At 41.8% G+C, this 557779-nt stretch overlaps 5 protein-coding genes and 1 long non-coding RNA gene across 7 annotated transcripts; 2 read left to right on the top strand and 4 right to left on the bottom strand.

Annotated features, from left to right (window-relative positions):
• Positions 1-54188: 54188 nt before the first annotated feature.
• Positions 54189-82486, bottom strand: LOC309828167. Its single transcript, XR_014297296.1, has 4 exons — positions 82279-82486; positions 62860-63056; positions 58174-58371; positions 54189-54577 (listed from the first exon to the last, which is right to left on the bottom strand). It is a non-coding gene; the product is annotated as an uncharacterized lncRNA (long non-coding RNA).
• A 6-nt stretch (positions 82487-82492) lies between these two features.
• Positions 82493-97230, top strand: ENPP4 (ectonucleotide pyrophosphatase/phosphodiesterase 4). The gene is made up of 4 exons (XM_082663307.1): positions 82493-82614; positions 88343-89201; positions 90413-90583; positions 92614-97230. Exons 2-4 carry the CDS (start codon positions 88367-88369, stop codon positions 92976-92978), a joined length of 1371 nt encoding a protein of 456 aa, XP_082519433.1. The 5' UTR covers positions 82493-82614; positions 88343-88366; the 3' UTR covers positions 92979-97230.
• A 150-nt stretch (positions 97231-97380) lies between these two features.
• On the bottom strand, positions 97381-108725 carry ENPP5 (ectonucleotide pyrophosphatase/phosphodiesterase family member 5). Of its 2 annotated transcripts, none has more exons than XM_082663305.1 (4): positions 108637-108725; positions 105110-105973; positions 103447-103623; positions 97381-100287 (listed from the first exon to the last, which is right to left on the bottom strand). In XM_082663305.1, exons 2-4 carry the CDS (start codon positions 105936-105938, stop codon positions 99860-99862), a joined length of 1434 nt encoding a protein of 477 aa, XP_082519431.1. In that variant the 5' UTR covers positions 105939-105973; positions 108637-108725; the 3' UTR covers positions 97381-99859. The 2 variants fall into 2 exon arrangements, with proteins under 2 accessions (XP_082519431.1, XP_082519432.1); XM_082663306.1 differs by lacking the exon at positions 108637-108725 and adding an exon at positions 108493-108627.
• A 34465-nt stretch (positions 108726-143190) lies between these two features.
• On the bottom strand, positions 143191-408478 carry RCAN2 (regulator of calcineurin 2). The gene is made up of 5 exons (XM_082663759.1): positions 408236-408478; positions 362092-362318; positions 166277-166450; positions 163959-164130; positions 143191-145709 (listed from the first exon to the last, which is right to left on the bottom strand). Exons 2-5 carry the CDS (start codon positions 362314-362316, stop codon positions 145549-145551), a joined length of 732 nt encoding a protein of 243 aa, XP_082519885.1. The 5' UTR covers positions 362317-362318; positions 408236-408478; the 3' UTR covers positions 143191-145548.
• A 51236-nt stretch (positions 408479-459714) lies between these two features.
• Positions 459715-527150, bottom strand: CYP39A1 (cytochrome P450 family 39 subfamily A member 1). Its single transcript, XM_082664328.1, has 12 exons — positions 526721-527150; positions 521547-521682; positions 518367-518541; positions 516705-516854; positions 515374-515467; positions 505725-505832; positions 500348-500438; positions 485060-485193; positions 477761-477856; positions 476827-476915; positions 463323-463410; positions 459715-460666 (listed from the first exon to the last, which is right to left on the bottom strand). The coding sequence occupies exons 1-12, from the start codon at positions 526895-526897 to the stop codon at positions 460595-460597; spliced, it is 1410 nt and encodes a 469-aa protein (XP_082520454.1). The 5' UTR covers positions 526898-527150; the 3' UTR covers positions 459715-460594.
• Positions 527151-527533: 383 nt separating this feature from the next.
• Positions 527534-554852, top strand: SLC25A27 (solute carrier family 25 member 27; the record flags this gene model as incomplete). The annotated part of the gene is given in 10 exon segments (XM_082664179.1): positions 527534-527639; positions 530162-530353; positions 532137-532221; positions 535817-535939; positions 538139-538251; positions 541848-541932; positions 546334-546426; positions 547034-547136; positions 552510-552575; positions 552577-554852. Coding segments are annotated over 10 exon segments (1038 nt in total). The 3' UTR covers positions 552649-554852.
• Positions 554853-557779: the final 2927 nt, after the last annotated feature.

The following is a 557779-nucleotide window of genomic DNA, read 5'->3' as shown; positions in this document are numbered from 1 at the left end:
GCTACCTGCCCAGAAGCTCATTCTGATCTCTCCTCTCTAGCTCTCCTCCCTCTCCAAGGCTCTCACCCACCTGGGGTGAGACTTGTAACAGCACAGGGTAGTTTTGCCTGGAATCTTGTAATAAACATAGTATATTCTCCTCCGTGTCTGGCTTCCTTTGCTCACCAGCACGTTGGTGAGATTCATCCATTCTGCTGTGTGTAGTTGGAAACCACCCATTTTTATTGCCGTAATTTATTTATCGATTCTTCTGTTGATGGACATCTGCATAGTTTCCAGTTAATGACTACCATGGGGCTGCTATGAACGTTCTATAAAAATCCTTTCACGATACGTGGACACTTTTCTGTTGCCTATATACTCAGGAATGGAATTGCTTGGTTCTAGACTGTTAGAATGTTCTTGAATAAACATTGCTATGGGGCTTCCCTGGTGGCGCAGTGGTTGAGAGTCCGCCTGCCGATGCAGGGGACGCGGGTTCGTGCCCTGGTCCGGGAAGATCCCACATGCTGTGGAGCGGCTGGGCCCGTGAGCCATGGCCGCTGAGCCTGCGTGTCCGGAGCCTGTGCTCCGCAACGGGAGAGGCCACAACAGTGAGAGGCCCGCGTACCGCAAAGAAAAAAAAAAAATTTGCCAGACAGTTTTCCAAAGTGGCTGTACCAGTTTACATTCCCAAACTCCATTTCTTTTAAAAAAGGTGCTAAGTCTTTCGCATCTGGAATCTGGTCAACTTCTATTTGTGTTCTTTGCCTTCTCTTTAGCTGCTCTTGTCTGTGCTCTTTCTTGCCTTACTTACAAATATATATTTGTTCCACAGCTTTCTAAGAAAAAAAGTAATCACTTAACAAAAATAAGTAACAGTACTTATTAGGTACCAGGCAAAAAAATGCTAAGCACTCTCCATGTCTTAACTTATTTAATCTTTACAGATAGTGTTAGTATCCCAATTTTACAAGTGGCGAAAGTGAGGCATAGAGTTATTTAAGTAACTTGCCCCTAGTCATGCAGCTAGGAAATGGTGGAATCAGGATTTGAACTCAGACAGACTAAACCCATGCTTTTAACGACTCTACTAACTGCCTCTCTCAAACTTCAGGTACACTGGGTAAGGCACTTTGGGGAAACAAAGGCACTGCCCTGGTCTTAATGTAGATTAAAATCTATTTCAGGAGAATAGTCCCGTGAGAGGAAGACTAGGGCTGCCACACATGGCACGTGGAGGGGCTGCATAAGTCAGCACCTAGAGAGATTATTCACCACAGTTGGAGTGGCCAGAAAGAAAGACCTCCTAGAGCAGAAGGCACTACAGCTGAACCTTCCTGAATAGTCAGGCATCTGATAGGCAGAGAAAATGGCAAGGTATCCTGACCGCCCTTTATGGCAGGCTGTTTCCCCATAAACTCCAAGTGCAAATGTCTCCTATTCACTGAAGAAAGCAGTCACCAAGCCTAACTTGCAACCCTCATGGTACACTATATCTTCATCAAGGTGAGGCTTAATTGCTCTCCTCCTCTTTGGTTTCTGGCTTACATCACCAAAGCCTTTAGAGAAGCAGTCACCTTCATAGCTGTACATTCCAAACCAATGACCTCATACTCCGGGAAGGACAAGGTTACAGAGGGAGACTGCTACGTTCACTGCATGCCGCACAGACTCATCACTTTCCTGCTCTGGACAGTGGACAATATTCACAATAGCAATGTGAAAGAGGTAAATAAAATTATATGCCAAAGTGCCTTTGAGGGTTTTTTTTTCTTTTTTGAATGAAAGATGCTTTACACATGTGATTATTTTCTTGGCTATGAGCTGAACAATGTGCGGTATGGCCTCTACTTTCCCTAATCCCAAACCTAGCAGAGTTAGCTTTTATGTCATCTTCTCCAAAGATCTACCACTTACTGGAAAAAGGAACAGTTCCCTTTTAATTTCTAGATAATACCTCCCATTTGGACATCTCCGCAGATAAATGATAGTTTTGATCTTATAAACTTTCATTTTGCAAAAAAAAAATTTCTTCTTTGGTTATAAAATATTTCTATGCATATTTCTAGTTTTTATTTCCACATTCTGTTTTAGTTCATGATAAAAAAGACCTTATTTTGTACCCTTTCATGTCAAAGCATAATTGGTTAAGCAATTCTAGCTTTCTTCAGAGAAAAACACTTCCCTGATCATATAGACTGTACTTCTAATAATCATAGTTTCACAAACTTGTTGCAAGTTTTGGATAAATCCTTATTAGGAAAGCACTTCAAAAACATATCCAGTGCTCACTTTAGCAGCACATATACTAAAATTAGAACAATACAGCAAAGATTAGAATGGCCCCAATGAAAGGATGACATGCGCATCTGTGCGACACCCATATTTTTGTATGATCGTTGAAATAAGAAATTATAACATATGTGATTGGATTTTCAATACATTCAGATTTAATGATATGACATAAAGGGTGAAGGCAAAGGAATTTATATAGCTGTCATGTTTCTATACTTTACTTGAAGTGGTGACCTATGAACTCTAAGCAGATTGAGAAAAGTTAGGTATGTACATGGTAACCACTCCTAAACAACAGCTATAAAAGTTACACAGAGATATAGTTAAAAAAAACCAATATGTAAATTAAAATGTAATGACAAGAAATATTCAAATAATCTAAAAGGGGGAAAAAGAGAGCAAACAGAAAACTAATAAATGGCACATTACAGAATCTCACTTCAAACATAATGATATAGATAAAGTAAAAAGATGAGGAAAAATGCCATGCAAACGCTAATCAAAAGAAAGTTAGTCACCATATTAACACCAAACAAAACAGACTCCAGAAAAAGGAAATCATCATGAATAAAGAGACGGGTATTACATAATGTTAAAAGAGCCAACTCATCAAGAAGCTATAACAACCCCAAATGTGTATGTACCTAATAACAGAGCTACAACATACATGAAGCAAAAGCGATAGAACTGAAAGAAGAAAAAGACAAATATGCAATTACATTTGGAGACTGCAGCACTCCTTTGTTAGAAATTGATAGCACAAGAAGACAAAAAAATCAGCAAGAGTATAGAAGACATAAGTAATACTATCAAACAATTTGATCTAATAAACATTTATACAATATCCCACCCAAACAACAGAATACACACTATCTGCAAGTACACACAGAACATTCACCCAAATAGACAAAAATAGACCATATTCTGGGTTACACAATAAACCTTATTATTTTTAAAAGAATGAAATCATACAACATATATTCTCTGACTATAACAGAATCAATTAGACCAATAATAAAGATATATGGAAAACCCCTAAATGTTTGGCAATTAAGCAATACAGTTTAAGAAATTCACTTGTTAACAAAGAGGCCTCAAGGATAATTAGAAAATATTTTGAACTAAATACAAATGAACAGAGAACATACAGAGATGCAGCTAATGCAGCCCCTAGGAAGAAATTTATGTGTAAAGTGTTCCTTTTAGAAAAGAATAAAGGTCTCAAATCAATAACCTAAGCTTCCACCTTAAAAAAATTAGAAAAAGAAGAGCCAGTAAACACAAAGCAAGAAGAAGGAGTAAAATAATAAATATAAGCACAGAAATTAATGAAATTGAAAAAAAGATAAAACAATGGAGGAAATCAATGAAACCAGAAACTGGTTCTTATAAAACATCAATAAAATTAATAAACTTCTCACTATATTTACAAGAGAAAAAGAATATATCATCATGAAACAAAGATGATCCTTATAAGGAAATTTTCCAAAAATGTTCACCTTACACAGTACCAGAGTATATCACTTAGTTATAGGCTCTGACTTTTATGTACCTAATGGTATTTAGTTGAATCCGCTCATTCTGCCCAAGGTAGCTATTTATATAGGAATCAGGTTGTTCAACCCTTACATTCTCTGCAGAGGATCTCTTGGACAAGCTCAAGGGCTTCAGGTTCAAGCTGAGGAGACTGGCAGATTTTGATGACAGCTGCAGAAGCACCAGTCATATTGTGTCTCCGAAGGAGGGTCAAGGGAGGGTAGACACAGAGAGATGAGGGCTTCCACCTGCATGAGGTCACAGGTCGGGCCCTGAGGAGGACGGGGTGGGTTGCTAATTCTATTCCTTCATAAACTAATGTGCTCTTGGGCGTGCTCAACATCGCCAGTGATCTCTGTCCTAGCAGCAACCTGCCTACTTGTGCTCAGCAAAGGGAGAGGCCAGGGAGTAGGCTGGACTGAAGCCAGGGGTCCTTGTCAACAACTGTCACTCATCCCACTGATTCACTCATTACTCCACTAGAGTTTTGGGGGTGCCGTGCTCTTTCTAGAACCTCTGAGAACATGCAGTGTGCATATCACTTCCTGACAATGAGCAGATTTAGGTCCTGCATTATTTCTTCATGGAATTCCTTCAAGGATTGAGTCATGTCTTTCTCACAAAAGTGAAAGCTCCTTGAGGAGAGGAATCCAGTTTTATGTCTCTTTTGCACACCCCACAGAATGTAATGGCCCCCGGCTATAAACTTGCAAACAAACTGATAATATTCCCAGTACAGTGTACATGCTCATTAAATAATGGTTGATGGAATCAGTGAATAGATAACTGCCACCTATTTTATTCACAGCCTCTTTTTCCTCTTGGACTTCTGTACTCATATCTCTCAAAGGCTGATATTAGTGAAATGGACATTACAGTGTGAAGTCTTTATAAGTATTCTAGCTTTGAACTGAAACACAGGAAAGGGTTCTGTAACAAAAATAATAGTTAACATTTACTAAGAGGCCACCATGTGTGGGAACTCTGAATCTCTTATTAGCTTGCTTCATCTTCATAATAACCCAAGGCAGGTGCTATTAGTCTCATTTTGCAAATGAGGAAGCTAAGACTTAAAGAGGTTAAGTAACTTGCCCAAGGTCACATAGATAATTATAAACAACACAGCTGGTATTCTGACCCAGGTCTCTCCATCATTAAAGCCTATTTTCATAACCACCAGGATTTACTGTGTATGTGAAGTAGGATGTGGCTGGACGAGGTTGAGATGCTGATAGAGACTTAGAAATTGCTTATTGAATTGGTAGGGTCAGTGAATGGCTGGTCTTAGATAAGGAGTGACTGGATTTGGGGACTCTGGAATCCTAAGAGACAGCCAGAGATAAGCTGAAAAAAGAAATCGGGACCAAGAAGTAGCACATCAAAAATAAAAAATACCCAGCCCCGCGCTTCCCTGGTGGCGCAGTGGTTGAGAGTCCGACTACCAATGCAGGGGACATGGGTTCGTGCCCCAGTCCGGGAAGATCCCACATGCCGCGGAGCGGCTGGGCCCATGAGCCATGGCCGCTGAGCCTGCGCGTCTGGAGCCTGTGCTCCGCACCTGGGGAGGGCACAACAGTGAGAGGCCCGCGTACCGCCCCCCCCAAAAAAATACCCAGCCCCTAGGGAAAGGAAAACCACAGGAGACAAAAGGCAAGAGAAAAGTGATCTCAGGTCATGTTCTGTTGCATCACCATGCATTTTTGACAGAGTTTACTACTCTGGTGACTGTCCTCACTTAATGGCAAAGCTCATACTTCAGTCACAGCAAGATCACATAAAAACACAACTATTACACAAATGCACTTAAAAAACCTTGGTCCAAGGTAAATACATATAACAAAATTCCAAAACAACTGTTGACCCATATTACTCTTACCCACACATCTGATTTTATTTTGGCCAACAGGTTCATTTTGCCAATTGACCAGAGACAGCCTTTAATAACTCAAAAAAGGGTGTGCTGTTAAAGAGAGTGAGGGTTGGAGAAGAAGCAAGGTGAGGGACATTGGGGATGGAAAGTCAGCATCTATACAAGTGGGAGCAGAATATAGAATGTTTTGAGGGAAGTGGGCAAATGTCCATTACCAAACAGATTACAGTTCCGAAAGGAAAAGTTAGGTGTTGTTATAATGATTGACAACTAGAATCCATTCTTTTTATTAAAGGGGCCCCTAATTTTCCTTAAGATTCTACACCTCCTCCATTCACAGCCTGTTAGCTTCAAGTGGAGTTTCAGGGGAGGGTAGGTGACTCGTGTTGGCCAATGGGAGCCTCTGAATCCCTCTGAGCACAGTGAGTGGTTCAAAATGGACACACGATCAACTTGGATCCAATGAGATCCAATTCTGGGACTTCTGTCAGAAAAGAGACAAGTTTTCCTTCTGCTGGACTTACGGAGAAACTAGGATATGACCCTGGAGTTGCTTGCACTATCTTGCCACTACTAAGATGGAGTCTCACTGAGAGTAAAGCCAACAGAGAGAAAACAAGGGCCAAGAGATGGACAGAGGAGGACCATGTTCTGTGAGGGACTGGACCTCTTTGTGCCTAGAATTTCCTGTCCTGATGGTCAGTAAAATCTCTTTTTGGCTCAGACCATCTTCAGTTGGGTTTTCTGATGTTTGCAACTAGCTATTTATATCCACAGCAGTTAGAACCTGCATAGACTAAAGAGGGCCATGGGCAAGAGATGGTCCATATGACAGAAATAAGATCTCAGCAACAGCATGATGCACTTTAAAAAAGAGGCCACATCCTAAGATGAATAAAAAGTATGATTTTTAAAGGTCTAGTCCTCATAAAAACACTATGTAGTCTTCTCAGGCTCATAAGCTAAGATCTAAGATGAAAATAAAAATATGTTCAGAAATTGACAAAGCTACGAGAAAAGTCCTATGTGTAGATTGAAGGTGATCATAGATAGCTACACAATAAAATGACAAAATCATAAAACAATGTCTCCAGGAACTGATTTTTTTTGAATGTCTTACAATACAGTGAAAAGAGCACCGGGCTTAGATCCTGAAGTTCCCAATTGAAGACTTGGCTCCTGCCATTTTCTAGGCTTGTAACCTGGTCATCCAACCCCTCTAAGTCTCAGTTTCTTTATCTGTAAAATGGGGATAACTGTACCTTGCCTCAAGTTTATGTAAAGTTTAAATAATTCTATTTATGAATATCCACAATGCAGCCAACATACTGACTGACCCATAAACAAAGGACAAAAGAGCTCTTTTCCCCCAAATGTATATAAGGCAGCATTGCATTTCACAGGCAGCTTCTCACTTAATCCCTCACTTCAACCCCACACACAAGGTAGCTACTATCATTACTCTATTTCGCAGATGAGGAAACTGATACACACAAATTAGTCAGTATGCATAACTAACCACAGAGCTCTAGAGCTGGGGTTTGAATCGGGTCTGTTTGACTCCCTAGTGTCTACTTTTAATGACCTCAATAAATAAGCACTATTTAATATTATTTTATTATTATATTTAAATGCATAGAAAAGTGAGAGAAAGAGAGACAGAGACAGAGAAAAGAAGTAAACACCCGGTTTGGAAGTGAAAGCTGAAGATCAGCTACTGGAACATTCAAAAAGCAATGCTCCCAGGTGAAGAGTGGAATTTGTACCCTGTAATTACCCTGACCACGCTTGATGGCCTTCATCCTTTATCTTTATCTGACTGTCTGCCTGCCATCGTGTCAGCTCTTCAAGCTACATAAGAAATTATTTCCTGACAGGCATAGTATATTATTTAGAAAATTACAAGTTCCTTCTTGGAAATGGGCAGAATTGATCTAACTGAATTGTTATTATTATTTTTAAAATAATCTATCCTAAAAGTGGGAGCAGGAGTGTAAGTCTGTTCCTCTCCTAGAATTCTAGGAACGTATCTGTGTTTCAGTCTTTCTTCCTTTCCGTATATTTCCTTGTATCTCTCTCTCTCTCTACTTTAGGAACCCAGAGAAACAGAACATAACATTTCTGTGCATTATTACCTGGTCATAGCTAGGCCGATACAGAAGAAATTTATTTCTGCAGCACAGTAATAAGTGGTTCTCTTTAATCTATATTCAGGGAGGAAGATTTGATTCTATTTTTGTCACATATTTTCGCCAACCGTGCAATCTTTTACAAGCTGCCAGGAAGATTAACCCTACTCCCACAAAGCTTGGACAGAAAAATCAGAGAATATTACCTTGAATTGCTTCAGTTTTCTTCTTCCAGGGAGAAGGCAGAAAGCACTTCAAATATCTCACTTTGGTTAAATTAAGCAAATATGGTCGGCTGTTCTGTGCCAGGCACTATGCTCAATGCTAGGGATAAATTTATGAATAAAACCCAGCCGCTCGGTGTCCCACGGAACTCACAGTACCTAAAACAAGTGTGTGTGTGTGTGTGTGTGTGTGTGTGTGTGTGTGTGTGCGCGCGCGCGCGCGCGCGCGCGCGCGCGTGTGCGTGAGTGCGTGCGTGCGCATGCGTGTGCGTGCGTGCGTGTGCGTGTGCGTGTGCGTGTGTGTGTGTGTGTGTGTGTATGGTAGCGGGGGTGCTCCCATTCCTCAGCCCGGCTAGTTCAGTAGATACAATGTGTTTTTAGGAACACAGAATCAAAATAGATCTGATAGTATTGAGAAAAGATGCTCATTACCTACATTTTTGTAACCAGATAGCACTTGAATCTATACCAGCTGCCTCATGAATGAGTCCTCTTCCACTGAGACTTCCATGGCCGGGGTTACTTTCACATTCCTTTATCTATTGAGTACCTATTATGTACCAAATACTCTTAGAAACACTGGATGTACCTTGGGGGAAAAAACCATTGTGCATTCCTTGCCTGCTGGGTCTTGCCATTCATTGTGGGAGATAGAACAAACACGTAAACAAATAAATAGATGTATAGTTATAAAATTGCTCAATATTATCTGGGAATCTGGGTTACAATGCTAAAGAGTCACAGTGAGGAATGAGGGAACCTCCTTTGTAGGGTGTTCCTGAGGAAGGCCTCTCAGGGGAGGTGACATTTAAGCCCAGATCTGAATGATAAAAGGGGGCCAGTCACTTGAAGACTGAAGGGAAGAGAGAAAGGAACAGCATGTGTGAGGGCCCCTGAGGTAGATAGAACAAAGCATTTTACGTTGAAGAACTGAAAGTCTAGCTTGAAATCCTCCATGATATCCCTATGTGACTTTGCGGGGTCACATTTTCACCTTTTCTTATTTAGTTACATTATACAACCTTTGTAATTTCAATACATTATTGGAATTGTTGGAGAAAATCTGCCTGGAGGTTTTCATTCAGTGAAAAAGTTCCAGCCTGAAGAAATAATGACAGCTCCACTGAATGTATATTGAGTTTGCAGCCGATACACTTTCTGTATTGCTCTGTAATGATGCGTAATTTCCTCAGTTAAATACACTTTGGAAAGGTTTGCAATGCACCCCCATACAAAAGGTAGACATTAGTCTAAGACTCCTTTGCAGTATCTGTTTTTCACCCCAAGATCTCTCCCACTTGCTTTGGCTCATTGGCTGCATCTAGACCAGGCTAGGACATTGACGGGGGGGGGGGGGGGGATGGCAAACCCGCTTCCAAAGGCTGATATTTTATCTAAATGATTTTATGTTTAAAAAATGCATTGAAATTCATTCCATTACAGTGGAACTAATTCTTTTTTACCTTGCTCTTTAGGAATCTTGTAAACCCAACCGTTGTCAACTTTTCCTCAGTCATAAAATTAAGCCCCCAAATGAATAGAACTGAATATGGACTCAGTCACCGATCTTCCGTCCACATAGCACAGGGTAATTGCATCGCTAGACACCAGACCTAATGCCCTTAATGGAGCCTCCCAATGTTTAAGGCCCAAAGGGACAAACGCTGACCTAAGCTCTGCCTTTCTCTCCACACCCGGCTCCCCATGGGAAGTCATCAAATTAAAGGGCAGAGGGATGCAAAACAGCCCCGCCAAAGTGGTCTGGCTGAGTTCATCCGTCAAGGCCAACTCCTCTGTTCCTTCCTTCTGGTTGCAGGGCTGCTGTGCACCCAGCCTGGTGGATGCTCTCCACTCAGCACCCCTCACCCCTGTCTCGGAAGGCCACAGGGATTTTGAAGCTGCTCGCCCTGCAGTAAATAAGGCTGAAGCAGGTCTTGTCTGAATGATAAATAGTACTGACCCTCTGCATGCACCTGTCACAAATGAAGACAAAATACCAGAACAACAAAAAGGGAAGGCGCTTGCTTGCACTGTATGAACGCAGGACTTACTCCTGTTTATCGACGTCTGAAGATTTGTTTATGTTCCTCTCTCCTCTAGTAAGCTGTAGGGGCCTAAAAGGCATACAGCATCCATTCTCTCTCTCTCTCTCTGTCTGTCTCTAGGTTTACTAAAAAACTGAGCAGTAAGTACAGAGTTTCCATGAACCCCCTGTCCCCACTCTTGCACAGCTTCCCCACTGTCAGCGTCCTGCACCAGATCGGTGCATTTTTTACAATCAGAGACGCCACACTGACCGTCATTATCACCCAAAGCCCACACTGACATTAGGGTGCAGTCCTGGGGTTATATATTCCATTGGTTTTGACCAGTGTATGATGACATGCGTCCACCATTGCAGTATCTTACAGAGTCGTCTCACTGCCCTAAACATCCTCCGTACTCCACCGATTCATCCCTCTCTCCCCCTAGCCTCTGGGAACCACTGATCTTTTCACTGTCTCCATCATTTTGCATTTTCCAGAATGTCATATAGTTGGAATTGTGCAATATGTAGCCTTTGCAGACGGGCTTCTTTCACTGAGCGTTGTGCATTTAAGGCTCCTCCATGTCTTTTCATGGCGTTCATTCTCTTTGTCACTAGCAGTGAGCACAGAGCCTCACACAGAGGAGGCACTCAACTGGCATCTGTTGAGTAAATGCGTTGATAAAGGAGCAAACGAATGAGCGTAGTTCTTGGAGTTCCTTTGATGACTGCTGACGGAGGCCTGGTCAGTGCAGGCTCTCTGCCGGGCATCTTCAGACAATAAGAACATTTGCATGGGCCCTCCAAAAATATTTCTCATTTTATCATACCAGCAGTCATAGAAAGTAGGAGAACAGGTATTTTTCTTATTATCCCCATTTTAACGAGATCAGAAAACTCAGATTCAGAGAGGTAAAATAACTCATCCAAATTCCCTGTGCTGGAGAGCAGCAGAGCCACCACTGGCTTCTGGAACGCTCTGATGTACTCTGATGTCTTTATCCTATACAGAGTCTCCCCTGAAGCCAGGCTCTTGGTCATTCAAACTAGCGAATAGTAAACAAGAAACTAATTCATGCTGAGATAGTGACAGGTGAGGGCCACCCAATCCCAATCTTGTTATTCAGGGGAGCGCGTCTTCTCACAAAACAAGAGAACCCCAATTTTCCTTTCACCACAAGCAAACTATTGTTGGGCTGTGGAATTGAGCTCTGGGGAAGGAAACTTGAACAAGGAACTATGAGCAGCTCATACTCATTCAACAGCAAAGAATGCACTGCTGGGCTTCCTCTGCTCGTGTTAGAGATCAAAAAGCTTCAAGAATCTAGGCCCAAATTCATTTCAGATCTGCAGTGTGATGGGCCATCAGGGGACAATGAACTTCTGGGAGTGATGCCTGGTTATGAGTGAGTTATGAATGAGGCTTATGCCATGAAATCCAAGGCCATCTGGAGTTCCTTCATTCATTCCCAGATCTTAGATGTTAGCCTTTATCTCGTCCCTGAGAGCCTCATGCTAATATATCACTGTGCTGTGTAAATCCCGTGGGTATCCCAGTTTCCTCAAAGTCAACATTTCCAAAATACCACACAAATAATCCTCTCCTTATCCTGTATTTTCTTTCCCGGCCAGTGACATCATCATCTATCCAGTCACCCAAACCAGAAACCAAGCCCATATTTTGGTTTGATTCCTCCGTCATCCCAAATGCAATTAGTCACCAAGTCCCTACTCTCAAATCGCTCCACTTTCCATTTGCACCGCCGCGGCTGCATTGCCTCCTGCCTAAACGGTCACAGAACATCCCTAACCGCCCTCCACCTCAGCCACTCACCTTGCCCTTAAGTCCATCCTCCACCCGGTGGCCAGAGTAAGCCATCTACAAACCTAAATGTCCATCGACAGAGGAATGGATGAAGAAGATGTGGTACACAGATACAACGGAATACTACTCAGCCATAAAAAAGAATGAAATAACACCATTTGCAGCAACATGGATGGACCTAGAGATTATCATACTAAGTGAAGTAAGTCAGACAAAGACAAATATCATATGATGTCACTTATATGTGGAATCTAAAAAAATGATACAAATGAACTTATTTACAAAGTAGAAACAGACTCAGAAAACAAACTGAAGGTTACCAAAGGGGAAAGGTGGGGGAGGGTTAAATTAGGAGGTTGGCATTAACCCCTTATAACTACATATACAATAGATAATCAACAAGGACTTACTGTAAAGCATAGAGGACTCTACTCAGTACTCTGTAATAACCTATGAGAAAAGAACCTGTAAAAGAATAGATATATGTATAACTAAACCACCTTGCTATACACCTGAAACTAACATAACACTGTAAATCAAATATACTCCAATATAAATAACAATTTTTAAAAAAAAGCACATTGGGTCACACCAGCCCTTGCTCAAAACTCTTCAGTGGCTCAGTGTGGACCATGATGTGACAGGTTGTGACCTGCCTGCCCAACTGGACTCATCTGGCTTCAGGCCCTAAAGATTCCGGGAAGCCTATGACGGTTGATTTCCTATATACACACCCTGCTGTTTCCTATCTCTGTGTCTTTGCTCCCTTTCCTTGAGATACTTTTGCACGTTTCCTCACCCAGCAAACTCTTTCTCATCCTTAAACTCATGCTTCCGTAACCCATCACGCAAATCTCTCTTCTTGTTCTACTACATTGAAATTATTTATGTATCTGTTGCCCTCTAGAGCTAAGATCTTCGAGTACAGGAGGCATCTATTCATTCCTTTACTTTAACCACCTTTTGTATTGTACTCATCACTTTACACAGCGACAGCCCCAACAAATTTTCAAGCTTTGAGAAAGCAGAGTGATGTTTCTTATCTTTGTTTCCCCTCATGCCCAACACATGGTATATGTTTAGCTCTATCTGTCCACATCTACTCATTTGTTCAACAAATCCTTATTAAGGTCCTATTTTCTTCCTGTTCTTTGCAGAATATAAGATGTTGCTCCAGTTCTTAAAGGTCTTACACACTAAATAATATAAGCAGTTTTTTAATACTGAGTTGGTGGTTCTGATATCTTGATTAATTGGGAAATGGCTCCCTTGCCCCTCACCCTCTCCATGGCATTTACTCTTTCCAACGCAAGACTATTCACTCTTTGCCAACAGATGCCATAGTGAAAATAAGAAAACACGATGTGTGAAAACACAAAGGTGAGCCTTGACTCTGGGTAAAAGATATGAACAGTTAGTTCACAAAAACAGGAAGTTGGGGAACTAATTAATATTAGTCATGTTAATGAAAAGGCATACCACTTAGCTAAGAAACTGAAATTGCACCAATGAACAATTTTTCTCACTTATTTAGTTCGTAAAATTTTTTAAAGATTCATGATAAAAATTGTGGGTAAATATGCAATATGGGTAGGGAGTGTAAATTGGTACATCTTTTTGGAGGGCCTGTTATCCATCAAATTTGAAGACAAATTTGGGTCACATGAAGACCCAACAGGTCCACTGATAGGAAACTCTTACGTGAGCAAAGAGTGTAGATTCAAAGATGATCACTGCATCATTGTTTGAAATAAGGAAAAATTGGAAGTGAACTAAATGTCCACCAGAAGGAGACTGGGTACATTTTGGTGCATCCACATAATGAAGGCTATCACAGGAAAGACGTAGATTGTGTGACATGGAAAGATGTCCAGGATATATTGTTAAATAAAAAAAGATAACAAATTGTGGAAAAGTGCATGCATTTATTTTGTTTATTTTGTTTTTGTAAAATATATGTCATTCTACACAATTACACGTATTGTTTGGAAGGCTATACACAAAACTCTAGTGATTATTTCAGAACAGTGGGATGAGGGAGGGAGGAATTTTTTATTTTCACTTTTTACAATTTTTGCTTTGTATGTTGCTGGAAATTTTTTTTCAGGCATGTCAGGAGACTGTCAGAGCTCCCTCGGGCGATGTGGGTCCCCCACTGCTGCAAAGTCAATCACGTTTGTCTTTGGGAAGCCAATTCCCTCTTCTACAGAGTAGCCCTGGATTCAGGACCCTCGTCCCCCACAGACATCCTCACACTCGAAGATCCTACTTTCCTCTGGAGACCCTCCCACTGCCCTTGTTTGTACATCTGCAGGCAGCACAGAGGAAATTAGCCAATGGCTCAGTCCCGTCACATCTGCATTTACAAAGGACAATGCAGGTTGATGGCCATAAATAGCACAAAAGTCAGCCTTTCAAGAAGGGTGTGGGGCCAGCAGAGTTTCCTAGGACAGTCCGTTCCTGAATCACTCAGGGAGCATCTTAAAAATGGGCTCCTCTGAGCCCCTCCCACAAACACTGAATCGGAGGGTGGGGTCTGGAAATCTGCATTTTATAAGTTCCCCCCACCTCCCCTTGTGATTCTCTTGCCCACTGAAGCTCTGTAGCCCCGCAGCAGAGGCGGAGAGGAGAGGAGAGGAGAGGAGGGGAGGGGAGGGGAGGGGAGGGGAGGGGAGGGGAGGGTGTGGCGGCCCGACACTTTCCCGTGCCCCTCTACAGCTTCTACCTTTATTCTGCACACACAGGAAGACCCACCCTGTTTCCTGATAATATCAGCCCAGGAAGCTTTAAGTCTTGACTTTGAGAGTCCCACAAAGACCCTGTATAGAGAAGAGAGAAGAAATGCCAAAGGGTGGGAAACTAGCATCACTTTGTAACAAATAAACTTCTATCCATAGATGCATTTATCTGTAGATTTATCTATATCTGGGGAGCATCTTTCCGGCATGGTCCTCCCTGCACTGACTTCCATCACGATAGCCAGAACGGCTGATCACCACCAATTATCTATTTAATAGGAATAAAATTTAAAAACAATCAACATTTGATCCTTAAATGGCATCTGAAGAGCCAGCTTTGACAATAACCCCAGTGGATGGCCATCAAATGCTAAGTTAACACAAGAGGCTCTTAGTGATTTTTTTGTTTGTTTGTTTGTTTGTTTTTGGTACGCGGGCCTCTCACTGTAGTGGCCTCTCCTGTTGTGGAGCACAGGCTCCGGACGCGCAGGCTCAGTGGCCATGGCTCACGGGCCCAGTTGCTCCACGGCATGTGGGATCTCCCCGGACCGGGGCACGAACCCGTGTCCCCTGCATCGGCAGGCAGACTCTCAACCACTGCGCCACCAGGGAAGCCGAGGCTCCTAGTTTTTTAAGGCAACAATGGCATCTTAGAGTAAGAAGACTAAGGGTAGAGCCCTGGGACTGCTACTCTCCACTTGCTAATATATCAGAAACAAGCAAACAACAAACAAACAAAGCTACCAATGGAGATGGTGCCAGAGTAGCTTCTCCCTGTTTCTGGAGGGTCTGGATCGTAAAATACTGGAAGCTCTGATTTGCCCTTGGGGAGAGCCTTCCTTTGTTCTCTAGGTCAGTGGTTCTGAAAATTGGCTGCATTCGGGGCCCATCAAAATATTTATTCCCATCTTCCATCACCAGAGACTCTAATGTCCTTGGTCTGGGGTGTGGTCTGGGCACTGGGATTATTTTTAAAGCTCCCCAGCTGATGTAGTGTAGCCAAGTTGAGCCAACTGCTTTTAAGAGAGTCTTTTTAGGTCCACAGAAGGAAGGCAAGACGTCCCCTCCAGGTAGCCCTGAGCCAGGGGATAATTCTAACACAGCTGCTTCAGGCTGAGCCGGTGAACACATCGCAGCCCATGCTGGGGGCACTCCATGTCACATCCCAGGAGCCCACCCCCTTTTACTGCGGTAGCTTCATCGGGTAGTTCAGTGTGAACTTGACACTCCCACCTCAAGGACTACACTCTTTCAACGTTCTGTCTCAGACCTTCTCGGAGCAAAAGCGGCACCCAGCTGATGGAGGAGAGAGCAGGCATGCAGTGCGCCGGCTCAAACTGTGTCCTTTGGACAATAAAGGGAAGAGTGACTCCTAAGGTTTGGAGAACTGGGGTTGCAATGGCTGTGTGGCTTTTCACAAATCAGTTAACCTCTCCATTTCGTAGTCTCCTTAACTGTGAGTAGGGCTAATCATATTTAATATGGACTCTTGTCTTCAGCATTAAATGACATAAAGAATGTAAAGTACTTGGTTAAAAGGAGGTGCTCAAAACATTAAAAATTTTTACCTTACTTCCAACCCAAATAACCCTGTAAGATAATTAAGGCAGTCCATGTTTTCATCATCTTGTGGGGCTAAAGCAAATCTAGAGCGTTTAAGTGACAGATCTCAAATTTCAAAGGGTATCGATGGCAGAACCAGGTCAGGAACTCAGATCTCTTGGCTACTACCAGTCAGTGCCTTTTCCCTATTTTGTATTCTGCTGGGATCTTTTCCTCAAAAGACAGTAGGAATTTTCAACTTATTGACTAATGTTAGAAGAAGAAAAAACAAAAAAAAAGCTAATGGAACAGAAAATATTTTCCTTCAAGTAAAAGGCACTTTGACTAAGTGACAAGTACAGTCATTTGGTTTAGGGTATGTTATTTAAACAAACCTGCTGCTTAATATTACCTGGCAATTGCCCGATGCTTTAATTCCTTTTAAATGATATAACCCGGCCTCAACTCCCCTCATAATGCCTCCATCTCTACAGTTCTCTGGGTCTGTTTGCCTCTGGACGTTGAATCTCTCAGAATTGTGTTTGAAAAACCAGCATTGACTTACATCAAGCCTGGGCACTCTCTGCATCTATCCCAGGCTCTCACTTGGGGCCTTTGGGCTGATGTACCTGGTCAGTTTGCACAATTAGTCAAGTCACTCTAAGGGCCACTTGTCTGATGGGGACACCAGCCGACCCGGTGACTGCATCACAACCAGACTTGGCTCTTAATAAGCCCTCTCCACTCAAACAGCCTGGTCTGTGTCCTCCTTGGGTTCAAATGCTCAAGTCTCACCTCTCCAGAAAGGGTCTCCTACCCCTTCAGCCTGCAGTGATTTTTGCCTTTTGAAACTCAAAGTGACTTTTATTGTTTCATTTGGCATTTGTTTAGCATTTGGCGATTTATTTATTTTTACCCTTATTGTTTAATCCTAAACTGTGTTCTATTATTAGTTTTCCTTTTGCTCTGTAAATCTTGTCTCCCCAGTGAGACTGCAGTGTTTTTGAGCTTAGAATAATGTCTTACGGTTCTTTTCATTTCCCCACAGAGCACCCACAGTGCTAGAATCGTGCTCAGGAAGTACTTGTTGAATAAATGAACGGATGGTGACTGAATTCGGTGGCATTGCAGAATAGCAAGTATTTTATTAGAGGATTCCCAAGGGTTCAAGGTTTATAAACCTTGTGTGTTTTGCGGAATAAGAGTTATGATAGCTTGTTTTGAAAAGAATATGGGAAGTTTCTTCTTGGAAATCACTGCCCTCCAAATTCTGTCTACCATCTTACTCCAAAATTAAAAATAAAATAACATAAAGTCTCCATAGTATATTCTATAAAAGCTGAAAAACTGATTTTAGATTCCTGAAGAAAAAGAAGCATGGAAAAAAATACCCCCTAAAATCTTTTTTCCATTCTTAGTTTAACAATTCTTATTTAACCTCAGGTCTTAACTTTTAAAAAATTATTGAGATATAACTGACACAACATTATGTCATCTTAATTTCAGGTATACAACATAATATTTCGATATTTATCTATATCAGGAAGGTCTTAATATTTTTGCCTGTACTGTATTTTATCTCCTTTTCTTCCCTTATGAGAATTCAAGGGACCCTCCCTCCCATAAGAAGAACATCCCTGTGATTCTGGTTGGTGACTGACTATTAATTATTCCTCCCACCCCTTACTCAGAACAGTGCTAAGAAGCTCTTTTTCAAATGAATACCCAAACCTCGGTCTGGTTCAAAAATCAAAAGCACAAGCTTTTGATCACAGTTTATCAACTGAATGACATGCCTTGGCCAGTTTGAAAGAACAAATTACTTCAGTTGTGATATTGGGCAGAAAGGCCTGAGGGTGTGGGCACATGGGTTGTGCTAAGAAATTAATGAAAGCACAAGGACTAAATAAGTAAGTGGATGGACCATCTGCAGAATGGTCAGAGAGCTCCCCCGGTTTGCTGAACGGTGCTTGCCCATCTTGGGTGTGTACTAGGGACGTGGTCATTGCTGGGTGGCTGAAAGCATAGGGGAGTATATAACGGGAGAATCACAGCAAGGATTGGTATTGGGTTACAGACAGGGATTCACCAAAAGGCAGATTGCTGAGTCGGTAGAAGATACTGAAATTGTATTGAGAAGATTAAGCCAGTGACCATGAACCTCCGGATTAGAGGCTGGGTCTCCGCCCGAGCCCGGGACTTACTGCACTCAGAGGGCCCACTTACCGAGACTAGCTTTCTATTTGGGAGAACGCACTGGCCAGCCCCTCGGGCAGCCATTCTGTGATATCAGACCTACTAACGCTAAAGTGAAGGGGACCCAGGAGCTCACCCGGTCCAATGCCTTCGTTTCCCCCCTTTCACTTTTATCGATGAAAAAAAAAAAAAAATCAAAGCCAGGTCCATAGTTAGTGGCATGTGAGACTCAATAATATTTGTTGAATAAATGAAAGGAAGTTGGACTCATCTACTTTTGCTGTGACTGCAAATCTAGTCTCCAAACTTAAAGACCTTGCCTGTCAGAGAAGTATTGCCCACCCAGGGGGGACCCCATACCCCCAGGATCTCATTAGGACCCAGGGGCAGGGCTCCATCTTCGGGAGAAAGGGGGTAGACAAGGGTGGAGTGGGTTGACTTCTCAGAAGCCCTTCTCTGGAACCATTTTTCCAGCTTACACCCCAGTCTTGACCGTTACTCTCTGCCAAAGTCAGAACATAGGAGCCCCAGATGATGGAAAAGGAGGGAACTGGGAGAAATGGAAGTTTAGTAGCATCAGAATCCCACTTCACATCACAGTGTTGTAAAAACTCAGGCCTAGTGGGCTCAGCTATTTACATTAGTGAGTATCCATGTGCCAGGAATCTCTCCTCCCCCCACCCCCCACTGCACTCTCTCTCCCAGAATGGCTCATCTGGGGGCCTTGCCTTTCTGAACTATTTTGGCTCTAAAGAAGATGTCATTGTTTTTACTAATTTGAGTGTTGCTTTTCAAGAAACACAGAAAACTGAACCATTTATCTTCCTAGATTTTGCTGTTATAGCAAAAGTTGATGAGTTGGGAACAGATAAATTCACTAAAATTAGTTGTTTCCGGATACTTAGGTGATGAATAACTTAATAATGCTATAAAATCTATGTACTGTGGTGATAAAAATACCATTAATGCTCAGATAATAACTTAGCTCCAAATGAGAAAATTATTTTGAAAGGAAAGATATCTTATAAGACAAAAAGAATACTATGAATAAATGAGAAATGAAAGCTTTTTCATGGATGGAAAACCAAGTATCCTTAAGATAACAAAACTCTATTCATATGATAACAATTTAAGTCTTCATAGTATTTTTTTTTTTGCGATATGCAGGCCTCTCACTGTTGCGGCCTCACCCATTGCAGAGCACAGGCTCCGGACGCGCAGGCTCAGTGGTCATGGCTCACAGGCCCAGCCGCTCCACAGCATGTGGGATCTTCCCGGACCAGGGCACGAACCCGTGTCCCCTGCATCGGCAGGCGGACTCCCAACCACTGCGCCACCAGGGAAGCCCCATAGTATTTTTTGATTTTATGTTTTAGATTTTATAAAATTTGAAACACTGGTTTTAAGATTCCTCCCGAAGAACAAGCAGGACAAATATCCAAATTGTTTTTTCCCAAAAGGATTGATAAAGGATTTAGTGTTTAGGTTTTAAAACAAGTGACAATTACCAAAACTATATGATATTGGGTTAAAAGCAAGAAAAAATATGGTATAGAATAGATATTTCAACGGTAAATAAAATTATTATAAGAACTTATTAATACATGAACAAAAGAATATACAAATGCAAGAAATAATTATTATTTACTACATGAGGCAATCAAGTCACAGTAAGGAGAATATACTAGATTCACACCTCATTGTATACTATAATACATTTTGGTCAAAGTAAAATGATGAACACATAAAGAAAGCTAGAAGAAAATAAGCATATTCTTTCCAATTAAGAAAGAAATACTTTTGATTCCTAATACATAATTAGACGTAAAAGAGTTAGAATACAAAAGGGCTTAAAAGATAAAATATGAGTGAGAACATTATATGTTATAAATGTTAAAAGAAAAGCTTTACCATAGAGAATGGAGAATTCATCTAATTAGTTAAGATCAATATTCAGCTTTCATTCAAAATGAGGTCACAGGAAATAAATGGAGAGTTTACACCCGAGGAAATGCAGACAATAAATCACCACATGGAAAAATGTTCAGTCTCCATAGAAACTAAAGAAATGCAAACAAAAGAACGTTGCAACACCACGGTACATCGATTAAAGGAAGCAGAGGCATTGGCTGTTCAGAGGATGGGCTGTGGAGTAGACAGATATAGACATGGATCCTGGCCTTGACACTTTTCAGCTGTGTCTTTGATCAAGGGTCCTAAACTCTCAACATCAGTTTTCTAATCAGTAACAGGAGGCTATTATATACTTACAAGAGTTACTGTGGGGACAAAGTCATTAACGTCAATGACTACAGTATTTGGCACATATTGAATATTTCCATTAATAGTAACAGCAGTGATGGAATATAGTAATGGTGGTATTGGTGCTGGTGCTGGTGAAGGTGTTGATGGTGTTGGTAGTGAAGATGATAGTAATTGTAGTGTGGATGCCAATCTTGGTGTTGATGCTCTTGGTGAAATTAATGGTTGGTAGTGCTGGTTTTGGTGGTGGTGGTGTTGATGGTGATGGTAGCAGATCATGGTGATGGTGCTGGTGTTGGTGGTGAAGGTGATGGTGGTAGTGGTGGATGAGGACTAGTGATGTTAAAGATGGTGGTGATGGTAGCAGATCATGGTGATGGTGGTGGTGGTGCTGGTGTTGGTGGATTTGATGATGGTGATGGTAATGAATGATGGTGATGGTGGTGGTGGTTTTACTGATGAAGATGATTGTGATGATGGTGACATTGGTGCCATGGTGGTCGTTGATAAGGTGATGGTGATGGTGATGGTGGTGGTGGATAGGGATGCTGGTGGTGGTATTGATGGTGATGGTAGCTGATGATATTAATGGTTCTGTTTTTGCTTGTGTTGATTAAGGTGATGATGATGGTAGTGGTCGTGATGTTGGGGGCAGTGGTCGTGATGTTGGGGGCAGTGGTCGTGATGGTGGTGTGGTCAAAAAAATGTTAAAATAACTACCGTTCTTGGTGGATAAATCAGAAAAACGAAGTGTTAAAAATTCAGTGCTATTGGCCTCATAATTTATTCTGTAGTCTTTCTGGAAAGCAATCTAGAAATATATAGAAAAAAGATATAATATATTGTACACTTTGATATAGAAGTTAAACTCTGGGGAATATACATCAGAAAAATATCTCCCAGATTAAAGATGGTCTGGAAATGGGATAACAGTGCTCTTTATAACTGGGAACAATCCAAAGCCTCAACAACAGGGAAATGACTAAGCAAATCATGATACATCAAGATGATGGAATAATATCATGCAATTATTTAAAGTGAAACATGAGGAAATATGCATATAAAAAACGGCATTAGACCAACACAAAACCATGTGCTTAGTCAGTGTGCTTTTAGCAAGGAACAGAAGAAAATATAAATACATGTGCTTAGAGCTCAATAAAGGTTTACGAATTAAGTTTTTCCCTTTTTAAATTCTTGCTCAATAGACTCAATTTAGGAAAGGTCATGATTAAACTCAGGCTATACCTCACTCCAAACAACTGGTCGCTAACTGACTGGTTCTGAGTCCATTTATCACCTGTCTTTTAGCCCCCATCCCAACTCTCATTTTATCCTCACAATGGTTAGAAAGAGCTTTCAAAACCTAACAATTTTTTTGTTTCAAAGCCCCACCCCCAAATAAGAGGTCACAAAAGAACCTAGAGGTATGTATGTACGTATCAATTAAGTCTGTATCAATTAACTTGAATGTGAGTTAGGTTTGTGGTTGAATATAAAAATCCCACAGGTATTGCTAAGTTGTGAAATTGGAAGTACTTTCTTGACTTCTCTGTGTCTCCATTTCTCCAGCTGTAAAATGGTAATGACAATAGTAGCAAATTCATTGAGCTGTTGCGAGCGTTAAGTGAGGGGCTCCATGTAAAACGTGGCAGAGTGCCTGGCACAGAGTAAGTTAATGTCCATTATTATTTGTATTGAATACAATCATTGCTATTATTATATGTACTCTTCCAGAAAGTACCAAGAGCTCTAGGCCAGAAGCAAAAGCATTGAGTTTCCAACCAATTTATACAATGGGAGGGTTAGTTCAGGTGATTTGTGACATTCTTTGTCTAGGAAAGAATAAAGTTTTCTTTCTTTTTGCCTCATGTCAAGAAGAATAATAAACTCAAGAAATAGAAACTAAAATGGACTTCCTCCAAAACTCTTATTTTTAAAAAATTAAATATTGCATTAATAAAATACTAAAGTTTACCTCGCTTAAATATTCTGAACATTTTCTTTACTCTCTTAATGGAAGCACCAAAAAGACTGTATTTCTTCTTCAAATGTTACTTATCATTGAAATAAATAATAGCTGCTTTCTCTAAGTTGAACTTAATTTTTTTTTTTCAATAATTTCCTCCTTGACTTGAGTTTCTGTATCTTCAATTTTTCACTAGGGTTTTTGTTTTTTCTGGAGTTTTTTAATTTTTCAAAACAAATTCAATTTCAATTCCCATCAAGATAGAAAAAAGGATGCAAGGACCGCTTAAGAAGCAGGCAGGTAACGTAGGCCCTAGGAAGTACGGCGCCCCCAGGTGTTCACCCAGGCGTTTTTCATACTCTTACGTCCTCAATAGAGACATGCCTCTGAAAACCCCTAGAGGGCGCTGTTTTCCGACTTGTTTTCACCTCCCCCTTGTTTTCTCGATTGGAAAAGGCAAGGAAGAGTGAAGTAAACGAAACACAGAGGCTGTGCACGCCCAAGGGGAACGAGAGTATGGACGCTAAGTTTCTGTTTCCCCAGTGAGGATGCAGAAGCCCAGAGAAGTGCGGTGCTTGGCCAAGGTCACTCTGCTATTCATTAGAAGTAGACAGAAAGCTAGGATCCAGACCTCAGACCCAGACCTTCTCTGCTCCACCACTTGCCCATTTCAATGGGTAAAACACAATATCCATCAGGCGGGAACCTTGAACACACACTTTGGGTGCACATTCTCCCTTGCTTTATAGTTTTTGTTTCCAAGGAGCACTGTCGATGACTGACAAGCAGGGATATATTTAAAAGTGTATAATTCACCGGGATTTTCTACCTTGTGACTCTCCCCAGCCTGCTCATAAATCACACCTAATGATTTTGCCTCATTAGCACCAACAGAGTTGGTTGCTGCTACTGGATGGTATGGTGATGTTGAGACCATTGGTGATGATGATGATGATGATGATAGCTAACACTTACTGAGCACCTTCCGTGTGCCAGGTACTGGGCTAGGTGCTTTACATACCTCTCTAGAAATATACATAAATTTGGAAATTTCATGCTGTGATTCTGAATCCTTTTGCTTTCGTTACTGTTATGAACTTTCAGGGCACAGGTAAAATGTAAATGGAGACTTGCCGCCCACCTGGAGAACTGGAAATCTAGATTCCTTCGGGTGACCTGAACGAGGATGTTTTGGGGAACTGGATTCTCTCATTAAACAGTCATAGATTTCACAGGGTTTGTCCTTGGGGGGCCATAGAGGTACTGAAGGTGTAAAAATGCATCTCCAGTAATTCCTAGGGTTACAACACAATGAATAAAAGCTACAATCTACGTTTTATCCTATTGAAGCCAAAGAAAGTGAGAAATTCTCAGCTTGAATTGGAAATGGATCTGGAAAAATCATCGAACAATGAAAATCAAATGCAAAACTCTCTCCTAAATCATCAAGGCTGTGGGAATTCATTTGCTGTGTTTGAAGACTTCATTCTTGGGCACTCAGCTTCCCCAGAACCCCGCTGGCACCTAGCACACTTTCCATAAATAAATAATTCTGCGTTTGCTGACCTGGAGCAGTGAGGAGGCAGCTGCCCCTTCTCCACCCTGCTCTCCTCTGAGAGTAAAACGCCCTCTTACATTTTTAATGCCACTCCCAAGACTCTGTGTCAAGTTTCCACAAAGTTTGCCAGAGTAATTAGCTGCCTCTTTTTAATAGGCAGTTCCAAGTGTTCAGAAAATAAACAAATTTGACAACAATCTTTTTTTAATTAAAAAAAAAATCATGACTCAACACAGTTGATTTTACACTTTCAGAAAGATTGGCTTCTATAATTTTACCACCTGGCCTGACACACTGAAATTTACTTTATTTAATACAATAACAATAAAGTTATTATTATTTTTCTTACTTCCTTCTCTTCCTTCCGCTCACAGATATGGGAAGCATGACTCACCCTAGACTGACTCAGAGAGAGTGTGACCTCATAAAGCACTCACAGAGTCGGGGTCTCAGGGGCTCCATTCTCCATGATGCTGGGTACCAAAAAACCACTGGCCTTCTGGGCAACAAGATAGTGTTATGTGTAAATTTGGGGATCTTACGTGTAAATTTACTTAATGCCATTGGGTCCATGGTTCCTTGTATATCAAACAAGATAACCAAAATCAGAAGCACTAAGCCAGATAAAATGAATTTCGTTATTATTCAAATTCAAGGTAATTTTATTTTATTTTTTAAAAAATATATCTAATTTTAAAATGTAGTAAGTAATCTATAAATTGTGAATAATCTAAAAATTATAGAGAGATACAAAGAGGAAAAAAATGGCAAGGGCTAACTATGCAAATATAACCCCTGTTAACAATTCTCTCTCTCTGTGTTCTACACAAGATTTTTTATTTTCTTACAGCTGCAAAATTGAAATCATACTGTATTACCAGTTGGTATGTATCAAGATCCCACTATCTTCCACATCTTCTTCTTTCCTATTAAATAGTATCCATAAAATTTCTACCACGCCCTAGACATTGGAAGCCCTGAATAATTGTGCGATGAATATAAATATTTCATTATTAATATTTCATTATTATCATTTCATTATTACCTTCAAATACAAATTTCACAATCACCTTAACTGTGTACAGACAGGTGCAGACACTTTGGGGTAGGTAGGTGGGAGCAGGGGTGGGGGGATAGGGCTGAGAAAAATGATGCCTGAATTACCCACTTAGTTTCCTGAATTATCTTCTCTACAAAGACTCTGAGTGAATGCCAGTTTGCATTGAAGGTAAACAAAGTGGACTTGATTTCCAGAGAGGACTCTTGCCTCACTTCCCAATAAGTGTGCCAATTTCCTTAACTCTGACTTGTAATTTTGCCTGTGGGACTTTGGTTCCCTCCACTGTGCCATGAAGAATATCTCCAAGGCTCCTTTCTCCTCTGACAGTCTCTGCTGCCATCTGGTCTGCCTCACTTAAAGACCTTCCTAGTCAAAGTAAAGTTATCAGCAAGACAGGCTCATGAATTCTACCTTAATGGAAACAAAAGAAACATGATGAAGGATTAATACAGTGTCCTCAAAACAACCTGTGACCCTTGTCTAACAGTGCCAAGAGGGTGGAAAGTCAAAAGCCTCTTTACTGTCTGACCACCTGGGACTGACTGCCTGTCCTGGGATTAGACATTTTACATCAGCCCGTATGGCCATTAGTGTGGTCACCAGAGACCCCACTGCTCACCTGAAAACTGTGTTTTTTACGTTTCGTTGGGTGTATTCCCCAGGCAAAGCCCTTTGAAGCAGAATCCATTTAAAGTAGTTTTAACGTCCTTCTTTTAGTAACAGTGATTTTCTATATGGAAGCATCTGGCAGTGAGATCTCTCACACAGGAGGCACTTATTCCTAACAGGCAGCACGGATTCGGGCGGGAGGCACCTGTCTTTACAGCGTGCCTGGTGCAAGTGTGGAGTCCGCGTTGGCCCAGCCTTCGCGTATGTGATCAGGACAGAGACAATCTGGGTCTATATACTGGGTCGGTACAGGAGGATGCTTAGCAACCTGGGACCTAACCCAAGCAGTTTTTATTGTGACACTAATAAAACTCAAAATCCTTGACACCCTCCCCCCACCACCCCTTGCATTCGTCTCTTCCAAGGCTCAGAAAGGACCTACCATAGTGTTCACGTGATCTTGTTTTTTAAAATTTGCAAACATAAGATATTTGAGCTGCAATTGGGTGAGACCAGTGTTTTTCCATTACAGCTTCACGTCTGTTACATTTTGTCTAGTATCAGGTGATACTGAAGTGGCCATGGTCATTTTGGGGACTTCACTTCATTTTGGGGATATATTTAGTTTGGGTTTAGTGGGAGATATTTGTATGGTCCTAAGTCATTTCTGTTAATATTATTATTAGCTCTCCTCATGAAGGACTGGCTTCTAGTAAGACTCTTGCAGTCCAGTATGCTGACTTACCCAGGTCATGACACAAAGGTGCAAGGTCAGAGGTCATATTGTGATATAAATGTGTGCTAAGACACCAGGCATCAGAGGTACGTGGGTGATAGAGGAAAATCAAGGTTTGAAATACACAGAGTCACAAGGTAGTCTCTGGTAAGTTCCCCCATTTATCAGATGCGTAAAATTGCAAGCAGAGGACTTTGTTCTCACCAATGCCTGGTCAAACAAAAGTTCTCGCCCATCAGGAATATACTCAATAAAGCAGCATATACAATAATAAATTCACTATACATTTTTAAGGGGAAGTAGCCAAAATAGACTTTATGTATTTATAGCATGTAAACCTGTAGTAGTTCTATAACTAGTTGCATCTTTGCATCCCAACCATCAATACTAAAACTCATATATTGATCGATTGTTCTAGTGGAGGAATTAGATTTTCTTTCATTTCTCCCATAAAAAAAAGTATATTTACAAAGTCCTTGTCAAACGAGGAAGTAATCAAAATGTGTGCAGTCAAAAAAACCCAGGGAAAAAAGTATCATAGGTGTGTGTTAGGGACTTCATAAAACATGGTTACTTTTCTGAATTTTTGGGTATCTGTGGTATTTGACAGCTTTTTTGTAAGTTTCTCATTTGTTTGATTTCTTTTCTCATTATAAATAAATATTCACTTCTGTGTCTAGTTTTATATTTGTAAAATTGGATCCGTTTGTTGAGGACGGTTCCCTGATTAGACAAGCTTCAGGCCTCACGAGTCCAGGATCTGTCCTTTTTCCTAACCTAACCCTTGGTGTGGGAATATTTTCAAGCTCGGCCTCTTCTCCATCCTCCCAATTTCAAATGCTCTTTCTACCTGCTCCCTGGCCTCCCGTCCAGCTTACATCCCTCTCCTCCCAGGCTCTTTGCCTCCTTATTCCAAATCTCACTTTTGCTGCCTGCATTGCACCACCCAGCAGGGACCCCTGCCCCACGCTCTTCCCCAGCTCTGTGGTTCCAGTCCAGCTCCTGGAACCCAAGCCCCAGTCAGGTTCTTGGACTCCCTCCTTGCGTGGGAGAGGAGTTCAGGCTGGCAGAGGGGACAGTTCAGGAGAGTTAGCCAATGAGAAGTTGACAGCTTGGTCAGGGGCCACTTGTCTCCAGGGAGAAGAAAGGGCTGAGAGCCTGAAACATCATCTCAGTAGGTCATGCCGTGGTGGCTTAGATGTCAGAATCCATGGTCCGGACGATGGCAGGAGCAAGGACAATGGACGCTTCTTGGTTGCAAATGATGCTAAAAGTTATACAAAACTTAATTTGAGAATTCAAATTCGAAAATTTAAAAACCACAGTGGTCAGAGGCAAGGGAGGAAAACAAAGGAGCTTGTTGTTCAAAGGCACTTTCCTAAATGCCTCCTGTATTAGTAACCCCCGCAAGTCCTAGGGTAGGTAGATTTGATAAAGATAAGAGGCTGATTACATTAATACTATTTTGCTTTGCAAATGAAGACTGAGAAGAACGGCTTGGGGGCTGCTCCATGGGACAATCTTTCAAGAGTCACCCTAGACCATTTCATTCACAATCATCTTTGCCATCCTCTCCCCTTCCTAGGAAGACAGAAGTTTTTCATCCTGTAAATAATGATGTTTTTAACCTATGACCAAGCATAAAATCTCCCAGGGAGTTGTGATAGTTGTTAGAAAGTGTAATAAAGAAACGAATGGTACAAGTGCTCAGAAGTATTCCTGTGGCAAAGTCCTACCCATGCTTCTACAAGAACTTAATCTTCCATTCCTTCCTCCCTCCCTCTCCCCTTCCTTCCTTCTTCCTTCCTTCCTTCCTTCTTCCTTCCTTCCTTCTTCTCTCCCTTCCTTCCTTCCTTCTTCCCTTCCTTCCTTCCTTCCTTCCTTCCTTCTTCCCTCCCTCCCTCCCTCCCTTCCTTCCTTTCTTCTTCCCTCCCTTCCTTCCTTCTTCCCTCCCTTCCTCCCTTCCTTCCTTCTTCCCTCCCTTCCTTCTTCCTTCCTTCCTTCCTTCTTCCCTCCCTTCCTTTCTTCCTTCCTTCTTCCCTCCCTTCCTTCCTTCCTTCTTCCCTCCTTCTTCCCTCCCTTCCTTCCTTCTTCCCTCCCTTCCTTCCTTCCTTCTTCCCTCCCTTCCTTCTTCCTTCCTTCATTCCTCCCTCTCCTCCTCTCTTTTTTTTCATTTCTAGCAGGGAAGTTGGATAATGTAGGGGAAATGAAAGTGCTCAACTATTACATGGTCTTCAGAGAGAAGGGGTTTATATGCACCCACGTATCAAGTAGAATAACATATAGTTAAAAACATGGGCTTTGGAAACCAACAGATCCAGGTATGAGACCCAGTTTCAATAGAGCCTTCAGATCCAGGCAGGAGCCATCCAGCTGGCTGTAGGAATAGGCAGGACTAATTTCATCAAGTGAAAAAACACTGGTTTGGCTACATCATCTCAAATAGATTTCATGTAAACTAAATTTTTTTTCTTTGTCACTAATCAGTTTTTTTTAATATAAATTTATTTATTTATTTATTTATGGCTGCATTGGGTCCTCGTTGCTGCATGCAGGCTTTCTCCAGTTGCAGCGAGCGAGGGCTACTCTCCATTGCAGTGCGTGGGCTTCTCATTTCGGTGGCTTCTCTGTTGCAGAGCACAGGCTCTAAGAGCCTGGGCTTTAGTAGTTGTGGCACGTGGGCTCAGTAGTTGTGGCTCACGGGCTCTAGAGCTCAGGCTCAGTAGTTGTGGTGCACCGGCTTAGTTGCTCTGCGGCATGTGGGATCTTCCCAGACCAGGGCTCAAACCCGTGTCCCCTGCATTGGCAGGTGGATTCTTTTTTTTTTTTTAATAAATTTATTTATTTATTTATGGCCGCGTTGGGTCTTTGTTGCTGTGCGTGGGCTTTCTCTCATTGCAGTGAGCGGGGGCTACTCTTCGTTGCTGTGGGCTTGCTGTGGGCTGGCTTCTCATTGCAGTGGCTTCTCTTGTTGCGGAGCACAGGCTGTAGGTGCACGGGCTTCAGTAGTTGCGGTGTGTGGGCTCAGTAATTGTGGCTTGCGGGCTCTAGTAGTTGTGGCTTGCGGGCTCTAGTAGTTGTGGTGCACGGGTTTAGTTGCTCCTCGGCATGTGGGATCTTCCCGGACCAGGGCTCGAACCCGTGTCCCCTACACTGGGAGGCGAACTCCCAACCATTGCACCACCAGGGAAGCCCACTAATTAGTTTTCGATGTGCTGTATAAATAGCTTCAGTCAGAAAGATTAAGATGCATTGATTCCACTATATGGGATGTTATAGTTACTGTTTCCAAAATATTGGGAAATGCTGGGTTAAACAAGGTTCAAGTTTTCTTAACTAAGTTTTCTGCTCCTTTATAGGCTAATGTGCACTGTGGATTTGCAAGAGGAGGAAGTAGTAGGTCTTGTTTCTCAAATTTTTTTAGCCAGAGGATCCATTTTTGGGTGGAGTATGTCAAGGATGTGTGTTCTGTGGGCTATACCTTCAGACATAATCACCAGTCTTAGGAGATCACACTATGACTATTGCCCACACATATCCTCAACAGTAAACCATTTTTGAGCCACATGGATCTCAGCAGGGTATTTATTTAGTTGCCCATTAATCTGCCTCTGTGTTTCTCTGGGTCCCTGTGGGTCCCTGTACCACACCCCTATGCAGAGCCACCAAAACGAATCTTCTCAACTGTCCTTGCTTTGTGGGCAGAATACCGCAGGGTGGTACACCCACCCTTCACACTGTTGAATGTCCAGCTCTGGTTCCGGTTCTTTGGTTAAACTGAATTTTCCAACATAAACTAAAAAGAGGAGTCTTTCTAAAAAGATTTTTTAAGAAATGGGAACCAAGACAATATGCCATTTGTCCAAACACAGAATAAACTTGGCATCCTGAGATGTTCAACCACATCACTTCATCATATCTCCTAATGGGAGAGAGTGCCCACTAATTGCCGAGATTGAATCATCCCATCTTAGGGCACAGTTACTAACAGATGCCAAACCGATTTGCTGCTCTGTTTAGAAATTAAAACACTAATAGATGCATGGGCTTTCCAAACACAGGGATAGCATTTCAATACTAAATAAACGCTGTTACCAGGGAAAGGGACGTTTTCTCTTCTACTTCTTTGCCACAAAAGGAACATGGACTCTGAGGCACTTTGTCTCAGGTGGAAAAAAATATATTTTAGGCAGAATGGACGCCACCAGCAGGTCCCCGTTTCTCTTGGAATTTTTTAAGGTCAAGAAATTTCCCTTGACATTTACAACAGATTCTTCAGCTTGCATCTGTATACATCTCAAACTATTCTAAAGACAACCAAAAAGGAGAAACAGGAAGAATAATAGCCTCTCCAAATCACATATGTCACATATGTATGTGAAATTTAAAAGTGTACATATATTTATATATGTATATAAAATAAAAGTGTATATACGTATGTGTGTATGTATGTGATATATAGTCTCCTTATTAAGGAATCTTTGAGGTAAGGGGAAGAATTTCTGAAAATGGAAAATACCAACTACAAAAAAATTTCTGTCTATCTCAGCTATCAACAATGACCCTTTCTCCGAACTCCTAGAACACTTAACTGAACAGCCCACTTTTGCTCTAGTGTTTGCTGTTACTCTCTCCTCTGAGCACTTGCGAGCTCCTTCAGGGTGGAAACCTTGGTCCCACTTGTGTGTCCTCCAGCCCCTGGGGCAGCGGCAAGCCGGCACCAGAGGCTGGGTAAATGTTTGCCAGGTTAAGTTATGTTGAACTTGGACACCTGCTTGCTAGCACTCGCTACCATTATTTCAGTATGATTGGAGGCAAACTCTTTATCCTCTCTGGGTCACAGTTTCTATGCATCTAAAACAAGCAAGTCAGATCAAACGACATCTGAGATCTTCTCTAGATCTGAAGATCCCAGAGTCTGTTTCTCTACCTCAAAGTCTTCACTAGCGAAATGGGGGTGAAGTCCTGATTTAGCTCTGGGTACAGACATAGACATGAGTAGGGTTTCTCTCCTCTTTTCCTAAGTGCTTCTCCCTGTGAGCCGTGACTCTAGATGTAGGATGAGGAGGTCTGCAGCCCTAGGATATGTTTAGAGAATGTTCAAATGTTCCCTTTCACATTCTAACTCCCATGACATAGCGACTAAATTTCACCACAAGGACTATAATTCCTTGTATTTGTTTACTGTTTTATATTTTATAAATACTGGCTCATATAATTTATGTTTTGATACTCACAACTGCCTCACAAAGTAGGAAGAGTAGATATTATTCCCAGATGTGGAAATCGGGACTCAGAGAAGTTAATTTGCCTGAAGGCACCCAGTAGTTATGCTAGTCTGAACTCAGCCTGGGTGTTCTTTCCACTGTACTCAGTCTCTGAAGTTAGGCATCATGGCCAGGAAGTAAATCTGTAACTTGGGTGGAGTGAGGGTGGTACTTAGGACCCATCCCCTCAACCTCTTTTTGCACAAGCATTCAGCAAACATTGTTAATGTCTCGTGTATTTCAGTCCCAGAGCTAGTATAATGCCAGTAAATTAATCCAGTATTTTCCACAGTGTATTTCATGAAGCGTGATGAGATTTCCCTGAAAAAAAGAAAATCTTACAGTCAAATAATTGGGAAATACTCCATCTACACCCTTTCTTAGAGCTTTGCAGTAGGTATTTGCAAAAGAAAGGGCTGAGAAGTTCTGCAGTAAAGAGCCCTATTTAAACACTTGTAAATCCAATAGTTCCAAACTATATTTAGAACCTTGAACATGAAATATTGCCAGGTTTCTGCCCACAGACCCTCCTGAGATCCTGCTGGAATAACAGTATAGACCTATGAAAAGGAATAATCTCACAAAAATAAAGGAAGGGAGACAGGATCACCAATGGATAAGGGATTTAGACAAACTTCTGGAGGAGAGAAGGCAACACATTGACTGATGATAGAGGACAGAGAAAACTATAGCCCAGAATAAATCCCAAGGGGGCTGCAGAGAAGGTGGGGGCCACGTTCTCTGCCAGGACACCTGAGAAACTGTGGGCTTGAACTTGGCCAAATCCGCAGCAGGTGGGAGGTACGATGCGGTGCTTAGGTGGAGTGACTCACTAAAAGTCTATCTTAGAACAGCTGTCCCAGCTGGAAGTGGAGTTTAACTCCAGGCTCTAAATGGAAGGTTCTTCTCCACAGGAAGCCATCTGAGGAGCTGGGGAAAGATGCTTCCAGTGTGGGTGTGGCAGCGCCCCCAATCCTTCACTTTTTTGGCGTTTGGAAATCCACTTCCTTCCTGCTTACCCAGTGGTGGCCTCCTCTGTCTCTCTTCCCTTGTAGGGTAGCATGGGAAGCTTTGAAAAAGGAACAAGTAGAGAATAAAACCAGAGTTCTGAGGAATTAAGAATGTCACTATCAAAAATGAAAAATGTAATAGAAGAGTTGGAAAACAAAGAAAATCTTTCAAATGCTGCCTGCCATATCAGTAAACGAAGGATGTTGTAGCCATCAAGCCATCAGCCACTGCAGCCCTGAGGAGATTCAGGATGGACAAAAGCGGGACACTGATCCTAGATAGTTAAGGTGCATATCAAAGGAATCATTTCAATGATCCCAGACTCTCGCATCTTCCCATATAGAGAAAAGCGCCAAAATCATTAACTTGAGATGTCTGGGCGGTTTTTGTTTTGTTTTTGTTTTTTTAATTATCAGCAATCTTTTGAGGTTCTGACTACCTGGACTTTGTTGCAAAAACTCCTATACATCCTTGTTCCTCCCCTACCGCATGGGAGCAGTCCCCCAGAGCCATCTGAGAGGCTGTTTTCCCGGCTTAAGTCCATGGAATAAAACAAAATTCTCAACTTTTAGGTTGTGCATTTTATTTCAGTTGACAAAACATAGAATAAAAAAAGAGAGACAGGGGCTTCCCCGGTGGCACAGTGGTTGAGAGTCTGCCTGACGATGCAGGGGACACGGGTTCGTGCCCCGGTCCGGGAAGATCCCACATGCCGCGGAGCGGATGGGCCCGTGAGCCATGGCCGCTGAGCCTGCGCGTCCGGAGCCTGTGCTCCGCAGCGGGAGAGGCCACAACGGTGAGAGGCCCACATACTGCAAAAAAAAAAAAAAAAAAAAAAAAAAAAGAGACAGATAACATGAGAGAAGTAACAAGAAGTAGAGGCCAAACCCAGAAGGACAGCACCCAACTAATACAAGTTACAGGAAAAATAGAGGGCAGGGCCACACCTGACACACCATATACTCAGCACAGCCATTCAAGAGCCAGACCCCAAACAGGCAAAGTCCCTGCCCCGGGAGCCAATCAACCTTCTAGTAGGGCAGACCGACAATAACAGAGTGCAATGGCAGGGGCATAAAGCAAACAGGGAATAAGGAAAAAGATTGGTAGAGCTCTGTTGTGGATGGTGAGGAGGTGATATTTGAGCAGAGACACTGAATAAAGGAATTGAGCCTCATTCAATCAATATTTGCTGAAAGAAGGAAAGAATGAAAGAATGTGGATGGAAGACTGTTAGGGTGCTGAGGAAGGCAGACCTCACTGTTCTCAGGTATAACTGTGCAGTTTCACTAGATAATCACCAAGGCCCATCCATGGTAATTAGAAAGCAGCCTTCAATCTCACCCAGAAGATCCACTCTAATTGTCGAGGCCGGGCATTAGTGATTTTGGGGAATATCCCATCTGACGATGTGTTAGGAGACCCAAGGCAACGCTTTACCACAGTCTGGGCTGCTTCTCTCAGCAAATTACCTCCCCAGCAGTCCTGGGAGCTGGAATTTTATACTGGGGCTATTTTTAGTCGCCTGCAGTGACTGCTGGGACCTACTGCCTCAGGAGGGGCTGATGAGAACTTTACCCAGGGGAGAGGCATTGCATTCTGTAATCTTGGCCTGAAGAGCTCTCTAATGACATTTGAGGATTTATAACCTCTGAGAACTGGTTGCCTCCTTCGTGAAATGCAAGATCAGGTAGCTCTGCTGTGTACCCAGTAGTCAGCAAGAAACCGTCCAAAGTTACTTTGGTCAATGGGGCAATAGTTCCCATTCAAAATCTTTCGCTGAGATAGAAAGGACTGTCTTGCTTTGGGATTGATGCTTAGAAAGTCTTGGTTGAGGGTAGGTCCAGAGCAGATGCCTCCCATATTGATTTTTCACAAGGGCACCCCAGAGTCAGTGTCCCAAGCTGCATGTTCTTTCCTTACCAGTCAAACAACACACTGACTGGCGTTCAGAAAAGCAACTTGGAAGGTCTGGTTGGGAGATTCTGAGCTAGGTACTTAATCTGCTAGTGTTTCCACCTCCTTCTCTGCTCCAAGATAACAAGGGCAAGACTGGCTGTAAAACCCATAGCTGCCGAAATCATCTTCGCAAAGCACAGTTCTGAACTTGCAACTTCCTAGTTTAAAACCCTAGATACTCCCTGATGCAGACAAATTACCCTCTAGAAGTCTTAGCTGTCATTCCAGGCCTTCTGTAATCCAGAACAATCCCAAGGTTTAATTTTGCTTCTTCCATGCCTCCACTTTCAGCCCCTCTTATGCTCCAATCAAACTATATCATCAAATGTTCCTTATAAAGGTATTTTCCACCTCCAAGCCTGTGATGGACTTAATTTCTGTGTCCTCCCCAAATTCATATGTTGAAACCCTAAGTTCCAATGTGGATGTATTTAGAGTTGGGGCCTCTAAGGAAGTAATTAAGGTGAAATGAGATCAGAAGGGTGGAGCCCTCATCTGATAGGATTAGTGTCCTTATAAGAAGAGACACCAGAGAGCCTTCTCTCCTTCCTATGAGGACACAGTGAGAAAACTGCCATCTGCAAGCCAAGAAGAGGGTTATCGTCAGACCTACAATGCCTGTACCTTGACCTTAGATTTACAGCCTCCAGAACTGTGAGGACATAAGTGTCTGTTGTTAAGCCTCCTAGTGTGTGGCGTTTTGTTACACAGCCCAAGCTGACTGATACAATGTCCGTGTACAGGCAGTCCCTATTTACAGAGTGTCCCTTTCACTATTTCCATTGGACCAAATCTTTCAAATAAATGCTTCTTTTTCTGTGAAATTATCACTGATCTTCTTAGCCAATAATAATGCCTTTCTCTTCTAAATTTCAAAAGAACATTGTCAGCACTTCTCTTTTGAAAAATTTCACTTTTTGACTTAGTAATAGTTACTTGTAAATATGAAATCTTTCCTACTGAGCTGAAGGTCCTTGAAGAAAGGGACTGTGTCCTGTTTACCTTTGTGTCCCCTATAATAATCTAACAACATCTTTAATATATTAAAAATGATAGCTGTCCATTACTGAGTGCCTGCTCTATGCATGTGTAGAATGCTTTCCATGTCTAGTTGGAATTCTCACAATCACCTTACTAGGAAGATATTGTTATCCTCATTTAAAACTTACTGTATAATTCTACTATACGAGGTATTTAACACATACAGAGGGTTTAAAATTCATAGGAAATCTCATAAATGCTATGATGAGGTCACAATAAGAAGTGAACAGGATCCCAATTAGAAGGTGAGGCTTAGAAATTCTATTCTTCCCTTATCTCAAGCTGTGAAACCACTGAGACCTTGGGCAAACCAGAGTCACCTCATTGTCACATCCTGGTCAACATGTTCTTCAGCATCATTACAGGGCACAGATCAGCCACATCTGGGAATGGGAACTCTTCTGGCCAATCATAATCCAGATTGAGTTCAATGGTTGTTCTTTTGTTTTGTTTTGTTTTGTTTTGGCTAAAGATATTGTGTCCTGAGATTGTAAGGGCAGTGCAATGCTTTACAAGGTTCCGCTGCATATCTTTCCCTTAGGAGAAGCAAAGAAATAATAGACTGGTCTCATTAACCCCATGACAGGGGAGACTATGCCTGACTTGCTCACCACTGGATCCCAGCATCTGACACTAAGCCAGGCACAGAGGGGACGCTCATTAAATATGTTGAATTGAATGGAATTGAATTATGGGAGCTAGGGGGAGGTAAGCATCACTAGCTCATTTTACAAAAAGAAGTCCATTTAATTCAGGCATCATGGACCAACTAGGAGATGTCAAGTGCTATTCAAGATGCTGGCTGGGCACCCAAGGATGAAAAGGCCCAGTCTTTGCCGTCAAAGAGTTTGGAGTCTGATAGGAAAGAACACTGATGCAGCACAGAGGTCTTCCTAAACCAAATAATCCCTCTTGTATAATTTAGGTACAACCCTGGGAAACACATTAAGACCCAGCCTCAAATTTGGTGATTAACTCGATTCGACCCAGGGCTCCGATGACAAGAGTATTTCGATTAAAAAACACCAAAAAACTGAGATGGCCAGTAGGCACATGAAAAGATGCTCAACACTGCTAATTATTAGAGAAATGCAAATCAAAACTACAATGAGGTACCACCTCATGCAGGTCAGGATGGCCATCATTAAAAAGTCTACAAATAACAAATGCTGGAGAGGGTGTGGAGAAAAAGGAACCCTCCGACACTGTTGGTGGGAACAACAGTGCAGTCACTGTGGAAAAGAGATGGAGGTTCCTCAGAAAAATAGAATTACCACATGATCCAGCAATCCCACTCCTGGGCATATATCCAGACAAAACTATAACTCAAAATGATACACACACTCTTATGTCCATAGCATCACTATTCACAATAGCCAAGACATGGAAACAACTTAAATGTCCATCGATGAATGAATGGATAAAGAAGATGTGGTACATATATACAATACAATGGAATACTACTCAGCCGTAAAAAAGAATGAAATAATGCCATTTGCAGCAACATGGAAGAAACTAGAGATTATCATACAAAGTGAAGTGAGTCTGAAAGACAAAGACAAATACCATATGATATAATTTATATGTACCTAAAATATGACACAAATGAACCTATCTATGAAACAGAGAGAAAATCAGGGACATAGAGAATAGCCTGGTGGTTGCCAAGGGGAAAGGAAGTGGGAGAGGGCAGGACTGGGAGTTTGGGATTAGCAGATGCAAACCAGTATATACAGAATAAACAACAAGGTTCTATTGTACAGCACAGGGAACTATATATTCAATATTCTGTGATAAACCATAATGGAAAAGAATATGAAAAAGAATGTATATATTTGTATAACTGAGTCACTTTGCTGTACAGCAGTAATTAACACAACATTGTAAATCAACTATACTTCAAAAAAAAATAAATTAAAAAAAAAAACTGAGGCATTCACCAGGACAATTCTGTGGGTTGGTTTGACCTAAATAAGGTATATTTACTTATTGCAAAAATTAGAAATCAGGAAAACCAAACTGAATAAAGTCAGGGAAATATCAAGTCAATATGAATTATTGAGGCTTCTAGTAAAAGAAGAGATGTTCAATGTAAATACAGGTAAAAACAAGTAAGGCCTGAGAAAAAGAGATTGGAGTGGGAGGGGGGCCACTAATAGTTATATGATGCTTATTTTGTACCTAAGACTTTTACATATATGAACTTATTTCATCCTCATAATAATCCAGTGAAAGGTTAAATAAATTGGCTAAGTCTACATAGCTAATAAGAGACAGGATCAGGATGTGAGTCACACAGTCTAGCTCCAAGGCTTTCTGCTGTAAGCCACTATGCTAAACTGCCTCCCAGTGACATAGGATTGAGAAGGATGATGTGATTGCTGAGGCCTGGCATCTTGTCCTTCGTCCTGTCTGCAACCTGTGTGCCTACATTTCCTTCAAAGTTTAAGGTCTGCCTCTTCCATGAAGCCCTCCCTGATAAGTCCAGCACTCTTACCTTCAGTGCTTATTTGATACCATACATCATGTATTCTGGCAACTGATTCTCTCTCAACTCTCATATTAATTTCTAAATGCTTCATGGTGTGTGTTAATTCTTCCTTCTAGCCAGCAGGTCAGAGCCTCACAGAAAAGGCCCCCGTCTTAGACTGCTTTTCTACCTCTCACAGCATCTGCACCCCAAGTGCAGTGCAGGCTCCATAAAGACTCATCAACCTGTTTATTGGAGATGGATTAAAGGGATACACAGGAAGGAACAGGCAATAGACCTGAGCTCATTCTTTCAGTAATACAATGTTTATTATGGAATAAGAACTCATCACACTTACAAGAGAATCGCTCAGCCTTCACCCTCATATCTTCTCAGTAAGCAGCCACCTTCCCCCACCCCAGATAACCCTCCCTGCTTTATTGTGGCAAGTTGTTTTGATTAAGGAGAAGGACCTTGATCTCTGTATCTGGGCTCCAGGCTTAATGCTATGTTTGGCCCAAGTGGCTGGTGAGGCAGCATCTTCAGTCCTCAAAGTTACTGCAGCTTTGATGGGTAACATTGCCACAGAGACACCTTCAATGGGTTTGGGCATGGCCAATGGTTATTGACAGATTTACTGAGATTCACAAGCGCTGGTTATGAGTTGTAGAGCTTTTCCTAAACAGTTGCCATTTTAAACCAATTGATTCATATGAACTTGTAGCACAGATACTATTTATCGATGAGAATAAATTTCACTGGTGATTTCTTTATTTTGTGGGCATGACCACTCTTCTGTCTCACTAAACGCAATCACCCTATCTCTTATTTTTAGACAAGGGAATAAAGACCCAAGGAAAGGCCTGTGACCACATAAATGATTGGTCTTCATGCCACAGCTGAACCCAGGACGCTGTACAGTAGCACTGTCCTATAGAACGTTCTATAATGCTAGAAATGTTCCCTAGCTCTACTTTCCAATAGAGTAGCCAGTAGCCACATATGGATAGCATGACTAAGGAAAAGCATTTTTAAGATTTTTTCACTTAAATTAGTTTAAATTTAAATAGCCACACAGAGCTAATGGCTAGTGTTTTGAATAGCACGGTTCTAGAAGAATCAAGCCAGTTTATAGAGGGTTGCTATTGTAAATATAAAAAGACTCTCCACCAAATTCTTTCCTTTCTTGCTACCTTAGGAGAACAGGACAAAAATACTTCTGTAGGGGGAAGAAAATATGCAGTTGTACTGCAATTAACAAAAGGCACTCATGTCAGTTATTCATTACCACCTTACATACTTACCCTGAAATTGTTATCATTGAAACCTCAGAACCTTAGTGGTTTCCTAAACAATGCATTCTCGTTTATTTCAGCTGTTGCCATGTTACTGTTGTGCACCAAGTCCAGGCAATGATGAGAGGCTAGCACTTTTGCAAACCCACAGGCTCATGAAAGGAAGGTTCTGCTTATAAAGCATAAAAATGGGGCATGGCTTAAAGCCCAGGTTCTTAATCTTTGACCTCACAAGATTACACAAAATATTTGGTTTCAGGGCTAAACTTCATGCTCCACTCACAGGGAGAGTCATCTCATATTTTTAAGGGAGTGTCATTTGGGAGCAGAGCTGCCAGTCAGTGCATTTTCCCATGTACACAATACAATTTATACACAAATCCATTCTGGACACTTTGGGCCTGGGTATTGGAAGGTAGCTTAAAAACAGGATTCCTGGGACTCCCCTTGTGGCACGGTGGTGAAGAATCCGCCTGCCAATGCAGGGGACATGGGTTCAATCCCTGATCTGGGAAGATCCCACATGCCGTGGAGCAACTAAGTCCATGCACCACAACTACTGAGCCTGCGCTCTAGAGCCCACGAGCCACAACTACTGAGCCCGCATGGAACAACTACTGAAGCCTACGCACTCTAGGTCCCATGTGCTGCAACTACTGAGCCTGCATACTGCAACTACTGAAGCCCGCACGCCTAGAGCCCATGCTCCGCAACAAGAGAAGCCACCACAGTGAAAAGCCCGTGCACCACAGCGAAGAGTAGCTCCCTCTCACTGCAACTAGAGAAAGCCCGCACACAGCAATGAAGACCCAACGCAGCCAAAAATAAATTAAAAAAAAAATTTTTTTTAAACATAGGGTTCCCTTCTTTTTTTTTTTCTTTTTTGCGGCATGCGGGCCTCTCACTGTTGCGGCCTCTCCTGTTGCGGAGCACAGACTCCAGATGCGCAGGCTCAGCGGCCATGGCTCACAGGCCCAGCCGCTCTGCGGCATGTGGGATCTTCCCGGACCAGGGCACGAACCCGTGTCCCCTGCATCGGCAGGCGGACTCTCAACCACTGCACCACCAGGGAAGCCCCTAGGATTCGCTTTTTATAGTAGTGAAGACCTCTTTTCCTAGGGTCATCCAAGGAACTCATGGAATCATCAGAGGCTTGAATGGTAAGAGGTTAAAAGATGAGAAGATGGAATTGTATTATGACTTATGTTGGTGAATGATTAGCTGGGACATTTGTTTTCCTGTCTTGTCATTACTCAGAACTTAAGGTACAAAATAAAGACTTTGCAAAAGACAACATAGTCTTAAAAGGAAATAGAAAGATGGAAGGTCAGCAAGCAGTCTTTGCCTGAAGGCCAACATACTTGCGATAGCTGACTCCTACTATATCACTTTAATGTCATTATCATTAGACTTTAGTCTAGTTGAACTTCATGGCTATATTCCAAACTCCAATTCAAACTTGACTTTAAGGGGCCAATATCTGGAAAGAAAGGAGAAGCAACCCAAGTGAAATGGGGATCTTAAAGTCAATTTTGACAACCTCCATTTCTGGCCAGGATGGATTAAAAGGAACCAGATTTACACTTAACAATTGGAAGATTTCTTTAAATATTGAGTAAAGCAGACAAACTTCACAAAGTGATGGTTTTCAGACATTAGAGACAGACAGCATAGAACCCAAATAGAGGCTGGTGGTCTTTCTGAGTTGAGGAGACAACAGAGTTTGGTGTTTCAGAAGGTCAAGGCAGCTAGAATTCGCAGATCTAAATACCAGAAGGGATGGAGCTGCAGAAAGAGAGAGATTGTGATAAAGTTAGATATAGATAGATAGATAGATAGATAGATAGATGCAAGCCATATTTGCACCCTATGAAAAATTAGCTCAAAATGGATCATAGAACTAAATATAAAACCTAAAGCTGAGAAACTTCTGGAAGAAAATATAGGAGAATATCTTTGTGACCATGGACTAGACAAATATTTCTTAGAACACAAAAAGCACAAACCATAGAAGAAAAAAAATTGATAAATGGACTTCATCAAAATCAAAATCTTTAGTCTTCAAAAGACACTTATGGGTGCTTCCCTGGTGGTGCAGTGGTTGAGAGTCCACCTGCCAATGCAGGGGACACGGGTTCGTGCCCCGGTCTGGGAAGATCCCACATGCCGTGGAGCGGCTGGGCCCATGAGCCATGGCCGCTGAGCCTGCGTATCCGGAGCCTGTGCTCCGCAACGGGAGAGGCCACAACAGTGAGAGGCCCGCGTATCACCAAAAAAAAAAAAAGACACTTATGAAAATGAAAAGCCAAGTCACTTTGTAAACTATTTCCAAAATATTTACCTGATAAAGAAATTGTACCTTGACCATATAAGGAACTCTTAAAATTCAATAATATGATAATGCTAAAATAACAATAATAAGCAAAATATTTGAACAGATACTTCATCAAAGAAGATCTAATGATGGCTAGTAAGTACATGAAAAGATGCTTAACGTTATTATTAGTCATTAGAAAAAATGTAAATTAAAGCTGCCATGAAAGATCATTATATATTTATCAGTATACCTAAAACTTAAAAGATTGAAAATACCAAGTACTGGAAAAGGAGCAAAAAGAAATCTTTTATAAATTCTTCCAGCCACTTTGAAAATAATTTGAAAGATTTTTTTTAATAAGGTTAAGCATTCACTGACCATATGACCCAATAATTCCACCCTTAGGTATTTGACCAAGAGAAATGAAAGCACAATCAACACAAAAGCTTATATGTGAATGTTTATAGCCATTTTATTAATAATAGCCAAAAACTGGGAAAGAATCCATGTCCATCAACTTCTGAATGAATGAACGAATTGTGGTATATTCACACAATGGAATACTACTCAGTAATAAAAAGGAACCACCTGCTGATATATGTACTGACACGGATGAATTCAAAAGCATTATGCTAAGAGAAAGAAACCACATACAAACGATTACAGAGTTTAATTCTATTTATACGATACTTTTGAAAAGGTAAAACTATAATGATAGAAAGATGTGTGTTTTCCAAGATTCAGGGTGTGGCTTGGAGGGGACTCATGGCAAAGGGTCAAGAGAGACCTTTTTGAGATTATGGAAATGTTCCATATCATGATTGTGATGATTGTTACACAGCTGTATATATTTGTTCAAAATTCATTGAAGAGTACACTTAAAATTGCTGAATTTAGTGTATGTAAATTATGTCCCAACAAAACTGACTCTCAAAAAAGGAAGGTACATAATAGGATATATAGTATAATACCATCTGTATTAAATAAAAGGGAAAAGAGATAATTTCGAATATACAAACATACATATATTTGCCAGGATGTGTGTAAACTGTCTCAGGAAGCACATACATGAAAGTTTAGAATAAATCACCTCAGAAAATGGAAATGGGATGTCTGAAGGAGTATGGTGGGGGAGAGACTATCTTTTGTACCTTTCAAATTTTGAACCATGCAAATGGTAAACCGATTCAAAAGGGGAGAAGAGTCAATGGGGCTCCAAAACCTGTTACTATTCAATATGAGTTGAGTCAAAATCCTGTTTCTGTGTGAGAACATCTTTTTCTTTGTTACTTGCTATCTCCCTCTTCCCCCATTTAACAAGTCACAGGGCTGTCTAAGAGTATGTTCAGTATATAGTTCAGAGAGCCTCATGATAATATAAATTTAAGCTGGGGTGGGGGCGTGGGAGGGAGACTATTTTACTGTAGAGGAGAATGAAGCTTCCACGCTCCGCAGGTTAGAACCAGTGGGGGCTCTTGGGCTCAACTTATTCCAACTGTTTATTTTACAGTTGAGAAATCTAAGGCCCAGAGAGTGCAAACGACTTCCCCAACATTGCATAGTTACCCAGTGTCAGAATCCAGATGCGGACCTTGCTCCTAAGTCCTATTACAGAGATAATTTCAATAAAGCAGGTGACTTACAGCACATAGTTCAAAGAAAACATTCAGGTAATATGAATTTCTCCTTCTCTTTTCTCCCCCATATCAGCTGGCTTCTTACCATGACTTACCATTCACCCATCCCCCATCCCCCATCAATGGATGCAGGGACATAGGGCCTTTGCTTGAAAATGCTGATCACATTTCCCAGAATACACTATAAGCTTTCCCTTCAAAAAAGAACTTAACTACTTTTCCCATAACAAGTTCAGTTTAATTCAATTTGAAAAATATTTATGACTATGGGCCAGCCTCCACACTAATGGTGGGAGTACAAACACAGGTGAATAAGATGTAGCTAGAGAACACTGGGTGAAGGCTACCTGAAGTGTCAGTTCAGTTTGTCCAACATTTATGGAGCCCCCTACGACAAGCCCAGCACCCCACAGGACAATGCATTGTGGAAATAAGAAAGACATCATCCATTCCGTCAAGGCCCTGACAGTCTGGTGAGTTACCCTTTAAAAAATGGGAGTCCAGAAAAGGATCCATCATCCGTGTCACTGTTCCTCTCCCCAGATATTCTGATCGTCAGCCCCATCCCAGTCAGTGGACGTTCTTTCTCCCAGTGTTGACACTACCCTCCTTCTCTTGGTCACTGTGTTTGTCAGAACAGTGTTTGGTCAATTATATAGATGCAGAAACACAAAGCTAGACCCAGGAACCAGGACATGTGGAATGAGCTATGGCCACACTGTTTCCGCAGGCCATTCCTTACACTGTTTCACACCAACCGCTGTGGGAATCCTCAGGTCCTTCGACTCAAACATCCCTTCTAAGCCCAGCAAATGACATTAAGCACTCAGTGGTTGGCTTCCTGCCCAACTTCAGGGTGATGCTAGGCACGTGCCAGGAGGTCTCATGAATGCTGCAGAACTAATGCGATGAAGGTGCAAACAGTCCACTGAATTCTCATAGAACCCCTTGCATTGGGTGGGATATGTGGATCCCAGGAGTGGCTGTCCATGTCCAGAGTTCCCATGCTTCAACTCAACCCAGTCCTACCTTCAGGGGCTGTATGTAGTGGGTTGAAGTGTTCCTCCCTCCCCGAAGCTATGCCCAAACAGACTTGTAAATGTGACCTTATTTGGAAAAAGTGTCTTTGTAGAGTAATTAAATGAAGAATCTTGAGGTAAGATCATGCTGGATTAGGATGGGCCCTAAATCCATTAACAAGTCTTTATAAAAGAAGAGAAGAGAAAACAGATACAGAGACGCAGGAGAGAAGGCCATGTGATGATGGAAGCAGAGATGGGAGTGATGCAGCCATAAGCCAAGGAATGCCAAGAGCCACCAGAAACTGGAAAAGGCAGGAAGGATTCTCCCTTAAAGCTGTCAGAGGGAGTGTGACTCTGCCTATACCTTGACTTCAGAGTTCTGACCTCTAGAACGATGAGAGAATAAGTTCCTTTTGTTTTAAGCCACCAAGTTTATGGTAATTTGTTACAGCAGCTCTATGAGACTAACACAGGGGCTTGGAGCACCGTTCTCATTACAGCTGCAGGCCCCTGGGACAAGCCTTCCTCCCCCCCCCCATTGCCCTGAGCCTCCCTAGGAGTAACTTATTCCCTCCTTCCTTTCTAATTCAATCATCATTTAAGTAGCCATGGCCTGTGTATATGAAAATGGATAAAAGACAGATGCTCCTTCAGTGAGAGAATTATAACATTAAGTGTTATGGGCTGAGTTGTGTCTCCCCAAAGTTCATATGTTGAATCCTAATCCTTAGTGCCTCAGAATGTGACTGTATTTGGAGACAGGGTCTTTAATGAGGTAATTAAGGTAAAATGAGATCATTAGGGTGATCCTAATGGTATCATTAGAGTGGACCCCCTAATCCAATATGATTTGTGTCCTTATAAGAAGAGGAAATTGGGACACAGACACACACAGAGGAAGGACCACGGGCAGACACAGGAGGAAGACAGCATCTACAAGCCAAGGAGAGAGGCCTCTGAAGAAACCAACCATGCCACACCTTGATTCTAGCCTTCTAGCCTCCTGGAGAATTCTGGAGACTTCTAACCTCCAAATTGAGAGAAAATAAATTTCTGTGTACTTTGTACCACCCAGTCTGTGGTACTTTGTTATGGCAGCCCTAGCAGACTGGTACATTGAGGTAAGACCCAACCCAGCCCTGCCTGGAGGGGCCAAGAAAAGCTTCTGGAAAAGGTGACTTCTCGGCTGGGTCTGAAAGGATGGTAGGCTGTCCCAGGAAGGGAGAGCACTGAAAGAGAACAGCTTGAGCAAAGACCCAGTGTCATGAAATGACAGGAAGTATGCAGGGAAATACAAGTCAACATTTTTCAAGGCAAAGTGTGAGTGAAGAATAGCAGGTGATGAGGTCTTGGCTAAAAGCCTGATGAGGCATGAAGACCCTTCTGTACATTCTCTCATGCCAGCCTTTTTCCTGGGGGCAGTGGGGAGCCACTGTATAGCTTGAAACAGGGAATGGTGTGTTCAGATGCCATTCTGGTGACTATGTGGGGCTTCTTAGGAGGAAGATAAGTCTAGAGGCAGAGCAACAAGTTGAATAACTGTGGTCAAGATGACCATGGCCAATGGTGGCCAAGATGGAGAGATGAGAACACTTTAGGAGGTGAAATTGACTGGAATGTTGGGCAGTAAAGAAGCAGAAATCTAAGTTACTAAAAAGTTTTAGCTTGTACAATTGGTGACACTGTCCACCAAGGTGGTGGGATGAGGTGTGGTTGAGTTGACACTAAGTTAGCAGTCCCTCTGGGGAAAAAATGTCCAAAATTTCCCTTGGAAAATAGGTGGATTCTAATTTGGTGGTATGTATTTCAGAATATCACATCACCTTCCTTTTCAGAGTGGACATAATCCCCCCATGATGATTCAGGTAATGCATCTTTATTACTCTTTTGTCAGTGTTCCTTCCCATGGTTTCTCAAGTTGCTAAAAGGCTTAGAGCAAGCGGCTGACTCCACGGAAAGGACAGGAGTTAGTTGGGCTGCTCAGTCATTCTCCCCCTCCCACATGGAGACACAAGGCATGAGGACCCAGGTAGGGAAGCGCAATGCATCACAGAGATAGACAACAGCAAGAGTTCATGGACCCTCCTGGAAGCAGCTTCCACAAAAAATTTGCATGGAGTTTTAGAATGTTCCTGAACCTCCTGTAGCACCTTCACGAGCATCCAGCACCCCAGGCTAGGAATGCCAATAGGAAGGAAAGTGCCCTGGAAGCGGCGGGCTGGCCAAAGCCCTGGCTCTGCTACTAATTTGCCATCAGCCTTGGGCAAGTTACTTGACTCATCTGGTTTTCAATATTCTTGTTATAGCACTAGGATTCTGTTCTCTCTTTGATTGATGGCATTGATTCAGTGAGCAGAGTAGTTCATACGGGCACCTAGAAAGTGATTTGGGCTTGATTGTTCCCTAATTAAGAGGACATTATGACAAGAAGTAGAAATCTTTGTTCAAACCTGCCCCTTGTTCCATACTCATACGTTTCAAGGGTTCCACGAAAGCATAGTTGGGCACACACAACAGGCTCAGACTTCCACTTTCTCACAGACGTTTCCAAAGACATATTTGATGTGTGCTTATTACTGACATTAAAGCAGGCTGTTCCTAGGGCCTGTGAACAGGGAGCCCCTTGCAGGGCTCCAGCTATCTCCAGGCATCTAAATGTAAAACTTTTGAGTAGTCCAGCCAGGCTAAGACAGACCTCACAAACACATTTTTTTACTGGGAACTGTACTAAAACAACATCAATCAAAACTTTGTGCCAGGGCTTCCCTGGTGGCGCAGCGGTTGAGAGTCCGCCTGCCGATGCAGGGGACATGGGTTCGGGCCCCGGTCCGGGAGGATCCCACATGCCGCGGAGCGGCTGGGCCCGTGAGCCATGGCCGCTGAGCCTGCGCGTCCGGAGCCTGTGCTCCGCAACGGGAGAGGCCGCAACAGTGAGAGGCCCGCGTACCGCAAAAAAAAAAAACTTGGTGCCAAATCCACATTATCCCTCTCCCCCAACCAAATATAAAGTACCTAGATACCCATAGAGATAGTATATAAATCAGCATCACATTTGGTAACTTTTTCCAGAAATTTGTCTGTATGAAATCAAGGATCTAAATACTTGGACATATTCAGACAGACAGCTGAATGAATAAATAACTAAAAAAGGAGATAGTCATTATACACAATGTATTTACATTCAAACGCTTGAACTAATCTTAGAAATGAAAGTTGGTAGATGTCTGTTTTGTCCTGTTCTACACCAACAGGTGGAAATACTTTTTAATTTGCTTATCCATCACCCTAAACATTGCTTCGCTAATGATATTCTCTTTCAAAACATTCTGTTACACTCAGTTGCCTTCAGGATAAAATCCAAGCTGCTCAGTTTGCCATGAAAGACTATACCTAATATTTTGTAATAACCCATAAGGGAAAAGAATCTGAAAAAAATTATATATGTATGTATAACTGAATCACTTTGCGGTATACCTGAAACTAACACAACATTGTAAATCAACCCTACTTCAATAAACAAACCAACAGCAAAAAACCCAAAGATAATAGGAGAATAAAAGATATGATTAAAAAAAAAAAGACTATACTCCTGGTTCTTCGACCTCAGCCTCTGCTCTGTACCAATGTGGACCTTCCCTCCATTCCAGCCAAATATATCTCCTCACATATACGTGCATATGTGCTGTGCCTTTGCGTCTGCTGAGACCACCACCCGGCACATCCCCACTGCTCCTCACCTGAATCAGATCTCCACATGCAAATCTAGCTGCATGTCCCTCATTTCCTCCATGCGATTTCTTAGCTCCTCGACTGAGACGGTGAATGTTTGTTTGCCTCCAAAGCAAATGGACTCAGTGTGTTGCTTATGAAAACTCCCGGGAAGGACCCGGGAGGTGAGGGGACCTATTCTCACTTGCTCTTGGCTGAGGAAAGAGTCTCAGACCCCAGGTGGTGGCAGAAAAGGAAGGAAAGCCTATGAGTCAATAAGAGTGTAAAAACTGAGCATGCCTCCCAATACAGAACTTAACCATTTCCCCACAATATTTATTCATTTACAAATTATATTAACGTACTACTGTAAGAATACACTGTACATGTGATGAAATATATAAAATAACATTTAAGAAGACTAGGTTAAATAGAAATATGGCTTAATATTTTTCATCCTAATTACAGTATTCTAACAGCCCGTGGATTAGGTTGAATACTCTATTCGGATACCATGACCCCTGGAACAGCATCAGGCTCCTGTGTTGGAGCAATAATAACGAGTTCTACTGACAATTCTGTGACTCTTTCCATTATGCTGAACCAAATTATAGGGAGTCACTCTTTTAGACAAAAATACTCCAGGCTATGAGTCTAAGAAACATTTATCAGGGCTCATATGTTGCCTGACTCTAGAAGGACGCCGTTTATATTTTCTGTGAATGGGGCCCCCTAACTTTGCTCAGTGCACAACCTGTGCAACTCTACATGGGGACTCTGTGAGTGCCTAATCAGAGACAGCCCCTGAGGATGCCTTCCAAGGGACAGGCTTCACGTGAGCTGAGGGTGGAAAGGCGTGTTGATTTCCTGCTGGCCCTCCCTACCACACCCAAATCTAGAGACCCTAATCACTATCAAGTGGTCTGCTCAAGTGGACAATAGATGGTGCCAGACACGTGACACTGATACAGAGCTGGATCCACATACCCTGGTCAAAGACTGTAAGAGCTGGAAAGGACTGCACTTCAGAGATGAGGAAACTTGGGTCCAAGAATGTTTCATAGTGAATCATTGACAAAGTCGTGTTAGAATTTCCTGACCGGTGCTCTTTCCACAATATTACACCGTCACATTAATATCAGCTAACAGAACATTTATAATGTCTACTAACTATAAGGCACAGTGCCTAAAATAAAAATTGTTATTTTATGTATGATTCAAATTCATCACAATAAACAATAATAATTTAGCCTCCTAAATATTGAGCATTTACTATACGTCAGATGCTATACTAAGCAATTTACATGGATTCTCTTATTCAATCTTCATAACCACCCTATGAGGAATGTATCATTATGACATCCATTTTACCAATGAGAAAAGTGGTAAACAATTTAACAGAAATTAATGTGCTAAGCCAGGATTCAAACCATGCAACCTGACTTGAAAACGTGCTCTACAGCATACATATATATACTGCCTTCCATAATCAATGACATCAATTATGTGCAGGACAAATGGTGTTCATTTGTACCATTTTTCTTTGCAACTGTCATCGTCAGATTACTTTTTTTCCTTTGTGTTAAATACCAGAATATTTTTTCTCTCTCTCTCTCCCTCTCCATCTCCCTCTCTATCTCTTATCTCCCTCTATATCTCTATCTCCTTTCCTCCCTCAGTCTCTGTCCCTCTCGTCCCTCTCTTTCTTTCTCTTCCATACACACACACACACACACACACACAATTAGGAAAATGTCTACAGGTCCTTCAACTTTAGCAGAAAGCAGCAAGAAATTCTTATAATCCTATCAGCAAATTCTGAACTGACAACTCCTCTTGGTTGCCTTACAACATGAATTGCAGCTCTCATTAGAGACTTTTCCTTCACTGGATCTCAGCCAATGACCAAGAAGCAGTTATTTCTTTCCTCTTATTATTTTCAAGAATTGTGTTTCTCTGTCTTTGCCCACAGGACAGTGCACTTGGGTTGTGCTGCATTCATCTCTTACATCCAGTACGTGGCACGTAGTAAGTATCTTGTAAATGTTGGAAAGAAGGAAGGAAGGAAGGAAGGGAGGGAGGGAGGGAGGAGTGGATATATGAATGACTGTGAACACATTTTCTGGATCATATGTTCCTGGAGAAGAGGTCTACAGGTGAAGTGAGAATAACATCTCCATTCACTCAATAGCTCTTGTCTAAACCCCTAGAGTCAAACTTAGCTCCTTCCCTTCCTTATACTACACATCAGACCCACCAGCAAAACCGCTGGGCTCTCTCTTCCCAACAATCCCAATCTACTTGGCACCAGCTCCACTGTTGTCACCATCGTCCAATCCACCGTCCTCCCCTGCCTAGTTTTTCAAGGGCCTCCAACCTGTCCTCCCTGCCTCTACCCTTTCTCTGCTGTAGTCTATCGTCAAAAAGGCAGCCAGAATTTCCCTTCCAAAACCCTCTGATGACTCCCCTTATCGCTCAGGGTAAAAGTGGAAGCTCTGGGCTTCCCTGGTGGCGCAGTGGTTGAAAGTCCGCCTGCCGATGCAGGGGACGCGGGTTCGTGCCCCAGTCCGGGAGGATACAACATGCCGCGGAGCGGCTGGGCCCGTGAGCCATGACCGCTGAGCCTGCGCGTCCGGAGCCTGTGCTCCGCTACGGGAGAGGCCACGACAGTGAGAGGCCCGCGTACCGCACAAAAAAAAAAAAAAAAAGTGGAAGCTCTGTCAACGGCTCATCAGGCCTAGGCGTGACCTGTACCCACCTCCACCTCTCTTATCTCCCCCGCCCCCACGCCCCGGCTACCCCTACTCCTCCCACCCTTACTCAGCATCATTCTCGTCCCACTGTGGGAAGCTGAACAATGGCTCCCAAATAGGCCCATGCTTTAATTCCCAGAGACTTTGAAGCCAAAGGGACTTTGCAGAAGTGATTAAATTAAGGATCTTGAAATGAGGAGATTAACCTGGATTATCCTGCGGGCCCAAACTAATCACAGGTTTCCTTATAAGAGGGATGCAGAAGGAGTCAGATTGGAAGGCAAGGGGAAGCTGGGGGCTTCCCTGGAGGCCCAGTGGTTAAGACTCTGCGCTTCCACTAAAGGGGGCACGAGTTCAATCTCTGGTCGGGGAACTAAGAGCCTGCATGCTGCATGGTGTGGCCAAAAAAAAGGTGAAGCTGGAAGCCAGAGAGAAAGGGAGATGTGACATGGGCCAGGAGTCAAGAATGAGGACCATCGCTAGAAGAATGGAGGAAACAAATTCTCGCCTGGAGCCTCCGGAAGGAGCACAGCTCTGCTGACTCCTTGTTTTAGCCCTTTAAGACTCATTTCCGATTGATCTCCGGAAGGTAGGAGAATAAATTTATATGGTTTGGAGCCACTACGTTTGTAGTAATTTGTTAGGGCAGCAGTAGGAAGTTAACACACCCGTTGTTTTGTTTTATGTTTCTTTATGGCACTATCACCACTCGGCATATTTTATATTTACTTCTCTATTTGTCCATCTGTTGTCTCTCCCACTACGATGCAAAGTGCTGGGGAGCCAGGCCTTTGTTTTCTTCATTGTTGTACACCCAGAACCTGGCGCAATAACTCTCTGTTGAATGAATAAATAAATGACATATTTTAACTAAGTAAGTAACAGGTCAACACCCTGAAATGGCCGAGCCTCAATGAAAAGTTGGTTGAACACAGTTATTAACCTGCATGACATTTTCTCTGACTTGTCCAGACAGGTGGAAACATACACAAATGAGTACAGGTGTACCTGCAGCCCAAGTGGTCTACACCAAAACAGCCCAGGAGGAGAACAACCCCAGAACACCAGCAACAAGCCCGCTAGGAAGATGGTGATCCCCGTCCAATGCAGGGGTTCCAGCAGCCCCTCTGCAGAGCTGGGAGGAGGGAGGAGCCTGGGCTGGTCACACACACGCCCTCTACTCCCATGCAAGCCCTGCAGCCCTGTATCACCTGTTTTCATATTACTCATTTCCCTCCTCATTGAATAAAGGACCGCAGTGGAGGTGGGCTGGGGGGTGGAGAAGCCAGGATTATGACTGCCCTTCTTCTCACTGAGTGATGCTGAGAATCTCTAAAAAGGAGTTCACACATAGGAGCTGAGGTTGATGGTACATTCTACGTCCACTTAGTTAACAAAATTATACTAAAAAGAATGTAAATGTAAAGAGTTAATTAGATCCAATATTTACTTTAGGGAACCACGGATCTTAAGTAACTTAGGAACCACATGACACTATCAAGTAGTTTTTCCTGTTGCTGGTACCAGCTAGAGATGCCAACACTTCTATTTCCTCCTACTTCTGTTTGGTTCAGCCTAATTTCTGATGAAATCAACACTTTGCCAAACATGCAAGTAATGGTTTGATGTGCCCATAATGACGATGATGATCATGACGATGATGATTGATTCATCTTGTCTCTTGCAGGAAGTTGCAGGGATGCCTCTGTCTTGAGGAAAATACACCTAGTCCTCACTTTTAAAAAGGTGACTTTTTTTGAAACTCACACAACGGTCGTGTGAATATAATGGCTGGAATGCTGCTTGAATGCACCTGTTTGAATGTCCCCTCCTCTGTGGAGCCTTTCCTTACTCCTTTGTCCACCCTTGGGCATTCCCAGAATACCCACGGCACAACGCTCTCTCACTCCTCCATTTCACCAATATTCACAACTTGCAAGTCTGTCTCCTGTACCACATTGTTATTTCTTGAGAGCAAGGGCTCTGTCTACACACGCTTCTTCCTCCCAAATGCTCAACAAAATCCCAGGCAAGGTTTGCCAGGTACCTAAATACGAACCAAACGCTCTCGGTGCTTTTGAAATGGACCTTGTGGTAGAATAAAGGAGACGATTTATACACCAAACAGGCAGAGAAAAATAGAAAATAATGATGTATTAAATTAGAAAAGAAAGTGCATTTCATTAAAGGAGTTCATTCGAAACCGGAAAGGGGAGAAATGAGTGTTGACTGGGGTTTTTATAGGTTCATAGAGTAATCATTTTTGTTGTCTTCACATAAAAATTTGTGTAAATATGAATTTGGGTGGGGAATGTTGGGGAAAACATCATCTTGATCTATAAAGATGATTTGTTTAGCCCTGAAATGATTTTTATGTTTTGATAATATTCAAAACCATAATCTTTATTAGAATATCAGTCTAATACAAAGATCACCAAAGTTCTTTGTTTGAGTATACTAAGGGCTAAACATTAACACTGACACTAAGTGTATTACTACTAGAGAAAGCATTTTATCTCATCAGATATTTTAGTTATATTGGCGCCAAAAGGGCAAGCTCGGTGACAGACGTAACATTTATCGACCATACGTACGAAGTACTATCTGTGACCTTAGAAACGTTAAGAAGGACCATCGATTTGACTTCAACAAGCCTTAGTTTCGTTTTTCAAAATGATGACGATGAAAGAAATTTAACCAGACAGGAAAATGCACTTAATGTCTGTCACAAAGGAAAGGATCTGAGCAACAATTTCTGCTCCCTCATAAGTGAACTCTTAAAAAATGCTTTGCCTGTAGTATAGAGAAGTCAATGATTAGACACACACTTTTAAATGCACTTACCAATTCTTGTAATTTTGAGCGGTCCTGGGTGATCTATGGAACAACCCATTCCATCAGCCCTACTCTTTAATATATATTGACCCCCAAGGACCATGACACCATGCATCTTTCCCTGGTCACTCAGAGCAAAATAAAACACCATCTGCGTGTGCGGGTGTGTCTGTCAGAGGCAGCCCTTACCTTCACAAAGAGGTTAACCTCAGGGTTAGTGGAAGCTGATTCGTTTTCTTCTGAAACATCATCAGCAGAATAGCAGGTAGGGGAGTCCTCGCTGGTGGAGAAGGCTCTGCTGTGCTGGATGGTGAAGCTGGAAGGAGAAGTCGGATCTGCTTCCATCTCACTTCCATTCTCCTGGGGCTCCCCAGGTTGAGGATGCTGAGCCTCAGGGTATACTTTTTCAGGCAGGAGGTATTCTCCTGTTTCTCGTTGAAAAGAGGCTGAGGTGCTCTCCTGACCAACAACAGCATAAATGGCCACAGAGTCGTACCCATGGGTTTCCAACTCAGTGGCATATAAATTGGCTTCTGCCTTCAAGTCTTCATGGACATCATTGTAAAGGGGACCTTTGTCTTCTGCTGGCTGGTCTGAATCCTCATATGTCCTCTCTTTTTGGATTCTGTCATAGATGGTGCTGCCGTCTTCATCATTCATGCTTGTTGATTTGGTGGATCCTTTTGCAGGCAGACCTGAGTAGGTCTGAAATGAGGAAAGGGATAGAGGATGCTGTGTCACCTTGCAGAGGAATCAACGGGCTTTTGAAACACAGCAACTAGCAACAGCTATCAATGACAGGTCCCTAACAATTATTGACTGGAGACTTTAATCGGCAAACCACAAGACCATTGGACATGAGATAAAGCTTAAACACTCAGTTAACTCCTTCACTCCTAAGGATATTTTCAAGCAGACTCTATAGTTTTCCTCATTGCCAGTAACTCCAAAATTCTTCGGATCAACTAGAGGTTGACTTGAATTATCTTCCTAGTATACATTGAAATTCTGAATATTTAGCCATTTGTCACTAAATAGTGTTCCCTCTTCCAATTGCCTCCAAATGTTGACAACATTCAAGAAGTCCCTGCAGTTCAGTGGAGCACAATTCTTCACAATAGTAACTCATCTATGAATAGCTGAATTCATTACACAAAACAGTTGTTTGAGTATTGATACCCTATGATGACTGTGCTGCACATGCTCCAGTTAGGTAATGAGTGCCACTTAACGTTTCTTATCTGGAAACACCACTAGGTGATTAAATAACAGAAGGAAAAGAAGATAAATGCCCTTGTCTATGGTCACATCAGTACAGATCACCCAAACTAAGGGACTCAAAGATTTATGGCTTTGAGTTTTACTTTTTTCTCTTCGACCTGTGTGATCATCATAGTCAAGACACCTTCACAAAGATCCTCTTATGTACAGGATACTGAGTTGAGCACTAAACATTTGAGTTAGCAGACACATTCTCTGTCCTCCAAGGACTTCTAAAGTAAAGAACTGTATGCACAAAGTTGTCTAGTTGATGTCATCTACAGATGCCTCGAATACACAGGCTCTTTGTTTTTTAACCTGGTACTCTATCCTGCTAATTCCTGCATCCCTTCACCCACCACGTACATCGTTCTTTTTGAAGTGACAACCCAGACGGATTGTAAAGGGACTTTTGTGTCTAGAAATCATGTGAAAATTGAGAAGCAATGCAACTCTGGTTGACAGGTTCCAAAGCATTTGATGAGCATCTTTTTTTTTTTTTTTTTTGCGGTACGCGGGCCTCTCACTGTTGTGGCCTCTCCCGTTGCGGAGCACAGGCTCCGGAGGCACAGGCTCAGCGGCCATGGCTCACGGGCCCAGCTGCTCTGCGGCATGTGGGATCTTCCCGGACCGGGGCACGAACCCGTGTCCCCCACATCAGCAGGTGGACTCTCAACCACTGCACCACCAGGGAAGCCCTGATGAGCATCTTAGAGACAAAACTTCATTGTACCCTTGCCTCCAATGTTGCATCCAGGAATCTTCTGGAGCGAACTAAAGCAGTATTTCTAGAATTCAAGCTTTGGGGATAGCTTAAAGAATAGATAAAGGGAAAGAGACCAGAGACAGACTTTAAAGTCTATTGATGCTATCCCTTTCTTTTATTGAAAGGTGAGGTTTGATGGGTCCAAATACCTGATAGATTACCATAGTTCCCATAATCTGGTGTTTATAACTCAGTGGAGAGCCAGCTCAAGTCCTTCTCATAATTTTAGCACTGGAGAAAAGCTAAAAGGTCATACAATCTACCTGATTTTACATTTGAAGGCAGGCTGGAACCTCGAAAGGGGAAGCAAGTGGTCCAAGTTCACAGAGTTAATGATGGAGCTGATTTTGGCTGTGATTTCCTAACCTCCAGTTCAGTGATCTTCCTGCCACTCACTCCCTTCTTAAGTCGCTGTTTTCCAACCTTTTTTATGATCATACAACCTTCCACTCCCACCCCATCCCTAAAGGATCCTTTTTAGGTATCTTTTCCATGAAATTAAAATACTGCCAATATATTACATATCTGTTACATACTGTATGTACATCTGTGCTTTATACATCAAAAAGAGTAAGTTAAGAATCAATTTTCACCCCTTTGGGGGTGACATCGCTCCTTTTGAGAATATGTGCTTTCACTGCTAGAACACTTCTAGATTATGTGCCATTCTGCAACAAGATTATGTGTCATTCTGCATCACTTCCAAGGAACAGTATTCTACGTGAGCTTATATATACCGCATGCTACCAGGTCCGCACCAAGATGACCCAGTGAGTCTGAGGGGGCTAGCTAAGCTTAGGGCCCAATACACAGGTATTTTATAAATTTGGTCCCCCTGTTATCCCATTTCAGGACACACCTATCATGATTTAGTTACAGGTTGTAACATGGAACCGGTCATCCCATTAAAGCATAAATCAGATCATCTCTCTCCCTACTCAGACTCCTATAATGGCTCTCCATTTCTTTCAGGAAAAGCCAAAGTCCATACAGTGACCCTCAAGGCCCTACAAAATCTACACAAACTCTCCTACATCTGCTTTTCTCCCCCTTGCTTACCCTGCTTCAGAGGATATGGCCTCGTTGCTGTGCCTGGAACCCTCCAAAATGCTCCCATATTAGGATCTTTACATTGGCTGTTCCCTCTGCCAGGAATACATTTCCCTTGGATATATGCAGAGTCAACTCTCCAAAATTCTAAGTTTTTGCTTATACATCCCTTCTCAATGAGACCACTCTAACTGTCCTGTGTAAAATGACAACCCATCCCAACTCCTATCTGTACCCCTCCTCATTACTAAAAACCCTTACCTGACTTTCTATTTCTTTTACCATAAAACATATCCCCTTCTAATAAGATATATACATTACTTATTTATTGTACATCTAGAGTTTGTTTTCTGTCTTCTCCCACTAGAATGTAAATTCTGTATGGGCACAGATCTGTCTGCTTTTTCATTATTGCTTCAGGCACCTAGAACAGTGCCTGGCACATATTAGATTCTCAATACATTATTTGTTGAATAAATTTTTGTGATTGTCTGATGTCACTATCCTCCATTGGACACACAAAGTCCATGACTATTTTGCTCATCAGTGCATACCTAAAGTCTAACAGATATCTGACACATAATAGGTGCTTATTAAATATTTGTTTTTATAAACAACTAAAATGGAGGAGATGTATCCAGAATTCAAGTCCTTTTACTCCTGGTCCATTTTCTTCCTGTGTTATGTACATAAGTGTTATTTCATTACTATATTGTAAACTCCTGCAGGAAGAAAACTAATACCTGGGTCTTCCACAGCACTTTGTATAAAACAAGTTGGCTTGTTTACTGATAAAAGAAAGAGTCTATCAACCAGTTAATCGACTGAAAGTATTCTGAGGGCTCCATATGGCTGTTACATATAACCTAAGAAAGGAAACAAGACATATTCACTCGATTGAGAAGTTCTAAGAATGAACTTGTGTGCCTTCTGAAATACAAGTTTGCCTGTATCACACCCATGTCTGGAAATTTTTGATAAAGCAGATATAGGAAGATGTGTGTTCCAAGACCTTTCACAAATGAAACCAAGCCTATCTGTCCAGCCAGCTTCTCCCTCAGCACTCCTTCAAATATCCTACTCTGCAGCAGAAACATTGCTCTTCCCCGAATATACTATGCCATTTCCTGCGCCTATGCTTTTGCACATATGTTGTCTCCACTGGGCAAAATGCTACTCATTCTACTAGATACAGGCTATAAATATACATAAAATGTGATCTTACCTGCATGTACAATGGAGGAAATTTACAAATTAGCTATTCCACAGAAAGGATCCAACTGGGACTACAGCAGCCCTGCCCATTGTCTTGGATAACTGTGGGGCCAAAGTCTAGTCTTCTGTTTTGCATGTACAAAGACTCAGTTTGGTCAGTTTACACAGGGTTTTTCAAACATTGTAGAACTGAGTCACTCTAACTAAACTAAAAAAAAAAAAAAAAAAAAAATTCAGTTTAGCGACATAAAGGCCAATCTTTAACTTTACCCCCCAAAACATAACTGCCACAATTGACTTGAATATTTGCTTGAGATAACAAGCATTATCTCTTCACGGTAGCAAATTCTACATAGGGAATCAGTTAAAGCAATATCCTCATATTACTTTTCTGTGATGTTTGTAGGATCTGAGGCAATACCCCTATTAAAAATAGGGGTATTTTTAAAACCCGGTATCAGTGATTTGTGCCTTTTCTTCTTATCTTAATCAGTCTTATTAGGGATTTTTAAATTTTCTTTCTTTTTCTTTTGAGAATATTTGACTTTATTAATAGTCTCTAGTGTGCATTTCTTTGCAATTTCATTAATTTCTGCTCTTATCTTTATTATTTCCTTTCTTTTCTTTTTGTTTTTACTTGTTTGTTGCTGTTTGCTTTTTATCCCAAGATAATTGTGGACACTTAAATCACTGGTGTTCAACTTTTCTTCTTTTCTAATATATGCATTTAAGATTATTAATTTTCCTCTAAGTACAGCTTTATCTGCATCTCACAAGTTTTGATATGATTTATTTTCCTTATCATCCAGTTCAAAATACTTCCCATTTCTGTTTAGATTTTTTTCCTTTATCCATGAGTTATTTATAAATGTATTGATCAGTTTTACAACAGTTGAAGATTTTCTAGTTCTATTTTTTGTTGATTTTTAGCTTAATTTCACTGTGGTCAGACAATACAGTTGTTATGATTTTAATCTACTGAAATTTGTTTTGAGATTTGCTTTATGGCCCAGCATATGGCCAACTTTGGAAATTTCCATGTGCATTTGAAAATAACATGTGTTCCTCCATTGTTAGGTATAGTATTCTGTAGATGATAATAAATTAGTATCTGTTTATTTTTGTTACTCAATTATTTCATATTCCTATTGACTTTCATCTGCTTCTTCTATTAGGTATTGAAAAAGGAAAGTTAAAATCTTCCCTATGATCATGGATTTGTCTAATTCTTACTTCAGTTATCTCATTTTTTGCTTTATATATATATATTTTTAATAAATTTATTTTATTTTTTATTTTTGGCTGCGTTGGGTCTTCATTGTGGCGTGCGGGCTTCTCATTGCAGTGGCTTCTCTTATTGCAGAGCATGGTGTGCGAGCTTCCGTAGTTGTGGTGCACGGGCTTAGTTGCTCCGTAGCATGTGGGATCTGCCCGGGCCAGGGCTCAAACCCGTGTCCCCTGCATTGACAGGCGGATTCTTAACTACTGCACCACCAGGGAAGCGCTTGATTTATATATTTTTGAGGCTATATTATTGGATGCACACAGATTCAGAACTGTTATATAATCTTGGTAGATGGACTGTTTTTTCAGTAGAAAATGTCACTCTTTATCTCTAGCATTATTTTTTGCCTTCTTCTGATATCAGTTTTCTTTTGGTTAGTGTTTATGTATATATTTTCCCAAGATTTTACTTTCAATTTTTGTGTGTGGAGAAGTGGAGAAAGGGGATTAACGTATGAAATATAATGCAGAATCGATAATTCACAATGATGGAGAAAAACCAGATTGGATGGAGTATGTGGATTCCAGAAAAAATAGAGAAGATGGCAGTACTGGGCTAGATTGTGGATAGCCTTGAACGCCAAGATCAGAAATCTGAGTTTTATGTTCATAGGATGATATCAAGGATGGGCAGACACATAACACAGAAAGTCGTTCAATCCCACAATCATTTACATTCCAGCTGGCTTCAAGACAGAGGCAGGTGCTCGGAGAAAACCATTTCCAGTAGCTGGTGTTGCTTACTGGAGCAACTTGGTCTACTGTCACATCACAATGTGGCAACCACATTTCAATATGGGCACAGGGAGGGGACTGTGTAGAAGGTACCTGAGAACTTCAGATGGTTCTGCTGATTTATTTCAGTCACTGTGAATGTGCCCCGCTCCCATTTACCTCCTGGCACTCTCTCTCCTCCTTGGAGCTCCCTCAAACACCATTCCCAGCTGGTCACCGCATAGCTTTATTTTTGTAACCTTCATCTAGTTGTTCCAACATTTTGAATTTCATTCCTCACAATTCTGACTCTGCCATTATACCCACCATAGGTATCTCTTAAAATTTTACTGCACTTTCTTACTTTTCAAATTGTGAACAGTCGTCCATATCTTGACTCGTCATTACAATAGTTGGTCCACCTCGGTGCTGTCTACTTTATACAATCTGGGAAAAGTCCTAAAGGTCCTAGAAGCCTGAGTAGAAGTCATTTATGATGTTTTATTACTTAGAGGAAATGAATACAGAAAATAGGAAAAGGGTAATATTAAACATTGGGAGGATGAGACAGATGGGATGCTCTTCACTCAAACAAGTTAACATAAATGGAAGGGACAACAAGGTTATTTAAATAAATTTGATTAAAAAAATTGAACATGGAAAAATGACATTATTTTTAAAATTGGATGAACTATATACCCTTAAGCCCTCAGGCAGGGAAACCCTTGCTTCATCCTCTCCCTGCCCCTGGCATTGTCGACTTACCCAGGCTGGGACTACACACCCAACCACAGGGCCCCATCCTCAGGGATGTCTCCCAGCTGTCCCCTTGCCCTTCCTCTTTATTCAGACTGGGTCTAGTTTTCTCACTCCACTTCCTTCCTCTGCTGTCTCCAACATGACCAAAGTCTGACCCCTTAGTAGCTGTCTATCACTTCTCTAGAACCTTCTATCACTTCTCTAGCACCTTTAGTACAGGAAAAAAGCAACTTGAAGCAGATGAATTTGCAGATGTCCAAAGAACGAAATGTCCGGATAGTCCATTGAGAAGAGAGGAAAGGAGAGCTGGGCATCCCTTTAGCTGGGCTTTTGCAGACAAGGATAAAGGCGTGCTGCATCAGTGCTGAAGGAACTTGAGGAAATATCAAGTTTACTTAGTAACTTAATGGAGTATTACTGGGTTATTTTTTTTATCTCCATCATTCTGCCTAAAGGGAATGTGCCTTCTTTCCGCCATAGACAACTTGACTCCACTGAGCTCTCTCACTCCACCTTCCTCCAGTACATTTCTCCATCTTTGGAGATTTTACTTTGTGGTTTGAGGAGTTTTAAGGTTTTACTGTTTGGGGATTTTTTTTTTTCTCCAAAGACATCCAGGAAGTTTGATTCTGTATTATAAAACCAAAGGCAATCTATCTCAGTAATGTATTTTGTGTACTTCTCTAGATAGTCATCCCTCGGTATCTGAGGGGATTGGTTCCAGGACCCCCAGGGGTTACCAAAATCCACGGTTGCTCAAGTCCCCTATGTAAAATGGAGTATAGTCACCCTCTGCATCCTTGGATTCTGTATCTGTATAACAGATACAGAGCAGACTGTATAACAAATATAATGTAAATTGTTACTCTGAGCCATCCAGAAAAGATGGAGAAAGAGCTGTGGGCTTTGAAAATGAAACCTGAGGAATAATTCCACCGGCTTGGGTACAAATGCCTGAGTAAGCTGTCCTTTCATACTTTGATTTTACATTTTCTAAACATTATTGCTGAAGGACACTGTCCTTAAGTTACTCCACAAGAAACACACTTACTGAGAAATAAGTACACAGCTTTCATTTTCAGCTTCTTAGGTTCTTGTTGTGGCATCAAAAATGTCTGTGTTCTTTATATTAAGGAGACTTCTTTCCATTATAAATGTCATTCATGCTTATAAAAAAAAGATGATAAGAATCATCTGTAATTCCACTACCCGAAGGTACTTACGTTAATTTTCTCTTACTCCTTTTCTACCTGTATGTTTATATTTTCATTTGGAATCATAGTTGTCTTTGTATTCTGCTTTTTAAAAAATTGACATTATACAGTGTATATACATGGCATTTAAGCATATTTATATAAGACCAGTATTTTTCAGACAGTCAACTCAAATATTAGCTGATGTAATTTGTCAGTGTAGAAGATTCAAAGATACTTTTCTTTACTGTCTAGCCAAAAGACTTTTTAAAAGGCAAGGGATTTTGTTTAAGTAAGGGGTTGGCCCAACTAACGGGACAATAACATAGGAAACTTTCATTCTTCTTGCTTCCGTGCGCTTCCCAGGCTGTGACATGGTGACTCGACAGTAACACTGGGTGATACTCACAGCAGGGCAGGGCTCACTGAATGCTTTGCAAGCGGTTTCAAGACTGCCTATGATTTTCCTTTAAATATCGCTATCTGCAGATAACATACTCAATTTATCTACACACGTTTAAATTCTCTTTTGGTTTTAGTTTACATTTGGGTGCAGAGTGGGCAGACCTGGGGAGCAGAGATGGGAAATTATGGAATTGTGGGGTGAAAAAAAACAACTGGAGGTTAATTGAAGTGTTTCTTGTTTATAAAAATTATGAAGATGAAGGGGGAATGTTTTAGCCACATGGGGTAAGGGAAACTTTGGTGCCAAACAGACCTGGGTGCAAATGTAGACTGCCACTTACCTTTTCTGAGGCTTGGTTTCCTTATTTGCAAAAATGTAAATAACACCTTCCTCAAAGTGTTGTTGGAAAGTTTAAATGAAAAAGATACGTGTGAAGCCTCAGAGCCTGATAGATTAGACAGGCGTGTTCAGTGTTAGTTTCCAATCCTTCTCCCACAGCTAAGCTGCATTGGTTTCAGAGCTCAGAATGAAGAGATTCTGGAGGGGAAAAAAAATATGTATAAGTAACATCATGACACGTTAGTATGTTAATAGAACTTAGTTCTACTCTGAATTATATTTATTATTATGTATTTTTGGAGTTATTTTCTTTCCATAACCCTGATATCTCCTCTAAATCATAATTATATTTTGCATTTTGTAGTAACTGCAAACTTAAAAGACATTTACAGACAGTATTTTGCATGATTTGGCCAAGAACGCAGTAAGGCAAGTATTACCAAATCCGTTTTATAGATATGAAAGCCATGGCTCGGGCTGCTTTTCCGGTGCATGTTTGTAACACTAAGATTAGGGCCCAGGTCCCCTAACAGCTGCCACTGAACTTCGTCCATAGCTCAAGGATGCTGTGACCATTAAAGGTTTAAAATGCATGCTCTGTAAAATATCCCTGTAAAGTAAGGGAAAATATCAGATGTCTATAACTGAACCAGAATGATAGATTATGCAATAAAAATGAACACGTTTTTACCAAAGGCAAACACAATATGCAAGAAAGATCAAGCTGAGAAACCCTCAGGATTTGGAAAACTGAGTGTTTTCTTTCATTCCTAGTCCACTAGGGAGCACTGTTACCCGGTCTCAGTGTAGACCTGGCATCATCACCTCATGAGCTGTTTCCTTCTTCCAGTCTAAAAAGTTAGGTAACTATTGCAAGTTTACAGATTCCCTGGTCTAAGGGCTTTTTTCCCATTTCCCAATTATTTTGCTTTGAGGATAAGGTGCCTCAAATTCAAAACATGTTTAAAATATTTTATCTATATACGTTCTATTAGAGCTCAATTCCCTCCCTTTGAAAAATTCCTTACAGTTCATTTAACATGTATTAAATTTTTTAAAAAAGAAGAAAGGAGCTCATGAGGACCATTTGATCTTCACAACAACCCTATAGGGCAATTCGTTTTTCTATTTTACACCCGAGGAAACAATTTCAGAGAAATTTTCCTAGAGTCAATCTACAAACTCCCTTTGAATGTGTTTTACTCCTGCTCTGGTTCATTTTATTATCTAAGTAACTAAGTATTCATAACATTTTACCCCAAGTCTTAGCTCCTAACACTGATAATGTTCAAATAGAATAGAGAAAAAGTAGTGATAACTGTCTAAATTCCTGATTGTCCACACCAAAATTCGAATGGTTTCACTTTGTGTACGTGTATACACATTTGTCTATATACATATAAAATTACATTTGTACCCAATTTCCATACCAATACTTTGTGGCACTTTTGGTGTCCTGGGTCTTGATGTTTGCAGTTTCTTTACTGTCACTGAAGAAAATCTGTGTGATTTTCTTCAGTACTAATAATTACGGCACATAGCGTCTGTCTTATTAGTTCTACATCCTGAGGTCTCAAACTAAAAGCTAAGGAGTCTCCTTGAATGAATGAACATTATCTATCTACCTATCTACACAATCTTTTATGTGTACAGCACACAGGATTGGGGAACATGAGGTCACTGTATTTTCCATCTTTCTCTCTTATTTGGACTGTCACTCTAGTCCAAAGGTTGCTTTCTCTCTCTCCTACCACCACCTCTCAATCTAACTCCTGCTTTTTACCAGGGTAAGTAACCTACAATGCAGCTAAGGTTACGTGTCTTCCTTCCTCTTTCCTATCTATTGCTCATGACCCAGATAGGTGATGCCTTCCCACGAAGGCCTCTCCCATCTCTCCAGACTTTGTTTTCATGTCTGATGGTACAAGCATCATATCCTACCTATTAAAATAGCCTCGCCTTTTTTCCCTCCCCAACACCTTTTTTATCCTGCACCACTTCTTGAGGACAATATTATTTATCTTTACATCCCCTAATGCCATGCTTAAGCTTGAACGTGCCTAAGAACTCTATGGGGATCTTGTTGAAATACTGATTCTGATTCAGTAGGCCTGGGGTGGGGCCTGCATTTCCCAGAGAATATTAATACTACAGGTTCATGGGCCACGCTTTGAGCAGCAAGGCCCTTGCATAATGTTTTGCACATGGCAGGTGTTAACTCACATGTACTAGAAAATTAAAAGTTAGAAAGCAAATGCAAAGAAAATGAGATAGCACTACACAACCACCACTATGGCAACATCAATTGTTGGTACGGATGTCTGAGTGCCTGGATTCTCATAAAATGGGGATTTAAAATAGTGTACCTACTTTAAGATCTGGCTGTCGTTTTCTTTTTTTTACAAAATTATCATATACTTACCCTATATCTAGTAGTTCCTCTCTTAGATATTTACCAAAGAGAAATGAAAACACACGTCCACAAAAAAGACCTGTACAAGAATGTTCAAAACAGCTTTATTCACAACAGCCAAAAACTGAAAATACTCCTGTGTCCATTAACTGGTAAATGGATAAATAAATTGTGGTATAGCTGTACTGTGCAATGCTGGCTACTATTTCAACACCATGGAATACTGGCTTGAGTTCTCCCATGAGGTTGCAATTATGTAAGGTAGAGCTGCAGTCATCGGAAGGCTTGCCTGGGGCTGCAGAACTTGCTTCCAAGATGGCTCACTCATCTGGCTGTTGGCAGGGGGCCTCAGTTCCTTCCCACACGCTGCTCTCCATGGAGCTGCATGAGTGTCCTAATGAAAGGCCACTGACTTCTGTCACTGAGTGATCCATGAGAGAGGACTGCTGTGGCCTTGCCTGGCTCCAACCTGCTGCCAGGCCTGTCTTGAGGCTTTCTTGGTCAATGTTGGGCCAAAGACTCCTAATAAAAAGGTATGAAGTACTGATACACACAACAACATGGGTAAATTTCAAATGCATCATGTTAGTGAAACAACCAGACACAAAAGAGTACTTATTACATGATTTTATTCCTTTTATATGATGTTACAGAGGGTAAAACAAATCTGTAACTTTTAAAAAAAGTCTAACAGCGGTTACCTGGGGAAAGGGGTAGACAGGAAGGGTTAGAAAGGTACTTGCCCAGGGGAATGAAACGTCGTGTGTTTTGACAGGACTTTGAATTACACAGGTGTATGTATTTGTCAAAACTCAGAACAGTATGCTTTAGATTTGTACATTTTCGTCTTTGTAAATTTTATTTAAAAAGAAGAATAGCTCTAAACAAATTCTGTCCTACCATTATTGATATGCTGCTGCTGAAATGTTTCTAAGTGAAGTGTACTGACAACAATGACAACTGACATTGAAATGCATCAAACAATAAGATGAACTGACGGATGAACAGATGGCTAGATACATGGGTAAAGCAAGTACAGAATATGTTTACAGCTGATTCTTGAACAATGTCAGGGTTAGGAGTGCCAACCTTCCGTGCAGTCAAAACTCCGATTATAACTTCCTTTATAACTGTATCCATGGTTCCATATTCACGGGTTCCATCAACTGCAGATTGTGTAGTACTGTAGTACTATTTCTTGAAAAAAGCCTGTATATAAGCGAAGCCACGTAGTTCAAAGCCACATTGTTGAAGGGACAACTATACTGCAGAATCTAGATGGTGGGCACATGGGTGTTTTTTTAAGTTTTCTGAATGCTTGGAAATTCTCATAATAAAATGTTTAAAAGAAAACAACCTACAACAGTGAGGAGACACTTCTGCTTATATTTGTACCCCTGATCCCAGCTCAGGGCTGATGCCTCTAACATCCATTTGGAGAGGCCCTGACAGCACTGTGCAGCTCACCACCTGTGCAGAGAGAAAAAAATCAGGCGTGCACTCGGACAGATGGAGAGCAACATGGCAAAGGTCTAGAAATACTGGTCGATGTGGGACCTTCAGTTACTTACAGAGGACCTAAGCCTCCTGAAGAACACAGACCAACATGGACTGAGGCTGCCAGTGGCAACCAGAGTGGCTGGGAGAATAGGAGAGAGAAAATCTGAGACCTGTTCATCATTCCAGGCCATACATGATTCACAAATACCCTAATGAAATGTCTTGGTGGTTAAAATCTAACATATGTTGACATAGTTAACCTAGAAATGTCTGCAATTCTATGTGTAAATCTAACTCTTTAGTACTTTTTGTCCATTTAATGCATAGTCTTTCTGCTGGGTTAATTTGAAATGGTAACCTCCTTTGTTAATTGATTTCAGTTGGATATCAGCAATGTCATTCATTGCTGGACCATCCAATGGGGTGTAGGCGCCTCTTCTTACTGAGTGGAACACTGATCCCCAAAGCTGGCTTACTACTAGAATCACCTGGGGAGCTTTTAAAGCCAGGGTGATGCTGGCCCCCCTAGGACAGTTGAATCTACATGGGAAGGCGGGTAGGAGAGAGGCCTGGGCATCCGTAGTTTTTATTTTTATTTGTTTATATTTTTTTTGGCCACGCCATGCAGCTTGCAGGATCTTAGTTCCCTGACCAGGGATCAAACCTGCACCCCCTGCAGTGGAAGCTTGGAGTCTTAACCACTGGACCGCCAGGGAGTTCCCTCCCCTGTACTTTTTAAATGCTCTCCTGGTGAGTTTAATATGTGTCACATAACTAGACCTTAAATTTTCAAAGTTAAAAAGTTTTCAAAGGGACTGCGAAGAAGATAAAATTTTACTTAAAAAATGCTGCTTTGGGTAAAGGTTCTTAAGTTTTGCGGGCATCTATTTCTTCCAACTCTTAGAGATACATGTCAAAGTGCGATATAGGTTGATGAGTGCTCATTAAAACAGGACAAACTTCAGCTTTAGATTCCCAGAATTAATAAGATCTCATTGGCAGAAATTAGTTTAATCCTATGGAAACTGACATCTAGGAGAACGCTACCAGTGTCCCAAATTCTGATGTGTGTATATCTGATCAGCATAGCTGGATTACCTTAAAGGTGGGCTCAGCACGTGTTTAGGGCAGATGCCAAAATATATACGTGGAAAAAAATTTATATTTGCTATTTCCAAAGTTGTGTGGGAGGAGTCATTATGGTAAAAAAGAAAAAAATATAATTATATTAGCATTGATTACAGTTATTCTATCTATGGGAGGCTGGGAGGAACCATGGCCGTTGCCAGGATTGTGGACATGAAAGCTGCTCGCAGCCTGGCTGAGGGAGTGGAAGGGGCTTCTGCACCGAGGCATCACCTTGCTTCTCGCCCTCTGTTCTCCTTTGGTCCCCAGACAGGAGTCAGCACCAGTCAATTAGAAAGTCAAAGTACCCGAGGAGGAGGGCGGCGGAGAGAGCTTGCGCCTGGCCCAGCAGGTTTTGCACTATGAACTCGATTGAGAACAACGTGCTAATTGTCCTTTGTTTGCTGAGCAGGGCCTGGAGCCAGTGCAGAGCTGGCCCCGAGTAGCTTCCAGAGCCTGGGGATCAGGTGTGGGGAACTAGCACTGGCTGCCTGGGGGTAGGAGTGGGGAGGGCACACAGCAGGTGTTCCACAGACGGTTAGAAACTTCCCGCAATTTACAGGTTTCAGAGTTTCTCTTATTAGAGAAACGGACAGAAAATGGCTAAAAAGTCAGGCCAGTAACAATCAAACCAGAACACTAAACTCCAGGAAGAACGCACTAAACTCCACTGGACTAAATGTGCAGACGCCCCTCCACAGTTAGGGTTTTGTCCAAATGTCAAAACTCTTCTTGGCCTTCAGGATGTCTGACCTGTAGCAAGTAGGAGGGCCAGAAAAACGACCAGACCTAGTTCTCCAAGTGCTCCCTCCCGAACAACGTGGAATAATCCCTTCAACTGCAGGGCAGCCCCCCGTTGTGAATAAGAGAGAGTGAATAGGACTTCCCTGGTGGTCCAGTGGTTAAGACTCCGTGCTTCCAACGCAGGGGATGCTGGTTCGATCCCTGGTCAGGGAACTAAGATCCCACATGCCGTGTGGCCAAAAAAAAAAAAAAAAAAGAAAAGAAAAAGAGAGAGAGAGTGAATGAGGCAACCTCCCTCAGAAGCAGGACTTTCTGGAAAGCAAAATAGAGGCTTTGCTCCATTATCACTATGCATTGAAAGGGTAAAAACTGTACAGCTATCATCTTGCTATTGGTCTTTCTGATGTATCAATGCAGGAAAAAAATTTAAATGTGTGCAAAAGAAAACACACTTTTCAAAAACACACACACACAAAACTGTCACAGTTATCTTTGGGTGGTGGGACTGTGGAAGAATTGTACTCTTTTTTTCTACATTTCCAGAACACCTTACTTTATGTGTGTACATATGTGTGTGTGTATTTATTTATTTATACAAAGACCGTGAACAACTAAAACTCAGGAGAACCATGAAGTTAGTTCTATAGTAAAATTAGTTTAAAAACTGCAGATATATTTACAGCAGCCAAGACCCAGAAGCAACTTAAGTGTATGTCAACAGGTGAATGGATAAAAAAGATGTGGAATATATACACAACGGAATATTACTCAGCCATAAAAAAGAATGAAATAATGTCATCTGCAGCAACATGGATGGACCTAGAGATTATCATACTAAGTGAAGTAAGTCAGGCAAAGACAATTATATGATATCATTTATATGTGCAATCTAAAAAAATGATACAAATGAACTTATTTACAAAACAGAAACAGACTCACAGACATAGAAAACAAACTTAAGGTTACCAAAGGAGAAAGGGGAGGGGAGGGACAAATTAGGAGCTGGGGATGAACAGATACACACTCCTATATATAAAACAGATAAACAACAAGGACCTACTGTACAGCACAGGGAACTATATTCAATATCTTGTAATAACCTATAAGGGAAAAGAATCTGAAAATATATATATATAAATCACATGCTGTACACCTGGAACTAACACAACACTGCAAATCAACTATATTTCAATAAAAAAAACTGCAGGTGTATGCTCTTGCCCATGCATTTAGTTATGGATGGATAACTTGGCCTTGGAGCTGGCATTCTCTGGGCTTCCGTCATGAGGAGAGGGAAGGGAAAAATTTTTAAGTGTACATTTCCTCATTAGTATGACTGGCAGAATAGTGATCATTTTGATAGTATTTTGTTTGTGGAGCTTTCTTAAAGGATAGAGAGAGAGATTTATATCTCAAGAAAAGTCTCCACTGCTTTCCTGTGGTCATTTAAAATTCGTAAGACCATCAAAAACAGGGCTGAGCCCTCTCTTCTGCCACTCTGACAAAATGCCACTAGCTTTCTTTTCTTGGAAACGATGGTGGTTATGTCCTGCTTTTAGCTCTCTGAAGATGCCAAGCGGAAGTAGGTCATTACAACATGTATCAGGTCGTTAACTCGTCCCACCTTGGCTCCAGTCATTTTGTCTGCCTTTGACCCTTCACCTTGCTTCAATATCCAATCACTATGTCACACCCACAATGCATGGGAACATCAAGTCACCAGGAAAGAACAAAACCAAAGAAAAAAACAAAACCCAAATCCTGTGAGTTGGCTGGGGCTAATGTCATCGCCCCTACTCCCATTTTAAAGATGAGGAAACTGAGGCATGGAAAGGTTCTGGGGGTGCCCTGAGTTAAGAGCTCCCCAACTCTGCTCTCGTGTTGCCTGCCCCATGGTGGTGCCAGAGTCTGGCCCGTGATGCCATCTGCCTTGGCACCGGCTACAAATTTGGACCCACCCTCTGCCCTGCCCTGCCCTGCCCCTCCTCGTGTGCCAGTTCCACACCGTTAAGACCACAATGGCAGCGACTTATCGGGGCCCAAGCAGACTGATGCTGTCATTCTAATTTTTACAAGTCATTTTATATATTTTAATTTTAAATTATATAAGAAATACATGAAAGCAGGCACAACGTAAGAAATTCAAAGGCTATCAAAGAATATAAAATAAAAAGTGAAAAGCCTTCTTAATCCTCTCCCTGTGTTCATCTACCTCCTGCCTCAAGAGACAGACTCGAAGATTCACTCTGTCTCCGGAGGCGACCACAAGGTCATTGGTGCACACTGTCCAGCAAAACAACTGTCAAAACGCTTGCTATGATGATCGCTATATGCCTCCTGCTCTAGTTCTTTCCAGTTTCATGTTCCCGAAACATGAGGCCTGGGCTGGGATAGCTCGTAAGGAGGACAAGTCAAGGTAGGGGAGTAGCAATGCAGGTCTGAACAAGAGCGGGGGCCGTGGAAACAGCGCAGAGGGTACAGGTGTGAACAGAGTTTATTCTGGCGCCATATGTCTGGGATCACCTCGTGGGCTGCCTCATCTCCTTCCTCTCGCCTCTTCTTTTACCACAGACCAGCCCTGGAACATCTCCTTTCTCATTCTCTGGAGTCAAAGCTGGCTTAAGAAGGAGGTTGTTTTTTGTGGGGTTTTTTTTTGGTTTTTTTTGCGGTACACGGGCCTCTCACTGTTGTGGCCTCTCCCGTTGCGGAGCAGACTCCAGACGTGCAGGCTCAGCGGCCATGGTTCACGGGCCCAGCCGCTCCACGGCATGTGGGATCTTCCCAGCCCGGGGCACGAACCCATGTCCCCTGCATCGGCAGGCGGACTCTCAACCACTGCGCCACCAGGGAAGCCCAAGAAGGAGGTTTTTAATGAGCTCTCTCCCAGCCCTCTAAACCTCAGCATCAACTCTGCTTTTTGTCTGGGTCTAACCAGGGTCCAACCCTGACGGTGTACCCTAGACCTGATCAGTGGGTCCATGATACATCGCTGTACTGCTAACATGCTCAGCAAGCCAGATCCTCTTAATTTGGTGGGCTGTCCTTGCCCTCAAATGTCCCCCGCCCTTGAATCCCAGCCCAAGAGCAGAGCCTGAGAGCCTGCGGTGGCCCCAACACAGGGCTCTGTGTGCCAGAATGAACTTCCTCCTGGCATCTACACCCGGCTCATCTCTTTAGCAACCCCCCACCCCCTTCGTAAATGGGTCCAGTTAATGAGGTATATCCTAAGATACGGCAGGTCACAAAAGCAGGAAAATGACGGGTAGCAAAGATACATGCTTCCATTGACATCACAGGCAGGGGTGGCAGGGAAGAACTGTCCAGAACACTTGTTCTCAAGCTGGGGATGGAGCTTAGGTCACTGGCCACTCTCAGCTATTTCTGTGCACACACCCTTCAGCCGTTGGCACCAGCACAGAGGTGGGGCCAGCTGACCACTGATGTCACTGGTGGTATTTTTCTTCTCTGTCCACCTGAATCCTGTGGTCCACGCACAGTACTGTGGGACAAGCGGGGCGTGGTGTGCTAAGACCCGTGTGAGCTATCAGCTCGGGAGCAACTTCACAGTGCTTCCATCCTAAACTCTATCTTTTAAGATGAAGAATACAACCCAGATCGTGAATCAAACAAGGAGATCTGCCATATGCTTTCTCAGGGTGCCTGAATGTTGGTGAGAATCCCCTACATCTCTGCCCTCTGGACCTCAACATTAGCTGCGTCAATACAATTGCCCCAGGGCACTGAGCTACTGCTTAAAGGCACAGTTAGTCCTGAGGACATGGAGAGAGGGGCAGAGGGCTCAGGACTTGCAGTGGGAACCCAGCTGGAGGTTCCGGGTCAGACAGTAATGGGCTGTGATCTCGAACCTGCCCCCCTGGGCCTCAGCCTCCCTACCTGGACAGCAAATAGGATGGACTCACATACCTTCTAAGGTCCCTTCCAACTTTCACATTTGATGAGTCTATGTTTGCCTCCATTACTGAAACAGGAGAAGCCACTTAAGTTTCTTTCTCACCCAAGCCACTGGGCCACATTATTAAGACCAGGAAATGGCTTATTGACATGTTTAACCAAGATGGTGCACCTGACCACCATCTAGGCATTTGCTTGGTGACAGTCTCCTAGCTGGATTGATGGGTAACTAGACTACAAGGTCCTGGAAGAAGCAAACTCTTGACTATTCTTACCTGGGTTAACACAGAATTATGCACACAGTAGGCCCTCAATAATGCATTGAATGAAAAGAGTTGGACTGAGACATCCTACTCTTCTCACCTAATCCACCATAAAACAAAGAATGTCCCGTGGAGGCTGTGAGGGCTTGAAATGCATCTTGTAGAGGAGAAAATTCTCTGTGCTCAAAAAACTGACCCAGGGTCGATGTGCACCCCATGCCAATCTGTTCAGTGAACAGATCCAGACACACGAATCTGCCCAGATGGAAGATAGTCGGGTTACAAGACTGCTTCAGTGCTTAGGAAGTTCCTAAAGTACCCAAGAAGCAGGTACAAACATGCCTCAGAAGGCTGTTCAAAGTAGTACGATATAATCTGACAGCTTTATAATGCCCTGAGGGAAGACATGAGTGTTTCAAATTTGCTATTCAGAACTAAGTAGGTAATTAAAGCTTCCTACATGTAAAACACACGCTTGATTTCAATAATCTCTGAGGTCCTTTTTGGCTTTAACTTTCTGTAGTCATTCATAAACTTAAACACCTTGGAAATAATCATTTCATACATTACATATCATGCTCAGGGAAGAAATATTTTTAGGTTCATTCCAGGTGCGTTCTAGATACATTGAGAAATCAAAAAGAAAAAAAAAAATGTGTGTGCGTGGGGGTGAAGAATGAGATAACAGAAGGATAAACTCACATCCTAGGTTATTTTAATGTTTTCTGCTTCCTTATTTGCAAAATGACTCTAGCCATCTTCAAACTATAGGTTGAAAAGAAAGGGCTAATATGTCACAGAGCTCAAAGTGTAGTTGAATTTTTTAATTAATTTTTTAAAAGCATGATTCCAGTATACAAAGGATGAGTGCTGTTTTAACAATGTATTTATATGTAACTTCAACTTATTCCAGAAAGGACTTAAGGTGGCATCATATAAACTAAAAGTAAATATCAGAGAAAAGAAAAACAAGGTTGGGACAGACTCCAACAGAGAATGCCATACAAAGGGCCAGTGATAATAGCCTCCATCTCTCCCTTATGGATGGGCACACGTTCAAATATAGCATGAAATATCCAGATGAGTTAAAAATTTTCTCTCTTCTTTAACTTGCTCAATACCCACTCCAAGTATTCTCTCATTTGAGTTTGCCCCATGTGTGTATCACACAGCTTCTTGAGGATGGCAAACAGAAATGTTTCCATTTACAAAGGACTTGGACAGATTAACTAATTTGCCTGTAGTCACATAACTAGTTTTGGTGGAACACATAATTAGGGTCATTAAAGAAAAGAATGGGCTCCTGAAAAATTGTATACAGTCTCCCTTTGTGTAGGACTGAGAAAGGAGATAAATAACCATCTACCTAGGGCGCCTTAAATGTCATTCTTCTTGAAAAGACCATTAATTAGTATAAATTTTATCTCTGTAATTTTAAGTTTTTACAACACTGCAGTCTTCAAAACATCTGAAATTATGAACAACTGCATAAGCTCTATTAACCAAGTGAATTTCTATATAAGCAGAGATTTAATGAGTATGGGGAGACAGGCGTGTAAAGCTCATGTGGAGGGTGATACGGGCAGTGGGAATGGGGCAAAAGTTTCAGGGTGGGAATGAGATTTGTGTCTTTGGGAAGAAGCGAGGCCAGTGTGTCAGGAATGATGTGTGTGAGGCAGTGAGTTGGAGGGAACCGAGGTCCAAGGAATACTCAGGTGATACAGAGCAGCAGCTGTAGGAGCCTGGATGAGTTCTGGGTGTGATGAGAGCCCACTGGTGGGGTCTGAGCCATAGGAAGGGATTTTCTAACAAAAGCTCCAGCTGAATGCTGAGTGAGGACTAGACAGCAAGGGGCAGGAAGGGAAGCAAACAGCCCAGGAGGGGGCATAGCTGAGTCCAGGGAAGAAGAGAAGGTGGCTGAGGTACTGCAGGAGGAGGTAAGAAGCAAACTGGGGGTATCCTTGCAAGTAGGTGAGGTCAGGGGTCAGGCTGTTGTGTCAGGAAGCCGGAGTTTTCTTTAGGGCAAAGGTTGGTCACCCCGGCCCGGGGGCGGGTTCTGTCACAGCCAGGTGGGTGATGTCAGCAAGCAGCCACGTGACCCTAGCCAGCAAGTATGGGACACTGACCAGCAGGTAGGGCACGCTTGCAATCAGGTAAATTACTCTGGCAGGTGGACCAGCCACCTCTTTGACTAGGTTATGAATTGTGTCCCTTGCAAACTCAGAGGCTGAAGTCCTGACCCCCAGCACTTCGGACAGGGCCTTTAAAGAAGTGATTAAGGTCAAATGAGGTCCTAAGGGTGAGCCAAATCCAAATACGACTGGTGTCCTTACAAGAAGAGATTAGGACGCAGACATGCACAGGGGAAGCCCATGGGAAGACAGAGAGAGAGAAGATGGTCATCTACGAGTCAAAGAGAGAGGCCCTCGGAAGAAACCAACCCTGCTGACACCTTCTGAAGGCTAGAAGTCCAAGAAACTTCGACTTAACTCGAAGTTTCTCACGGAACGTAGAATCATGAGAAAATAAATTTCTGTTGTTTAAGCCACCCAGTCTGTGGTACTTTGTAATGGCAGCCCCAGAAAACTAATACAGGTGGATAACTTCCCTGAATCTCTGGGAGGTCCTGCATGGTCTGAGTCCCACATCCAAGTAGCTGAGAGAGGCTGCTGAGCACATGGAAGACGTGCAGGGATCATCTGAAGTTCAGGCGCTACAGGGGGGATTCGGCCAATCAGTGGGTGACCTGGCAAACATCCAAGACGAGAGCAAAACAGCTCACTGGCAACAAGAGTATCTGAGTGTTGCAGATGCGTTACACGGAGGGGAAAATGAGAAGATACGGGATTTCGGTGAGCAGCACGGTGACTCCACTGAATCCCTAGAGGCTGGACCATAGCAGGCGATCCTTGAGGACATCGGGGCCTGTGGTTGAGAAGCTTGTGTGGGCAGTTGAAAAACCATGATGCTGGGTGTCCTGGGGGGAGGTGGGCCTGGATGCCCTGCGGGGAGTCAGTAACGATACCACTAGGACCTAAAGCAGCAGCAGTGAGGAGTCAGGACTCCACTGGCTTCTGGAAAAGGGGCCAGAAATCCACCTAGCTCTTCTCCGAGGTGGTACGTTGGCGCTGAGTGCATGATCTGACTTTCTCTTCTTACCAGCTGTTCAGCTTTACCGCATTTCTTGCTCCCTCACCTGTTTCTGTGTCTGCAGAATCTGTTCAGACCCAGACTAGGCCCGGGAGGGCAGCACAGATGAGCTGCTCTGTGCGCTCATCCAGTCCTATGATTTTATAAAGGTCTTTTTTCTTTTTTTCTTTAATTTTGAGTTTTAGTATAAAGAGTGACATTTCTTAAAAGATTCCATTTTGTTTGTTGGTATGCTTTGACTTTCAGGAAGCAATAACCCAATTAAGTTTTGCTAACCAATTTTGTACTCCTTCTAGAAAAGTGACTTCTAGGAAACAGAAGCAGCCTTCTGTTTATTTCCAACAAATTATGCCAACGGAACAAGTACATCTTTTATTATAAGTGGTGTCAGAAAGCATCAGAATATCCAGGGCTCCTGTACCGTACGTGGAACAAATATAATTCACCTAACAGAACCAATTACATAACAGATCTAGATGCCTTAGGTTAAGTAAGGCAGATTACATTCATGACCGGTCAGAAATAGGAAAGGGCACAGCCAGTTTTCCTCATGGCAAAGAAGAAAGGATAGGTATCTTCAGGAAAGAAAATTAGCCTGAAACATTCCAAAGCAGTTCAAAGCAAATATGAAATTATCTGGAAATCTTGGATATAATTATAAAGACTCTTGCTATTTTGTCCATCCTCCTCTGTAATATACCTGAATTTTTTTGCGGTACGCGGGCCTCTTACTGTTGCGGTCTCTCCCGCTGCGGAGCACAGACTCCGGACGCGCAGGCTCAGCGGCCATGGCTCAAGGGCCCAGCCGCTCCGCGGCACGTGGGATCCTCCCGGACCAGGGCACGAACCTGTGTCCCCTGCATCGGCAGGCGGACTCTCAACCACTGCGCCACCAGGGAAGCCCCCTGAATTATTTTTGTTAGAGTGTGTGCCTCAGCATTTAGGAGAGCTGGGCCCTGACCCCAGTAGTCTGAGCTTTAGTGTAGAGCCATTACCAAGACCCCAGAGTCTGGAAGCAGCTGCAGAGACAATCTGGGGCTGGATATTTTCTGTTGATTATTAGTTTGTACCTTCAGAAGTTAATTCCAGTTTCAAAGCTCAAGGCTGGCCTGTGCACTGGTGAATTGGGGCATCTCAGATCTGTCCGTGGGCTGCCAGAGCTGGAAGGAGTGGCAGAGGCCACGCTGTCCAGTCCCTGCGATCTGCCAGACCTGGGTTTGAATCCTCACTCAGCAGCTGAGCAATCCTGGGCCAGTATCTCCGCCTGTTTGAGCCTCCATGCCCTCATCTGCAAAACAGGCCCCCTTACAGTACTAGCCTCTTCGGGTTATTATCAAAAAATGAGATAAAACAGTAAAGTACTCAGCACACGTGCTAAGTGTCAGTGATTTTTATTGCTATGACCAGAAAAATGTTCCTCGACGTGAACAATGGTCAGGGGAAAGCTGAGCTCTGGGGGAAATTACATGACATACGACCGAGTTAAATTTAAACGTCCTGGCATTTGGGGCGTAAGATTATGCATGTCCCGTTTGTTCATTCACTGGGTACATGACTGCATAAAGAGTAGACACAAACTGGCTGCCGTATGCGTCAGGGGGTGATGGAGACAGCTGCTGTATGGGCATCAGGAGAGAAGGGCTCCCTTCATTCACTTCATTATCAATAAGTAGGAACATTTTGAAAGAAGTATTTTTTCCTGAGCAGTTGCTCTCAACAGTAGGCTTAAGATATTCAGTAAACCATATTTTTAACAGATGTGCTATCATCCAGGTTTTGCTGTTCAATTTATAGAGCACAGGCAGAGTAGATTTTGCATAATTCTGAAGGGCCCTAGGATTTTTGGAATGGTAAATGAGCTCTGGCTTCAACTTAAAGTCACCAGCGGCGTTAGCCCCTAGCAAGAAAGTCAGCCTGTCCTTTGAAGTTTTGAAGTCAGCATTGACTTCTCCTCTCTAGCTATGAAAGTCCTAGATGCCAGCTTCTTTCAATAGAAGCCTGTTGCATTTACATTGAAAGTCTGTTGTTTAATGTAACCGTCTTCGTTAATTATCTTAGCTGGATCTTTTGGATAACTTGCTGCAGCTTCTACATCACTACCTGCTGCTTCACCTTGCACTTTTATGTTATGGAAAAAGATTCTTTCCTTAAACCTCATGAACCGGCCCTGCTAGCTTCAAACCTTGCTTCTGCAGCTTCCTTATCTCTCTTAGCTTTCATAGAATTGAACAGAGTTAGGGCCTTGCTCTGGATCAGGCTTTGGTTTAAGGGAATGCTGTGGCTGGTTTAATCTTCCATCCAGACCGCTAACACTTTTTCCGTATCAGCGTTAAGGCTGTTTCACTTTCTTATCATTCACGTGTTCACCGGAGCAGCACTTTTAACTTCCTTTAAGAACTTTTCCTTTGCTTTCACACCTCGGCTCCCTTTCAGCCGACCTTGGTTTTCAGCGTGCCTTCCTCACTGAGACTAATCATCTCTAGCTTCTGATTTAAAGTGAGGGACATGGGAATCCTCCTTTCATAGGAACACTCAGAGGTCACTGTAGGGTTATTAATTAGCCTATTTTCAATATTGTTGTGTCTCAGGGAATATGGAGGCATGAGGAGAGGAAGAGAGATGGGGGAACAGCTGGTTGGTAGAGCAGTCAGAACACACACAGCTTTTGTTGATTGAATGTGCTGTCCTACATGGGAGCAGTTTGTGGTGCCCCAAAACAATTACATGAGTAACATCAAAGGTCACTGATCACAGACCAGCATAACAAGTATCATCATGATGTAAAAGTTTGAAATACTGTAAGAATTGCCAAAATGTGACACAGAGACACAAAGTGAGCAAATGCTGTTGGGAAAATGGTGCTGATAGAGTTGCTCGATGCAGGGTTGCCACAAACCTTCAATGTGTTAAAAAACGCAGTATCTGTGAAGGGCAGTAAAATGAGGGATGCCTGTATTCTACTTATTTAGCTGCTCCTGCTGAAAGACTGACTCTCTATTGTTTCAACAAATGTTTCAGGATTGAATCTCTTTAGTCTGGCCTGGGGCGTGTCCCCACCACCCATCACAGAACTAATTCCTCTGGTCAAGGAAGCAGAATTCGCTCGAACAGGCCAGGCTTGGGTCTGAGTTAAGTGTAACCAGCTCATCGCAATTTGTCTGGGACTTTTCTGGTTTCGGCACTAGAAGTCCCATGCCCCAGGAAATCCCTCAAGTTAGGTCAAAATTTGCCCTAAAGATGTCCATGCCGGAGAAGAGGGGAGTGTTGTCAGCCCCAAAAGACTCTCACGACTAGGAGTGAAGGTGGGGTGGTTTTCTGGAGGAACACCCAGAAGGGGAAATGGATTCTGGGAAGGCCAAGAAACAAAGTAATATCTTCTCCATGTGCCTTTCTGGATTAGAGGTACCTTGAGGACAGTGATTGAATCTTACTTATTTTTGCATCTTTCCTAAAATTTAGCACACTGCCTTCCACATAGGAGGGCCTCAAAAGAATTTCTCCTATTTCTTGCACAACTTTATTAAATACTTAAAAAAATTCCTGTAGAGGGAAGAATGTCTAACACTAAGTAGTTCATGATGGATAATACAGGATCACTTTTAACATGAGCATTTAAAATAGTTTATAGTCTTATTTGTTGAGATTATTGAAATGCAATCTTGCTGAAAATGGGGTGGATGCAGAGTTTGTGTTAAACTTTCAAAATTATTAAAGTACTATGATTCCTAAGGTCCTTTCCCCATCATATTTAAGAGAAAACCTCTATTATGTTTTCTTCACAGTAACATCTAATATATATTAAAAAGTGAAACTTAAAATACATTCCTTGCGACTTGAAATTTGATTCACTGGTTTCAGTTTTGTCGTTAAACCAGACTGAGCAGTGGACAGGAATTGTTTTTCTTGGGGCAGGGTGTGACTTTTCTTGTGAAACTTTTTTCCTGTAATTTCTAGCTTCTGACCCATTCCTGCCAACAATGAGTGATGCGTCCCAATTAGGAGTTTAAAAGAAAAATAACTGCATGAAGAGCTATGTCGTTGATTCTGAAAACAGGATAAAACATTTTAAATATTTTACACTAATGAATAAATGTTAAGTCTTGAGTCTACTTAATGGGGGGAAAAAGATACTCCCTCTAACATGCTGCTTCCAAACTTGACATTGGCCATGGAGGCAAAGACTCTAGTTGTAATTAGTTTGTGTGAATTTAGCCAAGTCGGTTCTCTCTGGGGCACCACATTCATTTGTACATGACGGATTTAGACTATAGCTCCTAGTTCATTTCAATCTCCAACACAAAAATGGGCTTAAATTTCATCCCTATTTCTAAGATTTATATGAAATTCCTTTTTCAAAAGCTGAGCTGAAAGAAAATTATAAATGAACATTATTATTTTGTCTATCTATATAAAGGAACATATCAGAAAAATCACACTGGAAATGGAGAATTTGTTACTGTTATGTTTTCTTTTATTATCATTAAATGCTTCCAATGACCCTATAGTGGACTCTCTGGTGGCCTTCCCAGCACCCACTACACCTCACTTCCATTGACAGAAGAAGTACAGTTTGGTAAAGAGAACTCAGCTCGAAGTGCAGACTGAATTGGTCTGCTGAATTTCATATGCTGGCTTAGGTTTGGGCATATGACACAATTGTAGAGTGACTGAAGGAGATAGTTGCTGGAGCCAAACACAAAAAACAAAAAAACTAAGAAGTCACGTCCATTGCCCAGAGGAAGTGAAAAATGAGTCATATGATCCCTGCTGCTACTGTTATCTTTACCACTAGAGGAACCAGAAGCCAATTCTGTTAATAGCTCCATGAGGAGTTAGAAAGAACTCAGGACACGGTGACATTGTTGAAATGCTAATTCAACCAGTTCTGAAGCCTGCCCTACCTCTGGACTTCCTGTTTTGTGAGATGAGAAATATCCTTATTATTTAAGCATCTGAAATAGATTTTCATTTGTGGTTGACATAGTAAATATTTGTAGGATAACAGATGCTTGGGACAAAAAGATCCTTATGAATCATTCTGTCCCTCTGTTCTTGACCACGTTATCTTACAGAGGAGACCAGGCTGCACAGGACTCCCTGATCTGACCCAGTCACATGGGCAGGGGCAGGGACAGTGAATGAAGGGAGCCCTTCTCTCCTGATGCCCATACAGCAACTGTCTCCATCACCACCTGACGTATACGGCAGCCAGTTTCTGTCTACTCTTTAAGCAGTCTTGTACCCAGTGAATGAACAAACGGGACATGCGTAATCTTACGCCCCAAATGCCAGGACGTTTAAATTTAACTCAGTTGTATGTCATGTAATTTCCCCCAGAGCTCAGCTTTCCCCTGACCATTGTTCACGTCGAGGAACATTTTTCTGGTCATAGCAATAACAATCACTGACACTTAGCACGTGCGCTGAGTACTTTACTGTTTTATCTCATTTTTTGATAATAACCCGAAGAGGCTAGTACTGTAAGGGGGGCTGTTTTGCAGATGAGGGCATGGAGGCTCAAACAGGCGGAGATACTGGCCCAGGATTGCTCAGCTGCTGAGTGAGGATTCAAACTCAGGTCTGGCAGATCGCAGGGACTGGACAGCGTGGCCTCTGCCACTCCTTCCAGCTCTGGCAGCCCACGGACGGATCTGAGATGCCCCAATTCACCAGTGCACAGGCCAGCCTTGAGCTTTGAAACTGGAATTAACTTCTGAAGGTACAAACTAATAATCGACAGAAAATATCCAGCCCCAGATTGTCTCTGCAGCTGCTTCCAGACTCTGGGGTCTTGGTAATGGCTCTACACTAAAGCTCCAGACCCACACGCGTGTTAAAAAGAAACGCCCATTTCTCAGCTGGTAGCCATTCCTAGTTCCCTACTGCAAGGACCGTGTTTCTGTATTTCTTGCAACCTTACTCATAAACTGCCTAGTACTCAATTCGCGTGTAATACGGTGATCACTTCTCCAGCAACACGGACACATACTGCTTTGGTAGAGCCACACTGTATTTTTCCCAACTAACTGGAACTGGCTAAAGCTGCTCGTGCTGGGCTCTGGGGCTGCCAAAGTCGTTTTTCCGGCAGACACCTTACCGCCAGGTGCATGTTAACTAGGGGCGAACGGAGAATGGCAGTAAGCCTGAGGCTGCCAATAGCCAGGTGCCCTTTCAGGGACTCGCTATGTTTCAGGTCCCCTGAAGGGCAACCAGCCCTGGGACGCTAGAAGATGGGGCGTGGCAGGAGAGTGGAACTAACCTCTCCTACTAGATCCAACTCGACCCCCCCAAGGCCTCTGTCTCCAGGTTGTACCTGAATCCAACCAATCGGAAAGGGAGTTACATCGACGGCGGCTGAGGTGTCCAATCCGAGGACATGTGTCACACTCCGTCGCCCGCTGAGTCCCCACGAGCTGTAAAACTGTTCCGCAGTCGCGCGCGGGGCAGCCGAGCACCCTCGGAGCGCCTCGGGTAGCGCGAATCTCAGGGAGGAAGGGGCTGTTATCAGGGGCGCCCGTTAGTGCGCAGGCGCCTCAGGAAGAGCTCGGTCTGGCTCCTGCGCCTTCAGGTCTCCGTCGCTCCCAAGACCCAGGAGCGCCGGGTTCCGCGCGCGCCGGGTCCGCGTGCTGCAGAGAAGCGGCGGCAGCGGGTGAGTGTGAGCCTAGCGCGCCCGGCGTTCCGGAGGGAAATGCCACCCCCTCCCCCGTCCACTAGGGGCTTTGAAAATAGAGGTGGTGAGATCCCCTACCCTTGATACACACACACACACATCCCCCTAGCGGACAGCCGCGAGGGACCCCGGAGCGGCCGGGAGGTACCTGGCTGGGGGCGGCCGAGGGCGGGGTGGGAAGAGGAAAGGAAACTGAGCAGGTAGGCGCGGCCTGGGCGGACGGTGGGGTATGGGGTGGAGGCGGGGAGCGGTGGCGGGACAGAGGTGGAGGCCGAGGGGGCGGGCGTTTGATTTTTCAGGAACGCGGTCCAAGGTATCGATCGACCTACCTCCGCCTGAGTATTCGATTAGAGTTGATGGGAGTGACACAGCCAAATTTAAAAACGAATTTCCTAGAAAACCTAACAAGAAAGGTAACACTGAAGTGCTTTTTATCGGCCGGGCACTGTGTTAAGCATTTTACAAATAACGCTTCCTTTTCTGGGCACTGCAACCCTGTGAGATCACAGCGTCCCATTATACAGATGGGGAAAGTCCTGCTCAGAGACGTGAAGCACAGCTAGTGACCACGAACAGATTCAGGTTTATTCCAGCCTTGACTCCACTAGGGTTTCTTCTTTAACCACCAGGCCATCTGGTGGACCCAAGCTGGAAACCTTGCCAGTACTATAGAAAGTCAACTGCTCCTTTTAATATTCCGGTTTTCTTTTCTTTCTTCCTTTTTTCCAGAGGTTGTTCCAAGCTATTTTAAGGAAATTAAAAGAATTTAAAAGCAGGGAGGAGATATTTTATAACTAAAATATATAAAATATAAATATCTCCTCCTTGCTTTTAAATCAGCTACAAAATATAATTTGGGAGAAATTTGATGAACACAGAAGAAGTACACAAGGAGTTATTTTGTAGAAAGAAATAATATATGTAGAAAGTAAGATTAAGTATAGCTGTTTTGAAGATGCCGGAAAAGTTTGTATGTGCTGGAAAATTGAAGAATACTTTAGAATCCTAGAGTTGTTAAGAGTCTTTCAGAGAGTAGTTTTAGTTTTTCTTTAGAATATCAAGAAAATTAATAATAATAATCTAGGGAAAACCACCAATGTTATCTATGTGAATAGACAATGCTATTTTATTTTTATTTTATTTTAAAGCTGTGTAAGAGTTTCATTATAAATAGTATTTGTGAAGTGTTTAGAATAAGGCTTTTGTATTACAGAGCAGATGGCATGCTAATGGCGGCAAATAGCTTTCATCATATCCTTTGACTATCACACTCCCCCAATTTCAGCTAAGAATGCCAGTGAGAATTGCCCGAGATACATTTCATCCAAGTAAGAAAGTCATCCCAGATGAGGGAGAGTGTGTTTTGGCCCTGAATTGAAGAAAACTACACACAACTTCGGTTGGGATTATCTGGGTGTAGTTCCGGTGACTCTGCTTTTTTTCCTTCCCTTTGATATCTTTTTGGTTTGAAAAATTACAGAATTTCTCCCAGTGCTTTGTAATATAGCAATTAGTGATTTTTTTATTCCTTGGAAATACTTGAGAACTTCTCACTGGTGTTTTGTTTATAGCTTAACACTCCTGTTGGGATGAAACAGAATGCAGTAGACGTAGATACAGGCACCATTAATGAAAGCAGGAAAAGTCCCGTTCATAGTTTGGAGATTAAAACCAGACTTGTAAACTCGCTGTTACTAGATTTATAAACTTGTTAAGGACCTGAAATTCGTAAGAGTACAGACAGTAAGGCTACGAATTGCTTCCTGAGTTTGGCCAATCCAGGGACTTCATCTTCATCCTGTGTAAAAAGAAGAGGTTAGCCTAAATTATTTCTGTCTACTTTATAGTTTCACAGTAGTATCATTCCGCCTGTCACGGTACAGACTTTTTTCCTAACATAACAGCTTTGTAACTGTGGATAAAAAAGAGACTAAATTTGAGGGCCTATATTGTTTAACACTTTATGTATCCGCATTTTACAAACACAGAAACTGAAGCTGGTAGATCTGCCCACAGTTGCCCGTCTACTAAATGTGGGCTCAAGTTCTGGGATCCTTCTGATTTCAGAGCCTCTAATCTTTCCACTTTGTCTGTGCTTCTAAGTCTGGAGACAAGAATCCAGCAGTGTGCTAGGGGTTAGTGAACCACAGGGTAAACAGCACATGTGCCTTGACCCTCCTATTCACTCAAGATTTGGGGAAGAAAGATTTTGATTTGTATGTATTTTGTGTGAGAGAGGGGCGGACACAGGTTTTTGTTTTATTGTTTTGCACATGGGAAATGAGGTGAAACACATTCACGTTAAAAAACTCAGGTCTGTGGTGTAGAGTACACATTTCACATAATTTTTGAGGTAAGATGAAACATCAGAGATGTTTCCTGTTTTGTGGCAGGACAATCCAGATGCTTTTAAGATTACAATTTCATTTCTCTCTACTCTTTTTTTTAATATAATGGTTTTATTGAGGTAAAATCCACATACTGTCTAGTTTACTCATTTAAAGTGTACATTTTTACGAATTGTGCAACCATTACCACAGTCAATTTGAGAACATTTTCATCACCCCAAAAAGAAACCTGGTATCCATGAGCATTTACTCCTCATTTCTCCTCAACCCCTTGCTCCAGACAAATCTAATATACTTTCCATCTCTATAGATTTGCCTATCTAGGCATTTCATCTAAATAGAATCATACAATAAGTGATCTTTTGTGACTGCCTTTTTTTTTACTTAGCACAATGTTTCAAAGGTTTATCCAAGCAATAACATATATTTGCACTTCATTCCTTTTTATTGCCAAATAATATTCCATTGTATGGATATACCACATCTTATCCATTTATCACTTACGGACATTTGAGATGTTTCCACTTCATGGCTCTTACAGATAATGCTGCTGTGATCATTTGTGTACAAGTTTTATCATTGACTTGTGTTTTAATTTCTCTGAGGCATATGCCTACTAGTAGATTTTCTGGGTCGTACGGTAACTCTGTTTAAACTTTTGAAGAACTACCAGAATGTTTTCCAAGTGCCTGTACCATTTTCATTCTCACCAGCAGTGTATAAAAGTTCTAGTTTCTCTACATCCTTGCCAACACTTGTTATTATCTTTTTTATTATATCCATCCTACTGGGTGTGAAGGGGTATCTCATTGTGGTTTTGATTTGCATTTCCCTGATGGTTAATGATGTTGAACATAATTTCATGTGCTTATTTGCCATCTCTATATCTGGAGAAATATCTTTTCAGATCCTTTGCTCATTTTTTAATTGGATTATTTAACTTTTAGAGTTGTTACAGTTCTTTATGTATTCTAGATATAAATCCTTTACCAGATATATGATTTGCAAATATTGTCTCCCGTTCTGTGGGTTTTCTTTTCTCTCTATTATATCCTTTGAAATGGAAAAGCTTTCAATTTTGGTGAAGTCCAATTTATTTATTTATGATTTTCGTCACTTGTGCTTTTGATGCTGTATCTTAGAAGGCTTTGCCTAACTCAAGGTCATGAAGACTTATTCCTATATTTTCTGCTAAGAGTTTTATAGTTTTAGCTCTTAATCTTGGTCATTTTGAGTTTATTTTTGTACATGGTATGAGCTGAGGGGTCCAAATTCATTCTTTTGCACGTGGATATACAGTTGTCTCGGCACCCCTCTGCTCTTAGAGGAACTCCGTTGGAAAAGTTTTAGACATACTGTGACATGATTCCTCAAAGGGCTTAGTTTTAAAAACAATGCTTTATGATGTATGGGTCTCAAGCGCAGCATTACAAGAAATCGTGGTGTTGTAGAACAGAGTTCATTCAAGCTCGTCTTTGTTCTTCCAAGATGACAGCCAGATTCGTTGTTTTGATTATTTATGCCCCTATTTTGAGTATTTTATGTTTGAAAAGTATAAAGCCCTTGTCCTCTGATAAATGGCACATACATAAATTTTGGTGTTATAGACTTCAGTTATATTATTTATTGAATGATTTTTTTTTTATTGACCTAAGAGAGTATTTGGGCAAAGATTTCATGTGTAGAAAGTAACTTTAAGAGGTTTGGAAACACAGATTATTACTGAAGAGCTGTTATAGGTCACCTATAGGTCACCTAGATAAACGATTATTGTCTCTGTAATACATCTCAGACAGACTGTGACAGCAATGTGTGGTAAAAGGGAATTAAGGTTGACCATGATTTCTGTAACTGTTTCATAGTAATTTGCACGTGAGTTGTGCCTGGATAATGGAGGGACTTGAATGCCAGGCAGAGGTGTTTCTGTATAGGCTGGGGGACTTTGAATACTGATTTTATCAAGGAAATGTCATGGACAGGGCTATTCCTGGGAAGATTAAGTTGGGAGTGGATGTTGGGTGAATAAGGGGACGGTGATCGAGGTAGGAAGGTCAGTTAAGAGATGGAAGGGCTCTGGACAGGAGGCCCTGGGGACTTGAAGAAGTGTGGCAGGGGACTTACCTGGCGGTCCAGTGGTTAAGACTCTGCACTTCCAATGCAGAGGGCACAGGTTCAATCCCTGGTCACGGGACTAAGATCCCATAGGCCTCTTGGCGTGGCAAAAAAATTAAAAAATAATAAAAAAAGAAGTACGGCAGCAGCGGAGACTCACTCTACCTAAATGACATCTCCTATTTGCTTAGGAACCAAAGAAGATAGAGTCTGAAGGTAGGGAGATTTGTTTGGGGAAATCTGTTTTTTTGTAATCAGTAGATTGTTAAAAAAAGAACCAAAAAATCAGGGAGCGCTCTGAGCCTAGGGTGGTAGGCAGGATAGTTACAGTGGCCCCTCATTATCCGCAGGGAGATTGGTTCCAGGAGCCCCAGCAGATACCAAAAGCTGCAGGTGCTCAAGTCTCTTATATAAAGTGGCAATAGTACACGAATACAGTCAGCCTTCTGGATTTTCCATCCGCGGTTGGTTGAATCCATGGATGTAAAACCCGTGGATATGGAGGGCCAACTGTACGTCTTTGACAGTAAAAAGGAAGTTTAAAAGGGATGTGGTGATGAAATGCATTTCAACAGCTGTTGCATTTCCTCAGAAACTACCGTGACATCCAAGTTCCTGTAGGCTTTGTCTGTCTGTCAGCCTCCTGTGAATATTGGGCAGGTTCAGATTGAGGTGGGACCTTTTCCTCACGTAGTATTTATTACTTACTCCCCTTTTTCATGCCAGTATTTTTCAACAGGAACTGATGATGAGCCAGTATGGTAGAGTTTCCACCCCCTATTTCTGTGGATTGAAAGGAACTATAGGGTACCAGTCATGAAACTAGAAAAATAATCGCCCTCCCTGGAGCCTCTGAAAGCTTGGCGTTATTTCTGTTTTGTGCAAAAGGGTTGTTTTTGTTTCTTCGTTTGTTCTTATTAAACCTTTAGAATAACTTCTGCTGCTGCAAACAAACAAGGCAGCCCATTGGTATGGGGCACAAGAACGACCCATATCCCCTTCAGAGCATGAAAAATGGGGCAGGACATACAACTGGACAAGTAAAGGCAATTTTTATTTTTTCCCACTTTATCTTTATTCAGTTATCTTTCAGTAAGTGACATTATTTAATTTTCAAGTTGATGTAGGTAAAGCTGGTGTATGAAAAGTTTATAAATGTTGGTTTTCTTCTCCCGATGACTAAACTTCTGAAACCTAATCCAACTCAAATAGCATTACTACTTATGAATTGTGTTTTTATATTTTAGGAACCCTGACTGCCCTCCTTCAGCATGTTCACTATGAAGTTATTGCTGATATGTTTGTTTTCTGGACTTATAACTGGTTGTAGAGGGAACTCTTCCTGTACTTTGCCACCCAAGTTACTACTGGTATCCTTTGATGGCTTCAGAGCTGACTATCTACACAACTATGAATTTCCTCATCTCCAGAATTTTATCAAAGAAGGTGTCTTGGTAGAGCAGGTTAAAAATGCCTTTATCACAAAAACATTTCCAAACCACTACAGCATCGTGACAGGCCTGTATGAAGAAAGCCATGGCATTGTGGCTAATTCCATGTATGATGTCATCACAAAGAAACATTTTTCTGACAGTAATGACAAGGATCCTTTTTGGTGGAATGAGGCAGTCCCTATTTGGGTGACCAACCAGCTTCAGGAAAACAGATCAAGTGCTGCTGCTATGTGGCCTGGTACCGACGTGCCCATTCACAATACCACACCTTCCTATTTCATGAATTACAGCCCCTCAGTGTCATTTGAGGAGAGACTCAGTAACGTCTCCACGTGGCTGAGCAATTCGAACCCACCTGTCACCTTTGCAACACTCTATTGGGAAGAGCCAGACGCAAGTGGCCACAAATATGGCCCTGAAGATAAAGAAAACATGCGCCGAGTGTTGAAAGAAATAGATGACCATATCGGTGAGCTAGTTCACAAACTCAAGGTGTTAGGACTGTGGGAAGATCTTAATGTGATCATTACAAGTGATCATGGGATGACCCAGTGTTCTGAGGACAAGCTGATAAACTTGGATCGCTGCATCGACCCCTCAGACTACACTCTTGTAGACTTGACCCCCGTTGCTGCAATACTTCCCAAAATAAGTAAGTAAACTTTTAGCCAAGGAATATTTGAATGGGGCGGTTGATTGAGGAGGAAGGGTTTTGTAAAAGAACGAAGCTCAGACGTTTTGTAGTTCACAGCCATACACTCCTATACTCACTCAGAGCGGGATTATGTTTTCCCCCTGATGTATAAGTTTTTAGGCAATTAGCTTAAGGTTTAGGTTCAAAGGGATTATTTCTTTGCTTTTTTTTCTTTAAGTTAATTAATTTATTTTTGGCTGCGTTGGGTCTTCGTTGCTGCATGCAGGCTTTCTCTAGTTGCAGCGAGCAGGGGCTACTCTTCATTGCAGCATGCAGGCTTCTCATTGCGGTGGCTTCTCTTGTTGCGGAGCACGGGCTCTAGGCACATGGACTCAGTAGTTGTGGCACGCGGGCTCAGTAGTTGTGGCTTGCGGGCTCTAGAGCGCAGGCTCAGTAGTTGTGGCGCACAGGCTCAGTTGCTCCGCGGCATGTGGGATCTTCCCAGACCAGGGCTCGAACCAATGTCCCCTGCCCTGGCAGGCAGATTCCCAACCACTGCGCCACCAGGGAAGTCCCTCCTTGCTTTTTGATGTATTTCTTTTTTTTAATTTTTATTTTTTTATTGAAGTATAGTTGATTTATAAGGTTTCTGGTGTACAGCAACGAAATGCAGTTTTACACACACACACACACATATATATATATATTCTTTTTCAGATTCTTTTCCATTATAGGTTATTATAAGATATTGAATATAGTTCCCTGTGCTATACAGTACGTCTTTGTTGATATATTTCTTACTTATTCACACTAATGGAAAAAGGAAATTTTTATCCTTAAAAAACATCTTGGACTTTTGTGTGAGATATACCTTTCGTCTACCAATCTTAGAATTAGTAGTTACCAGTAATATGTAATTAGTTTATATTTACTTAGGAAGCTAGATGTGAAATTTGTCCTCTTTGTATAAAAATCCACCAGGGATAATCACAAAATGAAGAGAGATACGTGAATGCTTGGAAAGGTGTGTGTGTGTGTGTGTGTGTGTGTGTGTGTGTGTGTGTGTGTGTCCCCAACACTGTTACATCATTATTATTCTGTTTTTTTAATGATTAAAGGGCTTTAATAGATAACATTGTTCAGGACTTATTTCCAGTTATTCTAGTTAGAAATATTTTTTCCTTATCAGTCAACATGACTTTTTCCTTTGCTGTTTCCTTTTCTTCCAGACAGAACAAAGGTTTATAACAAACTGAAAGTCTGTGACTCTCACATGAATGTTTATCTCAAAGAAGACATTCCTGCCAGGTTTCATTACCAACATAATGATCGAATTCAACCTATTATTTTGATTGCTGATGAAGGCTGGACAATTGTGCTAAATAAATCATCACTAAAATGTAAGTATTTATTTAGAATTTTTCTTTTGAATCCTAGGGATAAATCACACATCGGGACATTGTTCCATTAACAGGATACTTTGATTTAGAGATGTTCACACAGTATAATTAGTTTGATTTTCAACTAGGTGATTCTCAGGTTTTCATCTGAGAGCCATTTTTAGAAACCACAGTTTCATCCTTAGATTAGAAGGTTGGGTGATCTTAAGGGTGAAGGAGTAGTTTTACTTTTTTACAAAAACTTCAGTTACTGTCAGTAACTTTCAAGGCTGGTTCTCTTGATTTGTAAAAATAAGAGAGTAGTAAAGACACAAAGAAAATAAAAGAGAAGTCAAGAAACAAAGTGAAGGGGGAGAGATTAGCTAGTTCAAATCCTTTTTTCTTTTTTTGTGTTAAAAAAATTTGTCCAAGTAACCTTAAGTCTTTCCCCAGTGATGAAATTGTTTACCTGAGTGCTACAGCTAGTTAGAACACTGGGCAAGAACCAGAAAGTATGCAAACAAAAATCGACCAAGTAAACAAAACAGATGGATCAAAATCTCTCCTCAAACTGAAGAAATGTATAGGGGAGAATTACAGCTTTTTACCCATAAGGAAAATTCAATTCAAGTACATTTTTCAAAAATCTGATTTTGTAAACCATAGCAGGGGTCAGAAAATTTTTCTGTGAAAAGCCAAATAGTAAATATTTTAGGCTTTGTGGGACAGCTGGTCTCTGTCTCAACTACTCAATCCTACCTTTATAGTGGGAAGGCAGCCACAGGCAATACATAAACAAACTGACATGGGCTGTTCCAATGAAGCTTCCTTTACAGAAACAGGCGGAGGGCTAAATTTGGCCAGGTGCTGTAGTCTGCAGATCCCTGATCTATAGCAGTTCAGACGCATCAGGCAAGGATGAGACTGAGGGCCATTAGAGTTGATATATTATTGATACTTACGTTGTATCCTAATTATTGAAAACTTGGAAAATACAGAAAAGTTCAGAAAAGAGAACAAAAACTATCCATGATCCTTCGATACAGAAGTACAGTCAGATGTTAATTGTGGGTGTTTTCCTCCTTCTAATCTTTTTCTCTGTTACATACAAATGCATATTTTTATTATTAAATCATATGGTTTATATTATTCACATTATAATCATATACATTTATATTACTGAAATCATAATACCTATATATAATGTTATATTGTGCTTTTTATTGTATTGGTCACGTGGGTTGTTTTTCTTATGAAATATTTCAAACATACAATTAAAGAATATGTAACACTGATCCACTCATCACTTAGTCACCTGCACTTCATATGGAAATAGGAGCTTATTAAATGTAACTGGTCTGCATTAAAAGGCAATATTTTAAAAAATAAAGCAAAAGCTTGAGAATCTGGTATTGGAATGATATCAGGGACCATCAGGTTTTTCTTTGAGTTAGACTTTTACTAGAGTTACAAGTTGGAGTCACCAGGTTAGACGTCACATTCAAGGCAAGAATCCCTTCCGTAACGTGCTCAGTCCCCTGGCCCTCCAGATGCTGAGGTGTCCATCAGCTGTCAGTAGACCAGTGGTGTATTCCACATCCTATGTCTTGTCCAGGAGCAGCTGACGTAGGTCAGGCTTCAGGCTAACTTCCTTGCCACTCACTGGTTTTACTCACTTCTGCTCTCCCCAGTTACTCAGGACCCTCAGGCCGACCACTCTTTTTATCACTGGTGCTGTTTGCAGTGGGCTTGCGCAAACAGTGCTGGACACTGGCAGGTGAAATACGTGGGGCTGGGACTGAGAGAGAGTTTTAAAGCCTGAGGTCATGACGGATCGAGAAGAGGTGGGGGTGGTGTGTGTGTGAAATAGAGGACGTGGCTGTGACTTGAAGAAAACAGAAAATTGTACTGCTGGCACCTGTTTGGCCCAACTAATCAGAATTTTAATGGGAATGACACTGGCAAGAATGCAGTGTATTTACACTAGAAGCAAGTTATTTTGTGGTAGAAAAGCTGCTCTTATTTACTGACATCATCTTGTTCTTTTCCAGTAGGTGACCATGGTTACGATAATTCTTTGCCTAGTATGAATCCATTTCTAGCTGCCCACGGTCCTGCATTTCACAAAGGCTACCAGCACAGCACCATTAACATTGTGGATATCTACCCAATGATGTGCCACATCCTGGGATTAAAGCCACATCCCAATAATGGAACCTTCGGCCACACTAAGTGTTTGTTAGTGGACCAGTGGTGCATTAATCTCCCAGAAGCCATAGGAATTGTTATCGGTGCGCTCTTGGTCTTAACCACTCTGACCTGCCTCATCATAATCATGCAGAATAGACTCTCTGGACCCCGGCCATTTTCCCGACTTCAGCTACAAGATGATGACGATGATCCTTTAATTGGGTGACATGTGCTGGGGTTTATACAAAGTGGCTGTGATTAGGACACACCCAAGGAATGGTGTTACAACTATGAAAAAGTATACTTTGAAAGACAAAGATCTTAGACCAAGCATGCTACAATTATTTTGTTTTTCCTTGTGTTTTGTTTTGCGGCATTAGCTAATACAAAAAACTCTGACCGTAGAAAACATTGCTAGTAAATCATTAGTTAACACCAACTGTTTCCCTAACTAGAAAGGTTTTTTTTAAGAAAAATACTGCCTTTGCCCTTTTTTTTTTTTTTTTGCAACGAAGATTAGACACATCTATAGATGAAAATATGCAAAAATTTAGTGGGTATGCTTTTTGAATAAATTTTTACATTTGTAAATTATACAACAGAAATCTTTATAAAATGTGTGGATTTTGTGTATCAGGAAGGAAAACTTTCCTATATTTTTATATGTGCCTTTAATAGAGTTTGTATCCCAAGTAAACCCTTGAGGTAGGAAATTCTCTGTGATGGTTAATTAAAATGGATCAAGCAGGCAGAAAAGATCTAGCATATGAAGAAATTATTTTAAGAAAAACTATTATAAAAAACAAGCAAAGACCCCGTGATACAAAGCCTAAGTCTTCTTCACCAGTGTGTCTTTGTTAAGACCCTTAAGCTATTGAGGCCTCAAAAGTGAAACCTTTTGAAGAGTATTGCTAAGAAGAGGCTAAGAAAATAGGGACACGTGCTTTCCTCACTTTGTACTCAATGCCTTTGTGTAAGTTATTTAGTTGTGTGTATGTACGCACCAGTGTGTTGCATGTATGTGTGTACACTTTGTGTGACTTACAGCAGGTGGTGGGAGGTGAGTGGCCTGGGAGCAGCCTCCCACATCCCCATAGAACCCAGCTCTCAGGAAAGGTTATAATTGCACTTCACTTTCGTGTACTTTCTTCTAACTCACAAGGTAAAATCATAATTTTTAAAAATTCATTAATTTTTGTTACCATTTTTAACTTTCTCCTGTTGATTTTTGTAACCAGAGGTCTCCAGGTGCTGCCGAGAAATGTATGACCTGATACAAATCTGGTTTTGATTGGGTCAGAATGAGGAAAAGAGATTTTTCTATTTACCTTTGGGAATTTTATGCCTTACTTTTTAGGCTATAGCGTAGCTAAATTTAAAATGGAATTTAGTATCTTCTGATCTTTTACATGAATCATGCGTTAAGTGGCTGAAGAAACTCTCAGGACTCTGTTAACCTTCAGTAGCCTGAACGCTGCCTCTGCGTTTTTCTCCCATATTTGGTTCATAGAAATAACCACTCCGCTCATATCTTTTAAAACATACTTGTTCAGAGCGAAGGATTTGTTGTGAATAACTGTTATCCTAGCTTTGCTAAGTGGTACCTTCTAACAATCATGATTAGTAGGAAGAAACTGAATTGTGGCAGACAAGATTCCATCTATTAGAGGAAAAATTGAGTTCAAGAACCATTCATCAGCAGCTGAGGCAAGCAGTTAATATTACTAGTGCGATCTTTAAAGTTTTGACAAATAAACTAGGGAACTGTTTTACAGATACAAAGATAATCTACAGTAAATATGCAGCCCACTTAAATGCTGATTATCCGTGGTGGTCAAGAACAGTGGTGCCAGTCATCAAACGTAATTCATCCTGTGGTCACTGCTGATCTCCTGATCCCGGTATTTGGTACCCATTGTACTTGGGGTTCTTGAGAAGCATTTCTACACCCTGCATGAATAGTCCATGCATGCAGTCATAGGTGACTGTATTAAGAACAGCATGATAAATAAATAAAACCACCAGGACTCATTTTGCTTTTTGACAGATTTTATTTCTGATGTTTTTGCCTCACATAAAAGTTATCCTAAAGGTTAATCGTTGATCTGAACAAAATAATAGAAAAATTTCTTTCTACTTCCATTTCCATTAAAAAAAAAAAAGACAGGAGAACAGTCACATTTAAAGCAGTGAGCATTTTTTTGAAACGTCTAAAATACTAATTGAGGAGAGCTTGGTCTTTGCAGTGGTGTGAGCTTTAGTGGTTGTACTGGCTTGATTGGCAGTTACGAGTTTCAGAAGTCTGTCCATAGCGTGCAACCTGTGAGTGGATTTTATGGAGGATGGAATAGGAAGGGATGCCCCAGCAGTGTCTCAGCCCTTTGAACAAAAGACCTATTATTTGTCTTGTTCTTTATTCCATTCTCAAAATACTAACTTGAATTAAAGTTGTAAATGTTTTTTGTATATGTTGATGGGACAAGAAGAGTATTTAATCAAAGAGACGTTTATATATTATTATATTGAACTTTATGTTAATTCAGTTGTATATTTAAAAATGATCACTTAAAGCCAATGACTGCTCTAGTACACTGAGAAAATATTTCAGTAAAGCCAGCCTTTTTCACTTGGTGTGTATTTTGTTAAATAATTGACTAATATGCTTCTGTGTTTTCTGGGTGGTAGAAAGTATTTGGCTCCAGGAAAGATTTAACTGTTTATGACAACAATACTCAAAGGTAATAGGAAAACTTTTTAGTAAGTTTGTTAATTCAGTGAGTGAATTCAGAATAAGTACATTTACTTATGTAAATGTAGGGACAGTTCTGCTGCTATTAATGTGCAAGTTTTTCTGGTAAACAGCAATAGAATAAGAATTATTTCAATGCTCTGTACCACTGGTTTTGTGTTACTGTTCCATTAAGCTTGGTATAAGAATTGAAAGATACTTGGAACATTAAAGGATTAAAAAAAACTTTGCCTTGTTCTTGGGTATTTCCTTCTCTTGCCCATATCTGGTAAGCTTTAAGGATAATTGCATTTAATACCTTTTATTTGGAGGTTTTTACTTCATTGTGAGTATATAAAGCTACAAACGAAGGACAAAGATGAGATGGGAAATGTGTATTTATTGTAAATTCCTAAAATACTATGTAAATAAATGACATGAGTGTGCTTTAAAGAAATTTGTGTGTAGTGCCTTAAGTTAAATATATTTTGACCATATTGTTTGAATTCATAGTTATGACTTCGTTATGATTTTTAAAATTTTATGTGAATAAAATCTACCAAAACATTTTAACCACATTCAATATACAATGTGATGTCATTGATGATTTTTTAATTTGTCACCTTCTCGCAAAATATACATACTGTGATAGATGTCGACATGACTTAGTAATACTGCAAAATCCACCTAGGCATTCATTACAATTTTTTTAAAACCAGGATTAAGTTTGCAACATTTAACCAGATTTTTAAAGCAGTGTATAAATATGCAATCCAACATAAGGACATCACTGGAAAGAAAGCCAAGATAAATTTTGCAGAGTTTCTAGAGCTATAATTTATTGACTTACAGTAGACAGGAAGAAGTTTGAAAAAAGGTGATTACAAAACACTCAGGGTGAGGGCGGGATTACAGTATTTAAACTTAGTTTTGTACATAGCCAGAGTATTTAATGTCTTTTCTAATATAGATTCAACAAAGTTTCCTCTAATAGAGCAGTGATTAATTTCCTCTTTTGACATTCATTGAATACTTCTAGGAACTGTGGGAAAACAAAAAAAAAGGCACTTTACTTTGGAAGAGAGTTCTGTAGCATTTCAAAAGTGGTAAAACTTTATACTAACAAATTACTTTTGTCTCCTCGTGGTTTAACTCCTGGGCTAAGATCCTTGGATCCAGAACCATTTCCCAGGCCCTGCGCTTCCTGAAGTTTGGATGCCAGATTTACTGAATAAAATTGATTCCAATAGAGAAAGAAAATTAAAACCAATTTCTTAATTAAAGATTGAGAAAGTATAAACTATTCTACAAAAAAGTTTTCAGGCCCCCAAAACAGTGATCTTTTTTAGTGCCCCTTGGTTGGGTTTGATTATCCCTGTTATATTTGCTTCATAAAACTAGTGTTGTAGAAAAAAAAACATGAGTTTTTGAGGGGCATATAACATTGATATCAAACCTGATAAAAATAGCATCAAAAAAAGAAAACTATAGATTTTCTAGAAATAGGCTCTTGTAAGAAACTGAAACTAATAATAGAATCGATCCTAATTTTACTTAAGAGGACAGAAAGCATTTTGAAAAGCAATTTTCAACTTAAATGGCAGGTGGCAAAGGGAGAAGACATTGCAAAATACATGCTGAACAAGAAAAATCGTTACCAACTAATCAACTTCAAAATAGACGACAGAGGATTTAGCGCAAACATGTCAGTGTTGTGAGGGGGGGATTCCATTCCTGGGACCTTTTAAAAGTTCTTACTTACAGTTAGGAAGATTAGCTGGTCTACATGTTATTTCTATATGCTCATTTGTGTTGACTGCATACAAAGTTTGACCACAGAGACATGCAGATAAAACCAAAACAACAACGAAACTATCAAAAAATGATGAGTGACTAGATATTTCCCCAGCAAAGTTTAAAATTTTATTTTCCTTCAGGTAAACTCTCCTGCTGATATTTACAGGAAAATAAGTATCTGCAGATAAAGGAAACCATTCAATAATCAAATCTTCATATCAGAATTTTCATGATTTCATCAGTGTTACAGAATCTACTCTCTTCTTACTACTAAGGTAATAGCACCCTCTAAAATGAATTTAATGCAACAATTAGTTTAAATACACAGAGAGCACTTGAATAATAATGCTTTTAAATAGACCAGTTTCATCTTTCAGTCATTAGATTGGCATCTCAATAACGCAGATAAGTTCATCGCTACAAAGCAAGCCAATACGAGTGGTCACATGTTGTAAAATGTCTAATCCGGAGTTCAGACCTCTTGAGGAGTCTGCTATCTACCATCCCACTTCTCAGCTTTTTCATCTATAGTACATTTCCAGCGATTCCATTCTATCCCATTTAGAGGTTGTATTGGTGACATGAGAATTAAGTGCTAACACTGTTTACTGGTATCATCATTTAAAAATAATTCATTCGGGCTTCCCTGGTGGCGCAGTGGTTGAGAGTCCGCCTGCCGATGCAGCGGACGCGGGTTCGTGCCCCGGTCCGGGAGGATCCCACATGCCGCGGAGCGGCTGGGCCCGTGAGCCATGGCCGCTGAGCCTGCACGTCCGGAGCCTGTGCTCCGCAACGGGAGAGGCCACAACAGTGAGAGGCCCACGTACCACAAAAAAAATAAAATAAAATAAAAATAATTCATTCACCTGATTTTAGGAAGCACTTCAATTATATTTTTCACTATGCCACTTTTGTTCTTTACATCTAGTTTATCCTTTCTGGAATACATTTACCACTTTACCTACTTTTAGCGAGTTGGTGCATAAATATACACAAAATCACAGTATTTTCTGTGGGCCACGTGTCTATAAACTGGTTTCTATTCTCTTCAAGGAAAGCTATTCTTTCCAGGGCCTTCTCTTTCCTCTAAGAAGCCATAGGTAACACTACCCTCTCCCTAACCAGCCTACTTAAGAGATCTAAGGCACATCTTTCCATGGAAGGGAATGGGAAGCTGAGATGAACAGGCAGGTGAAAAAACCTACCCAGGAGGTAAAGTCTATTTGTGAACCTGGATTCATCTTTGAGTCCACTGAGCATTTGGTGAGTGGATATTCAGATATTTCAGGAAACAAGGCTATAACCTCAGCTCCTCTTGTTTCAATTACCTGTTACCTCTAGGAGCTTCACTATTTTTTGCCACCAGGCACCCTTTGGCATTGTCCTGGGTACACTGCAAACAATGGCCCTGCCTAATTTTTTTCCCCAAGTTTCTGTCTAATTTTTTTTCCCCCAAGCTCCACACAGTTCTTTTCAAGGATTGTGTGGCCTACATTTTCCCTAATGTAGTTTGTGCTCTCTTGCAATTCCAGACCTTCACATGCTGAAATCTAAAAGATGCTTGTGCTCTGTCACTACAGATTACCAGAAAGAAAACACTGTTTTATCTCATCTGATTTTGTAATGCGATTAATAGTGATTTCGTTTTCAAGGAAGCAAATAATTACAGAGCAAGAGAAAATATTGCTGAGATGGTGCCTGATGCCTTCTAGTCAGACCAGTGCTAGACTCGAGAGGAAAGAAATGTATATTCATGGTGTCTTATTATTTTTTTTTCAAGCCTACAGAGTAGAGGTCTCATGGTGTCTTACTATTAAAATCAGAGTAAAATGACTAATCAGGAAACAGCAATAATGAATTTCATGATGGAAACAACATACCTGGAATGAATCCGTCAGTATTTGGATCTCTTTTTGGGGGGAAAAAGTAAATGAAAACCCATGTCCATTGCAAAGAAATATGACAAGGAGTGCCCACAGATGCACCCTGCTGTTGGGAATGCATCTCTTCAAAATTCAGTGTTCAAAGGTCATCACATTTCATTTTCAACAGTTTTCACTTTCTTCATGCTCTCCCAATTTAAGAAGATAGATAGATTTCTACAGTATTCAGGAATTATTAGAAATTTCGTTCCGTTTGAACAAGGAATAACAGGTATTCTGGGACATGGGTGCAAAAGTTGTCTTTTTCAACCGAGTTATCAGACGTAATTGTCAATAAAGTGCATTTCACATAAATGTACCCATTAGGAGACTAATTTAAAGTGCAATATGTAAGGTACTTCAAATAGTGCAAAGTTGTTAAATATATACATTGTATGTGCCAAGTCCAAATAAAGCAGGATCTTACCTACCAGAAGCCAGAGAGGACAATGGAAACATACTTCCCCATCTTTCATCCTTTGCAGGTATGTGTATTTTGGTCCATGTGCATGAGTGTGTGTGTGTGTGTGTGTGTGTAGGACTGCCTCTGCATATGTATGTAACTGCTTAATGGTCTGTGCAAATGTTTGAAGCTGGTTTCCTAGAATTTGAAACCTTTAAACACTGACATAACTATGCAATCTCCACATCAAAGGAGCATTAGGCTTGTAATAATGGTTGAGATATTTCAGCCTGAAAATCTGGTAAGGCAGGTATTTGACTGCGAATTAAATGTTTAATGAAAATTATTAAAAACACAATAACTATAATGCTACCGAGAGAGACCCCTATGAAATAAGCATATGGTTCCTCTTGTTCATTTTCTCTTGGTTTGACACTACCATGGAGGAGAGGAGGGCTCTGTGTATAAGGACTTGCTCTTGGAGTTGGTGAACTGAGCAGATCCTGGACGTTCCTGAGTGATCCGTTGTGTGGCACCGCAGTGATATTGAGGAGGTGGCAGAGCAGGGGGTACAGATCTGTTGAGTTCATGGCCTCTTTTGTGAAATTCTTTCGGAAGGCAGGACCGTGGGCTAAAAACATGGGATGCATTTCTGCTAATGCATTATCATAACCGTGGTTGCCTACTGTGAAGATAAAATGCATGAACAAGTTAGCCAACCATATGGTATTAAAATGGAAATAATTGTATCATCAAATTGTGAACTTAAATTTTATCTAATTTGACTTTTTTTTTTTTTCCTTTGTGGTACGCGGGCCTCTCACTGTTGTGGCCTCTCCCATTTTGGAGCACAGGCTCCGGACACGCAGGCTCAGTGGCCATGGCTCACGGGCCCAGCCACTCCGCGGCATGCGGGATCCTCCTGGACCGGGGCACGAACCCGTGTCCCCTGCATCGGCAGGCGGACTCTCAACCACTGTGCCACTAGGGAAGCCCGCCATGGTTCTTTTGAGTTTATTATTCAAGTGAAAATAACGCTGGATTTATGAATCACTAGGAATCATCTGACGGGACTGTGCTATTCTAGTTAATTAATCGATAGTAACCTTGGGAAATGTGCCATTATATAATTTGTAATTGATTGGATGACTGCTGTGCTCGTGTCTATGAAAAGTTGGATCTAGACTCTAATCATGGAGGCAAAGATAAATCATATCACACTTCTTACTAGAAAATCAGATTTGAAGTGAACTCATTATGACTTAGAAAACTTTTCCCATGAAGAGGGACTTTGTTTCATAATGGTAGCCCCTACAATAAATGCTTGATCCAGTAGACAGTATTTAGATTCTGTCTATTATTAATAATGGATGCCTAAGGGCAGAGGTTCTCAAACTTGAATCTCAAACTTGAGATCCCGGGGTAGGGGGATGGGTGCAGGTAAAAACACAGATTGCTGGGCTCTACCCTCACAGTTTCTAGTTCAGTAGATCTGGTTGGGCCCAAGAATCTGCATTTCTAACAAGTTCCCAGGTGATTTGGGTGCTGCTGGTCCAGGGAACACACTTTGAGAACCACTGCTTTTGGACATTAGGGCTGAATTCTCTTATAGAACTCAGGCTGAGGACTGTAGTAGCCAGTACTTAATTATTTGTTGAATAGACAATTATGCTGAACATGATGTAACAGAAATAGGAGCACTATTAAGGTTTTCTGCTCAAAATAGGTGTGACTCATCTAGTATGTGTAGTTCACCAAACCAAAATTTCAAGAGAGCCACTTACATTTATGTTAATTGTAAATTGTCATTCAATCTCCTCAGAGACAGCAGTTCTTTTTTGAGCAACCCCTCCAACATAAGAGCTACCTGCACAATACATGAAACCCTGAACATATAAAGGTGGCAACTATTCTCCTGGCCAAGGAAATTACTTGTAAAAGCCTTCTTAAAACAGCTCTCCTGGCCTGATCAAATATTGTTTTACAGATTATTATCTATATGTAAAACCTGTTTTCAGGACCAGAACCCATGTACCTGTATACATCTGCCAATATGCCTTACATATGCTCTACAAATGCCATGGCCAGGCAACTGCTTTTCTCTTTATCAATAAACATGATGGGGACCCAATTCTAGCTAAAGGGACATTTTGTTCATCTTTTATATGTATCAAGGACCAGTGCCTAAAAGAACATTTCTAGATAGTGTTGACACCATGTGCTTGCTTCAACATTCAAGTAACAGAATGGAAGCAACTCCCAGTGAATTGATTGGTAGTGTGTGTTAGTATCTCCATCAGCTGAGAAAGTGGAACGCATCCAAGAGAGAGAATGTCAGATGGGGGCTAGTTACAAAAGTGCTGAAGCTCAGAAGCAAACATGGGGTGGCAAGGTTACCCAGTGAGCAGAACAGTGGGGACCTCCCATGGCCCCCATGCTGGAGGCACAGAAGGAAGAGGTAGTGTCCCCAGAGCCCCAAAGCCAGGACTACCCAGGAGGCACTGAGGCCACAGAGCAGGAAGTCGTCCAGAGCTGGGATCACAGAGGACATGAAGTCACTGTTAGAGACACAGCCTGGGGCAGAGAGAGTGGGGGAAAAATACCCTGGCTTTCTCCCAGACTCCAGCCTTCCACACTCCTGCAAAGGTCCTCTATTGACCAAACTGAACCAGAAACCAGTTAGCAAAGGAGCCTGGGAAATTTAGTCTGTAGGGCTCTGTCACTGCTGATAGAAAGCAGAGCAGGGTAAGGGCGGGGAGTTTGAGAGCAAATATGCAAATAACAGGCAAAATAAAAATCCTGTGGATGACTTTTCCATTTGACTAACTTGTTAAAAGCTCCATGAGAAGGGGAAACTACACTTAAGGATAGCAGGGGGGGCTTCCCTGGTGGCGCAGTGGTTGAGAGTCCGCCTGCCGATGCAGGGGACACGGGTTCGTGCCCAGGTCCGGGAAGATCCCACATGCCGCGGAGCGGCTGGGCCCGTGAGCCATGGCCGCTGAGCCTGCGCGTCCGGAGCCTGTGCTCCACAGCGGGAGAGGCGACAACAGTGAGAGGCCCGCGTACCGCAAAAAAAAAAAAAAAAAGGATAGCAGGGGGACCTCCATGGTGGTCCAGTGGTTAAGACTCTGTGCTTCCAGTGCAGGGGGCGTGGGTTCGATCCCTGGGTGGGGAGCTAAGATCCCACAAGCTGCATGGTGTGGCCAAAAATAAATTAAAAAAAAAAAAGGATAGCAGGAAGCTCTTTATTTTGCATGCTTTAATTTTAAATAGGATTTACATTATATTCTAAATTTATTCAATGGAAATATCTCCAAAATTATACCACTAGATATTCATTAGGAAAATATATCTTGATATATTTTTATCCATGCCAATATGCACTTATTTTTAGAAATGTTTCCAAGGTGTAAAGCAAAGCTGGCCTATATTTGGTAGAGCCAGAAGCGCAAAAGAAACTAGAAAGCTAGCAACTGAAAAGAAAAACAGAGATTAAACTCTTTTGAAATCAGAGTATAAAACAGATGCAGAAAATGATTCAATTTATAAAATTCAGTTAGGTCTTCCTCCGGAACATAATGGTTATAATAAGCAGTACAGGGCACTGTGCTTTTCTTTGGTCTGAAGGCTTCAAGAGAAGTAAATGTTCCACTTTTAGGAGGTTACCTCATTTTAAAGCCCCAATAAATCTTTATTGGGACCTTTATTTAGCTATTAATGTGTGACACTAGCTAGTTACTCAATCGATAAACAGACTGTTGAATACGGCAGAAACAACTCCCACTTAGCCTCCACTTTAGCAGACAACGATGCAGAATGGGGAGAAATACTATAACATACTCACACAGAAAGTCATCTGACTTATTCCGTAAAATATACCACCCTTCGTCAGCCACTGCGAGAATTGGCTGAATTCGACTGTTGTGTTTGTAATGCCATCTGTCTGGAATCTCTTCTGTTTTGTAAACAGTCAGATTAGGATGAGCATGAGCTAGTGCTTCATAGACTTCATCAAATCTGCCTAAAAGAGAAGGATGAGGAGAGGCAGTCAGAACAAGACACTCACTGCTACAGCCAAAGAAACAACCATGGCAACACAGGTCAATCAACGCAGACATCCTACTGACGTAGACAGCCAGCAAGTTCAAGGTAATGAAGGCTCACCAGACACTTTAGAACTCCCATCCCCTTTGAGGAAATCATCTTGTGGGGGAAACTGAGAAATAATCTTCTCTTAAAGTAAATTCACCTTAAGAGAAGACATTTTATAGAACCAGAAATCTCTAATCCCTAAAGATTAAATACACACACACACACACACACACACACACACACACACAGGTACTAAGTGGTGGCACAAAGTAAAATGTCAAGGGCACTGCAACATCTAAACAAAATCAAAGAGCTAAGTTCTGGTAGTTCTGAGTACAGAAATAGAGAATCTCAAGACAAGAAAATTCGGTAAGTGGAGGGTGAGGGTTGGTCAAACGTTCTTTGAAACCCTGGAGGCGTTGCAGAAGTACTCCCTGTAACTTCAAACGCAGTACACCTGGGCAATATCTTTCATCCTTTTCTTGTTTTTCAAATCCATTTGTTGGGGCTTCCTCCCTGCCAACAAGGGAACACCATACCAACTTGATCAGGGGAACTGAAGGGTTAATGCGATTTTCTTAACCACGGAAGATTGCTATTTTGTATTGAATTGGTAGAAATGTTTGTGTGCCGCTGCACGTGCCTATTTTAACATTCCCTGCTTCCTATGATCCTCTTAATTCCCCTGCGAGGGATCTAACTCTCATTTGTGAGCTCTTCCGCTTTTCAAGATCTGTTTTCTCATTGGATACCTAGACTAACCCCAGGAGGCGATAAAACAAACGTCAGGAGTTGCAAGTCTGAGTCTTGCTCTGCACTTACCTTTTGACCTGGGGATGTTAAACCTTTTGAGCTTGTTCACCTATCTTTAAAACAGAAATAACGAGAGACAGAGCTGGTATGAGGCTTCCAGGAGAGGTTTGTAAAAAGTTTGAGGTACTGTTACTACTTCCCCTGTTTACAGATAAGAGAACTAAATCTCAGGACGACCGAAACTCTCTCCTTCCTATACCCCACTGCTTCCCTATTAAGCAGGTCCTGACTAAGGATCCACTGAAGGCTTTAGGGCTTCCGTAAAATCACTGTTAACTGCAGGCACAGTTTGTATTTATCTTCCCATCTCAATTTCTCTGAGAATGGAGGCCGTAGCTTTCACCATATCCACTGACTCCAAAATGGTTAAGTGCGACTACCATAAATACGCAGAGAGTATCAGTTTTAATATTCTAAGAAAAAGTGAAAAATCAGACTCTGAGAAAAGAGAGTTTGTCTTTTCAGAGACTAAGGATTAAATCCCAGAATATTACCATGACAAAGGCAAGCACACTTGAAAGACACAGAAACAAAAATCCCCCACTCAATCGCACTGGGCACACGCAGACCAGGCCCCAGACCCCCAGTCAGTTCAGACTTACCTTCTTTGGGCAAGATGGCTGCCACCGGCGACTTGTCAATCAGGGTATAGTGGTCTTTATCCAGATACTGGTCAAGCTCTATGATCCTTTCCTCAGAACACTGCGTCATTCCGTGATCACTTGTGATGATTAGGTTCAGAACGTTCCACAACTTTGCCTTTTTCAGCATTCGTATGAGATACCCTAACCTCTGGTCAATATCTGAAATGACAGGCCCCATGAGTGGGCTGTCTGGTCCCAAAAGGTGGCCCATGTCATCAGGTTCTTCCCAATAGAGAAGACCAAGATTGATGGGCTCTTTCGATGTAAACCATTCAATAATTTTGGCAACTCTCTCTTCAAATGAAACGGACTCATTGTAAGGCATATAGTAAGTAGGAAAGCTTTTATGTATTTTGACATCTGTTCCGGGCCACATGGCTGCACCACTCGTGTGTCCCGCCCTCTGATTTGTGATCCATATCGGCGTCGCTTCTTCCCAAAACTCAGAATCATAAATGTTCATATTATCCAAGGAGAAAGATTTGTTCAGAACAGGATCAAACATGTCATTGGCCACAATGCCATGATTCTCGGCAAAGAGGCCAGTTACCAAAGTATAATGGTTAGGGTAGGTCTTTGTAATAAAAATATTAGTAACTTGCTTCACGTGGACACCATATTCTTTAACATGATGAAAATGGGGTGTTGGAACTCTGTATAAGTAATCCCAACGGAATCCATCAAATGAAACTAGTAGAACCTTTGGCTGGTCTGGTTGGAGAGAAAATGTAATTGAAAGTGTCAATGCAGCAAGTATGAAGGACACCCAGAGAAGTTTTGAAGTCATTTTCAAAGTACTTGATCAGTTCAGTGTAAGACAATCTGTTTAAGAAACATATAGAAGTTAATGGCAATCATTTTGTTTTGTTTACTTCACCCAAAATGGAGAGGGACAGTGCTGAGTGATCCCTGTTACATCGTAAATCACAGCCTGGAAGGATTACGCTGCAGAACTTCATCTTAAAACAAGAGACCTGGGGCTCCCTGTGTAAATAAAGCTAAAACTTATATTTGCATTTTAGAAACTGTTTTAGTTTCCAAGAATTTATTGAAACACTCCTCAAAGAAATTATGTAAATAAGCTCCTCAAATATCATTTTAAAAGATGATATAATTTACATACAACGTTTCAGAAACATTTTCAGGTTGACTCAGACTTCTGACTCCTGGTCAGAAACATTTATATAGTCGAATACCTGTGGACATATTTATCATTATGGTTAGATGGGCTATAGGGACCTAGCAACAAGCAACTTTGCACTAGCAAATATAAAATAATACTTTTTAAAAGTACATGTGTGCACCTCTGTTTTTCAAAGGCAAGGCCTTGTGTCTGGTCCATCATGGTAAGAGATGTGAGAGATGTCATGAGAGAAAGGAGAAAATAGATTAACTTGGTATCCTGAAGTGACAAAATTTGTGACATTCAAATATATTTGTGAAATGTAATTTGCATTCATGTATTGTCAATCAAAGCATAGCCTTCTTTAAACAAAACAATTAGATTATGAACTAAGTATAAACTGAAACATAATTCTAAAACTTGATGTTGACCTTCCTAATCTTAAAATTCATCAGCATTTAATCTTATCAGTGATGTGTGTAGAAAAGGCACTTCCCAGGATTAAATTACCTCTTGGGATCAAGGTTGTTGTTATTGTCGTTGGTAATCCGCCTATATTTCTAAAAAGCTTTTATTCTATTCAAGAAAGCTAATAAGAGATAATATGAAAAAACAATACATAGGTAAATTTGGTCAGTTCCCATTGGGTTTGCAAATCCAGTAAGGATCTTTTGTTCTCTCTCCCTCTGCTGTCCATTCTTGCATGAAGGTATTTATAAGCCCACCGAAACCTGGATCTAACCGTATTTTATGTCAAGAAATCTCTTGAGAGACTTCCCTGGTGGCGCCGTGGTTAAGAATCCGCCTGCCAATGCAGGGGACACGGGTTCGATCCCTGGTCCGGGAAGATCCCACATGCCACAGAGCAGCTAAGCCCGTGCGCCACAACTACTGAGCCTCTAGAGCCCGTGAGCCACAACTACTGAAGCCCGCATGCCTAGAGCCCGTGCTCCGCAACAAGAGAAGCCACTGCAATGAGAAGCCTGTGCACAGCAACAAAGAGTAGCCCCCACTCGCCGCAACTCCAGAAAGCCCACGCACAGCAACAAAGACTCAACGCGGCCCCCAAAATAAATAAATAAATAGAAATAAATAAATTGATATTAAAAAAAGCAATCGAATTCAGCTTTGGACATCTTCCTAATTTGAATATGCTGAAGACATACTTAAACCTCAAGATTAGACCCTGTCTTGCCTTTGCTGTAAGTGCAGGTAAATAAAAACTGCTTGGCGTGCTTGCTTTGCTGTCAGGGGCAAGAATTCTGTTTTGTTTTTTAATTGATTTCAGCATACCTACAACTGAAATTGTTGCTTAAACTGAACCTGTTTTAGGTATTGGTCTCCAGACAATGGTTCAAAAATTAAATTTAAAAACTATTTCTCAAACAGCAATAAACTTTCCAAACCTGGAAGGAATGTGAATAATCAGTTCCCGTAAGGAACTGCAAGTATACTTATTAACATTTCTGGCTAAGATTGGTGATCCTTTCCTCTCTCTCTCCTTCACCTTCCTAACACAAGGAAGGATACTATGAACCAAATGCAATTTAAGGCTAAAAAAGAATCAACTATATGAAACATCTGATTTTCCTCTATTTTAATAAATTAATTCAGCAACTGTGGTAAGCAGGAAAGAACTGCTTTCCTGGGACAAATGAAAATAAACAAAGGCTAAGTGTTGCCTCAAGCTTAGGAATGTTTGGTAAGACAACATCATCACATCGATGACATAAAGCAACAAACTGGGAAGTGGGGGTAGGGATGAAAGGAGATCTGATTTCTTCTCCACGCACAAAATGCTGCACTGCGCTGTGGAATCCCTAGTTCTGGGCCCAGATTTCACTGAGCTGCATTCCAGTTCCTCCTCCCCTCCAACCCTTCCCCCACAGACAGCCTTGGAAATCTGGAGGGACGGGGCGCCAAGAAGCGAGAGGAAGGACACTGAAGGAGGAGTAGGTGTGTGTAGAGCGAATACACATGAAGAGGAGGGTGATGCATCGCCCCATCTTCTTCACCGGGATTCCATCCTAGCTCCTGGAAGGATCTCGAGGTAGGGTACGTTTCCAATTCGCAAACCTCCCGCCCACCAAGGCTGGCAGATGCCCTAACGTGCTCTGGGTATGTGTGCAGTGGAAATGGGTGGGAGGGTAATTTGGGGAGCCCGCAGGAGGCGGGTGGGTCCCCGGCAGGCCAGCCTCCCACACTCCCGGACTCTTACCCTCGCGGCGATCCGCTCAGTCCACATCTGCTTGGGGCAATGGGAGGGAGGGCCTGGAGGGGGCTCCCTCCCGCACACCGGGGGCAATAGAGGGGAGGCGGCGGCAGCAAGGGGCACCCCCCCCCCGAACCTGCAGTCCCTCACCTTTAAGCCACCTCAGCGCAGAGCACCTGACCAGCACCGCAGGCCCGACGTAGGCCCCGCCTCTTGGCTCCCATTGGCTACAGTGGGACGGTTCCTGCCGGGGTTGCTGAGCAAAAGCCGGGCTCCTGGGATCGCTGTCCCGCCTGTCAATCAGCGCGAGTGGGGCGGGCGCTGTGGGGTTCGGAGGGTGGATAGGGCGGGAGCCGGAGGAGCTCGAGGAGGCGTGGACCCGGCCCGGAGGCCCGAGGGCGGGGAGGCGAAGGCGCCGGGCGCTCGCTAAGGCCTTCTCTGCCGGGTCACGAAACCTTTATGCGCTGTGCCTGTTCTAGACGGGCAGTTGTGCCTGTAGTCAGTGAGGCAGAGAGATCATAGTGCGCTATCCCATTTTTTTGTTTTGTTTTCTTACCACAAATGGGTGGCACCATACCCTGGACTTTACTCCGAGGAACACCTGAGCACCCCAGGATATCGATAGGACGATGCAAAATCTAAATTAAAAGGATTTAATTTAGTGAGCTCTGCAGCCCCAATGTTTATTGTCCAGGTTTTGGCAATGTCAGGTCTCTGAGGGATCTGCAATAGTGTGGCAACTAAGAATGCACATATTACACCAAGCCGGGTTCCCAATCGGGCTAATTTACACAGGGTGAGAGACTGGACAACATGGGTGCCTCCAGGGCCACACTCTGCTCCCAGCTTTGTTTCCAAATATGCAATAAAGCTAAGAACGTAAGGTCTGATGCCTCTTTCAGGAAGTCTTCTTTGGCCTTGTTTCTTCTGCTCCCTTACCACAGTGGATTAATTTTTCAGGTGTTTTTGTAATCAGTGGTATTTTTAGGTCAGAGGGAGTGCAGGCATGTGCACAGTTTGCCAGTTTGGTCCCAACTATATTTATCATAAATTGTAGCAGTGACTTTGAGCTCCTCTGAATTTGTCCATCTACAGAATTCCCAGGCCTAATTCTGACCACCATGCAATGGGCAATAATATCTGCTTGGTTGTCACAACTTAAGCTTCAACAACTTAAGTCGTTAAAATAGAGAGCAAAGCCAGTAGCTCTGGGTCCGCTCCAGGGCTCCCATCCCCTGTCTGGTATACGGGGACCGTAAGATGAATGACAGCCCTGCTGATATTTAATTAAATGAGGCAAACATTTCGGTCCTTGTTTTTTCTCTTTCTCTCAACTTCTCATGGAGGGACAGTCCCTGCCCCAATGGCTTCCTTCCAAATGCATCATACCATCCCCAGGGGCGTCTGGGCACTCTTCCATGGCCTTTTATTTGTAGTGACTTGAGTTTATGGTTTTCCACGTGTGGGATGGGGATTAAGAGGGAAGCTGGTGTCTCTGTTTACCCAGACCCAGTGACAATGAAGTTGTACAGGTTGTTCCAAGTCCCCAGAGCCCTGTCCTTGGAAATTGCCTCAACTCGGAATGGGGTGGCCCGGGATTATGTCTTTGTCCCCCTAGAATAGGCCCCCCTGTGTTCTCCCAAAACAGTCAGAGAACAGCATATGCTGATTAGAGAGCAGAGTAGTGAAAACAGGCCTGTCTCGCTGGGCATTGTTGGACTCTGTTCAGATGACACTGCCTGACTCTGCAAACTTTTTGTGGAAGACATGATTGTATTCATGACCCACCCCTGTGAAACAGGCATGGTGCAGCTGTTAACCACAGTGCACAGCACGGAAAACGAGGCATGAGGGGACCAGCGAGTGCCAGAGACACTGCCCAGATCCGCATATAATGACATCTAGTGTCAGCTGGCAGGCTTGTTATATAACTTATGTCTCTAATGGTAAAAACAATCTGGCTTACATAGTACAGCTACAGGAATGATTGTAAAAACATGGAATTCCTGCTTCCACATCTGTACCAGCCCTTCTGTCCTCCCTGTTACCTTGATTTCTGTCCAAATGCAATCACTACTCAGCCAGTTATGGTCGCCTAAGCCACAACCTGTTAACTGTAGCTATTCCTTTGTTTTATATTATTGAATTAATATATGTAATCATTGAGCTAGTAATATTTTTCTGAATAATGGTGTAACAGAAGAATCAACTTCTTTCATGGGTTTTGGGCTGGAGATGGGGGTCCCTCTGCCTGCCTAATAGGGGTTGGAGAGCTGAATTATTTTCTTCCTCAGGAGCTGGAAGAGGTTTGTGGTAAAACTGGAATAGGATCTTTTTTTTTTTTAATGAAATAGCCAAGACTGGCTCTGCCACAGATGTTTTGTTTTCAAAACTAGTCTATACCATGTGGTAGGGAAAATGAGCAAATTATTTCACAGTTTTAAAAATCTTTAAGGTTGTAATATACTCCACCACAACAACTAAAATAAACAAAGTCTATCTCTTAATCCTTTATAGAACATTCTGCAAAATATGGGTCTCACATATTGAACATCCATAGATTAGGAACCATCAGGATTCTCGTTCTGGACAGACCTTAATTCTTTTTTTTTTTTTTTGATTGATGTATAGTTGACTGACAATGTTTCAGGTGTACAGCAAAGTGATTCAGTCATATATATATATATATGTATATATAAATATTCCTTTTCAGATTCTTGTCCATTATAGGTTATTACAAGATATTGAATGTAGTTCCTTGTGCTATACAGTAGGTCCTTGTTGTTTATCTATTTTATATATAATAATGTGTATCTGTTAATCCCAAATTTCTAATTTATCCCTTCCCCTCCCCCCCCCAGGACTGACCTTAATTCTTGATAAATAGTAGGTCTCCACTAATTTGGACTCATTAGCAGAAGTTCAACCCAATGAGTGAAAAGTTAAATTACAGATTATTCAAAGATTTAGTCCAAGTAATTTTATGCCTGTTAGTAATTTAGGCCGCTAATGATATATTTGTACTAATTAGAACTATATTTTCACACAAACAATTAGTATGTTTTATTCTCAGAAAGCTTTATGTCAGTCAAATATAACTGTGTAAACTTCTTTGCATTACTGGATTTTGCAAATTGTATTCATAGTATATTATTTTCCTCGGGCTACTGGAACAAAGCACACAAACCGGGTGGCTTAGGTCAACAGAAATTTATTCTCTTACAGCTTTGGAGGCTTGAAGTCTGAAATCAAGATGTTGGCAGGTCCACCCTCCCTCCAGAGGCTCTAAGGAAGAATGCTGCCTTGTCTCTTCCAGCTTCCATTGGTTCTGGCGTTCCTGGGCCTGTTGCAGCTCCAATCACTGCCCCCACTGTCACATGGTGTTCTCCTCAGTATGTCTCTGTGTCTCCACATGGCCTTGTATGAGGACGCAAGCCATTGGAATAAGGCCCTCTTTAATCTAGTAAGACTTCATCTAAATTTAACTCGTTACAGCTGCAAAGATCCTATTTGCAAATAAGGTCATATTCTGAGGTTCCAGGAGAATGTGAATTTGGAGGGTTGAACGCTATTCAACCCAGTATATGTAGCTAGCAGAATGTTTAATTTTACGGCTCATCCTAGATCCAAAGTCCATGAATTATGATTAAAATAGCTCAAATCAAGGAAACTGACAACATCTATTGCAGAGCAACTGCAACTATGATATATTGCTGGTGGGAACGGTACAGCCATTCTGGAAAAGTTTCATATAAAGTTAAATGTGCACTTATATAACCGAGGAATCCTACTCCAAGAGAAATGAAGATATCCACTCAAAAAGTTATAAGCAAAGTTTAATAGCTTTATTCATTATTAAAAGCTAGAAACAACCCAAAGGTCCTCAACAGTGCATAGATACACAAAATTCTGGTATATCCATAAATGGAAGACTATTCATCAATAAGAAGGAATGAAGTACTGATACATGCAACAACCTGGATGAGTCTCAAAAGCATTTTGCTAAATGAAAGAATGCAGATACAAATGGCTATGTACTATATGACTCCATTTACATGACCTTCTAGAGAAGGCAAAACAATAGGAACAGAAATTAGATTGGTGTTTTCCAAGGGCCGATCGTGAAGGGAGGGGATTGGCTACAAGGGGCCACAAGGGAACTTTCTGATGTGAGGGACTTTTGATTGTGATGGTGGTTACATGACTGTCTAAGTTTGTCGAAATCCAGAGAACCATATACCTGAAAATATTGAATTTTACTCTATGTAAATTATACCTCAATAAACAAGAGCAACAAAAAATAAGCCCTGCTTTGTGGTCTTCTCCCACAAAGTTCATGAATTAAGCCTAGTGGAGATTGACTTTTAGTGGTCACGTTTCTGTGCGTAGCAGTGAGCCGATCAGCTCAGTCTGCAGCATATAAGAACTTGAACTTGCAAGTCTAGGGACTCCTCGGGGCCCCTGCTCTGCTGCTTTTCACGTTCTTTCACTTTATGAAACGAAGTCTGGAAACCATACGGGAAAGAAAGGATTCTTTTCTAGGCTAGAACTGAATGTCATTGGTTGAATCACCACATCAGTTTAGGATGTGCTGATGCAGGCAGGAGGGACCGTTGTCTTCTGGTACCTGGTTTGAGGTCTATCTTGAAACAAGAAGTTCTCAGAGGAAGCCAAATACAAAACTGCACGCGTGTTTGTGGTGTACGGGATGAAAACATTTAGTCAGAACCACATCCTCAGCTCTTCGTGGAGAATACAACACTCAGAAGCCTCTAAGTAGTACCTGGTTTAACCTCACCATTTATTTTGAAAAGCATTGGCTTATCGTGGGAATTGTAATTCTGCAAATTTACTCAGTGTGGGAGGACCTAAACATATGGTCCCCCTTTCAGACCAAAAAGACACTCTAGGTATTTATATTTAAAATGTACATAAAAAAATCCTTTGCAACTATTATGTAGTTTGAGTGTGCCCTGGGTTCTTTTGTCAGTATTACAGTTTATGAATAGACAAAGCAGGTAGCAATTGCTTTTACGGCTTCATGCTTTCTTGGCCTGGAAGAGTAGGGAAAACCATGGGACAGTTCTCCCTGCCCCATTCCCCAATGGCTACAATTTTATAATTGGAAAGTCATCTCTTTGTGTTAAGGCTTTTCTTGCAGGCGTGATGCCCATCTACCTCTGTTAGCCATTGGCTTGCACACGTGTGTGACTAAGTCTGACTCACTCAGAGGGGCATAGTTTGTAGGACAGAAAGGCCCTTATAGGAATGGGTCAGTAGGATGGGCATTTTCTTTTGAAAGGCGAGTAAATAGACTGGTCACCCTTGTGTGCATGAATTAAAATTAGTATCTTTTTCTCCTGTTAATTTGTCTCCTGTCAATTTTATTATCAGTCTGGCCGCACAGCTCAAGAAACGTAGAGGGGATAAGCTCCCCTCCACACAGCACCACGCCTTTTGTGCGCCCTTCTCTCTGTCCCCTGACTGTCCCGTGATGCTCTTTAAGTTGCCCTGTACTCTTTGAAGAACAATTTTGCCAACTCTCATGATTAAGAGCATCTCATGACATTTAATTTCCTCTGTGGGATCTTAGCATTTTGGGGTAGAATAGCCAGTGATGTGTTTTGCATCCCACAACTGGCCAGAGGAATTCCTATTTTTTTCATAAATGATGTTACGAGCCCTCTGGCCTTCTAGATCATGGCTGCGTGACTATATCGGGAGCGCTGTTTACACTCAGATCATGAATTATCTTCCTCGATATAAGAATGGGCAGAAAAAATAAGCAGGACCAACTTTATGTCAGGAGTCTCACATCTTCTATCCATCTGTTTGTAATTTAACGGAGGAATCGGAGGGGCCATACGTTAGACTTATTATCTGATGTTCATTGCATCGGAGTTAGAAAGGGAAGGGATCTGTCCCTGGAGAAAGATAGGCGTGAAGTCAGGAGGTAAGTAATGCTCACACATAAAAAGGGCTGAGTTAGCCAGTGCACTCACTGGCTCAATAAAGTATATGAAACCCCATGGGTATCATCGGGCAGGAGTGAATAAAGAGACTGGCAACGATGACTGTGGGTACTTGAACATGATGTGGGGAAAGTGGACTGCTACTATACCTCCCCTGCTATATCTTGGACAGCTCGTGAGCATGCATGGTCTAAAAAAAACTACAACTGCAGCATAAACTCACCAAGGGGCCCTGGATAACCCCCCAGAGCGACCTGATTGTGCTTCGCTCACTGCATTCCATCCCCATTCCTCCACACGGGTAGTATTTTAGGACCTGGAAACGTAATTTGCCGTGGAATTTGATAAAATCCTGCTGCAGAAACCTGTTCATTGATTTAGTCATGATAGAAAGTCGGTATCAAGCACTTATTTAAGCCGTTTCCCTCCATTAATTTCTTTAGTTCTCACAATGGCCCAGTGAGGTGGGTACTATTATTATTCCTCATTTTATGTATGAGGACCCTGGTCCAGAGAGATTAAACAATTTACCTAGTTCACATAGCTAGGTGCTGTCAGAGCTGAGATTTGACCCTAAGAAGTTTGGCTGTAAAGTATACACTCTTAATTCTATACTGTCTCCGATATATCCTAAGATCCTAATAGCACAATGATAATTAATTTTTTGCACAAAGATAATTTGCAAAGTAGTTCACTGGCTTGCCTTTTTAAGTCACTACTTTGGCATTTCCTTTACGTCTATTTATAGTTAATTTTCTTTTTCTTTCTTGAAATGATCAGTTCTCAACTTAGCAACACCACAGGGATGAATGTAGGAATCTCATAGTCCCACTGGTACATATTTAACTTGGACTTATCACTTATGGCAAAAGATTAAATATACCAAAGAGCAAGATACATTTTCTGTTGTCAAGCCATGCAGTCTAGTAAAAGGAAAATCGAGAAAAAAGAACCAACCCCTTCTACAACATTTCCCCCCATTCTTGGACAAGCATGGTACTTTCAAAAAGCAATAATATTCACAGCTACAGATGAAACAGCTGAGGTGAGAAATCTAGTCTGGACACTTCTCTGTCTACTCTTTGCCTGGCTACCTCCCCTAAATTTTTAAAGACCAAGGTCATAAGTACCTTCCTCCAGGACACCCACCCTTTTGCAGCCTGCCTGGTTATGTGCCCCCGTGTACCCCAGAGGGCCCTGCGTTCCTCAGCCATTGCATTTGTAGTTGTTGGTTAATGTTCCAGGTGGCTGAGATGGGGCCTGATGACTTGTGTGTTCCTGGTCACTGCGATAAAAGTTTACTGAATGAATGGATGAGTGAATGAGGAGGAAAGGAGTGTTGAGAGATCCAGAGGTAAGTTTGGGTTCTAAACGTTGATGTCTTCTGAGAACAAGGACCGTGCTTCAGCCCCAGCACCAGGCCGGACACATTAGTCTTGTTCAATGCTCTGACTTCACTGTCCTTTAATATTTGAGGATGAAACTGTTCATCATGTTAAACAAGACTTGTATAAGAATGGTTTGCCACTTTTAGCCACCATGTATTCATAACAGCTTTTCTATCAACTCATTTTATTTTTAGTGGAAATATCTGGAGTGTTTTTCTAAGATACGAGATTAGCGTGTTCAACAGAATGAATAGAGCAAAGAACAACTTATGTTTAGTTGATAATGAATAGTCCAGCTGATCCTGTGTAGGGTCCCTGTGGGGAACTAGTGGGAGGGGAGATTAGAAAGACAGTTGTGGGAAGCCCTAAAGCCATCCAGGCTAAGTAGTTTGCACTCTGTCCTGTAGGGAAAGGGAAACCATAGAAGACTTTTAAGTTATGAAATAACAAAGATGCATATTTACTATCAGAGCGATTTTTAAAAGGAAGCTTAAATGAGTCTAATATTTGTTTGAAATATATCTTTAAGCCACTGGACTTTGGCTTTTATTGGTAATCACAGATTAGTTTACCCCAAGTAGTATCTCAGTGGCTGGAATGTTTTAGTAACTCAATAAATATGAATGCATGACTGACAACAGAAAATTAGTCACCGCAAAAAATAAATCCAAGGAATAATATTACAAGTGTTTTTAGACCAAAAAGATAGACCAAATAGAAAATGTAAGCTCAGCTGAACAATCTGAAGATGACTAGATTAGTGATCTTTCAGGCCAGGAGAAAAAGGACGCAGTGGAGCAGGACTCAGCAAGCATTTTCTGTAAAAAACCAAAGAGCAAATAGTAAAGCTTTGAGAGCCATGTAAGATGTCTGCTGCATTTTTTTCTGTTTGGGCTTTTCGGGAGTTTTTTGTTTTGTTTTTTTGCAATTTTTTCAAAATGTAAAAATATTCTAAGACTGTAGAAAAACAGCCTGCGTGCTGGATTTGATTGTGAACCTCTGTTCTAGGGATTTGGGCCACTAAATAAAATTATTCCTGACCTCTCTTTTTTTTTTTTTGCGGTACGCGGGCTTCTCACTGACGGGGGCACGAACCCGTGTCCCCTGCATCGGCAGGCGGACTCTCAACCACTGCGCCACCAGAGAAGCCCCCTCTCTTTTTTTAAACATAATTATCCGTGTTCTTTTATTTTAACGGGTCACAGAAAATTCAAATTTTGATATTAACCATGTGGTTTTACTGAGACCCAACACTAGTAACCTTATGAAAACCCAATAACCTCGGGGACAGAATCTCAAATAGGAAACAAGGAAGCAAGAGAAAGGTCAGTCTTTTTAAGGTCTTTGTAAAGAAGGGGGAGAAGGAGACGGAGAAGGCAGGAAAAAGAAAAAGCAGCAGCAGAAACAAAAAACAAATGAGCCCAGGACTACTTACTAAGAGCCCCTGAGTGTTTGTTTATAAAAGAAAACAAGGAATTATTCTCTCAGGTTGAATTTTGCCCTGGCAACATATGTCCTTGTTCTTCTCATCCAGCCAGAGCAGTCCCATTTTTAGAATCATGGAACATATTTGCACAGGAAGCTGTTTTATGATGAGACATTTAAAACTCTATTTTGTAAAATCAGCTCTGATTGAAGGTGAATCACAAAAGTCTATAAATCTGCCCCAATAACCAATTCCAATTCCACAACTTATTTCATGAGAAGAGTAGATAGAAAAAGCAACCTAGTCCCTGTCAGAGCCTTTTTTATAAGGAACTGGGTTCATCGATGTCAAATTTTTGGACGATGCTATAGGCGAGAGAGCAAGTATTTTTGCTAATGATCTTGATGGCCCGTCTTGGATTGGCTGTCTAAGGAAAGTAAACAAACAACTTGATGTGCTGCATTTCAAATGTATTGTGGAGCTGGTCTCTTCTCCTCATCCTATTGTGAGTACTCTAAATACAATTTCTGAATTTGGTTGACCTTTCAGGTGGTGTTGATGCTTTGAAAAATGTTTCTTTGGTCTAAGGACTGAAACAAACAAGAAATGATACAGTGAAATGATCCAGAAGGAGGCTGAAAACCGTCTTTGAGGAAGAGGGGTGACAGCGCCCCTGAGTGAATTCAAATTTCACGGCCACCACTGGATGCTTACCTAGGTTCAGAAAGTTTTTAGAAGACTCAGATGAAATCTCTGAAAGCATACAGCCTGAAGGACAGACTTTTGATAGTCACAAGGAATATGGAAGAAAAAAGTGGGGGAGAAATATTCAGAGAAAAATAAGAATCATCCTGTTTCAAATATGCTCCATTCTGAACTCGCTTGCCGTAGGTGCTGTTGATTCTAATCCTTTTCTTTTACGAATGGCTCACGTGCAGGTGCTTGTATAAATACACCATTGGTCCAGCTGGCCTTTTGCTCTGCTAAGAGAGAAATCATAAAGAAATCCAAGACTCCGACTGCTCATCTATCCTTCAACTAGACAAGCACAGACTACTATTCTAAAATGCCCTTGAACAGTAAGAAGCTATAAAGCCTTATCATGATAGTTCTTAAGAAAAATCGCAGAGGAATGTTCTAGAGGTGTTGGGGATATGAGTCCTGAACAGAAAGGGAAAATGGAGAGTAAATATAAAATAATAAAAGCAGAAGTTGCAAAAGAGATGCTAGTAATGGTCCCCCAGCTCTGCATCCTCCCTGCCCCCTTTGCCCTTTCTCCAGCGGCATCCCAGGGTGCTCCATGTTTGTACATTGCACATCTTATATGTGAGTTTTAAATCATGCTCGACTAACAGAGCCAAGTAAACCAGGCTGAGACTTGGCTAAAGATATAGAGGCCAAAGGAAAGACTCACTAGAACTCCACGGGACTGAGGGTGATCTGTCTGGAAGCTATATAAGGCATAGAAAGAGGTCATTACTCCTGATTTTGGGGAAAATATCCGTTAGGATTTGGACATTGGAATTTATATAAGTATAAATGTCGTACTTAGTATGTTCCAGCTATTTACCCATAACTCAATAAGTGGACTTCCCTGGTGGCGCAGTGGTTAAGAGTCTGCCTGCCAATGCAGGGGACACGGGTTTGAGCCCTGGTCCAGGAAGGTCCCACATGCTGTGGAGCAACTAAGCCCGTGTGCCACACTACTGAGCCTGTGCTCTAGAGCCCGCGAGCCACAACTACTGAGCCCACGTGCCGCAACTACTGAAACCTGTGCACCTAGAGCCCGTGCTCCGCAACAAGAGAAGCCACTGCAATGAGAAGCCCGCGCACCACAACGAAGAGTAGCCCCTGCTCACCACAACTAGAGAAAGCCGGCACGCAGCAATGAAGACCCAGCACAGCCAAAAAATAAATAAATTGAAAAAAAAATAACCCAATAAGTTTTCTTAATTTCTCCATTTACAAATGAGTTAAGTGAAGCACAGAAAGGTTCAGTAACTTGCCCTAAGTCACACAGCTAGTAAGTGACAGAGCCAGAATTTAAACTGTCATGTCCCACCTGGAACCTCAGAGTTGGGATAAAGACTATTTTAAGCTGAAGATATTTGAAATTCAAAAGATGCAGAAACAAGTCTTCTCAGAGCTTCCTTTATCTGACCAAAAGCAGAGACTTCTGAGAAATTAGGGCTGCCATAAATTCCCTCTAAGGGGCAACTTCTACTCCCCAAAGTAAACCTACCATAGATCCCTCTTTGGGGTAGATCTGTGGTCCTGAAGAAGACAAAAGACCACTGATACCTGTGCAGACAAACATTATCACAAACTTTATCTCCTATTTTTCTAAAAACCCATTTGTTTTCCTAAAGATGCCTATTTGTTCTTTCCCTAGAAGCCTTTCTCCCCCTCCCTTTCCTCTGCTAAGTTAGGTGTACATATAAGCCTTTAACTGTAACCATGTAACACAGCTGCTACTTCTTTTCTAGACCCCTGTGTGCAATACGAATCACCCTTTTCCTCCTGTTGACCTTTTGTCAGCTTAATTGGCAGCCTCCTGTTATTAAAACTAAGAGAGAAGAGAAACAAGACTTCCCTCCCCTACAAAACCCAGGCATGTTGGCTATAGAATCCACGCTCTAAATCAGGGTTTCTCAACCCCAGCACAATTGGCATTTGGACTGGACAGTTCTTTGCTGGGGGCCATCCTGTGCATTGTAGGTTAATAGCATACCTGGCCTCTTCCCACTAGAGGCCAGTAGCATTCACGGCTCCCCCCACCCCGCCACTGCCCCAGTTGTGACAACAAAAAATGTCTCCAGACATTGCTAAATGTGCCCCCGGTTGAGAAGCTCTACTCATTATTCTGCCTCTCCCTGCTCTGGTGTCGCATTTCTGGGAAGCCTTTCCTTTTTTTTTTGCTGCGCTGCATGGCTTGCAGGATCTCAATTCCCCAATAACCGGACCACGGATTGAACCCGGGCCATGACAGTGAAAGCCCGGAATCCTAACATTAGACCATCAGGGAACTGGGAAGCCTTTCCTGATTCTCCTCTGTCAAGGCTGATATTTATTGAGATATTACTATGTGCTAGGTGATGCCTAGCTTTTCACATGTACTTGCTTGTTTCTTCCTCACAAGGAAACTGTGTGGTTGGTCTTATTATCACTTGCTTCTATAAATGAGAAAATGAACTCAGCCCAGTTAAGACCCTGCGCGAAGTCATAGGAGCCCTGAAGCTGGGATCCACCCAGGGTCTGTCGCTTTCCAGCACATGTGCTCTGACCCTCCCACTGCCTTACATCGTCAGGCCCTGTTTATAGCTTGGTCCTCCTCCACTTGTCTGATTGTTTGAGAGCAGAGACCAGTGTGTCCCCAACACCCAGGCACCACACAGCGCTCAGCTCAATGTTTCTAAAGTGAGTAAAGAAGAAACAGTAGATTAAAATCTTCCCAGCTCCAAAGGGGGACATTGTGTAAACCACACACAAATTCCCTACCCAAGAGAGGCTGCCAGGCCAACTGTACGAAACAGAGTATCCAGGACCTCACTGGACTCAGAACTCAGAACATTCTTCATTAGAAAAACTTCAGAAGTGATACAGGTTGTACATCTGAATGTTTCTTTTTTTTTTTTTTTTGCGGTACGCGGGCCTCTCACTGTTGTGGCCTCTCCCGTTGCGGGGCACAGGCTCCGGACGCGCAGGCTCAGCGGCCATGGCTCACGGGCCCAGCCGCTCCGCGGCATGTGGGATCTTCCCGGACCGGGGCACGAACCCGCGTCCCCTGCATCGGCAGGCGGACTCTCAATCACTGTGCCGCCAGGGAAGCCCGTTTCTCTGTTTTAAGGCATCTCCTTAAAATTAAGTCAAATGACCTGAGAGAGAGGACCCAAATAGATGGCAAATTCTTTCTCAAAATAAACATGACAGGCCTTTAGGATTAAATCACTTCATCCCCAAATTGTTGAATACATGACTTCATTCCAAATGAAGTTTTATAGGTAAATGTTGTTTAATAAAATGCAATAGAGGGTTAATATAATTTCCCCTCTCCCAGAAGTGAAATATTTTCTCTCATATCAGCATCTCAGCCCTGGATGGGATGCTGAGATCGTAACTAGGACTTGAAGGTGGGCTTTGTTTCACACTTTATGTCATTGCTCTTCTCCAAGGCTCTACATGCCCCTTCTGCCCCTGACAAGCCTAAGGAAAGAACATTAACCTTGGAGTTATAACTGGCTTGAGCCTTGGTCCTGCCACTTACTAGATGAGGAACATTAAGTAAATCTCCACTTTTCTGATTAGTTTTTTTATCTGTATGATGAGAAACATTCCATGATCTTTTTCTCCTAGTGCTGTCGTAAGATTAGGTAATAAAGGAACCTATTAGTTATGTTTTCAAAAATGATTTCCCTGCCTCAGGAGAGTTTCACTCAGTTGGGGTTCTTGAAGCGACTACTGAGTAGTGTTTTTCAGGCAGCTGTCTGAGGGCTTTTGTGAGGTTCTGTGTCCCTTTTTTGGACCGTTCTATCTTTGCATTCATCACTCCCCCTCCCAGACGCTATCAGCACTGCTGGGGAAGACACAGAACCACTCTTGGGGGTGTTCATCCAGGGAAAGTCACACTGGGTTCTCTCCTGTCCTCAGCACTCAGCAGTCCCCAAGCTAAGGGAAATGTGGTTGGTGGCCTTGAGGAAATAAAGGAAACAAACCTGAAGTGTGTGACAAAGGGTCAGTGGGGGAAGCGGGGATGAGTGGTCCAGTGGCCTTGCCTGGAAGGTTTGGACCACAAGGTGGTTTCTGAACCAACTGTGTGCACATGTGCCTTCAGGGTTTTTTTTTTTGTTTGTTTTGTTTTTTCTTTTCAGCCCATGATGTCTGGGTAACTTCATCATTAACTTGATTTCAGAACTAAATGTTCTTGCTTGGGCAAAGTCATTTTTGCTATACGTAGGAACATTTCTCTTATCCTGTCCCTTCTTTCTGGCTTACGCCATTCATCCTGGACTCAGAATCTATTTGATTTTTTAAAAATGAGATTCAACAACCCTTGTGAATGTCTGACTCTAAATGTGACATTCTATTTGAATGGGAGAAGTTAGAGCAGGTTAGGAAATGGGCCAGTGGGGTCTTTGTTTCTGAAGAGATAGGAAAAGAGCTTTGTATACAGCTGGCATTATGAAAATTATTTTTCCTGGTTTTACATATATTGCTGTTTTTCTCGATGGAAGGTGAAGGAAATATTTACAATATTGCTCCTCTCTCATGGTTAGGACTTTTAGGATTGTGAAAAAACTTTCTACATTGTGGTTTCTCAGGAAATATGGGAAATAAAGAGAAAGGTCTTTCTTCTCTGGAAGATAATGGTAAAAAATGTTTGCATCGACACACAGGCATATCCCAGGCAAAGCCTGTCACACAGTATCTAGCCATGCTGTGGGACGGAGACACTTCTCCCCAAGCAGAGACCCTTTCAATGGATAAAGAAGTTGTGGTACATAGATATGGTGGAATATTACTCAGTCATAAAAGAGAATGAAATAATGCCATTTGCAGCAACATGGATGAACTTAGAGATTATCATACTAAGTGAAGTAAGTCAGACAAAGACAAATATGATATCACTTATATGGGGAATAAAAAAAATGCTACAAATAATTTATTTACAAAACAGAAATAGACCCACAGACATAGAAAGCAAATTTATGGTTACCAAAGGGTAAGGGGGGAGGGGTAAATTAGGAGTTTGGGATTAACAGATCCACACTACTATATATAAAATAAACAGCAAGGACCTACTATTTAGCACAGGGAACTATATTCAATATCTTGTAATAACCTATAAGGGAAAACAATCTGAAAAAATATATATATATGTGTGTATATATGTTATATATATATATATTAGTTATATAACTGAATCACTTTGCTGTACACCAGAAATGAACACAACATTGTAAATCAACTATACTTCAATTTAAAAAAAAAAAGACTCTTCCCAGTAAAACATTCACTATTACTCTCCTCAACTGGGAATCCAGAGAACCGTTTCTCCTCCACTTACCAGGAGCACTGGAACACGTTTTCTTTTTATTTGTACACCCTGGATTTTAGAATCACCATCTACGGGAGAAAGGAAAGAGGGGAACATTGTGAAAAACTGTGTCACAAGGATTAAGTGGCCACGTCAGGGAAAGGTTTCCTGGCTCTCATTTCTCCCGGCCCTATCTGGCAATCGGCAACCCCAGTGAAGTCTAGGAATGAAGCTGGGTTTGTTATTGCCTTTCATTCTGTGGATTGTGACTCATTAGCGAGCCCTGAAATCAGTTCAGCCTGACTCACTTTGGCCCCATGACTCCTCTGGACTGAAATTGCGGAGTTAAAGCTGAGATCCCCATCACCTAGCCTGCATTAAGAAGCTCGCTGCTGTTGCATTAGATTCTCCGATTTCTATAGGTGTATCTCTGAGAGAGTTTCCTAACCTGGGGTTTGTGGTCCATTGGTTGTCAAATTCATTTAGGGGTTGGTAACTACATTTTAAAAATAATGAAGGGGACTTCCCTGGTGGTCCAGTGGTTAAGACTTTGCACTTCCACTGCAGGGGGCACGGGTTAGATCCCTGGTCAGGGAACTAAGATCCCGCATGCCAGACAGCCAAAAAAAAAAAAAAGAATACAATGAATTGGAATAGGAATATCAGAGTATCAGAATACACTACATGTAACAAGGGTAGCCATTATTTTATGAAAACTTTCAGTTTATACACACACACACACACACACACACACACACGTATTCGTGTACTGAGACTCAATGTAAAAAGTATTTTCAACTGTGGGTCCCAATATAAACAGATTTTAAAAATCAGGTGGAACAGGGCAGAAAATGTAATAGCTGTCATTACAAGGTCAGCAACCCTCTACCCAGCGGGGCTCCCCAAGCCCACTCAGCCATGCAGTCTTCCCTTTTATAGGCTGGGGGTGGGGGCCGGGGTAGAGGTTACAAGTCTAGTTTTGCTATTTTGTAACTCCGTAAGTAATGTGCCTAGTACCTTGCTTTAGAATGTAGGGCTGCTACATTCTCAAGAGGTATTCTCAGAATTGGGGCTTTAGATGCATTTGGGGAGACAAATGGAAAATAAACACGATGCCAGGCACCAGGAGTACAAAATAAACAAGGGTCCCAATTCTCTACCTTCCGAATAACTGCTTTCTGCGTAGTGGGAGCGGGAACCCCCAGAGTGGCTTCCAGGAAACGGAAAGGGAAAATGCCATGTAAGAGCAGCCATTCACGAACCCTCACCTACAGTTGTCCTCCTCGTGGTCCAGACCAGAATTGGGAACTTAATACTATTTAAGGAAACAAATTTAACTTGCGAACTGGTAGAGGTTTGCCATCAACTCCCCAAACGACCACTGGAAAAACCTACTGATCAAGCAAAGCCAAGTTTATTGGACCCCCTGCAGCGAAGGGGAACTCCACTTTGGCAGAGTCTTATGTCCCAGAGGGGAGGCCCCCAGAGGTCACTTGCAGGATTTTGTTGCTGGGAGGGGCGGGTACCAAGGGGTTTAAGGCAGATCTTTCAAGGCAGAGGACTGATTGTGAACTGGACAAAATTTATGACATCATATACTTTGGGTTGGTAGGTGCAACAAGCATGCGTCTTGAAGTGAATCTAGAAAGTGAACTGCTGTGCGATCAGTGAAGGCGTTGCCCAGGTGCGCCCTCTATGGTCTCGATAGGGGAACTGCTTCTCCATTTCAGCAAACTGGACAGATGTATTTGCAGGAATTTTCTTACACAGTCCAATTATTATTAAAGAGTCTCATTTTCCTGGGAAATAATTTTCTGGAATAAATAGTTAAGTCACACTGACTCATGAATGAAAGGGTTTACTTATCTTGGTTATTGAGAAGCTGCTGAAACAGGATTTCTAGACATAAATAATTTATGAATTTTTAACAGTTAATTTCCATCCTGTCTAGTGTTTTGGGAAGGAATTAGAGCCAATGATATACTATCAGGTACCGCTACTGTGTTTAAAAACCGGGTGGGGGAACATGTGAAAGGAAAAGAATGCTTGGAATTGGGATTAAGTTGTTGAATTTTCTTGGAATTTGTAAGTTTTGAAAATTTCCAAGGGAGAATAAGGAAAATGAACACAGAGGCAGAAATTGGAGTAATGTGGCCACAAACCAAGGAATGCCAACAGCCTCCAAAGCTGAAAGAGGCAAGAAACAGATGGTCCCCTAGCAACTCTGGAGGGAGGTGGCTATGTCAACACCTTGCTTTCGACCCAGTGATGTGAGTTTGAACTTCTATCCCCCAAAGTTATGAGAGAATAAATTTCTCTTGTTTTAAGCCCCCAAGTTTGTGGTCGTTTGTTATCGCAGCCATTGGAAACTAATACAGGGGATGAAAGGGGCATTTCTTCTTTCACAGGGAGAAGAAACCTTCCTCTGAAAACCCACTCTACACTCCCCCTAAGTCCTGTGAAATAAATTCTGGCTTCAAGGATTCTGGAAAAGAAGCATCTGGCATTGTTGGCCCTTATAAACCTCTGCCAGTGAGGAAAAACTACTGTGTAACAGTTTGGGGAAGAGCAAGCAATAGCGCCTGCCACATGATGCAGTGACCACGTCACAGGCAGCAGGAGGGAGATGCAACCGTACTGGCCAAATCCCAGAGCCCAGCACTGGTATCTGAATTCAAGAGTTGACTGCACTCTTCAAATGAGTGGCTTTACCAGCATCGGGGTCTGACTGTCTTTCTTACCAAGGGAGTCAATGGATCCCCACATTCTTCCTTGGCAGTGTCTGGCCACTTTTCCCAGGGTGAGTTCTTACCCCGCCGTGGCTTGGCCGACCTTCCCAAGTAGCTCCCAGCCAGGGAAATCCTTCTTGAGGTAGGTGAGTTTCCTTAGCAACACTCAGCCACAGCATTCCGTGCTCTGACTCTTGGTTCTATCTTCCTGGAGGCTGTCCACAGGCAAAGGAGGTGTGCTCTTAGCTTTCCGCACCTCTGTGGATGGCTTCCCTGCAATTCCAGATTTCTAATTCATATACAGGAGTTATCTACGTGACCTTCCTGGTGGAAGGTTCACCAACTGACTTTTCATTGAGGTGGAAGGAATCTTTCTTCTTGCATTCAGGGTTTAGTGTTTATGTGACTATTTGCCTCCCCTTCATGCTAGCTGAGCTGGCTGAAGACTTGAAGGCCTCGGAATAGCTTGGCTTCTCCTCCAAAGAAAGGGAGAAGCCCTTGCCAGGAGACCTCTATACTTAAGGCATCCACTGGAGTTAAGCATCCTTCAAATCTGACTAGTAGCTCCAACCCCAAGTACATATATTTTTCTTTTTGCTACATTAATTTTAAAAATGTGGAATGTTTTGGGTTTGGCTCACAGAGCATTATAAAACACAAAGTCCTGTCATCTGGAAAATGCCTTTTTTGATACTCTCAAATAGGACTAAATGTAAAAGGAACCCACACAGAGACCACCAGGTAATGTAATGGCTCTTTGACCAAAAAACATTTGGAGGCAAATTCCTCTGCTGACCCACAACTTGGGACTTAGTGGGGTTTTAAATCTATTACTTGTGGGATTTTCACTCTCCCACTGGGCTGTTAATCTGATTGTTTATTGAAGCTCTGCTGACTTGTTCATTTAATAGTTTTCTCCAGAACAGCCAAGGTCCTTCAGAGAGTAAGTGCTATGGGACTCCAGGCTTTTAGTGGAAACTGACAATATATCACAGGCGATGGAGACCTGGAAGGCTTCAAACAGAAGATGGATGAGAGTCTCTTAGCAGCTCATTTCAAGGCTAGCTCAGGAGTTCCATGTTTGAGCTAACTGATTAAGTCTCTGCCGTGCAGAAAAACATTTGTCATTTCGGTTCCATTAACCCACCTTGCAGGCTTCCCTGGTGGCGCAGTGGTTGGGAGTCCGCCTGCCGATGCAGGGGACATGGGTTCGTGTCCCGGTCCAGGAAGATCCCACATGCCGCGGAGCGGCTGGGCCCGTGAGCCATGGCCGCTGAGCCCGCGCATCCGGAGCCTGTGCTCTGCAACGGGAGAGGCCACAACAGTGAGAGACCCGCGTACCGCAAAAAAAAAAAAAAAAAAAAGCCACCTTGCAACTAGAATTCTATAGTAGTGGCCCCAGGGCATTAAAATCCTTCATCACACTGGGAGACCTGGAAGGGGCTCTAAGAAAAATAGCTCGTGGAGACCAAGTGTCCCTGAGAAGGTGACTGTGGTGGACAAACAGTACAAGAAGCAGAGGCAGATGGAATGGGCCCCAGGTGAGATTGCACCATGGCCTAAACACGATTTTGGAGCCACGGTCTTTCTTAAGGATTTTCCCTTTTCTTCCATCCCCCAGCCTCTCATGAACCTCCATAAGCATGCTCTTTATTTGTTAGAATCACGCCCACTTTCTGCTTAGACCCATCCTTTTCAAACTTTCTGTCCTCCATGTGGAAATGTCCACATCCTGTCATTAGTCTGTTTAGACTCATTTCTTTCAATCCGGTAAGTGAAGTTGGGTCACACTCATGGCTAACGAGAGCCATCATGTTCTAGAGGGATACTCTCTGATAAAAATATAGTGAGAACCACGTGTATATATATATATATATTTTTTTTAATTTATTTATTTTTGACCGTGTTGGGTCTTTGTTGCTGTGCACGGGCTCTCTCTAGTTGCAGTGAGCAGGGGCTACTCTTCGTTGTGGTGCACGGGCTTCTCATTGTGGTGGCTTCTCTTGTTGCGGAGCATGGGGCTTCAGTCGTTGTGGCGCAGGGGCTCAGTAGTTGTGGCTCGCGGGCTCTAGAGCTCAGACTCGGTAGTTGTGGCTCACGGGCTTAGTTGCTCTGTGGCATGTGGGATCTTCCCTGACCAGTGCTCAAACCTGTGTCCCCTGCATTGCCAGGCGGATTCTCAACCACTGCGCCACCAGGGAAGCCCCACATGTATAATTTTAAAAATTCTAGTGACCATGTTATAAATGAAAAGAAAAAGTGTAATTAATTTTAGGATATATTTTCTTTTATCCCAATATATACAAAATATTTCCATATCAACATATGGCACTGGCCACATGTCAAGTGCTCTATAGTCATGGGTGGTGAGTGGCCATTGCACCTCTACAGTCAGTCTCGTGGCTGTATTATCTGTACTTTAGTAAATCTTATGATAGTACATTCAGCCAGGTCTTGGCATTTCTAGGCAGGAGAGTAGACCAAAGATTTTGTATCAGTAAGTTCTTCCTGGGCCCTTAACTTACCTTGCATGTTGTGCCTCTGATGTCTACATATATGTCTCTTATGATCCTAAAATACCACTTTTGGGAATTCTTAGGAAGAGACAGGATGAGGGAAAACATGTCTCATAATAAATTTACTCCTGTAGGCAAAGTCTAAGGTCAACATTGTAAAAACTTCAGCAATTCAAGGCTGACATTACATACAGTTGTATCAATATACTTATCTCCTTTTCTGTTTATTGTCTTTTTCAGAGGCTCTGCCTTTTTTCTGCTCCCACCTTCCCTTTTTTCCTTTACTGCTTCTTTGACATCATATTAAAGCCTTAAGTGTGTGGAGCTCTTTTCACTGTCAGGAATATAATTTTAAAGTAAATATACCAAATTAAGAAGAAGAACAAACGGAACATATTGTGAAGTCCACACAATTTTGCTGCATTTATAAGAGCTATAAGATGTTATTCAATGTGGAAAAAGACAGAATTTCAAATCTTGGATTGATATAGAAGCTGTGACCTTGGTGAAAATATTTCTGTCCTAGATTTTCTGATATTTGAGTTCCAGGCTATTGAAACAGGTATCTGTTAGGCATGCTTTCAACTGCAAATAACAGAATACACGTAGAGGTCGGTTTCTTTCTTTTAGATGACAAGAAGCCTGAAGGTAGCTGGGTGCTGGCATTGGTTCTGCTGTTTGACAATGTCGTTAGGAGCACACTCTTTCCACCACCATTAGTGTGTTGGAATTCAACCGCATGTTGCTACCTCATGGATGCAAATGGAAGACACTGAATCCTTATTCAAGGAAGGAAGAGGTTCTTATCAGAAGACTTTTTCTTTCCAAGAACTATGTCCCCTGGGCATCCCCAGCTACAAGAGAGGTTGGGAAAATGTGTGTTTAGCTTTTTAGCCTCTAAAGTGGAAGAGAGAGGAGACTGCTGATTTAGTGAACAAACGATGGCAGTCACCATGTGGTTCTCTCATAGCTGGTATGGTAGCTGACATATGGAGGGCTCCCAAGACGTAAAATAATAATCTAAGCATTTTACAGATATCATTTAATTTGATCCTCATAGCAACTCTTTGACATATGTCTCCCAGTATTACCCCATCGTTTTTTAGTAAAGAAAACTAGATCTAAGGGAGGTAAATTAATTTACCCAAATCACATGGGAATTTTTTTTTTTTTTTTTTTTTTTTTTTTTGTGGTACGCGGGCCTCTCATTGCTGTGGCCTCTCCCGTTGCGGAGCACAGGCTCCGGATGCGCGGGCTCAGCGGCATGTGGGATCTTCCCGGACCGGGTTACGAACCCGTGTCCCCTGCATCAGCAGGCAGACTCTCAACCACTGCGCCACCAGGGAAGCCCCACATGGGAATTTTTTTTGTTGCCCTGCCTTCATCATCCCCAAATAATTACCCCTATAGACATGTAGGTCCCCTTCTACATAACTTACCATAACTTATTGAACTACTTATTAATATTTTATTCAGTGAAGGCAGAGTAAAGAGGGGAAGTAGTCAGGGGTCACTTCTTAGTTTCTGGCTTGAGAACGTGGGATGCGATGGTCCATTTCCCGAGACAGGAAGAGTGGTGTTTGGCAGACATAACGTAAGTTCCATCTTGGATGCATTTACCAGGTGGTAACTGTCAGTCGTTCAAGTGGCTGAGGGTAATAGGTATGAGGAATCTGGAGATATTTCATAGACAGAGTTGACATGGCTTCTATAACGTAGATCACAATCAAATCAGTATCACCTTCCTAGATTTCCTTCCCTTAAGGAATAAGGAAGTAAGTAGTTCTTCCAAGGGTGTGGAAGAAACGTAGAGACGACCATTGGCTCAGAGTGGCTCCTTTTCTGCTCACCAGCACTGCGGTAGGTAACTTCTAAGATGGCCACCTCCACATAGCCACATCCTCTTGTAATCAGCTCACACCACCCTTGAGTAGTCTGGGCCTGGTGACTTGTTCCTGATCAACAGAACAATGGCAAAGACGATGGGATGTCATCCCAATGATTAGGTTACAAGAGATTGTCGCCTCTGTCTTGCGAGCAGACTCTCTCTGTTTGCCCACTTGGCTTTCATGGTTGGCCGAAGTAAATGCACATGTTGGAGAGGCCCACGTGGCAAGGAACCAAGGGTGACCTCTGGTCAACGACCAGCAGGGCACAGAGGCCCTCAGTCCAGCAGGCCTTAAGGAACAGCACTCTGACAATAACCCGAGTGAGCCTGAACGTTTATCCTTCCCCAGTCAAGCTTTCAGATGAGACAAACTGATGCAACCATGTGAGAGGCCCTGAAGTAGAAAAGCCAGCTAAGCTTGGATTCCTGGTCCACAGAAATGAAGATAATATATCTGTGTTGCTTAAACAGCTAACTCTGTGGTAATTTGTTAAATGGCAATAGATAACAAATGCAAACACCCCAAGTTTAGCCATGTGAACAGGGACCAGGCCCACGTAGCAGCTGACTGGGGTATATGCTTACCTAATTCCAAGACGCGAGGGAGGGCAGACTGTCTTGGTGATTCAAAGAGACTGCAGAGAGATTGCTCATCTATGGAAATAAATTACCCAGGTGTCCAATTAAAACCAGAACTGGGAATCAAAGCATTTTGTTCACAGGAGAAATGAGAAAACCCTGAGAGGGATGCAGCTATATTTAGGCCAGACTCTGAGCAACAGCAGCTGGCATATGGACGAGGCTGAGACTTGCCACATGGGAGGAGACTCTGAGTCTCAGGAGGTAGATAAACAATGAACATAACCTTGCAGTGAAAGGCTTTCGACAGGGCTGAGAATGCCAGGTAATCATCAAGAGGAGTCTCAAGAGAAGTAGATATTCCTTTACTGGAATCCCTGAAAGAATAGGAGTGATCTTAACTTGTTAGATAAATAACAAGAATTCGAATTGATGATCAAAATCACTCAGTACTCCTGTCCTGTGAGCAATTTTCTTTCTTTCCTTTCTCCTCTCCCATCTTTCACAGTAACCACTGATGCTTTGTGTATTAGTCAGCCTGGGCTGCCATAATGAAACTCCCTAAGCTGGGTGGCTTAAACAACAGAAATTTATTTTGTCATAGTTATGGAGGCTGGAAGTCCAAGGTCAAGGTACCAGCAGGGTTCAATTCTGGTGGGGGTTCTCCTTCTGCCTTATAAATGGCCACCTTCTTGCCGTGTCCTCACATGGCCTTTCCCCCGTGTGTGGGGAGAGACGGAGATCTCTGGTGTGTCTTCCTCTTCTTCTTTTTTTTTTAAAATATATATTTATTTATTTGGTTGTACCAGGTCTTAGTTGCGGAAGGTGGGCTCCCTAGTTGCCGCTCGCCGGCTCCTTAGTTGCGGCATGCATGTGGGATCTAGTTCCCTGACCAGGGATTGAATCCCAGGCTCCCTGCATTGGGAGTGCGGAGTCTTATCCACTGCGCCACCAGGGAAGTCCCTCTTCCTCTTCTTATAAGGACACTAGTCCTATCAGATTAGGGCCCCATCCTCTTGACCTTATTGAATACTAATCATCTCTGTAAAGCCCCTGCTGCTAAATACAGTCACATGGGGTGTTAGGGCTTCAACATATGGATTTTGAGTGGGGGGACACAACTCAGTCTGTAACACTTTCCAACCCCTAAATACCTATAAAAAGTAAGCTCAGTTAGGGAAGGAACTTGGATTGTCTTTTTCACCAAGATGTCTCATTTTTCCAAGGCCTATTACAGTGCCTGGAGCCTAGTAGGTTCTCAAAAAATGTTTGTTGAGTGAATGAATGATGGAGTCTTTCTTTCCCATCTGATTAAGATCACAATCGAGGCGTCTGTGAGAATAAGCCAAGTAGCCAGGTATATATTTTTTCATTAAAGGTGGACAGTTTTCACATTGTCTTGTATAAAGTCCTTTTCAGTTTTATTATATGATTTGTGTATATCATTAGGATATCGAATCATCAGATTTATTCACCCATTTCATTCATCTAAGATTTATTGAGCACCTAATAGATGCTCAGCACAGGATCAGAGTGCTGTGGGTCAAGCTAAGGAGGGTAAGACACCTTCCTTACTCCTAAAACATTTGCCACGTGCTTATTGAGGGATGTGGAGACCTCGGGGAGCAGTTATGTAACCACAGAACTATAATATACAAAAAAGAAACATTGAAAGAGCCCACTTTGCTTCCCTGATGATTAGTAAGAGAATCTAATCCTAAGTAAAACAGAAAGGATACCTGCTAGAAGGTGGAGCTTTCTTGATGGCAGGGCTGCGTAAGAACTGGTAGAAGTAGTTCAGGTAAGATTTGGAAGCACTTTAAAACTTATTCGCGTAAAACTCCATTACAAGGCACCTGAGAGAATAAAAAATGAGTGTTTTGTGATTGCCTCTCACCTTCTGCAACGCTCCCATACTCAAATAGGAGCACGCGCCAGTATTTATCTTCAAAGGTGCAGGGAGGGGAGAAAGGAGGCTGAGGAAGGGAGGGAAGGACTGCAGTGCATGGCAGGCAGCCCGGCTCTGGAAGCAGGCAAGGGGCGGACGGATCCCTATGTTTTTAGGACCCTCCTGACTGATCTTCCCAGACTGTGCCAACATCTATGAGGATGTTCTTCACATCTTTGCTGCCTTTCCTGGGAATCCCAGGCAGCCACAGGACCCAGAGCTGTCTGCAGCGGTATTTAAGCTGCAAAGGATAACCGCCGCAAGGTGGCATCAAATTACAGCCAGTCCTGCTGAATCTGAAGCTGGCCAGCAGCTTGGGCTTGCCCTGTCACTCCTTAATCCCCAGATAACTCGATCCATGTTTTACACATTTGCATGTTTGGATCCCACTTATTTTGTTATGATTTTCCCCAGTATTTTTGAATTGTTTAGTTCCCTGTGGGGCCTTGCATAGATCAGCTACGGACCTGTCTGAGTGTAGGAAACTGAACCTGTCTTGCTCATGCTTCTCTCTGCTCAGGGATCGATGAATCCAGGGACTCAGGGCCAACTTCCACTGTCCAATTCCAGAAAGAAAGAACGACAAGAGACCAAAGATCGGAACTGTCACTACCTGAGCCCATCACTCCTGGAAAGGTCTGCGTACCCTTCTGGGACCAGAAACAACGTTAGACACAAACCAACACTGTGCAATTTGCAGGAAATCACTGAGCTGGTGACAGACCCAGAGTGGGGCTGAGAAAGCCCTAGGACAGGAATGAATAGTAATGCAGAAGGAGTCCTGCCACCCTGGAGAGTTTCACACTTTGTGTTAGTGTCCCTGCCGTCTATTCGGTGTTGGGTATTTCACCTGTGGCATCAGCTAGTGTCCCGTGGGCATTAAATGAGGTCAAATAATGTAGCATGTGTGCCAGCACTTTATCAACCCTCAGGTCCAGCGGTGAGGTATGGGTTAGCTCTAGCTGCCACCACTGTCCATCATTACTACTACTACCCCAACAGGGGTGGGGCAGTGTCCTGTAGTCTCTAGACACAGACTGCCCGAGCTCGAAGCTCAGCACTTTGGGCTATTCATTTAACTTTTGTTCATCTAGGCCTCCTCCCTGGAGAGTCGGAACTAGAAAGCCTCAGGCATCGGGGGTACTGGGTACCACTGGGGCACATGGCGGTGGGAGTGAGCCTCTGCACGAAGGCAGCTTACAGACTGAATGGCTGTCTTTTCTGTGGGCCCCTAGACTGCAGGCAGCCAGACTTCAACCCTCTAGGCAGGAGATCGGCTCTTCGTTGTGAATTTTAGTTAATGATAATGCGTTAGTATTGGTTCATTAATTGTAACAAATGCACCCTAACGAATGTAAATGATTCGTGGTAGGGGAAGCTGGGAACAGTGTTTATAGAAACCATCTGTACTCATTGCACAGCTTTTCTGTAAATCTAAACTGTTCTTAAAAATAAAGTCTAATAGGAAAAATGGCTATTAAGTGTTGTATTGAACTCCATACTTGTGTAATTAAATTATTCCTAAACTCCAAAAAGGGGGCAATACACATACACACACTACTGTATTTAAAATAGGTAACCGACAAGGACCTACTGTATAGCACAGGGAATTCTGCTCAATATTCTGTAATAACCTAAATGGGAAAAGAATTTGAAAAAGAATAGATACATGTATATGTATAACTGAATCACTTTGCTATACGCCTGAAACTAACACAACATCGTAAACCAACTATAGTCCCATGTAAAGTAAAAATTAAAAAATAGAGTTATATTGTCTATAAAAAGAAGGGCGGGTTTTCTTGCAGTCTTCGGCTCTCCTTTCCTTTGGATGGTCTTCATTCTCAGGGAAGAACTATCCGTGTGGTAGCTTTTGGCCCTTCAAGTTTACATTGCCCAGTTTAGTAACCTAAGTAGAAAATATTCACCTTTCCATCAGTACCAGCAAAAGTCCTGGTATTGGTTCTGATTTACCTAGCTTGGATCATGTGACCATTCCAGAACCATTCATTATGGCTGGAGTACTGGCCAGACCTGGGAATGTACTGAAACCTGGTGCTATATGATGTCAACTGAACTGCCAGGACTTAGAGCAGGAGGAGGTGTGGCTCCCCACAGGAAGTCCAGATGCCACTAACCAGAGGAGGAAATGGGTTCAGAAGCAACCTAAGTAGGGAAGACACAAAGTGGGTGCAAATGGTGTACCAGGCATGATACGTGTTAACACTTCACATAAACACAACCTTACTCCCAACGTACAGATAAGGAAGCTGAAGTTCAGAAAGTTCGAATAACCTGCCAGGCTCTTGTAGCGTCGTTGGACAAGCCAGATTTAAGGCCTATATAAAATATAGATACAGGAGATTTGCCCAAAAGAGCATAGGGGTTCAGCATGATCTTGAAAAGAAAGCTCGGCCTTCCTAGCATGGGAGAAACCAGGATGAGAGAGGGTTTGGTTTGCCCAGAAGTAGAAATGCTTTATCCAGAAGCAAAGGAGATTATTCATCCCCGAGAAAGTTCAGCATCAAGTTCTCATTTCAGAAGATGTCCAGCATCTCTGCTCTCTCATACACTGGCAGCGTAGGTGATGTGGTTGTTGGCTCTGACAGGTGGATTGTCCCCCAGGTGGGGTGAGCTGGGGGTGGCCAGGTCCTGTGCTTGAACCAGCACAATTGTATGTTGAAGCCAAGACACTCTTCTAACTTATAAACAGTGGTAAGATTAACATTTATTTGTGTGGTATCCTCATTTGAAAGTTCTCCTCTTCAATTTTGTAAAGCGAATGCAAGGTTTAGTTAATCCTAATAATAGGGACCACCTCTCTGCTGAGTTATGGCAACAAGTCATTGAAATGGGGTGACGCATATTGAAATAAGATCCATTTGTTGAAGGTAAAGGGAAGAATTGGTTATTAATTGTAGTACATCATCTGCCCTTTGTTTCGAGCCTTCTGAACCTTCTGGAAGTGGGCTTCTGCTGCCACCGCCCAAAGGACAGTCATCAAGGGTTCAATTAGGTTCTGGGTTTTGGAAGCATTATGTTTCCCTGTGTTGGAAAAGGTCATGGAGAGGGCGGGCCAGGGACCCAGGCAATCTGAGGCGCCTCACCCCCTCCCCGTCCTTGGATGGAATGTACGTTCTGCCCACCTTTCCCACGGTGGGAGCCATTTTCAAGGATGCAGCCTTGAGAGAGCAAAGTGTTGAGACCGTCTGGACTGAAACACGACGGGACCCAGGTAAGGCCTCCACATAGACTTTTGCGATTCTGGCAGGGGGATGTGGAGCTCAATCCTCTTGCAGCTGCCCAGGAACCAGCCTCCTACCTGAGCTCTCTGGCTTATTAAAGCTGCCACCTGCCACTCTGGGTGCTCTGCTTCCTTCCTCTGTCTCTTCTTGTCCTCCTCTGTGTACAGGGACCAATTTCAGATTTCATCCCGGGAACTTGAAGGTTGCAAACCAACACCCTACAGCCAGGCTCATCGGCATAGGAACAGTATCCCTAACATGGCTTCCCACATCTCTAGCATGATGTCTGAGAATAAGAATGAAGGCAGTGGGGGACTTCCCTGGTGGCGCAGTGGATAAGACTCTGCACTCCCAATGCAGGGGGCCCGGGTTCCATCCCTGGTCAGGAAACTAGATCCCACATGCATGCCGCAACTAAGGAGCCCACATGCTGCAACTAAGGAGCCTGCCTGCCGCAGCTAAGACCCGGCACAATCAAATAAATAAATAAATATTTAAAAAAAAAAAAAAAAAAAGAATGAAGGCAGTGGTTTTCCTGGTGGTTTGCTTCTGCCCCAAGTGGAGATGACATTATTTGTGTGCTTAGCCCAGTGTACTCTGGCAGGCCTGCCTGAGACCTTATTCCCAGGAGTACGGGCTTGCCTGGTTCTCAGAACTCTGCTGTGTTCCTGGGGCGAGTGCCTTTCTGGGAATCCCACTGTAGCTTATGCAGGAGCACTTTTACTGGAGATCATTGGAATGGCCACTGGCAGAGCTTGATTTGAGGGAAGCATGGCAGCCAGAGCTGCGATTTCAATCAGAACAGCAAGGGCAACAGAACGGAAAGGATGAACTGTGGGTGGGAACAGAGAAGGCACTTGGTCTAACTGATCATTACTGGGGGAAGGGAAATTATATCCTGTGAGCACGTTCCTTGGTGGGCACTATATCCCTAGAGGCAGTTAAAAGTATCTGCTCTGCAGTTACAGCTCTGCTAGGGCTCTGATTCGGCCCTTGACCTTGAGTGGTTTTTACACTGTAAACGGCATAGGAATCCTGGGCACGAGGATCTTGTTGAAAGACAGATCTGACTCAGTCGTTCAGGGGAGGGACTGAGACTCTGCATCTCCGCCCAGCTCCTGGAAGGATGCTGATGCTGACGTGGGCAGTGTGTGGAACACCCTTTGCGTATCATGGATGTAACACTTCTGGGCTTTGGTTGCCTCACATGTAAAATGGGGACATCAGTACCTTCCTCATAGGATCATTGAGAGAATTCAATGAAAATGTAAAGAACTTAGGAGACCAGCTGTCATACAGCGAGCATTCAACACAAGACGCCTATTATTTATGAGAAACGAGAGAAAAGGAAGCTCCGCCGTGAAGATGAAATGAGAGTATAAATGTCAATCAAGTGCTCCCCGTGGGGCCCGATGCATAGAAAGCACTGGCCGTGGACGTCCTATGTGCCCAGCTCTTGAGTTACTTTCCCTTTGAGTCCCTCCTCACTCCAGGAGATGGGTGCTAACGTCCTGTCCTCTTGGCGGATGTGCAAGCCAGGACTTAGGTTAAGAAACTGTGTGAAGAGTACAAGTGTGCCACGCAGCAGAGCAGGGGGTAGCGGTTGTTTAAACCCAGGTCACTTGGCACCAAAATGTGTGAATTCAGTCACCAGTAATAATTGCTACCGTTATTAATATTAGCTTATTAAGTCCTCATGACAAAGTAGGTTTTTATACCCATTTTACAGGAGAGAAAACTGAGTTTCAACGACTCGAGTAACTTGTCTAAAGTCATAGACATGATCTCTATCGCTTTCTCAGATACAAGGGTGGCACACAGGCCAGAATTAGGGTGGGTCCAGCCCTCTTTACCACAGGCCCATCTGTGTTTTTCATAAGGACCCCTGACAACTGTCAACTACAAACTGGTACTTGCCATCTACTCTACAAGGATTAAATCAGGTGCCGCTGCAGCTGCTGACCTTCAACACCCCCTGAAAGGAATTCAGGGTGGAGATCAGGAATGAGGCCCTCGGTGCTCTGAGAAAAACTGGCAGAACAGGTCTTCAGCTAGTTAGATGCTTTCAGGAGCTGATTTTTTTTTTTTTTTTTTTTCGGTACGCAGGCCTCTCACTGCGTGGCCTCTCCCGTTGCGGAGCACAGGCTCCGGACGCGCAGGCTCAGCGGCCATGGCTCACGGGCCCAGCCGCTCCGCGGCACGTGGGATCTTCCCGGACCGGGGCACGAACTCGTGTCCCCTGCATCGGCAGGCGGACTCTCAACCACTGCGCCACCAGGGAAGCCCCAGGAGCTGATTTTATGAGCCCAGTTCTTGCATCTCCTCGTATCTAGAAAAGCACTAAATTCCTTCATGGTGATGTCTGCTCCTCGTGACTAGAAGTAACCCTCATGAGAACCTCTGCGAAAATATGTGCTTGATTGTATGTACTCCCACTTCACCAAGATCACATATATATTGACGTTCCCCCCCACCCCCCACATCTTTGGAGCAGTTTCTCAGAGCTATCTGAAATGCTGTCTCCCAAGATGCACTCCTCATTTTGCCCCAAATAAAACTTAACTCACAACTCTCACGTTGTGCATTTTTTTTAAGTCGACACAACAGACAAAAACAGATGTTCATTGTGCTTCTGCCCCCGCAGGGCCGATTGGCTGATTTCTCCAACATGGGAGTTTGGGCTGAGTTTCCAGCACATCTACTCCCCCAACCCTGAACTCAGCCGGACGGCACAAAGAAAGCACGGAATGGAACTTCACTGGGCTGCTTTTAGAGAAGCTACTAACCCCTGGTATAACTGATCCACACCAGGAATGCAAAGGCAGCGGGCCATATGGAGAAGACTTGTACAGTTCCCAGAACTCCAAGGATGGAGAACAGGTGGTCCAGGATGTGTGAGGTTAGTTTCTCTGGGACACAGACTCAGAGGGAGATGTGCCTAGAGGAAGTTTACCAGGGAGCCTTTAAGGTCCACATGTATGGGGGAGTGAAGGCGATACAATTAGGCAAAGTAAAAGAGTTGACCTGAGATGCAGAGACCTTAGCCGACCCCACAGGGAGCTCTGGAACTGCAGTGGCCTTTCAGAGCTGCAGGATTGGGTTTTCCCTCTACCGCATAGCTAGTCACTGCATGCAGGCTGTCCCTGGGGTGCGGGTGTGACCTTGGCTGTCCCCACGGCATCTGGGGACGGGAGTGTCTCCACCCAAAAGGGGGTTGGGGCTTGGGAAACAGGCTATCAGGGTCTGAGGTTGGCCACATTAGAGAAACAGCTATAAATCTTGCTTTAAGAATAAAATGACCCCATAGGCAAATCCAAAGTCCGTTTGGGGAACAATAATTTCACTAATGATTACAACTAGTCAAAGATGCCCCACAGTCCTGCCCAGCCCTAAGGTTTTCAAACCCAATTATTGGGTGAGAATGGAAAATAAGGCAAGAGAGTCAAGGAGGGATACTTTTTTGTGCAAAGTGTTTCAATCATTTCAGCTTATTCTGGGCCTCCTATTTCCAACTTATACCAAACGCACTTGGGTTCACACACACACACACACACACACACACACACACACACACAATTAACCTTGGATACAGTTTCCTTTTAGAGACATGAAAAGCCCCTGAATCAACTCCAATAACACTTCCCCAGACTCTCTTGGAAAGGAGCAGATGAATGAGTTTGACAGAAAACTTTTTGCTTGAGATTTTCGGTTTCTCAGATTGCAGATTTAAGGGGCGAGCCTGCTAAGTGTTCCGTGACTCTCTGCATGGTGTCTTCTAGCAGGGACACTCTGTACCAGCTGATAAATGAAGGTTTCCCTGCATCACCGACTTATTCTTCATCACCTGCTCTGTCTCCCCTTTCCTGCACCAGGGCCTTGTCAACGACTTGAGAAGGAATAAGAACAAAAACAAACTTTTCTAGAATCATGAAAAGACATTGCGTACTGATGTTGGTGCTGAGCTCGGTAGATAAGACTGCGGTGATGAATACAGCTATTCAAAGCTATCTTTTTCAAGGATAAAGTGGGCGGTAGAGGGTCAGGTCCCTCACACTGGCGTATCTGGACACTTAGGGCTGTGGCTTTGTGTTAGGAAGTGTCTATTAAAGCAGCATCTGTCACAAGATGAAGTGGGTCATACATTTCCTCTGCTGAAAACCCTTCTCATTGTGCTTAAAATGAATTCCAAGCCCCCTAGGTTGGCCTGCCAAGCTCTATGGAGCCTAAGCCCTGCCCCCTTTCCCAAACTCATCTGGGACCACACTTGCCCTCATCCTCTGTACCTCTGCCATACTGATGACACTCTCAAGTTCCCTCCAAAATGAAGAGGCATCTCCACGTCCCCCGCCTTCCCCCTGCTGCCTGGAACTCTCTTCCAGCACCTCGATCGATGGCTAGTTTCTTCTCCGTTCAGTGTCAATGTTTCCTTTTCAGAGAGGCCCTCCCTGACCCTGATCCTCTACTTTTATTCTCTGTCCTCATGTAACTGAGCAGGACCCTGTGGGGCCTTCCCAGGACAGGCCTTCCCTCGTATCCTCTGCTTTAGCTCCTCTCTGAAGTACCTAGGTAACAGTATCGATGCACATTTCCTGAGTTGTTTTACAGATGTGAAAAGCCCCGCCACATGGAAGATGTTAACTACTTGATGACCATGAGCACACAGCCCCGAGGCCTCCTGGAGCCTAAGGACTGGTAATGTTGACCCCTGTGACACCACACTGTTACCTCACCATCAGCCAATCAGAGAATTGTGCATGAGCTGATCATATACCCTGGGACCCCCCCCCCCCACCCCGCCAACACCTGGCATTTTTTTTGTGGTACGCGGGCTTCTCACTGTTGTGGTCTCTCCCGTTGCGGAGCACAGGCTCCGGACGCGCAGGCTCAGCGGCCATGGCTCACGGGCCCAGCCGCTCCGCGGCATGTGGGATCCTCCCAGACCGGGGCACGAACCCGTGTCCCCTGCATCTACAGGCGGACTCTCAACCACTGCGCCACCAGGGAAGCCCTCACCTGGCTTTTAAAACTGCTTTGCCGAAACCCTTTGAGGATCTCGGGCTTTTTAGGGCACGAGCCACCCGTCTCCTTGCAGGGCCCCACAAGAAACCTTTCCCTGCTTAACTCCAACGCTCAGTTTGTTTGGCCTCACTGTGCGTCGGGAACACGGGCTTCCGCTAACCCTCCTACTGTGTTCTGGCTTTTCCTCACTGTGCCCACCTACCAGAATTTCTAATTATTGGTCTGCTTACTTCTTTGTTTATTGTCTCTTTTCCACACTAGACTCTATTCCGTGAACCGGCAGGGACAATATCCACCTTTTCCACCACTGGAACCCAGGGCCAGGCACATAGTAGGTCTTTTGTACATATTTGCCACCTGAATGAACAGTGCCTCACCCAGGGCTTCAGTCCTATGCTTTCTAGTTTATAAAATACTTATTTATAGATTGTAAAGGAAGGCTTTGTGCATATGGAAATATCTCACCAACCTAAGATCCATGAGATGTGCTGTTAGGGTGAGAACATTCCAATCCTTTTTTACAACTAATGGTTCCTTCCCGTTTCCATGGTGGTTTTGTTTCAGCTGAGGTGTAATTTACATATATACTGCATGCATTTTGAGTGAATTTTGCATATGCACACGTGCGCAGAGGTCTAGATGGAGATGTAGAGAGATGTAGAATGTTTATAGCCCCCAGAAGGCTCCTGTGTGCCCCTTCTCAGTCAATATCCTCCAAAAGGTAGACACTATTATAATTTCTATCCATATAGGTCAATTCTGACTGTTTCTTAACATCATAAATGGAGTCTTACATGATGGACACTTTCATGTATTTTTTTTGCTCGAAAGTGTGATTTTGAGACCCAACCATGTTGTGGTATATCTCTGTAATTTGTGTTTTTTAATCACTTTGTAATATACCACAGTTTATTTATCCACTCAACAATTGAAGGTCATTTGGGTTGTATCCAGTTAATGGCTATTATAAGCCCTGCTACTGGGAACACTATTGTACAAGTACTCTGGTGGATGTGAGAACTCAGATCTGCTGGGTGTCTGTCCTGGAGTGGAACCCTCCCAGATCAGTCTATGTTTAGCCCTGGTAGATATTACCAAACAGTATTCCAACGTGGTAGTACCAGTTTATACTCTGCCTTGACTGATACCATTAACACTTTGCATTTCCCCATACTTAATTTTGGCCATTTTGAATTGTGTATAGTGTACCTATTTGAGGCTTTGATTTGCCTTTCTCTGATGAGAATTGATGTTGAACACATTTTAACATTTATGGGCCATAGGGGTATTTCAAGTGTGCATGTGTAAGTGTGAATTGCCTGTATATTTGAAGTACCTGCTTAAGTATTTTGACCATTCTTACAAAACGAATTGTCTTTTTCGTATTAATTTGCAGAAGTTCTTTTTACATTTTGGGTGTGAGTTATTTAACAACTCTGTGTAATTAAGACATTTATCTTCTCCCACTGAGGCTTTCCTTTTCACTCTCCTAATGGTGTGATTTGATGAACAGATACTCTTAATTTTAATGAAGGACAATGTACCCATCTTTTATTTTATGATAGTGCTTTCTGTGTTCCATGTAGTAAAATTTTGCCTACTTCAGGTCTATTACAGTGTTTTAAACTAAAGAATAGAGTGGGGGTTATATTAAAAGTGTCCGTGTACACTTGGAATGGCTTTTAGGACCAAGCTGGCTGAAGTGTGACAATAAACAGGGGCTCTCCCAGACCCCTTATCAGAGCCCCTCCCACCCCTCCAAGCCTTGAATTCCTCTTCCTTCATGAGATGCTGCCAACCAGCTCCCCCCACCCCATTTCAGGAAGAGCTCAGATGAGTTAATTTCATCTCTTGGTAACATCTTAGAAAGACTATAGGCCGAATCGCCCTCCTCCACAATCACCACTCAGAAATATCCAACTCAGGCAGAAAACACAGAAATTACACTACGTGGACAGAGTCATTCACCAGGTATATTTGAAATCTAAGCTCTTTGAGCTATACACGTGCACAAATGATTCAGTTGGTGGCAATCTCCCCCTCCTCCTCCATATTTAAACTTTTCAAACTTAAAATAGTGCTGAAGAGGTTTGCATCCTGTGGCTCACGGAGATGCTGAGGCAACTGTGACTTGCATGGTGCTCGGAGGGGCCACCGAAACCCTTCAAGGAGTCCCCCGTTTCTTCTCCCTCTCCTGGGACACGTGTTTCTCCCCACCTCCCCAAATGCAACCTCATGAGAGAACTGCTTGATCTGAGACAGATTAACATTGACACTTTGCAATAAATGTCACCAAGACTAACCACTTGGGTCATACATTCCACTGAGGGTTTTTTTGAATGCACACAATGGTCATTTCAACTTTTACTAAATCTTGTTGGAAATGTCTGATGGATCTGTTTTAAAACATTGAGAAGTCATTTCCAAATAGTTTCTCTCACCCAGATTTCTCCAGAGCCTGCCTTCTAAAACTTCTGACGCTTAAGAAGAGAATCAGCACAAAATGGACTGTAGTTCTCAACTTCTTCCACTAGAGGGAAGAATTCTCCACTATTAAATCTAATCTTTTCATTTGTCCATGAAAAACCAAAAACCTTCACAGAAAAGGAAAGTCAAAGCATTTGCTTGTTATATACTCCTCAGATTTTATTTTTCAAAGGAGCCTTCATTTTTCTATGGAAACTCAGGATTTTACAAGCAATGCTGTCTGTCCTCAGTTTCACCTGTACTGTATCCAGTACTATATTGCTATATTCACAGTAGAACGGACTTTTGTTTCTGAGTAATCAGTCTAATGTTTTAAGTTTCTGATGAAACTTACACCTTAATCAAAAACCACAACAATCCTTCCATCAGGTGGCTGTGTTATTGTTCTTTGTGTTTTTCTGAGGCTTGGGTAATGAAAGTATTTCCCCACTCCATCGTAATTGGCATTTGCATCTAAAGTAATTCATGAATGTACAGGAGTAGATGAGGCCTGGCACACAGAGCAGAAGGTAATGGTTCTATAGGTGTATCTTCTATAATGCACTTTGGGCTAGAGAAATAGAAAAATCACATGTAACAAAAACAAATACGTTTTTGAGCAATACGGCATTGCACGAGTAGGAACCGCATACATTTATCTATCAGTCTTTCCCTTTGAATATGCTCAGTGGCTGCTACATTGATTTAGCTGCATTTCAACTGTCTGCAACCGACACTTGCTTCTTCGCTTTATTTAAAAGCAACTGCTCTTGATAGCAAAGATGTTGGCTAGTCATTTATATATTGGCATGAGAAGTTTTGTGCCCTTTCAAAATTCAGCATTATCCATAATAGAGTGTAATATTATCAGATTACCTGTATTAGTATATGAATGCATTCATAAGCAATGCACATATGCTTTAAAGCAGCTAATGGCTCAACAATCCCTAAATAAAAGACATCCAGATATTTAAAAGCACAGCTGAAACATTTGTACAAATATACAAAGAGAAAAAAAACAATCATTCAGACACCATGAAACTTCTGTGATAAACAGATTTGTCTGAAATCGGTCTCTATCATCCTGGACAAGCCTCCCCAACGAGGCAGGGAAACTTCTACAATGAAATCATGGTTCAAAATCTACGGAGGGATGTCTTTGGGGCCAAGCTCAGTTTTTCCTCCAGGAATTTTAACAGAGCTATGAAGTCTTTGACTCGAAAGAGTGACTACACCCAGACTTGTTTAATAAGCTGGAGGACGCTGATAATTTTGCTAATCTAGATAGGACATGACTGGACGCTGACCATCTGTGACTTAGAGTATATCGTCAAATCGTGAAAATAAATGCTGGTGATCATGCATGTCCTGGGAATGTCGGGATGCAGAGGACTGAGGAGACCAGATGGGAATATCTCATGCAGTCAAAGTCAAGTTTACTTATGGTCCTACTTAAGTGGCCAGGAAAGAACAACGCACACACGTCGGGACTGGGACTGGAACGGCTCACAAGCAACACAGGTGCTATTTGCCACTGACGTCTCCGGCTTGGATCAACAGGAGAGCACGAAGGTTAGGCTGTGCTGATTGTTTAATAAGAAAATACTACTTTTTTTTCTAGAATCTTCTAAATAATGTCTTACACTCGATGGGTATGATATGATCAGGAAACATATCACCTTTTCCTAGCCCTTTTGTCCGAGAGGCTTGATTACAAGGAAGGAATCTCAAACAACCAAACACCCAGGGATTTAAAGGCAATTTTTTTTTTTTTTGACAAACAAACAACGGGGGGGGGGGGGAAGCATGATAAAGAGGAGACGGGTATTCTCTTCGAGGTGGAGCAGTGAGCTCAGTTGGACACGGAGGGCGGCGGGCCGGGACGCCGGGTCTGGATGATTTTTGGCTTTGGGGACGTCTTTGGATCCTCTTCTTCCTCGATGTCACTGTCACACACGTGCACGACGACACTTGGGGTGGACTCGGTCCCTGCATGGAGCTCATACTTCTCTCCTGAAAAGCAAGAGAAATGGGGGGTAAGAATGCAGGAGGGATTTCTACACAAACGATTTGGTGAAGTTTGTTTAGGAAGTGAGGGCGCATTTTACGTGTCTCAGGAGATGCTGAGTCTTCTCCAGGGCTGGTGTTGGAAAGTGAAATGAGATTGATCCGTCTTTGCATCTCAGCTCTGCCCCCCGTCACCTGTACAGCCCTGAACAGGCCCCTTCACCTCTCTTAGCCTCAGTATCTGCAGCTGTAAACTTCAAAATGGTAATAACTACAGTCCAAGGGATTGGGGTGATGGGCCTGGCAGTAAGTTACCAGTTTCTCTTCTATTTCCCAGCATTGCTGTTAACGGCTGAGTAATCCTGAGCCCATCACCTCACTCCTTCATCTTTTGGAGAAGTTCTCCAAGTTCTCCTCTTGCTGTACATTTCTTATGGCAAGAGCTGCCCCAGGACGGAATAAGCTGGAATCGCCGCTCATCTGGGATTTCCAGTGGTTACATGGTAACAGGTTTTTTTTTTTTTTTTTTTTTTGCGGTATGCGGGCCTCTCACTGTTGTGGCCTCTCCCGTTGCGTAGCACAGGCTCCAGACGCACAGGCTCAGCGGTCATGGCTCACGGGCCCAGCCGCTCCGCGGCATGTGGGATCCTCCCGGGCCGGGGCACGAACCCGTGTCCCCTGCATCTGCAGGCGGACTCTCAACCACTGGGCCACCACGGAAGACCCCGGTAACAGGTTTTGATGACGGTCAAGTTCCCTCCAGTTCCAAGAGTCTATGTTGTGGCCCCTCCCGTTGCAGAGCACAGGCTCCGGACGCGCAGGCTCAGTGGTCATGGCTCACGGGCCCAGCCGCTCCGCGGCATGTGGGATCTTCCCAGACCGGGGCACGAACCCGTGTCCCCTGCATCGGCAGGCGGACTCTCAACCACTGCGCCACCAGGGAAGCCCTAGTAGTCTATTCTTGACTGGTTCTTCTTGTAGTCAATTCACTATTAGCCAGCAGGCTTCCTGTCTGTCTCTGTTTCACTTCAGGGTGTATCTACTGAGCATCTCCTATGCTCTGGCCCATTGCTAATCATAAAGGATACAAGGCACATTCAAAAATATTTGTGTCTTCCACAAGAGCACAGCCCAGTGATGGCACATGGAAACAGAAAGTACCACAAAATACTATGGTAAGCGCTGGGGTGGCAATATATGTCAAGGACAGTGATACCACATTGCAAGGAGCAAGTAACTCTGAAAGGCTTCCCAGTGGAGGCGACAGCTGACCTGGGTCTAAGAGACAAGTAGAAGGCGTCCAGGAGGTGGGAGGGTGCAAGGGGCATTCTCAATCTGCATGCTTGTAATTTCTCAGGTTAACTGCTGACACACTTAATCTTCTTCCGACGTCCTATCTTTCCTTTCCCATCCTTCATGGATGGGAAACACCTAAAAGCAATGTCTCCCAGACAACCTCCTGGTCAGTGGCTCTCCAGGTCTCACTAGATCAAGTCCTCATTTCTTAGACTGGGACAAAAGACGCTGCACAGTCTCTCACCAATCATGACAGCCACATTTGTATACTCACCAAACCAGATACTTTTATTTGCTATAGTCTCACCTAGTCCCCGAAGTCTTGCCCTCCCTCCAGGATCAAAGCCAGACACCACTCAGTCCAGGCATCTTGCCTGTCCTCCTCAGTCTGCAGTGGACAGTGCCCTTCCGGAGGGCCGGGGCCAGGACTGTCAGCACCAGAGCTGGGGTCGCGTTTATGTGCTCCTGTGTGCACCTTGGGAAATGTCCACGGTGAAAACAGCAAACGCTTGCAAGGCACAGTTTTAAATTTAGTGCTGACGTTAGGGACTGAGAAGCACTGACAATGCAATAAGCATCGCATCTCTTCTAAGTGATGCTGAGGGGGATGTGAATGTTCAGAGTCATGTGTTGCTATGGGTTGAATTGTGTTCCCCACCCCCGCCCCTGTCCCCACCAAAGACGGTGAAGTCCTGACCCCCAGTACCTATGACCATGACCTTATTTGGAAACACGTTCTTCACAGATGACTAAGTTAAAATGAGGCCATCGGGGTGGGCCCTATTTCAAAATGACTGGTTTCCTTATAAAAAGGGGAAATTAGGACATGGGCGCTCATCCAGGGAGAACTGCATGTGAAGACTGAACTTATGTTGCCACAATCCAAGGAACGACCAGAAGCTACAAGAGAGGCCTGGGCCAGATCCTCCCCCAGCACCTTCAGAAGGAGCATGGCCCTGTGTTGATCCAACACCTTGATCTTGGACTTTTAACCTGCAGAACGTGAAGCAATACACTGCTGTTGTGTGAGCCACTCAGTTTGTGGTCCTCTGTTGTGGCAGCCCTAGCAAACGGATACAGCCATATCTTGCTAAGAGAGTTCTCTCTGTCAAGAGTTGGAGAAGTCTTTACTGGACCTCCACACCCCGCCCCGAACCAACACCCTGGATGAGGGCCCCGGATAGTTCACAAGAATGGAGCATCACACCTCCAGCACTTCCCTGGACCTTGGCAGCAACAAAGAGGGCGAGAACTAGCTACAGCCACAGAAATACGGCCATAAAGACTCTATAACTTAAAGTCCAGATTGGGTGAAATTGTAGGTAGAGACAGTTATGTGAATAAGGTTGACCTTTTTTTTTTTATCTCTGGACTTTCTATTCTATTCCATTCATTTATTTGTCTACCTTGATGCCAATACTACACTCTCTTGACTACTGTAGCTTTTCTTTTTTTAATTAATCATTAATTAATTAATTTTTGGCTGTGTTGGGTCTCCGTGTCTGCGCGAGGGCTTTCCCCAGTTGCAGCGAGTGGGGGCCACTCTTCATCACGGTGCGCAGGCCTCTCACTATCGCGGCCTCTCGTTGCGGAGCACAGGCTCCAGACGCGCAGGCTCAGTAGTTGTGCCTCACGGGCCCAGCCGCTCCGCGGCATGTGGGATCCTCCCAGACCAGGGCTCGAACCCGTGTCCCCTGCATCGGCAGGCAGACTCTCAACCGCTGCGCCACCAGGGAGGTTGACATTTTTGATACAGAGAGCTGACGGGGCCAGCGTGGATTCAGGAGAGGAGAGTGACACAAACAGGGAACACGGAGCAGAACTCGTGCTGCGCTTTGCTTCCCTGCCGGCTAGCAGGGACGGAGCCTGTCCGAACCTAACTTCCCTGGAATCCACACTGAACTTATTACCCTACGTGCCCTTGTGGTTGGGACGTACACATGGGCGCTACTCACAGCTCAGTGAAGTGTGTTTGTTCTGTTCTCCTTTAAAGCAATTTGTCATTTTTATCAAAAGCCCAAGGGAGGAGAGCCACTGCAGACGCTGCTAAAGAGAGGAAGCGGTGTGCAGCCGGCTTCACCTCAGTGTTCCATGAGAGGCTCCGGGCAACAGGTGGGCAGACCTTGGGTGGTGGCTTCTTTGAGCAGCTGTTTTCAAACACCTGACAGCTTACTGGGGGCGCTTGTTGCAAAGAGCGTTTAGCAGCATGAGGATGCAACTCTGCGACTTCAGAGGTAGTGGCATCTACTTTGGTACCCAGCACCCCTAGGTGCTTCTCCGTGTTTCAGTGTCTGGGTGGACACTCTTACATGGTTTGGTGTGACAGGCCGGGGGCAGTGGTCCTGTGAGGATGCTGGTGTGCAAATAACTTGCCCCCTCCCTTCCTCCAGTCCGCATCATAATTTTTCGTTGGAAAATGATAATAGTGCGGGGAGAGGGTAGCAGAGGGAGGGATGCTGAGGATGCAAACGGGAGAAGAAGCAAGGCATCCCAGATCAGCTCTGCGGCCCCTCCCGGCCACCAGCGCTCTTCGTCTCTGGCCTTCTCATCTTTGTTTCTGGGAGAACAGCAAATCCTGTGGACAATGATGGAGTTCATCGTACCCAGGGTTTCTAGAATTTTCTCTTTCCTCCCGGAACGCTTTGCAAGTCTGAATGAGAGACACCTTCAGACAAGAAACAGAGAAAGAAATAATTTCTGAGTCATCAGATGAGGTAGTTCTTGTTTTTCTGCACAGGATTCCTTCGACGTCCTCCTGTTTGGAGAAGCAGTGCCTTTTGCAGAGACACTAGTGGCTGCCGTGGTCCCCTCCGTTGCCCTGTTGGGTGTGATGCAGGGATGAGGCGAGCAACAGCCTCTCATCTTCTGATGGGGGGATGACAGAAAAGAATCTGCCATGGCAGATGGAGACCAAGGGACCTGGGGGTGAGGTGGTGACAGCAGGGACCCCAGCCAGGGGACTGATCAGATGTTGCCCTTTCTTCATCTGTTGGAAAGAAGCTAGCTTTTAAAACAAAAATAGTAGTAAAATGTGCATAATGAAGCTAGCTGTTTGCTGAAACCCTTTCTCTGCCCTGGCTTGGATAAAGAATATTCTCTTAAAGACACCTCTAGTTGCAGTGTGTTTATCTATTTGAAAAGAGATGCTTTCCTCTTAGACTAGGTGCGCTGGGGACACACTTGGGATGCGGGCCCCCCTGTGCAGGGCAACTTTCACACTGAGTCAACAAAGTCAGACTACTTGGTAGTACAGCTGTTTTACTGCTGTGACCCCATTAATGCTGACATTTCACTGTTATGTTTTTGGAAACTTTCTTACTATCAAAATCCGGCAAAGCCCAACAGCTGCTGAGAGCCCCCAGAATCATAAGACATAGCTTTGGTCTTGCTTGATTGAACTTTCCTGTTTTTGGCCTCACCTTCCCTTTGGGTTTCAGCTAATTCCTCTACCATGAAGGCTGACGTCAGTGCCGTCACCCCCTGGGGCCCCACTGGGCTCAGGAGGCGACGAGGAGGGGTGGCCAAGCAGACCAGTGTGTCTTTTCAAGGCCAAGCCAAGGCTCCCCCTTCACACTCGCAACTCCTCGAGTTCGTATTCAAACTGTCCTCTCCCCAGGCCTCAGAAAAGAGGCCAGGACCAGAAGCCCTCGGAAGAGGCATTGGTTAGGGTTTTCTACCTCCTTCTATGAAACAAATTCCCAGCCAAGCAAGTGTAGACTCCTCTGGCGCGTGGTCACACGTTAAATTCTCATCCAGGCCTTTGGAACTGTCATGGGCTTGGGCACAGTTCAAAAGACGTGTGTAAGTTTTAGCTTTCCCACTAAGCTAAAAACCACTGAAGGGCAGGTATCTGTCCTATTTTCTGTGAGCTCTCAGTGCCAGGACATAGGAGGTGTCACAGACACTTGCCATCTAACTGAAACACACCAGCAGCTACTTACTGAGCCCTTAGTAAATGCCAGACACAGCTCTAAGTACTTCACATAAATTGGATGTTTAAATTACGGCAACAGCTCTGTAATGTGGGTTTCATAATGTCTCGATGATACAGGAGGACACTGAGATCACACAGGCAGTGAATGGCAGAGCCACGATTCAAAGTCAGGTCCACCTGACCTCAAAGAATGAGCTCATAATTCCTCTCCAGTCCCGCCTCTCACGACTCTACTGCTTTCAGATTCTACAAGAGAGTCTGTTGAAAGTCTGCTGAAAGTCCTGGTTTTAACTTTTAATATTCTCTCATGGCAACTCATGTTTTCGTGAACAGTCTGTAGCTAAAGTTGGGCATTTATTCCTTCTGCATCTTGCCCTTTTTGGTCTGGCCCATTGCTAGTTATTCTAGGTAAGATCTCCTTGACAATGAACCTTTTTAGAAGACAACACTTAGTAAATTATAAAAAATACAGGGACTACAAATTATAGACGGAGATAATTTGCATCTCTTATGGTAACTTTGGACTCTCTGGAAATAGATCCTCCATGATTTCTTGTTGCTTTACCTCTACTACCTCTCATATTCAAGGTGAATTCTCAACAGGAAAGTTACGTGTTGTAGTGGATCGACTGTGTTTTGCAAAGATGGTCATAATATTTCCTGCCCGACATTACTCTTCTAGAACCTTGCCACTCCTGCACTGAGGACTGCTTCCTCTTTGCTCCTTCCCCTAAAATCTGTTCGGGCCTCTAGGATGCCCTGACTAATACAGTATGGCAGAAGCAACCAGTGCGACTTCTGAGTTAGGTCACAAAAATGCCAGGCACTACCGCCTGGCTCTGCCAGGGTGCTCATGCTTGGAACCCCGCCTCCATATTATAAGGAAGCCCAAGCAGCACCCGAAGAGGCTCCCACGGAGAGAAACCACAGCCTATCTGGGCTGCCAGCCAACAGCCATGCCAACTTGCCAGCCAAGTGAGTGAACCATCCTGAAAGCTGATTCGCCCATCCCCAGGTGAGTGGCCCCAGCCATGCTGCACGAAGCAGAGATGAGCGCCCCCCTGGACCCTGCTCCAAGAGCAAACTCGTGAGCAAAATAAATGATTGCTGTTGCTCAAGCCCTACGTTTTGGCGTAGTTTGTTATGTAGCAATTGATACGTGGGGCACAGGTCATGTAAGTTCTTTGTTCAAAAGCAAGCTGACCCCCTACAACTGAGTTGAAATTCATTGCCTTTGGTGATTTTTCCTCTTTGCTTCCCTGCTCATGTGCTATGTTAGAATGGATATTTCACCAGTTCCAGTGATTCCTTCCAAGGGGAGGGAGTTCCATTAGCCCATCACTGGGACCCCTCTCTCTGGCCCCTCTTTTACTCCTCCCCAGTGGAAGAGGAGTGACATCTAACGAGTACCTTTGGGGAAAGGAACTGGCAATGCCAGCTCACCCTGTGCCGCCTCTCTCTTGATCCAGCCCTGCCTGCAAAGGGCTTGTGCTCTGCCGTGCTCTTGGCCACGTGCTAAGCCCAGCAGAAAAAACCCTGCACTGTGGGGCAGTCTGACTGTTTCCATCTCTGGGACAGGCTGGGTAAAACTGCATGGCTCTGGGTTTCACTATTTTTTTTTTTTTAATAGGATTCCTTTGGCTAGTTTTTTTGGTTTTGTTTTGTTTTTTGTATGCACCGTGAGGCTTGTGGGATCTCAGTTCTCTGACCAGGGATTGAACCTGGGCCCATAGCAATGAAAGCGCAGAGTCCTAACCCCTGGACAGCCAGGGAGTTCCCTGAACTTGACTACTAGGGAGCCCTGGCTGTCACTCATCTTGGCCGCCTTCTCAGCGTTAGTCTTTCATCAGAAACAAAGTTGGCGTTATTAATCTTATTTACCTTATTTCTTATCTAACCCTCAGCAAGTTCTGAACCAAACAGGAAAAAGCAGGTGTCAGTTATTAATCTATACTGAATTTTAAGAATGGATGATGGCTTATCAAGAAAAGCGCCAAGAGCATCTCTAACTCGACCCTTGAACGCAGGGCCATGCTGTGTTGTGTGCTGAGTGCTACACTTCCGTGTGGATTAACAGCCCTTTAACATTTGATTAAGAAGAAAACTGAAAATGCCAGTATAAAATCATTTCAGGCTTGGTCATGCTGAGTTGACACTGCAAACCCCTACCCCCAATTTTTAAGATTGTAAATGTGATTTTTTTTTCAAGAGGAAGTAGCGGGCATCAGTCCTGATTTATGGAATAAGCAAAATGGAATTGCCATGTGGGTTATTTTTACTGAACGTGCTGCCTGTGGGGAGACTGAACACAGAGACTGAGGGAAGGGTTCAGAATGATTTGAAAAGTGTTGGAAAGCGTTCACATTTGGATTGCCTTTTTTATCAAGTGTTAGGGTTAGGACTTGACAGCATTGGGCAGGGAGGGGAGGGCCCACAAGCCCTGGAGTACCATTCTCTGGTCAACTGTGTAGAGGGAGGCACCTGGCCCTGGTCTGGCTCTCAGATAGGGGAGAGGTGGGGAGCCGGGAAGGGGTGAGGGGTGACTGGTACCTCCGTTCCTCCACCCCAGGCACCAGCCAGTATTTGAGCTTACTGTCTTTTAACCCTCTCTCCATCCTGGCAGGGCAGATGCTGCTTTGGTTTGGTGCCCAACGGGTTCCTCAGTAGGAGGACTGAGTTATAGTGAAAAACATCATAAAGTTGCTCAAAGCTGCACCCTCCCTCCCACAGATATGTTATTTCACGATATTTTTAAGTTATTTACTGGCAATCTTGTCTTCCCCTATTTTTCCAAAGGGAAGGAAAGAAAATGTGTGTCTGTGTCTGGGAAGGGGGCGGGGAGCATGTCTCTGTACTGTCCCCCCTCTTGCCCCACTTGTTTCTGCTCCCACACTGGTACCTGACACCTTACTAGGCACTCCTGGCCTCTGTGTCTCTGATGACTCTTTGCCATATTTGAGAACCACCCGATAAATACCACCACAGTGTAATTAGTGTGCTTCTCAATCAGAGGTGCTACATTCCCAATGGTGTCTGGAAATGCGATGTGGATTTTTTTTTTTGGTTGTCATAGGGACTGGGTAGGGTGTGGATACTGGCATTTAGTAGGTGAGGCCCAAAGATGCTAAATGTACTGCATTGTCAGTTCCAAAATGTCACATTGAGAAACACTGAGCTAAGAGCTTAACATGGGCACTTACATTTCAGCAGGAGACTAAGATACGGTTTGAAAATCAGGTGACAATAAGTAGGTAACACACACTAAGCATTTACTATTATCTCATTTGATGTTTGCAACGATCCGATTTTACGGTTGAGGATGCTGAGACACAGAGAGGTTAAGAAAGTTGCTCAAAGTCACACAGCTAATAAAAAGTGGAGGCTGGATTCAAACTCACATCCTGAGTTTTAATCATCATCCTAAAGCAAGAGAAATACCTCTCTTCAAGTTGGAGCTTGATTGACAGCTACAAATTAGAAGAGGAGATGACCCAGGGCAGAGGGACTTACTGAAACTTTAAATATCACAGCTGGTAGTTTCCTGGTGGTCTAGTGGTGAGGATTTGGTGCTTTCACTGCCGTGGTCTCGGTTCAATCCCGGGTCGGGGAACTGAGATCCCGCAGCCGTGCAGTGTGGCCAAAAATATAAATAAATAAACAAGTAAATAAATAAATAAAATCACAGCTATTTGTTAGCCATCTATTCATCAGATCAGTCTGAGAGTGGAGAAAGAACTGATTTTCTAAGCAGAAGTAGAAAGAGGGATTTAGGATTTTTTTAAAAAAATCCAGGGAGGAAGAAGTATTTGCAGAGAGGGAAGTCTTCTGCAAATGTTTTCTCTCTGATTCCGTAGTGATTCCACAAGCTCATATTTAATTTTGGGAACCCTCGGAGAAAAATGCAGTAGGTAGACATGAGGGCAGGATGAGTCACTGAAGAGCAACTCTGTCCCTTTCCTTTGCACAGCAGCTGTTTCTGTCAAAAAATGCCCTCTAGGCTTCGGTGGCAGAAGGTATAAAGCAAAGCCTAGACCAACCCAAATATTTCACTGGCAGTTCCGAGAACAAGCCCATGTAAATAACAACCAACACCTCAAAGGACGCGCACCTTGTTCTTACTGCCTGGTAGACTCTGTAATTCATGTACTGGCAGAGGAAACAAGAAACCTCTCTGAGGGTGCCTTGCTAAACAATACTGCTCAGAGCAGAATGATCACAGAACCCACTATGGATTTGACAGTTCTTATGTACCAGGCACTGGGCTAAGTGCTTTATGTATATTATTTATTGTATCTTCATAATGAGCTTGCAAGTTGTCAAATAATCACCATTAAATAAAAAGAGGTGCAGCGGGGGAAGTGAATTGCTCCAGGTCACCACAAACAAGTGGTGGAGACAGGACTCCAATGGAGGTCTACCGAGTGCGAAAGCATGACCGCCATATTGCCTGTGATGTTCAGGAATGAGGTTGGGAGGGCACAGAAAAGACATCAGGGCTACACGTGGACCTCCCTGCCTCAGTAGGTCTGGAATATGTGCATGTTAGGAAAAGATTATCCATGTGAGTGATTGGGGGTCTTCCTCACCCACCCCTCTCCTCAGCCCCGACCCTCAACAACGTAGGAAAACAGAAGTGGTCTTTGGTAAGATGGAGGAGGGCTAAGGGGAGGGAGAGGAAGAGGGAGGTGGGGAGAGGCAGAATCCTTCCATAGTTTTGTTTTAAGAGGTGCTCTATTTCAATAAAAGAAAGTTTGCCTCACACTTGTCAGAACGGCTATCATCAAAAAGTCTTACAAATAACAAATATTGGTGAAGATGTGTAGAAAAGGGAACCTTTGTACACTATTGGTGGGAATGTAAATTGGTGCAGCCACTATGGAAAACAGTATAGCGAGTGGTTCCTCAAAAAATTAAAAATAGGACTACCATATGTTCCAGCAATTCCACTTTTGGGTATTTATCTGGAAAAAATAAAAACACTAATTTGGAAAGATACATGCACCTCAATGTTCACAGCAGTGTTATTTACAGTAGCCAAGATATGGAAGCAACCCAAGTGCCCATCAACAGATGAATGGATAAAGAAGATGTGATACACACACACACACACACACACACACACACACACACACACACACAAGCATGCGCGCACGCAATGAATATTACTCCGCCATAAAAAAGAATGATTCTGCCACTTGCAGCTGTGTGCATGGACCTAGGGAATATTATGCTTAGTGAAATTAGTCAGGCAGAGAAAGACAAATACTATTTGATATCACTTATATGTGGAATCTAAAAGATAAAATAAATACATATAGCAAAACAGAAACCAACTCAGATACAGAGAACAAACTAGTGGTTTTCAGTGAGGAGAGGGAAGGCAGAGGGGCAAGAGGGGGTAGAGGATTAAGAGATACAAACTACCATGTATAAAATAGATGAGTAACAAGGGTATGTTGAAGAGCACAGGGAGTTACAGCCATTATTTTGTAATAACTTTTAATGGAGTATAATCTGTAAAAAAATTGAATCATTATGCTGTACTCCTGAAACTAACATAATATTGTAAATCAACTACCCTTCAGTAAAAAAAAATAAAGTTTGCTTATCTTCTGGGGCTTTTCCTCTAAGACTGGATTAGGTGGCCAATCTATCTTCATTCCCTCCTGAGTCATTTAGGACCTGAAGGGAATTCATGGGGACAATGGATTGAGGCCCCTGCATTAGTGGTTGAGACAAAGGAGTGGAACCCTAGGTGGAGGTAAAGGACCAAGGGAACCAGAGAGGGAGAAGGTGGAAAGATAAAGAGAAACCAGGGAGACAGGGTCCCCGGAGCCTGCGAGGAGGGGCTTGTGTTCCCGGGATGAGAGGAAAATGCAGACGTGAGGAAGGGAAGTGGACGCACTCTCACTTTGTATTTGGCCATGGAATCAGGAGGTTCTCCAATCTGAGAATGATCACCCTGTTCCTCCTTTCCCAAAAATAGCAACCTGGCATTGGGACTACGGGTATGCGCACGGCGCATGCGCACACACGCCCACGCCCCCACGTTTTGCTCCTGTGTCTTTTCCGTTTTCCTACAACGTGCATATTTTACCTGTGAAATAAGAAGAGGAAATATTTCATCTTGCTACTCAGTAGTGATTAAGGATAATTGTGGAATGTATGCTAAGAAGAAAAGCCCCTTTAACATCACCCCCCCCCCCGGGAAAATTCTTCGAAAGTAGGTGTAAAATAAGGAGCTCGTGTCCTGGGCTCACAAATCTGCGTGTCCCTCGGGTCGGGGGTGACGTGCAGAGACTGCGCTACATGGAACCCTGGGACTGGCTGTTTTATTTGCTTTTTGTGTCTGTGATCAGAGTATAGCAGTTGTCGAACAAGAACTGGGGCTTAGATAGCGGTCATGCTACAGGTACCCCAAATATAGGTGTTCATCTATATTTAAAAAATGGAATTTTCCCTACCTTGGAATCAATGAGCCTGGAATAGAAAATGTTTCTTCCTTATACGTGACACGTATTAATGAAATCTATTTTCTGTTTGGGGAGAAACAATGTATACTGAGAATCAAACCAGCAATTACTATGACATGTTTTGATGGAGAAGAATTTGGAAAAAAATCTAAATATAGCCGATGTACGCAACTCGAAACTCGAGCACCATTTTAAGCCCTCCTCTGCAGTTAACTAAAATTGATCTCTCTAACAAGAGCTAAAAATAGCAGGAGGAAAAAAAGGCCCAGACAATGACTTTCCATATTTCTCCTTGCAGGCATTTCCAGTGACAATGAACTTGACCTTCCAGAGCCATCCTAGAGAGCAGAATAAGCTGACATTTCACAGCCCACCTCTGACTGACCACCCATCTAGTGCCACGGACATCTCTCTATTTTGCCATTTTGCTAATGTGTACAGATAAGCTGTTTTGCTGGGCTGGGTTTTGTGTTTCCTATTTTGTTTTACATCCAAAAAGAACATAGGATTATACTCTTTCTGGAGTCAGGAATAATAGGCATTATAAAATAAACAAAAGAAAATATCCGATTCATTCTCCACCAGGAAAAAGCTCATCTTATTTTGTCCAGGTCATTGTTAAATGATGGGTGTCTGTAAATTCACTAGGGAATTAATATAAATGTAGAAAGCTTCTGTTTTGTTGTTTTTTTTAATTGAAGTATAGTTGATTTACAACGTTGTGTTAGTTTCTAGCATATATATATATATATATATATATATATATAATGTTTTTCAGGTTCTTTCCCATTATAGTTTATTACATGATATTGAATATAGTTCCTTGTGTATAAGTAGGTCCTTGTTGTTTATTTTATATATAGTAGTGTGTACCTATTAATCCCAAACTCCTAATTTATCCCACCCCCCACCTTTCCCTTTTGCTAACCATAAGTTTGTTTTCTGTGTCTGTGAGTCTGTTTCTCTCTTATAAATAAGTTCATTTGTATCATTTTCTTTAGATCCCACATATAAGTGACATCATATGATATTTGTCTTTCTCTGACTTACTACACTTAGCATGATAACCTCTAGGTCCATCCATGCTACTGCAAATGGCATTATTTCATTCTTTTTTATGGCTGAGTAATATTCCATTGCATCTCTATACCTCATCTTCTTTATCCATTCATCTGTCGATGGACACTTAGGTTGCGTCCATGTCTTGGCTGTTGTAAATAGTGCTGCTATGAACATTGGGGTGCATTTATCTTTTTGAATTAGTTTTCGTCTTTTCCAGATATATGCCCAGGAGTGGGATTGCTGCATCACATGGTAACTCTATTTTTAGTTTTTGAGGGAACCTCCATACTGTTCTCCATAGTGGCTACACCAATTTACATTCCTACCAACAGTGTAGGAGGGTTCCTTTTTCTCCACACCCTCTTCAGCATTTATTATTTGTAGACTTTTTGATGATGGCCATTCTGACCGGAGTGAGGTGATACCTCATTGTAGTTCTGATTTGCATAGAAAGCTTCTGTTTTATATAGACCTGTCCTTTAAAAAGAGCAGAGGATGGTGAATTCTGATTCACATGTCCTGCTTGACATTAGAGGAAAGCATCAAACTTGCCTTAAAGAACCGATGCTGTGGATACATTTTAGGAGGTGCCAATAAACAGAGAAATGAAATTTGGAGGAACAAATGTCTAAGTTCTTTTGTATTTTTAAAATGTCCTTTTGCAACAGTCTGGAATTTCTTTTGGAGAAATTAATTTTACTCTTCAAGAGATCTCCCTGGTTTTGCAAACTTTGCACTCTTCAAGGTAAGGGTGCCAGCTTCATTAATCCTTTCTGTTTCTCACCAGGGGCAGAGGGACGTATTTTAACTTACCAGCTATGTAGCCTTGGGCAAATTACTTAACCACTCTGTGCCTCACATTCCCCAGCTGTATAAATGAGGAGAATAACGCCACCTTCTCGTAGAGTCACAGTGAACGTTAAATGAGATAATCTATATAGTAAGGTGTTTAGAACAATGCCTGACACACAGTAAGCCCCATATGTAAGTTTTAACCATTGTTTCTATTTACAGCTTTCCCCTTATTTATCTATTTTACTTACTCTCTGGATGAAAAACAGAACATATAGTCATGGAGACAGTGGTTAAAAATGTTTGAAATTGTGCCTCTCATATATTTTCCGCACTGTGAATTTGTTCTCACTATAATAAATAGTACAGAGAGATGCTTGTCCAGTGTTGGGTGGCCCTGGTCTCATGTCGTAACATTCCATTAAGGATTTCAAAGGATCTCAGAGGAAACCCACAAGCTTGGGTTTGATCATGGTCCCTTTGTAATTGCACTGTTCCCTCCATGCTCGTTTCAAGAGCTTCTTTAGAAGTTCTGGGGAGCACAAGTTGCCCCTCTCTGGAAGAGGGTCACCAGTGTGCCTTGCTTAAAGAACGACGTGCTGTTTTGCCCCTTCCTGTCTGAGCTAAGGCCTGTGTCCTCACTCTCCCATTTATCCTCCATGAAAGGGTCTAAATAGAGCACACGATTGCCTTCCATGGGCAGCTAGACGTGCCAAAGCTCCCACAAGTCAGCTGGTTTGCCAATGTGATCCCGGGCCCGAGGACGGTCTCACCCTGGATCCCTGCTCAGAGATGCTCTTTCGTTAGAGTTACTTTTCTTCAGTATCCTTAGATTTCTGCAACCCTTCTCAGTCACTCAACTGAACCAGCTGAGCACTATTCGTCACTCCTCCGAAGGAAGAATACCATTCCTTTGATCATTTGAGTTGCTTTTCTCTGCTCTCATTCGAATTTATTTCTCTACCGCTGGAATTGAGGTAGTCATCCTTAACATGGAATGACTTATAATTTGTTACTGAAATGATTCTGCCTAGGGAATAAAAAATGAATTTTAGGGCTTCCCTGGTGGCGCAGTGGTTGAGAGTCCGCCTGCTGATGCAGGGGACACGGGTTCGTGCCCTGGTCCGGGAAGATGCCACATGCCGCAGAGCGGCTGGGCCCGTGAGCCGTGGCCACTGGGCCTGTGTGTCCGGAGCCTGTGCTCTGCAGCGGGAGAGGCCACAACGGTGAGAGACCCGCGTACAGCAAAAAAAAAAAAAAAGAATTTTACTAAATTATTACTATTTTTTCAAATGGAAATGCTAGAAGTCCTCTTGGTGGAGAAAACATTAATTCAGTGCTGCCTGACTCAGTCTGGCTAAAGCCATAAAGCAGCAGCCATTTGCCAATGAAGAATTATCTCTAGGGGGGGCTCATGCATTCATTCATTCGATATTTATTGAGCATCTACTACGTGCAAACTGCTATCAGGCCCTGGGAATACCAAAATGAATGAAACTTGCATTCTCCCCTCAAAAAGCAGAAAAGACAGAAAGATGAACAATAGAAAATTACCACAAGGGGAAGTGAGCATTTGTGGAAAGTTCCAGGAGGAGACTGAAGGAGTAATTCCTTGCCTTGGCACCTGGCTGGGGAGGGGGCAGAGGTGTGGGTGGGGGGATGCAGGCTGTGGCCCTGCCCTCTCATCAGTGCAGCCGAAACAGCCGCCAGGGGCCCAGGCCTCTACTAGAACCTCTGTGATATTTTCGGCTCAATTGTTGGGTATAAATCATTCATCTGTGTGGGGTGCAGAAGCTTCAAGGACACCGGAACAGGACACGTGGATAACTAAATAAAAAGAAACAGCCTCAAACAGCTGGCAAGGAATGGAGAGAAGGATAAATGAAGAGAAGACACCCAAACTGCAGCTGTCCTGTGGGACGCTGATATCAGTCACCTATAAAGAGCAGGAGAGGCTCCACATTCGCCGTTGCCCACATAGCGCACAGATCTTCATTGGCACACTTATGAGACCCTGGATTAGACTTTCTGGAAGTTATGATGGTGTTAGAGGTGACTGTCAAGGGAGGGTTGAGATAAATGTTCTGCCCATGTCAGAGCAGAGTTGGCCTAAAGTCCACCCAGGCAGCTAGGATCCTTAATAGAGACCACTGGATCTGGCCCAGTGATGGTCAGAAGAGCCAGGGTTGACATTTGTCTCCGCCCCCAACTAGCTGTGTCACCCCAAGCAAGTGTGCTCACCTCTCTACAGCTCGGTGGTCAGATCTGGAAAATGGGAATTTTAATAGTGCCTGCTTCCGTGCTGACTGCACCACAGGGCACTTCAGAACTGGTAGATTTACTTGGTGAGGGAAGGTGAGGCTCATAGGTTAGCGGCACAATTAAGGCAAAAGGCATGAATTTTTAACACTGTCGATAAATTATTCACAACTCTAAAAAGAACCCCCTTTTTTCTGCCTCCTCAAGACCATTTCCTTCCTACTTTCTCACTCCTCCGAACCAGGTTCTGTGAGCTTCCCTTCTGAGACCTGGTTCCCATTGCCTCTACTCCTTCTGCCTCTGTCAGTCGCAGGTCACACTGGTGCTTGGCAGTGCCCTCCAGACCTGGGACTCAGCTCAGTGAGCCAGTGCAGGCGTCTGACACTTGGCCTTATCTCGCCTTTGCATCAAGCTTTGAGAACACTGACTATAAATGAATTTTCTTTTAGGCTCTGGATAAAAAATGATTTTAATTTACTGGATTACAGTGAGTAGACCAGAGGCCAGCTGGGATCCGAAAGTCTGATTTAGCCTGGACTTCCTTTATAAAGAGTGAAGCAGGAAGAGTACTGCCTCAGGGCCCTGGTCCTGTCACTGGCAAGTCATTTCTGCCCTCCTCTCTGGGCCTCAGTTTCCCCTCCTGGAAAATGCAAGTTGGCCAGTGACTCCTAGGCCCTCTAGCCAAGACCTTAGTGATTCTGTGTAGAGCTCTGTTTGCTGACATTCAAAACAGCTGTACCAGATGTTCAACTGTGTTCTTGTTAATATCTGCTTGGGAATCAAAGGAGCAGCTCCAAGGATGGCAGCTTTCATTACCCCTGCTTCTGAAGTGCCCTGAATTACTGGGAGAAATGGGTCATAGCCTTGACGAGCAGACTTGATTTATCGTACACACTCTACAACATTTGCACATACCATGCACGTGGGAGTGCATATGTCCAGGATTCCGGTATGTGGACTAGACTTTCAAGGAAATCACATTCCATAAACATCTCCCTTATTATTATATTGCTTTTTTCCTCAGCCCATCTTAGGAGTTAGACACCTACTGCTTCTCAGTAGTTGAAAACAATGGCTATTTTAAAGGCTTCGGGAAGCTGAGTGACTGGTCGGTGATTACAAAGAAACCCCCAAAGACCCTCCCCTGGAAAGTGCTGTAATCTGACTTTAATGCTACACATGGGACAGCCAGTAATTCTCTTGCAGGGAGTAATTATTAATCGAATCTGAAGACCCAGTAGGATGGTCAGCTTTCCCTGAATTGCCTGGGAATTTCTCGGTTTTAGCATCACAAGTTCCCAGGACCCCTGAGTCTGCGTGAACCAGGAGAGCGGGTCACCCTCATACCCAGGATTCTTAAATTTCAGTGTATGCAAGAATCAACACGTGTGCTCATTAAAACTGCAGATTTCTGGGGTGGGAGATTCTGATGCCAAATGTTTTCCTGACCACACTAAAAAGTACTGATGTGAACGTATTATAAATTTAACAGCCCCGGTATTTGGCTACCAGTGGTTCTTGAGCTCATCTGCACATCAGAATCACCTAGGGAGATTTTTAAAAATACCAACGCCTGAGTTGACCCAAGTCAATTAAATCAGAATCTCTCGGGGTGCGGTCAGCCCCCTCTCACAGCGGGAGAACCACTGGAAGAGAGAGAAGACACAATGGCCATTATTTACCTTTGGATCTTTGGTGCCTAAAACCTCAGCTGCCACCTGGTTTCGGACCACCCACTCTCCACCACTTCCTCTCCTGCTATAATATAGGAAAACTATGGAGTACAACGTGGCACCATCTGCTGAAATTGAGGACAGCATCACTTCTAGGTATAAAACATAAGCTTTTGGATAAGTGCGTCTGGAAACCATCCAAACGTCCGTCAACAGGAGAGTGGATGAATACAGAATGGTGGTGGAATCGCCCAGTGGAATACTACACTGCAGTGAAAATGAGAGCATCCAAGCTACAGGTACCAACACTGGAACAAAATGACCATAGATTTTTCTAAAGTTAGAGGCTATTGTGACTGGCTTCTTGGGGACTTAGAGGCTTCACTTTGGCAGGTGGCTTGTCTTGTAGCAGAAGATTCCTGGGCACAGCCGTGGCAGCAGTAAAACAAGGCTGCACAGCATAGAAGCCTCGTCGTGCCAGCTGGTAGAGCTCATTTTGCCTGTTTTGCAAACTTAGAATATCTTCATTGCAATCCAGAATTTGCACGGACTGACATTTTCGTGCCAGTTTCTGAATTGTTTTTGAACAGGTACAAAGTCTGACGCTGCATTTTCATTCATCATTCCTCTCGCTGGCCACATACAGCGATAAACCCATTAGAAATGCAGATGTTACCGGGAACCCAGGATTTCAGAACTGTTACCTTGTTTGGCTTTTCTAAGTTGCTGACAAATATTTATTTTCAGGAAGACCCACAGAGCTTACCTGGTCCTAGTTTGGCCACGGCATAGAGGAGGTCATAGTTAAGGACTGGTGTGGCATCACTGATGGGCTGCCAGCCGACAGGAGGAGAGGCAGGGGGTGAGATGAGAAACTGTTTGGCGGGCTGTGGTGGAGCCAAATGCAGTTTGTCTCCGTCTGTCTCTGGAGTCTGGACCTTTCAAACACAGCAGAAATGAAGACACATGATTCACTGTGGCCTCGGATGTGCCACGTTGTTCCACTAAGACGCAGAGCCTGGCTCTCAGCCAGGTGTGACAAGTGAACCAATGAGCCAGGCTACAGTAATAGTGACTACTGACCACACACCACGTGCTCAGTTACCTTATTTGATCCGCAGATAAGTGGATCTCAACATTTAGCTGCCTAAGAATGACCTGGGAAGCTTACTGAGTCGGACTGCTGAGCCCCGCTCCTGGAGTTTCTGAGATCGGGAGCAGGGCCTGAGAATCTGCATTGCTAACAAGTTCCCAGGCGATGCTGATGGTGCTGGTCCTAAGACCCCTCCTTGCTCCTCCCCTCCCCTCCCCATCCTTTCTTCCTTCCTTCCTTCCCACCTTCCTTTCTCCCTTCCTCTCTCTCTCTCTCTCTCTCTTTTAATTGAGGTGACAGTCACATAATTTGAAATTAAACCATTTTAAACTGAACAATTTCAGTGGCATTTAGTATATGCCCAATATTGTGCAATCACCACTGTTATCGAGATTCAGAGTATTTTCATTACCCCAGAGGAAACCCTGTACCCATTAAACAGTTACTACCATTTCTGCCTCTGGTCAGACCGTGGCAACCATCCATTTGCTTTCTGTTTCTGTGGATTTGCCTATCCTGGACATTTCTTATAATCAACTCATAGAACACGTGATATTTTGCATCCAGCTTCTTTCACTTAGCATAATGTTTTCAAGATTCATCCACGATGTAGCATGTATTAGTACTTCATTCCTTTTTATGGTTGGACAATATTCTACTGAATGGATAGACTACAATTTGTATATCTGTTCACCCATTTTTGAACATTTGGGTTGTTTCTACCTTTTGGCTCAACCAACCCTAATAACCTGATTAAAAAGTGGGCTGAGGACTTGAATAGACACGTCTATAAAGAAGACATACAAATGGCCAATAGGTAAAAGAAAAAAGGATCAACATCACTAATCATCAGGGAACTGCAAATCAAAACCATAATGAGATATCACCTCACACCTGTCAGAATGGCTATGATCAAAAGAACAAAAGACAACAAGTGTTGGTGTGAATGCGGAGAAACTGGAACTCTTCCACACTGTTGGTGGGAATGCAAATCGAGCAGCTGCCTTGGAAAACAAAATGGGGGGATTCCTCAAAAAAAATTAAAATAGAACTACCATACGATCTAGCAATTCTACTCCTGGGTATTTATCCAAAAGAATTGAAATCAGGACATTGAACAAATATTAGCACTCCTATATTCATTGTAGCACTATTTGAAATCGTCAAGACGTGGATACAACCTAAATGTTCATGGACACATGAATGGATAAAGAAAATATGATATATACATACAATGGAATACTATTCAGCTTTAAAAAGAAGTAAAGTCTATGTTCCTTTCATTGTGTCATCTCTTCAGAGTCCAAAGGCGGAAATGATCCTTACAGACCAATAACAGATGGATTGAGATAACTAATAATGAAATGAAGACACTAATGAAACATTATGGACATTGATTTTCTACTGCTGTGGACTTCATAAATATTGCCAAGAATTACCCGTGCCTTTTTATAATAGCCAGAATTTATTTTTGGATAAAATAAAACACGATATTGATTTCCATATGTTTGTAACTTTTTCTCATGGGTATGAATCACTGAAAAGGTATACAGTCCGTTAAAACTGTCATATAATTTAATTATAACCCTGCTAGCTAAGTTGTGATCAGAGCATTCTTATTACAAGTACTAGCTGGCATTCATTGTGCATTTACTGAATGTTAAGCACTTTAACACACAGTAATTCATTTAATCCTCATGACAGTGTAGGGAGTATGTTATCATCCCCATTTTACAGATGAGGAAACTGAGGCCTAGTGAGGTTATGTAACCTGCCTAGATTAGAACCAAGACTGTTGGCCCTCAGAACCTGCTTTCTAAACCACTCTGCTGTCCCTGCCTGGGAATCATGATATAAGTTTGTTTCTCAGTGAACGAATTATAGACTACAAGCCGATCTGAAAGTAGAAAGGGCTCCATTTACATTTTGAAAAGGTAAAAAAAAAAATAATGCAGGGCAAAAGGATTCACTTTGTTAAAGAATGATCTTACCTGTGCAAAGTAGAGTTTTAATTTTTTCCCTCTGAACTGGGTTTCATGAAGCTCTATCCTGGCTCGGGCTGCAGATTTGGGATTGCTGAAGTTTATTCGGACACGTCTGAAACTCTTAAATAGCTGGAACGTCACACAGTCATCATAAGTCCGGAACAGACCCTCAAATTTTTCCTGATTAAAAACAAACACAGAGGAAAGTCCATTGGCCATATATCTTGTACTATGATCTGACAAAAACAAATAACTAGGTAAATAAACAGGCTCTTCCTAACATAAAATTAAAACAGAGCACTGTAATGTATTGTTTTTCACCTGTTGGTCTGTTACCAGTTACTAAACATGCCTGTGGATTCTGTCAAAGGACTCATAACCTGTGTCTAGGGATCTGTAGGAGGACCAGTGAATGGGGTTAGAAATGCATGAAAAACCTGACAATTATGCAAAGTGTTGAGTGTTTCAACATATATGTGTTTGTTTCTGGGACAGGGATCGTAATGGTCATAAGATTCTCAAAGGAGTCCATTATCTCCAAAATATTATAGCTATTGAGTAAAGCACGTGGTGGACATTGCTAGTGATTATCAAGCTTGGGGGCACTGTTCTTGCCTACATATATGGGAGCCCACACGACCCAAAATCCTTCTAGTCAGGCAGTGCCATGTGATTAGTTCTGGTCAATGAAATGGGTACAGAAAGCAGGAAGAAAGTCCTCGAGAAAATTTTCAGTCTCTTTCCCTGAAGATGCCATGTGCTCCAGATGGTAGCGTAGTCAGAAGTAGGATTCTCCTCAGCCTGGGTCTCTGAGTGACTCTGTGGAACAGAAAACATCTTTTTCCCAACTCCCACCCCATCCTATAGCTGACTTTGCCTTGGCAAAGGAAAAGAACTCTCTAGTGCATGAAACCACTGAGATTTGTGGATTATTTTATTTCTGCAGCACAGCCAAGCCTATCACAATACAAAGCAATAATTTAAAAATTTTGATTTGATACAAATTTCAATTCAACTGAAGAAATATCTATTCAATGCTCACTTTGTACAAAGGATGGTCTTTAGGTTTTAGAAGGCTACAGAGATGAGGATCGTTTTGTTCTGAATCTCAATGATCTAGGAATCTAAGGTGAGAGGCAGACACAGACACAAATAAGAGAACACCTGCAAGAATGGGGAAAGACGTAAAGGAAAACTAGAGAATTAAAAAAAATACATATATATATTAACACCACCTACCTAGTTCCTCTTAGCTTAAAAAGTAAAAAATAGATCCTATTATGAGTAACAAAACCAGTGCATGTTAAGTTACTCTGTGTTCTTAAAGGAGAAATTGCCACTAAGGAAATAACATCTATTAAAAAAATAAAACAAAAAAAACGCTGACTCTTTTATTTCTACAATAAAAGGTATTTTGTCATTAGAATGAGTTCAAGTGGGAATGAAGATGCATGAAAGATTAATACTGCAAGATTCATTGCATTTGCATTTGTAAGGGACATAAGGGATAATTAACTCAGCCTTTCCCTCCTCACCTCCATCATTTTACAAATCAGGGCTCTGAGGTCTGAAGAGACGAGGACCTGCCCACGGTCACATGGGCAGTTATTGGCAGAGCCAGGACCAGAAGACAGAGATGTTTTCAATTACATCCATAATTACCCTGCTAGACTGAGAGGGAGAGATCGTTGCATTAATAAGAGCAAGAGATGGAGAGCAATAAGCTTCCCCAAGGCTCCTGTGTGACCACATCTAATAGAATCAACAAGGTGATGTCAGGTTAGAGAATCACTGCCCTCCGAGGCTGCATGGGAAGAGGAACTCAGATGTCCAGGAAGGTCTTCCTGCCTCTTGGACATCCAAGTGAACTTGTCTCAGACCCTCAAGTCCAAGGCTTGTGATCTTTCCAAAGGCTGCTGCCCATTTCTGAGATTCCCCAGTGTGTGGCCCACCACAGTTTCTCCCATTTTTGACTCATGTCTACACACACTTGTTGTCTTTTTTTTTTTCTGTGTGTATGTTTTGTTTGTTTTCTGTTTTTATTTTTGTTTACATATAAGGATGTTTATTGAAACCTTGGTGACCATGGCAATTTTTTTAAAAGAATTTGAATGTCATTAATAGGGAACCTCTTTTTTTTTTCTTTATGTATTTTTTTCCACATTTTTTTAATTGAGTGAAAGATTCTATACATTCTATAGAACTTTTATAATTTTCAAAAGATTCACACACACGATTTCATAATAATCCCATAATAACCCTTTTCAAAACAGCTTTTTGTTTCAGTTTCATGACATTTATGGAGAGATTTGAGGGGTTCTTTCTCCTTTTCAGGCTCTGTTCTTATTCCTCTTTCCCCAGCAAGAACAAAACAAGGGTCTTTCCTTGTTTGTTCCTTGGGTATTTTTCATTCTCAACTCTCAAACCTTGGGATCAGCCAACTCCCAGGCCTGGGGCTTCAGCCTGGGGCTTCCTAAGAATTTCTTAGGAATTCTTTCCCAACTCTCCTGTGTTTTCCTGAACAAGAATCCTGGTGAATAAAATGCTTTCCAGTTCCTCACAATGGGAATAGTCTCGGCTGGTAAAATCAAAGCTGGTGGTTTGATTAATCTGAGAATTTTCAGGAATGGGAGGAATTAAGAAATTAAAAGATCTTATTTCTATGTGGAATATCATATCGTTTAAGACAAAACCCATGGGTTTCTTTGTGGCTCTATGCTTTTCCATTTCTAGTGTGGGAGTTTCCTTCCTGCCCCCTCCCCAGGACCTCAGCATAGCCTTGGGGGAGGAGGTGTTCTTTTCCTTGGAGTCTAATTGCTTGCTTTTTGTTTTCTGTCTTCTTTATGCTTCCCATCTCAGCTGTTTGGCCTCAAGAGCCTGGATTAGGAGAAAGGAATCCAGGAGGCAAGGCTTCAGGCTTAGGGCAGGGGTTATATGAATGTCAGACGTCAGTGACGACTGCAATTATTTTCTCCACTACTGGACTCTTCAAAAGAGGGTCCCAGGCAGCTAATACGGGCAGCAAGCTGGAGGTGGCGGGTGACAGAAGCCTCTTTGATATCACTTGTTTTGGGCTTAGACCAAAAGCAAGAAGAGGTCTTCCACCAGACCTGGGGTGCAGCCCAGGGCTCAGAGACCAGGGTTTTCACTGGCCCATCTGGGACCCATCACTATAATGATAATAATAATAAACAACTAATTTTTACTTGGCTTGTCCTCTCTGCGCAGGTCTTTTGAGAACTTGTGGTGGGGGAGACAGCTGGCCAAGCACTGGGAATTTGCTGGCTATCTCTATTTTTTCTCCCACTAGTGACATGACAAACATTTCATTTGCTGAGGCAGCGGGATACCAGAGCAAACTGGTGAGAGGCAGATACAGCGCAGTGAACGTGCCAGGTGTACGCTTAGACAAAGCAGTTACTGGATCAGAGCCAGCCCCAGGGGTCTTCCATCTGCCTGTACAGCAAATTTTCTATGGTTTTGATGCCCAGGCTCCCACCAGGCACACAGTAATATTTTCCTGACCTTTGGCTGCCAGTTTCCTCCAGTCTGGTACCCCACAAACACAATAAGTTAATTTCCTCAATAGTTAATCTCTTTTTAGCCACTGGTTTGGATAAAGCTGTACAACGATGATCTCAAACTCTGGTCTCTGGACCTTGCTACACACAAAAATGATGGAAGATCCTAAAGAACTTTTTTTAAAAATTTATTTTATTGAAATATACTTGATTTACAATGTTGTGTTAACTTCTGCTGTGTAGCAAAATGATTCAGTTATAAATATATATACATTCTTTTTCATATTCTTTCCTGTTATGGTTCATCACAGGATGTTGAATATAGCTCCTTGTGCTATACAGTAGGACCTTGTTGTTTATCCATTCTAGATATAAGGGTTTGCATCTGCTAACCCCAACTTCCCAATCCATCCCTCCCCTCCCCCCACCCTCCCCCTTGGCAACTACAAGTCTGTTCTCTATGTCTGTGAGTCTGTTTCTGTTTTGGAGATAAGTTCATTTGTGTCATATTTTAGATTCCACATATAAGTGATATCATATATTTGTCTTTCTCTGCCTGACTTACTTCGCTTAGTATGAGAATCTCTAAGTCTATCCTAAAGAACTTTGTTAATGTGAATTTTATCTATTCACGTTTATTGTACTAGAAATTAAAACTGAGAAATTGAAAAATATTTATTTATAAATTCATCTCCTAGTAACAATCATAAATCCATCATGTGACAAAATAATCTTTTTATGAAAAATAACTGTTTTCCCCAAAAAGATAACATTTAATGAGAAGACTGGCCTGGTTTTAGATTTTTGCAAATCTCTTTTATTTCTGACTTCATAGAAGAGACCTGGAATCTCACATCTGCTTCTGTTACATTATGCTGTTTTGTCTGAAGGGTTTGAAGAAAAGCTGGCCTCACCCAAATATGTGGTTGGAAAAGGGAAGAGCATTGCAATAGCCTTTCAAATAATTGTGAATATTCTTCCTTGATACTTCATCAAAACTCAACTAGCGGCAGTTCCTAAAAGTCTATTGCAATGTTGAATCTGAAGCCATAATCAAATAACATTTTTATTTGATTATATTAAAATCCGTTTATCTACTTTGCATCTTTAGTGGATTTTTTACTCAGGCAGGATTCTGTCATAGTGTACATCAGTCATTTGGAAAATATTGGTTCCTTGAGTTATACAGCTTTTCCAAATGTTGACACATTTTATTACACAATATCAAAAATCACATTCACTAATATTACCACCTATCTTATCAAAAAGTCTTTCCGTATTGGAAAGCTGTCATATCCTTGTTGGTGGAGACAAGTTTTCCAAAATTCTAATTTTTGCTTGAAAGTATGTTCTTTATCATTGGCAACAGACACTGTCAGTTATTTTCCTTCAAGTGATACACTCATTCATTCGTTTTTGATATAATGTCTGCCAAATATCTATGTCTGCATAACTATGGTTTGTCTGTTAGTTGTTCTTTCTGTGTTCCAGGAGAAAAATAAGTATCTAGTGCAGCTTAGAACATCTTAGAACATTTTCTGAAGTCACACATTGTATTTTGGTATGCCACAGAACTGCTTTATGTGTACTTCTTATTTCGTTATTCAGATTATTAAAAAGGCATGTGCTCAAGAATAAAGAGTTAATAAAACTAATAACTTTAACTGCTTCATCAAGGACATTCTGAAGTTAAATAGGTATTTTTCTTTATTGCACTTTTTTTTTTTTTTTAACTGTGAGTGTGTGGCTGTGAAGAATACAAATACTAGTAAGTACAGTTAGGTGCCACTGCACTGATTCATACCAAAGTACCAGGAGTTTTAACCACTATTGCTTTTGCACCATGGGTGTAAATGTCAACATGGTTGAAAAAGCAAATAATGTCTTAGTATTATTATGGAAATAGTTTTGACCTCATGGGAACTTCCAGGAGTCTGTAGACTACTCTTTGAGAACTGCTGCATGATAGGACTTCAGAAAAAGTAAGGATTTAGTTGGCATGGGGTGAAGACAAGGGGTCTAGTGAGAATCTGAAGGGTACAGCATGATGGGGGTCAAGGAATGGTCTGCCTCCACTTGAGTGATGCCCAGGGGACAAATGTCGTCAAGAGTAATCTAGGGGGCTTCCCTGGTGGCGCAGTGGTTGAGCGTCCTCCTGCCGATGCAGGGGACATGGGTTCGTGCCCCGGTCTGAGAAGATCCCACATGCCGCAGAGTGGCTGGGCCCGTGAACCATGGCTGCTGAGCCTGCGCGTCCGGAGCCTGTGCTCTGCAACGGGAGAGGGCACAGCAGTGAGAGGCCCGCGTACCGCAAAAAAAAAAAAAAAAAAAAAGAGTAATCTAGAATTGGTATGGGGAGGATGTGGAGGGATCATTTTAGAACACGAATTGTACTCTTAGAAAAATTAACAAGGGGCTCTAGAGAAGAAAGTGAGAGAGGCTAGGAGAGGATGTTGGTGGGAGAAGAAGGACCAGGGGTGAAGAGTGGGGCTGGATGAGGACATGAACACAGGGGAGGATGCTGTGTCAATGGAGGGTATCCTGAGAAACTGACACCCTTAGCAGGGTAGACAAGATAACCAGAAAAGGAGAGTGAAGTAGGTGGTAAGACCATGCAGGTCTGGGGGGCTTGGGGTCCAAAGCAGAATTTGATATTTTTACCCTCATCAATTTTCATCAGCTTCACCTTTTATATAGCAAGGATTACAAGGTACACATAAAGACATTTCAGGTAGTATGCCTGAAAATTGTGAAAGTGGCTGCTTACCAGAGAATGGAGATCCAGGCCTAACTCAGGCCACATTTGAAATCAAATAATCGTATGGTTTCAAATAGGAACACTTTGGAATTTAACATTTTCTACCTTTATTTTATTTTATTTATTTCTTTTTTTTTTGCAGTACATGGGCCTCTCACTGTTGTGGCCTCTCCCGTTGAGGAGCACAGGCTCCGGATGCACAGGCCCAGCGGCCATGGCTCACAGGCCCAGCCGCTCCGGGGCATGTGGTATCCTCCCGGACCAGGGCACGAACCCGTGTCCCCTGCATCGGCAGGCAGACTCTCAACCACTGCACCACCAGGGAAGCCCATTTTCTACCTTTAAATGTATTTGCTTTTCTTGAGTGGTCTGGACAGTGTGGAGGCAGGTGTGGACGAATTGCTACCAATGGAAGCATTGACTGCTTTCCCTGGAGAAGTTCACTGCAGTTTTCCTTAAACCTTCTTACTTTATCTCTGTTATAATTAGTCCTTTATTTATTATTTGTGCCCCACATTAAAAACAGATTCTAACATGCCTTATAAAGACATATAAGAACAAAATAAAATAAAAACAGAAACTGGGTAGAGAAAAAGAGGAAAACAAGGGTAGAAAGATAAAGCCATGAAGGAGGACTCCTCAGAAAAGGTGAAAAGCTTCTCACAGAGTCTTGACCATTTGCCACGGGTGGGCCAACATTTTGCCTCTAATTTTTCTCAAAGCTGACATGATATGATAATCCTCATCAGTTATGCAATTCTCAGGGCCAACAGGGTAAAGATGAGCCTGGTCTTAAAACCAGGCAGAAGGATCTGTCCAGGGTCCTCATAAAGAAGCTCCAGTGATGTGGAGAATGCTGGCCTCAGCGGCTACAGAACACAGACCGAGTAGCAGGTGATTCATTACAGTTTCCGATCAAAATGGAAGCAACAATTATTTTTTAAGTCAACAGCCTTTAACAGCACCCTCGGGACTTAGGAAGTACTCAATGGATTCTACTTGATTGGTTGATCCAAAAACCCCAAGGTATATTATAGACTATCAGAACGTTGAAATATTACCTTCAGTTTAATTCTAAACCAGACAGGTTGCAGATAAAAAATATTGTCTAATATATTATCTCATGAAATCTTCACTAAAGCCCTTTGAAGGAGAGTTGGAATTACTATTACCCTTGAGTAACACACGAAAGCCAAAGAAGTGAATGCCCTCTGCAAGGTCACCCGACTAACTAGTTAGCAAAACCAGAACTAGTAAGGTCAAGTTGTCTATACTACCGATATACCATGGATGCATGCAAACAAGTGAGAAGTCTGAAAAACCAAAATGAGAAAAACCAGCTTTCCTTGTCCATCCAGAAGAAGAGTCCTGTCCTGGAAAACGTGGCTGCCAGAGAAATCCAATGGTGCCTTTACTGCGTTCCAAACGACGCTTTACGCCTTCATATATTTTTCAATTTTCTCACTTATGATCCCTTTGGGTATAAATTATCTTAATAAGAAATTCAGCTTCCCTCAAAATCACAAGGCTCTCGTCTGTCAGATAACACCTCCCAGAAACAGCTGAAGAATGAAACAATTCATTTAGGTTTATCACTTCTCAGTGGAAGCTCCGGGTGAGCCCTGTGCAAATCCCATGTTTAAGGATCATACTGGATTTTATGGGCTGCTCAGGAGGGCCTCCTGTCAAAAGGACTGTTATTGTAAATCTTCCATAATGCAGGCTCCTTACGTGACAGGCATAACCAGGCCTGCATGTAGGGATTTTTTTTTCATCTGGATTTTAACCGGTCAGGATTTCTTAGGCCAGGCAGACTTGTGTTAAATCATGCTTTGTTCCCTTTGTGGTCCTGATATTACTTAAATTAAAAAAATCATTGTGAAAGGAGGCTCTCAACTCTTCCTTGCTGATAAAAGAAGAGGACAGACCTCATGTCGCATAACGGCTCAAAAAAAAAAGATAATTCACTGGTAAAGGCACAAAAGACTTTATCCCTTCTCAGTGGAGTCCTTGTGAGAGACAAAGATCTAAAACTCAGATCCAAACTCCAAAAGGAGCTGCTTTGTCCTAAAACCTCATGAATTCATCACACGCCTTTCTCGGCAGAATGCTTTCTGTGGTCTGTGTTTGGTTCTGTTCTTTCATTCCCAGTGACCCTGAAGTTCACAGAGGCTGGATACCATTGCCATGTGAGCATCCCTTTTTACTTCTCTTTAGTTAAGGAACTCTCTGGTTCTCTACCTCCACTAAGCCGCCATCTATGCATTTAGAACTGGAAAAACAAAACTTCCCAAACTCCTCCAAAACTAAGAAACCGGACAGGGGCTAGAAACTGGAATGACCTTGGAATAGGGGTGAATCTAAGTATCGTGGAGCCTGAGGCTTTTACAACTTGGGAAGCCCTCCTGAAGCAAAATAATACAAAATTAGGCACGAAGGTAGAATTTTGTTTTTGAATGAGAACCAAAAAATTCATAAGGAATAACTTTTGCAAAATTTACAGACTATATATGACCATGGGAACAGGTCGCAGGGCCCTACCAGGGCTTTGGTAGAGACCCACGCAAATGAGGGGCCCTTAAGCTGCAACTTCATTCACTTCCCAGGAAGTATGACCAAGAGAGTCATGAGTCACCTGGGCCATCACCAAGTAGTCAGCAGTCTAGGTTTTCAGAATAGCTAAAACAAGTACAATGCTTATATAACTCTCAGCTGATGACGTTCATTTCCCTAAACGTTTGAATCACCAGGATGAGAACCAAGAAACTAAAATGTGCCAAGTTTCCGCCCAGGTCCCATATTATAGATGACTGAGTCCCTGACACACACGAACCCATTTTGTAAATACCCAAAATGGAGGCCTGAGGAGAAGGAACAAGTAAGGGGGTTGCTTGGACCCCGTCCTGCAGCTGCTCAGTAAGGGGCGGTAAGGGCCAGATGGGGGGACCAAGAGCGGAGCTTACAGGTGGCACTGTGCGTGCCTACGACCCTTGCACAGCAACTGCCCACGCTTTGGGTGAGGAAGACCCTCCCAGCACCTGAATGCAGGACTGGTTCTGGTGGGTCTCACTGCCCGCACCAGTGAGACCAGGGGACTGTGGAGCCTGGCTATGCGAAGCAAGATACCATCTGTGGATGCCTGCATGCTTCCTTCCTGCTCCAGGACACTTGTAAGCCTCCCAAGGGGTCTCTGAACACCTAGGGAGTGGCAGGGAGGAGCACCCCTACCTGTAAGGGGGATGGGCCAGGAAAACGAGACCTCTGAGAAAGCGGTTATGAGCACAGTTGTCTGTTACGTGCCATAAAGTTGGACATCTCTGCATGGTTATAAACACAAAGGGAGCATCCGACAGTCCTTTTATAGCTGTTACATTTCAGTTTACAGTGTCAATGGCTGCCTGGGTTCGAGGCATTTGCTGAGAGCTAACGGCTGCTACATCCTTCTCTGGGCCAGCAGCTCCTCTTCTCTGATGGTTAATCTGCAAGAATGCCTGCGGCTATCATCAGCCCTGATTAGACACAGGCTCTAATTGCGCATGCGTCATTGATGAACTGCACAGCTCCCTTTACAGCTTACCCGAGGACAGGAACTGCATTCTAAATTTATTTAAATATTGATTTACCCATTAGAGATTGATAAAGAGAGGCAATATAAAGCCATGTTACTAGCACAGACTCTAGACCCACACTGCCTAGTTCAAATCCCAGACCCAGGATTTGTGCAACCTTAAGCAATTTACTTACCCAACACCTCAGTTTTCTCATCTGCAAAATGGGATAATAACAGAATCTACCTCACAGCGCTGTTCTGAGCATTAAGTAAATTAATATATTTAAATCACTGAGCACAGTAAGTTTATTCGAGCTGTTAGTATTATGAGTCCCACATTTGAAGATAAACAATGTTTTGTTTATATGTCTGTATTTGGTCTGCTGGCTGTAGCTGTACAAATCTCCCTAAATCCAAGTATATAAATACATATATGCCTACATCCATCTATATTTACATCTATACTTGTACCTGTATCTAATCCTTAAAATATTAAGAGAAATTATAGGAATGCTCAGAGTGGTATCTCATATAAAATTAAGTCTAATTATACTAAGGTGATTTTCTTGATGTTACCTACTTAAAATGTAAAGCCCCAATTAACCACCAAGATTTCTTTCTTGGCTGCTAAGCTTTAAAAGTTTCCTTTAAAAAAACAATGTGGTAAATTAAATAATTCTAAGGAGGAAATCAACTGGGTCATTGCCTTCAATCTTTGCCTTTGGAAATCCTGCACCATTAGCAGGGGCTGAGGCTCAGAGAGGCAGTGAGTAAATCACAAAGACGACAGCCCCTACTGGAAATATCTGAAGCTCAGACGAATAGATTTGTTAAGCCTTTCCCACGTGTCTCCTTTCACCTGTCCGAATGCGCCTCAACTATCTTTTAGACAAACCCGTCTCCAGAACTCTAGTCCCCATACTCCACTGTTGCCTGGACATTTTCTTTGGGTTATTCGACAGACGCCTTAAACTTCATGCCTCTAAAGCCACATTCTTTGTGGGGGGCAACTTTAAATCTGCTTCTCCTCTTTCTCAGCAAATGGACCCCATCTACTCAGTTGCTCAAGCCAGGAAGCTGAACGTCATCCTGGTCTTTTCCCTCTCCCTCACCCCACATCCCAGCAGTCAGCTTGTGTTCTCCCAATCTCCCAGCATCTCCTCTTCATCCTCACCAGCTCCCTGGCTCGCCACAGCTCTCCCGATGGCCGCGCTAGGTCCCCCTAGCTTCAGTCTGGCCACCCTCGAATCAACCTTGAAAGTCTACTGCAAGACAGGTCTTTCTAAAAAAGAAAATTCTGATGATATAGTTCTTCCATAAAATCCTTCGGTGGCTTCACAGAGCTTCTAAGAACATGGCGTGGCTTAGCATGAAAGGCCCTTTATAAAGTGGCCATCACTCACCCACAAATCTCACATTCTACCCTTGGCCTAATCTGTACTCCAGCAAATTTCCACTTAGAGGTTCCGAAAGGCAGCCTATTCTGTATCTCCAAGCCGTCTCTCACTTGTTCTCTCTTCTGCCTGTGACACCCTTTTCCTTCAGATAGCTTCGTTTCTTTCCCTTTATTTTTTTCCAGTTTCATTGAGATATAATTGACATTTTGCATACGTTTAAGATACACAACATAATGATTTGATAAACATATATATTGGAAATGATTGCCACAATATGTTTAGTTATCATCCATTACCTCACATAGTTACACATTTTTTTTCTTGCAAAGAGAACTTTTCAAATCTATTCTCTTAGCAACTTTCAAATACACAATACAGTGTTGATGACTACAGTTATCATGTTGTATATTCCATCCCCATCAGATAACTTCTAATTGTCTCTCAAGTCCCAGCTTGGGTCTCATCTGAGAAATCCTTCCTGAACCCTACTGAGGTTTACACAGCCTCCCACGGTGCTCCCATAACAGAGTTATCTACTTAGTGAGGGTAACTGCTCCCTTACTAACTAGACTGTAAGAACTTCAAGGGTAGGAACGGCTCATGTTTTTGTCCTGTGTCCTTTGCTCATGGATTCATTATTGAGTGCCAACTGTGTACCGTGCATGATGGCCGCTCTATGGGATGGGCTCACTTGGTAATGAAATGAATAAAACAACGAGGATAGAACTGTCCTCCTCACGTCCCCTGCTACCTTTTGGTGAATTTTTTCTTCTCTTCAAAGCTACATTCAGTAAAATCAGCAAATACGTACCGAACGCCTGGGCCCAGGTCCTCCACGTTATAATGTAACAGGGAAAAGCCTAAATCAAACCCTACAGCTTTCTTTCCTGAAACCTTTCTTGACCCCTTCCCCTGACATACCCTTCCTCCAGCTAGGTTTAATCTCCACTTCCTTCGGTTATTTAAGACACTCTGAATCTCTTTTCAGAATCATGGATCATCAAAGGGTGTGTGTGTGCACGGAGAAGGGGAAGAGGTCAAGTAAGACTTCAGGTAAAATATGGTAACTGAAAGGTGGATAGAATTTTGATGTGTGGAAATGAGGTGGCGGGAGACTTTAGACAGAGCTTTTTGTTCCAGACAAGGATAGCATTATCAAAGGATTTATATATTCCTATTAATCTGAGGCCACCTCTAAGAAAAGGGACTTCGGGGGACTGAGGACAAATGTAACAGTCCTAGGCCACATTTCCATGGGCGTGGTCTTGCTGCCCGTTCACAACTGTTATTAATTACTCGTAGAAAACGTAAAACAAATAAGCTTTGAGATTTCATTATTTTAAGGGTCAGCTCTTACATGTTTCTTAGGACATTTTCCTAGCAGTCTGCTCCACTGAATACATTTCATTTGAACCCTACACTACAGGTCGTGGGCTTACTGAGGCAGACAGGACAAAGTGCTCGCCAGCTCCCACACCAATTTAGGAAATGTCCCCTCTTGAGCACATCATGCAGTGTTGTAGTTGAAAGAGGGAGGAAATGTATTTCTAGAAACAAGCAGTGTTCTCTCAAGATTGAAATGAAGCCTCTGTTTTAATATTCGGCTGTCAATAATTGACGAGGACATTTTTAGTATGTTTAATCTTAAATGAAAGGGCTAAATCCTAAATATGTCCCATATCACATCCTTCTGAAGATAGGCAATTTCAAATTAAATCCATTCATTTTGCCATTTGGCATACGATCAAAGCAAACTTTTCAAAGCCAGCGTGGTATCCTTAACTAATTCTTCCCCTGAAATTGAGATGGCATTTGCATTCTTTTGAGATGCAGACATGAGCAAATTCTAATGACTCAATCTTTAAATCTAGAAAGAAAACACACAGTTTGTTATGTTCCCAATCGTCTTCCTCCCTCTTCCTTTTCCTCCTCTCAGTTACACCTTTTCTATCTTATTTGGGTTTTATTCTCTCTGCGCTTTAGATAAAGACGTAAGAAGAATATACGTTATAATAGAAACCTTATATAAAAGGAAATCTCTCATGTTCAGATTCCTTGAGATTTCAAACTAAAATGATTGTTTCAACCTGTCACAAATTTGGGACACAAGACACCAAAAAGAAAGCCTTTTGGAACTAAAACATGGCAGTCAACGCCGCAGCTAACACGGAGCTCAGTTTTGAATGGCAGTTTTGCACAGTGGCTAAATCTTCCCTTGGACATTTAGGAGACAGCAGATTAGTACTGCGGGTTTGGCTAAGGATGGGTAAAGTCTGAATTCTTTTGGTGGGCCAAGCCCTCCCTAAGCCCCTTCCATATGATAACACATTTCAACCTCACAATAAACTTAGGAGACAGATGAAGAAATGGGCTGAAAGAGATTCAACCATTTGCCTAATGTGGCCAGCTGGTTGGTCAATGACAGAATGCAGATTTCATCCTGGTACCTGGAGCCACAGGCTTAACCTCCAGGCTGCCCCACCTACGGCAGAGAGAAGCTGGGTTGATACGGCTTCATCCCTTTCTTGCATTTCACCCAAGGAGATGGACCCATCTTTTGTCTTCAGTCAGTTTTGTTCCTGTGTATCTCACAGGCCAGCAGCACTGTGAAGAATTACTGTATAATCCTAGGTAAAATGGAACCTGAGAAGAAGCTCCTCCCGTCAAAAAGATGAGAGCTTCAGGGCTTCCCTGGTGGCGCAGTGGTTGAGAGTCTGCCTGCCGATGCAGGGGACACGGGTTCGTGCCCCGTCCGGGAAGATCCCACATGCCGCGGAGTGGCTGGGCCCGTGAGCCATGGCCGCTGAGCCTGCGCATCCAGAGCCTGTGCTCCTCAACAGGAGAGGCCACAACAGTGAGAGGCCCGCATACCACAAAAAAAAAAAAAAAAAAGATGAGAGCTTCACATGGGCAGTTCAGACTAGTAGCATCTGTAAATTGTATCATAGTGATAAATGATGAAACTACCATGTCTCTTCCACAAGAGACACATTTGTGTATATGTGCTACATACAGAAGTGCAGGATTATTGAACATAAGCCTGATTTACGGCCAAAGCTGTGGCTAGCCAAGAAGGATGATTCGACTGAGAATTCCCTTCTCTCCATGTGGTAGAAAGTTTGGGGAGAAATAGGCAAGCTGGATGAAGCCCGTAACGTGTCATCATTGTCTACTATAATTAGGATCGCTACACAACGTGTTTTTGAAGCCAGTACAATTTGAAGGGGGCAGCGTTACAGGTTATGCTGTGACCTGAGGACTGTCCTGGGCACCCTGGATATTTGGCCACCAACTGGATGGTCCCCCGAATCACTGATTCCAAAACTGTGGTCCTCAGCCCACTAGAAGGAAATGACAGTCGTTCTTCTGATGGACGGATCCTGTCCAAATGTGTAAGCCTCCTCTGCAGTTTTTAGCAATAACTCATGCATATTCCATAGACTTTCTTTTCACTACGGGCTACTTATTTGTAATCTCGGAGAGAGTTCCACAATAAATTTTTAAGGGTTACTAAAATCCATAAATGAATTTATAAAAGGATTCTAGTTAGTACAGTTGGCCCTCAGTATCCATGGTTCTGCATGTACAGATTCAACCAACTACAGATCAGAAATAACCATAAAAAAACCCAAATTCCAGAAAGTTCCCAAAAGCAAAACTTGAATTTGCTGTGCTCTGGTAACTATTTATATAGGTATTTACGTCATACTTACAACTAGTTACATAGCATTTACATTGTATTAGGTATTATAAGTAATCTAGAGATGATTTAAGTATGCAGGGAGATGTGTGCAGGTTACGTGCAAACACTATGCCGTTTTACACAAGGGACTTGAGCATCCACAGAATTTGATATCCGTGGGGGTCATGGAACCAAATCCCCAAGGATACCGAGGGATGACTGTATTCAGCAAAAAACCTGTTTGCTGCACAACTCTTAATACTACTGCACTTGAACACAGGAAGAGTTGGAATTCTCAAACCTCCCAGCAGTAATAATAATCACTATCACTTAGCAGGACTCCCTAAGTGCAGACACTATTCTAAGTGCTGTATGTCATCGTGATAGTCTAACCCGTGGACCACAGGCCAGCGGCAGCAGCAGCCTTGGGGGCTGACTGTCAAGTGACCTACTGATTCATAACCTGCATTTCAACCAGATCCCCAGATAATCAGTATCCCTTTTAAGTTTTATAAGTACCAGGTTAGAAGATATGGGTTGGACCATTTGAGATTTAAGAGTTTCCTGACTCAGTGCATAAACTGATGTATATAATTGCACTACTGGGAATTACCAGCGCTGCCCTCGGATATTAGCGGTTTTCGATTCTTTGCATTAATTAATACATTTATAGAATTACACTTAGCCATTAGTCCTATTGATGGCTTTGTTCTTATGAACACCGCATTGTGTTTGCTCTGGTTATTATCTTGTTCTTTGTTTTCACCGGGTTCTTTTCTCACTACAAAGAGGAGACCCATCGGGTAGATGGGGCACTGTGTTGGAGGGTCCCATGAACAAGGGAATTACAGCAACATTTAGAATCAAGAATCTCCTCTGATATATTTTGACCTTGTGAATGATGCCAGCTTTGAGTAACCCGAAGATATTCAGAGGTGTAGTGCTGGAAATGAGATATTCCCTAGGAAAAACAGGTCTGCAATGATAATTATTTTTTAGAAAGCCTCAAATATAAATTTCATCTCAATCTTCCATTTCAGAAAACCAAGGCCAAAAGAAGTTAAGTGATTTGTTAAAGTTTATGAGCAAGTGATGTTGATAAGCGGCCTCTAATTCACAACCGTTTGCCAAGTTCTATCTCTGATCCGTGTTGTAACTGGAAAGGATTACTGTTATTCTCTTTAGAAAATACCACGGTCATGGTAGACCAGTTGGAAAAAGATACACAAATTTAAGGGACAAAATGACCCCATGCATCAAAGATAGTCACTGTTAACTTTTTTATTAAATAAAAGCATTACATTTATCAATTTTACTTAAATTTATCAGAATAAAAGATTTAAAGAAAACTTAAAAATGGTTGACTTTCAGAAAAAGGTTTTCTCCAAAACAAGAACTATTAATCTCCTAAAGGAGTCTTCTAAAGTTTTAAAGATAAAGTCTTAAGAAAAGTACGTTTATGTTTCCAAGTATAAAATCTAAGTGATCTGTCTTATGAAAATCAGAAGATAATGCTGATATCTAAACACAAATTTTAAACCTCTAGTGTTTAATTTAAAAAAGACCCCAAGCCTACTTAAGGGAAAAAACGAGAAAAGAGCAAATTTATAAAATATCATGTAAAGGTAACAAAAGTAAGCCTGGGTGGGGAAAAATGTAGCAGCATAGGGAAGTAAATGCAACCAGTATGTACAATAGGCATAAAATAAATTGACTAGAACTATTCATGACACTCTTTTTTTTTTTTTTTTTTTTGCGGTACGCGGGCCTCTCACTGTTGTGGCCTCTCCCGTTGCGGAGCACAGGCTCCGGACGCGCAGGCTCAGCGGCCATGGCTCACGGGCGCAGCCGCTCCGCGGCATGTGGGATCTTCCCGGACCAGGGCACGAACCCGTGTCCCCTGCATCGGCAGGCGGACTCTCAACCACTGCGCCACCAGGAAAGCCCCATGACACTCTTAATTCTCCTTACTGTTCAATTTCTTGACTGGTGAGGGTTTGGATTTGCTGTTTTAGAGATCACTATTTCTTTCACTTCATCAATGGCACAGATTTTTGCTTGTTTCATTATAGAATCATGTCTGTCTCAGTTTTTTCCTTCCTAGAATTTATAAATGCCTTTCTCTTCTTATTGAAAAGACAGAAGCCTTTATTTCATTAGCAACACCACAAAATGGTACTTCCAGGTTCCTAATTATATAATCCGTGTTATCATATAAAATGTCTTCTTTAAGTCATTCATCATAGAACCCTCTGAATTGCTGGCCCACTTTCAATCAACTAAGTTTTAGGCCTGTTGCACAACGGTCATAACAGAATTTCTTCCCATTTCAATCTTGGGCTACTTCTGCTGTTTATGGATCTCCCTCTTTCTTGAAGTACTATTTTCTGTTCTATGGGAAAACATCTTTGAGTAGACCCCCTTCCTCCACCAAGATGGCAGATGGTAAACGTTCTGAGCCACTGCATTGTCAAATATGTGTATATTTTGCAATCATACTAGGCTGATAGTCCCAAAAAAGGCTTCAGCAGATCCCATAGCAGCAATGGGGGAGAGGTGGCCCTTCAGACGTGTCCCCAGTTCAGGCCTTTGCATCGTTTGGAGCAGTCATTGAATGAGAGCCACCCCTAGTGAAGGGGCATGGCCCTGGCAAGGTGACCCCCGTTCTCCTTGGCTGAAGGCTATTCGCACAAGGGGACTCAGCTGAGCTCCTTCAGCTGCCATGACCCCAGAGACTGGGAAAACATGTCTCAGGCATGCTGGGAGGACTCTGAGGGCTCCTGGGTGGGATGTCTTAACCGGCTTCAGAAGCTAGGAGGAGTCAAGTGAGTGCAGGACCCTGGGATGAGCCACTGGGGTGACCTCACTCAAGTTCCCTCAGGCTCAGCTCTGCTTTTCCCTGCAGTCCCAATGACCCTCAAGAAGCCACATACGGCTGATTCTACACTTTACTGAACGATTATTTTCTCACAGGTTTCGCCTGGGAGCAAATGCTGAGGCTGCGGCTGTAAGGAGGGACCCCATCCCAACCCAGGTGGCTGCCCTGTGGAGGCTGCACTGCTCCACCTGGTCAGCTAGTATGATGCTCAGAGAGCTGGGTGCTTGCTCCCTGGGGGTCCAAGACCACCACAGCCAACCCTGCATCCACCTTTCCTGCCCATAAGATCCCGTCTGCCTGCTGTCTCCCAGAAGGATTTCTGATCTGCTCCTGACACTTTCCACTAGTTCCAGTGCCACGGACTGCTGCTTCTCATTATATTTTTCTCCTGCCATTTCAGACACATTTTGGCAGACAGAGGACTTAAACGTTTTCTGTCTGCTATTTTGAGCCAAAAATGCACCTGGGACTTCTTGTTGAGGTTATATTAGGTTGAAGCACATGGAATCGTGTCTTATGGAGGTTAAAAACCATCGAATATTGGTACTTTCTTGTGGTTCAATCCAATAGTCCACGAGGCATTGACTAAAGCAGGTAGACCAAGGAATATCTCCATCACTCCCTTAAACGGAATAACATGAACCATCCACTTTTTAAAAAGGTATCTTTTTTGTTTTATTCATTCCTTCTTTAATGCCAAGGAATTTATAATGTAGTTCCAATGCAACGTCAGAGGCTGTGCTAGACATTTTCTCCGTGGTCATTTCATTCTACAACACTGCTGGAATGAAGGCATTCTGACTGGTTGACGGGGCCAATGCTGGTGTCCGTGGAGGGTATCTCAGCACTGGGAATGGCTCAGGCTCACAGGGGTTCTGGGCACACCCAGGGGGAAATGGCTGTGTGTGAGCGTGGGGTTCAAGAGAGAGATACAGAAAGCTGGGAAAGCTGTCTCGCTGTGCTCCCAGGTGTGTGATTACACTGAGCAAACACCAGCCTCATTCCCTCCTGCCTCCTGAAGAGCCACTGCCCACCAGCGAGCGTAGCGTGTGTTCTGTCCATGCAAAACAATGCCCTCTTACTTCCAACAGCGGTGCTGCCAGGAATAGAATTCCAGCGCCAGCCGCCTTGTCCACCCTTCCCTTCCCTTGAGGTGAGACTCACTAGAATGGATCCCACGGACAATTGAGACGCACTGGAGGAGAAGGATTCCGAGAAGAAAGTAAGCTATTCCCACGGTAGGAAGCACAAAGGTCCAGAGTCTTGAATTTGAAGGAATGTGGTCACATTTTGTGCCAAGCGGATGAATCCAAATACATTGATTACATCCCTCTATATCAAGAAGGAACATGTTTCCAGAAAATACAAGATGGAGTTAAGGTTGACAGGGCAGGTTTCCGCCGTGTTTACCAGGGTGTTTCGGAGAAGGGGGACACCAACTCTGAGAGCTGTGAGGATGCTGGCCGGGACTTTGCTGAGGGGCAATGGGCCTCACATGATCTGGAGGATTCCTGCTCTGGTCACCAAGCAATCCTCGGGTTGCCCATTCCTGCTGAGGAATTCCCCCAGGCTCTCCGAGGGCGGGCTCTGGACTCAAACTGAGCTTTGTCTCACCTGTCATGTGTACTGACCAGCTATGTCTGGAGGGCTGCCTTCTCTGGTGGCTCCCGGGATCCTCCCATCCTGGTGTTCATGCCCTGTGTGGTCCCCTCCCCTGAGTCCAGGCTGGATGCAGCCATTCACTTTAGGAATAGAAATGGCAAAAGCAACGGGACATCACTTCTGAGATGACTTTACAAAAAGCTGTGATTTCCGTCATATTCTCTCTCTCTCTCTCTCTCTGGCTCTCTTCACTGGCTTGCTCTGATGACGCAAGCTGCCACGTTAGGAGCTGCTCTCTGGAGAGCCCCACATAGCAAGGAGCTGAGGGTGCCCTCCAGCCTCCAGAGAGGACTGAGGCTCTCAGTCCAATAGCCTGTGAAGAACTGGGTCCTGGCAACAACTACTAAGTGGGCTTAGAAGAGCTTCCTTCCCCGGTCAAACCTTCAGAGGAGACTGTAGCCCCAGCCAACACTGTGACTGCAGCCCCGAGAGAGTCCCTCAAGTGGAGGACTCAGCTAAGCCTTGCCTAGATTCCTGACTCTGACACGTGATGAGATAAGTTTTGGGGTAATTTGTTACTATAGCTGTCAGGATTCTTCAGAGAAACAGAACCAACTGGACGTGTGTGTATGTGTGCGTGTGTATCTGTATGTACGCACAGATTATATATATCAGCAGATGTAAATGGGATCATAAATGTCTTGTAAACATTAAGGTGTTTTCTCCTTATACAGCGCAGAGATGACATTAATCAACACAGACAGCTGAATGGCTGGGTCCATCAAGGACATGAGCATTACTTCTAAATGGTACTGTGGCTACTGTGCTAATCATGGTCATCTCCTCTTTAGACAGCAGAAAGAAAGTGGCAAAAGAAAAAAATCACGAGTTGGGTGTTTCTTTTGTGACCAAGCCTAACCACTGCATTTGGTTCTTCGGGCAAAGCTGGCCTGTCATCAGCTCTGTGAAAGGCTGGATGCATAAAGTGATGACAAAGGTGATGACGAGAGTTTTGGCTGAATGGGACACAGCGTGGCGGCTTCCTGTGGGTCCTGCAGCAAGCAGAATGTGGGCCGTGATTATTTTATCACTTACTCCCCAGCAGCGCTGTAGCCGCCTTCCTGTTTGGGATTCCAAGATTAACACAGAGTTTAGTTCAGACAAGAAGCCGTTGGACCTGCAGACCTTTGATCACACAAACAAAGTGTTTGGAACGTGAGTTGTATTTACTGAGGGATGGATTAACTGGTGGCTTCTTTCTTTGAATCTCATTACTCTAATCAGGTAGCCAAACGTGGGTGGTCCACTCCCTCAACTGTGGAAGCAGAAAACAAAGAGGTCAGATTCTCAGCTTCTGAGTTCAAAAGCTAAGGTCCAGATGCTCATGTGAAATACATAGAAGAACATTTGCAGAGTCAGTTGCTCCTGTCAAAGGGGACAAAACTCCCCCTCTCCTTTGGAGAGGAGGACAATGAACTACAGGCTGGTGTGGGTCTCCGAGTAGGGGCCCGATATCCTACTCTAATCTGGGTCAACAGCTCCAACAGGGTGGGTAGAATTCTGGGAGCCCCAAGTGTGTTTAGAGATCTGGAATAGACAGCATCTGGCCCTCATTTCCTGTGGGGAGGGGTGTCTAGGAAAGCAGCAAGGCCCTAGAATCCCCCCACTCACCCTATTTTGTACAGAAGCAATAGAGTGGCTGTCCAGGCAGAGAGGGCCCAAGACAGCCCCAGTGGATTTCCCATTCCTCTAGAGTCATGGAGGAGCTTCCAATGCTTTCTGGGTTTCTCCAAGAAGAGTGCAGATGTAGGCAGGGAGGGCAGGAGACCCAAGGACCCAGTCTGTGGCTGCGACAAGAAGAATAGAGGGTAACCTCATAGACTTTCCCAGGGCAGCAGATGGAAATCTGGGTACTTCATTCCAGGACAGATGGATGCAGATGACTGCGGATCAGCAGCCCGAGGGTACAGCAGTCGCTTGGCTAAATTTAAACGACGCCACCCTCACTCCCAACAGCCATGTTTCAACACTCTGACAATGTGTAGGCTTTTTAATTCAACACCAGTTTACAGGTGATCTAAACTGACTGAGAAAACCTTGCAGTTGACTACAAGAAAAGCCAGAAATGGCTAAGATTATTATTATTATTTTTTTAAATCTCTACCTTCCTCAGATCACTTTTCTGTTAAAGGCCACATGCACGGCTTGTGGAATCTTGGTTCCCCGACCAGGGATCGAACCCGGACCCTCAACAGTGAAAGCACAGAGTCCTAACGACTGGACCGTCGGGAATTCCCAGATTATGTTTTGACGATCAGCACACTAAGGTTTTACAGTAGGTATCATTTTGGCTACCAAAAATAAAGGGCACTGTTGCTTGTATCTTTGAGTCTATGGTCCATGAAGTCTAGACCTTCTCTGCCCCTCTGGAACTCATGATGAGAATGTAATCACAATGAAAAACAGTTGGTGAGTTTGCCAAAACTGGACTTGGCTCCGCCATCTTCCCCCAAACACAGACCTCCTCTGAGCCATCAGATGGCACAGAGAATCGCTGTTGTTCTTTTAACAGCTGGTCACTAAAAGTCATGAGTTCTTTTTTGTTAGCTTAGTGTAAGCATCACCTACTTCGTAATTCTTAAGAAAAGCTATCTGGTTGTCAGAGACCAGGGATGACACAGGCTTATTGAGTGACCACAGGACGAAGACCTTCACTTTGCGACACAGCTATGGAAACACAGGCTGTTCCCCCCATTTTCTCTGATAGCCTGGTTCCTTTCTCATGCTCTATCCGTGCAAGTGACACATATAAAACGGTAAAATCAGATTAGAGTGTCCTAAAATATAAAAGATGTTTCACGAATGTAACAACAGTGGAGGAACATTCACTACGAGTTCATCACCATTTCTGTGAGCTGGTTTCTCTTCCCAGATAAAAAGTTCTCAAGTGAAAAAAACATGGGGTCAAGGTTTGATGTGTAGAATTCTACTGGATATCTTAATATACCATAAAAAATTCCCTAAAAGGTCAGACCAGAGCTGGTAACATCTGCCCTCAGTTATGGATGTCCAGCGGTGTCCATCGTAGGACATATTTTGCCACAATACAATCTTTGAGGAGAGACAAGCCAGCTGGAGTGGCCACTGTGTCCACGAGCATATGAGGTGTGGCCACAGCTATGGGCTCTGTGGACCCAGAATTTAAATGTTCCTCCATCAAAAGAGGCATCCATGAGACCTGTCCTTCGACTTCAGCCAAAGGTAGAATGTAATTAAACTCAAGTCACAATCAAACTGTTCCTCTCTTGGATCTCATGAGCTATACACAGTCTTTCTACAAAATGCTGCTTTGGGGACCACTTGAAACATGAAAGCCCATTTGTGTTTGAAAGAAGCCATCCCACACACTCATAAATAATTTAAACGGCAGTCACACTTTTCCAGAGCCGAAGCATGGGAGCTGAAATTGCACTGCAAACTCTCTGGACTGCATTAAATCACCCCTTCGCGTGTGCGTCAGCTACAATTCATTTCATCTTGATGGAGCCTTTGCTTCCCGGATGAACTGACTAGAGCAGCCAGTGGGAACGTCATTTTGTGAGCTGGACAGGGACAGAAGTGGGTCGAAAGCTAAAGACGTGGCGAATGGCAGTCTCCCACAGGTACCCGGGCTGACTTCCCCTGAAACCAGATGTGAGTTTCAGGAAGTTCTTCAGCTGATACCATCAGTACTATCAGGCCCTTCTGTGAAAACGGAACATAAATGAAATGTGCTGAGATTGAAAGGCTCTGCCTGGGGGAGGCGCAAGGAGGTGACACAGCTTTGTTTTATCAAAAAATAAAAAAAGAAATTTAGAATGGTAGGTGAAGAAAAAAGAAAGGTCAGCAAAACTCTCTGGTTCAGCTGACTTTCTGTTCTCAGGTCTTTTACTGTTTCCTTTGTAGAATGTATTTTCTATTTGTATGTCCATCTCTGTTCTGTCTCATATGGGCTCAGATTTCCACATGGTAATTTACCCAGATCTGGTGACATTTTCTACGGTGAAGTCCAGTGATCTGAGTCGAATACCACTCGCGGTGTAAATTATTCTTCCATAGGAGTGGAAATGGTTTTTTCTACACGTAGATGGCTACAGAATTTAATATCTAAACTGGGACATTGTTCAGTATGATAGGAAGTGCTGATAATTATGCTAAAAGGACTGGGCAAACTGAGATGTGTGGTCACCTACCTAGGGATCACAAAGAACAGTTTAAAAAAATCACTTTCTCCAGGGCTTCCCTGGTGGCGCAGTGGTTAAGAATCCGCCTGCCAATGCAGGGGACACGGGTTCAAGTCCTGATCCGGCAAGATCCCACATGTCGCGGAGCAACTAAGCCCGAGTGCCACAACTACTGAGCCTGCGCTCTAGAGCCCATGAGCCGCAACTGCTGAGCCTGCATGCCACAACTCCTGAAGCTTGCGTGCCTGGAACCTGTGCTCTGCAACAAGAGAAGCCTGTGCACCTCAACGAAGAGTAGCCCCCGCTCGCTACAACTAGAGAAAGCCTGCGTGCAGCAATGAAGACCCAATGTAGCCAAAAATAAATAAATAAATAAATTTATTAAAAAAAAAAAAATCACTTTCTCCAAAATAGACAATGACTTTGTGCCCGGAAATGCTCACCCACTTCACTTTCTTTCTAGAAAGTAGCTTTTAATTGTATTTCATATTTTATTGTCTATAAAGAAAGAACAGCCCCCCCCCTCCTTTTTCTCCACCTAACTTTTAATTTATGCCAGAGGGAGGCATAGGCAGGGCACTGTGATGGACTGGATGTGTCCCTCCAAAATTCACAGGTTGAAATCCTAATCGCCAGTGTGATGGTGTTAGGAGGTGGGGCCTTTGGAAGGTGCTTAGGTCATGAGAGTAGAGCGCTCTTGAATGAGATTACTGCCCTTATAAAGGAGACCCCAGCGAGCTCTCCCACCCCTTCTACCATGTGAGGACACAGCAAAAAGATGGCTATCTATGAACCTGGAAGCTCCCACCAGACACCAAATCTGTTTGCGCCTTGACCTCGGACTTCCCAGCCTCCAAACTGTGAGAAATAAATGTTTTTTAAGTCACTCAGCCTGTGATATTTTTGCAGTCCAAAGGAACTAAGACGGGCGGGGTGTGATGGGTGTGAGGGAGAGAAGTGTCGAGGAGGATTACATTTAATTGACTATTTAATCTACTTCTCTCTTCCTGAGCAGCCCCTCCTCCCATCTCCCCACCCCACCTCATGAATAAGGGGTTTAAAAAGAGGAGGACTGCATTCTCTAGGACAAAGTGCTAAAGGCAGTGCAGCACTTGGGTGGCTAGGTCACCACAGCATTGACTTAGCTGAAGTTGACTCAACATTAGATGCTCAAAGAAAGAGGCTCCCTGAGGAGATGACTTGGCGTAATTAGGAGACCCGCTTAGGGGGCTCTCCTAGCTTAGAAGTCACAAGGGACTTTCCCTGGTTGTAAAAAAATCACCTCAAGACTTTCAGACCACCTCATGTACATTTCCACTTATTCCCTCTTCTTTGCACAAAAGATGTCACCTAAGACATCATGAAATACAGGCATGCATCTTAATCGCAAAGGGTTCCAGAGACAGGAATCCTTCTAACACCTTTTGGAGTATTTTAACTTTGTATTTGGCATAATTTCTAGATTTACAAAACAGCTGCAAGAATAGAATAGTGCAAAGAATACCCATAAAGCCTTCATCCAGATTCCCCAGATGTTAACATTTTTTCACATTTGCTTTATTCTTATCCCTCCCATCCTACACACACACACACGCACACACACACGTGCGCGCGCACACACACACACACACACTTCTTTTCTGAATCATTTCATTTACTGTTAAAAGTTTTAGGTATATTACTGAAAACAAGGTCATTCTTTTACATAACCACTGTATGGTTATCAAACTTAGGAAATTAACATTGATACAATACGCTGGTCTACAAACCATTTTCAGTTTTCACCCATTGTTCTACTAGTGTCCTCCACAGCAAAAGAAAATCCCACATCACGTTTTGGATTCAGTTATCATTTCTCTTTAGTCTCCTTTAGTCTAGAACAAGCCTCAGTTTTTGACATTGACATTTTTTCTTGTGGTACGCGGGCCTCTCACTGTTGTGGCCTCTCCGGTTGCGGAGCACAGGCTCCAGACGCGCAGGCTCAGCGGCCATGGCTCACGGGCCCAGCCGCTCCGCAGCATGTGGGATCTTCCCGGACCGGGGCACGAACCCGTGTCCCCTGCATCGGCAGGCGGACTCTCAACCACTGCGCCACCAGGGAAGCCTTGACATTGACAGTTTTAAAGTGTACATGCCTGATGTTTTATAGCATGTCAGTCTATTTGGGTTTGTCCATTGTGTCCTCCTGATTTGATTCAGGTTATACATCTCTGGAACGCTGAGTGTTTTAAAGTTCCCTTGTACTGGATGCTTATTTTTTAATGGTCAATTCATCTCTATAGTTGCTGTTTTATCCAAGTTCTACTCATCAACCGCCCACCTTGATAACAATATAGCCAGTGACTCAAACCCAGGCTGTGCATGGGACCATCTAGGCCACGCCAGACCATATTCATCAGAATTTCTTGGGTTGAGACCTGAGTACTGGTATTTTAAAAAGCTTCCTAGATTATTCTAACATACAGCCAGGGATTTTTTGTTTGTTTTCCCTTTGCATAGGTGCTAAATTTTCTTAGCACCTTAGGACTCACATGGTTGGAAGACCTTTCCGTTCAACCCATCTCGCATTACCCTTGATTAATAAAAGCCAGAGTCTTGCTTGCTGGCAAGATCCGTTGATTCTCACTGTATGCCACATCCTGGTAGTTTGAATTCTACATGACCTAATGGAGAAATGTGGGTACTTTAGCACCCAGGCAACACCCACAGCGTGCCCAGTTGTCTTCTTTGGAGATGCCAAAGCAGAACAGTCCTGCTTTAGAGCTAGCAGTTTCTCAACCTATGGACATTTGCATCCAGATAACTCTTTGTTGTGTCAGGCTGTCCTGTGCATTGTAGGATGTTCAGTGCCACCCCTGGCCTCTTCTACTAAATGCAAGTAGCCTTCCCTAATCATGACAATAAAACATGTCTCCAGACATTGCTGAATGTCCCCTGGGGAGGGGGGGATTGCCCCTGGTAGAGAACCACTGCTCTAGATCTTCCTGCCCTCAGATCTTTGGTCAAACTAATATTCACACCCATCTCCTCTTATCTAAACCCAAGGTGTCCTCTAAGACCAGCCAGATCAGGGGCTGTATGGTATATATGTGGTTATGAACATTGGCTTGGTCATCAGACTGGACTGGGTTCAAATTTTTGCTCTGCCACTTACTGTAGGAGAGCCTTGCTCAAGGAACATGGCCTTTGTAACTCTCAGTCTTCTCTTCTGCAAAATGGGAATCATAAGAATAGGTTCTTCACAGAGCTGTTGTGAGAATTGAGTGCGATAGGGTATAAAATGCATCTGATGAATAGCAACTGCTAAAAAAAAGGACTGTTGAGTGAAATAGTTCATGTAAAGTGGTGAGCATAGTGCCTGGCACATGATAAGAACTCAGTAGATACTCATGGTTGCTTTCACCATCCTCACTGATGAAGAAATTCCGGCACAGAGTGATTAAGTCTTGGTCAAGGTCACAAAGCTGGTCACTGGTAGAGCTAGAAGCAGAGCCCATGTTTTAGGTTTTCCAGTGAAACGCTCTTTACCCCACACAGAGCTTTGAAAGATCAAGGACAATTCCAGGGAAGATGAAACTCTTGGCCGGGCAGCTCTGCGCCGTGCTGTAATAAGCAGGACTTGGCAGTATAGGTGAGGTGATTAATCATTCTAAATTGGGTAAGTCAGAACTAAGGCTGTTCAATGGAGCATTTAAAGGTATATCGTCCCTTTTTTTTTAAAAGGGAACAGAAAATATTAGAAATACTTTTAATCTCTTCAAGCAAAGAACTGCCATACCAGAACATGGAACCTGCATAAGATATCGGCCCTCAATTGTTTCCTTTTAATTTTTAATTGTGGGCTTCCCTGGTGGCGCAGTGGTTGAGAGTCCGCCTGCCGATGCAGGGGACACGGGTTCGTGCCCCGGTCCGGGAAGATCTCACATGCCGCGGAGCGGCTGGGCCCGTGAGCCATGGCCGCTGAGCCTGCGCGTCCGGAGCCTGTGCTCCGCAACGGGAGAGGCCACAAAAGTGAGAGGCCCGAGTACGGCAAAAAAAAAAAAAAAATTTTTTTAATTGAAGTATAGTTGATATATAATATAAGTTCCATGTGTACAATATAGTGATTCACAATTTTTAAAGGTTATACTCCATTTATAGTTATTATAAAATATTGGCTATATTCCCTGTGCTGTTACAATATAGCCTTGTACCTTACTTTATACATAATAGTTTGCATCTCCTAACCCCCTACCCCTACATTGCCCTTTCCCCCCTCCCTCTCCCCACTGGTAACTACTAATCTGTTCTCTATATCTGTGAGTCTGCTTCCTTTTTGTTATATTCACTGGTTTGCAACCCTTAATTATTATTATTATTTTTTTATTTTTTTGCAACCCTTAATTATTAAAAGGACCCTTGTCTGTGAGGACAGAGACAGATGAACATAGTGAAAATGATTACTCCAGGGCGGAAGACTACAAAAAAGAGCAGGCATCCCCAGGCACCTACCGAACATGTTATAAAGAACGAAGGGGTTTCCTCTCCCTCCAGAGCTGCATTTTAACAGGGATTCTAATTCTGTTGGTTCCAATGCAGCCTTGGAGAATTACTTCTCCTGCCAAGAGGCTGTAGCTCCTTATGAAATAATAGTCAGAAAAGTGCATTCATCATAACCGGTGGGTTGGCAGCCTTTGTCACCCTGTTCTTTCGCCCCTTCAGTAAAGAAGCTGGGTATTTATTACACTGAAGGACTCTTAGTAAAGGGGTGAGCAAGTGATAAATGCCTCCGGGAGGTGTGTGGGCACATGAGTGTACATGTGTGTGGTGGGTATATGTGTGTATGTGTGTGTTTCATCCAGAAATAGAGCTGCCATCTCTTCCCTACAATCGGTCATTTTCAAGGGCAATGTTCAAACCATTCATTAATCAGTCCCGTTCTAGAGCAGACATCAGCTAGCTCCCTAGAGCAGAGGTCCATGCTGTGCTAAGCTCTTGAGTTGCTGGTGGGTTGGAAGGTTCCTGGGGGAAGGTCAGGCAGCTGGGGCTCGGGCGGGGAGGGAGTGAGGGGGAGCTGAAGGGCACTCAAGGACTCCGGGCAGAAGCTAGTTAGGAATGGCAGTAGGGAATTAGCTTGATATTTTAACGGGTGTGTGCTGGCTAATACCAGCCCTGGATGCATGTCCAGCTTACAGCACCTGCCATTACTTAACAGGCAGAGGTTTGCAAGGCGCGTGTCCATAGTTGGTTTATGCATAAGAATCCCTTGGTTTATTTGCCACGAACAAAGATTCCTGGAATTGCTGTCCGGGAGTGTGTGTTTTCATAAACAAGCTTCCCAAGTGATGCTTGAGCAGCTATCGGTTTTGATCTATTCCTCAGAAAATGTATTCAAAGGATAAGAAAATGCTGGTGGTTCAGAAAAATGTCATGACCCTAAAACAAGTGAAAAGGGAGATCTCAGTTACTTAATCAGACAGAAGGAAGGCCCGGGTGTGATGTAACAGCTTTCAGTTTCAACCGGCACGTGCCTGAAAAGGAGCTTGAGGGAGAGAACTAAGGTAAACCTTTTTTTTTTTTTTTCTCTTGGTTTATTATTTTCCTGTTTATTCTTATCAGTGCTTCTACTTTATTAACAACCAGAAAAAAAGAATGAAATAATACCATTTGCAGCAACATGGATGGACCTAGAGATTATCATACTAAGTGAAGTTAAGTCAGGCAGAGAAAGATAAATATCATATATCACTTATATGTGGAATCTAAAACAATGATACAAATGAACTTATTTACAAAACAGAAATAGACTCACGAGATAGAGAACGAATTTATGGTTACCAAAGGGGAAAGGGGAGGAGGGATACATTGGGAATTTGGAATTAATAGATATGCACTACTCCGTATAAAATAGATAAACAACTAGGACCTACTGTATAGCACAGGGAACCACATTCAATATCTTGGAATAACCTATAATGGAAAAGAATAGATATATATGTATAACAGAATCACTTTGCTGTACACCTGAATCATTGTAAATCAACTACACTTCAATAAAAAATAACAGAGATATCACGTATTAGCACTTACTCTATGTCAGGCATTATTCCAAAGACATTATAAGGCACTGTATTTTTTTCTTTGATTAACAGACTTGCAAGGTAAATATTCTTGCCCCCACTTTACAGATGAGGAGACTAAGGCTTAGAGAGGTTAAGTAACTAATCTGACCAAGGTTACAGAGTTAATAAGCAGCAGTCTTTCCCCTGAGCCTGCAATATTAACCACTATACTAATCTGCCCCCCATTATCATCTTTAATAACATCTTCCTTTCACTGAGTTACAAATAGACTGGAAGCACTCTGAGGCCAGGGGCCATTTCAGGCTTGTTTACTTCCATTTTTCCAGGGTCTGGCAGAATCCTGAGCTGCCCAATCAAAAAGTTTTAACTGCATAAAGGAGAAAATTTCAAGATGCGTGTATTTTGGAAAAATAATCCCATTTCCCTAATGATGTGAAAATGCTTATCAAAAAGAAACCACTCAAATAGCCAACATGCAACTTAGGTTTCTGCTCTATTCTTGTGGTTACTGATAACTCAGATCACATGATGTATTAAGAGAAAATGACTCAGTCTTAACCCTTAGGTTCCTCTGCAGAGAAGTTCTCTGTCTTCATCTATTGAAAATGTTTGGGTTCACTTTCTAAATTACACCACGAAACCCAAGTCTGCTTTGTGGGCCACTGAGCTAGAGCCCAGGAGGAGCCATCTATATTCAGACGCACTGGTGACGCCGTAAGTAATCTTACACTGGGAGTTATTGATGGGTCAAAGCCTACAGCTCCATTTGGCTGCAAACTGCTTTGAGGTTCTTCATAGCCTTCAATGCAAAGAGAGCATCACACCCTTTCCCAAAAGCCAATTTCAGAGGCAAAGGTAGAGTTCTGGCTCCAAGTGAAGCATATCTTTTCCTCTCAACATTAATCACGTAAAATAAAACATCAGGATTTCAGAAGGAAACTTACGGGTTGTTTAATCTAAATCTTCATATCAAAGATAAGAAATATTAAGCCTGGAGCAGGGGTGATGCTCAAAATACTCAGAAACTTTTCTGTACAGGCACTGCTCACACAGGAGGGCCGGAAATAAGCCTTTAGTGACTGGATCACAGGGAAATCCAGGGAGTTCCAGGAAAGTAGTCAAGGAGGCCTTGCAGTGGGCTTGGGCAAAGGCCGTCCACCAACTGATATAAAAGTATTTAAATAATTTAAACAAGAGATACAGGGAGAGGGGGTGGAGAAAAGGGAACTCTCTTACACTGTTGGTGGGAATGAAAATTGGTGCAGCCACTAAGGAGAACAGTATGGAGGTTTCTTTAAAAGCTAAAAATAGAGTTACCATATGATCCTGCAATTCCACTCCTGGGCATACACCCAGAAAAGACAAAAACTCTAATTTGAAAGGATACATGCACCCCCATGTTCATAGCAGCAGTTCATAGCCAAGACATGGAAGTAACCTAAATGTCCATCGAGAGATGAATGGATAAAGAGTGGATTCTTACTCAGCCATACAAAAGAATGAAATAATGCCATTTGCAGGAACATGGCTGGACCTAGAGATTATCATACTAAGTGAGCTAAGTCAGACAGAGAAAGACAAATATCATATGATACCACTTATATGTGGAATCTAAAAACGTGATACAAATGAACTTATTTATAAAACAGAAACAGACTCACAGACATAGAAAACAAATCTATGGTTACCAAAGGGGAAAGAAGGGGAGGGACGAATTAGGAGTTTGGGCTTAACAGATACACACCACCATATATAAAATAGGTAAACAAGGACCTACTGTATAGCACAGGGAACTCTACTCAATATGGGAAAAAACCAATAACCTATATGGGAAAAGAATATGAAAAAGAATGGATATATGTACATGTATAACTGAATCACTTTGCTGTACACCTGAAACTAACACAACATTGTAAATCAACTATACTTCAATTTAAAAAAAAAAAAGAGGTACAGATATATCAGTGTGTACTGACTAATACCAGCTGCAGCTCACAGGAAATGTGACTTAACCACAGGAAGTCAGAGGCAGGGTCATGAACTCTGGTTTTCTGACTCCCATAGGGAGATGCATGTGTGGTCTTAATTAAGACCACTTTGTCTCTTTGTCCTCAATATTTGCCTACCTCCATGGTGGGTTGCCATCAACATGACACTTGGGCTATAGTCTGAGCACTTTGCTTCCTGAGAGATTTTAATCCTTTTTCCAGTTGATTATGATGTTTTAAAAGAATTCTTTACTATTGTAATTCAATATAATTATGACTATTACAAAATCATCATGGAATTTCTAGTGAACAGGAAAAAAGCGGACCTTCCTAATTGCATAAGTAACAAAATGATAAGTACGGACCCCAAACCTACTGTGTGCCTGGTTTCTTTCACTCTCTACAAACCTTTCTAGAGACCTAGACACTGAATCCAGGGGATGGCTGGTCACATTGCAGGTGCCAGGTGATTTAGAAGAAAGGGGAAATGAGACTTGTATGTGTTTTTTAAATTATTTAATTAAATAATAACAATATTTAATTATTAATTATTTAATAATCAAACAATAACCTTTAAATTTAATAACTAACTTTAAAGTTCTGGTAAACTTAGTTATAATTTCAAGCGCCTTCAGAGTATACTTTACTTTTTTTTAAACGATTGAGGAGTAGCTTGAACATATGTAACTTTAAAGGATAAAGGGATAGAATTAACATGAACAGGAGCTGTGAATTTGTCCCTTCTCACTGCAAACATGGTGGTGAAGGGTTAAGAACTCTAAATACCGAAAAGAAGGGAGCACCTTTTAATCTCCTCCTGAGTTTCTGCCAAATAATTGGAAACAAAAAGGAGAATCCAGGAGACTACCATTAAGATATTAGTGTGGGGATGGGGGAGGGGATGGGGTGGGAGAGAGGAGAGTTAGCTGAGGTCTATGCAGGAAAGATCTGGAATCTGAAGTAACCACAGCTGCATTTGGAAGGAGCTGATTATAAGCCTTTTGATCATAAGTGGCCTCATGCAAAAGTTACCCCCATCCCCCAGAGGATTTTTGACTCCAAGATGGAATTCTCTAGTGAGAGTTAAAACAGGTGTTTGATCAAAGCTTGGTGGTAGGAAGAAGGAGGGTTGGATTAACCAGAGTTGCCACTTTATAAACTGTCAAGTGTGAAAGAAATGTGTGTTATTTACTTATAACAAATGTCAGAATATTTAGTTGAAAGGCTTAAGAACCCAAAAGTGGGCGTTAGGCCAGGGTAAGCCTATTGAGTCCTGGCAGTGTGGGCATCACTACCAAGATGCCAAGGACTGGGGGGAGAGGAGAACAAGGGCCATAGAGGTGAACAATCCAGCCCAGTGAGGACACTCCAATTGTTCCTTCCAGCCCAGAAGGGAGAGAGAATGTCACAACTGTCTAGACGGAGTAATTTGCAAACAGGGACTTCAAAATTGGTAAAGGGAAGGAAAAGAACTAATTTTAATAACATCCAATAGACCAGAGTCCATAGGTAAGGCGGCATCAGACACTTGGTCAAGGAGAAGCTGACATTTGAGTTTTGACTATTGCTGAATGACCTGAAGCTCTAGGACATGGAGCAACTGAAATTTTGCTGAGGGAGGAGCCTTGAGTCATGAGTGACTGCAAGGCTGGTGCACGGATGAGGCTGAATGAGTCATCCAGGTAGGGAGCTGGTGGCCACGTGGCATCCACAACCCACATCATTTCAGTGTTGCCACTCCTGGTTTACTGTATTCTTGGAACTCTAACTTGGAAGAGCTGACAGAAAGATTCTTCACTGCAGTTTATTTGGGGAAAGCAGTATGCTGTTGCAATCTTCATGAATTAGGGGATCTGAGAAAGTATTAAATACCACCCTTCAAGATGCATCTTGAGACACCCAGCCTCCATAAAAGCAACATATATTCTTCCAACCCTCATTAATTTTTCAGTTATCTGCTTCTATTAGAATCAGATTCTATACCACACAGTACTTGGTACACTGTCTTATAGTGTGTATTTGTTGATCAATATGCATTCGCCTTCCTTTGTCAAATACTTATCTGTTCTCTAATGGAGACCAGGTCTTAATTTCTTTACCTTCACCTGCACATACATACACAACCGAGACCCTACTGAACCCCTTGTTCTGTGTGTAAGTGTGTTCACCCACCTTCTATACCTCTGTAACCTTAGATAATTAGAGGTTGATTGGAGGATTCTAACACTGGATGATCTGGAGTCTAATGCTGAGGATCTGGGAATGTGGTTACTCATCTAGAGACTACATATCCCAGCCTCCTTTGCAGCTAAGTACGGTCATGAGACTACGTTTAGGCTGATAGAATGCAAGAGGAAGTGATGCATACAAGGTCTCCGTCTCATTTTTAGGATAAAGAAAGAAACCCGCTTGTCCTCTGCTTAACATTTTTCCCTCCGCTAGCCTGGAAAATGGAGAAAACTGGAGCTATCAGCCACCTTGGACTTCAAGGTGGAGCCAAGTATGGGATATAGCAGGGCTTGCTGCCAGGACCCCTGCATGACACTGTGGAGCAAAGCTACTGACCCACCACGGACTATCGGCTACCTCCAAGCTGTTATGCAAAAAAATACCCTTCCATCTTATGTAAGGCATATATCTTTAGTTCTCTTTCTACAGTACCTTAGCCTGTACCCTAATACAAGATTTTATTAATTCAGTACGCTTGGGATATGCAGGAACAACATAACAAATTGTGAAGTAATGCAAATTAGGAAAGAAATTCCAACACTGTAAACAGAATTAACCATCATGACATCTTGCGCAGGAAACATGATAAGTCAGTGCTGAGACGGTAAATGATTAGAAAGAGAAAAATACTGAAAGCCTAATTTGGACGAAGCTTCCAGAAGGCCACTTTGTCTATTCTTGGTTGATTGTTCCGTTCAGTGACAAATGCAACTCTGCAGTATTTGAACTATATTTGAACTCTTTCTCCCCATCTCATAATAGTCATGTCACCCTTACATTTTCTATGGCTGATGGTTCCAGAACAATTTTAAATATCAGTAAATCGTTGAGTCTAAAATTTTTTTTTTAAGGAAAAAAATGTCTATCTTGCAAATCCAGGAAAAGCATAGAAGGAAATAAATCATTAGAGCAGTATTAATATGGTGCTGTTAAGTTAGTAGGCACTAGTCAAAGATATAGGACTTAAAACATGAAAATGGAAACCTGAAAGAAAGAATGATATCTCATCCAGTCCACATAAGTATGAGGAAGTATGGTAGCAAGATCATGACAATAGGATTTAAGTAAAATTACTTTGAGGGAATGATGAAATTTCTGGGTGGAATTGGGAATCCTGATTAAAACTCATAGGGGATAGTAAAAGCGTATTCTACTACTTCCTCATAATCTCTGCCCCAAAAACAGAAGTTTCAGCATGACCAGGACTGGCCCACAAAGCAATGTCCAGGAACTGTGGCCCAATGATACCCTGTACTCAATGGACAAGATGAAATTTCATGAGTTGGAAGAGTCAAAGGTTCAGGGGTATGAAAGACATCTTGCTGGGGTCCAGAAAAGGGGAGAAGAGAACAAAATAGGGCTTTGATGATGTAATAAGGTGAAGAGTTTAATCAGTGTGTTTCTAAGAAGGCTTTTATTTGTATCTTAAAAACTCAACAACAGAATGAAGAGTGCTGAATCCAGCTGAACTCAAAGACACTGAATATAATTAACCAGTTTTTCACTGGTGTAATTTTTGCTTTTTAAAGGAAAGCAAGAAGGGTGGGAGGAAGGGAAGGGGATGAGAGAAAATGAGGCGAAGAAATGAGTGTGTCTTCATTATGCTGAGTTACAAACTGATGTGAGGTATGGAGTGACACAGGGCCAAGGATGGAAGGACAGAGCCAGTGGAACCTGGTGCCACTAGCTTCAGGGATCTTCCCCTCCAGGTACCACAGAGCTTTGATTTAAAAGCTCAGAGTTGTGGGTGCTTCAGGAGGGAAACTGAATAATAGCTTGTGTCTTTTCCTTGATCACTAGAAAAAATTCACACAAATATGCACCTTAAATTCTGTTTCCCCCATAGGCAAGGTCACCTCTACTTAGAATGAAACATTCCATTCCACAACCACAAATGTTCTGCGATTCGGCAGCCTTACTTTGCTAGAACTCCTGTCCTCAATGTCTTCCAAGGACACTCCTGTCCCTGGGCTTTGCTGTGCTCTATGCATGCCTAAGAAGGAAGCCGTCTTATAGGGTGGCATATACACTTGTTTTATCCACTAGGAATCACTAGTGCATAGGGAGTGAATTTAAAGTGATGAAGGGTTGTTTTAGGCAGACAGGCCCGTACTTCCAAAAGCTCAGAGGCATGAATGAGCAGAAAAGTATTCAACACAAATAGCTCAGATATTTCCGATGCTTACTGATGCCTAAAATTTCTTACACTCCAAAACTGGAATTAAAAGGCTTAAAATGGAAATACCTCCTGGAACTGCCCCCGTCAGCAACTTTATTACACTAAATTGTGATTAGTCTGTCAGGAAACTGGTATAATGCCGACCTCAGTTCTTTCCTGTTCTGTTGGGAGAAGAAGATAAAAGGGTAGTGCTTGATAGCTATGAAGAAGTGAGGCTATAGACATTGACAAACTTGGCCGACTCTATACTTGAAAGATTGGTTGGTCTCCAAATCATTAAGCAACCTGATCAAGTAAATTATAGGCATGCAATTATTATTTCAATTTTCTCCAAGACAAATGCATTTAAAAAGTGAATCTTGGCTTCCCAATATAATTAATTGATTTAGGGATGTTCTCATTATGCTATCTTTTTGACAGTTTCTTGGGAAAGACTGTTTTCTTTTTTGGTTTTGTCCTAATTGCACAGCAAAATTTTGTCAGTTTCCCTTTTAGACCTTTAGTTATCATTTTTTATTTTAGCATGTAAATTAACTGAACCTCAAATAGTCTGAAATGATACAAAAGGATTTGTAGATAACAGAAAGCTGTGGTCTGAATATTTGTGCCTCCCCCTGCCCACCCCTGCCCCGGCAACTCCCAAATTCATATGTTTAAACCTAATGCCCAATGTGATGGTATTAGGAGGTGGAGCCTTTGGGAGGTGATTAGGCCATGAGGGTGGAGCCCTTCTGAATGAAATTAGTGTCCTCATAAAGGAGACGCCCACGGAGCTCTCTAGTCTATGAAGAAGGAGGTTCTCTCCAGATACCCAATCTGCCAACACCACCGTCTTGGACTTTCCAGCTTCTAAAACTGTGAGAAATAAATATTTGTCATTTATAAGCCACACATTTTATGTTATTTTGTTATATCAGCCTGAATGGACTAAGGAAATAGATACTGTATCTTTATAAATGCACATGTTTTCTACTCAACACGTAAAATATTAGATCTATTTTCCATCCGTCCATCCATCCATCTATCCATCCATCCATCCATCCATCCATCCATCCTCCTGCCATTCTCTATGTTCTTAGCATCTCACTATGTTCTCCTTAGAACTGAGCTGTGACATCAAATGCTATGATAACTGACCTCATGAAGTTATAATTTCTAATTCTTTGTGTTTAATAGTAAATGAATTTTGGAGATAAGCAAATCTGTGCCAAAGAATTCTTTTCATACAACTTCATGAGAAAGTATAGACACTAGATGTGTGGTAACCATACATACTATATATAGGAACTTTAATAAATTAGCAAAATACTAGAACTCTATCTGCTTGAACAAATGAAGGGCCAGAATATATTATTATATTACTCAAATAAGAAATTCAAGTTGAGTTTCGGATTGACATACACCTACTGCTATATTTAAAATAGATAAACAACAAGGACCTACTGTATAGCACAAGGAGCTCTGCTCAATACTCTGTAATAACCTAAATGGGAAAAGAATTTGAAAAAGAAAAGGTACACGTATACATGTAACAGAATCACTTTGCTGTATACCTGAAACTAACATACATTGTTAATCAACTATACTCCAATATAAAATAAAAATTAAAAAAGAAGAAATTTAAAATGAGATAAACTTCCCATGGCAAATACAGCCCTTTTTAAGATGGAGAATAATAGCTTCATTCATTCTCCCCTCTATTTCTTCCATCTTTCTTGTGTATCTACAATCTTCTAGGTATTGTTAGGCCCTAGAGAAGCAGAAACAAAAGACTTGCCCTCTTTGAGAATAGGAAAGGTAATACAGTGTGGTGAGGGCTAAGAAAAAGGCCTTCCCAGATGCTATAAGAGCACAGAAGAGAGACACATAATTCAGACCAAGTGGTCAAGAGCAGTTCCCACCCAAGAGAAAGAACTCCTGAGTGAGTTTGAGGATGAGTGGCAGTTCACTCAGCAAAACAGGGGGCAGGTAGAGACTAGTGATTGGGACAGAAAAAAGAGTATGTTGCACGGACATGAGGCATAAAGAACAAACACATTATTTTGAGAACTGGAAATAGTTCAGAATAGCCTATGGTGTATCTGTGTGCATCTTGGTGCAGAAGGGCAGACAGTCAAGGTTAGGATAATGGGGGCATTGTGTGCCAAGCTCGGGGATTGCAACTTCACCCTGAGAGTCGGAGGGAACAACAAAGGATTTTTACACAGGGCTTGAATTTCAGAATGACTGCTCACTCACACAAAGAATGATATTAATGAGAATAATCGAATAACTAAAACCTTAATATAAAAACTGAAAACATGAAGAGGCACTTCACAGAATAACAACTAGCTATAGCTAATAAACATATGGAAACATGTTCAGCGTCATCTGGAAAATACCAAGTTTTCATCTTTCAATTACTGAATCAGAAAACATACTACTTAAATGCGAACATTCAAGTGGGAGTGAGGCATGTCGTCTGCAGCATTACAGAAGGAATCATTTGTCACCTCTTTTCTGGGAAGCAACTGGGTAAAATACATCAAAAACTTCAAGAATATTCATATTCTTTAACCCAATAATTGCACTTCTGGCAATTGATCCAAAGGAAATAATGAGAAGTAAGAGTTACAGATGAAAACCCGAAGTTGTTTACTTAGTCTTAATTAAAAAGCTTTTTTTTAAAAAAAGGACACAATCCAAATACTCCACCATAGAGGAATAGTTAAATTATGGTTCATTTGTTTTATTTTCTAGTCTACAAGTTGGTCATCAAAATAATATTTTAAAATAATTTTTAATGATATGGGGTAACATACTGTGCATTGTGTGACGAAATCAAGCAATAAAGTGATACAGGGAGCCTGATCCCAATGATGATTAGAAAAAAAAAAACTGTACATGCATTTTTTTTTAAACTGCAAGGAAATGCATCCATATGTTTAAAATGGTTATATCTGAGTTTTAAGATAATGAAAAACTTTTATTTTCTTCACTGTGTCTCCAAGGCAATTTCCAAGATTTAACAAAATATGGTATGAGCATGTATCACTTTTAGGTTCTAAAGTTATTTTTTAAAGGGAAATATTCATTTATCTGCAACGTGGAGGCTGAACTGGAAGGTGAGAGTAAAAGATAAGAGGAAGAGCACATTCAGGGGTGGCTGTAGTGATGCAGAGAAAAAGGTGTGGGCCTGGGCCAAGTTAGCGGCAGGCAGAGCATAGAGAAGAAAAGAAGGCTTCAAAGGATGTTAAGGAGGAGAGAGTTTCAGCCAAACCCATATTGCTTGGAATAGAGGCACAGGAGGACAGAGGAGTTGGGAGGCTCCCAGGTTCTCAGTAAATCCGGGGGAGCAGCTGATTTACAGGAATAATGATATGAAGCCCTCCACTTGGGACGTGTTTTGTCTTTGGTGCCTTTGGAATATCCTCGTGGAGATGTGCAATAGACAGTTCTTCTTGGAGAGCTGGGCCTGAGAAACAGATACAGAAGTTATCAGGATCTATGTAACACCTGGAGTCAGAATTGGGAGGAGGAAGACAGAGATGAGTTGCTGGCTCAAGGCAGAACCTGGGAAGATTGACATTGAAGGGAAGAAGGAAAGGAGAGAAGATTAGGATGAAGATGAAGAGGAGCTGGAGGAAAGAAGAAAACCAGAAAACAAGAGCCTGACAGGAGCCCATGAAGAAATGCATTTCAAGGAGTGGAGAGGGGTTGCCTGTGTGAAAGGCTGAGGAAGGGGTCAAGGTCAAGGCTGAGAAGTGTCCATTGCAGTTGTCAGGAAGCAAAGGCAGTTTCCATAGTGAGAGGATAAAGGCAGGACTGCAGTGAATTGAAGAGAGAAGAGATAGCAGAGGAAAACAATCTACTTTGTCTACTCTTAATAATGCAGAGAAAAAAAAAGAATGGGAAGCTGCTGTGGTGAGCCTGGCATCAAGACCGCATCCACTGTCAGGACAGGAAAAACCTGTTTGCAGGTTGAGAGAAAGAAGTCAGGAGAGAGGGAGGGTTTGAAGATTCAGAGGTAAGAGGACGGTGATGGATCCAGGAAGGCAGCAGGGGATAGGATCCCGTCTTAAGTGTTAGCGTTAAGTGTTAGTGTTAGAAGAAATACTTCTTCCAATGGAACAGGAGGGAAGGAAGGAAGGAAGTTGGATAAGGAAAAGAAATGGGGCAAACTTTTATCAACAGCAATAGTCATTGACGATAAGGCAACCTCTTGCACAAGGGTTAAGAAAGATCTGCCTGGGTTGGATTCCAGTTTCTCCATTTGGGGTGGGGTGAGGTATCAGAGGAGGAGGGGGTTGTTTTTGCTAACACTTTCTTTTTTGGATATATGTTTTTATTTCTCCTGAGTAAATACCTAGAAGTGGAATTTCTGGGTCACATGGTACATGTACATTTGATTTTGTAAGAAATCCCAAGTTATTTTGCACAGCGGTTGTACCATTTTACATTCCCACCAGCACTATATGAGAGTTCTGCTTCCTCCACATCCTTGTCAACACTTGGTATTGTCAGTTTTTAAAAACTGTTTGCTAACACTTATTGAGCACTTACTATATGGTAGTGTTCTAAGATGAGAACAATCTCACGAGGTAGGTCCTGTTATTTATCTCCACTTTTACATACTGGCATAAGTGAAGGACTTGCCAAGATGGTACAGCTAAGAAGCAGGGAGATATTACTAAGTGCTCAAGCTAAACAACTTGGGTGCAAATCATGATTCTATCTCACTGAGCCTCTCTGGATCTGTTTCCTCCTCTGTCAAAAATGAGTATGATATTGAACTGGCGTCTTATCTTGTCATAAGGACTACAAAGGAGTTACTACATGTAGAATACTTAAGAACAGTACCTGGAACAGAGTAAATTTACTCCATAAATGTTGGCCATTATTATTGAAATATGGCTTATAATAGTGAGACATGAATAGAATCATAAATAGACATTTACTAGAATAGGACTGTTTAAATAAATTATGCAAGGATAATAGCAAAAACCTGCTCAAAAGTTAAAAATGAGGATAGCTTTTGAGGATGAAATTGTAGAAAGTCACTATTAGCCAAGCAATTAAGCAGGTAACTGAAAACTGCCCCCAAGGTGGAGCCCTAAGCATAACCTTGAACATATCTGAAGCTGCTGCTTTCAAAATGAGGTTGGACACCATATGCTACAGGAACTGTATGTTAGTGAGAGGCAAGGGTTTGCTAGCCCTCTCAGCACTGGTTAGAGCTGGGTCTCCTGCAGGTTCATCTCAGATACGAAAGTGGATACACAGCAGTTATGGGTTGAATTGTGTCTCCCCCCAAAATATATGTTGGAGCCCTACTCCCCAGTACCTCAGGGTGTGACTTTATTTGGAAGATAGGATTTTTAAAGAGGTAATCAAGTCAAAATGAGGTCCTTAGGGTAGACCCTAATTCAGTATGACTGGTGTCCTTACAAAAAAAGGGGAAATTTGAAGACAGACACACTTCACACCATTTGAAGATGAGGGCAGAGCTTCAGATGCTATTTCTTCAAGCACAGGAATGCCAGAGATTGCCAGCAAGCCACCAGATGCTAGATGAGAGGTACGGGACAGATTCTCGGAGGCCTTGAAAGAAAGCAGCCCTGCCAACACCTTGATCTCAGACCTCTAGCCTCTAGAACTGTGAGCCAATACATTTCTGTTTTATAGGCCACCCAGTTTATGGTACCTTGTTATGGCAGCTCTAGCAAACTGATACAGTAGGTATAATGCTAAGCCATTAAACCCAGAGCCATTGCTGTGGTTTATGACCACCAGGGAATCATGGGATTATCTTTAGCCTGCCATATTGACCTCCCAGCAAGGAGGGCTGTCAGAGTATCTGGATACCAGTTGCTTTGGTGGTTCTATTTCTTACTGCATGTTAGGGAAATGGTCTTCTGATTTACACATCCATCTCCTACGAGTTTGCTTAATACGTATGTGGTCCAAAGAGATTGAGCCACTCTTGGTATATTGCCAATACCAACTTTCTGAGTCAAAAAAATTGGAGGGCCATTTGTTGGAATGTAACAAAGACTTCAGCAACAAAATGTAACCTGGGGACACCTCTTGTTGCTTTCTCTGGTAGCATATTTTGGGATCACACGTTCCTTTCTCACCGAAAAATAATTACACTAGGTAGAGGATTTGATTAATCCTTAGTGGATCCCATCTGACTTTGAAGATACCTAATAAACAAATAGATGCTTATGTTTCTTTTTCCTTCCTTAAGATTGCATTTACTCAATACAATAATTCTTTGTATCTAATTAAAGTTCATATTTTATTATAATTGCAATTATATAAATTATGTTATATAAATTATATAATACACATTGTAGTATAAAATAATATATAATTTATATATAATAGTATATAATTATTATATATCTAATTATATAAATTATAATATTGTGGCATAAGAAAAATTACCAACCACCTATGACAAGATTCATTCCAACACTGAACCATCTTCTTATGCAATGTTTAAAAAATGCATCTCCTGTAAATCTTCCCCACTACCAGTTTCTGCTTTTAATGGAGTGGTCACATAGGTAACCAGCCACACAGAGAAGATGCAAAGCCAGGACCTGAAGAGGTCAAATCCTGTCTATTTCCTTTATACTCTGATGTATTCACCAAAAAATACTCTAAATTTCTTCTTCATTTTCTTTCCCTACAGTGAGAACTCTCCTAAGTTTTTTTTTTTTCTTTCTCATTTTTGACTCTTCAAGAGAACTTTGTGATAAAGCCTCGATACCACTTGTCCCTTTATTATGTTTTAAGGGCCCTGATCCTGAACTTGCATGACCCTGCAGAGCTGGCACCCTCTTACTGCAGCAGGCATCCCAGTGGGGCATCCAATTTTGCCAAAGGATTTCGGTGCAAAGTTTCTGCAGACACTGATTGGCTCAGCACGGGCTCTGCCAGGCCTTGGAGATGAGAAGATGCAGCCTCCCGTCACCTGACAGAGAATGAGGCTACTCTCAGAAAGGGAATAATCAGAGCACACCTCCCTCGCCTTGGAATGGGGAAAGGGGGGTAGAGAACCAGCTCCTCTCATTTACCTCCCATAGAACGTAGGCGCACTAACCAGCCCAAAGTCTGAATTCTTACTGAACAGTCCAGACAGGAAGAATCAACCAAAACCAAAATCATGTAGAGGACAGATGCTAAGAAGTGCTAGGATTTCCTGCTGACAGAGGCACAGAGCGCATACAATGCTCTCACATTCATGAGGCCAGTGCATCTTTGAACCAAAGGGTCCATAGACGTGTACACAAGGAAGTCTCAAGGTTCTCTAATGTTGACTTCAATCATTTTTATTTTAATGTTATTTAAATATACATGAATGTAGAATGGGGTATAAACACCTTATTCTTTTGCACAGGCTCCGGACGCGCAGGCCCAACGGCCATGGCTCACGGGCCCAACCACTCGGCGGCATGTGGGATCTTCCCAGATCGGGGCATGAACCCATGTCCCCTGCATCGGCAGGCGGACTCTCAAGCACTGTGCCACCAGGGAAGTCCCTAAACACCTTATTCTTAAAGCTCTTCTAAAACTATTTTAAAAAAACCACAAATGTTCAAATTGGACACAAATTACAAAAGCAGTATAGTTCAAATTAGCAGCGGCTCACAGCCCTAATGGGGGGCTGGCCTCTCTACAGGATTGTGCCAGTGTGGCACATCACTGCCATTCTGTCCTGAGAATACAGCTTTTCCTCCTTTCTTGCACGAAAACTTGAGCAACTAAGAAGCCTTCATTCCCCTCCCCCCTCTTATGGATTAAATACTATGCTACTCTTTTCTCCTAAAATGAAAGTAGTATTGCCACTTACTGCCTTGTAACCTGGGGTGAGTTATTTGTCCTCTCTCTGCCTCTTTTTTCACATCTGTAAAATGGTGATATAGAGGACCTATCCACATTGGGTAACTATGAGGATCAAATAAGTCATAAATACAAAAGTGCTCACAGTAGTGTCTTGTACACAGTAAATGCTCAATAATTGTTATTTAGTATTATTATTATAAATATAATTAAGAAAAATGTAAACATGGGAACTGACAGCTTCGATATTCAGTTGGGTATAAAGTGATCATACTAATGGTCAAGAATCTAATGAAATTTTTATCATATACGGGAAGATAAACTACTTAAAAATTTATATTGTACGTATAGTATAAGCTCTAGGGCAACCACTAAAAATTTTAAAAAGTATTAAAAGCAGCCAATAGTTGAGATAAAGTGAAATAATTAAAAATGCTAAACTAATTCAAAAGCAGGCAGGAAAAGAGGAATATGGGAATAAAAAGAGAGGGAACAAACAGAAAATAATTAGAAATGTAGTGGACTTTAATCCAAGCATACCTATAATTGCATTAAATGTAAATGATCTAAACAAATAAATTAAAAGACAAAGATTATTAGATTGATTAAAAAAGCAACACCCAAGTACACGCCATTGACAAGAAGTCCACTTTACACACAAAATCGTATATAGGCTTAAAGTCAAAGAATGGAAAAAGATATAACATATAAACACTAATCCAAAAAACAGAAAAAAAACTGGAGTGGCTATATTAAAGTTTTATTATCATAGTAATGAATACATAAAAATTTTAAATATATAATAACTGTAATCATATCTAGATTTCCTATCTCTGTCTCTAATTCTTTATCACCCTATTAAAGAACTCACAGATAAGTTCTGTGAAAAAAAGACTAAGAAATAAAACAGAATTAATCTTACTTAACACTTTGCTTGATATGCTCTATAGATACTATATCAAAGTTATTAACGCCTTTTTATTTTACTCTTTGAAAGCATATGTTATGGCACTTATTTCTTTGGGTGGAGCTCAAATAGAATAATCAGTGAATAGGAATGTTAGACTGAAAGCTGTAGATGAGTCCTAACTAGCTGGAAAAAAAAATTGGATTCTTGTCACCGATTAGGCACACATTTCACTATTACATGACCACATTCTAAAGACTTCATTTAGCTAGAAGAAGAAACTAAAATGGGATCCTATTTTCAGAATCTACCAGCTAGTGCTAGGCCTTAATTAAAACAAAACAAGACAAAATAGATAGCTATGTAAACTGAGATTTTAGCACCTAAAAGGACAGCAAGACTCCATTGTCATTAAAAACACATTAGAAGTGCCAAATAAAGAAAAAACAAAACAAAAAACCTGGCGTGGGAAAGCTGAAACATCTAGTCCCACAATGAAAATCTGGGCCATGTTTCTTTCTCGTAGGAGGAAACGAGAATTCCAACACTGGTGTTAAAATAGAGTAGGTGTAGATGAAGGAAAATATGTATCAACATGTAGTTAACACCACTGGTTTTAAGAGATACAGAGATGTCTCAACTAGAACAGATTAAGCACATTCTGCTAACATAGAAAATGGCAGGATTCGGTAACTGAGAAAGTCTCTTATTCACTCTGGGCCTCACTGTCTGCATCTGTAAAATGAGGCCTAAGCCCTGTTAGAATGGCTGTAGGACTGCAAAGATACACAGGGATGGGCCTCCAGGTGGCCACACCTGTGATCTGGGACCTCGGCCAGACATGAGTGGTCCAGTGATAAACACTGTATCCCCCAAGCTGGGACAATTAGATTCTCTCTAGCATTTGACACTTCACAACCCATTTAATGCATTCATTCATTCATTCACTCATTCATTCATTCATTCAACAAGTATCTACTGAGTGCCTACTAAGGGCACTGTTTTAGTCTCTGTTGAACAAGACTTACAAAGATATTATTGTCTTAGAGCTTAGATTCTATTGGGAGGCACAGACAAATAAGGAAATATCAGATCCTATGCAATGGCAAAAAATATAACAATGGTGCAGTGACAGGGAGTGACTGAGTAAAGAAGCAGCTACTGCATGTTGGGTGGTGAGAAAAGCCTCTCTGGGGAGGTGATAAAAAGGAGTCAATTACCTAGAAAATCTAGGGAAGATCATTCTTGGCAGAAACAGAAAGGAGAGCAGTGTGACCTGAAGCATGAGTAAGGAGGTGAGCAAGTAGACATAAGTGTAGCAAACAGATCAAATCATGCAGGGCCTTGCAGCCGCTGGTAATGCATTTAGATTTTATTCCAAGTGCAACAGGGAGCCACTGGAAGGGACTGTGCATAGAGTCACATGACCCAGTTTGTGATTTGGAAAGATCACTCAGGCTGAGGGATATAGAGATGGGCGTAGAGACTGGATTACAGGAGAGGAAGTGTGGAAGCAAGAGACCTGTTAGGAAATGACTCCATTGTCCAGAGGAAGGTGATGGGACTAAGGTTATAGCAGTGGGGGTAGGAAGTGGAGTTGGAGGTACAACCACTAGGATTTGCTGAGATGGAGAGTATGGGAAAGAAGAGAGTCAAGGAAGACTGCTATGCTTGTGGCCAAAGTGATTGGATGGCTGCTAGTACAATTTCCTGAAATGGGAAGATTGTGAGAGGGGCAGATTTGGGGGGGTGGGGGGTGGGCAAAAGCCTAGAGTCCTGTTCTGGCCCAGTGAAGTATGAATGCTCTATCAGATAGTGAATGATGTGTTGCGTCCTGGTGTTGGGTGACATCAGAGCTGAGGGACACTAACAGTGGACGGTGTCCAGGAGAGGCTCTGCAGACCCTGCTGTCCACAGGGTGGTCCCGATCCCTGCCATTCTGCAGTCTTGTTGTTCAGCTTTTCCTGTGATTGCATAAGATGCTCCTGCATCCTTTCAATCAGTTGCCCTTTTGCTTAAGCTACCTTTTCAGCATCTATTGTTTGCGACCCAGAAGGACCTTAGCCAATCCTTGGTGTACAAGATCATTTCTAAGGTTCTTTTATGTTTCACTACTTTATGAAATTAAGAAGCTATTTTATAATGAAACGTGGTGTCAACTGAAACTCAGGCATTGATTGTGGGCCCAGCAGGCACTGGCTACACTGAGAACAGTGGCTGCGTGTTACTGAACACTGGCTATGAGAGAGGCATTGTACTAGGAGTTTTGACATACTTTATCTCATTGAATCCTTATAATGACAACAACAACTCTGAACTGGTAGCGACTACCCTGTTTTACAGATGAGAAAATTGAGGCTTGGGGGCTTATGTGACCTGTCTAAGGTCACGGAGACAGTAAGTGTTAGAGCTGGGTTCAAACCCAGGTGAGGTTGACCGCCAAAGTGTCTCAGTGACCACTGCTCTGCACTGTTGGAAGGAGATGCTTACTGCCATGACTGGAGATGATTCAGTGAGGGCCGGAGAGAAAATTCATGATCTTATGATAGTGGTACAGGAACTGTAGCAACCTACTTGCTGGGTTCCCTGCAGGGCTGGTCACTACACAATCTGTCCGCTTCTTCAGCTGGGGGACCTGTGGTCCTCAGTGTCATTCAGCAGAGCAGAACCAACACAAGACATATATCTTCATACTGGCCTTGGGTGAGAAGGCAGTCACTGGGACCTTGTAACTTGGGAGGGCACAAGATACCCTCGTAAGTCAGCCATTTTACAGATTGGGAAATTGTGGCCTAAAGAGGTTACTTTTGAGGATCACATGGCTAATTCGTAAAGAGGTAAAATTTGAAGATCAGGTTTCTTGAGTCCATACCTGATAGAATAATTTCTAACGCATTATGGTGCTATCGCCTCTCCCACTGGACAGTGAGATCTTGGAGCCCTTCCTGGTGGGTTGCATCATCAACTTTCTGTTCTCAACCCTGCCCCTTCTTAATTTATTTTATTGAGGTGTAATATACATACATAAAATGCACAACCTTTAGTGTCCAGTTCAGTGAATTTTTACAACTTAGTCACCATCAGTATAACTACCATCCAGCTCCAGATATAAAATGTTTCCAACACCTTAGAAGGCTCCATTCTGCATCTTTCCGGACAATAACCACCTTCCCGACTCCCTGGGGATAGCCACTACTCTAACATCTATCACTATAGATTAGTTTTGCCTCTTCCTAAAGTTTATGCAAATGTAATAATAAATATGTACTTTAAAGATCTGCCTTCTTTTACTCTACAATTGTGAAATTCATCCATACGTAATAATATGCTGTATAGCGTTCTATTGCTACGTAGCAATATAAAAAAGTAAGTTACCATACGCAACATGGATGAATCTCACAATTATAAACATGTGCTTTAAAATCTGTCTCTTTGCTCTGTATTATAATTGTGAGAATCTCCATGTTGCATATAGTGACTTACTTTGTTATGTCGTTTCGTAGCATTCTGTTGTGTGACTATATCTAAACTTACTCGGCCATTCTCCTGGAGGGACATTTGGGTATTTTCCCCTTTGGAACCTTTATGAATAAGGTTGATAGAAACATTCTTGTGTGTGTTTCCTGGTGAACAGAGGCACTCATTTCTCTTTAGAATTATTAGATCATCAGGCAGACATATATTTATTTCCAGAAGACACTGAAGTTTCCCAGAGCACTGTAATAATCTGTCCTCCCACCAGCAAGGTACGAGAGTTCCAGCTGATCCACATTCTTGCCAACCCTTGGCATTGACTGTGATTTTGCTTTTAGCCACCTGTTGGCTGTTTAATGGTTATCTCGTGGTTTTAATTTGCACTTCCCTGATGAATCATGGTTTTGGACATCTTCTTTTTCAAAATGTCTATTCAAATATTTTGCAGATTTTTACTTTTATTTATTTATTTATTTAATTTTCAGCCTTGTTGGGTCTTCACTGCTGCATGTGGGCTTTCCCTAGTTGCGGCAAGCAGGGGCTACTCTTCATCGCAGTGCATGGGCTTCTCATTGCGGTGGCTTCTCCTGTTGTGGAGCACAGGCTCTAGGTGTGTGGGCTTCAGTGGTTGTGGCACGCGGGCTCAGTAGTCGTGGCTCGTGGGCTCTAGAGAGCAGGCTCAGTAGTTGTGGCGCATGGGCTTAGTCGCTCCGCGACATGTGGGATCTTCCCGGACCAGGGCTTAAACCCGTGTCCCCCGTGTTGGCAGGCAGATTCTTAGCCACTGCGCCACCAGGAAAGTCCTATTTTGCATATTTTTAATTGGGTTTGTTTGTCTTTCTCTTACTGGTGTTTAGGATTTCTTGATATATGTTGGAATTGGGCCCTTTGTCAGACATATGTATGGCGAATATCTTCTCCCAATCTGTGTCTTGCCTTTTTATTCTCTGAGTGGTGTCTTTTGATGAATACGAGTTCTTAATTTTTAGTAAAGTTCAATGTATCCATCTTTTCATTACGGTTAGTCCTTTTTGTGCCTTGTTTAAGCAATCTTTTCCTACTTCAAATCTTGCCTCTTTAAACTCAGGAAGCTCAGAAGCCATTAAAAGTTGTGTATTTGATAGGTTTGGGAAAATGGGAACCATTAAGCTTTTTTTCAGGCACAGGGAAGGAAAGGTTTCAAGAGGTCAAAAGGGAAGAAGCACTGTGGTACCGAAGTGGGTAGAAACTTATGGGATTCCCTTGGCAGTGCGTGGGGGGGAGGCAGTAATCAAGGACTTATAATTGGAGTTGAGGAGCGAGGAGAATTTTTCTTTTGAGAAAATGACAGTAGCAACCATCAGACAAATCTGATCTAAATCAAGCCTCTTATGGGTACCATCCCCATGCTTTTGCTAAGAACAGTAGTCACCTGACCAGGTTTAGAACAGGGGTCCCAGCAGAGTGCTGCACAAGTGGAAGGTATGCAGACAACCTTGTGCCTTTCCTGGGACGAGGCGGACTATAAATACAGAGTTAAATAGTGCAAAGCACCCAGTGCTATTATTGGATACTTCCAGCGCCTCACTTCTGATTAGTTGGTGGTGATGTAACAGGGCGGTGCTCCGGGAATCTTGGGCTCAGCCTGAAGGTACCACCCTCCACCTGGGAGGGGGCCTTAGTTCCTGCAGAAGAACTCAAAGGTATTGTTATGTCTATTCCTTAAGGAGGAACCAGAACCCTGCCCCCTGGCTACACTATTGTTTCTTGACTTCTCCTCCTACATGTCTGCATTCCCTCCCTTCACAGATTAGCAACTGTTTGAATCTGCCCTTTGGAATTCAGGGAAGATCAAGGAGGCTGAACGGGGCTGGTGATGGACACAGAAAGGATTTGTACCCAGGAGGGTCCCACTGGGTCCTGCTGGGTTTCAATAGCACAGGTACTCTGGATGGTTTTGTCTCTAAGAAAGGAGTTTTTGTATAAAGGATGACTCAGTTGTCAATTATGATAAAGATCTGTTGTTTGCTGGTGTCTTTAATAAGACACCTGTCTCATACTCCCACTCCTGCAGCAGTGACCAGTTTTGTGTGGGTTCTAATCGGCTTCATGCAGTTTGCAACCCAAGGGCCTTGCTTCACCTCAGTACCTGTCTCTTTCCATCCCGAGCTTCTCTGCTGACACAGAGGCAGCAGGCAACCCAAGAGCCTGCTCGGTACTCATATATACATAGCCCTGAAGGTCAGGGGGGTAACAATCTATGGGGAGAAATTTTGGCCAGTGGTGGCTGGAAGCGAACGGATAAAGGCTTCCCCTTTTCTTTGCCTGGACAGAAAGTTCTGTACCATATTTATACAGCTGCTCGGGCTTTCCACGGAATCCAGCAACCAGTCACCATTGCGGGGGCTGGGTTCCCATTACCCATCTTTGCACTGGCTCTCTCTGCTTCCCTGCTTCTCTCCACCTGGCCCCCACCCCTGCTCCTTGGTTCGCATTCACCAGTGAAGCATCTGCACTTAAGCTTCATCTCAGTCCCTGCTTTCTGGGGAACCCAGGCTAAGAGGGCACTGCATAAGACTTCTACTTGATTGATAGTGCATTAGATTTCAAACGTGGGTCGATGTTACACTTCTATAACTCCCAAGGAAGACTCAGACCTTTCACAGGGAAACTGCTATCATGAATTAAACTCCTCCAATCAGCAGCACACTTCAGCTCCATGGGTAATTTATTCAAGAATCAACAGGATTCTCTGTTAGCCGCAGAGCCGAAAATACTTCTCCATAGACATCTGTTGGACAGGGGCCAAGACCAGGATCCAAATTTATGCTGGTTCATGAGCTAATCAAGGCATCGAACTCAGTGGAAACACTTCAATAGACGAGAAACGTAGGAAAAAGCTGACCGCTCTGCAAACGTGAACTGGACGTCGGCTCCCACAGCAAGGACGTAATCCTGTTCTCAACTGGAGGCCTTTTCGGTCAGGAATGCCTGGTACCGCTCCTGGTGGCCGAGGTGCTCAGGACATGCTGCTAAGGTGGTCAGGAGGCAGACTTTACAGGCACCGCCAGAGGCAGTCATGAAGTGCTGTGGATCAAGCCAGCATGCTCCAGAGTGGGGCCATTGCGTGCAAAAGGCCACCCGATGGAAGGGAATGTGGTGAGAAGCGTGCCAATAGCAGCGTGACGTCTGAGGGGGCCACACAGGCTCCAAGATTGGCTTGTTTCCATGTGCAAAGAGCCAAAGGATGAGAGGTGTCAACAGACGGTTCAACTGAAATCACCTTCTCCCTGGCCCGCTCGGGGCCTCTCTCCTCCAGGAATGTCAACTCAGCAGCGGCAGTGTGTGTTACTGTGAGTGGAGCAGCCACACCGATGCTTCTAGATCCACGGTTATCCACGACACCCTCAAGGATCCTACCACCCCGGAGAACTACACTTTATAACTCTTCCGAACGAATGGACATGTTTCAGAGTTACCGTCCTAGCACCGCAGGCAATTTTAAAGGCTGTGAAGCAGTGTAGAAAAGGGCAGGGGAGAGCTAAGGAGAGATGAGGATGAGGATGGCCAGGGTGATATTTACACAGCATTTGGAAAGCCAGTTTGGTTTATTCACAGAGCCTGCTGGCATCCCATTTTATCTCTGGACGCTCACGTTTATCATACTCTGATTGATATGACAGTCTTCTCACCAGTGTCTGAGCTCCATTTTGGAATTCTCAGGCTTCCACAGAGCGCCTTGCTCATTGTAGGAATGCAGCAAGTGTTTCTGGAAGGCTTCTGTGGTCTTTTCGGTAAGAAAACTATTGAAAATTGACATTTTCCTGTCCACCCTATTGAAGATTCCACCTCCTTCCCCCACTCATAATCCCCCTCGTCCTGGCCTGCTGCTTCTTTTCCTCTCTAGCACGTATCACTCCTAACATACTCTGCAACTCATTTATTTATCATATTCCTTATCTTCTCTCGCCTCCCACTAGAATGTTCCATGGTGGGCATTTCTGACTGTTTCGTTCCCTGACGTCTCCTTCTGTCTAGACCAGCACCTGGCATATAACGGACACTCAGTAAATACGAATTGAATAAAGAACTTCTATCCCCCAGTGGCAAGTTCTGGTTCTTAACCACACTCAAAGCTAGTTGGTGCCTCTCCTTGTGGCTCCAAAGCTCCATTATGAAAAACAGTATTTTTAATTCACGAATTAACTATTTATTGAGCACCAACTCTATGCCAGGCGCTGGGCTGGGTGCTGGGAGACAAACATGAATAAGAAGACCCCTGCCTTCAGAGAGCTTAGGGTTAGCGAGGAGATGTCTGTCTGCAAGTGCAGGCTACAGGAATACAAAGCAGGAAGGACAGTGACAGAGACAAACACAGGGTGACGAGGAAGCACAGAGGAGGGGCATGTGGGCCTCAGGGAACAGCTAAGGCTCTGGTAGAAATCCAAGCCCAGGTGAGCTGAGGCTTCAAGGCTGAGTGGACATCAGCTAAAGAGTGTGTGTGAGGATAAGGGTGATGGAGGCAAGGGGGTCAAGGTGATTGTCGAGAACAACGAACCTCTAAGGTCAAAGGTCCATGTTCAAAAGGAGGTGGAATGCTTTCTTGCTGTATCGTTCATTTGGGATATATATATATTGTGCTCTTATTCTGTGCCAAGCTGAGGATGCAGCAATACACAAAATACAATATTTTTGCCCTCATGGAGCTTACATTCTAGTGAGAGGAGACAGATACTAAACAAAAACAAATAAGTGAATTATATCATACATTATAAAATAAGTGCTATGAACAAAAACAGAGCAAAAAAGGGGAATGAGGAGAGGTGGGGAAATGCATTGCAATGCTTAGCGTTTGAATATATCCACCTGCCTTTGGACCATCCCGTAACATCCTCTTAGAAATCTTCCTGAAGATGGTGGGGGCCAGGCTATGGCTTTAGGGGCTTTTATTGAAACAAACAGGAGGAAGGAAAGAAGCCTTCATGCATGACAGTAATGATTACAGTAATTACACTTTCTATTAAATCTTGTGAAAGCCCTAAAGAAATTATGCAACAAATAAACAAATGAAAGGATACTCAGGTATAGCCCTCAGACAAAGATGCTGAGAGGAGGCCCAGGGCAGTGATGAGAAGCACAGGCTCTGAGCTAGGCAGCCTGGGTTTGATCCCAGCGCTGCCACTTGAACGGTTCCTTCATCTGCAAAGGCTCCCTCCCTCCAACTCTGAAAGAGGGATGGTGCTAACAGTACTGACTTACGTGGGAGTGTGAAGACTCAATGAGATGACATGGGACGTACGCTTAAGTACAGGGGTAAACGCTCAATAATGTTCAACATTATGAGTACGCCAAATACGGCTCCATTAATGACTCTGGAGATCATGAACCCTTATCTTAGACAAATGGCCCAATTTAAAGCGCGGAATGTGAGAAGTTTGAATGAAGGGAGAGGTGAGGCAAATGTGGGGGGCGGGGGTGGGCTAAGGGTGCTTTCTTGGCATAGTCCAGGGTGGGATGAGACCAAGGGTCTACGTGCAGAATGGCTGGATAAGGAGGGGGAGGGGAGGGAAGTGAAGAGCAGCCGGTGATGGAAAGACGGTGTAAGTTGGGCAGAACTTCAGGATGGGAGGGGGGACTTGTGACCGTGTCATATAAAGGATAAGCCGGAGAAACTGCAAATTTAATCTGAAGAGGAATATCCGGCAGTGGGGAGCACGAGCTGGTAACTGTCTTCAAAGAACAAGAGCATTTTGCTGGCAAAGAAACAGCAGACTTGCTCTGTTTGCTCACAGAGCACACGACTACTAGGACAAATGGGTTGAAATTACAGGGTTTCAGTAAAAAAAAAAATGAAAACAGTCACAGTGAGGAGTAAGGGCTCCGTTCCTGGAGGGGTTCAAGGAGAGGCTGGGATACTGGAGGGGAGATGGCTACAGCAAGGAGGGGGCCCTTAGTTGTCCCTCGAGGCCTTTCCACCCTGAAACCCTGCCTTTAAGCCTCAACTAAGAAGGCAAAAAATAAGCAGCAGCTCAGGAGGAATCCAAGCTGGGAAATCATTGGAATAAAGTCAAAGTTGATCAATAGGAAAGAGATGGGGGTAAGCCTGCTGATATGGAGAAGTTTGCAGAAATGAAGTCAGGAGGGGCTGGTAACAGAGTCCATGAAGACCGTCCAAAATGCTGTGTTGCTTAATCCCCACCATAATCCTGGGAGGTCAACGTTACCCTCATGGCTCCCTTCATCACGAGCAAAGGGAGGACTAGAAAGCCCAAATCTTGCCCACGCACTGTGCTAGCTAGCAAGGGCAGACCTGTAACTGGAGCCCAGTTTTCTGACTTACAGTCCAGCATTCTTTCTAGTTCAGTCTACAGAATTTCCATGTAGGGTTAAGAAAGAGGGATAATAAATGGAGACGTGGGTTTTAAAGAATGATAACAACCTCCTTACTGATTTCCCTGTCCTCTCCCTTCCCTCGTTTTCTCCTTTCTCCTCTCTAGGCTGGATGCCTGAGGCACTGTGATCTTCCTAAATGATGGCTCTTAACACTCTAATGATCCCTATGGTTCACGGAATTAAGTGCAATGCTTTGGTTGGTGCTCAAGGGCATCCACAGCAGGACTATTCTCACTCCTCACTTTACAGCGTTGTCCTCCACTACTCCCTGCCTAGACGTGAAGTAGCCAAGTGTAGGGCAATAGAGAGTGGTGGGGATTGGAGAATGCTTGTTCTGTTGAAAAGGGCAACCTCTTGAGCCACTTGTAGCTGGTGGGAAGGGTGACTCAGTAATGCCAGCTCTGCCAATCTTTTAAGAGAAGCAGGGATATAGATTTTAAATATAAAACCTCCCCAAATTTTAAAGGCTAGCAAAGAATTCAATTTAACAAAACAGTGCTGTACAGGCCAGATAAAATCCATCTGTGGATCTGGCTCACAGGTGGTCATTTTGCAACTTCTGATCTAAAAAAGTTACTTTTAGATGAAGCTAGTCCTGAGGTGCCCAGTGTGAAGGGAATCGTTCTTCCTGGAAGCCCCATGTTACTAAATTTGCACCTTTCTCCTGGCACTTATACTAGTCAGTCCTGCTAGACTGTAGGACTTTGAGTTTTCTACTCTTTGGAGATTACACGGTGCTCCATTCAGATTAGGTACTTGAAATAGCCTTGAACTTAGATTGAATAGAAAGACTTGGAAAGATTTGCTTCTGCTTATGTGGAAAGTCAATAATAGGGGCTGATGAGTAAAGATTGTTCCAGATTCCAAGCCCCGGTAATGATGATAATTGCCTGGAATAACTGTGTAGGTGGATCAAGCAGAAGTTTCAAGGGAAAGTTGAGGCATTCAGGGTTGATTATATTGTGCTCATTCAGAATTCAAGAGCTTAAAGTACTTTTTGAGTTTATTTCCCATTCACGCACAAGAAAGAGTCTGGAGCCGGAACGTCATCAGGAAGTCATTATAAAATTTTTGTGCTCAGAGCTTCTATTCTATAACACAAATGAGAAGGAGGGTTGAATGGGGGTACATACTGTCCTGGTCCAACACACTTTGTTTTCCAATACTTGTAAAAAAGAATAAAGACTGATTCATGGTTCCTCCAAAGAAATCTCTTAGTTGACCTAACACATGATCTCTGCCTGCTTCTCTCTCCTCAGTACTGGCAAATAAATAGCTGTTCTGAACATTTTTTTGATTTTTGCCACAGTGTTGAGCAAAGGAAGCAACTGATATCATTAATATTAGTGACATGGGAGAATTTGACCCGAGTTATTACATATTTTTTGCAGCCTTGAAAGACTTGATGGATTTTTATTTTATTTTTTCACTACAATGGATGATGCCCTATGCAGGAATGTTACTCAGAAAATTGTGTGGATTTCAGGAAAGTGACATATAATTCTGTGGATGGAGCTAATAACGTTATCTTCAATATCGCAGAACCACTGTGCTTTTAACAGAGCTAAATCTCACTATTGGACTCGGTTGAATTTAAGGTATTTTCATCATCAATGTTTAGAGATGAAAGAGGCAAGAAAAATAATAGCTGCTTATTGAGTGCTTTCATTTGTTACATTCTTACCCTACTCTGTAGAGCAGCATTTTTATACCCACTTTACAGATCAGAAAACCATGACTCAGAGATAAAGAACTGCAAAACCAGTAACTGTCAGGGTTAGGGCTCCAGCCCAGACTGGTTTGAATCCAAAACCCATTCCCTCTGCGTGGCGCCCACTGCTCATCTAGGCATTTTTCATTTTTCATTCCAATGGTCTATGAGAGAAGTTAAATTTCTTGAGTGGCCTGAAGACCTGCACCTTGGGCTTCTGACTCTTGGTTCAGCCCTCCTTCAGTCTCCCCGAAGCCATGGCTGCATCATGGGCTCTGTTGCATCTATGAAGGGCAGAGGAAGGCTGAAGACATCTTGGTACCCACCGGGGTAGAAACTTGCTGGCTTATTCAGCATAATACCAGCCCTAGCCACTGACTGCAAAGGATCTGAACGATACTCTGGACCTCTTTAGAGATGGCCTTGCCATCTGTCAATACAGACCTATCTTCAAACAGACAGAGCTACCCAAGAGGACAGCAGCCGTACATAAAGCAGGGAAGTGTGTGGGATGCTCAAGTCATGGAGACGGGATGGGAGAGGCAGCCTGCTGGGGCTTTCATCTCACCAGCTGACCTGGAAGGGAGCAGCCAGGTTGCAGAGAGAGCGCCTACTAGTACCTGCCACGCCTTTCAAACCCCAGATCAAAGATTACCCGTCTCATGAAATTCGACAAACTTCTTCTAGACTGTGTGTTTTGAGGATTCATGAACTCCTTCTGGGCTGTCATTTAACATAGGTGAATTCTGCAACTTGAGTTCTCAAGTCATTTCTTTAAAGGGTCCATTTGTCACTAGCACTAGAAATTGTGGGTCCCTCCATAGCCACCTTTCTCCCCTTCTTTTTATAATAGAATCCTGATTTTACCTGGGCACGGGGCCACCAGGAACAAGGTGCTATCCTCAGCCTCTCTTGCATCCAGATGTGCCCGTGCACCCAGGTTTGGTCCGGCTGAATCTGAGAGGAAGTAATAGGTGCAGCTTTTGGAGTCTGTCCTGACAGGCAGAGAAGGCTCCCCGTTCCTCTTCCTTCCTCCATCCCGTCGCCTAAAACAAGACCAGCAACAAACGCAGGCCCCAGTAATGCATCCCCTCATCTAACTTTTTTTTTTTTTTTTGTGGTACGCGGGCCTCTCACTGTTGTGGCCTCTCCCGTTGCGGAGCACAGGCTCCGGACGCGCAGGCTCAGCGGCCATGGCTCACGGGCCCAGCCGCTCCGCGGCATGTGGGATCTTCCCGGACCGGGGCACGAACCCGCGTCCCCTGCATCGGCAGGCAGACTCTCAACCACTGCGCCACCAGGGAAGCCCTCCTCATCTAACTTTTATTCAGCATCTATTATATATAGACTACTGTACTGGGACAAGACCACTGGCATGATGGCAACAGTTAACTAACAAGAGATGGCATCAAACTTTTCTTTCCCTCTCTCTCTCTTTTTATTTTTATTTTTGGCTGGGCCACGAGGCTTGTGGGATCTTAGTTCCCTGACCAGGGATGGAACCCGGGCCCTCGGCAGTGAGAGCACCGAGTCCTGACCACTGGACCGCTAGGGAATTCCTAAACTTTTCTTGCTGTTTGATTTGTGTATGCTACACTGGGGGAATCTTAGCCCCTAGGAACATATTTTAGCAAAATATTGCAAGTTTGTTTCTTTTTTTCCCCCTGTATGTGTATTTGCTCTCTGGAGGAACCCAGAGTATTCTAGGTCCAGCATTCAACATCACTGAATTTCTATTTCCCAGTGGTTAGAAATTTGAAGAAGCGACAGGGCAGACTTATTGGATAAAAGACATTTGCCTGTTATTCTAAGTCAGCCTCCCTTGCCCACAGACCCAGTGATTCCCCAGGGCGGGGACCAGGGTTTGGATTCCTGGATTTTCTACTCCTGGCCCTAGAAGACAATCAGTATACGCCTGCTGAATTGAACGCATCCCTGAGTATCCTGGGTGTAGCACTAACATAGATGCCCTTCCCCTTCAAACTCGTCGAATGGCAACCTAATGACTTCCACAAGCAGTTGCTTTCCTGTTTTGACCTCTTTCCTCTTTAAAAACACAAGACAGGGAATCACAGAAGATTATGAGCGTAATTCAGGGACGCTCGGACTCTGCAGACTCCCATTCTGCCTGGCTGGCTGGCGGCAGCTCCTCCCCCACACTAGCCTCTCCGCAGCATCAGCCCCGGCGCAGCCACAGTCATACTACCACCAGAGAGGACCCTGTGTCACACCAGGTGGACAGTCACGCCCCTGTTTAAGATGTTTCCCATGGCCCATCTGATTGGACTTGAGCATAACATCCAAATTCCCTCACAAAGTGGGCCCAGCCTCTGTACAATCCAGCACCCACCCAGGGCTCTACTTCCTAGGAGTCACCACTCTCCCGGCATTTCTGCTGTGGTGCAGGTTCCTCTCTCTCCCAGGGAGCCCCTCTCTGATTTCTATCTTTCGTTCACCTGTCGAACACCTACTTAACCTTTAAAGCAGTTAACTCAAGAGTTGCTTCCTTGGGGAAACCTCTCCTCTTCATTCCAGACCTCCCTCCCAGAGGTTTCCACAGTGTACTGGGCTTATTCAAACCATGGCCTTTTCTAAACTCTATGTATTTATTTATTACCTTCACTCCTCCAACAGCTCTGAACTCCTTGAGGGCAGGAGGCATGCTTCCATCCCAAGTACTGAAGCAGCACCTACTACCTACCAAGTGCTCTGCCATGTTTGTTAAATGTAGAATGAATGGATGAGATGCCCCACTCATGCTAAATGCAGGCAGCAGCAATACTTTATTGATCATTTACATCTCAATAGCCCTTAACTTAAATCTGTATCATTTTTTTAACATATGAGCAAAGTCATAAATAAGACATAGCATGAATTCAGGTCTTTCTGCCTCCAAAGAACAAGCCACTATACCATTGTCCCAAGTTGTCCCAAGTTGTTTCTTGGTTTCGCCTCCAAGAATTATGGAATAAGAATGTGAAGTAACTATATGTGGAATCTAAAACAGGACACAAATGAACATTTCTACGAAACAGAAACAGACTCATAGACATACAGAATAGACCTTTGTTTGCCAAGGAGGAGGGGGTTTGGAGGAGGTTACGATTGGGAGTTTGAGATTAGTAGATGCAAACTATTATATATATTATATATAGAAGGGATAACAAGGTCCTACTGTATAGCAACTATATTCAATGTCCTGTGAGAAGCCATAATGGAAAAGAATATGAAAAAGAATGTATATATATGTATAACTGAATCACTCTGCTGTACAGCAGAAATTAACACATTATAAATCAGCTATAATGCAATAAAATAAATTTTAAAAATAGAATGTGAAGTAACAAGGAGTAAACTTGAATCTCTCTATTGATTGGGTTTGGAGAACACTTGTAACCTGAATTTCTCATTGAGAGAATAATACTTCCCACCTATAACAGAGGCGTGGCATGAGGACGCACTCATTGAAAGAGGGTTCAAGTCTTCTGAGGCCTTCATAAACATCAATTGTGGTTAATCATATGCTAAGGGTTATTTAAATATAGAATATTATTTTGCTGAGCACTACGATGTATGGAACAATTCCCTACAGAGAAAGAATATAAAATAGATCATCTACCCTCCCTCTCATTAATAATTTAGGTCTACTGCTTATTCATCCAGGCAATGAAGAGTAGGGCTTTAGCTTAGTTTTTATTTCGTTTTAAGTATCACAGAATGATTTGCTAGTTATGATACAAGTTAATAAGCAGCCATAGGTAGGTGTGCATGGCAGAAAACAGAGTTTCTAGGGCAAAAGGCCTATTAAGCAAAAGAGAAATTGAGCTTAGCCTGGATAATTAATCTAATTTCCACCTATCACCACCGTTTTAAAGTAGATATGGGAAGTGAAGGTCAATATTGAAAGTATTGCAATTATGGTTTAGCATAACTGTGGTGAAACTAGTCACCAACTCCATTTAAAATTCCTGCTCAGAGACACGTGTTTAAATATGTCTTGAAGAAATGGGTTCTGAGTTCAACTTCTCTTTTCCTTAATGGGCATCCTGCCTTAAAGCCTCTGTATTCTGCCATATACCCTGTTCTCTGAATGCTTATTAAAACTGGCCTTGGGTCTGGAAGTCACGACCAACTGTCTGGGTCTGTGGTTGCTCACTGCCCTGCTGAACCAGTTGGTTCCCTCTCTGGTTCTGTGACCTCAGAGTGTCGCTGAGGTAGGGCACTGCTTCCTCTGTGCGAAGATGAGTTGAAAACCACAGGCAAGTGTCTGATAAAACAGGGGCAGTGCCCCTATTATAGGTGAAGTGCCTTGAGAAGAAAACTCAAAACTCTATATGAGAAGTTTACTGATACTGATGATAACGACGATGACGATGGATGAGGATAAAGGTTAACATTACCGGTGTGTGTTCTGCCTGCCAAGTGATCAGGCAAGCACTATTATTTTCTTCCTTTTGTAATTGAGGAAACTGAAGCACAGAGAGGTAAGGCTCCTTGCTCAAGGTCACACAGTAAGTGGCCAAGTGGCCAAATAGAGACTTCTAACCAGGATGTCTGACTTGGAGGCTGGACTTGCTTCCTTCTCACGTGCCCTAAGTCAGCAAAGAAGGCCTCTTTGGAGGTCGAAAGAGCACTGTCTTTTTTGGGAAAAATGGAACTGAGTGGAATAAAGGCCAACACTGCATAATGAGAGAGCACAGAGTTTTGCGTCCAACAGGACTGTTACCCTCTGTATCTCTGGAACCTAGTGTGTGGCCTTGAGTATGGAAGGCACTCAATATATATTTGATGAATGAATGAATGAGCGAATGAATAAAAGCACTTTGTCCAGTGCCTGACGAATAGTAAGTGCTCAATACACTGTTGTTATTATTAAGTTTGCTCATTGCTTATGTATCCTGTTGCAGGAAAGGTGGCCTGAGAGGTTTTCTTAGTCCATACCTAAAGGTACAGTGAAGTCACAGAAGATGAAATCAATTCTCTTAGATGTGCTATTGATACAGGCTATGATAATAAACCAAGAGATCTTGTGCAGTGTCGTGAACAAATCCCAGTCCACGCTTCCCCTGAGGAACTGTGTGGTCTTGTTTAACCTTGGAGAGCTCCAGAGAGAAAGCTGAGTTTTGTATAATTTGGAAAGCCCTGTCCAAAAGTAAAATTTTATTATTGCCATTAAAACTTTCAACACTGCTGTTCTACAATTCTTCAGAGATCACCCTTCACCCAGTCCTGGAAAATGTTCTCTGACATGCAGAAAGAGGTGGCGGAACTGCCATACCAGTTATCATCCGCCTCTTGGTGAGCTCCTGGGTTTTCCAGCACTTTTTTTTTCTCCCCAACTAGATGGCATTATTAGGTTTTGAAACAAATTTTCAGATGAAATCCAAAACAGATGCTATGCCTAGAGCTGCCATCATGTTAGATGAGAAAAGTCAAATGATCTCCACTACTGATTTATGTAAAAGTAATACTCCCTAATCTGATAAGTAATAGAAGACAAAAACAGCGCTTTGAACACTAGAGGAAATACTACCGATGAGTTCAATGGCTTATCCTCTGAGATATATATCTTTTCTTTCCCCCCAGTAATCGATTAATGGCTTGTTAATCCTTAGGGATATTTCGGTAGGGGAAAGAGTGAAGCAGACCACAGTTCGAGTCCCAGTTCTGCCAATTAATAGCTGTGTGATCGTGTGCAAAAATTTAACTTCTCTGATCAGGAACCTGTTTAAAACAGGGCAGAAAAATAGATGCCCCGGGCTACTATGGGGATGACAAGGAGTACCCTGGTGTGTGTCATGTACTCAGAAGTATTTAGTGAAGAAGAAGCGTTGCTAGAATTTTTTAAATTGTCCATCTTGATAACATAAAATATCGATCCATGAAAATGACTATCTCTGGGGGGTTACATTTGCCATCATGTGAGATGGTTTAATGCTCAACTTAGTAAATGCCCACCCCCCCAATCAAATCTTTGGGGCACAGCATAAACACTGCTTGCATATTCCTTTAGCCCCATCAGAGATGCAGGAAATAAATCTTACGACTAAGTAGCAAACAATCTGATTGTTGGGACAAGTAGAATATTAGTGAAGATGTTATTTGGGTGAAGGTGGGGCGGGGAATGAAAGCTGGTCTGAAGTCCGATATAACAAAGAAGGATACATTTGTTAAAGTTATCTTTCTGGAAGCTGAAGGGTCAAGATCATTTTGAAAACCTTTAAAAAAAATGCATAGTTCAGAGCTGGTATATTAGATTCTGGAGAGTAACTGTGCTACTGGACTGTAAGGATGTAAACATTCCCTTGGCATGTAACAATAAAAAGAACAGGCCATGAATTTCTTCGTGTCCCCCCTGCCACCTCCACCCCACCCTGGAGAAACTGTTTAGCAATTGTTTAGACTTCTGTTCAACTTTTTGCCAGAAGCCTTCTCTGGGCTTTTCATCTCTTGACATGGTTAAGAGCCCACAGTTTCCAATAGCTGGTTAAATAGGGGCGGAGCAGAGCAGGAAGAAACCTTCCAGGGTTACGGAAGAAAAAATATATTTATATATAGTATACACATACAATACATTTTCACAGTGTGTGTGTGCCTGTGTATATTGTTCCCCCTGGATACATTTATCCCAAAGAGGAATACAAAGGCACATCCAGTGAGTATTTTCTAGGGAAGGTCTAAGTTGGTGGGTATTATATTCTCAAACAGTTTTAAGATAAATGATACATTCTAGATAGAATGAAGAGTTCACAACTTCTTTTTACCTGCTTGAAGACCTCATTAAATACTCTCTCAATGTTCTTTTTTTTGGCGTTCTGTGGGCCTCTCACTGTCGTGGCCTCTCTCGTTGCGGAGCACAGGCTCCGGACGTGCTGGCTCAGCGGCCATGGCTTATGGGCCTAGCCGCTCCGCGGCATGTGGAATCTTCCCAGACCGGGGCACGAACCCGTGTCCCCTGCATCGGCAGGTGGACTCTCAACTACTGCGCCACCAGGGAAGCCCTCTCAATGTTCTTTTGACTAATCTTTTGGAATCAGCTTAGATTTAGAGCTTGGAAGAGATACATTCCCTTTATGTAAAGATACTGTCCCCTTACTTTCAGAAATTCTAGGCCAGGAATGGGCTGGAGGGTTGATGACCTCCCTGGAAAGCTGGGTTCTTCACCACAAAGCTGTGATGCCATTTAAGCTTACAACCTAAATATACCCAGTGATGATAAACGTTTCAGGTATCATTTTCTATTTGTCAATTTTAAGCTTCATCAGAAAGTACTAAAACAGGCTATTATAAATTATTGATAGTTGTACTCAGAATCACTAAGGATGCAAATGGTGCTCTCTGAGTTTTACATTAAAATCGGTTTCTTTAGGAGAACGATGTTAATGAAGATACTGTTTTGTTGTTACTGTTTTGAATAAATCTGACATTCAGGTTAGAGGTAGCAACTGTCAATGTTTGAATTACTTTCCAACAGTTAAAAGACTCTAAACAGAGAAGCAACTTTTCAGTTGGCTTTCCTGCTTTACAATGTCATTAGTTGAATACTGTACCTTGTCTTTCCCTAATGTGACAGGTGGCTGAGAAATCTGCCTGTTAACCTTCTCAGGGAGCATCTGTCACTTGCATAAAATCCCTTCTTCCCAATCTGTGAAAGGTGTTTGCTACTTTCTTCAGAGGCAAGATAATATTCAACAGTGCACTTTAAGAATGTTAAGTTTCTTAAAGTATTTTTTTAGGGTTAATGTCTAACATTCCGTTTTGTATTAATGCATTTGTTTCCAGAATGGCCTCAATTCTAGTCCATTTCATTAGCAGAGGAAGAACACACTTTTGTTGTGCTGGGGGATTAGAATCTGTTATGGGCAGGCCACCCCATTCCCCCTCCCCCATCCTCCCCCCACACTCCCTTTTGGTTTTCAGAAACTAAAAGTGGTCTGGAGACATGTAACAAATATTATTTAAAATTCCAGTCATTGAACAGAGAATAAGAGTTTCTGTTAACTTAACATTTTGGCTCCTAAAAGTTGCCATGAATATCTCCAGAGGGTTTCAGTGCTTGAGAATGAAATCATACACAACTTAAATTCTTATAAGTTACTGAGTGAACACAATGGTTTCTGAAGATTCGGAAAGAATATTTCTACAGAACCAAAAAGTCATGATTGCAGCCAGATCCTCTGCCCAGCACTGCATTTGCAAAAAGCATAAGAAATAGGCATGAAGCTTGACAAGCTCTTCTAACAAATACCCGCAAGTTTCTCTTCCCCATCAATCCCGAGACCCAACACCCACATCTTCATCTGTGTCATTGTCTCTCCCCAAAGCAGAGGGCAAAGCATATCACACCAACTCTGCTCCATCCTTCTCCTCCTATGAATCCAGCCGAACAAAACAAGTCGTGAAATTTCCAGTGGTTCAAATGCCAGAGAGATTTCTTTGTACTAAATGGCCAAGATGTGCTGGGTTTGTTTTTTTTTTCAGAACTCACGCAACAGCATGACACAGACTATGAGTCAGTCGCATCACATTTTTGTGTGAAAAAGGAAAACAAAATACACAAAGCATTGGCATTTTTCTCAGCCTAATCACCACGCATCCAGAAAGGTTAAGAGACTTGTCCAAGATTGCATGGATTAGGAGGATACTGGGAAATTCTCAAAAGCAGAGGAGAGAAAGTAGGACTTATGAGTCACCTTGCAAAGGTCCTAGACTTTTCGAAGGGAAAGAAAAGTCCTACAGTGATCCTAAGATTTCAAGCGTATGAAAAATTATCATGCTGAGAACAAATTTCTGCTTCTATTTCCCCTTCCTCCAAGAGAACCACCAGGCTTAAAACGTAACATGAGGGAATTAGCTTAAGCACAATTTCTAAAAAGGAGCAGCGTTAAAAAAATTAAAATTATGGCATAAGATCTTGACAGCCTCAGTAGGTCTCTGAATGAACGAATGATGGAAATAGGTTAAATCAGGGGTCCCCAACCCCCGGGCCATGGACCAGTACCGGTCCGTGGCTTTTTGGGAACCAGGCTGCACAGCGGGAGGTGAGCGGCGGGCGAGCGAGCGAAGCTTCATCTGTATTTACAGCCGCTCCCCGTCGCTCGTGTTACGGCCTGAGCTCCGCCTCCTGTCAGATCAGCGGTGGCATTAGATTCTCACAGGAGCGCGAACCCTACTGCGAACTGCGCATGCGAGGGATCTAGGTTGCGCGCTCCTTATGAGAATCTAATGCCTGATGATCTGACGTGGAGCTGAGGCCGTGATGCTAGTGCTGGGGAGCGGCTGCAAATACAGATTATCATTAGCAGAGGGGTTTGACTGCACAGAGACCACAATAAATCAATTGCTTGCAGACTCATCAGAACCCTATCAGTGAGTGGCAAGTGAAAACAAGCTCAGGGCTCCCACTGATTCTGCATTATGGTGAGCTGTATAATTATTTCATTATATGTGACAATGTAATAATAATAGAAATAAAGTGCACAATAAATGTAATGCGCTTGAATCATCCGAAACCATCCCCCAGCCCCCGTCCGTGGAAAAATTGTCTTCCATGAAACCTTCCCCTGGTGCCAAAAAGGTTGGGGACCACTGGGTTAAATGGGGGGGCTGAGAGAGAACACATCAGATAAGATGGCCTCTCTTTGCCTCTACTGTTCCCTCTACTGGAATGCTTTTCCCTCAGATCCATACACGGTCCTTTCACTCACTTCAGATCCCTGAATGACACAGGAACAGTGACGTTTCAAAACCTGTCGCCTCGCCAGAAATGCTTCTACTGGCCATCCATTCAAAAGTGGCCAACAGCATTTCTGGAGAGAGACAAATACAGAGGAACGCCATTTGTCTGACTTTCTCCTCTTTTGGGGACTATCGATCTCGCAGTCTTGGCAACATTTAGGAGATAGGAGCCTAAAGGGCCCCCAATGCAACCTCTCCTCCAGCAATTCCCCCCCTCACTCTGCTTCATCTTTCTTCAAAACCCTTATCACTGCCTGAAATTACAGTATACGTTTATTTGTTTACGTCAATATTTTAAAAGCTCTCCAGGGGATACCAATGTGTTATCAGGTTTAAGGACAACTGGACTAAAGTAAAATACAAATTTTATTACCCATCTTTGGATCCCTTTCATTTCCTCAAGCATCTGGCTCTTGTTGAGGGGCGGGGGAGACTATTTTCAGAATATGAGAAGAACACTGGAGAAAATCAATCCTGCCCGCGTTCACATACACACACGCACACGTGCGCGCGCCCACAAACTCTCCAGTTCACCATGTCATTTTCCTTCTATTGAGGGCTTCAAATTTCTTTATCTTTCTAAGCATCCTTTGCCATCAAACAGACAGCTAAGCTCACAACACTACCAACGGAGTTTCCGGAGAAAGACAAACATGGGGATGCATTTGGACTGATTTCCTCTTCTATTTGGTATTACTGCTCTAGCAGCTTTGGCAAAACTTAGGAACTTGGAGTCTGAAGGGCCCCCAAGGCAACCAGCTGAGATCCCCCATGGAGGATAAGGTTTTCTAAATTGCTATAAGTCACTAGATTTGCATTTTCTCCACCTCCTTCAATTTAACCACTGTATTTGCTAAGAAAGTCTGCTGGTTGCATAACCCTGGTGTGGTTGCTTCCCCATGGGGCTCCAGGTAGAAAGGGAGAGTCTGTAAAAAGCAAAAAAGAGCCTGAGATCAAACAAGCTGGATGCAGGCAGGTGAAACGGACCCCCAACCGGTGCCTTCCTTTTCTCTGACAGGAAATATTGGACTTGGAAGAAAGGAACTCCTGGCTCCACTATGGATCTGAAATTGGTAATCGATGATGTTTACCTCTGGAGAAACTTTGGTGCCAGAATTTGACATCTGAATGTGCCTTCATGACACTAAGCCATGCTCACTTCTGAACGAGGAACATGTAGGTTTTCTCAACAGACCTCTTTGGCCTGCCTTAATTTTGCTTGTTAATAACGTCACTGATTTACGTTAAATGATTAAATGTCTGAAAGGAAGGGCAGTGTTTTCTAAGTTGCTGGGCTGTGTGTGTGTGGGGTGGGGGGGATGGCAGTGGAAACACTTTCTATGTCCTGGACTGCCATTGTAAAGTCATCTGGAGATAGGACATTCCAGTAAACTGGGGAAAGTAACCTATTACCTTTAGAGAACGTCTAAAAAGATGACCATGGACGATAATGGTGACAGCTAACATTTATTGAACACGAAATATGTCAGGCACTGTATTAATTGTTTTACATGTATAATTTTCTTTAATCCTCCTACCAAGCCAACAAGGTAGGAACTACTATTATCCCCACGTTACAGATGAGAAAACTAAGGCACAGAATGATTAAGTAACTTGTTTCAGAGAAACAAATCAACTGTAATTCGAAGCTATTTAGCAGGAAGGACGTGTAATGCATCCTTCTGGTGGGAGTCTTCCCAGAAAACCCCACACATTTCTGACGAACAGGGTGAGAGGCTTTATAATCTGGCCCTGACCCCCCTCTGTCCCCCCCTCCAGTCTCTCACAGAGATCCTACTGCAGTCGAATGCACTGACTCACCTGACTGCAAGATGGAATGCCTTCCTGTCCCCGTGCCCTCCCTCTTCCTGTATCAAAATCTACCCATCGTCAAGTTCAAGTACCACCTGCTCCATGACACCATCCCAACCACTCAAGTACAACCAGCTGTAAGAATTTTGTGTCCCCTGAATTCCACAAAATAGTCTGTCTTTAAGAAATATTGGGCATGTTTGCAACAACATGGATGGGCCTAAAGATTACCATACTAAGTGAAGTAAGTCAGACAGAGAAAGACAAAATCATACGATATCACATATATGTAGAATCTTAAAAAATGATACAAATGAACTTATTTACAAAGCAGAAATAGACTCACAGACATAGAAAACAAACATGGTTACCAACGGGGAAAGGGGGAGGGAGGGATAAGTTAGGGATTTGGGATTAACAGATATGCCCTCCTATATATAAAATATAAATAGCAAGGAACTGCCGTATAGCACAGTGAATTATATACAGTATCTTGTAATAAACTATAATGAAAAAGAATCTGAAAAAAGAATATATATATATACACACACATATAACTGAATCACTTTGCTGTACACCTGAAACATTGTAAATCAACTATACTTCAATAAAAAATAAGTAAAAAAAGAGCAATGATTTTAAAAAGAGAAATATTGGGTAAGTGGTTCTTTGTATGTCTATATGACAAATACCTACGTCATCTAAGCATATTTTAAACTCCTTCCTGTAAGAGCACAATGCCCGGCAGACTCCAGATGCCTAATCAGTATTTTCTCACCATCATTTCTTGGACCAAAAAAGTCTAGATTATTTATTTTATGACGTTCACAGGCCCAGCACGTAATTAAAAGGGAACGGTTCAGAAGAGAAGGGAATCGTAAAGTGTTACTTTATGTACGCATAATTCTGTTCCAGCAGGTGCTGGGAGATGGCTCTCTACTCAGTTACCCACGTCGGAATTTAAATTGGTTTTGAACTGGAGGGGCTTTGAGGGCTGCTCCCTTCTGGAGTGTACACAGCGTGTACGGCCAGCAGGGCTGTGAGTCGCTACACGCATGTTTCCATTCGTGGACACGACCACGGGCAGCACCAAAGCATTACCTTCTAATTTTCGGAACCTCAGCATGACAGGTGGTCAGACACTTCACAGCACTGGCCTAAGAATTGGTAAATGCAAGTCACATGTTTAAAACATGCAGAAGCAACAAAACAGATTCTTGAATTCATTTCAAAAGGGTGTTCAAAACTGCAATCTTGAATGACAGAGCCATGTGTTATGCTAGTGGACACATAAATTCCCACCTGGGAAGCACCAGGGTGTCATCTGCACACCCCAAAATAAAGAATTCTGGGTCTTCCTTTTAAGTAAAGACTAAGGGGAAGGTGACAAATGATTATGCAGTGCAATTCCCCTTTCCTTCCTCCCATCACACAATGAGCAACTATCCTTTTTGTCGTGTGTGTGAACTGTTTAAATAAGAAGCTTCTGCTAGTTCTTATTTTCAATATGAGAGAAGAAATCAAAATGCCCATTTCACAAGCATGGCATCTTTTTCAGAACATAAAACCAAAGGGGAAAAGCAAAGAGAATGTATGTCATCAGGAGACAATTACCCATGATAATCAAACAATTGTTGCAGACAGTCAGTGAGGACCAGCGCCCTAGAATACTACGCAAAATTTATTTATGCCTGAACTTTCTTTATGGACAACTGTTCAGGGAAGATGACTTGCTTCTTTTGCCTGACAAAGGAAATTTAGACAGCTGCTCTCCAACTCTGACTTCCAGAGAGCTGGGGATTGAAACTGCCATCTGTAGAACAGCTTTTGTTCAATTTGCAGACCACATCACGGCCTATGTAAGTGACGTCCCATCAAGGGGTTAATGTCCCACGATCAGGGTGTCCTGGGTACGATGTTTATTATATGTGCTTTCTTCATTTAATCATCGATTTAAAACCCCTCTCAGCATTAAGGACTGGCTAATTCTTATTGACACGGAGACTATGAAAACATGTCTACTGTGAAAAGGACAACTGGGATTCACCTAATAGAAAAGGCAAGAACAAACAGACAGTGGTTTTTCCAACCTTATCCCATTGAAAATGAATGTGCCAGTCCCTCGTCTAACTTATTCTAATTAATAGAGTCAGGCACTCACCACATGCATTTCTAGCGCAGATCGTGAGCTGAAAACTATGAACCAAAGTATTGTTCCCTTAAGCTAACAAGCCTCCAAGCAGCTTCAGCAACAGCAACAATGAAACAGAAGATTGCAGGTGCGTACCTTAACCTCCTGATTGGTAAAGACCTCCACATCCACCACGCAGGCAACCAGAGTGGAAACATCACAGTCCATGCTAGGGGCTGGCATTCCCCCTCCGGAATTGACAATAAACAGCTAGGCAGCCTCCGAGTCGTGCGGGCTGGGAAGAGCCTTCCAGGTGGATGTTTCCGGGCCGGCCGGGCGCTGCCCTGCCCTGGGGATGGCCGAGCTGGGCACCTGAGCCCACTCCGCTGCACGCACACAGCCCGCCGCGGCTCAGGCAGCAGGGCAGAGTAAGAGCGGCTGGCTCTCTGATGGCAATGACATCACCGCAAAGACTGACACAAGCTGGAGCTATTTTTTTCCCCCCAGCCTTTTATCTCTAGGCAGTGCAGTGGAGCAAATTGAACATGATTATGTGCTAAATCTGAACTCAGACTAAATCAATTCAGGCAGCGTTCGCTAGGAACTGAGTCATAGCTGTTGTTTCAGCCCGAGTGCTTATGTTTGCAAAAAGCAAGGGTGGGGAGGGGGTGGAATCTGACACCAGAGGCTCTCTTTGGGGTGGGGGTGGGAATTATTCCGCTGATGAGCCTCCGGAGGTTAAGGTGTGACCATTTTCTGTCTCAGAAATGAGCAGGAAGTTGAGGCATTTTGCAAATTGCGTGGCTTCTGTTAACTGCCCTGGCTGCTCAGTGCGGCCACACATGTTCTGGGCACCCTCATGCATCCCGGGAGGGCACAGGCTACATAGAAATCCATTCTTGGAGTGACTAAAGAGCTGGTCGTCAGTCATGTAGGCAGCCTGCTAAGAGGAGATAATGAGAGGTTTGTGGATTTCTGTTTGAAGCACATATGTGCAGACCAGAAACTCTAAAAGCTCGGGATTTCAGGCTGTCTCCAAGGTCATTCAAACCAAAAGCGGGCAGTGGCAAGGAGTTACAGCAAACATCTCATGCGGGGACAGATGGCAGAATCTAGCGGGCAAACGCACTGATGTGGGTCATCATCAGAGCCTCGGGGCTTGATGTCGCCTGAGACTTTGAACACGTCTGATGGCTTTTTCAGTCTCTTTTCCTAAATGTGAACCCCAGAAGGGCAGGGCCGTGGATAATTCATCTTTATCTCTTGAGACTTTAGCCAAGTGTCTGGCATGAGAAGGCAATAATTGTTTAATGAATGAACAAACCAAACAGGGGCAGCCTTCTTTTACAGTGGAAGTGAGCAAAGGAAAAAAATCCGAATCGTTTTCATTTTATCATTGGTTACAAAAATACCAGCAGAACTTACATTCTGGCAGGATCTATGCCCAGTAGGAATGCAGGCGCATCTTCAGTGGCTATCAGAGGTCATGATTCATAACAGATTGGCACCTTTCTAAGCCATGACTGGACAAGGTGGTCCAATTTTGCGTGCAGATGAGAAAGGTGACATTTTAAACTGAAGGTAGAAGTTTTGTGGTTGATCCTCATTTGGGGCTTCATGTGAGTCTAATGTTCCCCTTCAACAAGGCATTTCCAGGTTAAAAGAAATCAGTCCACAAATAGAAATATTTAGACTGATGAAACTGTGTGTGGTGGGGTGTGTGTGTGTGTGTGTGTGTGTGTGTGTGTGTGTGTGTGTGTGTGTGTGTGTGTGTGTGTGTGTGTACAGCACTTACTGTGTTGTCCAGGGCACTGTGGGGAATATGAAATCATGTCTGCAGAGAATTCAACTAACACTTACTGCGTGATGACTATGTACAAAGCTCTATACCAGCTGCTCCAAAGGATAAAATGATGAATAAGTAAAATTCACTATCCTCAAGGAGCTTAAAATCCAGGGGAGGAGATCAGACATGGAGACAAACACCTATAAAACAAGGCAATGGTGATGGTGGCAAAGGAGGGACGGATGGCACTTGGTGGGAGCACTGGAGAAAGAGCAATGGATGCTGAAGGGAGTTGGGGCAGATGAGCCTCAAGGAGCAGGACATGACTTCTGCTCTGACCTTGAAACATGGGTAAGACTTTGTCAGACAGAGAAGGGGTGAAGAGAGCCCCCAAGGCAGGGGCTGCAGACTAGAAATATCCAGAGCAAAGAAAGAATAGGGGTTTTTTTTGGGGGGGATGAGGCACATTTAAGGTTAAATTTGTCCAGAGCCAGGGATAAACAAGGCAGAAAGAGCCAGGTGACGCAAAGCCTCGAGGGGCCCTTTGCATCTATCTGGTCAACCATTGAATGCCCAGCAAAGGTTTTTGAGAAAGTGAACGGGTCTATCTATACATAAATATAGCTGAAATGTAAAGTATACAAGAAGACGAATACAAATTTAAATATCACTAACATCGGTTCAAAAGGCAAAACCAAAACAAGGCTATTTTTTTCATATGCCGTGGTATATCCCCAAATTTTTTTTTTAAGGGTCACGGCAGCAGTGTGCTGGTAAATATTTAACAATCAGCTCTGAAAAGAAAAGCCTGATGTGTAGCATTTGCTGATTCCTTTGATGTAAATATCCTCATCACGGCTGACTTGAAGCAACCAATATAAAGTCCCCGAATGCAGAGCTGGGAGTGACTGACCTGCTCACCCCAGCCACGTGAGCTGCCTTGGGGACAGAACGGTCTCATCGTCATGAAAAGGCTACACTGTATTAATGACAGCTCCTACGGTTCACAGAGTTTAAGGTTAACCATTGCTCTGTTCACTTAAAGCGCTCTGTGAATTACTGCACACTTTCTGTTTACGAAATAGCTATAGAGGGTATACATGCGTTATTTCAAGAGAAAGAGCTTTGCTCTGACACGTCTTGGCAGGAGGACATTAGTCTATCCAGGAAGTGGAGCCTCACTCCAAACTGTAAAATAGGTAGTTGTTTCCTGATGCATCTTCAGTGTCTCCCTGTTGATTTGTTTCTTCCCTGGAGATCCCTTCTCGTACTCTTGAGTCCACTAACTTTATGCTTTCCTGTTTAAAAATATCTTTTCAAGGACACAGCTTTCAATTCACTTCTATTAGCATGAAATGACTGATAACTTATAGTACTACCTGGCATAGAGGCATCTGTATGATGGGTAATACTATAGGGGAGCAAATCTTAAATTGAGTGAATAGTGCACTTAGGGTGACATTATAGGCATCGAGAGCATGTAGTGATTTTGAAATAAAATTATTGGATTTTTAATAGGTTGGTTCAACAAATTGACTATATTATACTATTCAGTTGCTTATACAAAACACTTTCCTATAGATTAGAGTCCCTAGGGGCCTTCCCCGTTAAAATTGTGCCCTATTTCTCCAGATAGAATGTACCTTTTGATAGCTGGGGGATGACTGGCAGCCTGGGAGGTACCTGGGGTCTGTATATAAGCACCCGGGATATGCCTACAAGGTCCTATGAACCCTAGCTCTTGTCTGTTCTCCCTCCCACCTGAGCTCACCATTTCTCCCTTTCCTCTCTACATCCCAGATTCACTGGTCTTCTTGGGATTCCAAAAAAATAAAAAATAAATGCCAAGCTCCTTCTCATCTCAAGGCCTTCCCACTTGCTACTGCCTTTGTCAAAAGATATCCAGATTTCTGCATGGCCGACTCCTTCTTACCATCCAGCTCTCAGCTCACGTGTCATCTCCTTGGAGAAGTCTTCCCTGATCACCTAAATAAAATACGTGTACCCGTGTGTGCACACGCACACACACACACACGGACTCAATCACCATCCGGCATCTTCTCTCTAATTTTATTCATAGCACTATCTGAAACTGTTCACTTATTTCCTGACTTGTTCTTTGTTGTGTCCCCAACTAGAATGTAATCTCCACAAAACAGAGGTTTTTGCCTATGCTGTTCCCTGCTGTCTTCTCAGGGGCTAGAAAAGTACCTGTCACTTAGGAGGCACTCTAAGGAATATCTGAAGTGTGAATGGATAAATAAATAAATGAATCTAAAAAAGAAAGCAGAAGGACTCCAACCCATAGAGGTGCCTCCTGATCTGGAGTTTGAGAAAGGTCCTTGCAGGATACATGGGCATCTGAGTTCAGTAATCACCCCCACCACTGACAGCTGAACCCTGGCACAGCTCTGCTCAGAAGCACCCTTTCCAGGTGAAGTGGCCAGAAAAACCATTCAAACCATGGTTCTTCCAATGATGGACCACATTAAGGAAATGGATGCAGCACGATGCAGACCCTGAGACAAAGACCACTTCCCTACCCCTCAGGCCAGGTAGTTCTCCAAGAGGACTGACAGCTGAGCTGAGGCACTAACCCCCAAGTGGGCAGGAGGAGATGGGGACCTTCTAATCCCAGAGGCAGCAGCCAAGTCGGGTTTGCTAATGAGTGTAGATGTTCCCATTACAACTATGGGGCATCAAAGACTTTCCTCCCTCTATGTGTCCTTCTGGATCACTTTTTTTTAATGTTTACCGTTGAAAATCTCAGCCGTATTCAGAAGTCGAAAGAATACTCCAATGAGCTTTCATGTACCCACCACCCAAGTACAATAGCTTGGGATCAACCTTCCTTCCTCTCTGCTAGTGGGTCTCAGAGTGTGGTCCCCAGACCAACAGTATCAACACCACCGGAATTCGTTAGAAAGGCAAATTCTTGCGCCACACCCCAAACTGGGTAGGTAGGACCAGTCTTTGTATTTTAACAAGGCCCCCCAGTGATTCTGACGCAAGTTCAAGTCTGAGCACCAGCGTTCCATGTACCCAACCACTCGCACTCACTCCCGGTTATTCTGAAGCCGATGTCTGACATCATATCGTTTCATCCGTAAATATCTCAGTGTCTATCTTGAAAAGACAAGGGCTTGTCTTTTGAAATCATAATACCTATCATCACACACACTCAAAAGCAAGAACAGTTCCTCAGTATCATCAAATGTCCTGCCAGTGTTCACATTCCTCCAGCTGCACTACCAATGTTCTCTTCCCTCCCCGCTCCCTCTCCATCCCCTCCCTGGTCCCATCCTTCCATCCTTCCTTTATTTAACATTTTGCTTACTTACGCTGGGATCTCAACTACTATGTCTCTCATGTCTCTTTTAGTCTATAGAGTCCTCCTCCATGTCTTCTTTTTTCTTCCTTGCAGTTTGTTGTTGGTGATGATAAAACCATGTTATTTGTCCTTTAGAATTCTCCCCAGTCTGGATTTTCTTGATGAATTCCACATAGTTTCATTTAATTGGTTTCTCTCTTACCTGTAGGTCCTGTTCATTAGATCCAGAGGCTTGATAGGTTTTGGGTTTGGCAAGACTCCTTCACGAATGGTGCTGTATACTTCCATTGCGGGTATGTAATGCCTGGCCATCTCTTTTTTGTGGTATTAGCAGCCCTTCATGCTCAGTGAGTAGATTTACTCTTTCTTTATAAGTTGCAAAATGATGGTATTCCCTCTTTATTTATTCATAGAGTACTTCCATTACAAGGAACTACCTCTCATCTACTATGGAGTTACCCTGAGCTACATTTTTGTAAGACAGGCAAAATACACACTTGTTTCTTTTCCTTTATTAACTAGCTTTTTTTTTTTAAATGACTTGCTTCACATTATCCTTCAAAGAAGATCACTGAGGTTTTTTACTTTATTAAGCATCTTTATGAACTCGTGGACTAAACGTATTTGATGGGTTTAAATCCACTGTTGTTTTATCTTTTTGGGGGGAATTTTTGAATTTTATTTATTTTTTTATACAGCAGGTTCTTATTAGTTATCCATTTTATACATATTAGTGTATATATGTCGATCCCAATCTCCCAATTCATCACCATCGCTTTATCTTATTGATGCTTAAATTGCTGGTGAGAATCTCAGCAGGTCGGCTCCTGCGTCCTTTTGACACAATCTCAGTAGTCTTTGAGGGCTACCTCACCTTCTGGCAGGCCAAAATGTTCCAGACTCATCCTGTCCATTTCCTGCCCCAGATAAGGAATCAGTCATTTCTTTCTCAGTTTCATTTAGTATTTCAACATATTTCAAGATCATAATCTATAGACTTAGAGGTGTTCTTGGCACTGAGTCAGCTATTGTTTATAAGACTTTTTAGTGGACTGAACTAGAAAATATATAAATGTGTTTTTTAAACTTTTTTTAAATAATAAGGCCTTACTTATATATTTTTAAATTTATTTTGTAATTGAAGTATAGTTGAATAAATGGGTTTTAAAGATAACGTGCATCTTAAGTTCTGACTGATAATTCCAAATCAAATCCAGAATTTTTCAGTCATACATCTGTATCCTCCTTCTTCCACACCAAATATCTTGGTTCTTACCAGTAACGTAATTACTCATTTGCGTTATTCAATACTACAATACACAGCAGCTTCAGAATCACAATATTCAGTAGGAACAATTTAAGATTTTATCCCCCAGTTCTTTTTGTCCTAAGGGTATATCCCATAAGGATGGTAGAGAGTCCTGTGCTTTAGTCATTTGGAATAGTTCCTCTCCTCCACCAACTGGAAACCAAGTGAGGTTCATTTGTTTCCTTCAAATTTGATTCCTAGGGATTGCTTTCTCAGTAAATTTAGGTTTGTTTTATAAGTATAAAGCATATTAAATGGTTCAAAACTCAAACTACAACTCTACAAAGAAATCTAGCTTCTCTCCCTGTCTCCTCCAGCAAATTCCCTCCTTCCCTCCCATACAGGTTACTGTTATTTCATCTTTATTGTTTATCTGTTCTCTCATTTAAAAATATATAAATATATATGTGTATTATTTTCCCTCCCTTTCTTTGACAAATGATAGCATACTTTGCACATTTTTCTCTGTCTTGCTTTTATCACTAGAAAGCATGATCCTAGAGATCATTACATAGTCATATGTAAAAGTAGTCCAATTCCTTTTCACAGCTGTATAGTATTCCACCATGTGTACTATGTGGATTTACCACGCTGGTGCAGCTAAGCCCCTACTGATGAGTATCTGGGTTGTTTCCCAGTCTTTTGCTATTAAATAGTGCAGCAATGGATAGGCTTGGCTTATATGTACTCACATTTTTCTACTGTAACTTTGGGACAGATTCTAGAAGTGAAATTGCTGGGTTAAAAGGCAAATGTATGGATAATTTTGCTAGATTTAGACAAATTCTCCTCCATTGGGGTTGTACCATTTTGCTTCCCCACCAGCAATTTATGAGAAAGGGGGTTTCCCCACCGCACGTGTTGTAGAATGCCTTGGACGTTTGCCTATCTGGTGAGTGAGATGTGGTTATCTCGGTGCATTTCTCCTACTGTGGGGACATCTAAGGATCTTTCTATATGTGAACTAGTATAGCACTGTCCCAGTCAATACCTCCCTGGCTTTCCTCCAACTAATTCAGATTCTGTTTCTGACCTGAGCAAGCAAAAAGTCTAAATAACCACAGTTCTCAATGGGTTTTGGTTTGCATTCTTCTTATGATGAGCCTGGTGGGGCATTTGTTCATCTGGTCAAGAGCTATTTGCATTTCTTCTTCTCTGATACCTCACTTAGGTCTGGTCATCACAAGTCAAACACATTCTCACCTCCAGCCCCTTGGCTTCCCTCGCCTGGAAGTCCATTTCCCCCATCTCAGCAGGGCTCACTCCTCCACAGCATTCAGGCCTCAGCTCAAAGGCCCCCGCCTCAGAGCAGCTCACCCTGATTAGCCTATCTAAGTAGGACCCTTCTCACTATCTCCCTGCCTTGTTTTATTTTTCTTCAAAGCGCTTACCACTAACTGATATCACATATTTATTTGTGTAGTTTCTGTGGATCTCTCCATTGGAATGAAAGCTCCATGAGGGCAGGGCCCCTCTACCTTGCTCACTGAGTTTTCCCCCAGTGCCTACAATGGGGGCTGCCACACAGTGACAGCTCAGGGAAATGTGTCGGTGACTGGATAATGGAATGAGTGGCATCCTTCAGCTGTGGAAGCCAGCTGAGAAGAGGGGCTGCCGCGGGTCTCTTTAAAGGAACGTGAACCTGGCAAGGGAGAGTGAGGCAAATGAAGGGGCCTCGGGTCACAGGGTGATGGGAATGGTGCAGTGGGAGCTGGGGGGTCCATAAGAAGTGAGAGGGACATTTACAGGGGAGGAGGAGCGACACAAAAGGCCAGCTCCCCATCCTACACAAGTCCCGGCTAAGTGGCAACTGCAATGCCCTCGGTCAGACTCGGGGACCGTCCTCATTCCTCCACTGCCCGGTGGGCACCTCCAGAGGCCCCACGAATATCCTACAGCTCATCCTCGAGTAGCACTCTGAAGAAGCCGTCTCACTTCTTTTTTTTTTTTTTTTTTTTTGCGGTACGCGGGTCTCTCACTGTTGTGGCCTCTCCCATTGCGGAGCATAGGCTCCGGACGCGCAGGCTCAGCGGCCATGGCTCACGGGCCCAGCCGCTCCGTGGCATGTGGGATCTTCCCGGACCGGGTTACGAACCCGTGTCCCCTGCACCGGCAGGCAGACTCTCAACCACCGCACCACCAGGGAAGCCCTCACTTCTTTTTTGCCTTACCCTCTTCCCCAGCTCTCAGGGTTTCATCCCTGCTTCGATCCACCTTTAGGAAGACCTATCCCCCTTCCCGTCCTCCCCATCTGAACCGGCTTGTGGGGGGATTACACCGGGCCGTGCTATGTCTAAGAAGCTGACACACTTGAAAAGTTACAGGGCAGAAAATTAATAGGGTGTTTGCTTAGCATCCCTGTCTCTCTGGGAGCTGTTCTTCCTCCCCGCCCTGGGTTCATCTGAGGGAGGCCCTGACCAGTCCAAGCCAGTCAGAGTTCCCGAGAGGATTTCCCAGACCCAAAGTGGGTCAGGAGTGCCAGTCCCCTGTGGTGCCGGAACCCTGGGACTGTGGCTGGCCATGTTTTTTTCACCACAAAGCCACCTTCAGACAGAAACTGAAAGAAAAAGTGGAGGAAGGAAGTCCTAGAAGCATTGGAGTCCTCGTTTCCGGTTGCTCCTGAGGCCTGGGGGCACCTTGTCCTTGCATGGGTCTCCTCAGTCAACTCTTCCATATTCTAGTATTATCCCAACCAAGGCCTCCGTTTTTTCCCCAAGCTAATTCAGATATTGTTTCTGTCACTAACAACCAAAAAAGTCCACACACACAGCCCTAGAGTAACAGGGGACACTAAAGTGGGAGTCATTCATCAGGGACCACAGATTCAGGTCTCCAAACTATCCCATGGAAATGCCTCCTGCCTCCAATCAGACCTGAGATGAGGGAGCTGCCACCACCTAACCCTCCCGCCTGAGGTAAGAGCAGGAGTCCCAGGATGGATTTCTGCAAAGAAAACCTGCTCACAGAATCATCTTTCCATTTCCACTTGCTTCTCCCTCCTTCAGGTTTCAGAGCAATCTAACTAGTTTTGGGCCACCTGCTTTGAAAATCTGCATATTGGTCTGATACCTATATGCAGAACAGAACTATTGGTCTGTTCAAAATGTCGTATTTACTATGTTATCACGTCTCAGTTGAAACTTGGAATTTATCATCCCATCACACTATCATTGACTTAGGGCAACACTTGTGAAGTCACTCTGCAAAAATTCACAAGCATTGTGTTATTTAAACTTCACAATAGGCCCCATTTCGAAATGAGGAAGTCATTTGCCCAAGGTCAAATAGCTAGAAAGTGGTAGAGCCAGGTTGAATCTTGAAGGGCTTATCTCCAAAGTATGAACTCTTCACTTCAACGTTCTAGAAGTGAGAACATGAACACATCTGCACTTTTGAAAGGAGTCTGGCGCTGATGTGAAGGCTGGATTGGAATGTAACAAAGGCAGAAGGGGAGAAAATTGACATCTCAAAGGAAATTTAAGGGAGTAGATACTTGGCTGTATTTGACTGGATTATCTAAGCCAGTGGCAATGAGGGACCAAATTCGTCAATGAGACATTGTAGAAATATAAGAAAGAACTTGGTGACTAAAAGCGGGGTAGGCGGTGGGGGAGTTAGTTGCGGGGTGGTGGTCAGGAAAAGCAATGGAGGTGTTGCACAGTTAGGGTTTCAAAGTCTTATCTGTAAGGAGAAGATGGTGCCAGTGACAAGGGTGGGTCTCTTAAAAAGATGAAAGATCCCATCTACCAGCAAAATCAAGAAAGCTTTCAATGAAAGAGGAGGGCATATGATATGGACGTTTAGTAGAACTAATAGAGATCAAGGTCTTGTGAGCAAGGTTGGGGTTTGTTTAAAGACCAGCAAATGGCTCATTTAGTTTGAATGGCAAGTCCAAGCAGGGCCATGGTGAGTCGTAAGATGGGAAGAGGCGTTTGTAGCCACAAAGGTGAGGAATTTGAGTGCCAGGGTGAAGAGTGAGTATGTTTCACTCAGAAAGATATGGGATCTATCAAAAGTTTATGAAAAGATCTAGGTTGAATCGGAGTAAAGAGGGATTGGAAATTTTTGTTTCCAAACTTTAGCCAGAAGGTGACGAGGGGCTGGATCTTGGAGAGGTAATAGTAACATAAGGAAAGAAATGGATATGAGAAACACCATGGAGATAGAATGTTCAAGATTTAACAACTATTTGGCTGTCAAGGTAATGGTCTGGGGCTGGAGAGTGAAGTGAGGAGGCATCGAGGTTGGAGGTACCAGAAAAAGAAGAAGGAGAGGCAGGGAGGGAAGGAGATTCTAAAATTCTAAGCCTGTGTAGACAGTGGTAACTTTATCTGAAATAACTTCACGATGCAGGTGACAAGAGTACATTGTGATCAGATCTATACACCCATGACAGTGAGATACACATCCACATTTGTTCATTTCAATAGTTAGCTAGTAACATTAATCTTTACATTAGCAGAAAAGGGTAACGGTAAAAACTGAGATTACAACTTACAGCAGTAGATACTAGTCTTTATTGGTATTGATTAGGAATGGATACTATTGCAAAACTGTTATGGTTCTGACTAATCAAAACTCTAGAAACAGATTCCCTTTCAGCCTAGCCCCACTCTCCCTCTCATGCTAAGACCATAGCATGGAACCAAATCTATGAGTAGTGGTCTTTCCATGCAACTATATCTACTCTCTTTCAAAAAGGCCTAGACTTTAGTTGAGGTGTAAATACATGAAAGTATTCGATGAATCTTACTCTTTACTTGAAATTAAAGAATTATGAAGAAAAGAAAAAGAACAGGGTTTCCCTGGTGGCGCAGTTGTTGAGAGTCCGCCTGCCGATTCAGGGAACACGGGTTCATGTCCCGGTCCGGGAAGATCCCACATGCCGCGGAGCGGCTGGGCCCATGAGCCATGGCCGCTGAGCCTGCGCGTCCGGAGCCTGTGCTCCACAACGGGAGAGGCCACAACAGTGAGAGGCCTGCATACCCCGCCCCCCACCCCCCAAAAAATTCTAAAAAAGCAAATGTAGCATATTTGGACCTGAACTTCTTCTAATCTTCCCACTAAGCCTGCTACTCTTCCTGTCCTCCCTGTTTCAACTGTGTCACCACCCTCCACCCAATAACTTACATCATAAGCTCAGTCATCTTTGATCCCTTCCATTGGCTTGACCAGTGCACAGCTTGACTAAGGTTCAGGGCTGGTTGATCCCGAGGTTCAGTGAGGTTGTCAAAGGGCCTTGTTTCTCTGACTCTGTCTTCTGAAGCTCAGTGTCATTCTAAAGCTGATTTCCAAATTGGCTGCCATTAGCAATCACAGCCTGTATTTCATTCTACAGCTAGACCATTTAGGTCACCTGTTCACTTCTGAACACGCTGCAGTTGGGGTAAGGAATGTGCTGATGGGCTTAGGTCAACTTGAACCTGCTCCTCCAGCAAGGAATGGTGTTAAAAAGCTAAAGTATGTGGCTTGCATGAGAATGGACGGATATGCAAGCAAAGATCTGGGTTAGGAAGGGAATGGATGTTGGGTGGGCATCCATCAATGCCCACCACTCTTTCAACTCTGTACCTGTCAGGGCACTTGGCTGCAAATGATAGAAACTGCTCTTGGCTAACTATCAGAAAAGGAACATACAAGGAAGTTATCAGGTATCACAGAATTAACAAGAATTTTGAGAAAGAGCTTCAGAAATTAGGTAGGAACCAAGAGGGTCTAAACTGCAGAAGACAACCTCCGAGGTGATGCTACAGGAATGAATGTGGATAGGACACTACCACCGGAACCTACAACTCCTGGACATGTCCCTCCTCCTCTACTGCCATGAGTGATCCCTAACTGTCCCTGTGACTTTGTGCAGTATTCTGTGGAGTCAAAGTTTTGAGTGTGGTGTCCAACTGGTCACATCCTGAATCACCCTAAACCCAACAGCTAGGAGATCTGGGTAGGAAAATTTTGGTTCCCATGGCCTCTTAGTGGCAGGTGATATCCTCACCATGGGTGATGGAGGGGAGACTTCCCCAACACAGATGGGTGTGAGGATGCTGGAAGCTCAAAAATAACAAAGGTCCACTATCAGTCTCCTACCCACTCTGCCTCCCTGCCTGCCCCATCTTCTTATTTGGTACCACCAGATTCATACTGGTGAGAACTGGTTCTGACCACATCACTCCCCTGGCCCAGCTACCTTCATTGCCTTCCCATTGATGGTAGAATCAAATGGTTTTTTGTTGTTGTTTTTTAATATGGTGACAGCAACCTACTTCTCCAGCCATTTCTTTTCTAACTACTCCTCTGCACACATCCTACTGTTGAAACAAACTGAACTGCTCAATACATGCCATATTATTAAGAACACTCTGCTTCATATGGGTGGTTTCCTACAATTAGAATTCATCCATACATTCATCCATTCAATGTCTATTTAGTGCATAGACTGTGTGCCCAGTACTCGCAAGGCGCTGGCCATAGAAAGATGGCAAGTCACTATCCTGTTCCTCAAGGAGGTCATTGTGAAAGGGAGTAAAGAATCACAATATGATTGATATGATATGATATGAGGATGTGACAATATGAATTATATTTACTATAAATGATGTTGATACAAAGTGTGGTATGAGCACAGGAGAATGAGTATCCAAGTTTGCCATATAGAATAGGTGTTAGAGAAGCTTTCCCTAAACAAGGAACATTTTGCTAAACATTGAAAAATAAGTCATTTTCCAGTTATCTAGATGGGCAGACAAGTAGTAAGATGACATTTTAAGTACAAGCGGGAACGTGGGATGATGTGGTAAGGCAAGAGAAACTATGAGTGGCCCAATATTGCAGAAATTCCCAGATGGAGTTAGGGATGATAGATTGGGAGGCGTGGAAAATGCAGCTAGACTGTTAGGCAGGGGCCTGACCATGAAGAGCTTTGTGAGTTATGGGTAGAAATTTAAATTTTATTCCATGGGAAGAATGACCCAGTGAAGGCTCTAACAGTAGCTTCCTGGCTCTTCTTGCCTCTAATTTCACTGCTACTGAATCCATCCTTCAGACGATCTGTGGCCAGAGAGATCTTTCTACTAAGAAAAAATAAATCATATTACTACACATGAGAGTGGAGTGCAAAGTTGGAACCAGGGGCTGCAAATATGCAAGGGATTTTAGTAAGGAAACATTAGAAACCTAATGCGCAAATAGACCTCTGAGACCTTGTGCTGGGAACTTCTCGTGCTATCTTAGCGGAAGGCAAGTCTCCTCCACTAAAATAATGCATATTACTTCCACATACATAATGCACATGAATCCTTATTTATCCCACTGTAGGGATAAATGTTTTATTGTGTCCTCAGCACTTAGCATGTTGTCTGGCATAAATCAAGTAATCAAGATAATGTCTGATCAGTGACTGAAAGAATGCATGAGTAAAAGACAAGACAAGCTGAGGTCACCCTCGCTTCTTTCCATGAATGGGCTATTTCTGAGCCATCTATCCCAGTAGCAGTTCCATCTGCTTTAGTCTTTGGTGCTCAGCATGAATTCTCCTACCCCACTGCCCTATTCCTCAAGCTTTGAGAGTCCTAGAGATGTATACTGAAGAATTAATAAGAAGCGTAGCCATGCAGCCTCCGATATACTAATCTGTATAAGGAGAGATGGCTGAAAGTCTACTGAAGCTTGTGCTCCTTCCATGGTGCAGAGCTGTTTCTGGAAAGTGGTTCCCCAATCAGGGCTACAGTACCCAGTCTGAGTTCTGTCCATTGGAGTGGGGACAGAACAAATGCCACGTTCAGGCCTGGCACATAAGAACCTCCAGAAGACCTCATTTCTTCAACCTGATCTTTGGAGCTAAGTATTGAAGATGATAGAGGCTTTATCAGCCTAGTCTCTGAATGACTGCATGAACCACACTCTTATCTCCTTCCTCCTCTTCCCCGTCACACTGCCAATGGGGTTTTACATGAGTGGGAAACAAACCTCTCTTCCGGTAAGCCCCTGAGATTTTAGGGCATATCGGGTACAGAAGACAGCTTTACCTTAAGTAATACAGCATGCGTGTACATGTCTGTGTTGAAGTACGTATGCTGTGAATGCAAAATCCAATTTTATACAGAATCAAAAAACAAATGGGGACAGAACCAGAAGTAAGAGGATTTAATTCTTAAATGTGGAAAATCTTTCATTTTAAATTGAATTTGAATGTCTTAAATTAGCAAATGAGCAGGTAATCATATTGTTATTTGACATATCAGGGTTAGTCTGTGTCAAGACAGAGACCAGGGAGTAAATGGAGCTTGAGAAAAGAGCTGAAAAGCAAAAAAGATCAAATGAATAAGATCAGAAAAGATTTTCTGGTAAAATTCATAATTTTTAAAAATAGCTGAATTAGTATACATGCTGGTTATGATTGGTGAGATTTCAAATAAATAAGTCATCAGGATTAAATGTAAGAAATATAAATTAGAGGGCTTCCCTGGTGGTGCAGTGGTTAAGAATCCGCCTGCCAATGCAGGGGACACAGGTTCGAGCCCCGGTCCAGGAAGATCCCACATGCCACAGAGCAACTAAGCCCGTGTGCCACAACTACTAAGCCTGTGCTCTAGAGCCTGCGAGCCACAACTACTGAGCCCACATGCCACAGCTACTGAAGCCCGCTTGCCCTAGAGCCTGTGCTCCGCAACAAAAGGAGCCACCGCAATGAGAAGCCCGTGCACTGAACAAAGAGTAGCCCCCGCTCACTGCAATGAGAAGCCCGTGAGCAGCAACGAAGACCCAACGCAGCCAAAACTAAAATGAATAAATAAATAAATTTTTAAAAAAAGAAACAGATGTTTAAATAAAAAGAGAAACATAAATTACAAATAATTAGAAGTACATTATGATCACGTCAGTGGATATTGTCAAGCTGCAGACTACTAATGCCCTGTACTTGAAGAAGATTCCATCTACCTAAAAAAGGCAGGTAAGGACACCAAATGCCTTGCTCTGTATTTCTAACAATTCTAGGGCCAGCCTGAGAAGGAAGGCATCTAAAAAAGTAAATCTTCCTTCATAACCCCTATCTTCTTTTATCTCCTCTCCCTTTTCAAGGAGGGGTTTTGGTAAATCAAAAGCTAGGATGGAGGAAGATAAAGAGAGAGAGGTTAAGGAGCTAGGTGGAAACGCACAAAATGTCAGTTTCTGGTATAACATGGCAGGCTGATTACACACATTCACACCACCTAGATTGGGGTCTGGGCTGTGTGTGTCTGGTGGGCAAGGCCATACCTTTGGAAATTTCCAAAGCGTTGAGAAATCAAACCCTTTCTTTGATGGAGATATGTTCATTTGAGTGTTTTCACAGAGCTGGAGAGTCAGGAGTAGAGAAAATAAGACGCTGGCTATGGGGGACTGTCTCTAGGCTCAAGGCAAGAAGGGGGAAGAGATTTTCAGGTCACTTCTCAGGCAAGTCTGACTACTTCGTCAAAATAGGTAAGGAGGAAGAGTTTCAGGACAAATGCTCTACAAAAGAATAAAAACTGCTTTGGGGTGGAGTTTTCTTTGCGCTGTGTCTCTGGGACACCTGGTATGGAAGGCATGATGGAGAAAAATGTAGGCTTCCAATAGTGGAATGATAAATAGACTTATCAAAGAGGAAGTTTTCATTAAGCATGGCTCTGGGATACACATTTGAAATTTTGGTGTTTTTATTTTTGGTATAAATGGAGTTTTCAATACTCTGGTGAAAGCATAACTGGAAACAATCTTTCTGGAATGAAGACGCCTTTAAAAAAATAAATGGAGCACACAGAAATTTCCACTTCCAGTTAAATGTAAAAGTTGCAGGAAACCATCACGCTACTCTCTCAAAAAGGATAAGGCACATGAACTACACAATCACAGATTTTTAAAACCCCCTAAGAGAGCTGATGGAAAAGAATCCTAAGGGAACTAAATTCCATATAGCGATAAGCCCTTCTCATGAGAGAAGAGACACATGTCTGCTTTCCTCTTCTGTGTAATAGCGAGAGAAAGAAGAATTCACTACGGACAGGTGTAAAGAGGAACCAGATGAATTCCTAACAAACTTTTATGGTTTTATGTGGGCTGGAATAATGGATTAGAATCCCGAAGAGCCCCAGACAAAGAGCCAGGCTGTAAAGGCACTGCTTTATCCAGACCAAAACTAAAACAAAGAAAAAGAGATCTGTGGGATAATATATTTTAACAGATGCATAATTGGAGTCCCAAAAGTAGAAGAGAGGATGATGCAGAATAAACATGGAAATAGATAATGGCAACGTTTTCTCCAAATTGATTAAAATATCAATACATAAATTCAACAAGTTCATTAAACCCCAAGATGACCAGAGCTAGACATATCATAGGTAAACTCCTAAAACTCAAAATTAAAGAGAAGGTATTAAAAGCAGGAAGAGGAAAAAGACGTATTACAACAATAGGAATTAAGACTCTTTTGTGAAACAGTAGTGGCCATGATACAATGGGACAACATATTTAAAGTGAAGAAGGAAAAACAATAAATTGTCAACCTAGATTTCTACATCCAGCAAAAATGGCTTTCAAATATGAAGGCAAATCCTTATCTGTTGCTCGTGAGAAAGTAAAATAGTGCAGGCACTTTGGAAAACAATTTGATAGTTTCTTAAGAAGTTAAACATACAATTAAAATATGACCCAGAAATTCCACTACTTGGTATCTACCCAGGAAAAATGAAGACCTATGTTGACACAAAGACTTGTATAAAAATGTTCATAGTAGCTTTATTATAATAGCCCCCAATTGAAAACAATACAAATGTCCATTAACTGGTGAGTGGATAATTGAAATGTATATTCATACATTAAAACACTTACTATTCATCAATAAAAAGGAATGAACTACTGACATATTGTAACATGGATAGACCTCATGAGCATTACGCTAAATGAAAAGAAGCAAAAAGATCATATAATGTATGATTCCATTTATATGAAACAACCAAAAAAGTAGATTGACTTTTGCCTGCAGGTGTGGGTGAAAAAGAGGGTTGCCTGAAAATGGACATGAAGGACTTTTCTGGGGGATGGAAATATGTTAAACTGGATGGTGGGGATGGTTGTACAACTCCGTAAGTTTACTAATAATCATCGAATTGTACGCTGAAAATGGATGAACTTTATGGTATGTAATTTATGCCTCAGTAAGGTTGTTAAACAATGCAAAGACAAAATAAAAACCATATTCAACAGAAAAAGTACATGAGAATCCATTTACTGCATATCTGAACTACTGGAAATGCTAAAAAAATATTCTTTCTACTGAAGGGAAATAACCCCCAGTGGAAACTCAGAATGGCAGAAATGAACCAAGAACACCAGAAAGGATAAATTCATAGGGAGATATACAAGACATTCTTATTATATTTATTTAAAAATTCTTTGAAAGAGTATTAATTATTTAAAGTAAAATAACAATAACAGATTGTAGGGTTTACAGCATAGGTAGAAGTTAAGTAGGTGACAATAAGAGCACAAAGATAGGGTAGATGAGAAAGGAATCAGATTGTCGTGGTGTTCTTACTTTGTGAAGTAATAGAGCATTGGTTGAAGGTAGACTGTCATATGTTAAAGATGCATATTGTAGTCTCTAGGCTAAAGCAACCATTAAAAATAACACAAAGAGGACTAGCTAAAAAGTCCACAGAAGGGAATCAAATGGAATACTAAGAAAATAATGGATTTACCCAAGAGAAAGCAGAAAAAGAGTAACTGAGGAACATAATCCATATGGAACAAATAGAAAACAAATGCCAAGATGGTAGCCTTAAGCCCAACCATACTGATGATTACTTCAAGTGTAAATGGACTGTAAACACTTTAATTAAAAGGCAGAAATTATCAGACTAGATAAAAAGCAAGAAAGCAATACTCTTCCTCTTTCTTATATATCACATTTGAAATCCGAAGAGGCAGACTTCTTAAAAGTAAAAGATTAGAAAAATATAAACCATGCAAAGAGTAAGCATAAGAAACTTGGCGCATCTATATTAATATCACACAGAGTAGACTTTAAGACATAGAGAACTACCAGAGATAAGATTATACATATATAATTTTAAAATCAATACAACAACCTTAGATGTGAATGCATTTAATACCAAAATTCAAAATGAATGAAGCAGAATTTGACAGAACTAAAGGGAAAGATACAGATCTACAATCACAGCTGGATATTTTTAACATCTCCCTCTCAGAAACTGATAGGGAAAATAAAAAAATCAGTAACAATAAAGAACATTGGAACAACTCTACAAACCAGTTTGACCTAACTGACATTTATAGAACACTGTACCCAGCAGCTGCAGAATACATTCTTTTCAGATGAACATAGAACATTCACCATGACAAGACCATGTACTAGACTGTAAAACAAATCTCAATAAATTCAAAAGGATCAAATTCATGTAGATCTGAGGCTCTCAAAACCTCCAGGTCCATGGGGTCCCTGAGACCCTTTTAGGAGGTCCATAAAGTCAAAGCTATTTTCAAAATATTGGGACTTTATTTGCCTTTTTCACTCTCATTCTCTCATGAGTGTACAGTGGAATTTTCCATAGGCTGAATGATTTCTGATATCACAACAGACTGAATGAGGAAGCAAATGTGAAAATCCAGTTGTTTTCAGACATTAAATAGGTTTGCAAAAGTATAAACCAATCTCAGTCTGTTCACTACTTTTGTTTGCTTTGGAAAATACAGTTGTTTTTCATTAAAAAATGTTATTTACACTAAAATACTATTTTTAAGAATGTATATATATTTATAACTGAATCACCTTGCTGTACAGCAGAAATTAATACAACAATGTAAATCAACTATACTTCAATAAAATAAATGTTTAAAAATATTATTTTTAAATGATTTAAGAAATTAAAAGAAACTTCTCAGTTTTAATTTCTAATATGGTAAATATAAGTGGATGTAACCCACATAAACAAAAGCTCTTTGGGTCTTCAATAAACTAACAGTGTAAAGGTGGTGAGATCAAAAATTTTGATAACCACTGATAAAGGATGTTCTTTGACTGCAATGAAATTAAATTAGAGATCAATAAAAATAAGACACCTAGAAACTCCCAAGTATTTAGAAATAAAACAACACTCTTCTGAATAATCCTTTGGTCAAACAGTAACGCAAAGGAAAATTTTTTAAATATTTAAGCCAAATGATAATGAAACAATGTATCAACATTTGTGGGATATAGATAAAGCAGTGAAGAGAGGGAAATATAAAGGGTTAAATGCCAAAGTCAAAAAGATGAGTAAGGTTAATAAAATAAGCACCAATTTTAAACAAAATCTTTCAGAAAATAGAGAAGGAAGAAATAATTGTCAAGTCGCTTTATAAGGGCAACAAGGTCCTAACGCCAAAATTTGTTAAAGATATTCACAAATACGCATAATTTTTACTGGTAATATGTCTAGAAGTCTCTTCAAAGAAATCATCAGAGGTATGGGTAAATATTTATGTGCAAGAGTTATAACAGTGAAAAAATATGTCCAACCATTAGGGACTAGTTAAATGAATTATGATAAATCTATAGGATGAGATATTATGTAACTATTAAAAGTATGTTCTCAAAGGAATCAATGCCATGGGAAAGACATTAGTAAAAAAAATGTAGTCTGATCCCATTATTACATGTAACATGCATACATGTAAAAAGCCTGAAAAAAAAATGCACCGAAATATTAGCAGTGCCTAACTCTGGATTGGAGGGACTGCCAATAATTTTTGTTTTCCTTTTTTCGTTTACTATATTTTCCAAATCATCTGCAATGTAAACGTGTCACTTTAATAATAGAATAAAATGATAATATGATAAAATAATACTTAATAGAATAATAATTTAATAATAGAAAAAATCTAACCTGTTGTACAAAGAAAAATTTGAATAACACAACACTATAATTCACAGAACGATAATTCTCTGAAGAACCTTTGAAATGAATCAATCCTATGCCTGCATTTTACAGATGGGGAAATTTGAGTTCCCTTCCTGGGTGGATACATACACTGTACATCAGGTCATGGATCAAGTTAGTGATAGAATCAAATCTAGAATCTTCATCTCCCTCCTCCCAATACCACACCTTTCACTTTGGGTCACAACGTGAGCAAAATGACATTGTTATTAGCTGTACGAAAATTCTTCAGATTTAATCACTGTTCTCCAGACTGTGACCCCAAGAAATGAGTCTGATTTACACCTTAAGTTCAAATGTGAAGAATCTAAACTTATGCTCAAAAGCACGCTGTTAACAATCTCAACAAAAATGGAAGGGCTAAGTAACGTCTGCATATTTTATAAGGAGATGGGTTTTTTTGGCTATCTAAATTTTAATAATATTTTCCATATTGTCAAAAATATACGAATTCACTGAAATCTCAAATTAAGACAATCATTAACATTAGAATTATCAACTGCATTAAAAGGCTTAATAGTCTATTAAAGAACTCTCGCCCCCCAAAAATGAAAACCAGTCAGGTTTCACTCAGTGGAAGGTTCAGCTTAAAGATCATTCTCACGTCCAAAATTTGGGTTGTCTCATTAAGAAATATCTGTTTAATAGAAACGTTTCCAAAGAACAACAGGCCTATTTCTTTTGTGGCATGTTAATAAGCCTGTGTGAGAATAAATAAGCAAGACATTTTATTGTTCCAAATCTGGAGAAGACAGTTTGGCTACAAGGAAGACCTGAGCAGAATACTCTATTGTGATTTAAATCAAAGCATCCCTCACTTTCAACCATAATGGCTAGATTTCCAGTGACAGCACATCTAGAAAAACAACTGAAAGAATGTTTGTGTCACTTTATGTGTCGAGGAAATTAAACAGCCATTTTGTGGTCGATCTAAGGTGACTGAACCCAGATTCAGCAGGCAATGAGAGAATGCTTTTTAATTCTGCAAATATTTAATAAAAGGAGCAAGAGAAAATCCATGTTCAATGCCAGGATTAGTATGCCGGATCACATCCTCCATGATTTGATTGGATAAAAGAGGCTAATGGATCCGTCCTTTGTCTTTAAGTAGACAGATGTTGAAACAAGAACCCTAGATGACAGCAAGCTTTGCCTCTGTCAGGGCAATGGGCTCTGGGACCCCCTTCTACTCCAAGCCTGTTATGAGGGGCTTCCCTGCCTCCCAGTCCACTTTGGAGCCCCACACCCTGCCCTTCACACGCCCATAAGCTTCCTCCTGTCCTACCTGACCTTCCCCACATAAACCCTCCTATCATTCTGTCACTATCTGCTGGAAAGCACACTGGACTGGGAATCAGAGTTCAGGTTCAGGCTCTGGTTTTGTCCCCACCTGCGAGGGTGGCCTAGGGCAAGTCATTTACTATGTCTGGGTTTTAATTTCCTCAACTTTTAGATGAGCAGATTAGATTAGATCAGGCAGAAATGGCAACTTGAAGGGCTACATTAAGAAACATTCTGAGACTTTTTCCAGATATTCCAGGAAAGAACACTTAATTAATTAACACTGTTTGCCAGTAACATAGTGGGGTGTGGTGACAATCGACCCTCCGAGTCTGAAATGCAAATATGAAATGATACCTCAGTAAGACATTCCCCCCAAATTATTTTCACTGTTCTCTCTCCCTTACTACAGAGAACTGAGGACTCTCTATCCCATACTGTTTACCCACTATTAGGTATACTGACACTGCATTTGCATGACAAAGGCAAATATGATGAATCCTACTTCACAATAGGAAAATTCAGTCAGAAAGTGAGCCCTTTCCCCCAAACAGTACAGCAAATCCAGAACAAACAGTAAAAATGAGGGCCACGGACTCAACAGTAAACACCTTAGGCATTATAGTTACCCATTTCATAGCTTTTATTGTGCATGTACTATGTGCAAAGTACAAGGAGAGTCACTCCCAAGAGGAAAGACAGAATAAGGATTCCTGGTCCCAAGGAATTTTAAATCTAGTGGGCAAGAATGATATTCACAGATAACACAAGTAAATAAACAAATGTCCATCTCAGAGGACAGCACTGTTCACTCCAGAGTGAGTCCTCCTCGACCCCCCTCCTTCTCTCTCATCCACATCCAACCCACTTGCAGATCCTGCTAACTGAGCCTTTGGAGTCTCTCTCAAGTCTGACCCTTCTTGCCTCTTCCACTTGTATCACCCTGATTCTAACCACTATCTTTTCCCATCTGGACGAAGGCCAGAGCCTCCTGACTCATCTCCTGGCTTCCCCTCTGGTCCCGAGACGATCTAGTCCCACCCAGAAGCCAGAATGATCCACCTTTTGAAAAGCCAATTCGTTCATGCCATTCCCTGCTCTCAACTCCCAACGACGCTCTATCACACTGAGAATGAGATCCAAAATTTTCATCACAGGTTATAAGAACCTATCGCATCTGGTCCTGGCTCCACGTGACCTGGTTTTCCATTGCTCTCCTTCATCTTTTTTTTTTTTTTTTGCTGTCCTCCATCTTTATTGCGTTTGAGCCCTTAAGCTGTTCTTGTTGTCGCTTTAACCCATCAAACATAATACTGCCCCAGGGCCTTTGTTTCCTTTTCTTGGGATGCTCTTCCCCTAGAACCTCACATGACTTCCTCCCACTTTACTCAGGCCCCTCTTCAAATGTCAGGGTGGCCTTTCCTTACCATCTTATCTAAAATAGCACCTCCCTTTCCTTAATACATTCCCCTGTTTTATTTTTCTCAATAGCCCTTATTACCACCGACTATATTTATTTTTTTACTTTTTTATTGGTTTCTCCATCAGAATGCAAGATCTGTGAGGGCAGGAGCACCAATGGTCACATTCACTGCTGTATCCTCAGCATCACAATAGGGTGTGGCAGGCACATAGCAGCTCCTCAATAAATATTTGTTGAATGAATGATGAAAGCAGGATAAAGTTAGCAACTGGAGAAAAACCTGATATTGAACAACACCAAGGAGTACTGACTATAATGTGTGTCCCCACTTCTAGATTCTGTTTCAGAGCACTGATTGATGTTAAAAGATTTTTCTTGGTCTGTGAGCAAGTAAGCAGCCTGGACAGAGGTGTTTGGAGAGCAGTTGAGATGCAGGAGGTTGTTTCATGATGAGGGCAGGTCCTCCTGGGTCTGGGGCACACAAACCCAACAGCTCCAGAGTAGGAGGAGAACAAGTGATCCCAGAGATACAGTGTTTGAGGACAGCCATTTGGTATAAATAACATTATTTCTGGGCATTTGGGTCTATCTCCCAAGAATAGGAATGGTAAAACTCATCTAATTCTTCACTTGCTGAGGCTAGCTAAAGGCTGAACAAAACCACTGAAAAAGGATATACAGGGGTCACTACTGCTTTAGGAATTGGGCTGAACAGCTCTCGTTTCTGGAATTAGAAATTACTGAAATCAGCAGACACTGTAGGTGTCACTGACAACAGGGAAGATTTCGCTTCCCTCGGGGTAAAATACTACATGGGAGTTTTCCTGTAGCAGGCAATATTCTGGCCCTTTGCATAGCTGGTTAACAGCAGAGCTGGGAGTCAAACCGAAGAAGTTTGGCCCTGGAGTCCATCCACGTAACCATGGGCCAGGCTGCCTCTCATGAGAGTGCTAACTCACCCTTGGGCAGGTCATCCTTCCTGTGCCTCAGTGCCCTGCGGACAGCAACAGTAGTGTCTCTTAGAGTTGTCATGGGGCTCCAATGAGTTAACACACAAACATCCTACGTAGTATCATTGTATCTGTACCATCGGTTCTTAGCGGTGAAATTGCTGGATCAAATACAGATGTTCAAGAACTTTCCCAAAGTCACCTAGTTGGTCAGTGGGGTCAGGATTTTAACCCAGCGATGTTTGGCCCCAAAGTTCTTGTTTCCAGTGCTAGAATCCTTCTGGAACGTGACAATTCTCAGTCAATGCTTTCCCTTTCAGGCATTCTCTTGATGATATCTGAGTTTCAATTCTGCGTGTAAAGTCTGCTAATGATCTAGCTTTCTAGTCAAAACGTCTCAAGCCTGGAGCATGTCTTGTTATGGCGGAGCGCTGAAACCCATCAGGGAGGCTAGGGTAGCCTTTGATTTTGATTCTAATCTGAGATTCCTGAGCAGGGATTTGAAGGAAGCCACGCTCCCGAAAATCTCTCGTGTACCAATGCTCCACACGCCAAGAGGCTTTATCTCCTGGCTGCAGCTCTCACAAGACACACAGGTGAGAAATTTAATAGCTCCTCTAAGTAAACAGCACACACGGCCAAGCTGGTGAAATAGGCCAGCTCACGGACAGGAAAATCAGTGATTCAGCGGGCCCCAGGCAATAAATACCTTGGCTATGATGGATAACAACACAAAACGCATCTGCATGCAGTCCTAGATGGTCCGGGGAACTGATGGTGCAGATTGGTTTTGTTTATTTTGATAATTAGGGCGGAGCAGGTGGGAAGCCAGGAAGTTGAGACAGGTGACATGTTTCTGTGGCAACCAGCCCTCCAGACTCCCCTTCCTGTGTCCTCAGGAACTCGGTGTACTTGGAGTGTTTTTTGTTCTTTATCTCACCCCCCCCCCCCAATGCTGCCTTCTAGAAAGGGTCAGATGCTTCCTGTTACACTGTGAATTCACGGTTCTTAGCTTTAAAATAGTGCAACCCATCTCAGATGACAGGGTCCCTCCAAGAATAAGCCATGGATGTCAAGGTGAACATTGGGGTGTACCATTAAGGCATTCCCCAGTGGGGGAAGGGAATTCTGGAGTACGCCCCTGCTGGGATCTCTGAAACCACAGTAACGGGCTAATCAGTCTCTCTGCTCATAGGAAGGGCTTGAAGTGGTGCACATCTAAAATCCTGATGTCTTGATTCAGCTGACCTACGATAATCAGTATGTTCCAAACACTTTACCCGGTTGCTACAAGTTCACAGCTTTAAGTAAAAACTGATGGATCAATAGATAGAATAAAGAGGAGGGAAGGATTACGTGTATCAAAATCTTTGACAGTGGCCCCTTTCCCTCCATCCGTCCCATCCTGCTTTTCCTCCCAGGACTGAGCTCGGGAACCTGGGCCCAGGGCAGGAGAATGACAGAATCCAGATCTACAGCCCCCATCAGGCTCTCCCCTTGGCTGAAGCAGACACGGCTTCAGCACGGTTTTTCCGAGGTCTTCTGCAGCCTTCCCCGAGCTCCTGTAAATGCCACTCCAAACTCAACCTCTCTCCCGAAATATTAGGTAGAGAGAATATTCTCAGAACTCTGACTCAAATATGCGTGGTGCTCTGTAACTTCATGGAACTCATCCAAGTAAAATTCCTCTGGGAGAGCCAGGCTCAGGGCCAGGAACAGGAAGTCGTTAGGGTAACCTGGGGACACAGAGGGATGGGGGGGGGGCCCTGAGAAAGAGGAAGACATGCAGATAGTTCGTCTAGGGAGGCTTCTGAAGACAAGGGTCAGCCATTCCACAACTGGAACATTTGACCATATTCTGCTTCTCGGAGGGGGACATTCTGAAAGACCCCAAGACACCAGAAAATACAGACAGTGCAGCTGGAGGCGGGGGCAGGTGGAATCTGACCGGTCATGCACAGACAAGCCTCAGCAAATACATCCCAGACCCCATGGCAAGGTTCTTCATTAACCTGAAGAAGCTGCATCCCAAATAAAGGGAAACCTCCTTTTTGTATAAGGTGAGCGTGAGTTTTATCCTCTGACCCTAAGCTCTGGCTTAGAGCTTGTTATGGTTATAAACGTCCCTATTTAACCTCACAGTTCATACCTGAGAGTAGACAGTAGGATGAGATGTGAGGTTTATTCATTCCTCCCACTGTTTAACTGATGAAAACCTATTTCAACTCTTGTTAGAGAGAAAAAGGATGGAAACTTGTCCAGGACAGTATTTAAGTTCCCGGGCGGCACAGGAAGAAACACTCATTTATTTACAGAGAACAACAGTTTTTTCCATGCATTGACAACATGAGAAATGGGAATTTTTATACATAATTATGTACATCAGAAGTCTCTTACCATGTTACCAGACTTTAAAGCTTAAATTGTGTCTATAAATAACATTTTCCAAACCCATGGGATTTTCTTCTCGTTCCTCAGGTGGACTTTAATTCTGAGAGTCATAAACCCTAGTTTACTTTCTCAGGTATGGTAGACACTTCTGTTTGACGTAGGATCTAAACCAGGATATATTTTGTACGATTGTGAAGTGCAGTTTTCCGGCAGTTAAGTTTCCTTCTAAATGTCAGTCCCTGTTACTCTGCAATTTGTTATTAAAAGTTTTAAATATTTAGAATGTGTATGGTGAGTGTGGTCTACATTTACACAATGCAAATACGTATACTGTGTGTGTGTGTGTGTGTGTGTGTGTGTGTGAATCACAGACTTATGGTTGGAATTGATCTTAAATGGCACTCAGGGCAGAGGTGTGCAGCGCTAGCTATTTAGGAGAATCACCTGGGAAGCTTTTAAAAGTCCTGATCTTCAAACTGGTGAAATTTAAATAAGGCTCCTGGTCTACTATTAACGTTATGATTCCAATGTCAATTTCTCGGCATTGATGTTGGACCACTGTTATGTGAGATGCTGCCACTGGGGTAATCTGGGTGAAGGGTGCAAGGGACCTCTCTACATTATCTTTGCAACTTCCTGTGAGCCTATAATTATTTCAAAATAAGAAGTTAAAAAATGCTGATGCACAGGCCATACACTAGCACAATTAATCCAGAAGCTCTGGGGGTGGGATCCTGGAATCAGTCTTCTTGAAAGCTCCCCAGGTGATGGCAAAGTAAGGTCCATGCAGATAGGCACTGATCTTTTCCAACTGTTTACTCGATGTTTAAATGTTTTAGGCTCTCCTAACACATTGCTTATTATTTTAACAGTAATAAAGCACATTTCAATTACTGAACAAAATATTTATTATGAGCTTGCTAATATTCTAGGAAACCCACAGAGATTTCTCAGGGGAAAGATTAAATATATGTTGCAGGTAGAATGTTAACTTTGTAAATAATTCCTAAAGTGTTTTGAATGAACACTGGCTAACCCTATGAATTTCCTAGCAATTGTTCATAGTGACAGGAATACAACATGTTACTATGGCATAAAGACTTAATTACCTTTGTAAATAAAAATACCAATACTTCTTCCGCAACTAAATAAAGAGTGCCCTTTTGTTGCTTAACGGGTATGCTTGAACTTCAAAACTTTTGCAATGCATAACCAGAGTTGTCTCCCCAGACACCCTCATAATAAAGGCAAAAGACCTTACTTAGATATCAGCCTGAAATGAAGACGAATTGTAATAAATTTCTTAATCTAAAATTCAATGGCTCTGGTCTTGAATGCTGTGTATCAGCCCTATGTGATGTTAGTTATTAAAATATTAAAAATAGAAAATCCCCTCCATATGTGTGCAGACTGAAAAGAAATATTGACAGAAAGAGAAAAATCTTAAAATATACACATGAGAATATACAACTCTATAGGAAGGAAGACTGCTCAGAGGAATAAAGTGAAAATGGAAAAAGGAAAAAGAAACAGAAATTCTTTTTCCACAGTAACTGCCACCTGTGTGTCCACATATATGATTTGACAGGTGCACAATGTAAAAGAAAGAAACCTTGGTATCTACTAACTTACGCTTTATCATAACCTACAGCCTACATTGACACTGGTCATCAAACAAGCCTGAGGGCAGTGACGGGCCATTAGACCACCATGGGAGCAGCCCTGCTATTTTTTTCTAATTTATTTTATTAAAGTATAGTTGATTTGCAATGTTATGTTAGTTTCTGCTGTACAGCAAAGTGATTCAGATATATATATATATATATGTTCTTTTTCATATTCTTTTCCATTATGGTTTACCACAGGATATTGAATATAGTTCCCTGTGCTATACAGTAAGACCTTGTTGTTTATCCATCCTGTGTATAATAGTTTGAATCTCTAATCCCCAACTCACAATCCATCCCTCCCCCATGCCCTCCCCCTTGGCAACCGCAACTTTATTCTGTATGTTTGTGAATCTATTTCTGTTTTGTGGATAAGTTCACTTACGGCCTATTTTAGATTCCACATATAAGTGATAGCATATGGTATTTGTCTTTCTCTGTCTCACTTATATCACTTAGTGTGATTATCTCTAGGTCCATCACGTTGCTGCAAACGGCATTATTTCTTTTTTTTTTTTTTTTGGCCAAGTTGTATTCCATTGTGTATATGTACCACATCTTCTTTATCCATTCATCTGTCGATGGACATTTAGGTTGCTTCCATGTCTTGGCTATTGTGAATAGTGCTGCTATGAACATAGGGGTACATGTATCTTTTCGAATTATAGTTCTGTCCAGATATATGCCCAGGAGTGGGATTGCTGAATCACATGGCAACTCTACTTTTCAATTTTTGAGGAACCTCCATACTGTTCTCCATAGTGGCTGCACCAATTTCCATTCCCACCAACAGTGTAGGAGGGTTCCCTCTTCTCCACACTCTTTCCAGCAGCTGTTATTTGTAGACTTCTTCTTTTTTTTTTTTTTTTTTTTTGTGGTACGTGGGCCTCTCACTGTTGTGGCCTCTCCCGTTGCGGAGCACAGGCTCTGGACGCGCAGGCTCAGCGGCCACGGCTCCCGGGCCCAGCTGCTCTGCGGCATGTGGGATCTTCCCGGACCAGGGCACGAACCCGTGTTCCCTGCATCGGCAGGTGCACTCCCAACCACTGCGCCACCAGGGAAGCCCCTGTAGACTTCTTAATGATTGGTCCCTATTTTTTAACTCAGGTCCTCCACCACATATACAGATGTGCTTCTCAGGTTTCATTGTGCCAAGATTCACCTGAGATTCTGATTCAGGAGCTCTGGAGTAGACCTGAAATTCCACATTTCTAATAAACTCCCAGGAGACGCCACTGCTGCTGCTCCAGGACCACACACTGTGGCACCCCCGCCCCACAAATCTGGCCAACCACCTGGCTGAGTGGCGCCGTTGCGCTACTACAGTGACCAGGCGAAGGCTGCAGCTGCCCTAAAGACCTCATCACAAGCACCCTCACAGGGAGTGTGTCTTGTAACACTGACATCAGTAGAGTTCTATCACCAGAAACAGGAAGCATGGTGGAAGGGAAAATGATAAAGCTATACCCCAGTGTCTTTTTGTCTTTAAATAACTTTAAATATGTTTTGTTTCCTCTTATGAACAAATGAATGGTCTCCTTTTAAAAAGTAAAAAATCTGAAATGGTGGGTTTTTAAAATCTTCTTGACATTTTCATTGAATTCTGTGCTTTGATTTCTTAGGTGTTCTAGTACTTTGGGATGAGATAGCCCACTCCTGGCCCCCAAACAAAAATAAGGAATGTTTTATGACTTGTAGAATTGGCCTATAATGTAATTCTTATCTCTTTAACATGCCACAAATATGTCTACTAACTGCTATGAATGAAATTTTAAACTTCTTATATTGCAAAGGGCTAGACCACTGGTAATTTATGTTTTGGAACAAAGACCACTTTGAGAATATGATGAAAGCTAGAGAGTCTCTCCTCCCATAGGAAGATGCAGAAACGAGTGGTTCACTGATCCTCAGTAAGTTCCAGAAGCCTTTGAGTAGAGGCTGCAGGATTCTGGACTCTGGGAATGAGGCTCTGGCTCCCGAGTCAACCAAACCTGAAACCCAAGCTGATGGCTTCCCTACGCCAGAACCTTGACATCCTCTTCTATAAGTTAAGATGTAACAATGTCCATGGCCCTTTTCCCTCTAGGAAGTCACGACTAAATCCAAGCTCATTCAGTTCAGATGCTTCAGCTTAAAATGCTTTAAAAAACCAATGATTCTCCCCAACTAGTTAATACATCATGCAAAGCTCAGTGTCACAGGGCGGCCAAGCATTAACTCAGCTTTGGGAAACCCTTGATATTACCATTTCCATTGTTCACTGGGTAACCTGAGAGAGTAATCAGGTACTTTCAAGAGGGCCAAGGAGGCAGAGGAATAAAAAGATGTTGAGCAACGACTCACAGCTCAGTAAAGCTTGGCGTGATCTCCAGACGCAGATCCAAGGAATCTAAGAAAGCCCTCTGTAAATTGCTCCAGAATCGAAGTGAGGAAGTAACAGCCATATTTCCAGGCTTGGCCTGAGTGGCCAAGAGGCCAGTGTGCTGCTCCATTTGGGCTGGTAGAGCCCTTCCTTACTGACTCAGCTGGCCCAATCACCCCATCCTGCCACCTCCAAAGAGCTTCCTTCGAAAGGGGAGGGTGCAGAGTAGTTTTACAACATCTGTCATAATGACACAGAAATGAGCCATCCTGAGGGCCAGGAAAGCCTCACGTGGTGACCCTACTTCATGACGCATCCTTGGAAGCTGACGCAGTGAGTCAGAGACTAAGGGAACAAGCAGGATGCATGGCAAGAAGGATCAGAATTATCCTCCTATTCACATACCTGCCCAGCTCAGTAAACTGAACTGACAAATAGAGAAGGCCAGGTTTGGTTCATATTTCTTCTCTGATTTCCTTGTGGAACCCATGAAATAGCTGTCCTCTCTTGTTTCCTGCTCTTTGGGTCCTCCCTCTAGCCCAGTAAAAACTTAAAGTGATCCCAGGGCTACGCACCCCCCATCCCCCGAGATTTTGATTTCACTAGGCTGGAGTACAAAGCCTGGATGGTGGTGTTTTTGTTTGTTTCCTCAAATGATTCTGATGTGCGTCCATGTTAGGACCCTCTTTTCCAGCCCCCCAGAAATCTCCTCTCGGATACAGACGCACTCCACCTGGTCAGGGGAGACGCACAGTGGATGTGAGCCCCTGTGCAGGTCTGGGCCTCCACTGGCTGGCGAGGCTTTGCAAGGGAGATGCTGGGATTCCCAACGTCATTGATGAGAAAAGCGAGGCTCCGAGTGGGAAGGGACCTTGCCAACGGTCAACGAGAGAGCAAATGGAAGAAATGGGATTCTAACCCAGGGCTTGGTTTTAATACCCACCACCTGCCCCCCTGCAGTGAACACTTACCCAGGAATAGATCCCCACCTCCCCACACACTGTGCAGGACAGTCTTTTCAACTGCCCTGCAAGACACACATTATATTACAGCCATTTTACCAAATGAGAAAACTGAAACTCAGAGGGGTTAAGGGACCTATCCAAGCTCAACAGCTAGATAAATAAAACATTCTAGTCTCCTCAGGATCTGCTTTCCGAGGCCAGTCTTTACCCATTCAGTTCTCCTCGTAATTCTGCTGCGATGCACTTGACCTTCTCTCACTATACAGGCTGGTTTTGCCGAGATTTGGGTACCTCACAGTAAGGAATGAGCAGAGGGAGCTATCACACCCAGCCGACACTGCCAGGCCATGCATGCCCAGTTGGCCACAGGCTGAAGAGAGTGAAAACTCATCCTGGGGCACTTGGGTCTGTCCTTAGTATTAACACCGAAAGCCCCTCATTCTGGAACCCCCTCCGTCTTGGGGAAAACCAAGATGATTGGTCATCCTAGCTAAAGACAAACTGCTGGCAACTCAACGGAGTTCAGAAGGCTAGGTCTGAGGCTTCCCACCAGAAGACACGTTAATCAGACTCTCTCTGGTTATGCCTTTAAAATTCATGTGGAAATTTGGAGAGGGTTCATAAAAGAGTCACCAAGATAAAATTTACAGAATGGAAACTAGGCCTTAGTTAAGGAGTTACTTACTGGTGAGTGATATTTCTGTTAGTGATTGTAAATATATAATGGGACTAAAACATAAAACATTCATGAATATTGCTTATTGCATGCCAGGCACTGAATGCTTTAAAATCCATATTAACTATTTAATCCTCTCAGGAACCCTATGACGGTGGTGCTCATATTCTCCCTGGTGTAGAGATATGGTTGCAGAAGCCCAGAGAGGTTGACACGTTCAAGGTCACACAGCTAAGTACGTGTTGAGGCTAAGATGTTTTTAATTGTTCCCAAGGACTTCTTAACTAGGGTACCAAACTTCAGGCAAGTGTTAGCAACAGGAATTGCAGATCGCTCGGGAAACACAGGCAACCTAAAGAAGAGGCTAGGACAGGACAAGTGTTTAAAGTAGTTTAGTTTTCACCTTGTCGAGGGCAGGAAGAGACTCAGGGGAGGTCTTGGAGTCACTTCCGACTCCCGGCCAACATATTGTCTTTCCTTTCCCTCACCAGAGAAGGCATCAGCTTAATATGAACTGGAAAAACCTATCCTGTCACCCCAGAACTAATTTTTGGATAAAATCTTTAGTTTATTTTTACAACATGCAAATCAGAGGTACAGACGGAAAATTCAATAACGTTGTAATCCTGGTGATGCCCTAGGTCTAGGATGACATTTATCTAGGCAAAAGCACTCTTGTGGTCCTAGGAATGATGGCTGTGGCATTTGAAAGCCATATTAGACCCTGCTGCAGAAATCCCTTCTCCTACTTTTGTAAATCCTATAGGGTAAAACAGAATTTATCAAGTCAAAGAAAAATAGGCTTCCATAATGATCATACTGTGTGTTTTGGGCTGCAGCCTACTCGCTGCCATGAGCACACTTCAGAAGGGCTCTCTGTGGCAGCTAGTTTGAAGCAAGGATGATGGGGGAGGAAAGCAAGATACCCCCCACTAGATGGGGGGAAGCCCCAGGTCCCCAGGGATCTCTAAGGGCAGCTCAAAAGACCTGGGATTGTCCCATCGTTGGCCTTCCTCTCTAGCCTCAACTGAGAGCTCCCCGGCCAGAATGGGAGTACCCAGAGCAGCGGCACATTAGAAGGCATTGACCCCTGAGCATGGAATTTGGGGGAGGACTTTTTCACATTTCCTCATCTATAAATCAATGCATTAAACTAGATGAGTGATTCTCAACCTCCTCTGTGTATCAGGGAAGAGGCTCTTTTACAACAACAAATGTCCAGGTCCCACGAGATTTGGTTTCAATTGTTCTAGGGTAGGGCCCAGGTTCTGTTAGACACCCCCCACCCCCACCCCAGGTGATCTGAACCCACTGTCAGCAGCCGTCTTCACCAATGGTTCCCAGCCCAGGCTGCACAGGAGAATCACCTAGGAGATTAAACAGAATCCCAGTGTCCCGGCTACGCTCCAGGCCAATTAAATCAGGATCATCGGGGCGAATCCAAGCAATTAGTATTGTTTAAAGCTGCTAGGTGATTCCAACACGCAGCCAGAGCGGAGAATCACTCAGCTAGGTGCCGACTAGGGGACCATTATAGCTGGGAAATCCTGCTCTGTTTACAGTTCTACAGTTCCTCCCCCTTCTAGAATTCTATAGCTCTTTCTAATGCAGCTGGTTCCCCAAACTGAGCACGTTAGAATCACATGGAGAACCTGGAAAAACACAGACTTCTGGGTTCCACCCCCAGAGGTTCTGATTCATTAGTTCTAGGATAGGACGCAAGAATTTGCATTTCTAACAAGTTCTCAAGTGATGCTACCTGCTGGTCCAGGGATCACATTTTGGAAACCACTCCTCCAAAACAGAATGGACACCCAGCTTCAACAGCACAGAGAACAGAACCCAGGACAAGTAACTTTTGTTGGAGAAAAAATTGCGCAGGGCTGCGAGGATCAGCCGTACAGGCAGCTTCTGGACGGTTAAGGTTGACGTGATACAGAGACACTGACTGGGCACTAAAATGCAAAGAAGATGTTGGGCTGAGAAGTGAGAAGGTAGCAAAGACATACTTCATCTTCACCAACATTTGGCCCAGAGCCTAGAGATATTTGTCAGTCTAAACACAGGAGGGTAGAAGGTAGGAGCATGTGCCGATTTCATCAATAATTTCATTCTGTCAGAACTCTCCAGTGTATTTGCTTACAATCTTCCAACTATTCATATTTGATGAATTGGGTTATTTATGATCTTATTTTTCTGGATACATATATTGAGATATATTCAAGCTGGGCCCAACACATAAAAAGTGCATAATCATTGCTTTGAATAATTGGAGATGCTCAAAAGATAAAACTATCAAGAATGGGGAAAAGGCACATGACAGGGGATGGAGGATGGGACCAACATATATTCAGCATCAGCTGAGGGTGAGCGTATCCTGTTTGTGTGAATGCATCTTATTTCATTCTCATCAAAAAATAGTGTGATAATAGAAGTTACAAAATACAGATGCTAGAGCCAAGGCTCAGAGATCGCAAATCATTTGTCTGAGTTCCCAGATCTCCCAAGATTTTTTTTTTTTAATTTTTATTGGTGTCTAGTTGATTTACAGTGTTGTGTTAGATTCAGATGTACAGCAAAGTGAATCAGTTATACGTATACATATATCCACTCTTTTCTTTTTTTTTTTTTTTTAAGATTCTTTTCCCATATAGGCCATTACAGAGTATTCAGTGGAGTTCCCTGTGCCACTTGGAACAGGGATGGTCCAACATGGATGGACCTAGAGGTTGTCATACTGAGCGAACTAAGTGAGACACAAAAAAGACAAATATCATATGATATCACTTATATGCAGAATCTAACAAAAGAGGGTACAAATGAACACGAGCCAAGACTTGAATCTGGGCATGTCTGACTCAAGAGCCCAAGCACTTTCCGCTGTATCTCTCGGCCTTCACTCCACATATATCCTATCTCTTTGTTTCACCCACCAGAAGCTCTGGGAAATTGCTGGCCAGTTCTCATCTAGTGCTTTTCAAACCTCAATGTGATAAGAATCCCGGGGGCGGGATGTGGAATCTTGGTAAAAATGCAGATTCTAGGGTGGGGTCTCTGATTCTGCATTTTCAAACCAGCCTCCAGGTGATGCAGCGCTGCTGGTCCATGAACCACGCTTTTCATATCAAGGTCTTAGGAGACGTGGGTTTAAAGAGAGCTTTACGTAAACAGAAGAGGGGGACAAAAATCTTCCCAAAGAACTACTCTGAGGAAGATATCATTGGTCTAAGAAATGGAGGATAAACAAAAGCAGAGGCTGGGCTTACAAGATACAAAAACGATTGGTTAATATTTTGCTTTTTTTTTTTTTTTTTTTTGCGGTACGCAGGCCTCTCACCGCTGCGGCCTCTCCCGCCGCGGAGCAACAGGCTCCGGACACACAGGCTCAGCGGCCATGGCTCACGGGCGCAGCCGCTCGGCGGCACGTGGGATCCTCCCGGACCGGGGCACGAACCCGCGTCCCCTGCATCGGCAGGCGGACTCCCAACCACTGCGCCACCAGGGAAGCCCTAATATTTTGCTTTTAAATCATCAATCAACCATCTGTTTGGTACCAAATAGGCAGATGCATGAAAATCTGTATTGGTTCAATCTAAAGAACTCTCACTTTGCTACACTGGGGAAGGATCCAGAAAAGGGGCTTACCCATTGATAACAGAGGGAGAAGCACATTCTTATATATGGTTCTAATGTATGTTTTAAATTTGTCATTAATTTTGTACAATGGTGTTTGAAGAGTGAAGACAATAACAGGTCTTGCCCCTGCCCCCATGTATGTGTAAAACTTGACTTGGATTTTCAGAAAAGAGATCGATCTGTATACAGCAGTAGGGTTTGATGTCAAAGCCTCTGGATGTTCCTTACATCACAAAGTGGTTTTAGGCTTGATCTTGCTGCAAACCAATGCCGCTATTTTCCAGAATTTCCATATGGACCGCAGCCCTGACATGGTAAAGTGGAAATCTATTTGGTGCACAGCAGGTCCAGCATATAAGAAGTGACACAGAGAGCTATCCTGGGGGAAGGGCAAGAGAAAATAGAGCTGCTTGGAATGAGACTGGAAATCAAAGCGAAATAAGCTGAAATCTCTGCGGGCAAGAAGCCAAGGGTGTAGCCAGACATGGGCAGAGTCTGTAGAAATATAAAGGAATAGGGAGCTATTTGACAAGCTGGATTTTTAATTAAATAGAGAGCTAACCAGCTTTCATCTGGGCTACCCTGACTTGAAATGCACATTTGAGTTTCTATTATGTCACAAGTCCAGATGAAAGGTAAAAAAAATTGAATCAAACTTTTTTTTTTTAAGGAAAAACTAGTCTGAGTACTGTTTGAGTTTGAGTATTGTTATGATCTGAAATAATGATTGGACAAGCCATTTAGAAGTTACATTGATGTTGCCTTGGCTTTTGAATTTACCAAGGAGCCTGAAGATAAGTCAAGATTATAGTTAAACAAAATGACATGTCTGCCTGAAGAAAGAGGAGGATCTTTTTTTAAGTTTGGTAAATTAAGACTTTTTATAGCATGCTTTCTTCAAGAACAAGGTGCTGATTTTCCCTGGGGTGAACTGACACCTAGATTGGTTGACATTTGGATTAGTTTGAATTTTCTTGGCAGACATGATGTCAGGAGATTGTTTGTCGTTATAGACTCCCTGCTGCTAAAGGTTTTATTTCAGAGATTAGAAAGACTGGTGATATTGTTGGTGCCCAAAGAGGGGTTTATGGTAATCCCATGGTCATTTTTCTTCAGCTGGATTAGATAGTGAGAACTTATATATTTTTATCTGAACTTTTCCAACACCTATCATTATGGTTTGGGGATTTCAGCAGAGATAAAGTTTTAAGAGACAGAGAAAAATATCAATTAAAAAGGGGATGTGAAATTTACATATTTATTCAAGTCTTAGAATTTGAAAAATGTTTGATCTCACAAACAGACTCTGATGAATTCATATGGACTGGTGTGTTGAGAAAGATTCTGAGGTCTGATATCAAACAGCACCATGATTGAGAAGTGATGTTTGCCATAAATCCAACTTAGGGTAATGACAATACAGAGGCCATGAATGTATCACCTCATTTTAGGAACCTAAGTGATGAAAGGTTTTATACTTAAATGGGAAAAAGTTATTAATAATTTTTTTTCCTGCTCAAAAGGAGTGACTCCCAGCAATGCAGATTTATTTTAGAGAAAATGTATCAACTAATATTTTCTGCAGATCCTTAATGCTGTAGGAGGTCCCCTTCCTTATGAGGTAAATTGAACATTCACCATAAGGAAATGTTAATCAATGGGATGATGAACCACATAAATCCTTAAAGAGGTGGTAACCTTACATCACCACAAACTCATCCGCAGGAGGCTGTTTCCTTTATTATTACACTAGCAGTTTGATTATGTCACAATTCTGTATTTTCTTTTTTTTTTTTTTTTTGCGGTACGCGGGTCTCTCACTGTTGTGGCCTCTCCCGTCGCGGAGCACAGGCTCCGGACGTGCAGGCTCAGCGGCCATGGCTCACGGGCCCAGCCGCTCCGCGGCATGTGGGATCTTCCCGGACCGGGGCACGAACCCGCATCCCCTGCATCGGCAGGCGGACTCTCAACCACTGCGCCACCAGGGAAGCCCCTGTATTTTCACTTTGTATTTGTTCCCTCTCTAACTGTAACTTGGATTCCAGAGGGAAAGTCCAAATAACCTAAGGAAAGGCATGATGATGAGACACATAGACCCAGTTGATATTTTCTTAATGATCACAGAGAGAAGACGAGTTACTCTGCAGGAATTCTTTCCTTTGTATGCATTTTCATCGTTAATGAAAGAAATACAGTTCTTTACGCCAAAATGTACCCACAGCACCCTGCTCTCACGCAGCCCCGTGGATAAACCAGCGGAGCTTGCTTTAGCCCATTGTTCCTCCATCAGGGTAGGAGGCCCTGATGAGATGCAGAGTTTGAACAATCATTTATTGTATCTGGTTCTTGTATTGTGTGATGCAGAAATTATTAAGCTAATTTTAAAAACAGACACTCTTTAAGGAGCTGGCCTCCTATTCAATGGGATGCAATGATAATTATGCTTTTTGAAAGAACATAATAATTAATTCTCTAAGAAAAAGAAATCCAGTAGCATAAAGTGGGAATTAGGAGGAAACTCAAATTACTATGAAAATCATCACCTCTTCTTAAGCAGAAGTGGAGAATTAATCACTTACTTTTATGATGAAGAATACTACCAGTGTCTGAATGTACTGTTTCCTTTGGTTTTCTTTCCCTGTGTGTATCATAAGTGTATTTCAAGGTTCTGCCACGTGTGCATCATATAACTTAGCTGAGCACAGGCTGCAGTATCACGTATGGTACTTTAGGACTTTGAAGAGAAACACATCAATTCTAACCTTACAATTTTCCAATTAAATGAATTTCAGTTTAGAAACACATTTTTCTTTAAAACCAAAGAAAGCTAAATTATACTCAATAAGAAACTAGGATAGTAAGTAAAAAACAGTGAGAAGTAAAAAGAAAATTCTAAAGACATAAACAGGAAAGAAGAAACTAAGCTGAAATTCATAGACAAATAAAAAAGAAAGGGGGAGGGGAGAACAAGGGTGTGACATGAAAAAGCAGATCACATTTCCACAATGTAAATTTCCTCCTGGATTTTATTGTGCAGTTAGATACAAACCCACAACTGGCCTGGCCCTTCAACATCACTTCCAAGAGTGCACAGATAAAGAAAGAGGAAAAGCCTGGAAATGTGAACTGATCTTTAAGTGAATATGGAGGGTTAGCAGTAAATTGCAGAATCCGATATAACTCCAGGTTCTCCAACACTCACTAGCCTTTTGGTAACTGGTAAGTAACCAGGTAACCGAGTAACAGAAATGCCACCAACTCTTGTTTCCATGGCTTACGTGGGACTTGAGCTGCCTGCTTGGCCTCACCTGAAACTGAGTAGGACCCCGTGGGGCCCTCCCCGAGTACAAAAGCCCCTGCATTTCCCCGTTTCCTTGTTTGCAGGAAAAAGGTTTTAGTCTCCTAGGCCTTCCCTGAGTTCCAAAGAGCAGATACACGTAGTTACTAATTAGGGAAGTGACAGAATGCAGAAACAAAGGAAAAGCAGTCAAGCAAGAAAAGTACAGTAATGACAATAGTTCAGAGATAAAACAGAGCCCTACTTTCTCCTCAAGGGATACACATAACAACTGACACATATCTTTGAGTTGCTCTGCAGAAACTATTTGAGTTGCTCTGCAGAAACTAAGACCCCCCCACTCCTACCCAGCCAGGTGGATAATGGCGACTACATGATTAGCACAAGCACGTAGACCCCAAACTGGTCGGAACCAGAAGGTTGATGATTAAGATTTCCAGAAAGTCACCCTGTTAGCTCACCACCAACCAATCAGAAGAAAGTCATATACTCTGCAGCCCTCACCCCAAATGTTGCCTTTAAAAACTCTTCCCTGAAAGCCATCAGAGAAGAGAATTCAGGTCTTTTGAGCACAAGCTGCCCATTCTCCTTGCTTGGGGCCCTGCAAATAAACGCTGTACTTCACAACCTGGCATCAGTAGATTGGCTTTGCTGCACAGGGGGCAGGCAAGCAGACCCCAAGTTTGGTTCCATAACACCCAATTTGGCTTGAAACCTTAAGGGCTGTCTCCCCAAACTGCCCCTTAGGCTCTGCACCATGCTGCATGCTTTCTATTTTCCTCTGGCTCAGCTGGAGGGCACCTGCTGTCTGATATGTGCTTTGAGACCTTCTCACTGCAGCCCCTGTTGCTGATACACAACTTGGGGTTCTGATGCTCCTGCCAGGGGTGCTATCACCAACAGCCCCCCAAACGACTAATCTTCAGGGGCCAGGGAGGCCCGATGTCCTCTGGAGTCCTTGGTGGTCCTAGGTTCTAGGAAGAAATGGCCTCATCTCATATCATTCTTCATCTTGCTTACTCTGCTACAGCTACACCAGCCTCTTTCTGTTCTTTGAACCTGGTGGGCACATGTCAGCCTGTTCCCTCTGCATGGACCACTCTTTCTCCAGGTACTGACATGCACTGTTCCCCCATCTCCTTCAGGTTTTACTCAAGTGTCACCTTCTCAGTGAAGCTTTCCCTGGCCATCCTTCCTAAAATTGCAACCCTTATCCCAAATTGTCAATTCCTATCACTCCGTCCTGCTTTTTTTTTTTTTTTCATTTATCAGTCTAACACAGTCCATGTTTGTCTTGTCTGATGAAGGGAAGCAGAATATACCACCCCAAAATATGCCTCTCTGCCATAAGGATTACTTTTGAGCTGACTGTGTTTTGAGAAATAGCAGACGTGGGAGAATCTCTGCAAACAGAGTAGAGGTTATCCTTTTGTAAGGGAAATTTACATTAATAAAGGAAATCTCCGTTTATAAGTGTCTCCCTCTCTGGACCAGGATGACTCTAAATGACAAGAAAATCTAATCAATGGAGAAGGCACTGACTTAAATCTGCAACACAACCTCAGCCCTGTTTACTGTGCTCTTCCTGGTAACCTCCCATGATCAGTCAGCCCAGTCCTACCTCTGTCTTTAGCCTAAGATGCTGTTTAAGGTGGTGGTTTGGGCGGTCTCAGGGAGTTTATCATTTCTCCTGTATACATGAGGTATACATGTTAATGAACTTCTGTTTGTCTTTCTCAATTTAAAAGTGATTTTCTCTTGTTAATCTGTCTCCTATTACAGGGGTCTCAGACAAGAACTCAGGAAAGTAGAGGGATATTTTTTTTCCTCCCGTACACTGACTTCCTCCATTAGCAAATAATCTACATGAAGGCAGGAGTTTTTGTTTTGTTCAGGGCTACTACATGCCCACCTAAGCACATAATAGATGCCCAGTTAGTACTGGTTGAATGTTGAATAAAATGAGAAGGTCCCTCTTCCTAAGCACTGCTTCTGTGTGTGTGTGTGTTTAATGGAACACTCTTCATAAAAACAGCTTCTTCAGTGTCTGTAGCTGAGTGGCCAGTGCTGAGCTGGCGACAGTCACCATAGCAGGGAGGCCGCCCTTCCTATCTTTTCCCAGAAGGCACCTTCCTCCCATCCGGATGGACTCATGCAAATGTTTGCCTAGAGGTTGCCTGCCCTACCAGCCAATCCACCAGACCAGTCTTAATGGTTTATCTCAATATGACTAAGATTCTTGGGCATTTCTTTCATTTTTACTATAAGGCATATGAAAAAATACCGGGACCCTCAATAGGAAATTGTCAATTTCATCTAATGGTCTCCCTTCTACTTCCTTCTCTGAGAATTTAAGCTATTTTACAGGTTTAAATTCTCTACTTTCAGCTCCACATATTTCTTTGTTCTTCCTTTCCCTTCCGTAATCATGAATCATCAGATAAAGCACACTTAGCCAGTTGCTGGATGAGAAAATAACCAGTTGACAACAGTCAAAGGAATTCGAGACTGTAGGTTATTAGAGGCATGTTTTAAATAATACTAGCTCCCACCACTGGTGACTTTCTCGGAGTCAGGCATCACGTCAGGTGTTCTTCTTGCATTCTTACTTAACTTTCAGAACAACCCTTTTAGCTGGGTACTTTATTGTCCCCAGTTTAAGGATGAGGAAATGAGGTACAGAAAAGCTTAGGGAATTTACTCAAGATTATACAGCTGGAATGATCAGGCTAGGATTTGGACACGGGTCCTCAGACTCTAGAGCCTACGACTGTAATGACTATCTCCCAGGGCCACAGAATCAACAGTGTGGTTCCTGCTCAGCTGCTTTGGCTGCTGCCTCAGGTAGCCTGGTTTCCTTTCCTGCTACCTCGACTTTCATTCTGCTTGAAATAAGTCTCACGTTCACATCTTCTAAACTCTGAGAAGGTCAAAACCTTTGCAAATGGTTGCCCAGGCAAAAATCCTAAAACCCAGGATCCTAAAGTATCCAGATCTCTTCCTGACAGGCTGGGAAGAGGTCATTTCTTTCAGGTCCCTCCATGCAAAGATCCTAAAGACCATTGGCCATCCTCTACCTCCCCCTTTTCTATTCAATTCCTTCTTTGTAGCCCACCTCCTCCCCTCCTACAAGAGTTTCTCTTTTTTCTTTTCTTTTTAATTACCTTGGACATATCTATCCTGGCTGATTGTCCAACCTTTAGAGGATTACATGCAAATTTAAATGCAACATGCAAGAGGACTTGTGTTTATAACACAAGGGAGGCTCAGCTGGAAAGAAGTCACCATCTCAACATGTAAATTATTACTGATACAGTTTAAGGAATGGCTTAAGAATGGAAAAGTCTTACTGATATACTATCATGTGTGCATTTTATTTGGTTATTTCTCTTCACAAGGCATTGATAACTCTAGACTTGTCAAAGCACACCATTGGATGGAATTATTGTGGTTGTTTTCTTAAAGGAGAAAGTTCAAAAGAACACCTGCTCTTCCCAACAAATATCCTAAATATCTAGTGACAGCCTGAAGATTACATGAGATGCTGACCTATTTAGAACGCTCTTGAAAGCCCCAGTATTAAAATGATGTCACTGTGGAACTTCAAAGGCTTGGCGGGTATGATGAATTTGAAATGTCAGTTCAAGATCATGTTAAATCATTTCATTATTCTGACCCATTCTTTTCAGTCAAGAGGGAGAGTCATTCTTTCATTTTTTTTTTCACACTGATGAATCTCTTATCAACAGTAAGAGATGATCTAGTCGACGTTATCTTTTAAACTAAGTATGGGGATTTCTCTTGCTGATTTAATTTTTCTTACTCTTGAAATACGCATAATCTCAGATTATAAGATGATGAAAATAAACTACATGTAGGCTGATAACGTTTTTCTTCTACTGTTTTCTGTGTTTGTTCTAATTTCTAATGTCTGCTTACGTAGCTGCCAATTAATCCTAGCATTTTGAAATGAACGTATGAGGCAAATGATAATTAAAAATAAATGTATCTTGGCTTTTGTATTCTCCTCAATTTCTCTTCAGACTCAACTAGCCCCAGGAAACTTTTCTCTATTCTCTGCTCTGAACTGCATATAGTATCCAGATTGATAATCTGAGTTGTTTATCTTCAGTCTAGAGAAGAGGTGGGTGAATTGTTTTCTGTAAAGGGCCTCTTAGGGGTTTGTTCTTCTATACTCAGATGACCTTCCTCCTGGACTTGATCCTCAGCGCAATCCTAGTCTACATAAAATTGACCAAGGCCCAGTCAGTGCCTCTCCAGCACCCATGGGCATTACTCAGACTCCTAACCTTGCCGGTCTCTTTAGTTTTGGCCGATGCTCTATCTTGGTTATCCTCTCTTTGCCTCCTGTTTTCCTTCTCTACTCTTCTTGGCCTTGCTTTGTGCCCAGGAAGCTGCCCCCATGGAATGCATCCCCCCAGCTCCCTTATCTCCTGGCTTCCAGTTGAGGTTGGCCAATCGGAGAGGCCCCAGCAGGAGATCAGGGGTCAGCGAGAGAAAGAGTTGGGGGCCACGTTTGCATTCTTGGGTGACACCACTTCCCCCTGGCAAACTATTTGAGCTCTTGCTAGGCCTAGTAATAATATTTCTTCTCCTTGTTCCTATGACGCAGAAGGTGGCAACACCTGCCCACCACTGCCAGCCTCTGAGTACCTCAACCCCCTGGTTAGTTATCCTAATACTCTTCAATTGGGAGTCTCTTCATTAAAGTCTCTTTGTTTAAACCTTCTAGGTGACTCTGTCACTCAGTCAGTATCCAGCTCCAACACATAGTTCACTCTCCACATTGGATGTGCTTTCCCAGGTACCACTACAAGTCACCTGCAGTGTCACACTCATTTTTTCCCCCCAGGCTTCTTTCTTTTTCAATTTAAACCCACCGCTCAGTGAGCTATCTTCTGAGGACTTAACTCAGGAGTCTTAACCTGAGATGCATGGACACACAAGGGTCCCAGGGTAGATTTGGCGGGGATACATGCATACCCCGACAGTGTATAAAAATTGTATTTGTGCCTTTTTCTGGGGAGAGGGTCTGTAACTTTAAGCATCAGCTTCACAAATGGCTAAGAACTCATTTTAACTAAAGGTGAAAAAGAAAATAAGCAAAGCTGGGTCCAGCTCTACCATTTTAATTAATGAGGCATGATTCTTCCAGTGTTTTTACCCTAGGCAGTGATTTCTGACCAGTCTCTATTCATCATGAGAATCAACTGTGTTGCGTGTCCAAAAAAAATAACCTTGGTTCTAAACAATTTGGGGAACAAAATAAGCAAGTAAAGATGGTGGCCAAAATACCACTCTTATTAATCACCGAGGCTGGCTGAGTGTAAGCTAAGTAACTTAGTAAGAGTGACATGGGGCTGGCCAGACTTCCTCATCAATCACAAGCAAAGCTGTACCAGGGCAGACTTTTCCACAATGAGTGTGTGCGTCCAGGTAAGGCTCACAACACAGAGGGTAGAAGAGAATTCCTGCTTCCTTTGGGCACACCCGATCCCAAGAGGGAGAAGAAAAGACGAGCTAAGCTAAGCATTTCCCATTCCCCCCGCCCCAGATCTACCAATTAGATATGTCATTCTACCTCCTCAGGGGTAATTAAGGAGAAAGGTATATGGAGGAGCAGAAGAATTCCCTATCAACAAATTATACCGTTTTTTTCTACTCCTTATCTTAAATTATATAAGATTTTATGTTATCTCACTTAATAACTATCATGTGACACTTCTGAAATATAAGCACCAGTCTCTTGGCCTTGCCTGTGACTTTGTAATGGGCTTTAGTCAGTCTATCCCATGCCACCTCTAGGCCAGTTCTACAGGTCAGAGAATCACCACTCAGTATTGAGGGCAACTTGCGAAAGGAATAAAAAAGCTAAGTCAGGGAATTTCCTGGCAGTCCAGTGGTTAGGACTCCATGCTTCCACTGCAGAGGGCACGGGTTCAATCCCTGGTCGGGGAGCTAAGATCCCGCATGCCACGCAGCACAGCCAAATAAATAAATAAAATAAAAATAACAATAAAAAAGCTAAGTCGGAAACTCTAATATCTCCAAACAGAATTGATTCATACTAAGTGGATGGGTCAGAATACTTTTGACTCCAAACCACAGAAAACCCAACTCAAATTGGTTTAAACAACATGTAGATTGTTTTGTCGACATATCTTGAGCCCCGGATGTCTGTTAGTGAGCCAATCACTGCCAATCGGGATAGGCTTGCTCTTAAACTCATCAGACTTTGGATGGAGATCAAGATGGGGTCAGCTTCTCCTTAGCCACCTAGGCTGACTGTGGGAACAGTGGCTATGCCTGAGAAAATGGGTTTCTCTTAGGAGGAAAAGGAGAGTGGATGGTGGATAACTAACACCCAACAGAGTTGTCACGTGCAAAGCTCCACCTTTTAGGACTGCATGTCCCTGTGTAAGTAACATTTTCGTCTATCATTGAGATCTAGTTTTGACCGGTTGAATTTCATAAATAGGGAACAGAGCATAGAGGTTCAATGAACATGTGTTGAATAGAAACCAAATGTACTGAACCATCATATGCGTGGCCCGGAACCAGGTGGACTAGGTAACCACAGAGACCTCTTCCAACTCTAGTTGAAAATTAACTTACAGGAACTATATGGAATATAACCAAAGGCAGAATTCTCTCCCAGGCAGCATGCCCAAGGGTGTTTCTTATTATTCATGCAAAAGATAGTGCTAAAGAGTAGTACATGATTACTATAATCATATTTCTTAGCAGTCAACTGGGACTGAAGATGCAAAACAGATGGGATGGAACCAAAGGGTCATCACCACAACAGCAGCAACTAACATTTATTGAGCACATCATTTGTACCAGGCTCTGTGCTGTACATTCAAATACATTTCATTGTATAATTTCAACATTACAACAATTCTGAGTGAGGTAGTATTTCACCAATTTGCAGACTAGGACATTGAAGCCTGGAGATGAAGCACATTGCCCAATGTTAAACAAGCACGTCACTCTGCAGCCCTCACACTAAAGTGGATATAAACCAAGACCACATCAGACTCTTCTTATTTTCCTGCCAATTGTCCTGTAAAGTCAGAAATCCTAAAGGATTCCTTTTCCTAGGCAAGCTTTCTAGGCGTCATCATTCTATAAATGGCAAAGTGCTCGGAATCATTTGAGGTACGATCAATTCAGAAAGCACCCTTGTCAATTGTTCTTGGATATTGGCATTTGGAAAATGAGGAAAAGGATTTGGTCTGGTCACACTTACAGGTGGAGCCCTTCCAGTTTGGGAGCAAAGCCTACCCAAGACTCTCCTTGGTTGTTGGCCAGCCATGAAAACAACTCCTCAAAAGGCAGGCCAACCACCAGCTGTCAGAAGAGCTACTTGGAGCTTTAATGTCCTACTGGGTCCTGTAACTATCGGAAGTCTAGGTGTTCCATTTGTAAAATAAGGAAAATAACATTTGCCCCAAGGATACTGCAAGATAAGTGTCCTGAGCTTACAAGAAAAATAAAAACAAAGTGGTATTTCAGATCTGGAAGACATGTTAGAGTTACTAAGGTCATTAAAAAAATGAGTCCCAGAGAGAGGGTTCATTGTCTCCCATCATGTTCCTGGAGAATCGAGGAGCTGGGGTCAGCATCCAGGTCTCCCACTGTTGGGCCACTGTTCGCTCTGGACGTCATCAGTCACGGACACACCCTAGCGGTGGGCTACAGGGAGGCCAGCAGACAATTCAGTGTTATTTCATGAAGACTCCTTTCTTTGAGTTCCTAAGAAATCACTGCGAATTTAGTTCTGTTGTGTGACAGGCAGTTGGGTTGTTGGCAGGTAACTAAACTGAAGCTATAGGGTCAAGGAACATAACACCTGAAGATCTCCTGATTTTATTCGGTTGGTATTTTGTTTTTCCTACAGTGAGAACTAGTCCTTAAGCAAGGGAAAATGTATCACTGCATTTGTCCCCATAGTTTTCCTTACCTTAATGACTAATCAAAGACGGTAATACCGTACTTTACATTTCTAGTAAAACATAAACAATGGAGACAGGGGTACCTAAATACAGCAGCAAACATAACAGAGTCTCAAGGTAGAAGCTGTTGACCTAGACTTGATGTATGAGAAGACAGAAGATGTCAGTCTCTGTCTGTTTCCCTCCCTCCCCACCCCACCCCAACCCCTCCTCTTACCCTATCTCCTCTCTCTCCTCCCCTTAGAACCAACCCCACACCTGTCCTGGATACTTCAGGTGAAGTCTATCCCCTGATGTTCCAGCCAACAGATGCTGTCACAGCAACATCCCTAAAACTCTATTTCTACCACGCCAACCCAGCCCACTGACGCTGCCTGCATCACAGAACTCAAGATATGTTGTAGTCATTTCATTGTTTGTCCCCCCAGGGGACTGTGAGCTGCTCGAAGGCAGGGATGATGTCTCATTCATCCTGATTTCTCCATGGTGTAACAAAGTGCTTAGCACATAGAACACATTTACTAAATTACTGGCTATGTGACCACCCTAAAACCTGCCACAGCTCCTCCAGTGCCTGTTACATCAAAACCCCTTTTATTTTTCATCTGCTCTGCCCTCTACCACAGCATCTTCCCCTGGCTTTTCATGCTAAACATCGTCCTGGAATCGATCTCAGCCCTCCCCAGTTGCCCCCTCCTCTTAATTCCGATGGTGCCTGATCACATTTTATCTTATACAATTATTTTAACATTTTGTAGGTATCACTCAACTCTTAAACAGAATTTTTTTAAATATTTTTTAGTATTCCAAAGAGCCTACTATAAATAAACAAACATATATATAGTGATGCTTGATACCTGTACAAATGAATGGATAAAATACGAGGCTGATAGGCTCTAACACTCCCCACCATTTTCAGTCCTATGAATCTAGAATTAGATATTTTTAAGTGATTTCTAGATTCCACAGGTTGAACGCTTTTAAGAAAGCCTACATTTTGACAACGAAACTAAATAAAACAGTGAGAAAATTTCACTCTTCCTAAATGCAATGCACAATTCATCGTGCCTCCGTTTGCCTGACACAGCCCAGCACTTTTCCTTACCAAACCATATTTGTAAGAGTGCAATTTGGAAGCCATAGAAACACAATGCATGTTTTTCAAGTGGCTCAGTCACAGAAAGATGAAAGAAAACCCCTTTGCTAGCAAGGAAAAAATAATTCTACTTCTGTTACACACAGTTTAAAGTTCAACTCGTGAGATTCCATGAAAATCACCACATGGTTATTTGGAAAATACAAATGGCCCTAATACTCTTCCCACACGTATCACTTAAACTTGACCACCTCCTTCAATCCTGCCCACTCTCGGCCTGTAGGGTTTTCTTCCCAAACTCAGATATTATATCGTTCCCCAGGTTCGTATCTTTCCCTAGTTCGGAATCCTTCAATAGAGACCTATGACTTATGAACTAAAGTTCTGAAGACACGCCTTTCAAAACCTTCACCCTGGCCTCTGTTTACCTTTCTGGATAGTCTCTGCCCCAGGCACCAACTTCATCAGCCAATTTGCCATTCTAAGAAAACAACATCCCCTATTTATGCTCCTTCATCAGGGATCACAAACTTTCTCCATCAAAGACCAAAGTAAATATTTTAGGCTTTGCAGGCCATTCAGTCACTGTCAAAACCACTCACCCCTGCGGCTGTACTAGTGCAAAAGTCAGCAGACAATATGTAAAAGAATGGGTGTGCCTGTGCTGCTAAAACTTCACTGATGGAAATGGAAATTTAAGTTTCATACAATTTTCACGTCATGAAAATACACTTCTTCTTTTTATTTTTTTCAATCGCTTAAAAACGTAAATTAGCACCAGGACCCTACATAAACAGGTCGTAGGGCAGATTTGGTTGATGGGCTGCGGTTTGCCCACCTCTGTTCTAGGACCTCCTACATGTTCCATCTGCCATGTCTTTCTTTCTTCTCATCTATAAATTCCTTTTCATTCTCAGTGTCCAGCTCAAATACCATGCTCCCCGGAAGATATGTCAATTCCACTTAGAGGTGATTTCATGCTTCTTCCTTCCTGCTCCCTGGAACCTTCTGGTTACATCCCCAAAGAAGAACTTGATGCAGTTGGCGTTGGCTGCCATTATTTTTGAGCTCATGATATAATGATTCTCTGCGATCCTTTGTCGAATTCAACCCCCCTTGAAGATCACACCCTCATCCCCCTACTACACAATGCTTCGTGCACAGCTGACACTCAGCAAATATTTAATTATAAAAATCTATTCCTAAAAAAAAAAAAAAAAAAAATCTATTCCTCGCCTCTTTCCAAAACCTACGTAGAGTATTGATAATGAAATCAAACTAGAGCACTGAGACCATAAAAGTTGAAGGGAGCAGATCATCAGGTCCGATGCCATCCCTGAGAATGGGCTCTGGGCCTCTGTGCTAAAAGGCAAAGATGATAGTTTACAAGGTCCTATCAGAAAGGAGGAAGCAGACCACATCAACAGAAGCAAGGTTTTGCTTCTTTGTTTCTTCTCCTTGGCATTAAGTCACGAAAGTAGCTGCTTGTGTGGAAATCTGTGTAGGGCATTTGGTGGCAGGCTGGGTACTGTCTTCCACTGCAATTAATACTGCAAGACAAAGACGTGATTTTCGTATGGCTGCGTCTCAGAACAACTTGGGAAATGCAAAGGCAATTCCATGAGGAGAAATGGTCCCAGGATACTGCTTTCTGGAGCTCTAGCTTGAAACAAAGACCGAACTTAGAATATAACCAAGGTGGGGGAGGGGGGGTGCAAATTAGCTGGGGCACGCCCTCCAGCCTATCTTCCCTAATGCTTTTTCTTCAGCGTCATAGCGCCACGTTTCATAGGCTGGAGGCCCCAGATAAAGTGTCTGGCAAGGGCTGGCATCTAAGTGAGAAGAAGGGAGAACCACATTCTCTCCTGAAGGATGGAGGGGCTGAAACACACTCTCCCCCCGTTGGATGCTCAGGGGAACGTGCCCACGAAGACACCAGCCTGCTCAAATGCGAGACTGGCTACTCCTAGTAAGAAAGAACCTAGTGGAAATGACTTTAGCTTGGAAAACATTCAGATGTGAGCGGTGCCCTATCCTGGCGGTAGGAAAACTCATAATGCTTTCTTACATGACCAAACAGAGGAGCATGCTTCCCAGTGGAACCAGCAGGGTGAGTCAGCTGTGAAGTGTAGCCCCAAGTCAAAGAACGAGGGACTTAGTGTACAGAGTTATTTATTATGAACTAACTGAAGAAGACCATTAAAGCCCAGGGCCCAGCTGTCTTTTTCTGGCAGAAGTTAGCTAATGGGGCAGAGTGCCTCTTGAGGTCATCCCCAATTTGCACCATCAATACTAGGTAGCTGGCCTAAATAAGGATCTTCCTTCCTGCTTGTTATAAAGTATTTGCGGTCACTTTATCTAAAATCATATTAGTCTGTTATGGTATGAGTTATAAAGATGGGGCTATATCCTGACCAGCCTGGGAGGTCAGGGAGGGAAAAACAGTAGAGGATACTGGTTCAGACCACAAAATTTGCAGTCAGAAAGCCTTGGGTTCAAACCCCCATGGGGCCACTTATTAATTATATGACCTTGGGTTACGCTATCTGCTCTATGCCTCACTTTCCTCGTCTACAAAACAGAGATATTAAGAGTGACCTCATAAACTTATAAGATTAAAAGAACCCCCACAAGGGTAATGCATGAGAACTCAGAAAACGTCAGCTGCCCCTCTGATTATCTGCATCCCCACAGCATCCGTCACAGCATCCCACACACAGTAGGCACTAACTAAACACACGCTGACTGATTCCTTGCAATTAAGCTGACCGCCATTCATTTGTTAATATCCACGGTGCCAGTTCAGAGAGGCTGAGGTGTGCCCCCCAGATGCCCTGGGTTTCCTGACTTGTTTATGAGCAGTCAAGACTGGTCGTTTATAAATGGCTTCTTTGGAGGGAGTAAACACAGAGAGGGAATGGAATGGGATGAAAGACAACTTAACAAACATCACTTAGCTCTGACAGCTGCAGCAAAGCTGATGAATACCTGGCCCAGGGCCTAAGCCGTTCAAAACAACAATGGCAGGTGTTATTATTATCATCGTCTACCGCCGGAGCCTGAAATCTGGGCTTCTGGTAACGATCCTGTCCAGACAGAAATGCAGGCTTTACAAGAGTATTCATAACCTGGGATTTAGGTAAATCCCGTACATCTTGGGACGTATGGACCCGATGAGGCTCCAGTGAGTCCTGTCTCCTTGGACTCTTTATTCGTAAAGTGTGAAACACAAAAAAGAGCTGCCACATTTGGTTGTGCAGGTTGTACACTGCACAAGCCTCAGGGCCCCAGTCACTCACATGGTCCAGGATACCCTGGGGTTCTGGAGTGTCCAAATCAAGGCTGCAGCAGCCCTGCTAAACAGCGCTCAACTCAGGTATCTGAAACCTTATGCCTTACTGAAGACACTGAACCCAGAATAGAAGTTTCTTAAGAACAAAACTGATATATATATTTTGGGAGAAATTCAGCCAACTAATTGCTTTGTAGTGTTGATACAGTGGAGAGTTATTCTTTTTGGAAAATTGGAGAGATTACACTTTGGGTCTATCTAGAAGGTTCTGCAACGAAAGTGCTCAGAGAATCAAATCGTTTGAATAGGTGGCCTAACGTACAAAATAGACCTGCCAGAGTACAGTTGCCAAATGGGGACAAAATATGCTTTATAAGTTTGATAGGTTTAATCTATCAAATTAGTTCTGGCCCTAGTAGAGGAGTGTACATGGATCTAGAAAACAGGAGGCAAGTGAATGAGAATTATAACCCTGGGAGAAATAAGTGTCCAAGAGGGCAGAGGAAGTTTGCTGATCATATGGGGACATGGACCCTGCTGGGCCAGGGGCAGCAAAGAGCCTCTTTGCCCCTGGGAGGCAGAGGCTGACTGCTTCCAAGCACAGCGCTCTCTGGAAGATTTCTGATTGACAGCATCAATCGCTGAAAATGATGAACTCTTCTGAGTCTGTCGAGCACCGTCCAGGAGAGAGGGACTTCTGGAAAGCACAGCTAGGGAACCACACCTACCTCAGTTCAGTGGCAGCAAACCTCAACGATTCTGGGAACAGAACACAGAATTCCAAGCTCCAGGTAAATGAATTGCGAGGGTTTAAAATATTTTTTGCTCTGTAACTCATTTTAGCTCGGGCAATTTCATGTAATCCAGTTACAATCCGTGTTAGCGTTTCCTGATGAATATGCTTTTTATGACTTTATAATAGCTCTAAGAAGCATTCTCATTTAAATGAAATGAGGTTTGGGGGATTTGAATAATTGTCTCATGACCTCAGCCTGACTCATTATTAAATAAAATGACTGAGCTCTCCTCTCCTTCCTCGTCACCCAAATCTGCAGCCTTAACGGCATCTCATTCCCAGGCAGAGAATAAAAGCTTCAGAGGGAGTCTGATTCAAAGCATGAATGTTCTTACTGATGGCGTATTTAAATGTAATTAAGCTTTAGGAAATAGCCATTTCAGATCACCGTGACCTTGGGATTTGCCCAGGTAACTGGGGGAAGGACTACCCAAACCCTTTTTCTTACAGATCAGCAGGCTGCAGTTTTCTGCAGCTGAAGGACAGAAGCTTTTGAAAAATCTTTCCGAAAAGATGTCTCCAAGGGTACATATTGAGTTCAAGTGTGAGGACTTTTGTGGCTATCTAAAAATGGCATTTTTGCAACATCAAAAGCAAAGAGTACAATCCGTTTTGTCAGGTGAATACAACTGTACAGTCCCTTATCGGAAGTCTTAGGCACTAGATGTGTTTTGGATTTCAGGGTATTTCAGATTCTAAAAGGAATTACCATGTGTCTGCCATGGAACACCCCCCAGAAAGGTCTGGGGCACCCCCTGTAATCCAACATATTAATGTTTCTGCAGCAAACTGTATGAACTGTCCCACCAGGGGATAAAGAGAGACTATAAATAGCCTCACCTCAGTTCAGGTAGGGCTTTGCTGCCCAATGAGATGGCGCCAACCTTCAGGGAAAAACGTTTAGCGTTTGGAGCCTTTTGGCTTTCGGTATTGCAGAGGAGGGACGGATGATCTGCCAAATGCTCAAAGACGTTATGACAAAGCTCTGGAGCTGCGGTTCTCAACTGTGTGGTCCCCAGACCAGCAGCATCAGCATGCCCTGGGGACCTGTCAGAAATGCGGATTCTCGGACCCCACCCCAGACTTACTGAATCACCATCTCTGAAGGTGGAACCCAGCCATTGGTGCTTAACAAGCCTTCCAGAGGATTCTGAAACTCACTGCAGGAGAGAGAACCAGAGCTGGAGAGGCTGAGCCTAAACACTGGTCTAGGAGTAAAGTGAACCGAGTCTTGTTAATCAGCTGCGACACATAATCCCTTTGTGATTTGATTTTCGATTTGCAAAATGGAGATTGAGTCTTCCTGTCCTTTTTGTTTAGTAGGATTGTTATGAAGATGTAAAGAGATAATGCATGGAGAAAGGCTTTGTAAACCATCAGGTACTAAAATAGTTGCTTTAAATAAGAATAAAATAACATTATTAAGTGGAACACAAGTTAATTAGCAGATCAATGATATATAATAAGAGAAAGTAAATAAATTAAACATGTCAAAGGTACTTCCATGCCTGGAAAAGCGACATAAGAAAAATATACTCAGTGTTATCTACCCTCAGGTTTCCTGTCTCTGGGAGACCTGGAGTCATGATCTCAATTAGTTCACATTAAAACATGCCAATATTGGGGGCTTCCCTGGTGGCGCAGTGTTTGAGAATCTGCCTGCCAATGCAGGGGACATGGGTTCGAGTCCTGGTCTGGGAAGATACCACATGTCGCGGAGCACCTAGGCCCGTGAGCCACAACTACTGAGCCTGCGCGTCTGGAGCCTGTGCTCCGCACCAAGAGAGGCCGCGATAGTGAGAGGCCCGCGCACCGCGATGCAGAGTGGCCCCCACTTGCCGCAACTAGAAAAAGCCCTTGCACGGAAACGAAGACCCAACACACCATAAATAAATAAATAAATAAAACATGGCAATATTTAAAAGACTGACATACTCAATGAAGTGTGTATGTGTGTATATATATATATATATATATATATATGAATGAATGCATTTTCTTATGTCCTGCTCCATCCCATTCCGGAATGGATTTCAGATAATGTTGAAAGACAGATGACGTGTTCTGCCGTTGGGACTTCTGTGCTATGAACAGCAAAGAGAACAATCCAGAAAGGCAAATAATACGCGATAATACAGTTCTCTTGAATGGAGAATCAGGAAACCTGAATTCGCACCCCAGCTCTGCCATTAATGGACTGCATGACCTTGAGCAAGTCCCCTGACCTCTCTGGGCATCCATTTCCAGCTCTTAGGACTGCTCTTTTAGTTCAGTTCTCTTATCTGCGGCTTTTTTTTTTTTTCCAGTCCCTGGAATTAGATTCTATAAACTGAGGGTAAGGCTTATTACACACGAATCCAGTGAGAAAGAACATGAAATGAACTTGCCTCCCCGTCTATGAACACAGGTCAAGAATAAAAATACAAGCCGAATTGGGTTGCGGCATATCAAGGCTTTATATAGTAACCCTATGGGATATTCCAGTTCTGCCTTACAGGCAAAGAGTTTTATTTGCAGTGGGTTTCCTATAATGGCTATTATGACCATTAAACAAAAAGTCTCACTAAAGTCCATACAGAAATTCCCTTCTTTGCTGTGGCCACATTCCAGTGATTAAACTCAACCAAGGTCACGGCACCCTGTTCCTACCTGCTCACCTTGGATCAGAGGTGACAGCATTCTGCTGTCCTATCCAAGCTCTTTTTGGCACCTTTTATCTTATCTGTCAAGGCCATTCTTCGAGGACTACTTGGCTGGAGCAACCACCCAGAGAGGTAAACAGTCCTCCAGAGGCATAGGCTTATATTTTCCAACACATGGTTTCCAATTTGCATGCACTCATGTAAGAGGCAGTGGAGTGAGGTGATTGAGGACAGGGACTGCTGGGCATCAGATCACCTTCCAATAGCTATTCATATCTTGGATAATTCATTTAACTTCTCCATGCTCTGACTGACACACCTGTAAACTGGGAATACTAATCATTCCTTTCTCAAAAGGTGACTGGGTGTATTAAATGATATTAATTTTTTTTTTTTTTTTTTTTGCGGTACACAGGCCTCTCACTGCTGTGGCCTCTCCCACTGCGGAGCACAGGCTCCAGACGCGCAGGCTCAGTGTCCATGGTTCACGGGCCCAGCCGCTCCGCGGCATGTGGGATCTTCCCGGACCAGGGCACGAACCCGTGTCCCCTGCATCGGCAGGCGGACTCTCAACCACTGCGTCACCAGGGAAGCCCGATATTCTTTTTTTAATAGAAGTAGAGTTGATTTACAATGTTGTGTTAGTTTCAGGTGTACAGCAAAGTGATTCAGTTATATATATATGCATATATGTATATGGAATATACAGATTCTTATACATATATATAGATTCTTATACATATTCTTTGTTTATAGGAATATATATATTCATATATATATATATATATTCTTTTCCAGATTCTCTTCCACTATAGGTTATTACAAACTACTGAGTATAGTTTCCTGTGCTATACAGTAGGCCCTTGTTGGTTATCTGTTTTATATTTAGTAGTGTGCATCTGTTAATCCCCAAATGATATTCTTTGTTAAACACCTAGACCACTACCTAGAATAGTACCTCCCAAGGAGCAAGAGATTCCAATCAAAATAGGATCCCCATTCTCCAACTCCTCTCTAGTGTAAGTAACGGACACCACAGTCTCCTAAACCCTGGAACCCTCAGGAAGCCATGGTGGGACAGAAATATTCTCCCTTCAGCAGAAGAACACAATTCCCAGAAGAACAAAAACAATTCCATTTGTGCTCCACTGAACTCAACCCAATGCAACAACACATGTGCAAACAGTGCCAACCCAGCAAAACGAACTCCAGGTGAGTTTAGAAAAATCGCATTGCCTATCTACAGTGGTTCTATTAATAAAAGTGCTTTGGGGCATGATTCAGTTTAAAATACTGCTATAGTCACCCTGTGTTTTTATAAGATTCCTGGGTTTTTTAAGTAAAGTGAGACCACATAGAAAGTAGTCTAGAATAGTTTACCAAAATAAATTGTAGTTGTACATGAACAGAATACTCTGTATGTGGAAATGGAAATGGAAATGGAAAGCAGATATTTCATTACAATTGCCTCCTGGAAAAATGTCACAAAAAACAGCACGAGAAAAAAAAACCCTTTCTCCTTGAGGCCCAGCATGAAGTTACTTGCTATGGCCACTAGATGGCGGGCTTGGGTTTACAGGGTAATTTGCTCACCCATCCATCATTACAGGGGCAGAAACTGACCAGTCCCTGACCAGCACAGTGTTCAAACAGTACAAAGAATCTATTACAGTTGACCCTTGAACAACATGGGTTTGAACTGTGAGGATCCATTTGTAAGTGGATTTTTTCAATAAATACACACTACAATGCATGTAATTTTACTCTGCAAGTAGAGCACTGAAAATATCATCTAGTAGAGCATGAAGAGGGGGCGGAGTCATGGATGGACTAAGGATGGCAGGATACTGATGACTGCTGAAGCTGGGTGAAGGCTACAAGAGGTTCATCATACCTATTCGGTTTACTTTGTACATGTATGAAATTTTCCATGGTAAAACATTTTAAAAAATCATAAACAAAATCCCTCTAGTGTTTTTTTCTACCACTTGGCTTCGAAAATTTTTAATGTATATTCAAACACAGGAGGACAATTCCAACCCAAGGAAAATACAAAAGAGAGGCCCAAATCCCCAAAAGGAGAACTGGGCAGTCAATCTGAGAAAAGGCAGCATCCTACAAGATTCCAGAGAACTGCATCGGATAAAAGAGGCACCATCACCCTCCTCCTGATCTGCATCTTTTCTGCCACTATAAAAGAAATATCCAGGCAGGAAAGAGCAGAGCTCAGTTGGGACAGGGAAGTAGAACTGCAAAACCTATGAAGACATGCAAATGAATCAAAATTCTAGAGGCAGGAAATCCTTTGATCAACTTTGGAGGAAGTGGGGGGACGGGGGGGAAGAAGAGCCAGAAGACGGTCAGGCAAATATTGTCCTAATTATTTAAAAGAAAAAAGAGTCTGAAAAGCTCCCTGTGACTACAAGGTAGAGTCTGGATTCCACGGGAGGAAGGCAAGCAATGCTCTCTCTGAACCGCCCCGGCTTCACCTCCCTCTCGCCTGGCTCCTCCTCTGCACTCTGATAGGGAAGTTTTGTAGCTACCTGTGCTCAACAGGATGTTTCAGGCCTCTACAGTTTTCTTCATGCTGTTCCCTTGCACTGGATTGTCCTTCTCCTCCTACTTATTCTTTCAGACTTAACTCAGGAATTACCTCCTTCAGGAAGTAACCCCGGAACCTCGGGCCCCTCCTTGACACTCCCACAGCACCTGGCCCATTTGCCTCCCATGGTACACTGATGACGCTGAAATTATCTGCTTAGGTACCAGCCTCCCTGCTGGTCTGCCATCAGCTCCTCCAGGGCTGGATCGCATGCTCTTCATCTCTGTATTTCAGTACCTAGCCCAGGACTCTGCAGGTGCACAGTCAGTATTGGTTGCCCTGCTATAAAGCTAGGGATTCTATGTGGCTCGTGAATACAAGGAAAATAAAGTGGTGGTGGTTTTACAGTCTTCCTGAGCCTGCTCAGGACTCCCCCACCTAGTGTCTCCACTGGGACCAAGGCTCATACCCTCTCGTGCCTTTGAGAGAATGATCTTCTCGAAGTGGAAAAGTCTAGATGCGAACCCAGGGTGGAGAGTAAAGGTAAACTCTGTGCCACAGATTCTGTAACGTTGTGAAATTGTTCTAAGTCCCACTTGACAACTTTATTCAAAATTGTCAACAGTCAGTAAATCATTGACAAATGGAGCATGAGACACAGTGAATAAGGATGATGTTCCCACTGTACTCGTGGTCCTTTCAGGATACAGGTTCAAAACCCAGGGCTGAACTATTTACAGCAGCCAAGACATGGAAACAAGCTAAATGTCCACTGACAGATGAATGGATAAAGAAGATGTGGTATAGATACACAATAGAATATTACTCAGCCATAAAAAGAATGAAATAATGCCATTTGTGGCAACATGGATGGATCTAGAGATTATCATACTAAGTGAAGTAAGTCAGAAAGAGAAAGACAAATACCATGTGATATCACTCATATGTGGAATCCAGAATAGGACACAAATGATCATATCTATGAAACAGAAACAGACTCACAGACATAGGGAACACACCTGTGGTTGCCAAGGGGGGTGGTTGTCGGGGAGGGATGCATTGGGAGTTTGGGATTAGCAGATGCAAACTATTATATACAGGATGGATAACAAGGTCCTACTGCACAGCACAGGGAACTATAGTCAATATACTGTGATAAGCCATAATGGAAAAGAATATGAAAAAGAATATATATATGTATAACTGAATGACTTTGCTGTACAGCAGAAGTTAACACAACATTGTAAATCAACTATACTTCAATAAAATAAAATAAAGTAAAAACCCAGGGCTGAGCCTCCCCAAGTAGAAAACCAAGTCTTTTTACTTTGCTTTGTCTAAAACACAACTACAGGTCGGCTCTCTGTGGGATGTGACATTTGGAACTTTCCTATCTTCTTTGTAACTTTTTTTCATAATCCATTTCCGTCAGTTACTGACCTGCTATAATTAAAAGTCAAACACGGCTTCCCTGGTGGCTCAGTGGTTAAGAATCCGCCTGCCAACGCAGGGGACACGGGTTCGAGCACTGGTCCAGGAAGATCCCACATGCCGCAGAGCAACTAAGCCCGTGAGCCACAACTACTGAGTCTGCGCTCTAGAGCCCGTGTGCCACAACTACTGAGCCCAAGTGCCGCAACTATTGAAGCCCGTGCACCTAGAGCCTGTGGTCCGCAAGACAGGCCACCACAATAAGAAGCCCACACACCGCAATGAAGAGTAGCCCTCGCTCGCCGCAACTAGAGAAAGCCCGTACACAGCAACGGAGACCCAACGCAGCCAAAAGTAAATAAATAAAATATCATTAAAAAAAAAAGCCAAACCAACCAACCAGTATGATACCACAAACTTCCACTGCTTTACAAAAGTCCAGCTGAGTCACGTTCACTCCATTTCTGTTAGGATTACTAGAACAGAGAATGCCATAAACAGAGTGTTGGGAATTATTTGGAATAGAGAACTAAGGCATAGAAAGATGAAAAGAGTAAAACTGGTTCCTGGAGCAATGAGAGTGGAGGCATACTGATCTTGGGAAAATGACTTAACCTCTCCGTTTTCTGATACGTAAAACAGTGATAACAAGAGCTCCCTTGTAGGAGGTTGAGCGGGGAAATGTATGTAAAGGAGCCAGTAGAGCATTTGGGTGTCCTGACAGCCAGAAGCATGGCGGGAGGGATAAGAGTGTTTCAGGGCAGCCCTGGGTGAAGGAAGTTGAGGCAAAGGCCAGCCAGGACTCGACCCCGCAGCTCCCGTGTCAGAGGGGAAGGTACGTTCTGTGGAGTCTGGCAGCCTGGTGTCTATCCAGCTCCATCTCTCCCACGATCGTCTTTGGGCGAGTGACACAGCTGCTCCAAGCCGCTGCTTCTTCAATTGTGAAATGGTGATAATAACAGTACCTGTACTTCATGGAGCTGCTGTGAGGATGGACTGAGGTCCTGAACGTGCCTGGCACAGAACAAGTTCTCAAAAAGTACGGCAGCTGCACGGCAGCCGAGAGGCAGGAAAGGCAGGGCTAGGCCTAAGGCAGGACCAGTAATGCCCTCGGCACAGAGTGTCTGGGAAGGGTGACAGTGCCTGACGCTGCTTTTGTTGTTTTTCAATTTTTTAAATTGGAGTCTAGTTGATTTACAATGTTGTGTTAGTTTCAGGTGTACAGCAAAGTGATTCATTTATACATGTACATATATCCATTCTTTTTCAGATTCTTTTCCCATATAGCTTATTACAGAGTACCTAGTAGAGTTCCCTGTGCTATACAGTAGGTCCTTCTTCGTTATCTATTATTTATATGGTGACATGTATATGTGAATCCCAACCTACTAATTTATCCCTCCCTCCCCCCCCACCTTTCCCCTTTGGTATCCATCTGTTTGTTTTCTAAGTCTGTTTCTGTTTTGTAAATAAGTTCGTTTGTATCATTTTTTAGATTCCACATAAAAGGGATTATCATGATATTTGTCTTTCTCTGTCTGACTTACTTCACTTAGTATGATAATCTCTAGGTCCATCCATGTTGCTGCAAATGGCATTATTTCATTCCTTTTTTATGGCTAACATTCCATTATATTTATATAGATATAGATATATTCTTTTTCAGATTCTTTTCCCATATAGGTTAATACAAATATCGAGCAGAGTTCCCTGTGCTATTCAGTAGGTCCTTGTTGTCTACCTACTTCATATACAGTAATGTGTATATATCAATCCCAACCTCCTAATTTATCCCTCCCCCCCCCCTTCCCCTTTGGGAAGCATAAGTTTGTTTTCTGTCCCTGACTCTGCTTTAAGCATGTATGTATAAGGCGAGTTTCTTTGCTTAGGAGGCTGACATGGGCAGTAGAGTATGCTGTCATCTGCCTCCTCTTTTTGTGGACAATTTGCTCTGTTCCCAAGGCCACAGTTGAAACCTTCAGAGCAAGAGCTAACAAAACCATCTCTTATTCTATCCTAAGGTCCAGGGAGGGCCATATGACAGTGGAAGTTGGGGGATTTATAGCTGATTGAGCTACCCATCACAAGAGTATGGATTACTAGAAGACGTCAGCTCAGAGAACTGTGGCAGGTCAGGGTGACGACAAATCAGAAAGTGCGTTTATTGTGATCACTGGCAACACAAAGGCAGAGGGGAGTCAGGCTTTGAAGACGGGGCCTGACATGTAATAGATTCTTAGTAAGTATTGGTTGAATGAATGAATGAGAGAAAAATCAAGATGTAAAGCTCTCAATAGGCTAAAGGGTAGGTCAAAACTCAAGATGAATTGTATAGGGCATAAATGTTACGTTTTACCAAATGGTGAAGATTTTGCCTAACAAGAATAGATGCGACAAAGTCTTAGGGAAACGGAGAGAGAAAGTCACTCTCCCAAGACGTAGCAGGTGTCATCGATTACAAGCTTAACAGGTAACCATACGATGTGACTTTAAAAATGTAGACTTAAGCCACATTATGAGATTCAGAGAGGAAACAGACCCCCTGGAGCCAGCCTCAGCCACGTCCCATGGTGTCTTGTCTTCAGTTTTAAGGCAATGCTTTGGGAACTTCATTTATGCTGTGGAGTGGCTGCAGAGACAGATCACCAGCAAGAGCCTGAAAACCCTATCGCAGGGAAAGCAACTCAAGGGACTGATCATTCTTAATGTGGGAAAAGGAAGAAGATTTATTGGGAACATGAGAGCTGACTTCAAACATTCAAATATTTGAAGTAATATCAAGTAAAAGATGAATTGGCCTTTCTAAACTGAGCATATATTTACTGAATGTCTGTATTGACAAAGGACTCACTTTACAAACATTGATTGGCCACTTATTCTGGGCCAGGCACTGTCCTAGATGCTGGGGAAAGGTCTCTGCCCTCACAAAGCTGACACTTAATAAAGGGTGAGGAAGACAAGCAAACAGAATACTTTTTTTTTTTTGGCCGCACTGTGTGCATCTTAGTTCCTTGAGCAGGGATAGAACACTCGCCCCCTGCAGTGGAAGCACAGTGTCCTAAGCACTGGACCCCCAGGGAAATCCCCAGAATAATTTTCTGATAGAGGAAGGACGGAACTGTATGTGATGTCTGCCCTCACACATGGCCTTCAGATCTAGTGGGATATTCTTATTCTTTATTGTTGCATTAATTAGATAAAGATAGATTGTAATTCAATAAAAGGAAGAACTTTCTCCCAACAGAGCAAGGACTCCGTAAAAAAGTAGTCAACCATCACTGGAAATCTTTTTTTTTTTTTTTAAAGGAACCATTTTTTAAAAATAAATTTATTTTTATTTACTTATTTTTGGCTGCGTTGGGTCTTCGTTGCTGCATGCAGGCTTTCTCTAGTTGCTGTGAGCAGGGACTACTCTTCGTGGCGGTGCACGGGCTTCTCATTGCGGTGGCTTCTCTTGTTGCGGAGCACGGGCTCTAGGCGCGCGCGCTTCAGTAGTTGTGGCACGCGGGCCCAGTAGCTGTGGCTCATGGGCTCTAGAGCACAGGCTTAATAGTTGTGGCGCACGGGCTTAGTTGCTCTGCGGCATGTGGGATCTTCCTGGACCAGGGATCTAACCCGTGTCCCCTGCATTGGCAGGCGGATTCTTAACCACTGCATCACCAGGGAGTCCATCATTGGAAATCTTAAAAACAAAACTTATTTGGCTATCTTTTAGGGCTGTTGTGGAAAACTGCTGAGTAGGGGATAAAGCTAAATCACCGGTCCCATGAACTCTGGATTTCTCAGACCAATACAATTGAAAAAACATGGTAGGTGGCAACATAGGGTTGCCAAGTTTTTATGTTTCTAAGTACACTAACAAAAACCCTACTATTAGTAAAATCTTTTCATTAAAGACAGGTCAATGTTTAGGGACCTACAAGGAAAGAATGATAGAACATCAGAATAAAAATGTTCTCTAAGTTAAGCAAATTTGGTTACATTAAAATTTCATAAAATTGGCCTTACTTTTCCAGTTTTGCAACAGATCATCAAAAATTTCCTTGTCAGCCTAAAATAATCCAGAGACTGGAATCTGAAAACAGAACTAGATGACCTTTACGTTCTTCCCAATCTGTTCACATATTGTCAAAGTTTAGTATATTGTTTAAGTGTGGGGTTTTGGGGTTGACATTTATGAATATAAAGTCAAGACCTCAAACTAGCAACAGGAAAGTTAACTTCCCTGAACCTCCGTTTTCACTCCTGTGATTTGGGGATAATATTCCCCACTCCTGGCGCTGAAAGAATTCACTGAGATAATGCAAATGAAGTGCTCAGTGCAGACAGTGGCATGTAGTATGTGTTCAATAAAAATGATAGCTTGGTCCCACTTTTTGACAGCTCTCCTGGCCCCAAAGAAATGGTGAGGCGAGGGGCCTTTCTTAAGGATGATTGTGTCAGCACACACTATTTTCTAAACACTCTAAATTTCCCACAAAGGAATCGATTTCCTTATTTCGCATAAATCCTTGAACCCTGGCCCCCACTACCAGGGGAATAAACAAGTGTCACAGCTTGTTACTCAAAGGATGGTTCTTCTCTTCCCCTCCTGTAGTTTTCATTTTCCTAAACTCCCGACTTCTGACTTCCACGGCCCACCTTCTCTGGCACTTACGGGCTTCTCCATGGGATGCCAGACCACTGACTACTTCTTCTCCTGCCTCTTGGAGGCTCTTCCATTTTCTCTCCCATCTGCTTGCTTTCTGTGTCTACCGATGATACCTCCTCTCGACCCTGCCTGTCACCTCCAGTGGGGTCGACACTCTTAGCAAACTTTTAGAGTAAATGAGAACCTTTGACATCAATACCAAGAAATCGTGCTCCATTTCTTTAGCAGGCAATAGGACGTGTCCAGATGCCATGGAAACGTATGTCCTTAGGCCTGTGACTTCAAGTTTGAAGGCTTCAAGTGACATGAAGATGACTAATGTTTGAAAGCTGAACTACCCATCAACCTTCCAGGGCTCATGCTTTGTGACAATGCCCAGCAGTGTCTGTTCAAAAGAACGTGTTGTTCTAACAATAGCTAATGCTTCTCTTGCTTGGTAAAGAAGCGATACTGGGATGTCATGAACAGCGATCAGATTTAAGCCCTTGCCAGATGCTGAGAACCCTAGAATTCAAGAACTCTGCTCTTCACCAGCAGTAAATCTAGACAAAAAGATGCTGAAATAAGGTCTTTATAAACAGGTCTTAACAGAGGGATGTCCGTGGAGCTCCTATGATTTGGCATTTGCGTAAACTCAAATGTGCTGAGTAAGTCCTGAGTTACTTTTCATTACCGCCTATGCCAGTTCCACATCTATGACTTATTTATTTAAAATGTGGCCAGGCACGCTAGAGGAATAAAAGCACAGAGTGGTATAATTATGGAACAGAATCCAGAGGATAAAATTCTGTCCAGATTTCAGGACATTCAGACTCACATTGGAGATTCCTAATTATAAACATGGGTTCCGTCTAAGTGATTCTTCAGGGTCTGAATAGATAAATGGAAGTTCTTCCCTGATTGAGATATTGTTATACTTTTATTCATGCCCTCCATTTTTCCTTTTCTTTTAAATTTTCTCTATCAAAAGGTCCCCTGATGCCTTGCAGGCTACTGTAAGGCTTTTGCTTTTATCCTTAGTGAGTTGGGAGCCACTGGAGGGTTCTCATGGCCGTGTGGGGATCCGGACAAAGAAGGAAGACCAGTTACTGGGCAGTTGCAGTGATCCAGGTGAGAGGTGATGGTGGCTTGGTCTGACCAGGGTGGAAGACAGTGGAGATGGTGAGAGCGGTAGGCATTATTTATTTGGAAGCAGCAATAAATGAATTTATTGATAGATTGGATGTGCCGCGCAAGAAAAAGGGAAGAATCCTGGATAAAGACAAGACTACTGGACTGAGCCACTAGAAGGAAGAGTTGCTAGTTCCTGAGATGGGGAAGCCTTCAGAGAAATAAGTCGCCAGGGTGGTGATGGGGTGGTGGTGGCGATAAATCATGAGTCTGGCTTTAGATAGCTAAAGTTTGAGAGGCTTTCATGTCGGGTAGGGACGTCCAGGAGAGGATGAAGATTCGAGTTGGGAGTTCAGGGCAGAGATCCAGGCCAGACACGTGCATTCTGGGGCCATCAGTGCATTGATGGTGTTTAAAACCATGGGGTCAGGGAGAGAGGCAAGATAGGTCCAAGGCTGAGTCCTGGGCACTTCAACTTGAGCTTGGGGAAAGAAAGAGGAATCAGCAAAGGAGCAAGAGGAGGCCATAAGTGAGGTAGAATCCCAAGAATTAGGTGAAGAAAATGTTTTGACAAAGTAGGAAAGATCAGCTTTGTCAAACGCTGATCTCTTAAATATTCAAAAACAATTTACAAATATAACCAAATTATTTTACTCCTCTCGAAATAAAAATAACACATCTAACATTCATTACACACGCCAGATAAAAACTCTCAAGGCGAATTTGTCAGATACTCTAATACGTCAGACTGTTTCAAACACCTTTAATAACAAATGACCACAAAAAAAATTAATGGTGACAAGATGTATTCCTAAACTTACACAAACGCATTCAGGCTATGAAGGTTGGCTGATTTCATCATCCCTCTGCTTCCTTTAACATCTTCCATGGTTTGTAAAGTCATTTTTCCAATTCAGGAGGAAACATTTACTCTATGAGGGGTGCCATGTTCCTCAGGCCAAAGAGTCAGGACACACTTATTTATCTGTCAAATTCAGTACCAAGACACAGGATCTGGGCACAGTGTCATTGAAAGCTGAATCCCCCCGAATTCCAGGTGAACAAGCTGATTCCTTTACAATTCCCTTGAGATCTGTGTGCTATGTCAGCAGGGGCCCTATGACCCGATCCTTCCAGCTGTAGTTTAGTTTCACAGCTCTGCATACCACACATTTTCTAGAATGTGTTTCAAGTTACACCTTCACCCAACTTTTATCATAAGCTCATGTCAATGGTTCATCTAATTTAGGTAGAGGAAATTCTGCACCTTTAGCCAAGTTGCAACAAACTTCTATCCCTCAACTGGATTCAACAAAGGTCTTTGTTCCCTGATTGAATTCCACATTCTTTTCCTCTTTTTCTTGTCTTGATCTTGGCCATAATTCTAGAATCATTTTTATGGACCACAGCAAATTGAATTTAAGGTCCATGGAAGCATAAAGGATCCAATAAAGATTGGATTTCTTCATTCTGGGGCATAACACTGAGGGTTACTGCCCCGGGGCTTGTTAGAATGATCTTCAGACTGTGAAAGATCTACAGCCTACTCTTGCTTAGCTGAGAGAATACCACCCAGAAGAACTGCAGTCTCAGGAATGAGGGCTAGAGGACCCATAAAGGAGGGTGCATACGCCTCATTCATTCAAAAGACATTTATTTGGCACCTTGAAATGAGCTCAATGTTTGTGTCTCCCCCAAATTCACACTTTGAAACCCTAGCCCCCAACGGGATGGTATTAGGAGGCAGGCTCTTTGTGAGGTAATTAAGTCATGAAGGTGGAGCCCTCACGAATGGGATTAGTATCCTTATAAGGAGAGACACAGAGCTTGCTTTCGCTCTCTGATCTCCACCATGTGAGGACACGGCAAGAAAACAGCCATCTGCAAACCAGAAGTGGGGCCTCACCAGACACTGGGTCCGTCAGCACCTTGATCTTGGACTTCCCAGCCTCCGTAACTGAGAAATAAACGTTTGTTACTTAAGCCGCCCAGCACATGGTATTTTTGTTATAGCATCCTGAGCTAAGACACACTTACCATGTGTCTGGCACTGTCCCACATACTAGGCAGGGCTGAGATACAGCTGCGTCCACGTGGCAGGTGCTGATAATTTACAGCTGGTGTCTATTCTGATTGGTCAGTCATTGTTCCATGTAGGCTGTTACATATAATGAATGTCATCCATGATACTAGAGATACTAAAGTGAATAGAATACATTTCCATCTTTCGGGGATTTTTGTTTGTTTTAATGATTTCAAGGAGCTATCGCTCCCTTCCGATCCCCGTTACAACAACCTCGATAGCCAAATTGTAAACAGTAACCTAGGATAGAGTTTCTAGGCTTAACAACAAATGCCCTAGAATGACTCCATTTATGTAACGTTCTAAAACCGACAAAACTTTAGAGATGGGAAACAGATCGGTGGTTGCCAGGCACTGGGGGATGGGAAGGAGAGACTATAATGGATCCTCCCAGGGAGTTTCCTTGCAGTGATGCAACAGTTCTCCAGGGTGGCTGTGTGATTTGTGTATCTCATGCGGATACACAAATCTCCACATGTGATAGGATTTCACGGACCTACACACACACACACACACACACACACACACACAGAGTGAGTGTATATAAAAATTGGTAAAATCTGAGTAAACTCTGTAATCTAGTTAGCAGTATAATCCCAATGCCAATTTCCTGGTTTTGATAATGTGCTATGGTTGAATAAGATGTTACCTTTGGGGAAAGCTGGTGGAAGGGTACACAGGACCTCTCTGTACTATTTTTACAACTTCTTGTAAGTCTATAATTATTCAGATGATTTTTAAAGAAAAAAATCATGTACTAATTCATTTAACATAATAATAGACCATTTACACGTAAAGAATGTCCGGTAATGATAAAACCTTTTCATTTTAAGTCAAAATAAATGACTCTCCCTATCCCGAAGTAGCCAATAATGAACCAGCAGGGTTTGATGATTACTTAAGCTGTGCGTCCTCAGCCAGCTATGAGTTATCTTTATCTATTTTAACATGTTTGATTCAGAAAATTAGCATATGCAAAAATCTTTAAAATTTTGCATCCTCTTTGAGACAGAAGTTCTAATACTAGGAAAAAATCCTACGAGTGTGCAGGTTCCTTTATGTGCACCAAAATTCGGGAATAAGTACGTTTATCACAGCATAGTTTATGATGGCAGAAAACTGGAAAGAATCTAAATATTAAGAACAGGTAACTTTTTAAGTACATTTCGGCAGACACCCAGAATTGACAAATTGAAGACAATCAAAATGTTATTGTTGAAGAGTTCTTAGTAATTTGGAAAGCTGCCCTCAATGTTTTGCTAAGTGGAAAAAAAATTTTAATGGGGCATACAACAATATATATATGTATGTATTTGCATAGGGAAAGAACAGATAATTAAATGTGGTTTTCTCTGTATGATGGCATTACAAATAATGTTTATATTCTTCTTTTAAATTGTCTCAATTTTCTAAAATATCTACAGGAAATACTTATTACATTTGCAATAAATGTAAAATGAAAAAACAATGCATATATTAAACCAGTTCTTTAGAGACCAGTGTTTCCAAACTGTGGTGAATGAATGAAGTTTCAAAGACTTATTCATAGTGGTCCACGACTACTGCTATGAGAATGTTTAATGTGGTATTTTCATCAAGATGAGAACCTTAACATAATACTATGGACATATCCTGGGTTAACTGGATGATCACGGTGTATCAGAGATGGCAATGCCCATACCTGCATTACTTTTTATGTCTGCAAGGTTGACAAGCCCTACTACTCTAAATCTTCCAGACTTATGAGAAAAGAAACAGAGTCCAATGTAACAGATGATATATCTATAGCTAGTAAAAACCACAGCCCACTGCACAAATTCCAGTTTGCAGCATTTCTAATAGAGAAGGTTCTGGAGAACACCAGGCATGTCAAACTCAGAAGAACCTGCCCTCAGCAGTCAGCACCCCATCCACCCTGTGACCAGTGACTAAACTCTAGCAAAGACTTAGTATTTTCAACAATAAGCTACTTAAATGAGTACAACACAAAAATGAAATAGGCACAAACTCCCTATACTTACTGCTTTCATCTAAGACTAAAACAGATCTACAAATTAAATACCATAAAATGAAGACATGCACTTTAAAAAGAAACACTGATTAATTTAGGGTGAGTGTTGACACTCTTGGCTAAAGTTTAGTCATTTACCCTCCAGCCAGGTCAAGAGTACCTTACTAGCTTTATACACAATTCTTAAATATGGGTTAAACCAAAGATTATTCTAGAAATATAATAGAACCCACAAAATAAGTGAACCTTCAATACACTTTAGACATGCAATTCTTTGGTATGAGCAGATATACTGATTTTGTATCTGCCAATTCCTTTCTAAACGTCTCACACACACACAGTGTTGGATGCTAAATGTTGCTAAAGTAGACAAAGCCTAACCTGGTAGATAAATGGAGGGCGGGGTCCGAGAAATCTGAATTATACGACACTAGCAGATTGCTCACCACACTGTTCTATCAGCTTCCCCATGGAAATCTGTCGAAAAAGCTTATAACCCATATAATACTGTACCACAGTCCTTACTTCCTTTCCTGCACACCAAGATTAAAGCACTTTCCCAAATTTTGAGCAATTCTTTCTTCTGAAGAATTATGTTCTTACGAGTATATTGCAAAGATTAAAGAATAGCTGAATGCACGACTTTTTGCAATAAAAGATGGCATATCGATAAATCATCATCTGCAAAGATTCATGCTACCATCTTCTAACTGGCTTGGGGAATTTGGATGAAAGGGTCTCCATGCAGACTCCGTGTGAAAAATAGATATATTATCTGATTTTCTCAAATAAAGCCATTCCTCCAAATCTCATTATATTCTGGTAGATATTTCTTGGTCTGTTTTCATTTCTTTTTTAGGCTTCAGATGTATTTATCAAAGCAGTAAACCTTTAGTTCAGTCCTGACTTTATCACTCAGCCTTCTCGGCATTCATGATTTTGACGGGAGACCAAGGACAGCCGTTTGAGTTTTAGGGCAATTTAAAGCAAATGTTTCTGTCAGCTCTTTCTTTTAACTCTTACAAATGAATGATTCGCAGAGAGAAACAGGTTTCAGCTCCCAGCTTTTAGTAAACCGTTTGCTTTAACATAACGTCGACCGTGAGCATTTTGAAAGTCACATTTTCTACTTATAAAGGCTACTGCCCTGAATGGTTTGGCTACAAATGATTGGGGAACTTTCAGTGTCGATAACAGCACTTTAATTCCTGATGCTTTAGGCTTCATTCCCATAACTTTGTATTTCAAAAAACTACACAATTAGCTGACGGTTTCTCTAAAATAACAATTACAGTATTGCGGTTGGAAACTAGGTATACAATTAGGTGCCCGGGGGATTCAGCAACAAATACCCCTAAACTGTGTCCCCAAACCTTCACTGCCTACTAAAGGTGAGAGAGTCCTGCAAAAGTGACCCTAAAACCCCAAAGTCTGAGCTCCTAGAGCCTGGAACTAGAACTCATTTTATCCCAGCGCCAGAAGGCACTCAGCAGCTCCTTACCTCCACAGCCGATGCTGTCTGGTAAGGTAGCCATAGACGGGCCTGGGGATCTGTGCTGGGGAGGCGCCAAAGGAGATACAGACACATCCAGAAATGCAACACAGCCAGAGCTCCCTTTCAGCACCCTCAGGATAACGAAATTGACACAAAACTAGGTCCAAGACTAATGCCGTCAAGAGTCAATAGCAGTGTACGCTGCTATTTTAAAAAACTACATAGAGAATGGACATGTGGACACGGGGGGTGGGGGGAAGGGGCGGGTGGGACGAATTGGGAGATTAGGAATGACATATACACACTACCATGTGTAAAACAGAGAGCTAGTGGGGACCTGCTGTATAGCACAGGGAGATCAGCTCTGTGCTGTGTGACGACCTAGATGGGGGGAAGGGGGGAGGGAGGTCCAAGAGGGAGGGGATATATGTATATATGTGGCTGATTCACTTCATTGTACAATAGAAACTAACACAACATTGTAAAGCAACTATATTCCAATTAAAAAAAACAAAACGAATGCATCTGTGGGACGTCCCCGGTGGTCCAGTGGTTAGGACACCGCACTTCCACTGCAGAGGGCGCGGGTTCTATCCCTGTTCGGGGAATTAAGATCCCGCATGGCATGGCCAAGAAATAAAAAGATAAAAATATTTTTAAATTAAGAAATAAAAACTACCTCTTTCCTATACAGGCAGCAACCACCCAAATATAAAGATCTTAGTGGAAATAAAATCTTAATTTCTCATGAGAAAGCAAGAAAGTAAAGATTTAAACATTTTAAAATGTCTTCTCTAAGTCCCCAAAGAGAATCTGAAGAAGACTCAGGCAAAGCCCCCATCTTGAAAAAGTCCACATTCAAATAATAGTAAGACAGGGAAACTACAATACTCTGAATGTTCAGAAACGTGAAAGAGCTCCTTTGGCTGTGGGAAACTGCTTCATGGAGGGAGGGCTAGAAGGATGAGGATTTTTTAAAATATAGGTGGAAAAAAAAAAACAGAGGGCTTCCCTGGTGGCGCAGTGGTTGACAGTCCGCCTGCCGATGCAGGGGACACGGGTTTGTGCCCCGGTCCGGGAAGATCCCACATGCCGCGGAGCAGCTGGGCCCGTGAGCCATGGCCGCTGAGCCTGCGCGTCCGGAGCCTGTGCTCCGCAACGGGAGAGGCCACGGCAGTGAGAGGTCCGCGTACCGCAAAAAAAAAAAAAAAAAAAAAAAAAAAAAATATATATATATATATATATATATATATATATATATATGTGGGATTAGGGGAAGGGAATCCATTTCAAGACTGATAATTTCTTGTCATTTTTACTTTTTATATGGCAATATCCTATTTTGTGACAATATCGAGAAACTTGTATTTGTTGCAACTTATTTAGGTGATTTTATGTTCAACGAAGTTTGGAAGCCCATACCTTGACCTACAGCTCTGGTTCTCAAAGCGTGGTCCATGGACCAGCAGTATCAGAATCAGCATCACTTGGGAACCTGTTAGGCAAATGATCAGGCCCCTTGGCAAACCTATTAAGGCAGAATCCCTGGGGGAGGGGACCAGCAATCCGTGTTTTAATAAGCTGCCAGGTGAGTGGGATGCAGCCGAGGCGTAAAGCCACTGGCCTGTAGAGATACCAAGGTTCCCCAGACTCTTCTTTAGCTGATTCCTGAGAATTTTTGATGAATGGGTACCTTACCAGTACTAGATAAAAATAAAGGTGAGGTTACAAAATTTTACAGAGGGACAGACCTTTAGAAGCATGCCTCCTAAGAGAGAGGAAAAAAGAGAAAAAGACTGATGGAGGACTACAGAAAAACTGAAACCTTGCCCAAAAGAGTATAAACAGAATAAGAAATAGTAGGTTAAAATGGACTCATCCAAGCCCACCCTGAAATCGCCCATCTGGAAAGGAGCAGCTCTGAGTTTTGAAAGTCATCAGTATGCTGAGATTGATATTTTCAAAGATCTGTGATTATTCTCTCAGGAGGGGAGCAACTTCTGAGGATTTTCTGGTCAGAGTCCTTCTGGAACCACGACTATTTTCTGTTTCCTCCGTGGCCTCTGTCAGCTCCCTCGAAGAGGTAGCTTTCCAAAGTTGTTTGACAATGTTCCTGTTACTTCCCTGCGGGCAGCTCTCACCTCTCTGCTCTACATTATTTTGCCCAGGTACCTGTTCACACGTTGAGAGCCATCCGATATGGGGCCAAACAGCTGTGATGCCTGCAGGCTCTTCTAGCAACCTGCCGCAGATGGGACCAGCTGGCTCAGGCTGCAACCCGGGTTCTCTTTGTCCTGCCCGGAAGATGGCGACTAATTAGCTAAGCAGTTTAGCTGGCCTCCCTCTACTGTTAAAAAAAAAAAAAGAAAAGGAGCTGGATGTGCTGCCCTTCACGTATAGAAGATTCCGCTGGGAGGGAAGCGGGTATAATCTGAAGATTTCCTATTTCCAGTAATGGTGACAGATTGATGCTGAATGCTACTACTAGGTCTCCTAGGGCAGCGACCAAGATTAGGATACAGGTCCTGCCAGGCAAACAGAGCAGAGCTGCCAGCCCATGCAGAGAAGGAACTCAGCTCCTTGGTTCCTCTACCTTGGTGCTCTACCCCACTGACTGATTCAGCTACTTTGAATAACCAGATAATAAGGAATATGAAAAAGATTGGTTAGGGGCTTGGCAAGGAAATGACATTTCTAACTTGCCTTATTGTTTTTTTTTTTCCAACTGGAGATAGTGTGACCAAGAGAAACGCCATCCTCTTACGAATGCCTGTATCATGTTTGCTCCTACTTACATGCACGAAGTCAAGAGGACGAGAAAGGGCCAACCATCACATAAAATCCTGGGTTCTGGGAGACATTCCAGGTTCCATGAATTTCATCGGGATATACCAAACCGTGAAATCCAAACAAAAATCATTTGCCGCTCAGATGTCTTTTTAATTATGCTACCAAATAGATTTCTTATATGCCAATTTATGTGAATGAAAAAATTGTCTTGGAGTTTTTAGGAGCATTGGGCATAAATATTAGGAATTCTGCGTAAAGAAAAGGAATAGTCTAAAATGATTTCTCAAGGTTCTCATCAACCCCAGAGTCCTACAGATTAACTCTCCTTTGTATACAATTCCACAAGCAAATATGAATGCAATAACTTAAAAAAATCACATTTTGTAGGTACAGAAGGGTTATAGGAGGAAATAAGAAATTTAAACTGAGTTTGTTCTTACACCTTGCGGTATGCGGGCCTCTCACTGTTGTGGCCTCTCCCGTTGCGGAGCACAGGCTCCAGACTCACAGGCTCAGCGGCCATGGCTCACGGGCCCAGCCGCTCCGCGGCATGGGGGATTTTTCTGGACCGGGGCACGAACCCGTGTCCCCTACATCGGCAAGCGGACTCTCAACCACTGCGCCACCAGGGAAGCCCTGTTCTTATACCTTTTAAAGGTTTATTAATTAACCATGCCAACATTTTACTCTCTCGTACCTTTAAAAATTTTTTCTCCATGTACAAGTTCATATTTTCTGACCAAAGTTTAGAGCTACCAGTTGATGTGAAATATATCAATACTAGACCCCATTCTCAATGGCATATTTGAAGTGGATGAGGACACGCCGAAAAAGCTGAAGAGGATTTGGTGAGATTTTTCCAGAGTAGGAAACAGCACATGGTATGTCGCCACCTGCTGGCCACCAGGCAAAAAGGCACGCCCAAGAAATATCAATAGAACAGACCAGCTCTTACAATGGGCATCTCTTGCCTGTCACTACAGTATGCAAATATTTCCTGAATGCCCAGCAGAGGTGAGGTTCCAGATAAGAAGCAGATTCATAAGAGTAGCCTGCAGGAATTATGATTACTCTTGTTTTGTGAAAAATCTTACTTATAGAGCAAATCTTTGAACAATTCAAAAGCACAGTAATTAATATTTGGAAAATATGAAATGTTAACAAGGGTGATATGATCTTAAGATATTTGTCAATTTGGGGTTTCAAAGTTCTCTTATAACCAGGATGTTGGGCATCCTTACAATAATTGAAAGGCGGCTGGTGCATGCAGGAAGCCGACAGCAGGAGGGAACTCACAGGGCTAAGTTTGCTCATCAGCAACTCCATTTCTTAGCGTGTAACCTTGAAAAAATACCCCAACCTTCTGAAGACACAGACTTCAAGGATCAAGCAGTGAGAACAGTCTATGGTTCTTCGGAAGAACACACAGAATATTTTCCATCAAGGATGGATGAAGGGATAAACAAAATGTGGTACATACATACAGTGGAATGTTATTCAGCCTTAAAAAGAAGGAAATTGTGACATACACCACAACATGGATGGACCTTGAGAATGTTATGCAAAGTGAAATAAGCCAGACAGAAAGGGACAAATACTGTAGGATTCCATATATATATGAGGTACCTAGAGGAGTCAAACTCATAGAGACCGAAAGTACAATAGAGGTTGCTAGAGGCTGGGGGGTGGGGGGAAGAGGGAGTTACTTTCATTGGGTACATGAAGTTTCAGTTTGGAAGATGAAAAATTTCTGGAGATAGACAGTGGTGATGGTTGAACAATATGAAGGTACTTAATACATTTTAAACTGGTGGAAATGGTAAATTTTATGTTATGCTTATTTTACCACAATAACAAAAAGTTCATAGACACCTCGTCCATGGTAAGTGTCAGATGATTGGGAGCTCCTAGAAGCTGTCACAGCTCTCATTCTCTGCTATGTCCCCGCCATTGATCATTCAACAAATGATGAGACTAAGGGTGGGATTTCCAATGATGAGCCTAAGGCTACCCGCTAGGGCAAAGCTGCCTCCAGGACCTTTCCACTGGGCTAACTGAGGTGTGTATTTCTACGAGAGATTTTAACATTTAGGAACAATCTAACAGCTTGCACCCTGATATCAGATGTGACGTCCAAGGAAACACAGGTCATGCCAACTAAAGGCAAGTTTTAAACCTTCCAGTCAATTTGAAAAGAATATGGCTTCCATTGCTTGTTATAGCTTTGCTTTAGGTAAGATAGACTTTAATGTAATAGACCATCTCCAGGACCAAGGCCCTGACCCATATCCTGAAACACGATATAGTTCTATTATCTACTGGCCGACATCTCTCTCCGCCATGTGTAAACTCACGTTTTCCGGCAAAGTCATCGTCTTAGTGTAAGACGTGGCTCACCCCATATTATACTAGAGTCCTACAATTTTCACTTAATCATAGAATTAGGATTAAAAGATTTCAAAACAGTAATAAACTGGACTAGGTTTTAGGAAGAACCCAAGTCCCTGAGTAAATCTTGAGTAGCCTGGTGGGCTGTCAGGAAAGTCACGCATCTGCGCGTTGCTCTCTGCAAAGGCGGGGGATGGAGGGGCTGGAAGGTGGTAGAAAACGGGGTGGAGTGTATCTGCAGCATTTACTCAAGGTGGCCAAAATATCCTTTCAGTAAAGCATCACTGAATAGGATATTCAGTAAAGTCCTCACTCACATGAAGATGCCCCAAAATTTCACCGTAGGATTCTAAGATTCTATATAGAATAAGTGAAAACCTCAGAAGGCCTAAACTAGAGGCATCATTGCTGCCCCCCTCTCCCAAACCAACCCAACGAACAACAAGAAACACAGAGTAGAGTTTGCTATAATTCTGTTCATCCATGTATTAAAGAATTCTTAGTGACCTTTCAATATTTAAATAAGAGTATCAAAGAACAGTTATTTCTTCTTTTAATTTTAGCTACTATTTACTGAACACTTATCCTGTGTACTCTTCCTACATTCTAACGCTCTTGACATTTGACACGCAAAGGACCCAGGGTCAGAGGTATTAAGGAATTTTGTAAGGCTAGACAGTTACGAAGTGGCAGAGCTGGGTTTTCAAGCCAGGTCTGCCCCCAAAGCCTGTGCTTATCTACTATTATCTACTGGGTCTGCCCTTGTTTTTTAGTGTAAGAGTCAAAGCATCCTTAGGTGTTCAAAAGATCTGCAGTTAGGAGCCACGAGGAATCATGGCGGTCCTCACTGGAGTTAATTTCAGAGAGCAAAGGCAGAGTCCTTTTCCCTCTGCAAGGGTGCATCCAGCTCAGTGCCTGCCGCAAAGGAAATGTTGGCATCGATCGATCTGTCAATGGGCTCCACACAGCTAAATGAAAAGGTTGCTGCAAGAAAATACTGATCAATATGGGCCATGAGCTGCCACCTCCATAAACCAGTCAATGGCTCGAGTTATTATTCTCTGCTTGGACGTATTGTTATGTTGGAAAGCTGTTATGCACTGAAGCCCTTGCTCAGGGACAAAGTGGTCTGAAAAGCGGCACTGGTTGGGGGACCCGAAGGAGATGAAGCAACCGGGCAGGAAGGGAGGCAGCACAGTAACCCCAGGCCTGGTACACTGCCTGGCACATGCTGAGTGTTCAACGAACATGTCAGTGAGTCGATCAACCTGGGAACAATGGCAGGTCTGCCCTTAGAGAGACAATAAGGGCACAGGGGGCAGAAGAGCATCATAAGGGCCCCCATTCCTCCTATAGGACAGGAGCATCCCCCTTGACATACTGGGAAATGGCACAGGTACCTGCATCTGCCCAATCCACTCAGCTGATGCTCCAGGTGCCACAGACAGCAAAGTTAGAGGTGAAGATTTTAGAAATTATCATAAATCCTCAATTACGTAAGGACTGATCATCTCATTTGCGGTCTACTCGAGTCAGGGTTGCTTTCTTCTGCTTTGGGCCATTTCATTTTTCTCTTTTTCCCTCCCACCATGATAGGGAAACCCACTTAAATTACATCTGAATTGCCAGAATACAGCAGCTATTTCAAGGTGGTTCTCATCATATCAAGCCCCTCCCCAACCTTACTCAGCAATTCAGAATGCCTGATTGTTTTTGTTATTTTATGCATTTCAAGCTCTTCAAACTAACATGTAAGGCACTGGCTTAGTTTCATTGTTTCTGGTACCAAACCATTCTTTTTGCTGTGCTTTGCTATCCCTGAAACAAGACTTGTGAGCACAATCTCATCTGATTCACTAGCCTATTCATTCATTCATCCACAAAAGGGATACAGGGATTGGGAATAGAGCCGGGAAACAGCTCAGACAAGGCTCTTCTCTCATGGAGCTTGTTGGGAGAGATAGAAATGAACTAACCAATCAACCAGCAAATCAACAAAATAAGCCATTTTTAAAGTCAGATTATTTTCAAGTAGAGAATGAAAAAAAGAGGGATGTGAGAGTAAGTCCTACCTCTAAGGATAAGACATTGAAGTTGAGATCTGAATGAAAAGTGGTACCCAATCCTATAATAATTTAAAAGAAGAGCATCCCAGGAAGAAAGAACAGCTGGTTCAGGATCAAAACAAAACAAGAGAGAGACAGTTTGGCAGAAACATGATGGGTGAAAAGGTGAATGGTTATAAGGTAAGATTTGAAATGTTGGCAGGGTATAATCGGAGTCAGGAGTTTGAATTGTATTCTAAGTATGATGGGAAGTGATTGGAGGGCTTTAAATAAAGAATTGACATGATCATCATATTAGTGCTTTGTAACAATCTCTCTGGCTGCTGTGAAGAGCGTGGGTTGTAGACAGCCCGATAGTAGAAGCAGGAATATCCACTGGGAGATCACCGCAGGCAAAAGAAAATGGCGGCTCTTGATCTAAAATGATAGTTGCAGAGACAGAGTGAAGAAGTCTGACCTAGTATTTTTCTTTTTTTTTTTGCGGTACGCAGGCCTCTCACTGCTGTGGCCTCTCCCGCTGCGGAGCACAGGCTCCGGACGCGCAGGCTCAGCGGCCATGGCTCACGGGCCCAGCCGCTCCACAGCATGTGGGATCTTCCTGGACCGGGGCACGAACCCGTGTCCCCTGCATCGGCAGGCGGACTCTCAACCACTGCGCTACCAGGGGAGCCCTAGTGTTTTTCAGATATAGATCTTATAGGACTTGATATGGATTATATGTTAAGGAGAGTGCTAGGAAGAAGGATGCCTCCTAGATGTTTGACTTGAGTAACTGAGTGAGTGGTGATGGTGTTTACTGAGATGTGGTGGGGTAGCCCAAAGCTTTCTGGTGGGGGGACCAAAAGCTCTGCTTTGCCAATGTTAAGTCTGAAAAGGAGAGGTTCCAACTTCCATGGGAATGTCCAATAGACAATTAAATCTTTGAGTCTGGAGTTCTGGGGTATGGTGGTCAAGGCTAGAAGTAGAGTCTGAAGGAGTTGTTGGCATTGAGATGGCATTAAAAGCTGTGGGGCTGGATGAGATCACCTATGGAGAATGTATAAACAGAAAATAGAAAGTGGCCAATAACGTACCTACGGGGTTCATCAAGTTTAGCAGAGGAAAAAGAGGAAAACAGGACTTGGAAAAGAAGTAGGCAACCAGGAAAGAGAAATAGAGGTTACCGTGTCATGAGCGCCAAAAGAGTTTCAAGAAGGAAGGAACGGTCAACTTTGACATATGCCCTTGAGAGGTCAAGAACACTATGGAAAAAGATGACTATTGGGTTTGGCAACATGAAGGTCACTATCACTTTAATGAGAGCTGTCTCATTTAGTGGAGTTACAGGGAAAGAAGCCTAACTGGGAGAAGGCTGAGGAATCAATCTGAGGTGGGGAGAAAATGATTATAGAAAACTATTCCAAAAAGTTTTTCTGTGACGTGGGTAAGAGAAATAGTTGGAAGAAGACGTAGGGCAGAGATGGGACTTTTCTGTTTTAAGGACGGGAGATATCTTCACATGCTGATAAGGATAACCTAGTAGAGAGAAAGAAATTCATCATTTAGGAAAGAAGGTAGGTACCAAAGGTTTTGGAGGCAAGAAGGGTTGGGACCCTGGGCACAGTAGAGGGTTGGGTCATTGCTAGGATCAGAGATGCTTCAGTCTTTGGAAAAAGGAGGGAAGGCAGAGAGCACAGGCTAACAGGAAATCGGGTGGGTAGACTTGGCCGTGGTAAGATGAGGTGGGGAATCTCTGCTTGTTTCTGGAATCTCAATGACGTGTGAGGCAATATTATCATTTGAGATGGGGACTGGAAAAAAGAAGAAAAAGTGTGAAACAACGCTTTCAGAGAGTGGAAAAGGGAACACCTACAGGAGAAATGCCAGTCGTAAAGTGTAAAGTGAGAACAGTCAGCCAGTTGTGTACTTTTCTCCAGCAACTGCTCAGGGGCGGACTCATGAATTGTGTTAAGCTAGGGTGAAGCCTCTTGCAAGGGGATATAATAAAGACAGTAAGACTACTAAGGGCATTCTGAAGGAGGCTGTTATAATGGTGGGCCATAACACTTAAGCTGGTAAGGAGGGTAGTAAGGTCGTGAAAGGGATGGATTGGAGGTCTATCCTAAAGGGTTTAATGGAGTCACTCAAAAGTTGCTAGAGTGGAACTATGGGAGTACATAAAGGATAATAAAAAGCAGGATGCTTGGAATCAAACTTTTAAACTCAGGACATGCTCTCAACAAGGAATGACTTATTTATCACCACTTCCTAATGTAGCCCCAGTTCTAAACCGTATGAGATTGAACTTGGCTTCTCTGCTTATTTTCTATATGCCTTTGAGACAGTCATATGACATCTCTGAGTTCTTATCTATAAAATAGTCATCACTCCCTATTCTTTTGAAGGTCAGGGATACCATAGGGAAATCACTTTCATACACGGCGGGTGCTCATTCGTGGTTGCTACTTTTTTTTTTTTTTTTTTTTTGGTTACGCGGGCCTCTCACTGTTGTGGCCTCTCCCGTTGCAGAGCACAGGCTCCGGACGCGCAGGCTCAGCGGCCATGGCTCACGGGCCCAGCCGCTCCGCGGCATGCGGGATCTTCCCGGACCGGGGAATGAACCCGTGTCCCCTGCATCGGCAGGCGGACTCTCAACCACTGCGCCACCAGGGAAGCCCGTGGTTGCTACTTATACTCATGTCCACGGTAATACACAGGCTGGTGGCTGTCCTTACATTATAGGACCACAGATTACCATTCTCCCGTAATTCATGTTCCTGATTATTTTCAGTCTTTTCATCTTTTCTTGTCAGACTCGTAGCTGCCGCTTCTACGGTGACTGCATATAGAATAACACCGAGGACCTGGAAACCAGACCTCCAGCACCCACAAGCGCAAGCAGTAGGAGATGGGACCCTTAGGGGAGCCATGCTTTTTCCACACTGACTTTGGGATGCTTCTTCCCCTCTTCACAAGTCTATTTTAATGACTTCCCGGTCCTCCTGTGTTGCGCCAGATACTTGAGTTTGGGACTTGGGAAGAGTTACTTTTGTTTCTCACGATCCTGCCACCTGAAGCAGGATCTTATACAGCTTTGTGGCAAAAGAAAGTAGCAAGTGCTTATACCTTGTTGAGTATATTTGATTTCATGTAATATCAAAGTAAACAAAAAGGAACACTGAAATGCAAGGATGAATGAAACGGAGGTATTCCATGCTGGCCAAGAAAGCCTCCCATTTAGGCTCTCTGTTGAGTGTCCCCATGGTTATTCTTATATTATCAATGACATTTTAAGAGCTCATAGAATGGGAAAGAAACTAATCTTCTTCCAGTCCACTATCGACCCTTCTCCATTCCTAGCTGATAATATAATTCATCCCCTTGATTTAAATTCAGCCTACACAGTTATCAAAAGGATCGATAAAGTTATACAATCTTAATTCTGCACATTTCTTTTCAAATTTAGAATTAACTTAGCCAACTAAGCCAAGGATAAGTTATTAAGCTCTCTCTTAATTTTATGTCCTTATGCTTACTCTTAATCCTTTTTTTTCATAAGAGAAACGATTCTTTCTCTTTAACCAAAATGGTGGCTCTACTGAGATGCAATGAATAAATTGAGCGGCATTAAAGATTTGACTTCTACTAAAGAAAAGCACTGACACTGGCAGAATAGAGAAGTATAAAAAAGAGAAACAAAAACTTCATTATATTAAAAAAAATTCTCCCCAAGAGGAGAGAGGCAGCATTGAATCGAAGATTCTCAGAGACAAACTGAATGAAAAGCAGAGCGGAAGTGTGTGTGTCTTTTTAAGAATAGATTACGTCCTGAAAACATGATAATAATTAGTCAGTACTTAAATATATTAATTAGGCTAATTAAACTAGGAAATGTGAGCGGTTCTCTTGAAAGATAGATTTCCTGCTAAGACTTTTAGATGGGAAATTCCCTCCAGGTTTGTAAGGCAGTTAGAAGTCCTCTTGCGACTTGTGGATGAGCTAAATTGGAAGATATCATTGAAGGAAGTTGTTGGAATGCATCAACAGTATGAGTGCAATTTCAAATATATGAGGGGTTTTTTTTTAACTTGGGGGTTATAAAAATTTTTTTAAAGCGTATGATCTTAAAAATATAAGATTTACTATGGGTTGATGGGTCTTTTGGGTCAGAGCTGACTCCAGTGGTGAGCACCCAATGCCCCCTCTCTTTTTCTTTGCCACCTGCTGAGGATGTTACCACATGAAGATCCTGGGAGATGAAGTCTCTTTATGGTTACAGAGCCAAGCCCACAACTCTGAACTACGTCTGCTCACCAAACTGGGCGGATCAACCCCTGGCAGAGTGAAAGTGATGCTTTGTTTAATGACAGAAGCGCTACCAGATTCACTGGTAGATTGGAATCAGGAATGGACTGAGACAAAGCATGGTGATAAGTCCTAGAGCTTTTCTTCTCCATCAGTTTGATTCTGATCATAAGACCATGAGGCCGGCCACGCAGCCCTCAGTAATTAAGTAATGATGTTCTTGCTTAGACTTAAAAACATTCAGAGATATTAAAGGCTGGCAGGGGGGTGGGGGTAATCTGCCTATTGGTGGAGGCCTTGAACATTGTGTATTAGAAACAAAATTAGAGATTAAAATACCAGGATGTTGAATTCCTTTTCAATCTAAATATATTTATTAAGTGCCCATTTTGCATAGAGTCCTATGCTAGAATCATGAATTACACAAAGATAAAGGCTGCTATTAGTATAAGTGGGAGATAAATACAAATGGGCAAATTGCAACAGCCTTGTAGAGCGTGGTAAGTGCTCAAAGTTTCCAGACAAATGGCGATGGGAGTGGAAAGGTGGGAAAGGTTAAAGAAATGACAGAGGACTTCCTAGAAGCTGGATCATTTGAACTGGTCTTGGGAAGCGGCCCATGTATTAATTAGCAGAAATGGAGGAAAAAGGGAATGATGGATGTAAGTGCACCATAATGGGTTAAGTGAAGGGGGTGTGTCCAGGGGTCATGAATTCTCAAATCTGGCTGGATTGTAGGAGTCACAGGGCGCAACAGTGGTATGTAGGCCTGGAAGAGTAGTTCGGGGCCAGGTCACGTATGTCTTTGATTACTGAGCCAAGCAGCTTGACCTTTATACTGTAGAAAGGTTTTGGAACAGAAGAGGGACTTAACCAGGGCTATCATTAGGAAGATGACCCTGGCGACAGCGTGGAAGATAGAGACGGGATCCCCAAAGGCGACTGCACTGTCCACTTGAGAGGTGCCAAGCCAACGAGGGTGAAACCAGGGCACTGGTTACAGAAATGGCTTGAATGGTACAGAATCAAGATCCTTAAAATAGACAAGGCGGTCATAAAAGAAAGTAGTCGGAATCAAATGTGTCTCTAGGTCTTCTATTGTGATTGACTTGCAGGACCGGGACACCATTAATCAGGATAGAAATACAGAAGCGGGTGCAGGAATGGAGCTGTGTGGCAAGGGACACAGAGAGATGAATTCAGCTGTGGACCCGTGAGCTTTCGGGCATTAATGGTACACGTGGGTGGAGAGATTCAGGAGATACACCGGCTAGTGGGGACAGTGCTGAGAGAGAGAACAGAGCTTTACGGATGTTGATTTTTGAGAGCTGGGCAGAGGAAGAGGACCTAGCAAAGGGGACCAAAAAGGAATGGCAGAGTAAAGTTAGGGGAACTAGCGCCTGGCACAGAGATGGCGCCCAATGACCCCCAATATGAATGAATAAATCAGGGTAGTGTCCAGACACAGCAGTTTAAGAAGGGTGTTTCAAGAACAAAGAAGTGATTGTGCATTTTAAAATGGTGAATTTTACTATGTGTAGATTACATCTAAATAAAGCTAGTATTAAAAAATGAATAAAGGATAAATCAATTGTGTAAGCTATGCTGAGAAATTAAGTAAACTCAGGGCTGAGAAGATGCCTGTGGAGTTGACAATTTCAGGCACCAAAACCTCTAAATGAACAATTCCAGTAGAGAAGGGATGGCAGAAATCTGACTGCTGAAAGCACAGAAAGTGTGGAAAAGTGGAAGGATCTAGCATTGTACCCTTTTCTCAATAAGTTCAACACCTTTTAATGTTTTGTTTTTCATATAAAATAATATATTGTTACTGTAAAGTACCTGGAAAATGTAGAGAGGCTTTAAAAAAAAGGACAAAATGAAAATCAACTGACTTTCTACTGTACTGAAATAACAATGGTTAACGTTGTGAGAGATTTATTTCCATAAAATTTTCTGTGCTTACTATTTATAGAACTGGCATCAGGCAAAACCTTCAGTTTTATACCTTGTCATTTTTAAAATTCAATCTTATAGCGTTTACCATTGTATGGACATGCCATCATTTTAAAACCATTCTCCTACTGCTGAACTTTAGTTTATCTCACCTTTATTTATTTTTATTTTCACCATAATGAATAAATTTATTCCTAAATCTTTGCACAACACTGTTTTACTATTTCTTTAGAATACATGCCTGGGGGAATGGCTATGTCAAAAAACATGGGCTTTTTTTATGACTCCTGATGTATTATCAAATGTTTTTTTCAGAAAGATTGTACCAATTTACGGTCTTCAAGCAAGGATTCACTGTACATTCCCCCCTATTGAGTATCATCATTTTCTTTTCACTCACTTGACCCATTTGAGAGATAAAAGCCATATCGCGCTTTTGGTTTCATTTGCATATCTTCGCTCAAGGAGCCCGCAAATGAGATTTCTCCTTTAAGATCTGTGATTTGTTTGGAAGCCTCCTGATTAAAAAGGCAATAGAGAGAAACAAACTGATGAAGAAAGATTATGAAAATGAACTCAGATCACAATTTAGTTCTATAAAACCATCGAAGGGACATACCAATTTGGACGGAGAGAAAGAAGCTGTTCATTTACAGGTACTGCAGGGAAGTACTCCCATCCAGTGGCCATTAATCCTTCTGGCCATTTTTCTGGAGTCTCATTTGTTCCCCAGACAACCATGGGAGCTGATGGAAAATGCGGGTGCAACCATTTCTCTGATTCCTTATGTATAACTCATTGTCATAATCCAACATATTCTATGTTACTTGGGGTGGCGTATTTCAGAGAAACAAGCTATAACACTTTCCTAGTTGTATGGAAGGAATAAAAATAAAGCTGTCATGTCCTAAGAACCAGGCACCAGGCCAGGTGATTTACATACATGATTAACCCTTACAACACTACATGGAGGAAACTATCAGGCCCTTTTCACTGATGAGAAAACTGAGGTTCAGAGCGGTTTTGCTATACCCCAAGTCATGCAGCTGTGAAGTGAATGATCTGAAACTCACATCCAGCTGCCCGGATGCGAAGCTTAGTCTGGGGCTAAGGCCAGTGATCTCTCCCCAAACCCCATTCTTTTGGATGTCACTTGACATTAATAATCTGTGAGACAATTTATTATCATTATCTTTATTATCCTTGTTTCGACTTCAAGAAAGTTATGATAATTTGCAATTTAACAGTATCGACAAAATATCTTAAATACTGTAGCTGACAAAAGTCTATTATTATGGCTAGATCAGAAAAAAAATTGCCTGAGTTTTTAAAGAAACACTTCAAGCATCCCTCTCTCTGGCCTTTCCAACAATTCTTCCATTTCATTCAACCCTCCAGTCATTAAGGCTCTGACTTTTCCACTATCCAGAATCAAAGCAACCTCACGTCCTCAATTCCTTGCAAACCTTGGATTCTATATCTCACGCCTGTCATCAGTGCCTTGCCAATACCCACAAGAACTGCAGAGATCTTTCTCCATCATTTTAATCGGACCAGCCTTAGGCTTCCCAGTCACCCACTCCTCTGCACCAGCACCCTGGCAACTCAGTGTTACTAGAGAAAATGACATAACCATGCCAACTGCTCTCACTTTGCATTCATAACCAAAAGAATCTCAAACAGCCAGCTAACATCGCCAGCAATTCGAAATATGTTTCCTTAGAATATTTATTTTTCTCCCACTGCAAGATGACTATTTCACAAATAGGTGTCTCAAATACACAACGCCCTTCCCCATCTCATAGGCTCATCGCACATGGAGAATCTAGCTTCAGTCATGCGGGGACGGCCTCACCTTCACACTCCCGTAGTAACTGCCTGCATCGGGATCCCACCGTGACCTTTCCAGCTGCCACACTGGAGGAGGTAACCCTGCTCCTGCCAAGGCAAGTCCTACCTGGTGCTCTTGGTCTCAGTTTTTCCAAGTCTGGAGTTTTCTAACGGTTCAGGGCTCAGCTCCAATTTTAGCCTTTCACAGAACCTCCCTCACTCATCTAGATTAAAGGAAGCACCCAGTCACTTTCCAGTGCTGTATTCTTACCCAGCAGTTCTCAGTGTGGGCCATGGAATAGCTGTATCAGCATCACCTGGGGATGTCAGAGATGCAAATTCTCGGACCCCACTCCATACCAACGAAATCCTCGCAGCCACTCTGGGGGTGGGGTCAGCTGTGTGCTGGAGCCAGTTCCTACCCACACTGGAGAACAGATTGTTAAATTTCCCAGAATTTCATAAGCTGATTGTTAAACACATCCATGACTAAACCTTAAATTACATAAACTTTCAAGTAAATAAATTATATTTAAAATGGAAATAATGCGTTTGAAATTCAATGCTTCTTAATAAAATAACTACATTTTACTGTCATCCATGCTCTTGAGGTTCTTTGTAGGTGCAGGTGAACGAGTGTAGGTGTGTGGTGGAAATGCTACATAAGAGATGCTACAGGGCATCCTTCCTGACCCCGCATTTAGTGATACCATGTTGGTGGCTTGAAATCAGCCACGGTGGGAGCATTCACCGTGGAAATCAGCAACTGCTACAAAGCAGGGCCTTTTTTCTCATGAACCAGTTCTTAAGCATTTCCCAGTACATCTCTGGAGGAGGCCCCAGTAATCTTCATTTGAACAAGCCTTCCAGGGGATTCTGATCCCCTGGAGTTTGAGAACCACTGTTAGAAGGCCTTTCCAGCCCATCTCCCAACACCTGCTTCCCTCCCCCACCAGTAACCAGTCTAACTTCCCCCTCACCCACACACAGAGTGCCTGATTTTGGAGTCTGCTTCACTTCACATCTATCCCAGCTTCTTACAACCTGATTTCACTGACGGAAGTCTGTTTTTTACAGGGAAGATAAGGGCTTTTCCTGGGACCCAGGGTAAATCCCCATTTTATTTTATATTTATGTCCCAGATTCTATAAAAAGGCATTTTTTTCTAAGTAGTTGTAACCTAATCTCATTTTAGTATTCACTTCTATTCTTTAAAACATGATGAAATCACAAAATGATTTTTTTTCCTGAAAATAACATCTTTTTTTTGCTGTTTTTTTTTTCTTTTCTTTCTTTCCTTTTTTTGTACATAGCTTCTTTTTTATTGAAGTATAGTTGATTTACAATATCATGTTAGTTTCAGGTGCACACCATAGCATTCAGTTATACCTATACATATATATTGAATATGAATATACATATATACATGAATATACATATATATTGAATAAAAATATATATATTCTTCAGATTCTCTTCCCATATAGGTTATAACTGAACCCCGTCATCCATTCTCTATTTAGCAGTTTGCTGCTGAATCATAAACACCAGCAGATGGCAGCAGGGGCTCTTGGAAAGAGCGCCTAATGTGTTCAAAGCATTTTGGCTGAGAAAGAACAAATGTTATTGCAAAGTCAAGCACATTTCTAAACAGTTTTTTGATTCATCATATTCTTCATGTCAGCAAACTGCCTTTTAAAAGGCAAGATCGACTATGTTCTATGGTTTCATGAGAACATTAACAACCCCCAAAAAGTCATTGACTCTTTTTACGCTCATTAGTCCATGTCAGACCAGAGGGAGAGTATTTGGCTACTCTATGTTGCCAGGTTGAAACATTTCAAATTCTTACAGATTCAGATCTGAATTATTTTACTTCATTAATATTTTTAAATGTTTTTTATATTATGGCTTCTACAACCAGTTTTCTTATAAATTCAGGAGACAAGATATGCAAATAAAGAGTACAGATTATAAGCCACAGACACCTGCCCCCCATTGTTAAAGAAACATGAAAGACCAGAGTGCTTAAATAGACTCTCTAGGTCTGTAATATCACAGAGCATCACTGAAAGCCATGCGCAATTAAACTGAGCCTGGTATTAACAATGATTTAAACAAACTATTGTGTACATGGTGTCTTTGGTGGCATAATTAAGGAAAGCGGTTTACAGGGAGTGGTTCTGCATCTACATAGCACTGAATGTTACAAATCCATTAGGGAGCTTGAAGTTCAAGAATTCTGCAACAGTGGCCATCACGGCATCAGGAGGTGGTTCTCTGATTGCTGAGCAGTGTACGGAGATACAGCAGCAGCCCTACAGTAAGGGGCAAACTGTCTTTTTTATGACCCAATTTCAATGTCTTCTGATCGAATTTTTTTTTGATCGAATAATATTTACTGGTCACATAAAGATGTGCAGACACAACGGAGGAACAGATACATAATACAGTATTTATTGGACCTCATTTATGAACCAGCAGTGTAAGAGGTACTGAGGGTGCTGAGATGAACAGAATGTCATCTCTGCTTTCCAGGAGCTCACTGAGTACTGGATTATACATTTCAGAGAGATTCAGAAAAGTATAGCATTTATTTCACCAGATTGTTTTGAGAATAAGATAACTTAAAGAAAACACTTCACAAAGTAAGCCCTGAACAAATGTCAGTTTGCCATTATTTTTGAATAGGTGAGTGACCAAAATCAAAATGATGGTCATAAAAAATTGATATGGCAATGATTCAAAAGACAGATGAAATGGGGAAAATAACCTCAGGCAGATTGACCTCACAGTAGAGTAATAAAGAGAAAAGAGACAAAAATCCCTAAAATATATTCCCTGGATGATTGTGGGAATAATGAAACAGGAAAGTCAAGTGTGTGACATAATTTAGGGAGTAAGGCAGAGAATTTGACTTTTGACATGTGAAGTTTGAGGTGACAGCAGAACATCAGAGCAAACCAACAGAGGGAAGTTTAGAGAGGTCACCGCTCACAAACTCCTACTCAAACTTCAAGACCCACCTCCCATGTCCTCCTGTCTGTGAAGCCTTTCTTTGATAGCCCTCAGAGGTTTAGTTAACTCACTTCTCTATGTTCTAAAAGCATTTTTTTAAATATTCTATCTTGGCTCTTGTCATATTGGGTCGGTTTTGTCAGACTGTGTGTCTGTCACTTCAGGTAGACTCCATGAGAATGCTGGAAGTAGAGAAAGTCACCCATCTTTACACCTGTAGCACCAGCACAGGATACCATTCAAGGTGTTCAGTAAATGTCTAGTGAATGATAGAAGTAAGTATCTGATGAAAAAGCTATCTAAATATCAAAACATAAGATTTGAAAGTCATCCGCTTAAAGGGGATATGAAGTTGTTAGTGGATACAATTTCCAAGGAAGACTATTTAGAAAGAAGAGGTGAGCGCTCAGGATAGGACATGTATAGGGAGTCAAGAAGAAAGAAAAGTGAATGAAAGGAAAAGAAAATGAGTCAAAGCCTCCTGGTAAAAGGACGCCGTCACTAACAAAAGAGGACATATTCCAGGCAAAGGCGTAAAATGCTATCGCCTTCTCAGTCGATGAAGCTAAAGGACGAACCACGGAATTTCAAAGCCAAACTTATTGCCAAAAATTCAGGTTTATTTCACCAAGTACAAAAATAAGAGCAATGAGTAAATGCACTTAATTTAGTGAAGAAGCCAGGGATATGGGAGTAATCTACTTTTGTTATTTATATGCTGTAAAAAGGTTGCTTGACGCTAAGTGCCGGCTGGGTGCATACCTCAAGACAGAGACGCTGAAAACATTAAAGGGATTAAGAAGCTAATTTTAAAACATGACAAACAACAGGAACACTAGCACAGTACGACTGCAGAGGTCCTGACGAGGTGAAGAGGATGCACGAAGCTCTCCAGGGCATTTTTCACAGCGAATGATGACGGTGTCCAGATAAACAACTTCTGGTTAAGCACGTGTTGCTTACGCAGACTCACCTCAGGCTGTCCTCCCATGGCTGCCAAGACAGAGGGTCAGGGGGACCTTTGCTCCTGGGGCTCTCCAGATGTTTCATTTGGGATATCTAGTGCCTGGCTGAAGCGGTGGGCCTTAACATTTGTGCTAGACCATCTGGATTCCTAACTTCATTCCCGAAAGTCCCTAGATTTCTGGGTAGCTTAATTGAATTCCAAGGGTCAGCCTAGGAAAGGTCTTTTAAAATAATTTAATTTGGCCTCTTGTTTCCACACGAGGGTACTGAGGTCCAAGAGATCGAGTGTCTTCTCTGGGGTCCCACTGTTGGATGATGGGAGATCAAGACACAAAACCCAGGTCTTCAGACTACCAGGCCTGTGGATTTTATGTTTTATGCTTTTCAATAGGGTGGGGGATGGAGGAAGAAAAAAAGCAACGAAGAAAGGAAAAGAGACACCATGGGACCTTCCTACCTACTGAAGGCCTGACCTCCTCACCACACTCGGGCCCAGCCCTGTCCTCTTCCTGGGACATACTGGGACCATCAGCTAACAGAGAAGACTGGCCCTTTATCTCAGGAAACTGCACACAGAGTTTTGCCTTCTGTATACCTTTTCTATCCATTTGTGTGCAAATTATGGGAGCCCTACTTTCTCATTGTTTTTACTATGCTGAAAGACCCTATTGTCTTTTGTTTGACAAAATCCTATTGGCAAAGAGCTATGCTTTTTGCCACTTCTTCGAATGGTTTTTGAAACTAGACACAATTTCTGTTCTCCAGTCGCTGAAGGCATAGTTTGCTTTTACAGTGTGACCTCAGTCAAATACTTATGATGGTCCAAGTCCTCAAAGCAGCTAATATTCATTAGCCCACTATTATCCATAATTGACTTAGGTGAGCATTCTTATCTTCTCCATTTTACAGAGGAAGAAGCTAAAGCACAAAAAGGTTAGCTAATAATCCAGGCTTAGACAGCCAATAAGTAGCAAAAGTTTGGTTCCAGGGCTTGCGTGCTACCCACTCAGCACCATCACCCCAACAGCTCTGCCTCTCATTCTGTTGGAACCTGGATTCATCTCTTTTGTTCTTAATCAACATTTATGAGTCCCAGACAATCACAAATAAAAAAAAAAAAACATTGCTCACACTTACATAGATGTATATAGAATGTACTAAGGGCTGGGGACTGTCTGAAGGGCTTATTTTATAAACTCATTTAATTTCAAACAATCCTATGAGGTAGGTGGGAATACTACTATCATATTCACTCTATATAGAAAACTAAGGTACAAGAAGCTTAAGCAACTTGCGAAAGATTATGCAGCCCCAGGGGAAGAACCAGGACTCAAGTCTGAGCAGCCCAGCTCGAGTCCTCCCTTCTTAACTACTCTGGTGTCCTGCCTCACAAGCAAAGAGCATAAAAGAAGTCAGGAAGCCGCCTGCCTTTCTCATGGACTCAGTTTATCAATCCACCTCTGTCTAGTGCCTTTTTCTGACCTGACACTGAAACTAGATCCTGCCTGACACCTACACCTAGAACACCTTGTTGTCTTCTTCCTGATGAGTTGGCCTGTCTAGACTGAATTCCTTAGATGAGTGATACCTGCCACACCCTCTACATACTCACCTGGCCAGAGCAAGGAGCAACATAGAAGAGTTGTTCAGGCAGAGAGCAAGAAATGAGGTTAGCACACCCGTGGTCAGTCCCTTCACTGCCACTGACTGGCTATGCGACTTGGGCCAAGGAACTTTACTTCCAAAGCATGAAGGCAGAATGGAGGTAACAATAGCACCTCCTGTACAGGGCTGCTGAGAATATTATAGATAATATAATAAGATATTATTTGAGGGCAGACAGCAGAAGCAAGAAGAGCTACAGTCTTCAGGCTGTGGAATGAAAAACACATTCATAGAAAGATAGACAAAATGAAAAGGCAGAGGACTATGTACCAGATGAAGGAACAAGATAAAACCCCAGAAAAACAACTAAATGAAGTGGGGATAGGCAACCTTCCAGAAAAAGAATTCAGAATAATGATAGTGAAGATGATCCAGGACCTCAGAAAAATAATGGAGGCAAAGATCGAGAAGATGCAAGAAATGATTAATGAAGACCTAGAAGAATTAAAGAACAAACAGCTAGAAAAATTAAAAACAAACAAAAAGAGATGAACAATGCAATAACTGAACTCAAAACTACACTAGAAGGAATCAACAGCAGAATAACTGAGGCAGAGAAAGGATAAGTGACCTGGAACACAGAATGGTGGAATTCACTGCTACGGAACAGAATAAAGAGAAAAGAATGAAAAGACATGACGACAGCCTAAGAGACGTCTGGGACAACATTAAATGCACCAACATTCACATGATAGGGGTCACAGAAGGAGAAGAGAGAAAGGACCCGAGAAAATATCTGAAGAGATTATAGTCAAAAACTTCCATTAACATAGGAAAGGAAATAGCCACTCAAGTCCAGGAAGCGCAGAGAGTCCCAAGCAGGATAAATCCAAGGAGGCACACGCCGAGACACATAGTAATCAAGTTGACAAAAGAAAAATTATTAAAAGCAACAAGGGAAAAATGACAAATAACATACAAAGGAATTCCCATAAGATAAACAGCTGATTTCTCAGCAGAAACTCTACAAGACAGAAGAGAGTAGCACGATATAATTAAAGTGATGAAAAGGAAGAACTTACAACCAACATTATTCTACCTGGCAAAGATCTCATTCAGATTTGATGGAGAAATCAAAAGCTTTACAGAAAAGTAAAAGCTAAGAGAATTCAGCACCACCAAACCAGCTCTACAACAAATGCTAAAGGAACTTCTCTAGGCAGGAAACACAAGAGGAGAAAAGGGCCTACAAAAACAAACCCAAAACAATTAAGAAAATGGTAATAGGAACATATGTATCAATAATTACCTTAAATGTGAATGGATTAAATGCTTCAACCAAAAGACACAGGCTCACTGAATGGATACAAAAACAAGACCCACATATATGCTGTCTACAAGAGACCCACTTCAGACCTAGGGACACATACAGACTGAAAGTGAGGGGATGGAAAAATATATTCCATGCAAATGGAAATCAAAAGAAAGCTGGGGTAGCAATACTCATATCAGATAAAACAGACGTTAAAATAAAGAATGTTCCAAGAGACAAGGAAGGACACTACATAAAGATCAAGGGATCAATCCAAGAAGAAGATATAACAATTACAAATATATATGCACCCAACATAGGAGCACCTCAATACATAAGGCAACTGCTAACAGCTATAAAAGAGGAAATCGACAGTAACACAATAATAGTGGGGGACTTTAACACCTCACTTACACCAATGGACAGATCAGCCAGACAGATAATTAATAAGGAAACACAAGCTTTAAATGACACAATAGACCAGATAGATTTAATTGATATTTATAGGACATTTGATCCAAAACCAGCAGATTACACTTTCTTCTCAAGTGCACACAGGACATTCTCCAGGATGGATCACATTTTGGGTCACAAGACAAGCCTCAGTAAATTTAAGAAAACTGAAGCCGTATCAACCATCTTTTCCCACCACAATGCTATGAGATTAGAAATCAATTACAGGAAAAAAATGTGAAAAACACAAACATGTGGAGGCTAAACAATACATTACTAAATAACCAAGATATCACTGAAGAAATCAAAGAGGAAATCAAAAATTACCTAGAGATAAATGACAACAAAAACACAATGATCCAAAACCTATGGGGTACAGCAAAAGCAGTTCTAATAGGGTAGTTTACAACAATACAATCCTACCTCAAGAAACAAGAAAAATCTCAAATAAACAATTGAACCTTACATCTAAAGGAATTAGAGAAAGAAGAGCAAACAAAACCCGAAGTAGGTAGAAGGAAAGAAATGATGAAGATCAGACCAGAAAAAAATGAAATAGAAACACAGAAAAGATAAATGAAACTAAAAGCTGGTTCTTTGAGAAGATAAACAGAATTGATAAAACTTTAGCCAGACTCATCAAGAAAAAGAGGGAGAGGGCTCATATCAATAAAATTAGAAATGAAAGAGGAGAAGTGACAATGGACACCGCAGAACTACAAAGCATCCTAAGAGACTACTACAAGCAACTCTATGCCAATAAAATGGACAACCTGAAAGAAATGGACAAATTCTTAGAAAGGTATAACCTTCCAAGACTGAACCAGGGAGAAATAGAAAATATGAACAGACCAATCACAAGTAATGATATTGAAACTGTGATTAAAAATCTTCCAACAAACAAAAGTCCAGGACCAGAGGGCTTCACAGGCGAATTCTATCAAACATTTAGAGAAGAGCTTCTCAAACTCTTCCAAAAAATTGCAGAGGAAGAAACACTCCCAAACTCATTCTACAAGGCCACCATCACTCTGATACCAAAATCAGACAAAGATACTACAAAAAAAGAAAATTACAGACCAATATCACTGATGAAGATAGACGCAAAAATCCTCAATAAAATACTAGCAAAGAGAATCCAACAACACATTAAAAGGATCATATATCATGATAAAATGGGATTTATCCCAGGGATGCAAGGATTCCTCAGTATACGCAAATCAATCAATGTGATACACCATATTAACAAACTGAAGAATAAAAAACACATAATCATCTCCATAGATGCAGAAAAAGCTTTTGACAAAATTCAACACCGATTTATGATAAAAACTCTCCAGAAAGTGGGCACAGAGGGAACCTACCTCAACATAATAAAGGCCATATACGACAAACCCACAGCAAACATCATTCTCAATGGTGAATAAGTGAAAGCATTTCCTCTAAGATCAGGAACAAGACAAGGATGTCCACTCTCGCCACTATTATTCAACATAGTTTTGGAAGTTCTAGCCACGGCAATCAAAGAAGAAAAAGAAATAAATGGAATACAAATTGGAAAAGAAGTAAAACTGTCACTGTTTGCAGATGACACGATACTATACATAGAGAATCCTAGAGATGCCACCAGAACACTACTAGAGCTAATCAATGAATATGGTAAAGTTGCAGGATACAAAATTAATGCACAGAAATCTCTTGCATTCTTACACACTAACAATGAAAGATCAGAGAGAGAAATTAAGGAAACAATCCCATTCACCACTGCAACAAAAAGAATAAAATACCTAGGAATAAACCTACCTAAGGAGACAAAAGACCTGTACTCAGAAAACTATAAGACACTGATGAAAGAAATCAAAGATGACACAGACAGATGGAGAGATATACCATGTTCTTGGATAGGAAGAATCAATATTGTAAAAATGACTCTACTACCCAAAGCAATCTACAGATTCAATGCAATCCCTACCAAATTACCAATGGCATTTTTTACAGAAGTAGAACAAAAAATCTTAAAATTTGTATGGAGACACAAAAGACCCCAAATAGCCAAAGCAATCTTGAGGGAAAAGAACAGAGCTGGAGGAATCAGGCTCCCTGACTTCAGACTATAGTACAAAGCTACAGTAATCAAGACAATATGGTACTGGCACAAAAACAGAAATACGGATCAATGGAACAGGGTAGAAAGCCCAGAGATAAACTCACACACCTATGGTCAACTAATCTAGGAAGCAAGGATATACAATGGAGAAAAGACAGTCTCTTCAATAAGTGATGCTGGGAAAACTGGACAGCTACATGCAGAAGAATGAAATTAGAACACTCCCTAACACCATACAGAAAAATAAACTCAAAATGGATTAGAGACCTAAATGTAAGGACAGACACTATAAAACTCTTAGAAGAAAACTAGGCAGAACACTCTATGACATAAATCACAGCAAGATCTTTTTTGACCCACCTCCTAGAGAAATGGAAATAAAAACAAAAATAAACAAATGGCACCTAATGAAACTTAAAATCTTTTGCACAGCAAAGGAAAACATAAACAAGACGAAAAGACAACCCTCAGAATGGGAGAAAATATTTGCAAATGAATCAATGGACAAAGGATTAATCTCCAAAATATATAAACAGCTCATGCAGCTCAATATTAAAAACATAAACAACCCAATAGAAAAATGGGCAGAAGACCTAAACAGACATTTCTCCAAAGAAGACATACAGATGGGCAAGAGGCACATGAAAAGCTGCTCAACATTACTAATTATTAGAGAAATGCAAATCAAAACTACAATGAAGTTTCACCTCACACCGCTTAGAATGGGCTTCATCAGAAAATATACAAACAACAAATGCTGGAGAGGGTGTGGAGAAAAGGGAACTCTCTTGCACTGTTGGTGGGAATGTAAATTGATACAGCCACTATGGAGAACAGTATGGAGGTTCCTTAAAAAACTAAAAATAGATTTACCATATGACACAGCAATCCCACTACTGGCATATGCCCAGAGAAAACCATAATTCAAAAAGACACATGCACCCCAGTGTTCACTGCAGCACTATTTACAATAGCCAGGTCATGGAAGCAACCTAAATGCTCATCGACAGACAAATGGATAAAGAAGATGTGGTACATACATACAGTGGAATATTACTCAGCCATAAAAAGGAATGAAATTGGGTTATTTGTAGAGACATGGATAGACCTAGAGATTGTCATACAGAGTGAAGTAAGTCAGAAAGAGAAAAAAAATATCTTATATTAACTCATATATGTGGAATCTAGAAAAATGGTACAGATGAACCAGTTTGCAAAGCAGAAATAGAGACACAGATGTAGAGAACAAACGTATGGACACTAAGGGGGAAAGTGGTGGTGGGGGGAGTGGTGGTGTGATGAATTGGGAGATTGGGATTGACATGTATACACTAATATGTGTAAAATAGATAACTAATAAGAACCTGCTGTATAAGAAAACAAATAAAATAAAATTCAAAATTTAATAAAAAAAGAAAAACAAATATTGCCTATTAACGCATATATGTGGAATCTAGAAAAACGGTACAGATGAACTGGTTTGCAAGGCAGAAATAGAGACACAGATGTAGAGAGCAAACACGTGGACACCAAGGGGGGAAATTGAGGGGGGGATGAATTGGGAGATTGGGATTGACATATATACACGAATGTGTATAAAATAGATAACTAATAAGAACCTGCTGTATAAAAATAATAAAATTAAATTAAAACAAAACAAAATGATGTTATATCTGAATAATAATAGGAGTAGCACATAGTAAACAGTTTATAAATATTTCAATGTCTTGGTTTTATTTTTTCTGCTTATCAGATTTTTTTCTTTTTTATTGAAATATAGTTGATTTACAGTGATTCGGGTGTACAGCAAAGTGTTTCAGATATATATATATATATATATATATGAGAAACCATGGAAGAATCTTGACAACCACCCAGGGTTTTCAGACTATACTTTGAGAGCTGCTGTTCTAATGAAAATACATCTAGACTGGTACCAGCTTAAAATATTATATATATATACTTTTCCCTCTCTGCTGATGTCTTCTGGCTTATTCTTCTCCAATCAGAAGCTGAAGAAAACTAGATTACAATTTGAATAACGTCAAGTATGAATACCTGTGATTAGTTTCTTGAGCTGTATTTTTAAGGGCCTACTTACCTTAAAAAAAAAAAAAAGCAACTTTCAAAACCTTAATTCTTGATCTTCAGAAACACAGCCATCCTTATGACATAAAATTTACTTCTTTAATAAGGATTATATATTAAACATTTCTCAGCAGTTCACCTAGCAATACCATTAACTCTCCAAGTTGGTTCAGAGAGAATAAAAGTGTGTCATATTCCTTCCCAAGGAAATTTTATTGTTATTTTATAGTTATTTTTTTTTTAATTGGGGTAGAGTTGCTTAAAATGTTGTATTAGTTTCTGCTGTTATTTTTAAATGAATAAGATTCTTCAAAGTGTTTCTAAACATAGTTAAAATTATTTCATAATTGCATTTCACTATTCTTAAAGGATCTTCTCTAAGTTTCATCTGCAATATTCCTATAAAATAATGGTTTCTAAAGACAACAGGACTTTTTGGCAACTGTAATCTTTTGATCATCAAGCAGTTTTTAAAAAGCCATCCTATTTCAGTATTTTTAGTACTAACCACTTTAATCAATCTGTATGGGAAAACAGCAGTCAGCTGACCCTCTGTGGGTCACAGACTGACTTGAATCAAAAGAGTAGCTGGCTATGCAAATATGTAAAGGTATTTGGGGCTCTAGAGGTTTAGAACTCTAGAATGAAAAACTAAAATCCCTTCTCAAAATAAATCCTCCCAATTAGCATACTGGGAGGGAAAAGAAAAACAGATATACCAGTGGGTATTTTTTATTGAGCACCTACTATGTAACATGTCGTGTTCTCTGTACTTTATGCAAATTATCTCATTTAATTCTCAGCCTTAGTTAATCTTATTCTCATTTTACAAATGACAAACCTGAGGCACAGACACATTAGATAACTTGCTCAAGGTCACTCAGTTAATTGGTGATAGGGATGGAGTTTGAACTACAGCAGACTTGTGACAAGCACAGCATAGGGTCTGAGTCAGCAAACTTTTTGATACCATTTATCAGCTATGTGACCTTGCAAAAGTTACTTCGTTGCTCTAAATAGAATGGAGATAACAATGCCCCTTCCCTGTAGCATCATAGGGAGCATTACAGAAGAAAAAAATCACCCAACTGAGGGGGACGAAGGGGGACAAAGGGGGACTCTATCACCAGGATGGTTTCCTGAGCCCTTGAAATAATTAGAACTGTTCTGAATAACTTGAATTTAGAAATCCAAAAATAAGAAGGCTTGATTAACGTTGAAACATTATTTAAAGACTGACTAGATGAACCATGTAAACCAAAATCTGAGGGAAATTAAATGGATAACCACAAAAAATTATACAGTTAATTCCTTTTTAAAAATCACATTATCGGGCTTCCCTGGTGGCACAGTGGTTGAGAGTCCGCCTGCCGATGCAGGGGACGCGGGTTCGTGCCCTGGTCCGCGAAGATCCCACATGCCGCGGAGCGGCTGGGCCCGTGAGCCATGGTCGCTGGGCCTGTGCGTCCGGAGCCTGTGCTCCGCAACGGGAGAGGCCGCAGCAGTAAGAGGCCCGCGTACCGCAAAAAAAAAAAAAAAAAAAAAATCACATTATCATCTATTGCTATGTCCATTTGCATTTCATAGAATCGCTACTTATCCTCTCAGTAGGCCAGCTTAATGGTTGTGTGCATGGGCATTAGAGCCAGATTCTCTAGGTCCACATCCATACTTGACCTTGGACTAGTTACTGAACCTATGCCTCAATTTCTTATTGGTAAGTGAAAACTGATACAAGTACCTTCTGCACTGCATTGTTATTAAAATTGTGAGGTCACGTATGTAAAATAATTAAAATAGTGCCAGGCACATAATAAGAGTTCAATAAATATTAACAATTATTTTTCATTAAGTTGTTTCCCAAGGGCTTGGCTCATATCAGGACTAGATAAATATCTGTGTCGAATAAATAAATGACGACATACCCATCAGATGAATATAACAAAAAGAATTCTGAATGCTTACGAACATCTTACTTCCTTAACACAGCTTCCAGAGTCACATGGTCTTGAAAGCAATACATCTGTACTTATACTATGATCAACAGTAGGCTCTGGATTTTCAAGGGAAGTAGGAGAAACCAACAAAAGGACAATTGAAAATTGCAGGCAATCCAGACACAAGTTTGTGGCAGACATTATCAGTTGATTCCACGGAAGACATTCCTTTCTTCTCCCTTGACAAAAGAACCCCAATTTACTCAGGTCCCAATTCTGCGGCAGATGAATCCTGCTAGGGCTAAGCCAGGCTCCGTCATCCCATTCCGCTTTGAGAGATGCTTTCCCAGCCTCCTTTGAATCTAAGAGTGCCGGCCAATGAGACGAAAGTCAAAGTCCACTGGAGGGAAGGGGAAATGGTTCTAGGAAAGATTTTACTCCCTCATCAAAATGAAAACGATGCAAGGTGATCTATGTCACCTCGTGGCATTTATTCCCACTTGAAAATCAGATTCTTTTTTTTTTACCTTTTATTGATTTTATTACTGTTTTATTTTGCTGTCTTGGTTGTTATTTATTTCCTTATGTGTTACTTGTCTCTCTCTTTCCACTAGGAGATAAGCTTTATGAGTGATGGTATAGTTTATCAGTCTTGTGCACAGTGTCTTGAACAATGACTAGAACATAGTTGGAGCTCAGTAATTATTTCTTGGCTGAATAATTAAATAAATGATCTACCTGAAATTTTCTCTGGGGCAATGACTTAGAACTTCTAGAGAATTTTCAATCTCTGGCCTAGAAAGTAATCACCAAGCCGTGGATGTTCAGGACCCAGGACAGGGGAGAATGGTTAAACCTTCACTCTGCTTCCCTTTTCAGCCATGCAGCCCACACATTCCCTTTCCTGTGTCTGGTGTTCCAGAGCCCAGAACACTCAGAAGTTCTGTGGGCTTGTGTTTTTAATAGCTTCTCCCCGCTGCTGGCACCTTAGCTGACTGCCTTCTCCATTCTACTAAATCAGGTACAATTCTTCCATCTGCTTTCTTCTCAAAATGTGTTGAAATCTCTTGACAGGTGATATTTTCTTTCCATTATTTTCCATCATGTAAAGCCTACCCTATTATATCTTTACTGTCAAGAGTAAGAGGAGATAAATCCATGTAGTCAAGGGGTCACCTTTAAATGGAAATAACATAAATATTTCGATGGTAAAGGCAGATGACCCCAGCCTCAGAGATGATATCAGGCAATCAATTAATGAAAATCTTATACTACAATATAAATTAGATTTATAATTATTTTAAAAAGCAAACCACAGTGTGAGTAGTAGGGAAAAAATATGATGATCTAAGATTATGGAAACCAGGGTCCATTATGGGACTGTACCTACAGCATCCCATTCAATATAGGGAAACACGATATGCAAATTACAAATGAATAGAACTGCAAAAACACTTCTATGGGGGTACATCCTGCCGCTTAAGAAGCAACTTAGCACCACAGAGGCATTTGGACTTGGAGCTAAGAGACATGGTTCAAGCTCTGATTATGCTAGATCTGTGTGCATATTGGCAAATCACTGCAGCACACCACATGGTGTAATTCACACCTTTGCTGTTGGGGTCAAATGAAATAACTCAGGCAAAGTCCTTTGTAGATGACAACAAGCTCTTCAAGAGTTTCCTTAGTTATTCCACTGGAAAAGGAAAATATCTTGAGAGTAATCAAAGTTTTAATTTCTAAAAGAAATAGATCAGTTCCACGTGAAATGTCTCTCTGTTAGTAGAGCGGGATCTAGAGGGACTCTAACTGTAACTATATATATATATATACATATGAACTTTATACCAAGGGTATCACATATTCATTTCTTCAACGGCTGTATGATCCAGGCACTTTGCTAAGTGCTAGAGAATGGCAAGCAAGGCAGACAGGTTCCTGCTGTCATGGACCCTAGATTTTAGTTAACAATCACGGAAATAATGTATCATTTATGGTGAGATAAGCACCCTGAAAAAAAGAAAAAACATACTAAGAAGGTGTATAACAGAGGAATTCATGAGGTCTGGGACTGGCACAGGGGGAGTAAGGATGGGGGTGTCTGTGAGAGATGCTAGCAGAGGCCACAGCACATGTAAAGGCCCTGGGGACCTGACAATATTCACAGATTGAAAGAAGAGCCCGGTTAATAAGGCTGGACGCAAAGAGCCCAGGGGGGGCTACAGTGTAAGGGAAAAGCTTTGAGATGGGTGGGCCTTGAGGACCTGGCTAAGAAGACCAGGAATGAAAGGATAATCCCTTTACGCTCAAAGGAATGGGGAGCCTTTACACATACCAGATTTGAGCTTTGAAACCCAAAGCACAAGGATTCCGCCTATAAAGTGAAATGGATTGAGGAGCAGCCAGAGGGAACCAGTGGGAGACAGAAGCACCTGTAATAGGTCCAGATGAGAGGTGGCTGAAGCCTGGATCAGGGATTAAAGAAAACAATCAAATAGGAGAGAAGCCTATGAGGTAAGAGCATCAGGATTACTTAATGATGGTGAGGGTGAAGGAGAGGAGAATTTCTGATTTGAAGAGCGGGGTGCAGGACGGTCTGATTCAGGAACACAGGGAACAGTGGAAGGGAACCTGGTTAGCAGGAAAGAGGAAGAGTTGAGTTTCGAACATGCTGAGTTTTCACATCCTGAGTCATCGAGAGGAGAGGGCAGATCCCTAGCTCAGAGAGGTGATTTAGATCAGGGGTACCATTGTGGCAGTGATGAATTAGGGTGCAGATGGCAATTAAAGACTTAGATGAAATTGCTTGGGGGAGAAGAAAGAAGGAGATAAGAGGACTGTAAGAGTGAAAATGCACTCACATTTTTAGTTTAATTCAATCTTCCCAGTCCCCTTACTTTAGTTTAAAATTTGCCTTCTCATGGGGAGTTTTTATTTGCAACCCCCATCACCTACTAGGGGTGGTTTCACTTTTATTTCTACTGACTGAGAAATAAAAGGTTGCTGTCTTCAAAGAGATAGGCAATAGCAAATTCCCAGCACATTTGTTCCAAGAATATGAAATAGGAAACAACAGACAGGGGAACTAAGGGAGGCTATTAGCTGTAGAGTCTAAGAGTTATTAAAAATTGAGGGAGGAGGAAAAAGAAAAAATCATCTTCCCTGACACAGCCTTTTTTTTTTCCTTTGTGTGTGTGTGTGTGTGTGTGTGTGCGCGCGCGCGCGCATGTGTGTGTGGAGGGCCCCAGAGGCCATCAATCAGGAAAATGATCTCTGGCACAGAAGAATATGGCTGGTGTAAATAATTAATGAATGAGGGCAGAAACAGAATATGGAAGTGGGAGGGACTCCAGGAGGACTTTTCTGCTGGAAAGTTCAAAGCAACAGCTTAACGATTTTCTTCTCTTTGATTGTCTTCCCAGCTTGTATGTGTGTGCTGTATATATAAATATATATATACAGCACACACATATATAAATAAAAAATATATATTTATTTATATATGTGTGCTTAAAATATATTTTATATAATATATATAAAATATAATTAAAGCATCTATGTATATGAAATATATATATAAAGCATATATATATATATATATAATGTTTTTATTTTCCTGGTTGAATTTTAGATATCACAGAAGATCCTTATTTTAAAAACACTGTTTGCTTTTAATGCTAATGAAAATCTCTAGAGGAAAATGATAGCTTTATGCCAAAATTAGTATTTAGTACATAACTGTCCTCAGTAAATTCACTCAGGGAAAAACAGTCTAAGAAAGTGAACTCCTCTTCCTGGTTAGCACTCAGCCGCGAACGCCAGCAGTGATTCATACGCCTTCGTGGTGCTCTCAGGTGTTAGGACAACTCAGAAATATTAGTTTCTAGGGATGATCAAAGTTACTCGTGTGATATTATTAAAACTGTTCCCTAGGGCTTCCCTGGTGGCGCAGTGGTTGAGAGTCCGCCTGCCGATGCAGGGGACACGGGTTCGTGCCCCGGTCTGGGAAGATCCCACGTGCCGCGGAGAGGCTGGGCCCGTGTGCCATGGCCGCTGAGCCTGCGCGTCCGGAGCCTGTGCTCCGCAACGGGAGAGGCCACAACAGTGAGAGGCCCGCGTACCGTAAAACAAAAAAAACGAGGCAGTTCATCTAATCTGTGGTTAGGAACAACAAACCAAGGTGATTCTATCCTCTGGGGGACATTTGGCAATGTCTAGGGACATTTTTGGTTGTCACAACTAGCGGGGGTGCTACCGGCATCTACTGAGTAGAGTCCAAGGACACTACTAAACATCCTATAATGTACAAGGCAGCCCCCATAACAAAGAATGATCAGTCTAAAATATCAATAGTGCCAAAGTGGAGAAACCTTGAACTACATCAGGTCTTGAGAGGTTCTCCACCCCCCATGTTATTTCTCTTCCTGGCAACAAAATCTCTGACAATTAAGCATGTTGTTGCAATGCATTATTTATTAATGATGACATTTCTATATGGATCAGAATATAAATCCTCATACTTTGTGCCAAGCAATAATTAGTATTACATGAATGATAACTTGTGTCGAAGGAAATTTTAAAAGGTTACCATAAATGGCATTAACTATCATTCTGATGGACTTGAGGACACAGGGAGGGAGAAGGGTAAGCTGGGACGAAGTGAGAGAGTGACATGGACACATATACACTACCAAATGTAAAATAGATAGCTAGTGGGAAGCAGCCGCATAGCACAGGGAGATCAGCTCGGTGCTTTGTGACCACCTAGAGGGGTGGGATAGGGAGGGTGGGAAGGAGACACAAGAGGAAGGGGATATGGGGATACAGGTATATGTATAGCTGATTCACTTTGTTATACAGCAGAAACTAACACAACAATGTAAAGCAATTATACTCCAATAAAGATGTTAAAAAAAAAAAAAAAGAACCCACCCGGAGGAAGGTGCATGTGCTATCTCCCCTGCATACAGTTACGACATGCATGTGGGATCTACTTGCCTGACCAGGGATTCAACCCAGCCCCTGTGCAATGGGAGCTCGGAGTCTCCACCAGGGAAGTCCCCAAGCATACATTTCTATCCTGCACCAATAAATTGCCAATCCTATGTCCTCATTCCCCTAATACTCACTAGAAAGCTTCATTTTCTTTAATGTTGAATGTAAAGTTAAAAAGACTAGATACAGTCATTTGGAAATCCCATTTATACACGTTGATGAGAAGCCTGGTGTGTATTGGGCTTGAAGTTACACTTTAAACAATGTCCTTAGAAGTTTTCTGAAAAGATAAGTCAGGTTTGCCTTCATGGTTTTCTTTTTCATTTGATCTATCTTTTCATCAGTTTTCAGAGAAAACTGGATTGGTCAAGCAGTTTGTGAGCAATTAAAGTCATTTCAAATTTTAATTTCGGGAAACAATGTCTACTGAATACAAGATATTTTTCTCTGCTGGTGTTACATCTTCGCTTGGTGCCAATTTTGAGTGTGTGTTCATTGTGATTGGCAATTTAAGTGGGCCCAATTCCTTAAGAGATTAACATTTACATTAGAAAGAGAAGGTAAATGAGAACAGAGCCTTTTAAAGTCTGAATATGATATTTTTTTGATAGTCATTAAGTATGTTAAGAGTTTTGCTTAGAAGATTCTTCACTTAATCTAAGCATATTTTTCTGAAGAAAACAGTACAGGAAACATCATAACAAAACAGATGAATGAAAAGTGTCATTTCTTTGGAAGAAAAACATCATTATAAAGAGGATTTGAATTTGTATGAATGACTTTATTACACTTAAAGAAATGATTTGAAAAATAATTCTTTGGAAAATCCTCTATAATTGGTGTAGACAGAATGATAGTTTGTTTTTTTTTTCAACATCTTTATTGGAGTATAATTACTTTACAATGGTGTGTTAGTTTCTGCTTTATAACAAAGTGAATCAGCTATACATATACATATATCCCCATATCTCCTCCCTCTTGCATCTCCCTCCCACCCTCCCTATCCCACCCCTCTAGGTGCTCACAAAGCACCGAGCTGATCTCTCTGTGCTATGCGGCTGCTTCCCACTAGCTATCTATTTTACATTTGGTAGTGTATATATGTCCATGACTCTCTCTCGCTTTGTCACAGCTTACCCTTCCCCCTCCGCATCCTCAAGTCCATTCTCTAGTAGGTCTGTGTCTTTATTCCTGTCTTACCCCTAGGTTCTTCATGACTTTTTTCTTAAATTCCATATATATGTGTTAGCATACAGTATTTGTCTTTCTCTTTCTGACTTACTTCACTCTGTATGATCCACTCTAGGTCTATCCACCTCATTACAAATAGTTCAATTTCGTTTCTTTTTATGGCTGAGTAATATTCCATTGTATATACGTGCCACATCTTCTTTATCCATTCATCTGTTGATGGACACTTAGGTTGCTTCCATGTCCTGGCTATTATAAATAGTGCTGCAATGAACATTGTGGTACATGACTCTTTTTGAATTATGGTTTTCTCAAGGTATATGCCCAGTAGTGGGATTGCTGGGTCATATGGTAGTTCTATTTTTAGTTTTTTAAGGAACCTCCATACTGTTCTCCATAGTGGCTGTATCAATTTACATTCCCACCAACAGTGCAAGAGGGTTCCCTTTTCTCCACACCCTCTCCAGCATTTGTTGTTTGCAGATTTTCTGATGATGCCCATTCTAACTGGTGTGAGGTGATACCTCATTGTAGTTTTGATTTGCATTTCTCTAATAATTAGTAATGTTGAGCAGCTTTTCATGTGCTTCTTGGCCATCTGTATGTCTTCTTTGGAGAAATGTCTATTTAGGTCTTCTGCCAATTTTTGATTGGGTTGTTTATTTTTTTTGATATTGAGCTGCATGAGCTGCTTGTATATTTTGGAGATTAATCCTTGGTTAGTTGCTTCGTTTGCAAATATTTTCTCCCATTCTGAGGGTTGTCTTTTCATCTTGTTTATGGTTTCCTTTGCTGTGCAAAACTTTTAAGTTTCATTAGGTCCCATTTGTTTATTTTTGTTTTTATTTCCATTTCTCTAGGAGGTGGGTCAAAAAGGATCTTGCTGTGATTTATGTCATAGAGTGTTCTGCCTATGTTTTCCTCTAAGAGTTTTATAGTGTCTGGCCTTACATTTAGATCTTTAATGCATTTTGAGTTTATTTTTGTATATGGTGTTAGGGAGTGTTCTAACTTCACTCTTTTACATATAGCTGTCCAGTTTTCCCAGCACCACTTATTGAAGAGACTGTCTTTTCTCCATTGTATATTCTTGCCTCCTCTATCAAAGATAAGATGACCATATGTGCATGGGTTTATCTCTGAGTTTTCTATCTTGTTCCATTGATCTATATTTCTGTTTTTGTGCCAGTATCATACTGTCTTGATTACTGTAGCTTTGTAGTATAGTCTGAAGTCAGGGAGCCTGATTCCTCCAGCTCCATTTTTTTTTCTCAAGATTGCTTTGGCTATTCGAGGTCTTTTGTGTTTCCATACAAATTGTGAAATTTTTTATTCTAGTTCTGTGAAAAATGCCATTAGTAGTTTGATAGGGATTGCATTGAATCTGTACATTGCTTTGGGTAGTAGAGTCATTTTCACAATGTTGATTCTTCCAATCCAAGAACATGGTATATCTCTCCATCTATTTGTATCATCTTTAATTTCTTTCATCAGTGTCTTATAGTTTTCTGCATACAGGTCTTTTGTCTCCTTAGGTAGGTTTATTCTTAGGTATTTTATGCTTTTTGTTGCAATGGTAAATGGGAGTGGTTCTTGTGAATAAACTATTTGTTCAGATTTCAAGAGGCTGCCCCCCCCCTTCCCATCTTGATTTAGAAATTCTTCTGAGGGTGGCAAGAATAGACAATGGGGCTGACCAGTACACTGCTCTTTGGTGAGTTAGGCAACAACCACGGGCAAGGAAATCCAAAGAGTCTTATGAATTTTTAATGATGCAAGATGCAGAAGGTCAGACTGATGAGCAGAAGTTATTATTCCTAGCCAACATGCACAGTTACTGTGATCAAGGCACCCTGGATTACACCACTTATATCCTCACAGCCACCTTTGCGGTGGATGCTATGACTTGATGATATTTTGTAGGTGAAGTCACTGCTGTTTGGAAAGATGAAATAAACTGCCCATGGTCACACAGGAATAAGCAATGGATTTGGGGATCTGGACTGAAATCACGATGATGCTATACATCATTTCCCTGATTAGAGACAGGATGACCCAGGTGGGGAGGAGGTTTGAGCTCCGAGACAATAGAAGCAGACCCAACCCTGTCAGTCCACCTATAGCTCCAAACGCAGGTCAGTCTTCCCAGCTTGCACCCGGCAGCCAGCCCATCACGTGCACTGGTCCTTTCAGCCACACTTAGACCCAGGTCATGTGACTGCCCTTCTGTCCCCTCCAGACACAAAAGGTACACTATAACATTAAACGACTGCCTCATTTTCTTCCAAGCAGCTGCTTCCCTTGATGCTACAGTTAGAACAGCACTTGGCTTGGCTCACAAGCCATTAGTGCTCTTACGGGCTTCGAAGTGCCACGTAAAATAAATTGATCACATCTGGGCATGTGCTCTGAATAGGCAATGGGAAAACCAGTCTCTATACTGACCCACAAAATTCCATTTCTGGCCTTGCTCAGTCTGCTTTATTGCCCTGTCATCAAGGTCCAATATGGGTTACAATTTATATGCTTATTTAGTTTAACAACCCACAATAACGTTTATTTTGGCCTCTTTTAGTTGATCCCACAGAAGTGTCAACAGGAGCACCCCTAGCCCAGGTCCTCATGTGAGGGATCTCAAGTCAGTTAATCCATAAAACACAAGGCATAGAAACAGGTCTTCAAATGTTGAGAAACTGGGTGAAGTCACTGGTGAAGGTACCCACAAACCCAGGGGGGCACTGAGTGAAGATGAGGAAGAGCCTTCAGGAGGGAAGGCTTTCCATTCTGTTGTTCTTCCTGCTATTGTTTACAGTAAGTATGTCTGACACAGGTCTGAACAAATTCAAGTGATAGCTCCCGACAAAGTTATCACATTGACTACGGAAAACCTAAAAGGGCAGAATGTTTGGGAGGTAAAATTCTAAAACGTGTGCCCTGGATGTGGAAATTAAGAAAGCATTCCATTCCCACTGTGGAGCAGTGACAGGATCTTTATTGAAGTGACTTTCTGTAGCGTCCAGACACCAGGGCTATTCTTAGAACAACCAAAAAAAGCATGGAGCTGCCTAAAAATAATGATGACTCAACACCTAGAGGCGTCAATGATGTAACGTTGTCAAAGAACACCCTCTCTCCTCACAGGTTGCAGTTTTTAAAATAAGCAAGCTCACAGCTCCTCTTTGGAGGAAGGCAAACGTTTCACACTCTGAAGGAGAAAATGAGGACAGGTGGGTCACAGAATGTTCCATCCATGCAGCCACCCAGCCATGCCTGTCTCCATGGCTGGATTTACTTGGCGAAGAGCAAGCTACTGCCAAAGTCAACGTCAGTTCTTCCCCTCTGCTACCCTCACTCATCAGCGGTCCTGTCCAAACAGGCCCCCGTGAGACAGGACAACAATGCTGATTACACAACAGGCAGGCCTGAAGAATCCTGTCTACAAGTCACCACAGCCAGCACATTCTATGGCAAAGGATGGGTCCATTTAGAGACGCTTGTCTAGGTGCAAGGCAGAGCTCAAAACAAAACACAAAAATACATCCCTGAGATTCCAGAGCCTTCTCTTCCCCTCTGAGGTGGCCCATTCTCTGGCTCCTTTAATATGCTGTATCTACCTTAATCTCTTACTTCAGCCAACCTGTACTCTAATTATCAGATCCCAGTCAACATTAAGCTTCCTGAGGTCTTGCATCTCATTCGATCTTTGTACTCCCAAGGCCAAGACCAATACTTGGGATACAACAGATTTTCAATATTTGTTAAATAATCAACGGATGGATTGAGTGCATTAAGGTGGCACTCTTTCCCCTAGAGAGCATATTCATGAGTCACTGCCCTGCCCTGGGTATGTAGATTAGGTATCTTAGGATATCTTAGCATATATCTTAAGGATATCATAGCTCCTGAGGGTATGTTCATTAAAAAGGGAATTCTCGATCAGAAAATAGTCTTCAAGTTCCAAAAGACTCTAGGCCACTGTAGGAGATATTTGGGGACAAGATGATCCTCATGCCATCGAGCCTCTGTTCAACAAAGCAGGAGTCAGGGGTTTGAGAGTCAGGGCTGGGGGCATTATACATAGGCATAATGAAACAGCTCTGCATCTTATTAATACACTTAGGTCTTACATGTGCAGCGAGTGTTTCTTTTTCAAAAAGGTGACCTTGTTGCAACCATGCCTTCATCATGCATTTCTGGAATTCCCAAGAGTCCCAAGCTTGAGAAAAAAAGGAGCCCTTTGAAAGGGACCCTACTTGCTCAGACATGTGAACTCAGAGGTGCTTGTTTGGGGGAAAGACAACCCCACTGGAGCCAGGAGTCCAGCTGTCGACAGGAAGTAGGGCAAAGGCCAGGTGAGGAAACCCAGTGTAGACTCCCTTTCACCTCCTCTTTCTAAATCACCATGTCCCCATCCTCCCGACTCCCACGTGTAGGGCACGATTATCTGTAGGAAGCAGATGTAATGAAAGCCCGTTATCAGTGCCAAATTTCTGACAATGAAGACTCTCCTTTCTCTGAAATTTTCAGGAGAGGCCATTTGAAGAGCTAAACTCCTTCCTCTTCTACGCTCCTTGCAAAGCCTTGAACTTCACTGACACAGTGATTCATTGCAAGTGGACTTCTATTCCAAGTTTTTCCACTGGAGACAACACAATACCAATACCAGGCCTTGAAACTGCAGTACCTTCCCAAGAAATAATTTGGCTCTAGGCCTTTAGGGTTCAAAAGCAGTGATTTAGTATAAGAACAAACTTAAATACACATATTCTCAAATGGCTTATACAGGTTCATTTTCTCACAAATTAATAGTAGCATAAGGATCAGCTTTAAGAATCAAACTTAAGAAACAGTTATGTGACCAGGTGCTTTTCTAAAAACACGCAGACCCCACGTGCTGTGGAAGATGCTGTTGTTAATTGTGATGGCCAAGCTTCATTTTTCCCTTGAAGATGTTTGAAAACTATTCTTCCAAACAACATGAGTTATAGCAAAAGAATTGTGCACGTGTGTGTTATTCTAAAAATATATAATTTACTAATTTAGGTGTTTTTTTTCCAATTCACAGTGGAATTTCAAACATCTGCAAAATACACTTTAGTAACTCCTGGCCAGCCTCCTTACATGTTTCATAAAACAATATGAACAGATAAAAATATGAACATTTGGGGCTTCCCTGGTGGCGCAGTGGTTGAGAGTCCGCCTGCCGATGCAGGGGACACGGGTTCGTGCCCCGGTCTGGGAGGATCCCACATGCCGCGGAGCGGCTAGGCCCGTGAGCCATGGCCGCTGAGCCTGCGCGTCCGGAGCCTGTGCTCCCCAACGGGAGAGGCCACAACAGTGAGAGGCCCGCATACCGCAAAAAAAAAAAACAAAAAAAGAAGTGATATTTCGACACATTTGATGAAAAATCTTAACTATGTCATCTGATCAATGGGTCTCCCCCTCAAAACATTGATAGAGATGCTGGCTTTTATGTTTAAAACGATGGTTATGCTATAAAATAGAACATTCCCAGTAAAACAGAACATTATCAAAATATTCCCAGAAACTGATCAAACTTAAAAAGACAAACTACATGTTATATTTCTATATATTCTGTATAGGGGAGTATGGTTGAGTAGACAGTAATGAAATACATGTATCAGCAGCACACTAATAACCCCACTCTCACAGAGTAAATGCCACGTGGTACTAATGGAATCGGCAATTGGCTCATCGATATCACACTGATCTCATCCATTGAGCTAAATGTCAGGCCTGCAATGAAAGATACCTTGGCAGAGTTTTAAAGTTCATGTCCAAAATCTCTGACTTTCTCTGGTTATCTCTAAGTTGGCTAAGAATTTCGTGACCACGAAACTGGGACCAGAGTCAAAAAAGCCGAAAAAGGCCAGGTGAAGCCCAGGCCAACTTTAGCTGGTGAGCACGAGGAAAAATAACAATAAGTCTTATTCTTCCCCTGCCCTTCCCCTGGGCTCCATCTCCAAACCCACATCTTAAGAAAAGTAATGTTCTTAGGCAAGAGAACGCAATAATTATCCTTGAATTTATAAATCCTTTTAAACTGGAAATAATTGACAACGATCATATGAGACCGGGAACACTGTGATGGGTGTGCCGTCTGTGTATTTCTCAAGAGCTCCTGGTCCGGGAAGAGAGCGGAGGATGAAATCCAGCCTGCCCTCCCCCTGTCAAGCCAACCACAACTGCTCAGGCCTTCATCTACCCCATCAGCTGAGAGGAAACGGTGCCGTTTTTACAAATTCACCTGCCTTGCCTCAGGCTGTATGCCCTAAGACAGCTCCTGCCCGTGGAAGCCCCTTCTAACAAGTCACAGAGTCACTGGACAGGCTACGAGTAGCTCTGATGGAAACCATATGAACTGGGCTCCAAGCACCTTCATTTTTCCAAAAAGGGAAGAAAACTCCAAGTCCCTCTTTAATAGCATCCCAGACTCCTGAGAACATGGCAGCCGTTTTTCCCCAGGTTCCATCAGGAATACACGCTCACCCACTCCTTTGGCACAGAAACCAAATACTCTCAGCTCTCTGTGCTTCGGGCTTAATTCTTCCCACTGCCTCAATTATTTCCAGGTTGTTAAGTGGGGCATTTCGAGTGGCTTGTCAGGCGCCTGAGCCCCAGGGGGTCACTCAGTGCTGTGGAGAAGCAAGCCACTAAATATGCCTCTGGAATATTTTAGTCACTTCAAGAAAGGTTAAGGTTCCAGAGGATGTCCTACAGCAGCTTTCAAATCTGCCCCACACTGGGCTGTCATCTGGCAGGTGTCCCCAAGTGATTAGCGGTGACTAATTATGGTTCCCAGTAATTGTCCAGAGAAAAGAGAAAACAGGACCAACTTACTAAGTACAATGATAGGCACTGTCTTTTTACAATTTAAACATTCTTGAAAACAACAAAGAAAGCTGTAAATGTCACCTCCACTTGTAAAGGATGGCACAAGAGAAACGGTGACACTCCTAAGTATATTCCTTGAATATTTGGTATCTAATTTAACAAGTTCCTGCTTTAATATTTAAAATGAATGCTTGTGGACATATATACACTACCAAATGTAAAATAGATAGTGGGAAGCAGCCGCATAGCACAGGGAGATCAGCTCGGTGCTTTGTGACCACCTAGAGGGGTGGAATAGGGAGGGTGGGAGGGAGGGAGACGCAAGAGGGAGGAGATATGGGAACATATGTATATGTATAACTGATTCACTTTGTTATAAAGCAGAAACTAACACACCATTGTAAAGCAATTATACTCCAATAAAGGTGTTAAAAAAATAAATAAATAAATAAATAAAATTAATGCTTGGTTATCCTATCCCCACCCTTAGGTCACAATAGTTCACTTCATTTTTATTTTTTGCAACCTATATTCAGTGACACAAACTACAGACAACAATTTAATCTGCTTGTTTGTCCTTTGGTACGTATCCTCAGCATGAATTTTTCAACCAGCTTTGAACTATCCCCATAACAAGATTCCTAAGGTCTTCTAAAGCACTGGATTTCATCTTTCCTTGCTGCCTTTTTTTTTTCTTTTCTTATCTCTCCCTTTTCTTCTCTAGGAGTGATTATGGAAACAAATGTGTTTAAGATGCTTAATTTTTACTCTCTTGGCTTAGTAAATAGGTCAGTCACTTCTAAAAACTTAAAACACCATGTAAATATAAATTGACACGTAAAACAGGTTTATTCATGTGAATGTGATATCTTCACTGCAAGAGTGCTATGGACTCAATGCATTGACATTTAATTTGAATCTTGCTATTGAATCACCTGAGTTCTCTCTTTTTTTTTTTTTTTTTTTTTTTGCGGTACACGGGCCTCTCACTGTTGTGGCCTCTCCCGTTGCGGAGCACAGGCTCCGGATGCGCAGGCTCAGCGGCCATGGCTCACGGGCCCAGCCGCTCCGCGGCATGCGGGATCCTCCCGGACTGGGGCACGAACCCGCGTCCCCTGCATCGGCAGGTGGACTCTCAACTACTGCACCACCAGGGAAGCCCAACTGCATTTTTATATATTCTACAGGTCCACAACCCACCGTCTGAAGTTCTTAGGGCCTGATATGATTGCAATTCAGAATTTGGGGATTTAGAATGTAATACGGTACGCATACCTCATGTTGTGTAGTGCTCCGTCAAGGTCTGAGGCAGTCCCCGGTGGTTAAAGACAGGAATATTTTTGCAGAGAGATGGATGAATATTCACACAAGAAAAAGCTTCTCACCAGCCCTGGTTAGATTCTGAATGAATTAGGTCAAGTGAGGTTTTGTCTTAAAATGGGTTATAAAGAAAGTTTCCAGAGCTTTTTAGATTTCGGTACTGCAGATAAGAGATTGTAGATCTGCAGTTGTAAAGTACAAAGGGAACATTCACATGCCCCTACAGACTGGAGTAAAGGCAAATCTTATGTGGGGAATCAAGTAAAAATTGCAAATAACCAGATTAACCTTCCAAAATCCTTGAGAGTGACTGCATAATGCTGCCAGTGTCAGACTAGGTCACTGCATCCTCAGCTGAGCTCTAGAAGGAGCTGGTTTATTACATTAGTGGTGATGCTGAATGAAAGATATACATCTTTGAACCTAGAATCACTCCAGCCACTCACGAGGCATTGAGATGATCTATTTATGAGAAGCACAAAGCCTAAGAAACCCAAAGCACTAGGCTTCTGATCTTATGCCCTTTCTGGAAGAATACAGCCATTAATGGTTGGCAGAAATGCCCACTTATTTAAAAAGCAAAACAAAACATAACAAAAACAAGAAAATCTTTTGTGCATGTGTACGTGTGTGTATATAAGGCATCGAGTATAGCTGAAAATATATATTAAATGCCCTTTTGATTTTAGCATCACTGGATTTATTATGTTTGTTTTATTTGAATTGTTTTCTTTGGTAGACTTTAAATTCAATGAGTTTATGCTGTCTTGTTCACCACTGCATCCCCAGAGCCAAGCATCATACCTGTTTGCAATAAATATTTGTACATCAAGAGGCAGTATCGCACGATGTTTAAGAGCACAGACTCTGTAGGTTTGAATCCCTGCTCTGCCACTCCAGCTGTGAAACCATGGGCAACCTCGCTGTGTAATCATACTTACTGTATCAACCTAGGCAGACTAAGTTATATTCTAACAACAAACTCCCAGATTCCAGGGGCTTAAAGCAGCAAAGGCTTTTCTTGTTGCAGTCACATTGCATGTTTATCACAGGTCACCCAGGACCCTGCTGTGTCATCCTTGCCCTCAGTCCGTGAGCCAAACTGTCTGAACGGCACACCTGGCACGTTGCCAGTTGCCCGAGCAGAGTGAAAAGAACATTCTTCAGTGTCAAATATTGGTAATTAAGTGCTTGGCCTGGAAGTGACACCGGTCACTTCTGCTTATATCAATACATTGGGCAGAACTAGACAGAAGGGTCCAGGGAGTACAACCCTGCCACGTGCCCAGGAGGTAGAGAGGCAGAAAGACACCGCCCTCATAGGGTTGTCATGGTGATTAAAGGGCTTACTGTCTAGAAAGCCTTCGGAAGAGTATGAGGCAACTTGCTACAGGCTATGTAAGGTTTGCTACTGCTGTTATATTATTATTATTACCACTGAACTAAATGAATACACATTTTTTGGAGGCCAATAACAACTCACCTTTCAAGCTTCTCTTTATTGACCTGAATTTGGCTAAAGGTTTCCTGGTGGTTTGATACACTGTTCCCCTTTAGCTACCAGTGACTGCCAGTGTCCCATCGAGCAGAGCCTTACTTATCTTCAGCACAGACACAGGGCAGCCCTCGGGGTGCCCCTCCAGCCTCACCTGTCTTAAGATGACTTCTGCAGCCCAGCTGGATGTAGAAAGGCAATCCAGGGGAAAATGCCAGAGGTTAACTGACCCCCTAATGACTTTTAGGTGGTGTCTGCTGTGAAGCTCCCGGTTCTAAATGTGTTTCGTACAAAAGTATTGATGCTGCAAGCTGCAGCATGCAAACAGCAATCTGCATTATTGGTTTCAGATGCCAATTTTCTCCAGCTCCGGTTCTCCTTTGTGTTATGTAAACAAATCCCAACCATCTGGACCACAACAAGCCACGCTGAAGTATGTGCTCGCTCCCTGCAAAAGCATCAAATCAAAAGACAGTCGCACAGAATTCTGCCTCACAAAAAATTGGAGCGAACATCACGGTCTCATGAAGCTGTTTGAAAAAAATGTTCTGTAGGTGTCAGAACTCAGAATTTAAACAGGAGAGCAGAAATGAGCATCTCAGAATATTTATCACACTGATAAGCAGAAACAAACATAACCAGAAGCTCATCTCCTACGGCGTTACCTATATTGAGAGCAGGCCAAGTCAGTACGTTCCAAATTACCTCAAAAAGGAAAAGGGCTTAGGAAAAGTGTCTCAGACAGATGGGAAAACTGAGAAGAGATTACTGCAAGACTTAACCATGATAGTCAGAAAACAAGAGCTTTATAAATTCCCACTCAGCTAAGGAAAATGTATGCTTTATAATAATTGAACAAACAAGCTAAACTCTAGGCCTTCAATATCAAGAAACAATGAATCGGGGCTTCCCTGGTGGCGCAGTGGTTGAGAGTCCGCCTGCCGATGCAGGGGACACGGGTTCGTGCCCCGGTCCGGGAAGATCCCACATGCCGCGGAGCGGCTGGGCCCGTGAGCCATGGCCGCTGAGCCTGCGCGTCCGGAGCCTGTGCTCCACAACGGGAGAGGCCACAACAGTGAGAGGCCCGCGTACCGCAAAAAAAAACCAAAAAAAAAAAAAAAACAATGAATCAAAAGTCTGTTTGCCAGAAAAGAAAACTTCACCCAAGCAAGTTACATATCTTACCACCTAACCACCTGGACCTCTGAAATGAAAACCAAGCATCATTTCTGATGTCTTATCTCTCAGATAATTCCAGGCTGCTGAAGGCATCTTCCCAAAGCCAAATACTTTAGACAATCCCCATGGCCAGCCTGGCCCACAGGCAGATACAAGTGCTGGAAAGCATTCTTGATTCTTTTCCCTCTACCTAAAAATATCTGCCACCAACTTTGCACAGTGCCCCCAGTGGCCACCCTTTGGGAAAGATAAACATCATCAGAATTCCTGGCTCAGATTCATGAACTTTGAACACTGTGGGAAGGATATCCTGAGAGAATGACGTACAAGGCAAGTGAGCTTTATTAAGCTAGTGGAGCGGGGGAGAATGGAGGTAAAGAGAGGAACAGAAAGGTCTGGAATATAAAGAGAAACATGTGGCAGTAAAAATGGGAGGCATGAGCCTCCCCAAACATTTTTTTTCCTAGAGTCCCAGTGGTCGTGCCTCTATTATCAATTCATTTGGTATCTGATCATCTTGCTTTGTCCACCTAAACCCTGTATATATAATGAAATCAAAACTGAATCAGATTATTTGATATCCCAGAGACCGTCCACAGAATGGGGGCTATAAAATCACACCAAGCCGGAAGACTTTCTGTCTAACTTAATAACTTCCATTAGGTAGGCATGGGCTAGTTATAAAATTCACATCCTTGGCTCTAAAGATGTAATCTAAATCCTTTGAAACTGGTTCCACTGAACTACATCGTATTGATTTCACCTCAATATTTTATCAAGGTCGCTTTAAAACCCAATACTATTTGTTAAGCTGCGATTTACCAACTTCGTATACAAATTAAATGAGAATATTTGGTAATCCATTATTCAGTCACAGATCAGAATATCAAAATAGATGGGGACAGATTCCCGAGAACTCTCCCCAGGTCTCTGTCTTTCTACGTAACCAATTCTGGTTCAGCTGATAAACCACTCTTGAGCAGCCTTCCTGACTGAGATTAGCTCCTTCCTAAACCTCCTTGTTTCAATCTACTGAGAATGATTTAATCAGGAAAGAATCAAAACACCCATTAAACCTCTAAGGGGGAGACCTTCAAGATGGTGGAGGAGTAAGATACGGAGATCACCTTCCTCCCCACAAATACACCAGAAATACATCTACATGTGGAACAACTCCTACAGAACACCTACTGAATGCTGGCAGAAGACCTCAGACCTCCCAAAAGGCAAGAAACTCCCCACGTACCTGGGTAGGCAAAAGAAAAAGAAAAAACAGAGACAAAAGAATAAGGATGGGACCTGCACCAGTGGGAGGGAGCTGTGAAGGAGGAAAGGTTTCCACGCACCAGAAGCTCCTTCGCGGGCGGAGACTGCAGGTGGTGGAGGGGGGAAGCTTCGGAGCCACAGAGGAGAGCGCAGCCACAGGGGTGCGGAGGGAAAAGCGGAGAGATTCCCGCACAGAGGATCGGGGCCGACCAGCACTCACCAGCCCGAGAGGCTTGTCTGCTCATCCACCGGGGCGGGCAGGGCTGGGAGCTGAGGCTTGGGCTTCGGTCAGAGCGCAGGGAGAGGACAGGAGTTGGTGGTGTGAACACAGCCTGAAGGGGGCTAGTGCACCACAGCTAGCCGGGAGGGAGTCCAGGGAAAAGTCTGGAGCTGCCCAAGAGGCAAGAGACCATTGTTTTGGTGAGCACGAGGAGAGGGGATTCAGAGCGCCACCTACACGAGCTCCAGAGATGGGCGCGAGCCGCAGCTATCAGCGCAGACAGCAGGGACGGGCATGAGACGCTAAGGCTGCTGCTGCCGCCACCAAGAAGCCCGTGTGCGAGCACAGGTCACTATCCAAACCTCTCCTCCCGGGAGCCTGTGCAGCCCGCCACTGCCAGGGTCCCGTGATCCAGGGACAACTTCCCCAGGAGAACGCACGGCATGCCTCAGGCTGGTGCAACATCACGCTGGCCTCTGCCACTGCAGTCTCGCCCCGCATCCGTACCCCTCCCTCCCCCTGGCCTGAGTGAGCCAGAGCCCCCCAAATCAGCTGCTCCTTTAACCCCCTCCTGTCTGGGCAGGAACAGATGCCTGTGGCCAACCTACACCCAGAGGCAGGGCCAAATCCAAAGCTGAACCCCGGGAGCTGTGCAAACAAAGAAGAGAAAGGGAAATCCCTCCCAGCAACCTCAGGAGCAGCGGATTAAATCTCCACAATCAACTTGATGTACCCTGCATCTGTGGAATACCTGAATAGACAATGAATCATCCCAAATTGAGGCGGTGGACTTTGGAGCAACTGTAGACTTGGGGTTTGCTTTCTGCATCTAATTTCTTTCTGGTTTTCTGTTTATCTTAGCTTAGTATTTAAAGTTTATTATCATTGGTAGATTTGTTCATTGATTTGGTTGTTCTCTTCCTTTTTTTTATACATATATATAGATTTTCTTTTTCCTTTTTCTCTTTTTGACTGTGTATGTGTATGCTTCTTTGTGTGATTTTGTCTCTATAGCTTTGCTTTTACCATTTGTCCTAGAGTTCCGTCTGTCCGTTTTTGTTGTTTATTTTTTAGTATAGTTTTAGGACTTGCTAAAATTGGTGGATTTGTTTTTTGGTTTGGTTGCTCTCTTCTTTCTTTATTTTATTACTTTTTAATTTTTTATTTTTAATAATATTTTTATTTTAATAACTTTTATTTTATTTTACTGTATTCTTTCTTCTTTCTTTTTTTCTCCCTTTTCTTCTGAGCCATATGGCTGAAAGGGTCTTGGTGATCTGGATGGCTGTCAGGCCTGTGCCTCTGAGGTGGGAGAGCCAAGTTCAGGACATTGGTCCACCAGAGACCTCCTGGCTCCACATAATATCAAATGGCAAAAGCCCTCCCAGAGATCACCATCTCAACGCTAAGACCCAGCTCCACTCAATGACCAGCAAGCTACAGTGCTGGACACCCTATGCCAAACAACTAGCAAGACAGAAACACAACCCCATGCATTAGCAGAGAGGCTGCCTAAAATCATAATAAGGTCACAGACACCCCATAACACACCACAGGATGCGGTCCTGCCCACCAGAAAGACAAGATCCAGCCTCACCCACCAGAACACAGGAACCAGTCCCCTCCACCAGGAAGCCTACACAACCCACTGAACCAACCTTAGCCACTGGGGGCAGACACCAAAAACAACGGGAACTATGAACATGCAGCCTGTGAAAAGGAGACCCCAAACACAGTAAGTTAAGCAATATGAGAAGACAGAGAAACACACAGCAGATGAAGGAGCAAGGTAAAAACCCACCAGACCAAACAAAACAAGAGGAAATAGGCAGTCTCCCTGAAAAAGAATTCAGAGCAATGATAGTAACGATGATCCAAAATCTTGGAAATAGAATGGAGAAAATACAAGAAATGTTTAATAAGGACATAGAAGAACTAAAGAGCAAACAAACAATGATGAACAACACGATAAATGAAATTAAAAATTCTCTAGAAGAAATCAATAGCAGAATAACTGAGGCAGATGAACGGATAAGGGACCTGGAAGATAAAATAGTGGAAATAACTACTGCAGAGCAGAATAAAGAAAAAAGAATGAAAAGAATTGAGGACAGTCTCAGAGACCTCTGGGGCAACATTATATGCACCAACATTCGAATTACAGGGGTCCCGAAGAAGAGAAAAAGAAAGAGATTGAGAAAATATTTGAAGACATTACAGTTGAAAACTTCCCTAATATGGGAAAGGAAACGGTCAGTCAAGTCCAGGAAGCACAGAGAGTCCCATACAGGATAAATCCAAGGTGAAACAAACCAAGACACATGTTAATCAAACTATCAGATATTAACTATAAAGAAAAAATATTAAAAGCAGCAAGGAAAAAAACAACAAATAACATACAAGGGAATCCCCATAAGGTTAACAGCTGATCTTTCAGCAGAAACTCTGCAACCCAGAAGAGAGTGACAGGACATATTTAAAGTGATGAAAGGGAAGAACCTACAGCCAAGATTACTCTACCCAGCAAGGATCTCATTCAGATTCATGGAGAAATTAAAACCTTTACAGACAAGCAAACGCTAAGAGAATTCAGCACTAGCAAACCAGCTTTACAACAAATGCTAAAGGAACTACTCTAGGCAGGACACAAGAGAAGGAAAAGACCTACAATAACAAACCCAAAACAATTAAGAAAATGGTAATGAGAACATACATTTCGATAATTACCTTACATGTAAATGGATTAAATGCTCCAACCAAGAGACATAGACTGGCTGAATGGAAACAAAACAAGATCTGTATATATGCTGCCTACAAGAGACCCACTTCAGACCTAGGGACACATACAGACTGAAAGTGAGGGGATGGAAAAAGATATTCCATGCAAATGGAAATCAAAAGAAACATGGATTAGCAATTCTCATATCAGACAAAATAGACTTTAAAATAAAGACTATTACAAGAGACAAAGAAGAACACTACATAATGATCAAGGGATCAATCCAAGAAGAAGATATAACAATGGTAAATGTTTATGCACCCAACATAGGAGCACCTCAATACATAAGGCAAATACTAACAGCCAAGAAAGGGGGAATTGACAGTAATTCAATCATAGTAGGGGACTTTAACACCCCACTTTCACCAATGGACACATCATCCAAAATGAAAATAAATAAGGAAACACAAGCTTTAAATGATACATTAAACAAGATGGACTTAATTGATATTTATAGGACATTCAATCCAAAAACAACAGAATACACTTTCTTCTCAAGTGCTCATGGAACATTCTCCAGGAGAGATCATATCTTGGGTCACAAATCAAACCTTGGTAAATTTAAGAAAACTGAAATTGTATGAAGTATCTTTTCTGACCACAACGCTATGAGACTAGATATCAATTACAGGAAAAAATCTGTAAAAAATAAAAACACATGGAGGCTAAACAATACACTACTTAATAACCAAGAGATCACTGAAGAAATCAAAGAGGATATCAGACAATACCCAGAAACAAATGACAATGAAAGCACGACAACCCAAACCTACGGGATGCAGCAAAAGCAGTTCTAAGAGGGAAGTTTATAGCAATACAATCCTTCCTCAAGAAACAAGAAACATCTCAAATAAACAACCTAACGATACACCTAAAGCAATTAGAGAAGAACAATAAATCTGCAAAGTTGGCAGAAGGAAACAAATCATAAAGATCAGATCAGAAAGAAATGAAAAAGAAATGAAGGAAACGATAGCAAAGATCACTAAAACTAAAACGTGGTTCTTTGAGAAGATAAACAAAATTCATAAACCATTAGCCAGACTCATCAAGAAAAAAAGGGAGAGACTCAAATCAACAGAATTAGAAATGAAAAAGGAGAAGTAACAACTGACACGGCAGAAATACAAAGGATAATGAGAGATTACTACAAGAACTATATGCCAATAAAATGGACAACCTGGAAGAAATGGACAAATTCTTCGAAAAGCACAACCTTCCAAGACTGAACCAGGAAGAAGTAGAAAAAATGAACAGACCAATCACAAGCACTGAAATTAAAACTGTGATTAAAAATCTTCCAACAAACAGAAGCCCAGAATCAGATGGCTTCACGGGCGAATTCTATCAAACATTTAGAGAAGAGCTAACACCTATCCTTCTCAAACTCTTTCAGAATACAGCAGAGGGAGGAACACTCCCAAACTCATTCTACGAGGCCACCATCATCCTAGGTACCAAAACCAGACAAAGATGTCACAAGGAAAGAAAACCAGAGGCCAACATCACTGATCAACATAGATGCAAAAATCCTCAACAAAAAACTGGCAAACAGAATCCAGCAGCACATTAAAAGGATCATACACCATGATCAAGTGGGGTTTATCCCAGGAATGCAAGGATTTTTCAATATATGCAAGTCAATCAATGTGATACACCATATTAACAAATTGAAGGCGAAAAACCATAGGATCATCTCAATAGATGCAGAGAAAGCTTTCGACAAAATTCAACACCCATTTGTGATAAAAACCCTCCAGAAAAGTAGGCATAGAGGGAACCTACCTCAACATAATAAAGGCCATATATAACAAACCCACAGCCAACATCATTCTCAATGGTGAAAAACTGAAACCATTTCCTCTAAGATCAGAAGGAAGACAAGGTTCTCCACTCTGACCACTATTATTCAACATAGTTTTGGAAGTTTTAGCCACAGCAATCAGAGAAGAAAAAGAAATAAAAGGAATCCAAATTGGAAAAGAAGAAGTAGAGCTGTCACTGTTTGCAGATGACATGCTACTATACATAGAGAATCATAAAGATGTTACCAGAAAACTACTAGAGCTAATCAATGAATTTGGTACAGTAGCAGGTACAAAATTAATGCACAGAAATCTCTTGCATTCCCATACACTAATGATGAAAAATCTGAAAAAGAAATTAAGGAAACACTCTCATTTACCATTGCAACAAAAAGAATAAAATACCTAGGAATAAGCCTACCTGAGGAGACAAAAGACCTATATGCAGAAAACTATAAGACACTGATGAAAGAAATTAAAGACGATACAGACAGATGGAGAGATATACCATGTTCTTGGATTGGAAGAATCAATATTGTGAAAATGACTATACTACCCAAAGCAGTGTACAGATTCAATGCAATCCCTATCAAACTACCAATGGCATTTTTCACAGAACTAGAACGAAAAATTTCACAATTTGTATAGAAACACAAAAGACCCCAAATAGCCAAAGCAATCTTGAGAAGGAAACATGGAGCTGGAGGAATCAGGCTCCCTGACTTCAGACTATACTGCAAAGCTCCAGTAATCAAGACAGTATGGTACTGGCACAAAAACAGAAATATAGATCACTGGAACAGGATAGAAAGCCCAGAGATAAACCCATGCATGCACGTATGGTCACCTTATTTTTGATAAAGGAGGCAAGGATATACAATGGAGAAAAGACAGCCTCTTCACTAAGTGATGCTGGGAAAACTGGACAGGTACATGTAAAAGAATGAAATTAGAACACTCCCTAACACCATACACAAAAATAAACTCAAAATGGATTAGAGACCTATATGTAAGGCCAGACACTATAAAACTCTTAGAGGAAAACATAGGCAGAACACTCTATGACATAAATCACAGCAAGATCCTTTTTGATCCACCTCCTAGAGAAATGGAAATGAAGACAAAAATAAACAAATGGGACCTAATGAAACTTAAAAGCTTTTGCACAGCAAAGGAAACCTTAAACAAGACCAAAAGACAACCCTCAGAATGGGAGATAATATTTGCAAATGAAGCAACTGACAAAGGATTAATCTCCAAAATTTACAAGCAGCGCATGCAGCTCAATATCAAAAAAACAAACAACCCAATCCAAAAATGGGCAGAAGACCTAAATAGACATTTCTCCAAAAAAGACTACAGATAGCTAACAAACACATGAAAGGATGCTCAACATCACAAATCATTAGAGAAATGCAAATCAAAACTACAATGAGGTATCACCTCACACCAGTCACAATGGCCATCATCAAAAAATCTACAAACAATAAATGCTGGGGAGGGTGTGGAGAAAAGGGAACCCTCTTGCATTGTTGGTGGGAATGTAAACTGATACAGCCACTATGGAGAACAGTAGGGAGGTTCCTTAAAAAACTAAAAATAGAACTACCATATGACCCAACAATCCCACTTCAATATGCCAAGATCCCCAACAATCTCGGCATATACCCCAAGAAAACCATAATTCAAAAAGAGTCATGTACCACAATGTTCACTGCAGCTCTATTTACAATAGCCAGGACATGGAAGCAACCTAAGTGTCCATCAACAGATGAATGGATAAAGAAGATGTAGCGCATATATACAATGGAATATTACTCAGCCATAAAAAGAAACGAAATTGAGTTATTTATAGTGAGGTGGATGGACCTAGAGTCTGTCATACAGAGTGAAGTAAGTCAGAAAGAGAAAAACAAATACTGTATGCTAACACATAGATATGGAATCTAAAAAAAAAAAATTGTACTGAAGAACCTAGGTGCAGGACAGACATAAAGACACAGACATAGAGAATGGACTTGAGGACATGGCGGGGGCAAGGGTAAGCTGGGACAAAGTGAGAGAGTGGCATGGACTTTTATATACTACCTAATGTAAAATAGATAGCTAGTGGGAAGCCGCGGCATAGCACAGGAAGATCAGTTTGGTGCTTTGTGACCCCCTAGAGGGGTGGGATAGGGAGGGTGGGAGGGAGATGCAAGAGGGAGGAGATATGGGGATATATGTATACATGTAGCCGATTCACTTTGTTATAAAGCAGAATCTAACATACCACTGTAAAACAATTATACTCCAATAAAGATGTTAAAGTAAAAAAAACTCTAAGGAAAATCCTTCTAATTGTTGATATTTAAATAGATGAGAGAACAAGAAAACACGGAACTTTGTTTCATAGTTAACATCAGGTAGATTTCAGGGGAAATGACGTGCTCTGAATAAATTATAATCTGTGTTAAAACCTGGTTATAATCCAAGAGCAAAATTCCCAGTTTCTTTCCAAAAGGCTATGTGTCATTTTCTTACTTCAAATAGTCTGCTGATGATAGCTCTGGAGGTTCTAATCACATATAATTCCTTGGACTTCAAATTATTTTTAGCCCATCATTTCAACTGTTCAACTCCAAAATAATATTATTATAAAACTACCTTTATATGGCTTGAAATAATTCCTAATCCTCTAGGCTATCAAGATTGCTTACAAAACCAATAAAATTCAGAACAAAGACTTCCAGTAATTGTGTTCAGGCAACAGAGTTTGGACTTCAGCAGTTGGCAAAAACAGTCCAAGTTTGTGAAACAGCGATCATAAATCCTACTCTTAATGTCACACAGAGCCATACTTTAATGTAGAAAAAAAAAGGCTCTTTCCCCCAAAAAATGTTGGCTATGTTTTACAACGTAGCCTAGTAATAGATTTTACAATTAGAAATCCACATCCACAAGGGAAGGTTTGATCCATTTAGACTCTGTTGTTAAAACGTCAGAGAAATCCGAAGTAAACTTTCGCAAGACCTCCAAAAGGAATATTTACTCTGGTGGCCAAGAATGCTTCCACTAAATCAAGCTGACTCTTAAAATGGAAGCTTCATATTCTGGAAAATGCTTGTACATAGACAACCTCATTCCCTAATTATTTCAAATCAAGGAGTTAAGCATTTTCACGCAAATTCTTACAACACACCCAAAACAATTCTACCCGCTTGAGCAAAGCAAGTCTCATATGGCCAACCAATTTACCTTTCTAATAAGTGCTGCAGGACTTGGGGTCCAATTTAAGAAACTATTGTTAGAACAGTCATCAAACTGCAGGAAGAGTAAGGGGGAAAGAGAGCTTGTGCTGCGTAGGGAAAGGCAAATTAAGCTTTGGGCAGAATAGGGGAAAATAAAACTTTTTTTTTTTTTTTTAACAACATCTGCTTCCTAGCCCAAGGGGTATCCCCTGCAATCACTATTCCCAACACCATTGTTAGACAGACCTCTGAGTGGCAGACATCGAGATCTGATTCAACACAGTCTCCCATACAATCTTGTTGTGTGTACCTCCAATGTCAACTGATAATAGAACAGGCTTTTCTGCTCTTGCTATGCATGCCAAGAAAAGTGCCAAGTAAACATTTTCAAAAACTTCCAAACATTAACCACAAAGAAGCAATGGAAATATTGGGGGGATAATGCCACATCTCCCCCTGTTTCAGGAGCAGAAAGGCTTCTTACCTTGCTCTCATCCCCTTCAAACACCGACTGGTGGACGTTGCATGCAAAGAGTGAGTTTGGGAGGTCCGTGAAGTCCGTGATTGCTTGAAAGGCCTCCTCCGTGAAACACTGAGTCACAGCCCAGTCTCTGTCTATGCAGCAGAGCAGGAAGAGTCCTCCATCTTCCGGGATGTGCCCCTGCTGCCCCAGGCTCCTCGTCCCAATGAAATAAGAGTCTCCCCTCATTCCTGAGGATACAGAGACGGATGCATGTTAGAGTAGGATTCGATTCCTTAAAGCTTGGTTTGAAGGTCGCAGTTCTGGAGTGTCGGGGGCAAGAGAGGGGAGTGTGATTAGGAAGAGAAGCAGGGGCTGTTAGAAGGGGGAAGACCCAGCAAGTTCACATTTTCCCCTTGATCTCTGAGTTACAACTTCCCACACAGCTCTGTTTCTGGGCAAGAATCCAGTCCCAGCTATGGGCAAAAAAAAAACCCACTTGGGCAGGACTGGAGTTGGAGGCCAGGGGCTCCAGCCTAGCTATTCAGTGTTTACTAGACTGGGAACCTTGGAAAGTTATGTAAGTTCTCTGAGCCTTGCTTCCTTAAGAGAATCAAATGGATTCAGACAAAAATGCACATAAGAAAGTGCTTTGATAAGTTACATGATGAATTATATAATACCACGACCATTACTGCTAACGCTTATCACTTCTTGAGTTCCAGGAATGATTCTAAATGATTTGCGTGCCTTAACTGACCTATGAAATCTCCATCTATGTGGTTGGTACCAATATTATCCCCATTTTACGGAGGGGAAAAGCTAAGGAACAAAGCAATTAAGTAACTTTGACAGGGTCCATGACAAAATGGCAGGACTAGGATTCAAACTCAGGGAGTTTGGCACGAAAGTCTGCTCTCCTATACCACGGAAATGAAGCAGATCAAAATTACTCCAAGTCTATATTTAAGGAAGTACAACCTATTTCATCACCACCTGAATCCTGATTAGGGTAACTCTAATAGTTAATCATCTATCCTAATGAGGACACACACACACACACACCCTCTTCTGCCTGGGGTCATTACTCTAATTTGTGAACTCTGGATCTTAAAAAATCACTACTATCTTGGCTGATCCAAGGTATACAGATTCCCCACCCTCAGAGTCCCCAGTGTGAAGCTTTCCAGTATTAATCTCATCTACCTGTGTTCCATGATTCTATTCTTTCATTACCCCTTACATTCAAAATTCTACCCAACTGCAGCCAGTTGGAGACTTTTTCCAATTTTTGATACTGGTACATAATTCAATAGATTTCATCAGCTTTCCTGCATACTTCAACAACAGTCAATGTCTATATTTTTCCTTTGTATCTATTTTCATGTCTATCATACTATTCTGTTCAAAGATCAGTGATTAAAGTCCCAGAAGGTGAAATAACTTGCCCATGGGTACCCAGATAAGAATGCCTGGCAATTACCACGTGGCTGCTGGATCATCCTCTGTTTCCCCCAATCCCAGCAATGCAGAACCTCAGGGTAAAAGACAGAAAGGCAGTACCGCAAAGTGTCACTCTGCCCTTGCCAAGTTTAGGTAAGACGTAAATTCTAGATTCCCACACAAGTATGGGTTTCTACTTATATCCCTCTCGAACTCTGAATGCAGTATTGTGATGAGGTTGTTTTTTCATTTTTCCTAGAAACAAAGCCTAAATGGCATCCTGATAAACAGTATTTGATGGCAATATAAATGATGCATTACATAGAAAATCTTAGGCCTGGTTGGATACAGGAGCCAAAAATGAAAGAATCTGAAATAATAACTAAAAAATTAGATCACTACAATTGTGGAAAATAAAAATGTCATTCTATATAAAATATAATAGAACCATTCCTGTATTCTAAAGTTCTCAAAACTCCAATTAATGCAACATCTTCTGTATTTAAATCAATAAAATATGTATTTTAAATAAAAATATGGTACATGGTTTAAGCTTTATTTTTTTCCATAATGAATTCAAAATATATGAACATTTTTATTTAAAAAAAATTTTTTTATTATTATTTTTTGCCCACACTGCACAGCTTGTGAGATCTTAGTTTCCTGACCAGGGACTGAACCCAGGCCCTTGGCAGTGAAAGTGCAGAGTCCTAACCACTGGAGGAATTCCCTATGAATATTTTTAATTAGAAGAAAAAACTTCAATGAAATACTTAAAAGTATTTATTTCCCTTCATATTCATTTACACTGTTGCTTCGGATATTTTAGCATAATATGCATAATGACTATCACATTATTATTAGAGTACTAATTATTTTAATAGTAAAAATAATTACTAAGAACATTAAGACACTTTTACAGGTGACCCTTGAACAACGTGGGGGTCAGGGGCACCAAGAGACCACGCGGTTGAAAATTCAAGTATAACTTTAGAGTCGGCCCTCCTTATATAGGGTTCCACATCTGCGGATTCAACCAACCTCAGATCCTGTAGAACGTACTCCGTGAAAAAATTCTGTGTATAAGTGGACCTGCACAGTTCAAACCCATCTTGTTCAAGGGTCCGGTGTATTTTCATCAATGGATTATAGGAAAACCTTCTGATAATAAAGTTACAATCATCCAGTATCATGAAATATAGATATTGTCAATTTTGGTTTCATTTTTAATCCTGTCCTTCTTAGATAACATTTTAAAAATTAATCAGAATGGATCCCATAATGTTCTTAAACGGGTCTGACACTGTTTCAATTATTCTTTTTTTCAAAGAGAATTAAAATCCATTGCTGAACAAATTAATTAAATAGACCAAATATTAAGCCTCACTCAGGACTCATTTTAATCTACCCAAATAGCCTTAACTTCTGTTCTAAGCTGTAACAATACGATTACCTCTGTAAGACTTTATTTTAAGCTCATTACTTTCAGTCAAGATTTAAAAGGTGAATGCATTTTTGGCAAACAACTTATTCTACTTACATGGAGAAATACGTTAGAAGTCAGAGCGTTGAACAAAGAAACCCTGGTTTCTCTTCCCAGTTCCACTGCTGACTCACCTCATAATTTGGAGAAATCTATTGATCATTCTGTGACTCCGTTTATGTTTGTAAAACAGGAAGAAAAAACCCTATCTGCCTCCCTCGGCTAAGTAGGAAGAGGCAGAGGAATGAAATAGGGATGAAAAAGTGATCAAAATCAGTGTTAATCACTCGTAAAAGGATATGTACTCGGAAGCACTATAAAAGCACATCATTAGGATCATCTCAGAGCAAGACTATTATGCTTTGGTATAACCACTAACCTTCAGTAAACCCACATAAACAGACAGAAAGGGAAATGCTGAAGATGAAAGGAATTCCAGCAACAACTGACTACATAGCTTAAGAAGATTTACTTATGTTGTCATTATTTCTAAATCTGAGGTTGGTCATCCAAAAGAGAACAGCTGCTTTCAGCTCAAAAGGCAACTCTTCCAGGAGGGTTCTCCGACCTCCCCCAGGACCCATGAATTTAGCATCCTTTCTTTGCGGTCCCTGAGTACCAGCCTAGCCTAGCCCTCGCACAGTTCATTCTGCACTGCGACTACTGTATCTCCAACCAGAATGGTATTTCTTGAGAGCAGAGACTGAGCTGCCTTCGTCCAAGGTATCTTCAGCCTGGTACATCTAGAAAGCCCTCAAAATATTTGACTGAGTTAATGAATTATGTAAAAAGGGGTCACTGTCAGGAAAAAACAGACCAGCAAGTGAGTTACAATGATCGACTTAAAATATATACTCTAAAAATGTTATTTATTTCAAATGTATACACTAATAATAAAAATTAACCCACTCATTTCAGATTTAATTTTAAAAATGAAAGATAACAAGAACCACTCAAAGGATTCCTTTAGCTAAAAGTAAAAATTTGTGGAGTATAACTAAGATAACATGTATGTTTTTTTGATTATATGAGTTTACTGAAGAAAAAACTGGCAAAATCAGAAAGGTATGAAAAAAGAAAAGAAAACCATAATCCTGCTATCCAGAAAACTCCGTTAATATTTTGGCATATTTAGTTCCAGCGTTGTTTTTTCATGCGTAATTCTGAAACAAAATTGAGAGCTTGCTGTTTAGTATCCCACACTGATACAGCCAAGAGCAGTTCCCTGTATCATTACATATTCTTTGAAACATTAATTTTAATTGCCACATAGAATCCCAGTGTATAGATCTGTCATAATTTATTTAACTATTCTTCTGTTGTTTGACATTTAGAAAGTATATATTTCCATCATTACATTTATCTGGAAAAGAAAAACCACCATCTACTTTTAAAATATAAAGTCTCCCCAGGGAGAACCTCAAAATTTCTTGAGATGCAGAGAAGAGACATTTATATGAAATATTGGAAAGAGCCCCAGGGGCCTACTTGGGTTCTGGTTCTTCTGTAAGTTGCATGTTTTCTGAGCTGTGGTTTCCATGTTAGCAAAATGGAGAAAGACTGCGGTCTTGTCTACTGTGAATATCAAGCGAAAGGAACCAAGTGAATGTCTTCTGAAGGCTCCAAAATAATATGTGAATTAAAGCCACTTATTACTATGTACAAGCTTGTCAAGATCAGAGGAACCTGGCACTACAGAGGCGGTTGCCATCCACCACTAATAAGGCTGTAAACAAGTTTCAGACTTCAGTGAACGTCCATGATGTGAGCCCATGTCACTAAAATGAGACACAAGCAGGGATGCCCGTGAATATTTGCTATGGGTCTGGTTGGAGAGCCAATAGAAAGGAAAGTTATTTATAGGGCAAAAAAGACTCATTAAAAATAAAAAAACAAAAAACACTGCCCCTCCCCCAACACCACCAAGAGCAAAAATAACTGTTTATTTAAATATTACAAAGTAGGTGGCAATGAGAATATAAATGATTGAATTGGACTCCTTTTAAAGGAAGAGGAAGCCTGGAGAGTGGAAGCTTCTCAACTGTTTCATTACTTTGCTACAATGTGAAAATGTTTTCATCCAAGATCCTCAGAAGACCCGACAGAACTTATTAAATAAACAATAAAAGACCTAAAATGAAGACAGTATGGTTCCTACCACGAAGACTAGCCACTTGACACTTAAAGATGCCTGATCAGCATCAAAGAAGTAGCAACTGAATAAATATTTCCGGCGTAAGTGAATATATTCTCTCCCCCTCAATAAAATTAGATGATCTAGATGATCTAGATGCTCTAGATTTAGATCATCTAGAATTAGATGATCTAGACATTACTGGGTTTCTACACAAGGAATTAATCTTTCCAAAACTCCCACTTTTCACTCCTAACAACATTTGATATGGTACAAATCCAGGAAAAGAGAACTCGAAGAGACATCTGATTCTGTCGGATACCATTATTGTCACAGGGTTAACTATACGCATGAGATTTAGATTTCTGAATTGCAGAATCCTAAACAATACGACCTTCCTAGGAATGGGGTGTAACTCGTGAGGATGGGGAGCCATGCATTTTGCCCATGGGAGTTCTGATCTAGACAATCTTAAACTAGATATAGAAGGAGAGGGAAATCACAAATAAGCCCATGAGAACAGCAGAGAGCCATGGCAGGAAAAATAAAATTGTAAGTATCCATGGAGATGTTCATACTAGCTTCACTGTCAAGTAAAATCACCCCATTAATAGTGTGATGTGTGATCTATGAAAAAGGCAAATGGCACCTTGGGAGGGGTGGTGTGATGATAATCTTGAGTGCCCTGAACATGCAGAAACTAACATGGCTGATTCTGAGTACCCCCTAGAACAGAAAAACTGTAATTTTTTCCTAAGGAAACTATCCCATCTTATTGAGGGGTCAAAAGTCATGTCATCTAAGAAACAGGGGCATTGGGTAGACATAGCATAGGGAAGCACAGGCAAGAATTCTTGAGTGAAATCACAGTTGCCTTCAAACTCTGAAAGAGGAAATATTTTTCGTGTGTGGCACTAAGAAAGCAGAAGTCAACCAGGGAAAAATAATTTAGTTTAATAAAAGGAGCCATGGATCTTTTAACAATTCGGATTAAAACAGAAATGTCTTGCCTCGTGTCTCAGTGAGCAACTTGTCCCAGTGACAGCCAATGAATACGCTCCACAGAGCAGATGATATCGATCTTGTGGGATTGTCACCTAGGGAATCCAAGGACCAGGGAGATGGCTGGCTGACATTTATTTTTAAGGTCCCTTCTCACCTTGATATTTTTATCTTTCCATGACTGGAAGAAAATACACAAGAAAAGAGACATCTGTTTATCTCTGGGCTTAAAGGTGCTCAAGAAAGGGGAACTTATATATAACCTGTAACAAAAGCATTCTCCAGGGTTGAAACTTTTATCTGATGCTCATAACAAACCTGCCTATATTTTTTGTCTTCTAGGTTATTCAAACTAGAAAGCAGGAGGTGGCCGAAGCCGCGACAGTCGTGCGCACGGCTGGCCGGATACACCAGAAATACATCTACACGTGGAACAACTCCTACAGAACACCTACTGAATGCTGGCAGGAGACCTCAGACCTCCCAAAAGGCCAGAAACTCCCCACGTACCTGGAGGGGATTAAGAGCGCTGCTTAAAGGAGCTCCAGAGACGGGCGCGAGCCATGGCTAAAAGCGGGACCCCAGAGACGGGCATGAGACGCTAAGGCTGCTGCTGCCGCCACCAAGAAGCCTGTGTGCGAGCACAGGTCACTATCCACACCTCCCCTCCCGGAAGCCTGTGCAGCCCGCCATTGCCAGGGTCCCGGGATCCAGGGACAGCTTCCCCGAGAGAACGCACGGCGCGCCTCAGGCTCGTGCAACGTCACGCCGGCCTCTGCCGCGCAGGCCCGCCCCGCACTCCGTGCCCCTCCCTCCCCCGCGGCCTGAGAAAGCCAGAGTTCCCGAATCAGCGGCTCCTTTAACCCCTTCGGGTCTGAGCGAAGAACAGACGCCCTCCGGTGACCTACACGCAGAGGCGGGGCCAAATCCAAAAATGAGCCCCGGGAGCTGTGAGAAGAAAGAAGAGAAAGGGAAATCTCTCCCAGCTGCCACAGAAGCAGCGGATTAAAGCTCCACAATCAACTTGATGTACCTGCATCTGTGGAATACCTGAATAGACAACGAATCAACCCAAATTGAGGAGGTGGACTTTGAGAGCAAGATTTATGATTTTTTCCCCTTTTCCTCTTTTTGTGAGTTGTGTATGTGTATGCTTCTGTGTGAGATTTTGTCTGTATAGCTTTGCTTCCACCATTTGTCCTAGGGTTCTATCCTTCCGTTTTTTTTTTTAATATTTTTTCTTAATAATTATTTTTTATTTTAACAACTTTATTATATTTTATCTTACTTTATTGTACTTTATCTTCTTTCTATCTTTCCTTCCTTCTCTCCTTCCTTCCTTCCCTCCCTCCCTCCCTTCTTTCTTTCTTTCCTTCTTTCTTTCTTTCTACTTCTACTAATTCTTTCTTTCTACTTTTTCTCCCTTTTATTCTGAGCCGTGTGGATGAAAGGCTCTTGGTGCTGCAGCCAGGAGTCAGTGCTGTGCCTCTGAGGTGGGAGAGCCAACTTCAGGACACTGGTCCACAAGAGACCTCCCAGTTCCACATAATAACAAATGGCGAAAATCTCCCAGAGATCTCCATCTCAACACCAGCAGCCAGCTTCACTCAACGACCAGCAAGCTCCAGTGCTGGACACCCTATGCCAGACAACTAGCAAGACACGAACACAACCCCACCCATTAGCAGAGAGGCTGCCTAAAATCATAATAAGGCCACAGACACCCCAAAACACACCACCAGACGTGCACCTGCCCATCAGAAAGACAAGACCCAGCCTCATCCACCAGGACACAGGCACTAGTCTCCTCCACCAGGAAGCCTACACAACCCACTGAACCAACCTTAGCCACTGGGGACAGACACCAAAAACAACAGGAACTACGAACCTGAAGCCTGCAAAAAGGAGACCCCAAACACAGTAAGATAAGCAAAATGAAAAGACAGAAAAACACACCGCAGATGAAGGAGCAAGATAAAAGCCCACCAGACCTAACAAATGAAGAGGAAATAGGCAGTCTACCTGAAAAAGAATTCAGAATAATGATAGTAAAGATGATCCAAAATTGTGGAAATAGAATAGACAAAATGCAAGAGGGCTTCCCTGGTGGCACAGTGGTTGAGAGTCCGCCTGCAGATGCAGGGGACACGGGTTTGTGCCCCAGTCCGGGAAGATCCCCCATGCCGTGGAGCGGCTGGGCCCATGGGCCATGGCTGCTGAACCTGCGTGTCCAGAGCCTGTGCTCCACAACAGGAAAGGCCACAACAGTGAGAGGCCCATGTACCACAAAACAAAAACAAAAACAAAAACAAAATGCAAGAAACATTTAACAAGGACATAGAAGAACTAAAGATGAAACAAGCAACGATGAACAACACAATAAATGAAATTAAAAATACTCTAGATGGGATCAAGAGCAGAATAAATGAGATAGAAGAACAGATAAGTGACCTGGAAGATAAAATGGTGGAAATAACTACTGCAGAGCAGAATAAAGAAAAAAGAATGAAAAGAAATGAGGACAACCTCAGAGACCTCTGGGACAACATTAAATGCACCAACATTCAAATTATAGGGGTTCCAGAAAAAGAAGAGAAAAAGAAGGGGACTGAGAAAATATTTGAAGAGATTATAGTTGAAAACTTCCCTAATATGGGCAAGGAAATAGTTAATCAAGACCAGGAAGCACAGAGAGTCCCATACAGGATAAATCCAAGGAGAAATATGCCAAGACACATATTAATCAAACTGTCAAAAATTAAATACAAAGAAAACATATTAAAAGCAGCAAGGGAAAAACAACAAATAACACAGAAGGGAATCCCCATAAGGTTAACAGCTGATCTTTCAACAGAAACTCTGCAAGCCAGAAGAGAGTGGCAGGACATATTTAAAGTGATGAAGAAGAAAAACCTGCAACCAAGATTACTCTACCCAGCAAGGATCTCATTCAGATTTGACGGAGAAACTAAAACCTTTACAGACAAGCAAAAGCTGAGAGAGTTCAGCACCACCAAACCAGCTTTACAACAACTGCTAAAGGAACTTCTCTAGGCAAGAAACACAAGAGAAGGAAAAGACCTACAATAATGAACCCAAAACAATTAAGAAAATGGGAATAGGAACATACATATCGATAATTACCTTAAATGTAAATGGACTAAATGCTCCCACCAAAAGACACAGATTGGCTGAATAGATACAAAAACAAGACCCATATATATGCTGTCTACAAGAGACCCACACAGACTGAAAGTAAGGGGATGGAAAAAAGATATTCCATACAAATGGAATCCAAAAGAAAGCTGGAGTAGCAATTCTCATATCAGACAAAATAGACTTTAAAATAAAGACTATTAGAAGAGACAAAGAAGAACACTACATAATGATCAAGGGATCAATCCAAGAAGAAGATATAACAATTGTAAATATTTACGCACCCAACATAGGAGCACCTCAATACATAAGGCAAATATGATAGCCATAAAAGGAGAAATTGACAGTAACACAATCATAGTAGGGGACTTTAACACCCCACTTTCACCAATGGACAGATCATCCAAAATGAAAATAAATAAGGAAACACAAGCTTTAAATGATACATTAAACAAGATGGACTTAATTGATATTTATAGGACATTCCATCCAAAATGGAATTTTTCTCAAGTGCTCATGGAACATTCTCCAGGATAGATCATACCTTGGGTCACAAATCAAGCCTTGGTAAATTTAAGAAAATTGATATTGTATCAAGTATCTTTTGCAACCACAATGCTATGAGACTAGATATCAATTACAGGAAAAGATCTGTAAAAAGTACAAACACTTGGAAGCTAAACAATACACTACTTAATAACGAAGTGATCACTGAAGAAATCAAAGAGGAAATAAAAACATACCTAGAAACAAATAACAATGGAGACACGATGACCCAAAACCTATGGGATGCAGCAAAAGCAGTTCTAAGAGGGAAGTTTATAGCAATACAATCCTACCTTAAGAAACAGGAAACATCTGGAATAAACAACCTAACCTTGCACCTAAAGCAATTAGAGAAAGAAGTACAAAAAACCTCAAAGTTAGCAGAAGGAAAGAAATCATAAATATCAGATCAGAAATAAATGAAAAAGAAATGAAAGAAATGATAGCAAAGATCAATAAAACTAAAAGCTAGTTCTTTGAGAAGATAAACAAAATTGATAAACCATTAGCCAGATTCATCAAGAAAAAAAGGGAGAAGACTCAAATCAATAGAATTAGAAATGAAAAAGGAGAAGTAACAACTGACACTGCAGAAATACAAAAGATCATGAGAGATTAGTACAAGCAACTCTGTGCTAATAAAATGGACAACCTGGAAGAAATGGACAAATTCTTAGAAATGCACAACGTTCCAAGACTGAACCAGGAAGAATTAGAAAGTATGAAAAGACCAATCACAAGCACTGAAATTGAAACTGTGATTAAAAATCTTCCAACAAACAGAAGCCCAGAATCAGATGGCTTCACAGGCAAATTCTATCAAACATTTAGAGAAGAGCTAACACCTCTCCTTCTCAAACTCTTCCAAAATATAGCAGAGGAAGGAACACTCCCAAACTCATTCTACGAGGCCACCATCACCCTGATAACAAAACCAGACAAGGATGTCACAAAGAAAGAAAACTACAGGCCAATATCACTGATGAACATAGATGCAAAAATCCTCAACAAAATACTAGCAAACAGAATCCAACAGCACATTAAAAGGATCATACACCATGATCAAGTGGGGTTTATTCCAGGAATGGAAGGATTCTTCAATATCCGCAAATCAATTTGATACATCATATTAACAAACTGAAGGAGAAGAACCATATGATCATCTCAATAGATGCAGAGAAAGCTTTCGATAAAATTCAACACCCATTTATGATAAAAACCCTGCAGAAAGTAGGTATAGAGGGAACTTTCCTCAACATAATGCAGGCCATATAGGACAAACCCACAGCCAACATCATCCTCAATGGTGAAAAACTGAAAGCATTTCCACTAAGATCAGGAACAAGACAAGGTCGCCCACTCTCACCACTCTTATTCAACATACTTCTGGAAGTTTTAGCCACAGCAATCAGAGAAGAAAAGGAAATAAAAGGAATCCAAATGGGCAAAGACGAAGTAAAGCTGTCACTGTTTGCAGATGACATGATACTATACATAGAGAATCCTAAAGATGCTACCAGAAAACTACTAGAGCTAGTCAATGAATTTGGTAAAGTAGCAGGATACATAATTAATGCACAGAAATCTCTTGCATTCTTACACACTAATGATGAAAAATCTGAAAGTGAAATCAAGAAAACACTCCCATTTACCAATGCAACAAAAAGAATAAAATATCTAGGAATAAACCTACCTAAAGAGACAAAAGACCTGTATGCAGAAAATTATAAGACACTGATGAAAAAAAATTAAAGATGATACAAATAGATGGAGAGATATACCATGTTCTTGGATTGGAAGAATCAACATTGTGAAAATGACTCTACTACCCAAAGCAATCTACAGATTCAATGCAATCCCTATCAAACTACCACTAGCATTTTTCACAGAACTAGAACAAAAAATTTCACAATTTGTATGGAAACACAAAAGACCCTGAATAGCCAAAGCAATCTTGAAAACGAAAAACACAGCTGCAGGAATCAGGCTCCCTGACTTCAGACTATACTACAAAGCTACAGTAATCAAGACAGTATGGGGCTTCCCTGGTGGCGCAGTGGTTGAGAGTCTGCCTGCCGATGCAGGGGACACAGGTTCGTGCCCCGGTCCGGGAAGATCCCATATGCCATGGAGCGGCTGGGCCACTGAGCCTGCGCGTCCGGAGCCTGTGCTCCGCAACGGGAGAGACCACAACAGTGAGAGGCCCGCGTACCTCCAAAAAAAAAAAAAAAAAGGACATTATGGTACTGGCACAAAAACAGAAAGATAGATCAATGGAACAGGATAGAAAGCCCAGAGATAAACCCACACACATATGGTCACCTTATCTTTGATAAAGGAGGCAGGAATGTACAGTGGAGAAAGACAGCCTCTTCAATAAGTGGTGCTGGGAAAACTGGACAGGTAAAAGTATGAGATTAGATCACTCCCTAACACCATACACAAAAATAAGCTCAAAATGGATTAAAGACCTAAATGTAAGGCCAGACACTATAAAACTCTTAGAGGAAAACATAGGCAGAACACTCTATGACATAAATCACAGCAAGATCCTTTTTGACCCACCTCCTAGAGAAATGGAAATAAAAACAAAAATAAACAAATGGGACCTAATGAAACTTAAAAGCTTTTGCACAGCAAAGGAAACCTTAAACAAGTCCAAAAGACAACCCTCAGAATGGGAGAAAATATATGCAAATGAAGCAACTGACAAAGGATTAATCTCCAAAATTTGTAAGCAGCTCATGCAGCTAAATAACAAAAAAACAAACAACCCAATCCAAAAATGGGCAGAAGACCTAAATAGACATTTCTCCAAAGAAGATATACAGACTGCCAACAAACACATGAAAGAATGCTCAACATCATTAATCATTAGAGAAATGCAAATCAAAACTACAATGAGATATCATCTCACACCAGTCAGAATGGCCATCATCAAAAAATCTAGAAACAATAAATGCTGGAGAGGGTGTGGAGAAAAGAGAACACTCTTGCTCTGCTGGTGGGAATGTGAATTGGTACAGCCACTATGGAGAACAGTATGGAGTTTCCTTAAAAAACTACAAATAGAAATACCATATGACCCAGCAATCCCACTACTGGGCATATACCCCGAGAAAACCATAATTCAAAAAGAGTCATGTACCAAAATGTTCATTGCAGCTCTATTTACAAGAGCCCGGGGATGGAAACAACCTAAGTGTCCATCATCAGATGAATGGATAAAGAAGATGTGGCACATATATACAATGGAATATTACTCAGCCATAAAAAGAAACGAAATTGAGCTATTTGTAATGAGGTGGATAGACCTAGAGTCTGTCATACAGAGTGAAGTAAGTCAGAAAGAGAAAGACAAATACCGTATGCTAACACATATATATGGAATTTAAGGAAAAAAATGTCATGAAGAACCTAGGGATAAGACAGAAATAAAGACACAGAACTACTACAGAATGGACTTGAGGATATGGGGAGGGGGAAGGGTAATCTGTGACAAAGCGAGAGAGAGGCATGGACATATACACACTACCAAATGTAAGGTAGATAGCTAGTGAGAAACAGCCACATAGCACAGGGAGATCAGCTCGGTGCTTTGTGACCGCCTGGAAGGGTGGGATAGGGAGGGTGGGAGGGAGGGAGACGCAAGAGGGAAGAGATATGGGAACATATGTATATGTATAACTGATTCACTTTGTTATAAAGCAGAAACTAACACACCATTGTAAAGCAATTATACTGTAATAAAGATGTAAAAAAAAAAAAAAACTAGAAAGCAAGAATTTTTAAACATAGGAAATAATGATCTACAAAGGAAGAAACCTGAGTAGGACATACTCCAAAAGCAACTTAAGTTTGAGTTTATTTTTCCTTAGACAAAACAATATTAAAGATTCGACTCATCTGCTTTTTAAATTAAGAAAAAGAATGTAAAACTTTTTGCAACAAGGGCAACAAATAGGAAAAAGTGTGCCTTGATTCCATGTTATAGCCAGCTGAGGAGGATAAATAAGAAAATAGGATAAATGGAAGTGATTAAGGAATAATTCCTTCTGACTTTAAATTCAGTTTTCATTGAAAAACAAGTAAATGGATTAGGGGAGATGTGTTAGTTTGGAAGAAGTTAAAGGTGACCATGTCAGCCTGAATATTAATGATCAAAACTAAGAATGCAATGTTGCATTAATAAGTAGTAGAAAGAAATGCCTATAGCTATTTTTAAATTGAATATAAGGGTAAATAAATCCAACACAATTTTTTTTAAAGAATAGAAACCTCAACTTATAAGTTTTACAGTGTTTAAAACCCCTTTAGCTCTAAAATTATTCTTCAACGATACCTGGGGCAAAGTAAGCTGATTAGAAAAAAATTTATGTGAATAATGATAATCATTTTACAATTAAATCATATCAGCTTCCAGTTTTGGTCTGGCCTTATGGATGAGGTCCTTTTGTCACCTAGCTAGACCCTCTTCGGGATAAGCCAGGCCTTTTCCTCATTTTGCCCAACTTATAGGGAGACTGAAGTATAATATTAGCAACATCAAACTATCCCAGCCATCCTGGGATACAAAGGAGAGACATGATATTCTTAGGCTGGGCTCCAGAGAAACCCATTAGAGCTCTTTTTGAAATATAATGGAGCCTATTTAATTCAGCCACAGAATTTTCACACCCGCCGTGCTGTGTGAACCTCCTGCTATTCTTGATACCATTTGGGATCAGTCTTGAAAGAACCAAGAGGACGCAGTGTTCAACTTGTGGTTTTTCAAAAGGAAGTATCCACATTCCTCGCTCATAGCTCCCTTCAGGACACCTTCTGGGACCACTGTTCCACTGGAAGCTCCCACAGAACAATAATTCAATTAATTCAATTCCCCAAGGAAGCAGCTTCTTTTACATTTTTATGAAGTTACAAAAAAAAAAAGCAAGCTGTGGCCACCATCTCCTTTTGTATTGGCTTCTACAGCAGAATCCAGGACTATAGACTCACCCATCATAACATCTTTACACCTGTAGGGTTTTAATGCCCATGGTCTCCCTGGAAGATTTGCAAATACTGTATATTCTTCCAACTGACAAAATAAAAAGGGAAGGAAGACCCTCACATCTATGCAGGGTCAGATGGGACAGGTAGTTAGGGCCTTTGTAGTCCATTTTCACAGCCCTAACTGACAACATCCAGAAAATGGGTTCCAAACAGGCTTCCTGCAAGGGTAGAGAGTCAGAGAGAGGAAACATCACCTTTTATGAAGGGTATGAAGGTGAGAAAGTTGCTCTTAAAGATCGGAAAATCTGTTTCTACAAAGAATAACCTACAATAAACCAGAGCTTTATTCAACAAAACAAACAAGAACTATTGGAGCCCTCACCCAAAAGAGAAGAGCTTCAGTCATTGTATTAGTCAAGGTCCCAGCAGGAAACAGATGGCATGCTCAAGTCGGAGAATCTGAAAAGAGTTTAATAATGGAACTGTTGACAAAGGTGTGGGCAGGCTCTAGGGAAACCACAAAAGAGAATGCAAAAGCCTGGGCTAGCACCATCCCTAGACCAGAAGAGCTGAGAAGAGGGGAGAGGTTTCCAGAACCGGGACACAGAGGGTTGAGTGGAAAAGGCCCCCACTCAGGTTGAGGGATACAGCCCATCCTCAGTGCCACCACAGAGAGGGTGCCAGGGGAGTTAATATCCCCACCTTGCTCTCTTTCTCTGATCTGCTGGCACCTTGCATTGGCCAAACCCAACTGGGAACCAGAGGGCAAGGGAGCTGGGATGTGGAATATATGGGTCAGCCCCTGGGGCACAGAATGAAGAGGGATGGACAGAGGCTCTCTGGGACCAAGTGAAGAAATCAAGCACCGTCTTCATAATTGGGTGGTAGCCTAGAAATGTGATAGGTTAATTTCAGTGGAACTCAATCTAAAAATGTATAATGTCACAGATTCACCATTTCTTTTTTTTTTTTTTTTTTTTTTTTTTTTTTGCGGTACGCGGCCCTCTCACTGTTGTGGCCTCTCCCGTTGCAGAGCACAGGCTCCGGACGCACAGGCTCAGCGGCCATGGCTCACGGGCCCAGCCGCTCCGCGGCATGCGGGATCTTCCCGGACCGGGGCGTGAACCCATGTCCCCTGCATCGGCAGGCGGACTCTCAACCACTGCACCACCAGGGAAGCCCACAGATTCACCATTTCTGACTGCCTTTTTCTTTTTCTTAAGAACAAAAAGATGGAAAGGGGAATGAGCAACTCTGTTTCAGGACCGATGCCTGCACCACTGTGGAAGGGGTATTTCTGAGCCCAGGAAGTAGGCAGAAGTCCACCCTCTCATCATGGCTGTAAGATGAAGTTTAAAAGAAAGCCCCAAGTCTCCAGAGAAGCCAAGTAATTATATGCAAAATAACTTCACCGGAGAGGATGACACTTCTAAAGGGAGCAGTGAGGCAGGTGAGGGTTGCTATGGTAGCCAAAGTAAGATGTAATCTTTCCCCTTCTGCTGTCAGAGGGGACTTAGGGGGCTGGGGCGAAGGGGCAGAGAGTAAGAGAGGCTGCACCTTTGAGGAAAATCCAGCCAAGAAGGGTCTGGGTTATTCAGATATTCTATTAAGAAAGGAAAGCCAGACTGGAAAGCTGCCAGAGGACAGGTGGGTTGCGAAGGGCTTGTCAGAACTCATTAGGAGGCCAAGAAGGCTGGCGACACTCTCTCTAATAAGATTAGCAGATAATGATCAGCTCGACTGTAAGGTCTTTTTAATGCAAATATAAAGGAACTAGGAAGAGAAAGATGAATATCCCTATCTCAGTCCCCAGCATAGCCTATGCGACTTTTTTTCTCAAATACAGCTAAATGTTCAGGTTACTTCCACATTAAAAATCTTCCATAACTCCCTAAGATCTAGTAAGTTCAATAAAAAGAGTTCTTCCGCCCAGCAAACCTGGACACCCACAGGAAGATGACGGTCTTCCTGTCCAGATGTATCTTACTCTCCTGTCGGTGTGAGAAAAGAGTCCTAAGTCTCAGCGTCAGTCTCCACATCTGTCAATAAGGACAATAATAGTAACAACAACAGCGACAGCAATTATGAAGGGCTTCCTTTGTTCTGAGGGCTTTATCTATCAAACGTATGGACAGCTGTGTGGTCCTGTGTGGTCCACTGACTCAAGCTTTCCTCGCTTCTAAGCCTTTGTGTTGGTCCCCAGCCCCTCCTATCGACATCTTGCTCATCCTGAAAGCCACACCTGGGGCCACCGCCTTCACACCCCACTCTGAGCCCCACCTGCACAAGAAGAGATCACCCCCTCACTAACCCCAATCATCCTGTGTCCGACCTCTCACAACACTTACTTTGCTGCGCCTCTTGTGAAATAGAATTCATATTTCATGGCAATACAAGAAACATTGAAATATAAAAAATTCTTCTCTGCCCTTTGGTCTCCCATCTCCCCCCACTGTGCATTGTGTATCTGCACTTGGCATCCACCAAACCTCCCCATTGGCAGGAATACGTGCTCAACCATAAAGAGCAACATTCTCCTCGCATCAGCAAGACAACTCCTTAAAGATAACATTCCTTCTTGATCTTATAAGGGGTCACATGACCCACCACCATGACGCTTAGACCTGGATGATGTAAACTGTCAATAATACATCATTTGATGTACAGCCCTCTGTCTCAAAAACTTATAGAACTGGGCTTCCCTGGTGGCGCAGTGCTTGAGGGTCTGCCTGCCGATGCAGGGGACATGGGTTCGTGCCCCGGTCCGGGAAGATTCCACATGCCGTGGAGCGGCTGGGCCCGTGAGCCATGGCTGCAGAGCCTGCGCGTCCGGAGCCTGTACTCCGCAACGGGAGAGGCCACAAGGGTGAGAGGCCCGCGTACCGCAAAAAACAAACAAACAAACAAACAAACAAAAAAACTTACAGAACTGTTCCTTGACTTCTAATGGGCAGAACAGTTCTCAGAGCTTTCTGTGATGCTCTTCCCGGGTTATAATCCTCAAATTCAGCTCAAATAAAATTTTCCACTTCTTTCTTAGAGCAACTGATTAATTTTTCATCAATACTCTCCTTGTACTTTTCTTATTCTTATCCTCCACTTCCTGTTGGGGTCAGGGGCTCTGTGTCCTCCACCTGGATAACCCCTGTCGCTGCTAAATAAGATCTTTACCCCTAGAAGGTAACCTCTGGCATTTCTTGAATTGAATGGACTTCAGGAGTCCTGCCTGACTCTCAGCTTCCCAGTATACTTGCTGTCTTTGGGCAAGTTACTTCATCTCTCTGTGTTCAGGGTCATCACCTCTGAAGTAGGGATAACAGGAGTGTTTACGCCTTAGAGTACTGTTTTGAGGATTTAACAGCTAACACAATAGGGCATTTAGGACAATGGGACACACAGGCAGTGCTCAATAAATGTAACTATTATTAGTATTGGCCATCTTAGTTCTTTCACGTGACATAGGATCTCGTCCCCTCTTTCCTGGAGTCATCAGTCTTTTCACACCTAGAGAGGCAGCGAGCAAAGTGTAGACTTTGGAGTTGGTCTGTTGGGTCTGGCACCAGCAATTCCTAGCTGTGTGACCTTGGACATGCTACTGAACATGTCTGAGCAGTGTATGCAACACGGGGGCCACCCTGGTACTGACTTCATAGGGTTGTTATATGGATTGAAGGAACTCTAAAGACAGACGAACCCAGATTCTAATGCCAGCAGTCCCAGTGCTGGGTGACCATGGGGGGGAAGACTGGGCTGGCAGCTGAGGCCTGGAGCCTAGGGCTGAATCCTCCTTCCACCACCATTTTCCATTTTCCTTGGTGATTTTAGGCAAGTTAGTTTCACTCACAGAGCTTCAGTTTCCAAAGCTACAAATCAGGATGATGGAGAGGCTCAAATGAGATTATCATGGGCCCCGATTGGTCCAGAGTCCTGCAGCTCAGGAGATGTTAGCATTTGCTGACGCTGACGCTGACTGGCGTTTGTTAATCTCACGGTCATCCCACCTCTTTATCTCTTCGTCTAGTCTCAGATAACTGTTTACATTCCAAGCAAGGCATATTTTGTGGTAGGCGCGGGGTTTGACGTAACTTCGGGACCAAGACTAAGAACTTGCCTTCAGTTTCGCAGCCCATGAACCTGGCTTCCTAACCCATGTTCCCTGCTTGAGACTTAAGTTTTACTTGCCATCCTCTTTCCTTTGAGTGCCATTTTCCAACCTGGATAAAAATGCCACCAAGTGCTTAACCAGAGGCTCCGGGGTCCTTCCCAGGAAGGCCCCTCCCCCCACTGACCCCCAGCACCACCAGTAAAGCACCCTCCACCCAGGGAGGGCCACCTAGCGTCTCCTTTCTGCTTCTGGTCTACACATGTGTTGTTACTGACAACATTTGGCAAAGCGAACCCATTTACTGATGTTTTTACATTTCCTCCCATATGGTGAGCATCCTTGCTTCTGCCTGTAATAGCCTGCACCCAGCATGGCTCCTGGTCCATGGCACTGGCAAGACGAAAGCGATGTAACATCACTACCTCTACCCAGAGCCACTGCGATTCTCCCTCATTCTCAATCTCTCTCTCTCTCTCTCTCTCTCTCTTCCCGTCTCTCTGTCCCTCTCTCTCTCTCCTAATAGATGTTGCAGAGCCCTGTTCATCCTTCATTACCACTTTCTCAACTGAGTAACTCCCTGAGTCTCAGACTTTCATTGGTCTCCTGCTGTGTTAAATCCAGAAGGATGAGGGTTCTCACTCTCCCTTTTCAGTGCTGGTGCAATTCACCAGTTCACTCTTGATCTGAAAGTAAGTCACTGCCCTGATGGCTTCAAGTCACTTTTTAAATCCTTCCCTTCTTTTTATATGCTTTGGCTGAAGATGTTTTCTTTCTCTCCCTCCCTTCCTTCCTTTCTCCCTGCATCCCTCTCTCTCCCTCTCTCCCTCCTTCAAGCTTACAATCACAATATCTGTTAGGTCCCTAAAGGAGCAAATGCGGGTTGGACGTGTGCCTGGGAGCTGGAGCACACCTCCTCCTCTCTAGGTGGAGCTGCCTGCCCGCAGCCGGCTCAACCAAGGTGCCCGACTGAGAAGCTGACCCAGGCTGAGCAGTTCTGCTCCACACTGTCAGAAAGTCACAATTCCGGATGATCCATAATTAGTTCCTCACTTCTGGTGCCATGTGTTGTTTACCAGAAAGAGCTGACCCAGATTCTAGCTTCAAAAAAACAAGCTGAAACCTTTATTAAAGTCCTTCCTGGCTGGCTGCAATTGGGATCAGTTGCTTGGAAGGGCCAACTCACCTCATCTCTCCGTCTTCCAACAACTGATCAGGGGCCAGGCCCACGAGGATAGAACCCGGTTGGTAGGAAGATTTCTGGGGAACACTTCCAGAGGGCTGAGGGAGAGAGACTTGGGGAACACCTCCAGAGGGCTGAGGGAGAGGGACTTGGGGAACACCTCCAGAGGGCTGAGGGAGAGGGACTTGGGGAGCACCTCCAGAGGGCTGAGGGAGAGAGACTTGGGGAGCACCTCCAGAGGGCTGAGGGAGAGAAACCGAGCCAGTGGAGGAGTCAAGTAGTAGCAGCCAACTCACCTTTTAAGAACTGGTGACAACCTTTCCTGGTCTCGATACTGCCTTACTCCAAAGACGGTGCTTGAAATGAAGTGGGAGGAAGACGTATGTATATCATTCCTCTACTTGACCAAAAGGGCAGATGGAAACGCTTGTAACTTTAATGAACTGAACCATCATGGCGGACACCGTGCTAATCAAGATGGCCGCTTCACTACTGCAGGCGGCAGGCTCCCGACGAGCACCACCGCAACAGTGTGAGACGCCTGCCCAACGTCCACCCAACATGCCACTGGAAGCTCTTTACGTCAGAGGAGAAGACTAGGGCCCCTCCCCCTTCCTGCTTGTCTAACCAATCCCAGCACCACTCCATATGTTTAACTGGAAAAAACAGCCAACAAAATAGAAGCTTCTTATTAAGATGTCAAAGACCAGTGTTTACGACTAGATTCCTAAACCTTGATTCAGTACCAGGGATGAGGCAGTGTGAAAGATGAAAAACCGTAATTTAGGTTAGCTTGTCTTTTTGAGAGACTGTTGCCGTTTGTCTTTATATAGCTACCTCGTTCTACCTTTCAGATGAGTGTGTGTCACACAGCAGATGCTCAAAAATATTTGTTACATAAATCTAGACAACTCTCTTTTCCCTTCTCTCCACCAGTTCACTTCCTTTTTCATCTTCTCCATTTTCTACATTTCTTAAAGTTTTTTTCCTTCTTCCAAACAGAATCTCAATGGCCTTTTCCCTTAGAATGTAAAATTACTTCAAATACCAAATATGAAACATTAAAAACTGTAATAGGTGTATGGATATGGAGAAAAGGACCTGGGAAGTACATAATATGAGGGTAAAAGAAAGCAAGTCTAACTGACCACATCAGCATGGTCTGCCCTTGGCTTTGATGTGAGGAGGGTGAAGACTGGTGCAACACACACAGCTCAGTCTCTGTGCCCTGCCTGTTGGAGTTGTCATCCCTGTGCACCTGTCAGCACAGCCATCCTGCAGAGTATCTGCCAGTCTATTAAAATCTGTGTAGTGGGCAAGAGGGAAGAGATATGGGAACATATGTATATGTATAACTGATTCACTTTGTTATAAAGCAGAAACTAACACACCATTGTAAAGCAATTATACCCCAATAAAGATGTTAAAAAAAAAAAAACCTGTGTAGTGGGACTGCACGACAGGGCATTTGTTATTCTGTATATTTCAGATAGGAATGTCAGAAATATGTCTGTGATAAAAAATAAAAAAAAGAGGGGGTGAGTCATGTAGCTATCGGGGGAAGGACTTACCAGGTAAAGAGACTGTCAGGAAAAAAGCCTGACAGCGGCTGATGTATGATAGGAAGGGAGGGTGGGAAGAAATGAGCTCCGAGGGAAAGCAGGAGGCCAGGACGTAGAGCGCCGTACAGGGTATGGAGACGACTCCGCTTTTTACGCTGAGATGATAAGCCGCTGGAGGATTTTTTTTTTTTTTTTTTTTTTTTTTTTTTTTTTTTTGCGGTACGCAGGCCCCTCACCGTTGTGGCCTCTCCCGTTGCAGAGCACAGGCTCCAGACGTGCAGGCTCAGCGGCCATGGCTCACAGGCCCAGCCGCTCCGCGGCATGTGGGATCTTCCCGGACCGGGGCACGAACCCGTGTCGCCTGCATCGGCAGGCGGACTCTCAACCACTGCGCCACCAGGGAAGCCCCGCTGGAAGATTTTGAATAGAGGACTTTCATAAACTGACTTTTCTCTGGCTGCTATTTGGGGAATAGACCAAAAGTGCAGGGAGAGAAGGAGGGAACCAATTAGGAAACTATTGGCGGCAATTCAGGCAGGAGGTGATAGTGATGGAGACCAGAGAGGTGGCAGGTGGAATAGTGAAAAGCAATAGGATTCTGGATATTTTTAATGTACTAGCAGCATCTTGTTGAAGGACTGGATATGGAGTAGGGGAGGATTCAAGGATAATGCTGAGGTTTTGGTCTGAGTACCTAGACGTGGGAAGTTGCCATTGACAAAGATGGAGAATGCTATGGGAAGGGCAGGTTTGAAGAGAGAAAATCAAAAGTGCAGTTTAGGGCTTCCCTGGTGGTGCAGTGGTCGGGAGTCAGCCTGCCAATGTGGGGGACACGGGTTCGAGCCCTGATCCGGAAAGATCCCACATGCTGCGGAGCAGCTAAGCCCATGCGCCACAACTACTGAGCCCGCACGCCTAGAGCCCGTGCTCTGCAACAAGAGAGGCCACAGCAATGAGAAGCCCGCACACCGCAACGGGGAGTGGCCCCCGCTCGCCCCAACTAGAGAAGACCCGCGCGCAGCAACAAAGACCCAACGCAGCCAAAAATAATAAAATAAATTTTTTTTAAAAAGTGCATTTTAGGACAGGTTAAGTTGAAGATTCCTACTATTCATCTAAGCGATGAGCAGTTGGTGCTGAGTCCACAGCTCAGGGAGGAGGGCTATATCATAAGTGATACTTGAAATCATGGGACTGGATGAGGGGGGTTAGTGAGAGAAGACATCCAAGGTCTGAGCCCTGGCCCACACCAGCATTTCAGAGCAAAGGTAGCATCTCACGGGTGTGTTGTAAGGATTCAATGAAACGATACATGTAAAGCACCTAAAATGTACTGTGAATCTTCATCGACCATCAACAACCTTGCACACACCCCTCTGACCCCCTGCTAGCCCCTACCTCCACTGGAGCCCCCATCCTACACCCCAGGGACCTGGACCTGGGGGAATTCTTCATTGTTCAGGAAGGAGGCAGATAGGGAAAAGAAAATCTTGTTCTCCCCATCAAGGCTACAGAGGGAAAGCTTGCTTGCTTATTTTCCAACTTGGAATACCGGACATTTTCCCACAGTAACATAAACAGTTTCTAAGATGTCTCAAAGCAGAAACCCAGTACTTTATCTCAAGTACATCATGCGTATAATAACCTTTTGGGTTAGCCTGGGGACCTGGTCATAATTTATGAAGTTTCTCTGAGAAAATACCTTCCAAATTCCAAACGACTCAACAGAAACCTAGATTTAAAAAGTGGCAAGTTGCCCCCTTACATAAAAGCACACATATAAATGCTAAAGATGGATATATCAGGACTTCCTTTAAAAGCAGGGTTCTGTAACATATAGCTAGCTATATTTTAGGTGCCCAACCAAGACCAAGCAAGTCCAGCGATAGTCCCTTTGTAGCTCCTGTGTCAGTTTAATCCTTGTCATACCTCTCTGCGACCCTTCCCCACATCACTTTCTAGCGCTCAGCCAGGCAACAAATAGGTTATTGAAAATTTTTAACTCTAAGATAAATTCCCCATCAAGCTGTATTTCTCCATAATAGTTTTTATCTTGCTATACTGTAGTTGTTTAATTGCCTTCTTCCCAATTAACTCTGCAAATGCTGGGCTGTATCTATCTTGTTCACACTGTATCTCTAGAGCCCAGCATAGTACCTGATACCTAGCGGCGACTCACTAGAACTTCCTGAAGGAAAGAGGAAATCAAAAATCAGCCTTGGTCCTAGCCTACTCCATAACACATAAGTCTCCTTGAAAGAAGAAGGAATACAGAGCGTTGTTCCAAATGAGGTAAACCGATCAATCTGAGAAGAGAGTTCAGGAGCACTGAGCTTCTTCTGAAGTAATAATATAGGAGGATTTACCCCCCAGAATAGAGCTACTCAGCGTGACTTGTGGAAACCCATAGAGAGGGAAAGTCTCCATAGGACTAGGCTTAGGGCTGCCTAAGAGAGCCGAGCTGAACCTTCAAGTCTCCCATTTTCTGAATGGTCATGCTTTTTTGCTTAAATGATAATGTAGTTTCCCAGGCTCCACGGCCCTGAATTCTTAGGAGTCATGTTTGAGGACAGTTTGATTAGTTATTTGCATGAACACTTATCTGTTTCTATAAATCATCTTTAGAATGTACATATATATTTGTGTTCTGTTAATTTGCAAACTCTTAAAGCATACTCATGCTTCTTCTCTTTTCGTTCGCTCTATACAATGTCTTATGGTACACTGTTTGACCATCCATGATGATTGATTATGACCCTCCTCTATAGCTTCTCAATAGCCAGGATTTTTCTTAGATTTTTTTAAATTGAAGCATAGTTGATTTACAACATTGTGTTAGTTTCAGGTATAGAGCAACATGATTCAGTTATATATATATATATTCTTTTTCAGATCCTTTTCTATTACAGGTTATTATAAGATATTGGATATAGTTCCTAGTGTTATACAGTAGGTCCTTGTTGTTTATCTATTTTATATAGAGTAGTGTGTATCTGTTAATCCCAAACTCCTAATTTATATCCCCTCCTTTCCCCTTTGGCAACCATAAGTTTGGTTTCTATGTCTGTGAAAGTAACAAAGATTATATTACACATACCCCCCCACACAAACACACACCCCTCTATCTCAATACCCAGCACACAACAGGCACCCAATAAATGTCTAGGGAACTGAACTGTTTGGCTGCCTGGGCTATTTTCTTCCTTCTCTTTATTCTTTTTAATAATAAACAGTAATGTATAAATCATCAATCAAACCTCAGGATTCCAAAGGGCTGAACTCTGCCGCATCACCACCAGGAGCCAAACGTTAATAACAACAGAACAAAAAGCCCGGCGATGGCAGGGGGCACAGTGGAAACGCAGCCAATCTATGGCCTCAGAAGTACCTTTACAGAGGAAACCACATGCTGTTATCCAAAACTAATTTGGAATTTTTTTTTAACCTGATCATTGTCAGATCAATCACTGAAATATTTTTATAGTGGATAATGAAAGACTGCTGGTTACCATTTCAGGTGTGAATAATTTATGTAAAAGATCTATGAGGATTAAACCATTTTCTTCTGTAATTTCATCCTTTAAGGGCACTCTTGACATAACTCACCATGAAAAGATTGAGGATGAGTTTACAAGACAGAGATAATATTTTAATTTTTGAGCGTTACATAGAAGTTTGTAGATTTCTTCTCTAAAGTTATGTATTGAGAATCTGCTCTGTGCAAACTACCGTGATGCCGCTTAGATGACTGATTCTGAGTCGGACAGAAAGACCCGCTTCTGAGCAGGTGGCAGAGGAGGGGCACCAGGACTATGATGACACAGGGACACACAGGTCCCGGATGGAGGGAGAGGGAAGTGGGTGGCAGAAAAGGTGAGCAGGCAGTGCTGGGGACTCAGAGGAGAAAGGGCTCCAGCTGGAGCGAGGAGTCAGGCAGGGATTCCGGAGCAGGCAGTACTGGAGGATAGATGGTGAGGAGGCAGCCTGTGTTTAGAGGAGGGGCAGTGGGGGCAGGGGGGGTGCATTCCCGGCTGAGGGAAAATCTTGAGCAAAGGCATGGAGGAAGGAGAGCTCGGGGAATAGTGTTTAGAAAACTACAGGAGCCGAGAGTGACACGTGGGGTGGGGGAGAGGCCATATTGTCATGTACCTTTCCAAGATGTCAATCTGATGCCAGTGAGGAGGAAAAGCCAGGGGTGAGGCACGCTGTTGAAGCAGCAGAGTGTGATCACCAGATATGCACTTTAACAAAATTTCCAAGCAGCTCAGCTAAGAGTGAGAGGGTTATACAGCAGGAAGACCATCTAAGTAGCCACCAACAGGGTTCTGCAAGAAGTGAGTGCTATGGACTGAACTGTGTCTCCCCGCCCACCTCCACCAATTCATATATTGAAGCCTCAAGCCCTACTTTGTACTTGGACATGGAGCCTTTAGGGCAGGGGTCCCCAACCTCCAGGCCGCGGACCAGTATCGGTCCTCAGCCTGTTAGGAACCGGGCCTCACAGCAGGAGGTGAGCGGTGGCAAGCCAATGAAGATTCACCTGCCGCTCCCATTACTGCCTGAACCATTCTCCCCAACCCCATCCGTGGAAAAACTGTCTTCCACAAAAGCGGTCCGTGGTACCAAAAAGGTTGGGGACCACTGCTTTAGGGAGTAATTAAGGGTGACTGAGGTTATAAGGGTGGGCCCTAGTCCTGTAGGATTGCTGGTCTTAGGAGATAAGGAAAAGATCTCAATATCTCTGTCTGTCTGTCTCCCTCCCTCTCTCTCCCCACACAGGTACGAAGACGTCATGCAACAACACAGCAAGAAGACAGGTGTCTACAGGCAGGAGGAGAGTCCTCACCAGGAAATGAATCGACTGGCACCTTGACCTTGGACTTCTCAGCCTCCAGCACTTTGAGAAATAAACTTTTGTTGTTTAAGCCACTGGCTCTGGTACTTGGTTACCTGAGCTGACTGAGTTGACTCATACAGTAAGTGATGGCAGGCTTGAAAAGTGAGAAAGGGGTGGGGATAGATAAGAAGAATCAGGAGAAAAACCTCCTCACAGAGGCAAGGAATGCGGGGGGGGGCGGTTCAGGCAAGGAAGAGTGGTCGCTGGCATCCATGCCACGTAAAAGTTTGGGGAAGCTGAAGACGAAGCAATCACTCTGGTTTCCAGATTGGGGGTTCCATGACCTTCAAAAGAGCAGTTATAAAAAGGAGGAGCAAAGAGAAGTTGAACAGGATTAAGGAGTGAGTTGCTGGGAAAGAACACATACAGCAGAAGGTGCAGGTCTTCTTTTAAGAAGGGATATGCAAAGTCTAGCCTCATCCTTAGGAGAAAGGCAAGGCTTATATTTCTCTAGGCTTATGACCATATCTGTCTCATCGTTTTAATACATTTCTTTGTAAATCAGGAAATCCTTTTAGGCACTGTTAGGGACTTCCAAGGTTGTGTTGAGGTGACCTTGTTCCATTTCTGACAAATACTAGATTAAAATGACATTACGGTTTTTCCACCTAAGAATCTCCCAGAAGCTTTGGAAATGGTTCCCCTTAGTCCAGGTGAATATCTGAAAACCTTTTACTTTATTGAGGTTGATGTTACAGCAATTTTCAGAAAATCCTCAGAAAGTCCTGCCAAGTATCCATCTCATTCGGAGATGAGTCACCTCAAAATCTGCCTGGGGACACAGTGCTGTTCTTGACCTTAGCCCCTGGCCCCTCACACTGAGCATCATTAACTTCCAAGCAGGTTGCAAGCAGGTTCATTCTAAATATCTCTTTTACCTCTGCTTCAGTCCATCCTCCAACAGCGAGTGGCCCCATCTGACCACGGAGGCAACGCGGTTCGGGTCCACATTTCATCCCTAGCGCCTGGCACACATCTTAGAGGGGACTCAGGAACCACCTGTTCATACCTGGTCACCTGGAAACCAGGCCAGAGGAGAGGGCGCTCTGCACATGACCGCGGATGCTTTCTCAGGACTCTATTCGTTAAGTAGGGGAGAAACCCTGTAACCACTGCGTGTTACCTCCCACAGCTTGTATGGCAGAAGTCAAGGGTAAGCGTGGACAGAACACCATAGATGCGTCTCTGTGCCCGTTTCCAAAAATACTCATTTGAGCATGTGTCTGTCCTTGAAAAGCCATGTTCTGCCCAGGCTGATTAATTTCTTAACAATAAAGATGAGTGGCTTATTTTTAACTTGAGGCAGGCAGTGAATGGTTGAGTCCACTGGGGTGGGGTCAGGAGGGGTGTGAGTGCTTTTTTTTGAAAGGAGATGAGAGCAGGTCGCTGATTAGTTGGTCCTCCCCTCACTTCCCTGGTGTCATCCACCAGATGACATTTCTTCAAACAGGCAGAACAGCTGTAATTCAGACGCGCTTTAGTTATCGCAACTTCAAATTTATTTTGCCTTAATCACATCCCTGCCTCCGTTCTGGCTGGCTTCTGTAATGACATGAAAAGAGAGTAGTTGAAATGCTAGACCTTCCAGCATCTGACTGTTGTTTCTGCTCCTGCGCACAGCAGAATAGCTACTTGATATTGGACAAGTATTGTCCAATATTGGACATCAGGAGTTATGCTTATTCATTCAGCAAAGAAATATAGAGGGTCTACCATGTGCGGAACAAAACAAAGCAAAATGAACAACCACAGTGTCTGCTGTCATGGCTTTCAGAGTCAAACGGGGATGTCATGAGTCACCAAAAATAGTCTTCTTTCTCTTTTCTCTTTTCAGTGTTTGTCTAACAGATGTTCTCATGAACCCCTTTTCAAAGTTTGAAAAAGAGTCAACATGAAGATGGGCTAAGTGAACAGAGAGTATGTAATGGGAAAGCGCTGGTGGGTGAAGCTGAGAAGAATAATGCTTTTCATCTATTGTCACCAAAGCTATTATGCCGTTTGACCCTCCACACAACCTTATGAGATCACAGGCCATGCTCATTTTGCAGAGCAGAAAACTGAGGCTCAGAGAGGTTCCATAACTTGCCCAAGGTCTCATAGTTAGAATAGCATACTCAGGACCAAAATGAAGATCCCCTGAAACTTGATCTGTTACTCCCTCCATCTCATCAAGGCAAAATAATGAGAAGAAACCCAACCAAACAATATTTTTTGTACACTGGCATGCATAAAGTAAAACAAATGATCCATAAAGCTAATGGAACATTGTTTTGGTAAGTAGAAAACGCCCCAGTGAATATTAGTAATAACATAATCAAAATGCTATCAACAGTCACCTAATCAACCCCCAAATTCCAATAATACTTCTTGAGGGCTTGTCACACGCGAGGTGCTCAGGTGTGGTGGACACAACGGTGGATCACAGAGCATGGTGCCAGCCCCCACAGACTGTAAGACTCCTGAGGGTAGAAGGTTCTCTGGCTCATGCTCCTTACTGTGCCCAAATTACGCACTCAGTAATTATTTATTGATTAAGTGGTCACTGCCGGCCTTTGTGTGCCACCGAAGGCAAGAAAGCAAGAAGGCAAAAGAAGGCGTTGGCTGCAGGAAGTGCTCAGAAGCATCCCCATGCTCACAGAATCCTTCCCTTCCCCTCCCCAACCCTGGAACTTAGAGATACGAGGACTCTATGGGCTCTTAACAGTCTATTTACTAGACATAAAAAGTCAGAAATGGGAAACAGGGGCAAAAACTCTGAGCATTAGTCGATCCCCTTTAGGATAAAATTATTGGTGAGCGCTTTAAGGCTCAACTCAGAAAAATGATACCATTGAGTCCATAACATTTGTGTGTAACACATACAAAAGCTAGTATCAAATAGTGTTAAAACCACTAGAGCATTACTGCCTGGCTTCGAATCCCAGCCGTGCCATGTATCAGCTGTGTGACCTTGGCCAAGTCATTTAACCACTTTGGGCCTCAGTTTTCCCATCTGTCAACTGTGAAGGAAGGTACCATGACCATCAAATGGTATGCCACGGGTAAAAGTCTTAAAAGGAGACCTTGCAAATAATAAGAGCTTATGAATACAGTATTATCTATTGAAAAGAGATTTGCCAGATAACACAGCCAGAGCCATGACAAAATATAAAAATAAGGTAAAGTTAATGATTCCTACAAAACCAATGCTCTCCTTTTCTCCCCACGGCTGGGATTCAGGATCCACCTGTCTGGCCATCCTGAAGATGGAAGGACCCTTGCAGAAAGTAGTACAGTTAAAATAACCTTGGAGAAAGGAATGGCCACAGCTCCTACCATAAAACCCTAGACATATGGAAATGTTTGATGAGCTTTTGGTTCAAGCTCTTCCTAACGAGGTCCCAAAGCTACTGAATACCTCTATCATTAGAGATACCAAAAGAAAGAATTTCCATAGACCCTGCCTAAGAATAGCTCTGCATTTAATGATGAACATAAAAAAATAATAATAACCAGTGGTCATTCTCATTAATGAAACACATCAATGAGGCTCTAAGGATGCTGTGGATGTTATAATGGATGCTGTCATGATCTGCAGCAAAGACTAGAAGAGACTAAGGATGAAAGAGTTGGCAGGAACCTTGGGGACCATTCTGTCCAACCCCTTAATGATTTAAACTAGGGAGCTGAGGTCAAAGGGGCTCAGGGAAGGTCTTGTCTCTCATGGGGAAATGACAGCCAACCCAGGACGCAAGCTCAGCTCCTCTGATTCCAGTCTGCACACAGCAGTGTTCTCTCTGCACCATTAGGGATGTCAGAGAACGCCAATAATGATAGTGTTAGATTGGGATTGACATATATACACTAATATGTATAAAATAGATAACTAATAAGAACCTGCTTTATAAAAAATAAAATAAAATTCAAAAAAAACACACTAATTGGGCACTTTGATGTGTTACACACTTTTCTACACATTTTATTAAAATAGGGAAACTTTATTAAAATTTTAAATAAGAGAAGGATGGTGACTTGTGCACAGAAAAAACACTACTTCTTTTAAAGGCTACCCAAGGCTACTCAAAGTTGGCACTGCTCATATGCAGCCTTGATCTCCAGGCTTCCTAGACCTCAGTCCATAAGCTGCACTGCATGCCCACATGCTATAAATTTATCCTCTCCTCTTTTTTTTTTTTTTATTCGGTACGCGGGCCTCTCACTGTCGTGGCCTCTCCCATTGCGGAGCACAGGCTCCGGACACGCAGGCTCAGCGGCCATGGCTCACGGGCCCAGCCGCTCCGCGGCACGTGGGATCTTCCCGGACGGGGCACGAGCCCACGTCCCCTGAATCGGCAGGCGGACTCTCAACCACTGCACCACCAGGGAAGCCCTCCTCTCCTCTCTTTGCATCAAACTCACTGTCCTCTGTTCCAGTGCTCCAAAATCTTACTAGGAATCGTCAGAAACAATACTAAAGCACTAAGGATAAATATACAGTCATACATTACCTTCTCTCTGAGTGTCTGCATTTAACAGGGCTTTCCTTTTCTTCACCCAAAACAGTAACTGATGTAGTCATTTTGGACAGACTCAGAGATCTTTCAAACCAGAAGCCTTTTAAATCCCATTACATTGTCATTATCTTCTCTACCTATGTGGGGCTGGTACCACTCCCTAGCCCTATTCACAAATCTTTATGGTGGTGATGAGAAAATGCTTACAAACCATGGGTGATGTGCATACACAACTGTCAGTCATCAGAGTCAGGACCAAGAATGACAAAGAGTCCAAAGGCACCTTGATTGACAGGGCCAGTCCCAGGAGAACCACAGCAACGGAGAGTTTCTCCCAAGGTCAGACCTTAACCTTCCCAGACTCTATTTTCAGGTTGAAAGGAAATGTCAATGCCTTATCCCAAAAGAAGGACTCGGGCAGGCTAGACCCCCAGTGAGTGGAAGAGCATATCTTTGTGGGGAAAGTTTTCATCATGCAGAGGCAGAGTGCAGAGGCATTTAGTTTGCTCACATTTGAAAAATGTATGACCACTTTTTTTAGGAAACAAAAAATCACCCTGACTTCCCTCCCAATTTTGACTTAAATGGTTTTCTCTATAATGATACTTAAATATGTACAGACATAAAGCTGAGTCTTACAGTTTCAACTCCTCTAAAACCATCAAACTGCAACTAAATGCTCTAACAAAATACAAATGAAATTTTAAAACCGATCCAATTCAAACTAACAACACTGACTTACTATTCAGAGGATGATGTTTTGCTAAATGTAATCCTCCATCCTCATTATGATTCTGGTACCAAAAACCGTAAGGCAGGTGTTCAAAGTTCAGAACGCACCCACCACCCACTTTGCAGTAGGACCCTCCTCCCCCATGTCTTCATTCACAGCAAAATTAAACATTACTGGATCATCACGTGGCCTTCGCTGAAGGCAAGTTACATCGTTAAGTCCACCGGTTCATTTCCATGAGCCCACGGCAACTGAAGTAGTATTGGCACCAACTGGATTGTAAATAAAAAGCACAAATTCAGGCACCAGAATCACGTGGCCGTATTATTCATTACAAGCTGGTCATCTGGATGATCCAGAATGTGCTAATATTATTTCAGATTACCACTGGAAAAAACCCGTAAAATTTCAATGTTACCATTCAGAAGTCCTATGCCCCTCCCCCATGAACGCCCCTATGAATCCCACTCTGACGAGCAGTGGTGGGCAAGAGAAGCAAAGAGACCATCGGTGAGTCCTGGCTCCGTCACTTCTTGCCTGTAAGACCTTAGACAAGTTACTCGACTTCCCTGAGCCTCAATCTCCTTGCCTAGATAAACCGGGATAAAAATGGAACCTACCTCACTGGGATGTTGAGAAGACTGTGTGATAACATGTGGAAGGTGCTTGGCCCCATGCCTGGTGCTTCATAGGTGCTCAATCAACAGCCACAGTCATTCCTGCTCAGTTACTTGATGTCCAAGCTCCACAAAAAGAGGGAAGGATGCACGCGCATACCGAAACAGAAGCATTTCAAAAGAATTTGAGTCGGAGGTGGAAGCCTTTCCTATGACTGCCCCGGGGGCGGGGGGGGGGGCGGGGAGTTCAGACAAGGCTACCAATCACACTTGTGCTTTGATATGTAATACGGATGTGGCACTAGAGCAGATTCTGAGAACAAGGGGCCCTTGGACAAAGTGAAAGGCGTCAAACTTACTGGGTTGGCCCAAAAGTTCATTCGGGTTTTTTACATCTTACAAAAACCCGAACAGACTTTTTGGCCACCCCCAATTCTTGTGGAATTACTTATTTTTACAGTTAACCAATTGGGGGAGGAGAAGAAAGGCTTTAGAAACATTTGAAAGTGTTCAACCATCAATCTTGTGCTTCCGAATTCTTTAGGATGGATCCAGTGGTCAGTTCATCTTACCACTGACTGGGTGCCCACCATATGCAAGCCCTTGCGATGAGTACGGGGGGATCACAAAACGGTCTTCACCCTCAGGGCACTTACCATCCAGAGGAGAGGTAGGTAAACAAGAAGAAAGCTGAAAGCTTAGACTCTAAGCTTCACTAAAGACGGGGGCTATGTTCTACTGGTTTCTATACCCCAGAGGCTAGCACCACACCTGGTACAGAGTAGGGGTGAACAAATGAATGAATGAATGGATGAATACATGAGTGAATGAGCTATAAAGGTTAGACTATGTATATGCCGTAAATACAGATACAAAAAAAAAAAAAAAGACTGATGGCTCTGCTGAGGATTCAGGGATTGAGGAAACCTGGAAAAGATAGAACCTGAAATATCTGCAAAGAATACGGGCTAAGTGTAGGGGTGGAAACTCTTAAAGATCAGAGTCCATTCTGTGTCCCACTGAGTCCGCATGACCCAGCAAACGTTTGCTTTTCCATCTTCATGTGAATCGCCATCCTCCCTGTTGAGGTCCCAAACCATCACCCCCAACATCCTCTTTTGTCTTTAGCTGAAGGTGAGGGTTTCGGCCATTTTGGCGAGTTATTCAGTTTTCCTGGGTCTCTCACAGGTACACATGTTATTAAACTTTTGTTTCCTTTTCTCCTGTTAGTCTGTCTCACGTCCACCTAATTCTTAGACCTGCCAGAAGAAACTAGAAAGGTAGAGGAAAATGTCTTCCTCCCTGGCAGAAAAAAGACTAGAACTTCAAGAAGCAGAGATAGGAGATGGTCCAATTATAATTTTATACAGTTGCCGTGTGCCGTAAATTAGTTCTCATTAGTAAAAATGTCCTCATTCTGATGACTATTATGTCTAGAATTTCGACAGCATCCTATATTTGTAAATTGTATGCAACTAATTTTTAGTTTGTAATTTATTACAGGGACATTTGATTTATTTATAAACAACCTGATGGTTCATTATTTATTTGAAAAGGAAGCTGAGGAAATAATATCTGGTCTCTAGCAGTCATGGCTTAATTATTACTATTGGTCTCCTGGGGTTCTCTAATAAGTAGCCATAAAAAGTCAATTTGCAATTAGGAAAAGAAATGTGTATATTTGACAGCTTTACATTGACATGATTGACAACAGGACTGACAGAAACTCTACAATGAAAGAAGAATAAGTTCTTCATGCTATTAGCATATTGTCTTAAAAATAAACCACTGTCAATCCTAGGATGAGAAAAGAGTATAAGAATGGTTTGTTTCAGCAATGACTAGGATATCATAAAGGCTGCGTACAAATACCTCAAGAGTAGAAGCCCAAAAGCAACAAGAGACATCATTTCACTGATAGTTTGGAAAATCACTAAAAGGGCTGGCCTGATCAAAAAAGGAATAATTAAAACTGAATAAAAATCATCTGGCAAAGAAAACCATTATCTCAGAGATGATCTCTCACCAAACCAGATAATGAACCATTTCTACTAGATGTTCTTACATCTATCTGGATGACCTCAAATAACTACTAGGTTCTTTTTTTTTTTCATATTAAAAATATTATCCTTTAGCTAAGTGTTTATGTTCTCCTGTCTGAACATCACTCCTCTTTTTTTGCAGGAGGAAGAATATTTCTGTCTTTATCTGTTTTTCCATTCTTCCGGAAGGAAGAAGTATTATTTTAGCTTTTCAAAGCCTTCGGGTCAATGAAATGAGGGTGTCTGAGAAGAATTTAGGGACAGATTCTAAAGGGAAAGTTCCCAAACTGAGTCAGAGCGAGGATTCTGCCACGATCTGGAGTCACTCCTCTGGAAATGGAGTAATTCAAAGAGAGCTCCTGGTGGATGGGGGGCAAAGCAGGAAGGCTGCTGTCATGATCATTTGGGAAATCCACCACGTCAGGCCTCCAGATACACTGAAAACAGCCCCAAACACCAGTTAGGTAAACATCTCTAACCTTTGTCATCCTTGGATTTTCTTTCCTATAAAGATATGCCCTCAAAATGTATACTGCCACAAAAAGCCCTAGGACTGGATTTCCACTAAGGTACTTCTGATTTCGTTCAGATAAAATAACCTTCACAGAGTATCGCACGTTGTCTTGAATTGTAAGACAATAGCCAGGTATGGTCGTGAGGACCTCATAATGGTTGATCTGGGAGGAAGAGGTTAAACTAAAGGTGAGAAGAAGTATTGAAAACATGGTATATGTTTGGTCCTTCTCACTCCAGACAAAGTCCTTGTGATAAGTATCATTAAATATGAGATTTTAAAAGCAATTTTTAAAGAATAAAACTAGAAGACTCAGGAGGAACCACTCCATGTGGAGATTCCCACAGGTGGAGAGTGTGAAGGCCATCTCATGAATAATACAGGGTCATTTCCTCCAGGGCTTGTCCCTGTGGCCTCCAGGGACCTGTTTAGGTTAATAAAAATGAGCTTGAAGGAGCAGAGCCTCACAGGCAAAACCATGCAGCTGGGTTCTCCCACAGGGCCACTGTGACCTGTCCCCCTTGTAAGCTATTAATGACTTTGCTAGCACGTAACTGAGCCCACCTAGAGCCATCCTACATGTCTTAACGTCCTCAGTTTCCAGCTTCATGGCAAGCCTCAAAAAGTGGTTGTGGGCTGGAATCAAAGTAATTTGGATCTAGGGGCTGTTTGGGTTTAACATTTATCTCACCTCCACCCAGCACAACCTTTCCAAATCAGTCTGCACATCTTTGGGGGCTGCAAAAACCTTCCGGACCTTCCAGAATGATACCGGACCTCTCAGTGTGATTGGGAACCAGAACAAGAAGGAGATCCCCTCTCCCCATCCGTGATATCTCAAGAGGCAGAACCAAACCAAGGTCTAGCTTGTAAGCCAAGAATCTCCACAGATACACACTATTATATATAAAATAGATAAACAAAAAGGACCTACTGCATAGCACAGGAAACTATATTCAATATCTTCTAATAACCTATAATGAAAAAGAATCTGAAAAACAATACATATACATATATATGTGTACGTATAACTGAATCACTTTGCTGTACACCTGAAACTAACACAGCATTGTAAATCAACTAGACTTCAATCAAAAAAAAGAATCCCCACATGAGCTGTGGCGCTTGGACACAAGGTCAGAAGGTATGCCTTGAAAATCTGACCAAGCAAATATTTCAATTTAGAGCTTCACCTAAATGTCACCTTGTCAAATTCTGAAGTTTAATACTAAACAGCAGCTGTGTGTGGAACAGAAATCACCAAGAGACAGAAAAATAAGAAAAGAATCCTCCCTGACCAAAATTTAACCTTTTTATAAATGGTTGTTTGTACATCAGAGAAGATCAAATGAATATCATTAATGCCCACAGCAGGAAAAAATTAACATATTCATGAATTAGTACTTTGCTTTCACTTGCCTTGTCAAGGCTGAGACTTTGCTTTTAAACAAATAAAATTTTGTTTGAACTACCATTAATTTATCTGTATTTACCATCCTCCATTTCAAAATTCATATGATGATACCTGTAACCAAATAAATAATTTATTTCTGTACAAAAGATTCAACCTCAAAAAAGAAGTATAAATTGTACTTTGTTTATACAAAACACTTGGCCAGACCTCATCACTTGGCTTTTATCTTTAATTAGCTACAGAAGTCAAAATAAAAATAAATTCTATTAATTTAGCCTGTATTTCAGATAATTTTATGTGGGAAAATAATTCACATTGGCTGTTTACCTCAATAAATTGGTCAATATAATCGACATAGTTGACGGTAGCCTAAGAATGAATGCAGGGGCTTTCTGGGGAAAGATGAATTTGATTAGTCATTAAATTAAAATCCTAGAATAATGACCATTTAAGTGACTTTTAAGAAGATTCCAATTGATTATTCTAGTTATTTCTTCAAACTGATTTACTCTGCGTCGTATCTCATTTCACGGAAGGTGAAAAAAGAGACATACCTGTCTGGAGCTTGCCCCAGAGGCTCTGCCATCAGTGGAAGGGGAACCAGTCAAAATCAAGGAAAGCAACAATAGAACTAATGCAAATAAACATGCATATTTGCTGTTAATTTTTCAGGATTTGAAAGGCACACTGAACTATTTCTCACTTAGGCGGAGATTGTTTCATTCTATTTAGTTTAAGTCAGCTTTACTAGCTCGAGTTACACACATCCATATGCCAGGTCTCTGATAAGAGAACCACCAGGAAAGAAGCTAATCCACCCAAGTCAACTCTCCTACAAACACTCAAGCATGTGAAATCTACCAGATGCTGACCCACCCATCCTCAACTGCCACAAAGAAAGCCCAACTTCCTTGAAGTGCTGGGTAAGCAGTGGGGGTCATCTTCGAAAAGCAGGAATCCCAGCCACCCCTTACATAAAGAGTGCTTACAAGCGGGGCAGAGGTGAGAACTAAATTCTCATACATTGCTTGTGGGACCGTTCATTAGTACAACCTCCTGGAAAAACCATTAAAAGCAACGTCAAAATACAGAGAAAGCCTTAACAAGGTCCATCTATTTGAGCCAATAATTCCACTTCTAGCCACCTAGCCTGAGCACATGATCCAAAATATAGAGAAAATGACAATCAAAGATGTTCATCAAAGTATTATTTTTGATATTCTGGATAATTGGTAACCATCTAAATGTTACAGGGGAGAAGGTAAGTGAATTGGGCAGTATCATCGGTGGGAATTCTGTGTGGCTACTGAAAATGATGCTCATAAAGACTGTTGACATGAAAAGTTATTTAAAACGTGTGATGAAATGCACAGGATGCAAAACTCTATGCTCAGGCTGATCCTGATTTCACAAAAATACGCACATCAAAAAGACTGAAAGGAAATACACCAAAATATTAGTAATTATCATTTGCTCAGAGTAAGATGTGTGATTTTAATTTTCTCTTGTTAGACTATTCTATGTCTTCCAAAAATTTTATAGAAAGCACGTATGTCTAAGAAAAAGAAAATATTTTTAAAAATCAGGGCAGAGGGTCCCTGGTTTTCTTGCTGAGTGGACAGACCGCAGCAGACACTAGGAAATACCTCTAGCCTTCCTGAGCAGATGCCATGTCCCACCTGTCACTCACGCTTGATGGAAAACCTGGTGATGATTTCCTGCCCTCCACATCATGCCTATGCCCCCCTTGACCTTGTCTTTGACTTTCTGTCTTCCTTGTTTATACTGAAATACCCCTCTGGCAGCTACCTCTTCTCTGTAAACCATGCTCTCTAACCGCCCTTTCACCAGCAGGATCCAGTTCCATGGCCTGGTCAGCTTCCTCCTGGAACAGCCTGGTTGAGTCTTGGCACTGACAACAAGCAAGTTACCCTTGAAAGAAACAGGCATCATAACACAAACTACCAAAGGACAGGGCAAGGAAATACAGTTTTCTTAATGCATTCTAAGACAAATACCATATGATATCACTTATATGTGGAATCTAAAAAAAAAGATACAAATGAACTTATGTACAAAACAGAAATAGTCCCACAGACATAGAAAACAAACTTACGGTTTCCAAAGGGGAAAGGGGTGAGGGATAAATAAGAAGTTTGGGAGTAACATATACACATTACTATATATAAAATAGATACACAAGAAGGACCTACTGCATAGCACAGGGAACTATACTCAATATTTTGTAATAATCCATATGGGAAAATAATCTGATAAAGAATATATATGGATGGACACATATATATGTATAACTGAATCACTTTAGTACACCCGAAACTAACACCACAATGTAAATCAACTATACTTCAATTCAGAAATAAATATAATTAAAAAATAAGAAAAAGTGCATTCTATAAAAGCATTTTATATATTGTGGACTTCCTTCGCCTCACAGACCTGGTGCTATACCAGACCCAACTGTATCTGATCTCTTGGGAGGTCCCTACTATGACAATCATCCTTAACACATTCCGTGTTTCAGTGCATCTTCAAAGACCCATAGCATCGCACCCTCACGACTCTGTAAGGCGGGGAGATCAAGGATTATTTTCCTAAGTGTACCCATAAGAAAATTGCAACTCAAGAGTCTGGGCTCTGAGTGGCTCAGACCCTCCATCCTCGAGGCGTGCTCCTCTGTAAATAGTGATGATAATACCCATGTGGGGGAGTTGTTGTAAGGATTAAATGAGATATCGTATGCAGCCTGCTCAGCATCGTGTTTGGCACAGGGGCAGCATTCAACAAATGCCAGCTTCTGTGACCGTTAGGTCAATGGGAAGCTCAAGGTTGCATAGCCGGGAAGCGACAGCGCCAGGCTGTGAAGCCAGGCTGTGAAGCCAGGCTGTTTCACACCAAGTCCACACTTTTTATACTTTATTCCCAACACTGTAAGAGGAGTATTAAGGCATGGCTCAAGCCCTTACAGAACTTATAATACTTTGTAGCAGGCATATCTCAATTGCATGAGACAGTAAAGCAGTGATTCCCACAAAGAACTAAGGCAACGGTAATAAAGACTAGGATATAGCTCTCAAACTACACAATTCTTTTGTCCAACAGCTACCATTCCAGCATCTTCTTATGCGTACATTCCAAAGCTCAGGAACCCCATGTTTCATCCCTGCTTCAAAGTGAGTGGATATGGGGGAAACAGATATGAAAATAAGTCCCTTCCCATCCCGACTATAGAAAACATTTTCTGTGGGCATTGTGAACTGCAGGAAGTTTGAGCTATTTTGGGAAATTTGTCTTTAACTTCTCGAAAGTACCATTCACAATCACACATATGTTTTAAGGGACTTCAAAACAGCTTCAACTGAGTTTAAGTCTGCTTCCACCTTTTGAAAAAATCCTCAACTCGATTAATTAATTTTACCTACAACATGACACCTGGCAGTTGGTAATATAAAAGAAAAGGTACAGGACAGTGAACATTTTATAGGCAAAGGCAGAAAGTTCTCCAAGTTAGAAGCACAGCATGTGCAGACACACACAGAGTAGGAAGTCACTCGGTCTCCTTTACGTTTGGTGCCGTAATCGGGGAATCCAGGACCACCAACCCCAAGCAATACTATTTCTTTACAGCAATCTTGGCCTATTTATCTGACAAAAGAAGAGTGTAAAACTTTGTGTTGTGGAATGTTGACACTTTTTCATATCTAAGAGGGTAATTTATCAATGAAGACTTGAGATGCATATTTTGAAAGGTATTTAATGGGCTGTGTGTTTTCATATTCCCAATATATACTGCTTTCTAAGAGAGAGAGAGAGAGAAATGATGATCACTAAAGTGTGGTCCTTAGCGTAACTGTGAAGTAGGAGGAGTTTATCTTTGGAAATACTCTACCTCCCTTTTCTGCATGTCTGTTATCCTGGGTGGCCAGGGGTGAGGACACCCCCCACCCCCGCCCACTCACTGAACATCTTCAATGGGGCAGACTCGTGTGCAGTGCCTGCTCTGTGTAATCTGTTTTGATCCTTACAACAAACAACCTTACAACACATGTATTCATCACCCCCATTATTCAGAGATCAGGAAACTAAGTCTCATAGAATTTAAGTGACACATCTAAAATACAGAAACCGGACAGTGACTCCGGAGATTCCTCCACTGCGGTGCTCATCTGGGTTTCCCCTGCCTGAACTGGGCTCCCGCAACCTTAGGCACCCCCATCAGCTCTGGCACTATGGACCAGTTACCATCAAGCTGTTAAGGACAGGCCACCACTTGAGTTCATCCTCTTAGAATAGGCACAGGTCCCATTCCTATTCTGAAAGGGACCAGGCAGGCATGATTTTAACCCAAATCTATGGCTCGAGTAGTAAAATTTGAGACAGGATGGCAGGACTTCAGAATGCCCAGACTCTTCAGAGATCATCTAGTCAACCTCTTCCTCCATGAATATGCAGATTTAAAATAACTAAGGCCCGAGAGGGGATGGGGTTTTGCAGAGGTCACCCAACAACTCAAGTGCAGGGCCCGGATGAGAGCCAGAACTTCTCACTCACTCCCATTCTCTTTTATGGCATCAGCTACAAACATTCAAACACGGGGTAAAAATACACATTCTAGGCTACATAGGAATGATTTCAAGGTTATTAATTCACACTGGCTATTCAGAGTGCTGGCCAGACTGCCTGAGCTTGAACCCTGGGTGCCCTTCTTACTAACTGTGTGGCCTAGATAAGGTGCCCTCTCTTTGCCTTGGGTTCCTTAACCGTCATACGAGAATAACAATAGTATCCGCCTCGTGAGGTTATCATGAGGATCAAACGTGATAATCTGTGTAGAGCTCCACCTTCTTTATGCTTGGCATAAAGTAAGCACTGAATAAATGGTACATATGGTTGCTACCGTTTGAATTATTACCATTATGACTACTACTAGTTCAGATAATTGACAGTTAATACTTTCACTCTGGGGGAAGAAGGCAGCAACAACTCCCTGCTGTCAAATCATCTCCTTCTTCTCCAAAGGCAGCACTAGACAGTCTCAGGAATGAAGGTGAGTCAGATGAATGGAAGTTAGCACCAGGAATGAAGAAACTACCTTTGAAAAGAAAAGTGCCTACAGAGTATTTTTATTTGGATGTTCAAAGTCAAAATTCCCCACCTTTCTCAAAACAACTCTTTCTCATTTTATAGTTGACCCTTGTACAACTCGGGGGTTAGGGGCGCTACACATACCCCCTTCTAAGAGGAAAATCTGAGTCTTGCTATCTCTGCCTGGAAAACAAAGGAATTGGTCAATGACTCACCCAAGGGCAGGAAGCTGAAACAGTTTGGAGAGAATCAGGAGTCAAACCCCAGGTCTTTTGATTCCATACATTGTGATCCCTAATCACAGCTCAAACCTGTGTTGTTCAAGGATCAACCGTACTTCCTTCCTTCCCTCCCACCCCCGGTTTGGCTGAGATATAATTAACATAAAACACTGTATTAGTTTTAGGTGTATGTATATATTGTGAAATGATCATCATAGTAAGTTTAGTTGACATCTACCATCTTACATAGTTACAAATTTTTTTCCTTATAATGAGAACTTTTAAGATCTACTGTCTTAGCAACTTTCAAATATACAATACAGTATTGTTAACTATAGTCACCATGCTGTACATTATACCCCCAGAACATACGTATCTTATAACTGGAAGTTTGTACCTTTTGACCACCTTCACCCATTTTGCCCATCCTCCACCCATTTTGCCCATCCTCCACCCCTTGCCTCTGGCAACAACAATCTATTCTCTGGATTTATGAGTTTGGTTTTTCTAGACTCTACATATAAGTGAGATCACACAGTACTTATATTTCTCTGACTTATTCACTTAGCACAATGCCATCAAGGTCCACCCATGTTGTTGCAAATGGCAGGGTCTCCTTTTTATGGCTGAATAATATTCCATTGTATATACACATATACCAGATTTTCCTTATCCACTCATCCATCAGTGGCCATTTAAGCTGTTTCCATATCATGGCTCGTATAGAAAATGCTGTAATGAACATGGAGGTGCAGATATCTTTTCAAGTTAGTATTTTCATTTTCTTTGGATGAATACCCAAAAGTGGGATTGCTGGATCATGTGATAGTTCTATTTTTAATTTTTTGAGGAACCTCCATACCGTTTTCCATAGTGGCTGCACCAGTTTACATTCCCACCAACAGTGTAGGAGGGTTCCCTTTTCTCCACATTCTCACCAACACTTATTTGTGTCTTCTTCAGTTTCTTTCATTATTGTCATAGTTTTCAGGGAACAAGTCTTTCACCCCCTTGATTAAATTTATTCCTAGGTATTTTATTCTTTAAGATGCAGTTACAAATGGGATTGCTTTCTTAATTTCTCTTTCTGATAGTTCGCTATTTTAGGGTATAGAAATGCAACTGATGTTTGTGCATTGATTTTATGTCCTGCAATTTTACTGAATTTGTTTATTGGTCCTAACGGTCTTTTAGTAGAGTCTTTAGGGTTTTCTATGTATAATATCATGTCATTTACAAAGAGATAGTTTTACTTCTTCCTTTCTGATTTGAATGTCTTTTTTTTCTTGCCTAAATGCTATGGCTAGGACTTCCAGTACTATACTAAAGAAAAGTGGCAAGAGTGGGCATTCCTGATCTTAGAGGAAAAGTTTCAGTTAAAAGTCCCCGTCTTTCTTAAACCTAATCATTCTCCGTGACTTCCTATCTCAGTACAAAGCCTGACCATCTATCTAAACATCTTAAGCTTCTCATTCCACACTACCAGCCACTTGGTGACCTAGAGCCACTGATTCTCTCTCTGAAATGGTTTTCTGTAGGTCTCTCTTCTCTTTCCCCATTCTACCTGGTTCAGGCACAATTAATTTTACTTATTGTTTTTGGTCTGGACCGCTTTAGTGGTCTAAAATCTGAGCTCGTTCCTCTTTGCAACCCCACCTACTCACCGCCTCCAAAGTAACTTTTGCAAGATGAATTAGATCAAATCATTTCTCCCATACAGGCTGCATGGCTTCTCCTCCTCTGCAAGGTATATTCATAGCCCAGGCTCACTGAAACACCTCCTCCCAAACTTTCCTGCCACCTCCTCACTGCAGAACACCTACAAGTTCTTTGAACGTGACCTTTCTTTCAACGTGGAACACCTAGCTCCTTCTCTATAGAGATGCAGTCTGAACATGAACTTCTCTGCAAGCTCTTCCAGATTCCCTGAACCCTTTCTTCCCTGGGCTCCCACTGAGCTTGCTCCTATCTCCACTAAACACTCACCATGCTGATCTTTATCACTTAATTTTCTTATCCTTTTCTGCTAGATTGATTTCTGAACAACATGGGCCTCATTCTTGTAGCCTCTGGCACAGGGACTACATAGCACACAGTAGGTACTTAACAAATTAACTGCTGAGTAAACTGAGTGGATGGTACAGAAAATAAAAGGAATGGGAAAATGAGACCTCAGTGACAAAGTTGATCTCAATAAAGCTAATGTCTATAACCTACATGACTAACTGCAAACGATTATGCAAGTAGTTTTTAAAAGAATGTGATGCGTACTTGCAAATGACAAAGCTCTCAAGTTCCCACTTATGTCCGTTAACTGTTCATCACTGGAGAAAGAGAGAGCCACATCCTCCCTAATTTCGTTGGGTTCTGCAGGAGCTGCAAACAAGCCATTTGGAAAGCTCTTGGGATCCTGTAGCTTTAGTTGAGGACACATTCCCTCATAAAATTCTACGGACTGGACTCAAGTAGTAGGTGCTCAGTAAATGCTGATTCGATTTGCAGTGGATTTGAAAGCAAAGAGCAACTCACATTTTAGACTAACTCAACGCAGTGACTGATTGTACTTAAGAAAATAGCTCTAAGGCTAAAGGAAATCAATGGGAGACTGAAAAGCAGCCAACTGTTCACTCCCCTGCCTTGTTCCACAGTCGATGCTTGTCTGCTTCTTGATCCTTTCTAGCTTCTAGGTTTTTCTTTTCTTTTTTTTTTAACATCTTTATTGGAGTATAATTGCTTTACAATGGTGTGTTAGTTTCTGTTTATCAGTTATACATATACATATGTTCCCATATCTCTTCCCTCTTGCGTCTCCCTCCCTCCCACCCTCCCTATCCCACCCCTCTAGGTGGTCACAAACCACCAAGCTGATCTCCCTGTGCTATGCGGCTGCTTCCCACTAGCTATCTATTTTACGTTTGGTAGTGTATATATGTCCGTGCCACTCTCTCACTTTGTCACAGCCTACCCTTCCCCCTCCCCATATCCTCAAGTCCATTCTCTAGTAGGTCTGTGTCTTTATTCCCATCTTACCCCTAGGTTCTTCATGACCTTTTTTTTTTTTTCTTAGATTCCATATATATGTGTTAGCATACAGTATTTGTTTTTCTCTTTCTGACTTACTTCTGACAGACTCTAGGTCCATCCACCTCACTACAAATAACTCAGTTTCGTTTCCTTTTCTGGCTGAGTAATATTCCATTGTAAATATGTGCCACATCTCCTTTATCCATTCATCTGTTGATGGACACTTAGGTTGTTTCCATGTCCGGGCTATTGTAAATAGAGCTGCAATGAACATTTTGGTACACGACTCTTTTTGAATTATGGTTTTCTCAGGGTATATGCCCAGTAGTGGGATTGCTAGGTCGTATGCTAGTTCTATTTTTTACTTCATTGTGTTCCTGGAATGGAGGGGGTCAGTTAGCAAGTGTTGCCCTGTGCCTGTGATACATTTGCCTGTGTTTTGGGTTGATGTAATATGTGTGAAAGTTGAGCTGCGTTATTTAAAATGTCCTACTTTTCCTAAAGCCTCCCCTCCGTATGACAAGTGGGATTCTGGCTTAGGGAAGAGAGAAGGGTGGACTGGAATGCTCTAGCATCTTTCATCTCCAGTTGTGGGATATATGTTAAAGGGAGCTCAGAAACTTTTGTTTTTACTGAAAGGATACTTTAAAAAAAAAAAAAAAGCATAGGCAGCAGACTCATTAGATGTCCACTGAACACTTCTATCCTAACGTACTAAATAGGAAAGATTCAAAGCATGCACTCTGCTATAATTCATTTTGGGATAAGACAAAGACAGCAGTGCCTTGGAGAATAAATCATTAACTAAAGTCAAACGGAGACACCCTGGAAACCAGTGAAACCAGGAGGCAGCCGAGGGATCAGGCAGCTGGGATTTTCCTGTTCCCTCTAGTGACTTCTAGAGAGAAGCATCCCACAGGCAGGAGGAACTCGGCACACTGCGCTCCCTTCTATTTCACTTTTCAAACTTGAAGTTATTTTTAGATGACCCAAGCCCGCTAATCCCAGGCAGGACAATTCCCAGTCCGCTGCGTCTCAAAGCACCTTCCCCTCCCCAGCACTTTCCTTAAAGCACTGGGAAAAGAGGCTCCGATTTCCCGTTTGCTCTCTGCGTACAGACCACCTCCCCTAATCCCCTCTCCAAATCTCAGTCCCGGGGACCACAGGCGTCATTCCCGCTCCTCCACTTATGCACCTGCTGCTGCTACTAGAAAGACGAACCCCTGGGCCACTAGGACTGGGGAAGGGGCTCCTTGAGACCCGCGCCCTCTAGAGGGGGTCAAGGGACCTCGGTCCTCACGGCCGCCGCGGGAGCTGAGAACTGGATCTGGAGACCACCCGCCGCCACGGCCACCGCCCCCGGCCCAGCCCCATACCCCGCCCGCTCTCGGCCGCCCCCCGCCACGGTCCCCCGGCCCGGCCCGGGCGCCGCGCGCAGCCCCGGCAGGACAGGACAGGACAGGACAGGGTGCCGGGACGAGCGGGCCGGCGCCGTTACATAACCGACCTGCTGGTCGTCCGCGATGCGTCGGTGGAGGCTGAGGCGACTGCTGGGCGGTCTGCCGGTCGGCGGAGCCGGCTACTGCTGGCGTGGCGCGGCTGCTCACCTGGCGGCCGGGCCGAGAGCGCGCGGGGACGGGCGCGGTGCCCGCGGGCCTGGGCGTGGGGCCGTGCGCGGCGCGCCCCGCCTCCCGGGCTCCGGCTCCGGCTCCGTGGGTCCGCGGGTCTCTGCCTCCCGCCCGCTCCTCGCCGCAACCTCAGCGGCCGTCACCCGGGACAAAGCGGCTCCGGGGAGGGGCCGAGCCGGCGGCTCTGGCAGGAGCCAGCGGAGATGGGCGCGCCCCCAGCTCCGACTCATCGCGCCAACCTCCAATCAGACCCCGGGAAACCGAGAGCCCCTGTCTGGCCTCCTCTCCTCCCCTCCCGCCTGACCCCGCGCCCTTCCCGGTCCCCCACGCACTCCCCTTCCCGGGCACTCCCCCTGCCCTCCGCCCCGGTGCCCAGGAGGGGGTGAAGACCCTCTGGGGACCGAGTTCAGGAGACGGTCCGTAGGAGTCCCGGGGGGAGGGGCTCCTCGGGGTCACGGCCGGGGTGGTGGCTTCCTTGGGCGTCGGAGTGGGCAGGGGGCTGATGCTGAAGCTAAGGGTGGCTGGGCAGCGACAGCCGGGAAGAAACTGATAGAGAAGCAAACTGTGGGTGGGGAATACTGAGCTGATGGAGCCCCCCTACTCCGGCTAACTGAGGAAAGGTCGAGAAGCCCCTCGAGGGAGGGCCCTGGGGCGCTGCGCCGGGTGGGCGCAGGCGCCCGGTGGCTGGCTTCCCGGCCCCGCCCCGCCCCCGCAGGGGAAGGTGCCCTGCGCGGGCCGTGGCTTTGCCAGGTTTCCCAGCCACCAGACCTGGGGACTGAGGGCTTCAAGGACTCCTATTGTATGAGAGCCTGTGACACAGGAGTGGGTGGCATCCTACGGTATCGTACAGTAAAAGGTTGAATGTGAAACAGAATCTTGGGTAGATCTGTCGCTCAACAAACTTAACCCCGGTAGAGGTCTCTGCTTTACAAAATAAAGCAGTTCAGAGCCGTGGCTTATGGGTGCCACCCGTATGGATAGAGTTGAGTCTCATGGCAAGAGAATGCCAATAGTGTAAAAAATATATATAATAAGGGAAGTGGGAAAAACTGAAGGAAGAAGGGTGGCGGGGTGAGGGTGGGGGAGGGGCGGGGGTGTGTGCACCAACCTGAGGGAGGAAATGAATAAGATATAAATCAGCTTTGCGTTCTGTCATCTTTCTAAACGCTACATAAATAGGCCTTTTCCCTTGTGCTTTTTATGCCCTTTTGTTTCCTGATAACAATGTTAAGATTGCATCGAAGCAACTTGTAAGTTTCACAACTATTCTTTGCTCACCCAGGCACCACATTGTTTTTTCCAAGGCTGACACACAATTGCATCCTCTTTGAAAAACAAAACAGAAAAGGTAGACCTTGGCTCTTCTCTCTGATTAATCTGCATTAAATATAAATAAAGACAGAATTTCAGAGTTGAAAATGACCTCGGACTCCTACTCTTCCAAACTTCTAGATGCACAAATCCATATATATTCACTGACTAGATGAATTACTTTTTTGGATAGAATTGTTTGGAAGAGCATCCTTATGTTAAGCCCAAAATTACTTTCCTAGGATTTTCACTCTAGTTCACTTTTTGAAGCGATGAAGACAGTGTCCAATTCCTTTTCCAACTGACTGTCTTTCAAATATGTGAAGATAGCCATCATCACTCACTCTAAGCCCCCATTTCCAAGTAAAATATCCTCAATCTTTTGAACAAAATTTCACAGTAAGTAGTTCCTAGAATCTTCACCAACCTGAAGACCTTCACCTTAATAGGATCTATTATGCACATATATGTTTACAAATAAAATTTTCTGGGTACAGAAATATATTTATTGTAGAAATTTTGCAAAGTTGGAAAAACACAAGATTTAATGTGAGAATTCAATGAAGTAATACATGTAAAGCACTTAGCCCAATGCCTGGCACACAGTAGCACTCAATATATGTTAGCTGTCACAAAAGTGAACATGGTCATTTTCTTACCACTCAGATACAGGTTTTCTTATTTTCTTAATAGACTTTTTTTTTTTAAGTTTAATGTTCACAGCAACATTGAGTGGAAGGTAAAGAGATTTCTCATATACCCCCTGCCTCACACATGCACAGCCTCCCCCATCATCAACATCCCCCACCAGAGTGGTGCATTTATTACAAAAGATGAACTGACATGGACACATAATTATCAACCAAAGTCCAGAGTTTACACTAGGGGTCACTTTTAGGTGTTGTACATTCTTTGAGTTTTGACAAATATATAATGACATATCCACCATTATAGTCTCTTACATGACAGTTTCACTGCCTTAAATATCCTCCCTGCCCCTCCTATTCATCCTTACCTCCCCGCTAACCCTTGGCAACCACTGACATTTTTAACCGTCTCCATAGTTTTGCCTTTTCCAGAATGTCATATGGTACGAATCATACAGCGAACTGTATAGACTTTTCAGATTGGCTTCTTTCCTTTAGCAATATGCAACTAAGTTTCCTCCATGTGTTCTGCGTGAACGTAAGTTTCAACTCACTTGGGTAAATACTGAGGAGCGTGATTGCTGGATCATATTATAAGAATATGTTTTGTAAGAAACCACAAAATACTGTCTTCCAAAGTGGCTATACCAGTTTGCATCCCTGCCAGCAATGAATGAGATTTCCTGTTGCTTCACGTCCTCACCAGTGTTTGGGATTGTAAGTATTTTGGAATTTTGCCATTCTAATAGGCATGTAGTGGTATCTCATTATTGCTTTTATTTACAGCTTCCTAATGACATAAGATGTGGAACATTTTTTCATATGCTTATTTGCCATCCATAGATCTTCTTTGGTGAGGTGTCTGTTCAGGTTTTTCACCCGTTTCCTAACTGGGTTGTTTGTTTTCTTATTGTTCTTATTGTTCCTTTCTGTTTTAAGAGTCCTTTTATATTTTGAACAACAGTCCTGTATCAGATATGTATTTTGTAAATAACTTCTCCAACTCTGTGGCTTGTCTTCTCATCCCCTTGACAGTGTCTTTTGCTCAGCAAAAGTTTTTAATTTTAATGAAGTCCAGCTTATGGATTTATTTCATGGATTGTGCCTTTGGTGTTTTATCTAAAGAGCCTTCATCATACCAAAAGTCATCTAGGTTTTCTTCTATATTATCTCCTAGGAATTTTATAGTTTTGCATTTTATGTTTAGGTCTATGGTCTATTTTGAGTTAATTTTCGTAACGTGTATAAGTTCAGTATCTAGATTATTCTATTTATTTTTTATTTTTTGCATGTGGATATCCAGTTGTTCCAGCACCATTTGTTGAAAAGACAATCTTTTCTCCATTGTTTTGCCTTTGCTCCTTTGTCAAAGATCAGTTGACTATACATATTTATCTGGGTCTATTTCTGGACTATCTATTCTATTCCATTGATCTATTTATCTATTCGTTCACAAATATCACCCTGCCTTGATTACTGTAGCTTTACAGTAAGTCTTGAAATCAGGTAGTGTCAATCCTCTGATTTTGTTCTTCTCCTTTAAAATTGTGTTGGCTATTCTGGTCTTTTTGCAGCTTCATATAAACTTTAGAATCAGTTTGTCAATATCACAAAATAATTTGCTGGGATTTTGATTGGGATTGCATTGAATCTAAAGATCAAGTTGGGAAGAACTGACATCTTTCCATACTTAGTCTTATTACCCACAGACATGGCATATCTCTCCAGTTACCTAGTTTTTCTGATTTCTTTCACCAGAGCTTTATAGTTTTCCTCACATAGATTATGTATATATTTTATTAAATTTATGCCAAAGTATTTCTCCTTTTTTTTGACCTTTGCCCATGTTTTAATTGGGCTGTTTTTCTTTGTGTGTGTGTGTGTGTGTGTGTGTGTGTGTGTGTGTGTCTGTGTGTGTGGAGTGTAAGAGTCCTTTATATATTCTGGATACGAATCCGTTGTCAGATACACGATTCGCGAATATCTTCTCCCATTCTGTGAGTTGTCTTTTTCTTGAGAGTGTCCTCACTATGAAGTATAAAAGTTTTGAATTTTGACGAAGTCCAATTTATCTATTTTTATTATGGTTGTTGCTTATGCTTTTCGTGTCAACAACATTATTTTTTATAGCTACATAGTATTCCTGATAGCTGTACTTTTTTTCTTTTGTTTTGAAACAATTTCAAACTTACAGAAAATTTGCAAGGATAATACAAAGAACTCTTATACACCCTTTGTCAGACCCGTTTTATAAAAGGATCCAAGAGAGGATACTGCTTTTCACCCAGTTGGCATGTTTCTTTAATCTCCTTCAATCTGAAACAATGACCTTGACAGCTTTGAGTTCACTTGCTAGTCATTGTATAGAATGTACCTCTATCTGGGTTTGATGTTTCCTTACACTGAGGTTATAAGGTGTACTCCGGAACATCACCAAAGTGGTGCTGTGTTCTTATTGCAGCCTATGTATAGCACGTGATATTGACTTGTCACAGTCATATTTTTCTACTTCTATCATTTCTTCTGCGTTACTTAGCATGCTACTGAAAGGAAAAGTTTTTCTTCTCCTCATTTAACTATTTAGTAATATAAATGTGCACTCACAGACTCCTAGTTTATTTAATGGGTCATAATCTGTTACTATCATTACTTATTTTGATGCTCATCCCCCCAGATTTGGCCAGTGGGAGCCCCTTCAAGCTGACTTCTGTGTCCCTTGGCACATCGCCATAACTGAGTGTTTTCTTACTCGCTGGTACCAGAGAGTCCAGACTCAACTTATTCTTTGTCACTTGTGACCCTGGAAGGATTTCATGTTTTCCAAAGATACATGCTTATATTTTTTTCAAAGAGAGGACTTCAGACTCTTTGCTTCTGCACTAGGAGAGATTATAGGGGTTTGGATTTATGAGGAAATTTGAAGATTACATATCACTACTAATAACAAAAACAATAACATTAAATATGTTCTTAAGTGGTTACTGAGTACCAATAACTCTGCAGTTCGTATTTGTACATTAATGTAATCTTCATAATACCCTAGGAGATAAGTACAACTATGATTTCCGTTTTATAGGTAAGGAAACCAAAGCACAGATAGATTGCCTAACCCTGGTAAGTTGAGCTAGAGTGAAACCCAAGTAGCCTGGTTCAAGACCTTGGGGTCTTTTGTGTGTAGGAAAATGCTGCCACTTTCAGGGACCGTGGAGGGTGAGTCAGGTCTTCCTCCTCAGGGCTCCTGCAGTTCTTTTTCACATGTCCCTTTATTATGCCTGTCACATTACATTGTTTGCAAATGACCTAATGGATGGCCCAAGCAACTTATCCTACTACCTGACATGGAGTATGCTTTCAATCAATGTTTAACCGTTGATAAGGAATTTAGGCTAACAGAATATGGCTTTCCTGAGGTCAAAGTGATGGTTTGTGTAACACTGCAACTAACATTCCAGTCTTCTCAGTCTCAATCAAGTAACCCTTCTTTCTCCTTCATCAAGCTCGCTCATCTGGTGCCACATTTATTACTAGAAAAGTACTTTGTAGCCCATCTCAATGTCAGGCTATTCCTTATAGATTTAGATTAGTTGTAATGCCATGTAAGCAAGATGCATGTTCCTTTATATAGTAGTCCGTGCTTTACAGTAGCAAAAATAAAAATGGGTTGGATTTTAAATGAAACTGGAGCAGGACAGATCTGGTCTGAAAGTGGAGGCTATCATATATTAATTCTGGGTTTATAGTTTCTCATGTCATGGAAATGGAAGTGGATAGAAGGGAAGAAACACTTCTCAAAGCATTCTAAGTTAATCTGTTTTATTCTCTTCTTGGCAGCCTTTAGAGTAGGATGGAGAGGTGGAAAGGGCTCATCAAAGCAGGGAACAGAGAAAGTGATCCTATAGCAAAGTATTTGGTTGCTCTCAATGACTTGAGAGATATTCTTGGGTGGGGGAGAACACACACACTCCCTGGAAAAAATAAAGTCAAGATGACTGAGTGTGTTTCTTATAGCTCAAGGAATCTCTGGTGTCAACGTCCTCCAGCCAAAGACCATTAAGAACACACGTGTAATCAAACAAGTTGGGTTTATTGCTCTTTGCAATGAGGGAGGATGCACACCATGGAGATGGTGGGGCATGGCAGTAAGACATTAGGAAGGACTTACAGGGTTTGGACTTGTCTTAAGTGATCTGGGGGAGGGTTTAAAGAAGCCGTACTTGGCTCTAGATTGGATGCTATTAAAAAGCAGGGGTACTGTTTTCCTTGGGTATATTAATAAATCTTATCTGTAAGGTGGGAAGAATGAAGTAAGGCTATCACTGGTATCATTGGTCAAGAAGCAGCCATCACTCATATTAGTCAGAATAGGGGAATGTGATCATTTTTGGAGTTTGGACAATGTTCACATGTTTGTCTCTGTTTAGCTGTGAGTGCAGAAGATCTTGCTTTTATCTTGATCCCTCGTGGTCCTAGGATATTTTGTGAAACTGTGTATATTCAACAGGAGAACATCAAGGCCAAACCGATCACACCTGGCAGATCATAGCTGTCAGGGCTGCTTCTTCCTTCCTCCCTAGTGAGATAAGGTACCTGTGATAGATGATTCCCCCCTCATCTTGGCAACCTCACACAATAACCAGCCCACCAACCATCCCCAATAATCATCAATAATACACAGTACCTAAGAATGTCTACCACATTTTCCACAAGTGGAAAATCAGCAAAAGTAATGAGTTCTTTCAAAGGGCTTTTGAAAGAAAAATGAAATAAGTGTTAAGCTCCCAAGACAACTAGAGAAAAATAAAAGATGGGGCTAGATGATGGGCATTGAAAGAAAGGAACTTTGTACTGGAGTACAAAGTACTGGAGTGGTGTGGGAAGATATAGAAATGGGGAGACTTGGGCTGAGCTTCAAAAATTAATTGAATTTGGAGAGGAAAATAAGAAGGTGGTGGACCTTTTAAGTGGGGAGAACCACACAACCTCTGGAGAGGTCAGCTTTGGCCCTGTTAACACAAGGCAGACAGTGGGGCAAAGGTTGACCAAGCATGGAGATGGGAGAATAAATGAGGGCAGAGGAGGGGAGAGATTGGCTCTAGCACTAGGCAAGTCCAGTCCAAAAGGCCCTTGTGGTCTCAAAATAACACCACAGCAGACAAAAAAAAACTGTCCAAGCACATTGTTGTCATCAAGAAATCTCACATAGAGAACCTGGCATATCTTAAACAAAAAAAGCTTGAAGAAATGGAATCCGGGACAAGACAGAGACCCCATCATCAGGATCCTAAGGTGGGGACTGGTCCTTGGAAACCAAGAGGCTCGGGAGACTGTGAGGACAGCTTGATAGTGGGTTGTATCAACGAGGCTGACAACGAGACTTCTCACTTAAAGTGTTGATCAGTTCTAGAGACCAGGATGGGGCTGAATTTCAGGCAAGAGTCAAGTGCCCCAGGTATGAGAAGTGAAGGTCTGGGAACCCTGGGGCTTAGCACAGGTCTCAAGTTTGAATCTCACCTCCTCTTTTTACTAGCTGGATATCCTTGAATAAATCAATCACTTTACTCCTCTCAATGCCAGTTTTCTCATCTGTCAAGTCGAGATAATGGTAATCATACCCTACATTGTTGTGAAAATTAAATACCATAAGGTTTGTAAAGCGTTTGACCCAGTGTCTGGCCTCGATCCATTTTAGCTGTCATCATCGTTATCATCATCATCATCAAAAGAAAAGAATGCTCTAAGGTAGAGGTCATGAGATTATGGCCCCCAGGCCAAATCCAGCCCCCACGTCGTTTTGCCAATCAAGGTTTACTGGGACACAGTCACACTCCTTTATTTATGTATTTTCTATGACTGCTTTAGCATATGCAGTTGCAACAGAGACCTCAAGACCCATAAAGCTGAAAATACTTGCTATCTGGCTCGTTCCAGAAAAAGTTTGCTGAGTTCGCTCTAAGGCAAGAGAAGTCCAATGACCATGCCTATGTTGGAAGCTATGAGGACTTCATGTGAACAAAGCACAGGGGTAGCATAGGAAGTAGGAAGAAAAGTTTCACCAGGTAAGTTGAGGCACACTTTCGCAGAAGAATAGTCTTTTGCAGTTAAGAATATGAAAAAAAAATTATGCCCTTTTTCAACCATCTTAACTCAGTAGAGCTAACTTTCTCTCTGGAACCCGCTACATAATTTGGAGGACCCAGGGTCCCTGGATCAAAAAATATTAAGAATTTCAGGAAAATGACAGCAGAGCATTAAATCAAGTATAGGGCCCTTCTGCACAGGTTGTATGGCTCTGTCTCTTTTTCTGTCTCATACACACACACACACACACACACACACACACACACACACACACTTTACACCTACAAGAGTATTCTACAGTTGAAGAGCAATCGAAAGGCTGTCAGTTGCAAACTGAGACTTGGGTTTTCTGTCTCTTTCCCTACCTCCTCCTCTTTTCATTTTCTTGCAGCAGTAAAAGCAGTTTCCCTCCATCGAACTCTCTCTTTTCGTTTTAGCATGACACATCCGTGTTATTGTTCAGATGGCAGAGGAAAACTGCTGGTCTCTGATTTCTCTTTTTCCATTCGTTACAGCATGCCATGCCCAAAATAGTCGAGTCTGCTTTCACCGTGGCCCCATGCTCACCACGCCAGGATGAAAGCCACCGTTGCCCTTGTTGACTCTTACTGGGCTTTGGAGTGTCTGGAGTGTGTAAAGTTGTACAGATAAAAGTGTTAGGTAGAATGACATGCACGCGAAGAGCCACAGGGCAGCTAAGCTGATCTGTGTTTCCTTCATGGAAACAAGAATGTGCAAGGGGCTGCAGTATGGGAATGGTCTGTGAAACTAAAACTCATGGAGAACTTGGTTTGCCCAAGAGGGAAAAAGAAAAAATCACACACACAAAAAGATGGATGGGTTGTGTTTTGTTTTTAGCTCTTTTGACAGTCCATGGAGTGGAAAATGTGTCTATAAATGAGTTTTTTGTTGTTCATTGTGTGGAAAATATTCACAGATAGACAGATAAATATGATATTATAAGCCTTCCAAGGTTATTGTATTTTTTTTAAGTCTGCAAGTAAAAGCAAGATGGTTTGGGATATCAGGAGTATGAGTATACAGATGCCAGTAGGTTGATACTAGGTATGATCACAGATCCACAAGTCCCCTGGTGAGGCAGGTTCCCCCACAGGGACAAGTGAGCGCCCTCAAAGATGCCTGGGACTCACTGGCGTGTGTTGATTTTCCAAAGGAGGACGAATCTTTCAGGGTCATCCTAATTTGCCAGGCGTGAGTCAGATTCCTCCAGGGTTTGACAAAGTGACAGACTACTCTGATAAATTAATTTGTGCTAAAGTGCTAATGGCTGATAATAGACTCTCTGGTTACTCTCGGATAATATCTATAGTTACATGGGGCCAGGTTCTTCAGAGTCTGGAGGCCACAGTGCCGTGCATCTCTCCGCCAGCCTGTTTCTCTCTGCTCCTGGCGCATGCCCTCTGCTTGTAACCTTCCGGGCTATGCACTGGCTGTTCCCTCTGCCTGTGTGCCTTTACGTGACACTCTCAAATTCTTCCGCTAAAGATCAACTGAAAATAATAGTAACAAGTGCTGTTTACTATAATTCTAAGTATTCTCGAAGAGTTGTCCCGGGACCAACATTGGCATCACCCCGGGGAAATTGTTAGAAATGCACATTCTTTGGCCCGCCCCCAATCTATCAACTTGGAAACTTGGAGCGGGACCCAGAGATTCGTGTTTTAGCAAAACTTCCAGGGGTTCTGATGCTCGCTAAAGTTTGAGACCACTGTGCTAAGCACTTTACCTATATCAGCTCATTGAATTTTCACAACTCTCTGAGGTAAGTCCTCAGATTCTCTCCATTTGGAAGATGAGAAAATTGGGGCACAGAAAGTTTAAGTAACTCGACAGAGATCCTAAGTTGGTGAATGGTAGAGCTGGTCTTTGAGTCCAGGCAGTCTGGCTCTAGAATGTGGATGACCTACCACTCAGCTTTGTTACCTTTTCAATCACTGCTTCGGCAAAGCCTTTTGTAATTGCACTCTCCCAAATCCCACCAGACAATACGAGCAGCTCCCATATCACTTTCTCCCTTTATAATGCTTGTGCTTTTCTTTTCCTTCTGTCCCCAGTACCCAATACCTATATTGCAGGAGCAAACTTTGCTATATGAGGAAAGAATGAATAATTAAGGGGACCGATCAGTGAATCAATAAATGTCTTGACTCAAAAGTAACTTGATTAGAACTTTCCAGAGAACTTTAAAAAAAATTTCCAGATGGATAAATAACAAGATCCTATTGTAGAGCACAGGGAACTATATTCAATATCCTATAATAAAACATAATGGAGGGCTTCCCTGATGGTGCAGTGGTTGAGAATCTGCCTGCTAATGCAGGGGACACGGGTTCGAGCCCTGGTCTGGGAGGATCCCACATGCCGCGGAGCAGCTAGGCCCGTGAGCTGCAACTACTGAGCCTGCGCGTCTGGAGCCTGTGCTCTGCAACAAGGGAGGCTGCGATAGTGAGAGGCCCATGCACCGCGATGAAGAGTGGCCCCCGCTTGCCGCAACTAGAAAAAGCCCTCGCACAGAAACGAAGACCCAACACAGCAAAAATAAATTAATTAATTAATAAACTCCTACCCCCAACATCTTCTTTAAAAAAAAAAAAACATAATGGAAAAGAATATGAAAAGGAATATATCTATGTATAACTGAATCAATTTGCTGTATACGAGAAACTAACGCAACCTCGTAAATCAACTATACTTCAGTTTAAAAAAAAGATTCCAGAATCCTATCCCTCACCGACTGAATCAGAGTCTCCAGGAGGGCGCTTGGGAATCTGTATTTTCAAAAGTAAAATGAAAAACAAGAGCCCGGATTTAAGAAAGAGTTGTGCCAACACATTGATTCTGCCCACATTGAACGCCTGCCTTAATTGGCACTGACGACTGTGGATAGTTTTCTAAGACTAAGGGGAGAGTACGAATGGGGAAAGAGGGGGGCTCTTGGGCGCTTAAATCCTACCTCATAGGGGGGGGGCTAACCCTTTCTGGAAGAAATCTGGTACATGCTTCAGATTTTAGGCACATTATATGATAATCCTTGAATAAGATCAATATAAGAAACACCTGCCTTTGGTACCACTGAGCTGTACATGGTAAGTATTTTTACCCCCAGAACAGGCAGTCCTTAGCGCATATATATGTGTATATATATATATATATATATGTATACATACACACACACACACACACACACACACACACACACACACATATATATATGGGTCATCTTCCAAAAATGTATTTGTAAGTTGAGTTGTTTGGAACTCAGAAAACACTTTCCCACAGAAGTAATATTAGAAAAGAGGGTTCCGTTCCTCTGCCAAAACACAAGACCTGATTTGGAACATTCTGTCTCTGAAATAGCAGTTCAGATGCTCTGCACGAACGTCCATGGGAAATGGAACTAGGACCCACCCAGCCTGGAACTGGGGACTATGGGAGCATAGTGACTGCTGGGGGAGCATCAGAGACAAGCCTTGTTTCTCCTCCATCCCTACACACACACACACACACACACACACACACACACACACACTCATACACACACATAGACACATGGGACACATAAATACACACACAAACACACACATATACAATCTGGTGGCTACTGGTCACATGGTAGAAAGACACAGTTAGCACTGAAGGAAAACTACTCGCGATCCAATGAAATCTTTACTCCCTTCACCAGTGCAGTCAAGAGCTGCCCCAGACCTCAGCTCAGAGTTTCCCGGATCAGGTACAGACAATCAGCAGTGCTTGTACCCTTCCCTCTGATATCATTTTACTTGGATTTGGGGAATACTATTACACAACCTCTCCTTTGCACTTTAAGGCAACTGCAACTACTTTCCCTAATATACCTACAATAATAGTTTGAGGATGAATATGAAATGAGGGCCATAAAAAATTGCTGCTAAAAGGTAGAAAAGAAATTTTTTTGTTTCTCCTTGGCCATTAATTAATTAGCCATGTGACATAAGGCTAGGTTCTCTGAGTCTCAGTTTCCTCATGTGTAAAATGTTGGGGAAGGGGAGTTGCTCATAAAATCTTTCACTTTTTTCTAGATCTAATATTCTAGATTTCAATAAAAATAGTTCCCTCTACTTCCTTGTGAAAAGAGTTTCCAGGTTGCCAACTGTTCTACCTTTTCCATACTTGGTAGTAAAATACTGAAAACTCATCTCATCCCTGGCCCAAAGGTGCACCAAGAAGAACCAAGGCTGATAAATTACAGTTTCATTTCATTCTTATTAAATTAAATGTATTTCATTTAATTTTTACCTGCTCACCCTCAAACTTCATTTGGGAAATAGCTCATTGAGTTAAATTGATAAATATCAGTGAGATATTTATCAGCACATAGCATATTAAGGATCAAAGTGGTAAAATAATAATAATAGTAACATTATTAATAACATTATTATTAATCAGAATTTTGACATGGAAAGCAAAAAGAGGAAAAGAATAAGATAATTTAATAGGATTTGAAGTTATTTCAAGAAAAAAACCTTTAAAAGGAATCAATACACAATCTTTTTTTAAACTGAAGTATAGTTGATTTACAATTTTTTGTTAGTTTCAGGTGTACAGTATAGTGATTCAGTTATTTTTTTCAGATTATATTCCATTATAGGTTATTACAAGATATTGACTATAACTCCCTGTGCTATACAGTAAATCCTTGTTGCTTATCTATTTTACGTATAGTAGTGTGTATCTGTTAATCCCATACTCCTAATTTGTCTCTCCTCCCGCCACTTCCCTTTGGTAACCATAAGTTTGTTTTCTGTGTCTGTGTGTCTGTTTCAGTTTTGTTTGTAGATTCATTTGTCAGTACACTTAATCTTAACAAGCACAATCATAGGCTTGAATTTAACTCAGAGCAAAATATATTGTTTCTTTGATAGAACCCCCTTCTCCCCAAGGTAATACTATGTAGAAGAAAAGAAGTAAGGAAATGTGGTTACTAACAGCTAGCTTTGGTTTGGGATTGGTGATCCCTGATAGAATTTGATACAGGTCCTCCTTTCTATCTGTTAGGTTAGTGTGTCCCTGTGACGTGCTGGGGGTGCCTCTGGACTTGGCTTTAAGAACCTCAAGAAGATCTAATTCGCTTCCACTGCCGTATAACTTTAATGAGATTCAGTTCTCTGAGCAGGATACGAATAGAAACTTTTGCTTCCACTGCCTCAGAGAAAAGAAAGTCAAACCGAAAAAAAGAAAACAAAAGCAAAAATTATCCCAGATAATACACAACAAAAATTCCCCGAGCCCCAGCATCTTCCTAGAGAGCTGTATAAGAATACTGGGGAATTGTTTTGGGTAGGGAGAAAATGGAAGTCTGGTTCTAGAACCTCTGGTTTTTGGGGTCTCGGAAACAACCATTTAAAAAATAATAGTTTTCTAGACCTCCTGCTGTGTCAGATAGTATGCTGAATGTTTTACATGCATTATTTAATTCAACCCTCAAAAAAAAACATAGTGAAGTATATATGTTATTTCCACTTTGTTTAGTAAACCCTTATATTCCCACTCATAGAAGAAAAAATCAAGAGAATATGGGAAAATAACTCAGTAAAGAGACAGGACCGCATGTATATTCCATCCCAGTTGTTCTGACAGCACAGTGGACAAGTAACAGCCTGAGATTTGAATCCTTGCTCTACCACATCCTGTGACTTTAAGGAAGTTACTCAGTTTTCTTACATATAACACGGAACTAATAACATTGCTTACCTTTCAGACTTGTTAGAGGTTTCCAACTAGAGCCTACACATAACAGACTTAGAACAGCTCCTGTCAGATGGTAGGTAATATTCAATGACTTAGTATTTTTATCTGGTCCAGCAACTCCCTGTGTCCTTACCCCCTGGAAGCCTGCCTATGTCTGGGCAGGCTCCTATACAGCCCAAGGACAAAAGCAGAACACTGACAACAGCTCATTCTTACTCTCTAAGAGTAGATCTTGATTCTCCAAGTGCTGTTCCCGGACCAGCTGCACCAGCATCACCTGGAAACTGGCTAAAAGTGCAGAGTGTCAAGACCCACCCCAGACCTCCTGAGTCAGATTGTGTATTTTAACACGATGCCCAGGTGATTTGTGTGCACACTGAATTTGAGAAGCTCTGCTCTCAGCCACATGCAGTAGCAGTTCTCACTGGTCCTCTGACAGTACACGCCTGGAGGTTCCTAGCCCTCAAATTTCAGTAGAAAGGCAGAACCTCGTAGTGTATGCAATATGCCAGGCTGCCGGGCCTCTCTCTGCCTTTTCCATTCTGCTCTGGTTAGTTCAGAGTGTCTCTCATCTTACAATCCACCTGGTGAACCATTATTTAAGACTTAACTCAGACGTCATGGAGACTCTTCCTATCCGCCCTCCTCCTATTCCAAAAGGGAATTCGTCGCTTCCACCTTGGTTTCCCCATTGAAAACCAGACCATCTTCCATCTCTTCCATCTTCTTTGACTGTAATCCATGGTAAGAAACATTTTATAGACACACTGGAACACACACACACACACCTGTATGTTGCTGAAATGAAAGTCTCACGAAAGAATATTTTACTTACTCTGTGCAGTGGACTCAGATATTTTCAACATTATTCTATTTCATGCTATATGGGTCATAACTGACAATTTGTAAAACCCCGTATATAACTATTTCTTTCATAGAAACTACAACATTAGATTGATGACTTAGTTTCATGTCTATCACCTCTTCTAGACAGAGAGGACGTGGCCCCATATCTGACATATATAAGGCTTCAGTATTGTCTGTTGAATGAATAATGAATGGGTGGGTGGATCTTATTATGTTATGATCTGTTTTCACAGCCTGTCACTACTCCATCCCTTACCTCCTTGGTTCCACTGCCATCATTAAAAGAATACGAGGACCTACTTATGCAATAACTCATCAGCCACTAACCATCACTGTAATTCTATGCAATGAATTATGCTCTATGCTCCCAACAGGAATTTTCAAATGAAAAGCAGTACTACAGATTATTGTGTTGACTAATAAGAGGAAAGACAAAAATTTTGAGTTTGAAGAAGAGTAGTTTTGTTTTGCCTACTTTGGGATTTGGGGAACTGTTCATGGCTGCTCTTTTATTAGTCTCCCTGTTGTAAATTACACGGAACTCGTGTTGCTATAGCTAAGACATATTTAGAACATCCCGTGTCAGGAGGTGCCAACCTGCCATTTGAGCTTCTCCATGAACTCTGCCAGTTTACCTCCATTCTCTCTTTCAACACCTCAGTTCTTCCAGGGTGAGAGCCCTTGGGCAGAGGTTTATGATGGGAAAAGATGATGACGAACCACATTTCATTTATCATTTGTATCCCCGGCTTGGACCTGACACTCTAGTTCATTCGACAGGAAGGGAATTTGAGGCTAGGTGTCAGAACCTTCAGTTCTGTTTTCCTGAGTCATACGGCCCTGCCTTGGCAGGATGCCCTTCTTTCATTCATAAGAGGAGGATGGAAAAATTGAAGACCCAGAAACTAAGTCTGGAAGGAATGGCAACTTTTTCAGTCTTACCTTTCACTACGACACAATAATAAAACAAGCTACCTAATAATCGTTTCACCTCTTTACAGCTTATTCTCAAATATTACATTTGTGTATGGCATTTGAGAGTCTGACTGTCTGGGCTTTAATCATGGCTCTTAGTAGCTAACTGACATGCATGACCCCTGCCTTGGTTTCCCCCCCCATAAAATGGAGATAAAGACCTACCTCATAGAGTCTTTGTGAGGAAAAAAAATGGCGGTCCCTATAAACCACTTCGAATTGTGCCTGTCACAGAGTAAGAACTTAAATTCCAGCTATTTTTAAGATTATTATCACACACAGAAACTGTATACACATATATAATTCCTTTCCCACATTTAGACTTTTAAAGTAAGGAAAGCTCTTCAAAATAAAATGCTGCCTTACTAAGTGCCATGTGATATCCTGAACTGGCTCCTGGAATGGAAAGGGACATTAGTGGAAAAACCAGTGACATCTGAATAAAGTCTCAAGTTTAGTTAATTTAGTACTCACGTTAATGTTTTACTTTTGACAAATGTACAAAGATTATGCAAAATGTTAACACGAAGAAAACTCAGTGGAGTGCGAAGAACGCTCTGCACCATCTTTGCAACTTTTCAGTAACTCTAAAATTATTCCAAAATGAAAAGGTTTTTTTTTAATAAAGGCCACACATAGTTCTCAAGTATGCGGTAACTACGAAGTTGAGCTAAGCACCATGGAAACCCGGGAGATCAGGAAAAGAGGACTTTGGCTTCAAAGAGCTTACAGTTTCGTTCTGAGAACAGGACAGCAATGAACTTACCATAAACTGGCCAGAAGGTAATACATGTCTTAATAGAAGTGGAAACAAACTCTTATCAGCCTAATATGAAGGGTCAGCCTCACAAAGACCTTGTTCTCTGTGGTCCAACGCACCGGTTAATTAATGAACACAGCTCCATCATTCCTGCCCCCTCCAGTGGGTACTCTGCCTGGCTGGTATTTCAGTGGGGGAACTCCCACCACGTTGGAGGTGCTATCTGATGCCTGACTAATGCAAATGTAAACTTCCGATTTATTAAATTTTTAAGTAGGCTGTGGAATGCAGCAGAAAGAGCATGGATCTTGTAATCGAGCAAAACTGAGATCAAACCTAGTTTCTCCCCAACTAGTTAATTGAGCCTCATGTTCCTCTAAACTGGGGGAAAGAATACTGAACTTGCTGACTGTTATCTCAATCAAATGATCAAGTGAGATGATATCACAAGGATCTCTGGCGTACAATAGGCTGGGTTTATTATCACTGTTACCATCAGTAATTATGCTCTAGGGTTGTGCCCCGGCAACCACACTCAAGTACTTATCCATTTATCAGGCACCCAGTTCACTTGCTCAAAGCCCTTACTTTGGAGAGTCCAGGACTTTTTGCCAAATGGAAAGGGTAGCAGACCCCGGTGAGGGAAGCCGGCATAGATGAGGGGTTAATTGCATAGGCTTTAGAGCCAGTCAGCCTGGATTTAAGTCCTGGCTTGTCTACTTATCAGCCTGCTACCTGCGGGCCATTGGAAAAGCAACTTAACCTCTCAGGGCTTCTGTTTCCCTATGTGTGAACTGTGAGTAATGGTATCTACCCCATAGAGGTATGTTATGAGGGATTCATGCACATGAAGTCTCCAGAACAGTGTTTGGCACACAGCTAGCGCTCAGTAAATAACGGCTATACCTGTTAGCTCTTATTTTCCAACAACCAGCTCCTCTTTTCCCTAGATGTCCAACACCCCATTTTGTTCAGATATGGGGGCGTAAGTTGCTCAGGGAAGGGGCGGTTCTTCCCTCCAGCCCCAGGGAATGAACTATGATTGGTACAAGTGATCTCTTCTCTTATTCCAGTTTAGGTATGGGTAAGTGGCTGAAATCTGGCCATTGGCACCTAAGGGGAAATCTGCTGGTAGCTTCTAGGGAATTCTGTTTGCCTCCTGTATTGAATGCTGCGCGAGAGGATGTGCAGCCATCGTATGGCCATGAAAGGAGCCAGGAGAACCACAGAGAGGCTACCTCAGAGCCCAGACACCACTGAGCTGCAGAGCCATCTAAATTTGTTGTTGTTTTTTGAGCATTTTTTTTTCTTTTCATTAAAAATTTTTTTATGGAAGTATAGTTGATGTACAATAATATTACACATTACAGGCGATTCACAATTTTTAAAGGTTATACTCCATTTATAGTTATTATAAAATATTGGCTATATTCCCCGTGTTGTACAATATATCCTTGTAGCTTATTTTATACCTAATAGTTTGTACCTATTAATTCCCTACCCCCATATTGCCCCTCCCCCTTCCTTCTCCCTACTGGTAACCACTAGTTTTGAACCATCTACCTTTGGACACCTTGTTATGTGAGATAATACGTGTCCTGACTCTTTAAGTCACTTTCAGTCAGGGTTTCTTTTACTTGCAGCCAAAAGCAACTTGGCAAAGAGTGGAGGTCACAGAGTTGGAGCAGTATCATTATTCCCAGTGTTATGGGTAAGGAACTAAGTCTCAGAGAGATTAAAATCACTTTCCACAGGGTTATACAGCTAGTGAAGAGCAGAGAATGAGAAGGGAGTAAATAAAATATATTTTCATCTTGGCCATTGAACTTGTTCTTGGTCTATTAATTTATTTCAAAAACATTCATGGAGGGCTTCCCTGGTGGCACAGTGGTTGAGAGTCCGTCTGCCGATGCAGGGGACACGGGCTCGTGCCCCGGTCCGGGAAGATCCCACATGCCGCGGAGCGGCTGGGCCCGTGAGCCATGGCCGCTGAGCCTGCGCGTCCAGAGCCTGTGCTCCGCAACGGGAGAGGCCACAACAGTGAGAGGCCCGCGTACTGCAAAAAAAAATATATATATATTCATGGAGTCCAGAAGACACCTTTATAGACCCTGTGGAATTTTCTGTCTTGAGGGCTTGGGTGGAGCTTCCAGTGGACAGAGAAGAGTGAGCACGAGTCCCGAACTGTAACGTATGTATTTCTAGTCCTTGATGACTTGTTCAGGGAATGGTATGCCACTGCATAACTGAGGGAAGAGTCTCTAGTAGGATAAAATATTCCCAAGAAGTCTGAGTTGAGAATTTTGTTTCCCACATATTTGAAAAATCAGAGTCCACAAGCTGTTTAGTAATTAATTATTAAAGCTAATAGTAATCTGACAAGATACTTGATTTGACGCCAGTATTTCTTTGGCACATAAAAAGGCAGGATCAGAGAGAAAGGAACCAGAGTTACCCAGTGTAAGCCCCTGTCTTCCTTCCCCTTTCCGGTATCTCTATCTTTAAAAATAACTTGGATCCACCAGCAGGCTTATAGCTTTTCGTCTTACTCATTTACTCATTCTTTTACTTATTCATTTTTTCAAGGAATATTCTAAAGCAACCACTCTTTCCTCATCAAGTTGGGGAAAACAGTTAATATAAGCAAACCAAGTATAATCATATCACAACAGCTCTGTTTTCCTCAGGTGCCTTACAGACGTTATGATTAACCCTCTAAACTGTTTTTTCAGGGGACACATCATTTTTTCCCAAATTATGAGGAAACCAAGTTTTAGAGAGGTCAAAGCCATTTTCCACAGGGTCATACAGCTAGACAAGTGCGGACTGGGGTTTGAATCTGACACTCCAAAGGCAGAACTTGTCCACAGCATGAACGTGGCATGAATACGGTAAAGAGAAGGGTTTGGGGGACCAAATCTTGTTGGCAATGCTGGGACCAGAGTGAGAGCTATAAAATGGGAAAGATGTGTGGAGGACAGGAGAGAAATGAGTATGAGAGGAGAAACGGTGTGTGACAGGGCAATTCACCAGGAGAGCTTCGCTAAGCAAAGATACCTAGAGTTAACTTAGGCCATCACCTGTCATAGTTGGTTGTTATGTAGAGAGGATAAGCCCCCCTTTTCCTTTTCTAAGACATCAAGAGAATAAAGAAGGCAGGGTGGCAAGATATACACCAGAGAGGCCAACCTACTAGCAGCTCCAAGACCCAGGAGGGTCCAAAGACGTGAAGTCTTTGCCCAATATAAATTTTTTTTTAATTTAATTTAATTTTTTTTTATGCAGCAGGTTCTTATTAGTTATCCATTTTATACATATTACTGTATATATGTCAATCCCAATCTCCCAATTGCCCAATATAAATTAATTGCCAGTACTTAATAAGAAGATTTGTTTTTTAAAAAAATGTTTATTTATTTATTTATACCCCCCCACCCCAGCTGGGCGGGTCTTAGTTGCAGCACGCGGGATCTTTCATTACGGTGCATGGTCACTTCGTTGTGGCTCTAGGGTTTCTCTCTAGTTGCGGTGCTTGGGCTTCCCTCTAGTTGTGACGCACGGGCTCCAGGGCACGTGGGCTCTGTAGTTGTGGCCTGTGGGTTTCAGAGCATGTGGGCTCTGTAGTTTGCAGCATGCGGGCTCTCTAGTTGAGGCACGCGGGCTCAAAGTTGTGGCTCGTGGGCTTAGTTGCCCCGCGACGTGCAGGATCTTAGCTCCCCGACCAGGGATCGAACCCACGTCCCCCGCATTGGAAGTCGGATTCTTTACCACTGGGCCACCAGGGAAGTCACAAAAAGAAAATTTCTCATAAATTCTGCATATACAGTATCTCTTGAAAAAAAAATCAGAATATCTGGTTCTGGTTTTTTGGAGCTCTCACTTTCAGAGAAAAATAGGTCGCCCTAGCTGAGTAATGTCTGCCGTCTTTCAATGGCAATAGGCCCACCCACGCCCTACTGTTTCACTCTCAGGCTGCTTTGTAAATTTCCAACCCCTGCATGGGTCCTGTTGGCATTGTAGTTTGCTACCCTTAATAATCATAAAAGTATTAGTTGCAGGTATCTCTGGATAGTGAGATTGTTGTGGATATATTTTTTTAATCAGCAAATTACCTGACTGCATCTTTAAAATTTCCCCCAATTATTGTGTACGGCTTTTATAATAAAAGAAAATGTGAATGTTATTTTTATAGCTATCAATTCCACAAATATTGAGGGAGAGGAGCTGTGGCTTGGCAGGCGTCCCTGTGAAAAGATCCAGGGGTTTTATTGCAGTCAGGCCCCATGTGAGGCAAGATCATGACACAGCAGCTAGAAAACAAAACAAAAGAAAATCCTAACCCATCATTGGACACCATGGCCTCGTGGTGCTTGGCATGGGTCAGGCCTCATGGAGCATAAGCCGCATTTTGTTGGAGAAAATAATAAACCAGAGAGCGTTTGCTGCTGGGAAATCAAGTTAGAAGGAGTCTAGAAGTCAAGTCACGTGAGAAACAGTTACGAGAAAATGGACATTCTTAGCTTGGGCTTCTTTAGAAAAACCGAAGAGACATAGGATAGCTATGGTCAGGATTTGGAAAAATGACATGTGGTCAAGACAGTGCCTATATTTATCCAACATTGATGTGATAGACAAGGAAAGCACTAGTGAGAGATGGAAAAGGGATTCCACTGTGACCAAAAAAGAGGGATTTTAAAATATGAATTCATGCAACAGTGCACCGCCTTGTGAATTGGAAAGCTCTACCTCATGAGAAATCTTCAGGCAGAGAGCATATGGCAGCCAATTTTAGGTCGAAGTGTGGACCAGGCAACCTCAACGTGCCCTCCAGATCCAGGGGTCCTTTCTTCCTCTCAGTTCAGGACTGTTTACAAACATCCAAGTGCAGACCACTGGGATGATGACAAGAAAAGCTGATATCAGTCAACCTTCAGGAAGACATGAAGCAAGACCGCTAATGGCTAATCTGCCTGAGTTTCTCCCAAACAATCTTCCTTAGTGAAGCAGAACACAAAGCATTTTCTAGGCATCAAAATAAGCACGAGGCTCACCCACCATATCTGTGTCGAAACATGAAAATACCCTCAACATATCTGTGTGGGGAAAGCTCAGAGAGCTCACGCTTTGTTAAATTAGAGGTTATAGTGTCCATACTGCCAGGAAAACAATGGTCCCCAGGTTTAGACAGCACTGGGCATTGGCTTCAATGGTCAGAATTCTGATTTCATTTCCTTAAACCCTAGAGCCTTGTATTTTTAAGATACAGCCAAGTAGTCTGTCCTCATTGGAGCACAGATCTCAAAGGTTCCCCAAAGGATAATCAATGCATCTCCTTCAGATGAAAGGACGTGGACCATATCTGAGAGGTCCCTGCTAACACCTCTTCCAGTCTAAGCAATTTTTTTGGCGAAGCACTGAACGAATAAAATAAGTGCTGAGGGATGAGACCAGTGGGTACCGTGGGGAGGTTTTGCCACAGGGACAAACAGCTGAAGCTACAGATTCAAGGTGTCTGGGAGCCAGCTGCAAAGGGAGAGTTGCCAGTCCAGCGTGTAGGGTAGCAGCGTCTTATCTAGAGTTTCTCACCTGGAGATCTCTGACCTCGCAGACTCCTCGTAAATATGAAAGGTGTGTAGAGGAGTTGATAGAACCTTTCGGATCAGGTACAGCTGGGTTCAGAACCTGACAGAGCTGTGGAGCTTAATCATTCTCCCTTCTTCCTTCTCCATCCATTCCTGCCCTTCTCTTTCTAGCTCTGTGCCCTGGCTGCATCCTGTCCTGGCTGGTGGCTGGTTCCCAGTGGGAGGTACTGGAAGAAGATCAGAGTGGAGCAGAGATAAGTTAAGGGATCTCATTTCCATTCCAAGCTCCCTCTGCACTTTGCACTTTTGGCAGAGGTGGTGTCCCTCCATCACCACTGCTATGGTCAGTTGGCCTCTCTGCTTGGGATCCAGCTCTTCCCCCTCAGATCTCAAAGTGGTCCTGCTGTGCCTGGGTTCCCAGCACCTCAACAGCTTTTGCTAGTTCCCTTAATACTGCCTGCACATCTACAGATAGTCTCATCATTAGTCTCTAACTACCTGAGCTGAATTCTTTTTCCTGCCACATTCTGGCTGGTACAGCTGCTTCCCGGCTGTGTGACCTTAATTATTTTCAGTCTCAGCTATCTTAGTAGTGAAACTGAGATCAAACTTGTTAGGATCGTTTGATGCCTAAGTCTCTGTCCTGTCTCTTATTGTAAATGCACCCTCAATTTGTGGGGGAGAATCGCTCTTTCCAGAATGAACTTCGAGCATGTAACTGAGAATGTATCCATGATCTGGCCAACAAGAGCATCAGATCCCCCCGGCAGCAATGATTGGATATGGGATGACCACATGACTCATTCAGGGCCAATGAGATACTGTCTAAGATTTGGGCAGAGGGTTTCTTTCCTCCGCTAGACTGGGAGCTGTAAAGATGTAAGAATGGAGCTGCTGGAGATCACAATGTAGAGAGAACCTGCCTGAGCGTAGCTAACAAAGAAAGAAAGCAGGACCAGGAAATTAATAGACACAGGATGCCAAAGAGCTTGTTTGGACCCCTGGATACAGCCATGCCTGCACTCCACAAACTCTGGGCTTTTCACTGATTAAACCAATGAATTACCTCTTTATTCTTAAAGCAGTTGGAATTGAATACTGTGGCAATTGCCACAAAGGGTCCTAACTGATATAACCATACCTATTCTGTAGAGTTGTAGTGAGGATTAGAAAGAGGATATATAAAATATCCACTTCAATACTTACAGAGTTCATTATCATTCTTTCGAAAGCACAGAAACATTATCTTCTATAAGAAACAACTGTATGTTAGACATTTTGAGTAAAAAACTAGATCTTAGAAATTATCTGGATTTGTAGGGCAAGGGTTGAATAGTGTTTCCTAAGGGGGCAAGAAAAATCATTATCTGCTGGGGGGGCTCGATCTGGAGGCTCAGATCTGAAATTGTGACCTGTCACCAGACCAAGATTAATATGCTCAGTGGAGGAATCGGCCCAAGGACTCTTCAGTTTCTAACCTGTCTGGGTAAAAGTGCTGAGGAGAGCACAGTATCTGCAGCAGCACCTCAGGGGTGTCATTGGCAGTCGTGGACAATTTGAGAAAGGTCCCGCCAATGCTTCAAAACTTGTTTAAATCTCTCCTCTTTTCCAATTCACCAGATCATTCCATCCAACTTCTTCTCTCTCCTGCTCTCCTAGTTCACTTCCGAGGAGCTTCAATTACAGTATTGTTGCAGCCTGTTTTTGGGGTTTTTTTTTAACATCTTTATTGGAGTATAATTGCTTTAAAATGGTGTGTCAGTTTCTGCTTTATAACAAAGTGAATCAGTTATACATATACATATGTTCCCATGTCTCTTCCCTCGTGCGTCTCCCTCCCTCCCACCCTCCCTATCCCACCCCTCTAGGTGGTCACAAAGCACCGAGCTGATCTCCCTGTGCTACGCGGCTGCTTCCCACTAGCTATCTATTTTACATTTGGTAGTATATACATGTCCATGCCACTCTCTCACTTCGTCCCAGCTTACCCTTCCCCCTCCCCGTGTCCTCAAGTCCATTCTCTAGTAGGTCTGTCTTATGTTCCCAATAGGAATGGGAGCCTGAGGAGGGCAGGGCAGCACGGTGTTCTTCTTCATATCATTTTCTTTGTTCATTCATTCATTCATTCAACCGTTCATTCAAAACACTTATTTTGATGGTCATTTATTTATGACCCATCACCTCCCAAGCACTACAATAGACAATGAAGCTACAAAGGGAAAAAGAATCAGAGGTCCTGAGTCCATTACCCAGTGGGGACAGCCAAGATAAGGAGTGAACTAAGAGTTTCGGCTGCATGACAGGGGCTTTGCCTCCAGAAACCATTTTGAGAATGGGAACGATTTGAATTGGAGCTCAGGTTCTGTTTATAAAAGACTAAACTCCTGGTTTTATCCAGATTCTCCTGTGGTGGTGTTCCCAAGGCAGCCAGACACTTGAGACCAGAGGAAAGACTCTCATTATCAAAGCGGATTCTGGAGCCTGGAGCCACACGTGGAGGCAGGACATTTGGAAGCCGAGAGTGAGAAGGGGATTGATCTCTGAGGTCAAGTGTTCAGAAGAGAAGGGAAAGAAAACAATCATCCAGGGTCAAGGGCACGGATTGTAGCATCATTAAAGTATGGGAGAGGGGGACTTATGTCTTGGAAATTGTCTTCACCCAAAATATGCAGTTTTCTGGGCATCCCTGGTGGTGCAGCGGTTAAGAATCCACCTGCCAATGCAGGGGGCACGGGTTCGAGCCCTGGTCCGGGACGATCCCACATGCCGCAGAGCAACTAAGCCCGTGCGCCACAACTACTGAGCCTGCGCTCTAGAACCCGTGCACCACAACTACTGAAGCCCACGTGCCACAACTACTGAAGCCCGTGAGCCTAGAGCCCGTGCTCCGCAAGAGACGCCACCGCAACGAAGAGTAGACCCCGCTCGCGGCAACTAGAGAAAATCGGCGTGCAGCAACGAAGACCCAAGGCAGTCAAAAATAAATAAATAAATATGCAGTTTTTACATGGCCAAAATATAAATTCATTCAATTTACAGATCAGAATTTAGGTAGCTGATTTTATCAACTTCTGACACTTCTATCATAATTTTGATTTATTTTTCAGTTGGAAATTAGAGTGTTGGATCTCTTGGTCTTTACCTGCTCCCAGCCTCACACCTCAGCTGAAAATTCCCCTTCCTCTGTACCCCGGGGTACAGAAAATGGGGGGAATTTCCACAGCTTCAGACTTCGGGGCAGTGGCTCGGGGGGACACTGGTGAGAAAAGTCTCAAGTATTTGGCACGAATATTAACCTGGGCTTCCCCTGCATGGCAGTCTACCCACAGTCCTTCATGTGTTCCGACAAGGTGTGTCAGGCCCAGTAAGTTTATGCGCTGACAATCGCTGACATCTGTGCTCTTCTTTGGCCATTTAGAGTGTTCTTTAGTTTATTTTCCATGTGATTTCACTAAGTTATTGGGCAGAGGGCATGGGGGGAGGCATGCAACGGGCCTGTGCAAGCTCTTTTCCTCACGTCTCTCTCTGACATGCAGAGATAGCCCAGGACCTCCCTACCTGCTGACTTCTCTTTCCATACGGGGATGTCCACAGCAAGCATGGAGGTCTGAGCCTTGGAAGATCATAAAAACAATAATAATAATTGATAATGATGATCATGGCGCTAACCCTTATTGAGCATGTAGTCTGTGTTATGCCGGACCCTGTTCTGAGCACTCTCCGTGTGGTCTTCTCTAGAGCTCTATGGGGGGGGAGGGTACAATCAGGGAGAAACTGAGGCACCCAGAGGTTCATGACTTGTCTGGAGAATTGGTGAGGTGGCAGGACCAGACCCCATCCACTCTGTTAGCTCCCCAGCTGCCGACCCCTCCTCCCCACCTGTCGTACATCATCTGCACCTTGGTCTCCTCCCCCAGCAAACACCACTTCAGAGCACTGGAGTGCTCCGTGGGTGGGTGGCCATCCTCTCTCCCACCCAGAAAGGACGTGCTTACACTGGGGCTGGGGTTAGACTTAGACTCCCAAAGGGCTGGAAGAACGCACTTGTTTTTGTCAGATCATGGCTAAATTTGTAAAAGTGTTCAAAGCCCTAGTTCAGAATCTCCTTGTTCTTGGAATAAAGTCTATTTCTTTTTCTATAAATAGCCATGAAACAAAAAATGAGGGAAAATAATTTAATACTTTATTTTATAAAGTTAAGTAATCAAATTCCTCCTAAGAGGAGACCATGGCTAGATTTCTAAATGTCCTCAATGCTATTTTTAGCACTTTAAAAGCTCTGTGCACAATCTCTTGTCATTTCCTAATTTTACTGTCTGAATATTTACAGTAGAAAATTACATCTTTCTCTGGTTTTCGTTCTCCTTATTGACTCATATGAAAGACGTTTGATACTTGAAACTGCTAAATCTGCCCTGATTGGTTTACTTGTTGTTCAAATAAGACTAGAACATCTTAAAATGTTCATCTGCATATTTAATTGCATAAAACAATGTTCACCATACTGTAAGTACAAAAAGCAAGTTTATAAAGTTCTCTTTAGTATGATACCCTTTTTTTGTAAAAAGAGTTAAAGTATGTATAAATACGTACATACAAAGATACAGAGAGAAGCAAATTTTTTTAAATGTATTCAGAATATTAACAGTGATTACATCTGAGAGCTTTATATCTGAGCATTGAGAATGTGGAAGGTTTTTAATTCCTTATGCTTCCTTATAGCTACTTTGTAAAGTTTCTGTATTAACTTTTACAAAGAGAAAAAATACTATTCCTTTTAATAAGGACTAACATTTGAGTTCCAGGCACTATTCTAGGTGCTTTACATGTATTAATTTGTTTTAAGTCACATCAACTTTTTGAAGTGGACATTACTTGTGAGGAAACTGAGGCAGAGAGTGGCTCCGTAGGGCCAAGCAGCTGGGTTTCGGACTTGTGCTCTGAACCACTTCAGTGTCTGGACTTACTGAAGCACTAAGTCTTCTGCTGAACAGGGACTACTTTCTTGGCCCGACCTTAGGAATATGGCAACCCCTGTGCTCTCTGTTTCAGTTGTTCATTTAAAGTCCTTTGACCTGGAGCCAGCCCTGACCCAATGTTGGTCAAGCAGTCCACTCCGATCTCTTGAATATTTAGCTTGCGATATCTCTGAGAAGCTGAACACTCAGATTCAAAAAGACAACTAATATCACAGAGCAGCAGATGTCAAGTTTCAAATGTGAGTGCTTCAGGGGTCAGAGGAAGGGAAGAGAGTTCAAAGAAAATAAGGGTCACCACAACCTTACCATTCAAAGATATCCACTGCCGATAGTTTTAGTATGTTTATTTTCAGTTCTCTCTCTTAACCAGCCTTAATTTAATGTTGATCAGGCAGTCCACTCATATATTTCAAATATTTAGCTTACAATTTCCTTGAGAAGGCAGAATTCATTAATCTCTCTAACATGCTGTCTCTTCTATCTATCTATCTTTCTTTCTTTCTTTCTTTCTTTCTTTCTTTCTTTCTTTCTTTCTTTCTTTCTTTCTTTCTTTCTTTCTTTCTTTCTTTCTTTCCATCTGTCCATTATCTGTTTCATATCTATCTACCTACCAAACACATTTCTTTTTAACTTTGTTTGGAAATAATTTCAAACTTACAGAAAAGTCATAAGAACACGACACTCTCATAATGAGATCCTATATATTAGGTTTTGTAATCTACTTATTTCATTGAATAATCTACAGACATTTTTTCATATTCATGATTCTTGCTTTTTTTTACGACTTAATCTGAATGTTAATGGCATGATGGTTTTTTATTATTTGGTTCTTAAGCTAATTTATTTTTCCAACCCCTTTCTCCTGGATATTTAATTGCTTCTGATTTTTTTCTTTTTTTTTGCTACTACAAACGATATTATAAAGAAGTCTTTTGAGGATATTTCTTTTTATACTTCCATGATTTTGTTAAAACAGTTCCTGGAAATGAAATTCGAGGATCTTGGATCATGAAGTAGAAGCCATGTGCTGATAATGGTGGAGCACTGGTCGGGGGGGATCCTCGCCCTGGCACCCCAGAGTCACTGTGACTGCATATTGCTGGACTATTCTTATGGGAGAGACAAATGTCTTTGTACACTACTTAAGAAATAGTTTTGTAAAGTTAAAAATGATACGTGGCCAAATCTCATTGTAACTAATATAGACATCTACCTGACCACCACCCCCGCCAAATTCCCTTCTCCCTTAAAATTAGTCTGAGTGTGTTAATGTCACTTGCCACAAAAGTCCTTACTGAGTTAGATATATGCTGTATAATGTAGTGTATAATTATGCACACTTATCTGTATGTGCACATGTAACATGTATCCATTCATTCACACTGTTCAGAATATAAGAACATTTACAGATATATGCAAATATGTGTGTGTGTGCATGTAAATTTGACTTGGGGAAAGAAGTAAGAATATTCAAAGGAACATATTTATTTCCAGTCTTGGGAGCAGGCTATGGGGTATTATAACCAAAGATATGTATAACAAAGTATATACTTTTGAGAATGCTGGAAAGATTTTGTAATAGTTAGAATTTATAATCATTTTAGAATCTGGGTCACAGTTTAGTTTTGGCCTTTAATGAAGGTCAAAGGAGCAGGTCCACTAGTCCATTCTGATGGTGGCTGTCATTTGTTGGGGCAATGTTTTTTTTTTTTTTTTTTGCGGTATGCGGGCCTCTCACTGTTGTGGCCTCTCCCGTTGCGGAGCACAGGCTCCAGACGCACAGGCTCAGCAGCCATGGCTCACGGGCCCAGCCGCTCCGTGGCATATGGGATCTTCCCGGACCGGGGCACGAACCCGTGTCCCCTGTATCAGCAGGCGGACTCTCAACCACTGCACCACCATGGAAGCCCTGTTGGGGCAATTTGTACCCATGTTCTTCACATTAAATCTCTTTCTCTTTATAACAAACTTACAGGGTTGGTGTTTTCACTACATTCTCAGGAGTGGAAACTGGAGCTCAGAGAGGTTAAAGAACTTTTCTAAGGTCTAACAACTAAGAAGAACAGACAGGAATGGGATTCCACTCTCTTCCCTAAGCACTCATTAATCAACAAACATTTCCTGAGTTCACATCTTCTTTGACTTACGATGGGGTTACATCCTGAGAAACCCATCCTTAGTTGAAAACATCGTAAGTAGAAAATGCATTTAATACACCTAACCTACACAATATCATAGCTTAGACTAGACCACCTTAAACATGCCCAGAACACTACAGTTGGGCAAAATCATCTAACACAAAACGTATTTTATAATAAAGTTGAATATCTCAGGTAATTTATGGAATACTGTACTGAAAGTGAAAAACAGAATGGTTGTCTGGGCACAGAATTGTTGTAAGTGTATCAGTTGTTTACCCTCGTGATCGCGTGGCTGATGGGCAGCTGCCACTACCCAGTCTCGCAAGAGAGGATCGTACCACATATCGCTAGCCTGGGGAAAGATCACAATTCAAAATTTGAAGTACAGGGCTTCCCTGGTGGCGCATTGGTTGAGAGTGCACCTGCCAATGCAGGGGACATGGGTTCAATCCCTGGTCTGGGAGGATCCCACATGCCGCGGAGCAACTAGGCCCGTGCACCACAACTACTGAGCCTGCGCTCTAGAGCCCACGAGCCACAACTACTGAGCCCGCATGCCACAACTACTGAAACCCACAGGCCTAGAGCCCGAGCTCCGCAACAAGAGAAGCCACCACAGTGAGAAGCCCGTGCACCGCAACGAAGAGTAGCCCCTGCTCACTGCAAGTATAGAAAGCCCACATGCAGCAACGAAGACCCAACGCAGCCAAAAATAAATAAATTAAAATAGATAAATTAAAAAGAAAAAACAGAATTCGAAGTACGATTTCTATTGAATGCGTATTGCTTTGGCACCGTCGTAAATTTGGAAAGACATAAGCCAAACCATCGTTGTCAGTCTGCACTTAATCTGTAATATGTGCACGTTGTTGTGAAAAATACAAATGAAAGCTAAAACACAGCCTCTATCAACAAGGAAGGAGTAGGCTTAATGGAGATACAAAGTAAAGAACAGAAAAGGTGGCCGTGCTATACCCACCAGGCTTACTCTCAGAGCCAGCGAGTTCCTGGTGGAGGCGAGAGGTGCAGGATGAATCACCAGGAGGGCTTCCCTGAGGAAGGTGGTCCTGGAAGGAAGAATAGGGCTGGAATAATAGGGGATGGATATTCCAGGGGAAGCCTTATTGGTATAAAGATATGGAGGTGGGAACCAGAGCAGTATGGGTGTGGGACAGTGAAGAAACACACGACAGAATCAAACGAGCAGGTCCACCAATACAAGGATGTCAGGTAGGGCTGCAGGGTAAGGTCAGGTTTGCGGGGGCTCTAAGAGTCCAGCAGAGCCTCATGGGTTTGAGGCAAAGAGCATAAGGTATCCAAAGATGCCTCCTTCATGTATGGTCAGGCAACCAAGGCATTATCATCTCATCCTCTAAATAAAATGGACATTCCATGTTGACTCAGGTTGATGATAAGCAAAAAAAGAAATTTTCTGGCTTAGAGGTTTTAAAACATTCCTGAACTTGTTTATACAGGGGAGGATTTTTCAAAGGTCAGACTTCCACTGCTGTAATCACCTTGATATATCTATGTTCAGTATTACTCTAGTTCCATAGACAGGCTTAAAATAGAAGCTGCTAATACCATCTGATTTTAAAAGGGGAAGAGCTTCACATTTCTGCACATCTACGGCCAAATACATGCTTTTCAAGCAAGGTCAGTAGTTTTGAAGAAACTTTGCATTTTATGGAATGGGTTTAAGCAATTCACCGGGAATAGCTTCAGTTTCTTTTTTGGGTAGCATCAAGAATGAGGCTTAAGAGTACATGTAAGTTGCATGAAAACTTGCTTACAAACATGAATGAAAAAACAGCATACCATTAAAAGAGCAAATCCCCACTTTTAGATTAAAACTATGTACATAATGCATAGGAAGTATACATAGAATATGTAGCTATGGTTTTGTCTAGGGACAGAATTGCAGATGGTTTTAGTTTTCCTTTTTATTATCTGTAGTTCTTCATTTTCCACAATAAGTATTCCTTGTGAAATTTTTCTTCAAGTTAGTGTACAAGGACATAAAAACCTGGGTACACATGAGATGTTAACACACGGTTATATTTGGGACAGGATCATAAAGGGACTTTATAGTTTTGGGAGAGGGATGGGAAAACTCATATCAACATTGTTCATTTAAAAGAGATCATTATAGTAAAATTATAGCCTCACTGCTCTTAGGTTGTGATGACCTTGGGTAAGTCACCTGAACTTCTGAGCCTTATTCTCCTGTATGTGAAATGAAGAGTTGGATCATCGTAAGTGTCCTTGAAAAAAATTACCATGACTGGCACCTTCTTCAACAACCTTGGGACGTGATGAACTCACTCCTGCCACCTTTCCATCCTAATGCTAAAAGAATGTTCTGATCCTGACCTACATGCCCAGAAAAAGCCACATTATCTAAGAGAGTTAACCTTAGTGAAGCAAGGGCAGCCAATAGAACCTCTTGTAATCTGGATGTTCCTTAGGCCCTAGGATAAACTCTACTATTGAAATTGCTAGTGAAAGACCAAGTTAATTACTGGATTTTCTAATTTCAGAGAGCATTGTACATTCTTGTGTGAATTCCCTTTTGTTTCAGGAAAGTTCCTCATCCTTGGATGTTTGCCAGTGGGCTGTGCTTTGTCCTTGGAGCCACAGTTTGGCAAGGTTTAGTTCATAAGATGAGAAGATAACGGGAAAACAGTGCCCCTACCTGTCACTTTCCCATATATTTTTTCTTCATGACTTTCCTCAATTGTTGTTGTATCAGCCATTTCCATCCCAATTCTTCCTATTCCCCAAGGTTCTGCATTCATTTTTCCCATGAAGCATTGACCAAGTTATTTTGCCCACAAAACCCACTCCCATGTAGGAGTTTCTATGTGCCTATTTCCAATACCACACAAAGTAACACATGCTATATTTTTGTCTGAGTTTTCATCCACTTCTTTACACAAGCCTTTTCACTCTACCTTGATTAGAAAGACCTCAGTAATAGAGACAAAGTCCTTAAGGGTTCTTACTATTCCAGTAGTTCCTGACATATCCTTCAGGCCACAGAAGGTGGTAAGACATACATTTTGATTGATGAAAAAGTCACCAATAAACGATTTATTTTTGAATAGTATTTGGAATCTAATATGGTACCTGCAACAGGTATAGCAAAAGACCAACACTTAGAACTACAGGTTCAACCTCATGATTTTTGAGATTCAGGAAAGGGGGTTCTATTCCACCATCACAATCAGTACCTAACTTCTCTCCTGATAATCCAGTAGGAGCCCTGTGGAGCCTGGGATAACTTGGGCTTCTAGGTAAAGATTTAATAGAAAGCAAACTGGTAAAGAAGTAGCATAACAGTAAGATACCTGAATGCCTTGAAAAATCAGGAAAGAGAGAAAAGCTTATGAATTTGGGGCCATGATGGAATCAGAAAACTGGAAGACATATTAGAAATAATCTATGAAATCATCATTTTGCAGAAGAGGAAAGTAAAACTCAGAGAGTAAATTGCCTAAGGTAGTAAAGTAGTAGAATCAAAACTGGACCCCAAGTCTCTGGCCTCTTACATTCAGGATTCTTTCTACTCTGATCATGATTTATTTTTCCTATAGTATTCTGATGCAACAGGATGCACTCAATAATTGTACCCATCTTCTATCAGGAGGCAATGCATCCTAGAAGAAGGAAGGATATACAGTGGAATGTTTCTGCTCCCCTACTTCCCATGATACGCTGCTCCCTTTCTTCATGCCAGTAGTATGATTCCACTTTTTATATTACACAGCTCTGAAATCAACATTAAGATTAAAACTAAACAATCAAACCAAAAGAGCATACCACTAGTTCAGCTTTGGGTTAATATTAGGTATGACACAAGAGGAAATTCCTGAGAACTGAAAACATTGATATAAGGTAGTGCTCTGTACTAGTGGGCTTTTAAAAAGTCCTTCATGGATGTTCCTTAAGCCCGAAAAATATGTTTCGTTAAGCCGTCTTCTAAAATGGTGTTTGTAATCAGTTATTATCAAAGTTAAATTGTTGTTACATTTGGTGGTGTGTGGCCCACTGGAAATAGTGCAGCCATGTAAGACTGGGGGTAGCTGACTCTCCTCCAGGATGCTGTGGGGGGAAAACCAGTTGGAGACTATAGTCCATGGTTATTATACAGCTGACATACTGAATTCAACAATGGCTTGTTGAGATTTTCTCCATCTTTAGAACATTTTAGGGAGCTAAGGAGAGAGTATTGCATTAGCCAGGGATTCCTGTTAGCTTGGTTTGGGTGTGTTGACCAAAAAAATGCACAAACTAAAAGTTGAGAATTATGTTTTATTCCATGGACAAACTGAGGACTTAAGCCTGGGATACAGCCTCTCAGATAGCTCTGGGGGACTGCTCCAAAGAGGCGAGAGAGGAACCAGGATATATAGGAGTTTTTGCAACAAAGACCAAGTCGTCAGAACATCAAAAGATTGCTGTTGATTAAAGAAAACCAGCCATCTCAAGTCAAGGAATTGACTTTTCTATGTATGGGAAGATGCAAGAGTCTGGGCTCACTGAAAACATTCCTTTGATATGCACCCCAGCTATCTGGGGCCAGGAGCCTGTGTTTTCTCATCCTGAGTCTCTGGATGCACCACGGGGGAGGCTGCAGCTGCTGACTGCTTGATGGCAGGTATCCCGTTTCTATCCTGAGCTCCCTCAGGGCTCATCATCAGGGAGGCTGTAATGCGATGGCTCGATGGCTGCAACATCCTTTGTTTACTGATACGGGAGGCAACAGTTTTTCATTGATAAGTGAAATACGATGGAAAGTGTCTAGGTAAGCTCTGGCTCAGAACGTGGCCTGTCATACACGATACTTGCTGAATAGCTCATTTCACACCCATAAAATAGAACACTAATTTTACTTCTTCACTAACTGAGTCAATAAATCAGCACTCTGTGAGTCATCATTGTGGAAACCAACACAAACATTCTGTTTTCCCCACTGAATCTCCAGGGGGAATTAAAAGACTTTTAGGGGGAGAATACATCGTTCTCAAGCAAATATTTCAGAAAGAAGCTAGCATGACATGGTCCTCCAGCCCTTTACATCAGCTTGACTCCTCCTCCAGACAGCGGGATATAGCGATTACTATCCCTATTTTCAGATGAGAAAAGTGAAGCTTTGAGAGTTTGAGTAAGTTGCCTAAAATCATCTCTAGTAAGCGATGGAGTGATGGAAATGGGCGTGGCGTCCACATGTAAAACTTCATGAAGTTTCTGGCATATTCTACTGCTTGCCTTATAACTGAACCAGACCAAACCAAAGGCAGATCTGCTGGAATGTGGTTAACTCTCATGGAACAAAAAATGAGGGAACCCCAACAGATCCCCCTTTCACATCAGAACTTAAACAAAAAACCTCTAGCAGCCGAAAAATTAAACAAAAGTAACTCCCTAATCAGTCCAATAGGTTTCGTCAAAGTGGGTAATGTATGTAAGTATGATATCTAGAGTTTATTAAGTTTCTGTTAAGTCTGTGTAAATATCTCATTTTAGAATTACAAGACTTATGGGCAAAGGATTATCTTCCTCCTTTTCCCTTTCTGCCAAAGCTTCATCTTTATAACGGTATTTCCCAAACTGTACTTTAATGTTAATAAGTGTACAGAAAGAGGGAAAACATAAATTTAAACTAAAATTTAAAAACAAGTTGAGAAAACAAACATCAGGATACATTTAACACGTTAGTTACTCTCCTTTCCGATGTCTCTGAGACTTTCATATACCACCATTCATGAGCTGGTTCACAAACATATTTGACCACAGGACCTCCTGCTTGGAAGGTGCATCAATGACTGTCTTATGTCTGCTAGGACCTACTTTAGAAAACATTGCTCAATACAACAATTTCAAAGTTAGTTCCCCGGAGAGCCCAAAGCCTGAGGATTTCCAGGTTTTGCAAGATCTAGGAAGAAAACTGCATCTGTGACTATAAACCTTGTGGACTAATAACCGGAGAAAATGCTTCCAGAATGAACTAAATAGAGCTCTATGAATTTAAGTCAAATAAATGTAAAACAGTGCTTGTTGAAGAAATCTTCAACAACAAATCTAGATCGTCCCATCACTGGTTCTTCCTTATCACTCAGGACTTTTCCGGTCATCTGATTGAAAGTTCTTTTTGCCTCCTTCATATGTACTGAGTCAATTTCTATCACACAATTCTGTTTAATTTTTCTCATAGTACTTGATCATTATCTGAAATCATCTTGTTGGTTGGTCCAAACTTATAATCTGAGATTCGTGAAAGTTGGGTCTTGTTTATACATCCAGCAACCACTTCAGTGCCAAATGTATAGAGAATAAATGAAAGTTGTTTCATTCTTTCATGTATTTATTCATTCAACAAACATTTACTGCATACATACCACGTGCCCCAAACTATTCTGGTTCTGTATGTAAAAGTATGTAAGACAGACATCAGTTCACTCCTTGAATTGTTTGGACATTAAATTTTTCTGAAAATTGAATGAGGCATTGCATTTCCTTTGGGGATGGAATATTTTAAACCACTGTAATTATTGGCTTGGTCAAAACGTTTGGGTTTTTTCCATAACATCGTACAGAAGCCCGAACGAACTTTTTGGCCACGTCAATATTATTAAAAATGCAAATTATCAGTAACTAACTTACCTACTTCAGTAAACATGAATTTCCATGACTGTTTTTGTTCCAGTTTGTTGTTCTTTGTTTAAGGTAGAAGGACCAAAACGTTTATGTTTGTTACCTCATTTAATTCCGGGAACCACCTTCTGGAATGGAGACTATTACCTCTGTTTAACACATGAGGAAACTGAGGTTATAGAAATAGTTTACCCAAGACACTTAATTGATAAATAAGTAGTATCTGAATATAAGCTCAGAAATCTGAAATCAAAGCCCACATCCTTTTCTACCACACCCACTGCCTTCTTGTTATATCAGTATAGCCCAACTGTTATTAATAGAGGAAAAAGCCAAAAGCACCAAAAATGACTAAGTCAATGGGACCCTTGTGTCCCATTTCATAATCACATAAATTCTCTCTGATTCCTTTGTACCTGTGCTCCCTTTCTGACTTCTGGGTGTTGCATCTTTTTTCCTCCCAAAGACCCTGTCTGGGCCATAATTAGGTGCCTCACCACCTCAGAGTCAGTGCCTTCTGTATTTCTGACACTTACTGTCTTCCTGATGAATAAGACCAAGTGGTGTATTTCATCACATGCATGCTGCAAAGGGAAGATAAAACCAGCTAAAGGAAATCAGAGAAAAGAAGAAGATAAGGAGAAAAGAAAGGCAAGTTCACAGTGAACCAAATTTAGAAATGATTTGGAGTTCTACTGTTCAAGTTAAAAATTTGTCTTGTTTTCCAGCTGTCCAAGTTCTGCCAGTAATTTGATGTGTGACCTTATTGGGTCTCTTTGCCCTTCTATGTGTCAGGTTGATGACACTGTGGGGTGTCAAGCCAGTCCTGGACTGCTGACCTCAGGCATCCTTAATGTGAGATCAAGAGCCGTTGTGTGTTTACATCGCTATGTCCTGGAATTTTTCCATTATATGCGGCCAAACAGAAACCTAATTGAGACAATTGGTGTACAGTTTTAGTATTAAAAAAGTACATTTTGAAAGAACCTCTGAGACTTGATTGAACACTCAAATAATTGGAAAAGGTATGATGTAAACAGTGATGAGGACAAGAATAATAAGAAAGAAGAAGAAAGAGGAAGAGGAAGAAAGAAGAGGAGGCAAAGAGAAGAGTGAGGATGAGAAAAGAAAAGGAGGAGAAGTAGAGAAGAAGAAGAAGGAGAAGAAGAAGAAAAAGGAGAAGGAGGGGGGAGGAGGGGGAGAGGAGGGGAGGAGGGGGAGAGGAGGGGACGACGGGGAGGAGGGGGAGAGGAGGGGAGGAGGGGGAGGAGGGGGAGAGGAGGGGAGGAGGGGGAGAAGAGGGGAGGAGGGGAAAAGGAGGGGAGGAGGGGGAGAGGAGGGGAGGAGGGGGAGAGGAGGGGAGGAGGGGAGATGGGGAGGAGGGGGAGGAGGGGGAGGAGGAAGTTAGAAGATGGAGGAGGATGAGGGGTAGAAAGGAAGAAAGGAGGGAGGGAGGAAGGAAGGAAGAAACAACAACAACAGGAACAGCAACAGCAAAACCACAAACAACAAAACAAAAGGAAGAAGATTCAAATACAGACGGAAACTCTTCCACTGATATTCAGATAATATTTGCCAAACTCTGAGTAACTTTGGGGGTCCCCTTATTCACTAAATACAACTTTCCCCAACAATTTTGTTATTAGATTCTCCTGTCATTCCCACCAAACCCCATAAAACCAAGGTTCAAAGTTCCTATCGTGTATTACAGACCAGTAACGCTTTATCTTTTAAGTTAACTTGACCAAACACAAAACTCATTCATTAACTACATTTTATCAATTACGCCTTACTAATCTTAGTATTCTGCCAAGGTTTACACTTTCCTCACTGAAGCCAAAATCTTCCTGAGATTTGTGTCTGGCTTTAGTATTTCTCTCAAGCTTCAAACCAAAATCCCCTCCCTCTGGCTCTTTGACACGCCAGTGTGGAGTTGATCCTCTCACTAGGCTACAGGTCCAATCCTGGCTACAGCAGATTAGTTAGAAGGAGCTCGTGGCAGGATAATGGCCGTTCCCTAAGAGGGGACTGCAGTGCTCACCACACTGATATTCAGCTGGGGTCTGTGATTTGCTCTGATCAATAAAATGGGAGAAAAATAAAACTTGAGAAATAGAAAGGCTCTGGTCACCCCAACCCCCAGTTAGAAAAAGATTCTCTGGCAGTGGGAAGAAAAGAGGAAGGGGAAATAGAAGAGAGGTCAGAGGGGAAAGGGGAAATGGTGGCAGCATGATCTCAAGGGGGCTGAAAGAGGAGAGAGATGAGCATTTGAAGACACCCAGCCTCTACTCCACCAACACCTTGCATTAGCCTCAGCCAGGGACCAAAGAGGAGCCAGCCTGGTGCCCTTGCTGTACATCTCCTATGCTCAGGGGCCGCACTAGCTGTCCTTACGGCTGGCATAGGATGAACACGTTCCTTAGCGGCAGTCAGCACGATCACTGTTTATCAGTTAGCAGGTGAGATCTCATTTGAGCTCCGTGGCTTTTTTTCAGCCAAGTTTGACTTGCCTTGTGTGGAGAATCCCCTGCCCTGTTCTCTGCCGCCAGCATGCCTATGCTCACAGCACTCTTGAGCCCCAGGGGGCCCATCACGCTCGCAGGATGGAGCTAACTGGTAAGGGAAGGTTTCAGACTTGGGACTTGGGTGGGCTCAACACACCCAGCCTGAGATTTTCCCTAAGCTTGTGCCATGATCATACATACCTTTGTTAACCTTGAACTTACTTCATTGCTCAGTCTTTTGGTTTGGTAGCTGTCTTTGGGCTCGTGTGCCTACAAGTGTCTCTCCCGCAGTAACGGATCCTTGGCTTTGCTTGCAGGTTCCACTGACTGGAATGAGTACACGCAGTCATTTCTTTTCCTTCCATGCCCGTGGTCAGCCCAGTCCCGACTCTATCAGCCTTCTTCGCCTGCCAGGTGTTTCCCTTCTGCAAATGAGCTTTTTTCTTTTTTTTTAGAATAAGAATTGGAGAGGAGTTAATGAACCTCTGACCACTTAACAATCACAACTTTGCACTTGTACTCTCTTCTTTAGTAGACCAGAATCTCCTAGTAAAGAAGAAAAAAAATAGAAAAAAAATTGTTCTGGGGGTTCACAGGCAAAGCCTCTGGTTTTTCCAAATCAGAGGGAAGTAACTCTAGTGCCCGCACTCCAACCCATCCTGTTTTCAGCTTTTGAAGCCAGTGCTTGTGTTATTATTAATTTGGACTAAGTGGACGCTTAGCAACAATCAAAAATACTGAATTAAATATAAAACTACTTTCTGAAGTAGGAGCTCAGAATTACAAAAACAGGATCATTGGGATCCATATAAACAAGTTCTGGAAGACCCATGTAAGAAGAACATAAACATTTGAAAAGTATATAGAGATATCTCGCCATCTCATCTGTTGATGGATGAAATACAGAAAATCAAATCAAATTAAATTTTAATCTGCTTTAAATTCATTTTGTTTCATTTCATTTTATGGTATTTGCACTCCAAACTAAGAAAACTTAGTTTGGTTTTCTTCATGGCATGGTAACAGAAATAATTTTCAAGTGATGTTGAAGCTTATTTAAATCTGATTCCAAGGACAGCACAGCATTTCAATTATGTTACACAATTCTTATGTAAACATAAAGTGCTGGTTATTTGGCAGAACTAACAATCCCAAAATTTTAGTGGTTTAACGCTGTAAAACTTTATTATGTACTGTCTTTTTTTTTTAACATCTTTATTGGAGTATAATTGCTTTACAATGGTGTGTTAGTTTCTGCTTTATAACAAAGTGAATCACTTATACATATACCTATGTTCCCATAGCTCTTCCCTCTTGCATCTCCCTCCCTCCCACCCTCCCTATCCCACCCCTCTAGGTGGTCACAAAGCACCGAGCTGATCTCCCTGTGCTATGCGGCTGCTTTCCCACTAGCTATCTATTTTACGTTTGGTAGTGTATATATGTCCATGCCACTCTGTCAAAGCTTACCCTTCCCCCTCCCCATATCGTCAAGTGCATGCTCTAGTAGATCTGTGTCTTTATTCCCATCTTACCCCTAGGTTCTTCATGACCTTTTTTTTTTTTTTTGTCTTAGATTCCATATATATGTGTTAGCATACGGTATTTGCTTTTCTCTTTCTGACTTACTTCACTCTGTATGACAGTTTCTAGGTCCATCCACCTCACTACAAATAATTCAATTTCGTTTCTTTTTATGGCTGAGTAATATTATGTACTATCTTTACATTTCAATGCGCGTTGGGCTGGGAGGAGGTCACGCTTCTCCGCACAGTCATTCAGCGACCCAGACATCTTCCATCCATGGCTCCACCATCCCTGAGGGACTCAGAGCCATTCACTGACACCCTGATGGAGGAAGAGAACAAAGTGGTGCACAGACGGTTTTTAATAGGCCTAGAAGTGATGTATCAATTTTGTCCACATTTCATTGGCCAGGACTTAGTCACATGGCCACGCCCAACTGCAAGGAAGGCTGGGAAATGCAATGCTGCTCTGTTCCCAAGAGGAAAGGAACACAGTTGGGGAAAAGTTTCTGAAGGTGTCAGTGGAGATTGGAAATGGCTCAGCAAAGGAAAACCAGAGATAACAGAAAGAGGCACTTGTATGAAGGGAAAAGACACAAAGCAAGGGCTCTGCAGTTCCTACTTTTGCCTTTCCAGCATGAAAGAAGATGTGGATCACAACATTAAAAAAGGCTGAGGGCAGCTTCAGATGATAGAACTTCCCTTGCGTTCTAGAAGACGTGGATTTGATGCCCACCACTGAGGGGTGACACAACTCTTCAGCCACTCTTGGATTTTGATAGCAGCAGTTATTTCAGCATCCACTGAGGTTAGTGAGGGTCTATTAGTTTCTATCATTTTCTGCTTTTAAATGTATTCATTTAATCTCATAATAAGGGTGCATGCCCTATATTTCAGAAAGTCCCAGTAAGATGTGTTTTATCTCTCTGTGTGTGTGTGTGTGTGTGTGTGTGTGTGTATGTGTTGGTGGGGGTAATGGATGACTGTTTTTTTTTAATTTTAAAAATATATTTTATTTAACCCAAGGTACCCAAAATATTATCATTTCAGCATGTAATCAGTATAAAAATTATCAATGAGTTATTTTACATTCTTTTCTTAATTTAAAATAATTTATTTAAATCAATAATGGAAATAATAGTATCGAATGCCTTTTCAAAATCCATTGAGATGGTTCATTTTTTCCTCATATTTGGTCTATCAAAGTGATGTTTTATTTCATTAGCTTGCCTAATATTGATCCATTCTTTTCTTCTTAGATAAAAATCTTCTCAATTATGGCAATGGATGACTGTTGAAAAGACAGGTGAAATATACTGATAGGAAAAATATTTAATAAAAACTAGTTGCCTGGGAGAATAAGGTTGAATGTGCTTCCCCCCCACCCCCCAGCTACACTCTCAAGCCTTATAAATGCTAGTCATTGCTGACTGGTAGCTGTTTTGTTGGAAACGTATCCAGATTTTGCAGCATTTACGACACTTGCCGTCTATCACACATTGAGTCGGGAGATTGATCCTGTGGGTCCATGGAATGTTGATGGAGTTCGGTAGATATTTTCAGCGTGAAATCACAGAAGCATCTTGATAACAGGGCTAACAAGCTAGACAATGTGAATGCTTTTTATTACTGTTTAATTCTCCTTCCTCTGATTATGTTTTTCCTCCCAATGATGGCAGTGATAGGAAGTGTGAAAAGATTTAGGGAAAACAGATTTTTCAAGTAAGAACTAAAAAGGCACGAAACCATCCTCTTAGTACACAACACTGCTGCATGAGATTTAAAAGGTCTCAGATATGTTTGGGCTTATAAAGTACTGGAAGAGATGACTGTCTACCTGATGTTTAGATAGAGGTGGGGGGATTTGAAAGCCTTCAACATACTATCTGAAAACTCTGTGTGACTCACTCCTTTGAGGGAAAGCACTGACAGTTGACTATGGAAGAGGAAGCTAAGACAGTTAGTAGCACAGGTCCTGGATCCAAAATGCCTGGGCCGAATCCTGGCTCTCTGCCTCCTCCCTGTGTGACGTAGGAAATTACTCAACCCTTCTGTGCCTCAGTTTCCTCTTTCGAAAAATGAAGATACTGTTAGTACCTATGTCATAGGATTGTAATAGATACATCATATTAGAAGGGCTCTTGGGAGGGAGACAGTCTAACTCCTAATAAGGACATTCTTGAGGGCAGGGTGTGGCTCTCCCTCTTTTTTTTTTTTGCCCAGTGCCTGGCACTCTCTTGGTTCATTTTTGGTGATGAATAAATGAGTGAACCGATGAATGAATGAATGGATGAATATCCTCAAAAGTAGTTTCTGGCTTTCCATGAAGTCATCTTGCATGACATATTATGATATAGGAAAAGCTCAGCAAAATCTCAACAGGTAGAGTCTTTCAAATTGGATTGTGGTTTGGGGGCTCATCTAGAAACATTTTTATGAAGTGTACTCCATTTATGTTTCAGACCCTGACCTGTGGAGGATAATGCCTTACTTTTTTATTTTGGACTTGTTTCTCCTTTTGGACCGATGACAAATTAACACTACATGGGAAAAGAATGCTGAAAATGCAACTCAGAGGCTAGACAAGGTTTTTTGTCTTGTATGTTGGGTTTTGGTCTTTATCTCCCCACAAAGAGCATTTTCGTGGAGAAGAAGGTTCCCGGATTCGCTGTGGCCTCTTCCACAAGAGAAAGAAGGGGAGATAGAAACCTTGAAAATTTAAGTTAGAAAAGAACTGAAGTTGTTCACAGCAAGCTGACCGAGGAGAATATGAAGTATGTGGGGCTCAGATATGAGCCTTGTTTGCCTGAAACTGCAAGGAAGGGTCAGGACAACTGTGACAGGAAAAGCAGAGGGCGGTGCTTACAGCTACTGGAGAAAAGCACAATTGAGTTTCCCCCGAATGACAGCTAGACATTTCCTAGGTCTAAGAGTGCTGAGAGCTACAGTGAAAATTGAAGCACAGGGGCGGGGAAGTTGATCCAGACATGTCTTTATCATGGTTGAATCTCGTAACTGTATGATACTTGATAGGCAACGGAGTTCACAAAGTGAATCGTCCTAAACACTAGGGTAAGGCAGCTATTATCATTATCCCTGTTTTATAGGCTAGGAAACTGTGGCCAAGAGAGGTCAAGGAGTAAGAGAGCTCATAAAAGCATGAGCCAGAACTGGGACGGAGATGTTTGAGCCTAGAGTCAGGATTCTTCCCACTGCTCCAAGCTACTTTGCCCTTCATCTCCTTTATGACAAAAGATTCAGAAAGGCCTATAGCTGGGGCTTATTTACTCCACAAAGTCTGCCTTTAATAGGCACCTACTAATGCAATGTTTATTGCACAACCGTGTGTGCAGAGCAATCAGAGGACATGAGGCATGTGGAGGGTCTTGTGGCTTCTCTAGTCTAGGCCAGCCTTCTCATGCTGCAGAGGAGAACAAAAGGCCCGGAAGGCATGACTCAGCTGTGCAACTGGGACTCAGTTTTAGAGCTTTTGCTTCTAAGCCCCACTGTCCAGTCCAGGAAGGCCCTCCCTTCTTTATCCTGGGCTCTCTCCATGAGACAGTGGATGATCTCTGTCGAGGGTTGCAAAGAAAAACATTGCCTTGCAAGCTCTTTTTCTTAAGTGAAAACTCTGCTTCCATTTCTTTTGATGGGTAAATGAACTGAAAAGCAAAATGCTCTTTCCTATTTTCACCAGTGTAAGCAACTATACAGCAAGCATCCCTGGTGTCTTAGCCAATGTCCTCAATAAAGTATTGTAAACAATTTCAGGATGCTTATTTTATGAATTAGTTTGTCACATTTCTTGGAACTGAGGCCCAAAATCAATATTTCCTTACTGAGTGTCGCTCTTATTTGTTCTTCTTGACAGAAGGTAAAGCATGGAAAGTGCTTACACCATGCCAAACACAGAGACTCAATTAATGTATGTTTATTATTATTAGCATTAACTTATTATTATCTGTAACTCATGGTATCATTATATCAAGGTATATATAAACCTCCAGAATGCTCTAATCTAGCAACTTAACTGTTCTCTTTGTTCTTTTCTTTGCTGTACCAGAAAAATGGAATGTAACTCTTTCTCATCACTTCCTGGAAATTTTTTAAGTTTAAGCCATTTCTGTCCTTAAAATTTAGCTAGGTTGTGAGTTTTATGAGCCATCAAGGCCAATTCTTTAAGAACAAGTAGAATTGAGTTTCGGGGACACCACAGTGAAGCTTGGTCCCTAGGCTGGTGAGGGGTGAGATGGCCGAGTCCTGGGGACCGGAGTCTGATGGAGATCTGAGACCCAGGGAGTCCAGGCAGAAGGAAACACAGGCTCCAAAGTCCTAGCCATGCTGAGCGAGGCACAGAAAATGCAGGAAGTTATGGGATTTCAGTGGACAACAACATTGCTGACGAGGAGCACTTGCCCATTTTTCTAAGCACCAGATATCATCCCTAATTCTACTCTGAAGCTTGGGAGGATAGAGGGCCTCCGAATTAATTATTCGTAGAGAATTTACAGCTGGCCCAAAAGAACAGGGCCTCAGAATCAAGAATTGTGATGCTTTACGGAGTATTTAAAAAGTTGCATGTTGGGCCTTGAGTTCTAAGAGTTAAGCTTATCATACTGATTATTTTTCACAACAGCCTTTTTCCTTTTTTTCGGCTGCACCACACATCTTGCAGAATCTTAGTTCCCTGACCAGGGATTGAACCCAGGCACTCAGCAGTGAATGCGTGGAGTCCTAACCACTGGACCACCAAGGAATTCCCCGTAATAGCCTTTTAAAAATAGTCTTTACTGAGCTATAATTGGCATAACACATAGCCACCCATGTAAAGTGTCATGGCTTTTAGTATGTTCACAGAGCTGTGCAACTATCCCACAGTCCACTTAAAACATTTTCATCACTCTCCCAAAGAAACCCTATGCCCTATAGCTATCACTTGCTCAATCACCCCATACCCCAGAGCCCTAGGCAAACACTACTCTACTCTCTTTGTGGATTTGCCTTTTCTGGAAATTTCGTATAAATGGTATCATACAATATGTAGTCCTTTGTGTCTGGCATCTCACTTAGTGTAAATTTTTCAAGGTTCATCCATGTTGTAGCATTTATCAGTACTTCATTTCTTTTTATTGCCAAATAATATTCCGTTGTATGGAAATACTACATTTTATCTATCCATTCGTCTGTTGATGGACATCTGGGTGGTTTCTACGTTTTGGCTCTTATGAATAGTGCTGCTGTAAACATCTGTGTAAAATTTTGGTTTGAACATCTGTTTTCAATTCTCTTCGGTATATACCTGAGACTGGACTTTCTGGATCATACGGTAACTCTGTGCTTAACCACTTGAGGAACTGCCAGACTGTTTCCCAAAGCAACTGCACCTTTTACGTTCCTGTCAGCATTATGAGGATTCTAATTTCTCCATATCCTAACACTTGTCATTCTGATGATAACCATCCAGGTGGGTGTGAAGTAGTATCTCATTTTTATTTTGATTTACATTCCTCTGACAGTTATGCTGAATATCTTTTTATGTAATTATTGGCTATTTTTATGTCTTTATCAGAGAACTGTCTATTCAGATAATTTGCTCACTTTTAAAATGGGTCGTCTTTTTATTATTGAGTTGGAATAGTTCTTATGTATTCTAGGTACAAGTCCCCATTCAGATGTACGATTTGCAGAATTTTCTCTGATCTTGTATTAGTCCATTTGGTCGCTAGAACAAAATACTATAAGTTGAGTGGTTTATAAACAACAGAAATTTATCTCTCACAGTTCTGGAGGCTGGAAGTCTGGGATCAGGGTGCCAGTACGGCTGTCCTCTGGATGGCGCATGGCTGACTTCTCCCTGTGTCCTCACATGGTGGAAGGGGGTGAGGGAGCTCTCTGGAGCCTCTTTTGTAAGAGGCACTTTATAAAGGGCACTAATCTCATTCACAAGGGCTCTGCCCTCGTGAAGCTAATTACCTCCCCAAAGCCCCACCTCTTAATATCATCACCTTGGGCATTAGGTTTTTAACCTATGAATTTGGGTGGGGGGGATGGACACACATATTCACACCATAGCACAGCACACATAGCACACTTTTCACTTTCTTGATGGTGTCCTTTGAGGCAAAGATGTTTTTAATTTTGATGATGTCCAGTTTATCCTGTTGTATGTGCCTCTAGTGTCATATCTCAGAAAACGTTGCCTACTCCAGGGTAATGAAGATTTATACCTATGTTTTCTAGGAATTTTCTAGATCTTACAGTTAGTTCTTTGCTCCATTTTGAGCTTATTTTTGTATATGGTGTGAGATAGGGGTCCATCTTTATTCTTTTGCATGTGAAAATCCAGCTGTCCCACACATAGTCTTCTGAATTAAGAGTATAGTATGATGTTTAACTCGTGAAAACTGAAGCTCAAAGATCTGAACTGATTTGCTCATTATTATACGAAACTGAAGGACAAAGCTAGAATTTGAACTTGTATCTTCCCACAGCACAACAATTATTCTTTCTTTTATACAAGTTTCCTACCTATCCCCTACTTCAGAGAGCTTTGGACATCAACTGGATTTGTTCCAGTTTTGAATTGCTATTTTCTTTACTTTTAAAAGTGGAAGAAAATAATCTCTGTTAAACTAGTTAGTTCTGCTATGGTTAGACTCATGTGTTAATGAACAGATAAGGAATATTACGTTAGATGTGATGGAAGATATTTAATGCAATCCATGAACCAAATTAATTAAATACACAATGGCTGGTTAACAGATTGAAGGGGAAAGAATAAATCCATGGTTGCTTTTAGACAAACATTTCATATTGAGGTGATTAAAAGAAGGGAGAGAGCAATTTAAAATAATAGTCCTGATTACCATTCAATCGAGCAACATATTCTAATAGAACTAAATATTCTTCCTGTTCTTACACTTTTGCATAAGAAATTATTAGTGATCTAATAAGACTTTTTTTTATAAAACAGAAAGAAAATTTCGGTCTTGATGATGGAGTTGGTTAAAGTCACCCAATCAATAATATTATGTTACTTGGTCCGTACTTAGCATGGCTCGACTTTGTATTGGAGTACGAATTCAAGCCATAGCAACCTTAAAGAGTGGGCCTTATCTGCTTCACTGTAGTCCCGAGGCTTAAGGAGAGGAGTAACTTGCAAAAAGCCTCACAATCAGAAAATAGTGCAGTTGGATTTTGAATGCAAGTTATTGGATATCAGATTTTCTATACTGAACCTCTACGCTCTATTCTCTATAATTACCTCATACACAGAAGGTGCTCAACATAACTGGTTGTTATTGTTTAACGTCTCTTACACGAGTTAATAACCTATGTGACTCACTTAGAAATTATTTTGTGTGGGAACCCTCTTCTATTTAATAAGCCAATTGATTGCTCAGAAAATAAAGGACAGCAGCCAAAATATAATTTTGACTGCAGTGTTACGACCATAAAAAATGTTACTGCATAGCATATCCGTGAAGTCAGTTTAGTATAATCCACTGCCACCCTTGAGCTGGAATGCAGCACGCTGGAACTGTGTATTCCTCTGAAAGATATGAGATTAAAGAAGACTAAAGGCAAAAAAAAGAAGAACAGGAACTAGAGAATTCCATTTCTGAGACTGTTCGGATAGGCTAATTTATGCTGTGCTAGCAAACATCCATGTCTCTTGCTCACGCTGTACAGCCAGTGCAGACAATGGGAAGGGCTCTCTCCTCCTCACTGACACTCAGGGTCTCAGGCTGATGGAGGCTCTGCCTTCTTGTTGCTGCATGTCTCCTCCATCGCAACATCAGGGGACGAGGGAAGTAAAGACAATATATATCCTGATGTCCTTCTTCAGCTTGGAATCGCCACTCATCATTCTACTTATATCCCATTGGCCCAAATTGGTCACATGACCCCGTGAAACTGTCAAGACACTGCGAAATTTGGGGAAGCACCTAACATTCAAGGTTTATCTAGTTCAGTGTTTTTCAATATGTGCTTCTTTGACCCCTAGGGCTCTGCGGAGGTGTGTAATGCATTCTGCAAACAATGAAGTATACTCAACTAAATGCTGAATTGGATCTATCAGCTTTAATCTGCTTTTGTCCTGGAGATCTATAAACTAATGTGTTGTAGGAAGAAAAGTTTTGCTGCCAAAAGAAGTTGGGAATTTACTCATTTGTTCCATTTTTTCTGTCTTCAAAGAATCATTCATTTAAACCACCTCACCCAGAGGGTTGTCTTCGCTAGTCATGGAACATCGAACAAGTGCACATAACATGACATTTCTCCCACTTGGATTTCAGCTTCTTAAGCAGCAAAGCCAGGATGTTAGGCTGATCTCTCTCCTTCTGTATTATGATTCTAACATGTTTCCCTCCAGCAACGACAGCAATAAAAATCAAAGGGGAGTCTACAGGCATCTGAAGTAAACATCACTCCCCTTCCCTTAAGTGCTTTTCAAAATAATTGTTCAACATCTCTTACATGAGTTAATAACCTTCCCCAAAGGTTATTTCTTCTGCAAATTCCAAGTCACCTGAAGACGAAGCTTGAACTAAGACTGTTCAGATTTCATCTAGTTCCTGTCTCTGCCAGAAGAGAAAAATCCATATATATTCCTTACTCTATGGCCTACTGGGTCTCTAATGACCGGGCTATTTTTGTGAAGGAACAAGGTAAAACACTGCTCAAAAAAAAAAAAAAAAAAAAGCTCATTGCTGTGAATAGACAGTGCATGCTAGAATATAGCGTTAGAATTTATAACATTTGTTCAACATTTACATTTATATGCCCTCACTAAAAAGATGCATTTTTATCAGAGATTTTTCTTCAAAGAGTGAATGGCCCCTCTCACATCTGCTAGGTCTCATCCTAGGCTGGTCTACTGCATAATTCTCACAAGGGGGGCGGTATTTGGGGGCCTTCAGAGAAGGAAGCTGAGGAGGAAGGAAACTGGCATACAACAGGAGTCCTTTTCCATTTGTAATGTAGGTTATACAACGAATTCGCCACTTTTTCCCTAAGACTTAAGAGAGAACCCAGAGTGTAGATTAGGATGACAACAAGGTCAATGGTGCTGTCTCTTGTGGGTAACAATTTTCTCTTTAAGAAGGATGTAGCACTATTTAGTGTTACGAGGACATGCTTTGGGGCCAGGCTCCCTGGGTTCAAATCCTGCCTCTGCCACTTCCTAGCTGGGTGACCTGAAGTATGTCACCCAGTCTCTCCAAGCTCGATTTCTGTCATTTGTAAAACAGGGATGATAATAACAGAAACCACCCTGACACACCGGATTATTGTGAGAATAAAAGTGGGTAAGTGAAATGGGCTTAGCAAAGTGCCTGACTCACAGTAATTGCTCAAGTGATAGAAGCTCATATTATTGGTTTCTAGAAATGTAATAGGCATCTTATCAGGAAAATAAATAGTTTATAGAAGTTGTACCCTTATCAGTAACCACCCATAGCCATTAATTAAAATACCAAAAAATAAGATTTAAAAACTAACAACAAAACTCTAATAAGTTCATTTTAATTACCCAAACCCAACATTAATGGAGAAATATGGAGACATTTATTCTAAAAACTTTTTGAAAACAAAAGATGCTATGCTGATGAAAGCCAGGTGTCATGGTCCACTCCTGTGTGGATGCTCACAGAGACAATCCCAGGCTCCTGGCTGCTTCATCAAGAGATGGGGGGCCCCCAAGAGCAGGATTCATCTGCATTTCCAAGTGCTGTCCAGGGCCCTCCTTCAGAGCAAAATATATAGCTAGACCTCTACTACTCTACTTAGAAAGTTAAGTAACTGTGGAGGATTACTTCCTGCTATGGTCTGAATGTTTGTGCCTTCCCCAAGTTCACATGTTGAATCCTCCCAAAGTTGATGGTTTAGGAGGTGGGGCCTTTTGGAGTCGATTAGGTCACGAGGGTGGAGCCCTCATGAATGGGATGGTTATTCTTATAAGAGACCACTCACCCCTTCCACCGCGTGAGGACATAGAGAAATGACTGACTATACCAGGAAGAGGGTCTTAGTAGAACTCAACCATACTGGCGCCTTGATCTTGGTCTTCCCCACCTTCAGAACTGTGAGGAATAAATTTCGGTGGTTTATAAGCCACCCAGTCTATGGTATTTTGTTACAGTAGCCTGAATAGACTAAGACACTTCCTTTTTTTTCCACATTAAAATCTGAAAGGACATGCCTTTTAATGAGTACGAAACTCTAACTAAACGCTTACACTTACGTTTCAGCAGGTGACTTCCTAATTTAAGTTTTAATGGCCCCTCCTTCCCCATTTCCTGCTTTAATTACAAGTTTCCAAGGGCACCACCATTTAGTTCTGCAATTCTGTCAGTAAATACGTGAACTCTTCCTTGTTTCAGGCTGCCAGGTAAAAATGAAGTTATAATTTGTGCCCCTGCCTGTTGGGGGACAAGAGAAGAAAGAGGGTTACTATTAATTATTACACATGCCATGATGGCTACCTGCACAAGGATGTTCTGCATATAGGTGATCTCACATTTGTATTAAAACATGATCAAAACTACACTGAGAATTCCATGCTCGTCACCTAACCAGCGCTCCAGCCACCCCTCACGTGCCCACACTTGAACGTGGTCCCCCCACCCCTCATTGCTTGTCCTCTGAAATAGGGACTAGGACATCTACCTTGATAACGTAACTCAATTATGGTGTATTCTTTCCGATCCCTTATTTCTGCCGCCTGGGAGCACGTCTCAAGTCAACTATCTGCACTGCACACAAGTCTGTCTCAGACTCTGCTTTCTGGAAAACTCAAGTTAACACATATAAATGTATACCAATGTATGTATTTTTACATATATATATGAATATACATTATATTAATATACATAATATAGAAACCCAGGCTAGGGAAATAAAAAGAAATAGGGACCTCCAAGTATATTCATCTCACCATGTATCATTTCAAAGGTCAGTAGACCTCCTGCATCTGCACTGTTTTGTTTAAAGTGCATGAACTTGTCAGCTAAGGTTCATCCTTACCAAGCAATAATAAGGAAATAAACACTGCCCTGAGGGTCTGCAAATTCAACTCAAGTGTTTATTATTTGCAAATACAGTGTATGGCTGTGGGCCTCAGCTGCTTGGGGGAGGGCAAGCCTTCCCTGGGAACACACCTGCCATATTTAGAAGAACGGGCCAGGTATTTGTCTGCCGTTCTCAGATCTCCTGTGGATTCTAAACTGCTTTCTTTAGCCCCTTCAGTCTCCAGACCTCCGCGCCTGCTAAGCTACGCTGTAAACTGCTAGCTAAGCTTCAAAATCACTGTATTAGTCCCGGAGAGTTAATGCATTCCAAAGTACTTAATTTTCTCCTAGGGAGTCATCTGCTCGTTGGTAGGAAATAGATGACTAAGCAATCGTTATCAACCCCACCAGATAATTCTCGCACAGGGGAGCAAATAATCCAGAGGACAACATGCACTCCAAAACTTACTTACTGTGAAATCAAGGAGGCAGGCGGCATTTCATTGACTGTTAGAGGACAAATCATGACATCATCGATCATGCTGTTATTAGTATCATATATTTTCCCCGAACATGATAGGATTTCTTTTTTGGATTTCATAGTAAGTGTTTCAGGCAAAAGTCTTAAGTAATAGATTGAAAAGTTGTTATTTGCCTTGACACATCATTTAATTTGAGTTTCTATAAATTAGGAAAAATATTATCTCAAACTACAATTACAAACACCTTGAGTCAAAGGAGTCCTTTTATCTTAACTAAAATACAAATCAGTACACCAATCAACATAACATATATTGGATATGTCCTATAGAGAAGGTGCTGTCCTAGGCATAGCTGAGTGTAGAAATGAGTGTCAGACATGATCTCTGACCTCACAGGTGTTAGAAAGCTATCATATTATTCATACTTTTAGTGTTAGACATGTTGAATAAAGAGTTATATTAATAGCGGTTTAAGAATTTCAATTGCTAGAGTTAAGAATCATATTAAGAAAAATAGAAAATCTCCAGAAATCATTATTTAATACTTTTTAGAGTCTAAGACTTTTAGCCTTTTGCAAAATAGAAGTTTAAGTATGTCGTCTTCACAGTAAATTTAATATAGTAAAATTTTCATTCAAGTGACATTATTTCTATTTAAAGTTTTGATACAGTAATGCATGAAACCAAATTCCAACTTCTTAATAAGTGCCTCTTTTTTGGATCATGGAAACATTTTCTACAAACCCTGTATTGGGGTCTCTATATCAATAGATATAGAGTGATGTCAGATTCTTGGTCTACCAAGAATACCGAACACACATCCCATCTGGACCTTGTCTTGAACTAAATCCTTAAACAAAATTAAGTGATACGTTTCAGTCAAACTCAGGTCTCGGTGCTGCCAGGCTAGAGGATGGGGGGCAGTCACTCCTCCAAGAAGGCCTTGGCCCTCCTTAGGCCCAGCAGACGTCATTTTCTTTGTTTAAACTGAATTCGGCATTGTCCTTCCGGCTGTTGGACACCCACCAAATGGAGAGAACTCTAAAAGCAGAAATGCAGAAAATATAGAAGTTAAGGGACATAAGCCAACAGTTTGGACCTAAAGTTTATTCAATGTGATTGTTCCTGAAACGTACAGAGTTTAGGTTTGGAAGACTGGAAGGTTTTGCTTGATGAGTTCTCCATGGCAAGCATCAATTTTAGCCTTCCGTTCAAGGGACAGCAAAGGAGGCAATTCCCTTATTCTAATAGCAGCCTCTTCACAGTTTCACATACCCCAGTGCTATGGGCCTGCCACCCACCTTTCACTTTATATCCGGATAAAGAGGATACCCTTTAATAAAAGCTCTTTCTACATTCCTGGCCCCCAATCTGTGACACTTCATGTATAATCGCTGGGTGAGACCTCTATGCCACATGTTATAGATGTTCATAAGACAACATGGTGTTGGTGGTGCGAACCACTATTACAGGGGACCTAAGATCACAATTTTCCATAAGGATCTTTTGTGGTTCCAGATGTTCTTGATACGTTATGTTATGTCTTGGTTATGAACAAGGGGTGAATGTGTGTGGGGTTTTGCTCTTGTGGCAAGTATATTCCTTTGGGGGAGCTGGTTTCCAAGTCCTGTGATTTCCCTGCACTTGACAACACAGTGTCTGGAACATGCCCTGGCAACTCATCCCCCTCCTACAAGAGCCTGGTAATTGGAAGGTCATTTCTTGTATTTTTTGATCACCTGCTTTCTTCACAACTTGGTAACATAAGTCCAATAATTAAATAATTTTAATTGATCTTTCTAAAATAGAAACTGTGAAATGAAATGCCCTTTGAGATGAGAATTCTCTCAGACTTGTATTTTTTACAAACTGAAGTAACATTTCTTTGAAAAATATTCTTAGTAGGGTCCAAACAGAAATAGGATGTATGTTTTTTATAAAAAGTATAGGGGCTTCCCTGGTGGCGCAGTGGTTGAGAATCTGCCTGCTAATGCAGGGGACACGGGTTCGAGCCCTAGTCCGGGAAGATCCCACATGCAGCGGAGCAACTAAGCCCGTGAGCCACAACTACTGAGCCTGTGCGTCTGGAGCCTGTGCTCCGCAACAAGAGAGGCCGTGATAGTGAGAGGCCCGCGCACAGCGATGAAGAGTGGCCCCTGCTTGCCGCAACTAGAGAAAGCCCTCGCACAGAAATGAAGACCCAACACAGCCAAAAATAAATATAAAAATAAATAAATTTTAAAAAAGAAAGACCTAAAGAAGAAATACATGGCGAATATCTTCAAAAAAAATTAAAATTAAAAAAAGTATAATAAATACAACTAATAGAATTCCTAGCTAGGAAGAAAGTGCTGGGAAAAATCCTGCCTAAGGATCTGGTCAAAATGACTGATCTCCAGAGTTCGGTGTCACATGGTTTTGACAAATGACATCCTTCTAATGTGAAAAGGCATTCCTGTGTCTTCTTGCTGGTGGGAAAATAGTTAGATGCTGAGTCAGTCGTGGGCAAAACTGTGACATCTAACTCGGAGGACCAGAAACTAGTATTTGGTGCCTGTAAATCCTGGCCTCAATCTTCATTTTGCCAACAAAACTGTACTCAGAGGAAAACCTTTGTGAAGGGTGTTTTGATTTCCCTTTCATCATCAGATTTTGAGAGCTCTTTATCACGGTTGCTCGTACTCAAAATAGAAGTGTAAAAGAAATCAAGGCAAAGTGCTGAAATGTGCATATTTGTGAGTAATATAATATTTTCTGTGTCATTTATACACTTACAGAATTTCTACTGAAATGTCACCCAAGAGTTTATCCCTCCATATATTAGCCCTTAATAATCAAGAGTAAATCATAGCACAAAATGCTATGTGAATAGCCCTGAGGTTGCAATACTTAATGTCTCCACTTCACCCTCAGTTTAAATAACACCTTTTTATCCAGAGTTTTCAAAGGGACTTCCAAACATTTGGAATTAAATGGAACTTTCCCTTGTTTCCTAGGACAGTGGTCCTCAAAGTGAGGCATCAGCAGTACCCAGAACTTGTCAGAAATAGAAATTCTCAAGCCCCTCCCTAGATATACTCATCAAGAACTCTAGGGCTAGGGCCCAGGATTCCATGTTCTTACAACCCCCCATCCCAGGTAATTCTGATGCTCACACCAGTTTGAGGGCCATTGGTCTAAGAGAACAGAACTATAGCAACACAGAGGAGTTAAATGATTGAGATATCCAATGGTCAGAGGTCAGAAAAGGTCATGGCCTTTTCATTTATGTTCACTGTTTCTACTGTGGGCTAATTTCCTTTGTGCCATTGCTTTCCAAATGGACTAAGGGTTCTGACTGGCCTCCAAAACTCACGGTTCGCTTTTGGACCCAGAGACATGCCTTTCTAGGGAAACAAGCCCAACATCAAGGCCATGTCTATTTTACCCTGGGAAAAGGGTTAAAACTGGCAAATTCATTGAGGAGCTCCTAACACTAAGTGGTGGAAATGCTACTATTAGGTCCTGGTCTTGTGATAATGGGGCACATAGAATTGACCTGGAATTAAGGGAGTATCTTCTCAGTCTGCAGAGATCATCTGTTAAGATGAGTCTAAGTGAGGAAATCAGTCAGCTCATCCCCAGTAATGAAAACCAAAGAGTTAGAGTTTATATCAAATTTGAAAGTCATGCTATTCAAAATTCTGAAAACACTTACCTGTCTTGGCAATGGGTCTAGAAGACTACAGTCATAATAATACAATATTAAAATAATAAATATTTGAATCTCCAACAGAGCCAGCCACCTGAAAGAAAAAGAAAATAAAATTGGTGCTTGGTTGTAAAAGATGCATAAATATCTACCAATAAAGAATATCTATAAATTACACATATTTCACAGCAAATGTGCTCTTCTTTGCAATATAAACTTTTACTATTAAAAGGATAGAGTAAAGAAGGGTAGTTGGGATGATCACATTGCTTTAAAATGTATGTAAAATGCTTAGCCAGTGGAAGCACTTAATGAGTGAGATCCCAGGTCTCTCTCCTAAGTTTTATATCTGTCCTTTCTAATACGGTAACCGGTAGCTACATGCGGCTGTTATTTAAATAAATTTAAATTTATCAAAATAAAACATTTCAGTTCCTCGGTTGCACTCACCACATTTTAAGTGCTCAATGGCCGTAAGTGGTTACCAGCCACCATACTGAACAGTACGTATTTAGAACTTTTCTATGATCACAGAAAGCTCCATTGGACAGTCCTGTCTGATCTAGACCCTTATTGCCCACTGGAAATTACCGCCTAAATGTTCTGTAGGCACCTAAAATTCCCCATAACTACCAAATTTTTTCCTTTTGTAATCCTGCACTCAGTCCCCAAGTTTTTTGATCATAATAAAATGTTTGAGCACACTCTACAATATATTGATAACCATTTATTTATAGATTGTATAGCATACAACCGTATTATTGTCGACTTTGTAGACACATATACACAGAAATTTAAAAACTGAGAAAAGGGTAAATGGAATTCTGCTACATCTCCTGGCATGCCAGTGGGTTGTTTTGAGCTCTCCTTAGGGAAGGCAAACCATTTTAGGGGGAATGGTCCCTAATAAGTACGATTGGTCCAACATCAGAAAACTGTTCATCATCACAGACCCAATCCTCTCCATTCCCCTTCCTGTCCAGTTAGGCACCGAGGTGTTTTATCTTCCAAATGTTTCCCCGGTCCCTCTCCTTATCCCCTATCTCCAGTCCCTCCACTGCTCCCCAGTGTAGGTCTTCATCATCTATTTATGTCCTGGATTCCTGAATCACCTGGGTTTCCAGATTGGTTGCTTTGTTTCCAGTGTCACTTCTCTCCACTCTATCCTTCACTCTCCCACTAGAGTAAACTCTCTAAAACAGAAATCTATCACTGTTTCCTCATTTTACACACATGCATACATACACACACATACCACCTGTCAATGCTTCTCATTTCCTTCCAAATGCCACAGGGAACACCGCCAGCCCTTGAAGATCTGCTCCCTCCCTATTTCTCCAGACTCTTCTCCCCCATAGCTCCTCCTTGAAACCCGTGCTCTTGCCACCTGAATGGCGATGTTCTCTGTTGCAAGCCCTTCCCCTGCCTGAGGCTCAGTTTCCACTGGAGGCATTCCCTGGTCTCTTGCTTCTGGGCTGAGGTGTCCCTCCTCTCCATTCCATGGCTCCCAGTGCACATTTCAGCCTTTGCATCTACTGCACTGAACTCTGATTGCTTATTGGCCATCCCTCTCCTGGGGTTATATTGTTGGGCCTTAACACAGTGCAGAGGGCTCTGCTGATGCCTAATAATGTTGACTGAATAGATGAATAGATGATGGAAGGTGATGTCTCCATAAAGCAGATTCAATTTCCTTACCTTTCCATCCTTTTCTATGCTTCTGTGGCACTTTTAACATCCCTCAACTAACACCCTTATCCTACAAGCCCACTCTATTACAGTTAATTGTTTTCATGTCTGTCTCCCCTTATAGACTACCATCTTCACAAAAGCAGGAACCATGTCTTATTTATCATTGAATCCTCAATGTTTGTTGATTGCATGAGTGAATGAATGAACATGAATGATCTGCTATTCATATCAGATAATTAGATTTGCTTCCCGCTGGTATTCTTGAAACATCTTGGCTATATTTTATTTCAAATGAAATCTGGACCACTCCAGGTGTTGTTAGGACCTACTTGGATACCAGATCAATTCTTCACGAATATTTGTGATGTAAATTTAATCCTGCCTACTTAGAAATGCTAAAGATAATTCATTCCAACTGAGTGTCAATGTCCATGAAATACAACATCCCAATCTTTACTGATTCAGATCAAAGTTAGCAGCGATTCCAATAAAAAGCAATTTTGCTAATTTGCAGGTTCAGAATCTCTCACAACTAAGTTTCTGTCACACTTCTAACAAATTAGGATGTCCACTTCTGGCCAAGATGGTTGTCCTTAGGACTTGAGCTTTTCAAAGCAGCCCGTGATGGGCACACCATGTCCTATTTCCTTAAGATATATCCAAATGTTTATTCTTCAGATTCTCTACAGAATGACTGACTATCACCTTAACCTTATGGGCACATTAAAGACTTCATTTTGTTCTGTGAGACAAGCCATTAGACAGTTTTAAACAAATTTGACTTAAGTTTTAAAAAGGATTATTTGGCTGCTACATTGAGAATAAAATATAACGTGCTGCTAGAAGACTGATTAGGAAGCCATTATAATCTTCCAGGCAATGGAAAGTGGTGACTTGGACCAGGATGACGGAATAGTCATGGTTAGCGTCTGTATATACTTTGTAGGATGGCTGATGGCTTGCATGACAGATGTGGAAAACGTAAAGAGTCAAGGACGACTCCAAGTTTTTGGCCTGAGGAAACGCAAGGATATAGCAGTGGGGAAGGCCGATGGAAGAGCACTTGCGGAGCTCGCTTTTGGACCTGTTCAGTGCTGCTGGCTCTAGACAAGTGCCTTGGAGACATCCAGTGGAGATGTTGAGTGGAGGCTGGGGATGAGCCTGGTGTTTGGGTGGGGATTCAGTCAGGGCTGGAGGTACAAGAGATATACATACAGAGTCATCACTATTCAGACAATTATTGAAAGCCAAGGGATAGGATGAAGTCACTTAGGGAGCAAGTTAAATAGAAAAAACTAAGAAATCTGAGGAGAGAGCCCTGGGGCAGCCCAAAATGTGGAGGTTAGAAATGTGAGGAAGGTGAGCAAAGGGGCCTGAGAAGAAGTAGCCAAAGGGGTAGGATGATGAAAAGAGAGTGATTATCTCCAAAGTCCTGTGAAGAAAGCGTTTCATGGAGACCGCGAATTCTGTATCTAATGGGAAAGGTGGCAACGAGTACCCACGTGTAAAATGAAACATGAACATTCCCGCTTGCATAAAACAGCCAGTCCTTCTCAGTCCTTAGCACCCTTCCTGGAAGTAAATTAGATGAGCTCACTAAACTGACATTTTGTGTTTGGTAGAATAAGCAGTGACTTCCCGATATTCAGCGGTTACCTGGCAGCACTAGAGAAGTGCTTGCTAATTTTGCATTTGTGAATTATAAAACAGTTTTTGGATGAAGGTCCTCCTTTATCCAAACAAATGCTATTTTCTTAGAACTCTGTTTTCAGCCCTTCTCTAACTTTAGCTTGCCGTGACGGGAGTGCTTCTCTGAACTCAGCCCCCTGGGGAAAAGGTGGCTGGCATCCTTCCTCTCCAGTCCCTGGAGGAGAGGCACTGCGCCGGCAATAAGGACAACGGACCATTTGGCAGGGTAGGTGGGGCTGTTGCAGGGAAGAAGTCCCTCCACTCAGAGGGTAACCAAGGCGCAGACTTGGAAGGGGCCGTGGAATGCCTAGGGGCCTGGAAGTTGTCTACTCCCTGTAGAAGGTGAGGTGATGAGAAATGGAGTGGACCGAGCAGGAAGAAACGAGGAACTGGCTCATTGAGGGGCTTGAGTGTGTCGTGTGACAGTGTTGGGACTTTGACCCTGAAAATACAACAGACCTTGTGAATAAATTGTACTGAAAAATTATACTTATATGTGAAAATGAAGGTTCTTTAAGCATTATTATACATAAGAGGCCCTCAATGAATATTTCCTCTATCACGCAAATAAGTCATGTAAACAAGAAATAGTTCCTAAGCTATTTAAGAGCACAAGTTGAACTATTTTAGAAACGTTACGCATGTTTTGATTAGAAATAGAGCTAATGTTTATCAGTTCATTAAAATAGTTTTCCACTAGAACCTGTAAGCATTTCCTTAACTAACTTTAGTCCCTGTGATATTCTTAAAAATCAGAAAACTGAATTTCCTTTAAGGTAAAACTATAGTTCAGGCTTTGGACCAACTAACACTGTGTGCATTGTGAGGCTTTAGTATTTTTCTTCTTTTATTTTTGAGGGTTAAGTTAGTTCAGTTATTAAATTAGTATTAGTTATTGAAATAGTATAAATATTAATATTACATTTACTATCATTTCTAAACATTTTGATATTCTGGTTAAAAAAAAGTAAGATGAGTTAATAATACAGATAATAAAGTAAGATGTGCTAAAACTCTTATTTTCTCCAAATCCAAATATTTGGATATTCTAGCAGAATTACCTAAATTATCCACTAAATAAAGTTAATATTTTTGCAATGGCAAAAAATAAATTGTGCATTCAAGCCTTTACCAGGTTACTGAATTTTGTTCGATGTCTAAAACATCAGGAACTAACACATACGTAACTGTGACATTAAAAGCTCCGTTACTCCAAAGAAAATTAGCCTCATAAATCCGTATTTTTACAAAAGCGCCTCAGAAGCAAGCTGAGCCGTGTTCATGCTGGGAATGTTCTCTTAATACTTCTAATGTCAAAACAGTGAACATAATGAGGCATATTATTTATAATATGTATTTTTTACACTTACAAGAACATTACACATCTACAAATAAAGCTCATTAAAATATAAACATGTTGAAAATTCCTTAAATGCTCAGTACTTGTGTGTTTTCCCCACGTGTCAATAAATGTTCAAGCTACACAGAATACAAAGTCCTACAAAACCTGGCCTCTACCCTCACGTTGCTAGTAATGCACGTGGAGAGATGGGAAAGGTAACAATGTAAGATACATGTGGAAACAGAAGGGCTTTGGAGATGTGGGGTCTGGAGCAAGCAGTGTAACCCAGAGTTGACCAACTCTATGTGGAGGTGACACCTGAGCTAGACCTGGATGGAAGGACAGGCTTCAATAAGTAGACATGTTGAGTAGGGGCATTCCAGACCCAGTAAGGAGTGAGAGTGAGGGGAGGAATGGGCATGGTAGTCAGGGGACAACTGGTAGACCCTCTGGGGTGGGCATTCCCAGATGTGCAGAAAGATGTTTTTGTGTCAAATTTTTGGAGGGTCTGGAGTCCTAGGCTGATGAGTTTGGCTGGCAGGCAGTGGTGCCAGAGTCTTAACAAGAAAGTGACAATTAGAGCTAATTATTTAAGGAAAATTCATCTGTATGTAGTGAGTCAGATGGATTGAAAGAAGAGATAATACAGCTGGGGGAAGGGTAAGAAAATGATGACATCATCTGGGGCATGACGACCTGGTTTAGGAGGTGGGAGTAGACACCTGGGGGCAGGCTGAGAAGAGGGAGGAGCAAAGGGGGCTCCAGAAGCCCAGGCCTAGGAGATCAGTGAGATATGGAAGAGAAACCGAGAGTACAGGAGGAATGCTAGGGTTAGCGGTAAGTAAGGACTTTAGTATTAGATGTCTGGATTTTGAGACTGAATCCCTTTTTAAAAGAAAATCTCTCTCTTTTTTTTCCTACTAGACGTCATCGAGGGCAGTGCCAGTATGGGCTGGAAAACTGCCACTGTTACCAGGAGCAGGGGCTCTGAAGTATATTCCTAGTTGCTACCAGCTGCAGCTTATGAAAATAGAATGGTCTTGCCCTGGAATTCAGAGAAGGCAGCATACAGACATACTTTCACAGACATCCTTCATTGAAGCATGGCTATTCAAGTTAAAGGGGAAGTACTTTTCCCACAACCTCATCCCCTTTAAGAAATCTTATAGGAAAATAAAAGCCTATAAGACAGGAGGCGAAATAATCTAGACCAGTGTTTCTCACACTTTAGCATGCATCAGAATCACATGGAAAAGCTTGTTCAAACGCAAGTTGCTTGGTCGACCCCCAGGGTTTTTCTGACTTAGTAGTTCTGGGGAAGGGCAGCCCAATTTGCATTTTTTACAAGTTTCCATGTAATGTTATTACTGGTGGTCTGGGGATCATACTTTAGAATCGCTGATCTAGAGGCACTTGACAAGCAGAAAGGGAAAAAATAAGTTAAAAGATGTGGTTTATCAAACCTTTAGTTTTAGCACACAAAATTAAAATTACCGAGAATACCTCAGCTACACAGGAAACTTTATGGCCGGGGCACCAAACGTTTGATTGGGAATGATGGTGTGGGCAAAATCTGGAAGAGTGAGCAGAGAGGGGATGGTCCTAAATACGGGGAAGCAAATCCAGAATAAAATAAGAACAGGATTAGGGTAAACTGGAAGAGCAGGAAAAGAAGAAAAGATGTGAGGAAGAGAAGAGAAGGGAATGGGACATACTTAGAAGGAGGACAAGTTGGAGAGAAAGCAGTTGAGGGAGCAAAGAGGAAAGGTCTGGAGGACCTCAGGGCTTCTGGACTTGAGACACCGTTTTCTGTTTCACTGGGGAGATGAGAATCATGTCCTAGTGGGAGTACTGTCTCTGAGGTCACTGCTTTTCAGAGGGGCAGGCAGGATTATTTTAACGGTGATCCTAGAAGAAAAACTCCCCTATGTATGAACTATGAGCTAGACACTGGATACCTCTTTCTAAAGCTTCTGATTCAAGAAAAGGGCAAAGGAACATTACTGCCTTCATTAAGATGAATTACGCACCAAATAGAATTGATCTTGTGCTATATCTTAAATTCTAGACCCTCCAGGAGGAAAAATTTAAGAAGTGACATTTGTTTTTGTTTACTTTGGTGATATACCCAGAGTAAATGAAACTCTACCCCCTTACAAAGCCCAGGCTATTTAGAAAGCTATTAACTGATGTGGTCAGTATATGTTAATACAATATTTCATGGAGTTCAACAGATCTTGAAAGAAAGCTTTTGCACTTAAGGAAATTATCTATTACTTAGGACGCTTTTGGTTGCCAGTGACAGAAAACCCCATGAGACTGGTTTCTGTATTGAAGGAACTGTATCGATTTATGTACCTGGAAAACCTAGAGCTGGTGCTGGCCTCAGGCAGAGATCACTCCAACGGCTCAACGATGTTACCAAGAAGCCAGTTCGCCTCTGCTGCTCTGCTCTATGGTACCAACTTCATCCTGCTTTTACAGTCTCAAAAGTTTCTGGGGCCAAGTGCTTCATTATTCACATCCTACAGGGGATGATTATTTCTGACCCAGAAGTCTCAACAGAAACTTTCACTTGGTAGTTAATTGTACTGCTTAAAACACAAGGCAAGACTAAAATCAATCACTATGGGAAGGGAGGGAGGGTTAGGGATGGGATGTGAGAATTGGCTTAGGGAACAGTGCTTCACTCCTATAGAGCTGGGGGCGGAATCAGCACCTCAGCGTCCCACGAATCTCCAAATGAAAATCAGGGCAATTAGCAAGGAAGAAGAGGACATTAACGATGGAGAGATAATAACCCATGGGCAACCGTGATATAGCACAGTGTTAATGCCAGTCCTCTTTTCCTAGGAGCTGAAACTTCTTTCTGAAAAACAAAGAGACCAAACTTATCAAAGAGCAGTAACTCAGCCTGATGAGGGGAGAAAGCCCATGAAAAAAAAAAAAAAGTGGTGGGGAGATACCCAGCCCAAAGTGCCCTTTTTTCCTCTCCACCAGCTACAAATCCTGTGCAGGTGTCCTGTGCACGACTGAGAGGCTAGCGATCTATTTGGTAAATGAAGGAAAAGAGGGTCCTTTCTGGCATTTTTGGAGCAGAAATGAACATGTTTTATTTTAGAAGCACTTTGGCCTAAGTATCAAAAATCACTCTGGTTTGCAAGGCAGATGTAGAGAACAAACGTATGGACACCACAGGGGGAAAGCGGGGGTGGGGGGGTGATGGTGGTCGGATGAATTGGGAGACTGGGATTGACATATACATGCGAATATGTATAAAACAGATAACTAATAAGAACCTGTCGTATAAAAAATAAATTTTAAAAAATCACTCTGGAATTTGCTGCTTCTGTTCTTGACAGACTTAAATCTTAGCCTCATAATGAAGTGTCAGAATGAAATGGCTGGGAAAGTAATGACTGCGATTTCACCAATGGTTTCTGTGCTCCTCTGAGCGAGTCACTGCCCCTCAGTAAAGCAGAAAGGAGAGAGAAGCATGGCTAGAAGTTAATAAAGGACCTGGCAGCCTCGCTCAGTCTTGGAGTTAACTACATCCGCTCTTCCCACTCTCGACCCTTTTCACATCCCCTCCAGGACGTGTGCGTGGCCATAGTGAAAATGTTAGGGCAATATTATGTTAGTAAATCCAGTTCATTCCGTTCCATTTACCAACGGGAGTTGAGGGGATGCATTTGTTTATGTAACAAATTCCTCAGAATGAACTGAATTCGTAACTTCTCATGAAATCCAGAGGGACTGGTGTTACTCACTCCTCTAGAGCATTCAGCTACCTCTAAGTATAATGCTTCTCAAATACAAGGTTGCGCAAAGTTGGTTTACTGAATAAGGCACACTTATTAAAATTACATTATCGTTAATATAATAAACATATAGAAACTACTGTACTCAGAGCTTCACAAACCCCAAATATAGAGTTGCCTTGCTACCACTAACACATAGGTACATTACATTCCTGCGAGCACTTAATTTTATTTCTACCCTCAACGTTTGACACCACTGCCTTTCAGGAAGGTATGCTGTCTTTTGTGCTGTTTACTAATTATTCTCATCTGGTCCATAAAGCCTTTTCCAGTGCCCTTCCCTTTGAGTTCCCATGGCAATTATGACATAGATGAGTCCTCTGGCATTTCTCACGCGCCGTCTCCTGCTATTCAGTAGAGCTTGTTTTGCACGCTGCTACGTCTCATCTCTCCAACTGCATTATAAGCAACTCAGGAATGTTACGTGTCTTTGAATCTCCCTAGTGTTTCATAAGGTGTCTTGAGTTAGATTATAAGCTCCTTGAGGGAAGGGACTTCATCCATTATTTTGTTTTCCAAGGTAGCTCGTAGAACTCTACCCTGACATATAGCATACAATTGATAAATATTTACTGAATGAAGGAAATCATATTAACACTAGGTGCTCAAGAGATATTTGGTGGGTTGAATAATAGTACTACTAACCTACTATCAGCTGGACCTATATTTGAATTAATTTTCCAACAGCAATGTGATTTTCATGAGTGATTCCAGATTAGTTCATGACTTTATGACTGGTACTGCCCTAGGATACATGAAGAACCCAAACACACAAAAAAGTAGAAATCACAGTTTTTATCCCCGAGGAATCCATGCCTCATTTCCATGTCTCAAGTACTGCAGCCTTCCTCTTATTACACCCTTTTCTCATCCAAGCATATGCCTTTGTAAGGGGGTTATCTTGCCAAAGATGAGGGCTATTGTTTTACATTGGAATTTAACCCGTATCAGTTAGCACAATGATACAGCCAACTGGGATCCTCTTGCAGGGATGGGAACCAAGGAAAATCAGGGCTATTGGCTTTGGTGTGCGTTCCAGGGGGTGGGGATGGCAAGCACATCCCTTTCTGCTAAGATCATCAACTCTCAGAGACGCCCACTGGAAATCCCCTGTCCTATTCCTCCATCTAAATTCACAGTTAAGAGGAGAATGTCCACTCTTCATTTCCCATACTACCGTGGCTGGTAAAGTCTAGTAGTTCATGTGCTTTCTCCTGTTGGTTTTTCTGCAAAATCACTGGACTTCTCCAGCAGTAGATTTCCTGGGAAGGGGTCCCTTCCACGACAGGGAAGTGCCTAGCAAGGGGTTCACCCTCCACGTATATTTTCTGAACTCCCATCGTTCTGAGGAGGAACTCTAGTTCTTCCATTCTGCTTTTTGGTTCGCAGCTGATGGCAGCACTGAGTTCTTATTTAGTGTTCACTTGGGAGAGGGGCTCTCGGACTGCCTCAGTGGCCTGAACACCAAGGGGCGACAGCTGCGAGGCCACAAGACTGTTTTCTTGACAAACTTTGATTGTCATCTACTTCCCAGGCAACTTTCTCTGACTCACTGAGTATTTGGTACGTGAGAAAATAAATTGGCTTGAGGTACACGAACTAAGAATGGGTGCAATTTTCTAGGGATTATACTAAGGGTTTGTGGGATTAACTTTCTAGTGCAAAGATCTATCTTGGCATATGTTGTCCAAATGAAGTCATTCACCCTCTTGAACAATTTTCTGTTTTTTTAAAAAAATGTTTCATGAGTTGGCTGTTTAAAATAAGTAACAGGAAAATTATGGACTATTAAAAATAGAAGCTTAGTGGAAAACTAGATTAAGTAGGTTTTTAAAAATTAAGTCATATTTATTCAACATTCGTATTTACCCTGTAGATTTTGGTTATATGGTATATGTTTTGCTGCACTTCACACTCGAAAGTTTTCAAAGGAAAACTTAATATCTTGTCCCCAAAATTGCTCCTGTTCCTAATTTCTCTATTTCTACCATCTCTTCCAGCCACCTAGATTCAAAGCTACAGCATTCCCCAAACCCTACCTCTCGCCTGGTCACTGTTTCTAATCATCTTCCAAATCTGGTAGACTGCACCACTCCATCTCTCTCACATGCAATGTCAGCATGCCCCACTCTAGGCTGCTCTACCCAAAACGTTTTAATACTTCATTAGTGCTTTGTGAGCTGTGTTCCTGGGTATTAAAGGGCCTTTCCGGTTGGGCCAATGTCCCTTTTGAGTCTGTCTTCTTGCTACTACTTGTAATCTGGTCTCAATAACAGTAAAACCAGAACCCCTAACCTACATATCCCTGTACTAAACGACCCCTCGATCACTGTTCCCTCAGTCTGGAAGTTCATCCAACCCTTCAAAGGCCTCTCTCCCAAGAAAATCATCTAAGATCACCCTGACCAGATACACCTTCTCTCTTGAATCCCCACGGCGTGATGCCTGGCCATCTCTCACCCTGCGTCCCTTGAAGTTATTTATGAACTCGATATGGTATCCTCCTCGCCTTCTCCCAGGGCTGAGGGCTGAGAACATGTCTTACTCTTGCCCAAAGCTTCTGCAGTACCCAGGACACTGCCTTACATATAGTATAAGCTCGGTACTTTGAAAAATGTATAGTTTCTGTATAAATAATATACTATTGATGGAGGTGAAATATCACGGTCCCCTCTTTTGTACCCATTACTGTCAAACTCAAGCAAATGTCTGTCAGCCTCAAAAGATATCACAGTAATGTCATAACAGCCCCTCTTAGAAACCATAGTCATCAGTTAATCCTTGACCATTGGCCCATACTACATGCTTCATTGCAAAGCATTTCAGTTCTTGGTCTAAAATACTTCCAGCTCAATTTCAAAGATGCTTATAGTAAACTCTTTAGTTACAACTGGGAATATATATAAAGGGACCTGAAAAAAAAGTAATACCTAACATTTTTAGAAGACCTACTCTTACAACATTGATATTGGTGACAAAAATAATAAATGTATTATTGGTTTAAGAACTGCTTTTCTGGGCTTCCCTGGTGGCGCAGTGGTTAGGAATCCGCCTGCCAATGAGGGACACGTGTTCGATCCCTGCCCGGGAAGATCCCACATGCTGCGGAGCAACTAAGCCCATGTGCCACAACTACTGAGCCTGCGCTCTGGAGCCCGGGAGCCACAACTACTGAAGCCCGTGCGCCTAGAGCCCGTGTTCTGCAACAAGAGAGGCCACCGCAATGAGAGACCCATGCACCGCAAGGAGGAGTGGCCTCTGCTCGCCGCAGCTAGAGAAAGCCCGCGGGCAGCAACGAAGACCCAATGCAGCCAAAAATAAAAACAAATAAATAAATAAATTTTTTAAAAAAGAACTGCTTTTCTAAAGTAAAAATGATACGAGAAAGGGTGAGCATGATGGGTTTTTGTAGTTATTGTTTGTTTTTGTTGGTTATACTATTCCCTTAAAGTATCTGACACTCAATTATAATGTTAACTTTGGAGTTTTTTGGTGGGTGTGTCAGCATGCTTTCAGATCTAACCAATGAAACCTCCAACTCAAGCTGCCTTAAAAATAAGTGAACATTTATTACATATATATGTAATATATATTATTAATAAAAAACATTTATTATCTAACATAACAGGAAGTAGAGTAGCTCCTCAAAACTGATGATTCAGTGGCACGTGACATCTCATGGACCAAGCTCTTCACATACCTCTACTCTGTGTCCACAGACTCCAAACCACCCTAAAGCTTATTCCTCTTGAACTTGCTCTTAGCAGCAACTGGAGCTACCTACCTGCTTGCTTGTTCACTCCCAATGGGAGAGGACAGTATATACTTTCCTAACCGTGAAAGAAGAAAGTCTCTCCTTTCAGTCTGATTGGCCAGTTTAAGTCAAGGACCTACCCCAGGACGAACAGTTGTTTCCAGGGAAACACCAGGCACAAATCTGCTTACCCCTCGGCTTCTAGAATAACTTCTAAGAAGGAAGATAGAATTTCCATGGTTGGCTAAGGGTAATTAAAACCATTTTGGGGGAGGTGTCAATTATGAAAAGCAAGTTGATATTATGAAACATAAAACAAAGGAGGAGTTGAACGGATGCTGTTGGGTAAGTCACAATTGCAAATATGGATTGGTAATTATGTTCAAACAATGAAGACAATTGCCTTAAGAAACTACGATATTTCGAATATAGAATTTTTAAAGGATTTGTATGTTCACTGAGTGAGATTTTGTTACAAATAGGTACCAACATTTCTCCAACAGAACCATCACCAACAAGGAAATGGGATTTATTTAATGTAGGCTGTAAGTTTTATGAGGTCAGGGACCATGTCCATCTTCCTCAGTGCTCTATCCCTAATGCCTAGCAGAGGGCCTGGCACAGGTGAGATGTTCAGAAAGGTTTCTTTTTGAATAAATAAACAGTAAATAATTTGCACTAGAACAGGGCATCACATTGAAGAGGAGGCCTGGGTGCCACATTCATTTAACTCAAAAAGATATCAAAGGCAACTTTTTATAGAACCAAACTAATTCAATAAAGAAAAACCACCCAGTAAGCGGCTGTCATGCTCGAAGTTAAAGACGTTCTGTAATCCCAGCAAATGTCTGTGCTAATGTTGTTGTTCAAGAAATATTATTCTTCTATCTATATCTTTAAAAAAGGTAGAACTCAAACCACTTCAAATTATCCTTACAGGAAAGCTGAGCATTTGGAACACAAACCCAGCTTTCATCTGGCAGCTGCAACTATAATATTTTATTCTCACAAGGTCTCCTATCAGAAGCCACTGCAGACATTCCCACAAAGACATCGCACAATGTGAGGGCCAATCAAACAGAATGTGGTCTCCTAGATTTCCCTGTAGTTTTGATAATAGAGAAAAGAGGGATTAAACCGAAGCTTCCCCCCTCCAAGCCCTCGTCTTTCCGCAGACTTTCTGGATAAATGTGCCCCAGCTGTCGCACTGACCTTCCAGGACACTGGTACTTCCCACTCCCAAATGCCATGAAGCAGTCCAAGAAAGCATGCTTCTCTAAATTTGCCTTTTTCCAACGTTCCTGTGGGAAGAAAGCATTTTTTTTCTAAATCAGTCTTATATAAATAAGCTTAACTTTATTTCTCTAGGCTAAAAATGATCTTGTACAGCTAATCCTTGCATATAAAGTTGCAGGGTTGTTGGTAATTTTTTCCAACCTGTTATTAATATCAGCCACAATTATGTTTTTGGAATGGGAACTAATAAATAAAAAGGTTTAAAAAGAACTCTGTTAAGTGGTAAATGTAAATGACAACGTAAATCAACCACAGAATTGACCTCAGAAGAGGAAGAATATTTATAATAAGGCCTCAGGCTCCATCACAAAATTGCCCTTGGTAATAAACTTAGTAATGAGGCACTGACAGCCCTCCCTGTTGGAGAAAGCTTGGTCTGCAGAATTCATTCATCTGGATGCCATTTCTGACAGTTTTACCTAAAGGCAGAGAATGGACTGAATGACCTCTTAAGATTTTGTTTAGCCCTGTAACTCCCCAGTTCTAAGAAATAGCAGAACACAGTTTTAATTTGCTTCATTTTTAGTTTTGTACTCCTTGGAAACCAGTAACAGGAGCAATTGTCTGAAGAACATGAAATATGGCTTCTATCAGAACCAAGCATATTTACTTTTAACATGTCCTGCTGGTTTCAGACAAAAATGTATTTTAAAGTTGGTGAAGCTTATTCCAAAAACTTTTCTATCTGATTTGTAAATGTTATGACATCTATATTACAAATCTGGTCTGGGATTTGTAGCCTTAGTTACCAGAGAAATATGGCTGCTTAATGATATAGCCCTAGTTCATTTATGAATTCATACTCCCGGCAGAAATCCAAGGACAATGTATACTGAAAGAGACAACTTACAGGCTTGAACAGGTCAGGTTCAGGAAAATACTTTGGGTTTCTATGTAGCCAAAATGGAGACAACATCAGCAAGTCACCAGAAGGAATGGTATAATTCTATAACAGAAAAATGGTTCCAAGTCATGTTTGGAGATCTGCTTTAATGAGAGCTTGGGTCATTAAAAATAATCCTACAACCATATTACCATATTAGAGAGAAGACATATACATCGTATAATCAATGGTGAGAAAATCCCTTTCCTAGACGGATCATTTCTATTTTCCAACGTAGGCAATTACTGATTTCTAATTCTGATGATCAGTTATACATACATATATCTTTGGTTACATGGAGGAAGATAGAGATACATGTGAAAATTTTAGACACTCGTCTAAGTCCACTGTAATGCAGCTTTTGATGTTTGATATTGGAGTTTGCAGGAAGTGGTCTTGATGATGGAAACCACAGTGGATTCCCAGGTTCTAGAACAGAAAAAACTAACTCTGAGACAGGACACTGGCCATACTGGCCCTGAGAACAGGGGCAGTGGATGTTCTGTCTTTGGGGATGCGGATGACAGTGGCAGGGCAGGGGCAGTGGATTCTGTTTGTTTGTTTCACTCTAGCAGCAGCTGTTAGGGCAGAAAGAAGTTGAAGACAACTGCTTAGGAAGACATAGGACAAAGCAAGTGTTGTGGGTTTATTGGGTTGGTTTCACATTTGAGGTCTCAGTGGTTGTGAAACTGATGATAAACAGTATGTTTCCTCAAGCAGCAGAGTCTGCATGGTCCTTCTCCATTCACATTATAATAGCTTTTCATGATATATAAACTATACCGAGGACTAAAAACTATTTCACAAAATCATCTTTACATCGCCTTGTTCAGGAACCAGAGGACAAAGAGATCGCTCTTTGCCTTTGTGAGATCGCTAGAGAGCTACCATCTCTACTGAGGTGAAGACGTTTTATTAGTTAACTCCCTTTGCCAAGCATCAGAAGCCACATCTGTTTAATCCTGCGTAATTTTGAAGCGTCCTCAAGATATCTGCAAAACACTTACTTTAAGTTTACGTATCTACAACAGTAGCATGTTCCAATTGAAAACATGTCTTTTTATGTGAGCAGGGAGTGGAGTATGGGGAGGGGCCATCGTTTTTTAACCCAAGAGAACCCCTGTTGACTCTGATGGTTGCTGAGTATTGCTTGAGTTTGGTAATTTCAGTGCCAGGATTGCTGGAGAGAGTCAGGTCAAGCCAGGAAGAGATGGAGACTTGCTCATGCCCTCTTACCATTTTTAAAGTGGAAAAGACCTGTGAGATCCCAGTCTCGTGTGTTTGTTCTACCTCTGCTGGAACTGAGGCTAGAGGTGTCATGATTGGCTCTGAAATCAGCTGGGGAGGGCCGTGATATGTCTGGGGGCAGCCCTGGGCCAGGCATCCTGTCAGGGCAACTGCTGCCCTGCCCCTCCCTCCACCCTCCCCACAGCCCTCTTCAGTGGCTGCTGACCTAGGATCATGATGTGGAGATGCTGACTGCTGCAGCCTACAAAGCAGGGTAGCAGAGGAAGACTTCAAAGGCAGCCTCGGGAACAGCATTCACACTAGCAACAGGGAGGAGACCAGACAGAACTTCCTGGTGCAGCAGCAAATGCCAGGCGGGTGAGTGGCAGAAAAGGGTGTGAGAGCTGGTTGTATCAAAGGAATCCTCTGAGCAAACGGACATCGTTATGTCTGGGCCAGACGGTCCTGTCATTGTTAACATGGCACATGAAGAGAAAGATCAAGAGGGAGACAAAATAGTCAGAGGACCAGGGCATAGATCACTAGGAAGTGGAACTCACAGCTTCCCTGTGTTGGCAATAATGACACCTGTCAGGTAGACAGAAGTGAACTTGGCCAGCCCACCCCACAGGGATGCTGTGAGGCCAGATGAACTTCATCTGCTAGTCCGGAGACTGGCTTTTCTTGACGAGGGAAGAGAAGAAGGATTCTCTGTTGTAACTCAAGAAGGATGCTAAGACCAAAGTGGGTGCAAGGAATGCAGACTCTTACTTCAAGCAAAGAGGAGTCCTGTAAAGGCAAAGCGTCCATCAGAGGAGCCCCAAAGCACATTCTTTCTCTCTAGCTCTTGGCCAGGAGCTTGGTTGGTGTTAGTTGCTTAAAAAAAAAAAAAAGTACTTTAAAAATTAAAAGTATATTCTTTTGTGTAATAAAAACTGCTTTCTAGAAATTTTCCAAAATTCAGAAAAATAGAAAAAACTAGAAAAGAAAACAACAAGAGAGCTGGCAACAAAAGACAGTTATCAGTTGGCTAGACTTCCCTCCAGTACTTTTACCTAATAACAGTAGTTTAGCTTTGCGGTTTTTTTATTGTTGTTTTTAAATATAGTCTGTTGTTTATATATACTGATATTGTTTACATATATAAATACCTAGTATATACATATTGTTTTTATCCTACTGAATAATTTTTGACTCTTATATTGTTCACTTGATATTATAGCATAAGTATTATTTTTATATTGTATACTCATTTAAAATAATTTTCTCTCCAGTGGCTTCTTAATCAATCGTTCTCTACTATTTTTGCTATAATAAATAATGCCATCACAAACATCTTCTTCCACAAAGCATTGTCCATATAAAATCTTTTAACATATATGTTCAGAAGACATAGGAATATACATGTCCTATGTCTTCTGAACATCTAAGGCTATTAATATATGTTGCTCAACTGTTTCCTCAAATTTTGTAGCAAGATATGTTTCTAACTAAATATATGAGAGTATCAATTTCATTGCCCTCTCATCTGCTAATCTGACATTTTAAATAGTTTTTTTTTGATTGCTGTTTAAAAGTTTATGTCTTTGCTGAGTATTTTCCATGTTGTTATTTTCTTCTATAAAACTTTTGTGTTCATGTCCTATCCTCATTTATCTATATATATATATTAGTCCTTTACTTATGGATCTGTGAATTCATTAAATATTATAATTATTAACTCTTGAATTGTACTTATACTGACATTTATTCTTAATTTTTGGCTGACATTTAATTTACGTTATACTTTAAAAAACAGGACACGTTAAATTTTGATATGGTACAGTCTGCTCATTTGCTTTGTGGTTTCATTGATTAATCCTAAACATAAGAAGCCCTCTTCTCTCCACAACAGTGGCTTTCAAAGGTGGCTTAGGGTCTTCTGGGAGTCCCAAGACATTGTCAGAGAATCTGCCAGATCAAAAACCATTCCTGGGTAAAAGACTCATTCAAAGTATAGGATAGACCAATGGATTTTAATGTAACTGAGTACAAAAAATTCATTAATATATTTTCAGATTGCAACAAACTTTTAAGAAAGTACCTCTGTTGAGTTTTAGTGTAGTATCAAAGAATAGCCACAGAAATATCTGAAAAGGCTAATAAAATACTCCTTCCTTTTTTGGTTACATGTCTGTGAGAGGCTGACTCTTCTTCATTTCCATTAATAGGAAACAATATATCACAACAACTGAATGCAGACACATATATGGGAATTCAGATTGCTTCTATTAGCAAAAGGCATCAGAGAGATTTGCAAATACTTAAAATGATGCTGTTCTTCTATATTTTGTGTGTTTTGAAAAATATAGTTATGTTTCATAAAACCACACTATCTGGGGACTTCCCTGGTGGTCCAGTGGTTAAGACTTTGCCTTCCAATGCAGCGCATGTGGGTTCAATCCCTGGTCGGTGAGCTAAGATCCAACCTGCCTCGCTCCAAAAAGCCAAAACATAAAACAGAAGCAATATTGTAACAAATTCAATAAAGACTTTAAAAATGGTCCACATCAAAAAAAAAATCTTAAAAAAACCCCCCACACAATTATTTTAATAGGTATTAGGTTTCTTATTATTTTTAAAGTGAATTATTAAATAAATATTTTAACAATTTCTCAGCTTTAGTTTCTAATACAGTAAATACTGATAGTAAATACTGATAACACTGATAATAAAGAGAAGGAAGGAATACAGTAAACCAAAGAAACCAGAGTTTGTCCATTCTCACTTATTCCAAAAAAATATAGAAAGGAATGATTATAGGAGCAAAACTAAATATTCTGTTCAGACTGTAATAAATATCCTGTTCAGATTCCATTAGGAAAGAGCAGTGGAGAATACTTCTAGCATTCATAGCAAGGAATCTTGACCTGTTGTCCAACTGGTCAAAACATAGATGATCCCATCTGAAATGATTTTTATGATCCAAATTCCTGGGAGCATATTAATATGTTCAGCAAAGACATTTCACCTGTTTTAGAAAATACTTGAAGCTTAAAAGAACCAAGTCATATGAATTTATACTAAGGAAATAATCAGTGCACAAATATTTAGCTACAGGAATGTTAATCTTTGCACTATTTATAATAGTGAAAGAATGGAAGCCACGTACATATTCAAGAACATTGAACAGATTTTAAAATTTATTTGATGTCCATATATTAGATTACGCTGTAATTCAAAATGATGTAGATATCTTTTATTGATACAGAAAACTATCTGGGATCTATTATTAAATAAAATAAAAGCAGGTTGTGAGAAAACTAGCTTTGTGTGACCCCAATTTATTTTTTAATGCACATATTACAGAAAAAAATTCTGAAATTATAATAATACCAAATGTTCATAGTGGTTATCTCTAACTTGCAAGATTCTAAGCAATTTTTAATTTCTTCCTTTAGCTTCTTTTTATGGTCTTTTTTCCCCCTAATTACCATGCTTTGCTTGTGTAATAAGAAAAAAAAAAAACCTGTTCCATTTATTATTTTTAAAGTCTCAACTCTGTAGGGTGAACATCACAGTGATTAGTTTGGGCCTCCTAAGAGGAAAGGCAGTGTTTATTTTGTGTACAGAAGAAATAGCAGGTACAGGAAACACTGCACCTTTTACAAATATTAAAAAGAGATGTGAAAAATAATGAAAGGAAATGCTGGAACATTCTGGGATGATAGCAGCCTGAGTACGTGATTGTGGGGTTGCTCTACCACTGAGAGAGGCATAACTGCAGCTGCGAGGGCTTGGAAGGCGCCTGGGATGCTTCTGAGCCTCGTGTCCTCTAGGAAGAACATGTGGGTGTGAGGAGGTAGAAGTAAGAGACTATGAATTTTAAAAATAATTTATTAAATGGTTTTGGATATCTATTACTTTTAATTAAGATTTTTTTATTGGGAATCCATAGGCGTTGGACCTATAAAATAGCCCAGTTTTGTAAAAGGATTTTAGGCAGTGAATCATAAATGTGTTCATACCCTTGGACCAGTAATCCACCACGAAAACATAATTCAGTGATAATCCTTAAAAAAGAGAATGTACTAGGCACAAAGATACAAATAATTACCATATTAAAAAAAAACTACCTAAACTCTCAAGAGTCAGGAAATAATTAAATATTTAAGCTATCAACTCAATGTACTATTTTTTTTAACTCAATGTACTATTAATGTGGCCTTGAAATAAATATGAAAACGCCATAGATGCATGAATGTGAAGAATAATGTATAAAAAAAATTTTCAATGACAGATTTACATTGTAATGAAACTTAGGTTTCTATATTGATGTCACAACATTGCAGATACAAGGTCAACACACAAAAATCAACTATATTCCTACAGACAAGTAATGTACAATGGAAAATCAAAGTTTTTAAAAATGCCATTTACGGGCTTTCCTGGTGGGGCAGTGGTTGGGAATCCGCCTGCCAATGCAGGGGACACGGGTTCAAACCCTGGTCCGGGAGGGTCCCACATGCCGCAGAGCAACCCAGCCTGTGTGCCACAACTACTGAGCCTGCGCTCTAGAGCCCACGAGCCACAACTACTGAGCCCGTGTGCCGCAACTACTGAAGCCCGTGCGCCTAGAGCCCGTGCTCTGCAACAAGAGAAGCCACCGCGATGAGAAGCCTGCGCACCGCAACGGAGAGTAGCCCCCGCTCGCCACAGCTAGAGAAAGCCCACGCACAGCAACGAAGACCCAACACAGCCAAATAGAAAATAAATAAATAAAAAGAAAAGCCCACTTTATTAAAATAAATAAAAGAATAAAAATTAAAAATACCATTTCCAAAAGCTCCAGAATAACAGAAATACTTAGGTATTAATCTAACAAAACTTGTATAGTATCTGTTTGCTTAAAATAACAATCAAAATACCCACTTATTTGTCAAATAACTATTCTGCATTTCAGCTAATTTCCTACTACCCAGAATATAATAAGGCTTACTAAAAGTTCAGTAACAATTATAGTAATATTCAAAGTAATAAACACATTGCTCTACTTAATTGCACCGAGTTGTTTGACTATTTCCTCTCAATACAGAATATATATATTCTTTTACTACATATATAAATTTATATATATTTAAATTTACAAATATTTAAATATATATTCTCTTATAGTCATAGTTTTAAAGTAATTGATAATTTGATTATTTAAAAGCAAAAACTGTTAAAATCTCACTGAAACTAAATGCTACAATCTACATAAGATCAGTTAAACTATGTTTTTTTTTGGATTTAGCAAGTTGCAACTTGTATCAAATTTGGATTTTTTTGTCTCTTTTGAATTCTATTACTACAAAATTTTCTTGATTTTAATCCAAGCACTCTTAAGCCGTGGGGAAAAAAGCTAACAAGAGCGGAGGGCTGACTAATTATAATCTATCTGGATAATTTAGGTCCCAAATCATTCCTTTAAAAAATAACGTTTTTTGTTCTGCCTGAATGATTCACCAAATATTGAACTGAACGTTTGCCACATGCACGTACCTTTCATGGTGCACTTGAGAATATTCTCCTACTTTGCCCATAGAGAGGACCTCACTCAGTCACTAATTCCTAATATCAGTTTCTATTACCCATGGCATTCCTGCTATCTGTTCCGGTATCTGTGATCTGTGGTCTGAACTGTCTTCCAGTTATCCTAAAGGACTTCCCTCACACACTCAATTCCTCAACCTATTCCAACTCAGGAATACTCATTGGTTGGTTCAGCAGAGGAAATACTATCCGACCCTCCTGCCCGATTGAAATAGGATTATACTAATTCTGATATAGAATCACATAGCCAAAATGATTATGAAAGGCTTATGTTTTAGCTAAAACAGTTGCCAACAGATAGATATCTATATTAACAAACTGGTGCTGCACAACTCTTATTAGTAACCTATTCTAGGGTCACAGAGTACTTCATGGAACTTAAGAAATTATCTAATAATAAATGGGCAAAATAGCTACTTTTTTTCCCCAGAAGGTTCATTATTTTAAAACAAAACCATTGCTCACCAAAATTTTAACTGGCTTCAGCACTTTTCTGGTAATGACACCAGGGGCTCTCAAACGAATGGTTTCCAAAATACACCATTTAATTAGAGGGAGTTTCTTCAAGTCATCCTCAGACACTTTAATCTTATCTTTACCTGGAAAGAGAATTTTAAAAAAAAAGGTGGACTTAAAGAGGCCAGAAAATGATTTTATGTAAGCTGTATAAGTTAAATACTGTCTCTGATATCAGGTGTTAATATTATTATTACTTTTGCATACCAAGTTTAGTAAGTTATTGACTCTTTTCATCATTTTCTTCTTACCAAGATAAAATGTATGGCATATAAAACTAAACCAATGTTGATTACTGTAATGTAATGGATTGGTATCCAACCTTGGTTCTCACAGTCCTGTGGCTATCAGATGACTAAGATAGTCCCTGTCAGGAAGATGTTCAATTTTTACTCATTTCATTGTTTCTTGTCCAAATTCTCATTCCACTTAAGGAAAGAGCAATAAAACATCGGCGTCAAAAGTACGAAGTAAGAGATCTGAGAAGCCACCTGACTTACTACTTCTATCTCTTCCCTGCTGATTTGTTTTTGGTTTTGCTTTTGCTTTTTAATCATACATTTCAGAAAGCCCAAAAAGAATATTAGGAAAGGGGTGACGGGACACATGTATTTCATCTGGAATGATGAGCTCTCTAAACACAGGTACATCAAACATTCCTACTGTAAGTTGCATACCTTAGCTAATATTTAGATTGAAGTCACGTGGAAAAGGATTGCGGTTGCTCTTTCTATGGACCAACATACGGTCAGGGCCTTCAGCCAAATGAGACAGTTTAATTAGTGATATTTCAAGTAAAATGTTTACATTTTGAAAATTAAACAACTCAGCTTTCGATATTGACAGTATTTGCTTAATAAAAGTCAACAACATGGTCAGTTTAAGTCAACGTTCACATTTTCCCCCCAGCTGTACTGGGCATGAGTGGATGAGAATGGAATGTGGGTCTCCAGCCACATTTCTCTTTGACTCTGGATAAGGCTTGTCCTAAAGCCAGCCCATCCTGCAGAAGAGGGTTGGGTGGGTGCTGCCTGGGAAACCTTCTCTGTCAGTACAGGTGGAATTCCTGAGGCGTCAGAAGCAAATGTTTCTCGTTAGTGGAGTCTGGGAACTCGGGTTTTTGAGGTCTGGGTCTATTAATTCCCATAGGGGCGTCTATACACTCCATTAAACTTGACAGATTTTTGAGCACTGAGCAAGAGGCAGGAGTTGAGTCAGGCTCCACCAGGGTTACAACAATGAAGGCATTCTCGCAATACACTCAGTCTAGGAGGTGAGAAATGAACACACAGTTGACAGGTACACCATGCAGGCGAGGAAACCGTTCTATGAGATATAAAATATTTGAAGATACTTAAAAGCAGGGAAGGTATTGAAATGCAGGATAACAAATTTTAGAAGACAACTTAAAAATGTATGAGGGGACCTGAGTTTCTTTTAGAGCGTACTTGAGTGAAAAAAAAAAAAGAAAAAGAAGACCATTGTCTACATGGCAGGTGACCGACAACCTACTAGAAAACTAAGGAAAACTCTCCAAGGGAGAAATGGCAGATGGGACTTTTAAGAACAGAAAATTCAACTTTAAGTCATATACTCAATTTTAAGTTGTTTCTGGCTACTGTGTAATGTTCCCTTTCCTTGTCCTATATTTTTTAATATTTTAATAAAGTCAGCTAACACATACCTTAAGTTAACACTTGGGGAAATAAAGATCTGGGTATGTCCAGGAAGCAATGCAGTATGGAAAAGAGGCAGAACTGCAGAAGAGAAAAGAGCGGAAGTGGAGAAATCAGGAAATGCGAGACTGGAAGTCAAGAGAAACTCCGAGAGGCACAGGCCTCCACTTCTGGCCGCCTCCATCACTTCTCCCTCCAAAGATCCCTAGAACTCTGGGAGGGAGTTCAGACCACTTTCAGCTTTATCTTGGAAACCAAGGTGACCCCAGCAAATGAGGGCCCTTGCCAAATGGACATTACAAATAAATGAGCAGTAACCTACACTTCACATTCTAAATCTTACTTTAAAAAAGGTTTTTCTCTTTAAAAATCTATTTAGAGCATCTACATTAGACAAATTCACCAAACAATCCCTCTACTTACTTTTTGTATTTTACTTTACTGAAGCTGTAGGATACAGAAAATAAATATTTCTCTAATTGATCATGGATAAATGACTACCATGGGTCAGATTTTGTGTTTGAAATCAGATCTGTGTGACTCCAAAGTGACCAACCTATTATGAGACAGGCCTAATTCTGGCCTTGAAAAAGTTTGGACTCTGGTAATAGTGAAGTTTCTGACTTTCTTTTGGAGAAAAAGTTTTTTATGAATTATTCTGAGGAGACGAATTGAATTATAAAGTTCAAAAAAATGTTTTGTATTATACAATAAACAAAAGCTTGTTCTGAGTTGAAAACAAAATCTATTAGGACCTACAAATGTAGAAGAGATGTAGACTACACTTGGAAAATAAATGTTTTGAAAAAATATTTTTAGTTTCTCAAGTCCCAGTGTGATGTAGGGAAAATAAGGTAGTATTCTCAGACTAGACAAAGAAAAAGATGTTGTTTTCAAACAACATCTTTAGGTTAAAGACCTTTCTTATTATAACTCTTAGAAATGGCTCTGTACCCATACTGTACATATTTCAATGCACATCTGTGGTTTGTTCTTCCAGTGTTTTGACTCTAAAATTAGGAGGCTCCACTTGGAAGAATGCCAAGGTAATCATCAAAAGGGCTAGGGCCTAATGGAGATGGGGACCAGTACAAAAGGCAGCCAGGGAAGAAACTATGGGTGATTTGGGGTAAAATTCAGAAGCCATCTGTTTAATTCTTGGCACAAATGCAATAAAAGTCAAACCGGGGGCTTCCCTGGTGGCGCGGTGGTTGAGAGTCTGCCTGCCGATGCAGGGGACACGGGTTCGTGCCCCAGTCGGGGAAGATCCCACATGCCGCGGAGCGACTGGGCCCGTGAGCAATGGCCGCTGAGGCTGTGCGTCCGGAGCCTGTGCTCCACAACGGGAGAGGTCACAACAGTGAGAGGCCCGCGTACCATAAAAAAAAAAAAAAGTCAAACCAAATCATAGGATATTTGAAACCAAATAAAAGAAACGATGAGTCTTGAGTTCAGAAATAGCAAAGAATGTTTCTAAAATATTCTGTATAGTTTTGGGTTTCCGCAGGTATGATGACAAGCATGTTAGAACACAGTAACTGTAATTTATATTTGTTAAGGATATATAATAGATTAAAATTCTACTACTTCAACCATTTATTCACTCAATATATATTTGCTCCATATCTGTTACATGTTAGCCCAAGCATAGGTGCTGTAAGAGATAGGAAGAGAATAATACTAATTTATTGACCATCTAATGTCACCAATATGTTGGACCACTTCATTTATTCCTCATCACAATCTGCCGACTATCAAGTTATCATGTGTCCAAGGAGAAGCTTGAAAGTGTCAGAGCAGCCTTCAAACCTATGTCTGTCTACACTAAAAGCCCTTACCCTTGCTCCCTGGGCCCCAGCACCTCCCCTAAGAGGAGAAACGAATAAGAAAGACACAGTCACTGTTTTAAAGGAGCTTGGACATAAGGACACAAAATAATATCTGGATACAAATAACTATAAAAGTTTCATAAGAGAGGATCTGAGTCTCAGTGGCATTCATTCCCTCTTGCCTAGGGCTGGAGTTTCAGCTAAGCCTGGAAGGATGAGTAGCACTCACCCAGGCAGAGAGAAAAGTAACTTAAATTCCAAAATTAATTATAAAAATATGATTTCTTGGACCTAAAGAAAAAAGGAACATGAATCAAACAGGATCATTAAAGCAGGTCCTTTGTTGAGAGATGACTCCTCTGTCTTCTTCATATTTCAAGCTCCCTCCCCTTCACACACACACACACACATTTATTCAATAAATAAATACATAAAATACAAAAATTCTGTTCCTATAGTCCTGAAGTAACATTATATCAAGATTTAACTAATCATTTTGGGAAAATAACCCATGTTTTGCGGAAAAAAAGGAGAATGACAGGCATTTGCCGAGTCATTCATACCTTTGGAGACATAATTCTGAGGAGACTGAATCAGAAGGTGGGGATGAACACTGAGGAGGCCCTGTGCTTCCCCACAAATGAAAGACAGGTGTATGTCTACCAAGGGACACACAGAGAAGTGAAGCAAAGAACATACTCCACTGAAATGTAAAGAGTGCATCCCTACACATTCTACCACCTGTTTCTTCACTTTTGAAAGCAGGGATTCTCAGTTCTGTTTGCTGTTCTATACCGTGAAGTTGTCTTCCTTCACAGACGTTGTCTTTCATATTCACAGAACAGCTTATTTAAAATGTTTAAAATTCAGGTGTGTGCAAAAGGTCATAGTACACATGAAGGACGGTGAACTGGGATAAAAAAAGCATGAGATAAAGGCTGAAAAATAAAGAATCTGATGTAATAACCTTAAGCAATGATTCCTACCAAAATTTGGTCATGAAATTTGCTTTACAAATTTTATAATAATTTTGCTAAAAAGCAATATCAAATAACAAAAGTTGGTGTTTATACTGTTATTTGGGGAAATGATATAACAGCTTTGAAAAAATCCAGCATTTCTATGATTTCTCTTAAAAGGCAATGAAGCAGAGACATCAATTGCTGACAGAGAATAACAGTAGGAAGCTAGTTTTCTGGCATATTTTCTCAAGCAGAGACCTCAAGATAAGCTCCTGAAAAAAAAAAAGTCAGTTTTTAGAGAACAGAGACAGCAATAAACTCCTTTCTGCAATATTCTTTTAAATGTGAAAAGAAATATTGTGAAACTTTTAAGATTCTCTCTTTGTCTTTAAATTTTGACATTTTAATTATAATGTGTCTTGGTGTGGGTGTCTTTGGTTCATATTGTTTGGAACTCTCTCTGCTTCCTGGACTTATCTGTCTGTTCCCTTCACCAGGTTAGGGAAGTTTTCAGCCATTATTTCTTCAAATATGTTTTCTGTCCCTTTCTCTCTCTCTTCTCCTCTGTGACCCCTATAATGTAAATGTCAGTATGCTTGTAGTTGTCCCAGAGATCTCGTAAGCTATCCTCATTGGTTTTTTTTTTTTTTTTTTTTAAGATGTTGCTGTGTTGGGTCTTCGTTTCTGTGCGAGGGCTTTCTCTAGTTGTGGCAAGCGGGGACCACTCTTCATCGCGGTGTGCGGGCCTCTCACTATTGCGGCCTCTCTTGTTGCGGAGCACAGGCTCCAGACGCGCAGGCTCAGTAGTTGTGGCTCACGGGCCTAGTTGCTCCATGGCACGTGGGATCCTCCCAGAGCAGGGCTCGAACCCGTGTCCCCTGCATTAGCAGGCAGATTCTCAACCACTGTGCCACCAGGGAAGCCTTCCTCATTGGTGTTTATTCTTTTTGCTTTTCTGATTGGGTGATTTCCACTACCCTGTCTTCCAGATTGCTGATCCATTCTTCTGCATCCTCTAATCTGCTGCTGATTCCCTCTAGTGTATGTTCTATTTCAGTTATTGTATTCTTCAGTTCTGATTGGGCCTTTTTTCATATCTTCTATTTGCCTTTTCAAGTTTTCACTGAGTTCATCCATTCTTCTCCCAACTTTGGTGAACATTTTTATGACTATAATTTTGAACTCTTTATCTGGTAAATTGCTATCTTTGTTTCATTTAGTTCTTTTTCTGAGGTTTTTATCTTTTTCTTTTGTTTGGAAGATATTCCTTTATCTTTTCAATTGCCTAACCCTCTGTGTCTATTCCTATGCATTAAGTAGATCAGCTATATCTCCTGTTCTTGAAACAGCAGGCTTATGTATAAGGTGTTCTGTGGGGCACAGGGGTGCAATCCCTCTTGGCCACTAGAGCCAGGTGCTCCTGGGATGTCCCACATGTGTGCTGTGTGCATCCTCCTGTGTGGTTGGATTGCACCTGTGCCCTGGCTGGCTGTGTGGCTCTGCTGTGACTGCTGTGGGTTCATGGCATGCAGGGTGCCCCCCCGCCCCCCAGAGGTGGAGCCATGTTGTACAGTTGCCGGGGGCCAGCTGAGGCCACTTGCCAGGTGGGGCAGGGGCCGCTTTGAAGGGGCTGGCTGGGGAGGGTGGGATGGGCAGGGTGGGTCCTCAGGAGAACACTGGCGTGGGGCACATGGTGTTAGCTAGTTGATGGAGAGTGACAGAAATGTTGCCTGCCAGTACTGGGCCAGATGGTGGAAGGAGAGGTTAAAAAAAAAAAAAAATGGCATTGGCCAGTGCCTTCAACCCTGGAGAAAATTCCACCAGATCCCTACCCCTCCAGCACTCACCCCCAAATTGTTCAGGGAAGCTCCTGCAGCATATGACCCAGGTACCCCTCACATTCTCCTGCCTCTGTGCTGGTACTCAGAGTAAGTGAGTTTGTGTGTGCACCCTTTAAGAGCAGAGTCTCAGTTTCCCATAGCCCTCCAACTCTCCCAAATGTAAACCCCACTGGTCTTCAAAGCCAGATGTTATGGGAGCTCATCTTCCCTATGCAGGTCCCCAAGCTGAGGATCCCCACATGGGCTTGGACCCCCTCACTGTGAAGCGGGCACCTCTGCAGTTGTGCTATCCCTCCCACATGTGGGTCACCACACTGGGGGTATGGGTTCTGTCTAGACTGCATCTTTGACCCTCCTACCCATCTTGACATGGCATTCTGTTTACATTCTTAGTTGTAGAAAATCTGTTCTGCTAGTCTTCAGGTCATTCTCAGAGATAATCATTCTACTTGTAGTTGTGGTTTTGGTGTGTCCCTGGGAGGAGGTGAGCTCAGGATCTTCCTACTCTGCCATATTAATCTGGAACCCCTAAATGTTTCTTTGATAGAGAAAAATGGTGTACACTTTGGGTTTTATTCCTTACAAAATACTAACTTCCTTTATTACTATGCATGTCCATTACTGTACACGTCCACTACTGAACATGTAGTGTGAGACAAAATTCTGTAAGAAAGATATTAAGTTAAATTTATTTTTAAAAAATCAAGAGAAAGAAGATGAGAGGAGATGAAAGATTATGAAGTACATGCTAGGCTGTGGAGTTACATGCTTTTTAGTTCTCAGTCGTTCCCTATAAACTGACTATAAATATAGTCTCCCAGATGACTGCAGGCTTCTAGAATATTAACTCATTGCAAATGTTGACAGTTTAGAAACTTTTGCCTCAAGAATATGAAACAAAATAGAAAAGTGACTTTTTTCCTGTAATTTTTTTTTTACCTTTGAAAGAAAAGATTCTGAATTTGCTTTTTTTGGCAAAAGGGAAGCAAATAAGGGCCATGTTGATCAATTATTTGTCCTGTGCCAGTCATGTACTCTTTTGTTATAGCAACTTATATAATAAGTTTTACTATCTGGTAGGGCAAATATGGCCTCACCTATCTACACTTCGATTAATCTTGATTTCTAATCACACTTATTCTTCAAAAAAAATATTTAAGTCATTTCATTAATTTCCTCCCCACCAAAACCATTGGAATATTCCTTATAATTAATTAAATATATATTAATTTGAAAGTGGTTGGCATTTTCATGATATTAAGCCTTCCCATATAGGAACATGATATGGCTTTTTCTTTATTTAGATTGTTTTTTAAAAATATGTATATATATATATATATATATATATATATATTTTTTTTTTTTTTTTTTTTTTTGCGGTACACGGGCCTCTCACTGCTGTGGCCTCTCCTCTTGCGGAGCACAGGCTCCGGACATGCAGGCTCAGCAGCCATGGCTCATGGGCCCAGCCGCTCCATGGCATGTGGGATCCTCCCGGACCAGGGCACGAACCTGTGTCCCCTGCATCGGCAGGCGGACTCTCAACCACTGTGCCACCAGGGAAGCCCTAAAAATATGTATATTTTTAAATGCTATAGTTTCCTCCCTCTAGGTCCTGTCCTCAACCTGTCCCCAGTGTCTTTATGTAAGAGAAATACCAGTTAAATAAACAGGAAGGACAGATGGAAAGTGGAAAGGAAGACTTAAAAACAGCTTAAGGTATTTGTGGTGGATACAGACTGGGAAAAGCAGAGAATAAGTCTAGAGACTGTCCATGGACAGTGAATACGGGTATTAGGGCTTTAGGGACTGTAGCTGGAGCCTGGCAGGTCGCAGCTCCTTCAATTCTCCCTCTCTAGTCACCAGCTTCTTCCAAACACCTCAGTCATTTCTGAACTTCCAGCTCTGGTTCTTCGGACTTTTCCAGGGGTGGATATGACTTTTTGGCATCTTAAGGATTTAGGATGAATTTTGATGATCAGACATATATTCCTATTGTTGGGAAAAGCGGGTCTCATGCTCAGTCTTTCAGCCCCAACTCAGCTGCGGAAGGGTGGGCCTTGGGCCTGGAACACTTCCTCACCAAGAGACAAAGGGCGCACACAGCCTCTACACAGCCTGTGCCAGGTGCATCACCTTATGTGGGAATATCTTTCCTGTTTCAGGGGCAGAGAGTACTCTTCTGTCTCTGCTTAAAGTATGTGCAGAATACAGCACCTGTCCAACCCCACTGTTACATCTGCCCTCCGAGGAAAAGGGACAGGGTTCCTTCCACTGCGGTGTGAGAAGGGTGTGCAGTGGCCAATTTCCCTGCGTCGCCCACAGGGAGAGAGACATCCTGGTGATGGGGGACTGACACCCACTCCCGAAGCTGATCTTACTCTCTTTCTTCTCTATGTGAGTTTAACATTGTTGCATCCAGTGCCTGACAGCACTGTGTTTTCCTTGGCAACTCTGATACCAAGATGCAGTGAGCAGAAGTGTTTAGAGTCCTCCCCTGGGATCGATAACCAGTGCACGGCACTCTGCTTGACACCTATTGAAAATTATAAGCAATAACCTTTTGGAGGTACACTTTGATTAGCAGCTTCAGTCTGATGTTCATAACTACAGACCAAGAATGAAAGAGGCAGCTGTAACAACGAATTGAGAAAGATACCAAGGACAACAATAGTGCTCAGAACAGGTTATTAAGATGGACGGAAGACAGAGTCAAGAATCAACAGAATGACCTTCCCCACCCTTCCTTCCATCTGTCAACGCACATATAAAAATATACCAAATCCCATTCAATCATTTAGAGAAAAGATTAATGCCATTATACCAACACAACCAAATAAGATTCTCCTCTAAAAAAATAGTACCCTATGTTACTGGCAGAAATATTTCTTTCATATAGTAAAAAGAGATTATCAGTTCCTCTCCTACTAGAATATAAAATGAAGCCTGCTTCATAATTATGATGGTTTTTCTCAAGGAATAAAGGCCATAGTCCAATTTATAATAAATAAAAGGTAGAGATATTGATGCAAAAAGACAACAATGGGTAACCAGTAACAGGTAAAATCAATTTAGATCTAGAAATACCCTTTCTTTATAAACTCTGCATAATAATTCTAAATTTTTGGATTGCGTTCTCTGGAGAGATGTTGACCTGGCTTGAATACCTTTATCTCATTATTTTCTAAGGAGGGCAAAAGATTATCTAAATGCCTGAATAATTCTCCAACAGAACACTCAGAGAAAAGAACTGTGTCTGAATGAAAAATGTAGAGAATGAGCAAAGCAGATTAACTGTGCTACACTGGGGTGAGATAGTGAAAGACTTAATAAAATGAGAACTTCCAGAGCAGGACCGATCTCTGAGCTTGTAAATATTCTACAGCTATCAGAGGTATCTCCTTCCACCTGCTGAAGCCAGGCGATAAATGAAGGCAGAATGACTTCACACAAAATCTCCTGGGTCACGGTGTCACAAGACACACCTCAGGTATTATGTAGGCAGAAAATAATGGAAGGAATGTAGCCTCCTGGGAAACCTCTCGGGGCCAGATATCAACCACCCAAGTTTCACCCTTGTCTTTGTGCCTGGATTAGCGGATTGGAAAGTAACCAGTTGTGAGCTCCAAGGTGACACCATCTTGGTCATTAAGGCCAAGGGGAAAAGAAGACAAGAAAATTATATACTTGGAGTGGGTTTCCAATGAAATCTCCTGCATTTATAAACACTTTCTTAGGTAATCTACATAGATTCTTCAAGGTTAATGGATGAGAAGTAGTTTGTGAAAAGCTCTGGCATCATTTAATGTCTTCTGAGTTTATTCCAGGATTTTTAAAATCTGGGCTAGCAGAGGAAAATGAGGCTATGTAAGAAATTTCCTGTATCGTATGCCAAAGCCTCCAAAATCTCCAGATTAGGTTCATGTTGTCCGGCTAGCAATGGGAACGGAGAGAATTTTTTTAAATAAAATAACTTTTCTCCATTCATAACTCCATTGTAGTGGCCTTGGCTCTGCTACTGATCTCTTTCTTCAGTATTTTGGTCGATATGTGGCATAAGGGCCAAGGCTCCATCACAGACACAACTTTGGCTAATCAGCTATCAAGCCCTGGCAGGCTGCAGAGGGGTAGCAAGAGTGAGCTTCTCAGTGAGCTGGAGGGACTCAGGTCTTTCATACGCCATGATGGAATCCTCCAAGGATGTTGCTATGGGTTTTCTAGATGGTACTGGGACACATCCAAGCGGATAAAAGTTGAATACGTTATAACATGGGTAAGAGATGACTACAGAGAAGATTTCAAGAATAAATGAAAGTGTTTAAATGCAACGAAGCAAAACTGATGAACTAATTAAAATCATGCAAACAACATGGAATTTGCCTAGAACATCATCATAGGATCTGAGCCTCATTTATCACTCTGCTAGTTTTTATGCTTGTTTATAATTATGAGCAGAGATGAAATCTTTCCTCACCAGTGCATGGTGAGTGTAGCCATTAAGTTAGTGTCACCAGGTAATAGCATCTGGTCACTTGACAGTGTTGGTCTGTCCCCAGGCGGGATTGCTGCTAAGTCAGAACACAGTGGTGTCAAGAAACGTTATTGGTTGGCTCTGAGTAAATTTTCTCTTTTATCCCAAATCACACAATTAGTGAGTGAGAGGATTGAAAGTCATGAATCAAATTTCTGACTTTTATCCAGGGAAAATTTTGTAGTGTGTCTTTTATGATCCACAAATCATGATTTTATGTAAGATAGGAATTGTTTCTATGCAGGTGCATTTCTGTTAACTAACCTGATTCCTTGTAAATTAACAGAAAAAAATTTACTAATTTTTCCCTTAAATAAATGTGCAATAAAACTGAATGGCCACTAAAAACCAAAAACAATACACACATGCAAAAAAAAAAAAACAACACAAAAACAAACAAGTGTGCTGTATATGCTACCCTAAATTAACACAAGAAGGTGAAAAGGGCCAAATGCAACCAGTTTAAAAATTTAAATGCATTTTTATTTGTTTTTGTTTGTTTTTAAGTTCGAATGACCTTCTGCTGGTGGGCAGATACTCACAGTGGGAATCCTAAATTAGAAAAGAAAATTGCTTGAAAACACAGTCTAAATAGGACCCAAATGTTAATGCCTGTGAGAATTCTGTGAGAACACAGTGAGGCCACACCTGCAGTCTCTAACTCAAACCAGCTCTTCCTCTAGATATGTGTTTTCTAACGCCTAACCATCTTCAAGTCCTTGCTCAATATCACCTTTCCAGGAAGGCCAACTCTGATCCAACTATTTAAACCTACCACTTTCCCCCCATTTCTGGCACCCTTGATCCTCCCTAATCTGCTCTGTTTTCTTTTTCACATAGCATTTATCAACATCAAATATTTTTGGAATTTACTTATGTAAACAAACAAACAAGCAAGAACAACAAACAGCAATAATAAGAAACCCTGAGCAGAGAGGAGAATCTGATTTCCAGAATTACCACATTATATTATTTTAAATGTCCAGCTTTAAATTGGACAAAATTTAAAAATTGTAAGACACATGACAAAAAATATGAAATATGACATGCAACAAGAACATATAGTCCACACAGGGAAAAAGCACTCAATAGAAACTATCCCTGAAGAAACTCAGACATTGGATTTACTAAAGAAACACTTATAAATCAGATATTTTAAATATATTCAAATAATTAATCATGTCTAAAGAACTAAATAGAGAGTATCGATAAGGAGATAGAAATTATAAATAATAAAGATTGGAACAGAAATAAATGAAATAGAGAACAGAAAATCAATAGAAAAAATAAGATCAAACAAATCAATAAAATCAACTGTTAGTTCTTTGAAAACAAAATTGATAACCCGTTAGCTACACTGACCAAGAGAAAAAGAAAGAGGACATAAATTACTAAAATTAAGAACGAGGGAGATGTTTTCCTAGTGAGCTTGCAGAAATAAAGAAGATTATGGGGAAAACTGGGAACAGTTGTATGCCAACAAGTTAAATAACCTACATGAAATGGATAAACTCCTAAAAAGACACAAACTCCAAAACTGACTCAAGAAGAAATATATAGTTCTCACTTCAGCAGATTGCAAAGATACAGGGAAGATTAACATGGCCCCTGTGCAAGGATGACACTAAAATTTGTGAAGCATTCCATATTTTTCTGGTGATGTAATGTACAGCATTGTGACTATAGTTAATAATACTGTATTATATATTTGAAAGTTGGTAAGATAGTAGATCTTCAAAGTTCTCATCACAAGAAAAATATTGTAACTATGTGTGGTGATGGATGTTAACTAAATTTATTGTGGTAACCATTTCACAATATATACATATATCAAATCATTATGTTGTACATCAAAAACTAATAGGATATTGTATGTCAATTATATCTCAATTTTAAAAAAGAAGAAATAGATAATCTGGACAGACCTGTAACAAGTGGAGAGATTGAATTAATCAAAAACTTCTCAAAAAAGAAAATTTCTGGACCAGATCACTTCACTGGTGAATTCTACCATATGGTTACAGAAGAATTAACATCAATTCTTCACAAACTCTTCCAAAAAATAAAAGAGGAGGGAAATACTTCTGAAGTCATTCTATAAAGTCAAAATTATTCTGATACCAAAACCAGACAAAGATATCACAAGAAAGAAAACTATAAATCAATATATCTTATTAATATAGATGCAAAATTCCTCAACAAACTGAATCCAGCAACGTATATAAAGTCATATGTTTTATATGAATTACACACCATAACTAAAAATTTATCTCAGGAATGCAAGGGGGTTCAACATCTGAAAATCAACTAACTTAAAACATCAACATACAAAATATAATATTATACTAAGTGAAAGAAGCCAGACACAAAAGACCAAGTATTCAACAGCAGCTTTTACCCTCAGACTTATTTTATAAGGAAGTTGGGCAAAGTGTCCGGGATGGGCTCTAGCGGTGAGTATTGAGGCTAGAGAGATGCTGAGTTAGAAGTTCACTAAAAGCGTCTTCAAAGAAGGAAAAGGTAATCTTGTAATAGAAAAGGGCATTATAGGGACTTCCCTGGTGGTCCAGTTGTTAAGACTCCGTGCTCCCAATGCAGAGGGCCCAGGTTCAATCCCTGGTCAGGGAACTAGATCCTGCATGCTGGAACTAAGACCTGGTGCAGCCAAATAAATTAACTTTAAAAAAAAAAAAAAGAAAAGAAAAGAGCAAAAGAATGGGAGAAATGCCATACTCAGTCTGATTCTTATTTCATGCACTTTAATGTCCTTCCTTTGACAGGATCCTTTGTATGGGCACATGGATATCTCCCTTGATATCAACCTCCAAAGATCTGTGGCCTTCACTCACAATATCTAAATTCTTGAGCTGCTACATCTTATGCTTCAATTGATCTGAACTGCTTCTGTACAAGCAGGGAAAAAACGTTTGATCTTTTATAAACTGAAAGCACTGATATACTATAGCTAGTACACCGGTACTACTACTTGAAGGAGAATTTTTCTGTCAGAGGAGAACAATAGGTTCTAAAAGTAAACAAGAATATAGAAAAAGGGGAAAAGTTTTGTCTTCCTCCACTAGAACTGTGTTCAAGAGTTCAACATTCAAGCACAGCAGAAATTTCAATTAATGTAAGGCTTCTGTTGTGGCCTTTGGGTCAGATAGGCTCCCCATAGTACCCCAACCATCCCCATCACTACCTTTTTATTTCTTAAAGACCAGGAATTTGAAGAACCCTATGTCAGGAGCAGACTCTGCTAAGATAGAGCATGTGATGATCAAGAACACGTTCCCTTTGTCATTTGTAGACACGCAGGCAGGCACTTTTCCATTAGCTTTGAAGACGTAAGCTCCATATAGGCAGGTCACCTTCTCTTACATCCACCAGTGTATCTCCAGAATCTCACTTGTTAGCACTGTTGGTACTCAGTGATTCTAATGCTCACCGTTTCTGTGAAATACGACCTAGCATCTGGTGATTCACACTCAAGGCTCAGAGACAGTATGGCTTCAATATCCATGTTGGCCAAGCCAATTTGATTTTTGGTTTAACTCAATAAGAAGCAGTCAAAATAAATTGAAAAATCCAATATTAACGTTCAGCAATCACGAAGGAGAGGAGTGATAATTGTTCATTGGCATCACGGTCTTTTGTCTTACTGTTATATTGTGTTCTTCCAAGAAAACCAAGTCATTTATTATTTTTTTACATCAGAATATATAATTTGACATATTAAAGGGTTTAAAAAAAATCTACTCCCAAACAGGTCAATTTATGCTGAATAAACTAGTGGAAACTTCTCCATTCAAGCTTATTTCTGCTTTTTAAAACTGACGATAATGGATGAGCCCAAATCTGGACCAAAAAGGGCAAGGTAGCAATCTCTACCTGCAGTTCTAACCCACTCAACCTCTAAAAACTGTAACTTTGAAAATAATTCCTTTGGTGCTGTAGCCTTACCTGACATCCATATCCCATTAATACTGTTAAACAGTACATGGAATATGCACCACATTACTTTTATAAAATCTGGAAAACCCTGAATTCCAAAACTATGACTTGTAGTTCAATTGAGGCAAGGGGCTAAGAGATTAGAAGAAAAACCCGGTGCGTTATACACTTATGTTTAAATAGGGAATTTAGGCAAGTCACGATCTCTGTTTCATCATTTGGAAAATAAGGGAGTTGGTCCAGGTGGCTTCTAAAATCCTTGACAGTAATTAAATTCTAGGATCCTACCTGATCAATTTATATCCTGAAGCACATAACAAATTATGTTCAATTTGGACTACTTTGAAATTCTATTAAATTATGGGCATTTAACTTTGCCCATAATGTGTGACAAGCACACATTATTAGATATCTCTTCAATAATGCAATTTAATTCAGTTTTAGTACCTGCTGTGCCAAACACAGATGATATGCCTTCCACAATGGTCCTGTGGATATTGGGATGAGAGAGGACAAATGCAAATGTCCAAAATGCAACCTTAAAAAGAAAAACATATGTCAAAACATACAACCTTCTGTGAACGTGAACAAAAGCATACATAGTATTAGCCACAAACATTTAAAAGAAACAAGGAGATATTTAAACTAAACTTAAAAGCATGTTAGTAGAGTATCTTTGAAAACAACTAGATTTTATGAACAAAAGAGATGTTACATATCTCTAAGGGGTCAAATTTATGATTTTATTCTGCCACTATAGTTTCACAATATTGTTTATATAGAGTAAACTATTTTCACTAAAAAAAATGGGAAAAGCAGGGTGTTTTATTGTACTAATATACAACATAAATTATTATATAAGCACATATTAGAAATTTAGGAGCAACAAATTATGACACTTAAGAATGTTAGTCCAAAACAAAGGCATTTTTCAAGATGTAATTCCTTGAAATATAAATAAATTAGCAAATCATATATTCTGCAAATGAAACATGGTAATTTTAAATAAGCCCCAGAAACTATACCTAAAATCTTATCAACTAAATTATGAGAGTACTTATATCAAAACTAGGGTCCTTTCATACCCTATTGAAAAAGGGTGCTTGCAAGTTTTAGGGTATTACTGAACATAGTATGTTTGCAAGTTCTCACTCTAGACCAAACAAAATTATTTCATATCTTTCCTCATTGTGGTATTATAAGATAAAATTACACTGCTAAACATCAAAGACATACAGATGGCTAACAGGCACATGAAGAGATGCTCAATATCTCTAATTACTTGAGAAATGCAAATCAAAACCACAATGAAGTATCACCTCACACCTGTCAGAATGGCTATCATCAAAAAGTCTACAGATTACAAATGCTGGTGAGGGTGTGGAGAAAACGGAACTCTTGTGCACTGTTGCTGGGAATGTAAATTGGTGCAGCCACTATGGAAAACATTATGGAGGTTCCTTAAAAAACTAAAAATAGGGGGCTTCCCTGGTGGTGCAGTGGTTGAGAGTCCGCCTGCCGATGCAGGGGACACGGGTTTGTGCCCCAGTCCGGGAAGGTCCCACATGCCGTGGAGCGGCTGGGCCCGTGAGCCATGGCCGCTGAGCCTGTGCGTCCGGAGCCTGTGCTCCGCAACAGGAGAGGCCACAACAGTGAGAGGCCCACGTACCGCAAAAAAAAAAAAAAAAAAAAAAAAAGCAAAACTAAAAATAGAACTACCATATGATCCAGCAATTTTATTCCTGGGTATATATCCTGAAAAAATGAAAATACTAATTCAACAAAAAATACATGTACCCCAGTGTTCACAGCAGCACTACTTATAGTAGCCAAGACACGGAAGCAACTCAAGCGTCCATCAACAGATGATTGGATTAAGAAGATGTGGTACATATATACAATGGACTATTACTCAGCCATAAAAAAGAATGAAATACTGCCATTTGCAGCAATGTGGATGGACCCAGAGAATAGTATGCTTAGTGAAATAAGTCAGACAGAAAAAGGCAAATATTGTATACTACTTACATGTGGAATCTAAAAAATAATACAAATGAATGTACATGCAAAACAGAAACAGGCTCACAGATATAGAAAACAAAATTGTGGTTAACAAAAGGAGAGAGAAGTGGGGAAGGATAAATTAGGAGTATGGGATTAACAGATACAAACTACTATGTGTAAGATAGATAAGCAACAAGGATGTACTGTACAGCATAGGAAATTATACTCATTATCTTGTAATAACCTATAATGAAGTATAAGCTGAAAAAACACTGAATCACTATGCTGTACACCTGAAACTGACACAATAGAGTAAATAAACTATACTTCAACTAAAAAAAATTAATTTTCCATTAATTCAGGTAGATATTTTTGCTTCTATTTTTAGGTTACACGTTAAAGGAAACGTATCAAATCATTAAAAGAAGATTGGGTCCCTTTCATCTGCTTTTTGTAAACACATATTGTGAAAGAAATTTCATCTTAGGAAAACCAATCCTGAAAAGACTCAGACAACACTGTGTTACTTAAGTCTTTCTGTCTCTTGTGAGGGACTGTTAAACACCTTTAAATGATCCCAATACTCCCCTCTGTGGTCAAAAGAGGAAGAACAACGGTCTGAAAGGAAGTGCTTGGACAAAGCCAAATTCAATACTACTCATTGTTTTCCCCTTTGTGACAGTAAACTGATACTGTGGGCATAAACATGGTGCTGTTTACATAAACAAAGTGAAGGGGAGAACTAAGGCCTCTATCCCAAGATCCACTTTCTGTGGCATTTTCCAGATTAGGAAAGGCTTACCCTAGAGATCAACTAGTTCATTTTTACAGAGGAAACATGCTCAGACAGCTCTCTTCAACATGTCTCCCCACGTGGGCCCCTTCTATACTCTCTAGAGATGGAAGTGCTGAATTATTGGATTTAATTAATAAGCACTCCATACTCAATCCATCATTTTTTTAACTTACTTTATTGAAGCTTAGTTGATTTATAACGTGTTAATTTCTGCTCTACAGCAAAGTGATTTAGTTTTTTATATATATATATATTCTTTACCATATTCTTTTCCATTATGGTTTACTACAGGATACTGAATATAGTTCCCTGTGATATACAGTAGGACCTCGTTATTTAAAGACTCAAGAGTTCATGTTGGGGAAAATATATATCTTAGTGATAGTACATAGATTTTTCAGTTACACAAAAGAGGGGTTTAGAGTTTTACGTGGTTAATTAGAGTTTTAGAGATTCACTAAAATTGGGTAATACCTTATTTTAAAGCAAACTCAAGGAATTCAGTTAAACTATAAATGGTTGTGCAATGGTGTTAGTTACTGTTTGATGCCTCTTAACAGATCTCTCTTCTAAAAATCTATATTATATTCTACTTAAAATTTTTTAATTAAAAAATTACTCTTTTAAAAAGAAAAGAAAGGCATATAAAAGAGTAACCAATAAATGCTGTGGGAATTGAGAGTGAGGTGGGGAAGTCACTACTGAAAGTGTTTAGAAAGAGCTTCAGAGAAGCAGATTAAAAAGGTAAAACATCAGCTTTGAGGATTGGAAAAGTTTTCTTAAAAAGTACATTTGGCAGCCAGGAATTTCTTGGGACTTGGAAATGGTTTTCCCATAGAAATAATTTCATAAATCATGGTTAATATCTTGGGCCAGTCCACCGAAGTTCACCTAGACTCTGGTCTCATAACAGGGCTTCCTGGTGCCTTGTACCAAGCCTGTCTGAAGCCTGAGCTCTGAGTTCCATGGTCCTAGAGACAGAGCACAGAGTAGAAGAGAATGATCTAGGCACCAGGAAAGCACAGGCCCCTGGCAGGGCTTCTGGCAGCTCTCCTGGCTGCCTTGGGAGATCACAGAAGCCAGGACAGCAGTGGCCACTCCCACCCTTGGGCATTTGAGAGGTCAAGTTTTGGAAGTCAAGGCAGTTCATTATTAGTGGGCCGTTGAAAGAAATGACTGATTGAAACCATGGTGTTACTTTTTATAAGAAAAGAAAGCTAACATTTATTGAGCCAGGGACTGTTAGCCCCTTTCCACTTCTTAAAAATATAATCCTCATAGTATCCTATGAGGTAGATAACATTCATGCTATTTTACAGATAAGGACACTGAGGGTCACAGTGAAACACTTGGCCCATTGTCACCCAGCCGTGGGATCTGCCTTTGGACCTGACTCTAAAGCCAGTCCAGGGTCTCTGCCCACACACCAGCTGCCTCTTAGTGCCAACAAGAGCCAGCAAGATGGAACTTCTGCTGATCATCAGACACTTGCTTTCTGCAATTGACTTAAATTCTTTCACACCAGTGCCAGGAACAAATTCCAAAAATCTGACTCCCCGAGTCAGATCAATGAGGCTTTGTGTCCCTTTCTTCTGGGGGGGGGGGGCCTTTCTAATGAGATGTTGAAAATTAATCCTGTGACAGGAGTGGCTGTTTTGTTGCTGCTTTGGGAGTTGTTTTGATATTTGCCTTTTAATTTTGCTCTAGCTTAATCAGTTTCCAAGAAAACTGTATAAGGAAAAATCAGAGAATAATATTAGAGATACCTAAAGAAGAGGAAAGTGTTAGACTACTTTTATTTGCCCATGCCAGATGAAATACGTATTTTAGTGGCTGACACACATTTGAGCAGAGAAGCCAGAATTTCTATTTCTGCTCTGTTACCCAGTTAGTGTATAATGGGTTAAAGACAACTAGAATATCAGTACTTAGAAAGCCCTCTACAACCTTTATAAGAGGAAGGAGAAACAAATAATACTTAACACATCTTATTTCTATGTGTTAGAAAGAAAAAAGAAAAAATGAATACCTTCATCATTATAGATAGGTTGCAAGTTCTTATTTAGTAGAAAACAAATACATAAAAAGTTTACCCTTTAATCTCTCAAATAATTTAAGTGCAGCTTAAGCGGATATGAAATCCTCCTGATGCAGGAAACTGCTGTGCATCGAACATGAAGTGCTAGACAAATCTCATGGCTGTATTCTAGTTCATAACAGCTTAAAAAAACCAGTTCAAAAATCTCCGCTCTCTTTAGAAGTATCGTGAGTTCCAGTGTCACCAGCTCCATTCATGGGGAAGCTTACAGGACCACGATGCCAAGCAATGCAAACAGGAATGGTGCATAGAAGGAGAATGGGATCAGGGGTCAACAAAGAACTCATGATCACTGGGTGGCCGCTGGGCTTATCTCGCTAAATCCTCACAACAATCTCGCAGAGAAATGAGCGCTACCGTTTATTAAGTACCCGAGTCTAGGACCATACTAGGAGTCTTATTATCCCTTTTTTACCAATAAGGAAATGGAGGCTCAGCGTGTTCGTTACCTCCATGAGATTCTATGGCTATGGCTGGGATGTCTGGATTCAAGTCCAATTCTAACTGAACTATCCGTTTACCTACTCTCTCCCCAGTAAATGTCTGGGGTCAAGACTTACTTATCTTTGCAGCACCAATACTAAGCGTGTTGCCTGACATGGAAAGTACAGAAAGTGCTGCATATACAGGTGTTGTCACAACTGACCCCAAAGTGCAAATGTTTCCCTTCACCTGTTACATGCTGCCTTTCAAAGGACAGAATTCACTTCAGGTCTCTGCTTTGCCTCCTTTGTGATCTTATCAGATTTCCTTAGGCATTCAGTTTTGTTTTTCTATCTCACAACCAAATCCATTACAGTCTTTTTCTTCCCCATGATAAGAAGTGAAAAGAATTAAAAAAAAAAAAAAAACGGAAAGAAAAATGAAGGGAAAAACTGAAAGTACAGTAGACAGAAATGCAATCCTTCCTTTACTAATATACTTACAGGGACAGCATTGGACAGAGAAGCCCAAAGTAGTAAGAGCCCATAATTGGGACTCTTCTGTTCATTTGTTTCCATCTCTAGGAGATCCAGCAGAGCCTGCATTACTGTCTGTTTAAAAGAAATAAATATTGTCAAACCAGAGCTATGTGACAAAGATTGATGTTAATAAACAAAGATCATGCATTTTTCTTTAATCTGAAAGATACTATTTTTGCCATTCTTAGGTTTGTGATCTCAGGCATGCTAAGGGATTTACATACTTACTGGTAGTATAGTAATTGGGAGTAGGGACTCTGGGGTTCAATGCTCTTACTGCATTGGTTCAAATCCTGGCTTAATTTTTTAAGACTTATTTTTTAGAGCTGTTTTAGGTTTACAAGAAAATTGAGAGGAAAGTACAGAGATTTCCCATACAAACCTTACCCCCACCCAAGCATAGCCTTCCTCATTATCAACATCACTCACCAGAACGGGACATTTTTGACCAAGGAAGAAACGATTTTGATACATCATAGTCATCTAAAGTGCACAGTTTACCTTAGGAGTCACTCTTGGTGTTATAAACTCTATGGGTTTGGACAAATGCATAATGATATCTATTATCATTATAATGTCATACAGAGTATTTTCATAGCCCTAAAAAATCCTCTATGCTCTGCCTATTCATCTCTCCCCACCCCCTAACAACCACTGATCTTTTTACTTTCTTCATAGTTTTGCCTTTTCCAAAATTTCACATAGTTGGAATCATACAGTATGCAGCCTTCTCATATTGGCTTCTTTCACTTAGTAATAGGCATTTATGGTTCCTCCATGTCTTCTCATGGCTTGATAGCTCATTTCTTTTTAGTGCTAATACTCTATTCTTTGGATGTACCATAGCTTATTCACCCATTTACCTACTGAAGGGCATCTTGGTTGCATCCAAGTTTTGGCAATTATGAATAAAGCTGTTATAAACATCCATATGTAGGTCTTCGTGTGGGTGTAAGTTTTCAAACCATTTGGGCAAATACAAGGAGCACAATTGCTGGACTGTATGGTAAGAGTATGTTTCATTTTGTAAGAAACCTCCAAAAAGTCTATACCATTTTGCATTCCCACCAGCAATGAATGAGAGTTCCTGTTGTTCTACAACCTTGTCAGCATTTGGTATTGTCTGTGTTCCAGATTCTGGCCATTCTAATAGGTGAGTAGTGGTATCTCATTGTTTTAATTTGCATTTCTCTGATGACATGTGATGTGGAGCATCTTCTCATATGCTTATTTGCCATCTATATATCTTCTTGGGTGAGGTGTCTCTCAAGGTCTATTTTTGGTCTGTTTTCCCATTGGGTTGTTTGTTTTCCTATTGTTGAATTTTAAGTGTTCTTTGTATATTTTGGATAATAGTCCTTTATTTTGCCAATACTCTCTCTCAGTTTGTGACTTGTCTTCTAATTCTCCTGATATTGTCTTTTCACAGAGCAGCTTAATTTTAATGAAATCCAGCTTAATAGTTTCTTTTATGAAATGTGTCTTCAGTGTTATATCTAAGTAGGCATCGCCACACCCAAGATCAACTAAGTTTTTTGCATGTGAATGTCCAGTTGTTTCTGCACTATTTGTTGAAAAGTCTACCTTTGTTTCATTATATTGCCTTTGCTCCTTTGTCAAAGATCAGTTGACTATATTTAATGGGGTCTCTTTCTGGGCTCTCTATTCTGTTCCATTAATTTATTTGTCTATTCTTTTCCAGTACCACATTATCTTGATTACTGAAGCTTTACAGTAAATCTTGAAGTTGGATAGCATCACTTCTTTGAAGAACTTTGCTCTTTTCCTTCAACATTGTGTTGGTGATTCTGGGTCTTCTGCCTCTCCATACAAATTTTAGAATCCATAAAATTTTATAACTTGCTGGGGTTTTTTTATTGGGGATTGCATTGAATCTATACATCAGGTTGGGAAGAACTGACATCTTGACAATATTGTCTTCCTATCCATGAACATGGAATATATCCCCATATATTTAGTTCTTTGACTTTGTTCCTCAGAGTTTTGTAGTTGTGCAGTTTTCCTCATATAGATCTTGTTTTGTTTTATATATATGTAAGTATTTCATTTTTGGGAATGCTAATGTAAAGGGTATTGTGTTTTTAATTTCACATTCCACTTATTCATTGTTGGCATGTAGGAAAGCAATTAACTTTTGTGTATTAACTTGGTATCCTACGACCTTGCTAAAATCACTCACTAGTTCCAGTAGTTTTTTGGTTGATTCTTTTGGATTTTCTCTACATATGTTCACATCATCTGCAAGCAAAGACAGTTTTATGTCTTCCCTTTCAATCTGTATAATTTTTATTTCCTTTTCTTGCCTTATTGCATTAGCAAGGACTTCCAGTACTATGTTGAAAAAGAGTGGTGGGAGGGGACATCCTTGCTAAAGGGGTTCTGGTACCAATTTCCAATGTGTGTGAGGGGGTTCTACACACCACAAACAATGCTTGGTTCATCATCTGGGTGTCTTATAATTCAGCTCAATTATAACACTATTTACCCAAAGATAGCATCATGTTCCACAGGCTAAGGGTATAGTCCCACAAGACTCTGCCCTGCTCTTCAGATGTCAGCTGCAAGCCCGGGTTATTGCCTGTGCTTCTGACTAACTGGCTAAGGCTTGGAAGTTACACAGACCCCCTCCTTGGATTTCAGATGCCAGTTGCAAGTCCAAGTTGTTACCTGTACTTCTAACTGACTGGCTATATAAATCAGAGGTTCCCATGAACCCCCTCCTCAGATTTGATTAATTTGCTAGAGCTGCTCACCGAACTGAAACATTTTACTTATTAGATTACTGGTTTATTATAAAAGGATGCGATAAAGCCTACAGATGAACATGCAGCTGGAAGAGATGTATAGGGCAAGGTAGGGGTAAAGGCCAAGGAACTTCTTTTCTTTTTTTTTCTTCTTTTTTTTTTTTTTTTTGCGGTACACAGGCCTCTCACCATTGTGGCCTCTCCCACCGTGGAGCACAGGCTCCGGACGCGCAGGCCCAGCGGCCATGGCCCACGGGCCCAGCCACTCCACAGCATGTGCAATCGTCCCAGACCGGGCACGAACCCGTGTCCCCTGCATCAGCAGGTGGACTCTCAACCACTGCGCCACCAGGGAAGCCCCCAAGGAACTTTTGTGCTTGCTTGAAGCATGCCACTCTCCCCAAATCTCCAAGTGTTCATCAACATAGAAGCTCTCTGAACCCCATCCTTTTGGGTTTTTATGAAAGCTTCATACATAGGCACGATTGATTAAATCATTGGCCACTGGTGATTGCTTCAACCTCCAGGTATAAATTTCCTTCTAAGCATTGTTTTCACTACCTCCCACAATTTTGATAGGTTGGTTTTTCATTTTAGTTTGTTTCAAAATATTTTAATTTCTTATGAGAATTCTTCTTTGATCCACGTGTTATTTAGAAATGTGTTGTTTAATCTCCACGTATTTTGGGATTTTCCAGTTATCTTTCTGTTATTGATTTCTAGTTTAATTCCACTGTGGGCTGAGAAGAGACATTATATGATTTCTATTCTAATAAATTTGTTAAGGTGTGTTTAATGGCCCAGAATGTGGTTTATTTTGGTGAATATTCCATATAAGCTTGAGAAAAAAATATGTATTCTGCCATTGTTGGATTAAATAGTCTTAATTAATTATATCCAGTTGATTGATGGTGGTGTTGAGTTCAATTATATCCTTGTTGATTTCTGTCTGTTGGATGTGTCCATTTCTGAGAGAGGGGTGTTGAAGTCTCCAACTGTGACAGTAGATTCATCTATTTCTGTTTGAAGTTCCATCAGTTTTTCTCTCATGTAGTTTGACACTCTGTTGCTAGGTACATACACATTAAGAATTGTTATGTCTTCTTGGAGGACTGACCTCATTGTCATTATGTAATGTCCTTCATTATGCCTGATAAGTTTCCTTTCTTTGAAGTCTGCTCTGTCTGAAAGTAATACAGCTCCTCCTGCTTTCTTTTGATTGGTGTTAGCACGGTATGTTTTTCTACATCTGTTTACTTTTAATCTATATTAAATATAAAGTATCCTTATATTTAAAGTGGGTTTCTTGTAGACAACATATAGTTGGGTTATGTTTTTAGATCCACTGTGACAATCTCTGTCTTTTAATTTAGGCCACTGACATTCAAAGTGATTACTGATATAGCTGGATTAGTATCTACCATATTTGTTACTGTATTCTATTTGCTGCCCTTATTCTTTGTTCTTATTTTTGTATTCCACCATTTTCCTGCCTTTTGTGATTTTAATTGAGCATTTTATATGATTCCATTTTCTCTCCTTTCTTAGCATATCAAGTTATACTTCAATTTTTATTTTTATTAGAGTCTGTAGAGTCTGTAATATACATTTACAACTAATCCAAGTCCATTTTAAAATAATACTGTACCACTTCACAGGTAGTGTAAGTACCTTCTAGTAACAAAATAATCCTAATTCCTCCCTCCTGTCCCTGTATCATTTCCATCATTCATTTCACTTATACATAAGCACACATAAGTACACATACACACATGTATATACATATAATATACATATAAGCATATATAATTGAATATATTGTTGCTATTTTATTATCTGAACAAACTGTTATCAAGTTGATATCAATCTGAACTGTTAGATCAATTAAGAATAGAAAAAATAAGTTTCTTTTTCACCTTTACTTATTCCTTCTTTCATGCTCGCTCTTTCTTTATGGAGGTCTGAGTTTCTGACCTGTATCATTTTCCTTCTCTCTGAAGAACTTCTTTTAGCATTTCTTAAAAGGCAGGTCTACTGGCAACAAAATTCCCGCAATTTTTGTTTGTCTGAAGAAGACTCTATTTCTCCTTCACTTCTGAAGGATAATTTCACAGAGTACAGTGTCCTAGGTTGATGTTTTTTCCTCTCTCAACACTAAATATTTCACTCCACTCTCTTCTTGCTTGCATGCTTTCTGAGGACAAGTCAGATGTAATTCATATCTTTGTTCTTCTATAGGTATAGTGGGTTTTTTCTTTGTTTTTTTGTTTTTCTCCCTCTGGCTTCTTTCAGGATTTTTTAAATCTTTGATTTTCTGTAATTTAAAAATGATATGCTGACGTGTAGTTTTTTTGGTGTTTACTTGATTGGTGTTCTCTGAGCTTCCAAGATCTGTGGTTTGGTGTCTGACATTAATTTGGGAGAAATTCTGAGTCATTATTGTGTCAAGTATTTCTCCTGTTCCCATCTCTTTCTTCTTTTTCTGGTATACCCATTCCATGAATGTTACATCTTCGGTAGTTTTCCCACAGTCCTTGAATATTCTGTTCTATTTTTGTTTTTTATGTCTTCGTTCTCTTTGCTTTTTGGTTTTCAAGGACTGAATCTCCTCTAGCTCAGAGATTCTTTCTTCAGTTGTGTCCAGGCTACTAATAAGTCCATGAAAAGCATTCTTCATTTCTGTCACTTGGTTTTTTTTTAATCTCTGTCTAGCATTTCATTTTGGTTCTTTCCTAGGATTTCCATCTCTCTGCTTACATTGTCCATCTGTTCTTGCATACTGCCTACTTTATCATTTAGTCATTAGCATATTAATCATATATTTTTTTAAAGTCCCAATCTGTTAATTCTAATATCCCGGCCATGAATGGTTCTGATGCTTGCTTTGTCTCTTCAAATTGTGGAGGTTTCTTTTTGCCTTGTAATTTTTCTTGATGGCTAGACATGTTGTGCTGGATAAAAGGAATGGCTATAAATAGGTCTTTAGTAATGTGGTGGTTAGGTGTGAGGGGAGGGGAAGCATTCAAGTCTTATGATTAGATCTCTGTCTTTTCATGAGCCTGTGCCTCTGGACTGTGAACTTCACAAGTGTTTCTCAGTCTTATTCTCCCTCCTTAGGTGGGACAGGATGGCTAGAGGTGGCTGCAACTGGACACTCCTCTTCCCCAGGTCAGTTAGGCTCTGATAATCCTCCAGCAGGTTAAGTTCTGTTTAACTATTTTCCCCTGAGGGCAGGCCTGGTTAAGAACAGAGCACTGTGGCATATTTCAAACTTGTTCTTTTCCCCCTTCCCCTGTCAGAAGCCCTAGGGGATTTTTCACTGGTCCACCTCCTGGAGGTAAGTTTCACAGTATTGTGGAGGTCCTTCTATGACCGGGTCCCAGGTCCCGTGGAGTTTTGAACTCTGAGAATTGTCTGCACTGAACCTCTAGCAATTCATTAATTACAGCTCGGGTTTTCCTACCCTGGCGCAGGTTCCCACGGCAGTCTCCACTCTCAGGTCTGTGCTCTGGGAAATGTCAACTCCCTGTATTTGCCTGTTGGTCTCTAGTCTTGGGGGCAGCAGGTTGCTCTGTGTCCTCTCTTTCAAGAATTGTTGATTTTTCAGTCTGTTAAGTTTTTACTCAGCGTGAGGATGAAGTGGCAACTTCCAAGATCCTTACATGTGGAATGGGAACCTGGTTTCAATAGCTGGGTAACCTTGGGCAAGTACTTTAAGCTCTCTGTGTCTCAATTTCCTCATCTGTAAAATGGTCATAATATGGACCCTACCTCACAGGATTGTTGTGAGAATTAAATGAGTTACTTCCTATAAAGTACTTAAAACAAAACATAGTACACATTACCATTTTGACGAATGTTATCTTTAAATATTTTTTTCTTTTTTTAATTAACATCTGCTCTTAGGAAAATGCAAACAACACAGATCTCTGGAGCATTCAGGAGAAAACCCTACCCCCATGTGCCATGCAAATTCTCAGCCTACATATCATGGGTAAGGGAATTGCCAAACCAGTATATGATAAATATTGCAATACTCTAAAACCATGCAGAGAACTGACGTTTGACATGGACGGTGCCAGGTCAGATCAGGGCCTCTCCAAGGTCACCTAGTATGGCTGCTCTCAAGTCATCACACAAATTCCATGAAAGCATTTCCTTCCTTGGAAGGCTTCCCAGATTTGCCTTTGCCAACGGTCATCCCCATCACGAGGAACAAATTCAGACATTATAACATTTTCATTAAGTTACTTGTGCACTTCGAATCTTAACTAATTCAAGTTAGGTAACAGAAATAATGGTAGCTAAAGTCTAGTCACTGCTCTGGAAGGCAAGTACTGTTTAAGGGCTTCACAAGTATTTAAGCATTCGTTCCTCACCCCAGCTCCAAGGAGTAGATCTGTTATTGTCACCATTTTACATTTGAGGAAATGGAAGCACGATTAGGTTAGGGAACTTTGCTAGTGACATACAGCTTGTCAATGGTTGAGCTGGGATTCGAATCCTGCGAGGCTGGCCCTGGCTCCAGTGCCCACAATCTTAGCTACTAGGCTATGCTGCCCCTTAGAGACACAGTCCTTAACTCTCATGGGTTAGGGACTCAGAGAACTGCACTGCACCAGAACGCAGTGGTTTTTCTTCAGATCCTACAACACAGAAAATACCTATTACATCACTCTCAAAGAAAATACATGACGAGAGGCTGTTGCTGTTACTTACAGAGGCATGTAGTGTTTCAAAAGTGATTAACCACTCTGATCCCTGGCTTTCTGGTTTTAATAATCCCCAGTTTCCCAGGTACTAAAGTTGTTGCGAAAAAGAAATGAGCAGTGAATTTGTGAAATGTGTTAACACTACGCCTGGCACAGGGTAGGTACCCCATAAGTGTTAGTGATGTCTTATTGTTACTGTTTCTGTAATAATGGATTACCAGATTTGAAAATAATTTAAGTATAATTTTCATTTACTCCTGGTTTCTATCAGACTTACAATGCAAGTTGTTATGGTACAAAGTTTATATTTCATGAAAGATCCTATAGATGTATTTCATTCTTTTGATATGCTATTCTGTGGTGCAGTCTTAATTGTAAATGAAAATACTAGTTTAATTTATATCTAGAATAACATGGGAGAAATCACTCATGTTGAAACGTGATAAAGTTATGATATGAGAAAACGTGCGTATAATATTTAAAAAACAAAAAAACAAAAAACTTCTTCCAGTCCTTTGCTTAACTAGGACATTGAAATCGACTCATGCAGTAAAAGACAACAGAATCTTTTATTTTCTTCTTAGCCTGCATTTTTTAAAAAATTGTGGGCATAAAAACGTAAACTCTGTGTGAACACTGCTGCAGGAAAACAGAAACAAAACAGTTTTTAAAAAATGAAGTTACGCAGCTCATGAGTGTTCAAACTGAATTCTATCCCGGTCATAAACATTGAATTAGCGTCAGCAGAGGTCAAAATTTGTCTTTATTCAAAGCGGGAGTTCGAGTACCTATGATTAAAGTGTCTCATTTCTTCAGAGTAAGAAAAATAAATGCTATTCTAGAAGTATTGTCAGTGGGGAGTTTTAACTGGGGCATTAAAACCCCTGTTTTCTAGGCTCATAGATTACAGATCTATTTGGGTACAGCTTTTATACACACATGGCTTTACCTCTAAATCCTGGAAAATAATGCAAACAAAAATGTGTTTGTCTGGATCCATTTATAAAATAGATTCTTTAGCTGAAACATAGTTTGTCAGTGAAGGGCATTCCAGTCTAGCTTTCTATTCCCTTTATTCCAGAGGGAGATCCCCAAACATTCGCACATTCCTTTTTTTCTAAGGTGATCTTCCTCTCCAGTGTTAAGCAGAGTTGTTTGTGATAACACTTGCTATCATAACTAAACGCAAACAAACAAAAATGTCTGATATCATCTTTCAATGCTAAACGATATGAAATGATTTCTTCCATGATAACGATGATAAACTCTCACACGGTCTTTACTATGTTTCAAGTGCTTTACAAATATTAACTATTTGGTAACAAAACTGAGGCCAGGAGGTTAGGTACCATGCCCAAGGTCACAAAACTGAGGCCAAGAGGTTAGGTACCACGCCCAAGGTCACACAGTGGTGACTGGATTTGAGCCCAGGCAGTCCAGGCCGAAAGGAATCTCCAGACGGTGAGTCTGGAGAATCAGGTAGTTTTCAAAAGCTTTCAGAGATTCTAATGAGCGGCCACGGCTGAGAACCATTCATTAGCAAGAATCAGAACCATCTGGAAGGTGTATAAAACCCCAGATGGCTGGGCTCCTAGCGTTTTGCCCTGAGTGGTTTCCCAGGCGACGTTGGTACCATTGGTCTAAGGACCACGTGTAGAGAACCACAGATCTAGGACACTTAGGACAGTGACTCCCAGTGCGTTGCTTTTTAAATTATACCACACTACCTGGTTGCATTTGAAGAAAGAAACAATTAGCCGTGGTGGCCTCAAGAAAAAAGTCAACTTTGTCCAGCTTTCTTATCTTTGCCTAATTTGCCATAACTCTCACCTGTGACTGTTGACACAACCAACTGTATAATCGATAAATATTAAAAAAACCCTCAGGCTGTTGTGTTATTTTGTTGTCTGTAGCCTCAGTTTTTTTCTTATGTAACATAGGGTTAATATCTCCCTCACTGCTGTGAGGATGCAATAATAAAATAACGTATGTAAACATCCAACACAGTGGTTGGCACAAAAATGGTATCTATGTAACACATCTCATGATTTTTAGCAAAAATATTTTTTTAACAATCGTAGTTTATGACTGTTTTCGTCTCAGGTATTTTAGCAAAAAAAGCTAAGGAATACTTACCGGGGAATTATCTTTTGCAGATTTGCATGTTTTTATATCTGGAATGTTTTTCTCAAAAAGTGCTAGAAGCCACTTTTTGGATTTTGACCAGTTTCTAGGTGAGAAAAAATATGTGGATAAATTAATTTGAAAGCACTCTAGGAATAACAAGTCACAGCAGAAAAGGGACTATGTCTATGGAATTTTAATTATTTCTCCAAATGTCTTCTTCATTTTCAGCTGGAACTTCATGAGAAATCTACCTTCAGACTTATTAGTCCACAAGGAAAATTGAAGGGGCAAGGCAGCCACATTTTAGTATCTTTTGCAAATAAACATTTGCATTCCTAAAGGGCCGGCATTAAATAAGAAAACATGGCTTGGGGACTTCCCTGGTGGCGCAGCGGTTAAGGATCCACCTGTCAATGCAGGGGACATGGGTTCGAGCTCTGGTCCGGGAAGATCCCACATGCCTCGGAGCAACTAAGCCCGTGTGCCACAACTACTGAGCCCACGTGCCACAACTACTGAAGCCCACGTGCCTACAGCCCATGCTCCGCAACAAGAGAATCCACTGCAATAAGCCCACACACCCCAACAAAGAGTAGCCCCTGCTCACTGCAACTAGAGAAAGCCCGTGCACAGCAACGACGACCCAACACAGCCAAAGATAAATAAATAAATGTATTAAAAACAAAAAAAGAGAGAAAACAGGCTCATGATTTGTTTGGTCTAAGTTTGCTCTGGCTGTTGTCAGTCACAGCAGGATCAAAATCTTGCCCAGGGACCCGTTGCTGGGTTAAGTGAGGCAAAGCAAACTGACTAAAAGCTTTTTAATCTTTTCCGACCAGTCATCATTTCAGACCAACTGCCAAGAAACTAAAATATCATGTGTTACTTTGCAATCAAACCGTTTTATAAACTTTTATCTGAGCCAACTGTGAGAAATACATTTGACCACACCTATTTCTGCCTCAGGGAGAATAAGGACTTCGGATTCTGACACGGGTCACACTTGATGATGTACCAATGACTGTGTTAATAATAAGTTGTAAATGGCATAAAAGGCCTCAAAATAGATTCTTCATTTCATTCTCATATTCTCCCCTCTCCTTCTTGTTTTTGTTCCTCAAAATGAGAATAAGAGGAAATCATCCATCTCTCTTCAGTTCCTCCCTCAATTCACACACACACACACACACACACACACACACAAACTGGTCATAAGAAATAGCTTCTGTCTCTTCCACTTAAACTGCTGTTATAGCTACTTAGAACAGAGAAAGGAGAGAAATGTATGAATAGCTGAGAAGAGCTTGATCAGGGAATTAACATAGGAAACAACTCTCTACCTGAGGAGACATTCTGGCAACTGGGACCCATATTCGAAACCTTCATCATAAGCTTGAAAGTGCTGATGGAACTCCCTGATTTTCCTCTCATTTGTGGGAAACAGACCTTTTTTAAAGAGCACGTTCACTGTGACCGGGTAAAGGAAATGCCTACAAAGATAGAAACACATAAAACGTCAGAACCAATGACCACAGAAGAAAAGCATAGGTTACAAAAGAAGGCATTATTGAATAGCTATATATTAAGGGTAGACAATCATATGTGATATATTTTTTTGGGGGGGAAAGTCATTCTTAAGAGGTTTTAATATTTGCTTTCTGTGCTCAAGATAACTTAGGGGTAACTGAAATTGTGGTCTTATTTATCTGAAGATTTTCAAATGCTTTCTAAGCAAGTATTGTTAGATCCTGACAAATGTGAGATGACACACAGAAAGAGCTCGATTCAATATGATTTCAACAAGCATTTATTTAGCAAATAATAACGATAACTGAGATACAGTTCGTACCTTTAGACAGCAGCCAAAAATAACCAAACGAAGAATCAAGGGCAATATTAGTCACCAAATTCCTAGTATCTCCCAGGATCCTATAACTTTGAACTATATCGAAAGACTGAAATATAGTATCTATCATCAGCAAATTTTCTCTCAGGTGAATAAAATTATTTCTGCGGGTCCTTAAATAAGGGAATATCAGAGATTGTTAATATGCCCCAGGTTAGTAACACTAAGTACTGTTTATTCCATTTTTATTCACCATCATTTCCTCACAGAAATTTCTCAGGATCTCCTTTCCCTCCAAGTTTCAAAGTCATTCAAGAATTTGCTTTGTTTTGTTGTAGATATTGGGCGTGTTAAAAGTTTGGTTGATTGGTTGCTTGTTTTTGTTTTTACTTTTCCTCTCTCTCTTTCTGGAACCCTAACAAACTATTCGATGTTGCTGTATTTCTGAGTCTGGATGGTTGGTCATGCCTCCAGCATCCCACTGAGATGGAAAAGTGCCTCATGGGTAACTTCGGTTTACCAAATCGCCCTGCGCGTGCGGGGAATTCTTCTCACAGCTCCCTGCTAAGCCCTTACGTTTGCCAGAAAGCTCCAGAACATGGCTGGGTGCTACGTGGTTCCCCCCACTGTCCTCTCCTGTCTCGCTTGCCTCTCAGTACCTCCCCTCTCAGAGGACCTGGGCTCAGTACCGAGGCTCATGGTGGCTTTCCCTCAGCCACCTTGTCACGTCTCACAGACATCTCCTGGACCCTTGTCATCTACTTTCTGATTCTATCCTCTTCCCTCTCCTCTCAATGTCCTCTTCTTCTAATGATCACAAATTGCACTGAATGTTTTATCAAAATTGGATGCATGACAATTATATGAGGAAAATCCATGTAGCGCGTACAAAATTATAAGGAATGACTAGGGAGAAATTATTATTAAAACGTGTTAAAATGATTCTATTGGCCTATTTGCTTACCTTCAAATTGAAATGCTAACTGAAAACTGCCCATTAATCAGAATTTAAAAGATTAATAGCATCTTTTAATTGCCTAGCTAGCTAGACATCATTAATCCACCAGAAAATTTGTGAAGTCCAATGTATAGGCTTCAAATTTTTTTTATTCCAAAAAAATAAAAAACAAAATGAAATAATAAGGCATCTATTTACCTCACTAAGTTGTTCAGGTCCATGGTCCCATGAGGGCCTAAATTCTCCAGCTGTTCGTGTAATTCTTCAGTCAGTTGTCCAGTGAATCGATATAGGTTGAAAGTTCCCATTTTCCCTTTCACCATGATATAAAGTTTCTCATGCAGTTTTAAAAAGATACTCTTTGGGATTGATGCTATAAACAGAGAAAACACTTTTCAAAAGAAGCAACCACTTTTTTTTTTTAACATCTTTATTGGAGTATAATTGCTTTACAATGTTGTGTTAGTTTCTGCTGTATAATAAATTGAATCAGCTATACGTATACATATATCTCCATACCCCATCCCTCTTGCGTCTCCCTCCCACCCTCCCTATCTCACCCCTCTAGGTGGTCACAAAGCACGGAGCTGATCTCCCTGTGTTATGCAGCTGCTTCCCACTAGCTATCTATTTTACATTTGGTAGTGTATATATGTCCATGCCACTCTCTCACTTCAGCCCAGCTTACCCTTCCCTCTCCCCGCATCCTCAAGTCCATTCTCTACATCTGCGACTTTATTCCTATCCTGCCCCTAGGTTCTTCAGAACCATTTTTTTTAAATAGATTCCATATATATGTGTTAGCATATGGTATTTGTTTTTCTCTTTCTGACTTACTTCACTCTGTATGACAGACTCTAGGTCCATCCACCTCACTACAAATAACTCAATTTCATTTCTTTTTATGGCTGAGTAATATTCCATTGTATGTATGTGCCACATCTTCTTTATCCATTCATCTGTCGATGGGCACTTAGGTGGCTTCCATGTCCTGGCTCTTGTAAATAGAGCTGCAATGAACATTGTGGTACATGACTCTTTGAATTATGCAACCACTTCTTGAAGCAAACAGTCCATAGACCTCCCTCTCTATTCCTTGATCAGCAGAGACTAGAGCCAAAATTCACCTAGTACATAGAACCACCTCCTGCATATAAAAGTAAGTGAAGATCCAACATAGACTGTGAGATAGTGAAAGTCCGTAGGGTAATTCACCTTAAGGGATGATTTGTATGGGGGTGATTAAGGAAGCCTCTGGGAAACACACATCTAGTGATTTTATTTCCATGTTTAAAACTTTTCATTGGCTTCCTATCCTTAACAAAGTTTACAAGGCGTTCTACCCTCTTTCCAGCTCTACAATCACATTGCTAGCCCTTTCTCCCTCCAAACATATATCCCAGGTATACTGAAAACACACACTCTTTTATACATCTCAGCATTTTCATGAGCTCTTCTATCTGCTCAGAATGTTCTCTACTTGACTGATCTCACCCTCCCACCCCTATCATCCCCCCCCCCCCACCTACAAGCCATACATTTATTCTGCTAACTTCTTCTCTCCTTCAAGTGTCTTCTTGAATATCACCTCCACCAGCAGGGCTTTCCTAAACTAACCCCAATAGCTTTAGCCCCACTGTTGCCTTTATCTTAGTGTTCACGCTCCTTTCCTGATACTCACACCTGGTCTGGTTGGGTGCTAAGAGTATGAATTTTTAAACTCATTACACTATTCCTTTATATTTTTCTTTAACCCTCTTTTATTGTCTTCAAAGTAAGTTTTCCAAAAAATAATTTTTAATTTTATATTTCATCATCCTATTACATGTAGGATACATTTTGTATAAGTTAATGAAAAATAATTTGTGGACTTCCTGAGCATGCATTGTCTCCATGGTAGGGGAATAATTGAAAGGAATGGGAAGCTGGCTCAAGAGTAAATATTAAGATATTTCATCTGTTAAACAGAAATATTTAAGCATGCAAGTCCCCAGGGGAGGCAGAGGTAAAAAAACGTGATCACTTCAATACACCTATGATAGGTAAGTTGGTATATTTTTCTCAAGGAATATGTGAATTTACAGATCAAGAGTCTTCAAAATATTTGTATTTCTTTGATCTGGAATTCCATAGTCTAAATACCAAGAAGCATTAAAGGGTCAAAAAACTGGAACCAGCATGTTGTGATTTTTCATGCAAGCAACAAGAAACAATCATCATGCTACTGATCAACTGACAGCCTTGAAAACAAACTTTTTTGTCTTAATGGCAAGAAACGCATAAGAAGAAGCTATATGAAAATGAACCTAAGAAAGATGCAAAAAGGGAAGCAAGGAGAAAAAAGATGGTAGAAGCAAGCACAGACATTGTGAAAGCAGAGAAAAGAACCAGGCACAAAATGAACCAGCTCTGCATTCTTGGGAGGACAAATGGCCTCAGCATGTATGTCTGCAGCCTGGGAAGAAATAAAGGCAGACACGGGCTTCCCTGGTGGCGTAGTGGTTGAGTTTGCTTGCCAATGCAGAGGACACGGGTTCGAGCCCTGGTCCAGGAAGATCCCACAGAGCAGCTAAGCCCATGCGCCACAACTACTGGGCCTGCACTCTAGAGCCCGTGAGCCACAACTACTGAGCCTGTGTGCCTAGAGCCCGTGCTCTGCAACAAGAGAAGCCACCACAACGAGAAGCCCGCGCACCGCAACGAAGAGTGGCCCCCACTCGCCGCAGCTAGAGAAAACCCCACACACAGCAACGAAGACCCAACGCAGCCAAAAATAAAACAAATAAAATAAATAAATTTATTTTAAAAAAAAGAAAAGAAAGAAAGAAAGGCAGACAGTCACACTGGAAGCGTGCTGACAAATTCAGTCCAGCAGTCTCTGAGGATGGGGAAAGAAAGGGCACCAATTATATGAAGCTGAGCCCTACTTACCTCAATAACCCTGTGGACTATGACAGGAAATGCCATAGTAAAGGGCTTACTAAGCAGTGCAGTTCTACTTTCAAGGAGCAGAGTAGCAACATGAGATAAAGCCAAGAGCTATAGCCTGTAGAACATTGTATACACAGCGGCAGAGCAGAGTTAGTGACAGTTTGGGAGCTGCAACAGGCTGCAGATGCCAATATTTTCCCAAGTAAACATCAGTGAGGTGACCTCACCTCTTACACATAGCTAATGGATATCCAAATGTTTTAGGTTGCCAATAATTTGTTCTACATGGGCTAAATTCATCACATACTCTTTTCTATCCCTACTGTAAAGAACAGAATAATGGGCCTGCATCATTCTTGATAGAGGAGTGAAGATGCGATTGTTACCTAAAGCTGCTCTTGGATTCCATGTTGTATTTCAAATGAACTATCTGAAAATACCGTTTACCTGTACGATAGACGGGATTTTGCACTGCTAGTTCAAAATTTACTTCTTTGGATTTTAGAAACACATTAATTCCCTCTTCTTCAGTAACAAAGGTCATTCGGGTGCCCAGAGCAACGATTGTAAATATCGGTCCATACTGAAAGAAAACACATAAATACAGACCATATTAGTAAGCATTTCTAATAAATAAGTTACTGGACCATGGTTATGCTTCAGACAGTGTTCCTCAAGAGCCCCAATGCTGAATTCACGGTCAAGATAAAAACTATTATGATTATACATAATAATATACATAATTATTATACATAATAATTATAAATTTTGACTGAGCAAAATCTAAATTATAAAAATCCTAATTTATTCTGTTGTAATATTTAACCTTCCTTTTGATAGTGTTATTATTTGCTTGTACCTTCCTTTCTGGTAGTAGAAATAATAATTAGAAATAATGATTGGAAATTATATCAAACACTGTGATATTTGAGCCCTGTTTTCAAGATTATCAGGAGGGTTAGAAACAACCTATGGTTGAACTTTGTTCAAGAAAAAGATAAACTGCTGACTGATTTCACCTTCAGTCTGTAGTCACTCAACAATGTCCCGCAATCCCCAAATTTCTGTAATGTGCTCACTTTCTCACTTTCCAAAATGACTCACCTGTTCGCCTAGCCCAACCCTCTCCACTCTGAGAGGGTGTTCCTGCTTTGTAACTCACTGGGAAAATGAGCACTGTCAGCTTCTCACCACCAGAGCCTGCAGACAATTGTACCCATTTGTACCCATTCTCCATGCCTCCCCTTGAGTTAACACAGGTGGAGGGTCCTGCCCCTGGGAAATGCCCACCCTCCTTCACTTGTGTTATGGGTTCCACACTCTGTCTTTGTTCTATGTGTACGCCTTCTCTCTCGTACACCATCAGTTTTGCCTTTTCTATCAGATAGCTCCTAGGAACCTACAGTCATCCTCCAGTGCAGAGTTTGGTTTGGTTTAAGGGAGTCCATGACTTTATTTGGAGAAAAATATATCATTATTTTCACTGGCCTCTGATTATAATATAACATTTTCTTTAATTATGAATGGAGGCACAATCCACAATCTTCCCCACGACTCTATCCTCAAAAGAACCTCCTGTTCCAATTGCACTTCCTTAGATTTGGTGTCTTTTGGCATCCATCTGTCACAGGGCCGATTATATTAGCTATCTTTTCTTCTTCTTGACGCTCAGCTTTGGTGGCCTCACTACTGGGTAGAGACAGCCCTCCCAGGGCTAGTCAGTTTTTAGAGACAGCAAAGGACTCAGCCATCCAGGAGCATGCCACTCATAGGGAAACCAACCCATCTTGAGTCTGTGTCCCCGACCACCTCCTGATCTAACTCTCACACGCCAAGCCAATATTATCCTCGCCCTAAATCATCCCAGGGCGAGGCACTAGGCACCCGCAGACCAACCTTATAGCCCAAAGCCCTCAGAAATGATTCAAACTAGTCAATCCTAAATTGTTTACCCTGCCTCGCCTTGCCTTTCCTGAGCAAACCCCAATAAAGGCTCTGGCCAGGGCTTTCTCTTGCTCCCATCTTCTGCCTCCCGACAGGGTGCTCTCCCCTGTGGCCCTGCATGGCGTGCAGTGACCCCCGCCTTGGACCTGTGAGTATAACAACCTTCCTCCTTCCAAGTCTCATTCTCATTTCCTCCTATGGCTGTACTGACTTTCTCAGACCACATTCAGCATGTACATTTTTGGAAAAACCACCCATACTTTTATATCCCATTACAGTTATTATAAATCTCTCGAAATATCATTTAGGCTCATCAGTACTTCAATATTACAGTCATTTCCAGATCTGCATGAAATGGCACGTGATAGCTCCCGTGACACAGTATTGGATGCCATCAGGCAACTGTGGGCCCAATAATCATTGATCCCCCAAATAGTGAAGTCTCATTTTCTTCCATTAGTGATCCAGACATCTACATTGCTTCCCAATATTCCCTACCTAGTATTGTTTATTAATCAATACTTAGAAGAAGATGAGTCGTGTTCATCGTTGAAGGTTTGTTCAAATGAGAATTCTTAACTTTCCATTAGGAAAGTGGCTTTTGGTAATACATATAGGCACTCGGGCCACATTGTAGGCAATCTTGATCATCTCACTTGATAGTGAGTCCATGTTCTAGTTTCTCAAGTCTAACTTCTGGGAGCCACCTCTGCTCCTTTTCATTCTTTCACACACCACATTCCATCCACCAGTAAATCCTACTGCTTCCATCTTCAAAACAGATCCAGCCACTTCTCAAACTTCCACTGCTATCACCATGGTACAATCCACCAAGATCTCAAGCTTGAATTCTTGCCAAAACCTTCGAATTATCTTCTTTCTTTTAGTTTTATGTTCCTGTTTTTAACAGAGTGCCCAAAATGACCCTTTAAAATTTAAATCACATCACATCACTCCTCTGCTCAAAACACTCACAAAGTTTCCCATTTCCCTCTAAGTTACAAATGTATTCTCAATAATCTGTAATAACCTACATGGGAAAAGAATCTGAAAAAGAATGGATATATGCATATGTATAACTGAATCACTTTGCTGTACACCTGAAACCAACACAACATTGTAAATTAACTATACTCTAATATAAAATAAAAATTAAATTAAAAAATACATTTACACTTTGAATCTGATAATTTACTCCACAGATATACTTGCACACATAGAAATGACATTTGTTGCTACATTATTTACAATAGTAAAATATGGAAAACAAACCATATCAATCATTAGGTGACTGTTTAAGTGAAATGATTCAGGGAATATTTTGCAGCTTTTAAAACATGCAGATGCTTCTGTTTCTGTGTAGGATGAGAGAAAAGAGGGATAGATAACAAAGATCATATTTTTAAAGGCATCAGAGAGTTGGGGAAACAATAAGAACTAAATGGACTAAAACTCCACAGAGAAGTGTGTAGAAGTGAACAGACAATAGGTCATCATTTATTTCCCTGGTGGCATCTGTGAATTCTGAGTATCGATCAAGGTCAGGACTGAAATAGGCACCTGTGAAAAAATCTACAGATAATAAGAAATTTAATGGTGAAACATTGAACACTTTTCCCCGAATATTAGGAAGAAGACAAGCTTGTCTATGCACACCACTTTATTCAACAATATATTAGAAGTCCCTCTTTATTTATGCAAGAAAAAAGAAATAAAAGGCATAAAGATCAGAAAACAGGAAATAAATTTATCTGTTTGTAGGACATATTGTGTATGTATAAAAATCCTAAGAAATCTACAAAGTAACTATTGGAACTAATAAGTGAATTTGGCAAGATGACAGGATACAAAGTTAATATACAAAAACAATTGTGTCTTTTATGTGCCAGAGGGATACCACTGGAAAACAAAAGTGAAAACAATTGTATCTACAATAGCCTCAAGAATATAAAATATTTCAGAAAATAATTAACAATCACAGGCAAGACCCCATCACTGAAAACTACAGAATATTTCTAAAAGAAATTATATAGCTAAATAAACGGGAGAGGTAGTTCATAGAGGAAGTTCGTAGATTAGAAGGCAAAATATCATTAAAAAGTCAATTCTCCCTCAATTTTTCCATAGACTTAACAAACTTCCAAACATTCTTCCAACAGTCTTTATTATAGATATTGGCAAGCCAACTCTAAAATTTATATTAAAATGCAAATAATCTTGAATGCCACATCAATGACAAAAAACCATGAACTTTCACTACCTGATTTAAAGATTTACTATAAAGCTGTAGTATTTAAGATAGTGCAGTGTTAACAAAGGAGTGGACATACAAATCAATGGAATAGGATAGAAAGGCTAGACATAGATCTACACATATACGGTCAGTTAATCTTTGAAAAGCTGTAAAGGCAACTCAATGAGGAAAGGAAAGTCCTTCAAGAAATTATACTAGAACAATTGGACATCCAGAGGGCCAACTGAAACTCAACCCTTACGTAGACCTTACAAGAAAACTAACTCTAAGTGGATCATAGACCTAAATGTTAAATGCAAAACTATAAACCTTTTAGAAGAAAACAGAATAATCTTTGTGACCTTGCTTGATCTTCTGAGACAACCTTTTAGAAACATTCCTTAAGACTTATCAAAATCATATACCTAAGGAAGGCTATGGGAGACAAAGAAGTATTTCTTTAAAAGATAGTATTTTTCCCTAAGATTTTCGAAAATACAATCTTGAGTATAAATTGTGTGAGTATTGAAAAATAAAGAATGGTTAGAGACTTCTAAAAAAAAAGATATTATTTTTCATCTATTAGACTAACAAGAATTATGGTACTTAGTGTGGTCCAGGATATGAAGAGCGAGGCAAATCCCCTACACTCAAAGGAAAAGAAAAAGGAAAAGAAAAGGAAAAAGGATTTGTACATCCTTTTGCAAGAGTAACACAATAATATAAACAATTTAATGTCCTTTGGGCAATTTCACTTTTAGGAAGTCATTGTGATGAAACAATCAGGTAAGTGCAAAGTACAAACACACACAGGAGCATACACACAAGAATGTCCATTGAAATAAAGAAAAAAAAAGCAGTAACCTATGTACTATTTTTGAAAGATATATTTGAAAGCTATTTTAAAGACAAAAATATGTACTGCAACAACAATTACTAATATCCTTAGTGGACAGTGAAAATGTTATCACCAAATAACACCAGCTGAAAATATAGTGCCCACTATGTTTGTAAAGACCGAATTTGCAAGCAGTTTTTACAATAGCCTGGTGTTAACTCTTGATTTGGATACGAATTTATTAAGCAAATTGAAATTACTTGTATTACGCTTCTGTCTTCCCAATTATTGCAAGCATTTAGTTAATATGTATACACTTAGGATTTTTTAGCTACGATGAAGTAACTAGCACTTTTAATCTCTACTTCCAAAAAGGCAGTTACAAGCTGCCTTGTACTTTATAACTGACGAAAGTCTGTTTCTTTCGAAAAACCTTGCATAAGACACAGTTGTTGATTGTTGAGGAATTCATAAGTGGCTAGATCGTTTAATTGTGGTCAGCAGGTAGGTTCCCCATGTTCTAACATTGCACTTGAGATACAATGAAAGAAAATAAAAAAGAAAACATTACCTCTTCCAGAAACCCCACCTGCTAAGGTCACATACCTTGATTCTTGCTTTCTCTATAAATTCTAGAGGGGTTTTTCCAAACTCAAATCCAGCTCCAATCCAAGGAATCCAGCCCCCTATGCACGGGGGTCCACGCAAGTTCTTCCACTGAAGAAATAATAAAAGAGCAACACAACCTAAGATTATAACCACTGTTGGGGAAATGAATTCCATGTTTTTGTCTAGCACCTTCCTGAATCAGAGAAGGGAAAAGTCTCGCTGCTGTGGTACTTGCTCCTTCCCCCGGAACAGGGCACCCTCCCGACCTCCCAACTTTCCGCTGTTCCTTTTGCAGCTTGTTCGCCTTCCTAACTGTAGCCTCCTTTCCCCGCCCCAATTTTTGGGTAACTTTTGCATCATCACTCCCTCCTACGTCCACTTTTCTTTCAAGTTCTGGCCACGCGGGACGGAGGGAAGGGCCTGGATCCTGCTGGTGTGGGTGCAGGGGGTGGAGGAAGAGAAGTGGCGCTGTTGCCATGGAGACCGGGGCTGGTGGCGCGGCGGGCGGCTCGTCCGCGACCAATCAGAGAACTCGGTCCAGGAGGGGCGGAGCCATGCGGACTACATTTCCCAGAAGCCTCGCGGGCTTCGCGTTGTTTTCCGAATTCACCCCACTGGGCTGCTCAAGCCCGAGGCTGCTAGGGAGAGGGTGCAGGTTCGGTGGGCCCATCTGGCGGAGTCGAGCAAGGGAAATGGTCCCCGCCCCGCCGATCGCCGGTTGAGGAGGAGCCGCTCTGGCCAGGTGGCAGGCCAGCCGCGGCGCGGGGCGCGGGCCAGAAGGGGCGTATCGTCCTCCCGTGCTGCTGCTGAATGTCGACTCCGGAGGATGAGGAGAGGCTCTCGCCGCTCGCCCAGAGATGGCCCCGCGCGAGCAAGTTCCTCCTGTCGGGCTGCGCGGCCACCGTGGCCGAGCTAGGTACCCGGCCGTCCAGCCTGGGCCTCCCCCGCGAGTCGTCGAGGGGTCGCGCGGGGGTGGGGGACCGGGCGGGTGGCTTCGTTTCTGGGTGGATGCAGCCCTCTTGGTCCACACCTGTCCTGCAGGTGTGGCAGGGTGGGGGCAAGGCCAACCTTGTAAGGAGGAGGGATTGGAGGTCACGAAGGTCTCTTCCTTCCAATTTCGTCTCCCTCGGGTGTGCTATTGCGCCTGAATGTGTCCGTTTAGAAGCTTCCTGAGCTGTCATTCCTCTATAGGGATCGTTTTCTCTTTCGTGAGGATGCCCTTTTTAAAACCCAGTCCACTCTTCATCTTTATTGAGGTCATCTCTGTTATTTATATTCTTACGCAGCGTCACTATATCGTTGTGTTTTGGGTCCAAGTTGTGAACCCAACCTGTGGGACTTAAGTTCGTTACCCATCACTTACCGAGCATCCACTCAGCATCTGCCAGTTGACCTCTTTGCGTGGAACTCATCTATACTGTGTTTACCTTGCAGGACTCTGAGAAGTTAATAATATATAAACGTTAAACCCAAGGCAAGGCAACCGCTAATTGCAACACTGTTATGACAGTGCTGGAGACAGTAGAGATAGAGTTCAGAAGACCCAGCCCTGACCTTCTTACAGGCTGGTGGGGAGACATGCAGAGACAGACAATTACATTATGCTACTTATTATAATGAAGATGTTATTAAGTATCATAAGAGCAGAGAGGATGAACAGTTACATCTGCATAAGCAAGTCAGAGAAAACTTAAGGGGCTACCTAGAGCAGAACTATGATGCCCTTGCAAGAACAGGTGGTGTTTCTTCCAAGAATTTTGTGACTGGAGTGCCTGTGTTTTCCCTGCCTTCACTGTGCATTTTAAGATTACCCTTTCATTTTCTTGCCTGTTAAAAAAAAAAAAAAAAAAAAAAAGGAATAGCTTGGATGTGTAAATGTTAGTTTGTCCTGTTCTAAAATGAGTGTACTTTGTATTTCCAGCAGAGGCAGAACATGATCTGTTGTTTGCCCTTAGTGCTCCTCCACTCTTGCCCTTTGGACCCTCTGTTTTTTTTTCTTTCTCTTCTCCCAAAGCTGATGGCAAATTTTTATTATTCATTGTTTCTACTGAAATACAATTCATTAACTTAAACAAGTTTTAAAAGCAGATTGCTAAATGATTAGCTATGTTCCCGGTTTTGTTTTGTTTTGTTTTTTTTAACCTGATGTTCCCCCTGTGACCAATGGCTTTTGTAAAGGAACATTCCTCCTGTTAAAATTTCATGGAGAATTGAATGGGGGAAGGGGAATCAAAATATGAGATGGTTTTGAGTACAAAATGATTTAGGATCAGAACCTGAAGCATTATTTAAATAACCAGCAAGAAAACCAAAGTGATTTTAAGAGGCATAACCTATGCTAATATAGAGGTGCCTATATCTTAAGACTTTTCAGGTTTCATATGTCAACAGAGGATTGCTTAAATTCTCTATGTGCACACAACTTGTGTTTTAGAAAAACCAACAGCAAGATAATTAACTTTTCCAAAGACCAGTGGTTGAGACTGAATATTCTCTTCCCCCGTCTCTGTGTTCTCTTGGAAAAGGCATAGCTATGGTTTTGTATCAGGTGGTGGTCACTGAAAAGATTTATGTAATGTCACTAATGTTAATGAACTTATCTGAATCATTGTGTGTATAAAGTTATGAGCTTGATCTTCCTTATGTGAGCCAGTTAGCTTCACTCTGTTTCCAGGTGAGAGGTCTATCTCTAATTCAAGATGTAATCATTAGGGAAAAATTTTTCAAGTACAGGTGGTATTTGTAAGGAAGCCATGCATAAAACTCATCAGTGCTGGAAAACCAACTCAACATATTCCTTAATTGAAAGAATATTGAGCCTGCCACCCTTTGATATAAAAGACACGATAAACCCTGTGTTGCATCTTCTCTTTCTCAGACATCAGGTCAGTGATTCATCTACATGCAAACATCACCCACGAAATGACAGAATTCAGCTTCATCTGGCATTTATTAGGAACCTGTCATAAGTAGTACAGTATTCTAAAAGTCGCATTGGCTCTTAATCATGGTTGCAGTCCAGGGCACATCACAGGCAATGGATACTGGAAATTATTCACATTGGAAGGCAAACATTAAGGACTAAAGTAGGTTTTGGACTGAAATTTCTGACTGAAAAAGAACCCAAGGGCTGGTCACTTTTTGCTTTCTTTCTGGTGCTCTGGGGCTGCTCTGGGACAGTGATTCTCAAATTTGGGAGTGTATAAGAATCAACTGATGTCTAAACCCCATCAACCTACTGAGACTCCACAGGCGTGGGGCTAGGAAATGTGTAATTTTTAACAACCTCCCTGGCTGATTCTGATGTATTCTGAAATTTGAGAATCACCCATCTTGTGCTGACTAAAATATGGGTCCTGTGATTTTTTTAAAAAATTTTGTTTGTTTCTCTGAATGTTATGGGTTTCCCCCTCGTTTTGTTTTTGTTGTTGTTGTTAGCAACCTTTCCCCTCGATCTCACAAAAACTCGACTCCAAATACAAGGAGAAGCTGCCCTTGCTCGGTTGGGAGACGGTGCAAGAGAGTCTGCTCCCTATAGGGGCATGGTGCGCACGGCCCTGGGGATTGTCCAAGAGGAAGGCTTTCTAAAGCTCTGGCAAGGAGTGACACCTGCCATTTACAGACACATAGGTATTTATCTTGATTCTAGCTGGTGAGTTTGTCACGAGTTCTGTGTTTGTCTCCTCTGCTTTCCTGTTGAGCTGTGTTCAAAAGCCAGCTAGTTTTCTTCTGCTAATATGATAAATGAATATAAGGTTATTAAGGAATTATAGCCTTAGGGTTTTAGAAATGCATACAGAAGTATTTAGGGATGAACTGTCATGATGTCTCTAATGTAATTGAAAATAATTAAGCAAAAAAAAAAAGAAGCAAATATGGTGAAAATGTTAGCAATTGATAAATCTCCATGATAGATATATAGGGAATTGTATTATTTTTCTCTACTCTTCTGTATGCTTGAAAATCTTCCTAATAAAAATGTTTTTTATTTAAGTTTAAGAAAGAAAAAGATGAATAGTTGATTTTTTTTCCACTTGAGGAACTTTAAACACAAAATTAAAAATATTTTTTTTACATTCTTTGAAAATTAAACTATATTTGAGTGCAATGCCTCACCAGTCTCTGTCCCATGTGTCAGAGGCCAGGTTGATCTGAAAGTGAACAGGGATGACTGTCTAATCCAACCTTGGCAATAGAGTAAATGCAACACAGGTGATTTTTTCCTCAGTTCCCAGGCCACCTAGGTGGGTCCTTAGTCACTCTGAAAGGAAAGTAGTTGAAATTACACTGCTGCCAATGAGAACACTTTTCTGCTCTGCTTCCAAAGGGGCACTCACATAGATAGGAGTTGCTGAGTTTGCAGCTTGTGGACAGGAGAATAAACTTGCCTTCAAAAGGAGATAGGACGGGTATGGCGTTTTCCTTCTCTAATCATAATCATTCCTCAAATACGTAGGGACCCTTGATCAGAAAAGTGCCCAGTACTAATGTTTACCAGCTCTGTGTTTTTAAAGCTTCAGTTCTCCAGATGAGCAGGTTAGAGTGTATTCACCAAGAACTGTCCAGAAGTGTGATTAGACTGTTATTGTTTTGGTGCTTTGTATGTTTTTGAATATCTTAAAATACTTCATTAAACTTCTTCAGATATCAAGAAAAGCTCTCTATATGAGTACCATGTACTGATTTTCACAATTTTTCTTCTTTCTTCTTTTTTTTTTTTGATAGTTTCTCCTTGCTTCCCATTATCGTCTTGAGTTTTACTTCTTTTCATTTGTATTTTGTTGACCACCATCTGTGGTTTTACAGTTAAGATTCATTTCATATGTTTGACACTTGACTGAAAAATTACCTTAACATAATAAATTATCCAGTGAAGTTGTGCATGTTTACTGAGTGAAAATGCCTGCTGTGTACCAAGCTCTGTACTAGGGCATATAGTATAATGAAAAGACACAAAACCCGCCTTGAAAGGCTCATGGTCTGATGGGAAGATGAACAAGAAAATCAAGTTAATTTCTAATCAAGATGATAAATGCCGTATTAGACACATGCCTGGATAGTTCTGGGGGATCAGAGAAGCATGGCAGGTGCAATGACAGCCTAGAACACTGGAGGCCAGGTCAGAGGGCACTTTTTGGAAAACATGTTCTTTGAGTTGAGTATTGAAAGAATAGGAGGAGTTAGCAAGTCAGGAAAGGGAGAAGCCATTCAAGAAAGATTAGATAACACAGGAGAAGGCCCGAGGTTTTAAAAGGCATGCCCATTTGGAGAACCATCAAGACCAGGTGTCTGAAGCCTAGGGTGTGTCAGAGAAAGACACAGCTAGAGATGTTGACCAGGCCATGTCAAAGCATCCTCTTGTTTTATTAAACACAGGACCAGATTCACCCTTTCAATGCTCTGTCTTGCACAGTGTACTCTGGAGGTCGAATGGTCACTTACGAACATCTCCGTGAAGTTGTGTTTGGCAAAAGTGAAGATAAGCATTATCCCCTTTGGTAAGTTTTGTTTTGAAAATAATATACTGTATTGTACAACAGAGGGAATATAGCCAATATTTTATAGTAACTACAAATGGAGCCTAACCTTTAAAAATTATGAATCACTATATTGTACACCTGTAAATTATTTAATGTTGTACATCAACTATACTTCAATTAAAAAAGAAAAAGAAACTATACTAGTGCCCGGAAGGTTTTACTATTTATCCATTAGATTTGTATAAAATTGTGCATTTGTACCAAAATTGCCTCAAGGTATAGGCTTAAAATAATAAATAATTACAATAAAAATCCAAATAATTGAACATTTACTGCATATTGTATACAAACATACATGTATATACCTATATAAAATTATGTATATATTATTTAATATTTTAATATTAAAAGAATTCTTATGGAGCACCTTCTTTATGCCTCTTTCTACTGAGAAACCCTAAGCTTTAGAGTCAAACAGACATGGGCGCATATTCCTGCTCTATTTCCATGTAGCCTGGGCAAACTACTTCACCTCTTTTATCTTCAGTTTTCTCTGCTCTGGAAGTTAATACCTACAACCAGGATTTTGTTTTTGTAAGATTAGATGAGATGATGAATGTAAGTGCCTATCGCTTATAACATTTAAAATAGAAACAGAGAAAAATAGGTTAATACAAGTAAAATACACAGAACTCCAGTAGATCAATAAAAAATACATAAAGAACATAAAAGGAAAAATCAAGAAAGGATATCAACAGGCAACTCACAGAAGAAGGAATGTAAGTGTTCATTAAACATGTAAAAATGTTTACATTTACATGTAAAAATGTAAAAAACCTCACCAGTAATCAGGGAAATTAATTATAAGCACTTTTAGCCATTAAACTGTTAAGGGGAATGTAAGTTACTATAACCTTTTTGGAGCATAAAGTTTACCTGTTAAAAATTTTTTTTTTTTTTAAATATTTATTTATTTATTTGGTTGCACCGGGTCTTAGTTGCGGCACGCATGTGGGATCTAGTTCCCCGGCCAGGGATCGAACCCAGGCCCCCTGCATTGGGAGCATGAAGTCTTAACCACTGTGCCACCAGGGAAGTCCCTAAAATTTTTAAATGTGTAGTCCTTTGACCTAGCAACTCCTCCTTTATGATTAGAATCATTCAGAAATATTTGTACCTATGCATAGTCTCTCACACACACACATGCACAGAAAGATATGGACTGTAGCAGTGTTGATAATAGCAAAATTTTTTAATTTAAATAACTAGCAATTTGGAAGTAGTCAAATAAGTTATGAGACATTTATACAGGGAGACATAACACAGCTATTTGAAGAATGGGTTTTATATGAAGAACATATAAAGATGCCTATAATATCTTTTTTGGGCTGAAAAAAAAAATCCAAGTCACAACTGTAAGAAAAGGGCAATAAGTAGAATTTCATCTTCCAGGCAAAATCTCTTGGTGCTGTTTTTGAAAAATTGTAATGTTTTAAGCTATACTAGTTGCTTTCCCAGAGTTGGAGAAGGAATAGATTAATAGTTCTTGCATTCTGTAATTTCTTCCAGATGTGAAAGGGTTAGGTAAGGAGTTCAAAGGAAACATGTCACCGAAGCCAGCTCTCAGGGTGGATTGCCTCCGTGTCCTCTGACCCCGTCAGAACAATTCACTCAGTCACTGGGTCTTTACTGAGTGATTATGCTGTGTCAGTCCTATACTTAGTACCGAGGATATAGTGATGAAAAAGGCATGGTCCTCCGACATAGTCCCTGACTAGACTCACGGTAATAGACACAGATGCCTAATAAGTAGAATCATGTAACAATCACACAGGAGGTGTGGTTATGGGATTCGAAAAGAGGAAAACCAGTGGTAACATACTGCACCCATCGCTGTGAGGAGAAACAGTCATGCTCATAGGTGATTGGTGGGAGCGTGAATTGATACAAGTACTGTGAAAAGGAACTTGGCAGGATCAATCAAATGTCATATAAATGTTCACATTTCTTAGTGAAGAGTTAGCTGCTTATATAAATTATGGAGTGGTCATAAAATGGAATGCTATGAAACTGTTTTTTAAATGAGGCAGCTCTATATGAATTGACAGAGATAACCTTTAAGAGCAGAACAGTATACAACCTGGCATTCTGCATTTGTACTTTTGTTTTGTTTGTTTTTTGCTGTACGCGGGCCTCTCACTGTTGTGGCCTCTCCCGCTGTGGAGCACAGGCTCCGGACGCGCAGGCTCAGCGGCCATGGCTCACGAGCCCAGCTGCTCCGCGGCATGTGGGATCTTCCCGGACCGGGGCACGAACCCATGTCCCCTGCATAGGTAGGCAGACTCTCAACCACTGCGCCACCAGGGAAGCCCTGCATTTGTACTTTTAAAAAAGATACTTTATATATACGCGCTCGTGTGCACAAGCCGTCAGTTGTAACTTAGTGGTTAAGACTGTGGACTGTGCACTCAGACTGCCTGGGGGTTACATCTTGGCTGTACTCCTCACTGTGTGAGCTGTCATTTAACTGCGTTGTGCCTCAGTCTCCTCACCCGTAAAGAGGAAATAACAGTGGTACTAATGTCATAGAGTCTATCTGAGAATTAAATGATATTTGTAAAAGTGCTTAAAACAGTGCCTGATGTAATGCATTCAGTGAACGCATTGTTATTATCTCTAGAAAAGTATAAGAGAAACTAGTCGTTGCGATCACTTCAGAAGAGGGGAACTGGGGATAGGGACCCTTTTCTACTCTGTACTCATTTGTACCTCTTCAAATATTGTTTTAGAGTACAAAGAAATTAGCTACCCCTCTCCCCCCAAGAGGCCACTGCCATAATCTCAGTAGAAGATGACTGGGGCTTGTCCCGAGACAGGAGCAGCTGGAGCAGGGAGAAGATGAAGGATTCAGGGCATGTTTAAGTACAATAGCCTAGACTTGTTCCCTGTTGGCTCCAGGAGGTGACGATGAGGAAGAGTCCAGGGACAGAAAGTTTCTTCAAAGAGAGGAGCATTGTCAAAACCCCTTCCCCTTGGAAAACTACTAAAATAGTAATCCATAAAATTTGACTTACCCGGGCTTCCCTGGTGGCGCAGTGGTTGGGAGTCCGCCTGCCGATGCAGGGGACACGTGTTCGTGCCCCGGTCCGGGAAGATCCCACATGCCGCGGAGCGGCTGGGCCCGTGAGCCATGGCTGCTGAGCCTGCGCCTCGGGAAAGGCCACAACAGTGAGAAGCCCACATACTGCAAAAAAAAAAAAAAATTGACCTACCAGCCTTTGTCTGTTAAACTGATTACATCAATGCTGTTTTTATTCTCCTGTGGTCAGAATTAAACTGTAGTTAAACTATGTCTTTGAAGCAACTGCCCTTCCTTTGAATTTCAGGCCATGAAAGGCCCCTGGCACTTCAGATTTGAATGTCGACGCCTCCGGGTCCTTGGACCCTCCCATCAGTAAACAGACAAACCTCTGTGATTTGTCCGGGTCTATTCTTTGCTTCACTGTGTCTTAAATCTCTTACCCCGGGGATTGTACCAGCATGTTATTATTCCCTACAGAATCTGTGAAATTGATAGCAACCTTTAAAAAAATGTATCCCCTTTTATAATTAGGAAATCAGTGATTGGAGGGATGATGGCTGGTGTTGTTGGCCAATTTTTAGCCAACCCAACTGACCTAGTGAAGGTTCAGATGCAAATGGAAGGAAAAAGGAAACTTGAAGGAAAACCACTGCGGTAAGTTCTCCAACCAATGAGTAACTTTCCTTTCCCCCTTGAACATTCCCTAATGACTTATGCATTTTTGTAACCCAACATTCAGTAAAGACATTAATTCTGACTCTTAATTTGGAAGTGGTATTCACTAAGGGGAGAGGTGAGATGGACCTTTTCTTTGCCTGACAATGTGTACATGTTCTCTACCAGACAAATTGTACATATGCAAGCTTTCCCAGACAAGGCAGCTAGATTTGTCCCCTACTGCAGCTTGATATAAAGAGTCTGATCATTAACAGTTGCCCTGGTGTGAATTCTGATTCTGCCACTGTGGCTTGGCATTGTGGAAGTCACTTAACATTTCTAGTCTGTTTCTTCATCTTTAAAAGGGACTGTCTCAGATGGTTTGACAGAGTGCCTGGCTCATCAGGTGCCAGAAAGCTTGCTTTCTTTCCCTTTCTCTCTGAAGGAAGGGAAACAGCAAGGTGAACCTTGCAAATTGTTCCTCCTTCCCTAATTTCGCTCCTCTTTTCCCAAGTTTTTATTATTATTATGCTGTTCTGATATAAAATCCTCCTATTGCACTACCCTATATTGTCAAAGTCTGCCTTTCTTCAAAGGGCCTCTTGTTCAACAATTTACTAAAATACCACTTAGGCAGTTTCCCCTGGGAAAGGGGCAAATCTTGCAGATAGATAGACAGACCTCTCCCAGGAAAGAGGAGAAGTGCAGGATGCCCTGAGTTGAGTATGAAGGGGTCTGATCCTCTGAACACTGCAGTTGTGCCACTGAGCCAGAGGTCAGGGGGGGTTGGGGGCCTCATTTGGAGGTTCACCACGATCACTGCCCTCCACTCTGCTGCTCTTCCAGCTGACTCAGTGGAAAGTGGGGTTGGGCTGTGGCAGTCCAGGCCCCCTTCCCAACAGGGAGATAAGTAACATGTACAGCAGAGGAGAAAAGGGTACCGCACTGACTTAACCAAGTAGTTTACAGAATCCCAGGACCCGTTTTGTCGTCCTGTAACAACTTCTGATTACTATGTAGCAGGGTGAAGTAATGTTGCCTTGGTTTGATACATGGAGAGAAGGAACCGTTGGGGTCCAGCAATGTCTGAGTTTTAACTGATCACCTCAATGTTTTTCCTTCTCTGTCTCTAATGTTGGACATTTTGGGTTTGATATAATAGAAAAAATATTTAATGTTGTAAAGAGCATGAACCTTGGGATCAGACAATCTAGAATTCAAATCCAGCCTTTGTCACATTTTAGCTCTGTTACCCTAGTCAAGTTCCTTAACCTCCCTAAGCCTCAGTTTCTTCAGATGAAAATTTGAATAATAATACACACTTCATAGAGTTTTCAGGAATAACTTGTATCTTATGTATATAAAAAGTCTGGTGCTTAATAAGTGCACAATAAATGTGCAGTTGTTAATGTGACCTCATTCGTGAGCCTATTTCTTATATAGCATAATAGCAATTATGAATGTCCTTCTTTTTGGTAAGACTCAGAGAGTTTAATGCCTGAGTAAAAGCCACACAGCTAGTAAGTAGTAAGATGGTATTTGACACCAGGTATGTCTGACTATAGAAAACCCAGGCTTTTATTTTATGTCATAGGTTTCCACATTCGGTTCATGGTTCAGCACCATTTTTCATCTGTGTATAGAAAAATGTGCAAAATAAAGGCAAGATAATAAATTTTCATAAAGCCCAAAGTATTCAGTTTTAAGAACTCTTATGAAATTTTCCTCCCTCCTTCTTGGTCTAAAAATATCACTTCTTTTATGAGATGATATGAGAACTGATTTTTTTGATGTTATTTGGTAAAATTACAAAATTTGAAGGTCTCCCACAATACTAGTAAAATGAACTCAGAGGTCTGATAACCACTATTCCTGCCTATAGTTAATATGGGCACAGATGATGTAAAATATCAAGAAAGGAGTTTTCATCTGTTTAATAATCTGAGAAGAGGATGTCACAGTTTATAAATATCTCCATAAAAAAGTGTTTAAATCAAAAGTTGGCCTTTTTTTCTAAAGAACTAATAAGTTTATCTGGAAATTAGACTTACGTGGATTGCTTTAATTTCTAACAATTCTAGATAGTTAAGATGTTACTTTACTCTAAATCATAACAGCTATAGGCAAAGCTTATACAATTGCATTCCAAACACAGGAACGCATAGAGTTTTCACATTTATTATTATTTTCCTTTAGATTTCGTGGTGTGCATCACGCATTTGCAAAAATCTTAGCTGAAGGAGGAATACGTGGGCTTTGGGCAGGCTGGGTACCCAATATACAAAGAGCAGCGCTGGTGAACATGGGAGGTAATGGAAACTTCGTTGAATTCTGCGAAGTCCTAATCGCCTTCATCATTTTAATTATAAGCACTCCATCGGGGAAAATGAGAATATGTATTTTATTATTTTTAATAATATGTACTGGCAACAGTCTTCCTTTATGTTATAATGTCATAATTGAATATTTTCCCTAGAATATTTTCACTTTACTCTATGCTGATATATGAAAAGGATTTCCTAAAACTAGCAAATTGTGACGATAAGGAGATAATACCAAACCATTTCTAAGGGCTACACTCCACACCATACCTTCCTCTCAGATTCAAACTGGTATATGTACCGTATGTGATGGTCATTAAATGCAGACTACAAATCTTTCCCCCCAGTAGTCCTGCTCCTCTTGCCGTATAATCCATTCTGTACAGCTGGGCACCTCAGGCTGGAAATCTGAATGTTTCCTTAACTCATCCCCATCTCTTGCTTCCCATATTCAGTCATTAATTTCTCCTATCTTCTAAATATTTCTTAAATGCCCCCCCGCAGTATTATGCTAAGTGAAATAAGTCAGACAGAGAAAGACAAATACCATGTGATCTCAATGTGGAATCTACAAAACAAAACAAAACAAAAGGAAAACAGACTCATAGATGCAGAGAACGAACAGGAGGTTGCCAGAGGAGAGGAGGGTAGGAGGCCAAAATAGGTGAAGGGGATTAAGGGGTACAAACTTCCAGTTATAAAATAAATATGCCACAGGGATGTAATATGCAGTATAAGGAACTATTACAATAATATTGTGATAACTTTGTATGGGGACGGATGGTTACTAGACTTATTGTGGTGACCTTTTTATAATGTATGCACATGTCAGATCACTATGAAGTACACCTGGAATAACCATAACATTATACATTAACTATATTTCAATTAAAAGAAAGTTTCCCCCCTCATGTCTACTACCTTAGTATCCTTAAAATGACTGTTTTTACAGTAGTAACCATCAAAACACAACTAGACCACTGCCACAGCCCTCTAACTGGTCTCTTCCTCTGCCCTCAAATCTGTACCCAGTATCCATCGAGCTTTATCTAAAATACAGATCGGAACATGTTATTGGTATCTTTAAAACCCTTCACTGGCTTCTTATCACTCAGAGAATAAAGTGGAAATTTCATAACATGACACAGCAGGCCTGTATAATCCAACCTGTGTCTTCTGGGGTTGAGCAATTCATTGACTCTGGAGCAGAGAGGGAAGCAGAGTCCAGAGCTAAAATGTTCCACTGCCCGCACACACCAGACTCTTCCTCACCTCTGTACTCTCTGTCCTCATCCCTCTTCTTCTGTTTAGTTTTCTTCTGCAGATCGTTTCATACACAGCTGAGGTGTCTTCCCCACCCGTGTACTTTACCCAGACCTCCTGCAGCCGCCCCTCCCAGGTCACGGTGTGTTAGATGCCCCTTTATATGTTTCCATAGTTCCCCGTGCTTATCTCTGTTACCGGTTTTACCTCATTTCATTGCTTTCTACTATGTGTCTATCTCCTCCTCTAGATTTTGAGCCCCCTGAAGGCAAGGACTATGTTTCATTTTTCTTCATTTCCCCAGTCCCTCGTACATAATCAACAGACATTTAGTGAATGAATCAATGGATGGAAGACTCCTAAGACCAAAATTATATGATTCTAAGAACCTGATAAATAGCATTTTTGAGAGGTATAGTAACATATCACTCAAACATCAAAGGGAGTAAATCTATTTTATATACTGCTATTTCAGTCCGTTGATGTCTGCTGCATCATATTGATGGATATTTTGGTTTTCAGAAAACCTTTCAGATTGTCGTTCTCAATTTATTGCTTCAAAATCTACTGCAGCCCAGATTTCTCTTTCAAGTTCCAGCTTATCTTAAATATATCACTTTGAGTGTGTCCAAACCAAGCTCATTTACTAAATCACTTCCTTCTCTGTTCTTCCCAATCTCAAAATATGATATCATCATCTTTTTGGTTGAACAACCCAGAAACCTGGGCCTGATTTTGATCTCTTTGCTTTCCCTTGCTCCTTACAGCCAACCAGTCACCAAATCCAGCCAGTTCTGTCTTGCATACATATCTCGAGTTCATCCACTTCCCTTCATCCCTGGAGCCACTGCTCTGTCCAAGTAGTATTGATCTCCTCCTACTGGACCACTACAAACGTCTCCTAACTAGTCTCCCCACGTACAGCCATTTTGTCCCACTGTGCATCTGAAATTTTTCTAATCAGGATCACTGGGGCCTATCATCTTACCTTAAAACATTTAAATTAGTCCATTCTCATTTTCCCATCTCCATAAATGGCAGCTGTGTCCTTCAGATTGTTCAAGCTCAAAACCTTGCCGTCATTTTTGCTTCCTTTCCTTCCCTCCATATTCAATCTGCTGGCCAATCCCTGTTGATCCTGTTGATTCTGTCTTCAAAACACCCGAACTCTGACCAGCACTCCACAACGCCTTTATCCAAGCCGCCATCATTTCTTATCCAAGCCGCCGTCATTTCTTATCCAAGCCACCATCATTTCTTACCAGAAGAACCGCAACAGCCTCATATCTAATCTGCCTTGTCTGCCGATAGTCTACTCTTAACAGAGCAGCCAGAGTGATCTTGTAAATCGTGGCCCCGGTCAGTCACTCCTTTGCTCAAATCATCCCCTTCTCCAACTCTTGCTGCCTCTGCTCCTGTTAAACTAGTGTTCTTGCTGTTCTTCTAACATACAAAGCTGACTTTGCCTCAGGGCTATAACACACACTGTGGCTCTGCCCGGGACGCTTTGTCATAGATATCTACAAAGTGTACTTTCTCAAGCTTCCTTAAGGTATCTGCTCAAATATTATAGCGAGGTCTTCCCTGATCACCCTATTTAAATTCACATACACCAACCTTCCCCACCCTCACACGCTCGCTGTCCCCTCTCCTTGCCTTGTCTTCAGCAGTCACTACCATCCGAAATGCCATGTGTTTACTTACTTGTTTATTGTCTCAGCCTCCAACAAAGAATGGGGATTTTGTTCATTTTGTCCACGGCTCTTTCCCCAGAGCCTAGAATAGCGCCTACCACACAGCAGGTGCTCAGATATCTGGTGAATGATAAAATGCATCTACCCATTCTTACCTCTTTCCAATTCCCTTCTCTGTACTTTGGTGTATGTAATCTTTACAAAACTCCAGTATTGGGATCTATCCCTCCCCTGTTTAAAACCCTTCAACAGCTCTTCATTGTCATTAGGAAAAAAGTATACAAAACTTAATGTAGAATAATGACCAGGACCTTTTGTTTAAAGTGACAATCTCAACTCAACCTAACTTAGGCTAAAAAAAGGAATTCATCAGCTCCAACACTGAAAAGTGCAGGGGTTGAACTGACTTTAAGCAGAGCTGGATTCAGATGTTCAAATGATATAATTGGGTGTCTGTCTCTCTTACTCTTTTCCTCCCCCTCCATCTGCTTTCCTCTGCTTGAGAACAAGAATGGGATCTTTCATCCTTCTACACATTCCTGCCCCATTCTTAGCACATTCTTGACACAAAAGACATTCATTGTTGAACGAATGATATTTAAGCTTTCTTTTTCTATGTATTGCCAGATTTAACCACTTACGATACAGTGAAACACTACTTGGTTTTGAATACACCACTGGAGGACAATATCATGACTCATGGCTTATCAAGGTAAGACTGTTTTAGTTTGTCTCTTTCTATTTTTTCCTATCTCACCCTTTCTTCCATATTTGGCATAAATTCTAACTTTTGTCTCTTTCGATTGAGAACCTACTGATATGACCCTTAAAGAAAGGCAATAGTATAAAGAGCAATTATATAAAGAGCAATTTTCTTAAAAGTTTGTTGCAGTTAAAATGGGGAAGGGAGGGGCAGAGTTGCAGAATGCTTCAGGTTAAACCTCCCCAAATATTTGCACCTTGATGGGGCCATCCCAGGGTCAGATTCTGATAACTGATTCTCCAACTCAATTCAACGGGTATATCTGAGCATCGTTTAGGTTAAAGGCACTGTGCAAGGCCCTGCAGTGGATACAAAAGGTAAACCACACTCCTTCCCAGGGAGTGTACCAAGGGGAAAAAACAAGACTAGTGTAAAAAGACTGCACAGTAAGTGCTAAAAGAAAGGAACTAGTTACTGTAGAGTTGGGGTGGGAGGTGCAGAGAGAAAAAATAACCGCTCAGAAGGGCCTACGAAGGAGACAGAATTAGATAAGTGTTTTGAAGGGCTGTGGCTTGTGACGGACAGAGACACGATAAAGAAGAGCATCCTAGGAAAGAGAAACAGCTTAAATTCTTTGCAACACAAGTTCAAATTATCCATTAGAGTGAGTTAACTTTATAGATGTCGAGGGTCCTTACGATTCTATTTAGCTTCTGATCCTGTTTCCAAATTCTAGACCCCTTTATGCTATTTAGACAACCCCAAAAGTATGTGAGAAGTGCCAAATTAGTGATATCTGGAGACATACAGATAGACATAGATATAAACGGTTCCAAATTTCAGGGTCACCTTAGTATTCCTAGAGTAGTTTTTCTTCGTTCTTCCTCTTTTTTTTTTTTTTTCTTCCTCTTTTAAAGTAAGTGTTATCTTTAGTGCCGCTAGGGCAATCTTTCTGTCTTTGCTCAGCTTTCTTTCACATTCCGAACTTTCCTCCAGGTGTGTTCACAAGCGACACCATATTTTCTGTAGCCAGTAGTCCAGCCACCTCTTTCACAGAGAAGACTGAGGATTTTAGGCCTCTGTCCTATAAACATCCTTAGGATATCTGTACCCACCCTTACAGTCTTCCCTTCACTATCTTTGTCCATGCTGTTCGCTCTGCTTGTGAGACTCTTCCCCAGTTTCTACCCAGTCAATCATTCTACCCATATCATCTTGAGAGATACTCTTGTCTTTCAAGAGGCTTGTCTGTTCAGTGTTATGATCTATTCTCGGAGCAGGATATTCAGTTCTAACAGTCCCACGGTGATGTTACCTCTTGTTTCTTTTTCATTGTCTTTCTACCCAAATGGTCTTCAAAATGCCACACTTCTAACCTAAGATTCAAGAATTTCCCAGCAGGTGTAAATCTGCCTGACGGACCCGACTCTACCTAATGGATCTGTCTTTTTTGGAAAGACATAGGATTTCCCATCACTGTGTTCCAGCCCTAATCTGAAATAACTTCGTCTTACTTACTCTAGGTCAGGTTTTGAGAAAATGGGGTGACTGGTACTTGGTTCCTTCTTGAGCTCCATACACTGGATCAGGTTTTTAACTGGGTTGGTGGGAGTCTGTGGGTACGTGAGGCAGCTTGAAAGTCGCTAACCACAGACTCACAGCTAAGTAGGTAAACTGCTGTGCGATCTGGAAGTTCTGCAGGCTGTGTCACAGGGTAAAATGAGCAATCGTGGAGGTTCGAAGGGGATTGCAGCCGTGCAGTCGAGAGATTGATACGAGCCGTCAGCATCTGAGGGAGAGGAATCTGGTACGAAGAAGAGGAGTAAAAGTGGTGCAAGCACTGAACCATGGGCTCAGAAATGGCTAAAACGGTAAATTGTATGTTATGTATATTTTACCACAATTAAAAACAATAGTGTAAGTAAAATGAAGTTCTGGGGTGAGGGAGGAGGAGCAGAAGACTGTGGCTAGGATTTTAGGGAGGTGGGGAGGCAGGTGGCAAAGTACATTACTACGGGATGCAGCAGAAAGCTGGGGTGTTGAATTAATTCAGGCAATTATACAGAACAGAAAAGCCAGAAAAATTCCCTCTTCCCTCTTTTTAAATCACGAGGCTACTGAGAGGTAAAACTGTGCAAAAGGTTAGCTTACACTGTGTAATGATCACAGATGAGCATGAGTGCTGATGGACTGTTACAAACTAGCCTTGCAGATGGCCATCTGGTCTCCTAGAGAGAACAGAAGACTTACCCAGTCACTCTCGGTCCATTATCACTTTAGCCATGTCCTGGGCCTCACTTTGGGGTGTTACTAGCAAGGAGTGATAAAGGTCAGTAGCAAAAAGCAGCAATGTTCATGCCAAGTAGCTTGATGAAACTGACGTTCCTTTTACTCCTCTCTCTTCTCATTTTGACCATCTTACCTGAGGCCTCCTTAATATACTGTTTGCTCTCTTTCAATATATTTTTTTTAAAGGAGCCTAGCCAGATCACACTACCTCCTCAAAACAATTTGATAAGGGGATGAGGCAGACCACTGGCAGCTGCCCCTAAGGTCTCTGTGTGCCACATGGGGCGACAGTTGCCAAAGGGCGTTCTTGATGTGGTTATTATACAGGTAAAAATAAATCCTTTAATAGTAAATTAATTAGTTAGTGACTACTAATTAATGAGGGCTACCTACATTTAAAAAATAGAATTTATTAATAATATTAACACTCTGGTAGAAGTCGTTTCTACTCTTGGCTCTTATGTGTGAAGCAGAGCTGGCACCCAGCCTCTCTGAAGCAAATGGACGAGTAAAAATGTAGCGTTTCCCTCCAATCTTTTGAGCCAAGAGGGGGAAATTGTGTACCTTTTTCTATCCTATTTCTTTGTTCTTCCTTACCTCTTTTTTTTGTTTTTCCTTACCTCTTGATTGATCTTGTATGCTGTTTCTAGTAGACCTAAGTTTTAGAACGTAGGTGAATTTTGTGTTAGTTGAGACATTTCTATGTAAAAACGTGAAGGTATATTAAAATAAATGATATTAAACTTGGACTTGCAAAGTATCTGAACAAATAGGAAAGAATGTTAAAAGAGCAGCAGTCTACACCTCCTGGGATATATATGGTGAAACAGTAAGTTCTTTCCACATAGGCAATGCCTGTCATGTGGACAGAGGCCCAAGAAAAGTTACATGCACGGTCGGGTCATTTGCTGGAAGATGTAAATAGGTCATATGCGCTCCTTCTCTTGAATTCAAGAATTCCTGAAGTGAGTTTCTACTTTGAACAATCAGTTCTGACCTGCAAGAGTCATAAAGAGCTTGGGGACTTCCTGCTGCAGCAGGTTAGAGCAATACAGTGTGAAGATTCCTAATGCAGCTTCAGCCGCCCTGCCACAGAGCCTTCAGACACTTAAGAGGCCTTGCTTGGCATGGAACTCAGGGATCCTTATCTCTGGGAGGTACTTGATGTTCCAGAAGGACATAAAAGTTTTCCACAGTTTTTCTTTCTAGCTTTCCATTAGCCCAGTCTGACCCCCCGATCCCAGTCTGTGGACTTAGCTGCCACCTCCTGGGTCCTGGGCCTTCCATTTCCTGTGGTTCAGGATAGCCACTCCCCCTTCTCGTCATCTGTGTTTCTCCTGGAAAAGTTTACAGTAGTTAATGGGTCCTCGGGTTATGGGATGTCGATAATGTTCCTGTATTGCCTCGCTCCTGCGCACACTCATAATGAACTGATGGTGGTCTCTGCACTGTTCAGTCACTCATTTACAGAATCTTGATTTACTCTGTAGTGGGTTGGCCACATCCATTTTGTCTGTCTTGAGTAACTGACCAGAAGCCTTTCTCAAGAGGGGGTAATTATGAACCAAATTATGTGATTCCTCCACTTACGATCCTTTCAATGACTTCCCTTCGCATTGAGAATAAATCAGACTCCTTAAATTAGCCTTCTCTGCCTGCTTCTTTAGTCTCTCATCTAGCTGGTGAGAAGGAAGCATCTATGTCGAGACCTGCCGTCACCCACCAGCCTTTCCATGACTGCCTGTTACCCAGTTACTCCCTATCATGTGATCTCATTTTATTTTTTTCATAGCACTAACCACATCTGAAATTATTCATTTCTCCTCTGCCTCTCCCAAGTAAGTGCCTTGAGGACAGGATCTTATCTGTCCTGTTTACTGCCTACAAGAGTGCCTGCCTACAGCAGATGTTCAATGTATATTTGTTGACTGGAGATTCTTCTTTTTTTCTACCTCTTTAATGAATTAATTTATCATTGATTTTAAGCTAAAACAGCATTATTACGAAGAATATTATAGTACTAGATTTATTATTCCATTCTTTCTAAATATCAATCCCCTTTCCTTAAAATTTAGAAACTGCTACATATTATCTTTCGATTTCATTTATTTGTATCTATAGTTTATGTTCTGGACTGGTAGCTTCTATTCTGGGAACACCCGCTGATGTCATCAAAAGCCGAATAATGAACCAACCGCGAGATAAACAAGGAAGGTAGACAGAAAGTCTTCAGTATCCATGGATCTGAATGTCTGTAATAATATTGTTCTTTAAAGACCCTTCCCTGTATTTATTCTTGATGGAAATGTATTTTTGTGTTTACATGTGTTCAACCGGGAAGTTGTTTTTATGCAGTTACCTGCTTTGTGTCTGATGGAAAAGTACTGTGCCTTTGGGGAAATAAGCTAATTTACCCATCATGTTATTTAGACGCAAGGTGTTTATTATGACCTTGTTGTTTTCAAAGAGTTTTTGAAAATATACTCTGCTGAGAATTTCCAGAGCACTTCCTTCAGAAGCTTAGGACTTAGAGGTAACATGGGTAATTTGACCTGATATAAAACAGTATGTTCTCTCTGGAAGAGATCGGGTGGAGTGAATTCTAAGTTATCAGACCAAGGATGGGGTGAATCAGGGAACTCAACCTTGAAAATATCTTTAAACCCAAAAGAGGTGCTCTCTATATAAAGAACCACCAATATTATTTTTTCTAAGCTAGCAGAAAATAGTTAAGTAACTTTTCTTAGACCATTTAAACATTCTATTTATACATCTATTTACACATAAGAAATTTAACGAAATTGTCTTCTTTCCTTTTTAGGGGGCTTCTGTATAAATCATCAACTGACTGCTTGATTCAGGCTGTTCAAGGAGAAGGATTCATGAGTCTCTATAAAGGCTTTTTACCCTCCTGGCTGCGAATGGTAAAGTTAGGTTTTTCCTGCCTTTGTTTTTGTTTTCTTTATATTGATTCTTAAATCACTTTTCCTTTCTAAATATTTTCCTTTTCTCTTCTGGCTTTTGGCATGGTTCTGCCCCCAATCATGGTTCTTTCTTTCTTTTCTACATCTCTTTTCATTTTCTTTTACCTCCAAGTCCCTTGGTAGATTAAGGTAAAATAATTCAGTTACATCAGAAATGAATAGGTTGATATTATGTTGTTAGAAAGCCAGTGGATAGATTGTTCTGAAATGTAAAGCCTTTTGCTATTTAGCCAAAATGTTATACTTTGAGACAGGTATACAGATTTCATTACTAGAGACCATTCCTATCAAAATGTTACTGTTTCAAACAAAATTAGCTACTTTGATGATAAATGTTGCATTACCCATTAATACTTATCACCACAAAGCTCTGCTTAGGAAGAAAACATTATATAATTTTTATTTGGTCTAGATGCTATTTTTTATTGAAGTGAACTAAGATGTAGAATTAGATAGACTTATGGAAGTAACATAACAAATATAATAAAAACAAGGTACTCAAGTATTTGGTAAGTTTGAACATATTTGAAAGAATGGATGAGTTATGGGTTTAGAAATTCAAACAATCAATACTTTACACAATATGATATAATAATATTAACTGAGCACCTACTCCATGCAAAGCCCTGTACTCAATGCCTGGCTTTGGGATGAACCTAAGAGTCTCAGCCCCTGCTCCAGTGCTGGAGCTTCCAGTCTAGGTCGGGAGCTTCCAGTCCAGGTCGGGACAAACACTGAGTAAGAAACCAGCAGCAATGAGTGGAAGAGTCGGGGCCATGGGGTGGGGATCCCTGGTGCTATCAGAATATATGTAGCAAGTAAGGACAGCCTGGGAGATTAAGAAAACCTCCTTGGAGAATGGACTTCTGAATTGAGATGTGAAGAATGAGTAGGACTTTGCCAGGTCAAAAGGGCAGAAAAGAACATTCTAGATGGAGGAACTAGATGGAGTGGACAAAGAATATGACACGTTCAAAGAACTGAAGAAAACCCAGCTGTCCAAGGCATGGAGACGTGGAGGAGAGCAGCACAGGGTGAGGCCAGAGACAGGCAGGGGCCAGATCAGGAAGGGCCACAGGACCCCTGAGAGTGAGGGGCATTGGCTTGATGACGTGTGCACTTGTAGCAAGACCATTCTGGCTGCCATGTGGGTTGAGGAAAGACCAGGAGTAGTGACAGATGACAGATAATGATAACTTGGACTGGAATATAGCAGTGGGGACAGAAGAAGATAGAATTTTAAAATGTTTAGAAAGGAGCTAAAAAAGAACACGACTGGATGGGGAAATGGTTGGAGAAGGCAAGGAAAAGTCGGGCTTCATTCCCAGATTCCTGCCCTGAGCAAACAGTGATATAATTTCCTAAAATGGGGACCATTTGCAGGGAAGAAGATTTTGTGGTAGAATGACAAGTTTAGTTTGGATATGGTAAGTTTGGGATACTCATAGGTCATCTAAGAAGAGACGTCTAGATGACTAGCTTAATATATTGGCCTGGATCTTAGAATCATGAGGATGGAGATTGAGATTTGAGCACTGTCTACACACAGATAATAACTGAAGCTTTGGGGATAAATGACAGCACCAAGGGTAGTAGGTATCTATCTATTAACATGAAATTAATAGCCAAAGCCCTTGGCAATATCTGATACAAAAGCATACCTAAGTTGTGAAATACAGTTTTGATTGTCTTGATTGTACCTTGAAGTTATCTCAAATCTGTGGCTATTTAATGGAAAGGAAGATATTGACTTGGCCTGCATGAACCAGGCACTATTACAAGTGCTGGTAACACCAAGAAATAAGATGTTTATTTTTTTTTTTTTTTTGCGCTAGAGGAGCGTACAATGTGATGGGAGAAGATAGACACGTAAGTAGTTAAAATTACAGAAATTATGAAGCTAATATTCCTAAATCACTTGGTATATGGCCAGTGCTATGCTAACCATGCTCTCAGATTAACTCACTGAATTCTCCCAACTATCTATTTAGTAGGTTACTATCATCTCTCTCTTCTATAGAGGAGGAAACGATAGCGTAAAGTGTCTGAATAACTTGACTGGTCCGGGTGGTTAGTAACTGTGGAGGCAGGGACTCAAACCCAGGCAGTCTGACTCCAGAGGACATAGTCTTACTAAAGAGGCTACCAGTGCTGTGAACAAAAGAGGAGAACGCAGGTAGTGGAGTAAAATGGCTTGAACTCTTTGGGAAGTCCCAGAAGGCTTCCCAGAGGTGATATTTGATCTGAGCTTTGAAGGATCAGTAGGTGTTTTCTTGATCAGTAGGTCAAGAAAAGCATGAGGGGGCCACATGAGCAGGGGCACCAAGTCATGTCTGGTGAACTGCAGAAAATTCCGTGCGGCTGGACAGTAGGTCCTCAGCGGGCAGGTGGTGGGAGGGAACGCTAGAGGAGCACTTAGGGACCAGGCTGAGAAAGATCTCGGGGGGCAAGTTCAATAGTTTAGGTGAAACTCTGCAGGTAGCAAGCATCTGTTTGAACATGGAAGCCATGTGCTAAGATTTGCTTGGGGACAAGACTACTGTGGCAGCAATGTCAAAGCTACACTGAAAGCTAGAACGCAAGAAAGGGCGTTTCGGCAGTGGTCTAGCCAGGAGATGATTGTAGAAATGGAGAGGAGATGGATTCCAGGAACATTTGTGCTTGACTCCACAAGACTTAGTAAATGATCAGATGGAGAAAGGGAGGGAGAGAGAGAAGGAAATGGGACTTTGATGTTTCTAGTGTGAGAGACTGTGAGGACGGGGGAGACCACTGATGAAAAACAAAATCGGTCAGGAGAAGTGAGGGGCAGGGAGAATATCACGTACAAAGGAGCGCTGAGACCAGCTGATCTGACCCATTCTCTTTATACATGAGACTCACGAAGTATAAATGACCCCAAAAATGAGTGCTTAATATATGACAAGCTCTGTGCTAAGCTCTTTGCACACATTAATTATTTTTTTAAGTCTTACAAGAACCTAGTAGAACAGGTGGGGTTATCCTCCTTTTTCAGATTAGAAAAACGTGGCTCAGAGTATATAAGAGACTCTCTCAAGTTCATGTAGCTAGTATATGGCTGAGCTGGGAATTAACTGCAAGTTTGTTCAACTCTAACTAAACCCATGCTCCTAACTAAGACAGTATACTGAATTTCTCAAGATCCTACAGCTCATTATAGAAGTTTTAAAAGAAAAGAGACAGGTCGTGGTGATGGAGAAATGTTACCAGAGACAGGCTGGATTAGCACCAAAGATGACCAGGGTGGCACTGCCTTGATCTATCACAGTGCAGAACCCTGAGCTTAGAAGCCTAACTCCTGAGCACTTCCGAGTAAACTGGCCTTGCACATACAGATACCCTTCAGCCCAGCTCGTTGAAACCGATGACTGGACCACAACGTTGGCTCAGCCATACTGAGAAATACACTTGGCCAGTGATCCAGATGCTGAAGTCCTCTGGACAGCTAACTTCAAGCTATATGGGAGCCAAGTTATACTCAGAAGGTTGCTTGCTGAACACAGAACAATAACAGGAAGAGCTTATTTGTGAACTTAATATTGAAAAAGATACACCCAAGAGCACTTATGTGTTAAGCCCCACAGTAATAGGAATGGAGAAAAACTTTTTTTTCCCAGCAGTTACGACAACATGGGTTCACATACACTTGGATTATTTTCGGTGGTACAACTATGCCAGTGAGGAAAAAACAAGTAAAAGCATGTCCTGGCCACACGCGCGTCTACGAAGAGTCTCAGTATATCCCGTTTATATACTATGCGTGCTACTTGGCTATATGATCTTCCTCTAACTCCTCTTCAAAACCCAGCTAAACCCAATCCCAGTTCCTTCCACTAGTTAGAGAAAATATGACCTCGCTTTGCTCAATCCCTGATGAATATTTATTTCATTTGCATATAGTTTGGGTGCTATGAAGAAGTCTGATTACCAGAGCAAGTAGGAATGATTGCCTAGTCCATTCTTAACTAAGACCTCTGCTTCTAGATCCAATTGCAGTCATATCCTTGGCTCACTTCATTTTTATTGTCACAAGACTGTGGTTTCGTCACAACTTCTTTATTTTGTCTTTGTCTTCGTACATTTCACTAAGATGTCTTCTCCTAAATCCACTATTATATTCTCAGTCTACCAGTATAACTTGCTCAATATTTCCCAACACGAATGACATAAATATCGCTTTACAAACTTTCTAACCAAATACATTTTACATTCTAATTGCTTAAGCTTATTTCTCCACTCTAATGTGATCAGAGTTCCTCTCTGATCAATATTACCCATAACCTATCAACCAAACCAGATGAGAACTGGATCCGAGACACACTTTCTCTGATGGCTGCTTCCAGTGTTTCCTCTGTGATTTTCCCTCTGTGTCTTTAGCGTTTTTATCTTCTGTTACTGAACAATCCTCATTCCCTTATAATTCCTTTTGGCACAGTTACACCTTCATAGTCAGTTCTTTCTGAGTTAAAAGCCCTTTTCTCCATTTAATGTGAATTTTTATATTTATTAGGTGATACACCAGGTGTTGGTTTTATGACCTAACTCTCAAAGGATAATCTTTCATCTTCACTTTCAAGTTCTTAAGTGCCCCCTTGTCATGCTCCACATGTAAACTACACGTAGAGGCAAGGAGCCCAGCCTAGAATTCAGGCACGCTGAGCCCTAGCCTTTTATCCAGTAACAGTCAGTAAAAGGAACCCTGGAATGGAAGCCAGAAGCCCATGGTCTAGCTCCACAACGTGCTAACAGGCATCTGATTGCTAAGTCTTAGTGTCCTCATCTGTAAAATAGGGATATCAGTACCTTTCCTTTCCATTGTAAATGGTTCAGAGAAATCTGTGAGAAATAAGACATGAAAATGCTTTGTAAATTATAAGGTGCTCTACGAAGGTGAAATACCAAAATACTTGTTTTCAGCCTAAGTGGATTCAAAATGAGTTCATCATTCAAAGATGTGTATGCATATGTGTACAAGATTTATAATTGCTTTGAAATATGCACTAACTTCTTTGATTAATCTTTCAGACCCCTTGGTCACTGGTGTTCTGGCTTACTTATGAAAAAATCAGAGAGATGAGTGGAGTCAGTCCATTTTAAGCCCTTAAAGATGCAGCCCTTAAAGATACAGTGTTCATTATCATTGAAATGCGGGCATCTGCAACATACACCCCCTATTATTTCTACCTCTTTAGGAAGACACCTTACTCCACAGAGACCGTGATTTATAGGGGGCAGCACTTTATTTTTATCTGGAAACCCAAGTTCTCTTTGACTCCTCTTTTTGTTCAAAAGCAATCTGATTGGATCACACAAGGCCTCCCAATGAGACCCAGCCCAGTGTTTTCTAAGGAAGAGTCAAATCCCGACCACTTACCTTGAGCAAGAAGATTCGACCTTCGAGATGCTATTCTATGCTGAAGAGCTTGCTTAGAGGAGGAAATGCCAGAAGGGAGACAGCATCTTAGACCTGAAGCAGACAACAGTAATGTGGAAAAATACATACGTACATAATGACCACGGAACGTATTTAACCTGTCGTGTCAGTATTTACGACTGAAATTTGATAATTCACTTTTCTGTTGCCATTAAAGTGTGCATACTTTAAATTAAAGGGAGGTGAATGAATAAACAGTTTGAGATTTCCCTAGTGTTGAAGGAAGTTGATGTACCTTTTCTTGCCAGGAGGATGAAAAAAAATCAAGTTGAGATGATGTTTGGATCTCAAGGGAAGCCGCCGTTTTCCGTCAGTGCCCTGTCGTTAGTTGATCTGTGTTCACTGGTTAACTCGCCAGCACACAGGCTAAGGACTTCCTGACAGCCACCGACCACATCTTGATGAAAACAGAAAAGAGTCTTTGCTTTGTGACATATCCCATTCCAGCTTGAATTTGTCACTAGCTCTCAAGAATCTCAATATATGAAAAACGCAGTTTATTTGATTAAAGCTCGAGTGGACAGGTCCTTTTAATAAAGAAACATCTGTTATCATCAGCCTCGCAGTGGCACGTTAACAGCAAAGCTAAGATGAAGTCAGTCGACATAAATCCTTTCTTAATCTCCCCTTCCCTAACGCTTAGGGTCCTAGAGAGAGAGAACTCAGAAATCACACTAAAGCTGTCTCTAGCCTGAATCTTATTCAATTTGACAAAGCCTCCTGCCTAAAAAGTGATAAGTATAAACTGCTTATGGTGTACAGTTTTGTCTCCAATCACTAAATCACATCCCTTTTCTTAGAAAGGTGAGAGATTTCTTCAGATTCACCTCTATACCACCTGTTCCCCGCAACCTCAGACAGTGTGCATTTCTGGATGGATGGCTACAGTTATGGGTAGAGGCTGTAACTGTCAAAATAGGAAAACCCCAAAAGCTCAGACCCAAGAAAGACCGTGGAGCTGACCAAACAGGATTTATCATGGGCATGAATGATGTGGAACAGAAAAAAGTTTACAAGTACCCTGTGGTTGCACTGATGTATAATCACTGCCATTTAAGAGGGGAAGTATGCTTTAAAATATATTTTAATGTGATGTACTAATATGCAGTGGTTTATTGTTTTTGTAGAATTTACAGAATGTGAAGTTTAATCTCTTAAAATCTTTCGGTGGTCTACTTTTCCATTGCATTTGTCAGTCTGTATGAATTGAGTTGTTAAATATATTTAAAATAATATTATGTACTTAGGTTCTCAAGTGTTCTGTATTAGAACCGCTTTAGGAAACTTTGTTTTTTGTGTGTATTTTATACATTTTTAAATCAAGTAAATATTGGATCAAAATAATTATACGCAAACTGGACCCTGAAAAACTTTATTTAGCTTTATTCTTTGAGGGGCTTGAGGTAAAAACATTGCTTACATAGTGAGACTATTCCTTGGTGTCTGGATTCAACATGAATAATTGGTTTTTTTTAACTGGAAATGACTCCTTAGGATGGTCTGGTTTAATTCTTCCATTGTCTAAGTTAGGAAACAGAGGCCTAGAGAAGTAGAGTTGTTCATGCTCATAACTTACTTAGTAGCAGAGCCAGGATAAAGATACAGATCTCTTACTTATTATTACAACTGACAGTTATTGTACCCTGATTAGGTACCAAGTAAATGCCTTATGTTATCTTCACAACATCCCAACCCAGTGCTATTGAATCTTCCAAAAACAGATTTTTTCTTTATGGCATTTCCTGTCTTAGACATGTTAAATGAATTTGAATTGCCTTTAGCATACATTTTAGAATGGAGTCACCATACTTTAGCTAAACCATAGAGACCCTCCAGAATCTGACCAAATCCTGTAGATCCAACACATATATCCTATCACAGTTATACTTTTCCAGTGAAATCATTTTCATTAATGTATCTTGGAACTTCGCTTTATTTTACCAACTTGAAATCATCTTGTTCCTCTCCCAAATAACCCACAGTAAGTAAAAAGAAATAAAATTTCAGTAATTTTGTGTCCATACTGAAAGACAGCCATTTCAGCCCACTTTCTTATAATACAACTGTTGGTGGTATTTATCTTCAGCTCAGTATTGATAATACTTAACCTCTGAGCTTCCTTTGCTTAGCTTCCCCATTTTTTCTCTTCACAAATGATTTTTTTTTCTCACTGAAAAATATACATGTTCTTATTTTTAATTATATACAGTCCTTTGTTTTTTATATGTATAAGTGAATTAGCATATCTATCTAAATAAAGAGATAACATTTCTTAAATTCACTTTTAGTGAAGAATAATGTGTCTTTATCAAGTGCTCCAAATCCTATTTAATTATAAGCCACTAGAGGTAGGACTGTCTTGTTTTTATATAAATCTCTACTCTCATTAGTAGCATTTCTTTGCTATTAGGTACTCAACAAAAGTTACATATGATGTGAATCAATTAATTTTGGCTTCATTATTTTAAGATCTGTACCTATCATAAGACTAGTCTGAAATTTCTCTCACTTTGCCAAGAAAAAAAGGAAGGAAACAGATTCAGGGAGGTTTTAAGTGTAAAAAAAAATTACTTTTCTGTCATCTTCAAATTTTTAAGTATAACCATTTATGTACAATTGAAATAGTTATACATGTCCTTTTCTGTTAATGAAAACAGATTCCCTCAGGACCTCCATTGGAAAATGTTTAATACTTGGTGGTTAAAAACATTGAAGGTGAAAATATTTGATTCTCTTCTCCCCAATTAAATCAGACCTCTTTAAAAATGATTACCAAACAAATATATATTATTATTGAATGCCAGGTAATGTGGAGGAAAGGCTGAACATGGATTCTCAAGACCTTTATCCTATTTTGGGTTCTCCTCCTGATAAAGTAGTATAACTATGATCAAGTCCCTTCACTTCTCTTCTCTTGATGTCCATTTCTTTATCAGATGAAGTGACTGAACTCTAGAATCGTAACTTGCATGTACTTGAAGAGAGCCATTATATGAATGTCATGTGAAAAAAATATAGGATTGAAAAAAATTATTGGGATTTGTTGTTTCCTGGATTTAATGAATTCCTTGTGTTTTAGGATGAGGAAAGTTTTATTCAGGCCTTACAGCAGAATACAAACTTTTTATGTGGCTGGAAATCCTTCCTTCACCTAGTAGCAGAGTTCTCTTCCTTCAGGCAACCCTGGACACGTCACCCTGCCTTTCACCTTCAATTACTCCTTCACACACACAAGAAAAATTAAAATCTTTGACACTATATACAAGACCCTCTCAACCTGGCTTCAACCCATTTTTCTAAGCTTTGCATATTACTCGGTACCTGCACCTTACCACCTTGCAAATTCATTGCCCCACTTATTTCTCTGGAGATGCTCTTTACGTGGCTGCTTCCCAGGCAGTGTTCATTCTGTGCTCTCCGCCGAGCTCTCCTCCCGTCACTACCACCATTCATCTTCACCTTCACTGGGGAAGTCCTACTTTAACATCTAGAATGATCTCTGAAGACTTGAACATCTCCAACACCTCCATGCTCCCATTGCTTCTTCTGTGGATGTCTGTCTGCATGGATGTGTGTCTGCCTCCCTATACAAATGAACTCTCGCAAGCAAGGGTCACGCAATACATCTCTGTTTCTCTTTGAAACTTCACACAAAAGTCAATTAGAAGGTATTTGTTGAATTCAGAGATTTTTAGGGGTGGAAAGAAAAAGAAACATTTATGTACCCGTGATTAAGCCATATGTTGTTTCCCTCTTACCTTCAGAATAATTGTGTCGGGTCAGTAACACTCAATTTCAAGAGATTCTTTACCATGTGCAGTGCTTAACTGCATTTTCAAAAGACCTGTGTCTTTAAACATATGTAATTATTATAATTTTAAATAAGTATTCATCAGTTTAATAGCTATTCTACAAAAATCTAGAATTTGATAGTTTTAAATCATACAAAATATTTGGTTAGTCAATTAACAGTTAATAAATATGTGATGAGTTTATATTATTCATTTTAGAGTGTATATGAAAATTATATCACTATTTGTATGTACATTATACCCACTCGAGTGTTTTATTATTTATGAATCCTGAGGAATATGTGATTATTTTTCTCTCCCCATACTTTACCCCCAACAGGCTGCTGTGATTGTCAACAGCAGCAGGATCCACTTTGAAGGTTTGATAAAAGCAGATGAAGATGCTTAAAGATGTCTGTTTGCTGAAAATAACTGGTAACAAACAGGAATATATGTGAGTAAATATAGTGCATCATTCTGATTTTTAAAATAAATGTTTTAAAATGCCTAATGAGTTGTGAAGGGTTTTGTTTTGTCCTAGTGTGGTTTTGTCCTGGTGTGTTTTTGAGTTAAAATGATAATAACAAATTTTAGAGATGATTTTTAAACGTTAATCTTTACTTTTCAGAATCGAAATAGAAAGTACCTTAATTTAGAATGTCAGACTCGAAATACATTAGCAAAAAAGAACACCTATACCTTGTCGCTATAAATTTTATTTTATGGGTACTCCCTATTAATCCAGTTCTCCTTATTAATCCAGTTCTGCTCTGACTAAAAGGGATGGGTAACTAATAGTTACAGTGATGGACATGCTCACTGGCTACAGGTAAAAGACGAAAATAAAATTGACATTAGTTAAACGTTGGAAAATTAGTCCCTTCTTTTCTGACATCATATTCTACTTTGATTACCATGATACCACTCCCTCCTGTCACTTATATTTTTGTTTCTCCTCATCAGTCTCTATTGGCTGTTTCTTTGCTGCCAAGTCCTTAAATTTTGGTTCTTCAAGGTTCTGTTCTTGGCCCTCTTCTCAAAGTTCACTCTTTCTCTGGGAGGAGCCACACATTTCTCTGACTTTAGCTACTACACTTGGGCTGGTAATTCCCAAACACATACTAGGCAGTCAGTAGATGGTAGATGTTACCATCATCTGTGTTTCTGGTCCTTACTGACTTATCCAGCTTTACTCATGTTTTCTCAATTGCCAACTTTCTCTCTCCACCAGGATGGCCCACAGTCCTTGTGAGCTCAAAATTAACAATATTAAATCAGTAGTTTTTGTTCCAATCCTTTCTCACCGCCCTTTACAATGTACTCTTCTTCCAGAAGTC

The sequence above is a fragment of the Grampus griseus genome, assembly GCF_964374135.1.
Source record: "Grampus griseus genome assembly, chromosome: 10".
NCBI lineage: Eukaryota > Metazoa > Chordata > Mammalia > Artiodactyla > Delphinidae > Grampus > Grampus griseus.
Note: the sequence above shows the minus strand (reverse complement) of the source record. Positions and strands in the feature narration are given on the sequence as shown.

Bases quoted from the DNA above. Each gene is read 5' to 3' on its own strand.
- CYP39A1 (XM_082664328.1), bottom strand. From the start codon at position 526,897: ATGGAATTCATTTCCCCAACAGTGGTTATAATCTTAGGTTGTGTTGCT. The intron at 521,683-526,720 runs GTATGTGACCTT...GTTTTCTTTCAG, and splicing joins TAGAGAAAGCAAGAATCAAG to TATGGACCGATATTTACAAT. The intron at 460,667-463,322 runs GTAAGTGTTTTC...TTCTGCTTTTAG, and splicing joins TAGACCCATTGCCAAGACAG to AGTTCTCTCCATTTGGTGGG.
- RCAN2 (XM_082663759.1), bottom strand. From the start codon at position 362,316: ATGAGGGGAGACTCTTATTTCATTGGGACGAGGAGCCTGGGGCAGCAG. The intron at 166,451-362,091 runs GTAAGAAGCCTT...GTTTTTAATCAG, and splicing joins TTGAAGGGGATGAGAGCAAG to GAAAAATTTGAGGGTCTGTT. The intron at 164,131-166,276 runs GTAAGATCATTC...TGTGTTTGAAAG, and splicing joins TAAAACTCTACTTTGCACAG to GTCCAGACTCCAGAGACAGA.
- ENPP4 (XM_082663307.1), top strand. From the start codon at position 88,367: ATGTTCACTATGAAGTTATTGCTGATATGTTTGTTTTCTGGACTTATA. The intron at 89,202-90,412 runs GTAAGTAAACTT...CTTTTCTTCCAG, and splicing joins TGCAATACTTCCCAAAATAA to ACAGAACAAAGGTTTATAAC. The intron at 90,584-92,613 runs GTAAGTATTTAT...GTTCTTTTCCAG, and splicing joins AAATAAATCATCACTAAAAT to TAGGTGACCATGGTTACGAT.
- ENPP5 (XM_082663305.1), bottom strand. From the start codon at position 105,938: ATGACTTCAAAACTTCTCTGGGTGTCCTTCATACTTGCTGCATTGACA. The intron at 103,624-105,109 runs GTAAGTCTGAAC...CTTCTCTTTTAG, and splicing joins AGCCATCTTGCCCAAAGAAG to GCAGATTTGATGAAGTCTAT. The intron at 100,288-103,446 runs GTGAGTATGTTA...TTATCTTCACAG, and splicing joins TAAGTCAGATGACTTTCTGT to TAGGCAACCACGGTTATGAT.